The 576,716-nt window shown below is 40.2% G+C and overlaps 6 protein-coding genes, 1 long non-coding RNA gene and 3 other non-coding genes across 41 annotated transcripts, besides 19 other annotated features; 7 read left to right on the forward strand and 3 right to left on the reverse strand.

Annotated features, from left to right (window-relative positions):
* Positions 15,077-15,936: a silencer, noted in NCBI's record as "silent region_20938". NCBI's record gives its function as "represses an Ori minimal core promoter by ATAC-STARR-seq in GM12878 lymphoblastoid cells {active_cell/tissue: GM12878}" and the evidence as "EXISTENCE:reporter gene assay evidence [ECO:0000049][PMID:35858748]".
* Positions 15,087-196,969, forward strand: TMEM164 (transmembrane protein 164). Of its 20 annotated transcripts, XM_017029899.2 has the most exons (9): positions 15,832-15,896; positions 16,219-16,303; positions 16,601-16,882; positions 80,065-80,114; positions 121,798-121,864; positions 157,516-157,594; positions 184,138-184,238; positions 185,963-186,171; positions 195,024-196,969. In XM_017029899.2, exons 3-8 carry the CDS (start codon positions 16,874-16,876, stop codon positions 186,167-186,169), a joined length of 513 nt encoding a protein of 170 aa, XP_016885388.1. In that variant the 5' UTR covers positions 15,832-15,896; positions 16,219-16,303; positions 16,601-16,873; the 3' UTR covers positions 186,170-186,171; positions 195,024-196,969. The 20 variants fall into 20 exon arrangements, with proteins under 20 accessions (XP_047298526.1, NP_001340778.1, XP_047298525.1 ...); NM_001353849.2 differs by lacking the exon at positions 15,832-15,896 and adding an exon at positions 15,381-15,490 and having other exon boundaries at positions 16,219-16,882; XM_047442569.1 differs by lacking the exons at positions 15,832-15,896; positions 195,024-196,969 and adding an exon at positions 15,381-15,490 and having other exon boundaries at positions 185,963-190,506.
* Positions 16,039-16,694: an enhancer, noted in NCBI's record as "H3K4me1 hESC enhancer chrX:109246549-109247204 (GRCh37/hg19 assembly coordinates)". NCBI's record gives its function as "activates a minimal SCP1, AML or CMV promoter by ChIP-STARR-seq in primed H9 embryonic stem cells {active_cell/tissue: H9 hESC(primed)}" and the evidence as "EXISTENCE:reporter gene assay evidence [ECO:0000049][PMID:30033119]".
* MIR652 (microRNA 652) lies at positions 68,047-68,144 on the forward strand. Its single transcript, NR_030381.1, has one exon. It is a non-coding gene; the product is annotated as a microRNA 652 (primary transcript).
* MIR3978 (microRNA 3978) lies at positions 94,836-94,936 on the forward strand. Its single transcript, NR_039774.1, has one exon. It is a non-coding gene; the product is annotated as a microRNA 3978 (primary transcript).
* Positions 173,313-173,846: an enhancer, noted in NCBI's record as "H3K27ac hESC enhancer chrX:109403823-109404356 (GRCh37/hg19 assembly coordinates)". NCBI's record gives its function as "activates a minimal SCP1, AML or CMV promoter by ChIP-STARR-seq in primed H9 embryonic stem cells {active_cell/tissue: H9 hESC(primed)}" and the evidence as "EXISTENCE:reporter gene assay evidence [ECO:0000049][PMID:30033119]".
* LOC124905230 (uncharacterized) lies at positions 188,491-190,506 on the forward strand. Its single transcript, XM_047442708.1, has 2 exons — positions 188,491-188,535; positions 188,634-190,506. Exons 1-2 carry the CDS (start codon positions 188,491-188,493, stop codon positions 189,114-189,116), a joined length of 528 nt encoding a protein of 175 aa, XP_047298664.1. The 3' UTR covers positions 189,117-190,506.
* AMMECR1 (AMMECR nuclear protein 1) lies at positions 206,904-452,951 on the reverse strand. Of its 3 annotated transcripts, NM_001171689.2 has the most exons (8): positions 452,608-452,951; positions 439,376-439,521; positions 330,317-330,567; positions 277,207-277,317; positions 229,236-229,350; positions 215,164-215,254; positions 213,672-213,768; positions 206,904-211,352 (listed from the first exon to the last, which is right to left on the reverse strand). In NM_001171689.2, the coding sequence occupies exons 3-8, from the start codon at positions 330,418-330,420 to the stop codon at positions 211,238-211,240; spliced, it is 633 nt and encodes a 210-aa protein (NP_001165160.1). In that variant the 5' UTR covers positions 330,421-330,567; positions 439,376-439,521; positions 452,608-452,951; the 3' UTR covers positions 206,904-211,237. The 3 variants fall into 3 exon arrangements, with proteins under 3 accessions (NP_001165160.1, NP_056180.1, NP_001020751.1); NM_015365.3 differs by lacking the exons at positions 439,376-439,521; positions 452,608-452,951 and having other exon boundaries at positions 330,317-330,803; NM_001025580.2 differs by lacking the exons at positions 277,207-277,317; positions 439,376-439,521; positions 452,608-452,951 and having other exon boundaries at positions 330,317-330,803.
* Positions 237,707-237,778, reverse strand: SNORD96B (small nucleolar RNA, C/D box 96B). The gene has a single exon (NR_004379.1). It is a non-coding gene; the product is annotated as a small nucleolar RNA, C/D box 96B (small nucleolar RNA).
* Positions 257,733-258,282: an enhancer, noted in NCBI's record as "NANOG hESC enhancer chrX:109488243-109488792 (GRCh37/hg19 assembly coordinates)". NCBI's record gives its function as "activates a minimal SCP1, AML or CMV promoter by ChIP-STARR-seq in naive H9 embryonic stem cells {active_cell/tissue: H9 hESC(naive)}" and the evidence as "EXISTENCE:reporter gene assay evidence [ECO:0000049][PMID:30033119]".
* Positions 323,579-323,628: an enhancer, noted in NCBI's record as "active region_29850". NCBI's record gives its function as "activates an Ori minimal core promoter by ATAC-STARR-seq in GM12878 lymphoblastoid cells {active_cell/tissue: GM12878}" and the evidence as "EXISTENCE:reporter gene assay evidence [ECO:0000049][PMID:35858748]".
* Positions 323,639-323,688: an enhancer, noted in NCBI's record as "active region_29851". NCBI's record gives its function as "activates an Ori minimal core promoter by ATAC-STARR-seq in GM12878 lymphoblastoid cells {active_cell/tissue: GM12878}" and the evidence as "EXISTENCE:reporter gene assay evidence [ECO:0000049][PMID:35858748]".
* Positions 328,364-328,463: a silencer, noted in NCBI's record as "silent region_20939". NCBI's record gives its function as "represses an Ori minimal core promoter by ATAC-STARR-seq in GM12878 lymphoblastoid cells {active_cell/tissue: GM12878}" and the evidence as "EXISTENCE:reporter gene assay evidence [ECO:0000049][PMID:35858748]".
* Positions 330,316-330,471: a silencer, noted in NCBI's record as "fragment chrX:109560826-109560981 (GRCh37/hg19 assembly coordinates)". NCBI's record gives its function as "represses an EF-1alpha promoter that drives an FKBP-Casp9 reporter gene in an ReSE screen in K562 erythroleukemia cells {active_cell/tissue: K562}" and the evidence as "EXISTENCE:reporter gene assay evidence [ECO:0000049][PMID:32094911]".
* Positions 330,516-330,575: a silencer, noted in NCBI's record as "silent region_20940". NCBI's record gives its function as "represses an Ori minimal core promoter by ATAC-STARR-seq in GM12878 lymphoblastoid cells {active_cell/tissue: GM12878}" and the evidence as "EXISTENCE:reporter gene assay evidence [ECO:0000049][PMID:35858748]".
* Positions 330,666-330,795: an enhancer, noted in NCBI's record as "active region_29852". NCBI's record gives its function as "activates an Ori minimal core promoter by ATAC-STARR-seq in GM12878 lymphoblastoid cells {active_cell/tissue: GM12878}" and the evidence as "EXISTENCE:reporter gene assay evidence [ECO:0000049][PMID:35858748]".
* Positions 330,666-331,103: a biological region, named in NCBI's record as "ReSE screen-validated silencer GRCh37_chrX:109561279-109561613".
* Positions 330,769-331,103: a silencer, noted in NCBI's record as "fragment chrX:109561279-109561613 (GRCh37/hg19 assembly coordinates)". NCBI's record gives its function as "represses an EF-1alpha promoter that drives an FKBP-Casp9 reporter gene in an ReSE screen in K562 erythroleukemia cells {active_cell/tissue: K562}" and the evidence as "EXISTENCE:reporter gene assay evidence [ECO:0000049][PMID:32094911]".
* Positions 330,836-330,985: a silencer, noted in NCBI's record as "silent region_20941". NCBI's record gives its function as "represses an Ori minimal core promoter by ATAC-STARR-seq in GM12878 lymphoblastoid cells {active_cell/tissue: GM12878}" and the evidence as "EXISTENCE:reporter gene assay evidence [ECO:0000049][PMID:35858748]".
* Positions 330,970-346,710, forward strand: LOC105373312 (uncharacterized). 2 transcript variants are annotated; one of them, XR_938503.3, is made up of 4 exons: positions 330,970-331,166; positions 342,865-342,976; positions 343,352-343,404; positions 345,368-346,710. It is a non-coding gene; the product is annotated as an uncharacterized LOC105373312 (long non-coding RNA). The 2 variants fall into 2 exon arrangements; XR_938504.3 differs by having other exon boundaries at positions 342,934-342,976.
* Positions 354,163-354,312: an enhancer, noted in NCBI's record as "active region_29853". NCBI's record gives its function as "activates an Ori minimal core promoter by ATAC-STARR-seq in GM12878 lymphoblastoid cells {active_cell/tissue: GM12878}" and the evidence as "EXISTENCE:reporter gene assay evidence [ECO:0000049][PMID:35858748]".
* Positions 354,323-354,382: an enhancer, noted in NCBI's record as "active region_29854". NCBI's record gives its function as "activates an Ori minimal core promoter by ATAC-STARR-seq in GM12878 lymphoblastoid cells {active_cell/tissue: GM12878}" and the evidence as "EXISTENCE:reporter gene assay evidence [ECO:0000049][PMID:35858748]".
* GNG5B (G protein subunit gamma 5B) lies at positions 359,172-359,691 on the reverse strand. Its single transcript, NM_001396022.1, has one exon. It carries the CDS (start codon positions 359,625-359,627, stop codon positions 359,421-359,423), a length of 207 nt encoding a protein of 68 aa, NP_001382951.1. The 5' UTR covers positions 359,628-359,691; the 3' UTR covers positions 359,172-359,420.
* Positions 371,566-469,052, forward strand: RTL9 (retrotransposon Gag like 9). 10 transcript variants are annotated; one of them, XM_047442284.1, is made up of 6 exons: positions 371,566-371,634; positions 431,720-431,853; positions 433,860-433,992; positions 457,833-457,986; positions 463,285-467,382; positions 467,920-469,052. In XM_047442284.1, exons 5-6 carry the CDS (start codon positions 463,336-463,338, stop codon positions 468,037-468,039), a joined length of 4,167 nt encoding a protein of 1,388 aa, XP_047298240.1. In that variant the 5' UTR covers positions 371,566-371,634; positions 431,720-431,853; positions 433,860-433,992; positions 457,833-457,986; positions 463,285-463,335; the 3' UTR covers positions 468,040-469,052. The 10 variants fall into 10 exon arrangements, with proteins under 10 accessions (XP_047298240.1, XP_047298239.1, XP_016885184.1 ...); XM_047442283.1 differs by having other exon boundaries at positions 457,841-457,986; XM_017029695.2 differs by having other exon boundaries at positions 457,871-457,986.
* Positions 420,746-420,795: an enhancer, noted in NCBI's record as "active region_29855". NCBI's record gives its function as "activates an Ori minimal core promoter by ATAC-STARR-seq in GM12878 lymphoblastoid cells {active_cell/tissue: GM12878}" and the evidence as "EXISTENCE:reporter gene assay evidence [ECO:0000049][PMID:35858748]".
* Positions 431,046-431,546: an enhancer, noted in NCBI's record as "H3K4me1 hESC enhancer chrX:109661556-109662056 (GRCh37/hg19 assembly coordinates)". NCBI's record gives its function as "activates a minimal SCP1, AML or CMV promoter by ChIP-STARR-seq in naive H9 embryonic stem cells {active_cell/tissue: H9 hESC(naive)}" and the evidence as "EXISTENCE:reporter gene assay evidence [ECO:0000049][PMID:30033119]".
* Positions 439,632-440,281: an enhancer, noted in NCBI's record as "NANOG hESC enhancer chrX:109670142-109670791 (GRCh37/hg19 assembly coordinates)". NCBI's record gives its function as "activates a minimal SCP1, AML or CMV promoter by ChIP-STARR-seq in naive H9 embryonic stem cells {active_cell/tissue: H9 hESC(naive)}" and the evidence as "EXISTENCE:reporter gene assay evidence [ECO:0000049][PMID:30033119]".
* Positions 532,690-533,686: an enhancer, noted in NCBI's record as "OCT4-NANOG-H3K27ac-H3K4me1 hESC enhancer chrX:109763200-109764196 (GRCh37/hg19 assembly coordinates)". NCBI's record gives its function as "activates a minimal SCP1, AML or CMV promoter by ChIP-STARR-seq in naive H9 embryonic stem cells {active_cell/tissue: H9 hESC(naive)}" and the evidence as "EXISTENCE:reporter gene assay evidence [ECO:0000049][PMID:30033119]".
* On the forward strand, positions 533,614-535,739 carry CRIPTO3 (cripto, EGF-CFC family member 3). Its single transcript, NM_001397362.1, has one exon. It carries the CDS (start codon positions 533,848-533,850, stop codon positions 534,412-534,414), a length of 567 nt encoding a protein of 188 aa, NP_001384291.1. The 5' UTR covers positions 533,614-533,847; the 3' UTR covers positions 534,415-535,739.
* Positions 535,740-576,716: the final 40,977 nt, after the last annotated feature.

Raw genomic sequence — 576,716 nt, forward strand, 5'->3', positions numbered from 1 at the left:
CTGAGACGATGGGGTTTTCTAAATATACAATCATGTCATCTGCTATCTACAAGCCAGCCAGATTTAGATGTGTTACTCTAGGACACCTGGAAAAACTTATGGGCCCTTTGGGGGTGGCTGGGATGTCTAACCCCAGAGATGTGAGCGGACCCAGAGAGCTGAGCCAATGATGGGAGATTGACAAAAATACCTGCAAAGTTTCTCAGTCAGGTAGGAGTATTCGAAAACATTGTTAAGCTGTGTTTGAAAGTAAATATAGTTCTCTGGGCCAGAAGAATGGAGAAATGGAAGGAGACAGGGTGGGAAGAGACAGAAGATAAAAGTGAGAAGGAAGGAGCAGAGAAAGACATTTGGAAGGACATCAGAATGAAACAGGAAGAGAAAACCTAGGCTTTTCCTGCCTAATGCTAGATATTTGGCCCCTTTACTCACAGGTGCTAGCTATAACAAAATAGCATTTCTGCCCACCCCACCTCCATTTTGCACAAATACACACTTCAATGTGAAACTTACAACTTCGAATGTTTACATCAGACCAAGAAGAAAAAACAGAAGTTATTTTTCTGCTATAAATGTAAGTTATTCCTCTTGTCCTCTTCCTTGGTTTGCAGGGCCTGTGAATAGTTAGTATAGTACTCAGCATCTGCTTCTAAGAACCACCTTGGCCAGCTCCATTAAAAATGTCATATATTAAGAGAGCTCATATAGTGCAATTGGAGCATAGTATTGTTAGTTGTTTCTTAATCTAATCCACTGTCTTTAGATGCTAGGAATGAGAATTAGTCAGAGTCTAATCTCTCCAAGGATGTTTTCTTTCCAGGCAAGCCTGGTTTGTCTCCAGTAGAAAAATGGATGAAATCCAATCGTGGCGTGATATGACAGGAAAGGAAAGGAAAAGAAAGGCCAACAGGGTTGAGAGAGGCTCAGAGGATGCAAATGGTCATAGAATGTTGAGAAATCCTTTTTTTCTAGAATCACCAGAAAATGGGGAGCTCCTTTCTGTTTAGAGTCGACATGACCAATCCCAATCAGTTGATGTGGCTGGGCTAAAATAAGCCTCAATGATTGCAGGGGACCCAACTGAGGAGAAAAACTGTTGAATGCAAAAAGAAGAATAAACAATGCCATGAGAAAGATCTCATCCCTGTGCGTTATTTTACTTTTTTTTTTTTTTTTGACAGGCTCTCACTCTGTCACCCAGGATGGAGTGCAGGGGTGCGGTCATGGCTCACTACAGCCTCGACCTCCTGGCCTTAAGTGATCCACCCAGTTCAGCCTCCCAAGTAGCTGGGACTACAGACACTCACTACCACGCCAGCTAATTTTTTGTATTTTTCGTAGAGGTGAGGTTTCACCATGTTGCCCAGGCTGGTCTCGAACTCCTAGGCTCAAGCACTCCTCCTGCTTCAGCTGCCCAAAGTGCTAGGATTACAGGCGTGAGCCACCATGCCCAGCCAGCTTCTTTTACTTTAAAACAATTGAATATTAGTCAGGGCATATACTCAGAATCAGAATTTCTGCACTCAGAATTCTTTTGACTTTTACTTTTCGCACCCAGTTATCCACTGATCTCTTTCCCTTAGAAGCTCCACACTAAGTCCTATATATAAAGATCTAGGCTAGGTGCAGTGGCTTGCACCTGTAATCTCAGCACTCTGGGAAGCTGAGGCAGGAGGATTGCTTAAGCCCAGGAGTTTGAGGTCAGCCTGGACAACATAATGAGACCCTGTCTTGACAAAAAAAAAAAAAAAAAAAAAAATTAGCTGAATGGATGTGGTGGTGCTCCCTTGTAGTACCAGCTACTTGGAAGGCTGAGGGAGGAGGATGGCTTGAGCCCAGAAGGTTGAAGCTGCAGTGAGACATGATCGCACCCCTGCACTCCAGCCCAGGTCACAGAGTGAGACCTTGTCTCAAAAAACAAACAAACAAAACAGATCTAGCCTGGGCAACAAAATGAGACTCCATCTCTACAAAAAAGAAAAAAATAAAATACAAAAGTCTAGCGCTATTATAAAAAATTACCCATTCCAAAGGAGAAAACAGAAAGCTTCTCTCTGAGTCTCATGTAGCCACTGCAGCTCATTATTCACCTGCCTTAATGACAAATTGTATCTTTGTCTACATAGAGTTCCTGCAAACACTTCTAAGCCAGAGTAAAGAAAATATCAAATATAGACAGGAATGGAATCTATAATTGTACTGTGGACTGATAGCATATCACGAGCTGTGTGGGTCACAGGCACACCATGCTGTGTATCCCTCACAGGGGAAGGAGGGCATCTGGGGATGAAATCTGGAGGAAAGAACAGATGGAGGGTTGATGAAGAGAAGAGATGGAGGAAGGCAGCAGGAAGTGGCCCTGAAGTTAAGGCTCTGCCACAAAGAATAGCACAAACTGGGGGAGGCTCTGGAAAGTGGCTTGGATGCATGGAGATAAACTAAGAATCTGAGTATAAAATGTTCATTTTTGGAACCCCTGGTGTATATATGTAATTAGCATGCTAAGGGCCAATCTGAGGGCAAAATAGGGCCTCCTGTCTCTTATTCTTCTGTTCTTTTTGCCTCTGTTTCCTTAGAAACAAATCCATCAATATCTGAGAACCCCATCCAAGAGAGAACCGCTTTGAAGATATTCAATTCCCAAGTGTTTTGAAGGCAGATGCCAGCTATGCCAAATGAGTCCTTGAAAGACCTAAATCATTTCCTGATTTAAAGCAGTACGTAAAAAGCCTACCCATCTTTCATGGTAGGATGAGGTATAATCAAGTGCTCAGATGATTCAAATCTTGTGACAATGAGACTGAGGTTCTGGGCTCAAACCCCCTGTGGCCTGTTTGATTCTCTCCTCCCCAGTTCCAAGCAGTAGAGACTGTGCTCCTGTCCACAAATTGGTCCTCCTGACCTAGATGGTTATCATGCAAGAACAAGCCACAGATCATATGAGATTCCGGGCAAGGGTCACAGTCATATAGGGCTTAGTTGGTCAGGCGCTGCATTTAGACAGATCTGTGTTGAAAATTTGTCCTTCTACTCATTACTAGGGGCACCTTAATCGAATTACCCTCTAAGCCTCAGTTTCCACCCCCCATGGTTAAGATAATTTAGCACATAACTACTCAATCCATCATACCCGTTACTATTCTTATCATTGTTAATAATGGGTACAGATTGAGATCTAAGTGTAAATTTGGAAGCTGATCGCTACTGCCATGCTCCCCTCAAGAATTCTCAGAATGGTGGCACATGCCCATAGTCCCAACTACTCGGGAGGCTGAGGTGGGAGTATTGCTTGAGCCTAGCAGTCTGAGACCAGCCTGGGCAACATAGCAAGACCCCCTTTCTATTTTTAAAATTCTCAGAAGCGATGCAAATTCACCTGACCCAGGGACAACCTTTAATGCACCTCAAGAGGGGATGTGATTATCAATACTACTTAGTCATCTCAAGTCAGATGAAATCTATCTCCTTTCCCCAGCTGACTGCACCACTGGAACAAAGATCAAAGCTCTTGGCCTGTCGATGAGGTTGATAGCTTTATCTTCACATGTAACATGGAAGAGATAGTACCAGGTTAGGGTAGGGGACTTGTCTAAATCTAGAATGGATGTGGCCAATAGCTCTCAGAATTTTCCAGGGGTTCCCCAGCTAGCTTTCCAAAACTGCTTTCAGCATATTGATTCCTGACAGCATTGCACTTCAAGAAAAGAGCAACTACAAACTGCCAGCTTGCCCGCATCTCAAAATCAATCACACATGTAGCAGATGCTTGGGTTTCTCTCTTTCTTTTCCTCTTCCTCCCCTGCAGGAAAGTGTGTGGTTTCTAATAACACTCCTGCTATGTTGTGGCAGGACAGGATGTCAGTTGCACCTGAGGCTACAGAAGTAAAAGGGTATTCAACAGAAAATTGGCCTACTTAACCCACTTGGGGTAGATTTGATTTCTGCCTTAGTATTAAAACATGAATATCTGTAATTGAAAATGGGCATATCCCTAAAGCAAACAATTACTGAGTGACTTACTTGCCAGACAGGGTACTAGCTAGTCTCCACACAAAGCACTTCACTGATTTTCACAACCACCCTCCAAGGTGGATACATGAAAGAACATATCACATATGAGGAAAAAGGCTCTGAGAGGTGAAGTCACTTGCCTCGGATTACAAGAGTTTATCATTGGCAAGGATTTGAACCTGCACCTCTCTGATTTCAGATCCAATCTGTTCATTTACTTTGTTATTCAAATATTGATTCATGAAATAAACTTGATATTTACTTTATGTAAATTTCACCCTCAGGGACTTAAAATATTTCTTGCAACATCCAACTTCTGCAAAAACAAGGGATTTGCATTTATGCATCCTAATGCTTGAAATATATGTTGTCTGTGAAATTTTAGCTATAAAATACCTGTTTGTACATATTACCTAGCAGACAGTGGCACTCAATACATGTTTATTAAAACAACAACAACAACAACAAGGGAATGTGAAGAAATGCAGGCATTGGAAATGAGTCTTCCTCAGGAAGATGCTGGGTCTTCTATCTTCCATGCATCTGTGACTAGCTTAGCCTGGAATGAATAGGTTTATGTCTCGATTCAGTGGAGCAATTCCTTCATTACTGTATCATGGCCTAGACAGAAAGGAGGAAAAATGAGCAAGGAATCCAAGATTCTAAAGCACAGCCTGAATTTGTAAGGCCAGTTTTTCACATCAACATTCCCAGTTGAAAGGAATATTAAAGCTAGAAAGGGCAAGGCACGGTGGCTCACACTTGTAATCCCAGCACTTTGGGAGGCCAGGCAGGAGGATTGCGTGAGGCCAGGAGTTTGAGACCTGGAGTATGCAAAGCCTGGTCAATATGGTGAGACCCTGTCTCTTCTTATTAAAGAAAATATAAACAAAGAAAAAATATAATAAAGCTGGAAGGGGACTTAGAGGTGAGTGACTGAAATCCTTTCATATTCTAAAAGACAAAACTGAGGCCCAAAGAGTGACTTGCTCAAGCTAGTCAAATCCAACCCAGGTGTTCTGGTCACCATTTCCCTCATGTACTTTCAACTACATGATACTGCCACCCAGCCAAGTTTTTCCAGGCTGTGTCAAGGGCAAGGCCAGCAGCCTGAGTCCTGAAGAGTTCTCTGGCTTGCCCAGTATGCCACGGCAAGTTTTTGGCTCTGCCTGAGACCATGACATTTAACCACAGACCTTTCTTGGAACCCCTGGAATAAAGACTGCAGCCTGACTCCTTCATGATTTAAATAGCCAAATAATGCCAAGTTGAGTTTTTTATGATAAGGTAAGTGGCAGTTTAGGATTACAAGTCAAGAAAACATTTATCCGATGATAGTCAATTAATAGAATTAAGGGAAGGTTTAAATTTGGAAGCCTGAGGAGTAATTTGTTAGTCTTGAACTTTGTTTCAACTTGGCTTGGGCTTTCTAGATTATAAGTAAATGTTTAATAATGTCAATATCTGTTTAAATGTTTAATAATGTCAATATCTTTAAAAAAAGACTTTTTTGTGCTGTCACTCAAGTTTTTTTCTTACTATGTACTTGATTGTACATATATGTACACATATACACATATGTGTGTGTGTGTGTGTATATATATATATATATGGCTTCCCTGTGAAAGCATGCTTTTCTCATTACTGTCTTATTAAGATTTAATGATAGCAATCACCTTTTGAGTTGATATATCGGCAATATTGCAAAGAGCACTCATGTATACAATATTATTTGTCCTGGGGATATCCTTGTGAAGCAAGGAGAGTTTGGGATGTGTATTTTTCTGCCAAATATGAGGAAAACGAAGCAGGAAGTGGGTTAGACAGCAAGTCAAGGACCCAAGGTTAGAACTTAGTTTGTTTCTCCTAGCACAGTGTTTTTTTAACCATTAGGTCAGGTCTCTTATCAAGTGATACAGTGGGGAGCAAGTGAAAATTGCTGATAGAGGGATCAAGTAGGTTAGAAGTTGGAGATCCAAACAATGAAGTAAACTGTCAAACAAAACTAATCCACCAGATACTAGGGAACCATATGGAAAAGTTAGCTTGATATCTAGAGACTATGGGAGACTTACAAATAAAGTTCAAATGTTGAAGGACAGAGTTATAGAAAGGAAATACAATTAAACCAAGAAATAAAAGGCAGGGATGGTGATTCTCTACCCATCAAAGCTTGATTAAAGAATTCTGCACAGTGGGGGAACTCAAGTTATTGTTGCCTCATGCTGGAGACTCTGAATGGAGAGAGACAGTAAAGCTGCATCTATATGACTAGACTCATCTAAAATGGTTGTATGGTTTCTATTATGGGGAGAAGAGCTAGCATGTAGCAATGGACTTAGAAAAATTCAGAAATTTGGAATTGCCCTTAAAAATAAAATAGCTGGCAGGCTGGGCGCAGTGGCTCATGCCTGTAATCCCAGTACTTTCGGAGGCTGAGGTGGGCAGATCACCAGGTCAGGAGATCGAGACTATCCTGGCCAACATGGTGAAACCTCATCTCTACTAAAAATACAAAAATTAGCCAGGGCTGGTGGCAGGCTCCTGTAATCCCAGCTACTTGGTAGGCTGGGACAGGAGAATCACTTGAACGCAGGAGGCAGAGGTTGCAATGAGCCAGGATCAAACCACTGCACTGCAGCCTGGGCGACAGTGTGAGACTCCATCTCAAAAAATGAATAAATAAATAAAATAAATTAAATTAAATTAAATTTAAAAATAAAATAGCAAGGAAAAGGAGAGCAGCTGTGTCCAGTTTGTGTTATTTTGGGGTCAGCCATGGCATTCTGGGCTCAGTTCTGATGGGGAGTACAGGGGAGTATGAGGACTTTACTGAACTTTCACAAAGTAGGGTTGCACCAGGAGTGCCCTCCCCGCCACTCACACCCCTCACCTGCCAAGTATTAATCATGTTCTTTGGGATCATTCTGAAACTGGGAGGATCAGAATGCTTCCCATGCTCCTGGAGTCTAGAGGCTGAACTTACTGCAGCACACACTTTCCTCTTATTCCAGGAAGCTGGGTTCTGTTGCTTCCCAGATTGTGTGAGGTTGATGTATTCCAAGTGTCTTGAACAATTCTGTAGACATACGCTATGGGGACCCCATTGTTAATATCAGCTGTGGGATCACCACTGGAGTTATGGTGCCAGGGGTGGAGAAGGGCTTCTTGGCAACAGCGGTTCCCAGCTCTGCAATTAAAGACCTGAGCTTTGTCCTGAGTCTGATTGGTTTAGCATCTTCTACATTCTTAGCATTCATTTCCTGACATAAGAAGTGATCTGATGAGCCTCACAGACAGAATGCTGAGCAAAATAAGCCAGACACAATGAATTAAATGCTGCACAATTCCATTTATATGGCATTCAAGAGTAAGCAAAGTGAATCTATGGTGATAAAAATCAGAACAATGGTTACCTCTGGGGGTAGGGATTGACAGGGAGGTGGGCATGAAGATCTGGGTGGTGATTACAGTGGTGTATACATTTGTCAAACTCATGGAGCTGTACACTTAAAACTAATAATGCATCTTAGTGTATGTAAATTAAACCTCAAGAAAAAAGAGAAATAAATTAGGCCAAGCACAGTGGCTCACACCTGTAATCCCAGCACTGTGGGAGGCCAAGGCAAGTGGGTGTGAGCTCAGGAGTTCAAGACCAGCCTGGGCAACATGGTGAAACCCCATCTCTATTAAAAAAAAAAGTACAAAAATTAGCTGGGCTTGGTGGCACAAGCCTGTAGTCCCAGCTACTTGGGAGGATGGCTTGAGCCAGGAAGGTGGAGGTTGCAGTGAGCTGAGATTGCCTGGGAGACAGACCCAGACCCTGTCTGATAAATAAATAAATAAGTAAATAAATAAAAAAGAAAGAAAGAAAGAAATTGAAAGCAGTGATGTCTTAATGGACAGTCAGCTCATCTACCAAGAGCAGTATTGTGTATGGGTTCGGGTTACTGGCTTTGGAGCTAGCAGATCTGGGATAAAATCCCAGCTTTGGCACATACAAGCAGTATGACTTAAGCATACATTTTCACATCCATAAAATGGGGATTAAAACAATAGTACCTATTGTTCCAGGCTGTTTGTCATAAGGCTTAAATGAGATACTGTATGCAAAGCACTCAACCATTTAATGGTGTTTGCTCACCCTTAGTTAGATTTTCTTGCTTTATTGACTAGACCCATGGTAGTTCCCAATCTTAGTTTAAAAAAAAATATCCATACTGGCTGGGCGTGGTGGCTCATGCCTGTAATCCCAACACTTTGGGAGGCTGAGGCGGGCAGATCACCTGAGGTTAGGAGTTCAAGACCAGCCTAACATGGTGAAACCCCTTCTCTACTAGAAAATACAAAAATCAGCCGGGTGTAGTGGTGGGTGCCTGTAATCCCAGCTACTCAGGAGGCTGAGGCAGGAGAATCGCTTGAACCCAGGAGGTGGAGGTTGCAGTGAGCCAAGATCATGCCACTGCACTCCAGCCTGGGTGACAGAGCGAGACTCTGTCTCAAAAAAAAAAAAAAAAATTCATACTAAGGGTCTACTACCAAAGCTTCTGATTGTATTGGTCTGGAGTGGGGCCCCCAAAATCAGTATTTTTAAAAAACTGGCCAAATGACTCTAAAACAGCAGTCCCCAACGTTTTTGGCACCAGGGACTGGTTTTGTGGAAGACAATTTTTCCAAGGACTGGTTGTGGGGGAGCAGGGTTAGGGGGCGTGGTTTCAGTATGTTTCAAGAGGGTTACATTTATTGTGCACTTTATTTCTATTATTATTACACTGTAATAGATAATGAAACAGTTTATACAACTCACCATAATATAGAATCAGTGAGAGCCCTGAGCTTGTTTTCCTGCAACTGGATGGTCCCATCTGGAGGTGATGGGAGACAGTGACAGATCATCAGGCATTAGATTCTCATAAGGAGTGCGCAACCTAGATCCATCACATGCACAGTTCACAGTAGGGTTCATGCTCCTATGAGAATCTAATGCTGCCACTGATTTGACAGGAGGCGGATCTCAGGCAGTAATGTGAGTGATGGGGAGCTACTGTAAATACAGAAGAAGTTTCGCTTGCTTGCCCACCACTCATCTCCTGCTGTGCTGCCCAGTTCCTAACAGGCCACAGACTGGTATGGGTGTGTAGTCCAGGGGTTTGAGACCCCTGCTCTAAAGTGCTGGAGCCAGAGCTAACATCCAGTAGGTTAGATTTATTACATCCCCAATCAAACGTTGCCTCTTCCTCTATGAACATGTTCCTGGCAATTCCTGCTCCTGGTGTTTTCCCTCTTTTCTGAACTTTTTTTTTTTAATTGAGGCATTACTGACATACAGTAAAACGTACAACTCTAAAGTGTGCACGCTATGTAGGTTTACATATGTATACATCCATGTAACGTCACCCAGATCAAGACACAGAGCATTGCTGGCATTCCAGGAGGCTTCCTTCTTTTCCCTTCCCGTCAGTGTCTCTAGGGTATCTGCCATGCTGACCTTTCTCCCCATAGATGGCTTTACTTGGTGTTGAACTATGCCTGAATTCTTCTCACTCTCCTTGTTGGTAAAACTCACTTGACACATACAAGACTTGTTTTTGTGGTAGCAGCTCATATTTTCTTGGCTTGTGTTTATACTTCCCTTATTTATTGTTTTCTAACCTCCCTTGTTTGTGAGTATCTCCCTAGCTGAATTTTAAGCTCCTTGAGAGCAGACATTGCTCACAGGCAATAGAGCATTCCTATGAACATAATAGAGACTCAGAAAGTACTTACGGAATGAATGCTGGTGTCGAATGTTTTGCATGGTGGCAGAAGCAGTAAGCAGACAGTCAAATTAAGACAAAGACTTCTCCATCCTCCGTACATATGCAGTTTATTTTTACTGCTAACACTTCATATAATGTTGGGAGTGTGCATTGTTTTTTGCTTGTGAAAGATCATGTATGCATTCGACTCTCAGGTTCCATTGTGGACAGAGTGGTAGGAGTTGATTCAAAGAATAAAGTGCAGGAGGAGAAAAGGTAAGATGATGAAGTCAAAGGAACGAGCTTGCTCTGGCTCCTACTGTTGAAAGATCACTGGACCGGGAGTTAGAACCTCAAGTTCTAGTCCTCACTCTGCCACTAACTTGTGTGACCTTAGGCAAGTCACTTCACTTGTCTGAACCTCAGTTTGTCTGTGGTACAACAGAGGTAATAATTTCTGACACTTTGCACTCCACAGTAGGTCAGCTGTGTTCATAGCTGGGAGGCACTTTGGCCAAAAGAATTTAGAGCATTGTCTCCCCAGACTCCCCAGATCTCCAAGTCAGGTAGGTAGATTATCTTTCTGCTTTAAGATTCAAACCAGACTGGGATAAAAAGGTGGGAAGGTTGAGTTCGTAGAATCATAGAAGATTAATGCCAGCAGGTATTTTAGAGACCATTCTAGTCCAACCCTCTCATTTTGCTTCTGAGTACACAGAAGCACAGAGAGATTATTTTCCCCAAGGTTTCACTGAACCAAGCCTGGATTCTGGGTTCCGTTTTCACTGTTGTGCTTCAAGGATCTACTTAAAAAGCAAAGTTGATTTGCTCTTGTTACTGGTTGGCGACAAGAAAGCTCTGGCCTGTATCCCAGCAAAGATATGATCAGGACTTTTGCCTGCAGCTTTTGCAGTTCTAAATTCAACATACCATTTCACCTCAATTATTACCTGCCTTTTACTTATGGGGACAACAATCTCCTAGTGCTTATTTAGTGCCTACTAGGAGTTTGCCACTCTGCTAGGTGCTGTGGGTGGGGTTTAGAAAAGATTAAGATCCATTCCCAGCTCTCAAAGAGCCTGGTGTGGGAGACAAGAGTCACAATGAGAGAACAATGGAAGGCAGTATGTGATTCAGAATAAAATGAGTAGTGCAGGCAATAAATGCTGTACAAGTTCAGAGGAGGAAGAGAGCTCCAGGAGCTGAGGGAGGGGGATTGGGGGGAGTGAAATTTTACGTGGGCTTTGAAGGATGGTAGGATTGTTTATGCAAATGTGGGGGAGGGCGCTGAATTTGAGGTTGTGTGTGCGTGCACGTGCTTGGGTGTGTGTACACATGCAAATGCAGGGATGGGTAATAATAGGGAGCACTTAGTGAACACTCTCTATGCACCAGACACCACCTTATGGTCCCCAACATTCAGCTCATTTGACTGTGCATAACCTCATCAATTTGATAATAGTATCTTTCAATTAATAGATGAGGCAATTGAGGCACAGGGAGGTTGAGAGTAAATTGTCCAAGGTGACACAGCAAGTAAATAATATAAATGGGGTTAGATTCGAATCCATATCCTAAAAACACTTTGTTATTCTACTTGTAAACCCAGAATAAAATTTTAAGCCCCCTAAATGACTGAACAGACACACCCCCCAACACACACCCCCTACCTTGGCTAAGAGGACCTGGAAAGAAAACTTGAAAAACTAGCTCAGGCTGGCCAGATGCGGTGGCTCATGCCTATAATCCCAGCAGTTTGGGAGGCTGAGGAGGGCAGATTACCTGAGGTCAGGAGTTCAAGACCAGCCTGGCCAAAATGGTGGAACCCAGTCTCTACTAAAAATACAAAAATTAGCAAGGCATGGTGGCACATGCCAGTAGTCCCACCTACTCGGGAGGCTGAGGCAGGAGAATCACTTGAACCTCGGAGGCGGAGGTTGCAGTAAGCCGAGATTGCACCACTGCACTCCTGTCTAGGGGATAGAGTGAGACTCTGTCTCATGGAGGTTGGACTTTTTTTTTTTTTTTTTTTTTTGCTTAATGGGTATAGGAATTCTATTTGGGGTGATGAAAACTTTCAGAAATAGAGTAGTGATGGTTGCACATTGTGAATGTGATTAAAGTCATTAAATTGTACAATTAAAAATCGTTAAAACAACTAGGCGCAGTGGTTCACGCTTGTAATCCCAGCACTTTGGGAGGACGAGGTGGGTGGATCACTTCAGGCCAGGAGTTGGAGATCAGCCTGGCCAACATGGTGAAACACTGTTTCTACTGAAAATTCAAAAACTAGCTGGACATGGTGCATGCCTGTAATCCCAGCTACTTGGGAGGCTGAGACAGGAGAATTGCTTGTACCCAGGAGGCAGAGGTTGCAGTGAGCCAAGATGGCACCACTGCACTTCAGCCTGAGCAATAGAGCGAGACTCCATTTCAAAAAAAAGAAAAGAAAAAAATAGTTAAAACAACAAATTTTATATTTTACCACAATAAAAAATCATTAGAAACCTTGACAGAAACCATCACAAAATTTCCCATGTTCAAAAAACCTCAAGGACATTCTTCATTATACCCCCTCTCTTTGGAGTTTATGCACAATTGATCAGCATTCACATTAAAATAGAGATCATAAGACTGACAAAACAGACTCTTCGTGACAATAAAATACCAAATTCTAACCTGACCCTGGTATAGCACCACATGACAGAAAGCAGGCCCTGAAGGAAATCAAAGTATTTTACCCCAAAATACATTTCTTTGACATATGTTGAAATGGCCTTGCAAAGCTATCTCTTGTGGAGAAAATCTACATTCTATAGAGAATCTCCTTCCCTTTCCAGGTCCTTTCATGATCCAGGAGAGATTTAACTAAGAGTCGGACACGTTTTAAGGTCCAATAAGAGATTTTACATCTATTCTCTCTGAAGGTTGCTACCTGTAGGCTTCATCTACATAGCAAGAATCTTGGCTTCCACAATACCCGTTATCTTAAGCATTTCTTTCTGCTGACTTCAACTCTTTACTTTAAATAAAGCTTAACTTTTTCGACCAGTTGCTAGTCAGAAGTCTTTGAATCCACCTATGACTGTGAGCTTCCCCCAACCACCTGAGATGTCCCGCCTTTCCAGGCTGAGACCAATGTATACCTTACATGTATTGATTTATATCTTTGCCTGTAACTCCTGTCTCTCTAAAATGTATAAAACCAAGCTGTAATCCGACCACCTCGGGCACAGGATCTCAGGACCTTCTGAGGCTGTGTCACATGTCATGGTCCTCACATTTGGTGCAGAATAAATCTCAAATATTTTACAGAGTTTGGCTTTTTTCTTCAACATGCCTGTGAAAAAGGAATTTATGGCTCAATTTAGAAAACTGGCCTGGCTACAGTCATTATTAACCATAGTCATTGTTGCAAACTCGGGACAGTCTAGGCCAAATTCTCAACAGAAGCTCAGCATGGAAATTGGAGGGATTACTGAAGCCATTGGCTAAGTGCTATATCCTAATTCTTGCTTCCTTGAAGATAGCAACTTGAGGTTTTGGGATGCTGTATTCCATTGCTAGGTGCTCCCCAGCTTTGTCCTTAATGTTCCTTGGTTATGTTGCTGAGGATTTAACAAAACACTTAAGGAGAATGAACTAGTGAGCCTCTGAATCAAGCCTTGTTTGTTGTTGTTTATTAATTGGCACTTGTATTACTGGAAAGTGGTCTGGATGCAGACCCCAAGAGAGGGTTCTTGGACCTCTAGCAAGAATTCGGGGCAAGAAAGAATTTGGAGTAAAGTCAAAGCAAGTCTATTAAGAAAGTAAAGGAATAAAGAATGGCTACTCCATAGGCAGAGTAGCAGCTTGGGCTGCTCAACTGATAATTCTTATGGTTATTTCTTGATTATATGCTAAACAAGGGGTGGATTATTCATGAGTTTTCTGGGAAAGGGGTGGGCAATTCTCAGAACTGAGGGTTCCTCCCCCTTTCAGACCATATAGGGTAACTTCTGGACGCTGGTGGGAGTGACTTTTAGCATGCTAATGCGTTATAATTTGCATATAATGAGCAGTGGGGACGACCAGAGGTAACTGTCATCACCTTTTTGGTTTTAGTGGGGTTTGGCCGGCTTCTTTACTGCATCCTGTTTTATCAGCAAGGTCTTTGTGACCTATAATCTTGTGCCGACCTCCTATCTCATCCCGTGACTTGGAATGCCTAACTTTTTGGGAATGCAGCTCAGTAGGTCTCAGCGTCATTTTATCCAGGCCCTGTTCAAGATGGAGTCGCTCTGGTTCTAACGCCTCTGACACTTGGAGAACATCAGGCCTATGGTAGATGTTGTACAAAACTTGGAGTCAGACAAGGCTACCTGGCTGTACTTGTTCGGAAAACCAGACTTGGAAAAAACGGGAGGGCGATGGCCTGATAATACAGTAGATTGCATTTTATGTTTTGAGCCTGGCTTGCAGCCAACATCCAAAAGTGTTTCCTAGGCAAGGTGCCTAACTGTGTTTTTCTGGATATTCTTCTAACTCATCGTGAGTCTTCAATAAATATTAAATAAACATGAGGAAGGTCCTGAGAAGGTCCTTTTACTGACCCTTGTCTCAAGAAAAGCAAATAGCCGATCGGTAAAAAGCAGCAGGTAGGAAGAGGGGATTTTATTTCCGTCAGTTGCCCTTATCCAGGTTTTGGGCTTAGTGCTGCTCCTCCACACTCATATAGTCCTGGCTGGCTTTTCCACGCATAGGTTAGGAAGCAACTGCTCTGGGGAGGGGGAAGGGGGGAAGAGGGGGAGGGAAAGAGGTCACGGGAAGCCTCCCTTCCTCCCACTGGCCTACCATTGAAGGCCTGTCAGGAGAAAGGAGAGAAGTGGGAGAGGGAGAGGGTGTGGCAGGGGTGGTCTGTGTGGCAAGAGGTAGAGAGAAAATAGTGGATCAGAGCAGGAGGGGGAGGAGCAGGGAAATGAAGCTCCTGTCCTAGGCACTGAAGTGTGGAGTGGGGCTGTGGCTAGAAAGGGGAGAGAAGATGCCTTTCTGGCCTTGCATGAGTCGTGGCAGAAAGGAGGAATCGCGAAGAGGAGCCGGCCATACCCAGCACACACCCCGAAGCCAAGCTGCTCATTACTAGAAAGGCTTATTCCCCCACAAGAAGTTAGTGCGGGCCAGCTAAGTGCCTACTATGTGTGCAGTATAGAAAGAAGTGCCCTGGAGAACCAGGTCGCGGGAGGCGGAGCCAGTCAACAGGGCTTCACCGAGGGGGCGAATTCTGTACACGGTTGTGAAGGAGGGTGGCTGTGCACGCGTGCAGGCTCCGAGTGCAGAAGACGAGGCAGGCCAGGGAGGAGGCGGAAGGAGGCGGAGCCTGAGCCGGAGGAGGGAGGAGGAGGGAGGAGGAGGAGGGAGAGCCGAAGCCGCGGAGGGTGGGAGGTGTGAATGGTGGACGGGTGAGGGGAGTGCCAGAGGCAGAAAAGGGAAGGAGGCGAGGAGGAGTAGTCGTGGCCCGAGGGCGTGTGGTGGGGCGAGAGCTGAACTGGACGGGAGGAGGGAGGCAGTGGCGGTGGCAGCGGGGAGGGGGAGGAGAGAGGGAGGGGAAGAAGGAGGAAGCGAGCGCGGCTGCTGCAGGGGGAGGAAGACGGGGAGGAGGAGCCGTGCGCCGCGGCGGCGGCCGCCAGGGGAACCGAGCGCCCGGCGCGGAGAGCGCGGGAGCGGAGCAGTAGCCCGATCCGGGGCCGCGGGCCGAGCTGCCGGTGAGTGAAGCCCCGAGGGGCGCGGCGGCCGGTCCCCGGGGCTGGGCGGGAGGCGCGGGAGGTTGCGGCGCCGGGGAGGAGGGAGGGGGGCCGGCTTTAGTCCAGGGGCCGGCTTTAGTCCAGCCCCCGGCTGGCCCGGCCTCCCGCCTTCCCTCTGGCTTCCTCCCTCCGCTGCCTGCGCGAGGGGGGCAGGTCCCGGGCGGGCCGCGGGCTGGGGGTGGTGCTGCCCGGAGGGCGGGCGTCTAGGGCCGGAGGGTGGAGCTGGGGGTTCGGGGGTGTACCCGGGGGCGGGAGGCTGGACAAGGACGGCTCTAAATTGGCTGGAGGGGCCCGTCGGCGGCGAAGTTGCTAGCTGGGGGCAGAGACGGCCACGCGGTTGCAGGAGTAAGAGATCCCTCTGTGGCGAGTGCGTGAGACGAGGAGTCCGGCGTCCCTGCCATCCCCGTCGCCCTCCCCGCCTGCTCGGCCCCGCTAGCTCCTCTCCTTGCCTCCGCGTGTCCCCTAGCTCTGACCCCTTTTGGCTCCCGGTTCGCTGCCGCAGCACTGCCGGGTCTCCTTGGCCCCCGCCCTGACCCTTTCGGCCTCCGGCTTCCCCTGACCCCTGCTTGCTTCGCCACTGCCCCGTTCCCGTTTTCTTCCCTCGCTAGTTACCCCTCCCGCTTCCTAATTCCCGGTGCAATTGCCTCTTTGAGACCTCTTTTTTTTTTTTTTCCTCTCCTTCCTTTTAGATTGGCCAACGGCTCCTTTCAACCCTGCCTCGTTGGTGGCCACTGGAGAAGCGCGGGGGGCTCCCCCAGACAGCCGTGGGGACAAGTTAGAGCCAGCACTTTACCCCGGGCCTTGCGTGTAGCTTCCCCTCCCCTACTCTCGGTGCCCTGGTGTCTGGAGGGGGGTTGTGGGGGTGTGCCCGCCTTACATGGTCCACCACCCGGGCAACCCTCTGGGCTTGTGTTCCATCTCACTCTTGCTTCCTGTACTGTGGTCAAGGGGAACCACTGCATCATGTCCCGGTATAGCTACCAGAGTCTCCTGGACTGGCTCTATGGGGGCGTGGACCCCAGTTTTGCAGGCAATGGGGGCCCCGACTGTGCTGCCTTCCTCTCTTGGCAGCAGCGGCTGCTGGAAAGTGTGGTGGTCCTGACCCTGGCTCTGTTGGAGATCCTGGTGGCCCTGCGGCACATCCTGAGGCAGACGAAGGAGGACGGTAGGGGTAGCCCTGGCAGCCAGCCAGAGCAGGTGACCCAGCGGCCAGAGGAAGGCAAGGAGAGCCTGAGCAAGAATCTGCTCTTAGTAGCCCTGTGCCTGACCTTCGGGGTGGAGGTGGGCTTTAAGTTCGCCACCAAGACCGTCATCTACCTGCTCAACCCCTGTCACCTGGTCACCATGATGCATGTGAGTCTGTTGACTTTTTCCTGGGCATCCTAAGTGATAAGAGTCATTTATGTGCTCAGGACACTCCATAGTGTACAGCACCTCATCCCGGCGGGCAGGGGGACCTTTAAAAATGATTTTCCAACGAGTGGCTGCCTTTGTGCCGATTTCAGGTTTGGCTTTCTTTCACCTTTGCACAGTGCGTCAGCCCCACAGTGGAGGTGAGGAACCTTGTGCCTGAACCCTAGGAACGACTGGCACTCACCCTGGCTGCCCCTCCCTTCCAGCCCAGCCCAACCCTGCCGTGCCCTGGGCTTTCACAAGCAGGAATTCCAGCCCCAGCCAGGTGCCCTTTCTGAATCACATCAGTGGACCATGACCCAGCTCCCTTGCCTTCTGTGGTAGTTAATTTCCCAGGGGCCTGGTGACACTCTTTCCTGGAGGTGGTCGCATAAACTTTCTCATCTACACTGTGGTACTTTGGGGAAATACTTTTACAGGTTTCTCTTAATGACTCTTTCATTTGGGAGTGTATGCTCTTAGAGTGAGGTCTGCCTTTGCATTTTGAGGCATTGGAGCAGCACCAAGCTCCTACTAAATGAGTTCTGAAGCAGGTCCCCAGGCTGACATGTGTACTTTGGGCTGGTGATCACTATGGTGAGAGGGTATTTCTTTTTTTGCAAACCTCTCCATCCTATTACTGTCATTCTGTCTCCTATGGTCATAGTCCAAGGGTGCTTAGGAAGCTGATTTCTTTACCTCATCGACTTCCACCCATTAGCGGTGCTAAGGAAAACAAATGGGATTGAAAAGGCAAGTTGCCAGATACATAAAAATAATCTGGGTGAGGACCAAGAGTGAGACTGTCTGTATTCAGCCTGTGTGGAGAGATGTTCTAAAGCTATAAAATCATGGAGGAGGAGGAAGAGGAGACTGGGAGAGCAATCAGTCTTTTTTAGATTTCAGGCTGTGGAAAACCGGGTGTGTTTTATTCAGGGGCAGTTTTGAAACCTGTCATTAGCATCTTTACTGCCTTTATGTTTGTAGAAGGTTATTCTTTGGAGACTTGTGACAGCCTAGCTTGGGGCAGGAGGTTGAGATTATTATCTCCATTTTACAGGCCTGGAGGGGTTTAGGAATGGCAGGTCATTTGCTTGCAGCCAGAAGATGAATTAGTGCCTGGGTTAGAAAGCAAACTCATCCACCTTGAGGTTGCAAGCTGTCAACCCCAAAGTGAGGGTGGCAGTGGGTGGTGGGGCAGTCCTGTGGGAAGACTCAGGCAGATGAGCACCACACTGTCTACCCATGGCTTGGATACTTGCTTGCACTGTGTTCCTAGGAACTCATTTGATTGCAGGCTTCTGGATGTGGTGAATGACCCCAGCCCCTTCCCTTCTTGCAGATATGGTAAGAAGGTATGGATAACTTTGGAATAAAGTGGCTGTTTTTGATTGGGTGGCTGTAAGCATCGGGGCTGGAGTGGGCAGCATTTTTTAAGAGAGGGCTTCTTGGGAAGTGATGCCATTCACAGGAAGTCCAGGGCTGTCCCAGCTAGACCTTCTGTGTAAATTTGAGCCAGTCTTCTTTCTTTCTTTTTTTATGAATGGGCTTTTTGTTAATGATAGGAAACAACGCATCTCAGCCGATGCTGTGTGAGGCTGTCGGGACAGGAGTGCTTTTTTAGGATGGCAGGTGGTGAGGGTCAAAGGGTGCATCTTCTACAAAGTGGTCTTGAGGCCTCTGGCAATCACATATCTAGAAGGTCGACAAAGGACTAAATTCAGCCTGACTGGAGCTGCGGCTGATGTGATGACGTCAAGACTGGCAACACCATGGTTTTTAGAAGCAAGATTTTTAGAGGCTCTCAGAAGACTCTGGAGACCTAGTGCTAGCATTAATTCATTGTATGACTTTGGAGAAAGTACTCTTCCTGGGCCTCAGTTTGCCTACCTTGTGAAATGAGGCAGAGTTGCCCTCCTAGCTCTTGACAGTCTATGTGATTCTTGTCTCCATAAGTCGTAGATGGGTATGCAACAGAGAGCTATTCTGAAATGCTTTTGACCTCCTGTGTGGAAAAAAAGGAAGCTAGTTTCTTCTCTGTGGAAGTCAGGTGGCCAGTTCCCATTCATTGTTTTCTCCCTGTGTCTTCCCAGTAAAGTAAACTCAACTGGGCCATGCTTGGGAACTCATGCAGAGGATGATGGCACTTTAGGACTCTGAAGCCTTAGGATGGGGGCATGGAACAGAGCCATGCCGAGGAGTTCTTGAGCTCCATCAGAATTATGCTTCTTTGCCCTTTTCCCCTAAATCACTGCTTTGTATCATTTAAATAGTAACCCCTGGCATACCAGGAGACCTAGCCTCTGATTAATCCAACTTTCTATACCCTCCATATGGCTTTTCCTGGGAAGCAGGAATGTATGGATTTTTAAAAGTTGATGAGTCCTAAAAAAAAAAAAATTAACAGCAGATGGTTGGAAATAATTTTCTGTCTTGGTTGCAGCAATGACCAATGATAGTATGTATACCCAGAATACCATAATACCTTGCATTTATCTAACAATTACTGTTTATAAGATACTTTCATATACATTGTTACTTTTAGCTTAGGCCTGGAGAAAGGGATGTTAAAATGTTTCCTGCAACAGTGTATATTCCAAAGAGGAGATACTATGTACAAAGAAATGTTTGGCAAGTGAACTAGCTGAATTAGGCTATGTTGTAGTGGCAAATTCTGTGGAATTTAGAAGTCCTAGCAAGGAAAGAGAGATATTAGCTGAAGTGAAAGGGATAGCTTAGCAGAGACATGTCTGATATGTGTCTCTCAACAGGATGACTCAGTTTTGGCTTTATAAAAAGGCCTTCTTCCTCAGAGAGTCAGTGTAAGTTTGTAACAAGGGAGGTATTGCTTTAGGCCAGGAAATAGATAAGTTGGAGGGAAATTGGTTAGTCTCCGCATCTCTCATTTTTCAGTCTGCAACATATTCATTCCCAAGGCCTTGTTACACAGGCTCTCATCATAGCCATGCTGCCTTTGAGTGACTGCCAACTGTAGTAGCATAAGGAAGGGCAGTACTTGTGTCCAAGTTCTGTTATTGATTAATATTCGTCCTGTCAGATTTCATTTTGGCCTTGTCTGATTTCTCAAACGTGTCCTGGGACTGTAGACTGATACAGGCATGTATGGTTGACCTAGCACTGTCTCACAGCTAAGCCTCCAGCCAGAGATATTTGAGTGTTCTCAAGATCAGCAAGCACCAAGGTTACCACATGGTTGCTAAACCCCTTGCTAAATATCACTGGTGTCTATCAATTATACCAATAAGTATTTCTTCAAGCATGGCCAGTCCCTTTTTGCTTATGATTTTGGCAGGTATGGGTGACAGGGAGTGAATTTATGGAGTGACTGTACTGTTTACCAAAAATCACCCAGTAAGTTAGTGGCACAGGTGGCTTTAGAACTGAGCTGCCACAGTGGGAATCTGGCTTAGCAGGAAGAGATTCTCATAGCTATTTAAGTCTTAAAAATCTACAGTTTCTCAGCAGAAGGGTTAAAATGCTAGATAGTTTGACTGATTGTTGTAAAGACTGGTGGTCTTAATTTAGTGGCCCTTTACCCTCCTTGAGTCCAGTTATATTTGTCTTAGAAACTTAAGAAAAAGATCCCATTTGGGATGTCTTGTTTAATTGTCCAATTCCTGTTGGTTCTGTATGTGTCTGTGCCAACATCTCCTGATTAGGCACAGAACTTAGTGGGGTGAAGCATATGCAGTTTAACCCTCCATGTCTATGCGCATAAGGCAGGCTGTATCCAGGCTGGATATTTGGCAAAGAATAATTGGTGCTGTTGACCCCTTAGTCCCAAGCTGTTGGTTTTTAGTGAGTAACACTGAATCCCATCCTTTTTTAGAGTTGCTGTAGCTATTTGATTTTTTGTCTTCTTTACAATATATTAGAAATCTAACTTCAACCAAATATGGCTTACCCGCTTTTGGTTCACTGTTTGATTTTCTTACTTCCTCTCTCCTTGCTAAAAGTGTAGAATGACACACACTCAGAAAGTCCTGAGCTTTTTGTGAAACCCCTTGCAACTCACTGAATACACACTGTTGCATTCCGGTTGTTATGTGATGAATTTGTTTTAGAGAAGACCTGATGGATTTGAGAAACTTGGCTTTCTGTTTTCCCCCTTGACTTCACACCAGACACACCTCCTCATTCTCCATCTGTTGTCTGGAGCACTGATTATCATTCCTGCTTGGAATTGAAGTTGGTGGGTAATGGGTACAATAAGGGATCCAGCCATCTGCTGACAGCTTATCAGATGGACTGCGTCCTGTGTCATCAGTCCAGGGGGATACAAGGGGATGATGTTTATATGGGCCTCACTAGTGAGGCATGACATTCCTTTTTAGTTTGTTTCTCCCCCCAAGGAAATTTGCAGAGAATTTTTCCATCTTTCATTGTTACAGTCATTGGGGGTGTCCATATAAAGAGAGGTGCTGTGGATTGGTGAATTAAACAACCCACAGGCAGCCCCAGGATTTAAAATTATGATGCTAGTTTTGCTCATGGCTTGCTACAGGAACCTCAGCAAACTATTTAACCTTTTCCTATCTCAGTCTTCTCTGTGAAACGGGCCACATGGAAATGAAGCATTTGAATTCTCTGAATAATTATGTGGTCACTTAAACAGAGAAGCTGGGCAAAGCTGGTCAAAGATGGCAGATGACCAATACAGTTTCAACTTCAGACTCAGAAACCGACAAAGCTCAACTCCTTATACCTTTCTTGATAGCTTCTAGAAGGCATTCCTCTAATCATTTTTGTTACTTTTCTCTGGATCCTTGCCTGTGTCTGGATACCTTTCTGATGCATGGCATATAAAACTGGACACTAACTCTTACCAGAGGTCCAGCCTACACCAAGCAGAGAGGAAGTATTTTTTTCCCAGTCTTTTCATGCCTTGCACCTGTTAATACAACTCAGCTTGCTTTTAAATAACAGTATGTTGCTGGCCCCTACTCAGTGGATGATCCACAAGCTCACAGAATTTTTATTCCTTTGCCACAGATGGGCCACCTTCTTCTCAGTCTTTGTGAGACTTGTTTTTAGTTTCCTCCCCCTCTGTAAATACTCCCCTGAAGATTCTCCTCTACGAAACCTTTCCATAGGAGCCTGACCTGACTCCAGTAACACTTTTTGTCCTTTCCCAGCCGTCTGAATACATGTCAGAATGTTGGGCTCTTTAATGAATACCTTTGTATGCATGTAGGTAATCTGGTGTTTGGCCAGATCATTTTTTTTTGTTTGTTTGTTTTTTGTTTTTTGTTTTTGCATGTTTCTTTAATGTTTCTCCACCATTAGTGGGAACACTTTTTTAAAGTAAAGGAGTAGTGGATTTTTCCTTTGTAACTCCTTGCAGAGCTGAATATAATACTGTATATGCACATTAATTGTTTAATGTGTACCTGGATAATGGTGACTGAATGATTGATGGAACTGACTTTTTGCTTTCCTTTTTTCTTTCTCCACTGGTGGCCCTATGTTCCTATTAAGAGAATCTTCCAGCCAGGCATGGTGGCACACGCCTGTAATCCCAGACTTTGGGAGGCTGAGGCAGGCAGATCACGAGGTCAGGAGATTGAGACCATCTTGGCTAACACGGTGAAACCCTCTCTCTACTAAAAATACAAAAAATTAGCCAGGTGTGGTGGCACGCGCCTGTAGTCCCAGCTACTCGGGAGGCTGAGGCAGGAGAATCGCTTGAACCGAGGAGGCAGAGGTTGCAGTGAGCCGAGATCCCGCCACTGCACTCCAGCCTGGGTGACAGAGCAAGACTCTGTCTCAAAAAAAAAAAAAAAATCTTTCTGCCTGTTTTTTGAAATAGCCACAGGAGTGAGGCAATCTCAGCTCCTGCTCACACATCTTTTTGTAGAATTTCCATCACAAAGAATGGTTATTAGAATCTCTACTCTTGGCCCAAAGTGTCTGTTTGCTTTTCTCCCAATCAGGAAATCACACTGTTGGATCTTGATCTTAATCTCTTGGACATGCCAACTTTCTTGCTTCTTAATATCATATAAATAAAAAATGTTATTAAGCCAGAGACTTACTTTTCCTTTTTCTCCCCTCTTCTCTTTTTCAGTGGATACCTCATTGTTATGCCTCATTGAAATGAAGAGCTAGGTTTCTCTGCTTCTCCTGGTCTTTCATATATTTTGTTAAATTGAGAATGTCTTGTCTCACGTGCTCCTCTCCTGCCAGGAACTGGCTGAGTGAATGCGAAGAGACTCTGGATGTGGAAAGCGGTGATTGTCAAACTTTATTTGTAAAAGAGTCTCTTGGAAGCTTGTTATAATGCGGATACCTTGTTCTCTACATGGTGATTCTGAGCAGGTCTAGGGTGAGGATTGGAATCTGCATTTATACTCGCTCTTGGGTGATTCTAATGCTGGTCAGCCTTGGACCCCACTTTTAGAGACATTATCTAGTGGCTGAAGTAATTAGGTGGGAAGTTGGTTTCAGTGCCCATCCTAATTGAGCATGAGTCTGGGTGATCTGTGGGCAAGGCATTAAGTGTTCTGGCACCATCTCAATACCTGTTAAATAGTGTGATTCAGATTAGAGGATGAGGGCCCCAAGTTATTGTGAAGAGGGTTTTAAGGTAGCTGTAGAGTTCCACTGGCTTGTTTGGTGACTGTTAGTTATGTCAATGGAGTATTTCAACCAGGCCACCTTTATTACCTTCCAGTGATATATGGAATATATCCCTCCAGTCCTTCTATATCCCCCCGCTTTCCAGTCTCTAAGATCTGCAGGGACTAACAAGAGGGAATGTTGACACATGGTTTGTTGTATGCTAACTCTCTGTTTGCAGGACTGTTGTTTTAGATGTTCGTGGGAGTTTATTCTTTCTTGCGTTCACTCAACAGATATTTATCGAATGCCTATTGTGTGCCAAACATTGGTGCCAGGTATTGGAGATTCAAAGAGAAATAAGAAGCAGTCATTGTTGATGTACTTTCAAAAACAAAACCAAAAACAAAAAAAAAAGAAGAAGTAGCCTTTGCCTTCATTTTGTTCACAGTTTTGATGAGATGGACAAGGAAATAGATCAACTAAATTACAACATTACATGTATAGTAACAGATTTGAACAAAGCATAGGGGACAGGGGTCTTTTTTTTTCCTAATGCAATTAAGGAAAGCTTCCTAGAAGAGGTGGCATTTGAGCTGGCTCATGTTAGCTCCATGAAAGCAAGGACCCTTGGTTTTTGTTCTCTTAGTGCCTAGAACAGGGACTGGCTCTAGTAGGTGCTCAATAAATGTATTTGAATGCGTAGGAATTCATTGGGTGATGGAGGAAGGAAAGCAATTCTAGGCATAAGAAACAATAAGTGCAAAGGCTATGTGCTATCTCCCCATTTCTCCTATTTAATATCTATTCACTTACCCAGGGTTCAAGTAGACAGGAAGAGGATGGATGTGGAGAGCAGTGATTATCAAACTTTATTTGTGAAAGAATCCCTTGGAAGCTTGTTATAATGTAGATGTCTAGCTCTCTTCATAGCAATTCTGAGCAGGTCTAGGATGAGGATGGGAATCTGCATTTATAAGAAACTCCCAGATGATTCTAATGCCTGTGAGCCTTTGACCTCACTTTGAGAGATCCTACCATAAGTTCGCAGAGTTGCTTCCTCCTTCACAGAAAAGTGTCTCAACTGTAACCTGGAATTATTTGCTTATTATTATCAGGGGTAGATGTCTTACTTCTCCCTTGGCCAACTAAGTGAAACTCTAGGAATGCTCTGTCATTTCTAGGCTGTTGATAAACGACCTGCAGATGCCCTTGAATCCTCGATAGGGGATGAGATAGAAAATTGTGTTCTCTGTGCTGTCCCAAGGAGGGCCCACACTGTCAACAACAGAGGCACACAACATTGGGGTAAGTGAACAGACATTAAATGTGAGAAATAAGGAGATAGCAGGCATCCCACCTGCAACCAGTAGATGCTTTTTAGTGGCTTGTGGATGGTTGCTGCTCTAAAGTCCACAGCAGCACTAATGAAGTGTGGTGCCATCTTTCTACCTTTCTTTTTCATATCTCTTCTTCCCTGTTTCCAAGTCTGTCCACCTGATCCACCCCACACAAGTTCCAAAACAATCCTTTCTATAATTCAAAATGCCCATCTCATCAGAGGAGATGATAGCCATGGGGGATTAGGAAGAAAGCAGTTTTATTTCAGAGGTTCATACTGAAATGTGAGTGGACAGACTCCACTGGGCGTCAGGGAGAGGATGAGTTTTAAAAAAGGGCCTTGTTACCCTAACATTATATCTAATTGGTAGACTGTGTCTAGTGTTTTTAAGCAGATGTCCTTTCTCATGTGCCTTGCTCAGGTTTTGGCCTCTTCTCTCCCGCTAAAGCCCCTGATCAGGAGAACTGGAGTTATCCATGCCTTGCCACCCTACATGCTGACCCCCAGGGTTTCATATTAATGTAAATCTCCCTCCACAGTGCTTGGATGCAGCAGTTAATCTGAAGGCCTGGCGAGGACCCCTCTTCTGGGCACCAGTCAGTCCTCTGTGTTTACTCAGCTCTTTCCTGGCTACACAGGGCAGCGCTTGCACATCTGTCAGTTCATGGGCATCAAGGCACTTGGACCTGTTACCAGCATGAGATCCTGAAGGGAAGGGTTTGGGGGATCTCTTGATTGGTTTTGGTTCCCGTCTAGTAGCTGCTGGAGGAAATGGCAGAGGGAGGAAGGATAATATGAGTTTTATTCTGAGCTGGGTGGTGTTGAGGGAAGGGAATGGATTGCAGGAGCCAGGAGGTCAGACAGGATTGGCCTGTTTGGCGAAAACAGTGCAAGCTCTGCCCTGTGGCCATGTGTTTAGGTGGGTAGGAGAGGGAGGAGTGAGATCATCTGGAGGGGAAAGGAAGCATGGTACCATCCTAATTCTAGCCCAGTGCCTTCAGTCTCCTCATGTCCATCACATGCCAGTATTGGTATAAAGTCAGGGTGTATTTTGCCTGTGAATTGAATTGTCTTTGCCAATCGACCAGCTGTGTTTGCAGAAAGACTCTGACTGACTGTGTTCTGGCTGTTGCTAGCAAAGAGACATTTCATTCAGGTGCTGATTAAATAAGGTGCAGAGCCAGATTGCACATTAAGGCCCTTAACTATGGCTCTGGGAGTCCTGGGTAAACACTTATTAGATGTTCTGGGCAGAGCACAAAAAGGCTGGTAGTCAGGTGTTCTCTTCAGAAATCAGGTTGAAGGAAAATGGGGTAAAGAGAGACTTCTATAAAGAGTTTTGATCTTCTTTTCTTAACATTAATCAGATCTGAGTGGCTGGTGTGTACACATCAGGGCCAGATAAGTTTCCTCATTGGCATTTACTTGCCAAATTCTTGCTGGGACATTGTAGGCTTGGACTGGGATACAGCGGGGATCCTGACTTAAGTAGGGCAGTAGGAATGCTTCATTTTCCTAATGCAAGTTCAGCTTGGTGGATAGAGCCTTTGGACCATATTTCCTGGGTTTGGGTTTGAGCTCCATCACCATGTAACCTTAGGCATGTTACTTAGCTGCATCTGTAAAATGGGAATAATAATAGGGTTGTTGTGAGGGTTAAATAAAATAATTTAAATCAAGTATTTAGCAGAATTTCTGGCTTATTGTGTGCACTAAATAAATGTTAGCAGTTTTTAATAGTAATAGTATTACTTAACATTTCAAGATCATAGTGGTGTATTGGGTAAGAGTACAGGCTCTAGGGTGGTAAAAGCCTAGATTCAAATTCTACCACTAGCTCTGTAACCGTGGGCAAATTACTTAACCTCTCTGAGCCTGTGTTCCCACATTCATAAAATGATATGATCAAACTTGAACATTACCAGAGTTGTTGTGAGGATTAAGTGAGAAAAATGAGAAAATATTAATAAAGCATTTAAGATAGTATCTGGCACATAAGACACATTCAATACATTTAAATGATGATGATGATGATGACGATGATGTCGGCAACTAAGATGGTGAGGGTGATGATGACAGTCATCATCATTCTCACTATGGCTGCTGCTTCGAGCCTGGGTGCCTGTTGTTGCAATAAGATGGTAGGGATTTGATACAGGAAAGCTTTTCCAAGAAAATCTTCCCTGGCATCATAATTTCATGCAGTGGGCAAAGGTATTGGTTCCATGAAGTTAGCACCCATGTAATAATTTCTGCGGGACAGGGTTGTTTGGCTGTTTGAGGCTTAAGGACGTGTTTGTGGGTAATGTGAAGGTACTTTAAATTATCCAGTCCTTTCTGGGTGACTGGGTGATTCTGTTTAAAATGGCAACTCTTCTTACATCTCTAAGATTTAAAGAATTTAGAAGGTGGCTCTCATTGTTAGGAAGCTTAGCTTTCCGGGGACCTATTGGCTTAATTATTATTGCTCTTTATCAATGGGCTGGCTCCATGGTGCAAACTCTCTTGAGATTGGTAGTCTAGGAAACCAGTGAGTTTGTGACAGAAGTATGAAAGGAGTGAGCTTGGGGGAATGGGGTGGGCATAGACTGGTGAATGGGTTTTTTTTTTTGGTTGTTTCTTTTTTTTTTTTTTTTTTTTTTTACTTTTTCATTTATTTCTTTTGATTAAGGGGAGTGCAACTTTCTCCAGTGCCAACTATTACCAGAGCTGGGTAACTGTTGGAAGAGAAAGGGCCACCCCCAGAGCTCCTGGGTGAAAGGCAGGTTCAAGTGAACAAGTATCTTAGCTGAAGGAGAAGCACAGTATAGTGGAAACTGTGCTGCTTTCAGGAGAAGACTTCACTGTGCCTTGGCTTTTTGCATCAGCAAATGGACAGAAAAAAACCAATTATTCTTACATCTCCGGGATATGGTAATCCTCTCTCCTTAAGACCAGCTCTCCTCCTTTTCAAGACTTTGCTCTGGGGCCTCGTTTTCAAGACTGAGGTCTGGGGCCTAAGCCACCAATCACTAGAGAAGGATCCCCTTAAGAGCAGCCTTCTGGGGCCTAGACCTTGATCATGTGATTTCAGGCCTTGGGATGTGGGGGGTGTGCTGTATCCTGCCAAGGCCATTGGAAGGCCTCTGGGCATATTCCCAAGCATTGTGGGTAAGAAGGCTGTTTCTTAGTCTTGGAGGTGGGAGAATTGAGAAAGCTAAGGTCATGTTTTCTATAACCTGGTTCCTGGAAGAGGAGCTGGTTTAGAGGGCATTTCTAAACAAACAGCAACCCAAATAAACAGCAGCGCTTGGAAATTAGTTATGAAAGTTCACACATTCTAAGACCTAGGGAAGATTGTAACAAAGGGTCCTCTTCATATCAGCACTTGTTCATTGTTGGTTTGCATTTGTTAAGAGTTTCCTTTTTTAAGTTCCAGGAACTTGAGTGTGTGTGTGTGTGTGTGTGTGTGTGTGTGCGCGCCTGTCACTTTATTCTCTGCACCCTGCAGGAATGTTGCTCAGAGTCATGTGCACAAGTGCCTCATTATCAGCAGCGCTTTCACACTTGGTCCCTTGGGCTGCCACTGCTACTGGCTGCTGCTTCATGTGGGTATTTCTACCTATTTCCTGGAGCCCCAGCCCCACAGGGAATGTTGGCACCCTGAGGAAAGGGACCGCCTCTACATTTGGATCTCCCTTCTGCTGCAGGGCAGCTGACTTTACTCTGCTTTCAAGTTCACCTTTCCTCAGAATAGCCCTGCAAGCTAGCACCAAGCCAAGGTTATGTTTCCTTGCTTGCATGTGGGGTTTCTGGCCAGTCAGCCAAGTGAACTGATTGACCCCCAGCCCTGTGGGGAATTTCAGGGGGGTATTGTCTTGGTCATCGGAGTCAGGGGTGGCCTTTAGGCCAAGGCTGCATTAGCTTTGTGGAGAAGAATGTGAAGCCCGCCGTGTCACAGGGTCTGCTGACCGGCTGGGTAGTGTTTGGCCATATCTCACAGCCAGTGCTGTGTTTGCTCAGATGGACGCACATGGAAACCAGGCTAGGATCATCTTCCCAAATGTCTTACTCCCTGCTTTGGGTCTGTCCTGAAAAACAATTTGCAAAGTACATTGTGGTCTGCACCTGTTGTTTTTTCATCCCCCTTTTCCACAGTCAGTTTGCAGTGAATGGAGGATTAATCCTGGCTCTTGCCACTTGTATTTTCTCTTTCCCTTCTTTCCTTGACGTTGGGTTCTTGCTTTTCAGTTATAACTGTCTGTGGACATTAAGGACAGCTGGTGCCCCTGATCATTTAGGACCTCCCTTAGGCCTTTAAAACGCTGGAAATGTGTAACAGGGCCGGATGGGCAAAAAAGAGTCGAATTTAGGAGAAAACTCACTATAATTTCTGGTTATCTTTGTACACTCTCAGAAAAGTGAGGAGTGGTAGTAATAACACTTGTAACATTTTTGAATACACGTTAATTATGCTTTAGGCATGGTGCTTAGTCTACTGCCTGTGTATTACCTCATTTGCAGCCTTCCAGAAAGGTTGTTTTTTGTTTCATGTAATTTTTTGTTTTTTTGAAACAACGTCTTGCTCTGTTGCTCAGGCTGGAGTGTAGTGGTATGAATATGGCTCACTGCAGCCTTGACCCCTTGGGCTCAAGCGATCCTCTTGACTCAGCCTCCCAAGTAGCTGGAACCACAGGCACGCATCACCACGCCCAGCTAATGTTTTTGTTTTTTGTAGAGATGGGGTCTTGCCATGTTGCTTAGGCTGGTCTTGAATTCCTGGGCTCAAGCGATTCTTCTGCATCAGCCTCCCAAAGTGCTGGGATTATAGGAGTGAGCCACCACACCTGGCCTGTTTTATCTAATTCTTCTTTTCTTTGCTTCTAGCTGATTTCCCCTTTGGTAGACTATAGGCACTGGATGTTCTAGCTGTACTTTCTCAGGTTGTTAAAATGGCAGAGTGATACCAAATCAGAGCTGAAAGAAACCTCTGAGAACAACTAATTTGTTTCTTTTTCATCCCTTGTTTTCCAGATGAGCAAACTGAGACCCAGAGAGGTGAAGTGATTTGCCCAAAGTCACACAGCTAAATAGAAGCAGAGCTGAGTCTCCTGACTCCCATTTCAATATCTCTCTATAATACCACACATGGCCTCCTTCTATCCTTAACCTTCCAGCATGAAAGGAACTAGACTTTTCTTCTTGCTCACTATTAGAGAAATGGAAATCTTGTGCTTTTTGAGCATCATTGTTTATTGCCTTCTTGAAAGTGAGGATCTCCTGGCTGCAGGCCACCTCCTTCCTTTCTTTCTTTCTTTCTTTCTTTCTTTCTTTCTTTCTTTCTCTCTCTCTCTCTCTCTTTCTTTCCTTCCCTCCCTCCCTCCCTCCCTCCCTCCCTCCCTCCCTCCCTCCTTCCTTCCTTCCTTCCTTCCTTCCTTCCTTCCTTCCTTCCTTCCTTTCTTTCTTTCATTTTTTTTTTTTTTGAGACGGAGTTTCACTCTTGTTGCCCAGGCTGGAGTACAATGGCATGATCTTGGCTCACCGCAATCTCCGCCTCCTGGGTTCAAGCGATTCTCCTGCCTCAGCCTCCCGAGTAGCTGGGATTACAGGCATGCCCCACCATGCCCGGCTAATTTTGTATTTTTAGTAGAGATGGGGTTTTTCAATGTTGGTCAGGCTGGTCTCGAACTCCTGACCTCAGGTGATCTGTCTGCCTCCACCTCCCAAAGTGCTGGGATTACAGGCGTGAGCCACTGCGCCCGGCCTGCAGGCCACCTCTTTACCTGGCTGGTATAGCAACTGTTTTTTTCAATTTACTTTCCTGCCCTTGCTTCCTGTCTTCCACAGAGGAGTCTGGCCCTGGTGTCACCATTACTTGCTGTTTGCCCTGGACAGACAGTTCACAGGGATGTGTGTGCTCACTGAGCCTGCATGTAGAGCCAGTATGGGTTGCTTGCAGATGTTGGTTGTTTGGAAATGGGACCCACTCAGCTGCGGATATAACTGAGGCCATCATTTCCTGCCTCCAAATAGAGGCCTGCATCTAATCCTAGTAAACAGTTGTATGGGGCTCCAGGGCAAGGGATCAAAATTAGAACCTTAGTCTAGCAGAGGTGACAAAGGCCAAAGAAGAAAAACGTCAGAATAATCTGTCAGCCCAGTAGTAGAGGTTAGTTCATCTTGGTTGAGTAGTAGAAACAGCACTGGATTAAGGGTTAGCCAGACCTGGGTCCTGGTTGTAGGTTCATCACTAGCTGGTTGACAAAACTGAGTAATTTTGGCCATTCAGGTAGCCTCTCTGTGCCTCAGTCTTCTTATATAATAAGAAATAGAGTGTGGTAGTTAAAAGTGCAGGCTCTGGAGCCAGACTAGTCAGGTTCAAATCCCAGTTCTGCTGCTTTCTAGCTGTGCAACTCTGGGAAAGTTAATTGACATATCTAGGCATGGTTTTTGATTTGTTTTGTTTTATTTTGTTTGAGGTCTTCCAAGTTCATTATTTTTCTTGTTTATTGCTAGACCAGTATACCTAAAGCCTCTGGGTCTGTTTTCTTATCTGCAAAATGGGGATTAATAGTAGTATCTACTTTATGGGGTTCTTGTAAGAATTAAATGCATGACTACATGTGAAGTGTTTAGAATAGTGGTGCATGGCAAGTGTTTAATAAATATGAGTATGGCTGTTATCATCTGTAAGACAGAGATGATCTTTGCCCTTCTTACCTTATAGGGTAAATATGAGAATCAAGTCAAATAAGGTATGTGAATGTGCTGTGAATATATGAATGTGCTGTGAATATAAGAAAGTGCTATCAAAATGAGAACAATCATCATGTCTTGAGAGCAGGAACATTTAAACATTCCCTAGGCCACCTGTTTCTAGAATCAGATATTGATGTTATTTCCTTGGTAGCCTGGCAAAAGGGAGAAAGGTAGGTTTGTATGTAGGGTTATATAAATGCTGGGGCCATCAAGCAATGTAGATCCTGCTTTTTTCTTCCCAGTGTACTCAAGAGGGCTTGAAAGCCATGCATCCTAAGTAAAGTGGTTGGGGGATTTGGAATGAAACAGTATCATCTGCCATGATACTGTTCCTTCAGTACTCTTATCTTATTTAACAGCATCACAATCCATCCAGTGACCCAGGTTAAATCCCTAGAAACCTTGATACATCTCAATTCCACCCTCTTCCTCCTTTTCATCATCATAGTCTCAGTCATCTTGATTCTGCCTTTCATGATCTCTTCCATTTCTCTTCCTTTTCTTCTTTGATTCCCCTGCCCTGGTTCATGTTGTTGTTTATCACTGTCATCATCATCACCTGTCTTGTTAGAGCAGCCTTGTGATTGATCTTCTCTCCTCTATCCTTTACACTACTCTATCCTTTACTCTATCTACTACTCGACCCTTTACACTACTGCCAGAATGATACAAGTAAAATACATGTTGGATCATGCCATTCCCTTCCTCCAAAACCTTTGATAACTCCTTAATGCCTTCATCAGGGATGGTAAACACATAGATGCATACACTTTATATTGTCCCTGGCCGACTGTGCTAATCAATCATAGGCACGCTTTCCCAGGGAGAGTCCAAGTAGATTTAAAATCTGTTTAGCATAGCATTCTAGGTAGCCACTTATCAATCAGTCAGAGCTGGTATTAATATATAGACTAGGGATGGCACATAGATAAAGCCTGTAGAGAAATCTTAATCTCCTTATGATAGGATTCGGTATCTTCTGTGATTTTGGTCCCAACCTTTTTTTTCAGCCTTGTTATTTAGTATATTCTTCCATGTGTTCTCTGATCCAGCCACCAGCACCATGCACTTCCATTCTTCTCTGAGTTTATACTTTGTTTATGCTGCACTGTTAGACAGAAATATTCTTTCTTTTCTCTTCCTGTTGAAATGCTAGTTATCATTCAAGGCTCAGCCCAAACACTCCCTCTTGTGAAGCTGTCTTCAAGCCTCTAAGCCGGATTTAGCCTCTCTTGTCTATTTTAGCATGTTATTCTGCCTTGTATTATGTAATTGTTTGTGTATCTTCCCTACTCCTTAGATTGTATGTTCCCAAATGTAAGGTCTATGTTTTTATTAATTTTTGTATCCCCCGCACAGCTTCTGGTACATTCTAGATTCCTAATTTTTTAAAAATTAAGTCTAGTCCAATCCCTTTGTTTTCCAGATGAGGAAACTGTGGCTTAGAGGAAAAGGTCATTAGTTCATTTTGGGATTTGTTGATTTTCAGATGTTTGAGATGTTGAGGATGGATTGTCCAGCAGGCTATTAAGATGTGGTGAAGGCTAGAAATGTTGATTTAGGAGGTATTGCCTTCGAGAAGATAAAGGAGGAGAAGAGGAGAGCATCATGCAAGCTAGAGAAGAGAAAGAAGAAAAGTATTCTGGGGAATGTCTCCTTTGGGAGCAGAAAGAAGACTCTGACGGAGCAGCCATCCAGGAAGTGGAATGAGATCCAGGAGAGGAAGGAGTTTCAGAAGGCAGGAGCTGGTCCTCTATGTCATGAAATGTAGAGGGTGAGGCCAAGGAGGACCTGAGAGAAGGTAATTAGATTTGGTGTTTACAGGCTGGTCCCTGTGGCCAGCCACCCCACCCACTTTAAAATATTTACTCTACAAATGTTAATGTGTGAAGAGTTGCATGCCAGAATATTTATGGCATCAGTGTTGGTGGATACAGAACATTGGGAAACAACCCATTAATAGCAGAATGGTAAATCTGGCCAGTGAATAGTATAGCTTTTTAAAAGGAGGCTGATGTCTGAATTCACTTTCAAAGTTGTTCACAATGTATTGCTAAAATACAAAAATGTTGCAGAACCATATGTATGAGAGAAACCCCTTTTTCTAAAAAAAAAAAAAAAAAAAAAAAAAAAGCCCAAGCAGCCTCTTTATATGTGCATGTTTATGAGCACATTTTAAAAATCTGGAAGAATGTATACTAAATAGCACTTACTCCTGAGTGATTAGGGAAAGAGGGGAATTCTCATTTTTTAATGACCACATTTCTGTATTATTTGAATTTGGTTTAAGTGTAGATTCCTTTAGTAATTAAGAGAAATACTTATTTAAATAAAGAAAGGATGATTGGCAGCCTGTGAGAATAGCTTTACTAAAAAAGATTCAATGGACAAAGGAAGCCAACTCACGAGAGAACATTTGGCAACTGAGAAAACATCATGTGTTTTGGAGGCTGTGCCACAGGTGCCTTGCTGTCTGTGTGGCTGGTGGGGGTGAGGCAGGGGGCATGGAGAGATTATGGCTGGAATGAGGCAGTTACCCCATTGCCAGGAAGTTCAGTGGAAAGGGAGGGGATAAGTAGAAGAGTAGCTAAGTGGCCAAGAGGCAGGCAGGGGCTGATTAAGAAGGAATTAAAAAAGCAAATCTGTGTGTGTGTGTTTGTATGTGTGTGTGTGTGTCAGACAGTCAGATTCAGTGCTGAGCTGCAGAGGGAGAAGGAAGGGGACACTCATTGCTATGAGGAAACATCAGTGTGAAGCGGGGAGCAGGGTAGTTGAGAAGGGACAAATGGAATACCAATTTTAGTAGTAGGGAAGCTTCCAGAAAAGCATGAGATCTCAGGCCAATTAAGCCTCTGATACATGTAATGGTTGGGGACTAGGCTGGACTAGCTAATCGCCTTCTCTAACGGTAGGTTAAGAAAGCTCCTTTTTGTTTATGTTTTGGTTACAAAAAATGTTTTGGCAGTAGCAGACTTATTGTACTGGCTCAGAGAATAGTCTGGTGAGTGACTGAAATGGAATTTTTGTGAGCCCTTGAAGGCCTTTAAGTCATCTGGACCTGCTAAAGTTTGGGACTAGAAGTGGAGATGGAGAACAGTGGAGGTCAGAGTCCTCAACCCTGGCTGCATCTCTCAGTCACCTAGGGCAGCAGATAATAAAACACAAACCAATGCCTGCTCCCACACCCTGTTCTTAGATAATTGATTACACTTGGGGCCTGGACATAGGCATTTAAGAAAAAACTCCTCAAGTGATTCTAATCTGTAGCCAGGGTTAGGAATCAATAGTTGAGAAGACTGGATTAAATGTGTTCTGAGCCTAAACTGACCACTAGAAATGTGTGTGTGTGTGTGTGTGTATTGAGTGATATCTCAATATAGTTATTTCCTCCTCTTTATTCCCAAAGCCTTGGGAGTGGACTGCTTGTAAAGTGTTGGTCCCATAGCCTGCTAGTTAGTTGTTTACTTGTCAAGAGAGATCTAAGATGTAAGATTCTCAATAATAGTAACTACCTTTATTGGGCCTTTTCAGGGATAGGTTTTCAGACTTACTCTGAATCATACAGCTTGTAGGATGGGTGCCAGCACTAGGACCCATATCTGCCCCTTTTGAGCAGAGTGCCTGGCATATAGGTATTTGATCATTGTCACATGATGTGACAAGGAGCTTTGTTTCTTTGTGCAATGCTTCTTTTTATTAAAAAACCCAGCGGTGGTAAAATCTGACGTATTTGAAAAGTCTGGTGGGAGAGAGGTTTGAGGAGAACTGCCTGGCATTCAAAAAGCTTATGATATGTTAGATAGTGTGTGGTGAATCTAGATCACATAACATGTATTAAGCAATTACTCCAGGCCTAGTCGTACTAGAGAGATACAAAAGTATTAGATGTGGTTTCTGCCCCCAGGGAACTTATTATCAAGGCTCATTAACAGTCTGACTACTGTATTTTCAGGTGGCAAGTATGTACAGAATTTATGACCAGAAAATGCTAGAGATCAGAGAGGCTTTCAAGTTCCTGAAGTTCAAGCCCGTCGTTTTGCAGATAGAGAAAGAAGCCCAGAGCAGAAAGCTGCTTGCTGAAGGTCACACCACTTGGGAATGGCAGAGCCAGGGCTGGTGTATATGGCCTTACCCTTTGAGGTCCTATTACACTCTGTTCTGTCGCCCTTGAAGGACAGGTGAACCTAATGGCCTGTGTTAAAACTTTAACGATATGCTTTATGCCTCCAGGCCTCCTTATGGTTTGGGGGAGGGGAGGTTAAATTTTAGTCTTTCTTAAAACCTTGAGTGGGAAGGGCCAGCACTGGTTACCTCTGGCTCAAGCCCAAGAGTTCTAAAGATGGCTAATTTTCCCTTTACTGAGACAACCACTGATTCTAGTCTAATTAGGGCACTTTCCTACTCCTCCTAAGGGTCTTTCCCAAGCTCAGTGTGTTTATGACTTTTCTACTTCAGTTCCTCATTTTTTTTTTTCCTTTTTGTGAAACTCACCTTAAAGACAAGAGGTGCCTGTCCTTATGGGTGGGCCTGAGAGTTAGAGGAGTGGGGCCAGTTCCTAGTGATACTAGCATCAGGCTGGTTCTTTTGGCCTTGTCCCCTGCTACTTCCCAAGCCAGAAATTTAGATCCAAGTTTGGGGCTTTCTCAGAAGGTTCAGGTATAATTCAAGGTAGAGGTATTCTTCCTTCCAGACCCCTCTCCCCACACAGTTAGTATTAGGGTATAATTCTAGTCACCACTAACATCTATTGAACGCTTACCAAGTGCCAGGCATCCTGTGGAATAGATGCTATTATTTGCATTCCCATTTTATAGATAAGAAAAATAAGGGTCAGGGAGGTTACGTAACATACCCAAGGTCACACAGCTAGAAAGTGACCAAGCTGGTATGGATGTGTAGATCTGGCTGACTCGTTACTGTTAGGCTAATGGAGCCTAACATGAAAATAAGTTACTAATTATATTTTTGTATTGACGAAGAACCATTTGCCAATTTTCTGCAAGCCAATTTAAAGAACTGGTTGAAAGAGAAGCATCCTACCTATAGTTCTGTTCCACTGTGGGGTGGACTGTATCAAGAGGCTTGCCAGTCACCTGCATTTGTCAAGTAAGTCCCTTCCCTTCTCTGAGATTCAGTTTCTGCCTCTGTAAATGAGAGGGTCAGACCAGATGGTATCTAAGACCTTTTCTGGCTTCATTTGCTACTTCCTGGTAGAATGGAAAAATTGTAGAATTGGATGAAGGACACAATGCATTAGAAACACAAATGTGGAGAGAATACATAGTTCATCACGGATGGGTTAGTTAGCCAGTTACACACTGTTTCTGTTTTCCCTTGTGAATTTATAATGAAACATTTTTTTTTTCTTTTCAGTGAGCTTCTTGCTAACATCAGAAAGTACTAGCTTTCCTTTTTTGTTGTTTGGTTCTTTTGTTTGTTGGAGACAGGGTCTTGTTCTATCACTCAGGCTAGATGCAGTGGTGTAATTACAGCTCAACTGTAACCTCGAACTCTTGGACTCAAGAGTTCTTCCACCTCAGCCTCTCGAGTAACTAGGACCACAGGCACATGCCATCGCACCTGGCTGATTTTTAAATTTTTTGTAGAGACAGGGTCTCACTGTGTTGCCCAGGCTGGTCTCGAACTTCTAGCCTCACGTGATCCTCCTGCCAAAGTCCTGGGATTACTGTTGTGAGCCACTGTGCCTGTCCTCTAGCTTTCTTAAAGGAGCTGTTATTTAATTTCAGGGCTTGTAGTCTCTAAAACTGTTGGTAAACGTTGAATAAAGGCTGAAGGGTAACAGGGCACTTAAATACGAGATGCCATGTTTTATGGCTCTGTGTGAGAATTAGTAAAATTTGTGTTCTGTTTTACAAGAGGGCCTTGGGAGATGATGGTTTCTAGAAGAGAAGCAATTGAAACAACAGATTGTACATGTAACTTTTATCTCCTTGCAGGGTTTAAGAGCAGGCAGATACATAACTAGGTCTAGTGTATGGTATCATTCATTTATCTGTGTGTCGTGAAAAGATCTTGTATTCAGGAACACTAGGTTAATAATCTACAAAATCTAATACTATTAGAATGGTAGGCTTGATCTTAAAATTTTTATGTTGTTGTTATTGTTGGGTGTGTGTGTGTGTGTGTGTGTGTGTGTTGGCATATGTGTTCTTGAACCCAGTGGCCTTTATTTTGGATGGTTTGTATATCAGCTTGCATCAGGGAAGGCTCTGAGGGCTTGTCCCCAAAGCCAGGCTCTTTCCTCCTCTCCTGCTGGCTCACGTATGTCTCCAGGTTCTTATAAGGCAGAATAGACTAGGTACTGCTATTAGAAGGAACAAAATTATTTACCTTGGGACAGGAAGGAGAAGCCCTAACAGGTGGGCTCTGATGGCAGTGCTGCTTGGCATACAGTCAGTGCTACACAAATGTTAAGCATTCTGCTCACTGGTCCTAGGTCAAAGCCCTTGGGATGCTCATCACTTGTGGGCTCAGGTATCAGGGCAGCTGAGTTAGAAAGCCCAACAATATTGCTATACAGAGGGAGTTAAAAACCAGATGGCATCAAAACCCAAGCTGCACACACATCTTGTTCTTCAGCTGCCAACTCTGCACCTCAATCTGATTTTACCTTATTCTCACCTAGGTCTGGGTAAGTTCATGTAATTGCATGTTCCTGCCATGAATATCCTGGTTTTCAGAAAAAGAGTGAGTGAGATGAGGCCACAGTGTGGCAGTATTTGTTTTGTTTGTTTGTTTTTGTTTTTAATGTTGCTCAGTCATGCCACGAAATGGGTACCTCCTAAACACTAACTTGGATACCCTGCTGGTTTGCTGCCTTTCAGTTTTCTATTCACATAATTATTGTTTGCATTCCCATTCTAATTTTGGCCTCTGGTCTCAGTAAGAAGGAGAATTGAAATACTCAGTGTCACACTCATTACACCCACGACCCTCATTCATTTCACAAACTAACCTCCTGTATTTCTTCTCTTCTTCTGGCTTGGCATAGGGCTTTTGACTTAGATCTGAGCTCAAAGCTAATTTCTATTACTCATGAGCTGTGTGCCTTTAGGCAAGTCACCCAATCACTGTCATTATGTTTTTCATTTGTAAAATGGAGCTAAAAATTCTATCTACCTCTTCAAGTTATTTAGAGAATTATGTGAGTTAATATTTCTAAAGCTCTGGGAACACTGTGTGGTACATATTAGGTATTCAAAAAATATTAGTTACAGTCTTCCTCCTTGCTCCCCAAGAAATAGAGCCAGTAACAACAACCTTTCTTCTAATACCTCATGAACTTCTCCTGGCATTAGCTGTCTGAAGGGGCTGAGGTTTGCCTTTTCTTTTGACGATGGAGATTAGTCATTAGAAACTCTGGATTTCATCCTCACAGGAAACTTGAAGTTGTTGACTTTTGTTCCTTGTTAAAGAGTTGGTACGACTGGGGCGGAAATCTCCAGAGAAAAGGGCGTGTTCCTCTACTAATTACTCTGTAGACGGCAGAGGGTGTGTGAGTAATGAGCTGTATGCTGGGTGTGGGAGTTCAGTGCCCAGCCTTCGGGAAAACATGGGTAGGTTTCATTGGCTCTTATAGCAGTTTGTGGCTCCCTGACTCTATCTACCCTGGAGATGTATTGGAGTCCAATAGTTAGAACCTCAGAGCCGTGGGTAATAGGCCTATTACCTACTTCTTCACAGTAATGATAACAGCTCACATTTATTTTGCCCTTACTTTGTGCCAGGCATTGTCCTAAGTGCCTTATGCGCATGAACTCATTTAATCCTCACAAGAATTCTAAAAGGTAGGGTGCAGAGCAACTAAATAGCTTGCCTACAGTCACACAGCTAGTGGGGTGGAGCTCGGATTAGAAATTAGGCAGTTCAGAGACCATAAACTTAACCAACTGCTTGGTTGAGTCTCTAGTCCTTTGGTTTCCTTTTTTAACTTAACATGTTATAATTTTGTAACTGCTGGTCTTTAGAAATGCAGCTGATCTTTGTGCATCATTTTTGTATCCAGCAACCTTGCTAAATGCTTTTAAGTTAATTATAATTAATACATCTGAGGATTCTTTGGGTTCTCTATCTTGGCAATCGTACATAATCTGCAAATAATGAGAACTTTGTCTCTTCCTTTGTGGCCATTATTTTTTTTAATATCTTTTTCTCAACTTACTGTTTTAGTTGAGACCTCCCGTATAGTGCTTAATACAAGTGACAATGTTGAGCAACTCTTATCTTGTTTTCTGCCTTAAAGGATATGCTTTCAGTGTTTCATCATAAAGTATGATCCTTACTATAATTTTTTTGTTGGTATTATTTATTAGATTATAGAAGTTCCCTCCTATTCTAAGTTTGCTAAGATTTTTTAAAAATCATGAATGGATGTTGCATTTTATCAGAAGCTTTTTCTTCTGTTGAGATGATCATATTGCTTTTGTTCTTTAGTCTTTCAGTGTGGTCAATTATACTGATTGATTTTCTAATATTAAATTGTCTCTGTACTTCCCAGAATCAAGTCACCTTGATCATGATATATTATCTTTTTTATTGTTCCTGGATATGGTTTGCTAGTATTTTACATGGTATTCTTAAACACTGTGAGTGGGCTGGGCGCAGTGGCTCACATGCCTGTAATCCTAGCACTTTGGGAGGCCAAGGCGGGTGGATCACCTGAGGTCAGGAGTTCGAGACCAGCCTGACCAATATGGTGAAACCCCATCTCTACTAAAAATACAAAAATTAGCTGGGCGTGGTGGTGTGTACCTGTAGTCCTAGCTACTCGGGAGGCTGAGACAGGAGAATTGCTTGAATCCGGGAGGTGGAGATTGCAGTGAGCCGAGGTCATGCCACTGCACTCCAGCCTGGGCGACAGAGCAAGACTCCGTCTCAAAAAAAATAAAAATAAAAATAAATAAATAAATAAAATAAAATAAATCTGTGAGTGAATCTGGCTCTAGTTTTCACTTTTCATACTGCCTTTGTCAGGTTTTCTTATTAAGTTTGTGCTAGCTTCATAAAATGGATTGGCCAATGCTGCTTCCTCTTCTTCTAAGCTTTGGAAAAGTTTGCATGAGATCAGAGTGATTTGTTTCTTAAAGGTTTGTTAGAACTTGCCTATAAAACTATCTGGGCTTTGATATTGTCTTTGTGGGAAGATTATGGACTACTGATTCAATTTCTTTAATGGTTATAGGAATTTTCAGACATTGTATTTTTCTTTAGTCAGTGTCTTTAATTTATGTTTTGCTAGGAATTTGACCATTTTGTCTAAATTTTCAAATTTATTGGTTTAAAATTGTTAATAGCGTCTTAACTATAAACACTACAGATATTTAAAAGATTTCTTCCTTTTCTCTCATACTATTATTTGCTACTAAAAAATCAATCTCACTAGTAGTTTGTAAGTTTTATTTATCTTTTATAGGAAATAATTGAGACTTTGTTGATGGAACTGTTACATGTTTGTTTTCTATTTTGTTAATTGCTGCTTATTTTAAAAATCTGTTTTCTCCTTCATATTTTCTTTGGAGTTATGTCTCTTGTTCTTTTCCTAACTTAGGTGGGATGCTTAGCTTATTTATTTTTAGACTTTCTTATTTGACTATATGAATTAAAAGGTTAATAATTTTTGCTACCTACTGTTTAGCTACATTCCACTAATTTTGATATAACATTTTGTTATTGCTCAGTTCCAAGTATTTTGGAATTTCCATTGTGCTTTCTTAACTCATGGGTTGTTTAGAAGGATTAACAGTTTTTTCCTAAATGTTTTAAAAGTCATCTTTTTGTTGCTGATTTCTAACTTAATAACATTGTGATCAGAGAATGTGATCTGTATGTTCTGTTTCTTTGAATTTTGTTGAGATTTGTTTTGTGGCCCAGTATGATACAGTGTCCACTAGATCAACCTTGTTAATTTTGCTGCTCTTCAATCACCTTACCTTATTTTTTCTCTGCTTAATCTATCAGTTACTGGGAGATTTTTTAAAGTTTACCACCACAGAGGTAGATTTGTCTATTTCTTCTTTTAGTACTGTTAACCTTTACTTTATATATTTTTGAGGTTGTGTTATTAGGTATAGTATGTTAATTTTTGCATTTATTGTTACATCTATTGATCAAAATGTTCAATATAGGGGTCCCGTGGCAACTTAGAGTGTGGATAGATCTACATGCTATAAGGGTGGCTTGGTAATGGTGAAAGCATCCCTCTGGGTGGGCTGGGTAAATTGGATTTTCAGCTCCAGGGAAGAAACACCCTTAAAATCAAAATTGCACCTTCTTGAAGAGTTCTTAAATTTGACATTGCCAAACAAAATTAACACCCTCATATCCTCAAGTGCCAGAGGCTTTTGTCGTTATTGAAAACACTCTTAAAAGCTGCATTCCTTCTGGGATGCATGAGGGGTTGGGAAGGAAAGCTTTATTTTTCATGGGCCTTACAGACATTACTTCTGGTTGGTCAGACATGTTTCAGACCCTTGGACTTTCTTCTTCTTACTGCCTAGTATTTTCTATGAGACTTGAGCCAAATCCTGTTACCTCTCTGCCTTTTAGGTTCAATGACTGGTTCCCTTTTCCCCTGACAGAAGTGAGGTGTGGAGAAATTGAAATAATAGTTGCATAGGGATTCTAAATAATTTATTAGTTCCCTCACTTGCTCTGCAGGAAACAAAAATAAAGTCTATAGAAGACAGTGTTCACGAGGATCAAGCAACAGAAATGATGTCAGCTATTCCCCCTTTTATTAGATTTTCGAATGGAATCAGACTATGTGAAGCTGGAAGGCATACAGAGAGACAAATTACATTTGGTCACATATGGGTGGGAATGGAACTTTTCAGTCCAGCTCTTGAGCCTATGTGGTGCTGTGAAATCTTATTTTCATGCTCTGTTAGGGCAGCAGCTCCTGATTCTGATTGCGTTTCCTAAATAAGCACTCTGAGCTAGTCCTCTTTGCTAGCCCTTCCTTGCTACTCAGAGAGTTTCAATGAAGGGGGAGCAGGTGACCCAGTTAGGGTCCCTTGTTTCAGGTGTTCTTTCATTTGAATGTAACAATACTTCTCTGTCTCTTTTTTTAAAAAAAACTTTATTTTTTGATTATAGAAGTAGCATATGATCATAAATTAAGAAATTAGAAATATAGAAATATAGAAAACAAAAGTGAAAGTTTCTGGTAATCTGTCTCCCTGACCTGTTCTCTTCTCTCCCTTTTTCTCTCTCTTTTTCTCTGTCTGTTTTTTTTTTTTTTTTTTTTTTTTTTTTTGAGGCTGGGTCTCACTCTGTCACCCAGGCTGGAGTGCAGTGGCATGATCATGGCTCACTGTAGCCTTGACTTCCCTGGGCTCAGGTGATCCTCCTGCCTTAGCCTCCCGAGTAGCTGAGATTACAGGTACATGCCACCACACCTGGCTAATTTTTGTATTTTTTGTAGAGACAGGGTTTCACTGCGTTGCCGAGGCTAGTTTGAACTCCTGGGCTTAAGCAATCCTTCCATCTCTGCCTCCCAAAGTGATGGGATTATGGGCATGAGCCATCGCATTCGGCCTCTTTTTTTTTTTTTTTAACATTTTTTTTCGTGTTTTTAAATGTGGGTTTTATTATTGTTCAGATGTGAAAAGGCCAACGGATCAAGAGACAGTTGCCATTTAAAAGATAGTACATTCACTGGGTGCAGTGGCTCACACCTGTAATCCCAGCACTTTTGGAGGCCGAGGCGGGCAGATCACAGGATTTTGAGACTAGCCTGACCAAAATGGCGAAACCCCATCTCTACTAAAAATACAAAAATTAGCCAGGTGTGGTGGTGGGCGCCTGTAATCCCAGATACTAGGGAGGCTGAGGCAGTAGAATTGCTTGAACCCAGGGGACGGAGGTTGCAGTGAGCTGAGATCGCGCCACTGCACTCCAGCCTGGGCGACAGAGCAAGACTCTGTCTCAAAAAAAAAAAAAAAGAAAAAGAAAAAAGAAAAGGTAGTACATTCTTTTCAAAAGGAACTATTATGATACATTGTGTCTTATAATTTTTAAAAATTTTAAAATTTTTTATTATACTTTCAGTTCTGGGATACATGTGCAGAACGTGTAGGTTTGTTACATAGGTATACATGTGCCATGGTGGTTTGCTGCACCCATCAACCCTTTGTCTACATTAAGTATTTCTCCTAATGTTATCCCTCCTCTTCCCCTGCAACTGCCGACAGGCCCCGGCATGTGATGTTCCCTTCCCTGTGCCCATATGTTCTCATTGTTTGACTCCCACTTATGAGTGAGAACATGAGGTGTTCGGTTTTCTGTTCCTATGTTAATTTGCTGAGAATGATGGTTTCCAGCTTCATCCATGTCCCTGTAAAGGACATTAACTGATTGTTTTTTATGGCTGCATAGTATTCCATGGTGTATATGTGCCACATTTTCTTTATCCAGTCTATCATTGATGGGCATTTGGGTTTTAACATTTTTTAAAGAGTTGAGGTCTCACTCTATCACTCAGGCTTGAGTGCAGCAGCACGATCAGGGCTCACTGCAGCCTCAAACTCTGGTGCTCAAGCTATCTACCCACTTCAGCTTTCCAAGTAGCTGGGACTACAGATGCACACCACTATGTCCAGCTAATGTTTTATATATTTTTTAAGAGATGGGGGTCTCACTATGTTGCCCAGGCTGGTCTCAAACTCCTGGCCTTAAGTGATCCTCCTGCCTCAACCTCCCAAAGTGCTAGAATTACAGGCATGAGCTGCAGTGCCCTTCCCTAGTCCTCCTTTTTATAATAATTTTAAAAAGGTTTTTTTGCTTATTGTTATTATTTTTAATTAATCCATAATATTTTATATATTTTTGAAGTACAGTGTGAGATTTTGATACACGTATCCATTAACCAATGTCTCCCTAATCCCTCCTTTCCCCCTACCTTTCCCCACCTCTAGTAACTACTACTGTACTCTCTACTTCTATGAGATCAACTTTTTTAGTCCTGCTCTTTTTTTTTCTTTTTATTATTATTATTATTATCATTATACTTTAAGTTTTAGGATACATGTGCACAATGTGCAGGTTTGTTACATATATAAAGACCTCGGCTAATGTGAAAGAATATCTCCTTCTCACTCTCTGATCTTTTCCTTTAAATTTGCATTTCTCACAAAAGTGTAGTGTGAAAAAAAATCCAGCTTGATGGGGGAGAGGGCTCCAGATTTTACAGAATATGGCTGCATGAAGTAAAGGTCAGGGGTTGAAGGAACTGGAATTAAAAATGCCAATTACTCATCTTTATTTAAAAATGGGTAAATATAAGGCAGAAAATAATATTTTAGGTACACACATCCTGATCTAGCTATGTTTATGTGTGTTGGGGTGATGGATGGACAAGAGGTATAGTTCAAATGAGATCATTTTTGTGAAATGGCTTTGTAAACTGTAACATGCCCTATAAATATGAGATTAGCTTTAATACTGGCCCTGACTCTCCAGTGTGGCTTTGTGTGTTTGTCTAAACACTTAGTTAATATCTGTCAGTGGTCCATTGCACAAGGAACTGACACAATGGTATCCTGTGCCTCTGTTGTTGTTGTTGTTGTTTTTTTTTGCAGTTCTAAAAGCTTAGTTAATTGCCTTCATTAGCTTAATATATACCACGTGAAAAGCATAGAAAAGCAGAACTCAAAACTCAGAGAATAAAGGACAGAACATAACTAACTACTGATGTGCACCTTAGTTACCTGATGCAGGGAATTGAAGCATATAAGCTTCATCTAGTACTACCTCAAATACAGTAAAGTGGATGACAGCACTCGATAAACTGTAAAGCTGAATAATAATGCCAAGGATTGTTGTCATCATGACTACTTAGATTGGCTGTCACCCAGTGACTTAGCTGTGATATGCTTCCAGGCAGTTCCTGAGAGGTCCTGCAAGCCCCTTTCCTGTACAGGTGCTAGAAAGTGCCATAGAAATACAGTCTCCTGATGACTGTAAAAGCCAGGCAGCTAAATTTAATAAGACATTTGTCAAGGAGATGGAAGATTATGGCCAATTTTGGTAGACAGATAGTTGCCGGCTAAAACAAAGCATGTATTGAACTGTTTTGGAGTAGGAAGAAGCATTGCTATGACAACAAATTACTTATATTTGATTTAGAAGAAGGAGAGCAGTGTAGCTTAATGGTTTAGAAAGCTCATGAGAACAATTGTTGGCACGGGTTTATGTTAAAATATAAAATGTTAAGTAGGATCTGTTAAATAATTGAGCACCTCAGTGCATTCTGTCTCTTCTCTCACTGTCTCTAACCAATAGAAGACAATATAAATAAATTCAAAGAAAAAAAAGCTAGCAGAATTACATGCAAATTGTTCCATTTTATAAGGTGCCCAAATGAAATTCACAGCCAAAATTTGCTGGAATGCAAAAAATGTCGTTTCTTTACAGGAAAAAAAGAACCCAGAGACCTATTCACTGTGTTTTCATGCCATCCAAACCTGATGATGGTAGTTTGGAGTTTCTCATTCTGTAGGTGATTAATCTTCTTTGTGATTGGTAGTATGTTTTATTTGAAAAGAAACTACACTTCAGACCATTTCTATCCTTTGGCTGTGTTCATGCCTGAGAGAATGAGTAAACAGTCATTTGTATGAACTGGTTATTTGTAGTTCCCCTGGGGAAGTAGGTATCAGGCAGGTAGCAAAGGCATCTAGCATCTGGAGGAAGCTTGTGGATATAGAGGCTTTCTCTTAGAAAGATAGCTCTTTCCTTTTCCTAAAGGTAAAACCAAACAGATGGCCCATATTCACTGGGGATAGGTCTCAGGGTCTTCTTCATCGGGTTCTGAGGGTGGGTAGATCTAAGGACTCCTTGAGGGCTCTTGAGGCAGAGAATCAGATACTTTCTAATCTCTCCTTTTTTGCTTTTCCCTGATCCCCACTTTTACCCAGTACCATCTTCCTGTTTTCCCCTTATACTTCCAGAACAGTACAGTAAAGTAGGAAACAGGGAAAAGCTTGGAAAATGGAGGACTGACTCCAAGAGGACAGGAATAACTACCCTCAGCTTTTAAACTGCCTCTGCAGGCAAAACTCACAAATTTGTATTCCCCCCCGCCCCACCGCCCACCCAACTTCTTTGGAGGGAAAAATTCCATTGGTCATTAATACTGGGAGGAGGCCATGTCATAGAGTTCATTCAGAGGCGGAAGACTGAAAATAATAAGCCAGATCTTAGGCTAACCTTCTCCTGTAACAGAGAAGTGACCCAGAATCACAGCTGTTTGATGAATAATAGAATTTGCCTGGCATATAGTTTAAATTTCACCTTCTTATGTGACTTGGTGTTCTGTGTTTTACTAGTTGGCATCATGTCAGATCATGTTCTACCCTCCTCGGAAACTTCTAGTGCTCTCAGTTACTTACAAAATAAAATCCAGAATTGGTGAGCTGTTCCTTAAGGCTCTTCATGATGTGGAAATAGACCTCTTAGAAAAAGGTTGCAAAAGCAATGCATACTCATTATAGAAAATTTGGAAACTAAAGAATTTGGCAAACTTTTTCTGTAAAGGGCCAGATAGTAAATGTTTTAGGCTTTGTGAACCATGCTGTGTCTGCCACAACTACTCAACTCTGCTATTGAAGCACAAAAGCAGCTACAGATAATGCCAGTATGTGAGTGAATGTGTGTGGCAGTGTTCTACTAAAACTATATACAAATCAGTCAGTGGGCCACGTTTGGTTCGCGGGTTATTGTTTGCTGAACACTGCTATAGAAAATAAAACTAGTTCAACCATTGTGGAAGTCAGTGTGGCGATTCCTCAGGGATCTAGAACTAGAAATACCATTTGACCCAGCCATCCCATTACTGGGTATATACCCAAAGGACTATAAATCATGCTGCTATAAAGACACATGCACACGTATGTTTATTGCGGCACTATTCACAATAGCAAAGACTTGGAACCAACCCAAATGTCCAACAATGATAGACTGGATTAAGAAAATGTGGCACATATACACCATGGAATACTATGTAGCCATAAAAAATGATGAGTTCATGTCCTTTGTAGGGACATGGATGAAATTGGAAATCATCATTCTCAGTAAACTATCGCAAGAACAAAAAACCAAACACCGCATATTCTCACTCATTGGTGGGAATTGAACAATGAGAACACATGAACACAGGAAGGGGAACATCACACTCTGGGGACTGTTGTGGGGTGGGGGGAGGGGGGAGGGATAGCATTAGTAGATATACCTAATGCTAAATGACGAGTTAATGGGTGCAGCACACCAGCATGGCACATGTATACATATGTAACTAACATGCACGTTGTGCACATGTACCCTAAAACTTAAAGTATAATAATAATAAAATAAAATTAAAAAAAGAAATGAAAAAAATAAATAAAAATCACTCATAGTCTTGCCACAAAAATGTTAACATTTTTGCTTATTCTCCTTCTTCTCTTCACATTATTTTACATGCTTGTGTCTATACTGTATATTGCCAATTTTATACCTGATTTTTTTCACTAAGCATCCTCATAAACGTTTCCTGTGTTATTTAAAACTTGTTGGCATAACTCTTAATGCCTATGTGGTACTCCATCCTGTATGTAACTGGATCATAATTTACCTAGCCATTTCCTTTTTTTTTTTTTAGGGGGGATGGATTCTTGCTCTGTCACCCAGGCTGGAGTGCAGTGGCACGATCTCAGCTCACTGCAACCTCTGCTTCCCAGGTTCAAGCAATTCTTGTGCCTCAGCCTCCCAAGTAGCTGGGACTACAGGCTACCATCACCGCGGCCAGCTAATTTTTGTATTTTTTAGTAGAGATGGGGTTTTACCATGTTGTCCAGGCTGGTCTCGAACTCCTGATCTCAAGTGATCCGCCCACTTCGGCCTCCCAATGTGCTCCTATTTTTTTTTTTTTGCAGTTATAAACTTTAAAAAGTTTACTCTTGTACAAATCTTTGTGTTTCACATTATTTTGTAGGTCACTTTCCTTGAAGTGGAGTTACCAGGACAGGGGTATGGATGTTTTTAAGGAGCTTAATATCTCTTTTTTTGTTGTTTTTTTTTAAAAAAGGTAGTGCTTATGTACATTCCTACTAGCAGTGGGGACAGAGAGAGCCTCTTCCAACTCATCCTCACCAACATCAGATATTGTCACTAAAGCAAAATCTTTTTTTTAAAGCAAATTTTAAAAAAATGGCATCTAAGTTAATGTGTAATTCTTTGTTAAGGTGATTGGAGAAAAAGTTTCAAATGATTGTTGAATGATGAATGGGATCACATAGTTCTTCTTTGGCTCAGTTTTTCATAAATGTACCTTGGGCCCTAACTTGCTTCTCCTTTTCCTCATGCAGTTACCCCCTTTCATCTTTCTGGCTCCTTCTGTTAAAATTCTACTTATTCTTTAGGGCTCAATCCTATCTGTATTCATGTACCTGTCTGTGGAGTCCTCCCTAGTTCCTCCTACTCGATATGATCTCTTGCCTTTGAATCCCTGTAGCACTGTGTACCTCTCTTGTGGTATTTATGTCTTTCTGCCCCTTTTTTTGGTTATCTCTGTACTGGCTTTATGCCTATGGCATGGACACTGGGTAATGTTATCTTTGCATTGACTCCCAGAGCCTAGTAGAGAGCTTAGTGTACAATGGGCTGATTAGCCTATCAGAGCTATGTTGAAAGGTGCCTAAGGTCTGCTGCAGATGACCTTTCAAAATATTCGATGTTGCAATTACCTGTGATGTTTACAGAACGGATTGGGATCACTGATAAGAGATGCTTTGCTGGTTACTTAAGATGGGCTGTATCTATAAGTCCTAGTCACTCTTTTTTGTGAAATTTGAATCATCAAATTTTCCAAGTAGTGATAAAAAACAATTTTAGCATATGTTAGGCTATTCTCTTGTGTATCTGGTAGAAGTTTATGTGATGATGGAAATGTTTTATATCTGCACTGTCTGATATGGTAGTCAGTGGCCACATGTGGCTATTGTGCACTGTATATGTGGTTACTGCAAATGAGGAACTGATTTTTTTTTTCATTTTACTAATTTTAAATACTTTAAATAGCCACATGTAGCTAGTGGTAACCATATGGGACAGTGCAGGATAATGTAGAATATTTAAAGTTATGGTCTCTTTTTTATGGCCAAAAGAAGCTGGGTATGTATAGTGACCCACAGTAACATTGACATTGTAGTTTTCTGGAATTTTGGAGAGGCAGTCTAGACCCTGGTAGAGCCGTAGAGAGAGAGAGAGAGAGGGGAAGCCATAAGTTTGGTTCAAAATGGAAACTGATTCCAGCGGGAGGTGTATGTTGTGAGAAAAGGGAGATGATGCCAGATTGGTAGGATAAAGGCAGAGTACAATAAGCTGGAATACCTAGAGGAGACATATGGACATGATACGATTGGTGATAGGGAACCATTAAAGATTCATGAAAAGAGGAGTGATAGATGAGTGTGGTGTTGCAAGGTCACCTTTGCCAGGCGTATGAAGCTGCTGGGAAAGGATGTGAGTTATTGGCCCCTCCTTCAGTGGATAGGGTTGGGCAGTAGTGATTCACAAACTCCATCAAAACCCAGCCACATCAGAAAACACAAATGATTTATTTTTGCATTAGCTTCCAGTTATTGTGTGCCTTCCTGTGGTTCAGATATACACCACCATATATTGTGGAGGGCTTGTAGCTGGGGGGCTGTGGAGAATGGCCGCCTATGTGACAGGAGGCAGGCCAGTCACCTCTGCTTAGCCACAGGCAAAATTGCCATCTGTGACCCTGGTACCTTGAAAGGTGTGTCTTGAATGGCTCTTTGACTCTTCAGAAACAATCTGGGAGCCCATTCATTCTGTTCTCACTTGCCTGCTTCCTTTAAGGGCCGATAGCAAATTTCTAATTTTACTGTTAGGAGAATATTTTCAATCTCATTTTTTAACCTTTAAATTAAGTTGAACCTTTCAATTAAGTTGAATTAATATTTCTTCCCACTACCTACTCCTTACTGCCCTCACTCCGTCCTTTATTAGATTGCTTATATTTCCATAACTGCATCGTGACCTTAGCACATGGACTTAATCATTAACTATCGTATTCCTAAAGAACAGCCTTTGGACTCATTTTTTTTTTTTTTTTTTTTTTTTGAGACGGAGTCTCGCTCTGTCGCCCAGGCTGGAGTGCAGTGGCAGGATCTCGGCTCACTGCAAGCTCCGCCTCCCGGGTTCACGCCATTCTCCTGCCTCAGCCTCCCAAGTAGCTGGGACTACAGGCGCCCGCCACTACGCCCGGCTAATTTTTTGTATTTTTAGTAGAGAACGGGGTTTCACCGTTTTAGCCGGGATGGTCTCGATCTCCTGACCTCGTGATCCGCCCGCCTCGGCCTCCCAAAGTGCTGGGATTACAGGCGTGAGCCACCGCGCCCGGCCTGGACTCATTTTTAAGAAAAAGAAAAACACTATTAAAGGGATTCTCTCTCTTCTCACACTCTCCCACATGCCCAGCTAACCCAGCCACCCTCATTCTCTACCCTACCTGTACTCCCACCCTCCATGCCCACTTTGGCTCAGGGAGATGGTCCAGCTGAGGAACAGCCTCCCTTTTGGGAAAACATGCTCCATTTAAATCATACGTAGTAAGTCTTCAGAAACCCTGACCCTGGAGGGGCTTTGGGACACAACTGACAATTAAATCTCCTGGTGTCAGGAGATCTTGCAACTGAGAACTGAGTGCCCCTTCCACCTCACTCATAATTGACAGGGGCCAGTGCCTTGTGTGGGCCTCACCTCACCTGGCATCACCACTCCTCACCCAACCTTACCTCACCTTACCCCACCTTACCCCACCATACCTCACCTCACCTTCTCTCCTGCTCTTGAGAGACAACTAGGTAACTGTGAGTAGCACTTCTCCCTTGGCATAGTGAAGCAGCTTCCTCACTGATGCTCAATTCAAGGAAAGAGAAAAGTTCTTGTCTTGAGTTACCATGGGGCGGGGGGGAAGGGGAATTTTTTTTAAAAAACTACTTTGAGCTTCACACTTAAGATTTTTACAAAAATCAATTATATTTGGTTTCTCTTTTGATCATGAAGGTGGTATAGTTTAAGGGTTGAGGCATGGATACTACTGGAATCAGACACTAGTGGACTAGAATTTTGGTTCTATCACTTGCTAGCTGTTTGAACTTGGGGAAGTTTCTTAATTTCTTTGAACCTCAGTTTACTTGTCTGTAAAATGGGGATAATAATGCTTGCCTTGCATGGTTGTTGTAAAGATTAGAGAGTGTCTGTACAGCATGATTCCTGGGACCCAGTAAGGACTCAATAAAAGGTAGTTGTTATTATTAAAGCAGGTCATTTATGTTTGTAACAACCACAGGGTTAAGCTCATTGTCCCAATATCCTTTTATCTCATCCCTCAGCATGCTTGCTTTTGCCTTCCTGAAGCTGAAGATATTTATCCTCAGGGCAAGAGACATTGGGTGTGAGGGATTTAAGGAGACAGATTTTCTTGACAGAGGGATTCTTAGGTCAAGATGAGTAAGGAAAACTCGAGAGCTGGATGAGTAAGGAAAACTCGAGAGCGGCCTTTGCCAAGGAAATCTAAAGCAATTGCCACCCTGTTGGAGAGGTTTCTGTCCTGTCTGAAGGTAGGAATGGGGGATAGATGGATGAATGGATGACAGCCTTCTGCTAGCCTTTTGAAGAGTACATTCCCAGGAAAATAGCCTCTACTTTCTGCAGTGTGGGAGTGAGGGCGGGGGATGGATATTGTTTTTGAGTGAAGGAAACCTTGTGTTCCATACTTAAGCATCATGTTCCCCCACCCTGGGATGCTCTGTTGGCCTGATTTAAGGAAAGCTTTCCAGTTGATCTTTTAATCTTCAGAAATAACACCAGAAATCAGTTATGCCATCACTTTCCTTATAAAACTAACTAGCTTTCATTTAGCAGATTTTGTTCTAGGGATTCAGTGTGTCTGGATATTGAATTTTTGTACTGCCGGGGCAAGGTTTTCTGAGAGTGGTATGTTTGATGTGTGTGGATAAGGGGTTGGGGGTGGCTCAGAGGGTGAGGGTGTGGAGCATTGTCTTCAAAATCCCTGAGCAAGGCTGAGGGTGTTTCCATGTCTACTGCCCTAATGAGGATTCTAGCGAATAGGGGCAGTGCTGGCTCATTCATAGATATTAAAATAAAATGTTAAGTGGGCTTCCTTCTAAGAGTCAACTCTAAGGCATTCTCTCCAAATTTACTTGTCTCTGTTGCTATCTCTTTTGTTAGAATGAGAAGATACTCTTGAAAAACTGTTTATGATACAAATCTATATGTTAAATCCTACTTTTAGTGCAGAGAGGCAGCTTGCAAAAAGTACATTCCACGGAGAGCCTTTTAGACAAACTCCTTTGGTAATGTGAATTGTAGCCTTTGAATTTCTTGGTTGTTAAATCTTGATTTTTATGTATAGGTTTGCTTCAAGCAGTTTACCTATTTTTTACATTTTAGTAGAACGACTGGGTATGTTCCTTTTATAAAATACTCAGGGAAATGGAACCAGTGTCATGGTCTCCCTTGATCTAAGTTCCCAGAGACTTAAGACCTCAGAGCTGTAGCAGCAACTCAGCGAGTTCCATCAGCATACCGGTTCCCAGCAGCTTTTCTTTATCTGTATTTTAAGGAGTTGTATACAGAGTCACTTTTCATGATGACAAGATGCAGGGTAATATGATTTGAAAAAAGAACTGAATGAATCTTTTTTTTCCCCTCTGTATTTTAATGGAGGCAAACTGAATGAATTCTTTCCTTAGTCTCTTCTGCTGGTCTTTGCCTTGGTTGAAACCTCCTTTTCCCTTTGCTCAGCCACCCTCTGGGGTTACCTGCTGCTTGGGCTGAAGTCCTAAGGCTTAGCGACAAGTAACCATGTCATGTTGCCTCTGAGGCTAGTGGGCACAGCTGAACACTAATATTTGGGCCCTAACTTTCAGCTTGATTTGAAGAAATGCCACTGCTAAATGTCATCTTTTTTTGTGGATCCCTATTTGACTGACTCTTTGGATAAAACAGGTGGGCAGGCAACAAATTAAGTGGGAAATGTTTCTGTGAAACAAATCCGTTTAATAGTGTTACCTCATAAATAAGTAACAAACACAACTCTACCCCCTAACCCGCACTAGCCCATATAGCCAGAATGGAAAAGTAGATTGTTTCTTTGTCGCTTCTGTTATGGTTTTACTTAAATGAATTATCAGATCAGACCCCTGTTTGTACAGAAGTTTCAAAAATGTTTGTTGTAAATTGATCTGAGCCAATTTGATTTTCCACAGTTAATTAGATTCTATTCTGGTAGGTATCATTAATCTCCAATAGTCAGAGGTAGGTAAGTGCTATAGGTTTTTCCCCCACAACCAGTAGATTACAGTGAAAGGAATTCTGATTAAATTCTGCCACGTAACTTTATTAATAATCAGGCACAAGACAGTTATACAGCCTGACCTGTACACCCAGAGACATTCCAGTACTTTTTTTGCAAACCACCATACTGTGTGAAGGGTTCACCGGAGATAGATGTGACGATATTTTAGCAGTAGGACTCAGCTTACCTTCTAATTAGAGGGCACATCTGAGTCCTCCATTAAGTGTCTGGACATAAGATTTGTTGGGACTCCTGAGCCTAAGGTGTCATTTTAAAGGGGTGAAGAATGTTGGGCTAACCAGAGTCTTATATCCAATTCATGCAAAAGTGGGAGCAACTGAATATTTCTAAATGATATACCTGTCCTGAACACTAGCCAGTTTCCCTAATGAAATATTTCTAGTATCCATTGTTGTAACGAACAAACGATCAGAAGTACTTCAGAGCTGAGGCATGTAAGTGTGACTTTTTTCCCCATTAGAAAAAAGTTAAGGTATATTTAACATACAGTAAAATTCACCCTTCTAATGGTACAGTTCTGTGAGTTTTGACAAATGCATACAGTTCTATGAACACTCCAGTCAAGATAGAGAATATTTCCACCACCCCCAAAGATTCCGCTGTGCCTTGATTGTGGGATTTTTTAAGAGCAGCTTTACTGAGATGTAATTCATATACCATAAAATTCACCTACTTAAAGTGTGTAATTCAGTGGTTTTCATATACTACATTTAAAAAAATTAGTTAAATATATACATATAACATACAAAATTTGCCATTTTAAGCATATTTAAGTGTACACTTCGGTAGCATTAATTTCATTTGGGATGTTATGCAACCACCACTCCTATTTCTAGCACTTTTTTTTTTTTTTAAATCACACCAAACAGCAGCTCTGTACACATTAAGCAATAACTTCCAATTCTTACCTTCCCCAGGCCCTGGTAACCACTGTTCTACTTTCTGTCTCTATAAATGTGCCTATTCTAGGAACCTGTTATCGGTGGAATCATATAATATTTGTCCTTTTATGTCTGGCTTGTTTTACTTAGCAAAATGTTTTCAAGGTTGTAGCATGTATCAGAACTTTGTTCCTTTTTTAAGGGTGAGTAATATTATATTGTATGTATAGATCACATTTTATTTATCTGTCAGTGGACATTTAGGTTGTTTCTACCTTTTGGCTATTGTGAATAATGCTGCAGTGAATGTTAGCATACAAGTATTTGTTTGAGTCCTTGTTTTCAGTTCTTTTGGGTATGTATATACCTAGGAGTGGAATTGCTGGGTCATATGGTAATTCTATGTTTAGCTTTTTGAGGAACTGCCAAACTGTTTTCCACAGCAACTGGCCACTTTACATTCCCACCAGTAATGTACAAGGGTTCCAATTTCTACATATCCTCACCAGCACTTGTTATTTTCTATTTTTAAAATTATAGCCATCCTAGCAGTATGAAGTGGTATATCATTGTGGTTTTGTTTTGCATTTCCCTGATGACTAATGATGTTGAAGTTTATTTCATGTGCTTATTAGCCATTTGTATATCTTCTTTGGAGAAATGTTTGTTCAAGTTCTTTGCCCATTTTTTGAAAAAACTGGGTTTTTGTTGCTGAGTTGCAGGAATTCTTGATTGTAGGCTTTGATTAGAAATTTCAGTTGCTAACTAATATCACCCCTGGAGTTTGTATTCTCAATTAGGGGTCTTCAGATGTTAACAATGGTGTGTGGTAAATGTTTAAAGCTCTGATTTATGGCATTTGCCAATTTCCATGGTCAATTCCAAGCTACCAGTCTGACCCCTCACTAAGGTAGCAAAGGAGTTGGGAAGAGATGTACACAATCAACTCTTTCTAGCCAGTGCTATTGGGCTTCCAGCATGCAACAGAATGTTAACTCACCACCCTATGGTGTAGAATAAAACTAACACAGAGGCATATTTATCACAGTGTCTACACTGAAACTATTTAAATTAAATTAGACATAACTAAATAATTTTCAATTACAACACTTTAGCTCCTTCAATAAAAGCAAGAATAATTATTTGTTGAGCACATCATATGCTAGATGTGCTCCAAGTATTAATAGATATTATTAGTAAATAGAGGAGGAAATGTAGAATAAGTTAGTAGTAGGCTGGGACTTGAAGTCAGACTCCAAAGCCCATGTGTTTGATCTCTTTACTGCACTGTCTTCTATCCCATTAGTGGAATTTACTTACTGAATGTTGACTACTATAAACAGAGTAGACTACTTTCTTCTAACCCCAGGGATGCTTCTGTGTTACTTTGTACCCTCCAGCCTCTCTAAATCCTGTTCAAATTGGAATTGAAAACTAAAGCTGTGGTGGTACCACATATCAAAGAACTGTAAGGGGTTAAAAATATCCTTTTCCTCGTTGCAAAAAAAGCATGTGTTGTAAGAAAAATTTAAGCAAGCGAGAAATGGCAAAAATAGAAAGTGAAAGTCCCCCATAAACCCATCTGCCAGAGATAATCATTATTAACAACTAGCATTTATTCTTTCAGAGCTTTTTCTTTACACATTTTTTTTAAAATAACAATGGGATGATTCCTTATAATCTGAGTCTCTTTTCACTTGATAATATAGTTAGGCTATTTTCCATGCCAGTGTGTATAGCTCTACTTTATTCATTTTAACAGCTTTGCTTCATTCATTTTAACAGCTACATAATATCCCTTGTGTGAAGGAAATGTAAGGGATTTTGAAGGGCTATTTTGAAGAAGTGATGATAGGTGGCACATGGGACAAAAAGGTTGAAAACTACTGTTGGGTACCAACAATAGAGGCACTATACTTTCCATTTCTCCCCCCAGAGGCTACTATAACTTACCTGAAACCATAAGACGAAAATCCATGAGCACTGGGAAGAGTTACAGGAAAACTCAAACTAAGCTAGTCAGGGATAATTGAGAGATAAGACTACATATCAAATTCCTTCACATGTCTTTAGGGCTTTACAGCCCTGGTCTTTGAAACTCTATTTGGAATCTTTCTTAATCTCCAGTAGGCCCTGCTTTGAGTTTGGGAAACATTGTTTTCCAGGAAATACAACCTTTTAATTTCCCCTCATCTGTTCCTCATCTTGAGAGATGGCCACCATCATGTTTTCTTGCTGTGATAATCTGTCAGGTTTTTTTTTTGTTGTTGTTGTTGTTTGTTTTTGAGACAAGGTCTTGTTCTGTCACCCAGGCTGGAGTGCAGTGGCGTGATCATAGCTCACTGCAACCATGAACTCCTAGGCTGAAGCAATCCTCCCACCACAGCCTCCTGAGTAGCGGGGACTGCCACCATTCCTTGCTTTTTTTTTTTTTTTTTTTTTTTTTTTTTACTTTTTTTCTACAGATGGGGTCTCACTATATTGCCCAGGCTATTTTGGAACTCCTGGGCTCACATGATCGTCCTGCCTTGGCCTCCCAAAGTGCTGGACTTACAGGCATGAGCTGACATGCCTGGCCTGATATGTCAGTTTTCAGTGGTTGTCAGTGTTTCTTTGTTTTCTCCTCTGTCCTAGGCACTTGTCACTAGGAAAGTGCCTAATGACTCCATCAGGTGTGGCATTTATTATTGTTGCAACAGGGAATTGATAAGAGAAAAGAAGGCTATCTGGGGGATGAGTTAGCCAAGAAGTGGAAGAAGACAGCTGTTATTAGGTTGCTGTCAAAATAGCTTGCTTTACTCTCTGGCATGTATCACTCCAGGGAATGAAATAATCCAAGAATGATAAGCTCTCAATTGCCATCTGTTGGTTTGTGATGCTGCTTGCCTTGTTCTAGTTAACATTGAACACTGACCTCACATGGCACTTGGAGAAACTTAGAGGAGGATAAGATGATCATAGGGTGTAAAGCAAACTGACTGAACGCTTGCAGAGAGATGGGCTAAAGGCCAGTGGTATCAGTTTATCAGGATTTGTCTGCCTTACACTCTCTTATCCTTCCCTCTTTACCCCAGGGAGCTGGCAGAATGGTGTTTCCTCTGTAATATGACATATTTAGATTCTTTTACCAGTTTAAAGAAGTTAATTTAATGGGGGTAAAGGGGGCTAAGTTTTTAGGGTTGGGGTCAGGTACTATCCTTTATAAGAAAGATTATGGGTGTTTGAAGCTCATGAATGGACATGTCATTATCTTTCAAATTACATGCTAAGGATCAGGTTTGTATCGTATGTATTTTACTATGCCTTCTGGTCCATATCTCAGACAAACCACTCTGTGCCAGCTGTGCTAGGTGCCAGCAGCCATGAACTGTGCCAGAGACCCTGCCTCCCTGGCTTAGGTTGATTGGACTGAGTGGCCACCTGTCACCAAGACAGCCCATCTGTCACCTAGCAGGTAACATGGGCTTGACGAGCTGAGAGCTGGGCCTTTTGTATTCCTCTCTTAGGAAATTAGAATTGGGAAGCTGAGAGCCTAAGGCAGTTTGTAACGGAAAAGAGCCAAAAGATGATGGGGAGTGGAGCAGTCATGACAGTTCATGTCCTAGCTAGTTTTTTGAAGGGACAGAAACCATGAGCAAACAGAGGGACCTTGCAAGGGAGGAACAGAGATGCCTTGAGAGACAGAAGAGCTGTTTCCTACAGACACCATGAACCCAGAACCACTTTCCAGTTCTCCTGAGGCCCAGCTTTATCCTACCCTAGGATTCAAATGGGATACCTGTATTCTTTCCACAAACCTCCCTTTTCTTGAGCCAGCTTGAATGAGACTCTGTTTTCCCACAATGGAAATTATCAGACCAGATCTAGGCTCCTACCTTTACAATCGACTTCTGGGTTGAGTCAACAACAGTTGGTTTACATTTAAGGCTGACATGAAGTGCTGAAGACTATTCTAGGTATTACGGGGAACAGTGGAAAAACACAGATACCTGATTATTTCTGTCAAGCTCAGTGCTGACGTTATGGGCTTTGAATCCGTGTTCCTGGCAAACAGTGAGAATGAAAAGAGGCAGGGATCCTGACTGTTCATTTATCACTTCACAGCTCTCAACCAACAGGGGGCCTTCTTTATCCTATTTAACCTCTCAGTAGAGTATTTGCCTTTTGCTTATTCCTCTTTCCAGTCAACTCTTGATTATTCATGTAATAGAGGAAAGCATTAATGTGAATGATAGAAGACTGCCCCACCTTGGCCTCTCTTCTCTGCCACAGCAGCATCCAGTCACAGAAATGGAAACAACTAGCAGGAGAGGTAAGGAGGCTGAAAAAAGGTGGGATGGGGCCAAGCAAATTAACATTGTTTCTTCTACTTTTATACCTTCTTTCTGTTAATAAATGCTGCCTGTTTGAGTTTCTCTTCTGGTGTCACTAGGAGATTGCTGGAACAGCAATGCCATTTGCTTGATTTAAGTCAAAATATGGGATCTTTTAAAAAACTAAAATAGAGTTGGGGGCAATTGACTAGGCTGTTAGTTTCCTCTCCCATCTATTGTACCCCCTTTTGTCAGTGCCACCCAGCTTTCTTGTTGGCTGAGTTTAATGTTGGGCCACTAGCAACCATTCTTTGTTCAGGATTTGGGACTCAGCTAGCCAAAATATCCACAATAGCATTTCTCAAAGTATGGTTCTTGACCCACTTGCATCAGAGTCACCATGTGTGCTTTTTAAAAATGCTGATTCCTTCCACCTTGAATCCATTGAAGGAAAAATGCTAATTCCTGGGCCCTATCCCAGAACTATTGAGTCCGGATATTGGAGTGGGGGACAGAAATGGCTTGGCTTGGAAATATGAATTTTAACTCACCCACCTCCAGGTGATATTTATGTGCTCTCAACTTTGAGAAAGGCTACTCTGTAAAATGGCCTGAGGGGATTTGGAGGGTAGCTCTGGGAAATTATCAACCCTTCTCTTTCACTCACTATTTGTAGAGCAAGTGAGTGGGTGGGGAGAGGAAAGTGGGGCATTCCAGGTGTCAGAAGGTATTTTTCAAAGTGCAGATAGTTAAAGGCTGTCTACTGAAAGGAAAGTGAAGAAAAATAGAGATGCCAGCATGCTAAATTAGATGACACTTAACACTCAAACATTTGTTGAATTAATGCCTGAATAATTAAGAGTTGATTGGGCAGAGACACAGGAAGATTGTGTTTAAGTTACAGACTTGGCTTGCATCCGTGTTTCCTTCTAAAGAGACCACCTTCTCCATTTCTGCATTGTCTTTCTTTAGAGTGAAAATAGCTAGTCATCCCCAACATATTTGGGGTTTTGTGGTAATTTAAATATCTAATAGGCACTGCATAATGCCATTCAATGGTTGTACCTAAATATAACCCTACTAATCAAAATGAGGATATTGTGTTTAAGAGTCTGGCTATATAGTCTCTGGTCTGATTATAGTGTTGAGTCTTTTTTCAAAAACTGTCTCTATGGAGTAAAGCAGGGTCCTGTGTTTCATTGCTTTCCAGACATTCCCCAACAAGTGCTGAATGGATTTTGTTGCAAAAGTTTCTTTGGAAGTCTATTTAGAATTCAGATTGCATTTTCCCAAGGACACAATATTCTTCTTGTGGTTCAGGTTCCCAGACCAGCTGGCAAAAGCCTATTTAATGTGAAGTAGAGTAGAAGTCCAACCCCACCAGCCCCTTACCAGAATGCCTAAAAATATTTTTGATGGGGAAAAGCCTCAGGGTTCAGACCTGTGATCCTAGGCATACATCCCAGCTTCATTCTCTGAGCAGCATCATAGGGATTTATTGTTGGAGGGAACAATTCAAACTCCTTTTCTAGGTCTCCTAGGCTTTGTGTGAGCTGACCTTTCTGCTCATCTCTCCAGTATCATTTCTTACCATGTTTCCTCTGGCACTCTATACTATCCAGGCAAAAGGAACTACTTTAAGTTCCCTGAACGCATCTTTGTAACCTCTATACTATCCAGGCAAAAGGAACTACTTTAAGTTCCCTGAACGCATCTTTGTAACCTCTGGGTCATTTAAGCCTTTAGCTATGCTCTTCCCTCTGCCTGGAGCCTTCTCCTCTTGCCTATCCCTTCTCACTGGTGTTTTGTGTTACAGCTCTCAAAGCTCTGATCATCGTTTTTATTATAGAGTGATTTGTATGCTTTATGTCATTTATCTTCCCTTCTGCCAGACTGAATACTCCACAGAAACAAAGACCATGTCTGTGTTACTCACTGTAGTATGCCCAGCACTTAGCATAGTGCCTGGCAAGTAGTAGGTTCTTAATAATGATATGGCCGGTAAATGAATGATGTTGTCCAGGGGTTCCCGCCCTCTTTTACAGATGTGGACCCTGAGATTTAGAGGGGCCAAGTTTTTTTTTTTTTCCAAGTCCATAGCAGCTGTTTTGGAATTAGAACTTAGGCCTTCTGACTTCCAGGCAATGGTATTTTCTTCCAGAGGTATACATTTCTGTAAATAAAGTCTGAATGCATTGGAATAACTTACCCTGGGGGTTATTTGTAGCAGTCTCAAATCATTTGATCAGGGTCACTACTGGTGATATATAGAGGGAAATAGGAGAGTGAAGTAATGCAGAACATACCTTCTGTAATTTAGATTTGGATCATTTTTGCTGGGCCTGGAGAGGAGGAGCTAGGGGAGTACAGCTTACCCATGGCGCTGCTTACGGAATTTAGACATAAGAGATGGCTGTTCATTATTCTGGGATTCCACATCTGTACAGAGTGTAGAACATAACTGAATACTCAGTAGGTATTTCTTGATTATGCGATTTGCTAAAATCACTCTGCTAGTGTGTTAAAAATACCATTTAGAGTTTTCTATACCATTTACCATTTAATTGATAAGCATGTGGTTTGATAAATGTTGTTGTTATTATTGTTATTAGAAGTAGTTTTATGTAGTTCTTATAGAGATATAAGGGCCTTTAGATCATTTGATTTGGGGCCCTGCCTCAGCTATTAAAAATTGCATTGTACCTTAAATACCTGTTGCCTAATATTGTTTGCCTTCTCATTGTGACTCTTGGGGGTTTCTGCTGCTCAGAATAGAATGGAATCTTTCATAAGACTGGATTAAAGGGCATACGGCCTAATGCAGCAGTCTCTAACCTTTTTGGCACCAGGGACAGGTATTGTGAAAGATAATTTTTCCATGGACTGAGGTGGGGGGTGGGGGAGGATGGTTTCAGGATGAAACTGTTCCACTTCAGATTATTAGGCATTAGATTCTCATAAGGAGCATGCAACCTATATCCAAAGCATGCAGCCTAGATCCCTCTCATGCTCCTATGAGAATATAATGCTGTCACTGATCTGACAGGAGGTGGAGCTCAGGTGATGATGCTCACTCATCTGGCACTCACTTCCTGCTGTGTGGCTTGGTTCCTAACAGGCCATAGATTGGTACCATTCTGTGGTCTGGGGGTTGGGGACCCCTGGCCTAATGGATCATCTTAGTAAAGTTCAGAGGCATTTAGGAGGAAGACCCATCTGATGACATGCAAGGAGGAAATATCTGTAGACCCCTGGAGAAGAGGGAAAGCAGTGCTTTTCCATGTGTAAGCTTGGGACTGAGGGTTGGATTTTTGTGGTAGGTACATGACTGGGTGGAGAGGATGACATTCCTCAGTTCTCCATTTGGCTTTCAGTAGGACACACTTCAGGAGTCCCACATCAGGATGGCTTTTTTTCTCCCTGTGGCTAATTAAAACCATCGTAAGCCCAAAAGCTAAACTCAAAGGCCTTTGAGAGCCTTCCATTGGGCTGCCCAAAGTCCTTAGAGGCTGGTTGGCCAATGTAATGAATAATAAAGGAAATTCATTGAACACCGTTAAGAAAAGATAATGCATGTTTTCCTTCAAACCATCAATGCTTTGCCCCGTCACTGATTTGCTTGTGCGACCCTTCTTTTATGTCACTCTGAATAAACTCCCCTTTGTCTTTCTGGGCCGAGGGAACCAAATGACTATAGAGGGACTCTTATTGGAGTCACACATTTCTTTCCTCCTTGTGACTGCCAAACCACCAAACTCTGGGCCATTTGCATGTGTCTTAATTTCTCCTCATAATGTGGCAAAACACGTTTTGGTGCTAGGTACGATACAACCCTTCCTGGAGTGAACCAAATGTGGAAAGTGCTGTAATTTGAGGGAGTTTTCAGAAAAGAGCCTCTTCTGGTACAGAAAGGCCCTTTTTCCTTTTTTCTTTCTCTTTTTTCATTTATGCCTCATCATATTTTGTCCACTTTCAGCTCATCTCAGGCTGAATTTTCCCTTTGATGTCTGCTTTATAGAATAGCCCTTGCCTGAGAAAAGAGAACAAAAGGCCAACTCTGTGGCTTTCAATTTGCAGCGTCCCCAGCCCTTTTATCCATCTCAGTGCTTCCCTGGTTGGGAACAAAACCCAAGCTCCAGGGTCAGAGCACATACGGAGGAAGAACCCTTTTTGAAAATCCAAGCACATGAGGAATTCATGTTTCATTGTCATCCTGCTTTGCAATTGGGTCAGGTACATATGTGGGGAGGAGAGAGTGGGCTTGGAAGAAAAAAAATTGGTTTGTTACCTCCACAAAAGCAGACATTCTGATTTTCCCCCAGAAGTTCCATTAAGAAGAAAGCAAGTTTTTAAGGGTTTAATTGCTAATTCAGGGTTGCTTTCAGCCATTAGGGCATCTGTATCAAGGCGCCTAGTTTGGGAGGTGGAACAGAAGTTTGACGTGCTAACATTTGGGAACTTTCTCAGACAGGATGTCTTTGTTATCTAATTTCTTTCCATTTTTCAGTACCTGCTTTCAGATTTCTACTTTTTCTCTTCTGCTTCCTTTGGTTTCAAATCACAGAAGACCTATCTCTTTGTGCTCCCAGCTTGTTGTCTTGGTTACAGGCTTCTTCAGCTTGCCTTCCTTTGAGGGGAATATACAGTGTAAAGAAGATTTTTTAAAATGGTGACTAAGGTCCCTTTCTCTAAGGTTACTGGGATATTAAGCAGTGGGTAGAACAGTGACTTGTAAACCCGGCTGTACATTGAAATCAGCTGGAGCACTTTAAAATACTGATGCCCAGGCCCCAGGCCCAACCAGTTGAGTAGGCATCTTGAGGAGTAGGCCCCAGGAATTTTTTTTTCTTTTATGAAACAATAAACTGCCTACGTGAGTCTAATGTGCATTCAGTATTTAGAACTGCTGGGTTTTACAGCAAAGCCAAACAACTTGGTTCTGGCTGTTTGAGCCAGGTGAAGGAAATAGAATCAACTTTTCTGTACCTTAGTTTTACCTGCCTAGAACAGAGAAGCACTAAAGCTTAAGAATTTAAAGAGGCTTACTGTGACCCCCCTGTCATTATTGTTGCATACAAAAGAGAGGTAACTTTCTTTCAAAAAAAAAAAAAGAAAGAAAGAAAGAAAGAAAGAAAGAAAATCCAGTTATTCAGCTGGCTTGGCTTCTGGGCTGTAACAGTGGCTTGAGGATTAAAAGAAATCTTTCCAGTTGCTTGAAGAAGGGTTATCTGTATGGAGGAACAGCAGCTTCATTCCCAGTGTGGTTTGGACAGCGCATTCCAGGTTTTCAAACCTGCCTCAGCTTCCAGCTGACTCCCTTCTCATGCCCCAGGTGGTTAGCAGAGTTAGGCACCATACTTATATTTTTAGTGAAATTGCCTTTTAATAGTATTTTCCTAACATAAAAGCAACAGATGTTCATGATTCAAGCCCGGAACATTATAGGAATATGACACATAGCAAACAAAAGTCCCCTAGAAGTCGGTCTCCCAGACATATCCATTGTAAGCATGTTTTTCCTTCTGATTTTTATCTCTGCATATGCTAAACATTTTATATTTTTATTCTAAAAATGGGATCATTCAACAATGTTTGTATTTTTTTTTCCTTAATATCTTAGCCATCAGTCCATGTTAGTACATATAAATCAACCTCATTCTTAAGGACCCCTGATTCTTAGGATTTTAGTCACACAAGGGCACAATCTCCTTCCGCTTCCCTCCAAGATTTTGCTTTCCTATGGAAAGGCTTGGGTTTTGTTTGTTTCTTTGGGCTTCAAATAGAGCAAATCCATTATATCTGGTATATTTATGTTTGGTTGTTATTTAAAAATTCATACAATTTTAAAGGAATAGAATAGCATATATGATTCCCTCCAACCTCTGACCCCTGATCCACTAGTTCTTCTCCCCAGAAACAAACTGCCATTACCAGATTCTTGGAAATCCTGAGAATTACTGCATGCATAAACAAGGCTTGAATATTCTAAAATGGCTTTTGCTTAGGTAACCAAGTCTATCCATATTGTATGGAGACATCTTGTTTCATTTATTCATTCAGCAAGTACCTGATGAGCATCTCATATGTTCCAGGCACTGTGTTAAGTTCTGGACCTACAGTGAGGACCATCACACAGCTCCTGCTCTCCAGAAGCTTATGGTCAGCAGGGAAGATCAACATTTAATGAAAACATAGCTAAATATAAATGAGAAATGGTGATATGTGTTGTGAAGGAAAAGAACAGCATTTACATGCATCTGTTTTTTTTTTTTTTTTTTTTTTTGAGACGGAGTCTTGCTCTGTCGCATAGGCTGGAGTGCAGTGGCGCCATCTTGGCTGACTGCACCTTCCGCCTTCCAGGTTCAAGCGATTCTCCTGCCTCAGCCTCCCGAGTAGGTGGGGCTACAGGCATGCACCACCATGCCCAGCTAATTTTTTTGTATTTTTAGTAGAGACGGGGTTTCACCATGTTGGCCAGGATGGTCTTGATCTTTTCACCTCATGATCTGCCCACCTTGGCCTCCCAAAGTGCTGGGATTACAGGCGTGAGCCACCATGCCTGGCCTACATGCATCATTTTTTAAAACAGTGATTAATGGAGTCCCCTTTCCCAATTTTTTAATACAAAGGTGTGGATGGGAGATTTGCAGCAAAGATAGGAAAGCAAAGATATAACCCACAATCTTTACTCTTGCCAACAGCTCTTACCTTCTTTCCCACCAAAATTTTCCTTTGATAAAATGTCTTGCTGAGAGTTAGGCTAACTCACCAACCAGCTTTAATTTTGGTTGACAGGGTGCCGTAGAAGACCTTTGCTAGCCAGACTGTGAGCTTCTTGCAGACAGGAATTATGTCCTGCATCACTGTGTGCTCAGAACCTCAGGAAGAACAAACTGATGTAGGCACCAGGAAATAGGTGCTTTTATTACATTCTCATTTTATGCCTTAGAAGCACTGCAAATGGTAGGTATTCTTATTTCTGTTTTAAACAATGAGAAAACTGAGGCTTAAGGAGGTGTAAAAAATACTTTCTTTTAAAAAAAATACACCTCTCCCCCACCATCATAAAAACCCCAACTTTGGCCATAGAGTTCATTGGTGGTGGAGCACTGCAAACATTAGCTGTCCCATGTGGCTTTGACTCTGACACAATTGGTCCTCTTGCTTCAGGGAACTGGATACCATCCATCCCTCCCATGGGTTGGCCTAGGCTCTGTTACTTCAGAGTTTTCTTGACGAGTTTCAAGGTAACCAGGTCATCCTGTTCTACATATTTTTCTGGGATTGAGGTCAAGGAGCAGCATGATCCTCTCTTAAATGGGTCAGAGGAGGAGGACTCCTGTGGCTCCCTGAAAGGTCAAGCCCCTTCATGCTAACTACACCGTCTTCCCTTCTCTTCCAGCTTATGTCCTGGGCTGGGCTCTGGACAGGGAGCAGAGGCAGATGTGCGCATGTGTTCTGGAGGACTTTTATATGTCCGATGGTGTGTTAGGCACTATGTGGAGTGGAGGCAGAGGGAACTCCAGAAAAGATAAATTATCTTATGGTGGAGACAAAAGGTAGTATTGGCAACAAACATGACCTCTGGAATCAGATAGTTTTGGGTTCCAGGCCTGACTCTTTGACTCACTTATTAGTTGTGCGACCTTAGGCAATTTATTTAACCTTTCTGTAGCTCAGTTTCCTTGTATGCAAACAGGAGGAAAATAATAATCTCTTACATAATAGGATTGCTATGAAGAATATATGAACTAATATGTGTAAGACATTGACTGTAGTGCCAGGCACCTAGTAAGCACTCAGTAAGGAATAACTACTGCCATTATTGTTGTTACTAACAACAGTATGAGACTAATAAGTGATTAGTGTATAAGTACCAACAAATACCAATGGAGTTCAGAAAAAGAATGCTTAATTTTTGTGACTTATCCAGGAAATCTCTAGAGGAGACAGAAGAAGTGGAATGAAATATTCCAGGTGGAGCAAATATGAAAGTGGGAGGCTGAACTGAACTGGAGTGGGGAACAAAAAGAAGAAACAAACGCAACATCTGGCACCCTTGAGCTCTACCACCAGCTCACCTGTTGTCACTACCAATATGTCCAGTCCTTTATGGCTCTCCATTTTGGAGTGCCCTGAATTACTGGCTGCAGTTTTGACTTGGCCAGCTAGTTGGCCAGCTGCTCTGACTGAGCTTGAGGGTGTCTGTGCCTTGGTGGAGTTGACACGGGTCCTAACTCTGCAACTTGGTTTGTAGGTTCAAAGCCTAATTTTTATCAGCTTACCCAGGGCTGTTGGTTTCTAGTGGATTGGGTCACACTCCCCAACATTACAAAACACTTCTTAATAAATCACCAGGCTGATAAGTCGATTGATGATGAGAGAGAGACCTTTATAGAGATGAGAACACTTGTGTGTATCAGCCCTTTCTGATATCAAGGTACCTGAAGCCAAATTAAACAGGGACTGTTTTATAACCTAAAATCAGAACCTAATGGAGTTGAAAAGTCTCATGAGCGAGACCATATAGGCTTTGGTAGTCCATGGAAAACTGTACCTTTTTGCATGTCTGTCATAGCTTTGTAGTGTGACCAGAATGTGTGTCCTGTTCTCTCTCCACTGCTGGAGAAACATCAGTAACAATTTTTCTCTTGGATGTTCCTGTTTTCAATTCCATGCAAATGCTGTTTGTGTGCTATGGCCATGCTATTCTCTTGAATTTCTTTTTTCTTGACAAGATTTTTGAGTTGCCTACTTCTCAGCGACAACATAGTGATTCTCTCATTGAGTGTTCTTTTTGGCTTTGTTCTCAAACACTAGGAATGTTTCCAAGCAGGGCCGCCACGAATGGCTATGCACTGCACAACCCTAGGAGAGGGTGCCATTCACATAGACTATAATTGAATGGCGCCACTAGGGTTGTGCAGTGCACAACCTACACAACTGTACTCGGCGGCCCTGGCATAATGTAATGTCAGTACTTTCTTCATCAAGGTACCAGTTTGGGATTGTCCTCAGGGTAAGGGGGCTGAAGCAGTGAGCTGCTGCTGTGACCAGGAAAGGAAGAAAGAAGTAAAGTTGTGGCTTTGGGAGAATTATCTTCTCTGTAAATGAGAGCCATCATATAGGAGAACTACGTACCTTCGTTCTTTCAGTAAATAGTTTTTTAAGTGCCTACTATGTGAGGGTTGAAGAACAGGGAGGGGTTTGCATAGGAGGGAGCATTTGAACTGGGCTTTGTGAAAGAAGTAGAATATTAACATGTGAAGATGAGTCAGGAGGAGAGAATCTCAGGGGGAAGGAATAGCGAGAAGAAAGACAGATGGGAGACCACAAGGGATATATGGGTAATGGTGCATAATTCATCTTGGTTGGATAGAAAAGCATGTAAAAGGGAGTAGTGAGCAATGATGCTGGTCGGGGGTCAAATGATGATGCAGGAGGGGAGGGAGTTGAATGCCCAATTAAGGAATTTGGACTTTTATTTATCAAGCAATAAGGAGCTATCCAAAGTTTGTTTTTTAAACAGCTTTATTGGGTTATAATCATATACCATATAATTCATTCATTTAAAGTGTACAATTGAATGTTTTTAGTATATTCACATATATGTGCAACCACCACCACAGTCAAATTTAGAACATTTTCATCATCCAAAAAATAACTCCATACGATTTAGCTCACCCCCCTCCCTACCTTTCCCCCACTCACCAGCCCTAAGCAATTGTTAATCTACTTTCTGTTTCTATAGATTTTATCTATTCTGGACATTTCATAGAAATTGAGTAATTATAATATGTGACCTTTTTCCACTGGCTTCTTTCACTTAGTATGTTTTCGAGATTCATCTGTGTTTAGCATGTATCAGTACTTCACTTATTTTTATGGCCAATTAATATTCCATTTTAAGGATATGCCACATTTTATGTATCCATTTGTCTGTTGGTGAGCATTTGGGTTGTTTCTGCCTTTTGGCTATTACAGATAATACTTCTGTGAACATCTGTAAGTTTTCAGGTGCACATAGGTTTTTATTTCCCTTGGACATAGGTTTTCATTTCCCCCAGGTATAGGAGTGGAATTGCTGAGTCATATGATAACTCTATGTTTAACCTCTCAAGGAGCTGCCAGACTGTTTCTCTAAAATGGCAGCATCATTTTACATCCCTACCGACAGTATAAAAGGGTTCCAATTTCTCCACATCCTCATGCACACTTGTGTTTGCCTTTTATATTTTGGCCATGCTAGTGGGTATGAAGTGTCATCTCATTGTGGATTTGATTTGCATTTCCCTGATGACTAATGATGTTGAACATCTTTTCATGTGCATGTTGAGTACCCGTGTGTTTTCTTTGGAGAGATGTCTGTTCAAGGTTATTTATCTTTTTATTGTTGAGTTTTTTTAATACTTTAGCTATTTTTAATGTATATATTTAAGGTTTTCAACTTAATGATTATATATATATATGGAAATCACCACAATCAAGATAACACATGCATTACATCATAGAGTTATCATTTATGTGTGTATGCGTGTGTGTGTGTGTTGGAAATACTTAGGATCTATTCTTATAGCAAATTTTAAGTATACAGTACAGTATTTTCACCTATAGTCGCCATGCTGTACATTAGATATCCAGGACTTACTTGTCCTGGAAAACTAAAACTTTGTACTTTTTGACTAACATCTTACTTTCCCAGCACCAGCCCCAGCTAACCATCATTTTATACTCAGCTTCTATGAGTTAGACTAATTTACATTTCATATTTATGTGACATCATAAGATATTTTTCTTTCTGGCTCATTTCACTTAACATAATGTCCTTTGGGTCCTTCTGTGTTACTGCAAATGATAGGATATCCTTCTTTTTAAAGGCTGGATAATATACCACATTTTCTTTATTCATGCATCCATCGATGAACATTTATCTTGTTTCTATATCTTTGCTATTGTGAATAACGGTGCAAGGAATATAGGAGTGCAGATATCCCTTTGAGATCTTGATTTCAACTGTTGGATAAGTATTCCAGAAGTGGGATTGCTGTGTCATAGAATAGGTCTTTTTTTTTTTTTTTTTTTGAAACTATACTATTTTTGATAATGGCTCTATTGATCTCCATCAGCAGTTTTCCAGGGTTCTGTTTTCTCCACACCCTTCCCAATATTGCCATCTTTTGCATTTTTTATAATAGCCATTCTGACAAGGGTGACATGAGATCTCACTGTGGTTTTCATTTGCATATCCCCAATGATTAGTGATGTTGAGCACCTTTTCATATACCTGTTGTCCATTTGTATGCCTTCTTTGGAAAAATGTCTATTCAGATCCTTTGCCCATTTTAAAATTGGGTTATTTGTATTTCTGCTATTGAGTTTATGAGTTCTTTACATATTTTAAATATTGACATCAAATTTGTGGTTTGCAAATATTTGCTATATAGCTTTTTAGGTTGATGTAGTCCTAATTGTTTTTGTTTGTTTGTTTTTTACTTTTCTTGCACGTGCTTTTGATGTCATATTCAAAAAATCATTGCCAAGACCAATTTCAAGAAGTTTTTCCTATGTTTTCTTCTAGGAGTTTTATGGTTTCAGATGTTACATTTAAGTCTTAAGCCCATTTTGAGTTGGTTTTTGTGTGTGGTGTAAGATAAGAGTCTGATTTCATTACTTTGCGTGTGGATATCCAGTTACCCCAACATCATTTGTTCAAGCAAGCATCTTTTCCCCCATTGTGTATTTTTGACCCTCTAAGGTTCTTTATTCCTTTTCATCCTTTTTTTTCTTTTTCTCTTCTGATGAGGTAATTTTAAATAACTGTTCTTCAAATTTGCTGGTTCTTTCTTCTGCTTGATAAATCTCCTGTTTTTAGTTGAGTCATTGTATTCCTCAGCTCCAGAATTTGTTTGGCTGTTGTTTACAGTTTCTATCTTTTTATTTAACTTTTCATTTTGATCATACATTGTTTTCCTGATTTCATTGAGTTGTCCATCTGTTAATTTTCTTTTTTATTGTTGAGTCTTAAGAGCTATTTATTCTGAATACTAGACTCCTATTAGATACATGATTTGCAGATTTTTTCTCCCATTCTTTGGGTCCCCTCCCCTCCCCTCCCCTTTCTTTCTTTTTTTTTTTTTTGAGACAGAGTCTCACTCTGATGCCCAGGCTGGAGTGTGCAGTGGTGTGATCTCAGCTCACTGCAACCTCTGCCTCCCTGGTTCAAGCACTTCTCCTGCCTCAGCAGGAGAAGTAATCCCAAGTAGCTGGGATTACAGGCATGTGATGTGCCACAACGCCTGGCTAATTTTTTTTTTTTTTAATTTTTAGTAGAGACAGAGTTTTGCTGTGTGGGCCAGGCTGGTCTCAAACTCCTGACCTCAAGTGATCTGCCTGCCTCGGCCTCCCAAAGTGCTGGGATTACAGGTGTGAGCCACCATGCTCAGTCTGGGATGTCTTTTCACTTTCTTAATAGTGTCATTTGAAGCATGAAATATTTTAATTTTGGTGAAGTACAGTATATTTATTTTTTCTTTTGTTGCTTGTGCTTTTGGTTACATCTTAGAGTCTGTTACCAAATCCTAGGTCATGACATGTATCCCTATGCTTTCTTTTACAAGTTTTATAGTTTTTGCTCTTACAGTTAGGTCTTTGATTTTGAGTGAATTTTTGTATATGGGTTATGAGGTAGGGGTCCAACTTAATTCTTTTGCCTGTGGATAACCAGTTGTCCCAGCATCATTTGTTGAAGAGACTGTTCTTTCTACCATTGGATGGTCTTGATACCTTAGTCAAAAATCACTTCTGAGGATTTATTTCAGTACTCTCAATTCTATTCTGTTGGTCTCTGTGTCTTTCCTTAGGTTAGTACCACACTGTCTTTGTTACTGTTGCTTTGCCATAAGTTGAAATCAGGCTGTGTAAGTCCTCCCACTTTTTCTTTTCAAGGTTGGTTTGGCTGTTTGGGGTCCCTTGCATTTCCATATGAATTTTAAAATCAGCGTGTCAGTTTCTACAAAAAAAAATGTCAGCTGGGATTCTGATACGTACTGTGATGAATCTGTCATTTAAAACTTTCAAGGAGGAGTGTAACAGGATCAGAATGCTATTTTAAGAATAGGAACCTGACAATACTATATAAAATTAGAGCAAGCTTGTCCAGCCTGTGGACTGCATGTAGCCCAAGACAGCTTTGAATGCAGCCCAACACAAATTCATAAATTTTCTTAAAACATTATGAGATTTTTTTGCAATTATTTTAAAAAGATCATCAGCTATCATTAGTGTTAGTGTATTTTATGTGTAGACCGAGACAATTCTTCTTCCAGTGTGGCTCAGGGAAGCCAAAAGATTGGACACCCGTGAATTAGAGTGATGAAGGAAAAACACTGGATACTTGGAGATCAGATAGGAAACTGCTGTAGTAGTTTAAGAAAATGATAGGGACCAAACTAGGAAAAGATAGTGAGGGTGGATTTCAGATGTATTGAAAAGGTTGGGCTGGGTGCAGTGGCTCACACTAGTAATCTTAGTGCTTTGGGAGGCTGAGGTGGGAGGATCACTTGAAGCCAGGAGCTTGAGACCAATCTGGGTAACAAAATGAGACCCCATATGTACAAAAAATAAAAAATAAAAATAGCTAGGTGTGGTGGCACATGCCTGTAGTCCTAACTACTCAGGAGGCTGAGGTGAGAGGATTGCTTGAGCCTAGGAGTTTGAGGCTGCAGTGAGCCATGATCACACCAATGCACTCCAGACTGGGTGACAAACCAAGACCCTGTCTGAAAAAAAAAAAAAAAAAAGAAAAGAAAAAGAAAAGGTCTAAGTGACAAGACAGGATTTGGGGACTGAATACATGTGGGGCTGAGAAAGGTGGGGGATCAGGGGTAACTCTGAGGTGTGAAGAGAGGCTAATGGATTAGATTATAGTACCTTTTAAAACTTTGTATTATTTTGAAATGACTTTTGACTTACAGAAGAGTTGTAAAGATATTACAGAGAATTCCTGTATATCCTTCACCCAGCTTCCCCTAATGTTAACATTTTACATAACTATGGTAAAATTATTAAAACTGAAAAATTAGCATTTATACAATGCAATATGAACTTAACTACAGTCTTTATTTGGGTTTTACCAGTTTTTTTCACAAATGTCCCTTTTCTGTTGCAGGATCTATTTAGGATCCTTAATTGCATTTAGATATGATCTCTCTTTAGTCTTCTCTAATCTGTGGTAGTTCCTTAGTCTTTGCCTTTCACAACCTTGACTATTTTGAAGAGTACTGTTCAGTTTACTCTGTAGAATGCCCCTGATTTGGGTTTATCTGATGTTTTTTCATGATTCCATTGAGATTATACAATTTGGGCATCCAATAAGGACGATGCTATCAATAGCTCATACTTATTTTATTCCCTACAGTGTGCCAGGCATTTGAACTAGGTACCTCAAGCATTTAAATTTTACAGTTACCCTATGAAATAATACTATTGTAATCCTCACTTGACAGATAAGGGAACTGAGCCTAAAGGGTTAAGTATTCTCTGTAGGCAGCTGGACAAGGGAAGTTGAGTAATATGTCAGAATGTTGTTATTGCAAACATGGAATTAAAACAAGTGAAGTTAGAGGAATTGAAAATTTAATATGATTTGTTGCTGAATTGGCTCATAGTAGGGATGAATTTTCTATTGAAATCAGGATAATTATAGCTATTATGTATTGAGTGCTAGCTATGTGCTAGGCATTGTGCCAAATGCTTTTCTTGCTTTGTTTCATTTTGTCCTCTCCCAAACCTTGTGAGACATAGATACTATTTTTGTCTCTATTTTACAGATGAAAATTCCTCTAATCTCTTGCCCAAGGCCAGAGTGCTGGTGAGTGGCAGAGCCACCATGTGGATCCAAGTTTGTCTTAACTCTAAAGCCTGTATTCTTTAACCACTTGGCAATGCTAACTGTCCTCCTTCCATCTTCTTAGTAGGGATGAATTTGCCAATGGGACTAGAAAACATGATATTTATGGGCTTGGATGTAGACACTGCTTGGTTGTGGACATTACCAAATACATGTTTGCAACTCTCCTTATTTTATACCTCAGTGGTTGGTCAACCCCATTCTTTCTTTGGGTATATTTCAAGCAGGTTACAATCTGGTCTTTCAAGTCTGGGATTTTAACGCTTAACTCTTAGTAGGCACTCTTATTTCCCTTTTATTCAAATTCTTGAGGGAAGCTTCTTTATAAACTCCTTAGACTGACAAAAATAGTAAAATCTCAGAAATAGGCAAATCAAGGGAGATAATGAAATCACCAGAATGGGCGTTTAACCGTGGAGTGTAAGGGAAGCTTTCCTGGAGAAAATAGTTTAATTTTGCATTTGAAGGGTAGATAAGAGCCACAAGAGGAAAGTTGGAAAAACCATCTGGAAGAGGGAATAGGATTAGCAAAGGCACAATTTCTTGATGTTAGAGATTTAAATTTAAAAAATAAAATTATGAAAATGTTAAGAAAACAATAGGTGACTCTGTAATCCCACTGTTATAAAAGATTTTCAAAGCGTGATATCAAAGACAGAAGCCATAAAGGGAATGACAAATACATCTGATTACATAAAGATTTAAAAAGCTTCCATAAATAAAAACCTATCATAAACAGAGCTGCAACAATGACAGCCTGGGAAAATTTTTTGCAATAAATTTCAGTCTATATTAGCTGTCATTAATATATAAATAGCTCTTTACAACTCAGTTGAAAAGAACACACCAGCTGAAAAACAGTCAAAGTGCACAGATGGTCACATCCCAAAAGAAGAAATATGGCTGGCCAATATACCTGTTAGAAAATAGTTTAACATTTCTGGTAATCTGAGGCATGCAAATTGTGTGTGTGTGTGTGTTTTGCCTGTTAAACACGTGATAATTACCAAATGATAATGACCTGTTTGTCAGGTTGCAGCAGAAAACAGATCCTTGTATATTGCTGGAGGGAATAGCAATTTAAATAATTTTTCTGGAGGGCAGTTTAGCATTATGGGTCAAAAGCCTTCAAATGGATATTCCCTTTGAAGATCTAGACTGTCTTCTATCAATGTGGGCTAAGGAAATAGTAAAGGAACTGAAAATTTAGATGTAATTTACATGTGCAACCAGAGGATATTGGTTGAGTAAATTATTGCATATCCATATAATTGAATAAAATGAAGGTATTGGAAAATGAGATAGTAGAAGTGTAGTAATTGACACAAATACGTTCAGGGTACAGCTTGACATAACGCGCAAGGCTGTCATGCTGGAGAGGTAGGCAGGATCTAGAGCAAAGAAGGCCTTGTCCGCCATCCGAAGAACCTTGAGCTTTTTTGGTAGGTAGTGGCAAGCCATGGAAGGATTTAAAATGGCAGATCAGAGGGGCATTTTAGATAGATCCCTCTTGTAGCAGTGTGCCTGGAGGCAGGAGACCAGTAAGGAAATTATTGCAGTGGTCCTGAAAGAGATGATGAGGGCCCAAGGGTATGAAGTAGATGGAGTCATAGGACCAACTTTGGGCAGCCCAGAGAGTTAATCTTCCTTATGGTGGGTAACAGTCATAAGCACTTGGCCTCAGCGATCCCCAGATAGCTATGTGCCATCCCAGGAGGTGCTGACAGGAGAACTGGAGCTTGGGGAGATTGTGTGCTAGGCCAAACACCACTCTCCTGTACCTCTCTCACTCTGTTTCCCTTTCATTTAGTTTGCCCATATCCCTTCATTGCTTACCCTGGCTAGCCTCTCATTTAGGATGGCCTGTGGTCACTGGCCCTCCTTCCCAATTACATTTCTCATAGTACTAACACTTGCTCCAGTGTACAAAAGCTATCTTCTTTAAGTGCTATGAAAATGAGGATTGTTGAATGTAACACTGGGGTGGAGCAGAAGTGGATGGGAGGCTGAACAATGGTGGCAGTGAACTTGGGGCTGATATGACTGGGGGAACAGGAATGGGAAGCAGGCCAGGTGTTGGCTGAGAGGTTCGGTAGAGAAGGTGGGAACCTGGAACCAGAGAGGTTCGCAGGTAGAGGATGAACTGGGATAACAGCTGATGCCTAGATTGGATGCTTAGGAAAGAACTAAAGGTTAGTACAGGGATCTTTCCTGAGGAAGCTGAGAGAGTGTGTGGTTTTGAATGGAACCGTGGATTTTTTCTGGGAAAACCAGCCAAAAAAGACCTCAGTTTTATAAGGATTGCAAGTGCCCACCAGACCTGGGGATGAGGCAGGTGGGAGCTATAATGAACCTGTCTTTGGGACTCTGAAACTCATCTATGTAAATGCAATTTGCTGTCCAGTTGAGTTTGTGTTTTGAGATGTCTCACACTGTAGAGAGTAGATCTTATGAGCTGGCTGATGGCACAGGTGTGGGGCTGTTGGGGTGACTCCCTGTGTGCCATGTGGTCAAGGGCCAGGGCTAGAGTCTAAAGAAAAGGAGCTCTCATGAGCCCTGGTATGTGTCAGGTGTGAAGTGGAAAGTGCATTGAACTGGGAGTTAAGGGACCTGGGCTCTCATCAGAAAGCTTGTCAGAACCTTTTCCCCTCAGTTTCCTCATCTCTGAAATGGGGTTTAATAACATGGTTCTGCCTGCCTCCCAGGTGATGGGAAAGTGGAAGTGCTCTGTAGCACTTCTCTATATGCTACCTGCTCATGCCTTTTGTTTCAGGTGCTGAGCTGGGCAGATGTCAGCATGAATGCAAAGTGCCAAGTTGGTACTGGGGTATGCTCAGATATATTCTCATCTTTGTACCATCCTTGTTTGAACTTCTAAGTCTCATCTCTTCCTATTCTATTTGCAGCCAAAGTGATAGTTTAGCTTTTCACCTCCTAGTCTAAAAATGCATGCCACCAAAATTTTCAGGCAGTTGGAAGCCAAGCAAAGAAGAAAGCAAGGATATTCAGACCAAGGCTGGGGGCCCTTGCACCTCTGAATTAAAATGTTAGTTCCATGTGGCTCTGTTGGCTAATGTTGAATATGAATGTGACTCTAGCATGACAGGGTGAAGAGGTTCAGTATCAGAAATCTGAGAAGTTGCTAAAGGAGGCCATGAGTTTTCTGGAAATGCAATATGAATAATCAGGAATCCCCAGATAACTGTGTACCATCATAGGAGGTGGAATGTAATGTAATAAATAATCTTTCAATCAGATACATTTAGTTATATCAAGTCAGCAGATTTGAAAAAGGACCCTAGAGGCCAGGCACAGTGATAAACCTGTAATCCCAGCACTTTGGTAGGCTGAGGCAGGAGGATTGCTTGAGGACAGGAGTTCGAGACCAGCCAGGGCAACATAGTGAGACTCTGTCTCCACAAAAAAATAAAAATAAAAATAAAAAATAAAAAAATTAGCCAGATATGGTGGTGCACACCTGTAGTCCCAGCTACTTGAGAGGCTGAGGTAGGAGAATTGCTTCAGCCCAGGAGTTGGAGGGTACAGTGAGCTATGATTGCACCACTGCACTCCAGCCTGGATAACAGAGTGAGACTTTCTCAAAAAAAAAAAAAAAAAAAAAAAAAGATACCTTCTATGCTGCTATGCTGATGATAGAAATAGGCAAGACAGAAAAGATGAAACGACTAAAGTTAGAACCATGACTGATGGAGGATAACAGGACAACCAACTGGGTTGAAACTGGAGGCTTGTTCTCTTTAATAGTTTTCTGGGCTTCTAGCCTAGGGAAATTGTGGATCAGAACCAGCCAAATGGACTTATAAGGGAAATTTGTCCCCGAAAATCAGCTTACCTCCTCTTGTCTGTGGGTATAGAAAAGTAAGATTTAACTGTGGTGCCCAGTGTTGCATTTTTACATCTCTGTTTAGCATGTTGGAAGTGTCTTGGGTATTCCAGAAGCTCAGGAAGGCTGCTGGCATGACTCTGGTGACTCCAGAAGTATTGAGGACCTTTCTAAGGTGGTTGGGGCCCCTTCCTCTTCTCTGTGTACTGTAGCTTCTGAGTGTAGCCTTTGATGGGCCTGATGCTGGGTAACTATGTGCAGCCTCCAACTTGGTCCCTTACCTAAGGTGAGTAACTTTACTGCTGGATCAAGGGTAAAAAATATTAGCTTTGTTTATTTCTTGGACTGCTCCTGAGGGGTGGGATGGGGAGTGGGGATAAGTCGATGTTTGGATAATTGAAATTTCAAGTCTGTAATCCTTATCCAAAACCATTAAGATCAGATATATTTCAGAAATCAGAATTTTTTTGGATTTCAGAGAGGCCGTACAGTGCATGTAGAGTCTTTTACATACACTCCCAGTGGGGTTTGAGGCAGTACCCCGCAATTAAATACATTATTATTTTTATGGGAAACATATGAATATTCACCGTAAGTGGAAGAAATAAAGTCTATAAGTAGCCTAACCTCAATTCAAGTCGTATTTTGCTGTAACATTAGCTTTGAAGAAAACAAACTTTCAGTTTTTAGAGCTTTTTGGATTTTGGGATTGCCAACAAAAGATTGTGGACCTGTAATTATCATCGGCTTTGTATGTTTAATGAAATTGATCAAGGGAAAAGGCACATTCTTGACAGATATTTCCTTTGATGAGGTATCATGCAGGTGATGGACTCCTGACTGTGTTCTTTTTAAGACCCTTTCTCATTTTCATTCTTCTTCCTCTTCTTATTGGCAGGGATTCATGCAGGTGTCTTTCCTTATAGTGATTTTTCTTATAATACCCTTTTCTTCTAAATATGGACTCCGAGAGAACAGAAGAACCACATACTAAAGAACATACAAGTGATAAAGCCAACAAGTCCATAATGCAGATATCCTATATTAATAAGAGCTCTCAACAATATAGGGACACATGTCAACGATTTCTAAACCACACCATTAAGTCACTACAGGTGAAGAAACTCTACAAACATGAGTTTCATTCCTTTGTCAATCCTCAGTTCTGCTGAATGTTTTTGACTCCTGTAGTAGTTCAGTCCAAGGGCAAAAATTCAGCATCTCAGGCTACCAGGAGTGATTGAATCTCCTGGGACATTTGTGAAACATGAGGATTTCTGGAGTCCCATACTTGGGGAATCAGAATTCTTAATGGGGGAACCCAGGAATTTGTATGTTTTACAAGCTCTGCATAGGACTTTTTTGTTCCTCTTGATGTTTGAGCACCACTGCATGGGGGAAGGTCAAACTGCCACAGCTGCAGGTTTCCAAAGGCTGTAATCTGGGCCCATGCCACACCAGGTATCAGGGAACTGATTTGTCTGTTAGGACAAGGTTCTTTTTGTTTGGTTTTACCTGGGAGGAGAATGGAAGAGTAAAACCACCTAGACGTGCTTAGAAACAAAAGAATCAATCAAAGGGAGGCTTGGAACCTGCGGGTGGCAGTTTGATAGGGTTGCCAGCTAAAATAAATACAGGACATATTTATACTAAAACTATTCATTGTTTATCTGCAATTCGAATGTAACTGGGCATCCTGTATTTTTATTTGCTAAATTTGGCAATGTTGAGTATTGATAAACCCACCTTCTCCCCTGGGAGGCAAACCAGATGGCATGGTGTGTGCGTGTTCCATGCTCAGAATCTATTTTTACCTGCCCTGGGTTAAATTTAAGACTGACTACTTGTGTCGTATTGAAACTGAAGCATTGAAATATTGAGTCTTCTCACCCTCCTTCTCCCTTTCTCATGTGTGCGCACACACACACACACACACACACACGCATGCATGCATGCAAGCACAAACATGTACCTGTTGCCTTTAAAAATTTTTATATTACATTATTGTGTTAGAGTTTTGGTTATTTTTTGTTATTGTTAAAGTAACATTGTCTCACTCTGTCTGGCATTTTTTCTTGCTAACCATTCTTAATTCTTCTTCAATTGCAGATCTTTCTCCTGGCCTGCCCTCCATGTCGGGGAGCTATCGTCGTCTTCAAGTAAGAGAAAATTGGCTTTTGCTCTGTTGCTCTTCAGAGTATTTTTGTCTGTTTGCTAACAAGACTGATAACACATTGCTGTGAACACCTTGGGATTGTACCATTTTGTCTTTGCACTTCCCAAAGGGATGAAGGTCTGTGAGGGCCTACTGAAACAGGGAAATATTGTTTGTGAAGACCTGGTTTTTGTCAAGCCGTCAAATCCTTTTTAGCAAATCCTTCCAGTAGGGGATGTATGGCCAAGGCATGCTCCCTTGGAAGGTTGCTGCCCTGCTAAAATTTCTCTTGAGAGCATGCTAGGGGCCAGACAGCTTCCTTTCTCTCAAGAATCTTTGCTTTGTGAGCCTACTGCTCCACTGAGCATATGGTTCTTCACATTGAAGGGCATTGTTCTTATGTTTTTATGGGGTTTTCCCCCCTAAAGTGCAAATTAAAGTGAGGAGAGGAAAATGTCCACTATTACAAGTTCAGACTTTCATAAAAATAGCAAGCATCAAATCTATTAAAGTATATTGCAGGCAAATAGTGTTTCTCTGAAGGCAGGTTTATTTAAATGAAATTATCAAGAGTCCTGGAACCCTCATTTTAACCGTGAGTTGTGACCACCTCACTTATCAAACCTTTTATTAGAGTTGCTAATGAGAAGCCAAATCGACTGAATTAATTTCATCTCTTTTCTCCTTCCCTGGCCCCGATTCTGGAGATGTTCCTGAGCAGTGAAATGGCTGCAAGCCAGAGGAAGGGAACAGGAAATAAAGAGCCCAGCAGATTCTTGGATAATTGAGAATGGTGTAAATGGCTTTCTGATTTACTTAAGTCATTAAAGTGTTAGGTAGGGGAAAAAGGACCCCATTTGCTGCTTCAAATAGCTCCCTGAAATAGCCACTTAGTCTCTTGCCTTAGGTGAGTAACTTTCAGCTGCGTGAGGGATAATGGATCCTGATTTCATGTATTTCTTACTTGAACAGCTCCTAAAGGAAAGGGGTATTTAACCCTGTTTTCCTTCCTTGATTTTCCAAAATGAGCTCAATTATTCAGTGTAATGTTTTAAAAGTAACATTTATTGGTTCTATTTCATTATGAAAGTAACAATTCTCATTATGGAAAACACAGGGACACATAAGGAAGAAACATCATCCATCCCAAATCCAAGCACCAAGAGATAATTTTGCTTATTACCTTTCTTTTCTTAAGAAGCAGAGATCATATTGTATATTGAGGTGTTTACTGTATCTTTTCTAAATTTAACTTGGTTTATTGATACATTCATATAGGTGTGTAAATCATAAATATGATTGCTGGATTTTTTTTTGTAGTGGTCCTTTCTTTTCCCTTTTTTTCTTCAGCTCCTAGTTCTACCTTTCCACACTATCCCTTTGTATTACCAAAACAGTATGTATCTTTTCACATTTTACTCCATGTGCATAGATATACACATGCATACACACATACACACACAAGTTTTGGAATGTTTTGTTGTTGTTCATTGTTTGTTTTACAGAAATAGAATATTATATATACTTTAATATATCTTTTTCATTCTACAATATCTCATAGAAATCTATCACAGTCTATTGATGTAGCTCTTATTCTTTTATAATGTTGTAAAATATTCCATGAATGCACAATAAGTTATTCAGCCATTCCCCTATTAATGAACATTTACTTTCTTTGCACATTTCTGCCACTACATTCAATGCTTAAATCAACATGATTTTGTATATACCCTTATATACTGTTGCTTTCAGTTTAGATATAGATGTAGGTAGAGGTATATAGGTATATGGGAATGTTTAAATATATATTTATGTTAATAGATATCGCCATATTGATTTATAAAAACAGGCTGTTATGCTACACTTTTTGCTTTTGTATGTAATATGTGAGATTATTATTTTCTTCTTATCCCTATCAGCAACAGGTGTTAATGGTTCTTTTGTAATTTTGACAACCTAATGGATGCAGTTTCTTGGCTACTAGTGAGTTTCAGTATTATCTCAATTTTTTGTCCAATTAAATTTGTTCCTCGAGTTGTCTATTCATATTATCTGCACATTTTCCTATGGGTTGTTTATATTTTTCTAATTTCTAAGACCTCTTTGTATATTTTAGATTTTAGCCCTTTGTCTATCATCATTGTTACAGATACCTTTCCCAAATATGTTTATATTGACTTTTTTTTTTTTTTTTAATTATTTTTTTAGTAGAGATGGGGTTTCACCATGTTGGCCAGGCTGGTCTCGAACTACTGACCTCAAGTCATCTGCCCGCCTCGGCCTCCCAAAGTGCTGGGATTACAGATGTGAGCCACTGCGCCCAGCCTATACTGACTTTGTTGATGGAATATATTTCCATATAATTGTTTGCATTTTTATATCCAAATATGACTCTTTTCTTATATAGCATCTGAATTTCAAGTCTTGGTTAAGATAGTTTTCTTGAAGATAGGTAGCCAGTTGTATTGGAATAATATATTAAATGATCCCTATTTTACCCTGTGATCTCTTTGCAGCTATTAAATGTTTTATATGCTAGGATCTACTTATGGATTCTCTATTCTGTTTCTTCTTTTTGTCTATTTGTGTACCCAAATCTCATATATTTGATTACATTAGGCTTTAAAAAATATTTTTCTGGGGCCGGGCACGGTGGCTCACGCCTGTAATCCCAGCACTTTGGGAGGCTGAGGCGGGTGGATCACTTGAGGTCAGGAGTTCGAGACTAGCCTGGCTAACATAGTGAAACCGCATCTCTACTAAAAATACAAAAATTAGCCAGGCATGGTGGCACATGCCTGTAATCCCAGCTACTCAGGAAGCTGAGGCAGGAGAATCACTTGAACCCAGGAGGCGGATGTTGCAGTGAGCCAGGACTGTGCCACTGCACTGCAGCCTGGGGAACAGAGTGAGACTCTGTCTCAAAAAAAACATAAAAAAAATTCTTGGCTATTTGTTGTCACTTGTTCGTACACACAAATTTTAAGATCACTTATATTCACCTACCTCTCTCAAATACTAGTGGAATTCTAATTAGAATTGCCTTAAGTATATATTTCAGTTTTTAAATTATATGGCTCCTTTTATCTAAGAAATGGTATTTCTTTCCATCTGTTCACGTCTTATTGTTTCAGTTAGATTTATCTTTTTCTTCATATCTGCTCTATGCCTTTCTTGATGCATTTATTCCTCAAGAATTAACAGCTTTTCTGCCAGGTGCAGTGACTCACGCCTGTAATCCTAGCACTTTGGGATGCTAAGGTGGGCATACTGCTTGAGCTCAGGAGTTTGAGACCATCATGGACAACATGATGAAACCTCGTCTCTAACCCCCCACCAAAAAAAAGAATTATAAAAAGAATAGAAAAAGAATTAATAGCATTCCCCCTCTCCCCCAACCACGCCGTAATGAGTGGAATATTTTTCCCCTTTCTATTCCTAAGTGCTTTTTGCTAGAATAGGAAAAGATTGTTGATTTTTAAAAATATCTTATATCTGGCTATCTTACCGAATTCTCTTGTTCTTGTAAATTTTATTTTAGTTTTATCTCTTCTTTTCCTTAGTTATACCAGTTATTTCATTTTCTTGTTGCATTTGCTAGAAATTCAGAGTTAAATAAAAATTGTGCTGACGGGCTACTCTTGCCTAAAACTGATTTTAAATGGAAATATTTTCTGTACTCCTCCATATTTGCTGTTGGTGTTTGTTAATAGTCTATTATACTTAAGTAGTTTTTACATTTATGTAGAGATTTTTAAATATTTATTTATTTATTTATTTATTTATTTATTTATTTAGACAGTGTCTCACTTTGTTGCTAGGATGGTCTTGATCTCCTGACTTGAAGCAATTCTCCTGCCTCGGCCTCCCAAAGAGCTGGGATTACAGGTGTGAGCCACTGTGCCCAGCCAAGATTTTTTAAAAGAAGGAATGGTAGCTGTATTTTATCTAATGCTTTTTCTACATCTATTGGTCATGTGGGATTTTTTCATTTAAATTTTTGATATAATAAATTACATTGATAGATTTTCTGGTTTTGAACTACTCTTACATTATTGAAATACACCCGCTGATCATAGTATATTATTATTTTGATACATTGCTGGGTTCTATTTGTCAATATTTTATTTAGAATCTTGCTTCAATATTCCCGAGATTAGAGTCATGTTTTTCTTAGTGTTTTTTTCTTCAAGTTTAAGGATTGAGGCCAGGTGTGGTGGCTCATGCGTATAATCCCAACACTTTGGGAGGCTGAGGTAGAAGGATTGCTTGAGGCCAGGAATTCGGGACCAGCCTGGACAACATACCAGGACTTTGTCTCTACAAAAAAAAAAAAAAAAAAAAAAATTAAAATTAAAATTAGCAGGGCATGGTGTTGTGTGCCTGTAGTCCCAGCTACTTGAGAGGTTGAGGCAGGAGGATCACTTGAGCCCAGGAGTTCGAGGCTGCAGTGAACTATGATTGTGCTGCTGAACTCCAGCTTGGGCTACAGAGCAAGACTCCATCTTTTAAAAAAAACAAGTTTAAGGATTAAAGTTATGGTGGCTATGTAAAATATACTGCAGAATGTTCCTTCTTTTTCTCTTGTCTGGAATACTTTAACTACCGTTAGAAATTATGTATCCTGGCTGGGCGTGGTGGTGGGTGCCTGTAATCCCAGCACTTTGGGAGGCTGAGGTGGTCAGACCACCTGAGGTCAGGAGTTCAAGACCAGCCTTACCAACATGGTGAAACCCCTTCTCTACTAAAAATGCAAAAATTAGCTGGGTGTGGTGGCAGGTGCCTGTAATCCCAGCTACTCGAGAGGCTGAGGGAGGAGAATCACTTGAACTTGGGAGGCGGAGGTTGCAGTGAGATGAGATCGCACCACTGCACACCAGCCTGGGCGACAGAGACTCCATCTCAAAAAAAAAAAAAAAAAAAAAGAAATTATGTATCTTTTAAAGGTAAGATAATCTGTGAAGCCATCTGGTCTTGGTGCCATTTTTCAATGGGTAAACCCTTAATCACCTTTCTGATGTGTTCTGTGGTAATCTATTCAAATCTTTTTGGGTCAATTTTGGTCGTTTGTGTTTTGCTGGGAAATTATCCATTTCTTCTAAATTTTCAAATTTGTTGCCAAATATTTAGTTGAGCATGTAGTATCCTCTTATTTTATAATTTAAAAATATCTCCTTATCTGTAGTCATGTATTTTTTCTTGGACTTGATCTTGTCTGTTTTTGTGTTCTCTCCTCTGTATATTAATCAGGTTAGTAAGCACTTATCTGTTTTTGGTTGCTACATAGAACCATGTTTTCAATTTATTTATTCTTTCTACCTTATTTATTTTTTCTACTTAATTTTCAGCTTTTATCTTCATTAATTCCCTCTTCTGTTTTTTTCTTAATCTCTCAAGCACAAGGACAAGTATTTATTCCTTTATTTATTTTTTGTCTTTTTTTTTTTCCAATTTTTCTTCTAGATCCAAGGGTTACATGTGCAGGTTTGTTACAAGGGTATGTTGCACGATGCTGAGGTTTGGGACATGATTGAACCTGTCACTCAGGTAGTGATGAGCATAGTACTCAATAGGTAGTTTTTCAGCCCTTGTCATCCTCCTTCCCTCCCCTCTCTTGTAGTCCCCATTGTTTGTTGTTTTTATTTTATTTTTATTTTTTGACAGGTTCTCACTCTGGTGCCCAGGCTGGAGTGCAGTGTTGAGAACGTGGCTCACTATAGCCTCGACCTCTTGGGCTCAAGTGATCCTCCTGCCTCAGCCTCCCAAGTAGCTGGGACTACAGGCACTAGCTGTGACACCTAGCTAGGTAATTATTTTAGTTTTTGTAGAGATGGGGTCTTTCTGTGTTGCCCAGGCTGGTCTCAAACTCCTGGGCTCAAGAAATTCTCCCACTTCAGCGTCCCAAAGAGCTGGGATTACAGGCATGAGCTACTATGCCTGGCTTGTTTTAACTATCTTTATGTCTATGTGTATCTAATGTTTAGCTTCTACTCACAAGTGAGAACATGTGGTATTTGATTTTCTGTTTCTGTGTTCGTTAGCTTAGGATAATGGCCTCAGCTGCATCCATGCTGCTGCAAAGGGCATGACTTCATTCTTTTTATGGCTGCATACTATTCCATGGTATACATGTACTATATTTTCTTTATCCAGTCCACCATTGATGGGCATCTAGATTGATTCCTTGTCTTTACTATTGTGAATAGTGCTGCGATGAATATACGGGTACTTGTATCTTTTTGGTAGAATGATTTATTTTCCTTTGAGTATATACCCAGTAATGGGATTGCTGGGTTGAGTGGTAGTTCTGCTTTTAATTCTTTGAGAACTCTCCAACCTGCTTTCCACAGTGGATATGAACTAATTTACATTCCCATCAACAGTATATATGCATTCCTTTTTCTCTACAGCCTCACCAGCATCTGTTATTTTTCAAATTTTTAATAATAGCCGTTCTGATTGGTGTGAGATGATATGTCATTTTGTTGTTGTTGTTGTTCTTTGAGACAGAATCTCGCTTTGTTGCCCAGGCTGGAGTACAGTGGCCTGATCTCGGCTCACTGTAAACTCATCCTCCCGGGTCCAAGTGATTCTCCTGCGTCAGCCTCCCAAGTAGCTGGGACTACAGGCACATGTCCCCATGCCTGGCTCATTTTTGTATTTTTAGTAGAGATGGGGTTTTACCATGTTGGCCAGGCTGGTCTTGAACTCCTGACCTCAGGTGAACTGCCCACCTCAGCCTCCCAAAGTGGGGGGATTACAGGAGTGAGCCACCACGCTTGACCTGATTGTGGTTTGATTTGCATTTCTCTGTTAGTGATAAGAGATTTTTTCATGTGCTTGTTGGCTGCTTGTATGCCTTCTTTTGCGAAGTGTCTGTTCACGTCCTTTGCCCACTTTTTAGTCAGGTTATTTGTTTTTTGCTTGTTGATTTGTTTAAGTTTCTTATAGATTTGGGTTATTAGATCTTTGTCAGATGCGTAGTTTGTGAATATTTTTTCCCATTCTGTATGTTGTCTGTTTACTCTGCTGATAAGTTTCTTTTGCTGTGCAGAAGCTCTTTAGTTTAATTAGGTCCCACTTGTCAATTTTTGTTTTTGTTTTAGTTGCTTTTGAGGACTTAGCTATAAATTCCTTGCCATGGCCAATGTCAAGAAGGTATTTTCTGGGTTTTCTTCTAGGATTTTTACAGTTTGAGAGCTTACATTTAAATGTTTAAGTCATCTTGAGTTAATTTTTGTATATCATGATAGGAAGGAGTGCAGTTTCATTCTTGTGCACGTGTATAGCCAGTTTTCTCAGCACCATTTATTTAATAGGGAGTTCTTTCCCCATTGTTTACTTCTGTTGACTTTGCTGAACATCACATAGTTGTAGGTGTATGGCTTTATATCTGTGTTCTCTATCCTATTCCTTTAGTCTTTGTATCTGTTTTTGTACCACTACCATGCTGTTTTGGTTACTGTAGCCTTGTAGTATAGTTTGAAGTCAGGTAATGCGGTACCTCTGGGTTTGTTCTTTTTACTCAGGATTGCTTTGGCTATTTGGGCTGTTTTTTGGTTATCTATGGATTTTAGAATAGTTTTTTCTAATTCTGTGAAGAATGACTTTGGTAGTTTGATAGGAGTAGCATTGAATCTGTAGATTGCTTCGGGTAGTATGGCCATTTGAACAATGTTGATTATTCTAATCCATGAGAATCTAATACTTTTCCATTTGTTTGTGTTAGCTATGATTTCTTTTAGCAGGGTTTTTTAGTTCTCCTCGTAAAGATCTTTCATCTCCTTGGCTGGATGTATTCCTAGGCATTTTATGTTTTTGTAGCTATTGTAAAATGGGATTACATTCTTGATTTGATTCTCAGCTTGAATGTTATTGGTGTATAGAAATGCTACTGATTTTTTTATATGATTTTGTATCCTGAAACTTCACTGAAGTTGTTTATCAGTTCTAGGAGCCTTTTGTTGGAGTCTTTAGGGTTTTCTAGGTATAGAATTATATCGTCAGTGAAGAGAAGATAGTTTGAATTCTTCTTTCCTATTTGGATGCCTTTTATTTATTCCTCTTGCCTGATTTCTCTGGCTAAGCCTTCCAGTACTATGTTGAATAGGAATGGTGAGAGCGGGCATCCTTGTCTTGTTCCAGTTCTCAAGGGGAATGCTTCCAGCTTTTGCTCATTCAGTATGATGTTGGCTGTGGGGTTTTCTTAGATTACTCTTATTATTTTGAGGTATATTCTTTCAATGTTTAGCTTGTTGAAGGTTTTTATCATGAAGGGAAGTTGGATTATATAAAAAACCTTTTTATTTGACTATTGAGATGATCATATGGTCCTTGTTTTAAATTCTGTTTATGTGTCGAATCACATTTATTGATTTGCATATGTTGAACCAACTTTGCATCCCAGAAATGAAGCCTACTTGATTTTGGTGAATTAACTATTTGATGTGCTGCTGGATTCAGTTTGCTAGTATTTTGTTGAGGATTTTTGCTTCTATGTTCATCAGGGATATTGGCCTGTAGTTTTCTTTTTTCACTGTGTCTTTGACAGATTTTGTTATCAAGGTGATGCTGGCTTTGTAGCATGATTTAGGGAGGAGTCTCTCCTCCTTGATTTTTTTTTTTTTTTTTTTGTAATAGTAAGATTGGTGCCAGCTCTTTCTTTTTTATCCATCTGATAGAATTTAGCTCTGAATCTATCTGGTCCATGGCTTTTTTTGGTTGGTAGGTTTTCTTTTTTTACAATTACTGATTCAATTTCAGAACTTGTTATTTGCCCAAGGTTTTAGTTTCTTCCTGATTCATTCTTGGGAGGTTGTGTGTTTCCAGGAATCTATCCATTTTCTCTAGATTTTCTAATTTGTGGGCATAGAAGTGTTCATAGTAGTCTCTGAGGTTCTTTCATATTTCTTTGGGATCAGTTGTAATGTCACATTTGTCATCTCTGATTGTGGTTATTTGGGTCTTCTCTCTTTTTTCTTTGTTGATCTAGCTATCAATTTATAGATCTTGTTTATCCTTTCAAATAACCAACCTTTTTTTATTGATCCTTGGTATGGATTTTTTTGGGTTTCAGTTTCATTCATTTCTGCTCTGGTTTTAGTTATATCTTTTCTTCTTGCTTTGGAGTTGGTTCTTGTTTTCTAGTTCCTCTAGACACAACTTCAGCTTGTTAATTTGAGTTCTTTCTAACTTCTTGATGTAGGCATTTAGCACTATAAATTTTCCTCTTGATACTGTTTTTGCTGCATCCTATAGATTTTCATATGTTGTTTCTATGTTTTCATTAATGTCGAAGAATTTTTTGATTTCTGCCTTAATTGTATGGTTTATCCCAAAATCGTTCAGGAACAAGTTGTTTAATTTCCATGTAATTGGGTCTTCTTGGTATTGATTTCTATTTTTATTCCACTGTGGAACAAGAGTATGCTTGGAATGATTTCTAGCTTTTTGAATTTATTGAGACTTAACTTTATGGCCAAACATATGTTTGATCTTAGAGTATGTTCCGTGTGCAGATGAGAAGAGTGTTTATTCTGTGATTGTTGGGTGGAGTGTTCTGTAGATGTCTATTAGGTCCAATTGGTTAACTGTCAAATTTAAGTCCAGAATTTCTTTGTTCATTTTCTGACTTGATGATCTGTCTAACACCATAGTGGAGTATTGAAATCCCCATTATTATTGTGTGGCTATCTAAGTCTTTTTGTAGGTTTCAAAGTATGTGTTTTATGAATTTGGGTGCTCCAATGTTGGGTGCATATATATTCAGGATAGTTAAGTCTCCTTGTTGAATTGAAGCCTTTACCATTATGTAATACTCTTATTTGTCCTTTTTTACTGTTTTTGGTTTGTAGTCTTTTTATCTGGTATAAGAATTATCGACCCCTGTTCTTTTTTGTTTTTCATTTGCATGATAGATTTCTCTCTATCCCATTACTTTGAGCCTGTGGGTGTCATCACATGTGAGATGCTTCTCTTGAAGACAGCAGGCAGTTAGGTCTTGGTTGTTTTTATCCATCTTGCCACTCTGTGCCCTTTCAGTGGACATTTAGACTGTTTACATTCAACATTAATATTGATATATGAGGTTTTGTTCCTTTCATGATGTTGTTAATTGGTTGCTTTGTAGTCTCGATTGTGTAGTTGCTTTTTGGAGTCTATGGGCTGTGTACTAAAATGTGTTTTTGTGGTAGCAGATATTATTCTTTTGTTCCCATGTTTAGAACTCCCTTAAGGAGCTCTTGTAAGGCTGGTTTAGTGGTAACGAGTTCCCTTAGCATTTGCTTGTCTAGAAAAGATTTTATTTCTCCTTCTCTTATGAAGCTTAGTTTGGTGGGATATGAAATTCTTGTTTGGAATTTATTTTTTCTAAGGATGCTGAAAATAGGCCCCCAGTCTCTTCTGGCTTGAAAGGATTCTGCTGAGAAGTCTGCTGTTAGCCTGACGGGATTCCCTTTGTAAGTGATCTGACCCTTTTGTCTAGCTGCCTTTAAGATTTTTTCTTTTTCATTGTCCTTGGAAAGTCTGATGGCTATGTGTCTTGTGGATGGTCATCTTGTATAGTATCTTGCAGGAGTTCTCTGAATTTCTGTAATTTGCATGTTGTCTTCTCTAACAAGATTGGAGAAATTTTCATGAACTGTATCCTCAAATATGTTTTCCAAGTTGCCCACTGTGTTTCCTTCTCTCTCAGGAATGCCAGTGAGTCTTAGGTTTGGTCTTATTACATAATCCCATATATCTTGAAACTTTTGCTCATTTTTAAAAATTCTTTTTTCTTTATTCTTGTCTGACTGGGTTAATTTGTAGGACCATTCTTTGAGGTCTGAATTTCTTTCCTCAGCTTGGTCTAGTCTGTTGTTAATGCTTCCAGTTGTATTTGAAAACTTGTGTAGTGAAGTTTTTCAATTCCACCAGTTCTGTTTGGCTCTTTCTTAAAATGTCTATGTTGTCTTTTAACTCTTGGATCATTTTACTGGCTTTCTTCGATTGAGTTTCAACTTTCTCTGGAGTCTCATTGAGCTTCTTGCCATCCAGATTCTGAATTCTGTGTATGTCCTTTCAGACATTTCAATCTGGTTAGGATCCATTGCTGTGGAGCTAGTGTGATCCCTCGGATCATCACATTTTAAAATTAAACTTTAGGTTGGGCGCAGTGGCTCACACCTTAATCCCAGCACTTTGGGAGGCCGAGGCAGGTGGATCACCTGAGGTCAGGAGTTCCAGACCAGCCTGGCCAACATGGTGAAACCCCATCTCTACTAAAAATACAAAAAATTAGCTGGGCATGGTGATGGGCACCTGTAATTCCAGCTACTCAGGAGGCTGAGGCAGGAGAATTGCTTGAACCCAGGAGGCGGAGGTTGCAGTGAGCCGAGATTGTGCCATTGCACTCCAACCTAGGCAACAATAGTGAAACTTTGTCTCAAAAAATAAAATTAAATTAAACTTTATACTTTGAGATAAGTATATAATATGAGGAGATTTCAAAAAGTTCACAGAAAATGGAATTAAAGATAAAGATAAAAATTATAAACTTCATTTCTCAACAGAAGCTCCGTGAACGTCAATTTAATTCATCCCTAAAGAATGCAATTTAATTCATCCCTGAAGAACTGAGGGTACTGGGAATGTAACTGTCAATGTATTCTTTTTTACATTATTAACTAAAGATAAATGAGGGCCTTTAAGATATATATTTTTTTAAGTTTAAGAAACAAAAAGAAGTCAGAAAGAGCCATGTCAGGACTTTGAGATGATTGCCTAATGATTTCCCGTCGAAACTCTCAGAGAATTGCCCTTGTTTGATGAGAGGAATGAGCAGGAGCATTTTCCTGGTCAAGAAGTATTCCCCGGTGAAGCTTTCCTGGGCAGTTTTTCACTAAAGCTTTGGCTGACTTTATCAAAACACTGTCATAATAAGTAGGTGTTATTGTCCTTTGACTCTCGAAAAAATCAACAAGCAAAATGTGTTGAGCATCCCCAAAACCTGCTGCCATGACCTTTGCTCTTGACCAGTCCACTTTTGCTTTGACCGGACCACTTTCATTGCTTGGTAGACATTGCTATGATTGTACTTTGTCTTCAGGATCGTGTTCCATCTCCTGTTATAATTCTTTGAAGACATGCTTCAGGATCTTTATCCCACCTGTTTAAAATTTCCATTGAAAGCTCTGTCCTCATCTTCAGCTGATCTGGGTGCAATTTTGAAACCCATCATGGGGAAAGTTTGCTCATCTTTAATTTTTCAGTCAGAATTGTGTAAGCTGAGCCAATTGAGATGTCTGTGGTGTTGGCTATCGTTTCTGCTATTAATCATTGGTCTTCTTCAATTAAGAAATGAACAAGATACGAATTGATGTAGGTAGTCTGCCACTGCAGGCTTCATCATCAACATCTCACCCTTTCTTAAAATGATGACACTCTGGGGACTGCTGTGGGGTAGGGGGAGGGGGGAGGGATAGCATTAGGAGATATACCTAATGCTAAATGACGAGTTAATGGTTGCAGCACACCAGCATGGCACATGCATACATATGTAACTAACCTACACATTGTGTACATGTACCCTAAAACTTAAAGTATAATAATAATTAAAAAAAATGAGTTATCCTGTAAACTGCTGATTTCTTCTGGGCATTGTCTCTGTAAACTTTTTATAAAGCATAAATGATTTCACCATCCTTCCACCCAAGCTTCACTATAAATTTGATGTTTGTTCTTGCTTCAATTTTAGCAGAATTATTGTTGTTCTGGTAGGGGCTCTTTTCAAACTGGTGTCTTATCCTTCTTAGTGCCTCAAACTAGATCCTGTTCAGACATGTTAGAATAAGTTAGCACGAGTTTATTTTGGTGCTGAAAATTTGAAATCCATGCATAGTTTTTTGTAATAATATGTATTTCCCATTAACTTATTGAAGACCTGTTGTCTATTAAGTATAATAATGTAGAAAAAATAATATAGGAAAAAACACAAAGAAATCCCATGTACCTTTTACCTAATTTCCTCCACTGGTAACCTCTGGCAAAACTATAGTACAGTATCACTGCCAGGATATTTTCATTGATACGGTCTGATAAAGCAGAACAGTCCTGTCACCATGCAGATCTCTTCTGTCATTCTTTTATAGCCATACCCACCATCTACATATCTAAACCCCATCCCTGATCCCTGGCAACCATGAATCTATTCTTCATATCTATAATTTTGCTATTTTAGGAATCTTGTGTAAATATAGTTATACCTTATATTACCTTTGAGGCTGACTTTTTAAAAATCACCTAGCATAATTCCCTGGAGAGTTATCCAACTTTTTATAATACACAACATTTTTTTCTGTTTTCGAGACCACGTTTTGCTCTGTTGCCCAGGCTGGAGTGCAGTGGTGCATTCACGGCTCACTGCAGCCTTGGCCTGCTTGACTTAAGTGATCCTTCCACATCAGCCTCTCAAGTAGCTGGGACCACAGGTGTGCACCACTATGCCTAGCTAATAATTTTTTTTTTTTTTTTTTTTTTTTTTTTGTAGAGACGGAGTCTCATTATGTTGTTCACACTGGTCTGAAACTTCTGGCCTCAAGTGATGCTCCTGCCTCGGCCTCCTAAAGTGCTGAGATTACAGGAATGAGCCAACACGGTGGCTGATACACACCATCTTTAATGGGTGCATATTATTCCATTGTGTGGAAATACCATGTTGAGTTAAAAATCAGTATTTTAAAAAGTAGAGAGCCCTTAAAATACTTTAACTTTACATTAGTATTGTTCTTTACTGTTTAAAAGTTCTTTGCTTTAAATTTTCTCATCTAATCTTTAAAATAGTATTGGGGGATAGCGAATACATTATCCATACTATAAATAGAGCAGTAGGGGACCAAGAAATATTATATAACTTGGCTAAGATTACTTCGTGGCAGAGTCAGGATTCCTATTCTTTCTTCTCTTGCCAGTGATCATAACATAATCAGGTTTACTGTGTGCCTAGGCATGGTGGGAAACACTTAACATTGATTATTTTATTTAATCCTTCTAACAAAACTGTGTGGGAAGTACTAATAGTAGTACTGGTACTATTAATAGTAGTTTGGTCAAGAGAACTGGGGCTCAGAAAGTTTACATGACTGGATGTGGCTTGCATGTGGTACATGCAGGATTTGATCCAAAGTTTCTCTCACTCCAGAGCCCATGCTGCTAATCATGACCTTGTGTTGCTGAAGTGAATATTTTCTACTATCCCATTGTTGTTTAAATTGTTAAAAGTATGAAAGCATCTTATTTAAAATTCCCTATGTCTCAGTATACATGGATGAGCTCTGTTGTGATCTTTATGCCCGTGTGTTCTTTGGGTTTGTTGACTAGCATCATATACCTATCTCTCTTGCTTTCTCTATGGGCCCTTTGCTGTGCCAGCCACACATGAGTTTACCAGCTTCCCAGCTAACCAGGGGCCAGCATGTTCTTCCTGGAGGCATGCCCAGCCACTATAGGAAAGGGGTATGACGTGTGCAGCAGGCTGCATGTCCTGTGCTTGGCAAAGGCTGGCAACTCCCACTGGGGTGGAGAAGGGACAGGATTCTCCACATGGTTCCCATGGTACACTTGACAAGAGGGAATGATAGTACCACAGTGTTATGTCTGGGTCCTGGAATGCTTCATTTATATGTACCTCAGTTGACATGTGACTTGCTCAGTCCTGCTGCTATAGCCTGCTGCTGGAAGGGCTGCCTCAGTGGAAAGCATGCATCCAGGGTGTGGAGCCAAAATTAGAAGGGCCAAAATTCTACCTGGCCCACTACCACAGCAACCTTGGGCATCGTTTTCTTTTGATCTCTAGTATCTCCAACTCCTAGAATTCCAGCCTGGCAGTCTTCTGCCTCTGAAGGCCTCTTATCCTTCCTGTTCTTGGCTCCTCTTCTCTGTGAATGCTTACATAGCAGCGTCAGAGTTGTTTGTTGTATTGTGTCTGTACATGCAGTGCTGTTCTGTATCTCTTTGAATCTGAGCCATTTTCTTTTGACTCATTTGGCTGATGTGAATGGTACTTTCCTGAAGAGCTATCTACCAGTGCCGTTGACATCCAAGCCACAGAATTCTTTTCCTCACTTCGGTTTGAATAAAACCAACATATCCTTAGGGATGGTTTTGCACTTACTATCCTGCTACTAACTTGGAAAAACGTTACATGTCTCATTCATCTTAGGGAACCGACCCAGTCCCAAAATATGAACTAGCCTGCCTCACCAGTTATTAACAAATAAGATTTCCTTTTGAAAACCTCAGGGATAGGATAAAGGACTGTGTTGCAGTGTAACCAGACCTCCCCCTCACCCCCCAGTTCCCCCAACACATCTCACATCTCACTGGTGGCTTCTCTTTTCTTTTTCCCTTGCCTTTTGTGTCAGTTTTTTTTTCTTTCAAATATCATTATGGGTAATTTGGAACATATACATAATATGGTGGTTACTTATATCTATTAGCTATTTACATATTTTATTCTGTAGATTGTCAGCTCATGGTCTCTGCTGAATTTTGATGTACAGGTGTTTCCCTTGTTGATTTGTATGAGTTTTACATATATAAAGAGTGTTAATCTTTTATCACTTTTGCAGTAAATGTTTTCCCCAGATTGTCTTCTAACTTTTTAATGATGCTTTTGATAATAGATTTGGTTTACATTTTTATTGGTCAAATTGATTGATTTCTAAACCCCCTTCAGATCATGGTAATTTCTTCCATTGCTTTTACACTTGAAAAGACATTTCCCATTCTAAGGTTAGAATGGGATTTAAAACAATCCAGTTTTAAAATAGTTTTAAAAATATTTAACTTGTCAGTCCATCAAAAATTCATTTTGTGACTAGTATGAAGTAGAGTATAGCTTATATTTTCCCCTAGAGAGTCATTTATTTGAGCACCATTCATCAAATAACTATTTTCCTATGATTATTGCTATTATACTTTTATCATACATAAATTCTTCTATATGCTAGGATTTTTTCAGCTTGTATTATTCATTGATCTCTCTCTTGGGTTTTCCATCAGTTTCATACCCTTATATATGCAACAGCTGGTAAACCAGATTTCTTTTGCTTTCTCTGCAGCCTAGCGCATTACCCACACTTTTTTCTTAGCTAGTCTCAACCATTTTTTCGTCCAAATGAACTTAGAATGTTTCTGTCAGGTTCTCCTCAAAATCCTACCAGGATTTTGATTGGAACTACTTTAAACCTAAAATTTCATTGACATCATCACAACACAGAGTCTGTCATCCAGGAAAAGACATGATATGTTAATTTATTAATTTTCTTTTATGTTCCTTAGTTGCTCACATGCATGTGTGTGTATCTCATATATTTCTCATCAAGATCATCCCTGGATAGTTGATAGTTTATGATATTTATTATATTTTCAAACTAGTTATTACTGGTAGGTAGGAAAATTTTTGATTTTGTGTGTCTATGCTTAATTCTTATTTCTAATAGTTTTTCAGTTGCTTCTCTTGGATTATTTTTGAAATTAATCACACCAGCTCCCATATGATAACTTTATTTCCTTTTAAAGAACAAAACTGCTGTTTTGCTTTCAAACCTGATTGTATTGGCTAGATCTTTTGGGATAATGTTAAATAATAGCAGTACTAGCAGGAGTCCTTGTCTTGCTTCTGATTTTAATGGAAATGTTTCTAGTGATTCACTTAATAGAAATGTTTCTAATGGTTCATATTAGTTGGCTCTGATGTTGTCTGTTGGTTTAAGTTAGATGTTTTTTATAATATTAGGGAATTACCTTATTCTTAAATTATCAAGTCCTCACAAAAATCAAGAATAGTTGGCCAGGTGTGGTGGCTCACGCCTGTAATCCCAGCACTTCAGGAGGCTGAGGCAGAAGGATCACTTGACATCAGGAGTTTGAGACCAGCTTGGCCAACATGGTGAAATCCCATCTCTACTAAAAATACTATATATATATAGTATAGTATATATATAGTGTATATATATATAGTATAGTATATATATATAGTGTATATATATATAGTATAGTATATATATATAGTATATATATATATAGTATAGTATATATATATATAGAGAGAGAGAGAGAGAGAGAGACATGGTGGTGCATGCCTGTAATCCCAGCTACTCGAGAGGCTGTGGGAGGAGAATCGCTTGAACCCAGGAGGTGGAGGTTGCAGTGAGCCGAGATTGTGCCACTGCACTCAGCCTGGTTGACAAAGTCAGATCTGTCTCCAAAAATAAAGAATAGTTGTTGAGTTTAGCTGATGTTTTCTAGGAATCTATTAAGAGGTTCATTTGTGTTTTCTACTTTGATCTCCCCATTTGGTATATTATATTATAGATTTCCTAATATCAATCTTTGTTAGCTTTCTAAGATAAATTTTCCTTTTCCTTTGCATGCTTGGGAGAGCCTCAGATTTGGCTTCCATACTATTAATTTGATTGATTTTGCTCTCTGCTGTCTCCAATGTGAAATTTATTTATTTTTGTTACAATGTTAATTTCTCTGTATTTCTTTCTAGCTCTGTTGAGCTACTTACCCTAGGTTGTCTTTCCTTCTCAATGTTTTATTCTAGTGGCTTTCTATACCTGTTTCATAGAGTCCATGTTTTCTTTCATTCTATTGAGGATGTAAACAGTTTTCTAAAATATTTCTTCTGGTTTATACACAAAATTAAGACGTTTTTGTTTCCTCTGAGTTGTCAGAGTGATATGCATTTTCCTTGTGCTGCCAGAGGTTTTCATATGAACTTTTTTTTTTTTTTTGGTAAAGCAACAGGGTCTTGCTCTGTTGCCCAGGCTGGAGTGCAGTGGCATGTTCATAGCTCATGGAATCCTCAAACTCCTGGGCTCAAGTGTTCCTCTCACCTCTGACTCCAAAATAGCTGGGACTACAGGAAAACACCACCATGCTTGGCTAATTAAAAAAAATATATATATATATATATTAAAACAGGGTTTTGCGGTGTTGCCCAGTCTTGAACTCCTGGCCTCAAGTGATACTCCCACCTTGGCTTCCCAGTGTTAGGAATAAAGGCATGAGCCACCATGCCTGGTCAGGTTTTTTGTATGGTTTATGAATATTCAAAAAAGGATCTGTCTTTCATCAAATACAGGGTATGTAGATTGCCTTTGACTATCCTCAAGCTCAGATTCTCTCTCATATTGGTTAGAACCCTTTTCAGCTCCATTGTTGGCAGGCAGGTTGATACACATAGCTTTTAACCTGTTTCACAGTGTCTGTCAGCTACTCATCTAGTGGGTTCTGCTGGACCCATATGGAATCGTCTACCCCTACTACAATGTTCTCAGATGCTCTGAACCAGATAAACTATGTGAAACAGTACAGCCTCCCACATGTGTTACTACCTGAGTGTTACTTGTGAGGGCTCCCACTCCTAGCACACAGTGTGCCAGTACCAATTCTGCCATTTCTGCCCTTTTGATTTTGGGGAATTAGAGTCTCCATGTGAATGTAGACCAGTTTTGAGAATTGCTGATTTCCTCTGCAAGTAGTAACCACGTAGTCCAAATGGATGTCCGGTTTGCCAGTTTCTAGATGAACTCTTGGCTTCTAAGCCATGAGGCTGACAGTTGTGGAAGGACTCAATGTTTCCTATCTTCTTTTAGGTTTCTGTGGGCTGCTGCATGAATTGGCCAGATTGTTTTTTCTCATTTCAGTATTAGGCTTATTGTTAATGGAGATTTCTCCCAGATCCTGGTAATAAGTTGGCCATCAGTTTAAGTTTTCAGTGTTTGGGGAATTTTATCTTTTTCTATATCTTGATAGGTATTTGAGTGGGAAATTGAGAGAGGCTATGTTAGTGATTGCTAGCCAAGTGCTATTTTAAAGTAGAAATCCAGTGTATATTTTAGATTAGAGCAGAGATTGGCAACCATTTCCTGTAAAGGGCCAGAGAGTAAATATTTTAGACTTTGCAAGCCATATGATCTCTGTGTTTTAACTATTTAACTGTTGTTGGAGCATGAAAGCATCACAGAAAAATGCAAACAAATTAGTGTGGTTGTGTTCAAATAAAACTTTATTTACATAAACAGGAGGACCAGATGAAAAAGTTCTGGAGATAGCTGGCAGTCATGGTTACACAACAGTGTGAATGTACTTAATGGCACTGAACTGTACACTTAAAAGCAGTTAAGTTGGAAAAAATTTTATATATATATGTATATATGTGTATATATGTATATATGTGTATATATGTATATATGTGTATATATATGTATATATATATGTGTGTGTGTATATATGTGTGTGTGTGTGTATATATATAAAATCATGCCAATAAAGAAGCCAAAACAGAAAAACCATATTTTGCTGACTCTGAGTTTAGAGGAATTAGATCTAGCATAGGCAGAGAGAGAGAGGAAGAAATTACATATGTACAGTAGGACAGTGACTCTGTTAATAAGCTAGAAGGCAGTGGGAGACATTTGAGTATTTAAGAGGAATACCATAATGGGGATGGTGAGATCTTGGAAAGCTACAATTCATCCTAGTGATGTCATCTTATGATCTTTACAGATGGAGATACACAAGAGTTCACATTCACATTCTTTGACATAAGGATCAGAGTAGGGCTTTTCTACTTCTCTAGAGGCTTGAGAAACCTCTGCAGCTGTCAGAAGTGTTCATATCAGAAACAAAAGCTAACCAGTCATTTCTTTTTGCTTGTAGTACAAATGGTGACTAGTGATGCTTCTGGTAGTTGATCTGAGCTCTTCCCAGGACTAGAAGATCCTAGCATTTTAGTTATTAACCACAGCACACTTACTCAATAAAAGAGCAGTCATCAGTCTGAGTCAACTGTTTATACAGCCTCCAGCCTAAGATTCTTCCTTATCAGCTAGAGACCTGGGCTTAAGAATTTCACAATGGGCTGGGAGCCTCTTAGAGAAACTAGCCTTTTGAGACTTTCTCTGAGTTGGGCTCTCTTGTTTGTTGTTGTTGTTTTTGAAACTGTCTCACTCTGTTGCCCAGGCTGGAGTGCAGTGGCGTGATCATGGCTCACTGTAGCCTCGACCTCTGAGTTGGGATATCTTGAAGGAATACATGAAGGAAAAGGGAACAGAGATTAAGGTTTTCCAGGCTTTGGGTTGTAATCAGACAGTTTAGCTGTATTCTGAACACCCAGCACTTAATGTGCTTGGTTATCCATGTGTATGTATCAAGGGTGGGGGAACTCATGGAGTGAGTCACTGAGTGGTATGGTTTAAATGGCAGGAAACTCTTCCCTCACCCCGCCTTGGGTAAGAAAAGGGCATAGCAGAGCGCTGACACACATCCCTCTGCTCCAGAAAGTGTACAGTACCCCTCTGCTCCCCACTGAAACCCTAAAGTTGTTCATCTTCATGTGTGCCAGGAAAGGAGTGGATCTGTGATGCAAATAGGATTATTTGGTCATATCTGCTGACTCAGTCTAAAGAAGCTTTTGAAGGGGATGAGATGAAATTTCATCTATGCTGCAGAGAGCAGGAGGTGCATTGCTGGATGGAGAGAGGACTGTAGGCTGCATGTGAGCCAAGGTAGACGAGGGAAGCATGGGGGTGGGCATGAGGAACTGGGGCAGCCTGACACGTGATCTTGGCATTGCAAAACTGATATCCTGTTGGCCTTTGGGCCACATGATATGATGACAGTGCAGTATCCCCATGGCCCTTTCTTTTTCTAGATTTCATTTATGATACTCTCAGATTTTTAAATAGCATGACTTTCCCCAGGGAGAAATTCAGACCTCAGGTCTCTAGGACTGCTCTGAGGTCATGAGATAGACTCAGTTTGAACCTGTTGAGTTTAAATGTCTTGGAATGATTTTAGCATCTCAGTACCCCCTTTCCCAGTGCTCATCTGGTCAGCTGCTCTGGAACCTGAGGGATTCTAAACTGAGACTTAGTTTGGGGTCATATGCAGTTAAAAAGGGACAGTCTTTTGGCACCTTCACCTCGGAGGTGGCTGCTTTTTGGCTTAGCGTTGGACTCATCACTGAAAAAGATAGTTGAGAGGTTGTTTTTGACCTGAGCAGCCTTATTAAGACTCAGTTATTGGCAAAGGAGAGAAGGCTCTGCTTATAAATGTTGCAGATTTAAAGGGGAAAGAGGAAACCACAGTAAGTAAAGAGCGATTCAGGGAGACCAGTTTCTCTTTTTTATTCAGAATGCTGCTCAGGTATCTGCTTTCCTAGGAGCCACCTTATTGTCAGGTTCTGCCTTCGGTTTATGTGTATTCTTCCCTTAATTCTTAGAAGAGGGAAGATGCTTTGGGGTTGTTCACAGGTTCCCATTCGACATAAAATAGAAGCTGCCTACCTTTACATATACTCAGTTTTATCTTCTCCAAGTCTCCCAGAAGTTCTCTTTGAAAGTTCCTAGAGCAGGGACTGCTTTTATTTTTTTTCCTTCTCCTAGGCTTTAAGCATGTATTTAGATGTATGTCACCATTGGGTAAAAGAAAGGCTAAAGATTCAGATAACTTTTCCCATCTGTGGAAACATGGAAAGCAGTACTCAGCAGAGGAATGAGGACTGATTATTTTGGGCCTCTTTTTACTTTATCCAAGTGAAGAATCTACTGTGCTATATATTTGTCAAAAGCAATTCCAAAGGGCAGGGGTTGGGGGAAAGCAGTACGGCATAATAAGATTTGGGCAAGTTAGATAGGAGCTGTGCAGTTGGTAATGAAGAAGCAGAACTGTTTCTTTCTCATTATAAAAGTAATCCATGCTAATTGTAAGGAAAAGAAATAAAATATTATAGAAAGCAATAAAGAATACAATAATAATAACTGATAATTCCTGTTAATATGTTGGTATAATTTCTTCTTAGTTTTCTGTAGGTATAGATTTCGGCTCACTGCAACCTCTGCCACCCAGGTTCAAGCGATTCTCCTGCCTCAGCTTCCCGAGTAGCTGAGATTACAGGCACTGCCACCACACCCGGCTAATTTTTGTATTTTTAGTAGAGACAGGGTTTCACCATATTGGTCAGGCTGGTCTTGAACTCCTGACCTCATGATCCACCCACCTCAGCCTCCCAAAGTGCTGGGATTACAGGCGTGAGCCACCATTTTTAGAAACAAAATAAAGATCATTCTACATATGATACTTTGTAATATTTAAAATATAACGGGATTGTTTACCCATCTAATTAAGTATTCTTAACATGATTTCTGATGGCTACATAGTATTCCATTGTTTGGATGAACATAATATAATGTATTTAAACACTGTTCTGTTCAATTCAGCATTTGATTTATCGGGTAGACATGTTTTGAAGGGATCTTGAATAGTACAGTGGAATTAGAGTTATAGTTGCGGTTCTGCTTAATTCTTAGCTCTGTGATCCTGAGCATAGATTAAAGTCTTAGCTTCCATTTCCTCATTTGTAAAAGAATGCTATTAATAGTAATGACCCTCCTGAGTAAAAATGGTTAGATGACATGACCCATGTAAATTTCTTAGCATGAAATCTAACATATACCAGGAACTCAATAATTGTTAGTAGTAGCGTATAGCATTATCCTTGTCTTGACACTTTGTCATCTGTGTACTCACTGTTAGAATTTGGGTCTCAAGGAAAGAAAATTGCTTTCATTTAGATAAGTAAAATTTCAGAATGAAAATTGCCTTTAGATAGGTAGCCTCTTTTACCAGTTGAGTACCTTCCAGATAGGGGCATTTGCCAACTTCCTGAATTTCACAGGGAAAAAAAAAATTCTGCAGTCTCTGTGGTTGTGCGGCCCCATTTGGTTCAGAACAAGGAAGTGGGAAACCACCAGCTGCAACCAGGGAATTATCTTTGTGTCCGCAGGCAAAGCCAGCCAAGCCCCCCTGTTCTACTTATCTTTTTTTTTTTCTTTACTTGCTTGTTTTTTATGTTCTTTTAGTCTGAATTTTTTTTTTTTTGAGCAGAGTCTTGCTCTGTTGCCCAGGCTAGAGTGTAGTGGCACAATCTCGGCTCACTGCAACCTCTACCTCCTGGGTTCCAGCGATTCTCCTACCTCGGCCTCCTGAGTAGCTGGGACTTCAGGCACATGCCACCACACTCGGCTAATTTTTTGTATTTATTTATTTTTTTAGTAGAGGTGGGGTTTCACCATATTAACCAGGATGGTCTTGATCTCCTGACTTTGTGATCCGCCTGTCTCAGCCTCTCAAAATGCTGGGATTACAGGCGTGAGCCACTGCACCTGGCCTGGAAATTTTTAAACATACGGAAAAGTGAATAGCGCAGTACATAGAATACTTGTATAGCTTCTGCTTAGTCTCAGCAGTTGTCCTACTTTCTTTATTTTTATTTTTTATTATACTTTAAGTTCTAGGGTACATGTGCACAACATGCAGGTTTGTTACATATGTATACATGTGCCATGTTGGTGTGCTGCACCCATTAACTTGTCATTTACATTAGGTATATCTCCTAATGCTATCCCTCCCCCAGCCCCCCACCCCATGACAGGCCCGGCGTGTGATGTTCCCCTTCCTGTGTCCAAGTGTTCTCATTGTTCAATTCCCACCTATGAATGAGAACATGCAGTATTTGGTTTTCTGTCCTTGCGATAGTTTGTGGAGAATGATGGTTTCCAGCTTCATCCATGTCCCTACAAAGGACATGAACTCATCCTTTTTTATGGCTGCATAGTATTCCATGGTGTATATGTGCCACATTTTCTTAATCCAGTCTATCATTGATGGACATTTGGGTTGGTTCCAAGTCTTTGCTATTGTGAATAGTGCCACAATAAACATACATGTGCATGTGTCTTTATAGCAGCATGATTTATAATCCTTTGGGTATACACCCAGTAATGGGATGACTGGCTCAAATGGTATTTCTAGTTCTATATCCTTGAGGAATCGCCACACAGTCTTCCGCAATGGTTGAACTAGTTTACAGTCCCAACAACAGTGTAAAAGTGTTCCTATTTCTCCACATCCTCTCCAGCACCTGTTGTTTCCTGACTTTTTAATGATCGCCATTCTAACTGGTGTGAGATGGTATCTCACTGTGGTTTTGATTTGCATTTCTCTGATGGCCAGGGATGATGAGCATTTTTTCATGTGTCTTTTGGCTACATAAATGTCTTCTTTTGGGAAGTGTCTGTTCATATCCTTTGCCCACTTTTTGATGGGGCTGTTTGATTTTTTCTTGTAAATTTGTTTAAGTTCTTTGTAGATTCTGCATATTAGCCCTTTGTCAGATGGGTAGATTGTAAAAATTTTCTCCCATTGTGTAGGTTGCCTGTTCATTCTGATGTTGGTTTCTTTTGCTGTGCAGAAACTCTTTAGTTTAATTAGATCCCATTTGTCAATTTTGTCTTTTGTTGCCATTGCTTTTGGTGTTTCAGTCATGAAGTCTTTGCCCATGCCTATGTCCTGAATGCTATTGCCTAGGTTTTCTTCTAGGGTTTTTATGGTTTCAGGTCTAACATTTAAGTCTTTAATCCATCTTGAATTAATTTTTGCATAAGGTGTAAGGAAGGGATCCAATTTCAGCTTTCTACATATGGTTAGCCAGTTTTCCCAGCACCATTTATTAAATAGGTAATCCTTTCCCCATTTCTTGTTTTTGTCAGGTTTGTCAGAGATCAGATGGTTGTAGATGTGTGGTGCTATTTCTGAGGGCTCTGTTCTGTTCCATTGGTCCATATCTCTGTTTTGGTACCAGTACCATGCTGTTTTGGTTACTGCAGCCTTGTAGTATAGTTTGAAGTCAGATAGCATGATGCCTCCAGCTTTGTTCTTTTGGCTTAGGATTGTCTTGGCAATGCAGGCTCTTTTTTGGTTCCATATGAACTTTAAAGTAGTTTTTTCCAATTCTGTGAAGAAAGTCATTGGTAGCTTGATGGGGATGGCATTGAATCTATAAATTACCTTGGGCAGTATGGCCATTTTCACAATATCGATACTTCCTATCCATGAGCATGGAATGTTCTTCCATTTGTTTGTATCCTCTTTTATTTCATTGAGCAGTGGTTTGTAGTTCTCCTTGAAGAGGTCCTTCACATCCCTTGTAAGGTGGATTCGTAGGTATTTTATTCTCTTTGAAGCAATTGTGAATGGGAGTTCACTCATGATTTGGCTCTCTGTTTGTCTGTTATTGGTGTATAAGAATGCTTGTGATTTTTGCACATTGATTTTGTATCCTGAGACTTTGCTGAAGTTGCTTGTCAGCTTAAAGAGATTTGGGGCTGAGATGATGGGGTTTTCTAAATATACAATCATGTCATCTGCAAACAGAGACAATTTGACTTCCTCTTTTCCTAATTGAATACCCTTTATTTCTTTCTCTTGCCTGATTGCCCTGGCCAGAGCTTCCAACACTCTGTTGAATAGTAGTGGTGAGAGAGGGCATCCCTGTCTTGTGCCAGTTTTCAAAGGGAATGCTTCCAGTTTATGCTCATTCAGTATGATATTGGCTGTGGATTTCTCATAAATAGCTCTTATTATTTTGAGATATGTCCCATCAATACCTAGTTTATTGAGAATTTTTAGCATGAAGGGCTGTTGAATTTTGTCGAAGGCCTTTTCTGCATCTATTGAGATAATCGTGTGGTTTTTGTCTTTGATTCTGTTTATATGACGGGTTATGTTTATTGATTTGCATGTGTTGAAGCAGCCTTGCATCCCAGGGATGAAGCCAACTTGATCGTGATGGATAAGCTTTTTGATGTGTTGCTGGATTCGGTTTGCCAGTATTTTATTGAGGATTTTTGCATCGATGTTCATCAGGGATATTGGTCTAAAATTCTCTTTTTTTGTTGTGTCTCTGCCAGGCTTTGGTATCAGGATGATGCTGGCCTCATAAAATAAGTTAGGAAGGATTCCCTCTTTTTCTATTGATTGGAATAGCCCCTCTTTGTACCTCTGGTAGAATTCGGCTGTGAATTCATCTGGCCCTGGACTTTTTTTGTTTGATAGGCTATTAATTATTGCCTCAATTTCAGAGCCTGTTATTGTTATATTCAGGGATTCAACTTCTTCCTGGTTTACTCTTGGGAGGGTGTATGTGTCCAGGAATTTATCCATTTCTTCTAGATTTTCTAGTTTATTTGTGTAGAGGTCTTTATAGTATTCTCTGATAGTTTGTATTTCTGTGGAATCTGTGGTGATATCCCCTTTATCATTTTTTATTGTGTATATTTGATTCTTCTCTCTTTTCTTCTTTATTAGGCTTGATAGTGGTCTATCAATTTTGTTGATCTTTTCAGAAAACCAGCTCCTGGATTCATTGATTTTTTTGAAGGGTGTTTTGTGTCTGTATCTCCTTCAGTTCTCCTCTGATCTTAGTTATTTCTTGCCTTCCGCTAGCTTTTGAATGTGTTTGCTCTTGCTTCTCTAGTTCTTTTAACTGTGATTTTAGGTGTCAATTTTAGATCTTTCCTGCTTTCTCTTGTGGGCATTTAGTGCTATAAATTTTCCTCTATACTCAGCTTTAAATGTGTCCCAGAGATTCTGGTATGTTATGTCTTTGTTCTCATTGGTTTCAAAGAACATCTTTATTTCTGCCTTCATTTCGTTATGTACCCAGTAGTCATTCAGGAGCAGGTTGTTCAGTTTCCATGTAGTTGAGTGGTTTTGAGTGAGTTTCTTAATCCTGAGTTCTAGTTTGATTGCACTGTGGTCTGAGAGACAGTTTGTTATAATTTCTGTTCTTTTACATTTGCTGAGGAGTGCTTTACTTCCAACTATGTGGTCAATTTTGGAATAAGTGTGATGTGGTGTTCAGAAGAATGTATATTCTGTTGATTTGGGGTGGAGAGTTCTGTAGATGTCTATTAAGTCCACTTGGTGCAGAGCTGAGTTTAATTCCTGGATATCCTTAACTTTCTGTCTCATTGATCTGTCTAATGTTGACAGTGGGGAGTTAAAGTCTCCTATTATTATTGTGTGGGAGTCTAAGTCTCTTTGTAGGTCTCTAAGGACTTGCTTTATGAATCTGGGTGCTCCTGTAGTGGGTGCATATATATTTAGAATGGTTAGCTCTTCTTGTTGAATTGATCCCTTTTCCATTACTTAATGGCCTTCTTTGTCTCTTGATCTTTGTTGGTTTAAAGTCTGTTTTATCAGAGAGTAGGATTGCAACCCCTGCTTTTGTTTTCTATTTGCTTGGTAGATCTTCCTCCATCCCTTTATTTTGATCCTGTGTCTGTCTCTGCACATGAGATGGGTCTCCTGAATACAGCACACTGATGGGTCTTGACTCTTTATCCAATTTGCCAGTCTGTGTCTTTTAATTGGAGCATTTGGCCCATTTACATTTAAGGTCAATATGGTTATGTGTGAATTTGATCCTGTCATTATGATGTTAGCTGGTTATTTTGCTTATTAGTTGATGCAGTTTCTTCCTAGCATCAAAGGTCTTTACAATTTGGTATGTTTTTGCAGTGGCTGGTACCGGTTGTTTCTTTCCATGTTTAGTGTTTCTTTCAGGAGCTCTTGTAAGGCAGGCCTGGTGGTGACAAAATCTCTCAGCATTTGCTTGTCTGTAAAGGATTTTATTTCTCCTTCACTTATGAAGCTTAGTTTGGCTGGATATGAAATTCTGGGTTGAAAATTCTTTTCTTTAAGAATGTTGAATATTGGCCCCCATTCTCTTCTGGCTTGTAGAGTTTCTGCCGCAAGATCTGCTGTTAGTCTGATTGGCTTCCCTTTGTGGGTAACCCGACCTTTCTCTCTGGCTGCCCTTAACATTTTTTCCTTCATTTCAACTTTGGTGAATCTGACAATTATGTGTCTTGGATTTGCTCTTCTTGAGGAGTATCTTTGCGGTGTTCTCTGTATTTCCTGAATTTGAATGTTGGCCTGCCTTGCTAGGTTGGGGAAGTTCTCCTGGATAATATGCTGCAGAGTGTTTTCCAACTTGGCTCCATTCTCCCCATCACTTTCAGGTACACCAATCAGACGTAGATTTGGTCTTTTCACATAGTCCCATATTTCTTGGAGGCTTTGTTCGTTTCTTTTTATTCTTTTTTCTCTAAACTTCTCTTCTCATTGCATTTCATTCATTTGGTCTTTAATCACTGATACCCTTTCTTCCACTTGATTGAATCAGCTACTGAAGCTTGTGCATGTGTCACCTAGTTCTCATGTCATGGTTTTCAGCTCCATCAGGTTATTTAAGGTCTTCTCTACACTGTTTATTCTAGTTAGCCATTCGTCTAATCTTTTTTCAAGGTTTTTAGCTTCTTTGCGATGGGTTCGAACATCCTCTTTAGCTTGGAGAAGTTTGTTATTACCGATCGTCTGAAGCCTTCTGCTCTAAACTTATCAAAGTCATTCTCCATCCAGCTTTGTTCCATTGCTAGCGAGGAGCTATGTTCCTTTGGAGGAGAAGAGGCGCTCTGATGTTTGGAATTTTCAGCTTTTCTGCTCTGGTTTCTCCCCATCTTTGTGGTTTTATCTACCTTTGGTCTTTGATGATGATGACGTACAGATGGGGTTTTGGTGTTGATGTCCTTTCTGTTTGTCAGTTTTCCTTCTAACAGTCAGGACCCTCAGCTGCAGGTCTGTTGGAGTTTGCTGGACGTCCACTCCAGAACCCGTTTGCCTGGGTATCACCAGCGGAGGCTGCAGAACAGCAAATATTGCAGAACAGCAGATGTTCCTGCCTGATCCTTCCTCTGGAAGCTTCCTCTCAGAGGGGCACCCGGCCGAATGAGGTGTCAGTTGGCCCCTACTGAGAGGTGCCACCCAGTTAGGCTACTCGGGGGTCAGGGACCCACTTGAGGAGGCAGTCTGTCCGTTCTCAGATCTCAAACTCCATGCTGGGAGAACCACTACTCTCTTTAAAGCTGTCAGACAGGGACGTTTAAGTCTGCAGAAGTTTCTGCTGCCTTTTGTTCAGCTATGCCCTGTCCCCAGAGGTGGAGTCTACAGAGGCAGGCAGGCCTCCTTCAGCTGCAGTGGGCTCCACCCAGTTCGAGCTTCCTGCCTGCTTTATTTACCTACTCAAGCCTTAGCAATGGCAGATGCCCCTTCCCCAGCCTTGCTGCCGCCTTGCAGTTCTATCTCAGACTGCTTTGCTAGCAGTGAGCAAGGCTCTGTGGGCATGGGACCCTCCGAGGCCAGGTGCGAGATATAATCTCCTGGTGCGCCGTTTGCTAAGACCATTGGAAAAGCGCAGTATTAGGGTGGGAGTGTCCCAATTTTCCATGTACTGTCTGTCACGGCTTCCCTTGGCTAGGAAAGGGAATTCCCCGACCCCTTGTTCTTCCCGGGTGAGGTGATGCCCTGCCCTGCTTCGGCTCATGCTTCATGGGCTGCACCCACTGTCCAACAATCCCCAGTGAGATGAACCTGGTACCTCAGTTGGAAATGCAGAAATCAGTGGTCTTCTGCGTTACTCATGCTGGGAGCTGTAGATGGGAGCTGTTCCTATTCAGCCATCTTGGACGGGCAAGTGTCCTACTTTCTTATATGTGAATTCTGAAACGCAAGGTCCTAACTGCACTCCCTGCCACAAGACAGACAGGATTGCGCTACAGCACCTCACAAAGTGGGAAAAAAATGTATACACTCTTAGATCCAGGGGTTTATAGAAACAGAAAGTCAGTGCAGAAGGACTCTGGACTCCGGGATGGTAGAAATAGATTTTATTTTTTCAGATGGAGTCTCACTTTGTGCCCAGGCTGGAGAGCAGTGGCATGATCTTGGCTCACTTCAGCCTCCGCCTCCTGAGTAGCTGGGATTACAGACGCATGCCACCATGACCAGCTAATTTTTGTATTTTTAGTAGAGATGGGATTTCATCATGTTGGCCAGGCTGGTCTCGAACTCCTGACCTCAAATGATCTGCCTGCCTTGGCCTCCCAAAGTGCTGAGATTACAGGCATGAGCCACTATGCCCAGCCAGATCTTTTGTTTTTATAATACAAATCACAGAAAGTAAATCTTAGTGTCTGGCTGAAGGAAAGAAGTAGATCCAGATGTCCATCAACATGACAATGGGTAACTACCTTGTGGTATATTCATAAAAGTGAATAATATTCAGCAGTGAAAAACAGATGAAGTAGAGCTACATGTATAAACATGGATAATTAGAAGTTAAGTGAAAAATGTAATTTGCCTAATAATCTTTCTCTATACAATGTACCATTTATTTAAGGGTATAAACATGAAACAACACTATATGTGATTTGTAGATACATACAAACATAATAAATGTATAAAAACGTGGGCAACAAGGAAGTCAACTACTTTAGAGTAGAGGTTCCCCTTGTAGATGGTTGGGTGAGATGAATCGTATTCAGGAAGGGTACATAGAGGACAACTGAATCAATAATATTCAAATTTATTAAAGCTGTATGGTAGGTGCAGAGGTGCTAATTTTTAAAATATTTTACTGTATGTTTAAAACTTTAAGTGTAAAGAAAAAACTAGGGCAGAAAAACGTTGTTTAAAATGCTCAGAATCCTGGATCACTTATTTTGTGAGTGTGAAAGCTGAGACTGGGAGAGTTCAGTGTTTTGCTTCTCATATACATTTTTGAATTTTGTTCAATTATCATACAGCCAAATTGGCTTTTTTGGGAATAAAGTTCTATGAATCTTAAGACATGTATAGATTATTATAATTACTACCACAGACAGGGTTTAGAACTGCTCCATCACTTCTAAAAACTTCTCATACTCTTCCTTTAGTGTGACACCCAGATTTCTAAACCCTGGCAACCACTGACCAGCTCTGCAATCACTGTAGTTTTGTCCTTTGGAGAATGTCATACAAATGGAACCTTACAGTGTGTAACCTTTAGAGAGTGGGTTTGTTTACTTAGCATAATGCCTTTGAGATTCATCTGAGTTGATACATGTATCAATTGTTTATTCCTTTTTATTTCTGAGTGGTTTTCCATGGTCTGTAGGTACCACAGTTTGTTTATCCATTCAGCCATTGAAGGGTACCTGGACTGCTTCCAGATTTTGTCTATTATGAATAGAGTTGCTGTAAACATTGGTGTAGAGGGTTCCATGTAAACATAAGTTTTCATCTTAGTAGGGAGCCAGGAGCAGAATTATTGAGTTGTAGGGTGAGTACTAGTGTTTTTAACTTATGAAAGTTTTTTCTTTTTCTTTTTTTATTAAAAAAAACCTTTATAAGATACCATCAAATAGTTTTCCAAATCAGTGCTTTTACATTTACATTCCTACCAACAGTGTATGAAAATTCCGGTTTCTGCACATTGCTATTGTCTTTTTTGTTGTTGTTGTTATTATAGCAATTCAGATGAGAAGTGGCATCTTATTATCGTTTTAGTTTGCATTTCTCTAATGGTAGGGAACATTTTTATCTGCTTATTTGCCGTGAAAACAACAACATATTCAATAACAACTTCTTTTGGTGAAGTGTCTGTTCACAGTTTTTTCAGCCCTTTTTTTTTCTTCTTTTTTTTTTTTTGAGAGGGAGTCTCACTCTGCCACCCAGGCGTGATCTTGGCTCACTGCAGGCTCCGCCTCCTGGGTTCACGCCATTCTGCTGTCTCAGCCTTTCACGTAGCTGGGACTACAAGGCACCCGCCACCACACCCGGCTAATTTTTTTTTTTTTTTTTTTTTGTATTTTTAGTAGAGACGGGGTTTCATCATGTTAGCCAGGATGGTCTCGATCTCCTGACCTTGTGATCTGCCCACCTTGGCCTCCCAAAGTGCTGGGATTACAGGCGTGAGCCACCGCTCCTGGCTGAGTTGTGTGTTTTCTTATTGTTGAATTTCAGGATTCTTTATATATTCTGGATAAAAGTTCTTTGTTGGATATGTGATTTGCAAATATTTTATCCCATGTTATATGTTATATAGCTTATCTTTTCATTGTCTTAAAGTGTCTTTCACAGATCAAAAGTTTTTCATTTTGATTAATGTCAGTTTATCATTTTTTTTTTCTTTTATGTATTGTGTTTTTGGTGTCATGTCTAAGAACTGTTTGCTTAACTGAAGATCACAGATTTTTTCATATATTTCCTTCTAAGACTTATAGTTTTATATTTTCTATTTAGATTTATGACTTAGCTTTTATATAAGTTGTGAGGTTTAGGTTAAGTTTGTTATTTTACATATGAATGTCCAATTGCTTCAACCGCATTTACACTATTTTCAAAAATCAAATGATTATATTTGTGTGGGTCAAATTCTGGACTATTATGTTTCATTGATTGATGTGTCTATTCTTGGGCAATACTGCATTGTTTCGGTTGCTTTAACTTTGTAGTAAGCCTTAAAATCAGGCAATGTGACTCCTTCATTATCTGCTTCTTTTACAGAATTATTTTAGCTATTCCTGTTTCTTTGACCTTCCATATACACTTTAGAGTCAGTCTATCTATAAAATATCCTGTTGGGATTTTGATCAGAATTGCTTTGACTCTATAGATCGTTTTGGTGAGAAATGACATCTTTCCTATGTTGAGCCTTTCAGTCCTTGGACAAGGTATGTCTTTCCATTTATTTAGGTCTTTTATTTTATCAGCATTTTGCCATTCTCAGCATATGGATCCTTTAAATATTTTGTTAGATTTATACTTAAGCATTTCAGTTTTTTGAAACATTTTAAGTGGTTCTTTCAAAAATGTTGCTTTTCAATTGTACACTGCTACTGTGTAGAAGTGATTGATTTTTGTGTGTTGACTTCGCATCCTGTGACCTTTAAAAACTAATGTATTTTTTAGGAGCTTTTTTGTAGATTCCTTGGGATTTTCCATACATATAATCACGTCCATTGCAAATAAGGACAGTTTTACTTCTTCCTTTTCGATCTCTATTATTTTTGTTGCCTGATTTCCTCGCTAAAGTTGCCAGTCTAATAGTAGTGGTGAGAGTGGACATCCTTGTCCTGTTTCTAATGTTGTCGGGGGGAGCATTTAGTCTTTCACCATTAAGTATTAGATTAGGCATAGTAATTTTAGGTGCCCTTTATCAGGCTGAGGAAGTTCCCTACATCAGGTTGAGGAAGTTCCCTACTATTCCTAGTTTGATGATAATTTTTATCATGAATAGATACTGAATTTTGACAAAATACCCTTTCTGTATCAGTTGATATGATCACGTACTTTTTAGTCTTTTTTAGTCTTTTCAGCACTGATTTGGTGAATTATATTAATTGAATTTCAAATATTGAACTAACCTTGTGTTACCAGGAGAAAACGCACTTGGTCATAGAGTATTATTCTTTCTTGTTTTTGAGATGGAGTCTCGCTCTGTTGCCCAGGCTGGAGTGCAGTGGCACAATCTCGGCTCACTGCAAGCTCTGCCTCCTGGGTTCACACCATTCCCCTGCCTCAGCCTCCGGAGTAGCTGGGACTACAGGCGCCCACCACCTCGCCTGGCTAATTTTTGTATTTTTTTTTTATTTTTATTTTTTTAGTAGAGACGGGGTTTCACCTTGTTAGCCAGGATGGTCTCGATCTCCTGACCTCGTGATCCGCCCACCTCAGCCTCCCAAAGTGTTGGGATTACAGGTGTGAGCCACCGTGCCTGGCCAAGTATTATTCTTTCTATACTGCTACTTTAGATTTGCTAATATTTTACTGAGGATTTTTGTGTCTGTTGTTCATGAGGAATATTGGTCTGTCTGTCCTTCCTTCCTTCCTTCCTTTTCTTCCTGCTTCCTTCTTCTTCCCTCATCTTCTTCTTTTTCCTCTATTTTCTTCTTCTCTTCCTCTCCTTCCTCCCCACTACCCAACTCCTCTAGTTTTGGTATCTGGGTAATGTAGTGATGGACCATTCTGTTTAATTGATTGATGTGTTCATTCTTTCCCCTCTTCAACTCAACATGAGAAATGTTTCCTTCTCTTTTATTTTCTGAACAAGATTGTATAAATATTTGGTAGAATTGGTCACTGAAACTGAGTCTGGAGATTTCTTATTCAGATGATTTTAACTATGAATTCAATTTATTTAATAGTATTATTCAGGTTGTCTTTTTCATCTTGGGTGAGTTTTGGAGTTTGTGGTTTTTGAAGAATATGTCCATTTCATCTAAGTGGTCAAATTTATGTGCATAGAGTTGGTTGGAGTATTCTTTTATAATTTTAATTGCTAGGGTTCTAATATCTTCTTTCATTGCTGATATTGTTAACTTTTTTCCTTCTCTCTTTTTATCCATGTCATTCTACCTAGAAGTTTATAAATTGTATTGACTTTTTTCAAAGACAAACTTTTGGTTTTATTGATTTTTTTTTTTTTTTTTGAGACAGTGTCTCACTCTGTCGCCCAAGCTGAAGTGCAGTGGCATGCTCATGGCTCACTGCAGCCTCGACCTCCTGGGCTCAAGTGATTCTCCCACCTCAGCCTTCCAAGTAGCTGGGACTACATGTTTGCACCACTACATCCAGCTAATTTTTTAAATTTTTTTTGTAGAGACAAGGTTTCACCATGTTGCCCGGGCTGGTCTTGAACTCCTGGGCTCAGGTGATCTCCCCGCCTTGGCCTCCCAAAGTGCTGGGATTACAGGCGCGAGGCACTGAGCCCTGCCTCTCTATTGTTTTTCTTTTCCATTTCATTGATCTCTGCTCTTTATTATTTCATTTTTTCTGCTTGCCTTGGGTTTATTTTGCTCTTATTTTTTTTATTCTTAAGGTGGAAGCTTAGATTGCTAATTTGAGACCATTCTTTTTGCCTAATATAAGAATTTCCAGCTGGGTGCAGTGGCTCATGCCTGTAATCCTAGCACTTTGGGAGGCCGAGGTGGGTGGATTGCTTGAGGCCAGGAGATCAAGACCAGCCTGGCCAACATGGTGAAACCCCGTCTCTACAAAAAATACAAAAAAAAAAAAAACCAACACACCAAAAACTGGGCATAGTGGCAGGCACCTATAATCTCCTACTTGGGAGGCTGAGGCAGGAGAATCACTTGAACCTGGGAGGCGGACGTTGTAGTGAGCCCACATCCGGCCACTGCACTCCCGTCCTCCAGCCTGGGTGACAGAGTGAGACTGTGTTAAAAAAATTTTTTTCCTGTTACTAGCATATTTTTGTTGTTGTTGTTCAGTTCAAAATATTTTATAATTTCCTTTGAGAATTCCTATCTATGAATTTGCCTTTCCAGCCATCCAGAGAATTTGTCATCTGTTCCATATCTTTTTGTTCTTGGTTGTTATCAAGTACTAAATTAAAATAGAATTCATCTCGTGAAGGATCATAATAGCTTCATTTGTTATGAATAATGTGATATTCATTTACATTGATCTGTTAAGGATAATACAGCCACTGTATATTGAGTGCTTATTATATTCTAGGCACTACATTGATCACTTTACATGGTCTTATTTTATTAAATTCTCTAACCCTTTCAGTAGGTACTCTTATTAGTTCAATTAACAATTGTGAGGCAATTGACACATATTTTAAGTGATTTGTCTGTAGTCACTTGGCCAGTAAATGGTAGGGATGGGATGGAATGTAGACTTGATTCCAAACCCCCTTAACCATTTTACTACATTTCCTCTAGTTATTTCACTTCTTGCCTTCTCATAAAAATTGTTAGCTTTTTGAGGGCAGATACTGTGTCCTACTTATACTTATCTTCTTTTCCCTACAATACCTGCAACAATGTTAGGCACACAGTAATGGATTGACTAATGTTTGTGGAACTAAATTCAACAAAATTAACTGATCTAGAAGAGAATCAAAACCATGGTGCTTGCCATATTGCCTCAGATTCTTACCAGCTAAGCAGACTCAGTGTAGCATCCTATACAAAACCAAAAAAGCTTATAGGAAATATTTGTGTCAGTAATAATGGCTATCTTGTGTTCTTTTGTGATGATCAGTCAGATGTGGCCACAAGAGTAGACAGAGGAGAGGGTAAGGAAAAAACAAAGTTTATTATATTCACTGGTCCCAGAGACAAGAGGCTCAGGATACTAGGCAAGGCCACTTGGGAAAGACATTAGGGTGGTCAGGAGGCAGGAGATAGGAGCAAGGAGGAAGTTTTAGTCCACTGCCTTTATTGGGGTTTCCACAGAAAAAGCAGGGCAGGGCAGGACAGGGTGAATAGTTAAGGATTGGCTAGTTTGAATAGTTTCAGCAGGCCTCTAAGCTGTAGGGCTGCACCCTAGTTGTCTGGTGTCTGGCCCTGGGGCAATTAAGGAAGAGGAATATAGCCTCCTGGGGTATAAGGGGCAGATAGAGGAGGTCTGGCTTTGGATTGGTTAGTTTGCATATCAAAGGCATGTTTCTGGGTGAGTACTTGCTGTCTCTAAGAATTGGCTGGAGGATGGGGGTCGGGGTGGGGGCAGGCTGTCTCTAGCCAGAAAGGTTTTTAAAGATACCAAAATATCACAATATACAGAAAATAAAATATATGCTGCATATCAAGCAATTCAACTTTTTCTTGTAATATCATGACTTTTCTTTGCTTCTTGGGAGCACTTCCAGCATGACTGGTGGCACTTCATCTGGATCCCCTGGTGTTATTCAGGGGTTACAGTATCACACTAAACAGGATGGAAAACATGAGGGAAGGGTCGACCCTTGAACAACATGGGTTTGAGCTATGCAGGTCCACTTAGAAGCAGATTTTTTCAATAAATATATTGGAAAAAGGTTTGGGGGTTTTTGACAATTTGAAAAAATTTGCAGGCAAGTCTTATAGCCTAGAAGTATTGAAAAAGATTAAGAAAAGGTTAAGTATGTCATGAATGAATAAATACATGTAGACACTAGTGTATTTTATAGTTTACTACTCTAAAATATACACAATCTATTACAAAAAGTTAAAATTTATCAAAGCTTATGTACACAAACACTTATAGACTGTACATTGTGCCATCGTAATTGAGAGATGTAAAGATATAAAGATGCACTATTAAAACATAACTGCATAAAATTAGCTGTAGTACATACTGTACTCCTGTAATAATTTTATAGCTGCCTCTTGCAGTGAGCTCAGGTGTTGTGAGTATCCCTTAGAATGCCCTGTGCCCCTGATCATCTCCGAATGGGCTGTTCTTTCTCCAGTAAATGGTTGATCCCAATAAAAAAGTGATCCTTGTGGTTCTCGCATTTTTCATGGTGTTTAGTGCAATACCATAAATGTTGAATAACACCAGAGGACCCATACAAAGTGCACTAGTCATGCTGAAGTGCTCCCAAGAATCAGAGAAAAGTTAAGACATTACAAGGAAAAGTTGAATTGCTTGATATGCACCATAGATTGAGGACTGCAGCTGCAGTTACCCACTATTTTAGACGACGATTCATCTTGTGAACAGATGATGCAAACTTATGGTATTGATAAATGTAGTACAGTACTCTAAATGTATTTTCTCTTCCTCATGACTTTCTTAATATTTTCTCTTCTCTGTAAGAATACAATATATAATACATATAACATACAAAATTTGTGTTAATTGATCTCAGTAAGGCTTCTGGTCAACAGTAAGCTATTGGTAGTTAACTTTAGAGGAGTTAAAAGTTATAGGCAGATTTTAGACTGCTCAGGGAGTCAGTGCCCCTAACCTCCACATTGTTCAAAGATCAGCTGTATATACAATACAAAGACCAATACTCTGAGCTGGTAAGGAGGTTTATAAGTATGACTAACCAAATATAAGTCTGCCCCAAGCTCTGCTTTTTGGTTCTGGCCTTCAGTCTGTCCATCTGCTTTCTCTGGACCTCCTTCTCATACTTTGAATTTTTTAAGTAGTTTGTCCCTCATATGATTTTTTTTCTATTCCTTTTTCCCTTCCTGTCCTTCCTTCACTCCTTTCCCTCCCACCTCCCTCCCTCCCTTCCTCTCTCCCTTCCTTCCTTCCTTCCATCCAACCATCCATCCATCCATCCATCCATCCATCCATCCATCCATCCATCTATCCATCTTGAGGCTTTAGGTGAGTTCTTCACCATTTATTTAACAAATGTTTTATATGAGTCTTACTATATGCCATGCACATTTTAATGCATTTTTTAAATATAATTCCCATAACAATCCTATGAATTGGGTACTATTATGGTTCCTATTGTACAGATGAGGGAACTCCCTCACAGGACTTTCTAGTGGCCCTATAGCCATTTGCCACACCCATTACAAATTTTTGTGGCAGGCTGGAGGGGGGTATAAAGTTAAAACAAAGGCCTCTGCTTCTGAGTTGGTCAGTCATTTACCTGTAGAGCTGTGCTTTGTCGGTAAAGGGCAATGTAGTTGTGTGATCAGGATAGTTGCCACAGAACACACAAGGGGTTTAGGCATGACCTTCCTTGCCCCATTGGCACGCAAGAACTTTTTCCTTCCTGGCCTGCAGTCTGATACATACACACATAGAAACACAGACACACACACACACACACACACACACACACACACACACACAGACACACACACAGAGAGAGAGAGAGAGAATGAGAGAGAGAGAGAGAGAGAGAGAGAGAGAGAGAGAGAGAGAGAACATATGTAACATTCATGCCATGGATTTAAAGCAGAGTACAATGGCAAAAATACAATCTTGAAACTTGGCGACATCTGAGCGTGACTTCAGCCTCTGCCACTTATTGTCTGTTTGATCTTGGGCAGATCACTTAATCACTTGGAGCTTTGGTTTTCTCCACTATGAAATGAGGAAGATGATGGTGGTTATAATAAAAACTCTGATGACTGAATGAGATGATATATTTGAATCCTTAGCCCAGTGATTTGCACATAGAAATGTTCAATACATGTTAGAAATGTTTGTGATTATTAATATGCAAGGCTTCTTTATGTATTAAAGATAATTCACCCTCTAGCATATATATAGCTTGTATAAACTGAATTTTGAGAACCCAGAGCAATGCTTGTCTTTATCTAGGGACTTAACTGTTTTGGATCTTGATGTTAGTTTTATCTTCATCTTTGGCCGTCCGTAGGTCCTGATCAGTTCCATCAACCTCAAGATTTAACTTTTGGTGTCCAAATGTCTAATTGGCCCTGTGCAAATGCTGACATTTCTTTTGAGGTCCATGGCAAAGCCTGGCACCAGAATCCAGCTTTTTTTTTTTTTTTTTTGAGATGCAGTCTTGCTTTGTCACTCAGGCCGGAGTGCAATGGCATGATCTTGGCTCACTGCAACCTCTGCCTCCCAGGTTCAAGTGATTCTCCTGCCTCAGCCTCCTGAGTAGCTGGGACTACAGACGCCTGCCACCATGCCCAGCTAATTTTTGTATTTTTAGTAGAGACGGGGTTTCGCCATGTTGGCCAGGCTGGTCTTGGACTCCTGACCTCAAGTGATCCTCCCGCCTCAGCCTCCCAAAGTGCTGGGATTACAGGTGTGAGTCACCACGCCCAGCCCAGAATCCAGCTTTCATCTGGACTGTTGATGTGATTTTTTTTTCCCTCTCCCAGAGTGAGTCTTTATGTTGTGGCTGTCACATAGGAGGGCCCAGGGGCAGGGTTAAGCCAGATTCTACTTCACTGAAGGCCTGGAATGGCTGTTAATAGCTCCTGCTATAGACAGTGAGGCTTGAGCCAGATTTTTTAGTACTCCATTTGTCAGACACGGGGTGCCACCTTGAATGACACTGCTGAAAAAGGATTGTGGTAACCTGGCCAGCCCCAGGGAGGTTGGAGTGACATTGCGTTGGTGTGCCTCTTCCCTTTTATGGACCAGGCCAAGCCCTATTAACCTGAAGGAGTGTGATGGCCTTGTTTAGCCAAACAGCCTTTTCCACTTTAGTCATCCTTTGAAATCTTATTAAGCCAGGGGCAGGGAAGGAAGAAGGAGGCAGACAGACTCTTGAAACTAAAAGGAGGGAAAGAGGAACATTCTAACCTTCCACCTGAGGTCATACTTTGGCAGGAGGAAGGGACCAGGGAATTTTATACAAGGCAGCAAGAGAGATATAAGAGTTTGGGGTCTGGAGTCAGATAAACCTGGTTTTGAATTCTGACTCTACTCTCTTATGTGTGGTGTTGACCAGATCACCTCACTTCTCTGAAACTCGTTTCCTTATCAACAAAATGGGAAAAGTAATTGTACCTATCTCAGAAGATTGGTATAAAAATTAAGCAAGAAAGTTCATGTAAAGCAGTTAATCAGATACTTGCCTGGAATATTATTATTTTTCTTCTGGTTCTTGATTAAGGATGCCTGGAATATATTAAGTGCATACCATCGCTATTCGCAAAGTTTTGGTGACAAAGAACAATAGGAAGAAACAGCCTAGGGGAAGTGAAAAGCAGTCTTGGGGTTTCTGTGCCATTCTCCGGGGTCTCCTTGTAACATCTTTCAGTCTGTCTCCCTTCCCTTCTTCCCTTTTTCCCTTCTTCCCTCCCCTCCCCTCCCCTCCCTTCCCCTCCCCAAGTCTTGCTCTGTCGCCCAGGCTGTAGTACAGTAGCATGATCTCGGTTCACTGCAACCTCCGCCTCCTGAGTTCAAGCGATTCTTGTGCCTCAGCCTCCCGAGTAGCCGAGGTTACAGGCGCCTGCCACCATGCCTGGCTAATTTTTGTATTTTTAGTAGAGACGGGGTTTTGCCATATTGTCTAGGGTGGTCTTGAACTCCCGACCTCAGGTGATCTGCCAGCCTCTGCCTCCCAAAGTGCTGGGATTATAGGCATGAGCCACCGCACCCAGCCACATCTCTTAGCGTTACAAACACATCTGTGAGTGCCAAGAGAAGAGGTAAAGTTCTAGAGAGTCTTCAACATGTGGACTGTTTTCCCAGCCAGGGCATAGGAGGTATGCTGTGTGTGTGTGTGTGTGTGTGTGTGTGTGTGTGTGTGTGTGTGTGTGTGTGTGTGTGATTGAGATTGACATCAACCCCCATCTAGTGTTGAGGTCTAAGAGGCGTGTTGCCTCGGTGGTGGTTGTCCATGACCCATCAAATCAACGTTTCTTCAAGAGGAACAGACTGTCATTCTTTTCATCTCTCTTAGTAGTAAAGAACCATTTGCCTTTAATAATGAAGGAAGCTACTTAAATCCATCCCCAGAGCCCTCACAAGCAGGGTTTGTTCCTGAGTTAATTGTGCTTGACTTATGAAGGGTTTCTAATGAGTATGTATTTTAACAAGTCTGGCATTGGGATTGGGAAACAGTATCATTAACCAGTGCTGGAGACCAGTGGTTTTCTTCTTCTTTTTTCTTTTTGTTTTGCTTTTAAGTCACAGAGCCCAATATGTAAATGAAAGCCTGGAAGGCTGCCCACTTTTGCTCCTGAGGGCATTTCTAAGAAAGTGGGGAAATATAGTTTGCAAAACACTGCAGTTGGCTTCCTGGGTTGTAGCAATCTTTTTCTGTTTAGGTCTCTGTTTGGGGAAAAGGATTATACATGACAGTGTAAATAAGCAGCCATGTTATAATAAATAGGTTTCTACTGTAATAACAGAACACTTACCTCCCGCAGTTCCCCTTTTCTAATGCCGCCCAAGCTGTAGCAGTTGAAGCCGTTGATTGGGACTGACTGAATGTTTAGGGAACACAGAGCTCATTATTTAATAAAGTGTTGTAACCAAAGTATGTTCAGGAAGTGTTCAGGGGATTCTGAGCCAGTGATGGTGCTCTTCAGAACATTTCAGTTAATACAAAATATGCCACTATTAATTCATTTTGTGCAAACTCCAGTGCCATTTTCCACAGAGAGCAACTTGTATACATAGTTCTCTTCCATATGCCGTGGCTTAACCTGATGTGTCTTTTTTCTCCCTTTGTATCAGGGTCTGAGTATGACCTGAACTTTATCTTTCTCCCCCTCTAGGCTACAGATGCACATGTTGAATGGAGCTCTTCTGGCATTGCTGTTTCCTGTGGTAAACACTCGGCTGGTAAGTAGCCTCTTCTAGGAATGTAACAGCAACATGCAAAGCAGTACTTGCCTATATGCCCATGTGATTTTAAAAATATACATATAGCTGGCCAGGCGCGGTGGCTCACACCTGTAATCCCAGCACTTTGGGAGGCCAAGGCGGGTGGATCACTTGAGGTCAGGAGTTTGAGACCAGTCTGGCCGACATGGTGAAGCCCTATCTCTACTAATAATACAAAAATTAGCCAAGCATGGTGGTATTTGCCTGCAATCCCAGCTACTCGGGAGGCTAAGGCAGAAGAATCGCTTGAACCTGGGTGGCAGAGGTTGCAGTGAGTCAACATTGTGCCACTGCACTCCAGCCTGGGCGACAGAGCGAGACTCGGTCTCAAAACAATAAAAAAATAAAATAACCAGGGCAGACCAAAGCCTATACAAACTCTTGGAGAGGTTTAATGGAAAGAAAGCAGCTTTCAGGTGTTCTAAGGGGCTCTCGTTAGATTCAACCACATTGGCCTTGAATAATTTGCTGTGGGAGCCTCATAACCTGTCCACTTCTCCAAGGACTTCCTAGGGCAAGAATTAGATTCCTTCCCCATCCACCCAAACCCATGGGCCAGTCTGGACCAAACAGCCCCTCATGGCTAGCAGGGAGAATCCCATGGTTGCAGCGGGCTGGGTGATAAACCAGCCCAGAAAGAAGCAGGAGCTACGAGCCATGTCCTCAGACTCCCAAATGTGAGACTGTGGAGGCATTAGCAGGTCACATTGAGAAGCTCAGAAAAAGAAATCACTTATAAAATTATTACTACTGCTTTCTGACTTAAATTTGCCTTAAACATTAAGATCATAGTTTAAATCTTTAATTGATAATCATTTTTGGATAGCATTTTACAGTGTACAAGGTTTTTCGCATAACAGTGTTTGAGGTAGACAGGGCAAGAATTATGGCCTCTTGTTTTACAGAGGAAGAAAATTTTACTCAGGGAGTAAAATTCCAAGTGGCAGTTAGGATTGGAGCCTAAGCCTCTTGATCCTAAGATCACAGCTATGCTTTGCTCCCTCTCCACAAATATTCCTGTCATCTCCTCCCCACAAATATTCATGTATACCTTTATGATAGTTACAATTTTCAAGATGCATGTCATATATCAGTAGAAATTATAGAGAAAACATTCATCTAAAGCAGCGATTTTGAACCCTAGTATGTTCCAGGCTCACCTAATTAGCTTGATTTAATCATTTCACAATGCAAACATACATCAAAACATCATACTGTACGTACCTTATAAGTACCCACAATTATTTGTCAGTTAAAAATAAAATTAAAAACAAACACTGATGCGCTGCCCCACCCTTGGAGAGGATGAGTTCATGATCTGTGATAAAGCCTGAGCATTGTGTTTTAAAAAGTTCCCCAGGTGATTCTAGCATGGAGTGGGAGTTGAGAACCACTGATTTCATGCAATGATTCTGAAACGTAATGTTCATAGCAATCAACTGAAGGGCTTGTTAAACATGAGGCTTGTCAGGCCCCATCCCCAGAGGGTCTGATTGAGAGAGTCTACAAGTAATGGCAGGGACTGAATGTTTGTAACAAGTCCCCAAGTGATGCCAATGCAGGGGTCCTTAGACCATTCTTGGAGAATCACTGTCCCAGGTGTTCGTAACTCACAGTTACTCCAAGTGTGTAACTCAAAGTGTGGTCCTAGGATCAGCATCACATGGGTGTTGCTTGTTAGACATGCAGAATTTCAGGGGCCACCTGCAGACCACCTGCATCAGAATGTGCATTTTAACAGGACTCCCAAGGTAGCTTATATGGACTAGACCTTTTCTGCCAAGGACCCCAAAGCATCTTACAGATAAAGCATTTGAGCTCTCGATGGAGGGGAACATCTGTGTTGGGGAGGGCAGGGGGCACAGCCTCTGTCTTAATAGTCAGGGTGCACTTGGTTCAACATTCCCCTGTGAGCTGGGATCAGTAGGCACAGGCCGCTGACACAGGCACTGTTGCCCTGCCTTCTACATCTCCCACAGTCTGTGACTTGCCTGACTTCACCTGGTGGACTGTAGAATCAGAACTCCTGACTTGGTCTCAGAGTTAGATGGGGTAATTCCAAAGAATGGTAAAAATAAACCAAATTGGGAAACTTAACAAAAAACGGTGAATTTCCCATACCACAGCATAAGTCCTTCCTGCCTCAGGGTTGTGGAACAGGGTTGGAGCAGAAGTTACTTCCTGCTTGTGGAGGTAACCTGCTAGGGCAGAAAAGTAGATCCAATGCTATCTTATCATCTCTCTGCTCCCCCTTGTACCTGTTTTCTCAGGAGACTGAGAAGTCAGGCAGATAGAGAGCTGCTTTCTCAAATTTCAGCAGCTCTATCAGATCCCAGAAAAGGAAGGTGCATCAGAAAATCTCCCCCTAGGCTAATAGAGTTAGTGATCCTGAATTGGGGTGTTTCCAGCCCACAACTCTGGCCAAACAGCACCTGCTGAGGTGGATAGATATAGTTCCTCTAGACAGGCCACCTTCAGCTCTCTTTCTAGTAGGACCTTTCCCCCAGTGAAAACCAAATATCCTTCTTCTTGCAAAGCCATTGAACATAAACAGAAATTTTGATTCTCATTGTAGAAGCATGAGAATGAAGGCCCCAAAATGCTCCATTACATACCTGAAATCAGTTAGAAAGCTGGTGGTGAAGTTTTCATTCAGTCAATATTGTTACACAAAAGGTACATATCTCCCTGGGTCTGCTGAAGTATCCTTAGTCCCTTTATCAATAACAGTAGCGGTTGCTGGGTGCAGTGGCTCACACCTGTGGTCCCAGCTACTCAGGAGGCTGAGGTGGGAGTATCACTTGAGGCCAGGAGTTTGAGACCAACCTGAGCAACACAGTGAGAACTCATTTCTAATAAAAAATTTAAAAATCAGCTGAGCCTGGTGGCTCACACCTGTAATCCCAGCACTTTGGGAGGTGGAGGCAAGCAGATCATGAGGTCAGGAGATTGAGGGCAGCATGATGAAACCCCGTGTGTACTAAAAATACAAAAATTAGCTGGGCGTGGTGGCATATGCCTGTAATCCCAGCTACTTGGGAGGCTGAGGCAGGAGAATCACTTGAACCCAGGAGGTGGAGATTGCAGTGAGCCGAGATCACGCCACTGCACTCCAGCATGGCAACAAAGTGAGACTCCGCCTCCAAATAAATAAACAAATAAATAGAAATTAACTGGGCATGGTGGTGCAAGCCTGTAGTCCAGGCTGCTTGAGACTTCCGCCCTCCCTTCTGAGGTGGGAGGATTGCTTTATCCTAGGAGTTCAAGGCTGTAGTGATTTATGATCATGCCATTGCACACCAGCCTAGGCAACAGAGTGAGACTCCATCTCTAAAAAAATAAAAAGTAACAGTAGCAGCACTATCAGCTGCTGATTCTTGAGTGCTTACTATGTGCCACTGTTCTAAGTGCTTTACATGGCTTAGATTTATTTAATCGTTGCAATAAACTTATGAGGCAAGGTACTGTTATTCCCAAGATCACAGTGCGCCAGCAAGGTTAGTTTCTTCTGAGGCCTCTCTTTGGTTTGCAGATGGCCACCCTCATGCTGCCTCTTCACTTGGTCCTTTCTCTACACACACATCCCTAGTGTCTCTTGTTTAGCCAAATTTCCTCTTATAAGGACACACATCTGATTGCATAGAGCCCACTGTAATGGCCTCCTTTGAACCTAATCACCTCTTTGAAGGCCCTTTCTGCAGATACTGTACAGTCACATTCTGAAGTACTGAGAGTTAGGGCTCCAACATATGAATTTTGGGGGGACACAATTCAGCTCATAGCACCCATACTACCCTACATAGAAACCATTGTTTCTTCCCCTCACCCTGCTTTCCTTCCTCCCTCCCTCCCCTCTGCCTTTCCTTCCTCCTTCCTTTTCCGCCATCTCATAGCAGATGTGCTGGTGTATCTGTTACATTAACAGCTAATACTTTCCAAATAAATGTGAGGCTGTAGTCAACTAACTTATCAAAAATGTTTAAGTAACCTCTCCTGACATTGAAACTTCTTTGTTGGGCTGTCTCTTAACTAGTGATTCCAGCCAATCTGGTCAATCTTTGTGCTCTTTTTCTAAAGTGATGCTTAGAAAAGCTGGGAATGTCTCCATTTGCCTATGTATTTGCAATTGGTTTAGGTCTGGTTCTTTTAGATGGTTGGGATCCCTCTTGGACTACTCTGGCTTTAGGGCTTTTTGCCTTGCAGCCCCTTAGTTGAGCTCAGATTGACTTAACATGAGACACATGAGGATTGGCAACTCTTTCTTAAACCTGATGATCCAATTAGGTTGTAAGCCAGCTTTTGACTTTTGCCCTTCCTTCTTGGCCCTTTATCTTTTTAATTATTTTATTTTTTTGCTCATTAGCAGTAATGAGGAAGCAAGAAAAATAAAATGAACTGATTAGTGTGTGTACTGGTACCATAGACATACATATACTCACATACACAAAGACAGAGTGACAGGGCATTGGAAGTAGTTGTGACAGTCAGCTAAAGGATTTGGGGCCCTCAGTGAATTTCCATGTGTTCTACTCTGCCCTGTGACTTACTGGCACCAGGATTTGCAAATCAGCTAGAGAATGCCTAGGCTTCAGTTTCTCTGGGTTCTCCATCTTTAAAGCTGAACCCTAAAAGAAGGACTGTGTATTCCAGTGGCCCATATTACAAGTAAGTGCTCTTTACACCTAGGATCCTGGAAAAAGGTCTTTTTCTAGATTCAGATGAATTATATTAAAGGGCAATTTCCAGTGATATGCCCTTTTGTTTCTTGGAGTGAAGGAGGGGAAGTACATGATGAACCTATTGATTATTAGATTAGCAGGGAGCTCAAAGCTTGTCTGATGTCATCTTATCTTCCAGAGGGTAAATTTAGGAGGATAAATGACGAGTTTCAGTAGTCAAGGTGGGTGTCCCCAGAACCCATATCTCTTGACTGAGACTTCAGAATTATTTTTCTATTCCATGAATGAAATTCAGGGAGAGTTTGTGTGCTGGTGATAGAGTCTCTTCCTTGATAAATGCACAAACACACAATTTTGCAGACAATTTCAGGAGGGACACAGACTACAACTTCCTCTCCTAGCCCCTCTCCCCTCTGTAAGCCCACCTATTCATCCCATGTTAATGTCTTCCTGCCTAGGCTACAAATAGTTCATAGTTTAGGGAATAGATGTGCTGTCTAGTGTGTGAGTTCCTTGTTATAGCCGCTGGCCATTTGTCCTGATGGTGATACTGGGTTCCTTATCTATACCCGTGACTTTGCAAAGAATATCATCCAATCCAGGATAAACCACTTTCAGGAAATTAAAGCCAAGGAGTGGAAGCTAAGTAGGGTGTCCATGGAACCTGGTTACAGATTAGATTTTCAGTTACAGTACTCACGTGCAAAGCTAGTGATCTGGCCCTGAAATGAGACACTGGGCCCATGCTGCAACTTCAGCGCTCTGCTTTTCACCCTCTAACCCCCATGAGAGTTTCTTCTGAATGCAGAATGTTGTTAGCAAGGGAGACTGGATACAGAAAAGAAAGTGAAGATACTATATCAGCCCTCTTCCCAGACCAAAAACTCTAGCCTGGCCTGCATTTGTGTTTGTACCCATCTGTCTTCTACTAGGAGAAGCATGATAATTATTCTTTTCATCAAGCTCCTTTCTTCTTCAAGGCCTAAAGCCTCAAGTACATTATTATCTTATTATCAAACTTGCCCATTATTATATATCCATGTTGATCTATTATGTTAGTTCCTTTTTACCCCCTTTACTACCACTCTCCTTTTGCCCAGTTCTTTCTGCTCTGTTGGATGGGATGGTTCTTTTGAGTATTCCTAACTTTCAGACTGAGTGGAAGAAGATAGTAATGATTCTGTCATTACTGGGGTGTCTAGCCTCCATTCACAAACACTATATTGATGTTCTTGGGATGCAGCTTTTCCACTGACACACCTTGTACCCATGTGTGCTGCTGGAAAAACCTTGTTGTCACCAATGCAGATAGGCTTGAAAATCTCACTCTTTGCTAATTGGCACATCGAAATGTGCTAGTTGACCTAGAAAAGTTATTTCTGTGACTGGCAAATTGGGCTATTTTAAAAAGTTATAGTTTGGATTTTGGACCTGAACTGAGGACAGAATGTCCCTTTATTATCCTGAGGGTTCTTAAAGCGTACAAAGCTTGGTTTCAAAAGAGGTATTAATTTTCTAAAGAATTGAGTGAGGCACAATAGTGCCTCAACCTTCTGCAAAGGCCAGTATGTTTCTGATCAGATGAATGCATTGTGTCTGAGGATGTGGGGGGTATTGAGATGAGTTTGGGATTCCTGGTCCAAACCAAATTCTAGGGACTATCCTAGAATATGTCAACTTAGTAGCTTTATTTTAAGACTAAGCTTTGAGGGTCTTAAATCCTTGATGAATCCAGCCTAGATCACACCAGTCAAACCACAGATTTTTATTGAGCACTTTCCTGTGTTAAGTATCATGCCATGTGCTGCAGAAGATACAAAAACAACCAGTGTACATTCCTGGTCCTCAAAGAACTTGCAGTTTAGTTAGAAAGATAAAGTATAAATGCCTGAAAAGTTATGGCAATATTAAAGTTGAAAACATGAAAAAGGAAAAATCATGGTTGGGCATGGTGGCTCATACCTGTAATCCCAACATTTTGGGAGGTCAAGGCAGGAGGATTGCTTGAGCCCAGGAGTTTGAGACCAGCCTGAGCAACATATAAGACCCTGTCTTTACAAAAAATAAAAAAATAGCTGGGCGTGGTGGCACATGTTTATAATCCAAGCTACTTGAGACTCAAGGCTGAGGTGGGAAGATGGCTTGAGCCCAGGAGGTCGAGGCGGTGGTGAGCTATGGCCAACACTACTGCACTTCAGTCTGGGTGACAGAGCAAGACCCTGTCACAAATAAAAAAGTAAAACTTACAAGGCATTCAGGCTTGACTGCTAAATTGCAGTTGCTCTATGTTTCAAGAAATGGGAAAAAGATTAATATTAGCATTCACTGAGCCCATACTATTTTCCAGGTAATTTACACATATATTATTCAATTCTCATAAGAAACCCATTTTACATATGAGGAAACTGAGGTTCAGATCAGATTAAACGACTTGCTCAGAGTTACATCATTTGTAAGTGCTAAAGCTAAACCTGTGCACTTTGTACCTTAATACACAGCCTCCTGGAGTAAGTGGTCTGGAAAGGCTTCATGAAGAAATAAAGCCTGAGCCAAGCCTTGAGGGATGGTTAGAATGTGCATGCAAATTGCATAGGAAGGAGGCTGTTCAAGCTAAGGGAACACATGGACATGGAGGCAGAAAATAGTCAACTAAGTATTGAGATTCTGAAGAGCAGGGTGGGAGTCAGGGATTCCAGTTGTACACAGAGACATTACCACTTATTTGCAAATCACAAGAAGACACTGTTTCTGTCATGTCTCTTAACCCTTACAGTATTTAGATTTTGTGTACATTTCCTATCTTTTCAACCTCCACAAATAAGAATTTCTTATGTGTGGATGGGACTTTGGAATCAGAATAGCTCTTTTACACATATCTCACCCTAGTGTAGTTGTTAAGGGGATTGGCTCAGGGATCAGATTCTCTAGGTTCATGTTCTGGCTGGGCCACTCCCTTGTGTGTGTGTGTGTGTGTGTGTGTGTGTGCGCGTGTGCGTGTGTGTGTGTGTGGTGTGTGTGTGTGTGTGTGTGTGTGAAGGGGGGCAGGGGTGGGAGACAGAGAAAACACAAGGAGAACAAACTTGTGCAAGTTACTTATCCTCTGTGGACCTCAGTTCTCTCATCTATAAAATGGGGGTGATAATAGTGCCTATTTCATAAAGCTATTGTGAGGATTAAGTTAGTTGATGTGTGTAAAGCAAATAGCATTGCACTGTTAGCCATTATTAGTCTTTGATCCTCACCAAAACCCTGTGAAGTGTGTATTAGCATGTCCATTTTACAGACAGAGCCTTAGAAAGTTTAAGTAACTTGTACAGGGGGGCACACAGGAAGTGACAGAACTAGCATGAAAACTTTGGTCTTTCTGATACCAAAGGTCATCATACCAAAGGAAGGTTTGGTCTTCTTCTCTCCTAGTTATTTAGATTGATTTTTAAGTATTCAGCCATATGACCGCCTTTTGGCAAATTTTATACAGTATCGATTAGCAATTTGGGGGCTTAATTTTACTTTTAGGATTTTTTTGTTACAGAAATAGTAGATGCTCATGACTACAGTAGCAATAATATATTGTATATTTCAAAGTAGCTAGAAGAGAGGACTTGAAATGTTTCTAACACATAGAAATGATAAATACTCAAGGGCATGGATACCCCAAATACCCTGACTTGATCATTGCACATTCTATGCATGCAAAAAATACTCATGTGCACTCCATAAATCTGTAAAATATTATGTATCAATAAAAGGAAAAAGATTTTTTTAAAAATGAGATATGTGAAATATAGTGAATTATTTCAGATAAGTTCTAGGAAGAAAAATAATACATGGTCATTGAAAAGTAACTCAGAGGACTATAAAGAAAAAGCTAATCATTTTACCAGCTTTTAGTCCTGTTGCCTCAAGGGTAAATTGTGTTAAAAGTATCTTTTTACACTTATCCTTTGCTTGTACATGGAGATTAAAGATTTTCATATTTCTAGGATTGTTGGTTTATTTGGGTTCCAGCTTCTTACACACTTGGAATTCTACAAATACCACTCCAGTATATTTCTTTCTCTTTTTTTTGAAGTCTCAGTCTGCCACCCAGGCTGGAGTGCAGTGGTGTGATTTTGGCTCACTGCAACCTTTGCCTCTCAGGTTCAAGTGATTCTCCTGCCTCAGCCTCCCAAGTAGCTGGGGTCACAGGCATGCGCCACCACGCCCGGCTAATTTTTGTATTTTTAGCAGAGGCGGGGTCTCACCATGTTGGCCAAGCTGGTCTTGAATTCCTGACCTCAAATGATCCACCTGCCTTGGCCTCCCAAAGTGCTGTGATTACAGGCGTAAGCCACCATGCCTGGCCCAGTATATTTCTTTGTTTAACTTAAACACTAGATAATCAGTAATCTCTTCAGGCATGGACATAACTCTTTTCATCCATAGTTTGGTTGGACTATATATTCATATATTCCTTCTATTCTCTGTGGGTAAGGACAGTGTCTTTTTTCTTTCAAGTGAGCAGTTTAATAGGATAAAAATATTGCGGACCACTGACCTACTTCAAACCCCTCATGTTACACAAAAAATAGACACAGAGAGATTTGTTCCAGGGTCCACTGTTAGATAATGGTAAGCTGAAGTACAGACTTAGAATTCCCGTTTGTTTACTTCAAATCCAGGACTCTTTTCTGCTTTGCCATTCTCATTATTCCCGAGTTCTGAAGACCATAGTTTCCACAGAGTGCATGTGCAAGTGGATTATCGCTGGACACCAAATTCCAAATGTTCAAGTACACATCATTTCAGTACACACACATGTGGCTAGTGTCCTTTCCAACCTTTGCCAAAGTACCACCTCACTTTATGAGGCAAAATGTGTAATGGAGTCAAAGTCCGAAGAACCAAGCAGTAGATTGTAGAGCATGGATAGAGATCAATAATAAATACTTCAAAGTTCAAAAATGGCGACATTTGATTCATTGTGAATTGACTTGTAGAAAGCCCCATTGGAGCTGAGGACAAGTGTCTTTTGTTTTGTGGCTGCCCCTACATAGCCTTGTACTTAGCACCTGGTAGATATCTATAGATAGAATAAATGAATTCATCAGCCAACCTGAACCTCTATGTTGCTTAGGGAAATTCTGGGGATCCCTCTCACATATGTCCTGGGATCTTGGGTGCAAAGACAGAGGGGTGATAGATAATATTTTTTTCCAGGAGAATTTTTTTTTCAACCACCTAAAATAATGCCATTTTCTTGATTACAACAAAAGACATATTTACTGTTGAAAATTTGTGAAATATAGAAAAGTATAAATTTTAAAAAAATCATCACCAATGCAAAGGTGATTATTTTTCTGGACACTGAAAAAAAAGGTGGCGGCTTTGTGCCTTTTGTCTTTATACATTTATGTATCATTTCTTTACAGAAGTGATATATGTTCAAAACAGAAAAAAATGGAGGCCAGGTGCAGTGGCTCCCACCTGTAATCCCAGCACTTTGGGAGGGCAAGGCAGGAGGATCACTTAAGCACAGGAGTTTGACACAAGCCTGGGCAACATAGCGAGACCCCATTTCTTAAAGAAAGTAAGGAAGGGAGGGGAGGGGAGGGAAAAATAGAATAAAACAAATCATTGAGCAGTAACAACTATTAACATTGTTTGTTACATATTCTGGAAGTCTTTTTGTCTCTTTATAGATGTTAAGAGTTTATAGTGTAGTGGTCAAAAGTACCAATCCTTGAACCAGCTGGTCCATGGTTTTATGGCTGGCTCTTCTACCTGCAGCTGTGTGACCTTGGGTAAGATACCTAACCTTGCTGACCTAATTTTCTTATCTGTAAAATGGTGCTTGGTTGAACGGAGATGATGTGTGGTAAGCACTTAGCCCAGGGCCTGGCGCATAGGAGATAACCAATAAATGTCAGATGCTGTTGTTTTTACTACTATTACTACTATTATCCTAAACACTGAGGAGGTGCATGCCCTTGTTGATGTTAGTCTTTAGAGCTTTGACCCCAACTCCCTGAGCTTTTCAGTGGCGGTAATGTGAAGGGGGCTTTGTTTCTGCATTAGCCTTGCTGAGTGAGATTAAAATTCCCAGGCAGGCTTTCCTATCCACATTGACCAACACTGCCTTTGTTTTTCACATTTGTTTCAGTGACAGCCTGTTTGATTAGGGAACTGGCCAATCTGCTTTTCTCCCTCCTGACAGGTGAATTGGGCCCACTCCTTTTTGGGTTTTCAAATAAAATGTCCAGACCTTTTAGGTTTGTCAGTAGGCCCAAGCCCTTCAGCCCATTTAGGGAGTGGCAGCAGTGAGTGCCAGGCAGCAGCCTGTTTGCCTCCAGAGCTTACTAGTTTGCCTTGGCCCTTGTTTGCCTTGGCCCTGTCTTCCTAAAATCACATTAGAAGGAACAGCGTCTGGCAGTCTTACCCAATGTCTTCTGTCTCCACCTTGAGCCACTACTTCAAGCAGTGTTTCTTTATGCAATAGAAGCCTTATCTAGTGAGTGCTTCCACTCCTTAGTCTGTGGATCAGTGGTTCTCAACGCTGGCTGCACAATTAGTATCCCCAGAGCCACTTTCAATACACACTCATTTAAAAATTTTACATCATTTTATTTTTGGCACCTAATAATTGCACATATTTTGGAGGTACATTGTGATATTTAGATACAGACAGTGTGCGAAGATCAAATCAATCTTGTTAGCATATCTGTCACCTCAAGCATTTATCATTTCTTTGTGTTGGGAACATTCAAATCCTCTCTTCTAGCTATTGGAAAATATACAATACATTATTGTTAACTATAGCCACCCTACATGGCTATAGGACATTATAACTTATTCCTTCGATCTAGCTATAATTTTGTATCTGTTAACCAACCTCCCTATCTCCACCCTCCCCAGCCTCTAGTAACCACCATTCTACTTTCCCTTTCTATGACATTAACTTTGTTAGCTCCCACATATAAGTGAGAACATGTGGTAGTTATCTTTCTGCACATACTCATTTTTTAAAAGCACTCCAGGCAATTCCAATGTGTGCAACCAGGGCAGCTCTGCTGTACACCTTGTTCTAGTTCTGCCCTGCCACTGGCTGGGGCTTGGGGCTTTGAAGGATTTAATTTCACCATATTAAGTATCAGTTTCCACATTTTTCAAATGGGATTTGTAAAATTTACCCTCTCTACCTTTCAGACAAGTTATAAAGAAAAGATACCAAAAGATAACAATGAAAAGATAACAAAGAGCTTTGGAAAGTTAAAAGCACTACACAAATGAGCACTTGCCTTGTTCTCTCTTTGACTTCAGTCACAATTTTTTGTAAAGGGGGTTTAATTGACATATAATTTACAAATGAAAAGTTTATCCTTTTCAAATATACAATTCAGTGGTTTTTAATATATTCACAGAGTTGTTCAATTAGCACCACAGTCTAATTTTAGAACACTTTCATCACCCCGAAAAGAAATTGCATAAACATTAGCATCATCCCCATTCCTTCTTTCCTTGTTCTGGACCCAGGAAACCACTAATCTACTTTCTGTCTGTATGGATTTGCCTATTCTGGACATTTCATGTAAATGTAACCATATAATATGGCATTTTGTGACTGACTTCTTTCACTCAGCAGAATGTTTTCAGGGTTCATCCATGTTGTTGCATGTATCAGTACTTCATTCCTTTTTACGGCTGAATAATATTCCTTTGTATTATATATCACATTTTGTTTAGCCATTTGTCGGTTAGTGTACATTTGGGTTGGTTCTACCTTTTGGCTATTGTTAATATGCTGCTATGAACATTTGTATAAAGCTATCTGTTTGTCTGCTTTGGAGTATGTACCTAGAAGTAGAATTGCTGGGTCAAATGATAACTCAGTGTTTAAACTTTAGAGTAACTGCCAGACTATTTTCCAAAGTGGCTATACCATTTTATATGTCCACCAGCAATGTATGAGCATTCCAAGTTCTCAACATCCTCACTACCACTTGTTATTGTGTCTTTTTTATTATAGCCATTCTAGAGGGTGTGATGTCGTAGAGGTTGAGTATCCGTTATCCAAAATGCTTAGAACTCGAAGTGTTTCAGATTTTGGAATGCTGCACTTTGTACTTACCAGTTGAGCATCCCTAGTCTGAAAATCTGAAGTGCTTGAATGAGCATTCTTTTGAGCATCTCTTTAATACTCAAATTTGACCCAGCCATCCCGTTACTGGGTATATACCCAAAGGACTCTAAATCATGCTGCTATAAAGACACATGCACATGTATGTTTATTGCGGCACTATTCACAATAGCAAAGACTTGGAACCAACCCAAATGTCCAACAATGATAGACTGGATTAAGAAAATGTGGCACATATACACCATGGAATACTATGCAGCCATAAAAAATGATGAGTTCATGTCCTTTGTAGGGACATGGATGAAGCTGGAAATCATCATTCTCAGTAAACTATCGCAAGAACAAAAAACCAAACACCGCATATTCTCACTCATAGGTGGGAATTGAACAATGAGAACACATGGACACAGGAAGGGGAACATCACACTCTGGGGACTGTTGTGGGGTTGGGGGAGGGGGGAGGGATAGCTTTAGGAGATATACCTAATGCTAAATGACGAGTTAATGGGTGCAGCACACCAGCATGGCACATGTATACATATGTAACCTGCACATTGTGCACATGTACCCTAAAACTTAAAGTATAATAATAATAAAATAAAATAAAATAAAAAAATAAAATATCTGATAAAAAAAGTTTCATATTCAGGAACATTTCAGATTTCGGATTTTTGAATGCTATTTCTCTGATAACTAATGATGTTGAACACTTTTTCATGTACTTACTAGCTATTTGTATGTCTTTTTGGAGAAATATCTTTTCAGATCCTTTCCCAAATTTTAATTGGGTTGTTTTCATTGTTCAGTTATAATTGTTCTTTCTGGATATTAAACCCTTATCTGATATATAATTTGAAGCATTTTCTCCCATTCTGTGGGTTGTCATTGCATTTGCTTGATTGTATCCTTTGAGGCACAAAATATTTTAATTTTGATAAAGTCTAATTTCTCTATTTTTGATTTGGCTGCTTGTGCTTTTGGTATCACATCTAAGAAACTGTTGTCTAGTCCAAGATCATGAAGATATATGACTGTTTTCTTCTAAGAGTTTCATAGTGTTGGCTCTTACATTTAGGTCTATGATCCATTTTGAGTTAATCTTTATGTGTAGTGTGAGGAAGGGGTCCAAATTCATTTTTTTCATGTGGATATCCAGTTGTCCCAGCACCATTTGTTGAAAAGACTCTTCTATCCATCCCCATTGAAATATCTTGGTATCCTTTCTAAAAATCAATGAAAAATAAATGTGAAGGTTTATTTTTAGACCCTCAGTTCTATCTCATTTCTCTATATGTCTATCCATATGCCAGCACCACACTGTCTTGATTGCTGTAGCTTTGTAGAAAGCTTTGAAACTGAGTGTGCATTGTAACAAGATCTTCTGGGGATTAGTGTGTGTGTGTGTGAATGTTGAAAAGGGCTGGAAAGCAAAGTTGAAAGAAAGCAAAATGAGCAATATAGTGTTCAGATGATAAGGCCCAGGGGGATTGACTAGCCTGAGGCCACATAGCCAGTGATTGGCAGATCTTGGTTCAGCACTCAGGTCTTCTGACTTCCACATCAGTGCTCTTTCCACCTCCCCTGTTGCATAAGTACTGAATGAGATGCCTTTGGTTAATGGACACTCTGAGCAAGAGACTTCAGGGTTATTTAAGCAACTGAACTTTGCTCAATCGCCTCATCTGTACAACAGAAATATTACCTCTATCACTGGCTGGGCCTGGTGGCTCACGCCTATAACTGCAACACTTTGGGAGGCTCAGGAGGAAGGATCACTTGAGCCGAAGTGTTGAGACCAGCCTGGGCAACAAAGTGAGACCCTGTCTGTACAAAAAATAAAATAATTAGCCAGCCATGGTGGCATGTGCCTGTAGTCCCAGCTAGTCAGAAGGCCGATGTGGGAGGGTCACTTGAGCCCAGGAATTTGAGACCAGACTGGCCAACATAGTGAGACCGGTCTCTACCAAAATTTTTTTTAAAAAATTAGCCAGGCGTGGCGGTATGTGTCTGTAGTCTCACCTACTTGGGAGGCTGAGGCAGGAGGATCACTTGAGCCTAACAGTTCAAGGTTACCATGAGCCATGATCATGCCATACACTCCAGCGTGGGTGACAGAGTGAGAACCTGTAATAACAAATGGAAGGAAGGAAGGAAGGAAGGAAGGAAGGAAGGAAGGAAGGAAGGAAGGAAGGAAGGCAGGAAGGCAGGCAGGCAGGCAGGCAGGCAGGAAGGCAGGAAGGCAGGCTGGCTGGACGGAAAGAGGGAAGCAGGGAGGGAGGGAGAAAGGTACATCATAGTTATTATGAGGATTCAATGAAATAATCCTTTGTTGGGTGCCAACTGGCAAGATGAATTCAGTTTTCCATTGCATAAAAAGAATCGGGGGGTAGGCAGAGCTCCTCCTGAGGCCCATCTCTTACCTCAACAGGTGGCCTGCCAACCTCCCCTTAGGTCCCACACGCCTAGGACCTTGAGTGGAGTGAACTGAGACTTTAGGGCAAACTGAGGGTTTCTTTAGAAAGTCCAAGGAAAGAGTGATCACTTCTGGGTCCCGGTACTGCATGGGTGCCAGTTGAGGAAGCTTTGGTGGTAGGATCCGGCCAGAGGAGCTAACGCAGGAAAGGAGTTTGGGGTGGAAAAACTTCGTAAGCTAGGAGGTCCTATGATGTAGTGGATAAGAACAGGAGTGTATGTATATAATTTTATATTGTAGAAAATTGAAAGCATACACAAAAGTAGAAAAAATGTTCCCTAATGCATCTGTCACCCAGTTTCAATGATTGTCACCACATAGCCCATCTTTTTCTTTTTAACAATACACCTCACTCCACCACAAATCCATTCCACCCCCAACACAAACACCTATCCCTGGATTATTTGGAAGAAAATCTCATGTAATTTTAACTGTAAGTATTTCATTATGCATGTCTGAAATGTAAGGACACAGTAAAAAATAAACATTACAATACCATTATCATACCTATAATAACTAGCAATAATTCCTTAAAATCATCAAAGATACCTAGTCAGCAGAGCCCAGGCTTTTAATCTAGCCAAATCACTGTTCCAGTCTTCCTTCTACAGCATCAATAGCCTGTCTCAGAGCCTGTTTTACATTGTAAAATGAGGACGGTCATAACAATTCCTGAATCTTTAATAAGGTAATGCATGTAAAGTGCTTACCACAATGCCTGATACAAAGTAGTAAATGCTCAATAAAGGTTAGCTAAGATTATTTATTAATAATAATAGGAAATATTTGAGTTGCTATTAAGGTGCTTTTGAGAATGGCTTTGACTTAGAATCAAGAGGCAGATTTGGAGCCCAGCGAAATGATTGTTGCGGGGAGGAATAACGACAAAAACAAAACAAAAAAACTTTCAAAGTGGCTGAAAAGAGAGCACCGGTATGAACTGGGAAGTGGAGCTGCAGATGATGGCGTCCTGGTAATTTTCCTCCACTGTATGTAGTTTTTTCCCCCTGCAGTTCCCCTGGAGGAGAGAGGAGAACTGGCTCGGGTGGGGGTTGCAAATACTAGAAAGTATTCTGGGCAAGAAGGGGCACTGCAATCAAAGGGCTGGGGGCCCCCAGAGTCCTGGCTCAGGAGATGAAGTCTCAGGTTCCCTGGGCTCATGGGCCTAAAGCCCCACCTTGTGGGGAATGGTCTGAGTGACTCTGTTTCTGTGCACGGAGTTTGGAGGCATGAGGCAGGCTCACTACATCGTGTTAGAAACATTCCCATTGTTCAGGAATGGTCTTGCTCTCTGCTGCCAGTTCCAGGCATCAGCTGAAAGCTTTTTAATAAAAATGGAACTCAAAGGAGACGTGATAAGGTACCTGATTTTAACCTGAAGTGAGAGAACACCAGATGTTTCATTCTGTCTGAGGGTTTGAGAGGCAAAGCAATTAGCAGCTGCTACTGATTTAGCAACAGACACCTGCTAAATGAAAATCTGTAAAACCGGCCAGGCTTGGCAGCAGAAGCGCATACACTGCTTCTCAGGCATTTCTGGGAATTGTAAATTATGTTGGCTCAAATGGCAGGGCGGGGGGCTTCCAGTGAAGCTGAACATGCTCATCTAGACCAGGAGTGTGTTTTTCTAAGATGGCAATAACTTAGAAATGGCTATTTGGTTGGTGGATGGAGAGGACGAGATGAGAACGAATCTTCCAGAAGCTGCCTGGTTCGTCTCTGCTGCTGGCCCAGCTCACAGGTGCCCTCTGGGAGTCATCCTATAGCTGCCCTCTGGGGACAGATAGGGCTGACAGAAGGACGAGGGAATCCTGCCACCCCTCTCCTCCTGATCCAGAGCACATCTCTCCCTGCCACCAAAGGCAGTAAGTCTCAAAGCAGGAGGAACACCCACCTCTGGACTCACAGCATCTCCTGCTCTGGGACAGTTACAGACTGTTGGCTTTAGCAGTGATTTGGAGAGTTTGTGCTTGCTTTGGCTGGGAAAGAGACTTATCCATAGCCTACTGCCTTTCAGGATTCTTTTCTAAGGGGATATCAATGCCTGCTCTCCACGTCTATTTTCTCGAGGCCCACAGTGGAGCACAAACAATGGAAACATAGGAATCCATGCAGAGGGCTTTAGCGATCTCCTGGGACACTGCTTCTGTCCTGTCTTTTAGCCCTTATAGTTTATAGTTTAGATTTTACATGTGTTTCCTATCTTTTCAACCTTTTCTAATAAGAATTCCTTACATGTGGATGGGACTTGGCAACCAGCAAATCTCACCTTAGTGTAGTTGTTGAGGATGGGTTCAGGGATTTTCTAGAAAATAAATCTATTTTCTAGGTTTATTTCCTGGCTGGGCCACTCCTGTGTGTGTGTGTGTGTGTGTGTGTGTGTGTGTGTGTGTGTGTGTGTGTGTGTGGTGTTGGTGGGAAGAACATAAGGTTCTTCATGGAGTGGGTGTTCAATATATGACTGATTGAAGAGAAGGTCAATTTGTAGGTCAACTAGGTGGTGCTGAAAGAATTGAGCAACTCCCATTTGTGCCTTATGCCACATGCACTGTACATAACTGTGTCTTGGTCTCCAAACTAGGCCAGAGGTCAACTGTAACTTGGGCCAAAGGTGCCTTCTGTTTCCAGTTTTGAGCAAGGGAATGGCAGCTCTCCATATGGAGCAGGGACCAGGGGGTGCTGTTGGCAGATGCATGGTGAGAGCTGTCCTGAGGAAGTACCATCCAGAGTCTCGTCCTAGCAAGGTGTTTTAGTGTGGTTAAAGGGTCACTCCTGGCCGGGTGTGGTGGCTCATGCCTGTAATCCCAGCACTTTGAGAGGCTGAGGCGGGCAGATCACCTGAGGTTGGCAGTTCGAGACCAGCCTGACCAACATGGAGAAACCCCGTCTGTACTAAAAATACAAAAATTAGCCGAGTATGGTGGCTCATGCCTGTAATCCCAGCTACTCGGGAGGCTGAGGCAGGAGAATCTCTTGAACCTGGGAGGCGGAGGTTGTGGTGAGCCAAGATCGCACCATTGCACTCCAGCCTGGGCAACAAGAGCAAAACTCCGTCTCAAACAAAACAAAACAAAACAAAACAAAACAACCACAACTCAACTCCTGCTTCCAAAGATGGAAGTGAGAGAAGATTCTTTTTCCTTTAACTGAGTGGGCCCTTAGTTGAGATATACAGACATGTTTTAATTTCACTAACTCGGCCCCACAGTGTAGGAGGGGGAAAGGAACAGCAAGTAGTCCAGGTAGAGGAAGAGCTAGGGTCCCCACACTCTAGCCAGAATTGGGGGAGCTCCACCTTCTCTGATCAGGGGAGAGACAGGATTCCCATCACCTCCTTCCAATAACTAAAATAACCACAGCACAAATATGTGTCCTGTATCAGCAAGCTGCCATTGAAAGAGGGCCATGGACCCTGCGTATGATAGAGCATGCTAGGTGCACTCATGGTCCTTATAAAAGCAGCCAGGTATGCATGGGCTGGGCCCTGCATGCACAAGTTACCCATTGGTCCACTAAACGTATGTTCCTAAAACCCATTATGGTCTTAAGAATTCAGACTGGCATGGATGCAAAAATTCAGATAACCCCTAAGTAATAAAAGTACTTATTTTTCTTTAGAACCTAAGACCTATAAGTCTCAACTAATTTGAAGAATACTCTGGTGACCAAAGGGAGAATGCCTCTTCAAAAGATTGCTTTTATTTGGAGGTTGCAGGCCTTGCATAGGGTCGTTCCCCCAGCCCCCGGGGACTCTGTTAATGAAGGGGTTTGGGTAGGGCTTGAGCCTCTGCTCCTTCAACATTTCAGCATACACACAAAAGAGCCTACTTCTCAGCACAGATGTGACTACTATGTGTCCACTTGGATGTCACATTTCAGGGAAGGTTCATTCATAATACAGGTAAAATGTTACTATATTTTATCCTCTGTTGTTGCTTTGAAAAGTCAGTGGTCAGCCTTTTTACTCCTTTGAAAGTAATCTTTTCAGGTCACTTTTGAGGTTTTTTTGTTTCTTTTTGTTTGGTGTTCTGCAATTTTGCTATATGTTTCAGTATTGATTTGTTCTTTCTTATTCTGTTTGGGAGCCTTTGGGCTTCTGGTGTGTGGGTATATATCATTCATCAGGTTTCAGAACATTCTCAGCTGTTATAACTTCAAACTCTGCCTCTGTTCCATTCTATTCTTCTGGGACCACATTTTAGAGATATGTTAGTCCATCTTACTGTGTCTTCTTATCTCTTAATCTTTCTTTGATATTTTCTAATTTGTCTTACTGTATTGCACTTTGGCTAATTTCTTCAGCTGTATATTCCAGTTTATTATTTATCTCTTTAGTTAGTTCTATCCATTGAGTTTTTATTTCAGTTATTATATTTTTAATTTTTTTCAAACATACAAAACAGTCTGTAGGTAATAATTTTATTATCTGCAGTCTTTAAATTTCTGTTTTCAGGATTCCTGGCTTGTTTCCTTGTGTATTTAAGTTTTCTTTATTTTAAATATTATTATTTTTGTTGCTTTACTGTAAGTTGCTTATTTTCCTTGGGATTTTATTTATGGGTAGTTTTTGACTCCTGGTTTCCTGTAGAAAGGATCTGTCTTCATTCTTGCTAGGCACCTGAGAGCTGCCAGTCTGGAATCATGCTAAATGAATTCTGACCTCAGGTTTTTTGATTACCCAAGTAGTATACATTCACTTTTCAAATACACATGATGGCTGGCTTGCCGTTCCAAGTTTTTATTGGAGATAACCTAGTTCCTTTCCCTGCTACTCCAACTCAGTGTAAAGATTGAGAGTAGATTTTCCTTATCGTCCTAGGGGGCAGGAGTAATTTGTATTTCTAGTACACGTTTACACTGAAGTGTAGCTTTTTGGGGTCCCAGCTTTATGAGAGTTATCTCCTATCAGACTCTTTTTGGGATATCTTGACCTTTGTCCCCCATCCCTTATGCCCTGTGAAGCTATGAGAAATCAAAGCTCAAGTTCAGCTGGCTTAGCAAATCTACTTTGGGTGAAAATTGGATGCCGTATCCCACTTATGTCTCTGGGTTCCCACTTTCACTTTTTTTCTGGCTAGAAAATTCCTTGTGTATTTGACAGTTCATAGATTGAAAAATAAAACAATTTTAAAAATATTTTATCCAGGACTTTTGGATGTTTTCAGTGGTAGATTTGTTTAAGAACTAGCTTTTTATATGCTCAGAAATGAACATCTGGATCTTGTTTTCCAACACTTTTATGGCTGTGTCCTTACTTTCAGGAGCAACCAGGAGGACATTCTAATTCTATTCCTTGGTTGTCAGTGCTCTCCTGAAATATCTCTAAATAAGTTGATAAATACCTACTGTGTGTCTAGTATTGTGCTAAGTTCTATGAAATATCGGGAAGACCATGTAGCTTCTCATGTAGCTAACAGAACATTGGCAGTAGTGGCCTTCAGCCCTTGGAACACTGATTTAAACCATATTTTCATTTCCAAACCCTTTTAAGCCCTAGAAATTAGCATTTAGAATGATGTGGTTGTAAGACTGTAAGGTACATAAAGGCAGAGGCCATTTGTATCTTGTTTATAATAGTTGGCACATAGTAGATGCTCAATAAATACTGAATGAATGAGTATCTGGGAGGTCATGGAGGCAGATTCCAATGCTGATCAGTTCCCATGGCAATTTAATTAGAAAATTCCAGATCCATGCTCACAGGTGTGGAGGAGAAAGAATAGCTCAATAGCAGGAGGTCAAACCATCATGTGTTTGGGTCATTGGTATATCAAGTTTCTAAGTCAAGGGTCCACTCTCTACCATAAAGGGCCTCAGGGCACATGTAGGTAGTATAAGTCGGTGATTAAGAACATGGACTCTGAAGTCAGACTGCCCATTTTCATCCTGGCTCTGTAAGTTACGTTGGGTCAGTTACTTAACCTCTTTGTGTCTCAGTTTTCTTAGGTTCTACCTATAGAGTTGTAGGAATTAGCTACTACATACTAAGTATTAAGACAATGCCTGGCAGAGAAGTGCCATGTACTAACAATTACTTATTATTTCTATTATTATTATCTCCGTTGTTGTTTTGAACACCAGTCACATCATAAAAAATACATTCTCCTGGGAGTTATTTGTCATTTCTATATGAAAATATTCTGAGTTTTCATACTTACCCCTTAGGATTTTGGAGCCTGCCCTACTGGAGTATTTCTCCAGGTAGGGGTTGAATACCTCTGTATCTTTTTTTTTTTTTTTAGGGAAATATATTAAAATACAGGATGCTGGGCCCCATCCCAGTTGGTCCAAAGAAATTTCTTTCTCTGAAACTCTGTGATGAAAATAAAGATTCTACACATTCTCTGTGTGTTGGGTTAGCCAGGAACTGCTGCAGGTTTAAGTTTACCATCCTTCAGTGCTGATGGAAAATCTGGGAGCAGGCTTGGAGCCTGAGAAGAAATAGAGAATTGGAGAGTTAAACAGAAGAGAAGAGAAGAAAGAAAGAAATAGAAAGAAGTGACCAGAGTGTACTCATGTCAGGAGGTGGTCAAATCCCATCCATCTCTGGTGGCCTCCAGGGGATATGTGACATTTGCTTTCCCTTGATTTAGGGATTTATGAACCTGGCTCCAACTTAAAGCAGAGGTCATGGGGATTGTTAGGGGGAGATGTTAGAAGTAACAGGCCAGGGAAGCCTGCCTCACAAATGACTGCCAGGCCCACTGGTTGCCTTTAAGCAATGACCCCCAGGGAGTAGATTAACCAGATTCCCTTCTTGGCAGATGGTGGGGTGGGGGGTTAGGCTGAGTGCCCTTGAGCTGTTTTGACTGGCCTGAAAGCCAAATCCAGATGCTTTCCTGCTTGCCTTTGCTCTAGTGCTAGTGGAGGGTTGGCATTTATATCAGTCATGCCATCTGATGCTCAGGTCTTTTAAAGACATTACAATATGGGTGGAGGGTAACACAGACTACCTGTGCGGATGAAGAACTGGGAGTTTAGTACCTTTCCTCTCATACCTACTGCTCTACATGGCCTAAATTTTCTGGGTGGAATCTGTAACCCAGGGTAGAGGAAAATGATGTGTTGGTCCTGTCATTGGTGGAAAGGGGCCTCGTTGATCCCCTTGTTCCACTACCTAAGCAGGAATGTTAGGCCTGGGCAAGTCAGTCTGCAGGCACAGTTTGGCCTCCACATACAAGCCAATTTTCTTTTGACTTGCAGCTGCCCTGGTTCCTCGGTAGGCTTTTGAACCATCTCTTTGATTAATTAGACTTTCCTCTGAGTTCTTTGGAGAGATCTGTACAAATACTAACTTTCCCTTATTGAGTAAAAAGTCAAATAATGTGTTCAGGACTGGACTTCGAAGTCCTGAAACACCATCTTGTATACTCAAAACATCTTTCTTTTTTGTGTATGAAATTCAACCTTTGTCTCAGTTTGAAGAAGTGATAAATAAATTTGCATTTTGTGAATTTGGAGCTCCCTGAGTCCATTTTGATGGCTAGGTAGTACCTATATTATGGCAGCTAGGTAGCGTAAGTCCTTCCGTTTTCATAGTAGACTTTATTTCTTTTCCATCAGGGAGCAGCCTGAAGTATGGAACAGACAATAATGGTTAAGATGATGGGTTCTTGAGCCAGGTTCCCTGGGTTCAAATGCCGGCTGAGCCACTTAATAAACCCAAGACCATAGGCAAATTATTTCACTGAAACCCTATCCCTTTTTCTTTTAAAATGGACCTTGGATACACATAATTGGAGTAATCATATTTCTAATCCTTGACTCATTTCATGCTGCACCATTCGTCCATGTATAGCCTGCTTTAATTTTATTTATGTGTGCATTTACTTTTTTATGGATAATATGACAACTGTGAGCCCAACTTAAGAATTAGCCACATTGATGAGAACTCAGTCTGCCTGTGTGCTGCTCCCCCAATCCTGCTCTCTACCTCCCTCTCCACCCTGAAGGAATCGCTGGCCTGAATTTTGGTTATTATTCTTTTTCTCTTTTTGAAGTTTTATCTCTCTCATATGCACAGAGATATTTATATTCATATTGATGTAGCTATGGATATATAGATATATACATGTAGATATATCTTCCTAAATAAGATATTACTTGGTTGTTTTTCTGGCCCTCATAAAAAGGGTATTATGTTTTAGGTAGTTTTCTGGTACTTGCTTGTTTTACTCATCATTATATTAGTATGATTCATTCCTGCCACAGAGTATAACTGTAGTTACAATTTCACTGTGGCATAACATTTCATGTTAATATACCACAATGTATTTCTCCAGTCTCCTTGAGATGGGTTTTTGGTCATTTCCAGTATTTTACTATCATGAAAAATTCCTCTGTTCCTCAGTTTTCTCATCTTCAAATTGGGGAATAACCATAGGAGCTACCACATAAGGGTGTTATGAAGATAAAAGGAGTTAAAGTGCTTAGAACAAGACCTTGCTCATAGCATATTGTTGGTCCGTGTATTGGTTTGTTAGGGCTGCTATGACAAATATCACAGACTGGGTGGCTTAAAAAACAGAAATTTATTTCCTCACAGTTCTGGAGGCTAGAATTCTAAACTCAAGGTTTTGGCAGGGTTGGTTTCTTCTGAGGGCCTCTCTTTTCCACTGGTGAGTGGCTATCTTCTCCCAATGTCTTTGTAGGGTTTTTTCCTCTGTGTCTGTCTGTGTTGTAATCTCTTCTTCTTTATTGTTTTTTTCTTTTTAGTTGGAGTCTTGCTCTGTCACCCAGGCTGGAGTGTAATGGCACGATCTTAGCTCACAGCAACCTCCACCTCCCAGGTTCAAGCAATTCTCCTGCCTCAGCCTCCCGAGTAGCTGAGATTGCAGGCACCTGCCACCACACCTGGCTAATTTTTGTACTTTTAGTAGAGACAGGGTTTCACCATATTGGCCAGCCTAGTCTTGAACTCCTGACCTCAGGTGATCCACATGCCTCAGCCTCCCAAAGTGCTGGGATTACAGGCATGAGCCACCGCGCCCTGGACTGTAATCTCTTCTTATGAGGACACTGGTCATATTGGATTAGGACCCACCCATATGACCTCATTTTACCCTAATTACCTTTTTTAAAGGCACTATCTCCAAATACATTCACATACTGAGGTATTGAGGGTGAGGAATTCAATGCATGAATTTGGGGAGAGACACAATTCAGGCCATAAGAGTCAGTAAGTATTCATTATGACCATCATTCTCTTCACCCTCCTCCTTATCATTAAAGCTCAAGAAAATGCAGCAGACTTAGTTATGATATATCCCCTAGGAACACTATTATGTGAACTATTATTATTATCCTTAGGCAGACCAAACACCAGAGCTTCCTTCCCGGCCTTTTCAGAAATGACTTTGGATACTTGGATACCAGCAACAAGTACTCAAAAATGGTAAATTGTGGTTTCTTAAGATGATAGGCAGCAGCTCCTTAAGTCAGTTAGATGTGGGAGGAGGAGAGTGAGGAGGTTTCATTTCCATCTTGGTTAAAAGAAACAGCTAAGTGAGCTCTTGTAGAGTATCTAATGGTATACAGACTCGAAATTGCCACTTGGTAAAGTTCTATGGGTTTTCCTGAAAGAGGCAGGCAGATCTGGTTTTTCAAACCAGGAAATACACTTGCACAAGTGGCTGTGCCACCAGAACAAACAGCATCTTTTATGGGCTCAAAGTATTTGACATTAGGGAGCTGGCTAGGGGAAGGCACCTGATGACCACAACTCTGTTCCCCTGCTCTCTCAAGGGCTCTAAGCACTAAGGAGGAAGTCAGGAGTAGCCCTGATAGGGTTTGGACTCCAAAAGGAAGGACCAGCCAGACACAGTGGCTCACGCCTGTAATCGCAGCACTTTGGGAGACAGAGGCAGGCAGATCACTTGAGGCCAGGAGTTCGAGACAAGTCTGGCCAACATGGCAAAACTCTGTATCTACTAAAAATACACACACACACACAAAATAGCCAAGCACAGTGGCCTGTGCCTGTAGTCCCAGCTACTCGGGAGGCTGAGGCAGGAGAATCTCTTGAACTCAGGAGGCAGAGGTTGCAGTAAGCCTAGATCACACCACTGCACGCTAGCCTGAACAACAGAGCGAGACTCTGTCTCAAAAAAAAAAAAAAAAAAAAAAAAAAGGACCAGTGGCTGCCCCCCCGCTTAATTATGCCCCCCTGCCCTTTCCATGTCAGACGATGAAAATTAGATGGAATAGCATGTGCCTGGCAGGGCTGTGGGCATCTGTCCTTACTGGAGGTGAGGTGAGGAGTGGGAGTAGGGTCTCGAGGGAAAAATACAATGAGAACAAGGGATTTGGGGGTCTATGGATGCCCCCTTTACACATTATTTTCTTAACAGGCTGTGATTCTCCAAAGGAGGGAATTCTTAAAAACTAGAACAAATTAACACTAATCATCATTAATAATTTAATGCATCCTCTTGGATAAGGATTCCTGTAATGTAGAGATGTAAAGAATGTAACATAAAAGTTCCCACCTCCTACTCCCCAGAGAGAATTGCTGTTAACAGTTTGGTGTACTTATCTTTTAACTTTTTTCATCCTTTAAAAGAATTTAGCTACATGATTAAAAATGAATACATTCATTTGTTATAAAAAATATATATATACAAGTATACAGAGCCCAAAGTCAAGATCTTCCCTTTCCTATCCCAGTCTCTCTTCCTCAATCCTGTTTCCTTCTCCAGTTTGGGGAATAGTAACTGGGTGCTATCTTAGATCCATTTTATATACACCCAAAAATACATATACAAACTTATTCCTTTTCTTCTAAAAAAAAAAAGGATCATGCCTTATACAATATAGACTTGCTCTATTTTACCTAGAAATGGTTGTACCTCCTTAACAACAACAACAAAAAAGGTGGAGTAATACATCTTCCAGAGTGTTTTTTGATGACTGTCTTACTGATGATGGTCATTTAGGTTGCTTTTTTAAATTACAAATTTTTTGTAATTATAAATAATGCTGCAGTGAACATCTTTATGCATATATTTTTGTGCATGTGGGCAAGTATTGCTGTTAGTACCAATTCCTAGAAGTGAAATTACTGAGTCAAACTGAATGGGCATTTTAAAGTTTTCATAGATATTGACAAATTGTTCTCCAGAAATAATGTATCTTGTTTCTTCTTCGGTGTACTGTATCTTGGGGTTTCACCATATTAGTTCATACTTTTATCATTTAAATTTAGTTAAATATTTAAAAATTCCTAAGTTTTTACTATACAAATTTTCAAACATATTGAAAAGTTGAAATAGTAGCATAGTGAACAATGACTGTACATCCTCCAGCTAGATTCAACAATATCTAACATTTCTCCATATTCACTTCCTATCTAAATTTGCTGAATCATTTCAAAGTTGCAGACATCTTGATGCCTCAGTCTAAGTACTTCAGCCTGCAGCTCCTAAGACTAAGGACATTCTCTCGTATAACTACAATACCTTACCACAATTAAGAAAATTATCAACATTTCTATAATACCATCTACCTTATTTAATCAGCTTACATTTAAATTTCCTTGATTGTCCCAAGAATGTCTTTTAAAAAAAAATCAGGATCCAGTGAAGTTTCAAGTATTGCTTTTGATTATTCCATCTCTTTACTGGTTTTCATTTTTTTAACCTAAGAACGGTACCCCCTTCTTCATTTATGATACTGAAATTTAGGGAGTTATTTTGTAGAATGTCCCACATTCTGGATTTGAATGTTTCCTTAATGACACCTTCTTATTTTTAATGGCAATGTGGTATTCTGTACCATGAATTCATCGTGGTTTTTTTAACTAGTCCCCTATTGATGGTCATTTAGGTCGTGGCATTCCTTTTGTGGCTCCTCTCACAAGTGGTATTTCGTCCTAAGGAGTTTGTGGCCCCAGTAGGCCACAGTTAAAGTCTGTGGTCAGTTAATGAAGATAAAGTGTTCCAAAACCTAACTTCGCTGGCAGGAACATTATCAAGGGCAGTTGTAAACTGTGAATTGCATCCTTTCCCCTCTAAAGGAGATGGATTATCTTTTTTGATTCCCTGATTTATTTTGAGAGGCTGTAGTCTAGGGCTGAGCTGAGACCAGGGTTCTGTCTTTGTAACTACCTATTCTCACTTGGCACCTGATCATTAACCATGGACTCTTCTGGTAAGGCCAAGTCACCTGAGGTATGGTGTGAGCTCCCTTAATTTGCAGTGTGCAGCCCTCCCTCAAGCAGTTATTCTCACTTCAGCCTGTTCTTCCTTCCTCATCTCCTGGGATCCCAAAGCTAATATTTCCATCTGTGCTTTGGGTCCTATTCCCTCCCACCTGCTTCCAGTCCTCTCGCTGTCTAGTGCCTCCTGCCCCTTATGCTTCTCCAGCATCTCCCTGTCCACTGGCTCCTTCCTTCAGTCTATACAGAATCTCTCCTGTTCTTAACAGTTATTTCTCAATATTGATACCACCCTTTAGTTATAGTTTTCATCTCTCTCCAGGCATTTACTCTTCTCAAAAGATTACTGAGGACCAGGGGTCCACCAAATGGGGTGCAAGAGATGTTCCATTGGGTGTGTGAAGAAAATGTTAGATTTCTATTCTAATAAAATTTCATCCTTTTAAATTTCCATGTTTGTGTGTCCTGATGTACATTTAGGTGTGCATATTTTATAATTTACAGTTATACATGTATATCATTTGCCTTACTTTCGATTCTTATCATCCTCTCTAGCCCCCTTCAGATCCACACCCACCTACATTCTCACCGATTTATGAGCTTCTCTCCCAGGCAGTCACACTGGCATCACAAATTCAGCATGGCCCCAGCTTCTTTTCTTGTACCTCACCTCCTCCAATCTGCACCCTAGACTGTAGGTCCCAACATAGGGAGAAGCCCCAACATCCCACCATCCATCTAAGCCATAGCCTGTGAGTCATCTTCAACTTCTTATCTTCTCTTACTTCTGCACAATACCCTGTCCAGTCAATTAATTAGTCCTGGCAATTCAACTTCCTTACCTTCTCTCAAATCTGCCCATCCTCTCTTCTCTCGCTGTGTCTGCCTTTGTTTAGGCATTGCTATCGCCAGCCCCTAACTGGTCCCTCTGCCTCAAGTAGCAAACCCTGCACACAACCACCAAAAGGAGCTCTGCAAAACTACATACCATGCATGCCTCTCACTCACTTAGAAAATTCAAACCAAAGCCAATACATGATCTACAGGGCCTCCCATGATCTTTTCCTGCACTGATATTCTTGCCTTATCTGTTAGCCTCCTCAACTAGACTATGAACTGTTGTAGGGCAGGGGTCCCTACCCTGCAAGATGTCTTCATTATTGCCACATAGCAAGAGGCAAGCACATTACCTGTCACCTAGGCGTGCCTTAATAGGTGTTTTTGGTCAACAGTATGAAAGTGAGAATAGGACTGTTTTGGGTAAGAACAGGAGAGTGGAGTTGACCTTCCTTTGAGAAATAAAGAAGTTTCCAGTGAGAAACTCTGGCCTATAGATAGGCCAAATGAATGGACTGATGTGGGGAGCTAAAGTTACCCTGGTAGTCATCTGATAAACATACTAATGTGTGACTTAGGACTGTGGGACAGGCCCAGGTGATACCATCTCTTCTTGCTAAGGCAGAATGATGAAATGAAACCCCAGCTTTTGACCTAGAAAGATGTGGCATTAAGTCTTACTGCCTGGGATGGAAATTCTGGCTTTCCTGGTTACTGGCTGGATTGATGTTGAAAAGGGGGATAGTGATTATAACAGCCAGCATTTAATGAGTACTTACTATATGCCAGCACTGGGCCAAGGATTCTACAGGTATTATTTCACCACAACTGGATGAAGTAGATACTGTTATTCCCATTTATGAATAAGTCAACTGAGGCTCAGCAAAATTAAATGATTTGCCCAAAGTTGTATAGAGAATAAATGATGGAGACAGAATTTCAATCTCAGCAGCCTGACTCCAGGCTGGAGATACCGATTGGGAGTCATCAGTATACAGATGGTATCTAGAGCCAGGAACCTGGATAAGATTACCTAGTGAGTGGGAGTAGCTATAGAAGAGGAACATGGAATTGGTTCTTGGCCCCTGTAGTATTTAGAGATGAGGGACATAGGGGAAATTCAGCAAAGGAGATTGAGAAGGAACGCCATTGAGGTAGAGAAAGAACAGAGGGTGATGTGCGAGAATCCCAGCACAGAAAGTCTATTCAGGATGAGGGAATGATCAACTGCATCAAATACTGTTGATGGACCAAGTAAGATGAGACCTGAAAATAGACCAGGACTAGTATTTCTAGTTGTGCAGGTTGTTAATTGCATAATGGAGTGAGTGGTATCTAGAATCTCTCTGACACCCTGGCATGGGGTTGAGCCTTGGCAGAAGAAGGAGAGCCTATTTCACATAAAGACGCCATGTGGGCTAACTTCCATCCTTGTGTTGCCTACTGGAATTAGAAACATGGAGGTCATTGGTAACCTCAACAAAAGCAATTTGAGTGAAATGGTAGGAATGAAAATGTGATTGAATTGGATGGAAGAATACTTCAGAGGAAAGGCAGTGATGGCGATGAGTAGAGACATCTCTGGAGGAGTTTTGCTGTAAAGTATAAAGGAAAGCAGAGAAATAGAGGTGGAAGCTCCATTACTACCACAAATGGAAGTGAGGTCAAGAGCTTTTGTTTCTTTAGATGAAAGGTATTTTAGCATGTTTGTTTTCTGATAGCAATGATCCAGTGAGAAAAACAGACAATTGCTGGTATGACATTCTTGAGTAGGTGAGAAAGGATAGGATCTAGTACAGGAGTGATGGTACTAGCCTTAGCCAGCAGCACAGGTGCTTCCTGCATAGTAGCAGAGGAAAAAGCAGCTGTGGGGATGGGTGCAGGGAGGAGGGAGGTATGGAGGTGGGAGCTTATGCATGTTATCTTCTAATGGCTCTCCATGCCCCCTCACCTCACTGAAATAGGAAACCATTTCCTCAGCTGAGAGCGAGGATGGGGAAGGTCTGAGGAAAGCAGGAGAAGTTGTGAAATAGTGGCCTGGGAGAGAGGAGAGTAAATGGTCTTGGGAATATAGTGAGATTGTAGAGCAGCATGAAAGTCTGGCACTAAGTTTGTTGTCATGAATGTAAAGGGTTAATAGCATGGCTTTATATTTTTCTCCAGACATGTTTGCTTGCATGGGTTTAGGGATGTGAAGTCAGACAGTTGGATTTAGCCAGGAATGTGGTATTGCAAGGTAAGTAGGACAAAAAGAGAGAGTGTGTCAGGAGAGTTGGGAATGTACTGAAGGAAGTGATGGGCCTTGAACTCAATGCTGGTGAGCATAGAAGTGAGGACATGAGGTTGGTGAGGGGGCAGTAAAAAGGTGGTAGGATCAAGACTGTAGGTCCTGGTGAAGTGGGAAAATTGTGAGAGTAGGGATATTAGAGGGAGTGAATTGGCCAGACACAAGGTGGTGGCTGGATAGTAGGGTGCATGACAGAGGTTATGGAGAGATCACAGCCATTAACAGTAACTGGTGTGACCATGTGAAAAAGGTGTGAGGTAAAATGGAGAGGAGACCTTGAGGAGCATGGAGGGCAAGGCATTGAGAGGCCAGGGTGTTGCTAAATATTGATACCGCAGAGATTTTGACAAAGGAATGTTGGAAAGGCATCACAGGGAGGGGAAAGGCAAAACCTTCAAGGACTGAAGAAGGGAGGGTATACATGGAGGGGGCCGTAAATCCGTAAATGACTGCAACAGAAAGGAGTAGTGGGTGCCATAGTCTCAGGACATGAGATTCAAATCAGCAGAGTGGTTAGCAAGGAGGCAGAGAGAATGGTCTGGAAGAGACAGCAATTTAGAAACATCTGTGAGGCACAGAGAGGCACTCCCTTGGCCCAGTTGTGTAAGGTTATATGAGAAGAAAAACCCCCACTACTTGAGAGAGCTGTCAGGATAGCAGTGTCTTCAGAGAGGAAGAACTAAGTTTTTCTTAAAGAAAAAAGGTGAAGGGACTGCTCAGGTGACTGATGTAAACAGGGAAGTAGGGGCGTGGTGGGATCAGTGGTCTCCATGGCAGAGGACAGTGGTGTAGCTGTCAGGGTTGTAGAGTGGGAGGAAGGAGGTTGAGATTCTTTCCACGAACAGAGTCCACGCACCTACTGTTTCAGACAGTCTAAACTCTAGAGCCCTAGAGAACTTTACCACTCTGGTCTTTTGATTCTAAAAAGGATGTTGACTTGTGAGAAGGTAGTTAATGACCTGTGTTGCTTAAAGCATTTTTATTACTTTTGACTTTAAATTGCATTGATGCAGGACTTTTTGTCTATAACCTCAGGATTCCTCCAGCTGAAAAAGAACCAGGCTATGTATATTAGAGTGGAATTCCAGGTATGAGTTCTCTAGTGTGTAGAAATGAATTAACCAAGTGGAACTCTTTCTAGGGAAGTATGGCATTTCACAGATATTACTTGTAAAATGGGGAAAAGAGGGTCAGGGGAGGCTCGCTGAGAAAGTTCCCAGAACTCAGCCCAGACTCGGTGCTCAGTAAAGAACTGTCTTAGCTGGGCATCATGGTGCATGCCTATAGTCCCAGCTACTTGGGAGGTTAAGGCAGGAGGATTGCTTGAGCCCAGGAGCTCAGGGCTGTAGCATGCCATGATTGTGCATGAGAATAGCCACTGTACTGCAGCCTGGGTGACATAATGAGACCCTATTTCTTTAAAAACAAAAACAAAAACTTTTTCCTCCATTATTGATTGCCCTTTCCCCCTGTCCCTGTGCCTATTGCTGTTTCTTTGGATGTTATTTAATTTCTCTGTGCCTTAGTTTCCTGTATGTCAGATGCGCATGATCATAGTCCCTACTTCATAGGAAAGTTGTAATAATTAAATGAGATAACACTATGTGTATTAGTCCGTTTTCATGCTGCTGATAAAGACATACACAAGACTGGGTAACTTATAAAGAAAAAGAGGTTTAATGGACTCACAGTTCCATGTAGCTGGGGAGGCCTCACAATCATGGCAGAAGGTGAAAAGCACGTCTTACATGGTGGCAGGCAAGAGAGAATGAGAGCCAAGTGAAAGGGGAAACCCCTTATAAAACCATCAGATCTCATGAGACTTATTCACTACCACCAGAACAGTATGGAGGAAAATGCCCCCATGATTCAGTTATCTCCCACTGGGTCCCTCCCACAGCACGTGGGAATTATGGGAGGTACAATTCAAGATAAGATTTGGGTGGGGTCACAGCCAAAACATATCAACGTATAGAAATATTTAACACAGTACATGGTACATAATATAAGTACTTAAATATGATTTGCTATTAAATGACAAGTGGTAAGTTCTTGGCTCCCATTCAACTCTCTTATTCTTGCCATTATGTTTCTTCTTACTTCACCCCCTTTCTCTTACATCTTCTTCCCTTTCTCTCCTTCTTTTTCCACACTTCCTCCTTAACCTATTTCCTCTTTCCCTCCCCTGGCTTTGGTTGCAGTGGCATATGCACCTAGTTCAGTACTCTTTGTGGCCCCCTGAAGTAGAGAAGTCTTAGAGTAGGGGTGAGGCAGCCATCAGAGGAAGGAAACTGCTGGTGGGGACAGTCTCTTGGCCATTCCATCTGAAGTCTGTAGTGTAGCCATGGTGGCTGCAGAGATGCAAAGGGCCAGTGACAAGAGGCTCAGGAGCTGGGAGGCCTATGTTGCAGGGCAAGTTTGGCTACTGTGTGATGTGTGGCTGGGGCACCAGACAGTAGGCAGAGCATGCTATGAAGATGAGGATCATTTGAACAGGAAGGGACTGGGCTAAATCACCATGTGGAGGGACGAGTGAGGACATGTGCATGTCCTGCCCCTGGTCCTGTTGCTGATACCACTATGACTACTCCCATTCATAAGGGTGGCTCCTCCCCACGGGGCATCTCCTGTCAGTCGGCCTTCTGTGGGAGGGAGCGAGTGAGCAAAGGATAGCTGAGTGTGCTGGCTAAGACTATAAATTCTAGAGCCAAACTGCTTGGATTTGAATCCTGGCTCTGTCACCGAATGAGAATGTATCCTTGAGTAAGTTATCTAACTTTTCTGTGCCTCAGTGTCCCATCTCTAAAATGGATATAATTGGAACAATACAGTTCTTATGAGGATTTGTTTAAATTAACAGTTTACAAAGTGATTTTCATAGTTCATGGCATAAAAGAAGTACGATGTGAGTTTTTGTTATATTTTAAAAATTTTAAAAATCATACAACAATCTTAGAAGACTTACTTTCATTTTACCGATGCCAAAACGGAGGTGGAGAGGTTAAGGGCCTTGGCCAAGGCCACAGAGCTACCGAGCAGCAGAGTCAAATCTAGAACACAGCTTTGACATACTCCAAAGTCCTAGCTTGTAACTGCAATGCTTAACTGCCTCCCTGGACATTCAGGTGGAGACTTTGCTTTCTAGGAGAGCTGGGAGGCAGGGTGAGGCAGGTGGGCAATGTGAGTCAAGGTGGGTGGTCAGCAGTTGGAGTCTGAGAGGTTGGGAGAAGTACTGCTTGAGGACACACCTGGGACTAGTGGCTGCATGCCCTTGGCCCGGCTCCTTGGTTGGGGAGAGCAGCCTGGCTTCCCAGGCCCATTTCAGGGACAGGTCAAGTCCCTTAGGTGCATGAAGGTGCTGATTTCAGCCAGAGAGCTAAGCCTTCTTGGGACTTTTTCCTTCCTTCCCTATTTTCCAGGTGACCTCAGTGAAGTTAATAACCCTTTTGCACCTCAGTTTCCTCATCTGTCAATTGAGGATAATACTTTACCTGTCTGCTTCCTGGGTATTTTGAGACATTGAGTAGATTGTGGATGTGAAATCATTTGAAAAGCATAAAGCAGTACCTAAATTTAAGATACTAGAGTGATCTCAGACCACATTACTGTGAGGGTCCAGTGTAGATCTCTCAGGCCTCTCCATAGCTACCTTGTGCTGATAATGCCCAGTGTCCAATTTCATGACCTTTTCCAGCTGGGGTCTACAGTGATACTTGGACTCTTACCTCCTTTTCTCAGTTTTTACATTTCCCTTGGTGAGTGTAAAGTAATAGTTGAGCAGCATGTGGGTCCCTGGGAAATTATTTTCCGTGTGGATTTTTATTTTTAAGAGCCAGAGCCAACGTCTGTGTCCAGCCTCCACAGTTGTCCCAGCTCCCATTCTGGGAGCTCTGCCATCTTCTTGGTTTCAGCCCTTGGCATAAGACAGACCTGGGCTCCTGTGGCTGGGGAGCCTGTAACTGCCTCCTCTCATTAGCAGACAGTCTTGGTTATGTGCTTGCCCTGTGGGGAACAGGGAGGCAGCTGACCCTTTCCCCTGGGTGCCTTTGTCTGTCCTGGCATACTTTGGGGTGTGTGTGTGTGTGTGTGTGTGTGTGTGTACACGTGTGTGTGTATGTTAGAGATTCTGTAAGCCCAAGAGGCTAGGCCTCTTGTCAGCTGCCAAAGTTCTTTTTTCCCCAGAATTGAGTTAGCCACCCAACTGTTTCCATTCTCTGCCCGCTGCGAAGCTCTACAGCAGGGCTGCTGTGGCAGGTCAAAACATGCTCTGCTTTGAGAATACAGAGATTCCATTTTGAGAGAGATGGGAAACAGGAGCGAGTGAGTGGGTGTGTTGGATGTAGGGAAAGTGAGGACATTCTTTTTGGTAAGCTGTGCCAAAATTGGCCCAGAAGCTTGGTCTAAACTCAAAAGTAGGGCTAATGCTGGGCTGACACCCAAATATCCAATGGGGAAAGTTTATTCTTGGATCTAGACCCTATGAGACCTAGCAATCATTTTTTTTTCTCATCTGGAATATGGGGATAATTCTACTCCATATATTCTTCATGTCAAATGAGAAATAAACTTGTAAATAGTCTACCGTCTAGTCTCCAGGAGCAGGAAGTGACATAAGGTTGTGATTCTTAAAGTATTTTGCAGAATACAAACTGTTACTAAAAAAAGAATCACTTGCTAAATAAGTTTGGGGAACACTGGATAAACAATGGCATGTTTTTTGTCTGTAGGGGCCACTCAGGTCCTTCATATTCCAATAATACACATGGGAAACCACCAAGGGGATATATTATATACTACATCTCCTAAATTTTTAACCAAACTTTCTTAGTGGAGCATTTACAAGTACCTTCTCTACAAAAGACATCTAGGAAGATCCTGATCTAGATCAGAAGAATATTCATTTTGTTCTTTTTTTTTTCCTGCAATTGTAAAGAGAAGTGAATTGGTGAAATGCATGGGATTGCTGAAATATGGGTCCTGAACAGCAGGGGAGGTCAACTTTGGACTCTGTTGAAATGAATGCTTCCTGCTCTAAAACACTTCTCTCCCTCCTATCCTCACAGCTCCCCTTTGAATTGGAGATTTACTACATTCAGCATGTTATGCTCTACGTGGTACCCATCTACCTGCTTTGGAAAGGAGGTAAGGCCAGCAAACCACATTCCTATGTAACCCCCACACCTAACCTCTCCCTTCTGTTTTTGGGAGTCACAGCCTCTTGGGTGCTTCCCAGGATCTTCAGCTGCCGCTTGACTGAGTTTCTTCAACATAATTTATGCCGGGCACCAGGAAGTGGGGAGATGGGAATGGACGAGGCCTGCAAGGGGTCTGGGGACTTTTTAGACCCACCCTTCACTGGGTGACTATGGTGCTGCTGACTGTCTGTCACAGGGCCTGGGCTTTGGGTTCTTGATGGTGGCATTGTGTTTGCATGGAGCCCCCCACACTGTCACCTTCTTGTACTTGTGCCTTCCCCCTGCCTCAATGTGCAGTGTGGGATAGAAGGAGAGAGTAAAGCACTCGGTCCCCTCAAGAACAAAAGAAGATATTGTAAGGGGCAAGAAGTCCGGGGACCAGGGCAATTATGGGATTGAGGGGAGAGGCAGGTGAAAGAGTGGTGGTCACCCATGTAAAATAAACCACTGAAAACCTTCATTTGGTGAAGAGGGAGAGACCACCAACCTGGTAGAGGCAGCCTGGAAAGGAAGCTGATCTATTTGTAACCTCTCAGTGACCCTTAGATTATCCCTTCCCTCTATTGTGTAACAGACAAAAGGAAAGGGGTGCCTATCCATCTAGGCTTGTTGTGAGAGCCACTCCTTCTCAGTGTTCTTTACTTTCTGAAAGGCCCTGTGACTGGAAGTCATCCTCTTTTAGTTTTAGCCCCAGCCTCTCTATCTCAGTTGCTGAGACTTTTCTGCTCCTACCTCACTCCAGGCAGCAAGGGTTTCATTTCTACCATACTGAAAGTGGCATGAGGCCACATGGGCCCTTGAGCTCACTGGAAGATAGTCTGGGAGTTCTGCTGGGCACTGCTGCTTCTTGGCTTATGCGTGGATGCTCTAAATCAGGCATTCCGGCAGATCTTAAGATCTGGTGTGAGATAGCCCCAAGGACTGGTCAACCCAGGAACATATTACAGGATGGAGTCTACTTATAGTCCAGAGATTTGCCTCCTATGCCTTGATTTCTATCAGTTCTCCATACTTGCCTAAATATTCTTTGAGACTGCTTTTACCCTGTGCGGCCACTTGGGGTCTCACGATGTCCCAAAACACTTCCTTTTAATTTGCTGTAAAAGCACTATTTTCCTCACGAGGCTTTAAGGAAAGTCTGAAGTTCCAATATCCAGGAGACTTGTGCCATTTCTCAGGTCTGTCCCCTGTGGCACAGGAAACAGCCTCTTAATATTAAGTCTCAGAAATACACACATTCTGAATAGAACCAGGCAGATAGGTGTTCCTGGGCCTCAGAACCCTGCTACTCATCGTTCCTGGCTTCTGAGGTGTGTGATGGAAGTCCTAGCCAAATCTGCATGGCTGTTATTTAAACATATTTGTACTCTAAGGTCACCATAAAAATCTGTCAGGTAGCTGGGTTAGACTGGTCTGACATGGAAAATACCAAGTAGCCATCTTTCCTCCCTCCAAAAGAATAATCCAGGAAGCCACATCCTCAAGACTTGGCTAACTCTAAGATAATTGTATCTCCTTAGAGCAGATCCTCCCGATAGCCCAGTTCCCTAAGTGGCGAGGTGAGAGATAGTAGGGCTGTAATGAGAGACAGTATGCTCTGTTATTGCTAATAACCAATAGATACCCTGGTGCAGTGAGGGTTTAGCTTGCAGCACCAGTGGAGTGATCTCACCAAACTGACTTTTTACTCCAGGACCTCAATGAGAGCATCTACCACCCCGCAGAAGTTGATGGGCCCCAGTACCTTCTATCTGGCCAACTTTGAGCTATTTTGAGGGCTCATCTCCCATCTCCCTTTCCAGCTCTTTACTGCCATCTGCTGTTCACTTGGGGGGAATTATGAGCATTGAGAGAAACATCTGGATTTCTTCACCTTTGATCCCAAGCCTTGGACCTAGGCCTTGCAGAGGGAGAATGGATCTGAAGCAAGCTGTCAGAAGATTAGTTTTCTGTAAACCAAGAAAGCCGAGAGTCTGGGGCTTCTGTTCCCTAGAAGTCGCTTGTAATTTTGTAGAAATAAATGGCTTAGCAATTTTTACCCAGTACAAGACAGCTCTCCTATAGGTATCTCCCATGCCCAGGAACCCTGTTTTCCTGAAAGGCAAGGTCCTGCTTGAGCATATAGTGCCTCTTCCTATGGTTTGGGGTGGGTGGGTAGGTGGCGCCTTGTGGGAAACCCACTCATCCCTTATTGTTGCAGACCTTATGCACTGTCACAGTACATGGGACCTCTCTCATCCACACTGCTCTTTTCTTCCTCTGGCCTGTCCCTTCATTTCCCTGTTTCCTTTCCTTCAAACTTGTTGCCTGTGGCCCTCTGGAACTCTATTTCTTTTTTTTCTGTGTTACAGTATTTTTAAATTTAATTTTTATTAGATACTGACAAATTATGCTTTTATATATGTGTAGGGTACAAGGTGATGCTACGCTATATGTATACAATGCAGAATGATTGAATCAAGCTAATTAACAAACTATATTTCTTACAAACCACTCCCAACCCCACCGGCAGCTCTGCATGGGGCACAGAGCCTTCCTGTCTCTTGCCTACAGCTTCCTCTAATGGAGGCTGCTCTTTCTGCCCTGCCCCATATGCTGCAGAGCCCCCTCTGTCTCTTCTAGAGCACTATCTCATCTGTACGTTAGGGGAAAAAGGCTTTCTCTTTTACTATTCTCTCTCTTTTTTTTTCATCACCACCATCACTTGACCTCTTGGTCCCTTCCCCTATATTCCTAGAAGTCACTGGCCTGTAGCTCTCAATATTTCCATTATAATTTGAGCCAACATCCTGAGAGACTTCTTGTAAGGACCACCCATCCACCCCAGCTTCTCAAGGTTTGGGCTTCTTAATTGCAGTGACCTCAGCATTCCCTTCTTTTCAGCCACCAGGACCTTGTTTTCCCGTAAAGCTCCTCTATGTGAGAACGTAACTCCTGTTATGTTCTTTCTTTGACCCAAATCTCCACTCCTTTCCTCTTCTTCCTATTCAGCTTGTATCTCCATGACCTATCATTGAAACTTTCACTAGCTCCTGAAAGTGTCTCACCTCCCTTGTCCCTTCCAACTGGGATCAGTGTCCCATGCCTTTTCAGTGTGCCCAGTCTTGGCCTACTGGAGGAGCTCTTTCAAGCCATTCTGATTAGGGCCATGAAAATTTCATGATGTCTATTATAATTGTGCTCTCAACACCATTGCTCAATTTATTTTCTGTCTATGGCCAGCTCCTCCACACATTGCCCTCACAAGTCCTGTGCTAAATCTTTACCACCCTCCTCAAATTTCCTGTCTACTCTGTTCAAACCTTCTGTTCTCTCCACCCTCAATAGATCCCCCCTCTCCCCACAAATGACTGAGAAAATTGAGGTTTTGGGATGGAAATTTCCTCAACACTTCTCTCTACCTCTACAAGCTTCTTTACCCACATCCATCCCTATCTTCCTCCTTCTCATCCTGGAAGAAATGGTGTTCATTCTGTTCTGGCCAATAATATCCCTGTGCGATTAGCTCCCACCCCTGCTACCACCTCTGGAGCCTCATTCTATCAATTAATCACTTATGTACCTGGATATTCTTTTTCTTTCTTTTTTTTTCTTTTTTTAGACAGGGTCTCACTGTATCACCCAGGCTGGAGTACAGTGGTGCAATCACGACTCATTGCAGCCTCAACCTCCTGGCTTACATGGTCCTCCCACCTCAGCCTCCTAAGTAGCTGGGACTACAGGCACATACTACCACACCCGGCTCATTTTTTTTTTTTTTTTTTTTTTTTGTATTGTGTAGAGACAGGGTTTTGCCATGTTGCTCAGGCTGGTCTTGAACTCTTGGGCTCAAGTGATCTTCCCACTTCAGCCTCCCAAAGTGTTGGGATTACAGGCATGAGCCACTGTACCTGGCCATTAGCTGAATTTTCAACCCTCTCTTCACTGCTGGCTTTTCAGCCAATACAGATGTTCAAATCTTTCCCATTCTAAGAAACTTTCTCGCAATCCCATACAACTCTGTCTTCCCTCTTCCCTTCACACCTAAGCATCCTAAAAGAATAATCTAAACAACATTTTCTAAAATTTAGTTCTTTGGGCAAGACAATTTTTGTCTTATCCACGTAACCATGTGTGTTATTATGTATGTAATACATGTCCTTAAATCTATTGAGTTTTTTTTTTTTAACTAAAATATATACGCTTTCAAGAGAAGCCCCATAATATCCATGAGATTGTGGCTTTGATTTACTGGTTATCTATTTTAACACAGTTTATATACAAAACTATTAAAAATGAAATGTTTATCTGTTTGCCACCTGAAATCACCTCATACATGGTGCATAACTTTGGGAGACACTGGGGTCTGCCCTTGAGTTTTCTTCTCAATTACCCTTTATTCCTCAGACCATTTACTCTGATATCTAACCCTCTACCAGACTTTTCACAGAAATGGTGCTTCTAAAGATCACCAGCAACGTCTGTCTGACCAAATCTAATGACCATCTCTCAGTCTTTATCCTACGGAATGCTGTTGCATTGGATGGTATTGATCACTCCGTTTTGGATTGCTCTGCTTCGGGGCTTCCAAAGTTCCTCCCTTTCCTGGCTTTCCTACCTCACCAATCATGTCTTCTCAAGTCTCCTTCACAGGTTATTTTTTCTCACTCCTCTGAGATGTTGAGTTCTGTTCTAGGCTCACATCTCATTCTAATTGTCTGGTATGGTTTTGCCTGCTTTCACGGTTTAACTACTAGTCTGTCTAGTTATGGCTGCTACATCACTGTCTACAGCTCAGACTTACGAGAGTCACATTCATATAGTTTACTCAACTTCTCTACCTAAATGTCTCAAGCATATGTCAAACCCAACCTGTCTGTGTCAAACTCATTATCTTCCCTGTCAGCCCTCCTGCTCTTCTTGTGGTTCGTGCCAAGTAGCAGCATCCAATCACCCCAGCTAAAAACTGGGAATCATCCCTGCCTCCTGTATGCAATGCATCCGTTCATCTCACATATATTAACATATGCCTTCTTCCTGCCAGGATCCAGACTGACCACTGGGGTGCCCTGATAAGCAAAAATCAGACACCACCCTGTCCTTCATAACATTTATAAGCTAGTGGGGGTGGAGTGGGGAGATGGATATGAATCAAATATCACATGAATTTATAGTTATGACTGAGATAAGTACTCTGAAAGAAAGGAACATGCTCTTATGAGAACTTAGAACAAAACAAGCTGACTGAGTTTGGGGGTTTGGAGGAGAGTTCCCTGAGGAAATGACATTTAAATAGAAATCCAAAGGGTGAGTTGGAGCTTATTAGGCAAGTACAGGATTAGGGGAGGTGACTTCTTGTAGATGGGCAAAATGGCATGTACAACAGCACTGTGGCAATGGGGAGCACAAGGGGAGTGGATGACACTGGGCCTGAGGGGCAGGCTGGCGTCATATATGAAGGCTTTGTCACCCATGGTCAGGGGTTTGGCCTTGATTGCCAAAGCTATGGGAAGCCTGTGAAAATGTGAAGAAGGGATATAACATCAGCTTGCTTCACCAATTGATTCTTCTCTGATTTAACTTATTTGCACATTTTACACATTTTAATTCAAAAATCTAAAATATAAAAAGCCATACTGTGAAAAATATATTTCCCGTCCCTTCCCTCCATCCATATAGTTCCCTGCTACAACTCCACGAGTAACTACTATTTTTGGTTTTTGTATATCCTCCCAGAGTTTGTTTTTTTGCATATACAAGTAAATTTTAAAAATATTTTCCCCCTTCTTCAGACATTCATCCTAAAATAGCAAATACACAACCATCCTGTTGTTACTGTTTTGCTTAGCAATATTTCTTGGAGAGCTTTCCATGTGAGCCCACAAGAAGCTCCCCCTTTCTTTCTTTTTTTTTTATAGTGGCATAATATTACATTGTGTGGATGATAGAATACAGTATAATAAAAATGGCAGAGCTTTGACATAAGACAACTATATGCCAGATATTGTCACACACTTTTCCCATGCATTAACTCATTTAATCCTATAACAACTCTGTTAGGAAGGTGTTATTATTATCTCCCTTTTATGGAAGAGGAAACTGGTACTCAAATAGCAAGTGACAGTCCCCGGATTTGAAGCCAGTAGTATGGTTCCACGGTTCTTGCTTTTAATCATAACACAAAGTTACAACACTATATCATAATTTATTTTTTTCAGTCTGCTATTGATGGACATTTAGGTTGTTTCAAATCTTTTGATAATGTAAATAACACTGCACTGAAGGAACTGGTACCTTTGCCATTTTGCGTGTGTGCAAGAATATCTATAGGATATATTCCCAGAAGTGGTAATGCTGAATCACAGTATATGCATTTGTATTTTTGTTGGATATTTCCAAATCCATGAAAGTTGTACCAGTTTAAATGTTTACTAGCAATGTATGAGAGTGTCTGTTTCTACACAACCTCACCAAATTGGATTTTTGCCCATCTGATGGGTTAAAAAAAAAAGGTATATCAGTTCGATTTTAATTTTAATTTCACTTTGAGTGAAGCCAAGTGTCTTTTTACATATTTAAAATTGGCATTTGGCTGGGCATGGTGGCTCAAGCCTGTAATCCCAGCACTTTGGGAGACCGAGGTGGGTGGATCACCTGAGGTCATGAGTTCGAGACCAGCCTGGCCAACATGGCGAAACCCCCTCTCTACTAAAAATACAAAAATTAGCCAAGTGTGGTGGTGCGCATGCCCGTATTCCCAGGTACTCGGGAAGCTGAGGCATGAGAATCGCTTGAACCCAGGAGGTGGAGGTTGCAGTGAGCCGAGATTGTGCCACTGCACTCCAGCCTGTGCAACAGAGTGAGACTCAGTCTCAACAAAATAAAATAAAATAAAATTGGCATTTGATTTCCTCTTCCTTGAACTACATGCTCCTATCACATGCTCATTGTTCAATTGTGTTGGCCTTTTTACAAAATTTGAATCCTAAGAGCTTGTTACATATAAATATTAACAGTTTACCCTTTATGATATGAGCTACAGATATTGTCCTCAGTTGTGTTTTCTTTTGACTTTGCTAATGTTTTATTCTTGCCATGCAGGATTTTAAAATTTCTTTTTCTTCTTCTTTTTTTTTTCTTTTCTTTTCTTTTTTTTTTTTTTGTCTGAGACGTAGTCTCACTCTGTTGCCAGGCTGGAGTGCAGTGGCGTGATCTCAGCTCACTGCAGCCTCCGCCTCCCGGGTTCAAGCGATTCTCCTGCCTCAGCCTCCCAAGTAGCTGGGACTATAGGCACGTGCCACCACGCCCGGCTAATTTTTGTATTTTTAGTAGAGACGGGGTTTCACCATGTTGGCCAGGATGGTCTTGATCTCTTGACCTCGTGATCTGCCCACTTCGGCCTCCCAAAGTGCTGGGATTACAGGCATGAGTCACCCTGCCCAGCTGAATTTTTACCTTTCTATGTAATTTATCTTTTATGGCATCTGAATTTAGAGTCATGGTTAGAAAGCCCTTTACTACTCCAAGGTTATAAAAAATATATATCCCATATTTTCTTCTGGTATGTTTATAGTTCCTTTTATTATTATTTTTTACATTTAAGTCTTTTATTCACTTGGAATATATCCTGATATACAGTGCAAGATAAAGATCCAACTTTATTTCCAGCTGGCTTCCCATTTGTCCCCACACTGTTTATTAAATAGTCCAACATGATCCAATCTGCTTGTGGAGAAGATCATATTGGCTGCTGTGTGGAGAAATCACTGGGTCCTCCTGCTCTTACCTCCTAAATATCTCTCAGACTCATCCTCTCCTTACCATCTCTAGGACCAGTACCTTGGGCCAAGCCTTGCACATCTCTTCCCTCAATGATGATAATTGGCTCTGTGTGATCTCTCTCCAGCCAGCCTCCTTTGCTCCCCCTAAGCCCATTCCTGGAGCTACTTCTATAGCTCAAATAGGATCATAGCTCTTTGTCATTTGGAAGCTTTCAGTGGCCCCCCATCTTCCCCAGTGCACAAGACCGTATGACCTGATACCCAACCCCTTCTCCAACCTCATGTCTTTACACTCCCTTCTTTATACTGTACACTGTGGTGATACCCAAATCCTTGGGGTTCCCTGAGTATTTTATCCAATTTTCATGCCTCTGTGCCTTTGAAAATGCTGTGATTTCTGCCAGGAATGCTCTTCTCCAGCTGTGGGCCTAGAAACATTCATTTGTCAAAACTCATGTCAGTAGTTACTTTCTCCAAGAAGCCCTCTGTAACTATTCTACCCCAGCTCCCGCCAGCTGCCTCTGTTCCTCCCATTTTTGTCATCCTCACAGTATAGTCTTTACATGCTGGTCTCCCTGAGGACAGGAATTTTTCATTTCTTCTTGGTATGTAGGTGATGAATGAATGAATGAATGACCTTCTATTCAGGGATGTATTCCTGTACTGCAAATTGCACATAATTTATTATACATCTTACAAGCTAATGTTTACTAGGCACTGGGTTTGTTACATGTGTGATCTTGATCTCATTTAATTCCCACAGTGTCCACTAGACTTATGGGAGTACATCACGTGAGGCCCATGACCTTGAATGAGAAAAATAATCACATCTTTATGTCCATTAACTGCAACTGAAATACAGTCATCTCTCGGTATCCATGGGGAATTGGTTCTAGGACTTCCCCCACCACAAATACCAAAATCCAAGGATGCTCAAGTCCCTAATGTAAATGACGTAGTATTTGCATCTAACCTACACACATCCTCCTGTATACTTTAAAGGAAGCTTGTCTAACCTGTGGCCTAGGATGGATTTGAATGTGGCCCAACACAAATTTGTAAACTTTCTTAAAACATTATATTTGAAAAAAATTTTTTTTCAGCTCATCAGCTATCAGTAGTGTATTTTATGCGTGGCCCAAGACAATTCTCCTTCCCATGTGGCCCAGGGAAGCCAAAAAATTGGACATCCCTGCTTTAAATCATCTCTAGATTACTCATAATACCTAATACAATGTAAATGCTATATACATAGTTGTTATACTGTTTTTTATTTGTATTTTTTTTTACTATTGTTATTTTCATTTTTAAAAAATATTTTTGATCTGTGGTTGGTCAAATCCACAGATGCGGAACTTGCAGATATGGAGGGCCGACTTTGTGGTATATCCTTTAGTAAGGAATGTAGATAACAAACCACAGTTACATTAGCAGCACTTGGCATGCTGTTGTTAATGTAAATTACACTTATTTTCCTCTTATGTTAGAGTTGTTGCAGATATCTCAAAAAATCATTGGCATTCATCATTACCTCAAAATTTAAAAACAGATGTGCCTTTTAAAAGCATTTTGATAACTATAGTTCAACATGATTATTTTCTTTTATAATCCTATATATTCTATTTCGTATACTTAAATACTTTATTCTGAGAGAGAGCCTTTACACTTCCCCAGACTGCCCAAGGAGTGCATAGTACCACCAAGGTTAGGAGTCCCTTTACTAGAGTTTATTTTATTTTTATTTTTTTGAGACAGATACTCACTGTGTCACCCTGGCTGGAGTGCAGTGACCTGATCTTGGCTCACTGCAACCTCTGCTTCTCGGGTTCAATCAATTCTCGCACCTCAGCCTCCAGAATAGCTAGAAGTACAGTCACATGCTGCCACGCCCGGCTAGTTTTTGCATTTTTTGTAGAGATAGGGTTTCACCATGTTGGCCAGGGTGGTCTGGAACTCCTGGCCTCAAGTGATCCGCCTGCCTCTGCCTCCCAAAGTGCTGGGATTATAGGCATGAGCCACTGTGCCTGGCCTGCACTAGAGTTTAAACTGGTGTTTGAAACCAGGTGGGCAGAGATGCCTCTATGCTGCCTGTCCATGGAGTCGCTGGATTCAGACAGACTGTAGGTACAAATCCTAGTTATCCCACTTGCTAGTTAGTTCTGGCATTTGGTCGAGTACCTTGACCTCTCTGTGTCTGTTTTCTCACTTGCAAAATGAGGGTAGTAATAGTACCTACCTCATAGGGTGTTATGAGGATTCACTGAGCTGATACATGAAGAGTATACAGAACAATGACTGGCACATAGTAAATACTATGTATTGGGTTTGTATAATTATTAATTACCCACTGTTCTGCCTTGTGTTAATTATTCATCTTTCTTCCAACTAGACTGCCGTCTCTAGAGGTCAGGATTGTGCCTTGCTGTGTTCTAAAGCCGCAGAACCTTGCATGAACTGAGAGCATGCTTGTCAGTGGATGTAACATTACTGGTCCTCCCTCCTTTGAGACACTTGTTTCTCCTTTGAGCTCCAGGGTACCTCTTTCTCCTGGTTCTCCTACTTCTCTGGTTCTTTCTCCTTGGGCTCTTTTGCTCTGCCTGCCCCATAGATCCTGGTGTTCTTCATCAATAGAGATAACACAGGCTTGAGAAGCAGTACAGGTACTTCAAAAATAACAATTAGACTCCTCATTTCTGTACCCCTTCTCTCATCCTGCTTGTCTTCCTCCTCTGTTTCCTGTCTTGGTTAGTGGCTCTACTCTCCATCCACTACCAAAGCAAAAAATGTAGGCAACATCCTAGATCTCTTCCTCTGCGTCTTCCCATTTACCAATCAGTTCAGAAGTTCTGACAGTTTAAATTCTCAAAATTGTTTGCAAATTTGGCCCTTCCTCCTCATCCTCACCACCCCTGTCCGACTGTGGGCTCTCAGCCTCTGTTACCAGGACTACTTTGCTTCCTCTCTCCTCTCCCTGCCCCCTGATTTCCCCTACCTCCTACCCAGGCTATCCTCTATACAGTCTCCAGAGTGACCATTTTAAGGAAAGAGGAAATCTGATCTGATTTTGCTCAGCTGCTTAAAAATCCCATCCAGGATGAAGACCAAACTTCTTTGCATAGCATTCAAGACCATTCACAGTCTGATTCTTGTCCATCTCTTTGGCCTCATTTCTCATTGCTTAGACTCCGATTCTATCACTTTACCTTCTGGTTTTTATTTGTTTTGTTTTTTTAGAGATGGGGTCTTACTATGTTGTCCAGGCTGGAGGGCAGTAATGCAATCATAGCTCACTGCAGCCTGGATCTCCTGGGCTCAAGTGATCCTCCTGCCTCTGCTTCCCAAGCAGCTGAGACTGCAGGTACATACCACTGTGCCCAGCTCATTACTTTACTTTCTGAATAAACTTATCTGCTGACAGGTTTGCCCAGCCTTCCTTGCTTTGTGTCCAGGCTCATACTATCTATTCTACTTGAAACCTGGCAAACTTCGTGTGTTCCTTTGCAAGTTAGCTCAAGGGTACTACCTCCTCTCTGGAGGTGTCTCTGACTTTCCTAGGCAGCCAAGGGCATGTATTCCTTAATGTGCCTTTCTCCTTGTACTTTTATTATACTTTATTATAATATGCAGTAACCACCATTTCTAGTTGTCTGTATTTTGCCACTAGGTGGCAGTAGTCACATCTTTTCGGGAGATTAAGATAATTAATATTGGATATTGATTTATTTTATTTATTAAAGATGTTGATTAATAATTGTTGTAATTGAGGTGCTATGGGAATAAGGATGCGGGTAAAATCCGTGAGGCCCCTGAATTTTGGCCTGAGTGACTGGGTGGGATAGAGTATCATTAACTGAGAAGAGGGCGCAGAAGGAAGGAGCATGTTTTAGAGAGTGTCTTAGTCTTTTTGGCCTGCTACAACAAAAATGCTATCAACTGAGTAGCTTATAAACAATATAAATGTATTTCTCGCAGTTCTGGAGGCTGGGAAGTCCAGATCAAGGTACCAGAAGATTCAGTGTCTGGTAAGGGCCTGTTCCTCCTAGATGGGGTCTTCTCACTGTGTTCTCACACGTGGAAGGGGCAAGCAGGCTTCCTTGGGCATCTTTTATAAGGGCACTAATCTCATTCATGAGGGATCCACCCTCATGACCTAATCAGCTCCTAAAGGCTCCACCGCTTAATACCATCACATTGACCATTAGGTTTCAACATGAATCTGAGGAGAGGAACATAAACATTCAGACCATAGCAGCGAGGAAGATGATTTTACTTGAGTTTGAGGTGCTTATAGGCTATCTAGGTTGAGATGCCCAGGAAGCATTAGGATAAAATATTCTGGAGCTGTTCAGGGGAATCTGGACTAGACACTGACTTTAGTATCAGTGGTTATAGAACTAGTAGATGAAAACATTGGAATGAATGAGCTGGTCCAGGGTAACTATGTAGGTAGGGATAAAATAGGACTTAGAGAAAGCCTTGGGGAACATCAACTTGCAAACAGTAGACAGAAGAAGAAGAGTGTAAGGAGATTGCAGGAAAGATCAGTGATAGAAGGAGAGGCTGGTTGTCCTGAAAACTAAGGCAGTAGAAATTTTTCCCAAAGTGGTATTAGCCAAGCCATGTTGGATCTAAGAGGTACAGTAAAATCAGGTCCTCAGAGAAGTGGGAATTACAGGGAAGAAGTTAAGGGCATTAAGGAAGGAGGGGTTAAGGGTGTTACAGAGCCAAGGGAGGGTGTTTCTCCTCCTCCTTTCTCCCCCTCCCTTTCTCTCCTTTTCACCTCCTTTTCCCTTTCTCTCTGCCCCAGGGCTGAGCATGTTCAAATGCTAAACTGAAGCCCAGTAGAGCCAGGGAACATTGAAGGTACCAGAGAGAAAGGGGAGTGGATGAATTACAAGTTGATGACAACTGCTGAGAATGACAGGGGTTTGGTGGTGGATTGAGAAGGGTAATGACAAGAGAAATAAGTGCTGTGGGAAATGGAAGAAGGAGATAAGCCTAGACTCTCTCAACACTGTCCAATAGAATTCTCTGTGATGATGAATATATCCTATATCTGTTCTATTCCACATGGTAGCCACTAGCTACATTTGGCTTTTGAACAGTTGAAATGTGCCTGGGGGGACTGAAGAGTTGGATTTCTCATTCGATTTTAAGGTTAATTAATTTGAATTGAAATTGATTGGTTGGTTGATTGATTGATTGATTGATTGATGAGATGGAGTCTCATCCTGCCGTCCAGGCTGGAGTGCAATGGCGAGATCTTGGCTCACTGCAACCTCGACCTCCCGGGTTTAAGCGATTCTCCTGCCTTAGCCTCCTGAGTAGCTGGATCTACAGGCACATGCCACCATGCTTGGCTAATTTTTATATTTTTAGTAGAGATGGGGTTTCACCATGTTGGCCAGGCTGGTCTCAAACTCCTGACCTCAAATGATCCACCCACTTCAGCCTCCCAAAGTGCTGGGATTACAGGTGAGAGCAACTTTGCCTGACCTGAATTGAAATTTAAATGGCCATATGTGGTTAGTGGCTATTGGACAACATAGCTCTAGAAGGTTGGTGACTGGCACTGTGGGGCCCTCCTGAAAGAAGAATCCGTGGATTTTTCTGGCACTGGTTTGTACGGTTACCCCATTTGGGGTTCAGCAGCCTAAGTGGAGGTGCAGGACATCTGGCTGGAGGGATCCGTCCAATGTTGAGGCTTTGTAAGTAGGGTCAGTATTGTTGAAAATCTAGAAAGTGAGGGATGTTTGAGGGGTTCTGGAGAGTTTTGGTAATCCTGCAACGCACTGTATTGCTTTCAGGTTTCTGACCAAGGACAGGTCACCCAAGGAGCAATAGCAGAATGGGAGACAGAGCAGCACTTTATTATTAGCTGAGCAGGCATCCAGTATCTTTAGTGCTGGGCGAGAGCTTGCAGCTTTGTTCTCAACATCTAGGTGAGCTTCCCACTCTGTACCTAGAGAATATAATGTGGCTAGATGTGTAGCACAGGCCCCCCCATACTTTCCACCCTATCAAAGGCATTGAGAAGCTAGAGAGGAAAGTGAAGAGGCCTGGCTATGCAGAGAGACAGGTTCTGCTGAGATGTGCACGACGAAATACACATGCTGCCCATTACAAAGCTAGACTACCTGGTTTCAAATACTGGTTCTCCTCCTTACTAGCTGTGTGACTTTGGCCAAGTTCCCTTACCTTCTCCAAGCTTCAGTTTTCTCATCTGTAAAATAAAAATAATAACAGTACTTCCTCATGTGGTTGTAATTAGCATTAAATGACTTAATGTATTAATATATAAAGTGCTTATAACAGTCCCTGTCATGTAATGGTGGTATATAAGTTGTTTGCTATTATTAGTATGGTTTCAGCTTGCCAATATACTGTGGCCCTGCCTACTAATCTAATAAAATGTGGTTTGAGCAGTTTTTTAGGTTCTCACCTTTAGTAAGCCACCCTTTGGGGATGATCTAGTGAGGGGATAGATAGAAGTGTGGGGAGAGGGGGATGAAGAGTTCTGCTTCCCACCAGGGAGTTGAGAGTGCTGGTGTCAGAGTTCGAGGCCATGGGGTCCAAGCTGGTGTGGAAGAAAGGCTAGAAGAGAGCTGGGGAACAAGGAGGAATTCTATGGAGGGAGGTAAGGAGCATCAAGGGATCACAGGTCACGAGGAGGTCTAGGGGCATGCGCATAGTAGGAATAAGGATATGAAAGCTGAACTGTCGGGAGGTTGTGGTCAGATGATCCCAGCAGAGGCGGGGCAGTTCAAAGTGATGACAGAAGGCAGGTTGTGGTTAGTGCGGTGGAGTAGACCTGTAGAGTTGAGGAGGTTCAGGAGGCCACGAGGTTAGGGTATTGGAAGAGGTGCCTGCATGGATGTTAAAATCACCCAGAATGCCATCAGGAAAAGGTATAAAAGAAGGTGGTAAGCTAAGTGACACTGATCTGAGGTGAATTCAATGACCTGGAGGCCAACAACAGGTGACAGTGACAAAGAGGAGGAACTGAATCTTGAAAGAGAACGAGGGAAGAGTAAACGTCTAGAAGCAATAATGGAGGGCTAGAGGAATCTTCAACTTCCCTTCCCCCACAAAAAATTGCTGCAGGAATAGAAGGATTAAAAAAGAACAGCCTTCTCAGAGCTGTTAGTGGAAGAAATCACACCCTCAGTGGACAGCCAGGGTTCCTTAGGGTGAGGAGGTGAAAGGGACATTCTGGGGAAAGGTGGCAGGTATAGACAGATTGGTTGATCATAAACACCCCAGGCCAGTGGTGGTGGTGGGCTTCCAGAGGTTCTAGTGGGATGGGTTGGGAGGAAGTCAGCCACAAGGTGGTTGGAGGAAAGTGCCCACACAGCTTTAGGCCCACAGCTTGGTCCTGCCTACAGCTGGTGACACAACTCAGGAGTTCCCCTCTCTTCATCCTTGTGATGTGTTTCGATTGGTTGGTTGTGTTTGTTTTCATTTCGGCAGCAGTTCTTAACCTGGGGTTCACAAATAGGATCTTAAGGGGTTCATTCACTTGAATGGGGGGAAGTCACATCTTTATTTTCACTGACCTCTAGCAGAAATGTAGCACATGAACGCAGACAACAAGCACCAGTGGTATTAGCCCTACCTGTGTCTTTGTTGTCAGTAGCAATCACAGATGGCTTCCTATCACATTTCAGTAGTAGCGGCCATCTCAGGATAGTGTTTATGCTCATCTGCTTTGAAAGTGATGGTAGTTATTAGGCCTGCTGCTAGATCTTGTGATTAAATGTATTTATAAAGAAACATAATTAGTATATTACAAAATTTTAAAAATATTTTGGTAACTGTGTTTTAATATAATTGAATTCCTTTGGCTTTTATTTTATGCATTTCAAACACTGTTCTGAGAAGGAGTCCTTTGGTCTCCCCAGGCTGCTGGGGTGCAGGGGGTGGGGTGGAGGGCCTGCTTCAAGTCTGCTGGGAAATCCCTTTCTATTTCACTAGAGGGAGCTCTTGTTTCAGAATTGCTGAGCAGTGACCCTCAGGCTTGACACCCAGTAATAAGGTTGTTTTTTTGTTTTGTTTTGTTTTTTTGTTTTGAGACAGAGTCTTGCTCCGTCACCCAGGCTGGAATGTAGTGGTGTGATCTTGGCTCACTGCAACCTCCACCTCCTGGGTTCAAGGGATTCTCATGCCTCAGCCTCCTGAATAGCTAGGATTACAGGCATGCGTCACCATGCCCAGCTAATTGTTGTAATTTTAGGAGAGGTGGGGTTTCACTGTGTTGCCAAGGCTGGCCTTGAATCCCGAAGTGCTGGGATTACAGGCGTGAGCCACCGTGCCTGCCTGAGAAGGCTGTTTTGAAATACAGGCAATTCAGATGTTTTTGGAGGACATTTCAAGAAACTGGGGTTAAGAACCTCAGTGTTGTTTGTTCTAGGCAGGCCACCTCTCTCTTGAGTGGGCTTTCAGCTCATCTTCTGGAGGATGAGGATTGGACCTCCTGTGCTAGTTACTTTCTGGGACCAGTTAAAGCGGAAGTACTTTGGCCAATGGCAGCTCAAAAACTGGCCCCAAGGTCATGCTGACATCAGTATCCAGGCTGAGTTTCCTGTTTCTCCTCCATACCATTGAGCCCATTGCCCCTCCCATCTAGCTAGTGTTAGGATGTTAGAGAAGTTCCCCTCTTCCATGAGGCTTCCCTGCTCCACTATACTGGTCAGGTAAGGGCAGGTGAAAGTATAGGAACTCTGGTAAATCCTGAGGCTCCTAAAGGGTTAGTGGATGAGGGGGGACCTGAGGGATTTGACTGATTGGCGAAGGGCTGAGCCTTGTGCAACAGGTGGGTAGGTGAGTTTCTGAAGACCACTGGATTGTCCCTGCTGAGGAAGAAGTGATTGGTGCTCAGGAGTCCTTTGTGGGAGCAAATGGTTAAGTCAAGTGTTTTCTGCCTTAATTTTCTCACCTTCCAGGAGACACTGCTCCTCACACCTGGCCAGACTCTGTCCCCTTCACTGGCAGCTTTTCCCAGGTCTCTTGGTTCATCTTCCAGCTCCAGGATTCCCTCTAAGTCAGTGTTTCTCCTATATGGTTGGAGGACCCAAGCATCAGGATCATCCTGAAGCGCTTGTTACTACAGTGGAGATTCCAGGGCCCACTCAGACTTCCTGGATTCAACTCTATGGGGCAGGGCCCAGGAAGCTGCATTTTCCACAACTTCCCTAGGACAGTTGTTTTCAAAGTGTGGTCCCTGGAATAGTAGTATCTGCCTAACCAGGGAACCTGTTATTAATAAAAATTCTCAGATTCCAGATTCCAGGCCTCACCCTAGATCTACTAGAAACTCTAATCAGAAACTCTGAAGTAGGGCCCAGCAAGCTGGATTTTAAGAAGCCCTCCTAGAGATTCTGATTTTGACCCACACTCAAGTTTGAAAGCCACTGCTGTAGCGGATTCTGATACAGAACGAGTTGAAACCTTGTTGCCTCAGATGATCCAAGAGTTGGCTCCCCCTTGCGTAAAGCTCAGCAGAGACACAGCTAAGGTCACACAGCAGCTTGGTAAGAGTAGGTAAGAGTAGAAGCTGGGACCTGGGTCCTTGGACTTCAGTGCATATTCTGCTAGGTCAGGTCCACCTGTTGGATTCTTTGCCAATTCAGGGCCCTCATCCTGTGTACTACTGTCAGGGGGCTGCCTCTCTGATCCTCATGGATGAAGGTGGGTCTTTAAATTGCCTTAGCCACAGGCTGGGTGGCCAGTCAGCCCCAACTAGGCTCTTCCAGGGTGAAGCATGGCCTGGGTAGACTCTCCAGCCTCTTAGGATGGGAGGTTGACAAGATGGACCTTCCCTGTGAACACTTAACCCAGGACATCCTCCACTTCCAAGTACAGTAAACAGAATAGAGGATAGGTTTTTTTGGTCAAATGCCTGGATGAGGGGAAACCTGACTTGAGCCTACACTCAGTGGCTAAGAATGGGGAATCAAATATTCACGATCATCTTGGGGTTGTGCCATGCTGAGATATCTTTTAGGCAGCCACAGCTTACAAAGGCTAAAAATGGAGGTATCTCATTTAAAGAGTACCAAAGATGGGAATACATTGTTGTCAGGAACCAAACTTGTCATTCTCTTCCCTATCCCCAAACCTGTACCTTCTCTGATGTTCCCCATCCTTTTCAGTGATACCATCACCTATTTGTTATCCAGGCCAAAAATCTAAAGCCAATCATTGGTCTATATTCCTATCCCTGCCCCCATCCAATCAGTGACCACATCCTATTAATTTGACCTTCTGATCATTTCTCAAATTTATTTCCACTACTCCAACTTTAGTTCAGGTCAGATCATCCCTGACTTCGTTTATTGCAACAGCCACCTAACTGGTTTCCCAGCCTCTAGCCTCACCCTGTTTTGTCCTCAGGGCACATAGGATGAGGCCTGAGAATTGGCCATTGGATTTAGCAATGAAAAAGTCATTTGTGACCTTAATGGGAGCTGTTTTGATGGAGGGAGGGAAGCCTGATAAGAGTGAGTTTAAGAGAGAACAGTAAGAGAGAGGAATTCTAGGTAGGGAGTATACCAGTGCTGTCCAATAAAAACATGTGAGGCACATATGTAATTTCAAATGTTCCAGTAGTCGCATTAAAAGCAGGTAAGAGAAACAGGTGACATTAATTTTAATAATAGATCTTACTTAACCCAGTATATCCAGTATTTTATCATTCCAATATAATCAATATAAAAATTATTACCAGGATATTTTCCTGGATTTCCTTTGAAATCCAGTGCACATTTTATAATAACAGCACATCTCAAGTTCAAACTAACCACATTTCAAGTGCCCACCAGCTGCATGTGACTAGTAACTACCACATTGGACAGCACTGGCATAGACAATTATTTCAAGGAATTTAGCTATAAAGGGGAGCAGAGGAGTGAGGTAGTGGCCAGATGGGGAAGTGAGGTCAAGTGTTGACTTGTTGGTTTTAGAACGGGAGCTATTAAAGTACTTTCCGTTTATACACTAATGGACTTAATCCAGTAGAGAGGAAGAAATTGTTGACATAAGATGACGAAACAGTGACTGGAGTGATGCTGTTGAGTAGGGGAGAGGGGATGGAATCTGGATGCAAGTGGAAATGCTGGCCTTGGCTAGGACACAGGGCAGTTCATCTGTGGTGACAGGGAGCAGGGGAGTGAAGGAAGACCATACTGGGCACTGATGCAGATAGATGGGTAAATGTGATTGTGGAAGCTTATGGAAGTTTTTGTCTGATTCTTTTTTTCCTCTGTGAAGTGGGAAGCAAGGTTAATATCTGAGAGTGAAAATGGGATAGAAGTATTAAAGATTCGAGAAGAGAGAAAATATTAATTTGTGGCCTAGGAGCGTGACAGAGTGAATGGACTGGGGAAATACAGTATGATTGCCTGGCAACATGAAAGATGCACTTGAGGTTTGTGATCACGAATTTGAAGTGAGAACAGTCAGCGCTGTTGTTTTTCTCTAGTACATTCAGCTGTGAGGGACAAGCAAGGCAGAGGAGGAGCTTTGGATTCAACCAGGGCTGGGTTTTTTTTCCAGCTGAGTATCATTCCATAATGAGAAGAACAATGGAGTCAAAGGCGTATGCAAGGGATAATTAGAATCATGGGCCATGGAATTTAAGGACAGAAAAGGGAGCCATGAGGGACAGTAAAAAGATGGTAGGACCAATGGATCACAGATTCCAGTGGGGTCAAAGAAGTATTGGGGTCATGGTTATCGGGAGTGAGCTGGAAAGGTAGAAGTGGTGGTTGAAGTGGGAATGCTTGACTTGGAGATTAGGGAGGGGCTACAGATATACATAATTATAAGGTCTCAGGCACGACCATGATAATGAGTGGCTGAGATGTGGTAGAGAGCAGGGTCATTGAGAACAAGAGGCCGAGGAACTGACAGACCAGGATGCTGGAAGGTTCATCTAGATGCATGTTGAAATTAACAAGAAATCTGATGAGTGGTAGTGAGCCAGGTACTAAAGGAATGAGGGCCATGACCCATATGTCTGTAGATGACTGTGAAAGGGAAGGATAGCGGGTGGTACAGTATGGTAGTGGTAGGATTTTAGTGAGAAGGGAGGGCCACTCGTCTAGGACTACAATGAAAAGAAAGAAGTTATTCACTCTACCTACATGGGCCAAAGGAGAAAAATCAGTCACTACTTTAGAGGGCCACAGATGAAGCAGGCAAGGAGAGGTAGGTTGGGTAACAACAAAAGGGTGAAGGGAACATTCAGAGAAGAGATTGAGAACATAGGAATTGAGCTAATGATTTATCTGTGATTGTTGCCTATCCTGTTCCCTTTTCCTGGAATTTCCTTCCTTACCTTGTACACATAGAGAACTCTTCATCTTTCCTCATCCAGCTCTTGCATTGCTACTTTCCTGAAACGGCTATTGCAAAGATTACTAACTAGTGATCGGCATGTTGCCAAACCCAGTGGAAGTGCTTGCCTTTACTGTACCCCTATAGAGAAGTGTGTTCCCAGTGGAATTTTCTGTGGTGATGGGAATACTCTATCTCTGCACTGTCCAATATGGTGGCCACCAGGCACATGTGACTGCTGAGTATATGAAATGTGGCTGATGTGACTGAGGAACCAAAGTTTTAATTCTGCTTAATTTTAATTCATTTAAATGTAATTAGCCACATGTGGCAAGTGGCTACCTTATTTATTGGTTGGTGCAAGTAATAGAGCACTTAACATTATTGATCCTTTCCTTCTTGAAACTTGATGTTCTTTTGACTTCCAGCACACCTCTCTCCTAGCTTTACGATTGCCTCTTTAATTTTGTCTTCATTCTTGACTTCTCATGGATCTTTCTCCTTCTGCTAGCCACTTAACTGTTGCTATTTTCCAGGCTTCCTCCTTCAGCCTTTTATCACATTTTGTGGACTCTTTCTCATTGATCTTATCCATACCCCAAGTCCTGTTTCCAGGCCATCTCCCTCTCCTGAGCACTAGACCTGGACATAACAGCCTATTGGAGACATCTGCTGGTGTAGTGGATAGGCATTCAGTGCTGGCATGCTCCAACCTGAGCTCATCTCTTCTCTAAATTACCTCCTCTCAGTTACTGAAGCCATAGACCTGGAAGTTAGTCTAGATGTCTCCTTCCTGTCTGACAAATTGCCAAGTCCTCTATGCCACTGCAGTACCATTTGAACTTGTCATCAGTCTTGTCCCTCTCCAGTCCATTGTCCACATTGCTGCTAGAGCAGTCTAGGTAGCTGAAACATAAATTTGACCTTTTTATTCTCCTTGTTAAAACCTTTTAGTGGCTTCTCATTGTATATAAGATAAAGGCCAAGTTCCCAGCATGGCAAACAAGGCTCTTCATGACCCAGCCTCACCTGCATGTTTTTCCAGCTTCATCTCCTGACATGTGTCCCTTCTCACAAAGTTCTCTCCTTTCCAGTAACGCAGAACTCCTTCTAATTGCACACAAACAGCATGCTGTTTCATGTCTCCACAGCTTTTCTCAGGCTATAACCTCTCCTTCCTTCAAGGCCCTACCCTAACCCCTTCTGGTTCTGCAAAGCTCACCTCAACTGTCATCTTCTCCAGCTACTTTTCCTCAGTGTCCCTGTTACTTAATGCACTTACCTAACTACACCATTGCATTATTCACTTGTAAACGCAGGTAGTTCCCAAGAGTGGGGACCACCATCTTTGCCTCCTTCTTTCCACTGTCTGGCATGGAGTCTTACTCCCAATGTGGACTCTGTAGATGTTGAGTGAATGGGTACCATGAATAAGTGAGTGAGTTGAAGGAAGCAGGAAGAAGATTAGAGAGTGGGATGTCACACTGCCCAGTCTCATCTCCTTAGTATAAGTCCTTCATGGGTGGGATTATAGGATGAGAAAAGGGGCCCCTGGGAGGCCTGTGGGGATCAGTCTTGGCTGCTGCTGGTGCAACTGACTTCTTTCCCAGGACTCATAAAACTTGCTTCTGGCAGAAATTGATTTTAGAAAAAGCTATTATCTAGGTTTTCCCCTACCTTTACAGCTGACATGCTTCTCTCTTCCTGGGATATAAGATGCTAGCAAAAAATGTCACATTTTTTCTTAAAGGAGAAAAAGGTTTTGTATGTTTAATTTTTTGAAAGTGCTTAAGTTTCTGTTTTCTTTTAGAAGAAAACTGGTTTTTCACTGGGATTTTCCCAAGGGCCACATGCAGGTATACAGAAAAGAGAATGATATGTGTTTGCATACAATTTGCATATATCTGTGTAGACTGGATCATCTATTCTCAGAGTACTTTCTTTTTTTATTTTTTCAAAAAAATTGAATACTTGATCAACTTTTCAATGAAAAGAATCAGTAACAGTGAAAGGCAATGGAAGCCATAGTGGAAGTCCTCCTTCATAGAGAAGATCACCTCTTTAGAAGATGCCCCATCATCTTCTAGTCTTTTATAAGATTTTGGATGGTTGTGGTCGCCATGATAAAAAATAGCAGCAGCCATCTGCATGCCAGGATAGCTGTCGTATATACTTTTATCTCTCTTTTTCCACTCACCAGCCCTTAGAGGTAGATGTTACCCTCAGCCCACCAGCAGGAAAACAGGCTTAGAGGGGCAGCACAATTTGCCCAAGGTCACTCCTATGGGTAGTGGCAGAGCCATGATTCAAACCCAAGGCTACATGGCCCCAAGGCCTTTGTTTTTAAACTACTAAGCTGTATTTTCTGCCATTTGTGTACTGCCTGGTGTTTTGTCTTTTGTCCTTGCCATTACCAGCCATAGACAGATACATAGTTTGGCTGTCATTTGAATGGTAGTGGACTCTGTTGCACAATGTTGAGGTACCATAGTTTATGTAACTATCTCCCCACTTGGTTTGTTTCCAGTTTCTCAGTATTATAGATAGTGCAGGTGTAAATATCTTTGCGCAAATTAGGGTGGTTTGTTGGAGTTTTTAGGTATTTGATGGTGGTCCGCAAAGTAGTATTTTTGAGGCAAAGAGTTATAATTTTATGATTCTCCAGAAAGTCTATACCATTCATTCACCCAAGCAGTGATTACTTTTGGAGTGCCCACTGTGTACCAGGTGCTGGACGTGAAGAGGTAATTCAGAAACAGCCCCTCTCTCAGAGAACTAACAGTCTGGTATGGGATGGATGATGCAGCACAGAATGAATGCTACTAAAGTCGGGGTTTGGGCAAGGGGCAGTGAGAGCACTGAGAAACAGTGTCCCCTGGTAGTATCTCTGAGTGTTCCTTTCCCTCTGCAGCATGGGGCAAGACGGGAGGAGCATGATAACAGGGCTGGCTGCAGAGCTGCCTCCTGGCTGAGGACACCCCCCACCAACACCCACGGGCTTTCCTGCCACCGCCTGTTGGCTCAGTCACTGCTGCCCATCTGCCACTAGGGGGCGCCGAGCAGAGAGGATGGAGGGAGGGGGCACCCGGGACAACAGGACTGGGGGCTCCAGCAGTGGGAGGAGTGGCAGCCTAAGCCCTTGTCTGTCCTCCAGGCCTCCTCTTCCCCTGTATGCCCACCGCAGCCAGGGTGACAACACGGTGCCCAGTCCACACTCATTCAGCAGACAGGAATGTGTGCATGCCTTAAGGGCATAGCTCTGTGCATTTTCACGCACCAAGCACTGTGCTAGATGCTAGGAATGCAGAAGTGGCCTGACATGGTCCTTGACCCTGAGATGCACTTGGTCTAGAGGGTTGGACAGACAAGGGAAGAGACAATCCAACTTGTGTGCTGGAGGCCTTCACAAGTGGCAACAGGAGCGTTGAGCTCCCTAGTGAGTCCCCTGGCAGTGCGTGAGAGTTCATTTCTCCAGTGCTCCGCTCTTATGACTTTGGCTGTGACATTGCCCATCTTCTAGCCTGGAATTTCTCCATCTATAAAATGGAGGGAATGATATCTATGTCTGCAAGGGCCTTCTGACTCAGATGTGCCATGAGCCTAAAGCAAGCCTGAGCTTCTTCCACAGAAGAGCCCCCAGCCCTGGTCCCCACTTTAGTCACTGAAGAAAGTCTCCTTTCTCTTCTCGCCCACATGCTCTCCTTACATGGTTTTCCTTGGCATTCTGCCTCTGGCCTTTTCCTTCTCTCTTTCTACGTATGTTCCCATGACTTCAGTTACCACTGTGTGCTGATGACACCTACATCTCCATGCTCGCCCCCATCCTCTCCACTGAGTTTGTGACTCATATAACAATGAAAATAATCAGCATTTGCTAAATCCCAGATACAATACTGTAATTACGGTATATTATCTCATCTCATCTCTCCAACAACATTGTGAATTAGGCAGTGCCACCCCATTTTATAGGTGAGTAGAACCGAGTTCAAGAGATGCTGAGACTTTCCCAAGGCCCCAAAGTTGATAAGTGATGGGGCCAGGATTTGCAAACCTCTACCTGTTGAGCTCCACTGCCCATGCTCTTATCCATCACACTATATGTCCTAGAGTACAGGCAGCCGCCAAAGACCCATTTCCACTTGGATATTCCACATACACCTCAATTTCATGTCTAAACTTGGCCTCATCATTTCCCTTCTGTCCCAATCTGCCTTTTCCTCTCTTCTCCATGGCAATAAATGGCACCATCAACCCAGTGATACCCCAGCCAGAACACTGGGAGTTTTCCAAGATCCTTCCTCTCCCTTACCAACCCCCATCTCCCCAACAATCTTCTCCAATCTTCTTCCACATCATGGTGATTTTCCCCCCACTCTCCTCCAGCCTCACTGCTGTTGCCTTCCAAGGCCATTCATCCTGTTCTCTTTTTGGGCTCCTGTAGCAATCTTCTTACCAGCCTCCCTGCCTCGACTCTGTCTGCTTGAGTCCATCCCCTGCACACCAGCCAGGGTGATCCTTTGCAGACACACGTGATCACCTCACCTTACTGCTTCAAAACTTCTGCTTTCTGTGACTCTACAGCAGAGCTCAAAGCTGGCCACCCATGGGCTGAAATCCATTCAGAAGACATGTTTTGCTTGGTCCAAAATGTTCTTAAAACATTTTGAATTAGTCGCCAACATTGGAAAATCAGGAAATTTCACATAAAAGTTCATATATATTGGCTTCTCTTGCAAAAGTGAAAAGAACTGGTAACTCTGGGTGCACATCCCTTCAGGGCAATGATTGGATGGAGCTGAGTGGTGGTTGCCCTCTTTAGAAGGGGTGTGGGCTTTTCAGTTTGACAGTCTCCAGCATCCCCTAGTGTCTCTTAGGCCCTGGTCGCACCCCTGCTTCCAATTATCTGCCTGAGAGTTGGGGCATTTGAGTTCATGACCCTGGTGCATGGGATGAAGCCCAAAGCCCTCAGCATGGCTTCTAGTGTCCTATGTGTCGCAGCCTGGAGCAGACCAGCCCTGCGAACCTCTGAGGCTAGTACCTGCTAACTGCCCCGTTACACTCTCCCCTGTGGCCCCATGGAACCCTTATCCATAGTTCTCTGAATTGCCCCACTCTTGTCTGTCTCCATGCAAGCTTGTGCTTTGGAATTCCTAGGCCCCTCCTTAAGTCCTATTTGTCCTTCTGGGCTTTGCACCAGTACTTGCTGTACCAAGAAGCATTCCTTGTGCCCCTGGCTGAGTTTTGTTTTCCCATAACAGGTGGCGCAGACCTCAGTCATCCCACCAGCTACCCTGTGTTGTAGTTGTTGACTGTGAGTCTGCAGTTGCAGGGAACCTGCCTTCTTTATCTTCCTGTCCTCAAAGCTTTGCACAGGACTTGGAATACACAAGGTGCCTCATAACTGTTGAATGAATGGATGAATCAGTGAAAGACTGATTTGGGAAAATAATAGTCTAGGATATGATGTCAACCCTAATTGCTTGGGGTGGGGGTTCCAGGTCCCTTTCATTCTTCAGCATTCCCCACTCTGAGTTCCCACTCAGAGTGATACCCACAACATCCTATAAACCATGCCCCCATTCTCCAAGATGTGGAATATATCCAGGCCTACTGGGATGATACTTTTTAGCAATGATAGAGGGAAAATATATCATTTTTGGTATCCCTGGGGGAGAGTTGGCACATTCTTCAGTTATTTGAATAATAATTAAGATAATGCCAGCATTTAACACTCACTGAGCACTTACATTGTACCAGACCCTGAACTAAGAGCTCTCAGTATATTGTTTCATTTATTCCTTCAACACTAAGAAGTAGGTAGTACTATTGTCCCCATTTTACAGGCAAGTAAACTGAGATACAAGGATTTTAAACAACTTTTCACATGGCCCGTAAGCGGTAGAGTCAAGATTTGAACTCAAATCTAACTTCATAGTTAACATTCTCAACCACTACACCATACTTCCTCAATGACATTTCTCTTTAGAAACACGAGGAAATAAATGTGGGAATGAAGGGTATACAATTATGTGTACAGTAAGATTGCAAATACTAATTTAGAAAAGAAAGAAAAGAAAATCCTGAGGCAGAGAAAATGACCAAAGAGACAAACTCATGTGAAAATTTTCTTTAATGAATACATACCACTTTTATGATTAAAAAAAGAGTCCTCTCTTTGTAGTGACCCTAGAAATAAGTGGCAGGACAGAGGGCAGGAAGGGGCTGGGTTGAGTACCCAGCTAATCAGTGGGGCTGTCTCTTGAGTAGTTGCCAGTGATCAGTAAAAGGAACAGTCATCAGGCAGCAGCTGTGACCTCAGTACCTGCACCCTCATGGTACAAAGGTGAAGTGGGTCACTATTCCTGCCATCTCACCATCTCCCCTCTTCCTCCAGGTGCTTACACTCCAGAGCCCCTCAGCAGTTTCCGGTGGGCTCTTCTCTCAACTGGCCTCATGTTCTTTTATCACTTCAGCGTCTTGCAGATCCTCGGCCTGGTAAGTTTGGTTATATCCCCTTCTATCCCCTCTGTTTGCAGTTCTCCATAAATCTTGGTAATCCTGGTTGGTGCTGACGTATCACTTTGTTTTGAAAATGCAAGATGCTAAAGGCCAGGATGTCAGATTGTTGTGTCTGGATTGCTGATTTATGATCTACAGCCTTGGCCTCTCCAAAGAGTTTTCTGAGTCTTTCAGTAATGACTGTTTCTTTCATCCCTGGGGAGGCAAGGATGCCTTTCACTCATGGCCACTTGGGTCGGAAACAATGAGCTGCAACTGGAAAGTGGTTTGTTGTGGACCCCATGGGGAGGCAGGACCCTAACCCTGCCCCTTGGCCTGGGGGAGTCTTCTGACCTTGGGTCCATCCTGGGCCCATTCATAGGCCCTGAAGGCTGCACTCTTCCCTGAGCTTCATGGCCAGTGAAGTGTGGTGTTGGGGAAATCCTGTGGCATTCTGGGGTGTTTAGAACTTCCTGGAGTCATGAAGAATGGTTGGATGGTTGGACTCAGTAGCTGAGTTATCCAGAGCCCAAAATTGCTGAGTGTAAGAGTGTATATCAGTGGCAAAATGAGTAGGAAGAGCTCAGGACTGGGGCTGGGGGTCAGGAGACCCAAGTTCAAGTCCTGGCTCTGCCACTGCTCTGAATGAGTCACCTCACCCTTGAGGGCAGAGAGTTCTCCACCTCTCTTTGACATGGTATAAAAGCCCCAACTTCCCTGAGAGGTGGTGAGGACTTGTCTTTAATGTGAACAGGCTTGAAGGGCTTTGGAAGGCAGGTGCCGCGACCGTCCCCGGGGCAGGTGTCGCATGTCTGGTTTTGTGTGCAAGTGGCAGTAATGTAGCATTAGCCATGTGGAGCCTCGCGTGACCTAGCATGACTAGGGCGTGTAACTGATGTCCCCAACACCTTTGTAGAAGCAGTCACTTTCTCTTCCTCATTCTGGTGTATGGCTCTGCTCTGGTTTGCTGGGGGCTTAGTCTGAGCTCCTTGCCAACAGTGTGAATGCTTCCTGCGCTCTCAGGAGGAAGCCGTACAAAGTTCACACCCTTACCACTTGCTGCTCTCCACTGGGACCCAGATTCCAGAGGCATCAGTGTGCTCATGTCACCCTACATACCATGCTCAGGCAACGCCTCCTACAAGGAGGGCAACCCTCACCCCATTCCTCACCATAAACCCCCATCCATCTTTCATGAGTCCATTCAGGTACCACTTCTGTCATGAAATCTTCTCTGAGGACTCAGCCCCCATATTGTATGCTCCTCAGACCTCCTCATAGTGTATAAAGCTGGGTGAGCCCTGTCTGGTTTGGGGTCAGATGTAGTAAACCTTTGACCACCCCCACTTGATTGATTGCAGTTACGTGGAGGCAGGGCCCACGCTGTGGGCTGTACTTTTAGCCTGTAACACCTCTCCGGGGTCTAGGCACATAGTAGATGCTCAGGAATGGCAACAAGTTCTGGGCCCAAACAGAAGGCAAGACCGTGAGCAAAACTGAATAGCTTTTCCACTAGACGGCCCTCCGCCATCACCTCCAGAGGCCTCTAGCTTGACTCACTCAGAAAACCGAGGGGAGAGAAGAAATCCCTTTATAAACAGGTGGGGATTGGTCAATCCCTCCTTGTCTAGTCCCCCATTAGGTAGAGATGGCTGAACTGGCAGAAGCCAGAGAAAGCCTAAGGATGGTGAACGCTCACTCTACCTCCCTTGTCCCTGCAGGTCACCGAAGTGAATTTGAACAACATGCTGTGTCCGGCCATCTCAGACCCATTCTACGGCCCCTGGTATCGCATCTGGGCCTCGGGACACCAGACTCTCATGACCATGACCCACGGGAAGCTGGTCATCCTGTTCTCATACATGGCTGGGCCCTTGTGTAAATATCTGCTGGATTTGCTCCGGCTTCCAGCCAAGAAAATAGACTGAAGGTGCTTATTTTTTTTTTTTTTCCTCCCTGAGGAAGCAAGTCGTGACTTGACTTGGAGAACACCCAGTTCTTGATAAAATCATGGGAGAGGGCAGTAGGATGTTTGGTGTATTTCTTTTTCCTCCTTTCTGTCCCTTTCTTCTACCACTCTTCCTTTCCCAGCTCTTCCCCCTACGATGTCTCCTTGAGCCTGGGGTGTAGTGCTGGGCGCTGGATTTTCCTCCTTCCCTTTGGCTCTCTCTCTGCTCCTAGTGGCCTTACATGGGGAGATTGCAGTGAGCGGCTCTTTCACTCTGCTTGTCGGTGCTTTAACAACAGCTGGTTGAGGAGAAAGGGAACAACAAGTAGTAGTTCTTTTGGCATCGAAGCAATGAGATTGGGTTGTGTTTCATTTCTCCACTGCCAGGGACCTCCAGGCTTATGCTGGCGTCCCATTTAGTCTCCAGCACAGCCCTTACCACGGGGGACTGAGGCCTTGTTTCTATACCAGCGGCAAGCCCAGAGCCGAGGGATTTCACAGCTCGTGGTCAAGACAGAACCAGCCAGATTCTGGTCACTGGTGTCCCATGACTCAAAGTAAACAGCCAACCAGCCACTCCCTCCAGGATGCTGCCTGGGGTGGGAGGTGAGAGCACCACCCAGCCCAAGGGCTAGATTCCATTGAGAGGGTTGGAGATCTATTGCAATGACAAATCCAAAGTGAAGAGGGTCAAGATATATACAGTACTAGGCCAGACCCTGTGTAAGTTCTGCCTGTGAGAGTTGAGAACTGATGCATATCCCAATCAGAAGTGAGCACAGAAAACTGTGATTTGAATCATACACTCTGTTTTAGGAAAATGTTGATAATAGATACCATTTTAATCTTGAGTGCCCCTTAAATGTGTTCCCTCTCCCTTTCCCTCTCCCCCCACCCCTCCCCCTCCCCCCTCCCTCCCTCTTTCCCTCTCTCAGGCAGCTTCAGGGAAGAATGAGCTGGAATTGGCTGGTTGGTTGGTTTTTGAGTTTGGAGAATCCTCGCATCAGGGCCCATTTCTGGAAGATTCTGTAGATCTGTTTCTTGGTTTTACAGGGCCAGTGTTGTTTCCCTAGGGCCAGATTTCTTCAGTGTATCCACACTCAGTGCTGAATTGTTTAATGTGGGGGACATCACGTCCTCCTCATCCTGTCTACCCCCAAATCCCATGTCTAGGTTGAAAGGGGGCTGCCAAAGAATTAAGTCCTCATGGGTGGAGGTTCAGGTGCTCCACAAGGAGGAGCTTTTGTTGAAGGACTTCAGCTCAGTTATGCACGGACCTCAAGCAGGCAGGAAGTGGCTGGGCATTGCTGACTCCACATTGACTCCCACTAGGAACAGATTTGCTTAAGAACAGAAAAGCTCATTTGGTGATTTTGTCTGATGAGCCTCCCTTCCCCTGTCCCACTCTAGGCAACACAGTTGACCTAGACCAGTTCCAGTATTTCCAGTTTGACCGTGTTTGACCTACACTGAGCTTCGGTGCCTCAGTGGTCATAATTTTAGCAAGTGGACCTATAGGAAGCAACCCTGGGAGGGACCGTCCTTCTGCAGAGGCCTGCGGGCATTGAGGCTATCAATCCCCAGGGCTTGGGGAGCAGGAGGGGAGGGCACCAAGTGCTCTTACTCTCCTGAGCTCCTTTTGATGCGTAAGCTTTGTTTTTGGCCCTCTTTGAAGGCAGGGCCAAACTTTTCTTAGTGCCTCTCACCTTAGGGTGGCCCTCCAGGGAAGGTGCTCCTTGAATGGCTGGATTGGCCCTGCCCACCGTCAAACTGCTACATGTAGGAATAGCTGATGAGGAAATACACAAGGCCTCAGTGCCCCTTGGCCTCTTTACAAAAGGAGAAGTTGGAAGGGGATTGTGGGAGGAGCCCCTGGGGGCCTGGTCTGTCCTCCACCAGAACTTGGAGTTGCTGCCAGCAGAGGATCTGTGCCTCAGCTGAAGACTAGCTCCGGAATGTCATAGGGGTGTGACTGTGTAGGCCTTCTCCTCCTCCTCGTTTCTGTGGCATGGCACAGGTTGCCTGGTTGCTCGAGCCTTCCCCATGTTGACATCCTCCACAAGCTTGCCTTTGCTCTGTCTACAGCTTAGTACCCCATTCTGGAGGGCACTTTCTGGTGCTTGGAAGGAGAGAAGAAAGCAAAAGCCACATGCCTGGCATGGCCAAGCCAGAGACAGATCCACCTGTCAGAGGAAGGAAGAAGTAAAGGGGGCATGCAGGGCTTTTGGGGGCCAGATTGGCTCAGAAACATGTAGGTCAAAAGAATAGAGGGGGCCCAGTCTATAGGCTTCACAAGGAGCCATGGCCTGTATTTGGGGCATTGGGGAGCATAAGGCATCTGAACTGGTCCAGATCTCACTCTTATCTTGGGCCAAGCCAACGTGGAGAGAAGCAACCCAACCAGACTCTTGGCAGCCTGCCTTACAGGGTAGCCCACCTTATAGGGTAGCCCTCATATCTGCCCTGTGCCGGCCCTCTACTGCCCCAGCTTTGGTACAGGAGTGAGGGAGAAGCTGGAGCTTGCACACCCAGTGGCCAGTGGGGCTGTCTTCCCAGCTCCTCCTCAGGGCTTTCCTGTCAGTGCCAAGCCAGTTCCCCAGCCAGGTTTCCGTGTGCCATTTGCCAGCGTGTGGGAGCTCTGCGCGTGTGTGAGGGTGTTTGTAGAAGAGGGCAGTTTCCTTTCAAATGGCCTTAGGAAGGGAAAAGAGTACTCCCTCCAGCCCCTAGGTAGCCTTGGCCAGGGATGTGGGCCAAGAACAGTCTGTGGAGCTGGCCAACTTGTGGCATCCACTCCAAATAGCAGAGACCCAGTCACGCCTGCTTCTGGTCCTCCCTGCCCTCAGTATTTGGTTTTGTACACCAAAGATGATCTGGCCCATCTTCCTCCCAGAGGCACAACAGTAACATGTTCCTCTGTCAGCCTGTGAAGGCATGCAGGGTTCTGAAGCCACAGACTCAGTCTCCCCAAGTCAGCAATCTCTTTCTCTCTCTCTCCTCAAACTTCATCGCATTCATAGAAGCTGCTTGCAGGGTCGCCGGGCTAACCAGGGTGATCGGCGAACTTTACCGTACAGTACCTCAGTCTAGCTGTCAGATCACCCCTTTTGCTGTAGCCTCTGTTGAGGTTTTTATATTTGTGATCATTGGTAATTCAGTGTCCTATGAAGTGGGCACAGCTCCCCACAGAGAGCAAGTTGTCAGCAGGTCTCTGTGCACTGGTATTGGGGCAGGGCAGTGCCCTGGGGGTAAGCTAGGTGGCTCAGGGAGTGGCAGAAGGGCCATTTTTCCCTCTGCCAAAAAGACTTCCTTGGATTTGTAGATGTTGACCCAGAGTCCTCTGTCCCCTCCTGAAGAGGATTTTCTTACTGGTTTCTACTGAAGGGGAGGTAGGGGAGGAGGAAAAAAGGACCATGTGTGATGCTGTTAGACAAGACACTGACGCTGATTATGGAGGGTCTCCTGCAGGCCCTTGTGGGCTCCTTGGCAAGGCCCCAGGCTGGGAAGGAGCTCCCCCCACTGCCCATCCTGCCCGCTTTGTGGCGGGTAGAGTCAGTGACAGGGAGGCAGCCCTCCTTTTGTGTATATAGAGTGAGCTGATTTGGGCTCAGGAAAACCTAGTCGCTTGTTGCTCTCGTCTGTGACATTTTTGTACACTGGTTTGCTACTCATGGCAAGAAACAGACAAAGCCCCATGAAAAATAAAACAAAACAAAAGTCATTTCAAACAAAGCTGTTGTTTTGAAAACTCTTGCTTTCTTTTGGTGTCCATTTTGTGTTCTATTTTAAAGAATCTTTCATTTATATTGGTGTTATTGTAGTGAAGAGAATGTGATAGGCTGATCTGTAATGGTTTCTGTCAGGAGCTTAGCAAATGCCTCTGCCCCTCTTCCCCTACCCCTGTCCTTCCTCAGTTCCCAGCTGGGATTGCTATGCACTGGGCAGACCCGTCACTGTCTCCCCTGAACCCCCACACAGTGGCTTCCCTTAGAACCAGTCTTTGTACTCTCCCTAAACAGCAGCAGGCTTAGGATTTTTGTCAGGCTGGTTCTTGCGTGCTCTGTGCCCCCACCAGTTTGCTCACCTCTTGGGGCATTTTGTAATGTGTTTTCTCTGTCTTGTAAAACCTTTTGATTGTACCGAAATGGTATCTGCAGTCGCCTTTGGAAATAAATGGTCATTAATTTGTGTACTTAGCATTCTGAATTTTAGTCTCAGGTGTTTCTGTTGTTGAAGATCCTTGAATGAAAAGGAACCCTCACCATGGGGCTTACTGTTATAATGTTTCTTCATTTACTGTTATTAAAAGATTTATGAGAACCCAGGAGTCCTGGCCTTGCTTCCCAGAACCCTCTCAGAAGGCCCTCTGCTTTGAAAAATAGACAAAAGGGGCCTCTGGCCCTCCGTACTGTGGAAGACCCTCAAAGGACAGCTGGGCTTTCTCAGCACACTTTTGTCCTGGGAGCTGCGTGGCTGGTTGCCCTTGAATTCCCACACATTGCCTACTTCTGCCAGGGACCCAGCAGGCCATTTGCTCTTAGCAGAGGGCTTGTCTGCCGGGCACGTTTGCTGGGCTCTCTGGTACCCAAAGTGCATTGGGCTAGGCTGGAGGACTGAGCTGGAGAAGGCAAACACATTCAGGCCCACTCAACCTAGATTTCCTGAGGGCCAGCTCTGCACCAGCACTTCTCAGCACAGGCCTGCACCCAGCATGGGTCGGACCATGAACAAGATAGCCTTACCCTTTGGAAGCAGACCTGCTTTTCCAAGGCTACCTGCTGAGCAGCCCATGATGACTGTGATTGGCCCTTTTTACACAGGACAGAGGCCCTGTTCAGGCTTTCACCTGGGCTGCTGTTTCTGGAGAGGAGAGGTAGCCAGATAGGGAGGGGTAGCAGAACTGAAAGGCACAGGAAGAAAGGGGGCCAGATATGGCGAAGGGGAAGGACGGAAAGAGGCTGGTGGGGAGGAGGTGAGGAGAGTTGGTTCGTGTCCTTCCCCCATGTGTTCTTTTTCAGGAAGAGAGCTGAAAAAGACAATGACCTAGGCCATTGCCATCCCTACCCTGGGCAGTCTTTGTACAGCTAGCCAGACCTGGCAGCCAGTGCAGGTGGATCTCCTCATTTGCCAGTGTTTGGGCACCCAGGCTATGAATGAGGCAGGGTCTTGCAATTGTGGACTAGAAGATTAGCAGCCTAGAAAAGTCACTTATCTTGCTGCCTCAGGTTCTTAATCAGCAAAGTAGTAGCTCCAACTGCACACCAGGCATGGAGCCAAATCCCTCCCATTACCTCTTAGAATCCCCATCAAAGTACAATTAGCTGACTGGCAATGCTGTCCTTGTACGGTAGGGAGAAAGTGAGAACATGGAGGTTTAGTCATAAATGGAGGAGCTGGAATTGGAAACTAGTTTTGTTAGACCCCAAAGCTCACATGCTCTCCACTCTCCACCAGCTTCCACTGCCTTTCCAGTGTGCTGGCACTGCTGGGTAGACCCTTGCCCAGGGACCCCTGGTCCTTATAGAAGTGGAAAGAGAGCCGGGCAGTGGTGTGGAAGATGAGAGAGAAAGGGGAGGCCCACGAGTGTAGAAAGCAGAGGAATCAAGGCCTGTCAGCAGCAGCCTCAAAGCAGACCTGAAAGGCACAGGAAGAAAGGGGGCCAGGTGAAGGGGAAGGATGGAAAGAGGCTGCGGAGAGGAGGTGAGGAGAGTTGGTTTGTGTCCTTTCCCCATGGGTTCCTTTTTAGGAAGAGAGCTAAGAAAGACGATGACATAGGCCATTGCCATCCCTACCCTGGGCAGTGCATCTGCCCCTACCACCATGTCCATCCCCACCCTAGTCTGTATTCCCTCCTGCAGGCAACAGTCTTTTCCAGTGCAGATCTGCATCACTTCCCTGGGCCACTGGCTCTAGAATATAAAGCCCAGGCTCTTTCATGTAGCATACAAGCCCTGGGCTTTGTAAGCATCTTCAACTACATCTCCTCCACCCCACACTCCCAAAAGAAGCATGCAGAGAAACACTTCACTCCAGCGGGATCGTACTCCCCTTTGGCATGCCACGCCATTTCCCAGGTCCTTGCCATTTGTTTCCTTTGTGCTGTTTTCTCAGCTTCCCACTCTCCCGTTTCATCCTAAGGCCTCCACTCAAAGGTTAGCTCCTCTCTGCAGTCTTCCCTGAGCCCCAGGCTATGTTAGGTGCCAGTCCACTTTGCTCCTACAGCACCTGGTACTAACTCTGGCCATCATTTGCCTCCCTCTTACGTGATTCATTACTGGTCTCTCTCCCTCTGTAGACATTAAGCTCCTTGAGGGCCAGGTGGGGTCTGATTCATCCTCCAGCCCCTGGCACAGGACCCATTCCATGGAAAGTGCTCCGTGAACAAGGATCTTACACCTGAGTGCTAAAATATGGTAGGAGGCACCACTGTTCTCTGATGGAGAACCCTAGGCTACATAAGCCATGCCCATCCTATGAATTCTCCTGGATGGGGCTGGGATGCCTTTGTTTGCCCAGGCACCTCAAGCTTCTTGCTGAGGGGCCCCATCCTGTTTCTCTGCAGGGCTCTATATAGTTGGTGTCCTGGATAAGGAGGCAGTATTGTGAGGGAAAAGCACTAAGACCAACAGCAACTGTTCACCTGACTCTTTCCTGGACCTCTGGGCAAGGTGTCCAACTGCTTTTCCATATCCTTTATAGCTCTTCATCACCACCAGGGTCACCCCTTCCTTCCCTGGAGGCACACAGAGTTGGTGTCTGCATGGCAAAAGCCCCACCAGCCCATGGAATGTGTCATCCACCCCGCTGAGGGGTAGGGAGCAGCTTGAGATGGTTACAACCTGATCCCCCAATGAGCTTTTCCCTTGTCCTGGTTTGCCAGTGCCAGTGGAGGAACAGAAATACACAGATGTCAGCCTGACAAATGCAATGGTTTAATCAAAGGATGTGTGGTTTGCTAACCTTGGCAACAGGCAAGGCCAATGTAGTCTAAAGTCAAGGACTCTGTTACTGCCTGAACCCCCCCGCCCCGCCCACAGTCAGCACTCTGCCTCGCATCTGAATTGCACACCTGGGATGTCTGAGCTGCTGGGCAAAGGGGTTTAAGAGCCAGGGAGGCAGTAGGGAGAGGCTTCTCCTGTGGCTAATGGATGCCCTCCACAGCTGACTTCCTAACTTTCAATAACTCCTGCATCCCAGCCAGCCGGTAATCTCTGCATTTCACACTGAGGCAGGTCTTTGCAGTGGGGGTGGATGCTTCCTTGACACATCTGTGCTAGGAAACAGGGCCAGTAGCATGAGTCACAGAGCTGTTCTCCTGTCCAACAACCTATTCTCAGCCCCATCACTGCTCCAGCCAGCAGGCCTCTCTGCTCCCTTCCACACTTCCCTTCTCCATCCAAGGGGCTTGCCCAGGTGATGCCAACCTGCCACTGTTGTCCCTTCTCTATACTCAGGAGGCTCATGCTTTTTAGTATTGCATTTTTAGAAAGACCTTGGGCTCTCTAGTATTCTGTCCCCTGAGAACAGAGGGATCTTCCTGTGCATTCCAAGACATACACTCAGATTTCTAGCGTGTCGGCGCTAACAAGATACCTCTAGTACAGTGGACTGTCGATTTTGTTGCTCATTAATCCCCTGGGGAGCTTTAAAAATCTCAGTCCCCAGGCCTCACCCAAGCTCATAATTCAAAGCAAACTTCTTTTGCTTTCAAGTTTCCAGGCCGGTTCTGAGTCATCTCTTTGACCTGACCGTCTATAGCAGTGCCTTTTTAAAAAAGGAAATATTTAAGATATACCAAAAGGTATCAAGAATAATACCTAAATTCAGCTTAAAAAAGAACATTACCAATACAGTTGAAGCCCCCTTGCTCCAGAGGTGTACAGATTCTTCCTCAGCACCTCAGGGTTGCTGGAGAGGTGCCTCAGAAGCCACCTCAGGCAGCGGGGGATGCATCGGAGTAGAGTGGGTGGTGCTCTGGCCTTTTCCCTGGCTTCACCCAGAACAACTCCAATTTTATTCTGTTTTGTATATTGAGGTTTTGGAAATAACTTTGTTGGGAAAAGGAGTTAAAAGTTACTTATTTACAACCTCAGTAGTTATGTCTCTATCCTTTCCCTAAATAATAGTTGTTGTCCTGTAGTAGTCAAACCAGCATTGTAGCAGGACTGAGCAGGCAGGGCCTGCTCTCCCAGTTCTTCCCTTTCAGGTCCCGAGTGCCCTTGGCAAAGTCATACCTTTCCTGAACTCCATTTGTAAAATAGTAGTAAATATCCTTGTCTAGCTTACCCCACAGGACATCTATGAGGAATCCAGTGAGACCAGTGGGTGTGAGAGGGCTCTATAAAGTTCTGTCCAGTGGAAGGGGTTCCTATTTCCAGACAGTTTGGTTACTATGCTTGTTCCCAGAGCACAGAGGTTAGCTGGGGTTTTGACTGCACTCATACCCACTCTGCCTTAATGTGCCCTGTGTGGTTGCGGTCTGTGGTGTGTATGTGAGTGGGTGTTTGTGTGTAGGACAGGTGATACCTCAGTTTATTTCATGGACTCTAAGACACATTTTTTTCACATTTTAACATCACTAAAATTGGAATGCATCTTAAAATCAGTGGCATGACAGTTTAATCAGCACCTTTTTTTTTCAGCAGTATATAAAATAACAGACATCTTATAATCTAAGGCATATTAGAGTCAATGAAATACTGTAATTGTTAACTTAGACTCCTCTTCCTCTTCTCCCATGAAAGTCATCTTCTTGCTAGAGAAAACCCTTTTGGAAAAATATACAGACTTTTAGCATACAGCCTCATTCTAACACTCCTCTTTTTCTTCCCTGCCAGCATCCACCCAGGCCAGGCAAGGCTTCTGCTTCTTGACCAGAAGGGGACCCACTTTGTTGAGCTCTCTCTTGGGACAGATGGTTTGTGGGACATGAGAGGGAAGAGGCAGAGTATACCTGCATAAGGGAGCCCACCGTGCCAAATGACAGGGAAGGAGTCAGACAAGCTAGGCCAGCCAGCCCCAATAGCTCTGGTTTCTTTCTTTCCCCAACAGCAGCCTGGCCAGACAACTCAGCCTGCTTCCCTGGGGAACTCCTAGGGCTAGTCATTGCCAGAGGTGAGGTGAGCTGGCAGAAGTAGGGGTGGGGGTGTGAAGCCCAATGTGTCCTGAACTCCCTGGGTTGATGTGAGTGGCTGTCTGGCCCATGCAGAAGAACACAATGATTTCCCTACCTCCTCCAACAAGGTGGAAGAAGAGTCAGGTAGTAAGCCTTTCAAGGAAAAGCAGCACTTTGTCCTAGGGCACCCTGAGCCATGGGCATTTCACTGCAGTTAGGAATTGCCACCAACATCCCCTCAGTCCTGGCAGTCACTCAAATTAAGCTCTGCCCTTGTAACCTTTAGGCCAACCTCTTCCAGAAGGGAAGAGGAGTGTCTGCATAGTGAGATCTAGGGATACTTGGTCACAGGAAGCCGCTTTTGGACATTTCTCCCCCAGAGAGCTTAGCAAGACATGATCAGCCTGGATTACAGCTGCCCTCACGTAACTGGGTTAAAGTGTTGGCCTACTTAGGCCCCTCCTGCAGTGGCTTCCTTCAAAGCTGATGAGGCCGATTAGGGTGCTATTTCTGAGATCTAGTCGTGTACCCAGAAGCCTGAGGGCGGTCCTCCCCTGACTAGAAAGACAATGACTAAGGCTGGACAGCCAAGGGCAGAGTCAGATTTGCCCATAGGAGAGCACTGCCGTCAGAACTCATGTATGCTTGTAAAAGAACCAAATAATATCAAGGCTAAGTCCCTGGATTTTGAACTTCAAAAACCAAACCAACCAATCAGTTTTCAGGGATAGGCCTAGTCCTACACCTTTGCCATCTTCAGAGCTAAAGAGAGATAGCAGATCGTCAAAATAAAATCTTCAATTATAGTTGTAGTCACTAGCCGCCACTCAGTAGGTTCTGTGCATTTGAGATTGTTAACTAACCTCTGAGCCTCAGTTTGCTCATCTACAAAATGGCAATAATGATAGCATCTACCTCATAGGCTATTGTGAGGATTGAATAGAAAAGGCACATAAGGCACTTGGCACAGTACCTGGCAGCACATTTGTTAGATACCACCACTACCATCACCACAACCATTACCACCACCATTGTCACCATCATCATCCTCATCAAGACAACAGTGAATGGGAAAAAGCTCAGTCTCTGGAGCCTGACAAACTTTTTTTGAATCCTGGCTTTGCCACTTCACAGCTACGTGGCCTCAGATAAGTGACAACTTCTTTGAACTTGATTCTTATTCTGTAAAATGGGAAACTCATAAGGCTATTGAAAAGTGTATAACATGGTTCTTCACAGTAAGCACTCAATAAATGTTAGCTATTATGATTATTAAAAAGGAGTGATCAAGGTCAGTGGTTGCCTGGTGTTAGGAGGATACAGAGATGAATGGGCTAAGCACAGAGGGTTTCTAGGGCAATGAGACTACTATTCTGTGTAATACTATAATGGTGGATACATTTCATTATATATTTGTCAAAACTCATAGAATATACAATACCAAAAGTGAACCCTAATGTAAACTTTGGACTTTGGATGATAATGATGTATCAGTGTAGGTTCATCAGTTGTAACAAATGTGCCACTCTGATACAGGATGTTGATAGTGGGGTAGGCTGTGTGTGTGATGGGTGTATAGGAAATATGGGGGAACTGTCTATACATTTTGCTCAATTTTGCTGTGAACCTAAAACTTCTCTGAAAAATAAAGTATATTTAAAATGAAAAGGAAAAAAATGGGAGTGATCATACTAGATTGTTATAAACTTAGGATGTTAGCTATAATCCCCATGATAACCACTAAGAAAATAACTAAAATAGAGAGAAGAGGAAATGAAGTGGGAATCAAAGTGGATATTACCAAAAAAAAATACATCAAACACGAAAGAAGGCAGTATAGGAGGAACTGAGGAACAAAAAAAGATATACAGCACAATGGCACAAGTCCTTTATTATCAGTAATCACTTTGAATGTAAATGGATTAAGCTCACCAATTAAAAGACAGACATTGGCAGAATGGATTAAAAAACAACATGATCCAATTATATGCTACTGACAAGACACTCAGTTTAGACCCAAAGATACAGGTTAAAAGTGAAAGGATTAAAATAATAGATATTCTATCCAAATAGTAACCACAAGAGAGCTGAGATGGTTACACTAATATTAGACAAAATGGAGTTTAAGTAAAAAATTGTCATAAAAATGAAGAAGGAAATTTTTACTGATAAAGGGTTAATTCATAAAGAAGATATAACAATGATAAACAAGTATGCATCAAACAACAGAGCTCCAAAATATATGAAGTGAACACTGATGGAATTAAAAACAAATAGTAGACAGTTCTACAACAATATTTGGAGACCTCTGTATGCCACATTAAACAATGGATAGAACAACTAGACAGAAGATCAGTAAGGAAATAGTGTTCAACAACACTGTAAACCAACTAGATCCAATAAACATACAGAACACTATACCCCACAACAGCACAATACGCATTCTTCTTAAGTGTACATGGGATATTCTCCAGGTTAGAGCATATATTAGGCCATAAAACAATTATTTTAAAACATTTTAAAATGCTGGAATTATACAAAGTATGTTTGATCAAATGGAACAAAGCTAGAAATCAATAATGAGAAAAACTGGAGATTTTGCAAATGTGTGGAAATTAAGAACATACTCTTAAAGAACCAATGAGTGTCAAAGAAGAAATCACTAGGGGAATTAGAAAATGCTTTTAGATGAATGAGAATGAAAATACAACATACAACAACTTATGGGATACAGTGAATGCAGTGCCCAGGGGGAAATTTATAGCTGTAAACACCTACATTAAAAAAGAAGAAAGATCTGAAACCAGTACTCTAACTTTACACCTTAAGGGACTAGAAAAAGAAAAGCAAACGAAACCTAAAGCCAGCAGAGGAAATGAAATAATAAAGATTAGAGCAGAGATAAATGAAATAGATAATAGAAGAAAAAGAGTCAATGAAACCAATAGTTGGTTGTTTGAAAGGATAACAAACCACGGCCAAGTGGGATTTATTCCAGGAACTTAAGGGTGGTTTGATGTCAGAAAATCAACCAATGTAGTACACCGCAGTAATAGAACAAAGTAGGGGGTGGGGTGGGAACACGATCATCTCGATATATGCAGAAAAACCATTTGACAAAAGTTAATACCCTTTCATAATAAAACACTCAGCAAACTAGGAGTAGAAGGCAAATGCCTTAACATGATAAAGGGGCGTTTACGAAAAACCCACAACTAACATCATACCTAATAGACAAAGACTGAAAGCTTTTCTCCTAAGATCAGGAACAAGACCAGGATGTTTATGTTTATCTCTGCTATTCAACATAGTATTGAAAGTCCTAGCCAGAGCAGTTAAGCAAGAGAAAGAAACAAAAGGCATCCAAATTGGAAAGGAAGAGGTAAAACTATCTCTATTTGCAGATAATATGACTATATTCCCATAGAATACACACACCAACAACTACTAGAGCCAGTAAATGAGTTCAGCAAAATTGTAGCATATAAGATCAACACACAAAATCAGTTATGTTTCTAAATGCCAGTAATAAACAGTCTGAAAATAAAATGAAAAAAAAAAAGCAATCTCCTTTATAATAGCATCCAAAATAACAAAATACCTAGTAATAAATTTAACCAAGGAGGTAAATGACTTGTACATTGAAAACTAGAAAATATTGCTGGAAGAAATTTTAAAATGTCTAAATAAATGGAAAGGCATCCTGCTTTCATGTATTAGAAAAAATATCCAAATGGCAATAGTCTCCAAAGCCATCTACAGTTTCAGTGCAATCCCTATCAAAATTCCAATGGCCTTTTTTTTTTTTGCAACAATGGAAAAGCCAATCTTCAAAATCATAAGGAAACTCAAGGGGCCTTGGACAGCCAAAACAGTATTGAAAAAGAAAAACAAAGTAGGATTACACTTCCTGATCTCAAAACTCACTGCAAAGCTACAGTAATCAAAACAGTGTGGTACTGGCATAAAGGTGGACATATAGAGCAATGGAATAAGATTGAGAAATAAACGCAGACCTCTATGGTCAACTGATTTTCAACAAGGATTCCAAGAACATTCAATGGGGGAAAGAATAGTATTAACAAATAGTGTTGAGACAATTGGATAACCACATGCAAAAGAATGAAGTTGGACTGCTACCTCACTACACATACAAAATAGCTCAAAGTAAGTCAAAGACCTAAATATAAGGAATAAAACTATACAACTAATAGAAGAAAACATAGAAGTAAATCTTCATGATCTCAGATTTGGCAGTGGATTCTTAGATTTGACACCAAAAACATTAGCAACAATAGAAAAAAATAGATAAATTGGACTTCATAAACATGAAAAACTTTTGTCCGTCAAAGGATATTATCAAGAATATGAAAGACAAACTACATACAGAGTGAGAGAAAATATTTGCAAATCATATATCTGATAATGGTTTAATATCCTGAATATATGAAGAACTCTTACAACTCAACAATAAAAAGTGAAACAGTCGGCCAGGCGTGGTGGCTCACACCTGTAATCCCAGCACTTTGGGAGGCCTAGGCGGGCGGATCATGAGGTCAAGAGATCAAGACCATCCTGGCCAACATGGTGAGAAACCCTGTCTCTACTAAAAATACAAAAATTAGTTGGGCATGGTGGCATGCGCCTGTAGTGCCAGCTACTCGGGAGGCTGAGGCCGGAGAATTGCTCAAACCCGGGAGATGATGGTGGTTGCAGTGAGACGAGATCATGCCACTGCACTCCAGCCTGGAGACAGAGTGAGACTCCGTTTCAAAAAATAATAATAAAAGTCAAACAGTCTGATTAAAAACTGGGCAAAGTACTAGAATAGACATTTTTCCAAAGAAAATATACAAATAGCCAATAAGCACATGAAAAAGTGTTCAATATCAATGATCTTTAAGGAAATACAAATCAAAATCATAATGAGATGCCACTTCACATCCACTAAGATGGCTTTAATCAAAAAAAGAAAAGTAATGATGGTGAGGATGAGAAATAGGAACCCATATACCTTGCTACTGGGAACATAAAATGGTACAGCCACTTTGGAAAATGGTTTGGCAGTTCCTCAAAAAGTTAAAGGTAGGCTGGGTGCGGTGGCTCATGCCTGTAATCTCAGCACTTTGGGAGGCTGAGGCAGGTGGATCACTTGAGGCCAGGAGTTCAAGACCAGCCTGACCAACATGGTAAAACCTCATTTCTACTAAAAATACAAAATTAGCTGGGCGTGGTGGTGGGTGCCTGTAATCCCAGCTACTCAGGAGGCTGAGGCAGGAGAATCACTTGAACCCAGGAAGCGGAGGTTGCAGTGAGCCGAGATCGTGCCATTGCACTCCAGCCTGGGCAACAAGAGTGAAACTCCGTCTCAAATAAGTAAATAAATAAATAAAAAGTTAAGGATAGAATAACCACATGACTCAGTAATTCTCCACTCCTAAGCATATATCCAAGTGAAATGAAAACATATGTTCACACAGAAATTTGTACACAAATGTTTATATAGCATTGGTCCTAAGAGCCAAAAGGTGGAAGCAATCCAAATATCCATTATGATGGATAAACAAACTGTGTTACATGATACAATGAAATATTATTCAGCCATAAAAAGGAACAAAGTACTAAAACTTGGTACAACTTGGATAAACCTTGAAAACATACTCAATGAAAGAAGCCACAAAAGATCACATATTATATGAGTCCATTAATATGATACATCCAGAATGGGTAAATTCAGAGAGATGGAAGGAAGATTAGAGGTTACTTAGGGGTTGGGGGTGGGACTTGGCGAGTGACTTCTCTTAATGGGTGTGGGGTGTTTTTATGGAGTGATGAAAAAGTTTTAAAGCTAGAGAGAGCCAGGGGTTGCACAACATTGTGAATTCACTAACTACCGAAGTGTGCATTTTAAAATGGTTAATTGTATGTTATATGAATTTTCCTATAAAAATGTCCAAAAAATGGAGGGAGGTTGAAAATAAAGGTGTTTCTTTTTCACTTTCAAGTGCTTTGTGCACCCTGCTTGCAGGGCCCACTGTGTAACATTCCCTAGAGCAAAGGATGTTACCTGCACTTTCCCAGCCTACTGCTGACTATTTATTAGCAATGTCTATTTGACCTTCTCCAAGGCTGCAGGGCCAGTTAGACCCATCTACCCAACAGGAACAATCCCATCCTATTTGGATCCAACAACTGGATTAACCCCATGTTTCCCTTTTAAGCCCCATCATTCATGAGTACCACAGACCACAAGATATGCTAGGCCAGATAAACAAGAACCAATTCACCAAGGAGCATGACTTCATGTACACAGGTCACTATGGCTACCCACATCTGCCCCGACCACAATTCTGGGAAAGAGACCATTGCTGAGGCATATGCCAGCAGGGTGGCAATGTCTTCATGCAGAGTTCCTGAAATTCATTTGGATGTCTGAAGTAGAGAAAGCTTAGGGAAATGTTTGCATTACTCACACCAGCACTGTCCCTCAAAATGATGGGGGTTTCCCACTCTGTCCAGTCCAAGACACCCTTTCCATTCTGCTAGGATATGTGGGAGTGGGGAATATGATTGTTCCATCCAGCCGTTTGGCCAGCCCCCATCTCCTATGCTGATACACAGAAACCCACTTATACATGTTGACCCATATGGTAACCTTGGGTCATTCCAAAATACCATTTAGATGGAAAGTGACTATAGCAGCTCTTAGTTTCAATATCTGCCTGATGTTTGGAAACTCTCAGCAGCTTCCTGTCAGTTAAAATGTGATTTAAACATTCTATTGTATACAAGTTGCGCTTCCTGCTTTACAAGAGCCCACATTTAATACTGCCTTCCTGTCCTTTATGCATAGCTAGTGATTCTGAAAGTTACTCCGATTTTCCTTTCCATGTAGTTTACTCTTACTATTCTTTCCTTCTGCCTCATGAATGGATTTTTTTCTCTGTGGGGTAATTTTTCAACCAGTAAACATACTATAAACTGTCTTCTCCTCTTCAGGCCTCAAGATAGCCTCTTAGAGTCCTAGCCTCTCTCTGTCTCTTCTTATCGCCTCATCATAGGAAGGGCCCAATGCCTCTGAGAGGGCAGCTTCACAGTAAAGAACACAACTCGCAGCCACCCAATGCCATTCTGTGTGTCCAAACCTATTTCTTATACAAGCACATCACTTCTCTTCCAGCCACCTTGCATATTCCTGCTAAGGAGCAAGAGAGCCACATTATGGGAACAGAAAGTCTCCTCCACTCAAGAAATTATGATCATGTCCAGTATGGGGTGGCTTCTGGTGCTGACATATTGGAGTGCAAAGAAATATAATTTCTCAACAGGGGCAGTTACAACTATGTTCTAATGCCACTGAGGTGGAAGCTATTTAGTGAAACCCTATAAAACCCTAATGTTACCTGGGCCCCAGTCTGAAGGACTTTACCCAACTAGACCAAACTCATATGCTCCTTACAACTCTTAGCCCAGAGTGGACTGTTTGTTAATTTATCTTACAAAATTATACTATATTCATTCTGTAACCAAGCAAGGTGCCATGCCTCTGGAGGGACAGGCACTCAATAAATATTGATGGATCATGTTGAGCCTGACATTTGGGAGGAAAAGGCCAAAAAAAAAAAAAAAAGCTGTCATTTCATCAAATGATGGCTTCCCAAAAGCTCTCAAAATAACTGGGCATGTTGAGGCTCCAGCAGTGGTTTTGATTGTCCTGTGGGATCCTGGGGTTCTGTCGGAACAGCCCCAAGTTTCCATAAACTTTTTTTTTTTTTTTTTTTGAGATGATGGAGTCTTGCTCTGTTGCCCAGGCTGGAGTGTAGTAGCGCAATCTCGGCTCACTGCAACCTCTGCCTCCTGGGTTCAAGCGATTCTCCTGCCTTGGCCTCCTGAGTCGCTGGGATTATAGGCGTGCGCCACCATGCCTGACTAATTTTTGTATTTTTAGTAGAGACAGGGTTTCGCCATGTTGGCCACGTTGGTCTCGAACTCCAGACCTCGGGTGATTTGCCTGCCTGGGCCTCCCAAAGTGCTGGGATTATAGGCGTGAGCCACTGTGCCCGGCCCTCTATGAACATTTAATTCAAAAAATACGTGTGTGTTGAAATACATAATATTTTGAAACTGTGATAATAAAAACAGAAACAAAAAACACTTAACAACACCTGGTAAGTTAGTTATATACAGAATGGCAACTGAAGACCACCAGTGGGTTAGCAGAAGCCATCAGGTTACTTACTTGTCTTCAAACCTCAGGAGTTTTATGCTTCTCCTGCCCGAACTTCTTGTAAGCTTCAGATAGCTGTGGACTGTGCTGGGTTTTTACACTTTAGACCTATATGTACACACTTTCATAAAATTAATCTGATCTCCGTGCAAATCAGGACCTTCTTGTTGTTGTAGAGCTAAAACATAGAAATAGACCGCTGAGACTATTCATTCAACCCAGTTGCAACATTTTATAGTTATCAAAACAACCTCGTTCTCCTTAATAAGTAGCTTGTATACATTTGTGCTTAATAGCGATGAAATAGTTCTTTCAATCTGATTTTTAACATAACGAGGTGCCAACTAAGATTCTGAGTAAAAAACAAAGAGCTTCTCCCACCATGGAGGGAGACTAAAGGGGGAACAAATTACCCGCCCCTTGTGACTTGGATGTGTCCTTTTAGAATGGGAGCATGAGCTCAAAGATGCCATGGCAGTTGGTGAGCACGGAGGCATGTAATTCAGCCACTGCCCAGCTGTGTGCTGCAGACAGAGAGCATACTCTACATCTCACCTCTGTCAAATTAAGTAATCATCTGTCATGATGGAAAGCTGTAAGTGCAGGTCAGTGTTGGTTTACGTATAGCTGCACCCTCCACCGGCTCTCTGGGTGGGTCCATTTAAACAATTTGAGATATATATAGTCAGTACCTTCCAAACATAATACATTAAGAGGTAATTTTTAATTTTTTAATTGATACAAAATTGTACATATTTATGAGCGACACAGTGATGTTTCAATACATACAATGTATAGTGGTCAAATTAGGGTAATTAGCATATGTGTCACTGCAGACATTTATCATTTCTTTATGTTGGGAACATTCAAAATCCTGTCTTCTAGTTATACAAAGATATATCTTAAATTCATAACTATAGACACCCTACAGTGCTATAGAACACCAGAACTTATTCCTCCAGTCTAGTTGTATTTTTCTATCCTTTAACCCAGTGGTCCCCAACCTTTTTGGCACCAGGGACCGGTTTCATGGAAGACAGTTTTTCCACGGATGGGGTGGGTGGCAGTAGATTCTCATAAGCAGCACACAACCTAGATCCCTCACATGTGCAGTTCACAATAGGGTTCATGCTCCTATGAGAATCTAGTCCCACCACTGATCTGACACGAGGTGGAGCTCAGGCGGTAATGCTTGCTTGCCCACTGCTCACTTCCTGCTGTGCAACCCCGTTCCTAACAGGCCACGGACCAGTTCTGGTCCACGGCCCGGGGGTTGGGGATCCCTACTTTAACCAACCTCTCCCTTTTCACTCTCCCAACCCTTCCCAGCTTCTAGTAACCACTATTCTACTCTCCACTTCTATGAGATCAACTTCTTTAGCTCGCACATGAGTGAGAACATGCGGTATTTACCTTCCTGTGTCTGGCTTATTTAACATAATGTCCTCCAAGCTGATCCACGTTGCTGCAAATGACAGGATTTCAATCTTATTTATGGCTGAATAATATCCCATTATATACACAGCAATTTTTATTAAGGGGTCATTTCTAAACAAGGTTGTAACCAAGCGCTTGGGGTGAGGATGTAGATTGGCTTCAGAACAGTGCTTGAGACCTAATGTGATTCCCTCCAATTCTTGAAAGAGTTCTTCCAACAAGTTTGAGGTTTGAACACGAGATTGTCCCATGGGGCTACAGGTGTCAAGGCAGGCCTTTTAATGCAGTAGCCAAAAATAGTATATCCAGGGCTTTCCTCACTTGCATCCTCCCATTCATTTCTTCCTCCTGTAGGTGAAAAGCTTGAGCATACAGATGGGAAGCTATGAGAGCTTACCCAACCCAAACCCATACTTATCTTGGCTTATGTGGTTGAAGCTGCAGGAAGTGGGAGAAGCCATTCTCTGAATGGGCAGTCATTCACTGGCTGTCCTGGCTGGCAGCTCTGAATCCCGGTGTGACTTCTCCACCGCAGACTTCTCCTTACCTCACACTGATAGGACCCCTTAGATAGGGTAGTATTTCCCAGCAACAGAGGGGCACTGCTTCATCCTACACGCCCATACTTGCCCTCGGAAGCAGTAAAGCTATTTACACAGGGTCCAGAGGGGCATGAAATCTAAAGTGGAAATGCTGAAACTCTGGGAAGAATTTAGGTAGGTGGAGTGTGATTACTGAAGTTGAAATTTGTCCAGACCAGAGTTAACCACTAATGCTGTAAAAAAGAATGCTGTGGGCTCATTAAACTACTTCATTCTACCTGAACCTATTAATATGGTCGAAATCATTGAAAAATCTTATGTCCCATTAAACATGAATGATGAAAATAGGTAAAACCTGAGCAGATGGCTGCCTTTATGGAGCACTGGTTAAAACCACAATAGTCCTCTAGGATCTAAGAACACTTTTTAGCCACTGTGATTGACATAAGCACGTGTCATAAAATTTACATGGTTACCAGGGCTTTGGGGCAATGTAACAGAAATTGTCCTGGATATATTCAACTAGCAGCTAATCTTGAAATGTGCGTGAGACAGCAAATGTTTTAGAAAGAGCCAGAGGTATTTCCATACACAAGTACAATGTCCTTGGTAGCCTTTCCATAGAGAAAGGGATAAGGCAACAGTAGGCAGAGGCAGCACCCCAAGAGATTCCTTTCTTGACATAGGCTCTTATCTGGCCCTTGAAAGTCAATACCACCAGTTGCCCTACCCTACAATCCAGGTGTTTCCCCCAAGCCCAAGTTGGGGGTACCAATCTGGAACTGGAAAAAATAGCTGGTAATAAGTGTAAGCGTGTGGTATGCCTAGTGTGTGTATGAGTACGTACAAGCTCTGGGTGACCACATCTTGAGCATTTTCAGACTCTGTCCTATACTCAGAAAATGGGCAAGCCTTGATGGTAGGAGAAGGGGTCCCCATATCAGATGATTTAACTGAATAGCACTGCTACTGCCCCTCACCAGCTCACAAAGAGGAAATGCCCAATAACCACTGACTGATTTGGAGCGGACCTAAGCACAGCTAAGCTCCCGCCAGAATTCAAGTCTGATATTTGCCTGAGTTCTGTGGCAAAGGATCTGAAGGATCCTTAAAGGATCAATGTGGCCAGGTTAGGGTGTCCAAATAAAGGCTAATCTATATCAGCAAGCCAGGATTCAGAGATAGACAAAAGGATGACATTGGCAAATCATATGGCAGGGAGTGGCTACAAGCAGGTAAGGTTTCCCAAGTGCTAGTTTGGCAATAAATCAGTATCTGTTCCTAACTATATTCCTTCAGAGCCTTCAACTGTTAACCTTTTAGTAAGAAGTACCGACGAGACCAAGATCCTATGATGAGAGAGGTTAAACTTAAAAAAGAAACATAAAATGATAACTCGGTTTTAACATTTTATTGGGTAAATGATTTTAAAGGTAATAACAATAGTGTCAAAACTACTACAATATCTTTCCACAGCCATACCTTACAGACCCACATAAACCTTCTCATATTTTTTCTTTTTGCTCATATTTAATATTGTAAAGCCATACATGTCATATAAAATGCCCATTTCCAATAGTTTCTTCAAACTATTAAGCAATTAAATGTGGAAGGAAGGAGGGCCTAGTTATACTGGAAGGGGTTTCAGGTAATCTGTGATGTCTTACGGTAATCAAAAAACAGGTTACTAAGAAAGAAGGAAAAGAGGAGCTACTCCAGGTAGCTTTTTGCTCATTACAAGTCTCACCATTGTATCACCAAGAACTCATTATGCTGGTGACAGATTCAAAGTAATTTTGGGGAACATATAAAACACTAAAATAACTTAGAAACTAGATCCAAATATTTCAAAAGTAATCAACTTTGATATACAAAAGTAGTCAGAGGTGGTTACAAAAGTTTGTTTGCTCAGTGCGTCTATGTACCAGCGCAGTTACTGGGTAGAGCAAAATAAAAGGTTCATTTTCTTCTGAAATAGCAATAAAAAACAAGGAAAACATATATTTGTATATAAAGGATCAATGCTGGTCTTAAGAATAATGTCATCAGAAACCCTTAAATCGAGAGGCACACAACGGGTTTCCACTTTTAAAAAATAAAAGGAAAGTCACCAGTTTATTTAAATGGAGGAGGTGCTCACACCCCTCAAATAAACTTAATTCATTTTAACATCACTAGCAAAAATCACTTAGAAACTGTACAAAAATAAAAAAGTTAACACATTTAATCCTGCAAGGTTTTTGTAAGGACTGGAAGGCAGGCTTTTGAAGCAGCATTTGGGCATGGCTGGGGGCTTCTTTGGTTTGATCTAACACACATAAGAGATGGAACCTATTCCAGATGACAGTTTCAAATTTCCTGCACATTTGAAGACAAGATAAGAGGCCAGTATACAAACTTCCGGTGTGCTGGGCACTGGGACTGTATGTGCTGGACTGAAAATCTTACAACTGCTTTAAGCTTTAAGGGTGAGGGGAAGCAAGCCTTGCACTTCCTCCATCAATTTCACTGACCTCTCGTGTTAGGGGAGACTACAGAGGGTAGTAGCACATTCTCGTGCAGTCAGAAGGCCACTTGAGGGGTGGGGGACAATTTGTTCTTTTAGAATCTGGTACCTGGCTGACCTTGTTTAAGAACAAGAAAACCCTTCCAGAAATGGAAGCCTTTTGCTACATACCAAAGCAAAGTACGTACTATTTCCAAGAGGAAAAATACCCAGTTGCATCTGAAAATGGAAAACTTAAATGGAACGAATTAACATTTAAAAGGGGCTATGTAAACTTTGTGCTACTCAAATGAAGTTCAAGTATTACTTCTGAGCTGTTTAAAGATCACTGAACTCATACAATATTCTGATGATAAGAGTGCAATTCACATTTGTGTTTCTGAACAAATAAATCACAACTGGCTAGAACACAACCTGTGCAATCAGAATCTTCGTCTGAGTTAAAGACATGCTACATATTTCAACATGTTCAAAGTTAATTCATACCACATAATTAACAGCTTTGTATATACGACAAAGGTGAAAGGGTCTAGCATTTGTTTGAAGCACACCATTACAGTTTGTATAACACCCTTTACACTACAAAGTCTTTTAGTCAAAAGCTACTTAGAGACAAAAATGCACTTTGCATTACTTGAATACAAAAGGAGACAAAACTATCCTTTTCCCCCAAGCCATGTTGGGAAATATTGCTGACCTCGTCCTTTGAAGCCTGCAGGATGGTTATTTCTTCAGTTTAACGTTATTACACTGCTAAGAAAATCTGTATAACATCTGCATATATCAAGGATTTTAAAAAATCTGATATGATTTTAGAGTCCGCATGACCAGTCACGTGACCTGCTCAAGATTGATTAGCACCGTTAAATAAACACACATATATGTATGTATGTATGTGTAAGTATATGTACACACACACATCTATGTATGTAATAAATCTTTGCTAAAAAAACTTCTAACCATAAGCTCACCCAGGACGAGGAGCCTGTTGAACCGATGAGATGATGGATAAGATGGATTTCACGATAATATTGGTCTATTTTGTCTCTCTTCAGTTTGCTTGTTTTATTTACCTTTTTTTCCTTTTTTTTGTTTTTTGTTTTGTTTTTTTTTTGTTTGTTTTTTTTTGCAGCAGACAATATCATTCAGCTTGTGCTCAGTTTCCCTATAAGGGTAAGAAAAGTTTCCATCAGGTAGCCACTTGTTTTTATACTGAAAGACTAATCTGCTCCAAAATGCTCCCAAGTAGAAATGACAGGACTCAAAATCCCTTTCTAAAGCCCAACAGCTAACTTTTTCTGACTAATCTCTAGCTTCATTGAAACTGGCTACCAAGATTGCATTTCAGGCTAACAATTGGCTTCTTAGTTAAGGCATCACAACTGAAAATGGTTATTTCAACAATGGATGCTGTGGATGAAGGAATACCAACAAACTTCTAAGAACTCTCATCAAAAACTAAAGCAATTTGCTTTGCCCCAGTGGCAGGCAGAAGGAATTTAGCCCATTATCTCACAAACTAGGAAAGGATTTTTGAATTCTGAACTAGCAGTCTGTCACTTGTCACAGTAACTATATGTATAAGCTGTATCATTTTGATATTCAGTGACTTTTTTGTAGTTTTAGAATATATATTCTGCAGCATACTTTAATTCATCACTTGATATGTTGGCTTCCTATTTGAAAAAATTATATATATTTTTCCAAAGACACACAGACACACACACATAACCATAAAATGAAGGTCATCTTCCTCCAGAATAATCTGTCATTTTTCCTGGGGATATATGTATGGACCTCCTATCGACATCAGTAAGTTATCTTTGTATGCATCATGGGAAGACTATACTTGCAGATGAGCTGGGCTCTAACTATAGCATATCTGAATGCCAACTCCATTTTCACAGGTGTGACATAACATCTTATCAATGTAGTAAATGTGTTTCTATCAAAAGTATGTAGTGCAGAAAGAAATTCAAGCTATTTTATAGTATCTCTAAAACTCTAATATTGTCCCCATGACAAACATATCTGAAATCATGGCAAATATGAACTTTTGTTTTACTAAATTATCTTTACCATATCTTTAGATGGTAGCTAAAATGGATTCTAGCCAATCATGACTTATTGAAACCTAGAGCTAACAAATTTAAATTAATATAAAATAGACAAATGTCTCTTATTGGTTATTTGCTCAAAATAATTTTTTTTCAGCTTAAAAAAATACTTAAGAGTAAGGAATTTGTCTAATCTTCTGTTTCACATATAGAAACAATAAAGTTTTACAAGAATATTTTTCTAAATTGCCTTTTTTCTAACCCCTCTTAATTCCACTTAATTATATTCTTCTCAAAGGCACTAAATTCTGTATCTGCTCTCTTCCTAATATTTGCTGCTCATAAAATGTTTCCTGTAGCCTTTTTGAAAGGTAGTTTGTACCTTCTCCAAACAGTGTTTTAGTTTGCAAATTGGTTCTATAAAGTGGTGAGGCAGTCTCTTCTATGATAACCAGCACAATAGGGATAAATGATTTCTCTCTCTCTGTGACAAGCCCTATCACGGACCTTTGAATGCTCACTACTAGAACTAAAGTTCATGTATTTTCACCATGGGAAAAACATATACTTAAGGAGTGAAGACCCAACTACTAGGCTGTCATAGCAAAGTGAATTTCAGACAAAAATCAAGAGTAATATACAAATACCTGAATTTGATATGAATTAATCCCAAACTCAGGTATCAAAAAACAACTATCTTACTGAGGAAAACTAAAGACGAACCTAAGTAAAATCCCTAAAAACTGCACACTTTCTTCCATCCACAGTCAAAGGAAGGGAGGCAGGGAAGGAAGAAGGAAAACGGGAAGGAAGAAGGAAAACAGGAAGCAAAACGGGAAGAAAGGCAAGGAGGACAGAAAAACAGAAACCTGACTGAGACAGCAAAGCAAAATTCTACATAATATTATAAGGAAAAAAAAACCCAAAATTATATATGCTGCAAAAAAAAAATCAACGATCTAAAATAATAAAACAGGATCTTAACAAATGCCATTTTTCTACCCGTTACCATGATGATCTTAGTTGACGATGTCGAAGCTTCACCATGGCAACGGAAACTATCATCATAAAATGGTACAGTAAAAGAGATAGCTAGACCAAGAAGGTGTAGGGTCTCCTGGGAAGAGGTCTGCAGAGAGGCCCAGTGACTGGTTGTGCGGCTCAGTGTCAGGAATAATGGTTGTATGGCGGAAGGGGATGCCCAATGCCATTTTGGAAATGATGATGCTGGCGATGAGCAAGGTATTCAGCATAGCTCAGGGTCATCTTTTCACTACGATACCTGAAAGAAAGTCAGGGAAGAGAAAAGTTAACATTGAGAAGTAGGTGACATGCCATTGTCACTGCTAGGAAGGACCTTAAAGATAATTTTATAGATCAGGAAACGGGGTCCCAGAGAGAAGCAGTGACTGCCCAAGGTCACAGAGATAGTAAGTAGCAAAGCTAAGATCAGAACTTGGAAATCAAAAGTCTGAGTCCAGTGCTCTTTGCACTCTACTACTCCTTGTTTAAATTGTTCTTTTAAAAATTTTATTGTCCCCTCAGCCCCAGTTTTCTAACAGGAGTATGCATCTCATTCGATTCAGTTGATTATTTTTCTTCAGAAATCTTCCACCTCTCCCTCTTTTACTGTTCCTTTCTCTGTCCACACATCTACTTAGGTCTTACCATTAAGTAACAACAACAAAAACAACTTTTCTTAATTCTGGTATCCTGAACTCTCACTTTTCCCCATGTCTGGCTTTCTTTTCATTGCCACATTTCTCAAATAGTTGTGTGTATTTTCTGCCTTCAATCCCCATCTCACACTACTACTCAGCTCAGTGCTCCTTGGCTTCTGCTGCCACCCTTCCATGGAAATAGCCATCAGAAGGCTTCCCCTGACTCAGCTTGATCTTTCCATTTGCCCATCATGCCCTTAAGCTCTCTGGTGCTAAGGATTCTATACCTCCACATGCCCCTGGTTCTCCCCTGCCTCTCAGATTGCTCCTTGTCTCTGAATGCTCCTATCCCTGCCTTGTAGAATTTTGTTATGTTTCTGTATTCAGTTATTTTGACTCTATACTGTCCCCCCACAGTGAACCCTATCCTTACAATTTCAATCATATCTAGCCATGAGCTCATACATTTTCATTGACCTACTAGATATTTCTATATAGATATCCTAAGAAGCACCTCAAATCCAAAATCGATGCATAAACTTAACACACTCCTCTTGTGGTCCCTACTTTGATTAAAGGGATTACCTTGGTCCCTTTTATCTAGATTAACGCCTTGACTTTCTTCTTTATTTCTAAATGATGACCCAGTCCTTTCATTTCTTCCACATTATTTTCATATCGATCCCAACCTTTCTTCCCATCTCACTGCCACAGCTCTAGTTAAGGCCCCTGTTGCACCTCTTTTGGACTGCTGCCACAGATTCTTAGATAATACCAACGCTTCCTGGCTCATTTTCCTGTTTCCAATTCCATTCTTATACCTCCCCAAGCCCATCTGATTAAAATCCTTCAATAGCTACCAATTGCCTATAGAACCAGGTCCAAACTAATTACTCTGGAACTCAGGACCCTCAATGGTCTGCCCAACCTACCTTCTGGGCCATATTTTCCTCTAATGATCAGCTTCTCTATTACACTAAAAGACCAGCCCAATCAGACTATTTCATATTCTCAGAACTTGCTTTGTACTTCACCACCCTTGACTCACAAGGTCTTCCTTAAGGGAATCACTTTCCTCCTGTCAAAAAAAAATCCCTTTTTACCTGTCAAATATTCTATCCATTCTTCAAACCCAGCCCCCAGCTGACCTCTTTGAAACTATCTGTTATCCCCCTCCCACCCTCTTAGAATTCCTCTTTCCCTACTTTATGGGAATGGATCTCATATTATCCATCATATTCTGCCTTAGATTAATAATTTTGTCCATGCCCCTTCTATTCTCCTCCACTGTGAACTCAGGGAGAGCAGAGATGGAGGTATTTCTGAATTTGTAACTCCTCAGAGCTGAGAATAGGCCATTTTTAGACTATAAGCATTCAATGTAGTTTTATGGAATTGAAATAAATGGAACCAGCAGCCCATTTTCCTAAAATGTACGGTATTTTCCTTTTTAAATAAGCATCCCTATTTTTTCATGCTGAAATTTATTTAGCATTTGAGTTTAGCTCAATTGTGTTTTTCAGCAAGCTAACAAGTTTTCTTGGTAGACTTCTATCACTGCCAAAATTCTGAGATTAAATTCGAATTTGAGGACTGTTTATCAGAATCCTGGGGTTCTGCTCAGTAATGTCAAAAGCTAGCCAATTGCTAATTCAAGTACTTTCTCCAATAAAGTAGTCTAAAATCTCCAAGGGCTTGCTCGTACAAAAGCCAGAGTAATCACACAGAGCTAAAGATGGGAAAGATAGGCTCATACATCACACAGGCTTTACTACGAAGCAGAGTTCCATTGTATCCACCCTCAGTATGACCCTGCCATTCATTTCCACTCTGTTTCAGAAAAAAGAAGTGTAGTTAGAGAGACCAAAGAAATCAAAGGGTTATAGGCATACACATCAAAATGTACAGGTTAGCCTTGTGCTAGAAAATGTCTTCTGTACCTGGTCAGTTTTATGGTTTTCCTGAATTCATTAGTAATCGGAGCTTTGTATCCTCCTTTCCTCAATAAGGAGTCTATGGTCTGTATATGGTCCCATCCTGTAGAGAGATGACCAGATAAAATATCAGTCAAGCACATGTAACAAACACCTTTCATTAAATACAAAATGACTTTGTAGAGGTCAGCTATCACTGTCACCAAATGCCATCAAATCTTTTGGTCCTAAAAACAATCACACAGAAAAGCTAAGATTTCATCCTTTACAAAAGCAGGGTCATCACCACACTCCTTAAATTCTAGCTATCCACAATGCCAAACAACACTGGCTCCTTTATCTTCGCATTCGAAGTCAAGGGGTCTAAGGGGCTGGCAGAAATTGCTCAGTCATGACTGTAACAAACCATATCTGTTGTACTTTCCTCTAACAGTGACATCTTTAAAAGGGAGTGAAAAGCCTATATGCCATTTTGCCAAGTCAATATTTAGGACTCCCACACCACCTCACAGTAATTGTTGTTCCTTATGGTATCTTCTGTAATTCTGTAATCATTCAAGTTTGTGTGCAGTATTCAAGGGTATTTTGATTAGTTCTGACATGGATGGTATACTAGTATCTGAGGCCCTCTATCTTTTATGTATGCTTTACAAAGTTAATGATACTAGGAGATTAAGACATTTTCTAAAGCAACCCAAATAAATCTTCAAGTAACTGCCTTGAAGACTTTCTGATCTGGGGATTTAATGGCATTAATTTTGCTATTATGTATCTCACATTTATAAGACAAACACGGGAAAACCAAATTACAAATGCTTTCTGATGAGAAGAAAAGCTCCCCAAGATAAAAGATTCATTTCGACCAACATGAAACCAGAATTTAGTAGTTGCTAAGAAAGGATAAAATACTACAGAGTGAAAAGTTACTTTGTGTTACAATGTTGGTTCATACAGGTCTATGCTCTATGTGTGAAACAGGAAAATTCTGATTAGGAAGTGTAGACCAAGCATATAAAACACTAACACTTCATGTTTTCGCAATCCTCTGATCTTAGTGGGAAACCTAGAATCTTAGTATCAGCAGGATGAGTAATGGCAACCACCTAAGAATGAAACATTTGATACTTAAAATGACAAAGAACTATGTGGCTGATTGTCAAACAAAAGGCTTGTTTATGCCACAATGGAATATGGGAAAAATGCATTTCAAATCGGTAGCAAATTGTTGCCTAAAATGAAAACCAACTAATATAAATTCTGCTTTTTAAAAAATATACACTTATGGGTTTATGCCATCAAACTTCAATGCAGGGATTCAACTTCTGTGAGTACTTCACCGACTTGATACAGACATTGCAGTGGCAGTGATGGAAGAGTCACTTCTTATAATTTGACACTTCAATTATTAGACATAACTGCAAGGTCAGATAACGCATTTCAGTTTGTATATTTGTTTAAATTCTTCACCAGATCATATGAAATAAAGTACAACAATGACCTTGCTCCTTTGCAACCTCCGGTAGGTAGGTGGCGGTGCGTTTTGATCCTTTTTCATTGATGAATTCTATTCTAATGCCATGTACACCCACCTGAAAGAAATTGGCAGTTTTATTAGTACAGTCTTCTTCATAGAATCAGAAAGAAAAGGTTATAATTTAACTTTCAAGAGAATGCAGTTCTTCCTTTCCCTTTGTTTTTAGAAGGACGTATAAGTTTTCTCTTTCCAAAGCTTTGACTTTGGATTTGAAGGCCATTATGATGGCCACGGAGAGGGAAAATATTGATTTGCATGTGCCCAACATGCACTAGGCTATGATACTATGTTTGGAAAACTGGAACAACTATTCTGAAGCTGTCTGTAGAATAAGACGGTTGATGGCAAAAATCCTGCCCCACTCCCAAATTGTAGCTCATGCCAATAAAGAACTAGAGACAAAGGTGACTGACTTCAAAGAGATAGCAAACAACCATCCTGTTTTGCAGGTACACTCACCACTTCTGATTAAGTTCCAAAATTTTTGGTGCTGATCCCCTCCCAAACTGTCTACTCCGTTTAAAACATTAAATTATACGTAGGCAAGCAAACACAGTCAGGTAAGATTGAAAATTAATAATGAAAACAACCAGATCCTACATCATCACCCAGTGTAGACAGCATTTCTTTAAAAATGCATTATGACTTAGAGTGGGGTAGTAGCAGACCTTCACTGTCCATCTACACCATTGTCTTCACACAGCTCTACTAAATTTAAGAATAAAGATTTCAAATCACTTCACTGTAGTGCATTATTGCAGTCTCTTTATATACTAGCCCAGAGACCACTGTAACTTTTTAATGTAAAACAAGCTTGTGGTGATGCCCTTAAAAAGGTAGTCTTCTAAGTAACTGTGAGCAATTTCTTGCTAATTTTTTTTTAATAATGTGCTTTTCCTTTGATTAGCATATGATTGAAAGAAATCTGTCCTTTCCCCTCATATCTCACATAGAATAGTATACAGAGCTAAAGATCAAAATTAAAAGTTCTTAACTTCTTTGTGAACATTGATAATAAAAACGAAATTTCAAAAGCATAATGACACCATTCTGTTCTCTTGGATCTGTGGTTGCCTCAGATCAATGGTTCCCAAGTGGAGGGTCAGGTTGTGCAAGGTACTGGAATGGAGATGTAAGACCAGGTAAACATTATTACCCAAGATGGAGGCTTCTTTTCAGAGCAGGTGAGTAAAGTCATAAACCTTTATACTTTCCATGTGTATGGATGTAAAGGTCTAGAAGAGGAAAGGGGGTCAATGAAAACTTCTTTTGCTTCTTCTACCCCCAGTCTCAAATTTTCCAATTTTTTCAGGAATAAAAAGTCCTCTGGGAAAATCCATTTCATCTTTCCCCAGGTCTTCACACATCTATCCATTAGAGCCTGTCAGATCTTCTGAGGAATTTATGGTTTTTTATTTTTATTAAAGCATATCTCTGGCTATTTCTTCTATCTATTTAATATCAGTACTCTTACGAATCTCTTTCTGCTAAAAATGCGACCAGGGTAGCTGTTTAAAAACTAACACAATACTTGCCTCCCATACTGTGTGGGAAATAACTACGTATATAGCTGAGAAGAAATATGAGCGCTTAGCTATCAGGCATTTCCAGGATAAAGGACATCTACTAATCTCTCCAGTGCCTGATGAGACAATGACAAATTTGCAAAATTTCCTGTATACTGACTTCCTGATCAGTAGCTTTGAATTTTTTTTTCCTTTGACAATATCAGATTCCTCATAATTTGTTTTTTAAAAGATACACAGCATAAGTAATTTATACTCCATCATCCACTGAAGTGAATTTTGAATCTTCAACTCTATTTATCAAAAACCCGTCATGTTAAAATTGAAAAGAATTTTGGTGTTTATTAAGGTGTCTAGTCAAAATTGTGATAGGAAGAATGTCTCCCTATCTGTGAGATGAGAGTGTCAGACAAAATTAATGATATTTAACTGGCAAGGGGTGGGGAGCGGGGCTGCAAAGTTTATCAGAATTTCAACAAATACGTTTTGGAAAAAGAACAGCTCCCCAGGTAATTTTTATTCTAATTGAACTAGATAACCTCTAATAAGCATTCTAGTTCTGACAAACTGTGGCTACATACTAAGATTTTTAAAAGTGATTTAGGCAAATGGGGTTAATTTAGACACTTAAGTCCTTTCTTTATAGGAGTACATCCTGTGTTCTTGAACAAAAATATCAGATTTTTAATGTCTAGTAATTTAATAATTAAAAGAAGTTAAGACTGATTGTATGGTATGTGAATGGTATCACAATAAAGCTGTGTGTGTATGGATACAAAGGACATATTGGCCAAAACAAAAATTACTCACGAATAAGACTGCTTTATTTACTCTGCATTTTGAGAAGGTCCTACCATCAAATTTGATAAGAAAAAAACCCCAAATTCTCCAATTTTGATTTAGTACCACATTTACAACTTTTAATTCTTTTCTGGGTTCCTATGACTCTGAACAATTGAAAGCCCCTGTAAATTGAACTGTAAGTATAGTGGTTTTAAAGTGAATTCTTTTTATGAACTTTTTTCATAGGTCAAAAATACTCCCACAAAGCTACAAAGCCCAAACCAGAGTGACTCATTTTTTTCAGCTAGTAGAATTAGGAGAATGGTAATAATGTTCTTAACAAAATCATAGTAGCTTTCTTTCTGTTACCTCTTGAGCAACAGCATTTTCTTTACTCCTAGAACCACAAGCCACTAAATAGTCATACTGAACAATCAAAACAGGAGAAGGAGAACATGGCCTGCTGTGGAGAATGACCAATTCTGGCCAACCTGTGGAAATCACTGGCTTTGCAATGAAATGAGCACCAAAACTAATTCCATATTGTTTCAGGGAGGCATCTGTCACAGCTACAACTCCAAAATGTAACCCTCATGCATAATTGAATCTTCCCTTATACATATTGGAGAATCCTCTGGCCCAGCAACATCCCAAGAGACAAAGGCTATAGTTGCAATTATAAACTAGATAAAAGATCAGCGAACCAGGGAACTGGGATTCCCCGAAGCAGATCTTTAAAACACTACCACGGTAACTTTCTACGTATGGATGAGGGGGCAGCATGTGGGAATACTATGTCACTAAACATACCCCTAACTAATCCTGCCACTGTTTGAAGTACAGCCAGGTGGGTACAAACTGGAAACTTGCAAATCTAGCCTTATGGGTCTGCAGGTCATTTTCAAAATTACTAGATGGTCTATGAAAAAAATGCTTTCGAGGTCCATCAGTTGCGATAATATTCTTTTAATCAAGACTACTTTTGCTAAGCAAAGCTAAAAATCAACCCCAATGGTAGTAAATTAAATGTAGGACTTATAGATAAGAGGATATGGAATTAAGCAGAGCTGTATCTGTGTGTGCTGATAGAACATTAAGACCAGTTCAACGGATTCATATTTCATGCTAAAAAGAAAGCCATATTTATTCTGAACCATTCCATAGCAAGTGATTTTTATTAATGCTATTATACAATCTTTTGTTTTTAACATTGTTCAGAATGATTAAATATCAAGATTAATGTTAAGACCCTAAAATATATCTTGATTATTCTGGGGTTGATTATCCAGTTTAGGGATTATGCATCCCCAGCTCCACCTGGCCTCAGCCCCATCCTCTTTCGTCTCTTGTCCATTTCTCTATTTTTTCACTCCTCTATCAGATAGCACGTGGTCACAGAAAGAAGAGGTACACACAAATTAATCAATTTTGCTACACAGTAAAAGGTTTGGTAGGAGAAGAGATTATAAATAATGGCTAAAATTAAGCTTTGAGACTGTCTGCAGATTTCATTTATCCTTGTTATCTAGTCCCGTGTTAGAAATGTGGCTTCATTTAAAACTATTATCCTCTAATGCAGTGACCCTCAACACAAGAGCATTTTTTAAAAGTACCTTCTCCCATATTATATTCCTTGTAATTGCACAGTCAAAGCTTAATATACCCTAGTCTGTCTAATAAGGCAAGTGTTAGCCTTGTGATCCACAAGCAGCACTACAAAAGAGTCTCACTTTTACTTGTGAGCCTTGTCAGCAAGCCAACAATCTGAATATGCTAAAACATGAAAAAGAGTCATCTGGCTAAAAGCATAAATGAGTATAAAATGTGCTCTGGCTAAGTTGAGTAGCCTCCATGTAAACTTCTGACAGTTTGGGTCCACAATTATCTCCATAGTCCTGACCCTCAAAGCTAAATCTTCCCAATTACATCCTGGCCAACAGAATCACTCTACTACCTTGGGTGGCATCCTGTTTTAGCAAATACCATGGTCAGTCCCATTCTTCCCCATTTTCAGAACCAAATGCTGGGTTTCCCTGTAATAATATGGCCATGGCTTACTCTACTCATTTTCAGTGAGTTCATCTGAATAGCATAAGAAATATCAGGAGGTCAAAGAATCGAAAGTTGTTTGACATGTCTTTTTGGATGAAATCATTTGGCAAAATATGCTTTGCAATTAACAAAGCATCCAGTTACTGGCCATTCACATAAGACTGACCTGCCACGCTCAATATGCCAGTCCAATTGAAGTGAATGAAAGGACACTGTTCCTAATGAGAGGAGCTCAGGATGTTTGGCACACCCCCTAACCTTTAGAGGCTGGTATCACAGAAGGAATGCATGCTCTCTCACAAAACAACCCTGGGTACCACAGCCAGAAACAAACACTGTATTGGACAGTCCATGGGTCTGACCCAGAGTCTGGTGTTTCTGACATTCTTAGGAGGAAAAAACTATGTGCTATATCTCCTAACAGCACAAAACTCATGGTGCAGCATGGTCCACTCTTGAACTTATTGCCCCACAGTTCCTTCTGCCCTACTACTCCAGCTTAGCCTTTTGAAAACAGAAACTCTTCCTTTTCCTAGTGAAAGCAAATTCAACATAAAAGAGAAAAATACTTCGAACTTAGGCCTACTCCAAGTTTCTCTTGGATAATTCTTTGAGCTAGAAAAGTTAAGAATTTAATCATAGAAGCTGATAAGGATTTGTACAGATCCTAATGAACCACTTTCCCCAAATCTGATACTACCAAAAAAAAAAATTTAGATGACATATTATCTCGATCTGCCCATCAAATCCTCACAGTTGTTACTCTGCATCACTTCAACCTGACCACCAATTTGAAAAGCAATTCTGGAGTTCTGAAGGTACATATCTATCTAACATGATCCCTTCATAATCTGGCCAAATTGTAAATTTTTATAACAATGTTGCTGCGATTCAGCTTTTGTTTTTGCTGAGTATTATTTACTCTTGTAAACCTTAGAAACTGTAAACATGCATCTTTTTTTCTGGTTTATAAAAGGAGGACATATGTCTTACAAAAAAATTCCCTTTAGAGCCAGGCAGAGTGGCTCGAGCCTGTTGTCCCAGCTACTTGGGAGGCTGAGGCAGGAGGATCACTTGAAGCCAGGAGTCTGAGACCAGCCTCGACAACAGAGCAAGACTCTGTCTCTAAAAAACAAACAAACAAACAAACAAATAAAGCATCCTTTTAGGAAAGCATAAAGGAGAAAATAAAGATGGCCTGTAATCCTAGTACCATCCGACTAGAGATAACTCTTATCTTAGTGACGTAAAAATTATTTTTCTCCTGAACCAACTGAGATACCACCACAGACTATATTTTAGGCTGTTTTTATACATTATCTGACCAGTTCCTATACCTGTCTTTATTTTCAAATATCCTTTGAGATGCGTTTAGAAGCAGAATACCAGAAACATGAATCAAAAAGGATAATTGATTACAAAGTCATCACCTGAGCATGACTAACCTTTTAACGTACTCTACTATAAAACCTCTGCTTCATCATCTGTCTCAGCTGAAGTTTTTCTTTTTTTCTCAGTTGTTACTTTATGAAAAAGGTCCCCTTGACCAAAATACATATGTGTTGCTCTTCTTTAAAATCCCTGCAGATTAGTCACCTTTGGCTTAGATATTAGTTCAGTCTCCATGAACCAATTCTTGGCTTTTACAGAGCTTACCAAAGGACTAATTAGGGCCAATTTTGATTTATGTAGGAGACAGACTACTTGTCTATCAGGAACAAAAGCCTGCCAACTTATTTCACAAAAGCCACTGAACAACGATCTGGTAACATTTATTTTAATAGCTGACACACAGCTTTAAAATACCTGATCTCTCTAATAGTCACCATGAAATTTTAGTAAAATTTTAAATAAAGTATGGCTAATGAAGAGGTGCTTTGAAAAACTCTGAAGCCAAACATGTTTATATATCTTTTGCAATGAAGGAAATTGATCTTACTCTAAGATTTTGCAGAGAACAAGTGACAGCTCAGAGTGCAATTAAGGGGAAAAAACCCCCAATTCTCTGTAATGATTAATTATAATGAGCATCCCATAAAAACTTAACATCCTAAAGCTTCCCAAGAAATGTTCAGGCAGCACAGGTGACCTTTAAATAAAAAGCGTGCTTTCTATCAAAGTTAGAAAAATGCATTCCTTCCATTTCTTAAAAAAGGGAATAAGGGAGTGAATTTACAGACAAGAAAACTAAAGTTATAAAATTTTCTCAAAACCTAGAGATGTGACTTAGTTTACTTTCCAAAGGCTAGTGGGGACAGGGTGGGCGGGGGGAAGAAATCACCTCCTAGCAAACATGCCTAATATGAAATAATGCTGTTTGCCTAATAAGAAATTAAGAAAAATAAAATTGTATTCATTAGAACTGTACATTGAGTATCTGACTCAATACAGTTTAACTTAGTCTACAAAAGAAATTTGTTCCTAAAAAGTTACATGTGGGTTGAGTTTACATAAATGAATTAATCTTAAAGTCAAGAGGAAAACAATAACATTCTATAGTGAGTTCTTCTACAAAGCAAAATACGTATTCATAAAGTGAATCGCTCCCTAATGTATTTGCCTAATTTAGACTTAAATATATAATGTTGACTTAAAACAGGATGATACAGTAATTAAATGGAGACATTAATGGCTTAGAGCATTTTTCTTCCTCAAGGGAATTCTTTTTGTGAACAGGAAATCTAGAAGGTACAACTTAAAAACTGGACTGTTTTTCACGTTTGTTGCCTACATTTAACTTGGCAATGGCCACTTTGAAAGTTAGGGACCTCTTCTTAAGACTTCTAAATGGCTAGTGGTGATTCATTCTCTGGACAATGAAACAGAAGCCATCTTTTAAAAAGGAGTATGTCACAGAATCATATTCTGTCAGAGTCCAAAGAGATCTTAGGTATCACTTAGTCCAACTTCTTCAGGTTCCTGAAGAAACTGAGGCCCAGAAAGCTCACAGAGCTGGGCAGTGGCAGTCAGGAACAGAACCCAGGTCTCCTTATTCCCAAAATTCAGCATTCTTTTAATTAAATGCTGGGGACACACACACACACACACACACAGGCAAATCATACATGAAATAATAGCTATAACAAAAGTACTAGGGAAGGGGCAGGGAGTTTATGGAATTCTGGGGAAGCAGCAGGCTAACTTCCTCCAACCAATAAACATGCTGCGAGTAAAACTGGAGACAACTTGAGGCGGCCTGAGAAGGGACTAATCAGCAGCGCATTTTGCTAAGAGAACCAACAGCTAATGGAAATTTGTATGCATTAAATCACCTTCTAAGAAGTTACTTTACTTTGTACAGCTTGCTTCCCCACTAGGCTTCTTATACATTGACTTGTTGATGCACAGCAAACTCTTTCTAGATGGCCAGGAAGCCTGAAGCCTTCCTTTCCCAACACTCCACGGCACTTAAAAAAAAAAAAAACATTTAAAGTAGAGCATCAAGAAAGGACTAATCTTAATGATAGTGACATCTTATAAAAAAACTCAACGTCCCTGGGAAAATATGTACTGTGAAAAGCATTTTCCTGGATATATGAAGCTCATATTTTTTAAGTTAGAAGAGAGAAAAAACATGATGTATATCATAGTTGGGAAAAACTAACCAAGAGGGGAAACATAACATATACAACCAGAAGTCATTTCGCTGGGTGACTTCATGAGTCATGCTTACCATCTGTGTATGAATGGGAACTCTGTTTTCAATGGCACATTAAGAGGAGCTAAAAAATGTAAACCTTTAAGGGGGGAGTGAGGGTGAAAAGAACATTAACTTCTAAAATATGTGGGAGATAATGACAGTAGCCAATTTATTCATCTCATCTGTTTACTCTCACGAAGGTTGTTACAAAAGCACCCTATTATTAACTGCAACTGAACACGTCAGAATTGAGCTGTGATCACTCAAGAGGTGTGCCTTGGAGGTTGCTTTTAAAGTGAAACACAGCTTTCTGAGTACCAGGAGTCCAACGAGGCTCAAATACAATGACAGATGCTTTGGTACTTTAGGGACAGAGTGAGATCAGGGGCCTGAGGTATAGCTTTATAGTCCAGGGACAGATTTTTGGCATCATACAATAACTGTGCTGGCCAGCCCCACCCAGCATGGGTTGATTCCATGTACGTATTGTGTGCTCCAATGGAACAGTCTGTCTTGGGACCACAATGTATTGCCCAGGTGACAGCTGTATAGAAAAAGTGAGATACCAGTGATCCAGGTAGCCAGATATAGGAGAAAGTGACTAATGGTTTGTGAAAATGTCATTAATCTTTTGAAATCTGATCTAAGGAGTTACTTTAGAATACAGAGAATATTTTTACTTCATGCCTTCAAGTGATCTTGTCTCTAAAGCACAGAAGTAAAAGACGCTTGATTACAATTTAGAAAATATTTTGACTTCTGTCAGCAAATTGCTACATTAGCTTCCACAAAATCACTGGTAACATACTTGCTATACGAATTCTTCTACAAACAAAAAGTTTATTCATTTATATCATCCTGAAAATGAGCACCTATGAGGTGACACACATAGAATCACCCCTCAAGTCAAGCTCCAGTCCATTGTAATGTCTGGTTTTATATCCTTTCAGATTTTTAAAAAGGAAACATGGCTCCCAAACAGTTTAACTCTACAAGTTCCAGGCTATGTCATTTTGGCAGGCTCCAACATGCTGCATGAGTTTTTCTTTCTTTACAAAGCACCATGTCTGTCAATCACCCTGTCATTCAGAATTAAGAAAATGATGTCAACTGAAGAACACAGAACAATGGTGATGAGTTTCCGTGTTCAAACACAAAGCATATCATGTCAGATTTATCTAGGGGAGCAATTTTCCTCATTTAACAACCATTTTAGCCTTGCAGGTAGACATTCCAATTTATCAGCTAATGAAATTTTTCCTCAAATTATTCACTCTTCATCCTTCTCATACCTACTAGGACAATAAGTACATCATGATGTGGGCAATGATCAGTTATTCTTGGAAGGGTGGGGCCACTGCTCTAATTTGTCCTTACTGCCTTTTGTGGATGGCTGTTATTTTTAATGACTGCCCAGATTCCTTCAGAGGCTACCCATAAACACTTATTTTAAATGTTATAATTACTATTCTGAGGAAATAGAACATATGGAAGCATTATTGATTAGTCTGTCAATTCAATATTGACTTGAAATTAGTTACAGCCATTTGTAAAACCATTTGTCAAACATCCCTCACATTATCAAACAGAAGCACTCTAGCTCCTAAAACAAGGTCTAAAGTAAATCCTACTTTCCTACTAACTTCCATTATAAAATTAGAGACATGTTATCAGAAGAAAGTTCCCAAATAGACCGAGTTAAAAACCTTGCATGAAAAAGACAGTAAGATGGTAGCCAGACGCGTGGCAATTCATTTGTTTCCTGATCATCTGAAAACTGGGTGGCTATTACCACTGATCGTGGTCACGTTCCTCATCCTCATGACCACAGGGATATCTGTCTTGGTAGCGAAGATATCTACCTCTATGCTTTGGGACTTCTAGACTTTGCCCTCTTCCTGCTTTAATCTGGGCATTTTCATCCCTTTAATTAGGAATTCCACTGCAGTAACACACTTAACCAGTGGGGGTCAATTCTCAAACTGTACTTCCACCAGAAAAGTGCTACGTTAGAAGCTTCTGTTTGTATAAAACATGCTCATTATCTATCTTCAACTTTAACATTCTGTATTAAAATTCTGTAATAATCTCCTTGTTTTCCCCTGTGGCATAAACATACACAGGACTTCACATTTCAGGTTAAAATTGCATACTTATGGTGAATAGGATATTTTTTCTTGGAAGAAAAGTTGTACCTATTAGTGTGAAAATTCTCGTGAAGCATATACTTTCATAATATAGACTGACTTCTCAAAAAGGAAATTCAAAATATAATTTACTTATATACAAAGATAAACCATAAAGACTTCCCCACAATCTTTTAAATAGTGATTGCATATTCAATATGATCTGTTATGTAACCAAATATTCAGATTTATTGATACAAAGACAGATAAAGAATGGAAAAAAAATTTTAAAAAGTCTTAGTATAATATATAAAAGATAATGGAAAGAAATATTCCAAAATGTTAACAGTAGTTATTCTCAGAATGGTGTAATTATAAATGACTCACATTTCTCTCATTATATGTTTTTAATTTAAAAAATTTTCTTCTTTGATAAGTTAAAATTGCTATTATGAACAGAATATATGTATAAAGTTTATTTTCCATTTTTATTGTAGTAAAATACACATAAAATTTGCCATTTTAACAATTTTAAAGTGTACAATTCAGTGGTATTAAATACATTCACAATATTGTACAACCACCACCACTATCTGGTTCCAGAACTTTCTCACCACTCCAAATGGCAACCCTGTACCATTAAGTAGTCACTTCCCATTTACCCCTCCCCCTAGCCCCTAGCAACTATTAATCTGCTTTCTATCTCTATGGATTTGCTCATTCTGGATATCTCACATAAATGGAGTCATACGGAATGTGGCTTTCTGTGTTTCACTTCTTTCACTTAGCATAATGTATTCATGGTTCATTCATGTTGTAGCATGTATTTCACTTCTTTTTATGGCTGAGTAATGTTCAATTGTATGAATATAACATATTCTATTTATCCATTCATCTGTTGATAAACATTTGGGATGTTTCCACCTTCTGGCTATTGTGAACAGTGCTGTTATGAACATTCATGCACAAGTTTTTGTTTCAACACTTCAATTCTTTTGGGTATATACCTAGAAGTGAAATTGTGTCAACGTATAATTTTTTAATGCCTTTAATTCCATTTTGGCATTCTGTGTTTAGTAATGCTTTTTCAGAATCATTAAGGATAACCCTTAGAATATCATTCCCACAATACTATTACTCCATTTTCAATCACTGAGTAAGGTACATATTTTTTTAAGACCAAATCACATTCTTGTACTTAAAAATATAATTTCCACCCTTATTCGTTGTATACAAATTTCTCTTCTGCCAAATACCTGAAACAATGATGAACTAACTGAAAAGGATGGGCTTTTCCTCTTAGCATAGCCATTCTAACAGTAACTAATTCACTTTCAAATACTTGTATATTAAAAGTAAAAAAAAAAAATGGGGGCCAGGCACGGTGGCTCACGCCTGTAATCCCAGCACTTTGGGAGGCCGAGGTGGGTGGATCACGAGGTCAGGAGATCGAGACCATCCTGGATAACACGGTGAAACCCCATCTCTACTAAAAATACAAAAAATTAGCCAGTCATAGTGGTGGGCGCCTGTAGTCCCAGCTACTCAGGAGGCTGAGGCAGGAGAATGGCGTGAACCCAGGAGGCGGAGCTTGCAGTGTACTGAGATCACGCCACTGCAGTCCAGCCTGGGCGACTGAGCGAGACTCTGTCTCGAAAAAAAAAAAAAGTGTATTTTTTGCTTCAATAGGGAACTAATACTTAATAGAAATTAATATTTAAGCCCCCTAAAATATATTAAATACACAATACCAAGTAGGAACAATATAGAATCTTCTGGAAATTCAGGCTGGCAGATGGTGACCAAAGAGGATAAATATGCCTTGAAAGAGTATATAGTGGAGTACACAGTACTACTTCTTAAGGGCTTTACATCCCACTCTCCTAACAAACAGAAAGCTGATGTATCTTTTGGACATAATAGTCCAATAATATCAAGGTTAATTTTAGCTGTAGATAGTGCTTTAACTGGGCTAAAGATGATGATGATGTACTCGGTGCTTAACCATGCCTATGTAACAGCTGTTGTATTCTCCCCTTTTTCCTTCCCCCAAAACACATGCACACACATTTATGTAATACTAGTATGTTCATGTTTGTGACACACACACATGCACACACACAGAAACACACATGCCAGAACTGTACTTCCAACTCAGTAGCTGCAAGAGTAGAAGTGTTCTTGTAGCTTGGTCATCCCCCTTGGATCTCAGGCTTTTCCCATATAATCACTCCCATCCCCACTACTACATACACAACACCCTGCAATCCAGAAAGCAAAAGTAAATCTGGCTGCGGAAGAGGAAACAGCAGCCTTAAAACAGTAAAAGAACCACCCAGACTATAATATATGTTAATAAGTAGGGAACATGATTTGGGGCTGTTTAAAAATAAAGTACTAAGGAATATTTCCATAATATTTGTAGACTTTTCTTTAAGAAAAATCAAGTAAGAACAACAAACTTATAGCAAATAATAAATCAGAAATTTCAAGTTTACAAAAGGTTTTCTACATTCCAACTTTGGTAGGAACAACAGTATAAATTTATTTTATTTCTTCCTTTGCAAAAATCCTAAGATGTGTTCATATTCTGATAATGCTCCAGAAAATCTTAGCACAAAACCCAGAGGGGACTCTAGCATTGTACTCTCTGTAGAAAAGTTTTTTTTCACCCCACCCCCTAAAACTTTTTAAATAGCTCTGGTATAACAACAATAATTTATATCATAGAGTTTTTTTTCAAATGAAGAACCTTATAAATGTCTTATTCTGTATATTGGAAAACTGAATTGCAGTGGAGTAAGTAAATTGTTCAAAGTCTCACAAGGAATCAGGGCAAAGCCAAAATTAAATTCAAGTCTAATAAACTGTGAAGACAGTGATCTGTCTCCAAGGCAGAATAGTTCAGTTACTATGGGGGATGGTCCTTCTAAAACAGCAGAAGAATTAAAATCTGTCATAAGGATACAATAATGCCATTTATGAGTGTATGTGTGAGAGAGAATGTTATGTTTATCACTGAGTTCCCATTGTTTCATTCTCATAGCACTTATTTCTTCATACTTTCTATACACATTTACTCGCCACTAAATTATGACATGCTTCATGGTGGGAACCAAATCTTACCACTTTTATACATGGAGCACATTGCCTGGAATAAAACAGGCATTCAGTAATATGGGCATGCTTGTGTGTAAAATTTCATAGACCCAATAGACCTACACTCAACATCTCCTCCCAGCCACCAAAGCAAATCATGGTGAGAACCTTTGAACTTCACTAACAATGTTAGCCAACCCCATGTACTAAAGAAGAATAAAAATATGATCAATATAAGCTACTCTAACAATAGCAATGCACAGAGATACCCTAGAAATAACCTTAGTATTATTTGTTAGAGTGTTTAAGTGTATAAACTAAGGTAGCCAAGAATGAATTCACATTATTTAACTCTAGTTAATCAATACCTTGTTGTTATCACAAGCTGATTCCCCCAAATGGTGTATTATCCTAAATATTTCTTCTTGTTTCTGAGATGTATCCTCTGACCAACTAGTTACTTAGTGGCGGTTATACCAGAGTGCACCAGAATGAAAGTAAGAGGAGAAATAAATTCCAGTCAGTCCTTCTTATTACTTATTAACAGCTTTTATGAGGTGCTTTGGTGAGGTAGTAGGAGAAAAATGAAAACCAAATTCAGTTTGGGGATTATAACAACACGTGGCACTTTGTCCTTTAAAAAACTCATTTACTTATATCTCGTTCAGTTGTGAGGTTTATTCATCCATATTACTCTCGACCTCCATTACAATAGAGAATGGGCTGAAAGAGTTATTTTCTGGGCCTAATTTTTAACATCTCCTCAAGAGTTACCTTCATTTTTCTTTAAAAATTTTTCTATAATCTTACCTCCCAGTCCAAATAATCACAGACATCTTCAAAGTTAGTGAGCAGAGACACTGAGCAGAAAAGCCGTGGCAGCTCATCCCTTGTCATTGGGGGAAAACGGCTATCTTTAAGGGCACTGTTAAAAACAAAGCAAATATTAAAGCAATCACTGGATATGAAAGTTCCCAATTTCAAATGCAAACAATTGTTTGAAAAAGGTAAGAGTTTCAAAAAGAATCAGTAAGATGTCAAAGGTACCAACAAGCTTCAAATGTATTCAAATTCCCCAAAGATTTTAGAAGTCACCTTTTTTTTCATTTAATAGATTGTGTTTGCTAGCCAATCTTGTGACCACTTCAATTGTAAAGAGAGAATCATCAATTACATTTCCTGTACAGCCATTTCCTGATGTCTTTCCCTGCTACTTGTAGAATCTAAGAATGTTTTATTTTGCTTTTGAGAAGAATAAAAACTAGACTAGTGGAAACTTGTAGGAAGATTTCTGGATCTAGTGCTGGTGGCAGTAAAATTATATATATATGTGTGTGTATATGTGTGTGTGTATGTATACATATATATGTATACAAACATACACATATATACAATATTGTTTTAAAAAAGATTATACTAGGAAGGCCAGTCACCATAGAACAGCACTCAAAGAATTCAAAGGAAGATCAAAATTTCATTTTCTTCAATTAAAAAAAAAACAAAGAAAAGAAATAATCATGCAAATTATAGACTAAAAATACTCATAAGAATTTCAGGCCCCCAATAAAGGATAATTTAACATATGACTCAAAAATTGTGAAACTACAGGAAATAGGGCTAATCTAGGAAATAAAAGTATGATTAGGAGACCATTAATCATGTCAATGAATTTCTGAGTACATCAACTCTGATTGGATCCTGTAATCAAGTGTAGGATATCATAGTGCCAAACTCTAGAAAACCCCACTGTAAAATGTGGAAAAACCATAATTCTTCCTGCAACGGAATAGAAAATACACACACACACACACACACACACACACACACACACACAGTGTGTGTTCCTTATACTTTTAAAAGAAACCACTTCCTGATTAAGAAAAACAAACATACCTCTGATTGCCTACTATATTAATGGCACTACTGGTATTCATAACATCCATCTTCAAATGTCCTAGATAGTAGCCAGGCTTAGAAATATTTTCATGGATTTATCCTCAGAGGTTACAAACTCAGACTCTACAAACTGCTTGGGTCATAACATAGTTCCATAGACTTGGAAAGAATTTAATTCCTTTTTCAGTGACTTTCTCACTGCTGAATTTTCTTTTTTTCATTTTCCCATCCCTTTGTTTGCATTTTGAAGCTCATCCACTGCGTTTTTATATTTGCACCACATTTTGGTGCTCATTTTATCCTGCTATACAAAGGAAAATGCTTATAGGAAGATACAGAGATGTTATATATGTATAAAAGTATATATGTTTTTCCCATTCAAGATGCCAAGATTAACCAAGAAAATCAGGAAATCTGTGATAATTCATACTCTGAGAACAGCATTTCACTATTTTATAATTTAATTACGTAAATTTCCTATGGTTTGGCTTCTTTTATTTTCCTACTGACAAATAAAAGTTTTAAAAAATACTTCCAAGTTCTCATTCAAAGCCAAGATAAAGACGTGTGTGTGTAACCACCCGCATCCCCCAACGCCACACAGGAAAGAAGTTCTAAAATACAGACCAGAAGAATTATATGCATAAAAAACAAAAGGCCAATCACATTTTCAGTTTTACTGTTAAAAGAAGAAAAAGAGTAAAAGACACATCATTCATTAGAATAATATAAAATATAATCTTAGGGGGTTATGGATTTTTTTACTGTGGTAAAATATACATAACATAAAATTACTATTTTAGCCATTGTTAAGTATATAGTTCTGTAAAATTAAATATATTTGTTGGGTATCTATCACTATCTTCCATCTCCAGAACTTTTTCATCTTTCCAAACTGAAACTCTGCACCCATTAAATACTAACTCCCCATTCCCCCCCGCCCCTAGTCCTGGCATAAAATGTAATTTAAATATACTTTTATAATTTCAAATAGTTATAGTAATACAGTCACTAATGTTTTTAATCCATAACACTTTTATTGAGATATAATTCACATACCACAAAATTCACCCTTTTAAAGTATATAATTCAATGGCTTTTAGTATATTCACAGTTGTGCAACCATCACCATTATGCAATATTAGAACATTTTCATCATCCTTAAAAGAAACTACGTACCCAATAGCAGTCACTGCATATTGGCACCACTCCCAGCTCCTGGAAACCATTAATCTACTTTGTTTCTATGGATTTGCCTATTCTGGACATTCTGTATAAATGAAATCATACAATATATTGCCTTTAGCGTCTGGCTTCTTTCACTTAGCATATTTTTGAGATTTCATCCATGTTGTAGCATGTATCAGTACTTCATTCTTTTCATTGCCTAATAATATTTCATTGTATGGATACACCAAATTTTGTTACCTATTCATTGGTTGATGGACATTTGGGCTGTTCCCACTTTTTGGCTATTATAAATAGTGCTGCTAGGGAATTGATGTATAAGTTTTAATGTGGATGTATGTTTTCATTTCTCTTGGATAGATAGCTAGGAGTGGAACTGCTGGATCATAAAGGTAATTCTACCTTTAACTTTTTGAGGAACCAATGAACTATTTCTCACAATGGCTGCACGATTCTACTTTCCCAGCAGCAATGTATGAGTTCCAGTTTCTCCACATCCACACCAATATTTGTTGTTGTTTGACCTTTTGAATATAGTGCTAGACCTCCTTTAATGAAGCACATTTTGTACCTAGCTCTAGCTTTTTCATTTTAAAAATACACATGCTGAAGTCGCTATACAGTTAATTTCTCAATACTTTGAGGCAAGTTATTTTGTTTAGTTCATTTCCTAGCAGACCAATAAAAGATAAGTTTTAGCTCAATGCAGTTCAAACTATTTGAAATCAATGTAATTTTCAAATACCTAAAACATAAGTGAAGATCAGGCTACAGTGCTTTTCTCATGACATGGAGCCTTGTTGTTTGTTCACTCATTCTAGGCTTAAAAAAAAAGAAGAATGTTTAGAACAAGGAGTTAGTAGGAAAATGCTAGAACAATGAATGGGATAAAATGACAATGGTGCCTCACCATGTCAAGATTCAAACATACTGATTTCAAAACTCTGAAATAGTAAAGGTTGTTAGTCATGATGGGAATAGTCTGATTTTACAGAGACATTTAAACAAGACTTTTGATTCTTGCATTTTTTAGCCAGCTCTAAGTAATTTTTCATTAAATTCATGAACACAGAAAAATTACAAAGGTAGGAAGTCCTCAATGTCTCTAAATGTAAATTTCTAGGGAAATGAACTAGCAATGAAAGCCTGCAAGGATTTAAGAGATTACAAAAAGATGAAAATACAGCTGGAGACTGACCTCAGAGCTGCCAGGCTGGTGTGGATAGCTGATAAACAACAAGATTCAGCTTTCCTCAACCAAGCTTTCCTTAACCAAGCTCTCTTTAGAATATGCAATGTTGAAATTGTGCTTTTAGAGAGAATACTGTAATCTGGAGTTGGGCAGTGACTTACTCAAGGTGACTCAGCTAAGTTAATGACAAGGGTAGGGATACAACTGAGATTTTCTGACTCAAGTCCAAAATTCTTTCGAGTATCTATACTTTAGTTGTCACCTTTGCATGGATTTGTTTTCAAATTTTAAAATTAAATGCTTGCCTTACTTGGCAATTCTGATCTCATACCTGTGGTACCTCTACCTAAAGATGATAAATAATCATTCAGCAGCACTCATTAGTAGCCAAAGGGTAAACAGAGCTAGACTTCCTGTCTACTGGAAATCTGCAGGAGTAAAACATTTTAAAATATTAATACTGTCCATAGAAAGCATTTTATACCAAAGTAGTATCTGCCAATTTAAATTCTAGGCAGTCTAAGGAACTGACAAGGGGGTCCTGTAAGTAAATTCATATGAATTTCTCTTTGTTAGAATAGGAAATCATTTTCTAATGTTTAAATATTGCTAGAAAAACAAAACAAAACACTTACATGTAAAATCAGTCAGCTGCTCCATCACCCATATGATGGATGGGTAAGCTTTAAACAATTACAGTTTAGTTCACATATCAAATTCAAATATATTCAATTCAAATTGGCACCTTCTCAAGAATACACCTCACCTAATTGAGAAGGAACGTTAACATTTGTCAAAGTTAATATATAATGTTATATAGTACTTTAATAAAAATGAACATTTTAAGAAAAGATATTAAGAGTTTAGCTATGAAAGAACCAAAGAGTTTGTGACAGTGCCTGGAAACTATGCTAAAAAGAAAAAAAAGTCGCTGAAAAGAGGCAAAACCTTAGATATTACAAGGCTCATCGTAAACGATAGAGCATGTAACAGAAATAATTTAAGGGACTCTGTCTAGTCATTTGCTCACTTGTTCATTCACTTTCTAAAATATTGTTGACCTTAATCGGTTAACTGCTGGAAAGTTATCAAACTGAGAGGGGCTTCATATTACATATAACTATTATTCAGGACAAGGAAGTAATTAAAACCCAAATTAAAAATCCCTGTTTGGACAGGCAAAGAGAAGCAATTCAACTATGTTTTAGTCTAAAACTAAAAGCAGTTTTTTCATGAGGGGTTTCAACCACCAGGAAATTCCATATTCTGTCATTCCCTGCTAGAGCTTCTGGAATAGAATGCATACATGGCATGTTTGAACCCCAGAAACTCAGAATACTAGAATCCTAAACCCACATCTGAAAAATTATCTACCGCTCTGTCTCACTAAGTAGCAATTTTAGCTTTCTAAAATTCACGAAGTAATGGACACAAAACAAAATGTAAAAATGTGCCTATTCATCAAACCTAAGGGTAGAGAGGAAGAACAAAAGACACAATTATGGTTAAGGAAGGAGGAAAGGTGCCTTATTTTGGTGAGGGCTGTTACTCAAAAGAAAAGTTTCAATTGTAAGCTATATGTACAGTGTTACTTAACTGGGAGATGTTTTTCCTTTTACAGTAATAATAAAACCTTCTTGCTGCTCAATGACCATTAACATTTATTAATTTTAATATATATGCTTAATATGATATGATGGGTAATTCATGGGGAATAGAGGAAAGAACTAAGGGATGGAACAAAAGGAAGAGAAGATAGGAGAGAAAGAAAGAAAAAAACAACCCCATCAAAAAGTGGGCAAAGGATATGAACAGACACTTCTCAAAAGAAGACATTTATGCAGCCAAAAAACATGAAAAAATGCTCATCATCACTGGCCATCAGAGAAATGCAAATCAAAACCACAATGAGATACCATCTCACACCAGTTAGAATGGCAATCATTAAAAAGTCAGGAAACAACAGGTGCTGGAGAGGATGTGGAGAAATAGGAACCCTTTTACACTGTTGGTGGGACTGTAAACTAGTTCAACCATTGTGGAAGTCGGTGTGGCGATTCCTCGGGGATCTAGAACTGGAAATACCATTTGACCCAGCCATCCCATTACTGGGTATATACCCAAAGGACTATAAATCATGCTGCTATAAAGACACATGCACACGTATGTTTATTGCGGCATTATTCACAATAGCAAAGACTTGGAACCAACCCAAATGTCCAACAATGATAGACTGGATTAAGAAAATGTGGCACATATACACCATGGAATACTATGCAGCCATAAAAAATGATGAGTTCATGTCCTTTGTAGGGACATGGATGAAATTGGAAAACATCATTCTCAGTAAACTATCGCAAGAACAAAAAACCAAACACCACATATTCTCACTCATAGGTGGGAATTGAACAATGAGATCACATGGACACAGGAAGGGGAATATCACACTCTGGGGACTGTTGTGGGGTCGGGGGAGGGGGGAGGGATAGCACTGGGAGATATACCTAATGCTAGATGACGAGTTAGTGGGTGCAGTGCACCAGCATGGCACATGTATACATATGTAACTAACCTGCACAATGTGCACATGTACCCTAAAACTTAAATTAAAAAAAAAAACCATATTATCCAATTCTGGAAAAAAAAAAAAGAAAGAAAAAGGAAAAAGGAATATGTAAAAAGAGAAAGGAAGAGAAAAGCAAGAAGCTGAAAAAAGAAGTAGGAGTCAAAGAAAGTACAAAAAAGGGGGACACTTAGAAAGGGCTCAAATAGAGACATATGCAAAGAAACAAGGAGAAAGCAAGAAAGGGAGAATGGAAAAGTAAGAGAGAGGAGAGGGAGATAAAGGATAACAGGTTCAGTAGGTTTTGATATATATTATCGGGCTTCTATCCTATGAGATTCACTTAGGCTTTAGAGTGTTATCACTTACTGCCCTCTGATTAAAGTTCCTGAAATGCTCTGATCTTGCATTCTTAAAAGCCTCTACTCTCTATGAGATAGCCATAGCTGCCCACCAGGAAGGGAAAATTCCCTGTGAGCTGCCAGCTGTGAGGACCAGCAAGTATCATCAGAATCTGCCTCCTAGGCCACAAATTCCTCCCCTCTAAATTAAGAGAATTGGGTCTGAATTTGATTTAGTGGAGCAGAGCTAAAACTGGAAAATAAAAGATACATAAAGAAACAGATGGCTAAATGTTTGTATATACAGAAAGTATTTCTTATTTCCCTCTACAAAATGTCTACATAATGCTTTCTCTGCAGAGTTTCTAGATTTACTCTATCTTGTTTTTAGAAATGAACTACTAGAAACTATTTTTGTTTAAATTATGTTTTTCTGATGAAAATCTGCCAAAGTAAAATGAATATAATTTAATTTTCTCTTTATGAATCTGGTTCATCTTTAAAACTCAATATAACTGGGTCATTTGTTACTGTACACCATAACAACAGTGCTCTCGAGGCCTTGGCAAGAAAAAAATGTGTGGGTTTGGAAAAGATTACGATATGACCACTGACAATTATAAGCTTGGAAATGTGAAGATATGAGATTGTCTCTACCTTCAAGAGACTGTGTAACACACAGACTGGCAAAATTTCCAGGGATCTCATCCGTGTGTTCTCTTAAGTTAGGATATACTATAAAACTGAATGAACCACCTCTTGAACTGAATTGGAATTTAGAAACCTGGTCTACAATCCCAAATTAGTATTACTTCCCCAGACCCATCAAAAGTGTGTCTCCAAGGTATAACAACAGTTCTCTGTGACTTATGCCAATAAATATAGCTCCTAAAATGCAAAATTGAAGTAATCGTTAATTAATGAGCACTATTTCACAGTTCTCTAGAACATAACATATTACAATGGCCAACAGCTTGGGTTCTGGAGTCAGATATACTTGCATTTGGATCCTGGCTCCACTATACATTAGTTGTGTGACATTTGGGCAAGTCTCTTAATCTATGCCAGCCTTCATTTCCTCATTTATGAAATGGAGATCATAACAGTACCCACCTAATGGAGCAACTGTAACAAATAAAATAATAATAACTGCACAAGTGCCTTTACTAACCTACTCAATAAGTAGTGGCTGTCAAAGAACTCTGATTGATCATCCGTCTGTCCACAGGGCTGCCCCATATTATGGCTCTGGTGAAAGAAAGGGAGCCACAGGACTAAGCTGTGCTGTGGGAAGAACTAAACAAGTTATCTTCTCTAGGAATTAAATGTGGCCATCTCGGGGGATAATGACTACCTTTCCAGGTTCTGGTGTTTTCATTTCATTTTCTTTCATTTTCAAAATAAGTATTAAACACCCACTATTTGCTTTTTATTATGCAAAGAGCCATGGAGAATATAAGAATAGATTACTAAATAATATATGGATATGTATAAAATACGTGTTAAAATCATGCTATAGGACTGCTGAGAGGAATAATCAGAGCAGGTTAGCGCTCTTTTTGAAAAGATCTGTTTTACAATATGCTACTGGTTTACTGGTTACCAACTGACTCAGAGTTACAGGGAGTTTTACAGAAATAAAAAAAAGATATATATATATTTTTCAGAAACAAATCTACATCAAGTAAGGTACATCTTCATCAAGAGTTTCCATTATACTGCAGGCAGGGATTCATATGCTGCTTTGAAACAGTTTCTTAGTTTTCTTGAACTACAGTTTTTAAATCTTTTGGGCAGGAATTGTTCTTTTACTTCTGTAGAAGAAATGTTTATCAGAAATAAAGTTCCCTAAATCATGTTTGATGGATTTAGATATATTACTCTCTATCCTACTATTCATACTATAGCAAAATCCTTAGGTAAAAAACAAAACAAAACAAAACAAAAACAAGAAAAATGATTTCTAAGCAGCAGATACAGAATGAGAGATGAGAGATTCCATAGGCAGCAACTGCTTTCCTCATTTAAAATAGCAGTCTCCAAGCTGTTTTTTTTTAAAATTAGTTTTTCGTTTTTTAAATTAAAAAAAATCCATAGAATCCCTTCAGAACTGCAGGACATGTCCTCACTACCACATGGGGATTGGCTGACAATGTCGTCTGTCATCACCAGGATCCAAACAGTTTTGATTGAGTATTCTTATCACTAAAAAAAGTTTGAGCACACATCCTCAATATGTATATTTATAAAGTATATACTTGTACTACTATGACAGGCTAATATATCAAAGCATGATACTTAGAGTAGGCTTTGTTATTAAAGACAGTGAGTATAAATTAAATAATGCTCTTGATCCTTTCTTGTTTTGGGGCTGACATCTTGTCAGATTTGATTAGATTATTTTTGTTTTCACTTCATGACTTGGCTAAATTAAGAGGAAACTCATAGAAGTGTCAGCTAGTTCACCATTTTCTTGCCCTTGCATTATCACTGTTATCATCAGCCCATTTTTTTCCTTGCAGGAATCTTCCTAAGCCACTTGTCCATTCTGCGTGGGTTAGTTTATCTAGCTTTAACTGACCTACACACAATAGTCAAACAGCTTAAGAAGATTCCTGCAAAGAAACCACAGGATGAAGATTATATAGGTTGGAATATCCCTTATTCAAAATGCTGGAGTCTAGAAGTGTTTCAAACTTGGGATTTTTTTGTGATTTGGGAATATCTGCATTATACTGGTTGAACATCCCAAATCCAAAATTCTGAGATCTGAAGTATTTCCTTTAAGCGTTACATTGGTACTCAAAAGTTTTGGATTTTGGAGCAATTCAGATTTCTGGATTTGGGATGCTCAACCTGTACTAAGAACTAGAAATCTACTTAACTAGGTACATGTAAACTGAAATATGTTACAATATGCCTAAAGTGAGCAAAAGAATGTGCATGCCACCATGAACTCTCACCAAATCAAGAAATCTCACACTTTTCTCGGGATCCCTCATTTAGAGTATATGACAGTGACTCTCCAACATGGACCAAAGGAGAGCATCAGGGTCAATCCACATGTTAAACATTAGTGGAGTTTAAATACTTTCTTATATTTTATCTAAAATGATATAAATAGACTTTCTAATATTTTTATCTCACCCCACAATGAATCCTTCAGGTGCATCCCTCTTTGGATGGCCTAAAGCTCCTCATCAAGCTCTAGAAGACTGGTCCTAAGATATTTAGACATGGCACTATGAGCAAAAGCAGCTTAAAATCTCAGAAAGCCAATATCTGCTAAGTACCTACTGTGAGTAAGGTACTATACATGCATTAAGTTGTTTAGTCCTCAAAACAACTCCATTTTGTAGAGGAAGAAGCTGAGGTTCAGTGATGATCAGTGAGATTAAGTAACTTGCCAATGGTTCTAAAAACAGGTAAGAGAGCTGGTCGGGCGCAGTGGCTCATGCCTGTAATCCCAGCACTTTGGGAGGCCAAGGCAGGCGGATCACGAGGTCAGGAGTTCAAGACCAGCCTGACCAACATGGTAAAACCCCATCTCTACTAAAAATACAAAAAAAATTAGCCGGGCATGGTGGTGGATGCCTGTAATCCCAGCTACTCAGGAGGCTGAGGTAGGAGAATCACTTGAACCCAGGAGGTGGAGGTTGCAGTGAGTTGAGATTGCGCCACTGCACTCCAGCCCAGGCAACAAAGTGAGACTCCATCTCAAAACAAAAACAAAAACAAAGAAACAAAAACAGGTAAGAGAGCTGACATATGAAATTAGGACCGCCTGCCTCTAAATCCCATTCTCTTTTCATAGTACCACTTTCAGAATGTCAGCAAATCAACATAAATGTATATACATTTAATCAGTATTAAGGAATTTTTCCCCAATTAATGCTTCCGTTCATAGGATTTAACTGAAAGTATTAAGTATAAATGTGAGCAGGTTCTGAAAATGCCTAAGAAAAATAGTACCTTTTTAATGAAAGTGTTAGCTTGTTTTTGTTCTCTTCTTTCTCCATTTTGATCTTGGTGACTCAGAGCTGCTACCATTGAAAAACATCTGTTTTATCTAAACTTAATAAGCCTTATTAGTGGGATGCTAAGCCTTCCCTTATTCCGAAGCCCTTTCCACAGTTTGAAACTTAATCTGCTGGAAGTCATAATAGGTTACCAAAGTACTAGTTTTGGACATATCTAGGCTGGTGGGCCTGTTTCTGATTTTTTAATTTTGCTTTTCCAACCTGTATGAATAAGCTCTCTCATACTCAGTACACGAGTCATGCAATTCTTTTCCTTCCCTCTTTCCATGGCAATCAAATCTATTAATTGAACTCTATAAACTGCAAAACATGTGTTGTCACTCTAACTTATGTGTCATGTCAGGCTGGTTCAGCTGTCCTTTCTAAAACTACTGCCAGTCCTAGATGATACAAGTCTGCTGAGAGGCAGGATACTGGTTCCTATCATGCGGCCTGTTTATAATTTTCTGCATATGTCACTGATCGGGGACTAAAGGTAACTAAAGAAAAGAATGAAGTCAAACTTAAAGATGAGGTACAAAGTAAAATTATCAAGTCCGTCATACTGAGAAGGAGAAAGAGAAAGAGAGGAGCCCAACCTTCCCCACTACCTCATTGTAAAGTTTTTAATCTTTATTTTCCTTTCTCTTCTTCCTTTTCCCCACCTTTTGTATGCGCTCCTCTTTTCTACTCTAGTAAGGTAAGGAAGAAAGAATAGTAAAAGGTCACAAGAAGGACATGAAAGAACAGAATGGGGGTGGAGGAAGAGAAGAGGACCACAAAGACAAAGGCATACGGCAGCTGCCTTCACTGCTACCTAGTGCTGGCGAGGCCAAGTCTGACAAGCCAGTATGCAAGGCGGCCTCATGTTCTCATACTCTGCTATTGGGTCAAGATGACCCATTCCCTTCTGTACAGGTTTTAATGTTCTATTCTAACTTTCGTGGAGTGGATGGGTGATAGTGACAGAGAAAAGAACATGATCCACTGCCTGTTTCTTTCAAACTTGACAAGCACAAGGGGGATCAGGAAGAAAAGTAGAATACCTCATCCCCAAAGCCTAGCTGCCTAACCAATCAATCAATGTTTATTGAATCATTCCTTGATCTGTGTGCTTTTAAATGGCATATTTCTCTATGGTAAGTATAACTGCATGTCTGTTCTTATGGCCTCTGTAATTGGCCTCACATTCATTTAAATGGAATTACTTTAATTTTTATCACTATATGGTATCTTTGGAGGAAAGAATCTTTTAAACTACTCGTATCATTTTTGTTTTATATGATTCTTAATAGTTTCCAAAGCATCTTCACATCTTTTATCCTAGCTGAAACTCAAAACAGCCCCATGAAATAGACAAAGCTAATACTACATTATATTAGAAATCATAATAGGTGTCCTCCAAGAACAAGGCCCCCTAAAGTCATGGGGTCAAGCAAATGTCAGCTAGAAGCGCTTAGAGATCATCTAGTCTACATCCTTCATTTGATTTTGGGGATAACTAAGAGCAAAAAGCTGCATGCCCAAAGTCACAAAACTACTTAGAAATCAGTGACATCTCCTGACTTCCCCAATTCACTGATCTTTCCATCATTCTTTCACATAATCCAATAACACTCCAGAGCAGATGTTCAAGATGCAAAGAGGAAAATGATGCCTAGGGCACCAGGGAATAGCTAAAACAGTGAAACAGTGAGCTGCCCAACATAACTCAGCACTGACAGGCACCTGGCACGTGTCAGCATGATGAAGCCAAGCAGAACTTATAAATTAAGCAGATAAGGGTGGGGGAGCAGCGGAGCACCAACACTATGTGTGTGTGGAGAATGCAGTCTTAACTATTGTCTTCCTCTGCGTTTCTTATCCACTCCACTCCCTCCTCATCTTGCTTATACGCTCCTAGTAGGGGCTGGTCTCACCTCGCAGTTCATCCATTCTGTCCCATCATTTCTACTTAGCTGCTGAGCTACATAAAGGATTATTCAAGGGAAAGGCTATACATTTTTAAAATAGAGTATTTGGTTCTCTTTTATCAAACTCTAAATAGAGAATCTGTCCCTATTGTAAAAGCAACTGTATGTTCTGGTTGTGCGTGTATAACTACAAAATTGTTCAGGGCAAGATAATCTCAACATTCGTTTTCAAGTAAATAGCACAATGACATGGGTAGATTCAGTTCAGGTCAAATATGTGATTCTTGATGTACTGCTAAAGTCTCATACGTTAAGCAAACCTACTTTCCAATCTCAACTTGGAACAGGTTTTACTTTACTCCTTTCAACAAACATTTTTAAAATTAGCCTGATAAAACAGAAAAGGACATTTTAACTCTTCATCTCTTGTCTGGTCATATCTTAAGAACCTAGTTTTCAAAGAAAAATTTTACTTGTATAGGTTTCCATTCTATTACCCTTAAAAGTTATTTAATTCTCCCATTGAAAAGGTCCTACTTTACTTTTGTTTCCATGAGATAAGCACATGGGGTAATAAAATATGTTGGAAAAGCTTCAAAATGTGCTGCTGAAATAGTGGCAATTGCTGATTCTGTACTATGCTACATATTAGGAACACCACAATAGATACAGAAAGGAAATAGCTTCATTTGAGGATGAAAAAAGGGCAATGGGAGTTGCCAAGATGGCCGAACAGGAACAGCTCCAGTCTGCAGCTCCCAGCATGACCAATGCAGAAGGTGGATGATTTCTGCATTTCCAACTGAGGTACCTGGTTCATCTCATTCGGACTGGTTGGACAGTGGGAACAGCCCACGGAGGGCGAGCTGAAGCAGGGCGGGGCGTTGACTCACCCGGGAAGCGCAAGGTGTTGGGGGATTTCCCTTTCCTAGCCAAGGGAAGCCGTGACAGACTACCTGGAAAAGCGGGACACTCCCTGCCCAAATACTATGCTTTTACCAAGGTCTTAGCAACCGGCAGACAAGGTGATTCTCTCCCGTGCCTGGCTCGGCAGCTCCCACGCCCACGGAGCCTTGCTTACTGCTAGCACAGCAGTCTGAGATGCATCTGCGAGGCGGCAGCCTGGCTGGGGGAGGGGTATCCGCCATTGCTGAGGCTTGAGTAGGTAAACAAAGCAGCCAGGAAGCTCGAACTGGGCGGAGCCCACCTCAGCTCAACAACGCCTACTGCCTCTAGACTCCACCTCTGTGGGCAGGGCACAGCTGAAGAAAAGGCAGCAGACAACTTCTGCAGACTTAAACATCCCTGTCTGACAGCTCTGAAGAGAGCAGTGGTTCTCCCAACACAGCGTTTGAGATCTGAGAACAGACAGACTGCCTCTTCAAGTGGGTCCCTGACCCCCGTGTAGCCTAACTGGGAGACACCTCCCAGTAGGGTCCAACAGATACCTCATATATGCAGCTGCCCCTCTGGGACGAAGCTTCCAGAGGAAGTATCACGCAGCAATATTTGCTGTTCTGCAATATTTGCTGTTCTGTAGCCTCCGCTGGTGATACCCAGGCAAACAGGGTCTGGAGTGGAACTCCAGCAAACTCCAACAGACCTGAAGCTGAGGGACCTGACTGTTAGAAGGAAAACTAACAAACAGAAAGGAATAGCATCAACATCAGCAAAAAGGTCATCTACACCAAAACCACATCTACAGGTCACCAACATCAAAGACCAAAGATAGATAAAACCACAAAGATGGGGAGAAACCAGAGCAGAAAAGCTGAAAATTCTAAAAATGAGAGCACCTCTTCTCCTCCAAAGGGTCACAGCTCCTCACCAGCAACGGAACAAAGTGGGACGGAGAATGACTTTGACGAGTTGACAGAAGTAGGCTTCAGAAGGTCGGTAACAACAAACTTCTACGAGCTGAAGGAGGATGTTCAAACTCATCGCAAGGAAGCTAAAAACCTTGAAAAAAGATTAGACAAATGGCTAACTAGAATAAACAGTGTAGAGAAGACCTTAAGTGACATGATGGAGCTGAAAACCATGGCACGAGAACTTCGTGACACATGCTCAAGCTTCAAGAGCCGATTCAATCAAGTGGAAGAAAGGGTATCAGTGATTGAAGATCAAATTAATGAAGTAAAGCGAGAAGACAAGGTTAGAGATAAAAAAGTAAGAAACAAACAAAGCCTCCAAGAAATATGGGACTATGTCAAAAGACCAAATCTACGTGTGATTGGTGTACCTGAAAGTGATGGGGAGAATGGAACCAAGTTGGAAAATATGCTTCAGGATATTATCCAGGAGAACTTCCCCAACCTAGCAAGGCAGGCCAACATTCAAATTCAGGAAATACAGAGAACGCCACAAAGATACTCCTCGAGAAGAGCAACCCCAAGACACATAATTGTCAGATTCACCAAGGTTGAAATGAAGCAAAAAGTGTTAAGGGCAGCCAGAGAGAAAGGTCCAGTTACCCACAAAGGGAACAGCGGATCTCTCAGCTGAAACGCTACAAGACAGAAGAGAGTGGGGGCCAATATTCAACATTCTTAAAGAAAAGAATTTTCAACCCAGAATTTCATATCCAGCCAAACTAAACTTCATAAGTGAAGGAGAAATAAAATCCTTTACAGATAAGCAAATGCTGACAGATTTTGTCACCACCAGGCCTGTCTTACAAGAGCTCCTGAAGGAAGCACTAAACGTGGAAAGAAACAACTGGTACCAGCCACTGCAAAAACATGCCAAATTGTAAAGACCATCGATGCTAAGAAGAAACTGCATCAATTAACAGGCAAAATAACCAGCAAACATCATAATGACAGGGTCAAATTCACACATAACAATATTAACCTTAAATGTAAATGGGCTAAATACCCCAATTAAAAGACACAGACTGGCAAGTTGGATAAAGAGTCAAGACCCATCAGTGTGCTGTATTCAGGAGACCCATCTCATATGCAAAGACGCATACAGGCTCAAAATAAAGGGATGGAGGAAGATCTACCAAGCAAACAGAAAGCAAAAAAAAGCAGGGGTTGCAATCCTAGTCTCTGATAAATCAGATTTTAAACCAACAAAGATCAAAAGAGACAAAAAAGGCCATTACATAATGGTAAAGGGATCAATGCAACAAGAAGAGCTAACTATCCTAAATATATATGCACCCAATACAGGAGCACCCAGATTCATAAATGAAGTCCTTAGAGACCCACAGAGAAACTTAGACTCCCACACAATAATAATGGGAGACTTTAACACCCCATTGTCAATATTTGACAGATCAACGAGACAGAAGGTTAACAAGGATACCCAGGACCTGAATTTGACTCTGCAACAAGCAGACCTAAGAGACATCTACAGGACTCTCCACCCCAAATCAACAGAATATACATTCTTCTCAGCACTACATCACACTTATTCTAAAACTGACCACATACTTGGAAGTAAAGCACTCCTCAGCAAATGTAAAAGAACAGAAATCACAACAAACTGTCTCTCAGACCACAGTGCAATCAAACTAGAACTCAGGATTAAGAAACTCACTCAATACCACATAAGTACATGGAAACTGAACAACTTGCTCCTGAATGACTACTGGGTAAATAACTAAATGAAGGCAGAAATAAAAATGTTCTTTGAAACCAATGAGAACAAAGACACAACGTACCGGAATCTCTGGGACACATTTAAAGCAGTGTGTAGAGGGAAATTTATAGCACTAAATGCCCACAAGAGAAAGCAGGAAAGATCTAAAATCGACACCCTAACATCACAATTAAAAGAACTAGCTGGGCACCGTGGCTCATGCCTGTAATCCCAGCACTTTGGGAGGCCAAGGTGGGCAGATCACAAGGTCAGGAGATCGAGACCATCCCGGCTAACACGGTGAAACCCCATCTCTACTAAAAATACAAAAAATTAGCCGGGCATGGTGGTGGGCGCCTGTAGTCCCAGCTACTTGGGAGGCTGAGGCAGGAGAATGGCGTGAACCCGGGAGGCGGAGCTTGCAATGAGCTGAGATCGCGCCATTGCACTCCAGCCTGGGTGACAGAGCCAGACTCAGTCTCAAAAAAAAAAAAAAAAAAAAAAAAAAAAGAACTAGAGAAGCAAGAGCAAACCAATTCAAAAGCTAACAAAAGGCAAGAAATAACTAAGATCAGAGCAGAACTGAAAGAGAGAGAGACACACAAAAAAACCCCTTCAAAAAAATCAATGAATCCAGGAGCTAGTTTTGTGAAAAGATCAACAAAACTGATAGACCGCTAGCAAGACTAATAAGAAGAGAGAGAAGAATCAAATAGACGCAAGAAGAAATGATCAAGGGGATATCACCACCGATCCCACAGAAATACAAACTACTATCAGAGAATACTATAAAAACCTCTATGCAAATTAACTAGAAAATCTAGAAGAAATGGATAAATTCCTGGACACACACACTCTCCCAAGACTAAACCAGGAAGAATTTGAATGTCTGAATAGACCAATAACAGGCTCTGAAATTGAGGCAATAATTAATAGCTTACCAACCAAAAAAAGTCCAGGACCAGATGAATTCACAGCTGAATTCTACCAGACGTACAAAGAGGAGCTGGTACCAATCCTTCTGAAACTATGCCAATCAATAGAAAAAGAGGGAATCCTCCCTAACTCATCTTATGCGGTCAACATCATCCGGATACCAAAGCCTGGCAGAGACGCAACAAAAAAGAGAATTTTAGACCAATATCCTTGATGAACATCAATGCAAAAATCCTCAATAAAATACTGGCAAACCGAATCCAGTAGCACATCAAAAAGCTTATCCACCACGACCAAGTTGGCTTCATCCCTGAGATGCAAGGCTGGTTCAACATATGCAAATCAATAAACGTAATCCATTACATAAACAGAACCAATGACAAAAAACACGATTATCTCAAAAGATGCAGAAAAGGCCTTCGACAAAACTCAACAACCCTTCATGCTAAAAACTCTCAATAAATTAGGTATTGATGGAACGTATCTCAAAATAGTAAGAGCTATTTATGACAAACCCACAGCCAATATCATAATGAATGGGCAAAAACTGGAAGCATTCCTTTGAAAACTGGCAGAAGACAAGGATGCACTCTCTCACCACTCCTATTCAACATAGTGTTGGAAGTTCTGGCTAGGGCAATCAGGCAAGAGAAAGAAATAAAGGTATTCAATTAGGAAAAGAAGAAGTCAAATTGTCCCTGTTTGCAGATGACATGGTTGTATATTTAGAAAACCCCACTGTCTCAGCCCAAAATCTCCTTAAGCTGATAAGCAACTTCAGCAAAGTCTCAGGATACAAAATCAATGTGCAAAAATCACAAGCATTCCTATATACCAATAACAGACAAACAGAGAGCCAAATCATGAGTGAACTCCCATTCACAATTGCTACAAAGAGAATAAAATACCTAGGAATCCAACTTAGAAGGGATGTGAAGGACCTCTTCAAGGAGAATTACAAACCACTGCTCAACGAAATAAAAGAGGACACAAACAAATGGAAGAATATTCTATGCTCATGGATAGAAAGAATCGATATCGTGAAAATGGCCATACTGCCCAAAGTAATTTATAGATTCAATGCCATCCCCATCAAGCTACCAATGACTTTCTTCACAGAACTGGAAAAAAACTACTTTAAAGTTCATATGGAACCAAAAAAGAGCCTGCATTGCCAAGACAATCCTAAGCCAAAAGAACAAAGCTGGAGGCATCACACTTCCTGACTTCAAACTATACTGCAAGGCTATAGTAACCAAAACAGCATGGTACTGGTACCAAAACAGAGATATAGACCAATGGAACACAACAGAGCCCTCAGAAATAATGCCACACATCTACAACCATCTGATCTTTGACAAACCTGACAAAAACAAGAAATAGGGAAAGGATTCCCTATTTAATAAATGGTGCTGGGAAAACTGGCTAGCCATATGTAGAGAGCTGAAACTGGATCCCTTCCTTACACCTTATACAAAAATTAATTCAAGATGGATTAAAGACTTAAATGTTAGACCTGAAACCATAAAAACCCTAGAAGAAAACCTATGCAATACCATTCAGGACATAGGCATGGGCAAGGACTTCATGACTAGAACATCAAAAGCAATGGCAACAAAAGCCAAAATAGACAAATGGGATCTAATTAAACTAACGAGCTTCTGCATGGCAAAAGAAACTGGCATCAGCGTGAACAGGCAACCTACAGAATGGGAGAAAATTTTTGCAATCTACTCATCTGACAAAGGGCTAATTAATATCCAGAATCTACAAAGAACTTAAACAAATTAACAAGAAAAAAACCACCCTGTCGAAGGGTGGGCAAAGGATATGAACAGACACTTCTCAAAAGAAGACATTTATGCAGCCAACAGACACATGAAAAAATGCTTATCATCACTGGTCATCAGAGAAATGCAAATCAAAACCACAATGAGATACCATCTTACACCAGTTAGAATGGCAATCATTAAAAAGTCAGGAAACAGCAGATGCTGGAGACGATGTGGAGAAATAGGAATGCTTTTACACTGTTGGTGGGAGTATAAATTGGTTCAACCATTGTGGAAGACAGTGTGGAGATTCCTCAAGGATCTAGAACTAGAATTACCATTTGACCCAGCCATCCCATTACTGGGTATATACCCAAAGGATTATAAATCATGCACAAGTATATTTATTGCAGCACTATTCACAATAGCAAAGACTTGGAACCAACCTAAATGTCCATCACTGATAGACTGGATTAAGAAAATGTGGCACATATACACCATGGAGTACTATGCAGCCATAAAAAGGGATGAGTTCATGTCCTTTGCAGGGACATGGATGAAGTTGGAAACCATCATTCTCAGCAAACTATCACAAGGACAGGAAACCAAACACCACATGTTTTTACTCATAGATGGGAATTGAACAATGAGATCACTTGGACACAGGGTGCGGGACATCACACACCAGGGCCTGTTGTGGGGTTGGGGGCTGGCAGAGGGATAGCATTACGAGAAATACCTAATGCAAATGATGAGTTGATGGTGCAGCAAACCAACATGGCACATATATACCTATGTATCAAACCTGCACGTTGTGCAGACGTACCCTAGAACTTAAAGTATAATAAAAAAAAAAGAAAACAAATACCTTCAGGGGTAATATTTCTAGCAGTTAGGACTAGAAAAAAAAAAGAAAAGAGAAAAGGGCAATGGATAAAATCTATGCAATTTAAATTACAGTCATGTGATAACAGCTCTGCTCCCCATAGTGACAAAACTTTTCACGAATAAGTAGCAGTCCTAATGATTACTGATATGAGGGCATAACTATGAACATGAACTATTTCAACAAATATGTATTGAGTGCCTGCTATGTGCCAAGCACGAGTATACATCCAGGAGCATGCTACATTCAATTTCAATGCTGTGGAACACCTTGTTTCATTGAAGTTTTACTACACTACAATACCATATTATACGAGTTACTCAAAGCACCTAATGAGAAGTGCAAGTCTTATAAACTAAGTCACATTCCAGAAATAAAAAACAAAAAAAGAAAAAAAAAAGAGGAAGACACCTAAACTCACAAGGTCTTATTACTTCTTAAAGTTCATGGATACTAGCCTATCTCTAGAAATCTACCAGGCTAAGCAAAACCCTATAGAAATCCAAATTAAAAACTAACTTTTGGACTCTTTATCCCCATGTATATGTTATAGGTATAACTTTAGCTCTATGAGTATGGTGACTGTGCTCATTTTTACTCACCATTATATACCCAGTGCCTAGCACACAGTAGCTGGTAAATAAATATTTAGTGAATGAATGAAGGAATATAGGAAGGTAGTTTCAAATTTAATAAAGTTATTGGCAGTATAACAAATATTAAATGGCATTACTGGTTATACTTTATTAAATGGTCAGTGTTCCCCTACATTCAAAATATCCTTTTAAACTGTTCCACTGAAGTGTGTCTTCCCCTGTTTTTATTTATTTAATGCTGTTCATTTAGAAGGTGTTAACTGTTCTTTTTAGTCTTTAGATTACTGTACATTCAAAGTACAGCAAAGTTTGGCAACATTTTTCTATCTAAAACTCATAGACTGCTATAAATAGATAAAAACATAATTCCATGATAAAGTTACAGAATTGCTTTGATCTCCCAGCCTCTATCACCCCCCTGGAAAACACACATAAACTCTGCATCCTGAAGGAGCTCCATTGCTTCTTATATGGGGCAATTAATAATAATATTTTATTGCAGTTTGAAACACATAGGGACCCATATTACTAGTCTATTTTTATGCTTTTCTCACCTTCTTATAAAGGAACATCTTATGAACTGGATGAATCACAGGACATCAAGGGCAGGCATAGAAAAAAGAAACATAAGATAACGGACTCTTTAGATGAACATGGGCCTAAAGAAAATCAGATATTAGTACACAAATTTTTTTAAATCCTCCAAAAAAATCCAGTGGCCACTCTTCCTGTTCTCTGTGGGATTTCAGGTTAGTAAGCAGTCTAGGGGGATGGAGGACTTGTTGAAAATCAACCCTCTGAAGCAATGAGAATTATCTAGTGGGAGAAGGGCTGACTCTAGGGAAAATGGGTGGAAATGGTGCATGCCTCGTGGGGCTGTCAGGGTATTTGTCACCTAAGAGGTTCTTACAACTTACCCGACTGATGGGGGTTAAAGTATTACTATGCACCAGCACACATTCTCTCAATCACATTAGACTTTAAAATTCCAAGGTCTGGTTTGCCTTTTACAAGGAATAATATTGGTTTAGAATGCTGCTCAAAGCCTGCTCCACAAATCTGAGAGACCAGGTTATAGCACCTCATTTTCCTTTGCCACTGCCATGTCCTCACTCTCCCCTCATGTAACTAAAAACCACTTCTTAAACTTTGGTAAACAACATTAAGGAAACTGAGAGAATGCTTTCTGCAGACTTAACTTTCCTGGAAATAATTATCAATGATGGAAAACAAGCTCTTCATAACAGAATAAAACCTCATTAATTTGAACTCTACTATTTCAAAATTTGTGCTAATTCAAACAGACCTAGACTGAAAGTTTTCCTTAGCAAGTTTGGAAAAGAAGGGTCTGCTAAGCAAATCAACTTTATAATTAAGGTTGTAAGGGAAATACAGGACTTGCTTAAAGAGAATAAATTATTTCCAGGATTCTGGAATTAACCATCTACAGGCACTGTAACATCATAATTACAAATCTTTTGTGTAGTATGTTAAAAAGCAGGTCTCTGGGGGACTTCTACTTGGTAACACTCCATTAGCCCATTCTGAGTTATTGTTGTCACTAACACAAGCAAATCGGTGTCACTAAAACAAGCAAAACTACTTTTTAAATAAATATTTCATTCATTCTTTATTGAGTATACTGGGCTTCCTGCAATTATTGTGAATTTGAGAGCTTTTACTTCCATGTTGGTGTTGCTAGATCCTCACCTACAGTCTTTGTCATGCTCAAAGATCTCTAAGTATAAATCTTACAGTCACTAATAACTGAATCAGAAATATAGCTCAAGCCGAGTAGGCGGTTTTCCCCTCACAGTGTAAACAAAGCCGCCAGGAAGTTCGAACTGGGTGGAGGCCACCGCAGCTCAGCAAAGCCTCTGTAGCCAGACTGCCTCTCTAGATTCCTCCTCTCTGGGCAGGGCATCTCTGAAAGAAAGGCAGCAGCCCCAGTCAGGGACTTTCAGATAAAAATCCTATCTCCCTGGGACAGAGCACCTGGGGAAAGGGGTGGCTGTGGGCACAGCTTCAGCAGACTTGAATGTTCCTGCTGCCAGCTCTGAAGAGAGCAGTGGATCTCCCAGCACAGTGCTCGAGCTCTGCTAAGGGACAGACTGCCTCCTCAAGTGGGTCCCTGACCCCCGTGCCTCCTGACTGGGAGACACCTCCCAGCAGGGGTCGACAGACACCTCATACAGGAGAGCTCCAGCTGGCATCTGGCGGGTGCCCCTCTGGGATGAAGCTTCCAGGGGAAGGAACAGGCAGCAATCTTTGCTGTTCTGCAGCCTCTGCTGGTGATACCCAGGCAGACAGGGTCTGGAGTGGACCTCCAGCAAACTCCACCAGACCTGCAGCAGAGGGGCCTGACTGTTAAAAGGAAAACTAACAAACAGAAAGGAAAAGCATCAACATCAACAAAAAAGATGTCCACACCAAAACCCCATCTGAAGGTCACCAATATCAAAGACCAAAGCTAGATAAATCCACAAAGAAGAGGAAAAAACAGCGCAAAAAGGCTGAAAATTCCAAAAACCAGAACGCCTCTTCTCCTCCAAAGGATCACAACTCCTCGCCAACAAGGGAACAAAACAACAGAGAATGAATTTGATAAATTGACAGAAGTAGGCTTCAGAAGGTGGGTAATAACAAACTCCTCCAAGATAAAGGAGCATGTTCTAACCCAATGCAAGGAAGCTAAGAACCTTGAAAAAAAGTTAGAGGAATTGCTAACTAGAATAACCAGTTTAGAGAAGAACATAAATGACCTGATGGAGCTGAAAAACACAGCATGAGAACTTCGTGAAGCATACACAAGTATCAATAGCCGAATCATCAAGTAGAAGAAAGGATATCAGAGATTAAAGAACAACTTAATGAAGTAAAGCATGAAGACAAGATTAGAGAAAAAAGAATGAAAAGGAATGAGCAAAGCCTCCAAGAAATATGGGACTATATGAAAAGACCAAATATTTTTTGATTTGATTGGTGTACCTGAAAGTGACAGAAAGAATGGAACCAAGTTGCAGAACACTCTTCAGGATATTATCCAGGAGAACTTCCCTAACCTAGCAAGACAGGCCAACATTCAAATTCAGGAAATACAGAGACCACCACAAAGATACTCCTCGAGAAGAGGAATCCCAAGACACATAATCATCAGATCCACCAAGGTTGAAATGAAGGAAAAAATGTTAAGGGCAGCCAGAGAGAAAGGTCGGGTTACCCACAAAGGGAAGCCCATCAGACTAACAGTGGATCTCTCGGCAGAAACCCCACAAGCCAGAAGAGAGTGGGGGCCAATATTCATTCAACACTCTAAAAGAAAAGATTTTTCAATGCAGAATTTCATATCCAGCCAAACTAAGCTTCATAAGCAAAGGAGAAATAAAATCCTTTATAGACAAGCAAATGCTGAGAGATTTTGTCACCACCAGGCCTGCCTTACAAGAGCTCCTGAAGGAAGCACTAAATATGGAAAGGAAAAACCGGTACCAGCCACCACAAAAACATACCAAATTGTAAAGATCATTGACACTATGAAGAAACTGCAACAACTAACGGGCAAAATAACCAGCTTGCATCATAATGACAGGATCAAACTCACACATAACAATATTAACCTTAAATGTAAATGGGCTAAATGCCCCAATTAAAAGACACAGACTGGCAAATTGGATAAAGAGTCAAGAATCATTGGTGTGCTGTATTCACGAGACACATCTAACATGCTAAGACACACATGGGCTCAAATAAAGGTATGGAGGAATATTTACCAAGCAAATGGAAAGCAAAAAAAAAAAAACAAAAACGGGGGGGGGAGGGTTTGCAATCCTAGTCTCTGATAAAACAGACTTTAAACCAACAAAGATTAAAAAAAAAAGACAAATAAGGGCATTACATAATGGTAAAGGGATCAATGCAACAAGAAGAGCTAACTATCCTAAATATATATGCACCCAATACAGGACCACCGAGATTCATAAAGCAAGTCCTTAGAGACCTACAAAGAGACTTAGACTCCCACACAATAATAGTGGGAGACTTTAACACCTCACTGTCAATATTGGATCAACAAGACAGAAAATTAACAGAGATATTCAGGACTTGAGCTCAGCTCTGGACCAACGGAACCTAATAGACATCTACAGAACTCTCCACCCCAAATCAACAGAATATACATTCTTCTCAGCACCACATAGCACTTATTCTAAAATTGACCACATAATTGGAAGTAAAACACCCCTCAGCAAATGCAAAAGAGCAGAAATCATAACAAACAGTCTCTCCAACCACACTGCAGTCAAATTAGAACTCAGGATTAAGAAACTCACTCAAAACCATACAACTACATGGAAACTGAACAACCTGCTCCTGAATGACTACTGGGTAAATAACGAAATTAAGGTGGAAATAAATAAATACGTTCTTGGAAACCAATGAGAACAAAGACACAATGTACCAGAATCTTTGGGACACAGCTAAAGCAGTGTTTAGAGGGAAATTTATAGCGCTAAATGCCCACAGGAGAAAGCAGGAAAGATCTAAAATTGACACCCCAACATCACAATTAAAAGAACTAGAGAAGCAAGAGCAAACAAATTCAAAAGCTAGCAGAAGATAAGAAATAACTAAGATCAGAGCAGAACTGAAGGAGATAGAGACATGAAAAACTCTTCAAAAAAAAATCAGTGAATTCAGGAGCTGTTTTTTTGAAAAGATTAACAAAGTAGATAGACCGCTAGCCAGACTAATAAAGAAGAAAAGAGAGAAGGATCAAACAGACACAATAAAAAATTATAAAAGGGAGATCACCACTTATCTCACAGAAATACAATCTAACATCAGAAAATACTATAAACACCTCTACGCACGTAAACTAGAAAATCTAGAAGAAATGGATAAATTCCTGGACACATACACCCGCCCAAAACTGGAAACCATCATTGTCAGCAAACTAACACAGGAACAGAAAACCAAACACTGCATGTTCTCACTCACATGTAGGAGTTGAACAATGAGAACACATGGACACAGAGAGGGGAACATCACACACCAGGGCCTGTCGGGGGGTGGGGGCCTAGGGGAGGGATAGCATTAGGAGAAATACCTAATGTAGATACCTTGGGGGTACATCTAGCTGTAAAATAGGGGGAAGGGAAAAAAGGCTTATGCCCCTGAGGTTATAGACCGACACACAAAAAAAACAAACATAATAAAAAGCCAAAACAACAGCTAAAATTCTTTGGAAACCTGTAAGTTAAGTACTAAACATATAATCATTATGAAATAAATATCTAATGCAAACCCAACAAAGTAGCATCATTGTCCAAAGGAAGCATTCCTGGAGGTTGTTACTCCTCACACATCTATACTGGCTCTCACTTCACTAGCACAGGGCAGTCTTCCAGCTCTCCACAACCACTCCCTCTGCAAGCATGGCTCACTGCCTAGGAGTCTTAGTTACCTTGTCACAAAGAGAGCCTAGCTACTCTAATTATATTGTAAGCTCCTGGATTTGTACAGGTTTCCCTTACTGTAAGACACAAAACTTGCACATCATCGGTGCTCTACAAATTTTGCTTGGTTTGAGGTGATAAGACTCCTCCTTTACATATACAGAATTGTAAATCAGAGCAACAATATAAAAAAAATGGCTGTAAGATTTCTTGTTTCTATAGAAACCTTCAAAATATCAGAACTACCAAATGTGTTTTCTTAAGAACATTTGGTACAATAAAATTGATAGGTATCCTTTCAAAGGCCTATGCAAGAATACTGAATAAAATAATCATAGGTCAATGTTCCAACAAAAGTGAAATGCTAGCCAGTAAGTTTCGTATGGGAAAAAAATCTCCAAAATAGTATTGGCCAAGAAAGTCACCAAAAATCTCTCCTCTCTTTTAAGATGTTATGTCTCTTTATATGCTGGGTTAATCATATTTGTCATCTCTGTATCATCAGTGTTAATCAGGAGGAACAAGAGGGCCCACAAGTCCAAACTCATCTACAACTTGACACCCTAAGCTTGTGACTCTTTAAATGAGAATTTTGCTTTTTAAATTATGGCTTGACTTGGGCAAATATTTAAGGTAATCAGCAAACATAGGGCACAAACCAACTGCTGGGGCAGAGGGAGGCAGCTCTGAGTTATTCCAGTTAGGTAACATTTTTCTATAGAATATTATACAAGTTATAATCCATACTGGGATAAAACTAAGCATTGACTACTAATTTTCTAAATAAATACTAAGAAATAAATGTAGTCATAAAACAATTTGGACACTTGTCTGAAATTGTTTCACTACTCAATGCTAGGCTATTACAGTATATTAGCATTAAAATACATGTTTACAATTGTTATTTGAAATGGTTCTTTCTAATAATGTGTACAATAGCAACCGCCCTGTCATTTTCACTGAATTTCAGAGCTTCTCTTCCTTTCAGAAAATACAAGTCAACGTCTGTACCAAAGGAACCATCTAAATTGTTTTGTGGTACTAGCTATTCATTTTCACTGCATTATATGAATGTTGCTCAAAACTGAGTGATCCCAGAAGATAGCTGGAAATGTTAATTCCTTTGTTAATGTAAATTACTACAATGAGAACTGGACTCTGCCTCCAGGAAACCTTCCAGCCACCTAGCTTTGAGAGTCTGGGCAAGTCAAAGAAGCCAAGGTGTCACAGGGCATTCCTACACACATTGCAGAGGACCCTTTGGATACAGTTACACCAACCTAAGAGTTTCATAGTTAGGACATCACTCAGCTACAATATAAAAACAACTCTTGTAAATTGGAATCATATTCCCAAACATCTGGAAAATTCCCCAAAGGAGAAAAGATTACCCAAAAGTATTGCTAAATAGATGGAAGATGCTGATTTTTATCATAATCAAAATTCAGTCAGTTTCCATTGTACTAGACAAATCAACAGATGTGTTGTTTACCTTTAAAGATGCCTGGAATCTATTTTAATTCAGCCTTGAAACCCAGACATTCTTAGGTAATAAGAACAGATATTTAAATTCCATAACAACCGCCCAATGTTTACAAACATTTATTTCTTTATAGATTTCTTATCCACAAAATGTATTTTTGGTTAGAAAGAAGTTTGAGGATTCAGCTGTATTTTCTAAGCTTTGCTTTGTGGCATGGCCTAAGAGAAAATAATGATATCAAGGGTCTTTTCCAACTATTTTATTTATTTTAATTTTAAATAAAATATTTAATAAGATACAATGTATAATAATGTATTACTCTATTTCACTCTCACTACCATATCCTGAAAGCAAACAATTTTCAATAAATTCTTAATTTTAAAAAATCTTCAACATTCAAATTCAGAAAAAGATAATCTAGGATTAATTAAAAATTACTTTCACATTAAAAATGACTCTTTAACAAACAATGTGTCAAATGTGCTTCTTGTCTTGTGTTGCCTATCACCTTTCATCTTATCATCCTCCCCCTGCCCCATCATCTAAGAAGGAACCTTTGAAGCCATCTTCAACTCTTCCCTTTAGCTTACTTTCCACAAGTCTCATCTTGTTCAATTACTACCTTGTCTCTGTTATATGTTTCTTTACATCCCTCCTGTTACTAACCTAATTCAGGCCTCTACCATCTTTCATTTGGAATATTTAAGATTAGCTTCATAACTGCTTCTCTAATCTCTATCCTTTCCATTCCATCCTATATATTAATACAAGCAGCCCGAGTCAGGGTAATAGTAATAGTCAGGGATGTAACTTGGGCTGCTTGTATATATTTCTCTTCTCATATATATTTCTCTGTCTCCTTACATTTGGCTCAGGAAGTTTTCTGGATGCATAATGAATATCTTCTCCATATCCCCACTTTTGAATGTTGAAATTGAGTCGTATATGTCCATAGAGGTTCGGCTTACATGTCAGCTAGTCAGTAAAACCTTCCCCAATCTATCCAACTAGAGCTAATTTCTCCCACTTCCAGTAGCATTGTTTCTACATCTAATGCAGTTATTTTGTGTACATGCCAATTTCCCTCAAAAGACATCACTCAGCTCTTGAGCACAGACATCATGTACTGTTGATCTTTGTAGCTGCATAGTACCTAGTACAGTACCATGGTCAGAGTTAAGTGCTCGATAAATGTGGAATTGAACTGACTAAACCTTATGTCAGCCTGATATAAATGAGAAGGAAGACTGTCAGGATTTATAATAAGTTATGTATTTAACTACAGCTGTGTTGTTATAATTGCTACATATTTAGAGAAAACACTGAATGTATCTTTCAATCAAGCTTTGAAACTATAGTGACTATTCTAAGTTTGAATTATCTTATATAGAACAGCAAGAACACTCAAATCTGTAGGACATAATGCCAGTGAAAAAAGACCTTTTACAGTAGATTCAGCTGTACAAGTTCAACCAATAAACCACAAAGGCCATATTTTTTTAAAAAGCCAGAATATAAAGAGGGCAATAGTAAGCATATTAATGAAAACCAGCTAGGAGACACTGGATAGAGCTCACTACTTCTGAATCAGTCACTGCTCCTTGCTGCAGCTGGATTTGGATCTTCTCCCACTGAAGGGCTGAGTAGATGTGATCCCACTTAATTTCTAAGTCTGACAAAATCACAACTTGGAAGTGGCCTGACTACTGGCAATTGTTAAGCACAGTAAATCCCTTCTCCTTCTGTAACCCCCTCAAATGTCCTGCATTCACAACTCTTTTATACCAGATGTTTTGTTGAAATTAACACATTCCTATCAAATGCATATCAAAAGGACTTTTCTCCCTACTGCAATGGAGCTTTATTATATTGAGCATTCCATTTAACCTCCAAACTGTTTATTTGTTACATAGACACTTATTGTATAGTATTTATTGCAGGGGGAATGACAAGGGAAGCTGGGCTCAGCATAAGGTGGGATCCATTCAGGAGCAAATATTCCCACAGTTAATGATAGCAAACAAAAGCCCTTAGAAGACACATCTCAAAAGGACTTTTAAAAATTTGCTAAATACAAAATCTCCCAATCTCTAGCCCAAATCTTCTTCTTTGTGAAAAAGAGGTGAGGTACTGTTTTGTTTGTTGAATGCAAATTTTATTTTTGTATCAAGCAGAATCAAGCATAATTAACTAGATAATAAATGGCAGGATGTGAAGCTATGACCTAGGATTGCTCACCTGAAACTTTGGTCCTCCCAAAGTTTTCAGCCATCACAGAAAGATCATTTCTGACAAGCCATCACTCACTCACTAAACCTTTGTAGGACCAGGAACTACAACCGAAACTTCACAAAAATGACCATCTCTCTCGTAGGGATTTAAAAATAATATATGGACAGTAGTGCTACTGTGAATAAAATGTCCTTCATAAAACAATTTTAATAAGCAGCCCTCATGGCACCTCTTCTTATAAAGTGATTGTAAATTGCAATTGTCTGCTAGAAGTAATATATAGGATGTTAAATAGCATCCCCATTTCTTTTCCCCAGGCTATTTCTGTTTCTCATCTCATTTGTACAATTAGTACATATAGATTCTTCCATGGGAGCACATCTTAAACTTGTATTTCAACTGTTTCATTTTTATAATAGCACAACTTAATAGGTGTGATTAGAATATCTAAATATCCCATAAGAATTGAGTGTTCCTATCCTTTATTAAATGAAAACTGATCCAGTTATAAAACAAGTGAGTAAAAATTTCCTTGATTTAAAACTATAAATAGAAAACAAAATGCAGATACATCTCACCATTCCTAAAAATAAAAGTAAATCACCTTTGCAAATTAATTTTATTTTCCTATGACTTATACTTTCAGAGATGCTTTAATCTTCATTTCTCACTTCCTTTGCATAGGCTGTGGCTCCTAACACTTTCTTTAATTATCTTACCCAGCTAGTAAACAAATACCTCAGTATACTAGGGGAAATGACTCTCCTATTCAAACATTTATTTTGCTCTATGCCTAATCCCTCATAGCTACTTAGGGGATGCAAAGATGTGAAAAATATAGTTCAGGTCCTCAAGGGACTACCAATCTAAGTAGGAAAGACAATCATGTAAGAAACTACATTGGAAGGCAAGATAAAGCAAGTGCTGTAACAGAGATACCAGTAATGTGTTATGAACATACAAGGGAAGAAACAGTAACTCTGGGGAGTTAGGAAACATCACTGGGTGAGTCCTTTGGGAAATAGAAGAAATCTGCAGTGTAAAAGTGTAGAGCCATGAGCATTTACTAGTTTATTTGCTTTGAATTTTTTAAACTTTTTGGAGGGTTTTCTTAGTCTTGAACTTAAAATGGGCTACACTATAGGCAAGAAACAGAATAGCAGCAATCAACTCTAACATTCAGCTACTTAGCAGAATTTCTGCTTTACCATGTCCCATTACTCTTTCCTCCTGCTTCTCTGGCTTATGACAAAAATGACACTTAAATACACTGTGCACCATCACTGACATCCCAAAGACTAAAAATGTTACTCATTTCTGAGCTAGCATCTACAGCTCTTTGCTGGTTTCTCTTCAACTACATCATTAATTTGCCATTTTGCCATGATCAGGTATGTGGGACTTGAATATGTGAAATAAAAACTTCTTACTGTGGCAAAATTCTTTGAAAACCTATTAGGAAACACGTGACATGGGCTGCGCATGATAGCTCACTCCTGTAATCCCAGCACTGCGCATGATAGCTCACTCCTGTAATCCCAGCACTTTAGGAGGCCAAGCCAGGTGGATAGCTTGAGCCTAGGTGATTGAGACCACCTTGGGCAACATGGTGAAACCCCGTCTCTACAAAAAATACAAAAATTGGCCATGTGTGGTGGCTTACACCTGTAATCCCAACACGTTGGGAGGCCGAGGTGGGCAGATCACTTGAACCCAGGAGTTGAAGACCAGCCTGGACAACATGGTGAAACCCCGTCTCTACAAAAAATACAAAAATTAGCCAGGCATGGTGGCTTGCACCTGTAATCCCAGCTACTTGGGTGGCTGAGGTAGGAGAATCACTCGAGCCCTGGAGGCACAGGTTGCAGTGCGCCCAGAGGGCACCACTGCACTCCAGCCTAGGCAACAGGAGTGAAACCCTGTCTCAAAAAAAAAAAAACAAACAAAAACGAAAGAAAGAAACACGTGTGACATGGACAATGTCCCAACCAACCTGGCTATTAATTCATTAATTTCATTATTATTAACAGGCAGTATATGAAAACAAGTTTGAAAGATATTTTCACTGTCAAATTTAAAAATACCTATCCTGATAACAGGTTTCCAATAATACTTGTTTCAGACAAAGAAAAGTTTTTAAATGGTTCAGGAGCAAAATAGAAGATAATGAATGATGCCTATGATTCTAAAGTTTTCACTATTGTTTGCCACAGAATTTTAAAAGAATGCATCATAAAATACTTGTATACTACAGAAAGCACATTCTAAAAATCTTCTTTGCCTTTTAAATACTGAGATCCTCAAATCCCAGCTGTGGTAAGAAAAAGACACAATCTGAGGCTGGCCGTGGTGGCTCACACCTGAAATCCCAGCACTTTTTGAGGCTGAGGTGGGCAGATCACTTGAGCCTAGAGTTTGAGACCAGCCTGGGCAACATGGCGAAACCCTGTCTCTACAAAAATTATAAAAATTTTGCTGGGTATAGTGGTATGCACCTGTAGTACCAGCCACATGGGTGGCTGAGGTGAGAGAATTCCTTGAGCCTGGGAGGTTGAGGCTGCAATGAGCTGTGATTGCACTACTGTACTCCATCTTGGGTGACAGAGCGAGATCCTGTCTCAAAAAAAAAGAAAAGAAAAGAAAAGAAAAGAAAAAAATACAATCTGGAGAATTTTATTGTTTTTTTAAACCTTACTATTGTAAGAAATCTAAGTTCAATAAGATGGACACAGTCCACGACTACATACTTTCAATTCCTTCCTGATACCAGTCACGGATATATTTGTCTGCCACTTATCTAACTGTTTTATGATCATTTGTTCTATCAAAAACTGCTCCTAAGGAACTTCAAATTGCAAAAATTAAAACTAAGACAATATATTTGGTCTTAATTACTTAGAAACTTGGAATTTGTTTCCTTAATTATAATTTCTAAGGAACTGTCTCACTTCTTAACTCCTAAATGTCTACCTTTTGGCCAGTTGAAGAGAATAGCTGAGTCAGGACTTTTATTCACAGTTCCTTTATGGTGAATCCTTCCCCCGAGGCTCTCTAGTCAGCAGTGGATTTCAGAGAGTTGTGTCTGGCTAGAATCTAAGGGCTAAACTAGTATTCCATGTAAATGTACTGATATTAAGTGCAAATGTTGTACAGAAAGAGATCAATCACTTCTTGGCCTTTTGGCTAAGATCAAATGTAGAAAGAAATCAGTTTGGGGAGTATGTATCCCTGAGAAGGTGGTAAATTCTGATGGGACTATGGAAGTTCAGAATACCAAACTGAACTGGGAGGATAGCTGTGAAGAAAAAAGTCATATTAAGGGAGACAGTGCCTCAAGATTCTAAAAGGAAAGAGAACCCAAGAGAAGTTGAGACTGGAATTAATGGACTAGGGGTATAAGGGAGATTTTGGAAAACTGAGTTAAGAAACTGAGTTCCCAAATGAAGAGAAAGGTTATTCAGTGATTTTTTTTTTTTCTGTAAGTGGACACCAGGGAATACCTGTTGAGTCAGTGAAACAAATGTCCATAAGAAGCTTTCACCAGGGAAGGGGGAGTGATATTACTGGAAGGAAGCAGTATCGCACAGTGGTTGGGAGCACAGGCTTTGGAATTAGATAGAATCAGGTTATTATTAGCTGTCATTCAGCAAATTACTTAACCATCTAAGACCTTGTTTTCCCTAACTGCAATATAAGTGAAATACTTTCACCTTCATAAGGTTGTTGGAAATATTAGATGAGGTAACTTATATAAAATACCTACGAGAGTTCCAGCACACACACACAAAACAGAAGTTACAAGTATGATTGGGACACATAACAAGCAGAGATATGTTTAAAGAAAAGGGAAATCTGGCTGGGTGCGGTGGCTCACACCTGTAATCCCAGCACTTTGGGAGGCCAAGGTGGGCAGATCACGAGGTCAAGAGATCGAGACTATCCTGGCCAACATTGTGAAACCCCGTCTCCACTGAAAATACAAAAATTAGCTGGGCATGGTGGCGCATGCCTGCAGTCCCAGCTACTTGGGAGGCTGAGGCGGAAGAATCGCTTGAACCTGGGAGGCAGAGGTTGCAGTGAGCTGAGATCATGCCACTGCACTCCAGCCTGGTGACAGAGCGAGACTCGGAAAGAAAGGAAAGGAAAGGGGAAAGGGGAGAGGGAAACGGAAAGGGAAAGGAAAGGAAAGGGGAAATCTAAGGTTTTGCTTTGAGATTCTCTAACTCTGATATTGTTACTCCTGCAGTTGAATAGTTCTAAGGGTATTGTTCATTTTATGGAAGTATGCCTAAACTTGACACAAGGCAGATAACTCAAGAATAAATCTTTACATTACAAAATGATCATTTCATTACAGGGTTCCTTGAAATTGTATGCTTCTTAACTAAAATTAACAAATTCATATACTTTTATGGGTACTTTTTCATTTTTTAAGCATCAAGTCACATATAATATGGGTACTTTCTATTCTGGAATTTGTAATGATAGTCCAAGGCAATGTCAGGAGACCTGTGTTCTAACTCTAGTTCCAACTCTGTGACATTGTTGGGATCACTAAAAGATCTAGCACCAGGTCTATCTTGGAATCTCTGGGCTCTAGGGTTCAGCCAACTCCAGAAGTCTAAGGTAGACTGTGAGAGATATTGTGGCAGCAGTAGCTTCAAAGGTTTCAACAATAAGGGAAGAGTTAAAATTTGTATGGGTGGGTGGATGAGACTCAATTGTAAAGCTGTGTTATCTTACTACTCCTAAACTCCTAAAGACTCAGATAATTCAGATATTACTCGGAGGGTTAAGTTTAACCACTGCTGGTTAATGCAGCTTTCTATAAAGAATAAAGTGCTAATTGCAGGCAATCTTTGACTTCTAGCACTTCGACTAAAACTATGTGGTAACTGAAGTTATGGGAGTAGAGTTCAGAGGTGTTTGAAATGAAATGGGCTACTTAACTGGAAGTGACTTCCAAGTCTACAGAGATGTTCAGATAGAAGCTAGATGCCCATTACTCAGGAGATTTTTAAGAGAGATTAAAGTATCTGATAGGGGTTGGACTAGATGACTTAAAAGAATCTCTTCTAGGTCTATGGTTCCATGGCAGGAATCAATTCACATAGTGCATCTTCAGTCACTTATAATGAGATCAACCTCATGTCAATTTGTTTTCTAAAGTGTTCTGTATAAAGATCCCTGTCCTCTGGCTCAGTCTAATTCCAAGTGGCCTTAAGCCACCCTTTGCACTATCAATCAACACTGGTAACTCTTACTGGCTCAAGTATGCTGGCAGCAAGAAGAGGTGACAGATATAAGCTAACATATGCAAACAGAAAAGAAAGAGAGTAGAATGGTTATCAGGATCAAGCAAAGTTGCTACAAAGCAATGAGACTGGTTTTTGTTAGTTTGCTTTGATGTTGCTTGGTAAACTACTGTGGAGCGCAATTTCAAAAGGGAGAGACAAACATAAAATTAATAATTATAATCCAGTGTGTTAAGTGTTATAATAGAGGCCTAAAAGAGACTGACCAATTTTCCTGGGGACTGTCAAGGAAATCTCACAGAGGAAGCAATGAGCAAGCTGAGTCTTGAAGGATAAGTAGGAGTTGACTGGGTGGAAATGGGGAGAGGCAAAGAAAAAAATGTGAAGCCAGAGAGACATGAAAGAATATATTTGGGAAGTGGTGAATAATTGTGTGCATGGCTGGAGTGTGAGGTTAGGTCCTCAAGTACTATGCTTCTTAATAAAAATGGGTTTTCCTCTCTGGTGATAAGGAATAACAGGCACTGTTTTAAGGAGAGTGAGATAGATTTTTGTCAACAAAGATAATTCTGGTGATTGGTGTACAATGGCTTCAAAGGGAAGCAGGGAAACCAGTGAGCCAGAATAAGAACCCAGACAAAGGCAGTGGCAGTGAGGCTGAAGAGGATGGGGTGGATTCAAGAGATATCTGTGGGGCAGAACCAACAGGAAATATAGACTGATAGCGTTTTGCTCAATGATCAGTTACATGTATGTGTGTATTTTTTAAAGAATTACATAAACAGAAATGTGATGGTGACTGATTATGGGGTCACTGGTTTATTTACTGATAATGCTTGTTTCTTCTCATATTATGAAAATTCCTGCCTACCTACATGTGTCCAAGAGAAAAAGAAAAACTGAAATTGCTATAAATATATTTAAAATTTCATTTCTTGGCCATTCTCACTACTTAATTTCTTCCTGAAGCAGAAATATAAATATTTACTATGCATGTACTACAATATAAATATTTACTACGTACCTAGTATGTATAAGATACTTCATATACATATATATCCTAATCCTCACAACAAACTTACCAGTTTAGAATTATACCCATTTTACAGATGAGAAAACCAAGACATGGCAGAAATTCAGTAGCTTCCCTTGGGTCACAAAGCTAAGAATTGAGGGATTCACAACTAGAACCCAGATATGGCTACCTCTTTCTACAACCTCATACTGCCTCTGTACTTAAAAAGCAAGTATTAAAATAAAAATAAGTAAAATGAAAAAGCAGCCAGGTATGGTGGCTCACACCTGTAATCCCAACACTTAGGGAAGCAGAGGCTGGAGGATTGTTTGAGCCCAGGAGTTCATGACTAGCCTGGGTAACATAGTGAGACGCTGTTCCCCACAAAAAGAAAAGAGAAAAAAAATCACTATTATAAAAATGACTGCATCATTATAATAGTCTATTTTTGCGAGTATTTAAAAGTGTTCATGATAAAATGAGTTTTAAAAGAGAATTTTAATGTCAAACCACTCACACACACAAAAAATACATTCAATATGCACTCAATGAAAACTATAAGAAACTAGCCACAATAAGACCAAATAATTTCACATCTAGGTAAAGTAGTAAGACAAAGAATTATACTTTATAATCCACAATTTCTAAATGCTGATAAAAACAAGACTTTTATTTATTCAACTAATATTTTCTGAATGCCTACTATGTACCACGTACTGTTGTAGGCTTTGAGGAATATTACAGCAGTCCTTGCCCTCATGGAATTTACATTCGCATTAAGAAAGACTCACAAATATACAAGTAAATTTACAGTATGCCAGGTGGTGATAAGTGCTACGGAGAAAAATGAAGCAGGGTAAACGGGCAGGGAGAGCCAGATATCAAATGTAGGCCTTGCTATTTTACATACGTGTCAATGATAATGGCATCATTTGAATAGAGACCTGAAGGGCGTGAGGAAGCCAAGCTACATGTCTATCTAGTAGAAGACTGTTGCAAGTAAAGAAAATTCAAGTGCAAAGCCCCTGGCGGGGACCATGCTTGGTGTGTTCAAAGGGAAACAAGGAAACCAGCCTAGCTAAGGCCAAGAGAATGAATGGAGGTGGGAAGAGGGGAGTAGGAGATGAGGTGAGAGGGGCAAGCTGAGCATGGTGGCATTCATTGCAGAACATTAACTTTACTCTGAGTGAAATATATGTTTTTTAAATACTTTGGCTTTTACTCTAGGTGAGAAAGGTAGACACAGGAAAGCTTCTTATCTCAGATATAAGGATTGACACCAACTAAGGAGAGTTCAGTCATGCCAATGGGCGTTGTTTGTGCCATTTTGGCTAATGGGGTAAATGTGCTGCTCTGGGCAATAATAAAGCCTATGAAGAGGAAGCTGCAACAGTATGAGAGGGTACATATTTTTAGACAATAGCTACCACACCTTAGTGAGCTGATCTGTGAGGCACAGGAACATCTCAATACACAATAGATGACAACTTTAAAATGTAGGCTTTTAAAAAAATATGTGCTTTTAAAAAGAACAATTACATTTTATAACATGTATTTACAAACCCATGAATTTAACATAGTCATCCTTTTACCACTGAAATATTTAAGAGTTGCTTCAGCTGAAATCCAGTATCATCTGAGATGACTCCTATTCCTAGCCACTACTCTTTATTAGAGGCAGAAAGAAATCTCCCCTTTTGGCCATACCATTTTCAGGCCTGCTGAAGTCCAACCTGTGTTGTCAGTTCTACTGCCACTCCAAAGACCTTTTCTCTAATGTCACATTGACACTCTTCAAAGAGTTTGTGAAGAAAAATTAACATCTAAAAATATTCTTTTTTCTTTTAGATTCAAAGCAATTATTATTATAATTAGTATCAACTGTTCATGAGATAGCTAAGTTTTGGGTAGTCTCTTTTCTTCCCTAAAACTTTATTTCAAAGTTATTCACCTCACCGTTAATAAGGTGTATGATTAATGCTCTGTGCCAGTATTACCAGGCCTGCCCATTGCCAGCAATGGTCTTTGAGATAACCCATTTCCTAGCACCCAAAAGTTAAATTACTCTTTTCAAAACATACCGACCTCCCCAACACTTGCAAAAGTATTACATGCGCCATTTTGTCACCATTCTTTAAATCAGAACTTACAATATTAGTCTACATCGGTACATGTTAAAATGAAGTCATTTTAATGAATTATGACTGTACAAATCCAAATACTACTAGTTAGTATTAGACCAGAGTATCTTACAAACATATTACATATTACCTTGCAATCTGAAACATTACATTTCATATTTTTGCATGTTTATTTTAAATAACTGAAATTTCACAGAATTTAACAGCAAATAAAATTTAAAAATTTTCATTATGTACATTAGTTTCAACTATATTTTACAATCTATAAGGCTCATGTCATAGTTCATCACCAAAAAGATCTACAAAACTTCTTATCCATTCTGTGTGATAGTTTTTGTTTAGTGATGTTGTTTTTTAAGGTGAAAGTTTGAGAAAATGCTACTCTCAGATCTTGAAGTGGAATACTTCTAGTCAGACTATGTAAAAACCTGGGTTGTACCTTATTTTCATTGAACAGATACAAAAAAAAAGAAAGAAAAAAGAAAAGAACTGTGTTATACCATGAATTTAGGTTGACAGTCTATATGTTGAACTTACAACACTGAAGCATCAGAAGTAAACTTCCCTTCCATTTAAAATTTTTTAAAAGGGAATTAGAAAAATGTTTCATTTATTCTTTAAAATAAGGTGCAAAAAAGGACTGCAACAACAAACTTCCTCATCCACACCTCCAATAACATCTCAATGTTGTTAAGCATAATCTACTGTGAACTGATTTAGGAGCACACCTGGAGCTATATTCACAACTCCCAAATGTACCATGTTTTCTATACCAGAGGCCTGCTCAATGGCAGTGTCTGTCTGTTCAGAGGTCATTACAATAACTTTTGTCACTGCTGGCCTGGACTTAAAGCAACATTCCAGATTCCAGAACCAGTGTTTTATTGTCCCAACTCTTTTCTTCCTCTTCGGGATTTGTCAATTTTAGAAAAAGGGCATGTCTGTCTTGCTACTTTCAAAGGGTTTGTGTATATCACATTTTAAGACCACATTGTTTTGGGTACTTTTAATGTAGCACGTTTCATATGCTGAAATGATGCTAAAACTTGGGTTTGGTACTGATTCGCCCACGTGCTCTGTCTGAGCCCCACTGTAATCAACGCCTGGGATCTAGTGGTAGCTATTGTCTAAAAATATGGTCCAAATAGGGATTGAACCCATGATCTCATTAGCAGTACAAGTCTAACCAGCAGTGTACAGTTGTTTACTGTTCTTCATATGCAACACAGCTCCACTCATTTCAAAGGCTTAAAATACTTCTCCAGGCTTAGCTAGGAGGCAAGTAATGGTCATCTTAGAAGAATGGTTTAGGTTAAAAGCAGCCTGCAGAACTTAAGAGATTCTCTTTCCTGCCATCCTCAGTGAAGTGACTGCAGTTGGAACCTTTTAAATCAGCTTTGTAGAACATACAAAGTAGTCCTGAAGGTAGTTGGGTATAGCAACAAGAAGTTGAGTTCTGGGCAATCCCTTTAATTAAAGCTTCTGAAGAATTTATTTTATGGCCTTTTCTAACTTTCTCTTTCACTACTAGGAAGGATACAAAAGTTAGCATTTCCATGTAGAAATAAAAAAAACAGAGTGTTAAAAATGGAGACAATAACATGCTAATCTAATCTGAATAAGTCTATAGTTTCCATATGTAGATTTACAGGATAATTTTTTGAGCTGAAGTAAAATTAACAAAAATGAGTTTTCTGAACATCACACCAAGTGTAAATCTGTACCTTATGAATCCAAATGTATTTTCTTCACTTTCAGATTTTAAATATACTGAAAAGTACACTGCATATTTGATATTAACAATAATTAGAGCTTCATTCTCAAAAGAATGTATTAAATACAGTCAGGTATTGCTTAATGGTGGGGATTCATTCTGAGAAATGCATCATTAAACAATTTCATTGTTGTGTGAACGTCATAGAGTGTATTTACACAAACATAGATGGTATAGTCTACAACGTACCTAGGCTATATGATATAGCCTATTGCTCCTAGGCTACAAAGCTGTACAGCATGTTACTATACTGCATAATGTAGGCAACTGTAACACAATCGTTAAGTATTTGTGCATCTAAACATAGAAATGATAGAGTAAAATTAAAGTATTATAATCTTATGGGACCACTGTTGTATATGCAGTCCACTGTTGACCAAAACGTCATTATGCGGTACATGACTATATTGTTTTCCATCTTTAGAATTTCCTAGCATCTATGATATTCTATTCCAATAGAAAATTTTTTAAATGTTACAATTTGTCCATGTCTATTTTGTTATATAAATATAGATATATTTATTTCTTTTGTTAACAAGAAGTAGATCAGATAATGTAGTTCTTTAGGACAGGACTTTTATGTTGAAAGTTTGCTCTTTATTTAAAAATTGAGAGAGAATGTAAGAAAAACTAGAGTTGTTTCTAAGAAAAATATATTTATGATGCAAGATAAAGGACTTACGATGCAATAAGTGTTTAGCATTTAAAGATCAACAAATTGTTATCAATGATGAAAAGTAAGTTTTTTCCAAGGACTACTACTTTGGATAACCACATTTAAGGCAGTTTGAAGTTTGAGAGAATGGGAAAGATCACAGAGAAGGGCTTCATTTCTTTTGCCTTCTACTTTTAAAAAGTATTTCTCATGCTCATAAGATCATAACTAAAATTTTAATATTCAATTGCTACACCAAAACCTCAACTTTCAATTATTTTAAAGTACTCAAATTCCTAACATTGTCCCCTTAAAAGTGGTAAAAGCATAGGATTTGCATGATAATCACCTTTAGTTACATCAAAGCATAACCATCTTATTCTTCCAGAACACTAAGATACAAATCTGTCCTCCTGTTCATTCAGGTCCTAATGACTCAAATACTTTAGACACTTATAAGTAAGCCCAACATTTATTATGTAAATATTCAGACAAAAGAAATATATTTTTAATGTCTATAGTATAATTTTAGGCCACATCCAATGTAATAATTTCATACAATATTTGTGTTCTAACTTAGCTTTACCATTTCAGTCATTCATCTGAAAAAATGAAGACTATCGCAGACAATGACTCTCAGGAAAGGAGACAGATATCAGTTTACTGTACTAAAACAAAATATGAATTCACTTTAACAAGACAAGAGGAAAGTGAAATCTAAACTATAACTTTTAATTTTCTTCATTTGCCAAGCATCAGAGCTATAATCCAACTTGGTTCTAGCTAATGTTTGGTAAACTCCCTGTGTATGTGTGCATGTGCATGCACACTCTTAAGAGTCCTCTATTTCAAAGGCTTTTTCTTCTATGACAAGATCATTTTCCCCTTTAAAATATGTATTACAAATTTCTTAAAATATAAATACCCAACACCTTGTATATGGTTGCTTTGATAATAATGATTTACACGCATCCCTATAATTTTGACCTTTTTGGACCATGTAGGATAAAAACAAGCCAGAAAGTGGTACATACTGTTTTGCTTTTATAAAAAGTGAACTAGGGATGAACCAAATAAAATAATTTATAGATACCTTTAAATACATTTTAGCTTTTATAACAGATATAGAGTAGTAATCATCCAGTATCACGTCCTCTGCTTCTTGAGAAAAACTGCTTTCTACCTAGGACTACAATTATTTCGATAACTTCTTATCTCTCCTAATATATCATAAACTCCTAAGGCAAAATTAAGACAAGATTTGCAGGATGAACTGTTTAAACATGATTAAAAGGGGAAACAGCCTCGAAGGACCAGAGAGGTATTAAACTTTACAGATAGATGTAAAAATAGGGTAAATTTCTTATAGTTCACTCTCTCCCTATCAAACTTAAGAACCAAGAGCCCTGGTGCTGAAAAAGCCCATTTTCAGCTTCTCTCAACACTACCTTTTCACAGATGGCCTTTTCTGCCCCAGGCATTTTGCCTGTGGCTCTTAATCAAAGCAGCAGGGAGATTCCAACTGGAAACTCTAAAGATCTAAATGATGTGATAAGGAATTAGAATCTGATATACTCACTACACTTAATTTCTGTGGCAGTAGGTGCTATATGAATTCAGACAATTCTCTACAATTCAGGAGCCATTACCCATTCTGCAAATGGTTCCTGCTGCTTAGTTTCCACATTCTGCTGGGAATTTTGTGGCTACATCTCTGCACATTAGCACAACCTTGGGATAACGAAGGAGTGCATTAACCTCATGGCTAAAATGAGGATTCCAGTTTGAGCAGATAGTTCACCATGCTTCATGTGGATAATTTTGAGTAAAGAGCGTACAACAACCTAGGTTCCAAACTGTACCTTAAATTAAGTGCCTATAAAATCTGACAAATGTTTCTCATTTTGTAATTAATAAACTGAAACTATCAAATTAGGTATAAGTTTTAGGACTCAGGCCATCATCTCTTTTATAAAAAGGCAAAAAATGTAGGTTGTAAATTAAACTAATTAATTTTGCATTGTTTGTGATACATCTAATTTATTTCCCCAAAATGCATACTTTAGCCAGAAGTCTTGCCACAACCACTTGCCAAAAATTGTTTGGCCTTAACATCTCCAGAATGAGCTTCCATAACAATAATGTACAGTCAGAGGTGATTCATACAGCTTTTCTTTTCATAAGAAAAATCAATCTGGGTGATGCTACCATAAAGACTAATATTAAATGAGAGGGAGGAGGAACTTGTTTAATCTAAGTGTTCACAATGAGCCTAGAGTGGTTACCCAAATAATCAAGAATAAAAATGATCACACGATGGTCTACTATGACAGGGAAAATATTATGCTGCTTATAATGGCTTTAAACTCATACTGCTTTAGAAAAATGCCAGATTACAACACCAAAATATAAAAGCAAATTCAGTTTACAATGAATCCCATAAGTACCCAATCTAGCTAGGACCTTTGAAAGTAATAAAGTAGGTTTGTTAGCTATTTTCAGTATCTCAAAAAATCTAATGGAAAGTGAATATTTGTACCATGCAAGCAATCAATCCCCCCTCAAACTCCCCTGACACACAACCCCACTAACCCACACAGAACAAAATAAAACTCCAAAACAAAACACAGCACATCACCTTTTATGTGGTCATACTGTTCCCTAGAAAGGGCTAAACTTTCATTGCTAATTTCTTAGAATTAAGTAGTTCAACAAAAGTGGCATAGTTCACAATCAAGTTCTAGAACTGCCAGCACCTGCATAATTATTTCACTGCCGAGAGGTCTAAGTACAACAAAGGAGAAAAAAAGATAGTCTTTTAAGTGTGGTGACAGACCACAATCCTGTTTTGCTGAATAAGAATACATCTATTAATTACTTAATGTGTTCTAGAAAAATTACTGCCAACTTGAATTTACATAAAGAAATAGATCTGCATTTTGCTGGGAAATTTATTAGCCAAAATTTTAAGGAAACTTTCTTTTTCTTTTTTTTTTTTTTTTAAGAGATGGAGTCTCGCTCTGTCACCCAGGCTGGAGTGCAGTGGCGCAATCTTGGCTCACTGCAAGCTCTGCCTCCCGGGTTCATGCCATTCTCCTGCCTCAGCCTCCCGAGTAGCTGGGACTACAGGCACCCGCCACCACGCCCGGCTAATTTTTTGTATTTTTAGTAGAGACGGAGTTTCACCGTGTTAGCCAGGATGGTCTCGATCTCCTGACCTCGTGATCCGCTGGCCTGGGATTACTGGGATTACAGGCGTGAGCCACCGCGCCCGGCCAGGAATCTTTTTTGACTGAGATGTTTATATTCATCTATATTAGTGGTAATTTTCCTCTCTATAAAAGTATGTTTTCTAAGTACTAAAATTGGGGAAATGAATCTGCCTCTGCTTTCTAATATATAAAAGCCATAAACACAATACTGGAAATTATCTCCTTCAGCTCGGACAAAGAATATTTCTACTTTGAAGTCTTGAGCAATGATAAATAGGGTAATTTGTGGACTTTATCACCAAATTCTATGGATAGACTTTTATCAATAATTCTGAGCTCTCCATCCTGCTTCGTATTTTCTATAATCTTTCCTGCTTTTACCCAGATCCTTCAAGGTCAGACAAAGAATAGTCTATTTATAATAGTTCCATGTACTTCTCATAAACTTTTCATTACCTACACAAATACTATGTATTTTCACAATTGAGAAGAAATCCTCAGCCTCTTTATAAGATTTTATTTCAATCTAAAATCAAAATTTCAATTAGGAGAACATATGACTTGACTTTGACAAGTACTTTACATTTAAAAGATTATGTTTATATATATATTTAAAAAACTTAATTCAGGATAGGCATTTCATTTAAAAAATACCCGGTCATATTTGAACATACAACTTGACTATGACAAGTACTTTAATTCTAAAAGTTTAAATAATTTTATTAAAATTAAAAGTTTATAATTTTATTTATAAATAAAAACTTAATTCAGGATAGGCATTTCATTTTAAAAAATATCTGGTCATATTTTTAAGAAAGGTTTTAGAGTTAAGGGACTACACACAAGCTAGATCATTGTCTTCTATAAACTGGTTCACTTTTAAGAGGAAAAAGGGTACTCAAACAGATATTTTGTGCACCTATGTTCATCGCAGCATTATTCACAACAGCCAAAAGGTAGAAGCCACCCACCCAAACGTCCACCAATGGATGAAAGGATAAACAGAATGTGGTATATACATACAATGGAATATATTCTGCCTTAAAAAGAAGGTAAATTGACACACGCTACCACATGGATGAACCTTGAAGACATTATGCTAAGTGAAATAAGCTAGTCACAAAATGACAAATATCATATGATTCCACTGATACGAGGTACCTAGAGTAGTCAAATTCATAGCAACGCAAAGTAGAATGGTGGTTGCCAGGGCCTGGAGGAGGAAGAATGTGGAGTTCATGTTTAATGGGTAGAGTTTCAGTTGGGGAAGATGAAAAACGTTCTGGAGATGGATGGTGGTGATGACTGTACAACAACATGATTGCGCTTAAGGCCACAGGACTATACATTTAAAAATGGTTAAAATGGTAAATTTTATGTTACATATATTTCCCCACAATAAAAAAAAAGAAGAGATATAATTGAGTAACATTCTGAAAATCAAACAATAGTCTATCTAATCACAGATGAACCGGATATTTGAATTTTTAAAAAGATGCCTATACCTAGAATGCCTTTAATTTCACTGCTTATTTTTTGTTTTGTTTTATTTTGTTTTTTGTTTTGCTTTCTCCCTCCTTTATGCCCCTATCCCCTAAGTTCATTTAATTCTATTTATTCATTTTGTGAGTTATGGGTTTTTAAGGTGGGATGACCAGAAGCCAAGAATCACCAATTTTTATGTTCAAAAAAAATTGTATTCTTAAAGTCTAGTCCATGTAGCCAAAGAATACAATTTCCTATCCTACAGTAGTATTGTTTTGTAATAAGCTTTATCCTTAATACAATATTAGTTCAAGTCAATTTTCTTCTGTCTGCTCTATACAACTCTGAGTTGTATACTTTCCATAATAATATCTATGGATTTTCCTGTTGCAAAATTTCAGTCTTAACTCCTAACTAGAATTTTTGAAGGATTACTGATCTATGATTTATAAAATTTATAGTAACTTGCTTTCAAGTTCATTATTTTCATGACAAAGCTGCAAAACATAAATAATCAGAAAATTTTGCCTCGGTTAGGGGATGGATTTTGTAGACACATGCTCTGGGTTTGAATCCTGGTTCTATCACTTAATAGATGTGTGAGTGGGTAAATTATTTAAATTACCTAATTCTCAGTTTCCTCATTTTGAAAATGTAGATATTAGTACCTAAGGGTTATTACAAGGACTATGCATGTAAAGCTCCTCAACAATGTCTGACATAGTAAATTCTTAATAAATGGCAGCCATTAACAAAAATAATCATAATAACATAATACGTAAAAATGATAAGCACACTACTGAACAGAAAAATATTATATTCCAACTTTTAAAAATGACTCCTTACAACTTTTGATGCTAAAATGAATCCAGGAAAAAAGATTAATTGTATTTTGTAAGACTTGTTTTCTTTTGTTCATCTTTTCCAAATAGTATGATTGTTAATATCTTGTTATACAAAAGAAATTAAGCCAAACAAAAATGAGAAGTAAAACCAGGTATGTGCATGTGTGTATACACACACAAACATATGTATACACACGCACACACACACGCCTCTTTAATGTGATATATACAATTTGAGGAAGCTGTATAGAAACATGAGAAAAAAGATGAAAAGTAAACAGGAAGAGCTATAGATTGCAATGAGGGTAACAAGGTATACAAATGTAGGCAAATTTCCAACTTCAAGTATTTGAACAATTCATTCAGAATCACATTATTGTCAGAAAATTATACTGTAATTCTTCTGGTCATTACCCTAGGATATAAATGGACAAGTCCAGAAAAGTTGGATGTTTTCACCCCTTGCCAACATTGGCAAAAGAATTTATTTTTTTCTTTAAACAAAACCCAATTGCTACCACAATGACCACTACGAAAGATTTCTAAGGTATATAATGTTTGATAATGGGATTTCTGCTACAATTTCACTAGAAAGCACAAAGGGTTTCTATAATACCAACTCTTACTACCCAAATATAAAGTAATATTCTGTTTTGAAAACAGACTTGTGTTTCCAAAAATGTTTTCCTTGGAACACTCAGACTTTGGGGTGGGAGGATAAAAGGGTCCTGTAGTCAAATAAGCCTGGAAAATGCTACATTCTATTTCTCTCTCTTAGATATACATAACACTATTAACATAAAAGGTTCTGAGAAGTCCTACAGTGAGCAGAGTTGTTTACATTTTTTAACCAGTGTTTCCCAAACTTATTTGGTCACAGAATTCTTTTCTTCAGGTAGCGCAAAGGAACCAGTGTTCCTCATAACAACTTATTTTGGGAAATGTACAATAAATTGCCATTGATTAGTATTAAATGTGTAATTTAATATGTACCTGTCCCAAAAAGGTAGCCATTGGCAGAATTTGCTGAAGTCCCAAAAATGAGCCCATTGTATTTTATGTCAGAAAAAAAAAATCTAACATGCCTAGACTAGTACTTATATTATCTTTAACAAGTTGAATTTATTTCCAGAATATGTGTTTCAACCCTTACAGCCTGTATGTTATTTAATCAAATCCAAACACCCAGTTTCTTATACCTGTGAAAAGCTAAAAAATGAATATGATCCCCCAAGCCATTGGTTTTTTTTCTGGGCTTCACTGTAAGCTGAGAAAACCCTGCAGCTGTGAGCTACTGCATACCTTCAAATATGAGAATACCAAACTCAGTTACAGTATTTTATTAACTGGTGCTATGAGCCTGCATTTATGCAGTTCTACAGTAAAATAATGTTCCACATTAATCCTGAAGTAAAATAGTGATTATTACTTCATTCTCCTAACACCTCTATTAAGTATATAGAACAAAATACTGTAATTACTATTTTACCTATGGAGGTTGAGAAACATGCCCCAAGTACCAATAGTCAGCAGGGAGCAATTTCTTGTTGGACAGACACTGTGCATATTACAACTATAGAAACTGTATCAGATAATCACCCTAAAATGTGAACAAAAACAGGAAATTCCTTTACTAATAGCTTATTATTTAAGGAATTTTCTTCTTTTGAAATAATTTTGGGTCACAATTTGCTTGAAATCTAAACTTGAACCAAAAAATTCACATTGTGTGCTAGATAGCTTTTTGTGAATTCAGAAATTAAGAACAAAGTTTTAAACAACTGTAATGAGGAATTACTTTGTCCTTTTATTAGATAAAAGAAAATAAGCAAGCTACAATTAATTCTGGGTGAAGTGTGAATGTGAATGATTATACTGCTAGGCTGTGGCATCACTTTCTTCCTAGGCTCTCCTTTCAATTTCAAAAGTCCTTAAAAGTGTAACAAAATGTGTAAGATGAAAGAGACAACAACTATTTTTAAAAAACACAAGAGGGAAGAAATAATGACTGTTACTATAGAAATCACATATTTTGGTAACCCGTGGACATTTGGTCATTGGTTTTCAAGTTATACAAAATAAGCTGGCCACTGGAAGAAAAAAAAAACACTTCAAAACATCGATGGCAGAATACATTAATCACAGTATTTTATATTATGGTAATATATATCAATAACATTTTACCAGAGAAAAGGTAAATGGTTAAAGACAAAGGAAAAACCTGACATGAAGGAAGACAAGAACGTTGACAATTCAGTAAAAGGAGTTAAAGTATCAGATTCAAGTTTCATAAGTTTTTTTTTTTAATGTAAAAGCAGAGGTAACAAAAATTGGTCTTCACCTGGTAAGTGTGTACTCCCTGAGTCCTGAATGCAAATTCATGGCAGAAAAAGTACCTATGCATCCACGTAATCTTTTGTCTCGACCAATCTTCCATGTTACAAACAGTGGGCTGTAATGGAAGATAAAAATAGGGTAAATAAATCAATTCAATTCAAGCAAGTATTTATTGAGTATTGACTGTCTGCTAGGTTAGGTGCCTGAGATATAAAGACCAAAAGACAGGCCTTCAAGGGGCTCACAGGCCAGCCCAATAGGACTACATTTAGCAAAAGTTATATTATACTACTACTACATTATATTGAGTGTATCCTATATGTTTGCTATCTCAATAAATGTTTTAAACAAACTAATTATGTTAGTCTTCATCAACAATTCTAGGAGGCTGATACTAACATTCCTATTTACAGATGAGGGAGTCTCACAGTTGATACATAATGAAGCAGGCACTCAAACCTGGGCAATCTTAACTATAGAGCCTTAACCATTATGGCTAACTGTGTAATTACTCATTTAAACCTCAAATTACTGACTTATTTGTAAGTCTAATTTGGAAAATCCGGGATAAAAACCAATGGTTTTCATAAATACTTCCTGAAAATATAGGGGATATGTACTGTGAAAGGTGCTACAAGGATGCCTAAAACACAGTCATTGCTCTCTAGGAGCCAGTATAAGAGGCAGGCATAACTATTACACAGCTAACTAATACAAGGAAAAAGGAAATAGATACTATAAACCATGTCCAAATGCCATAATTTAAGCTATTGAGATAGAAGAAAACTTCATCAAGCTTGACATTCTTTAGCTTGATCTAGAAAAATCAGTAGGGTTCAGAGAGGTGAAGGGCAACAGCAGACATTAACAAAATAATACTCTGAAACCAGAAAATTCATCTTAATTTTTAGATAAAAGTATTACCTGCAAATACAATCTCTCAAGCATCAAAGAACAAAGTATCAATTATAACAAAATATCATCAAGAATAACGTGGTTTTAGATGAAGTTTAATACAGTAGATGCTTGGATTCTGCTGCAAACTACTGACAGCCTCAATTAATGGTTAAGTCTAAAAACAATTACGTTCTAATTAGAGCAACTTTGTATGCCAGTTTTTATGAAATAATTTACCCATTTTAGGACATTTTATAAAAAGATAAGTACCTTACAATGGGGATGGTCTATGGTAATATAAGTATTCACAGTAATACTGGAATAATGCATTTCTGCTTTCTAAAAACTTAAATTTTAAGGGGATATACCATATGTTTTTTTCCTCTAATACACTGGTGAGTTGGAGAACATCCTTTCTTCAAAATACTCTTTAGTGAGTCATCAGCAGATAGATGAAAAGATATCTCATTCAAGTACTTCAATCACCCTCCTTAAACATTTAAATTATGCTGAGCTCTGACAGCCACAATGGCAGATAGGTTCCCAAATAAGTAATATATACAAACCAGGGAGAAGTACTAAGAGTTACCATCTTCCAAGAGCCAAATGTCCAGTGGCATTCAAAAAGATGACTTAAGTGTAAGGTCAAGTTACTGTCAACATTAGCATTCAAGTGAAGGATGACCTACACTAAAGGTATTAAAATAACAAACAAAAGGTAAAAGCCAGTTTTTTTTTTTTTTTGCTTTCTATATCATATGCAATAAACCTGTTATAACTTGAGCCAAGATTCTAATGCTCCATTTGGGAATTTTTCTCCAATTGTTCTTGACTAACCACTGATCAGGAAGACAAGAATTAGATGGGATTACTTTCTCACCAATTCTTTCATTACTCATATAAATACCAGTATCTTAAAATTTAAACCTTATCTTTAAGGATGAAATTCACCTCTTCATTTTTCAGTTTCTAATCTGGCATAGTCAATATCAGCAACCATTTTTTTGTTTTATTTTGTTTTGAGATGGAGTCTTGCTCTGTTGCCAGGCTGAGTGCAGTGGTGCGATCTCAGCTCACTGCGACCTCCGTCACCTGGGTTCAAGCAATTCTCCTGCCTCAGCCTCCTAAGTAGCTGGGATTACAGGTATGCACCACCATGCCTGGCTAATTTTTGTATTTTTAGTAGAGACGGGGTTTCACCATGTTGGTCAGGCTGGTCTCAAACTCCTGACCTCGTGATCTGCCCGCCTGAGCCTCCCAAAGTGCTGGGATCACAGACGTGAGACACCGTGCCCAGCCTGTCTCTTTTTTTTTTTTTAAATTATACTTTAAGTTCTGGGGTACATGTGCAGAACGCACAGTTTTGTTACATTAGGTATACAGGGGCCATGGTGGTTTGCTGCACCCATCAATCCATCACCTACATTAGGTATTTATCCTAATGCTATCTCTCCCCTAGCCCCCAACTCCCCGACAGGCCCTGGTGTGTGATGTTCCCCTCCCTGTGTCCACATGTTCTCATTGTTCAACTCCCATTTATGAGTGAGAACATGTGGTGTTTGATTTTCTGTTCTTGTGTTAGTTTGCTAAGAATGATGGTTTCCAGCTTCATCCATGTCCCTGCAAAGGACATGAACTCATCCTTTTTATGGCTGCATAGTATTCCATGGTGTATATGTGCCATATTTTCTTTATCCAGTCTATCATTGATGGACATTTGGGTTGGTCTGAAGTCTTTGCTATTGTGAATAGTGCTGCAATAAACATATGTGTGCATGTCTCTTTATAGTAGAATGATTTATAATCTTTTCGGCATATACCCAGTAATGGGATTGCTGGGTCAAATGGTATTTCTAGTTCTAGATCCTTAAGGAATCGCCACACTGTCTTCCACAATGGTTGAACTAATTTACACTCCCAACAATGTAAAAGCGTTCCTATTTCTCCACATCCTCTCCAGGAGCTGTTGTTTCCTGACTTTTTAATGATCGCCATCCTGTCTCTTCTTTTTTTTTAAAAAAAAAAAAACTTTATTTTTTGATCACAGAAGTAGCATATGATCATAAATTAAGAAATCAGAAATACAGAAATGTATCAATCCTCTCCCGTAACAATGGCTATCCAAAGTATCTCTATGTAAGACAGGTCTTTTGGCAGCTTCAGAATGAAGTGAATCACAATGTAATATAGATAATAGCATGTTTTTAAAATACCATGATGGTTTCTGAATAAGGCAGAACTACGTTGTATATTCTCTTCCTCAATGACTTCCATGAGAAACCTAAAAGTGTGAGTGAATTCATTTCCTATCAAAAACGCTAGAAATGAAAGTCATTTAAGTGTTTTACCTTCTACTTTCTTATTTATCCCAGGAAATATATACATACACCATTCTTACTATAATATAACCCTATCTGCTCAAGTAAACATTTAAAACTTAAAGTAGAAAAATAACACAAACTAAACACTATACTATGAAATACGTTGTAGGGCACTCAAACATAAGATGGGAGAAATTATATATTAATAGTTTCTTATAATGCCATGCTATCACTGATGACAGAATGATTAATTCAGAGCTTAAGTTGCTGGAGGACAAGCTGCATTTTACAAGGCAGCCTGAGGAGCAAAGATGCTCCAAAACAAGCAAGGGCATGGACATGTAAAAGTGCACAGCACATTCAGGAAACAGGAAGTAGTCTGATAGTCTTGATAACTTGCTATGGGCTCTTTCAGATTTAACATTTCTTTGAATTTGAAGCACTGTGGACTATGTGTTCTCAAGAGCCTTCATAAGACGTAGAGCAGATACAGAATGATCTATACTCTCCCTGATCCTTACCTACCCCAGGCAACATCCACTTTGGGAGTTGGGATTGCGGGGAAGTATCTGTGTCAAAGATGGGAGGGAGTGCTACTCCACAACCTCACTGTGTTTAGGACAGATGCCTGAAGATGGAAGAAGTCAGACTTTTAGTAGACAGAACAAAACTATTCATTAAAAATCTGGGACTCTAATTTCTCATTACAAATGCTCATCCAACATATTTTATAAAGTACACGTGTATGGAATTAAAAACAACTAAAATACCTAAAAGCAACATTTAATGGGGATAAGAATCCGGGAAGTTAAGCATTTTAAAGTAGACAGAAACGTAATAAACATCCCTGAGCACAAGACATTGTATCTTGTGTGTGATAACCACGTTGTACAGGGCAATGACTACGAGAACATTCAACACATATTATCTAAAAATAGGAACAAATTTTTTTCTTCACGCAACACAGAGGGAAGGAATAGGCAATTTCATTTTTAAATGTGCTATTAAAACATGTATGAGTTCCAAAAAGGACCTAATACATCAGCATAATCAGAGGCAGATCAAAGTAGAAAAAGGGTTTTGAGCCTGTTGAGAGGAGCTGCTCAATGAGAAAAAAAATACAGAAAACCAGTTCATAGTAAGACAAAGATTGGATGTTTTGGGAAATGCTTTTGCCATATGGTTTGAGGCCACCTACATACATTGAAAAAATACTACAAACTAGAAGAGGGCTCAAAATGAGATGAAATATTAATGAAAATGTTTATCTGAAGGCAACCAGACAAAGCTTTTAAAGTAATTTTCCTACTTCTGAGAAACCTTTGGAGAAAAGTAAACACTCCATTTTTTCATGTCTGTAGACAGGAACAGGAAGTAACCATCTAATCTAGATGATGAATCCTCCCTGCCAACTAGCAGCCAATACTGTCAGGTCAACAGTAGCTCTAGGGAAATGTAGTTGCATACAATCAGCAAAAGTACGAAAAGCAATGTAAATCTGAACAGGGCACTCCCCATCTACTGATGTGAGCCAGAACAAATCAGAAATATGTTTGCAGGAGCAGAATACAATTAAGTGATACAACAAAAAAGGTGTATTTACTTAATAATATTTTACCTTAAACCCTATCTCTCCTGCCATATCAAGGCAAAACAGAGGTTACAAAAAAGTCTTAGACTCTGGCAATTTGCTCTTCTTTAGAATAAGATTCTTTAGAATGAGATTTATAGGAGGCAACATTAACAAAATTACATCAATCTCTACCAATGCAATAATAATTATAATAATTAATAGAATAGGGTACTCAACAAGGTTATTTATATTGGGGGGGGGGATACAGGAAAAGAGAGAAGCCCTGTAACTTGTTCTGTTCTTCTGCCATCAAATAATGATTGTTTCTCAACTGTATTCAGGTTTCTCAGCAATTTAGCTCAAAAATACAACTATATTCCTCATAACATCCAGCTAAAAATACCATAATTCCCCAGGATCTAGCAGCTTGCAGAAGTACAGAAATGATGATGTCTTCTTTCCACCACCAGGTAAAAACCTTTCACTTCCTATTTCAACAAAAAGAAGCTTTACATTTCATTTCTAAATCATATAAACTACAGATTCAATTCATAAAAACATACCTAACATGGTTAAATCATGTAATAGGGATGCCATAATAAAATACTATACACTAGGTGGCATAAACAACAGAAATTTATTTCCTCACTGTTATGGAGGCTAGAAAGCCCAAGATTAAGGTACTGGCAGAGTTCAGTTCCTGGTAAAGGCTCTCTTCCTTTACTAGGCTTTAAGGCTGCTATACGGCCACTTTGTACTCACATAGCTTTTCCTCTGAGTGTGTGCAGGGAGAGGGAGAGCACGAGCTCTCCAACAGTCTTTTATAAGGACAATAATCCTATTGGATCAGGCCCCCATCTTCATGACTTCATTAAACCTTAATTAATTTCTTGTAGGCCTTATCAAACACAGTCACATTAGGGGTTAGGGCTTGGACATAGGAATGTAGAGGTTGGGGGGTTACAATTCAGTCCATTACAAATCCCTAACCCAAACTTTAGTACATAGTTTAAAGTGTATATAACAATGTATCTAAGCTCATTCACTGAAAGAGTCTTTAAGAGATAATCCATTTGCTTTTCATTTTACAGGTGAAAAACAAAAAGAGATCCAGGCAGACAGTGCAGAATCACCAAACTGGTTAGTGTTAGAACCTGGCAAGTCCTCCAAATTTTCTTACTACTGGTATAATATGGTTTTTTTTTCCCCCACTACAGGAAAAAAAAATGTGAGTGGCAAACCTAGGTGTCTTCTAAAAGACCAAAGAATAGGAAAATCCTATGAATACTACATAGCACCACACAGGTGAGCATAAGCACAATCTCCTCTTCCTCCTGTTTCTCCCAGTAGGGGAGAGAGAAAGATTAGCTGAGAAGACACCAGGACAAACTAGAAATGCTGCATCAGCCTAGAAACACTAGCCCCAATTTATAAGTTTCTACATTATCACCATTAGAAGCCCACAGCAAGGCCTACCATTTTATGCTTGATGGCTTCCCAGCACTCTTTCTGATCTCCCTCAGCCTTCTCACTTCATTTTTTCCTGTTGTCTAGCTGGACTTCATCAAACCCAGGTCCTCTGTTAAATACAAATTTCCTCCAAATCAAAATTTCCATTTATTATACCATTGGTTAACAACTCCTCAGCTAGGTATTGATCTGATTATTTGATTAAGTAGTTCATATTATAGAATGAATGAGACTCCTCCAGATAATATGAAATTCAAATTGAGAGGAATGGAGAGAAATGGGAGGGGGCTAATCTGAGGCAGGGTCGAGAAGTTAAGATTCAGATGCATTTCTCATCCAACCATTTGCTGTAGATAAAGAAAATGCACTAAGTCACCACTGTATCCTTATACCACACTCCTCCCTCCAAGCTTTGTATAATAAATAGCCTGTACCCCACAGGGCTCAGGAAAATAAGATCATACTGCTTAGATAGACAGCATAAATTAGTATAGGAGACCACAAATATCTGAAAGCGGGGATCAGGACCAATCTTTCAATACTTTTCTTTGCCTGGTGTTCCAAGAAATTCTATCATAGCAGCATTATATTCCCTTTCTCCCATTTATATAATTCCAATTTAACTGGCAAATGCCAGAGGAAGGAAGGCAGACTAAAGTCTAACAGATGATTGGGAAGGTAGAATTTTTTGCTGTTGTTAATCAAGGGTAATCACCACAGACATACAATCAGCCAAAGCACAAGCATACTTTAAGGGATTAGCTTGATTCTGCCAATTTTTGAACTGAAAGAACCATTTCTTCCTTTAACAAGAGCAAATCAACAATTTTCAGCAAACGAAAAAAAAAATTAGTCCCAGATTTGATATGCTGAGACAATCTTATAGTTTTTTAGAGCCCTAAATTAGATGAGAAAGACTACCTTAATTGGAAAAAAATAGTATTTTTGCACATATTTTCTTAGTTTACACTGAGAACATTTAAAGGGAAAAATAGCTGTGGGTTTTTTTTCCTGATAATAGGAACACACCAGAAATCTCTATTACCTGAAAATACAACTTAATTTTAAATGACATTTTGCTATAGATTTCAAAAATGAAGTAATTTCTATTTGGAAGTCCTATTCTGAACCCATTTGTTCAAAGGGCTTTAAGGTTTGAGACTTAGTCTTTACTATTAAAAAAAATTAGTTATTTTAGGCTGGGCGCAGTGGCTCACGCTTGTACTTTGGGAGGCCAAAGCGGGCTGATCACGAGGTCAGGAGATCGAGACCATCCTGGCTAACATGGTGAAACCCCGTCTCTACTAAAAATACAAAAAAATTAGCAGGGCGTAGTGGTGGGCGCCTGTAGTCCCAGCTACTCGGGAGGCTGAGGCAGGAGAATGGCGTGAACCCAGAAGGCAGAGCTTGCAGTGAGCCAAGATCGGGCCACTGCACTCCAGCCTGGGCAGCAGAGCAAGACTCCATCTCAAAAAAATAATAATAATTAATTATTTTAATATAAAACAAATCAGGCAAAAAAGAGCTTCTATTGAAGTCTTCCGATTCCTAAGCTAAATGTTAAGCAAAACTAAGAATAACAGAAGAACTAGGTCCAGAAATTTTAGAATGAATATTAATTGATACAGTCAACTCCTATTTTTTATGCCATTAAAAACTTGTATGGAACTTTGTTTTGGTATTTCCATTTGACTGTGTATGCAGGATGGTCAGGGAATTCGTAACACTTCAAACAAAACAATGAAAACAGTTAAGCGTTTTTTATTTGTCTTTATTTTCTTTTAGGTTTAGGGTTTACATGTGCTTGTTGTTACATGGGTATACTGTGTACTGGTGGGGACTTGGTTTCTAGTGTACCCATTAACCAAATAGTGAACATTGAACTGGATAGGTAATTTTTCAACTCTCACTCCCCTCTCACCCTTCCCACTTTTGGAGTCTCCAGTGTCTATTATTCTTTCCATCTTTATGTCCATGTGTACTCACTGTTTAGCTCCCATTTACAAGTGAGAATATATGGTATTTGGCTGTTTCTTAATTTACTTAGGACAATGACCTCCAGCTCTATCCATGTTGTTGCAAAGGACACAATTCCATTCTTTTTTTAATGGCTGCATTGTATTTCATGGTGCATGACACACCACATATTCTTTATTTAGTCAATTGTTGATGGACACTTACATTGGTTCCATGACTTTGCTATTGTGAATAGTGCTGCGATGAACACATGAGTACAGGTGTCTTTTTAATGTAATGATTTCTTTTCCTTTTGGTAGATACCCAGTAGTGGGATTGGTGGGTCAAACAGTAGTTCTATTTTTAGTTCTTAGAGAAATGGCCATCCTGTTTTCCATAAAAGTTGAACTAATTTACATACCCTCCAACAATGTATAAGCGTTCCCTTTTCTCCACATCCACACCAACATCTGTTGTTTTTTGACTTTTTAATAGTAGCCATTCTGACTGGTGTGAGATGGTACCCCAGTGTGGTTTTAATTTGCATGAAGATTCGCGATGTTGAATGTTTTTTCACGTGCTTGCTGGCTGCTTGTATGTCTTCTTTTGAGAAATTTCTGTTCATGTCCTTTGCCCAGCTTTTAATGGGGTTTTTCCCCTCTTGTTGTTTGACTTCCTTGTAGATACTGGATGTTAGTCCTTTGTCAGAAGCATAATTTGCAAATGTTTTCTCCTGTTCTGTAGGTTCTCTGTTTACTCTGTTGATTATTTCTTTTGCTGTGCAGAAGCTTTTAAGTTTCATTTGTCTGTTTTTGTTGCATTTGCTTTTAGAGTTTTCATCATAAATTCTTTACCTAGAAAAATGTCCAGAAGAGTTTTTCCTAAGTTTTCCTCTAGGATTATTATAGTTTCAGGTCTTACATGTAAGTCTTTAATCCATCTTAAGTTTTGTATATGGTGGGAGATAGGGGTCCAGTTTCATTCTTCTGCACATAGCTAGCCAATTTTCCTAGCACCATTTATTGAATAGGGACTCCTTTCCCCAGTGTTTACTCTTCTCTACTTTGTTGAAGATCAGTTGGTTGTAGGTATGTGGTTTTATATCCAGTTCACTATTGTGTTCCACTGATCTGTTTGTCTATTTTTGTACCAGTATCATGCTGTTTTAGTTTCAGTTACTATAGCCTTATAGTGTAATTTGAAGTCAGGCGGTGTGATGACTCTCAACTTGGTCTTTTTGCTTTAGGATTGCTTTGGCTATTCATGGTCTTTTTTTGTTCCATGTGAAATTTAGGATTGTTTTTTCTAATTCCATGAAAAATGACATTGGTAGTTTGATAGTGATTGTGTGGAATCTGTAGATTGCTTTGGGCAGCATGGTCATTTTAACAATATTGATTCTTCTAGTCCATTAGCATGGGATGTTTTTCCATTTGTTAATGTCATCTATGATTTTTCATCAGTGTTTTGTAGGTCTCCTTATAGAGATCTTTTGTGAATTTGAAAAGAAAATGTATTCTGGTAATGTTAGGTCCAATGTTTTATAAGTGTCAGTTAGGTCCAGTTGGTTGGTAGTATTGATCATGTTTTCTATCTCCTCACTGATTTTTGTCTACTTGTTCTATCAATTACTGAATTAATAATGTTGAAATATCCAACTCTAATTGTAGTTTTGTCTACTTATCCTTTTATGTGTATTTTTTTTCTTTCATGTATTTTGAGGATCTGTTAGGTACATACACATTTAGTATTTTGTCTTCTTGAGTTAACCACTTTATCATTATGACATGGCCCTCATTCCTCGTAACACTGCCTGTCCTGAAGTCCAATTCATCTCTTATTGGCATAATAACTCTAGCATTCTTATGAATGTTTGTATATCTTTTTCTGTCTTTTTGCTTTTAACATACCTGTGTCTTTATCCTTAAAGTGGGTTTCTTATACACAGTATATGGTTAGGTCTTGCATTTTTTATGCAGCCTTTTAACTGGAGTGGTTAGACTATTTACATTTAATATAACTGCTGACAGAGTTGGGTTTAAGTCTACCATCTTTACATCCAATATTTGTTTTCTATATTTCCCATTTGTTCTCCACTTCTCTTTTACTGTAAGATTAAATGAGTATACTTTAGTATTTAATTTTATCACCATTATTAGCTTATTAGTTATGCCCTTTTTAGTAATTTTTCTAGGTTGTATCGATGCATCTTTATCTTATTGCAACCTACTTTCAGCTAATATTATATCACTACAAAAGCAATGTAAAGACCTTAACGTATACGTCCATTTAACTCCTCCCATCCTTTGAGGCTACTGTTATACCTTTAACTTCTATATACCATATAATCCTATAATAGATTATTAATTTTCCTTTAAATAATAACTTAACTTTTAAAGAAATTTTTTAATGAGGGGGAAAATGTCTTTTATATTTACCCTACACTTGCCACATTTATCTGGCACTCTTCATTACTTTGTAGAGATCCAAGTTTCCATCTGTTATCATCTTCCTTCAGCCTGGACAGCTGCCTTTAAATTTCTTGTAGTTAAGGTTTGCCAGTGATAATTCTTTTCATTTTTGTCTGAAAAAAATATATATTTCACCTTCATTTCTTTTGGTCTTCATTTTTAAAGGGTGTTTTCATTGGTATCAAATTTGAGATTGGCAGTATTTTTTTTTCAGCACTTTAAAGACGTCATTCCATTGTCTTCTGGAAGCTTCCATTGTTTCTGATGAGAAGTATATGGTTCTTCTCTTTGTTCCTCTGTAATGTGTCCTTTTTTTCCTAGTGGCTTTCAAAATGCTCTACCACTAGTTTTCAACAATTTAATTATAATTGCTTTAGGCCAGGCATGGTGGCTCACGCCTGTAATCCTAGCACTTTGGGAGGCTGAGGTGGATGAATCACCTGAGGCCGGGAGTTCGAGACCAGCCTGACCAACATGGAGAAACCCCATCTCTACTAAAAATATAAAATTAGCTGGGTGTGGTGACGCATGCCTGTAATCTCAGCTACTCAGGAGGCTGAGGCAGGAGAATCGCTTGAACCCAGGGTGCGGAGGTTGTGGTGAGCTGACATGGTGCCATTGCATTCCAGCCTGGGCAACAAGAGTGAAACTCCGTCTCAAAAATAAATAAATAAATAAATAATTAAAAAATTATAATTGCTTTAGTGTGGTTTTTCTGTTTTGGATACATTGAGCTTCTTAGATTTATGGATTTACATTTTCATCATATTTGGAAAATTTCTAGCCATTATTTCTTCAATTTTTTTTCTGCCTATTTCTCTCTCTCCTTTCCTTATGGGACTCCAGTTGCAAGTAGGTTAATCTGCTTGATATTGTCTCACAGTTCACTGAGGCTTTTTTCCTTCCATTTTTTCTATTCTGTTTCAGATTGGATAATTTCTATTGTTATGGATACAAATTCATTGATATTTTCCTCTGCAGCATCTAATTTGCTATTTATTTCTTCAATGAATTTTTCATTTTTTATAGTATACTTTTCAGCTCCAGAAGTTCCATTTGGTTCTTTATATGTCTTTCACTTCTTTACTCACTATATTCATGTTTTCCTTTCAATCCTTCAACACATTTTAATAGCTGTTTTAAAGTCCTTGTCTGCTAATTCTATAACCATCATTTCTGGTTCTGTTTCTACGGATTGGCTTCCTTCTGGTTATGGGTCACATTGTATTCCCTCTTGAAATGTCTAGTAATTTTTTGTATGCCAGATATTATAATCATTATATTGTTGAGTGTTTGGAATTTGCTGTCCTCTCTTCAAAGACTGTTGAAGTTCATTTTGTCATGCAGTTAAATTATTTGTGGATAATTATTTAAAGTCCTTTACTTTAATGTAGCCTTTACTACTAAAGTATGACCCTTCTGGAGTCTCTCTGGAATGCCCTGGGTGTTCAACAAGGGCTCACAACTCTTGCTGTAGGAACTCATATATCTCTCAGGTCTGTATGAGCTCTGGTAAGTTTTCAGCTTATAGCTCCTGAGCAGTTGTTTTCTGCCCAGCCTCACAGTGTTGCCCTTGATACATGCACAGATTCATATTCAGCCAGAGATAAGGGGAACATCTATGCAGATTTCTGGAGCTATGTCTCTGAGTAGCTTTCCTCCTCCAGTACTCTGCTCCATAAATTTCTGCCACCTAGGCCTCCCTGAGTTCCTATCTCTGTCTCACCAATTCAGCAAGATTGCAGTTCTGCTTGGGTTCCCCCTCACAATGCTGTGGTCTAGAAACTGCCTGCTGACAAAAAGTCAGGGTGATGGTAGAGCTCACTTCGTTTGTTCCCTTTCTCTCAGTGACCACAGTCCTGTGCTGTCTGTTGCCCGATGTCTAAAAACAGTTGTTTCATGTATTTTGTCTGGTTTCTAGTTGTTTATGGGAGATGTAAGGTGGAAAGGAGCAAGTCTTGCACCAGTTACTCCTTCATGGACAAAAGTAGAAGTCTCAAAGCCCTTTAACCCTAAGTCACATTAAGGTTCAAACTCTGTGGTAGGTTTTACATATTAAATGTGGGAAAACCTATCACAAATAAGATTAGTGCCAGCAGAAAAATGGTTCAGGAACATCATTCTGAGCAACTATCGCAAGGACAGAAAACCAAACACCGCATGTTCTCACTCACAGGTGGGCACTGAACAATGAGAATACTTGGACACAGGGTGGGGAACATCACACATGTCATGGGGCCTGTCATGGGGTGGGGGGCTGGGGGAGGGATAGCATTAGGAGATATACCTAATGTAAATGACAAGTTAATGGGTGCAGCACACCAACATGGCACATGTATACATATGTAACAAACCTGCACGTTGTGCACATGTACCCTAGAACTTAAAGTATAATAATAATAAAAAAAGAAAAATGGTTCAGGAAATAAAGGGCAAAAGGGACAGATCTCTTCAGCTTTGACAGGTGGTGAACTCTTAGAAGAATATAAAATGACTCAACCAATTTCAGGGGCAACACACTACTCAGAACCCAAAGGTTAGACAAGTCACTCTTAAAAAATTTCATACTGAGAACTCTAAAGTCCAAAGTAATGAAATTTAAAAGAAATTAAAGCACTCAGGTAGAAACTGAACTTGACAAACATGTCAGTTACCAGTCACACTGATATTTCCTTCTTTAAGCCCATGCCAAAAATAGCTCACTCCTCTTATACTCTCTCCATGAGTTTAAAAAAAGTGCAATCTGAATGACCTTATTCATAACTCCTAAAAGATCTTGAGGAAGTCATTAATAGTCATGCATTATGTCTAATGTATGTGTATTCTGTTATCGCTATTTTTAAAGGCCTATTTTTTCAGCTATGATGATTTAAACAATCTTACAGCACAGCTATTTACCTCACTACTGTCCTAGAAAACACTAAATTTATCATAGTCTTACCAGTACAAATCTTGTAATAACAATGCCATATCTATAGAAGGACAGTCACCTAAGGCCAGGAACCCTACATTAAGGAAACCAGATATGAAAATTTCTTTTATGATGGAACAAATAGAAAAAATAATGTGATGTGTATCATTAAATTATCAAAAATTATTTTTTAAAAATTCCTCACTAACACATCAGGCAAAGCTTTGATAGTTAAATGTTCAGAAAGTAAACTGAGCTAGTATCTAATCTGGGAGACACAAAACTAAGTAAGTTTCCACAAAAAAATTAGGATAGCAGTAAGTAAGCCAATGTCAAGCCTATGAGAAAAGCCAAATTCATGAAAGACACTGGCTGAGAAACTGAGGTAATAAGGCAGTGAAATAAGGATAATTGCTTACTTATAAAGCAGACTTCTCACTTTCCACGTCTCTTTAGGCAATCCTATATATAACTGCCTACTTCAAAGCCTATAACTTTGTAAACAAATGAAACAGAAGCTAAACAAAAGGACCACACTCCCTAGGAAGATAAGAAAGAACACAGTAGCCACCAATAAGCACCAGTACAACAACTTCCTATGTATATTTAAATACTTTGGTTTAAAAAGCCTCCAGCTGAACTGCTAGGTACATGACAGAAGACAAATCAGCCAAAGGTGGTGTATATGGTCTGGAAATGGCAGTGACCCACTCAGCTTATCACATCAATACAAGAAAGCAAAATTTGCCACCTGAGCTATTGAACATGTTTATCCCTAAAAGCAAATTTTTCTCTAGAGTTCCACCCAGTCCACTTCTTTCACCAGCAAGAACAATACCCCAAACCACTGCTTCTTAGATAAATCCCACAGATAAATGTACATGTACATGTATAAATAAACTTCATACTCAATCCAGAATTTCTACATAGCTGTAGAACCAAAGACCAAAGAAAACACAATTTCCCACAGGGACTACTTCTCACACTCCTTCTTGGCATTAAATACTAACCAAATATCCAGCTAAAGATGAAGATATCTGGATTATCTATATGTGTCTCTGTTGAATATTATTAGATTGATTAAAAAAATGCTTCATTCTTGAAAAGAAACTTTCAGTGACCAGTTTCATGCTTTCAAACTTGCCCAGATTCTTTCTTTATTCTGCCAATGCAAACATACCACAGAAACACCTGTTTCAAAAAAATGAAACAGAATAATGGAAAAACTATTGCAATTAGTTATTTAATAAACAGTTAATCAGTTAAATCCAAATTGTTTTCTATAGGAACACATTTGTGATTCTGTAATCCAGGACAGTAAAATTGCCAAATGATTGCTTTACTTAAAATAGTTTTCATATTGGACTACAGAATTATATAATACATGTAAGAGTCTAGCCCAACACGTGATTCAATAAAAGGTAGCTCTCTTTCCCTCCAAATCTTTCTGGGAGTATCAGTTTGATTAGAGAAGGCTGGATTATAAAGTTTAAAAAGAAACAAATGTAGTTTTATTATTTTTGAAGTATACTGACACCTACCCATCCCCCTCCTTCTCTATTAAAGCAGTACTTTAATAAATGAGGTAAATAATAGATGAGGGTAACTGGTTATGAATATATCAACTTTGTGTATGTAAATAAAAGTTATTTTATACCTAGAATGAAGCTGATCTTCAGTCCATCCAGCCCACGTGAATGATCAGTTACAAATATGGAAAAAATATGATTGAAAGCAAACCAGGTTTCTATTGCTGAAAACTTTTTGAAATAATTTCAAAGCATATAAGAAAAACTAATTTTATCTGAAAATAAGATAAAACCCTTCATTTTAAAATTAAAATTGTATAAAAGAAAAGGCAGATATAAAAGGGCATTTTTCAAATTATCATGAAAATATGTATGTGTATATGTGTGCATATATGCACACACACTACTAAAAATAGCCAATTTTTATTGAATATTTACTATATACCAGGCCTTTTAAAATTAAGTACTTATATGTAATAACTCTTTGAAATCCTTATAACAACCCTATGAGGTAGATACTATTATTATCCCCTATTTTAAAGAAAGGGAAACTGAGAATTAGAGAGAGCCATTAACTTGTCAGTGGTCACATAGCTGCTAAGTGGTAGGGCCAAGATTTGGACCCAGGCATTGTGGCTCCAGAGTCAACTCTCTTTACCACATACTACGAATGTGTGTGCTGTTTGATGTAAACCACCTGAAAAATAATATTCCAACAAGGAACTGAATTATTGGCTTTAAAGAAGAATACCTAGAAATTAGACCAAGCAGAGGTAAAATTGTTGACATTATGTGCCATAAAAATAAACATTAAAACGTTAAAAACAAAAATTCACTAGAAAAAAATGCTCTAAAGCTGAAAATGTGGAAAAAATTAGGTCATAATAATATAAATGGACTGGATATTCATAAAAGGCACCCTTATTGAAAGGATTAAAATACTTATATAACATTTTTATTCACTATAAATTCAATACATGTTCACTATAAAAAATTCTAGAAAATACAGAAAAGTAGAAAGGAGAAAATAAATATCATACACAATCTCACTACCCAAAGAAAATGAAAATGTATAATGTTTCCTGACACTCTTTCTATGGAAATATTTTCACATTTTTAGGATCATACTGTATGGTTTTGTATAGTTTTGTTTTTCAACTGAATTGCATAAACATTTTCCTATATGGTTAATACTCTTCAAAAATATTTTAATGGCCCCATGGTACATCATATAGGTAGACCATAATTTAGGCAACTATTTCCTTGATAAACTGTGAGGGACATCTTTATTTATTAAAGTTTATCAAGATCTCAGTTTTATTTTCTAAGGATATTTAAGAAACTGAATTACCAGATCAAAGTGTATGAACATTTTTATAGCTCTTGATGCATTTTACCAAATTGCTTTCCAGAAAGAAAGTGCCACTAAAAAGACTGACTTCACTGAGTTAAAATTTCAAGAATATTTATTTACAACCAGCACTTATGAATCATTTTAATTGGTGGCAGCTGCTTTAAATGTTCTCATTGTTAAACCAGTAAAACACCACAATGAAAACAGACTGTCTTAATTTAAGGTCAAACAGCAGTTATAGTTTAAAAATTAAACTCAAGTATATTTGCCTCATGGTAAGAATGGCTTCTTTCCAACTTGCAGACTCCCTGGTTCTTCAAAACTTTTAAAACACTTCAGTCAAAAAGAACTCATTCTACAGTAGTACACCATAAAACTAGAAGCATTTAAGGAGGCTGCTTTTTATGCTGTGTTTTGTTAACCATTGTATAGCTAAATACATATTTTGAAATACATCTCTTTTCAGTGTTCTTGATGTGACACTCTATAAGGCAACACATTACATTTAAAGGATAAATGACAAATACAACTCTAACAGTATTTGTTGTGAGACTGTTTCTCCGAAGGTGCTTTATTCCTAACAGGCTTCCTCTCCAATCTGTCTTTGTTTGGCCATGCCCTTACACTCCACTCGATCAGGGTTGCTCACAACCATACAAGAAAGCAAGATCTTAGTTCAAATAATGGAAAAGAAGGTAGAAACTGCACAGGGATGTCAGAGACAATGTTCCTTTCCTGGGCCATCTTCTCAATAACTAACTTTTTAGAAGGTCTATAAGGTCTACAAGGGGTCACTGATAGATACCACAATTTAGTAATCTCATGGCTTGGGCGAAAATTTAAAAGTGCTTTATTTTTCTTCACAGTACACATCACTACCCATTTGCTTATTTCCTATCCACTACAGCGTAAGCTCCAAGAAAACAGAGGTTGTCTTTTTGCACGGTCCTATTCCTATCCCCTGACACATAGTAAGGGCTAAATATGTTTGCTGAAAGAATAAAATAGGTTAATATAAAAGAGTGAATGAGAATACATCACACTAGAGAGTTTTGTTACAAGTCTAGGCCCAAGAAATACTGTTTTGGAATGTGTAGTATAGTCTAAGTATGGTGCACAAAATTTACATCAAAGGCATAAACAGCTTTCTCTGACCTCTAGGTAGAGTTTAAAACTCCCACACGTAAGAACTATCTCTTAGGAACATAAACATCTCAGAGATAAAATGAGGTGAAACCTAAGAAACATTTTGTCTTAGAATTCTAGTAATTTGAGAAATCATGTACCAGAACCTCAGATTAAAAAAAAAAATGTGGCATAGTTGGATAAAAGTGCTGGAATAGGGCAGGGAAAGGAGGGGTGTCAGAAGACTTAGGCCCAAAGCTCAGCTCCACTATCCATCAGTCAAAAGACCATGAAGGAATCATCCTATTCCCTTCATCCTTGGACACAGATATGCAAGATGGGGACTGCCTACTTGATGAACTGCTACAGGAATCCAAGGACGCTATCCATTAAAAAGTTCCTGGAAACTGCTAAGTATTATAATTCTGTCAATAAAGGTATAATTATTAATGCTATCATCATTTTGGGTCAATGAGACCTCTACTAGGTAGACGCCCAAAATTGTTAATTTCCTTTCTTGGATACCTTGAAGAAGTAGGGATACTCTGAGATTATCATTTTTATAATAAATATAATTAAGCAGGTAGTTCTTAAACGGATTCCATATCTGGAAAATGTAAGATTATGGTGCTGATGGGGTACACCATGAGAGATTATGCCTTGCTCAATCAAGTGTTTCAGGGCTTTAAGAACATCAAGGAGGAAAGCAAGCATTAACATTCAGTGAGAGCATATTATGATATTATGAATTAAGTACTATTAGGTGCTTTCATATGCATTTTCTTCTTCTCGGCAAGATTGGTTTACTTGCCCAAGACACTGTTAATATGGAGCAGACATGACACTACCAACCAAGGATATCTGGCTCTAAAGCAACAGAAAAGGTTTATCATCTCCAGCTATGAGTGAGCTGGCACACCATTTCCTTTTTTATTTCAGTCATTCTTATGGTTGATATATGGGTTAACAAAAAAAAAATGTTTATCCACTGTATACCATCAGGAACCAGACTAGCAGGAAGAAACTTCTGAGTCCACAAGGAAAAGGAAATTTTCAATCTGGGTAAGGTAGTTAAATCTGGCCTGTATGTGCAGATGTGTTATAAGAGACAGCCCATTTAAGCATGCACTGGATAACTGTTCAAAACATTTTTCATGTAAACTAAAGACATCTTTGGCAACCAGAAAAGTCAATTACTCATATTCCCCTTCTCTGGTTCAGGAATTTATTGAGAGAAGACTAAGGAAGTCTGCTATCCAAAAATACATACACCTAGGCCAAGTGAAATGCTCTGCCTGAAAATACCTAGAGAAATATCTGTTGTCTTAGTCTGTTTGGACTATTTACAATACCATAAAATGGGTAGCTCACAAATAACAAATTTATTTCTCATAGTTCTGGAGGCCAGGAAGTCCAAGATTAAGGAGCCAGCAGACTCAGTGTCTGATGCGGGCCCATTCCTCATAAACAACAACATCTTGCTGTGTCTCACACAGTGGGAAGGATGAATGAGCTCCCTTGGGCCTCTTTTATAAAAGGGCACCAATCCCATTCATGAGGGCCCCACCTTTGTGATCTAATCACCTCCCAAATAACCCCACCTCCTAATAGCATCATCTTGGAGATTAGAATTCAACATATAAATCTGGTGGGAGGTCACAAATATTCATACCGTAGCACCTGGTAAGGGTCTCTTTTCCTCCAAAGGAACAGAATACCAGAGAAAATATTTAATTAAAATAAAATGAGGCTGGGTGCAGTGGCTCACACCTGTAATCCCAATACTTTGGGAGGCCGAGGAGGGTGGATCACTTGAAGTCAGGAGTTTGAGACCAGCCTGACCAACATGGTGAAACCCCATCTCTACTAAAAATACAAAAATTAGCTGGGCGTGGTGGCACAGGCCTGTAATCCCAGCTACTCAGGAGGCTGAGGCAGGAGAATCAATCGCATGAACCCAGGAGGCGGCGGTTGCGGTGAGCTGAGATCTTGCCACTGCACTCCAGCCTGGGTGACAGAGTGAGACTCTGTCTCAAAAATAAAAATAAAAATAAAAAATAAAATGAAACTAGACAGCAAGGAAATGGCTCCAGAGGCAGGAGGGATTCAAAGGAAAAGCTGGTTAAGTCATGGTAGGACAGAACCAGAGGGGGGAAAAAAAGAGTAAGGCATCAAACTTCAGAACTAAAACTCTGAAGGCAAGAAATCATGATAGTTCCGTAGAAAGTCTCCTTCGAATATCTAGAATTTTTCCAGCTTTAGTCACCACAACTGGAAGGGAAGTTTGGTTTTGTGTTGCTCTGACAACACCTTCTTAGACTGCATGAATCTAGAAATCTTCCCTAGAGAAACCTAACATCAGGGTAGCTAAGGAGTTGTGGAGATTCCCACACTGTCTCCCCTTTTGAGGCAAATTTGCAAACTGGCAATTAAGACAGAATCTTAAGGTATCATTGATAGTTATAAGGTAAGGGCAGTGGCCATGAATGGCAGGTTCACAGGCACAATTCCTTAGCATATATTCTTCTCAAGCCATCATATACCAAAGAATGTGATCTAGGTGAAGCCAGAAGACAAAATTAGCCCACTCTTAAAATTCCTCTGACTTCTGTATCTATACTGGATGGTGGGGGAAGGTTGGGGTGGAGAGGGGGTAAACAATCTTAAAGGAACTATTCAGTCAAGCTTGGCCAAGGCCACACAAAGTACCAAAGAATGAATTACACAGGGGTCAGTCTGAAATTCATGGAGTTCTCCCAAGGTAGTCATCACCAGTGATGGCAACAGAAGTTGGAGCTAAGAAAATTCAAGCGTGAAAGCCATATGAGCTCTTCATATCCTTTAGGTCTTAGACTATCACCTCCTCAAAGAGACCCAACTACCATCCTTTAGACAGGGTTCTCAACCCATCTAAAGTAGAGGATAGCAACTCTGTTGTTCTCTATGGCAATCCCTGTTCACTTATCCCAATAAAATTAGTCATCTGTCCCACTAGACTATAAGCTTTATGAAAACAAAGACCCTGCCTAACCTTTTCATTATTATATCCACAGTGCTTAGAACGGTGCCTAGAACACCATAAGTACTGAATAATGATTTGCTGAATAAAAAATAATTAGTATGTAACAATGACTCAAAGTGTGGTCCCTGGACCAGCAACGTTGGCATCACTGGGAACTTACTAGAAATTAAGTCTCAAGTTTAATTTTACACACTTAATTCTCACACTTACTGAATCAGAAACTGGGAGTAACAAGCCCTTCAGGTGGTTTTCATGCATTCTCAAGTTTGAGGACCAGTGGTATACAAGAAGAATGTATAAAAATTCATCTACCAAGAGTATAGAAATACTTATTTCCTGGTGGTACCAAGTAAAAAGGTGAAATTTCTTCTATAATGGGGTTGGAGTCATTGGTAGTTCATCCACAATTCTAAGCCTGGTATGTACACAACTAATATCTTATTGGAATGTAGCAAGGATTTCCAAATGCAGAATCTTGAAAAACTCAAACTCTCTAAGTATATTTCCTTATCTGTGAAAAGGGAACACTACCAATCTCACAGGTGGTTAGGATTAAATGAGATTTTAAAAATATTTTACCCAACTTCTCATACATAGTAAACACTCAATACATGGTAGTAGTAGTAGTACTGCTTCTTACTGAATGTGTTTTCGGAGGCCTCTGAAGATGAGTATCTCACAGAACAGTTTTCAACCCCCAAGAGCACCCTGGGAAAAAAGAAAGTGTCCCATTTTTCAAAAGAGTACATCCTATTACCAAAATGCTAGGATACAAGTAGCTTTGTGAGAGTATAAGGATACACAATTTGCTGGACTCCAGAGGCAAGGAGACACCAAAGAAAAGAGATAAATTAACTCACAAAGGGTTAAAGTAAGTGTGGGAGATACAAGATGGGAGCAAAATCAGAGACTGCTGGCAGTTAGGATGGCAGGGTTGAAAGAGCAAGGCTATGCTGTGATGAACTGTTTTCAGTTGGCAAGAAGGAAGTCCTTATATGCCTGATGTCCATATTTTCCAAGCCAAAAACTGGCATAACGTCTAACGAACATAAGTATACTTATGGACACAATGGGACAAAATGAAATCAGGGCTGTCCTGGAAATCCAGAATATATGGTTACTATCTGGAAATGGTCTGTTTTTAAAAGAACCCAACCCCAGCATGACTAAAGAACTGCATAGAGTTTCACAATACCCTTATACAGTCTCTAGTTATGACTCACCTGAATGATGAATGCTCAATGGGCACATGACCATTAAAAAATTAGAGCATGGGCCGGGCGTAATGGCTCACTCCTGTAATCCTAACACTTTGGGAGGCCCAGGCAGCCGGATCACTTGAGCCCATGAGTTTGAGACCACCCTGAGCAACATAGCAAAAACCCGTCTCTACAAAAAATTTACAAAAATTAGCCAGGCATGGTGTTGTGCGCCTGTAGTCCTAGGTACTTGGGAGGCTCAGGTGGGAGGATCACCTGAGCCTGGGAGGTTGAGGCTGCAGTGAGCTGTGATTGTGCCACTGCCCTCCAGCCTGGGTGGCAGAGTGAGACCCTGTCTCAAAAAAAAAAAAAAAAATTAGAGCATGTATGCAAAGTTACTTAACGTCATCTTCTCTGTCCTCCCATTCCACCAGCTCCTTCCGGTTTCATAAATTCATTGGCCATCTGGAGACCTTAGTTAAAAAAAATCATGAGGCTAATCCCTAGTATCCTACATTAGTTACTACTGAATTTTGATACCAGTTCAAGGGTCCTTTTGGGGTATCTGATTATCTTTGATAGCCAGGAGGCCCACAAGGTGCTTCAATACTAAATTACGTTCATAAGTTAATAGTTTCTTGAGCTCCAATAGACAACTAAGTAGAATTTTCAACCACTGGTTAAAAGAGATAATGGTCTTACTGCCAATGATTCTGTCAATTATGAGACCAGCTACTATCATGTGAGAGATAGGTGAGTTTAAACAGTTTGCCTTCTTGTGAAGGTAGTGGGTTTAAGAAAAAGAACTCCAGCTATCAGAATTCAAGAGTAGGGTGTCAAAAGAGGGGATGAAGGATAAACTATCTCTTACTATTGTGTTACCTTTCCATACAGAAACATTTTTCTCAAATAGAACCAAAATGCAGAGACACACTAACTGGTGTAGTCACCTAATGTGACTGAGACTGAGGAGGAGTCGTTGAATCAGATGATCTTTTTACTTCAGGGAAGTGCCTCCAGACCTAGTTGACAAAAACTGTCAAATTGTTTTGGTTTCTTCTCCAATCCTGGAAAACACAGACCACCTTGTTGTAGTTGTAGGGAGGACATCTATTAGACCTCAGAGTTACAGTAATGAGGATGTCTTGTTCCAATTTCTATCTGCAGCAGTTCACACTTCCTTATGTAACCAGGGGCTCCCTGGTTTCCTGAGTATCACCATTCTGGGGAAGAAATCAGTGTGTATACTGATGCTCAGAATACCCGACCTCAACAATTTCTTATACCTTAATCTTCCAAGTTACTAGTCTACATGACACTGTCTAGTACAGGGTAGAGTTGTGAATACCATACCCCTGAAAGACTTAGTCTGTTACCGGGAAGCAAGTCAAAACTAGGTATTCAAAGCATAGAGTGGCTGGAATAAAAGAGACTAAAAAGAAAGCTAAGAAGTTTCCTTGCCCCATTCTTTCGCAATAGAGAGAATGGTTTAGACAGTGTACAAGGCCATCCCACAAGGATAAACAAGATGAGAAGCCAAACTGCAGTTGATGGGGTCAACTTAGTACAAGAAACCATTATTAAGCACCTTCTCTACTATTTTTGCCATGCACTTGGGATAAGAAAGGAAAAAGACCATCCTCACTCTTCAGGAGCTTATACTCTAATAAGTGAAGGAGAGAAATACATGAATAGAATTTAATATACAGCAGTAAATGATAAGAAAATAGCTATGAATGAGGAATTATGGGACACAAAGGAGAGACACTTAGCCAGTTTGGTAGTTCAGGGAAGCAAGAAAGAGGACCATGACTGCAGAAAGGACTTTAGCTCAGTATCTGTGACTTGGAGCCATCAGATAGCATAAATCAAAAAGAGTAAAGGAAGAAGGCAGGCTAGAAATCTCACAAAGAGCTGAAGTAGCACCATGGCTTTTGGCATTTTTTAGGTGGCAAAAACTTTGAAGAGTGGAGAGTTCTCCCTCAGCACGATGCCCATTCACCTACCCACCCTCATATATCTTTACAGAAGATTTGATTTGGTAGAGAAACAGGGAAGCAAAGCAGGTATGTAAAACATCCAGAAGGATGCACACCACATAATAGGTTCTCAGCAATTTCTCTTGATTTCTCCTCACAAGCTCTACCAGAATTTCAAGAGTCAGATTGTGCGCTCTCAGAAACTGACAGAATACTGGAGATCTTCAAAGTATAACTGCAAGCAAAATCATAGACATTACTGCAGGGCTTCATCAATGTATGGCTGACAGAGCTCTCCAAATTCATTAGAAATGGTACAGCCCTTCTTTTTGGATAAACAATGCTAGCCTAACATGAGCCTCTAGATCACCACCCACATTATTCAGTTAAATGCCAAACTATACCATTTCTTTCCTGTACTATTGTTTGTACTTATTCTTTCCTCACAAATCTAATCTCACAGCTAATTCTTATGTAGACTAGAGTCCACCCTGGACTAAACTATTCTGATATTTTCTTCAATAATGACTCTGATTTAAATGTGTCTAATCCCTCACTTATTCAACCATATAACTTCTACAGCATTCCCACATAGGTTAGAAAATCAAGTCAAAATGAATAAACAGATGCTTTAATTTTAAGCCACTCCACTCTTCTCTCTCTTGATTCAAGAATTCTCAAATATACTTATTTCCCAACAGCTCTCTAAACAAAACTACTTACTCAGCTCTGTTTATGATCCTCACTGACTAGAATGTCTAGTCCTCTCCCCCTAAATAAAATTCTAAATCCATATTTGAAACATAATTCAAAACTGTCCATGAATCCTTCCCTCAACAAATAAGTCCATTAACTTCAAAATTATTAATATGTCTCCCTCATTCCCATGTATTATCATAAATACCCAACTCCCCATTATCCACATGTGGCAATTTCTACCTCTTTTAGTCACCCACTTCTGACCACTTAAGGCACTGGAGCAAGGTACAGAAGGCACATAAAGCCAGTTCACAGAATGAGGGAAAAAGTCAAGAAAAGGAGGCAAGGATATTACTATTTTACACTATTTACATTAGGATCCCCCACAGAAGCAGAGATAATGAGAGATGATTATACTCATAGACACACACAAAATTTAATTACATCAATGTATATTAAAATTTGAAACATACTAGTCATAGAAATAGCCACCTGCTTAGTTAGCTAGAAAAGATAGTTTACTTACATTATGTCCCAGTGGAAGAACAAGTTGGTAAATTATTCTATTTATACTGGAAGTTTACAGGCCAACGTTGATATGAAACATATATGTACATAAACACACATACCTACAAGGCAAATGTGCCCAGCCTATTTATCTCTGTAAGAAATCCTGCCAAACCAAAAATGCACTATTTTATTCGTTAAATTCCTATTAGTCCACAGTATACTGTCAAATACACAGATGGCACTCAAATGGTAGTTGACAGTGCTCTTCAATACAAATCTATCAAGCCAAATTCAGGAAGAAATTAATCTTTAATCATGAAAACGCTCAAGAAAACATCCTGCATGTTACAGCATTCTTATAATTGTACTGGAAGATATACTGTAATTTACTTAGTATAGCCAAGAATTTATAGAACCATGATTCAGAGTTGCACACAATCTGATTTTAGCACTGAAGCTGAAAAATAAAACATACTGGAATCAACCCAACTTGCTCTATTTCCTGGAATACAGGTAGAAACCCATTATAGTTAACATCAGGAAAACAGGAACTTCTATATTACAATGTAATATCCTATAGTGAACTCACAGTACTTTGTTGATTTGGTTACAAAAAATTATTTACAGCAAATAATCAAGGAAAACAAATATTTACTCCAATGCTTTCCCAGTAACAGTCATCCCCTATAATGAAAAAATATTTATGTGTTGCTAGCAAAGCAATTCTCACTTGATGATCCACTGTGAACATTAGATCTAAAGAGCATTTCTCACCCTTGCCTCCCCCGTTTTATTCAGCCCAACTTCCCCAATGCTTACCTCCTTAAATAGTATATACAAGCAAACATAACCACCCGATATTGATCTCAAGCTACTTTTGCAACTACTATTATCTATTTTAACTTGTCACTTGTATAAGATTTATGTGCTGATTAGGCTGTATGATTACTCTGCTAATTTTAGTTACATTGCTAGTATAACGTCTATGTAATAGAAAACACATTTTTTTTAAAAAGTACATTTCCATTCTTGTGTGTTTGTAGCAGTCCTGATATGTACCACATATGAGTCCAATGATGTAAGTTTTAATGAAATATTTAATATTATTAAAATTTTATAAAATATTTCTGGTGCTTAACAGTAATGAAAAGGCCAGTGTTAAAAATGGACAATTTCCCTCCTAAATCAATGGCATACAGAAGTTAAGATCTGATGAAATCAGGAATTTTTAGGGCACAAGACTTATGCAACTTCTCAGAATTCTACTTATTGAACATGAGTGTACAATACATATAAAATACTTCCCTGCTTGCAATGTCACAAGTTCTACTACCCCGTTTTCTTCAATACTACAATGCTTATTAATGTTTTTGAAACTGTAGCACCCCATTATGAGTTGGTTGACTTAATAACACACTCTTTTTCTCTCCTATGAGTGTGGAGTGTGTGGGTACTTTAATTGAAAATAATTTTGGTTTAAAAATTTCATGACACCTCTTGAAGTATTGAGAGGCAGATTTAAAAATTCACTGCTCTTAACTTCCTCACCTTAAGAAAAATTTTAAACAAAAATTCACTCAGCACGTTTATAAAAAATGATGTTCTATGTAGATTGATAATAGTGGAGTGGGGAAGAGAAGGGAAAGAAAATATAAAGATGAAGACAGAAAATATAAAGAAGAAGACAGAAGCTTACTATCCAATGTAAGGTAGACATGTACATAAATAATAGAAAATACAAGCCGGGCGTGGTGGCTCATGCTGGTAATCCCAACACATGGGGAGGCTGAGGTGGGCAGATCACTTGGGGTCAGGAGTTCAAGACCAGCCTGGCCAACATGGTGAAACCCCATCTCTAGTAAAAGTATTTTAAAAAATTAGCCGGCGTGGTGGTGCGCACCTGTAGTCCTAGCTACTCAGGAGGCTGAGGCAGGAGAATCACTTGAAACTGGAAGGCAGAGGTCGCAGTGAGCAGAGATCGTGCCATTGCACTCCAGCCTGGGCGACAGAGTGAGACTCTGTCTTAATAATAATAATAACACAAAATATACAAGACCTAAGGTACTTGGGAGAGGTGATGACGGTTACAGGTAGGAGGATGGGAGCACATGCTAAATCTGAAAGGGACAGCTTCGAAGTTTCACATTGGAACACTGATGTTATATTGCAGAATTTAAATGACAGTCCATTATCCTGCATATGTATTCCCACTTAAGTTCAAAGAGATATATATGCAGAGGTGCTAAAAACATTTATCTAGGTTATATTCTAGTTTCCCAAGCCATGTGCCTATGGGACTACATCCACCCAGAGAGGGAACTCTTTTCTAATTCACATAAAAGCAATGTAAATGCCAGCAGTGGCCCCGAATACACAGACTTTATTTTCTCCTATCTTTCCCTATACCAGCAATACTACAATTTTAATGCCCAGCAATAAAGGACTGGTTAAATAAAACACCCATAGAATGGAATGTCTTGTAGGCATTAAAAAGAAACAGGTACTGCTGTCTAGTTGATTACATTGTGACAATCAATTTTTTAGTATTGATAATACACTATAATTATATATCACCAGTGGGAAGCTGAGTGATGGGTACACAGGATTTTGCTGCACTATTTTTGTAACTTCTTGTGAGCCTGTAATTATTTCAAAATAAATAGTTTTTAAAAAGAAAAGAACCAGGAAGTTGCAGGTGTGCTGATACAGAAGTATCTCCAAGGATGTGCAGCAATAGCAGCTCTTGTTTATTGCTGGTGGGAATGCAAAATGGTACAACCACTTTGGAAGACAGTTTGAGAGTTTCTTACAAAACTAAACATACTTTTACCATACACTCCAGCAATCATGCTCCTTCGTATTTACCCAAAGGAGCTGAAACCTTATGTCCACACAAAACCCACAGAAAAATGGTGTTTATAACAACTTTACTTGTGATTGCTAAAACCTGGAAACAACCAACATATCCTTCAGTAGGTGAATGAATAAACAAACTATAGTACATCTAGACAATGGAATATTACTCAGCACTAAAAAGAAATGAAATATCAAGCCATGAAAAGATGGAGAAGAAACTTAAATGCATATTGCCAAGTAAAAGAAGTCAATCTAAAAAGTCTACACACTGTATGATTCCAACGATGTGACACTCTGAAAAAGGCAAAATTGTGGAGACAGTAAAAAGGTAAGTGTTAGGGAGGGAGAAATGAATAGGTAGAGCACAGAGGATTTTTAGGACAGTGAAAATTCTATGATACTATACTGGTGGGTACATATAATTATACATTTGTCCAAACCCTTAGAATGTACAATACCAAAAGTGAACCTTAAACTATGAAGTTTGGGTGATAATGATGTGTTAATGTAGGGACATCAGTTATAACAAATGTACCACTCAGGTGTGGGGTGTTGTTAATGGGGGAGGCTATATATATGTGCGAGCAAGGAGTATACGGTATATCTCTGTACCTTTCTCTCACTTTCACTGTGAGCCAAAACTGCTCTTAAAACAGTCTTTTAAAAAGTATCTACAAAATTGATTGTTAACTGCAAAAAAAGATGTAGAAAAGTATGTATAGTATGCTACTCTTTGTGCAAAACAAAAAGACATGCATATGTACATAAATTCTAGTAGTATATGCATAGACTGTCTCTGTAAAGATACACAAGAAATTGGTGGCAGCAGTTTTTGCCTTTGTGAAGAGCACCTAGGTAGCTGGGCGAAAGGAGTAGGAGGGAAATCTATATCTCATTGTCCTCGTGTGTTTGGATTTCACACCATGTGAGTATACTACCTTTTTAAAAAGTTCATTCCAGGAGCACAGTTTTCCTGTCAGAAGATTTTAAAGTATCCCCACCATCTGGTATATTTTCCTTCATCTAGTTTAGAAGGTCCAGGGATCATGGGATAAGATTTAGAGATAAGTTCTTCCAATGATCTAGCATTCTGAGTTCTCCTGCTAGGCTATGAGCTACTGAAGAGCAAAGGACCATAGTATTACCTGTACCTGTCACAATGTCTGACACATTAGGGGGCCTGATTTTCTTGAATTTATCTGACCTGTTATCCTGGCCATTCCTTTTGACCTACTCTTATAAACCCAGACACAGAAGGATACTTTACCATTGATTCTGCCCCTGTAATGATGTTTTAAAAATTAACTCATTAGCCTAAGTCATCCTCAGGTCAACAGCTGTCTATCCCTAAATACCAATGCTGAAAAATATGTAGGCTTATTCTAGTGAAGGCAGGATTTTTCATGGAAATATGATTTATAAATTTCCTTTTAATCTTAATATCTGTATGTCTGTGAACCCAATGACTCATCAGACACCTTAGCTAAAATCTCCCATCTACAGTCATCATCCTCTAACTACTACAGGCTTTGTTTATACCTATATAAGGCACTTACTTATTTGTATTACAGTTATCTGAGTTGTATAACTTAGCTCTCTTACTAGAGTATAAACTTCTTAAGGGCAGGGAAGCCTTATCTATCACAGTATTCCCATAGTTACTTGTGTCTAGGTCAATCATCTCTGAAGACAGTTCATTTAATTAAAATTTCGTAATTTAAAAATTAAATAACTTTTAAAATATGATTTAAAACCAAACTAATTTGCTTAAAATAGTACAGTGGATTTGTTTTGAGGGTAAATATTTTTCCAAGCATATTATGGAAAGAAAGTATGCTATCATAACTAGACCAAGCCTCATCCCCGAGGATGTTGCTCTGACTTCACGGAGATGAGATCAGCACTTTTACTATCTATATACTAGCACTGTGTCCTTTCTCCCTTCCTCAATCATGTACAGCTTACATCTAAGCTGAAACATTTCTAAAAAACTGCTAAGCTACTCTTTTGAAATGTGGTAAACAAATGCTAAATAAGGAGACTAAGATCCCTAGTGGGGAGAGGGAAGAAGATGGTAGTCACTTCTGAGAGTACCAGTTCAATAGCTTCCTACACTAGGAATCTTGTTTTGTCTGCAGGACATCCCTGATCCTGACAGCCAGCTCCAGAAACATTGCAGTACTGGCTTGGTGCTAATAGCAGATGGTTCAAGATGCGTTAAAACCTGTTGAGAGCTTTTATTCATTTGGTTTGCCACATTAGTTCTTTCTCAAATAAACAGAACTCAAACCAAGTCAAAAGAAAAGCTGATTTTCTTCCCAGAGGAACAAATCAGTACTATAATGTAAGTTATAATGGTATTTATGATACTGAACTTTGTTATTTTGTAAGTCATTAGGTGAGATACGTTATACTTAATTATGAAAGGTAATCCATTTTCATATTACAACTCTTTACACTTGTCCTTAATGGCAAAACACGCAATTACTTTTGCACCAACCTAATAGGAAGTCTTGATGAGGGCAGGAACCACATCTCTTCTACCTTTGAATCTCCCACACTGCCTTAGGTATAAACTTAAAAAAAAAATACTTGAATTAATTTTTTCAAGGATGCATTTAATTTGCTCATTAACAGATAACTAAATTCTAAAATCCATAAACCTCTATTTTAAAAAAAAAAGACTCAGCAGTTTTATTGATGTGCCATAATTATTTCAGAAAACAATTTTCCACGGTCTATTTAGAGACTCCACCTGAGCTAAAAACAACTTTCTGGGCAATAGATGTACACATTTAGTGATAGATACTTCACATTAGACTGAAGGTCTCTTGAAATTGTTCTGAAAGAAAGGCAGGGAAGCTCAAAGAGACTTTTAAACTGTCTTCAGTTTCTTGAGAAGTGTGATGAAATTATTAAAGATATTAATTTTAATATCAAAAATATCATTAAGCACTTTGAGGAGAGTAGAGGGATATGTTACTAAACCATGCTTGAGTACTGCAACTCCCACCATATTAGAAATCATACTTGGAAGAGGCAGGCAAAGTTTAAATTCTCTTTGGTATAGTTTTCTCATATTAAAAACTGGAGCAATAATCAATTCTTAACTCATGAAAATGTTCTGAGAATTAATGATTATAAATTTTCTCTGTATTTTATTGAAGTTTATCTAAAAAGGTACCAAATATTCTACTTAGGCAATATACTTGTACATGTTTACAACATATGAAATTGTCAACTAAAGCTTAACTTTGGAAATAATCTATAACCTCACTTTCAGAATCTAACCTGCATGCCAAAGCACTGAAATTTCTAAAGCTAACTACCAATTCTTTATTCTAGTTTGAGTCACTTTCTTAATGGCTGCCTTAAGAATTACAATTAACATCTTAACCTAAAACAATCTAGTTCAGATTAATACCAACCAGTGTCAATAATATACAAAAACTCTGTTCCCCTATAGCTCTATTCCCTCCCTCCCCCTATGTGCTATTACTGTCATTCAAATTACATCTTTATATGAAATACGCCCATCAACAGTTTTATAATTAGTTTTTTATGCAGCTGCTGTCTTTCAAATCAGATAGAAGAGTTATAAACAAACATACCTTTATACTGTCTTTTATGTTTACCTATGTAGTTACCTTTACCAGTACTCTTTATTTCTGTACATTCAACTTAATAGTTTCCTTTCATTTCACCCTGAAGGATTACCTTTCATATTTCTTCCAAAACAGGTCTTCAGCAACAAATTATCTGTTTCTGTTTATCTGGGAATGTCCTAATTATCTTGCCTTTATAAAATATAGTTTTGCTAGATATAGAAATATTGGTTGACAGTCTTATTTTCTAACATTTTGAATATGTCATCCCACTGCCCTTCCGACCCAGTTTCTGCTGAGAAATTAGCTGTTAAGCTTATTGAGGATCCCTTGTGAGTCTCTTCACTCTTGCTGCTTTTAAGATTCTTTTTGTCTCTCAACAATTTGACTATCATTGTATCTGGGTGTGAATCCTTTTGAGTTTATCCTACTTTGAGTACATGGAGCTTCTTGGATGTTATACTAAGTATTTTCATCAAATTCGGGAAGTTTTCAGCAGTTATTCCTTCAAATGTTCTTTTATCCCCTTCAGGGACTCCATTATGTGTGCATTGGTATACTACATGGTGTCCCACAGGTCTCTTAGGCTTTGCTACCTTTTTTCTTTTTTTCCACATATGATAATCTCAGTTAACCTATCTTCAAGTTTCTTGATTCTTCTGTCAGCTCAAATCCGTTGATGAACCCTTTTAATAATTTTTTTAATTTCATCTATTGTAATTTCCAACTCCAGATTTTCTATTTGGTTCTTTATAACGTCTCTCTTTCTCTGTTGATATTTGCTATTTGGTGAGACATCATTCTCTTACTTTCCTTTAATTCTTTAGCCACAGTTTCGTTCCATTTTTTGAACAGGTTTACAATAACAGATTTAAAGTTTCATCTAGTAAGCACATCTAGGCTTCCTCAGTGACAGTTTTTATTGACTGCTTACCTCCCTGAATTAAGTGCCATAGTTTACTGTTGGTTTTAATTTTTTTTAGTTGAAAACTAGACATTTTAAACAATATAAAGTAGAAAGTTTGGAAATCAGATCTCTTCTCCCCTAAAGTTTATTGTTATTGTTTGTTTAGTGACTTTCCCGGACTAGTTCTGTAAAGCCTATATTCCCTGTCATGTGTGTCCACTGAAGTATCTGTTCAGCTACCTAGTGGTCAGCTAATGACCGACATATTTTCTAAAATGTTTTGAACCAAGAGATCTTTCATCCTTTGCCAAAAAGCCCTGTGTTGGGTATGCCTTCAATGCTCTGAGAGTTTACAATTCTGCCTTAGCCTTCACTTCCTGCTTGCACAGGGTCTAAAAGTCAGCCACCTCAGGCAGATACAGTATTAAACAATTGCTGCTGCTTGTTTTCAACAAATGTCCCGAGGATAGGGCTTTTCCACTGAGTCAGATCAAATAAAGACAAGCCTCGTGAATGGGGCCTTCCCAAGGAGCTACCACACAGGTCAATAGTGACAATTATCTGGGGATAAGATGTGAGGAGCTTGCAACTCTCCAGTAGCTACAGGTTTTCACAGCTACCATGGATGCAAGGTTACTAGTTTCCAGAGATATTTTGGATCTGGGGAAAGGTTGATTGGATTAGGGCAAGTTAAAATACAACAAATCTAACTTTTTTTTTTAACCGAAAATCAGCTATTTTATTGAATAAACACTCCTCAGGTTGTTGGAAGCTTTTGGTTAATTTTTAGAATTCTGAAAAACTTGTTTTTAACAATTGTTGCCAGACATTGCTTTTATAGGGGAGTAGATTTTCTGAAGTCCTTACTCCAATATTCCAGAAATACCCTCTTTACTTGAGTTTGAAAATCATTCTGGTATTGGTGTCTTCCTAAAAGGCATCAGCTCTTAAAATTGCCCAACAAAATATGTGGAATCCCTGGTGATATGTACACATAAGCTGCTAGGTAAAGTTCATAAACATCTATAGAATTAGAAGAGAGAAAATATGATCAGCTTTGATTTATATTCTACTTTACCTTTGGTGACTACAGGGAAACAAATGTATTTTTAATAACAGATGGAATAAAAAAGCATTTATTGTTATAAACGTTTGGCTGTATTTCAAGTATTTTTAAAATACTGCTTTATTTTTTTAAAGATTCACATACTTTAATTTTAAATAAAAGAACATGAGAGACTATAAATGATCCTAGTCATGGTAGGACTGACTGCACAGCATCTAGTTCAATACCTGAAGTCATAACTAAACAGAAGGAAGCTTACTAAGGTCTCAGTGTATTTCTTTGATCAAATAAGAAAATGGTCATTATAAGATCTAAGTCTTATAAGGAATCAAACATTTTTAAAATGCATTTCATTAGAACACTTACTATTTTATATCATACAATTGATTATTCATTATAATGATGCCAAAGCAAATTACAAGTTATGAGAAACTTTTACAACAATAGTAGCATTACCCTAATACTAGATTAGGAGATGTTAAACCTATTACAAGTGGTTTCCCATTTAGAGAGGTCTGGGGATCCTGAATGAGTTTAGTTGCAGGTATGATATGAAAACAACCTTATACCTTTGTGTGTGGTTGGTGGGGGAGAGAGAGAGAAGAGTAAGCGAAAAGAAAGAACACATAATACTTTCCATATAACTGCCCTGTCTCTCTTAACGTAGCACCTACAATTGTATATGAGACTCTGGGTTTAGGAGTCAGGCTGCAAGAGGAAAAATACTGATAGTCAATCACAATGAATAAAACACTGTAAGAGTGATTACAAAGTCATTAAGACCTCTTCTTGGAAAATCAACTTAAACAGAGCAGATAATATAGAGGAAATCACTCATGAAAATCAACAACAGTAGTCTCAATGATATTTATGATGCTATCAATTATGTGGAGTTCAATGTTCTATACATATTTTAAAAAACAGCATGAGCATACTATAAACATATATAACACAATACGTTTTAATTACTATGGATCTTCAGACTCCATGGACATACAATCCGCAATTTCAGGAATTTATAAGCAACCATTAAGGTCCTTAATTAATTTTCATTTAATTATTTTATTTACATTTCATTGTATTTCATTTAATTGAGAAATTAATTTGAAGAATTTGAATCTTGTGTACTTTAAAGTTAATATGTGTGAATGAATTGCTAAGTTAGTAATTATCCTATCATTTCACTAAGCTTGGATGTTTTCTTTGCATTATAAACTATGCAGTAACTCAAAAAGTGATACAAAATTTTGTTTTTGAAAAAAAATTAAGCAAATTTCTAGTGTTGGTGATTAACATAAGGAAATATTTTAGTGTTGGTTCTTAGACAAAAGATACTAATTCTGGATAAGTTAAAGTTTAACGTGTTAAATTCAGCTTTGACTCAGATCTATGAGATAAACAGGTCTGCCGTAAAACATTTCATGAGGGAAACTGCATGATAAATAGTATTTGTGCTTTCAAGGATAACTTATAATCCCTTGGCTCAGGCTTCTTCAAATCTGTTTCTCTTCCTCTAAATTACATTAATGTGAGAAAAGACACATCAAGCATTTTCAAAACAAGAAAGGTATTCCCTTTTAAAAATATTTAATTGAAAAGTAAAGATTTTATAGATCAAGGTGTACAACATAATTTGTTATATGTATACACACTGTGTATTATCACAATCAAATTATCACACCCATCACCACCCATGCTCTATATAAGATCCTAAGAACTTGTTCATCTTATAATTGAAAGTTTGTATCCTTGCTCAGTATCTCCCAATTTCCCTCACCCCTCAGACCTTGGCAACCACCATACAACTGTTTCTATGAGTTTAACTTTTTTAGACTTCACATAAAAAGTGAGATCATACAGTATTTGTCTTTCTATGTTTGGCTTATTTCACTTAGCATAATGTTTTCCAGGTTCACTCATGTTTTGCAAATGGCAGGATTCCCTTCTTTTATGGCTGATTAATATTCCATTGTGTATATTTCTTTATCCACTTTCTGTCAATGGACACTTAGGTTGTTATCTTGGCTACTGTGAATAATGCTGCAATGAACATGGGGGCACAGATATCTCTTCAATATACTATTTTCTTCCTTTGGATATATACCCAGAAGTGAGATTGCTGGATTGATCATATAGTAGTTCTATTTCCAATTTTCTGAGGAACCTCTATACTGTTTTCCATAATGGCTATGCCAATTTACATTCCAACCAACAGTGTACAAAGGTTCCCTTTTGTCCATATCCTTGCCAACACCTGTGTTCTCTTGTCTTTTTGATAACAGCCATCCTTAACAGGTGTGAGGTGATAGCTTATTGTGGTTTTGACTTGCATTTCCCTGATGATTAGTGATGTTGAGCACCTTTTCCTGTACCTATTAGCTATCTGCATGTCTTTTTTGGAGAAATGTCAATTCAGGTGTAAAGGTATTCCTTTTGTTCATCAAAGGTAGGATATTCCAAGTGTGAAAATAACACAATGGTCAATTAGTGAGTATACTGTGGAAATCGGTTTTCTATTACAGTTATCTCTTATCTGTGACATGCCCATTTGTTTCTAACATAGGATTGTCATTGGTCCACAATCACTGAAGCAACAGATCATTAGATTAGACTTCTCAAACTTTTCAACTGACGTACATCATAGGCAAAATAAATTAAAGGTGTGAAATGAGTAGGAATTGAGAGTTGCCGTAAGTGGCCCATCACAAATGGCAAATTTCATAATGCTTTATTTTTGTGAATTTTACATTCTACACTATAACATACCTATATTTGTTTCAATATCAAATTTATGCTCTCAGTTTTAATTCTGGAAAACTGACATTCGAAGAAGAGACATCATGTTTACCCTGTGGCTTCATTTATCCTCTAGCACACCACCACATAGCTATAGTTTCCAATATGTTTAGATAAATGCTTCTTTCTTTCCTAATATGTCTAATATTCTCATACTTTCTTTTATTTAGCCATGATTTCCTTCAGTTCTTTGAAGAGGTTTACAACAACTGATTTAAAGTTTCATCTAGTAAGCACATCTAGGCTTCCTCAGTGACAGTTCTTATTGATTGCTTACGTCCCTGAATTAAGTGCCATAGTTTACTGTTGGTTGTATTTTAATTTTTTTGGTTGAAAACTAGACATTTTAAACAATATAAAGTGGAAAGTTTGGAAATCAGATCACTTCTCCCCTAAGGTTTGTTGTTACTGTTTGTTTAGTGACTTTCCTGGACTAGTTCTGTAAAGCCTATATTCCCTGTCATGTGTGTCCATTGAAGTATCTGTTCAGCTACCTAGTGGTCAGCTAATGATCGACATATTTTCTAAAATGTTTTGAACCAAGAGATCTTTCATCCTTTGCCAAAGGGCCCTGTGTTGGGTATGCCTTCAATGCTCTGAGAGTTTACAATTCTGCCATAGCCTTCACTTCCTGCTTGCACAGGGTCTAAAAGTCAGCCACCTCAGGCAGATACAGTGCTAAACAATTGCTGCTGCTTGTTTTCAACAAATGTCCTGAGGATAGGGCTTTTCCACTGAGTCAGATCAAATAAAGACAAGCCTGGTGAATGGGGCCTTCCCAAGGAGCTGCCAGACAGGTCAAATAGTGACAAATATCTGGGGATAAGATATTTGAGGAGCTTGCAGGGGGTCTTAATCTAGAGTCCATTAGGAGGTCCTAGTCTAGAGTCCAAGGATAGATTTCAGGGGTGTTGTGAAGCCGACTTGTACTTTCCCAGCCAATGTTAGTTGAAACTCCTTGAATATTCTTAAGAAGCTGGCACTATAGGAAGCTTCTATGGAAACCTGATGAAAGATATGAAACTTCTAATCAGAAAAATGCACTTATACAAATCTTTGCATGAAATTTCATTATGTCTGCCAACCCCCTAAAATCCATTCTTAGACACTAAATCAAAAATCCATGACTTTAAACATATTAGAAAAAAAATTTTATTTAAACATTTTGAAACCTACAATTTAAAACAAAACAGTAGAAAAAGAAGAAAGAAATAGTGCCAAATAATTTTTCAAGCATTCCAATCTTCCATGGGAATGGAATCATAGAGTAAAAGATAAGCCTGTGCCATACTTCACTGAAAACCATAAGCACATAGTCCTACCATCTTGAATACAGCTACATATAACCAGGTCAGTCTCTAACTAACAATAATATCAAATAAATCCACAATGATCTTATGGTTTCAGTTATATGCATAAGAGAAAAAGATACCTTCTTTCAGGTAAAGCACAGGAGGAAGGGGTACAATGGGACATCTCATTTATTCTCTGCTTTAAAATCACCCTGGAAAAAATTCTAGAAACTTTTTAGATTTGTACTGCCCTGATTCCAAAATTCACCCAGTTAGACAGTGTTTATACACTGCTGTAGACACTCAAATCCAATGATTGAAAAAAAAACTTGGAAGTCATAAATTTACACCTCCCCATTCCCATCATTCTACCATCTCCCAAAAATGGAAAACCAGCAGGACCAGTAAAGAACTTTGCTAGTGATAAACATTGCTAGAATTTACACAGTAAAAATTCTATAATGAAGGTGCTACCAAGCTTTCAAATATTCAAGATTACTGCTCTTGAAAATGGCAAAGCTCCAGAGAGAAACTATATTGAAGAAGGGGTAAGAGGAGAATTTTCCTAGGCCAGGCGCGGTGACTCACGACTGTAATCCCAGCACTTTGGGAGGCCGAAGTGGGTGGATCACCTGAGGTCAAGAGTTCAAGACCAGCCTGTCCAACATGGTGAAACCCCATCTCTACTAAAAATACAAAAATTAGCCAGGCGTGGTAGCAGTCACCTGTAATCCCCAGCTACTTGGGAGGCTGAGGCAGGAGAATTGCTTGAACCCAGAAGGCAGAGGTTGCAGTGAGCCGAGATCACGCCATTGCACTCCAGTCTAGGCGACAGAGCAAGACTTGGTCTCCAAAAAAATAAATAAACAAATCAAAAAACAAAAAAAAAAGAGAGAGAGAGATTGACTGATTTTCCTAAATTTATACTTCAAATTTGGGGTGGGAGAGATTGAAGTAAAAAGTGTTTAAATATAACAATTCTGAGAAAATGAATGGACCTGAGGCCGTGCTGGACTGGTACAAACTATTTAAATTAGTTAAGAGTTAATGAAGGGTTATTATGAGATGGTGAATATAACTTAATGAAAGTGAAAGAAACCTTAAAGACTAAAGCACTCCTCTTCTGTAAGAACTTATCTGAATTTCTCTAGACTGAGCGGAAATAAACAGAAGCAAAGGTTCTATGTGTAGCCCAATGGAGACAGGAATCAGGGCCCGTTAGACCTACATCCATTTTTTTCACTTTAAAATGGGTTTGCTTGTTCTCTTGCCACAATCAAAACAGAAAAGCCCTGACTTTTTCCCCCAGTTGTGCTCTACACTATGGAGGTGCCTGCCTATTTGAGATGCACGTTGTTTGAAGTCTGTGAAAAATGAAGTTGAAATCTAAATAGTTCAACCCTGTATAAACAAAATTGCCTCCCACTCCCCTGATGAGGGCATCCACCTTTGTTAAGAAAGATTTACGGATATTAAAAGTGATCAGGAACCTCTGTGTGGTCTGTACTAAAAACCACTGGATTCCATTTGGCCTCCTATCCCATTATGTGGCAGGAGTCTATGATTATTACATAGGGTCAACATCTACCTCTTCAACAACTTTTATTCAAAAATATTGTACTACCACTATTTTAACATCTGGTATTTTTTCTCCTCACTCTAATAGTATATAATTCAAATTGCAGATTCGACTATGATAGGAGGGAGAGTTCATTTACTTATAGACATAAACTGACTACATAGAGAACACTGTTAGTGAGCATTACGCTAGTGTTGTTTTCTGTTTCCTGAGTATACTGATACAATGCTCATGCTTTACAATCTGCCAGAGATTAGTCCCATATTTGGAAAATAATTTTCTTATATTCTAAAACATATTCTGGGAATAACAGAAGGGAGTTACTAAAATAGAATTTTACAGTGATCACTGAAAAAGAAGTTTAAGTTCTAAACTTATGTCTTAAAGACACATCTTCAGCTAAAATACTGAGAATTTTGCTTGTTTTTTTCTTCAAAGCATAATCATTCCTCAACATAAACTAAAAATATGCTGCTCATTGTAATTCAGGAAACTATTTTAGAATTTTGTTTCTAAATAACAGTATAAAACCTTTACAAGTTTGCTTATATAGATTGTTTCTTAAGAGTTGTAGCATTCTTAAAGCTCATGTGAAGAACCATAAGGAACATTCCCATTAGCCTAATCTATGTTTAAATTAATTTCATAAAGAAGACTGTCATCATTCACAATCTTCCTAAAATTATTATAATCCCTAGTACCTAAATTATCTCAGTTAAATTTGCAATATCCAAGTAAAATTTCTTCATTAACTTTAGGAGGAAAGAAAGTGACCAAACCATTTAATTGTATCATAATTATAGTATTTTTAAACTACATAACTTTGTAGCTAGACAATTTTTCTAACTTCATCTTTGAGACACTGAAGTTCAGAAGAAAAAAGATCACTGAACATAGAAGGCACTCAGGCAGTGTGACATAACCAATGTTAATCTAACTGACTTAAGCTGAATGCGTACTGAAGAATGAAAGCACTTTGTCTACAGAGCAGACTACTGCTTGTGTTATTTCCTAGTCTCTTGTCAAGGTTTCATGACATTCACAACATTAAAGGTGCTGGTGAGACATAATTAAACAGACAAAGAGAAATTTTACCAAGAAAGAGGCCACTCACAGGCCATTAAAATTTTAAAATTGTCAACTGTTAGACCTTCATTTCCCAATGCTTGTTATAGCTAGTCTCCTTACAGGTCCCCTTTCTTGCTAGGTTCTCCCCCACTTCAACCTACTTTTGATTGGTACCCACTGACCACTGTATAATGCTCATCCTGACCTATGTCTAAGATGTTTCTCTGCCTAGACTGCTTTTTCCATCTATGAAAGTTCTACCTAGCCTAAATCCTATTTTGTCTGTAAAGCTCTCCTGTACAATCTTAGCCCACATTAGTCTACCCAAACAATGAGTCCTACAGACATCACTGTCTCCATCACTCATTTAGCTGTTGAATCATATGTGACTTCATTATTTGTTTCATGAATCTTGTCTTTTCAGTATGACTGCAAGCTTTTTAAGGACATGAAGCATGGTTTATGCCTATTTTATAGATTTCTCACCCATACTCATAAAGGGGTCTAGCATAGTGTTCTACCCAGAACAGCTGTATTACTTGTTGAAATGAAATATTAGAACCAGTCATAATATTAAGAGCAGTACTTGCATAGAATAAGAGATAGGTATTGATGTCAAACACAGTCTTAAGATAATACTGGCAAAAAAGACTTGAGACTTCAACAAATATTCATTTTAAAAGCCTGTAAGCAAAGGGATAATCATAGTAAAAATTCTACTTTCTTGTTTAGAACTGCAAAGCCACCTCTAAATGGAACAAGTTAGATACTGCTCCAAAACCCAAATTGATGCATTACAATTCAGTGATATTATTTTTAAAACGTCTACACCCCAGCTAATGATAGAGAGCCTCATACTGGTTGTACAGAAAACAGGGCAAACAAACAACTTTCAAGACCTGCAACTTGATCATATCTATTATTTCACAGATGCCACTGCCACACTTAGATGTAAGTTTTTCATTAGAAACAAGTGTGTATACTGTAAGAAGCAATTTCAAGAAGTGCTTAACTGAAATGGTTATATAGTCTATATATACACATATAGACTTAACGGCCTTACTTATAATATCCCATTATGCAATTTATCTTCCAATTTTCCATCTCTCTAGAAAACACATTTCCTCAGAAACCCCATCTCTACTGAAAATTAAAAAAAAAAAATCAGCTGGGCATGGTGGCACACACCTGTAATCACAGCAACTCGGGAGGTTGAGACAGGAGAATCACTTGAACCCGTGAGGTGGAGCTTTCAGTGAGCCAAGATCACACCACTGCACTCCAGCCTGGGTGACAGAGCAAGACTCCATCTCAAAAAAGTAAAAAATTGGGCGAGGCGCGGTGGCTCACGCCTGTAATCCCAGCACTTTGGGAGGCCGAGGCAGGCGGATCACGAGGTCAGGAGATCGAGACCATCCTGGCTAACACGGTGAAACCCCGTCTCTACTAAAAACAAACAAACAAAAAAGAAATTAGCCGGGCTTGGTGGCGGGCACCTGTGGTCCCAGCTAGCTACTCGGGAGGCTGAGGCAGGAGAATGGTGTGAACCCGGAGGCAGAGCTTGCAGTGAGCCAAGATCACGCCACTGCACTCCAGCCTGGCCAACAGAGCAAGACTCCGTCTCGAAAAATAAAATAAAATAAAAAATAAAAAAATTAAAAAGTTACTTTTGATTTTAATGCCTTTAGTTTATTCATAATTTTCAATAGGTTTGGAAAAATAAATACCTCGAAGCCTAAATTAGGCTCTCTTGTAAAAAGGAGCTATGCACCTCTGGTACTTTTATTTTTTTTATTTTTTATTTTTGAGACGGAGTTTCAGTCTTGTTGCCTAGGCTGGAGTGCAATGGCGTGATCTCAGCTCACAGCAACCTTTGACTCCTGGGTTCAAGCGATTCTCCTACCTCAGCCTCCGGAGTAGCTGGGATTACAGGCATGCACCACCACACCCAGCTAATTTTGTATTTTTAGTAGAGACGGGGTTTCTCCATATTGGTCAGGCCAGTCTCAAACTCCCTACCTCAGGTGATCCGCCCGCCTTGGCTTCCCAAAGTGCTGGGATCACAGGCGTGAGCCACCGCGCCTGGCCCCTCTAGTAAGTTTATAAGGTTAATTTGTGAAGGATTCCCAAAATTCCTAGAAGAAATGAGTTGCTTTAGGTAAAGCCACTATTATGTGCCTTTAAAAATTAAGCTAAGCAGAGTGCTTATAGTTAACATTACTATACACTTAAACATTTACTAACAGGGTAAAAATCTCATCTTTTTTACCACCATAAAAAATAAGTGGCTGGGCACGGTGGCTCACACTTGTAAGCCCAGCACTTCAGTAGGCAGAGGCGGGCAGATCACCTGAGGTCAGGTGTTCAAGACCAGCCTGGCAAACATGGTGAAACCCCGTCTCTACAAAAATACAAAAATACAAAAATTAGCTGGGCATGATGGCAGGTGCCTGTAATTCCAGCTACTTGGGAGGCTGAGGCGGGAGAAATCACTTGAACCCGGGAGGCGGAGGTTGCAGTGAGCCGAAATCATACCATTGCACTCTAGCCTGGGTGATGGAGCAAGATTCTGTCTCCAAAAAAAAAAAAAAAAAGTAAACTACCATCAGCCTACATGTATATGATAAAAGATAAACTGATAAACAAAAAATGGCTGACACTCCAGTTATCTGTGAGAATGTAATTTACAAATTAAATTGACCATAGTAGGTCCTTCTAAGATAAAGTACAAAAGAGATAGGTATGTACCTTTGTATGACTGTATTCTGCAGCCAGTCAGAAATTATACCTGGGTCTATCATTTAATAGTGCCTGTTCCATAATCTTTGTTATAGATAATAACTGTGAGCAAACTACATGAAACAAACTTCACACATCTAAGTAGAGGCTATTAATATAAATATACAGGCCTAAAAAGAAGATATGTCTGAATACCTGAGGATTTATAGCTATGTGCATAGACAAGTCAAGAAAAATAAGTAAGGATAATTACAGGAGAGTGGCTACATTTATGCTGTTTTGGGTAAAGCTACTTGTCCCATAGCTTCCAGAGTTATGTAGAGGCCTCATTCTGAAGACACTGTACAAATGGTTTTCAATATGGTCTCTTATAAGTATTAAAAGGACCCATAGCAGGTCCTCATATTATGAAACTTCATGATATGCATTTGCTTCTGCTAGAAACTTTTTTTTTTCTTTTTTTTTTTTTTTTTTTTTTTGAGACATGGTCTGACTCTGTCGCCCAAGCTGGAGTGCAGTGGTGTGATCACGGCTCACTGCACCCTCGACCTCCTGGGTTCAAGCAATCCTCCTGCCTCAGCCTCCCAAGTAGCTGGGACTACAGGCGCATGCCATCATGCTCAGCTAAGTTTTTCAAATATATAATTTGTAGAGATGGGGGTCTCACTATGTTGTCTAGGCTGGTCTAGAACTCCTGGGTTCAAGCAATCCTCCTGCCTCAGCCTCTCAAAGTGTTGGGATTACAGGCGTGAGCCATGGCACCTAGCCAGAATAATTATTTTTTAACAAGAATGCTGTGGCCATTGATTCTAAAGGAGGGACATCTAAGTTTTTATGATGTAAAACATAAAAAGCACTCCTGCTCCAGATCAGGTGCTCAATCTCCCTTTTCTGCCCTGAATCCATGCTTCACTTAACTTGAATACAATTCATTTTACTCCCTCCCTGATTCCTATATGCCCTCTGTCCCTGCCTCGAACCACATGTGACTCTCTTTCTCCACACAGCCAATGCCTACAATGTGGGAGAGTCAATTCCCACAAAAATTGCCAGACAGGACAATAGTTGGAGGAGTTTGTGGAGTAAAGTATACCACAAACCACATATCACCCACCTCATTAGTGTCGGAAAAATAGAATATTATTCCTTTTTGTTCTTGTGAGGGTTTTTTGAATGGACAAGTAGAAGAGTGTGGGGGTAGATGGATCTGTGAACTCAAAAAAAATTTTAACTACTGACTTTCTCTGTACCTACTCCTAACATCAAAGAGCTATTCCACAAAATCAAGTACCCAGCCAAGCTAGTGGCAAGTTTTTTATTGGCTTGTTTTGTTTTAATGCAAAAGAAGCTGTGGCAAGTTTTTTTTTTAATTTGTTTTTGTCATTATCATAGGGAAACTCATGAATTGTGTTGAGAACACATGAATTGTGTTGAGAATACCTACTCTAACATGGAAAAAAGGCAAAGACTTCATGAGATTCTTCTTTATTGAATAAATCACCAATGCCATCTTCTACTTACCATATAAAAAAGGAGGTAAAAAAGCACCCGTCAATCTAAACACTTCACTTTTGTTCAAAATCAGCACAAAGTGTTTGCCTTGCTACAATGAATTATGTACTGAGGCCCAAGTTTTACCAGCTATATAATTTATTTGCACCCCAAACCACCTAAACCTAACCGTGTGGTTGCTAGGCTACTATAAGCGATAATGATATCACAGAAAAGAAACACACTAATGTAACTAGTACATAAGCATTTATTTGAGGCAGATACAGTGCTGTGGGACCCCTAGGCTAACAGCATCAAAACCAATTTTTCAGAGACTCCATTCCATAGGAATTACTCAAAGATCCACTAACACCTGAAGCAAAGCAGAGAATCTGTTACCACCTTGCAGCAATCCAAGATCTCACTAGAAAATATGTTACTAAAGTTGTATGTAATATGCTTACAGATCACAGTGAAAGTATATCGAATGGCAAGGTGAACTATATAGGCTCTTAATTCAATCTCACTACTTTCTATTACTAGAGAACTGGTCAGCATCTTCTGGCAGGATACTGCATAAAACAGTCAACTGTGCTCTCCCGGCACTGCATGTGGCTTTGGGTAACAATGTGGATTATCTGTAAAATGAAACAGATAGGGAAAAGGCAAGAATCATCAAGACTATCACAGACTTTATTGAAAAAAACTAGTATTAGTAGGTCTTTACTCAAGCAGAACTTTTCACTTTTGCCCATCCACTGAAGATCGCAAAGATCCTAAAGCAATATGGCTGATCCCATCAGTTCATAACATCCATCCTTCATCATTGAGCAAAGCCACAAAACAGATCCAGCTTGATTCAATCTATTTTACTTTCTAAGCTTTAGGACACACAACCTAGAATCTTGTACCAAAGGCACTTCTAGTCCTTCAAAAATTTCCCTTTAGTTCTGAAATTATGAATTCCTGAGATGGCCTGCCACGAGGCTTTATCTTGCTCAAGGCTGTACTATGATATACACATAAGGAAATAAAAGGATCACTGCCTGCTTTACAAATTGATAAGCCTGAAGACTAAGAAAATGTAAAAACCTACATTAAAGAAACCCAAAATTCTGCCAGGTATTTTTACTAGCAGTACAAAGCTGAAAACTATCACTGATATCTACTTATCTGAGCCATTCAAAGTCACAAAGTGGGGGAGTGATCCCAAGGGGCCAACTAAAACATCACAATAGCTCTGTTGCTGCTCTGTGGTTCTGGTAATTCAAAAAGAAATAACATTTGATAACTGCCAACACTTGGAACTACACATAGTAAGAAATCTGATTTCACCTGCCCAACCATTTGTTTCTTCCCATATTCCCCCCATGTTTTTTAATGGCACCACCATCCTCATGGTTCCCCAGGCTTATGAACTCTGAATCATGTTCAAAGCCTCTCTTCTTTTACTTCTGCCAAGCAACCAGAATTTGTTTTTTTTTTTCCTGCAGTGCCTCTCCATGCACATGTAGTCACCTAATCACAGGTCCTCATCCAAAAGCTATTCCAGCTATCTTTATATTTGATACAAATTCTATAAACCGATGTGTCCTCTCATCCTTTCTCCCAAATTAGATACAGCTGGGAATAGGTGAAGAGGGAAAGGGGAGGAGAGTTCTTATGCCTGTGATCAAATTTCATAGCCATTTCAACAGAGCTGTTTAACAAACTTTTTCTGAGCACAAGAATAGCTAGGCACAGAGCCAAGAAAAGAAGAGGCAATGATGGAAGCCAAAAACAGGTGAGCTACAATCTTTCCACTCCTACACAAAACCTGGCCCTAGAGTATGAACCCTTGCATATGCTGATAACTTCTTCCAATTCTCAATTTTGCAACATTCCTATATTCACAAACTCTGCCCCTGGGGTGGCTTTCCCACTTTCCAATGCCAGTTTTCCTACTGCCCTCATAACCTTAAGCCTAGTTAGTCTCCCCTATCTTGAGACTCTTCTCCCAATTCATCTGATACTCTAGAGGACTCTTCTGCAAATCCTGTTCTCTTCCTAATACAAGAAACTATAAGCAGATACAAGATCTCTTATCCAGCCTCCCCAGAGGATTCTCAACACAAAGGCCACTTTTAATTTCCTTGAAGTTTTATGATCTTAGAGACCAGAGCAAGGGGAGTGATATGAAGAATGCTGAGAGTGCAAGTTGCTGACTGAAGACAGCTGCTGGGAATCCCCAAGTACTGTGGCAAGGGGTGTGGTGGTGACAGCAACGGGTTTAAGAACAACCAAGTAAGACTTCAAGATCTACTGGTCAAACAGACTCTACCAATAATTTCTGTACCTCCTCCATTTCAAAACTTGGTTCCAGTTATTCCCTCCCTATAGCCTTCTCCCTGACCACTCCTTTATTCCATGTCATTTCCATGTGTATGCATTTTATGTGTATTTTATTAATCTACAATCATGTATATATTGCTTTGTAAGTATTTCAAGCAACTTTGATAATAGTATCATATCTTGAACAGGACTGTAAGCTCTGTGAGGATAGGACTATTCCTTCTATTTTTCTGGTTTCCAACCATGAAACTCAGGATAATGTATATTTTTTACAAAAACAGGGTTTTTTTTTCCAATGACATATAATTTCCACTCAGCTATTCAACACTAACATTTTTAACTTTGAGCAAGTTTCAATGTCTGAAACATTAAGAGCTGTAGAAAATACACCCACACTTGATACAAAAGATGCCACTTATAGTTGGACTGAACATAAAACATGCTCCACCCAACCAACTATACTATTACACTGTACTTCTTCCTTTGGGTTATTTTCTTTATACTACATAAACTGTGGGTCATTTTTGCTCTTAGCAACACTAACTACAGAAGCTAAACTCTAAATAAGCTTACTGTTGGGAATCTACTCTTTCCACCTACACAACCACTGGTTTCCCACACTGTCTCCAGTGTCCTGTGAGCAACTGCCCAATTACTGATTGTGGAAAGACAGCTTACACATTGAGGGTCCATTCTTGGCAGATGCTGGGTTTTACTGCTGGTCCTCACTTACTTAGCTTAATTGATTCAGAACAGTATCAAAAAGAGACATTATTACACAAGTTTGAAAAAGAGACTATTTAACAAAATTTAAATGTAAAAGCCCTGGTCATTGTGCTGCTTTATAAGAGCCAAGCATGTGTGACATCGAGAGTACATAATAATGCCTATTGAAATCAGGAAAACTTGGGAACTGACTAATCTCATTACACAAGTTTTAGTGTTTCACACATAAATTCTCAAAAAGTAAAACTGTCTATAAATAGGAAATGCAATTCACTTCAAAAATATAATCCACTACAGCTAAGGTTTTAGTATTTATAACACAAATTTGGTTTCAAAAAGCATACAGTTTTTAAAAAGACAACAACACACATGTTAGCATGTGCCTGAGAAATACATACTTAGAAAAACAACTCATGCATGGGTTAACAGACCATTTTTTACTTTTTCAGTAGTGGTCTTTCTTCCCATTGGACTGAGAGATTTCAGCAGAGATTCCTACTTGGCTGCCACCCGCTAACTGAAACCTGAGTATAGCACAAACATAATTCATAAGCAAGAAAAATTATGGGCTAAATTATCACTCCCTTTGGCCATATGGGGGAGAAAGCAAAATAAGCATTTTCTTTTTAACTAAATATACCTTGTCCCACATACACCTTTATGCATGGATATAAAAACAATTTTGTGATTTATATTTCTCCATCCTTCTAGCTCAGTCACTGATGGCTTTTACAGAACAACTGACAACTGGGGACATGCCTGCCTTCTTTTCTATCCATAAGATACGACATCAGATTGTCTTCCAATGGGAATCAACATTGTTAAAAAAAAACAACCATATTATACCTTCAAAATGACTCAATTGTTCAGACAGTGTTTTGCTTTTATAAGAAAAACTATACATTATGACCAGAGAATGCAAGTTAGTACCGTTATGTTAGTGTGGATAAGGAAATCTGTCATGGCCTCATGGCATCATCTGCGATAGACAGATACATCTTCTGGCTATTCTGGTCAATCTTCATCAGAAAACATATAACAGAAATATAATGGCTTATATTTAAAATACAAATTTAATATCATTTTAACCTGAGCAGCACTATCAAATCATCTTTTTGATAATGCAATAGGATTGCCACAGTTCTGTTGAAACAAAATGCCTACTCCCCAACACAACCCAATTCCTCCCAAGCACACTGAAAAACAGCAACTTGACTACGGTGGCAAGACGAGAAAGAGTTAACTGTTAAAACACCTCTTCAGAGTCTCAAAATCTGCATATGCGGGAGTGGATTTTTTTAAAATACATTTTATTAATTGCAATTTAAAACCACACTTACTGATGTACTTTAATAATAAAGAATCTTCTATGTGCTATGGTCTATACAAAATGTAGTATTACGTTAACTTCAAAGGTGGTAGGATGATTAAAATAAAAAGTTCAAGTAACGTGACACGCAGCAGCATTAAAGATATAAGACTGAACAATCCCAGTGCCTTAGCAGAATCCTTTCATATTTTTGTTACAGAGGGAAAGTCTTAAAATGAAATCCAGCAACCATAGGCATAAGTAAAAGCTTTTAAAATCTTTTCACAATACTTTAGTGAAAGAATCATAAGAGCATTTTATGGGAACAAAGGGGGCTTTACTTATTAAAATCAATATAATTCACCTTAAGGTATCATATTTGTAATGCTTTTAACTCCTAAAATGTATCCCTTACATTTAACAATTTCTGAAAAAGGACCTAAAATCATACCACAGGTTTCCAAGAGTCACCCTCACCCCTCAACTAAAACCATCCCAAGAACCTCAGACTCTTATACTCTCGGCAGCACTCAATCTCCTGGGTGCTAGGTTAGAATGAACATGCTAAAGCATAGTGACACAGAAGCAGGAAGTTTTATACTGAAAACTGGCCTTGAAAATTGCCATTCCATTACAGTCGCTCAAGTACTTATTCAGGTCCTCAATTCTCTCTCCAGAGGTTCTCAACGTGTGGCCCTGGGAACTGTAGCATCAGCATCACCAGGGAACTTGTTAGAAATGCAAATTCACAGTCCCACCCCACACCAACTGAATCAGAAACTCCGGGAATGGGGCCCAACAATTTGTGTTTTAACAAGCACTATAGATTATGATGTACTCCAAAGTATGAGAACCAGTCCTTCTCAAACTTTAATGTGCGTAAGAATCACCTGAGGAGCTTGTTAAACTGCAGACTCTAATTCAGCAGGTCTGAGGCGGGGCCTGAGAGCCTATATTTGTAATGATTTCCCAGGTGATGTCTTCTGCAGACCACAATGCAAGAGTTTCTCAAATCGGTTGTTTACTGAAATTTAGGGTGCTCATAAAATTCAGATTCCAAGGCACTACCCTAGCCCAAATTATCCAAATCTCAAGAGAAAGATTCAGTAGACTATAACCAGTGGTTCGCCACCTTGGCTGCACATTAAACTCACCTGGTGAGCTTTTACTAATCCTGATTCCCAGGCCCCATCCAAGACCCCATTCAAGTCCAATTAAATTAGAATCTCTGGAGTTGGGGCTCAGGCATCCATATTTTTAATAACTTCCCAGTGATTCCAATGTGCAGCCAAAGTTAAGAATGACTGCTCTGGAGTCTAACTAGCTCAACACCTGGCACAGTGGATCCCTTTATAGTAGCAAACAGGTTCCTATAAAATAGCTATCTGGGCTCCCTACATAAATCCAAGAGTGCTGATTTTGAATATCAAAATGCAGTAAAGTTAAGTTTTCCTCATGTCTTTAACCAGATTTCTGTGCACAAACTTGCCTGTACAATGCTTTCTGCAATTGGGTAGGTAATCAAAACATGGGGGCAACAGTGAAGAATTTGTATCCATACAGCTTGTTCATATATTGACATCCCCTCAATACTGAGTGGAAGGATAACTAACTGATGGATCTACAGCTTCTAAACCCATAAAACGAGGATTTCACCAGTTACAGACATTCTGAGAGAAAAGTCCTGGGAAAGGATGAAAAGAGTGTGCGTTTACGTATGAGAAGTTAAAACTGTCAAAAGCACAACATCTGGTGGGCAGAGACATGACCTGAAACACACTGCTCATGACATGATAATAACTATGAGAAAAAAAAATCCCAATATGTCTGTTTATGTCTTATGGCACTTAGGATAAAGCAACACTAATAAGTACACAATGCTGTTAAATATGTAAAACAGAAAGACAAATGTGTGGTAGTTACTAAGGCACTGTTGAAATGCTTAGTTATGTCCCTCCCATAATCAGGAAGTTTTCCTGAATTTTCCACAGTACACCTCAAAAATGAGTTGAAGATAAATGGAAATAAGACAGTCCATTTTCCACTTAAGTGAACTTTCATTCTCCACTTGGTCATGTTTAGTGTCTACTCTACATTAGTTGTTTTATAGAATACATGACACATTCAAGGTCTGCTAGATGATAATAGTTATTATTCTTCCACCACCGTTTCAACATATCCACAGTGGTCAAAGTGTGTCCTATCATCTGCTTAATTCCATGAAAAAGAAATCCAGGGGCTGGGGTGTTTGAATAGAATAATATCTAAATACGTGTGCAAAGTGGCTACTGTTAAAATGATATTTTCAAAAGCATTTTCTGTATGAACTGGTCAAGCTCACTTTCCTTTTAAAATTCTTGTTATAGTCATTGAGTTAACCCAAACTCACTGTAAAATGTGTGAAAATAGCACCTCCTGAAAGTGTGTTCTCATATGCTTTGGAGCAATGGAGCGTGAATACTAAAGCAGCCTTTGCCAAACTCATGTTAACAGCTCAAGAACTAAACAGGAGTGAATTTTTGCAGTCCCATGACTTTGCAGAGCCAACCTAAGTATCATCCCAGGACTAGCTTTAATACATCACAGACATCCAAGAGAAGGCATAAAAGTCACAAATAAGTGACTCAAGCTAATAAATATTTCATAGATTTATTTTACATGGCAGTCTTTTCAAAATGAATTTTACTTCTTAACCAAAAAAATGAATTGGCTAAATAAAAGTGTGGACTTAGGATTTAAGCTTCTAGAATTAACACTATGAAATTTATAAAGATATTTATTTGACGAAGTGTTCTCCTGGATGCTCTTTCATGCACTTCTCATAAACCAATGCCCAAAGATTAACCAAGTCTAAAAGAAAATGCACAGACCACAGAAGAGTCATACAAAATTAAAGACATTTAAAGAATGAAAGCCAAAGAAAACAAACAGTACAAATGCACAATTTCCAGGACACTTTATTGTAATTTCCACTTTACATATTAATTTAATATTTTAGTCTAGGCAGAAATGTTTATACTTATACAACAGTAGTCCAATCCTCTAATCTCACAAAATGAAAAGGAGCAGTTTTAAAAGAACATCAATTCAGGTATTTATGATATGGGGGACAAGGGGCACTTGTCTTAGCTGGAAAAGGGGCTGATGCCTTTCAGTACGAGTTTCACTGAAATTTTTTCTGTATTATTTTTCTTGTTGATGCTAAGTACTCAAATAAAAGCAATTGCACTTTTTCTCATTCTGCCCTCTCTTGGTCTTTACATTCTGTCTAGCATTTAACGCAAAAAGTCAGTTTACATTCAGTTTACACATTAAAAAAAAAAAACCATATGCCCCACCTCCCACACATCCAAATGGACAGGGATTAGAATTAACCTGGCTTTTAGCTGTAACAGTGCTATTTTAAAATTTTTCAACCACACACTTGAAGGGTAAAATAATTTAAGATACAAAACCAAAGGAAACCATAACAATTCCTACACATTTACTATTTAACTGTTCTCAAATCATCAAGTATAACATGGATTTCTTAAAAAGTGAAATCGACACAAAAGCGAATGCACGCTTAATGTACAAACTGACCGTGGCTCTGTGGGGACAGTTCTCTTTGAATGAGCTATTATCCAGACGGTGGAATGGAAAAAAAAAAAAAAAAGGTCGCACTCTTCAAATGTGAGGAAGCCGGCAGTGCGCTCGCTACACGAGAAACACATTTTAATGGGTGTATTTGGATAAAAATAAGTAGTAAGGGAAAAATGTGTTTTAAGAAACCTCCCCCCTTCCCAGGGCACAAGAAAACCCAGAGGAGAAGATGGGTAACCTCACAAGCTCCAGAGCTAAGTTCCATCACTAACAGAAGTTGGATAGTTGCTATTTTTCATCCTGCAATGGGATAGTAGTTCTCCATGTGCAAGATACGCGGGGCGGGAATACTGGCGGGGCTTTCACTTGGGGTAATGGAAACCAAAGTGAGGAGAGGTCAACACCTTGAGTAACCCAGATCTCCAAAACCGGGGCAGGGTGAGGGGTGGTGGGGGTGGTGAAGGAGACAAGTAAAGGAGTCAAAACTCCTCGAAGTCATCGCAAAGAGAAAGCTAACACCTCTAGGAGCCACGGGGCCATTCCTTGCAGCAGCACCCTGCTCCAAGTGTGGGGTGCCTGCCTCGGAGGGCAAAAAGCGCAGGGTGCCCTTAGTTCAGTTGAGTAGCTCCGGGGACCCGGGCAGCGAGAGGGCAGGGGCATCCGCCGGCCGGGAGGCGGACTCGCACTTTGCCTCAACTCTGAGCCCCATCCCGAGCGCAAGGGAGAGGGCGGCGGAGGGCACGGTACTCACTAGGGCTCGTTGGTGAATCGGGGGGTCCGGGGCTGCTGGTATCCATACAGGTGACAGTAGAGCACATCGAAGCAAAAGCAGCACATCTCTGCTGACACCACCATCTTCCGGGAGCCCGGCGATGAGGACGAGGCGGCGGACGATGAGGAGGGTGAGGAAGAGGTGGCGGCGGCCGGGGTAGAAAGTAGGGTCCCCACTCCGCAGCTCGGAGGTGGCGACAGGGCGATCCCCCCGCCGCCGCCGCCGCAGCCCTGGGGGGGAGAGAGGGTACAGCCGCTGCCGCTACCTCCTCCGGTTAGACCTCCCAGCCCGTTGAGCCGCGTACCGGCGCCTCCTAGTCCCAGCTCCCCAGCTCGGCACTGGCTCTCTCCGCTGCAGTGGGAGGAGGAGGAGGCGCCACCACCGCCACCCGAGCCAGAGGGGGGCGAACTGGACAGTTTCTGCTTCTTCACCCCGCAGCAACCCGCCGCCATCTTGGAACAGTCTCCCCCACGCAGCGTTTCCGACCCATAAGTGAGGCGAGCTGGCGGCGGGGGCGAGCACGCTGCGGCTCAGGCCGCCGGGGGCGCGCCAGAGGCTGGCGGGGCGCGCGCGCGCCGCTCCCGGCCCCGTCTGCCTAGCCACGCGGCTGCCCCGCGCGCGCCCCCGCCTCGGTGCGCGCTCCTCGCTTTCGCGGCTGGGCGCCTCGCGCCTGTCCCGCCCGACTCGTGCCTCTTCTGAGCCGCAGCCCCAGCCCCAGCCCCAATCTCAATCTCTCCGGCCGGCAGAGGTTGGAAGACAGGAAGCCGATTAGAAAGGAAGGTGAAGGAAACAAGAGTCAGACAGCGGAAAGTGGGAGCAAAGGGAGAAGGTGGGCACGCCCGGGAAGGAAGGAGGGAAAGGGAAACTAGTGGGGGTAGGGGGGAAGAAAGGAGAAAGTCCGAAGTAAGCATCCAGGTCCCAAAGCACAGCTCAGTAACCCCCCGCCGCAAGCAGTATTAATGACACTTAAGCCCAGTTACGTGGAACCTGAGCCACCCGGCCTCAAATACACGGGTTTCTGAACTGTTGGAGTGTGAGCGAGCAGGTGCCCAGAGCTCCATACCTGAGACCGCCCCTGTAAAGTGTGTACAAAGCAATCCAGGAAATGGCCACGCTGCTGTCTTTTTAATTCCAGCCTAAGCACACACCAGGGTACTCTTTCCTTTCCTTATGGAGAAATATTCAAGTCCGACTGAATCTATGTATCTTGTACTTGTTCCCCCAACTTACCCTCCTTGCCCCGTTTAAACATTTAAAAGCCAAAAATAAAGTCCTAACTAATACTTCACTGGTTCAAAGATACTAATTGTGCTTTGGGACTTGCAGTGGTGGACTTTTCTGGTTTTGGTTTTTATTTCTTGGCTTGGGTACAAAGCAATTAGGAATATTATCTGTAGTGCTCAGATCTTAGAGATAAATAGGGAAGGTAATGTACTTAGTCACAAATTGAAAGATTTTGTTCAAGTATATAATTAGCTCTTAATATTCATTTTTAAAATTTCTCAATTAAATGCTTGGATGGATGAGGAGACATATGAGTCAGTCCCTTTCTGGGTGCCTAAGTGCAGCTTAATAATAAAAATAATGACAATAATCAAATGTTAAAATTCGTAGAAATGAACGTGATAGAAATAGAAAGCGTAAGTTATTTGCATTGTATCTACACCATGCTAAAACATCTAGATAAAGTCAGGTATCTGCATATTTAAAAACTGCAGATTGATTTTTGTCACCTTTTTTCTACATGCGTGGGATCTTGCAGATAGCTGGGGGCTGTTCATTCCACTCAGGGAATAAAAACAAAACAATTTATTCATTCAGTAATATTGAGCCTCTGCACCATACTATGTGCACAACACTATACTTCTGTTGAAATCCAGGGCGTACTCAGGAAGTATGCCTCCCGCTCTAAAAGAGTTTATGAATTAAGTCAGATACATGCACATAATCAGATAAATAGCTATTATAGTATGTATTGAACACTTTTTAGGTCTCCAATACCATACCTCGTCCTACCCCATAATCCTTCAGAATAAGATACTATCTCGTTTTATCTTCACAACAATGCTCTGAGGTTACTCATTAACAGATGAGGCTATTAAACCTCAGAAGTAATTTGCCCAACATCACACACCTAGAAAGTAACAGAGCTAGGATTGGAATGCTGGCATGTCTGATTCCAAAAACCATGCCATTATACTACATTGCCTCTCACTAACAATATATGATAACAAGGCTAAGGATGGACAAAAGATAGTGACATTACACTCCAGCAGGTGGAACCGAGGTTAAACAGAAATAAGAACTTAGTTTTTATGGAAAGATTGAGAGACACTGAAATATGTTACCAAGGAAAGATGAAAAATCTCCTTCCAAAAAGATTTTATGAGATAGATAGATGAAAATCTGGAATGGTTAGATGCAGCCTAAAGACAAAAGGGATAGTTTAATTGGTCGGTGATATGTAATTTCATCCTCTCAAACTTCATCACTGTTAGAATTAACCTTAAGTATGAAACAAATAACAATTCTTTGTCAATTACTAGTGGAGTAAAAAAATGCATTAATATTTTGTCTATGTTACAGAAGAGAAAGCAGATTGGTTTTTTTAAAAAGCACCACAACAACTGGTATGTTAGGGTGTTTTGTACGTTAGGGTGTTTTGTTTTGTACTTTGTCCTTAACTACCACAGGCTACCTTTTAATTTTTTTGAAACTAGACTGAACATAATATCAGACAATAGGTATCGATTTACTCCCCACCCCACTAAAGTGATCATTTCTAGAGTAAAAAACCAGAGCCATTTAATGACATCACAAAACAGTTTAGCACAGGAAGCAAAGTAGGATACCATGGATGGCTGCTTCTGCTAGGGGAATTTAGGAAAGCAGAATGTAATCTCCCAATTTAGAATTTGGCCAGTAGACAAGAGTCTAACGCCCCTACTCTTGTGAAAAATAGCAAGGAATCTTTAATAAGCACCAGTAGTCATGTCCTTAGTTCTGCATTTCATCTAAAAGACAAAGCACTATCATGGCTATCCTGCCAGGCTAAGGGACTGATGCAATGGGAAAACCCAAAGACAAGGACACCCCAGCTGAATTACAAAAATAGCTTTTCCCTAGAGGATTTTCAATTCCAATTCCAAACCTCACTAGCATAAAGAAAATAGACAAACACAAATGTGATAATTGCAGAAAATACATCATTACCTGACCGCTAGGGGTTATTATCTAAGTACTTTGTTGTATTGGCTGACTAAAAGGGGGAAAAACACTAACCTTTATCTTTGTGTTAACTTCTCCTGAGCCTGGCTCATCTCCCATACTAACCTTGAGCCTCAAGATGCTTTATAAATCGCTTGGCAAGTAGTGGTGATGGTGGTAATGTCTCCTTTAGGCATTTGAGGAAATGCCTCTCCTGGCCTTGTTTTCTTGTAAAGTCACCAGCATAAAAAGAAACATATTTCATTCAAACATAAACTAAATCCACAGAACAAATTCTGTGAAAAAAATTTTTTTACATCTATGCAAAGTGCACACTGGGTGGATAGAAAAACTGACCTTGCTCAGGATTCTCTTGACTTGAAGTATAAAGGTCAAAATATGATAGAGCACATGGTTTCTACCCACTGCTGATACTGGACTGCAGTGATAATACCCTCCAGAGGAAACTTTAAGTTGCCTTCCTCTCTTTGTAACTGACTGTCAATCTGGGAGCTGAAGATTCCACTTAAAAAAAAAAAATAGGCCATAGTCTCTTTGTCAACAAAGCACATTCAAATTGTGAGCATTTTTATTTCTGCAATTTAGAGGCAGCTCTAAATTGCTGTTAACTAACTCCTGTCAAAGGCTTTGTTTTACAACTGTGGAAAAAAATACTTGGACAGAGGTTATGCATATTATTTATTGTGCAGCAAAGCTAGTAATTGAATTAAACCCAATAGTTAGTTAATATATTATCATTGCCTCAATTTGTTCTCGTGTTTACAACATAGTTATTTTTTCATTTCAGAAAATAAGAATAATTATAATTCGATGAGGTGGTGAACTTAATGTTGCAAAATTATTTTCTTAGGTTTCTGGGGTTGTGGGTAAAAGGAGGAACATTCACATATTTCATTGAAAAAAAAACCTGCCATTTATGCCCAAACAAGTGTTATTTTTATCCTCTGTCATCAAACTTTCTCAACTGTCATCCTTGAACAACTGCAGAATGTAATATTCTTAGCTACCACTTTGATCTAACCTTGTACACGTATAACACATGGTTGTTGTGGTGGAGGTGGTAATCAGTTCCCTTTTATATTTGAATGAATACGTGAGTAAATACTGAAATTCTTTACCTACTTTTCAATTCAAATTCGTAAATCAGTTTTTGTTTTTCTGATTACAAAACAGATCCTTCCTTCCAAAATTCTTTCTTTATCTAATGAACACATTTATGAGCAAAAGCACCATGATCTACCTTGGATTGTTTTCTAGTTGTTTCATTTACATCTTCTATTGTCAACTTGAGTACAAACTAATTGAATGTTGTTTTGCTACCTATTTCCTTTAGAGAAAGTTCTATAAACTCCTTAATGAGATTTAGATATGCTAATATCTACTCTGAATGTGGAAGAATTAATAAAGCTAGCTAGTTGTAGATTGGAGAAAAAGGCTTTCTAGGAAGAAGATGATCAAACAGAGTGTTATTTGGGGCAGTTAGAGGAGTTGTGAACAATCAAAACATGAAGGTGTCTACTATAGTTTGGGAAAGTCTTTACTTGACTGTTTTTCTCTTTTCTCTCTTTTTAAAAGAAGAATTCATCTACTAGCTTCTGTACATATATTGGGGTTTGAAAATGTACATAATGAAACCCAATTGGCCTCACCTGAAAAGTTAATTATAAAAATATAGCTGTTTAACTAATCTCATTGTGTTCTGGGGCACCTATTCCAGTTGGTTGGAGGCACAGTTTTGGCAGGGTGAGGATTAACATTGTCAATTAAAATATAAAAGTCTGTTCTGAATTAAGTCTCTTTTGTACAAATAATCAATGTAAAGTACAAACTCACTCATGGCACCGAGGAGCAGAAATCTGATCCCTATAACCTCTGCTAGATCCCACTTGAAGTGTAGCTCATTTTGCCTCACTCTATTCACTGCTTAAATGTTCACAATTTATGGCTTATTCTCTCAGCATGAGTAATACACAATGATTGTGTCAGGAAGCTCAGTCGTCTCTCATTACTTACTATTCGGGATTCCTACCCTAGCTCCTAATAGTGCAGCTAACCCTCCAAACTTCAGCCAGATCCTCCATCTGGCCCCTGACGTTGGCTATCCACCCTACAGCCTTTTCTTTGGGGCTGTTCACCTTATGCCACAGCCACTGCCTGGTAAGTAGGCTGCTGCTTAATCCTCAGCTGACTTCTGCATCTTCCACAAGATTCCACAAGGGATTCTAGATTTCTTTCATGCCACTTGACGGTCTTCTAAAACCTCAAGCTGCTATTTCTATTGCAGATACTTCATGGTAGCATATAGCTTTTCTAAGGGGCTTGAAATTTCCCATGCTACACTCTGCTCTGTGTTTCCTCCAGAATTCTCTGGTTTGTTCTTTCTTTCTTCTTTTTATTGAGATATAATTCACAAAGGATACCATCCACCCATTTAAATTTTACAATTCGATGATTTTTAGAATATTCATGCAGTTATGCAACCTTCAACATAATCAATTTTGGACACTTTCATCACCCCAAAAAAGATACCCCATACCCATTAGCAGTTACTCTTCATTCCTTCCTATTCCTCTTCAGCCCTAGACAACCTCTAATCTCCTTTCTGTCTCTATGGATTTACCTATTCTGAGCATTTCATATACATGGAATCATATAATATTTGCCTTTTTGTGTCTGCTTTATTTCAGTTCACATGATGTTTTCAAGCTTCCTCTATGTTGTAGCATCTACCAGTACTTCATTCCTTTTTATGGCCAAATAACATACTGTTATATGGATATATCACATTTTGTTTATCCATTCATCAATTGATTGACATTTGGGTGTTTGCACTTTTTGGTTGTTATGAATAATGTTGCAAAGAAAATTGGTTTACAAGTTTGTGTGTAGATGTGTGTTTTCATTTCTCTCATTTCATTTCATTTCTCTCATTTACCTAGTGGTGGAGTTATTGTGTTATATTATAACTCTGTACTTAACCTTTTCAGAAACTACAGACTGTTTTCCAAATTGACTGTACCATTTTAGAATCCCATCTTCAGAGTCAAAGTTGGGATTACAATTTTAAACTTTTTTGTTAAATTTATTCCTATTTTATTCTTTTTGATGCTATTGAAGATGGAATAATTTTGTTAATTTCAGTTTTGGATTGTTCATTGTATTTTTTTTTTTTTTGAGATGGAGTCTCACTCCAGGCTGGAGTGCAGTGGCATGATCTTGGCTCACTGCAAGCTCTGCCTCCCAGGTTCAAGCAATTCTCCTGCCTCAACCTCCCAAGTAGCTGGGACTACAGGTGCACGCCACAATGCCCAGCTAATTTATGTATTTTTAGTAGAGTCGAGGTTTCACCATATTGGCCAGGCTGGTCTCGAACTCCTGACCTCAAGTGATCTGCCCACTTTAGCCTCCCAAAGTGCTGGGATTACAGGCGTGAGCCACCACACCTGGCCTCATTGCATAATTTAGATCTTGTATCTTGCAACCGAGCTGAATTCATTTCTTACTACTAATAGTTTTTTGTTGGATTTCTTAAGATTTTGTGTACACAAGATTGTGTCATCTGATAGTTTTACTTCTTTCTTTCCAATCTGGATGTATTTTTTTTTCTCTTGTCTAATTGCTTTGCCTAAAACCTCTAGTACAATGTTGAATAGAATTGATGAGAGCAGACATCCCTATCTTATTCCAGATATAATGGGGAAAGCTTTCTGTCTTCTAGCATTAAGTATGATGTTAGCTGTGAGTTTTTAATAGCTTCCCTTAGGTTGAGGAAGGTCCCTTCTACTGGTAGTTTGTTGAGTGTTTTTTTTTTTTTTTAATTTATCATGACAGGTTGGATTTTTTGTCAAATGCTTTTACTGTGTCTATTGACAGGATCATGTGGTTTTTGTTCTTTATGTTGTTGATGTGGCATATTACTTTAATATACCATAAAATTAATACTTTACATTAATTTTGGGATAGTAAATCAACCTTCCAGTCCTGAGATGAATCCCACTTCATCATGGTATATAATTATTTTTTATATGTTGCTGGATCCATTTACTAGTATTTTTGAGGATTTTTACATCTGTATTCATTGTACATCTACATTCAGTGGTCTGAGTTTTCTTTTCTTGTGATGTTTTTGTCTAGTTTTGGCATCAGGAAAATACTGGTCTCATAAATGATTTGGGCAGTTTCCTTCTATTTTTTGGAAGAGCTTGAGAAGGATTTGGTGTTTATTCTTCTTTAAATGTGTGGTAGAATTTAACAGTGAGGCTATCTGGTCCTGGGCTTTTCTTTGTTGGGAGTTTTAAAATTCATTTATTTTTTTAGTTTGAATTTTTTATGCATTCATAGTGTGTTTATGGAGTACATGAGATATTTTGATACTAGCTTACGATGTACAATAATCTCATCAGGAAAATGGGATATGCATCACCTGAAGCATTTGTCATTTTTTTGCATTACAAACATTCCAATTATACTCTTAGTTATTTTTAAATGTACAATAAATTATTGTTGACTATTGTGCTATCAAATACCAGATCTTATTCATTCCATCTATATTTTTATAGCCATTAACCATCTCCACTCCCCTCTCCCTCACAGGGAGTTTTTATTATTACTGACTCAATCTAGTTATTTGTTACAGGTGTGTTAAATTTTTCTGTTTCTTTTTGAGTCACTTTTGATAGTTTGTATGTTTCTAGGAATTGGTTCATTTCTTCTGGTTTATCTAATTTGTCATACAAATGCTCATAGTATTCTCTTATAATTCCCTGTATTTCTGTAAGGTCTGTAGTAATATCATCCCATTTCTGATTTTAGTAATTTCAGTCTTTTCTCTTTTTTTGTCTAACTAAAGACTTGTCAATTTTACTGTTCTTTTTAAAGAACCAACTTTTGGTTTGGTTACTTTTCTCTATTGTTTTTCTATTCTGTATTTCATTTATCTCTGTTTTAATCTTTATTTATTTCCTTCTGTTTGCTTCTGTTTGCTCATCTGGCTTCTGAAATGGCAGGTTAGGTTATTGAATTGAATTATTTCTTCTTTTTAAATATAGGTATTATGGCTATCATTTTCCCTCTAAGCACTTCTTTAGCTGCATTCCGTAAGTTTCTTTTTCTTTTCTTTTCTTCCTTTTTCTTTTGGTTTTGTTTTCTGTTTGTTTGTTTGAGATGGAGTCTTGCTCTGTCTCCCAGGCTGGAGTGCAGTGGTGCGATCTCAGCTCACTGCAACCTCTACCTCCTGGGTTCAAGAGATTCTCCTGCCTCAGCCTCCTGAGTAGCTGGGATTCCAGGTGTGCATCACCACGCCTGGCTAATTTTTTTGTATTTTTAGTAGAAACGGGGTTTCACCATGTTGGCTAGGCTGACCCCAAACTCCTGATCTCCAGTGATCCACCCACCTCGGTCTCCTAAAGTGCTGGGATTACAGGTGTAAGCCACCTTGCCTGGCCTATAAGTTTTGATATTTTGTGGTTTTGTTTACATTTGTCCCAAAGTATTTTCTAATTTCCCTTGTGACTTTTTGGCCTATTAGTTATTTAGGAGTGTGTTATTCAATTTCCACATATTTGTGAATTTCCCAAATTTCCTTCTGTTTTTTATTTCTAATTTCATTCCACGGTGGTAGATAATATATTTGGTGTGATTTCAATCCTTTTATGTTTTTTGAGGCTTCTTTTATGACCTAGCTTATGATCTATCCTGAAGAATGTTTCATGTGCACTTGAGAAGATTATGTATTCTGCTGTTATTGGGAGGAATGCTGTATAGGTATATGTTAATTCTAGTTGGTGTATAGTGTTGTTCAAGTCTTCTGTTTCCTTATTGAGGTGCAGGAGTGGATCATTCGTAGCCATGATAAATAATTTGGCTTTTATTCAAAGAGCAATGGAAAGACACTGGACGGTTTAGTGAGATCAATTTTGCTGGTATTTGGAGAATGTAATGCAGGAGAACAGAGCAGAGATAAGGAGATCAGTCAGGAGACTTCGTTAATTCAGGATAGGCCTGGACCTAGGTGGTGGCGGTTAAGATAAAAAGAAAGGAGAATTTCCATGTAAATTTTGGAGGTAGAGTCAACAAGACTTACTGACACATATTTTGTTGAGGTCAGGAAAAGGAAAGAATTTATGATTATGACTAGATTTCTGGTTTGGGTAAACAAATAAGTGGTGATGACATATTGGCATGGAAAAGATAAGGACAGGAGCAGGTCCACAGGATATCAAGACTTCTTGACAATGTAAGTTTAAGGTGTCCGCTAAATATGCAAATAGAGATATGAAATAGGTAGGCAGATATGCATGTCATGAGCTCAAATGAAAGGTCTTGACTTGATAAATAAATGTGGGAGTTAGCATACAGACAGTATTAGAAGCCATGGTCTGGACAACATAACATAGAGAAGGAATATAAAGAAAAAAGAGAAAACCAGGATTGAGTCCTGAGGTTGCACAATATTGGGATGAACTGGCTAATGAGACTAAACAAGAGTAGCAACTGACATAGTGGGAAAGCCAGCAGAGTGTTGTGTCACAATATCCAAAGAAGAAAATCTTTTAAGAAGGAAGAATGGTTAATGATGTTAAATACTGAAGGGACTTCAAATAAAATGAGAATAGAGAAGTGTCTATTATATTTAGCAACATGCATGTTGCATGTTGCAATAACATGAGTAGTTTCATTGGAGTGGCAGGGCCAGAAGTCAGACTGGAGTGCACTAAAAAGTGAATGGGGTGGTGGGGAGATGTAGATAGTGTATATAGACAACTCTGTTGAAATACTTGACTCTGAAGAGGAACAAAGAAATGAGATGGTAGCTGTAGAGGAGCACTAGGTCAAAGGAGGGTTTTTATTTAATTAGCGATAGTTCCTAGAAATATTATTTTAAGTAGTTGTTATTATTATCATTATTAGTATTATTTCTTTGATAGTCATCACTACAGTGTTCAGTGAAATATACTTACAAGCAATTCTTGAACAGAAACACTTCTATCCTGAAAAGAGCAAATACTGAGACCACAAAGCATCGATTATTATTCTCTTCTAGTCTCATAAATAAGGAGATCAATATAATAAGGCCTGCCAGAAAAGAATGATAACTGATCCGGATGGAAATGATGAACACAGAGAGAAGACAGGCAACAAAATGCTGTTTATAGAGTTATGGAGTGAGAGAAATAGTTAAAAGGTAAAGAGGAAGGGTGTTAATTTTATAAACTAGCTGTGGGTTTCCAGTGAAAATTTTGATGTCATGATATTTTTACTGCTTCAGCAAACTTTTGCTCCCCAGATCAACAACAAGGCCTAGTGATTACTTTGAGCATAGCTTGGCTGGGGCTGTAGCAAACATCTTCTTAGGCCTTTAGCATATCACCCATTCATTTACTGCACAACTTCAAGCAAGTAATTTAACTTCATTTTCCTTATCTCTTAAATTGCATATCAGTACATACTTCGTAAAATGGTTGTAAAGATTAAATAAAAGAATGCGTCTAATTAAAATGCCTGTATCAGCTAAATAAAGTATTCTAACAAGTAGACCCAAAGATATAATGGCTTAGTAAAACAAACGTCTATTTCCTTTTTTCTTTTTCTCTTTTTTTTTTTTTTAGATGTTTGACTCTTTTTTTTTTTTTTTTAACACTTTAAGTTCTGGGATACATGTGCAGAACATGCAGGTTTGTAACATAGGTATAGACGTGCCATGGTGGTTTGCTGCACCCATAAACCCATCATCTACATTAGGTATTTCTCCTAATGCTATCCCTCCCCCAGGCCCCCACCCCCTGACAGGCCCCAGTGTGTGATGTTCCCCTCCCTGTGTCCATGAGTTCTCATTGTTCAACTCCCACTTATGAGTGAGAACATGTGGTGTTTGGTTTTCTGTTCCTGTGTTAGTTTGCTGAGAAAGATGGTTTCCAGCTTCATCCATGTCCCTGCAAAGGACATGAACTCATCCTTTTTTATGGCTGCATAGTATTCCATGGTGTGTATGTGTCACATTTTCTTTATCCAGTCTATCCAACGATAGGCATTTGGGTTGGTTCCAAGTATTTGCTATTGTGAATAGTGCTGCAATAAACATACAGGTGCATGTGTCTTTATAATAGAATGATTTATAATCCCTTGGGTACATACCCAGTAATGGGATTGCTCAGTCAAATGGTATTCCTTGTTCTAGATCCTTGAGGAATCGCCACACTGTCTTCCACAATGGTTGAACTAATTTGCACTCCCACCAATGTAAAAGCGTTCCCATTTCTCCACATCCTCTCCAGCATCTGTTGTTTCCTGACTTTTTACTGATCGCCATTCTAAGTGGCATGAAATGGTATCTCACTGCGGTTTTGATTGGCATTTCTCTAATGGTCAGTGATGATGAGCTTTTTTTCATATGTTTCTTGGCCGCATAAATGTCTTCTTTTGAGAAGTGTCTGTTCATATCCTTCGCCCACTTTTTGATGGGATTGTTTGTTTTAGAAAAAATCCATTGTTAATCAGGCAGATGACTTTGGAGGAAATATTTTTTTAAAGCCATCCAGCAGAACACCTTCTCATCTTTATAGGACCCACTTCCTGGTCCTTCAACTGTTTCTGTGTCTTCTCACCTTAAAAAAATGAAATACAATGTACAGTAACCTTTTAATCAAAGCACAGCATTGTAGGTGGAGACGGAAAGCTTGCCATTGTTTGTTGTTTAACAGCTGATCCTGGTATTCTGGTGATGCCACTGTGCTGCTTCATTACACTGAACACATAATTTTTCCCTATATTAATGGTATGTCATTTTTTTAAACCGTTAATACTTATGTGAGAATAAGTGTAAGAAAATGATTGCTTGTCAGTAGCATATAAATTCAGAGTCAGGAATGATGGTGATGCCAAACAACCACAGATTGTCTACCTGGGTTGCTGAAATAATGACACCTTTGCTTTGTTCAATGTATACAAACTTTGTTTCATGCACAAAATTACTTAAAATATTGTATAAAATTACCTTCAGGCTATGTGTTTAAGGTGTATATGAAACATAAATGAATTTCATGTTTTTAGGTGCTTTTAAGCTTTTTAAGTGTTTTCCGTGGGACAGTTTGTATATCTAGTCCACCATAGTACCAGTATTGTACCATATGTTTTCTCTACTCCTGCTCTGAGGATGTAAAACTGTTAGAAAAAATAAATCACAAAATTGAGCTGATTGGCTCCATAAAAAAATTATGATTTTCAGCCTCAGCTGGGCCTTCTCTATTGTTCTACAAATCTTTAATTCATCTTTATTCAGTTCCCTTTCTGATTTCCCACAGCAGCTGTTTCAACCCGTTACTACACTTCAATCCTCCCACTCCAACCTCTTCATCTTTTAATCATTTCAGAAAATGAAGCTTCCTACTTCACGACAAAAAAAACGACTTTCAGGTGAGAATCCATTCAACCCTTCTTCATTTCATTCCAAAGTTTTCTCTGTTTTTCATCCTTTTCCTGCTTCCCTCCTCTCTTGGAAGAAGGGGTGTTCTTTCTTACCTCCTTTCCTGCTCTCTCTACCTATGGTCTAGAATAGTGTTACTCAAGGTGTGGTCATGGACCCCTTCCAATCCTCAAACTGTTTGATACTGATCCACAACAGCATAAGCACTGAAATTGAGAGTAAGAATTTAGAAACTTCCATAGCAATTTGATAAATTAATTTTATGTTCGTTGGCTCTAATAATGAAAAATTAGGGTTTATATTTTGAATGTCTTTGTTTCTGTACTGCACTTTTTCTAGTAACTCATTTTTATTATATTTCACAGAAGTACCAATCTGCAACAGCTTGAAAATTTGAAAACCTGATCCTTCACCACAGGTAGTTTGAGAAATATTGGACTAAAACCCATCTTCCACTAACTTGTCTGAGATTTGACTCCATTCATTAACCCTTTTCTCTCTCATTTCTTCACTCTCACTCTCCATAGACATTCTTCCATATTACCTTTGCCTACTGTGTTGCCAACTTATTTCTCACTTTATGTTTACTGCTAGCCTACTTGAAAGAATAACTCTCATATACTGTTTCCACCCTCCTCATCTCTTTAGCCCTCAAACCACAGCAATTTGACTTATGCCCCTACTACTGCTCCAACAAAAGTCACCAGTGATGTCTAAATTGCCCACAAGAATGGCCCTATCTTGTCCTTGTCCTATCAGACCTCTACTCTGTGTTTACTAAAGACCACCCCTTCATTCGAGGACCTCTCTTCTCCTTTGTTTCTCTAATAGCCCTCATCTGATTGTTGCTTTCTTTCTCATGGTCTATAAGGAGAACCCCAAACTCTCTTTTAGGGTCTTCTCTTACTCCAGCTACCTGTCCTTCAGGCCTCTATCCTCAGACTTTTCCTTTTGCTCTGCATTTATTGCCATCAATTTACTCAACATCTGTTTGCTGATGAATCCCAAATATCTTAACTCCAACCCTGACTTCTGTAACCAAGCTGCAGGCTGAGTTTTCAATTGGCTTACTAGATAGTTTCACATGGATATCCCAAAGACACCTGAAATTCAACTTATCTGAGACAAAAACTTATTATACACAACCTTGGCCTTCTTAGGTATTCCCTATTTTGGTTAATGGCCTCTCTATCTACCTGATTACCCAGCCCTGGGAGTCATCTTTAACTCTTACTTATCTCTCATTCTCATACTAAGTCCATCAATATTACCTTAAATCCATTCCACTTCTATTGCCTTATTTCATCAGCTCCTACTGAGAGCCATGTGACTACTCTCTCTATATTCAGTCTATTTTTGGCACCTCCGTCAGAAGGAATATTCAGAAAACATTGTTCTGATCTTATCATTTTCCTGCTTAAAACCTTTGGTTAATTTCTCATCGTCTATAAGGAGAACCCCAAACTCTCTAGCATTGCATATAGGAACATTTACAATCACACTGCAGACTAGTTCTCTAGCGTTGTCTTTCACCATTATCCTCCCCCCAAGACTTTGTACTCTGGTCAGATTATTGGCAGTTCCTTGAGTATGCTATGTATTTTCACTTCTCTATTTTTATTTTAGGAAATTTATTTTATCCCCTTCTTTGCCCATGCTGTTTCCTCTTTTTGGAATGTTCCTCTCCACTTCTTTATTAATAAACTTCAATTCATCCTTTAAGTCCTAAATTAAATATTGCCTCCTTTATCAGGCTACTCTGATATTATAGATCTATTCCCTTCTGCCACCTAGTCTCCCTTCCTTGAGGACAAGGACAATGTTGTGAATCTTTATGTCCCTGGCCCCATGACTACCATATAATGTTTCTTGAGTGACTACAAGAAGTAGAAAATAAAAAAGGAAAATACTCTCCATAAAGGGCATTCTCTAAATAAAATAATTATATCTATGAAGTAATTTTTTTCATATTCTAAAGAAAAGAGAATTTTAGCCCCTTAGGTAGTGGGATCTGAAAGTTACCAGCAACAGACTGTCAAAGAGCATATTGTGGATACATTTCTTTACATCTCAAAGATAAAAGAATATATCTTTTTCTTCTTAAATATGCCATACAATACATAGTACAGTAGTAGTAGCATTGTGTGTGTTCAATAAATACATGCAATATTGAAATTAACTGCAAAAATGTAGATCCATGATTACTGCTGCTTACTGGTGCCATGCCTCAAATTAAAAACTCCCGTTAAGAAATGTAGCAGGGCTTGGGGAAGGATTATGTATTCAAATATTATTTTTAAATAATTTGTCCTTGTTGTTGTAGATTTTTTTCCCTCCTACAAATCAAAACACAGACAAGCCTTTCTGTTCCCCTTTCTTAGGTGCTTTTGCTTGCAAGGTCAAAATCAGAAGTTCAGGAAGATCACCTGAATCCAGAGCTTTTGATTTCAGAAGCCTAGGTTCATTGAGGAAAAGTATGCTGACTTGTCCCAGAGGGTTAACAAGTGAATGCTTTTGAGTAGAGGTGGGAGAAGCTGTCTGACATAGAAGTTGAGCTTCTCCGGGACAAGAGAGGAGACGGGAGTAATGGTAGATTCCATGAGCATCAAGGACTACTTTTGCTGCCTTTTAGTGTGCTAAAGAAGATACAAGATCTCAAGAGAGAATGGAGACATGGTACACTTAAGAAAGTCTGAATACTAGTCCGTGAGGATGCCAGCTTCAGCCAAAACACCCTGCTATCACCACCAATGTGCAAGAGTGGCACAGAAGCAGCTACCCCGTCTAACTTTAAGGGGATTTGCCTGACAAACATATCAACAATGTTGGGTATGCACAAAAGGGCATAGGACCTACACTGAAAGTTGTGTTCTGGGTATCATTTGCTAGGGTCTTCATACAACCTTGACAGAAGGAGGTAAAAACCATGAGGGAGATTGAATTTTTAGCCAGCTGGAAAGGTGAAAGGCTCAGAGCAGATTGAATTTTGTTGTAGGGATATAAAGAAATGTGACATTTTTTGCCAGTTGTTAGAATGGCGATCATTAAAAAGTCAGGAAACAACAGATGCTGGAGAGGATGTGGAGAAATAGGGACGCTTTTATGCTGTTGGTGGGAGTGTAAATTAGTTCAACCATTGTGGAAGACAGTGTGGCGATTCCTGAAGGATCTAGAACTAGAAATACCATTTGACCCAGCAATCCCATTACTGGGTATATACCCAAGGATTATAAATCTATAAAGACACATGCACACGTATGTTTGTTGCAGCACTGTTCACAATAGCAAAGACTTAGAACCAACCCAAATGCCCATCAATGATAGACTGGATAAAGAAAATGTGGCACATATACACCATGGAATACTATGCAGCCATAAAAAAGGATGAGTTCATGTCCTTTGCAGGGACATGGATGAAGCTGGAAATCATCATTCTCAGCAAACTATCACAAGAACAGAAAAGGAAGCACTACATGTTCTCACTCATAAGTGGGAGTTGAACAATGAGAACACATGGACATGGGGGTGCAGGGCTCATCACACACCAGGGCCTGTCAGGGGGTGGGGGTCTGGGGGAGGGATAGCATTAGGAGAAATACCTAATGTAGGTGATGGGTTTATGGGTGCAGCAAACCACCATGGCACGTGTCTACCTGTGTAACAAACCTGCACGTTCTGCACATGTACCCCAGAACTTAAAATAAAATAAAATAAAATAAAATCAGATGGTTTGCTTTTGTTGTTGTCTGGTAGGAGTTCCTTATATATTATGAATATCAATTCCTTATCAGATATAATATTTAAAAATGTTTCTTTTTATTTCATGGATTGCCTTATCACTCTGTTGGTATTCTTTGATATACAAGAGTTTTGAATTTTCATAATGTCCAGCTTACCTCTTTTTCCTTTTGTTGTTTGTGCTTTTGGTGCCATATTCAATAAATCATTGCCAAAAGAAAAAAAGAAAGAAATGTGACATTTTTGCACCCTGGTGTGTGGACCAAATTTCATGGCTGCAATTCTAATTTGGTGTTGTTGGTTACTTACTTGCTCACTTTGTACCTTAAATTTATACTTTTTAAAAACAAAGATAACACCTTCCCTCTACCTTACAGTATTTCTATGACACAAAAATTAAATAAGGTAAGAAAAATTGCTTTGAAAAGGCACAAATGAGTATATTTTAGTAAATTGCAGAAATCAGTGTGAAAAAGAAACCATATTTGATAGCTTTAGTTCCATACTGAACCTAAAGGATATATTATTATAAAACTGATAGCACAAATATATTTATTATCTTAATCTAGGTTGCCTGTATTGAGATATGTTTTTAATATTTTCTCTACAAATGCACTAGTTGTTTTCCTTAGCTTTTCTTTAATTTTCTTGTGTTTAATCGCTTTCAAATGAAAGAAGTCCAGATATATAGTTTCCATTATGAACTACATCTTCAATAATTTGATCTTTACTGAGGACAGTGTTATTCCTAGGGTGTAATGAACTGTAACAACTGCTTCATAACATATAGTTGCTGATGCCTCATGTTCTGGACCACACAGAGTCAGACCTTGGCACATTTCTGCCTGCTTCATTGCCAGCTCCTTGGGCAAACCTTATAACCTGAGAGTGTCTGGGTTGCCAGACTCTGCAGAATCAGATTGCCTAAGTGAAGGGAGGGCATATGTAATATATAAGAGGCACCATTGCACACTGATGGTTAAGGGCACTGACTCTGGATGGTGACTGCATTGCACAACTCTAGGGAACACTTGGCCCAGCTTTGAATCCATTCTACCACATAACAACTACATGATATTAGACAAATCATTTAATTTCAGCCTTGTAAAATGGGGGTAATAATAGTATCTTCTTCATGGGGTTATTGGGAAGATTCAATCATATAATGAATGTAAAGCCCTTGGCACAGTGCCTAACACTGTGCATACCCAATCATGGTAGCTAGTATCAATATAAAAGTATCAGTGGGCAGAGGGTGGGTGGTGGAGAAATGATTCCAAGACCACCTTGGGAGCAAAGATCTGGATTTGCTGGCAAGTCAGACGATCACTAGGAAATGCCATCTGGGAAAAAAATGCCATGTAGTTATGTGTCTGATTATGATTTGACACATACATTCCTCACTACAGGGCAGGAACTTTGTCCTGATTACTGTGATATCCAGCATAGAATGGTGCTTCACACGTAGTAGTCACTCAATAAACATGGGATAAATGAATCAAACTAGGGGTTGCCGATGGCATAGGTCCCAGAGCTCTATAGCAGCCCACCACGGACAGCTTAGCACAATGCCCTGAATATAGTATGTGCTCAAGAAAGAATGAGTGATGTAAGAACCTCAGACAGTGTTGTACTTTACCATATCAGTTTCCACTTTACCTTAGTTGGATAAATTACATCACCCAAATTCAGCTTTCCTTGTTTTGCCTCTATTTCATCAGCTCCAAAGCCCTATCCCAATTTTAGAATCCCTAATTCATCATGTACATTCATTTGGCAAATACTCTTTGCGTGCTTAGTACATGCCAGGCATTATGCTAGATGCCATGAACCTCCTGGAGCTTGTTTAGTGGGGAGACTAGCAGCATGCAAGTCAACGAACAGATAAGATGATTTCAAATAGTGATAACTGAGTGCTATAAGAAAAGTAAAACAGGGTAACTTTATGGGGGATTACCTTAGAGTAGGTGGTCAGAAAAAGGTCAGAGAGAGCCTCATTTCTAAGGATGTAACACCTAAGTTGGATGATGAAGATCAGTAGCTGCAGAAATAAAAGGAGGTTGCTCTCTTGGAAGTGCCCAGTTTCTTCTGAAAAGCTGTGAAAAATCTCTCAAAAATGGAGGACAGTTAAGCAAAGACTGGAGACTGCAGGAGGAGAAAGTGAGCAAGGATTGGCAAATTACCATCCTGCCTAAACCAGTCTCAACCTTTTTGAGCTATTTTTAGAGGTTAGGTGTTTCATTGCATGTCAAGGTTAGAAAGTCACTTAGAGATCATCCAGATCCGTGCTATTCCGTATGCTGTATATATACCCCTGGTGGTACATGAGATGATTTTAGGTACTCGTAGATGAACATTATTTATTTTGATGTGTATTTTTTTAAAAAAACATCTCGACTGGGTGTGGTGGCTCACGCCTGTAATCCCAGCAGTTTGGGAGGCCGAGGTGAGTGGATCATCTGAGATCAGGAGTTCAAGGCCAGCCTCGCCAACATGGTGAAACCCTGTCTCTACTAAAAAAACAAAACAAAACAAAACAAAACAAAAAAACAAAAAAAATTAGCCAGGTGTGGTCGCATGTTTCTGTAGTTCCAGCTACTCAGGAGGCTGAGGCAGGAGAATTGCTTGATCCCAGGAGGCAGAGGTTGCAGTGAACTCAGATCACCTGGGCAACAGAGCAAGACTCCGTCTCAAAAAAAAAAAATCTAATATGGAGCCCATGATTTCATGATTATTATTGCTTTGATGAAATTAATGTAGGAAGAGCCATGCCAAGTCACTTTCCAGAGATCAATTTGGTTGGCCAAGAATGGACTCTGGATAGGCTTATGGGATGAACCTGAGGTAGGGAAGGCTGCCACCCCCAGGAATGAGAGATAGAATGCCCAAATGCCCTTCCTGTAATTTATGTTATTCTTGGATATGTCAAAAATCATGTAGGTTTTATACACAGATGGAAATATTGATTTGACTCTCTTGCCTTTGAATTCCTTCCACAAAGAAATTATTTTAGAGCCTGTAAACATCTAAGGAAATGGCAGGTCCTCTTGGTGGTTAAGTGAAAAGCCTCTAGAGTTAGTCATTCCTGGATTTGAATTCCAGCTCTGCCATTTAATTGCTATGTGACCTTGGGCAAGTAGTTTAAACCTGTCTACACCTTAGTTTCCTCATCTGCAGAGATGGGTACTCTAGGACCCATTTCTTAAAAGAGTTATTGAAAGGATTAAATGAGATAATATATGTGGGAAGTACTTTTCCTAGTGTCTGTCACATAGTAGGTGCTCAAAATACATTATAGCTTTAATTATTCAAGTTTTCTGGGGCAGTTTCCATTTCAAATATTCTGTTGTGTTTTTAGACTATTTGTTCTCATTTGAAATTCTAAAATGTCATCACTGTATTTTTCTTCAGCATTTGAAGGAGGAGGGTTTGTTTTTTCAGGTATAAAGACACAAAACTGCCTCCACTTTCTACACTTGATTTGAAAATCTCAATCCTAGTCAGAGACATCTTATTAAGACCCAAAGCATAGGATGGCTACTATAAATAAACAGAAAATAAAGAGTATTGGTGAGGATGTAGAGAAAATTGAACTCTTGTATACAGTTGGTGGGAATGTAAAACGGTTCAACCACTGTGGGAAACAGTATGGCAGTTCCCAAAAAAATAAAAAATAGAATTATATGATCCTTCAATTTTGCTCATGGGTATATACCCAAATGACTTGAAAACAGTGTCTTGAAGAGATATTTGTACACTTATTTTCATAGCAGCATTATTCATAATAGCTAAAACAGGAAGCAACTCAAGTGTCTATCAACAGATGAATGGATAAGCAAAATGTGGTATATACATACAATGAAACATTATTCAGCCTTAACAAAGAAGGAAACTCTGCAATATGCTACAGCATGGGTGAACCTTGAGGACATTATGCTAAGTGAAATAAGCCAGTCACAAAAAGACAAATACTGTATGATTCTACCTATATGAGGTACTTAGAATAGTCAAAATCATAGAGACAGAAAACAGAACAGTGATTGCCAGGGACTGAGGGAAGGCAAGAATGGGGAGTCATTGTTTAATGGCTACAGAGTTTCAGTTGTACAAGATGAAAAGGGTTATGGAGATGGATGGTGGTGATGGTTGTTTAACATGATGATGTGTTTAATACCACTGAACTATACATTTAAAAAGTTAAGATGGTACATTTTATGTTTCATGTATTCTAACACAATAAGACATTTGAGAAAAAAGAAGACCTAAAACAGACTTGTACCCACAAAGAATGGAGAAGGGAAGAAGAGTGATCTTTAAACACAGAAGTACCAGGCAGTGAAATTTTGAGTTTTCCTCAGAAGTACAAACAATGAGTGGACAGACAAGAAGCCAGGGTGGGAGAGACCTTTCATTGGGTGTGACCCTTCATTTCCAGTTCTACTTGAAGATTTTGCTTTAATTAACACAAAGGTGAAGCTCAGATTGTAGATGGCCTGACATTGCTTATGATCAGCCGTTTTTCTAAATTATCTAAACCTCATTATAATTATACATATGAAATGCCTGGTAATAAAATTGCATAGTAATTACACAGCCCGTAACATCAGTATTCAACCTGCAGGCTCCAGCTGCCCTCTGATATTCATTATAATCAGGTTTCGCCTGTTTACAAATGGCAGGGGAGGTAAATCCACTCAATGGATTTTGTTCTGGAATCTGTATGCCCTCCAGGGTCAGCTGAAACTCATAGAAAATTGTCCTTTAATATTTGAATCAATATACATGTATCCAAACCATATCCTTCTTCTTCATCAACTCTCTAGTTCTGGATACCTAATTAGATTCATCAATTCCTCCATAGCCTTCCTGAGAGAGAGGAGAATTAAGCAATGGGTCAGCCAGGGAACTGCCTGGGGTGCCAATTTAAAAGGGATGTTTAAAAATCCCTGGAATAAAACATAAATATGGTGCTGCATACCTTGGGTTTCTGCCAGTACTTCCTAAAGTAATTGGTGAAATGAAAATTGGCCACTTCTTTCACCTAAGGAGGCTGGGACCTTTGAGTAAAAAATTAAAAGCAAAAGCAAGCCAGTCCTCACTGGTGCCAACCACTCTATTTTCGTGACAAGCGCGTGCAAGTTAAAGGGTGTGCCACCAACGGTGAGATTAGCAAGATGGGAGTTGCTGAAAGTAGGCAACTCTCCACAATCACCTGATATTGAGAAACAAAATACTGCATGTTGCAATGCTCTTTATCAAGAATGAAGGGTTCATTTCCTTATCTAAATTTTAAATCCTCTACTATACCTTCCCCAAAGTTACCTGGTTTGGAGAATTGCAAAAGGACACTGAGGACAAAATAAAAACTACAGAAAAGTGGAAAATGGTTTGTTGTAAAAAAAAAAAAAAAAAAAAAAAACAAAAAAAGGAGAAATTCTAAGGTCTTTTGAATGTGATTTTATTTAACTTATTTATTTATTTTTATTTTTATTATTATTATTTTTTTGGAGAAGGAGTTTCGCTCTTGTTGCCTAGGCTGGAGTGCAACAGCACGATCTTGGCTCACTACAACATCCGCCTCCTGGGTTCAAGCGATTCTCCTGCCTCAGCCTCCCGAGTAGCTGGGATTGCAGGCATGCGCCACCACGCCCGGCTAATTTTGTATTTTTAATAGAGACGGGGTTTCTCCATATTGGTCAGGCTGGTCTCGAACTCCCCACCTCAGGTGATCTGCACACCTCAGCTTCCCAAAGTGCTGGGATTATAGGCGTGAGCCACCACGCCTGGCCTGAACGTGATTTTATAACTATATACCTGTAAGTTATCTGATTTTATAATTATATCCCTGTAAGTTACTGCCATTATATTTAGTTTTGAGTGACAAAACAAACAAAAGAAATGAAAGTAATAAATCAGTAATTTAAAATGCCAATTTAGGATTTTTTGCTGTAGTTGAAGGCAAAACATACACACACACACACACACACACACACACACACACACACACACACACAACATATTGGTTAAGCTCATAGGCTCAGATGTGAGCCTACCAGAGATTAAATCCTGGCTCCACTACTTACTAGCTGTGTGATCTTGGCTAAGTGACTTAAACTTTGGGCCTCATCTATTAAATGGGGATGATGATGGTGGTGGTGATGATGACGATGATGACGATAACAGTGCTCACCTCCTAGGATTAAATGAGATAACGCATGTAAAGTGGTTAGCATAGTTCCTGACATACGGTAAACACTCAATAAATGATAGCTATTATTGTTATAAGTGTAGGTAGTGAATTTTTTATTTCAAACATAAGGAAAAAAGACATACACTATTTAAAATAGAAACTCAGTCTCTCCCTACTCTCATTAAGTAAATGTTGACCAAATATTTTAAATATATGCAGGTGAAGAGGCACCAGAACATAAGCCTGCCTGGGGCATCCACATTGTCTCATCCAGTCTTGCTGAGGAGGGCAACTGTGGTACAATCAAAAGAATGCTAGATTTTTAGAACTGGAAAATCTGGCTTCAGGTCCCATCTCTGCCACTTAATAGTTACTAGTGTGACCATGAACAAATCATATAACCTCTCTGAGTTACAATTTCCTCATATGGAAATGAAGATACCTATGTTATAGATGGGTGGTGAGGACTGGAAAAGGTTGTATGGAAAAGCATCTGGCACATATTAGGCATTCAGCAATTGTTTATTGACTCTGAATCACAGAAAGAAAATAATTCAATGGAGATTTTAATACTTATCTGTCATCAAGGATGATGGCACAAGTTTCTGAGCAGCACTGATTTTGCCTCAAACTAGCTTCTGCCATTTCTTGTGAAAAGGTCAATATTACTGTCATATCCATAAGGCTCCAAGATGTAATTGTGTATGCCTGCTAAGACTTTTTAAAACAGGGTGATAGAGTTTGGCTTAAATGCCAGCACAGACCTTTCTACATAAATGTAGTACTGAAAAAGTGCTGAAATATTCCAAAGATGCTACTATTAATACCAACTTCAAAAATGATGAGGAAGTTGATGGCAGCAACTATAGTAACATGTTTTAGTTTTTTATGTTTTGTTTCACTTTGTTTTAAGTCACTGGCAAGATTATAGTCCAATTTGTCCTCTATTGACTACTGAACAATATTGTTTGTGGAACATTCCTGGAATCTGTTTGACTGTAACATAATCTGGTTTTGTGTACATAAAATTAGATTTAATACAGAAATAGGAGAAGTGAACAGCATCAAAATAATTCCAGAATACTCATAGGCCTTATAAAAATATTTGACAGCATTAGCTGACTTCCACTCTGATAGTTACGGAGCAAATTTAGCAGTCTCTAGAAGCTCTTACTCAAATATATAGTAATCCCCCTTTATACATGGTTTCACTTTCAGTGGTTTCAATTACCCACAGCCAACTGTGGTCCAAAAATATTAAATGGAAAATTTCAGAAATAAACAATTCATAAGTTTTAAATTATGGACGATTTTAAGTAGGGTGATGAAATCTTGCACCATCCTGCTCTGTCCCCTGAGACATGAATCTTCCCTTTGTCAGGGTAACCACGCAGTCTAAACTACTCACCCATTAGTCACTTAGTAGCCATCTCAGTTATCAGATCGACTGTTGTGGTATCACAGTGCTTGTGTTCAAGTAACTCTTATTTTACTTTATAAGTTCCCCAGACTGCAAGAGTAGTGAGGCTGGAAATTCGGATATGCCAAAGAAAAGCTGTAAAGTGCTTCCTTTCAATGAAAATGTAGGCCAGGCTCGGTGGCTCACGCCTGTAATCCCAACACTGGGAGGACGAGGCAGGTGGATAGCTTGAGTTCATGAGTTTGAGACCAGCCTAGGCCACATGGTGAAACCTTGTCTCTACAAAAAATACAAAAATTAGGCATAGTGGCACAGGCCTGTAGTCCAAGAGGCTTGGGGGGCTGAGGTGGGAGGATTGCTTGAGCCTGGGAGGTCGAGGCTGCAGTGAGCTGAGATCGTGCCACTGCGTTCCAGCCTGGGTGACAGAGTGAGACCCTGTCTCATTTTTAAAAAACAGAAAAAAAAATAAAAGCTAAATATTCTCAATTTAGTAAATAAAAAAAACTTTTATTAAAGTATATTGCTATAATTGTTCTATTGTTATTAATCTCTATATTGCCTAATTTATAAATTAAACTTTATCATAGATATGTATGTATGGGAAAAAACATAGTGTATACAAGGTACAGTACTATTTGCCATTTCAGGCATCCACTGGGGGTAATAATGTCAGACAGATGACAAAGTAATGTATAAAGAGCCTTTTAGAATCAATAACTAAAAGACCATTAAAAAAGTGGGCATACATTAAAATGAATATTCTTTTTTTTTTGAGACAGAGTCTCACTCTGTCACCCAGGCTGGAGTGCAGTGGCCGCAATCTCAGCTCACTGCACCCTCCGCCTCCTGGGTTCAAGTGATTCTCCTGCCTCAGCCTCCTGAGTAGCTGGGATTACAGGCACACGCCACCACGCCTGGCTAATTTTTGTATTTTTAGTAGAGACGGGGTTTCACCATGTTGGTCAGGATGGTCTCAAACTCCTGACTTCATGATCTGCTTGCCTTGGCCTCCCAAAGTGCTGGGATTACAGGCATGAGCCACTGCACTTGGCCTAAAATGCATTTTCTAGATGATTGAATAACAATAGTCCTTTGCTATGAGATAATGACTTGGTTTATGGCCTTAATATACTACTTAATTACTTAAGACATTTATTAATAGAATGATAAATGCATAGAGTAACCTGTAAGCATGACATACTTTTGCTTTCAGTAGTTTCATGTAAAGAAAAAAACTTGAACCAACCAAAAAAAGTCCAGGACCAGAAGGATTCACAGCTGAATTCTACCAGGGGTACAAGGAGGAGCTGGTACCATTCCTTCTGAAACTATTCCAATCAATAGAAAATGAGGGAATCCTCTCTAACTCGTTTTATGAGGCCAGAATCATCCTGATACCAAAGCCTGGCAGAGACACAACAAAAAAAGAGAATTTTAGACCAATATCCCTGATGAACACTGATGCAAAAATCCTCAATAAAACACTGGCAAACTGAATCCAGCACCACATCAAAAAGCTTATCCACCATGATCAAGTGGGCTTCATCCCTGGGATGCAAGGATGGTTCAACATACGCAAATCAATAAATGTAATCCAGCATATAAACAGAACCAAAGACAAAAACCACATGATTATCTCAATAGATGCAGAAAAGGCCTTCGACAAAATTCAACAGCCCGTCATGCTAAAAACTCTCAATAAATTAGGTATGGATGGGACGTATCTCAAAATAATAAGAGCTATTTATGACAAACCCACAGCCAATATAATACTGAATGGGCAAAAACTGGAAGCATTCCCTTTGAAAACTGGCACAAGACAGGGATGCCCTCTCTCACCACTCCTATTCAACACAGTGTTGGAAGTTCTGGCCAGGGCAATCAGGCAGGAGAAAGAAATAAAGGGTATTCAATTAGGAAAAGAGGAAGTCAAATTGTCCCTGTTTGCAGATGACATGACTGTATATCTAGAAAACCCCATTGTCTCAGCCCCAAATCTCCTTAAGCTGATAAGCAAATTCAGGAAAGTCTCAGGATACAAAATCAATGTGCAAAGATCACAAGCATTCTTACACACCAATAACAGACAAGCAGAAAGCCAAATCATGAGTGAACTCCCATTCACAATTGCTTCAAAGAGAATAAAATACCTAGGAATCCAACTTACAAGGGATGTGAAGGACCTCTTCAAGGAGAACTACAAACCACTGCTCAATGAAATAAAAGAGGACACAAACAAATGGAAGAACATTCCATGCTCATGGGTAGGAAGAATCAATATCATGAAAATGGCCATACTGCCCAAGGTAATCTATAGATTCGATGCCATCCCCATCAAGCTACCAATGACTTTCTTCACAGAATTGGAAAAAACTACTTTAAAGTTCATATGGAACCAAAAAAGAGCCCGCATTGCCAAATCAATCCTAAGCCAAAAGAACAAAGCTGGAGGCATCACGCTACCTGACTTCAAACTATACTACAAGGCTACAGTAACCAAAACAGCATGGTACTGGTACCAAAACAGAGATACAGACCAATGGAACACAACAGAGCCCTCAGAAATAATACCACACATCCACAACCATCTGGTCTTTGACAAACCTGACAAAAACAAGAAATGGGGAAAGGATTCCGTATTTAACAAATGGTGCTGGGAAAACTGGCTAGCCATATGTAGAAAGCTGAAATTGGATCCTTTCCTTACACCTTATACAAAAATTAATTCAAGATGGATTAAAGACTTACATGTTAGACCTAAAACCATAAAAACCCTAGAAGAAAACCTAGGCAACACCATTCAGGACATAGGCGTGGGCAAGGACTTCATGACTAAAACACCAAAAGCAATGGCAACAAAAGCCAAAATTGACAAATGGGATCTAATTAAACTAAAGAGCTTCTGCACAGCAAAAGAAACTACCATCAGAGTGAACAGGCAACCTATGGAATGGGAGAAAATTTTTGCAATCCACCCATCTGACAAAGGGCTAATATCCAGAATCTACAATGAACTCAAACAAATTCACAAGAAAAAAACAAACAACCCCATCAAAAAGTGGGCAAAGGATATGAACAGACACTTCTCAAAAGAAGACATTTATGCAGCCAACAGACACATGAAAAAATGCTCATCATCACTGGCCATCAGAGAAATGCAAATCAAAACCACAATGAGATACCATCTCACACCAGTTAGAATGGCGATCATTAAAAAGTCAGGAAACAACAGGTGCTGGAGAGGATGTGGAGAAATAGGAATGCTTTTACACTGTTGGTGGGACTGTAAACTAGTTCAGCCATTGTGGAAGACACTGTGGCAATTCCTCAGGGATCTAGAACTAGAGATACCATTTGACCCAGCCATCCCATTACTGGGTATATATCCAAAGGATTATAAATCATGCTGCTATAAAGACACATGCACATGTATGTTTATTGTGGCACTATTCACAATAGCAAAGACTTGGAACCAACACAAATGTCCAACAATGATAGACTGGATTAAGAAAATGTGGCACATATACACCATGGAATACTATGCAGCCATAAAAAATGATGAGTTTATGTCCTTTGTAGGCACATGGATGAAGCTGGAAACCATCATTCTCAGCAAACTATCACAAGGACAAAAAACCAAACACCGCATGTTCTCACTCATAGGTGGGAATTGAACAATGAGAACACTTGGACACAGGAAGGGGAACATCACACACCGGGGCCTGTTGTGGGGTTGGGGGAGGGGAGAGGGATAGCATTAGGAGATATACCTAATGTAAATGATGAGTTCATGGGTGCAGCACACCAACATGGCACATGTATACATATGTAACAAACCTGCACGTTGTGCACATGTACCCTAGAACTTAAAGTGTAATAAAAAAAATATATATATATATATAAAAAGAAAAAAACTTGAAAATAGTAATACCTGAGGACACATGGGAACAACAGACACTGCAGAGGGAGGGTGTGGACCAAGAGCTGTAAAACTACCTACTGGGTACTCTGCTCACTACCTGGGTGACGGGATCATCCATACCCCAAACCTCAGCATCACACAGTATACCCAGCTAACAAGCCTGCCCATGTGTTCCCTGAATCAAAAATAAAAATTGAAATAATTTTTTTAAAAAGAAAAATACAATAGTATTACCCATAGGACAAAATTTGTACTATTAGCAATAATTATTTTGTGTCTCATTTAGAAACAATTTGACTTTTGTTCCAGAGTTTAAATTTTGACAAAAATGGTTTTGAATAGATCTTTATAACCTGATGCCATAAATACAAGGTTCTCTGATACCTTCATTTATTATATCAATATTGGGCCTAAAACAGTATTCTGTAAAGCTTAAGTTGGTATTAACTATGATCATCTTGATGTCTATGATAGATAATAAACAAGGTCATACATACCTTACTAAGCAATTTTGGTTTTTCACCAACATTTTATTCTTTAAAAGATTTACAGTAACACAATTATTTAGCATTTCAAGTTGTGTGCTTTATTTAGCAAGTGAGAAAAAATTGGAATATTGAAGTATTTGCATAAAAAATCAAATGGTAGTGTTTTATAATCTCTATTGTATTTCCTATTAAATTTTTATATGTTACTTTCCCATTGTTCCTGAATTTGTTATCCTGTATATAAACAGAAACATGGATGAGTCAAAAAAAAGTGGACATAGGCTATGAGTAGATTATTCAAAAAGGAACTACAAATGGTCATATAATCAATAAACATATGAAAAAGTGTCAAATATCACTAGTATTCAAAGAAATAATAAACCACAATAAGTTACTAGTTTTCACTAATATGATATTGCTAAATATCATTTTTTAAAACTTGCACACTAAGTTTTATTGTATGCTGCTGCCAATGTATATAAAACAATTACCCTTGTGAAGTAGAAATTCATAAAAATTCAGAGGTAGATGTTAAGGACAGACAAAAGTAGAATTTTGTATATTACAGCACATGTGTTACAGGGATAAGCTTTTGTACAGGCTTCAAATGTATCTCTCTTGAATATTCACTGGATCATAAGAAGTGGTTTGGGAAACCTTTGAAAGATTCATTGTACTACAAAAAGGAACAGACTTTCTGGGGTCTGAAGGGATTTGTACTTGAAGATACTCCAGTCAGCAGAGGGTCATGTTGAGCATTCTGCAGACAGAATTGTTTCAAGTCTGCAGCTGCCTGGGAAACTTTTACGCTGTTGAGCCCGGCCTCCAGCTGGAGCTGTTGAACCACTTTCTTCGTAGCGGCGACGCTGGAGAAGCCAGACATGGTGAACGCGGGGGCCGGGCCGATTCGTGGGTCGGTGGGTCGTGGGCCGTGGGTCGGCGGGGCCGCTAAATATCATTTTTAAGATGCTATTAGAAGGGCTCAGGAATACCAGCATTCCTATACATTGATGATACAAACTTTATAGCAGGCAATGTGTGTATTGGTACCTGACATATAGTATTCCCTCAGTAAATATTTCTTCAATGAATGAATAATTTTGTTGCTGACATTAAAATAAATTTTCAGACATTTTGACAATGTGCCTTGGCACAATGCTCTGAATTCATAAAAACTGCCACTGAATCTTACTATTGTTGGCTCCCAACCTTGTGGAAGTTTATAATGCCCTGCTATTGTTAGCTTGCTTTCATGCCATCTTTCCCCTTTCTTCGAAATGCTGTATGGCATATATATTTTTAATTAAAGTGCCTCATGTATAATTTTGTTTTGAGATATTTTCAAAAAAACTCATGGTGAACCTCAGGATAATTGTAGCCACCTTAGAGGGTTGCAGATTTTGGGCTGGGAAGCAGCCCATCTTGGCAGCCATCTGTGTGATGCTTTTCAATTGTTAGTTCTTCGCTAATTCTGTAATGTATTCTTCTCACAATGTGAACAGATCTTTTCTGTCAATAAGGAAAGCATAATTTTGTTAATGATAGGTAAGCACCTTATTATCTGTATTTGGCAGGCTTAGACATATTGCTGTCTTTTGGAGAAAAACAGCTGTTTCCAGATGTTATTAAAGCAGGCATTACCACTGACAAAGCTTTCTCACAAAGTATCTTACAACAGTTCTGTGTGCTGTCAGAGCTGCTTGTAACAAAAATTCTGTGGGAGTTAGGGCCCTGTACTTTCTAATTGCTAAGTGCTTTGATTACAACCTCCTGCTCAGATATTACAGTGAGTGACATTTCCATCTATACACATGATTCCATCTATACAGATTTTCTTCTCTTATAATCACATGGCTTCAGTGTTATGACACTTCTGATCTTTGTGAATACTTGCCCAGAATTCTGACACTTCCATTAGTAGCACACAGACAGTTTGGACCTGTTGGAAATTGACACAATGTATTTTGCTTATTCTGGAAGCATTAATTTTAATTTCTCTTTTGTGAATTTATGTATGTAAACGTAATCATCTGACTACATGGTTACCTTTTTTTGGCATTTCTCAATTATTTTGGCCCATTTCTCATCCAAAAGAATTATTATTATAGCAACTTCTCAGTACAAAAGATTAATTATTGTAGTAACTTCAGTGCTCTTTTTCCACCAGATCAACAGTTACTTTGTATTTAATAAGCTTTTCAAGGCTTTTGTTGAACTTACTGATTTCGACTTCAGTCTTCTTTTTCATTTATTCTTTCAACACTAGAACCCACCAGGAAAAATTATTTAAAAGCTGGTAATAATTTAGATGACTTGTTTTTCCTTCTGACCTATCTAAAGAAGTCTCTTTTTGACTAAGTACTTAGCTTTCCATTCTGTCCCTATAACCTAGAATTCAACAAAACACTCACGATCCATGCAAACTATGAATTTGCTTTAAACTACACATTTACATACTACATTGTTAAACACAGGCTTTGAGAGAAAAAGCACACTGCAACTAGAGACTTATGATATTATCTTGAGAGCAATTATTAAAGATTTTTAAAAAGTAAACCAGTGATACTTCCATCTCTTGGGTTATTGTATTGCTATTAAGAAGAATGAGGTAGATTTTTATTCAAATGGAAAGATATCAAAAATATACTGTCGAGTAAAATTAGAAAATCACAAAACAATATATAATATGGTATAATTTATGTAGAAATATATATGTATGTGTATGTGTTCTTATGTATAATTCACATTTATGTATATGCATAGAAAAAGGTCTGGATGGATATAAGTCAAATTCTTTTCCTTGTTGCTAACCCTAAGAAAGGGGAAGTAAAATGGGCAGGGAAATGCATATGAAAACAGGTTTTTACTTTTCACTTTTTGTAAAATTTGAATTTTTCACAAGTATATATTACTTTTAAAAAACTAAAAGCCCCTTATGCCATTTGCTGTTATCATCCCCAGGCCTGAACTGTTAAATGAGCAAAAGAAATTCAGTGATAAGATCTCATTGGCCTTAAAAGAAGAAAATAAAAATAAAGTAACAACAATAATAGTTGCCATTTGTCCAACAATTATCTTGAGTTAGATATTTCACAGGAATTATCTAATGCATGCCTTATAATAACCTTGAAAAGTAGGTTCTGTACCCGATTAGGTATGAAAAAACTAAATCTCAGAGAGATTAATTCGTCAGAGGCCACATAGCTGGTCTCTTAGCCTGTTGAGGCTGCTATATCAAGAATACCCCAGATTGAGTGGCTTAAACAACAAACATTTATTTCTCACAGTTTTGGAGACTGAGAAGTCCAAGATTGAGATTAGGGTGCCAATGTGCTCAGTGTGGTGCAGGCCTTCTTCCTGGTTTCCTCACATGGCAAACCCCATTACCTCCTAACCCCAGTTGCCCTCTCAAAGGTCTGACCTCCAAATACTACCACATTGGAGATTAGGGCCTCAACGTATGAATTTTGAGGCAAACAAAGTTCAGTTCATTTGTGTTTTTATACCAAATTCAGCTGGTAAAAGCAGTTGGGCAGGAATTTCAACCTGGATTTATCTGGCTCTTAAACCTGTGTTGTTATTACTGAACAACATAGCCTAATTGGAAGTACATAAATGGAGTTTACGATGGTGTCAGGGACTGTTTTTAGTATTTTTATACTGTTCTTAGTACTTTTTGTATATAATAATTCATTTATTCCTCACAACAATTCTGAGTTAGGTATTATTATCATTATAGTTTTATCATCTTAATTTTTCAAAATGAGGAAACTGAGATACATACACATTACTTGTCAAATGTGTAAGAGGCAGAGCAAGGATTTGAATGAACCCAGGCAGTCTTATCATACATGCCACTGCATCTCTAGGGATCATGTATAAGAAAGTCCTGTATGTGTCTCCCATTTCGCATTCTCCCATCAAGGAGATTAAGGAAAAGATGACGTATACCGGTAGAACACAGACTTAATCAAGCTAAATAAAGTCATGGCTCAAAGAAAGCCTGCCATCTTATGTTTTACAAATGAATTCTTAAGTATCTATACAATTCTCAGTAGGCTATCTTTCAAAAACACTTCCATCTGAAGTGAAATGTTCCCAGTTTGAAATCCAGAATAAGGTATAGGTCTGTCTCTTAAGGCATTCTCGCCCTGTTTTGAGAATATGAAACAGAAGAATTGTGCCATACCAGAAGAGAGAAAATAAAAGTGGGCCTGAGGTTTCCATCTTTGGTGAGGGGCTTCTAGTTTCAAATAAAGTTCACCTTACTCTTCAACCTGATAAAAAGCACCTATAGAGACCCAACAGATAACATCATACTTAATGGTGAAAGACTAAAACTCTTCTGCTAAGATCAGAAACAAGAGGAGGATGTTCACTCACCCCACTTCTACCTAACACTGTACTGGAAGTTCTCAACAGGGCAATTAGGGAAGAAAAAGAAATAATAGGCCTCCAGTTTGGAAAGGAAGAATTCAAATGATCTCTATTTGAAGATAGCTTGATCTTATACATAGAAAACCCTAAAGAACCCACAAAATAACTATTAAAGTAAATAAAAGCATTCAGCAATTTGCAGGAGAAATATACAAAAATCAGTTGTGCTTCTACACACTAGCAATGAACAATCTGAAAATAAAATTAAGAAAACGATTCCAGGCTGGGCATGGGGGCTCATGCCTGTAATCTCAGCACTTTGGGAGGGTGAGGTGGGAGGGTTGCTTGAGCCCAGGAGTTTCAGAACAGCCTGAGCAGCATAGTGAGACCCCCGTCTCTACAAATAATAATAAAAAAAATTAGCTGGGCATGGTGGCACGCACCCTGTGATCCCAGCTACTCAGGAGGTTGAGGCAGGAGGTTCACTTGAGCCTGGCCAGTTGAGACTGCAGTGAGTCATGATTGCACCACTACATTCCAGCCTGGGCAACAGAGTGAGACCCTGTCTCAAAAAAGAAAAGAAAAGAAAAGAAAGGATTTCATTGCATCAAAAGAATAAAATAGGAATAAATGTATCCAAGAAAGTGTAAGAATGTACACTGAAAACTATGAAACGTTTTTGAAAGAAGTGGAAGAAAACATAAGTAAATGGAAAGAAATTCCATGTTCGTGGTGTGCAGGAGACAATATTGTTAAGACAGCAATACTACTCTAACTGATCTATAGATTCAACACAATCCCTATCAAAATCTCAGTGGCTTCTTTGCAAAAAATGACATGATGATCTTAAAATTCATCTGGAAATGCAAGGGCTCCAGAATAGCCAAAACAATCTTAAAAAAGACATTAGTTGGAGGATGCACACTTCCCAATTTCAAAACTTACTAAAAAGCTACAACAATCAGTATGGTACTGACATAAGGATAGACATATAGATCAGTGGAATAGAATGAAGGGTCCAGAGATAAACTCTTACATTTATGTTTGATAGATTTTCATCAAGGGCACCCAGACATTTCCACGAGGAAAACAGAGTATTTTTAACAAATAGTGCTGAGACAACTGCATCTTCACATGCAAAAGAATGAGGTTGTACCCCTTCCTCACACTATATACAAAAATTAACTCAAAATGGAGCAAAGATCCAAATGTAAGGGCTAAAATTATAGCACTATTAAAAGGAAACATAGATGTAAATCTTCATAGCTTTGAATTAGGCCATACTTTCTTAAATAGGACACCAAAAAACACAAGCAATAAGAGAAAAAAATGATAAACTGACTAAATCTTAATTAAAAACTTTAATGAATCAAAGGAAATGAAAAGACAACCCAGAGAATAAGATGTGAAAGTGTTTGCAAACCATGTTTGATAAGTACTTGTATCCAGAATATATAATTCTTACACAACTCAATAAAAAAAGACAACCCAATTTAAAAACAGGCAAGGCAAAAGATCTGAATGTATGTTTCTACAAAGAAGATACACAAATGGCCAATTAGCACAAGAAAAAGATGTTCAGCATAATTGTTAGAGAAATGCAAACCCAAACCACCATGAGATACCCCTTCATACCCTCTAGGGTGGCTATAACTTTTTTTAAAAAGAGATAATAACAAATATTGGCAAAGATGAGGAGAAAATGGAACCTAAAGGGAATATTAAATGGTGCAGCCTCTGTGGAAGATTGTCTGGCATTTTCTCAAAAAGTTAAACATAGAGTTATTATATGACCCATAAATTCTATTCCTAGGCATATACCCAAGAGAAATGAAAATACATGTTCACACAAAAACTTGGATATGAATGTTCATGGCTGCATTATAGCCAAAATGTGGAAACAACTCCAATATCCATCAACCCATGAATGGATAAACAAATGGTGGTATACCCATACAATGGAAATGAATGGAATACTGATACATTCTACAACATGTAATGAACCTTGAAAATACTATTCTAAATGAAAGAAACTAGTCACAAAACCCATCTATTGTATGAGTCTATGCATAAGAAATGTTTAGAATAAGCATATCTATATTGGCAGGAAGTCATTTGGTGGTGCCCTAGGGGTGGGGTGGAGAGAGGGTTTGCCAGGTAATGGGAGTGACTACTGATGGGCATGGAGTTTCTTTGTGGGGTGCTGATAATGTTCTAAAATTAATTATGGTGATGTTTGCACAACTCTTTGAATATACTAAAAACCATTTAATTGAACACTTGGAATGGAGAGAGTATATGGTATGTGAATTATTTCTCAATAAAGCCTCTTTAAAAATTTCACCTTGAATTACTCATGCAGCTGCCAAGTGTGATTAGAAGCAGTGGAATAATTAATAAGCAGTTCCCCTAAGTCTTTCAGACAGATAACTGCCACATAAATTAATTCACCCAACAAATATTTATTGAACATGCACTATGTTAGCCACTGGACCAAACAGAGAAGGTGGAAAAAAACTGCCACCATGAAGCTTACATTCTGGTAGAAATAATAACAAAAACTTATAGCATTCATTATTCACTTAGCACAATGCCAGACATTGTTGTGAAACGTTTATATGTCTTCTGATTTAGTCTTGGTAGGTTGCATTTTTCTAGGAATTTATCCACTCGTTTTAGGTTATCCAATTTGTTTGTGTATGGTTGTTCATAGTAGTATCTTATGATATTTTGTATTTCTGTGGTATTAGTTGTAATGTCTTCTCTTTCATTTCTGATCTTGTTTATTTGAGTCTTCTCTCTGTTTTTCTTTGTTAGTCTGGCTAACAGTTTGTCAATTTTATCTTTTTAAAAAACCAACTTTCAGTTTTGTCAATGTTTTCTAAATTTTTTTAGTCTCTATTTTGTTTATTTCTGCTTTAATCTTTGTTATTTCTTTCCTTCTGCTAAGTTTGGGCTTACTTTGATCTTCTTTTTCTAGTTCCTTGAGGTGTAATGTTTGTTTATTTAAGAGCTTTCTTCTATTATGATGCAGGCATTTATTGCTATAAACTTCCCTCCTACGACTACTTTTGCTGCATCCCATAAGTTTTGGAGTGTTATGTTTCCATTCTTGTTTATCTCAAGATATTTCAAAATTTCCTTTTGAAATTTCCTTCTTTGACTCATTGATTGTACAGGAACATATTGTTTTGTTCAATTTCCACATATTTATGAGTTTTTCAAGGTTCTCCTGTTGTTGATTTCTACTTCCATGCCAATGTGGTCAGAAAAAATAATATAATTTCAATCTTAAATTTGTAAAGGCATGTTTTGTGGCCTAACATGATCTATCATGGAGAGTGTTCCATGTGTACTTGAGAATGATAGAAAACCTTAAAGACTCTACCAAAATCTGTTAGAACTGATGAACAAATTCAGTAAAGTTTCAGGTTACAAAATATGCAAAAATCAGCAGTGTTTCTATATACTAACAATGAACTATCTAAAAAAGAAATTAAGAAAATCCTATTTATAATTGCATCAAAAAATAAAATGTTTAGAAGTAACTTTAACCAAGTAGGTGAAAGATCTGTATAGTAAAAACTATAAAATATTGATGAAATAAATTGAAGAAAACACAAATATATGGAAAGATATCCCATGCTCATGGATTGGAATAATTAGTACTATTAAAATTTCCATACCACCCAAAGTGATCTACAGATTCAATGAAATTCCTGTCAAAATTCCAGTGTCATTTTTCACAGAAATAACAACCTAAAATTCATATGGAACCAGAAAAAACTCTTAATGGCCGAAGCAACTTTGAGTAAGAAGAACAAGGGTGGAGGCATCACACTCCCTGATTTCAACATACAGCGAGCCCTCTGTATCCATGGGTTTTGCACCTGTGGATTTGACCAACTGTGGATCAAAAATATTCCCAAAAAAGTGTCTGTACTTTACATGTACATACTTTTTTCTTGTTATTATTCCCTTTAAACAATATAGTATAAGAACTCTTTACATAGCATTTACATTGTATTAGGTATTATAAATAATCTAGAGATGATTTAAAGTAGGCACGAGGATGTGCATAGGTTATATACAAATACTATTCCACTTTATATCAGGAACTTGAGCATTTGTGGATTTTATTATCTGTGGGACGTCTTGGAACCAATCACTTATGGATACCAAGAGATAACTGTATATTAAATAAAGCTATTATAATCAAAACAGCATGATACTTGCATAAAGACAGACATATTGACCAATGGAACATGACAGAAAGCCTAGAAGCAAACCCAAGTATTTATGATAAATTGACTTTCAACAAAGGTGCCAAGACTATACAATAGGGAAAGGACAGTCTTTTCAATAAATGGTGTTGGGAAAACTGGATATCCACATGCAGAAGAATGAAACTAGACCCCTATCTCTCACCAATTCGAAATAAATAAACTTGAACATACGACCTGAAACTGTAAAACTACTAGAAGAAAATAGGGAAAAAGATCCACAGCATTGGTCTGGACAATGATTTCTTGGCAACAAGAAAAAGCAGAGGCAACAAAAGCACAGACATAGGCGACAAAAGCAACATTAGACAAATGAGATTGCATCAAACTAAAAAGCTTTTGCACAGCAGATGAAACAATTAATAGAGTGAAGGGACAGCTCACAGATTGGTAGAAAATACCGGGAAACATGTATCTGACAAGGGGCTAATATCCAAAATACATAAGGAAATCAGACAATTCAATCACAAGAAAACAACCTGATTAAAAAATGGGCAAGGCAGGAGTTCAAGACCAGCTTGGGCAATGAAGCAAGACCCCTGTCTCTACACAATTATTTTTTAATTAGCAGGATGTGGTGGTGCACACCTATAGTCCTAGCTACTCAGGTTGGTGAGGTGGGAGGATCACCTGAGCCCAGAGGCTGGAGGTTGCAGTGAGCTGTAATTGTGCCACCACACTTCAGCCTGGGCAACAGAGCAAAACCCTGTCTCTAAAGTTTTTAAAAATTTAAAAACATGGGCAAAGGATTTGGATAGACATTTCTTAAGAGTTGTGAATTGCCAACAGATATGTGAAAAAAAATGCTCAACATCTATACTCATCAGGGAAATGCAAAGTAAAACCACAATGAGGTATCATCTGTTAAAATGGCCATTATCAAAAAGATGAGTGATAAGTGTTGGTGAGAATATGGTGAAAAGAGAATCCTTGCACACTGTTGATTGGAAGGTGAATTCATATAACCATTTGGAAAACAGTATAAAGGTTCCTCAAAAAACTAAAAATAGAATTACCGTATGATACAGCAATGTCACTTCTGGGTATAAATCCAAAGGAATTGAGATCAGTATGTCAAAGAGATATCTGCACGCCCATGTTCATTTTAGTATTATTCACAATAGTCAAGATGTGGAAGCAACCCAAATGTCCATCAACAGATGAATGGATAAAGAAAATGTAATACCTATACACGATGGAATACTATATAGCCTTAAAAAATAAGAAAATTCTATCATTCAAAACAACATGGATGGAACTGGAAGATACTATGCTATGTGAAATAAGGCAAGCACAGAAAGATAAATATTGTGTGATCTCCTACGTGAAATCTTAAAAAGTGGATATCATAGAAACAAAGAACAGAAAGGTGGTTACCAGAGGTTAGTGGGGAGGAGGAGGGTTGGGGAAAGGGAAGATGTTGATCAAATTATATAAAATTTCAGTGAGACTGGAGGCATAACCTTTTTTTTTTTTTTTTTTTTGAGACAGAGTCCTACTCTGTTGCCCAGGCTGGAGTGCAGTGGCAGCATCTCGGCTCACTGCAACCTTCACCTCCTGGGTTCAAGTGAGTCTTCTGCCACAGCCTCCAGAGTAGATGGGATTACAGGCATGTACCTCCACACCCAGCTGATTTTTGTGTTTTTTTAGTGGAGACGGGGTTTCACCATGTTGGCCAGGCTGGTCTCAAACTCCTGACCTTAGGTGATCCACCTGCCTCGGCCTCCCAAAGTGCTGGGATTACAAGTGTGAGCCACCACACTGGCCAACTAGAGGAATAACTTTTAGTGATGTATTGCACTACATGGTAACCACAGTTAATAATAATATATTGTGTATTTCAAAATTGGTAAAAGAATAGCTTTTTAATGTTCTTACCACAAAATAATGATAAATTAGCGAGGTGATAGATATGTTCATTAGCTTGATTGAATCTTTCTATAATATACACATAGATCAAAACATCACATTGTACCATATATATATATACACACCTTATCATTTGTCAATTAAAAATAGTTTTGAAAGGAAAAAATAATAATATTTTGTAAGTATTATCATATTTAATGTCCACATCCCTTATGACATATAATATTATTATCCTCATTTTACAGATGAGATAACTAAAGCTCAGAGAAGTGCAGTTACTTGCCTGAGGTTGCATAGTTAGCAAGAGAGCAGAAGGAAAATGGAATCACTTCTCCCTGATTTTCAAGTCTGTGTACCTAACTACTACATTACAAATTTTGCATTCTTATATTAAAATATTGAAATGAGTAGCTCAATGAATTTAGCATCTATTTTTAAGCATTTTGAGAATTACTTTTCAAAATTCTTCATTTCTTTCTTCTTTCTTCAAACTAATTCATTAGTTTGAATTTTGCAAATAGAAAAATGAGAACTGAGTATGTATACATTAGCTTAGATCTATTAGTATAGATCACACATATACATGAAATTTAACACTCTATTTTTGAAAGATTTAAATGAAAATTTAATAACATTTTTAGATAAATACATGGGAAAATCAAATATTTGGTGGTCCTCCAAAGTAACGTAGGTGTATCTAATATGTTTCACAGCAAGTGTTGAGTGATAGATATACATAAAATCAGAAAAGAAAAAGTAACCACTTCATAAATCTTATAAATTGTGCCTTTTTACACTTTTTACTTTTTTAAAAGTATTTCAGCTTTTAATTTATTTGATTAGAACCATTTGAGAGACTGTTTCCTTGATATGAAATGCAAGCACACTCATTAGTGATCATGGTCAAGACCAAATGGCCAGTTTCTGCCAGCAAACGATTAACTTTGATGACAGATGTGTAAACCAAAAATAATTAAATTATTTGGTAATCATTCTTCCTTGCTGTAGGCTTTAAATAGTATTAGATCTTTGGGCATGAAATATATTTAATCCAGTTGTTAGATATAGTTACATTTTCAAAGCTGGATGAATCTTGTATTCTCACTGAGTACAGTTCTCCAACTGATGTGTCAAGGATGATGCTTGTATAACTATAGGAGGGAAATCCTCTGTGATTAATGCATGCAGGAGAAAATACTATGCTCTTCCCTGTGGGTGCAGGGCATGTTTCTACATACCCACATTGTGTGGGAAGCAGAGTGGTTATACTTGCCCTTCTTGGATTTTTTCTCAAGGCAAGACCCTGGCCTCATCCTCCAAATGCATGTTCCAGTCCCTCTCTCACATCAGGGGTGTTTACGAGACTGACTTGGATAACTTTTGCAAAATATACTTGCCTGGCCCTCTGTCTCCCCATTGGACATTTGTTTCATGAGGAGTATCATTTCTAGGGTAAAAGCAAGGATTTTGAAAAAAAATTCTTTGCCATTTTATCAGAAGAATTATATTTAATGAAATTAAAAATAAAAATAGGTGATTTTGATGTTCACCCTAGGCTAAGAGGACCACTGCTGTCTTTGAGGCATTTACAGACATATGGAAATCTGAAGCATACTTAGAGTTGCGGGTTCTTTCTCTGTAATTCTTTTAAACTGGGCATAAACCTCAAAGGGAGTGTAAAATGCAGAGTGTTGTCAACTTATCACACCAAGAATATTTTTTTGCACCTTTTTAGTTTGGAAGGGTCAAATTGAGATGACAGAGGAATAGTGGATAAGAGCTATAGTGCTATTAAATTACATTCTAGAGTTGGGAAAATCGAGACCCATAATCCTAGGAATTATTAATGATAAGAGCTAACACTTTCTGAGTGCTTACCACATGCCAGGCCCTATACTGAATGCATCATGTCCATTTTCTCATTTGATCCTGACAACCACCTGTGAGGCCTCATTTTGAAGACAAGCAAGCTGAGGCTCAGACCTTGGATTTGTCCAAGGTCACTCAGTTGGTCATTTACAGAGCCCTGATTCAAACTCTCTTTTGCTTGATTACAAAGCCATTGCTCTAAAAGATTAGATTATACTGTCTGTATTTGCTTCTGGGAGCTTATGGAATTCACTCCTATCTGTTCTCACAAGGAACTCTATTGGGTTTTGAAAAAGGCTAAAGAATTGAAAAGAAACTTTGTAGGCTGGGAAACATAGTGTCCTTTGAGCAGTGAGATAGGCTAAGCTCAGAGGACTGGGCTCTGGAATGTGGAAAGGAGACGTGCCCACTGGAGAGCAAGTCAGAACTTTCGTGAGCCCTGCTCCAGGTCCCAGGAGAAAGTGCCAGCCATGAGGACTGGAGTATTGCCTGGTAAGGAGAAGATTATTATTTTATCTAACACGTTCTTCTATAACGCTCTATATGCTAGGCACTGGTCTGCACTGCTCTAAGTACTTTATAAGTATTAACTCCTTTACATCTTATAACACTTCCCTGGAAATAGGCATTATTATTGCCCCCATAATACATATGAGTAAACTGAAGTTCAGAGATGTTAAATAACTTGTTCAAGGTCACATAGCTGGTTAAGTGCCAGAGCCAGGCTTTGAACCTAGGCAGTCTGGATCTAGTGGCTGTGTTATACTGCTTCGCAACAGAAACTTGATTTTTCTTTCTTCTGTGTTTATCATCCTTTCTCAATCACTCCTGGGCAAGTCTACTTTGCTAGCAAATTTCCCTTACCCCTTTGGCTTTTTTTTCACCCATGAACCCTCTAATGTTTTCTGCAGCTTCTTTGAGCTCATTCTTTATCTTCCACACTGCCTCTTTTGGCATTACTCATGAACGACATGCTCTTTTCATCTGCCAAATATTTTTTCCATAAATTATCCCATCTCAACTTGGGAAGTCACAATGGGAAGTATTGTTCCTATTTTGTGAATGAGGCAACTAAGGCAAGCAACTTTCCTGAAGTCTCACACAACCATCTAGTGGCAAAGTGCACTAGAATCCAGATTCTCTGATTCTGAATCTAATGTTCTTGTCCATTGCACCATCTGATGGAATTTAACTATCTATTCATTAATTAATTTATTCATTAATATTGTAAAAATATACTGAGTGTCTTACTGTATGGTAAGGCCCTGGGTGCAAAAGTCGGTATAAAAATTGTTGCTCTTAAGCAACAGACAACACAGAGAGATAAGGTCTCACCATAAAAAGTTAAATAGCAGCACATATACTAAGTGCCAAATGAGTGGTCTGGTCACATCATACAAGAATTTTGAGGTTGGATATGTAGCATCAAAGACTGCTTTATCAGAAAGGTGAGACTTGAACTTGGCATAGAAGGGTACTTAGAACTTAGAGAAGAGAATGGAGCAGCACTTTCCAAACTCTGGGAATGGTGTGCATTAAAGCAGTCCTTCACAACCTTTATTGTGTCATGGCATGCAGAGAAAAGCATAGTATTTGTAAAGCACACTAGGCTGAATGGAGGAAGCAGTTTGACATCTAGAGGCAAGCATTCTAGGAGTTTCAACAGCACTGTCTCTGGGCTCAGTTGAGGACAGAGAAGAAATCTCATAGCCTCAGACACTTGTAATATGTTTGGGAAGGTCTGCACTAGGTATTGGGGGCACACTGTGGTCATGGTGGGTCTAAAGACCACTGACAAGCCCACAGGGATGAAATGAGGGGAATTTCCAGAGAAGCCATAGTAGATACCATTGGAAAGAAAAGTTATGGGCAAATGATGAAGGGCTTTTGAATTTTATTCTGTGGACCTACAGAATAGGTAGGCAAAATATGCATAGCACTGTTTTAGAAAGATTCCACTGGTTTTCATATGGGAGATTAACTAGAGGGAAGAAGAGTAGTCAAGAGGCTATTACCATTGTCCAGGTGGGAGGTGATGTTATCTTGAACTAGATTGATAGTAATAGAGACAGAGAATGGTGGACAGAATTGAGTTATATTTTGGAGGTAAAAATGTCAGGGTTTGGTAATAGAATTGCATAATGGAGAGTAGAAGAAAGGGAGGTGACAAGGAGGATTTCAAATTTTCAAGTTTAAGCAAATGCTTATGAATAGTGATGCCATTCTTTAAGATAGAGAGCCCAGGAGAAGTAGAAAGATTTTTTTGGAGGGGAAGGACAAATGAGATGATGAGTTTCAAGTTGACATTTGGAGGCAAGGAAACCAGTTAGGAGGCTATTGTAAAAGCCAAGTAAGACAAGGTGAGATCCTGGACTACAATGGTAGCAGTGGGAATGGAAGGAAAATGGTGAATTGAGAGACATTATACAGGAAGAATTGATAGGATTTTGTCACGGACTGACTTCTGGAGTTGAAAGGTAGAGGAAGGCTTGAAGCCTAAGATATCTTCTGTCCTTTATCTTCTTAGTGATGCTCCGATCTTCGTGGCTTAATATACTATCTATTTGCTGATGAGTCACAAATTTGTATCTCCATACTTTTATGCCCAATTGCCTGCTGGACATATCAACTTGCATGCCTAATAGGTATCTCCAACTTACCATGTTCAAAACTGCCCCTGCCCACAACCCCCAACAAAACCTGCTGCACTCACAAAACCTGCTCCTCACAGTCTTCCCCGTCTCCCTAAATACCAATTTCATTCTTCCGGTTGCTCAGGCGGAAGACCTAGGAATCAATCTTGATTTTTCCCTCTTTCATATCCTACATTTATTTGATCAGCAAATCTTATTGGTTCTACCTTCAGAATATATCTAGAATCTGACCACTTTTTCATTGCTACTATCCTGGTTTATGTCACAATGATCTGCTTCCTGGATTATATTGCACTAGCCTCTCAACTGTTCTCCTTGCTTCTGTTCTTGCCACCATCACTCAAGCCTATTATTCTCTCACTGTTTTTTGGAACCAGGATAATTTTATTATGTGAATGTCAGATCATGTCACTCCTCTGCTCAAAACTCCTCCAATGGCTTCCCATCTGACACTCAGTAACAACAAAACCCCTTATAATGGCCCATAATGCTGTATGCAACCCAGATATTGACATACTCCTGTCCTTCAGGTGATGGATCAAATATCCCACTTGGTAAAATCTTCTCTGATTACCATATTTAGTATTGCAAGCGCCTTCTCGCCATTCTCTATCTGCCTTCCATGTTTTATTTCTTTATACTTTGAATACTAGCAGATGTTATATGTTTATCTATTTATTTGTTTATCATCTATCTCCTTCTGCTAGAACAGGAGCTGGAAAACTTTTTCTGTAAAGGTCCAGATAATAAATATTTTAGGCTTTGTGAGCCACGTAATCTTTAACACAACTACCTACCTCTATCATTGTTATACAAAAGCTGCCATAGATGAGCATGGCTGTGTTCCAATAAAACTGTATTTACCAAAACAGGGAGCGGGCTAGATTTAGCTAATGGGCCATAGTGTACTGACCCCTGCTAGAATGTAAATTCCAGGAGGGCAAGGACTTTTGTTTACTGCTGTATCTCCAACATCTAGAATAGTACCTGGCATATAGTAGGCACATGATTTATTTTACTGAATGAATGCATCAGTGGGAGATTGGAAAGCTGTGGAATAAAAAATATATATATATAACAGAGCCATTGATGGTGCAGAATCCTGAACAAAATCTAGCTTTGGATGGGTTTGCAGCATATCAACTCTCCTTCCTTCTTTTTCCCCTCATCCCTACACTAAAACTTAAGCTTGTTATATAAAGTAAAAGTTGCTTTCATTGCCTGTGCAATTCTCCCAATGTGTGAAATTTCATCTGACTTCCTTTAATGTTGTCATTTGTCTATTTAACCCTCCTGACTCAGACTCCCTCTAATAACAATAATAACTCAAATACTCTGTACTAAAACCAGAACGCTGAAATCAGTATTTTTAATTAATTTGAAACAACTGCTAGCAATAGCTTCTATTGACAACTCTACGCTTTTCAACACTTAATCATATTCTGAAGTACTCCCAGAAGCTGGGCGACTGTTACTCTTATGATATGAGATGATATTTTCCTTCCATGCATTCAATGTGAATGGTTTGTTCTGAAAAACTTCAGCTTTCATGTACTCCTAATGGTAAGAATCACATGGTAGGAAATATGATAAATGAAGTATTTACCAGTTCTTACTGACTGTTCTTTCATACTTCCTTGGATCTCTTACAGGCACTAAAGATATCCTGTAGTTATATGACTTCCTATTGAAAATGCACTTTCACTCATTCATTATTTTATATAGTCTTCCACACATTGCTAACATTTACCAAACATTCACTACGTATGTGGTATTGTGCTGGGGGATTTATATATATTAATTCATTTAATTCTTATAAAACACCTAAGTGATATATACTATCATAATTTTATAGATGAAGGAACTGAAGTACTAAAAGCTGAAGTAATTTGCTCAAGGCCCCACAACCAGCAGAAAAGGAAGCTAGCATTTCAACTCAGGTCTGCCCAACTCCAGAGCCAAGATTTATCTATTGTTTTTTGTCACCTCAACAAATATTTACCATATGCCATGCAGCACACTAGGCAGTACCTACAAAGATGAATAGGGCATGATCTCCTTGGCCTTCCAGAGGTAACACTAGTTGGGGCTATATGGGTGGGAATGGAGTGTCAGATGCAGAAGCTAAGGAATTTTCTCTTTACAAACAGGTGGGTGAGAAAGTAGACACAGCACTGTGAATTTGTGGAGTTTTGAAAAATGGACAGAGGGCTACAGACTGAGAGGGAATAGGGCCACCAACTCTAGAATTAAGGTCAACTGATAGGGTAGAAACATGCCATTCTCAGGGGCTTAAGCTGACAAAAGAAATTGCCCACTGTAGAAATGAGATTGGCTGCCCACAGAAAAGTATTTACTGATAGATAAGGGACCTCCCTATGTGTCATTAAGGAGTAATGCTCTAAAATGTAATCAGTGGAAAACACAACTGTAGCCTTGGAAATGCTATGGCTGGGAAAGTCCATATAACTAAGACGGGGTTCATGATATTGTGACATGTACAAACAAGTTATTTGACCATTATAGAGAGAAAAATAAAAATAATTAGAAAGAGAAGTTGCTTTTATTACTCTGTGCCCTGGCCTACTGACACATTTATTGACTTTCTGATAGGGTGATGCATGGATGCATCAGACTGAATAAACTACATGACTCCATCTCTTCAGATCATCCCACACCATATACTATCTCTTCACTCACCAGTAATAACAGTCACCATATAACAAGTGCCTACAGAGTCAAACACTTTACATAAATTATCTTATTTAATCCTCAAGGCAACTCTATGATATCATAGAATTCTATTATTAGTTCCATTTTCAAATGACGGAACTGAGGCTCAGAGAGGTTATGTGACTTAAGCCCATAAAACGGAATGAGTGGTATATTAGTTTTCTGTGACTACCATAACAAATTGCCACAAACTTGGTGGCTTAAAACAGCAGATATTTATACTTTCACAGTTCTGGAGGCCAGAAGTTCAAAATCAAGGTGTTGGCAGGGCCATGCTCCCTACAAAGGCTCTAGGGGAGATTCTGTTCCTTGCCTCTTCCTAGCGGTTCCAGGTGTTGCTTGGCTTGTGGTAGCATCATTCCAATCCCTGCCTCTGTCTTCAGATGGGCTTCTCCCTTGTCTCTGTGCCCTGTCACTTATAAGGACACTTATCATTGGATTTACAGCCCACCCTAATCCAGGATGATCTCATGTAGACATCCTTATCTTACATACATCAGCAAAGAGTCATATTCTAAATAAGTTCACATTTTGCAGTTCCAGTTGGATGTAACTTTTGGGGGCGGTGACACAATTCAACCCACTATGTATAGCCTAGCTGGGACCCTAGCCTATCTGACTCCAAAACTCTGGCTCTTTCCACTAACTAAAGCAGGCTGCTCCCACCAAACAAACAGCCTTTTGTCTTTATTTGGTTTCCTAAGTAGATTTCCTACTGGGATTTATCAAGATGAATTAATAAATTGACATTTTGGCTTCCAAATTATTGCCTTATAAGTTTAGGTTGTGTGAAATTTGTCCCCTAGAGCCTGATCAATCCCTGGCTAAAATGGAAAAAATTGAGTTTTGGAACCTGTGAAGCTGATGAATGGATCCTGAATAGGACCAAGGTCCATTTAGAGTATAAGCATCCCACAGCCTGCCAGCCATACTAATTTCTTTACTATATATGTGACCATAATATAATGGGATAGCATAATATTCTAAGTCTACCGAAGAATGTCTAATCATCTAAGAGCTTACAGGGGGAATTTTTGTGTACCTTAATATTATATCCAGAAATATTCCCTGTAGTGCCAACTATATTTGTTCCTGAGCCTCAGCTCCCTGCATCAGGTCACAAGGAAGATGTCTCTAGGAGTTCATTATCACATTAAGACAAGGATTCTGTAGGAAAATGGGAATCTAGAAACAGTAGGGACTTCCTGTACCTCTACATCAGTGTCTTTGCAGGGGAATTGCCCTAGCTGACCAGTTGACACTGGCCTGCTCACACCTTAATTATGAATAGAATATTCCCAGGGATGTCTTTCTCAGATTGTGGTCAGTTTGTGGGCCGCCTATTGTGGTGGTCCACTGAGTGACACCTGGGGAGCTAGTTAAAAATGTCAGTTTCCTGGTCCTTTATAGCAGACTTACTGAGTTAGTATATCTGAAGATAGGGTCAGGAGCCTGCATTTTAAAACAAGATTCTGGAATAATTCTGATACATATTCAAGTTTGAGAACCATTGCCTTCTGGTGAAATCAGGCTTCCATGACGTTGAAATACAGAATAAACTCCAAATGTTCATTTACAATTCCAGCCAATAATCACTTACCTTATTGCATTCTTGTAGCGTGATCTATATGCTTTAGTTCATGTGACAATATCATTTCATATGGCTTAATTTAAATGAAAGCAAAGGCAGTTATGGCAAGATTTCTTAATCCTGCTCTCCTGAGACAATTTACATAATAACTTTTGGGGAGAATGCAATAATCTCTCTCTAATATCTTAAACTGATCTCTAAGGTTCCTTTTGGCTCCAACATTCTGATTCTATCAGTGTTCCTAGGGCTTCAAATCTGTCTGTGCAAAACACATTGCTTGTTACAGACTAAACCTATTTTCCTTCTTCCAGGCAACAAGTTTCTGAAGAAAACTGGTTGCTCATGATCTTTCTGGGTGTTTTCTAATAATATATACCTTCTCACAATATTATTGCAAAGAGTGAGCGAGGTGATCTATGCAAAGTGCCAAGCATAGTGCCTGACACAAGGAAGTGGTTAGTAAATATGCATGCTGCTTCCAGTGCATTGTGACAATACTATCTCTTGAATTATTGAAAATATAACATCAGGAAACTTCAGCTGAATGAAAACTAGGGAATTAGCTGTATTGACAATATTAGGTTTATTTGGCTTTAGGGGAACTAGATAGAACCGAAATCTCTGCAGACTGGCTCAGCTGCAGAATAGAGAGATGGCCCGGGGAGGACATGTGTTGGTTCCTGCCATGCATATTGTCTTGGAGAAAAGCTGCTATGACTCTGGCCCAACAAAGGTTTTATCCTAAAAGTCAGCTTCCAATCCCCAACATGATTCCTAAGCTAGCATTTCTCAAAATGTATTCCATGGAGTACTAGTTTCTGAGGATTGATGTTGATAGTATTACATAAAGAGCTCCATGAACAAGCAATGTTACAAACCACTGGATTAGTCAAATGTGGTTTCCTGGCTGCGAGAATATTCAGAGTCCTTAATAGGTCAACAGGTAATGTGAATCTCCAAAAACTAATGGGGTATACCGGATTTGAAAATTTTTGTGACCTCACTCACAGAGATGGTGGTGAGGGACTAGTGGTTCTGAAAAATGCAATTATGAGAACACTACTCCAAAATGACTAGTGACTTGCTAACAAGAATGGACACTTTTCAGCCCTTACATGATAAAAGTTAAGAGAACAATTACGTGCTAAACTATAGAGTACTGTCCCTCAGCCCCCTAGTGTCTCCATTTTCTTCTTTGATCAGCTTAGATTCTATAACCATCCTTAAAGTCACTGTTTAGCATACACCCTAGATTCCCTAGGCTCTCTCTGCTTTCATGTGATTTGAATAACAGACATCCAATCGTTGTTAAATCCTACTCTCTTTATTCCCAACCTGCCCCAGCAGCCGAATGAGATTGGATAAAAGCTTATAACCGTGCTAACCAGTCTCGCTTTAGATTCAGGACCACTAACTTCAAATGGGCCCTTAGTACTATCTGCTAACTTCACTACATTCATTTCATCCATTCATTCTTGAATGCTCCTGGGTGGCTTTTTTACATCTTTCCTTTCCTCAAACTTCCGACACTTGTTTCTACATTTTCCCTTTCAGCTGCTACCTTGTTTCCTATTTCACTGAGAAAATAGAAGTTGTCAGAAAAGAACTCCCACCAATCTATTTGTATTTGTATCCATAAACTCTGCCTTCCCTCTTGTCACTGTGAGCGAACCATCTGGGATTCCACTGAATGCTGACTCCTCTACTTATGCACTAAATTTTATTTCTTTTTGCCTAATCAAGGTCATTACTCAAGTCATTCACTCTTCCCTCATGGCATCAATTTTTCTTTCATTGAACAACATCTTCAATGTTTAAAAAATCTGTTCTCTTCACCCAAGTCATAGCCCCATTTCTCTCCTCCTCAGAGCAAAAATTCTGGAATGAGTTGTCTCTGCTCATTCGTTCCAATTTCTCTCCTCTCATTTTCTCTTGAATCCTCTCCAGTCAGGCTTTTGCCATCATCACTCCACCAAAATGATTCATATCAAGGTCAACAATATCTCCTCAGTATTAAATTCAATGGTCATTTTACTGTTCTCCTTTTTTTTTCGCCCAACAGCGGCATTTGACACAGTTTATCACTCTCTCCTTGAAACACTTTTTTCTTCCACTTGGCTTCCAGGACACCATGTAATTCTTGGCTCTTTCTACTTCACTAGCTACTATTTCTTAATATCCTTTACAGGTATGTCTTCATTTTCATGATAACTAGGTTGTCTGATTGGCATCTCAACTTGAAATTATCCAAGGTCAAAGTGACTATTTTCCTTATACCTGCTTCTCCCACAGCCTTCTTTATCCATTCTTCTGGTTATTTAGGCCAAAGCCTTGGAGTCTGACTTGACTCCCTTTTTCTCTCACACTCCAGATCCTATCTATCAGCAATACTTTCAGCTGAATAGTTAAAAATTTATTTGTTTAGAAACAGCATCTCACACTGTCACCCAGGCTGGAATGGAGTGGCACAATCATAGCTCACTATAACTTCAGACTCCTGGGCTCAAGGGATCCTCCCACCTCAGATTTCCCAGTAGTTGGAACTACAGGTACTCACCACAGTGCTGGCTAATTATTATTATTATTATTATTATTATTATTATTATTATTATTATTTTGTAGAAACAGATGTCTTGCTTTGTTGCCCAGGCTGGTCTTGAACTTCTGGCCTAAAGTTATTTTCCCACCATGGCCTCTCAAATTGTTGGGATTACAGGTGTGAGCCACTGCACCTGGCCTAAAAGTATATTTAGAATCTGAACACTTCTCTACTGCTATAACCTTAATCCAAGCCAGCATCATTTCTTACTTGGATCATTACATAATCCATTAAACATGTAAATCAGATCATGTCATGCTCCTGCTCAAAACCGTCCGTGGCCTTTTATATTGTTCACAATAAAAGCCAAAGTCTTTAGAGTGACCTACAAGATTCTACATGATCTACCTTCATTCCCATTACCTCTCTGACCTCATGCCCTGTCACTCTCCTCTTTGATTACTGAGATCAGCCATATGGCTTACTTGCTGTTTCTCAGACATACCAAGAAAACTCCCAGAGGTCCATTGCTTTTCTCTCTAACTAGGATGTTTCTTCCTCATAGAGTGTCATGCTTATTCACTTGCTTCTGTCAAATCTCTGTGCAAATGACACTTTATCAGTGATACTTTCTTTATCATCTTATTTAAAAATTGCCACTCTCTGCATGCTTCCTACAACTTTACTCTGCTTAATTTTTTTCCATAGTACTTGTCATTTTCTGATATATTAATATTGATTTGTTTGTTTACTGTCTATCTTCACCACTAGAATATAAGCTTCAGGAAGGCAGGGATTTTATTTTGTTGCTGCTGTATCCCTAGTGTGTAATGTGGTAGCTGGCACATAATAGGTGCTCAATAAATTTCAAATTATTATAATAAAGAATGATTCCAAGTGCAATAGGAATTCCAAGATTCCTGCCATCTTCAGATGGACCCAGATATCCTTCATCATCTGCAGCAATCCCCCACCCAGTGCCAAACTCTGTGACACTGCATGTCTGGTAGTGAGTTTAGTCTTTACATGAGGACTTCCAGGAAGTTCCATAGATTCTTAAGCAAAGTGCTCCATTATTGAAGCTATTTAACTCCTAGAAAGATCTTTGTGGCTGTGTGCGGTGGCTCACGCCTGTAATCCCAGCACTTTGGGAGGCTGAGGTGGGCAGATCAGGAAGTCAGGGAATTGAGACCATCCTGGCTAACACAGTGAAACCCCGTCTCTACTAAAAATAGAAAAAATTAACCGGGTGTGGTGGCACGCTCCTGTGGTCCCAGCTACTCGGTAGGCTGAGACAGGAGAATTGCTTGAACCCGGGGGGTGGAGGTTGCAGTGAGCAGAGATGGCACCACTGCACTACAGCCTGGGCGACAGAGCAAGATTCTGTCTCAGTAAAAGAAAAAAAGAAAAAAAGAAAAAGAAAGATTTTTGCCAAGGGTCCTTTTCTGATACATAACATTTTTTGAATAGGTATTAGGTGTACACGATACAAAGTGCCAAATGTTCAAAGAGCAAGTAGTGAAAAGTATATTCTACCACTCCCACTGCTACCAACTTATTCCAAGCCACCCACATTTCTAAACTGGAATTATAGCACAATTTTTTTAGAAACAGAAGTTAGATGATGTCGCTCCTCTGCTAACATCAGCCTGGGGCATGTCATCACACTCAAGGTAAAAGCTAGAGTCTCCCTCTGCCCCCAGCCACCAAGATCCCTTCCTGGAGGCAAACACTCTTACTAGTTTATTGTGAATTTTTTAGAGATAGCATGTATATTATACACACATATCTCCATGTGTATAATTCATTTTTAAACTGTACACACTATTTTTTATATTTCTTTTTTTCTCACTTTATTCTACCTCATTCTTTTTAATAGCTACAGTTGTATCAGTATGGCTACTGTATTCTCCAGAGATTCTTAGTCTGGAGTCCATATATGGGTTTCAATGGGTCTATGAATCTCCTGAAAGTGCATGTTGACACTTGTGTGCGTGTGTACATGTATATCTTTTAGCAGAGCAGGCCCATATCTTTGATCAGATTGAAAGGAATCTGAGACCCAAAATGAGTAAGAAACCACTATATTGAGTCTGAATCTGCCTTCCTGAAACACCTACCCTTTAGTCCTAATTCCACTGTTTGGAGCAGTTCTGTCAGGACCTGGTACATAGAGGACATACAACAGGTAACTTGTGAAATGGATGAAGGGACAACATAAAATGAATCTATTCTGTCTCTCTCTTTTTAAAATTTTTAAATTTTTATTTATTATTATTTTTTAAAGACAGAGTATCACTCTTGTCACCCAGGCTGGAGTGCAATGGCACAATATTGGTTCACTGAAAACTTCCACTCCCAGGTTCAAGCAATTGTCCTGCCTCAGCCTCCCCAGTAGCTAGGATTACAGGCACCTGCCACCATGCCCAGCTAATTTTTGTATTTTTAGTAGAGACATGGTTTCACCATGTTGGCCAGGCTGGTCACAAACTCCTGACCTCATGTGATCCACCCGCCTAGGCCTCCCAAAGTGCTGGGATTACAAGCGTGAGCCACTGCGCCCGGCCTATTCTCTCTTCTTTATGTTAGCTTTTGGTTAGCCTGAGGAAACTATCATATTCTAAGTCATCCCTTTTCTAAAGTTAATTACTTAATTTTCTTAACTTTTCCTAATTTGACATGGTTTCCAAACCTGTAGGCTTTCCCTACATGCTGTAATGTGGGTTTCTTCCTCAAATGCCATCGGGGCAAGCTGGTAATTTAAAAAAGTGAAGTGGATCAGATGTGAGACAACGGCAAGTGGTGGGACCTGTGGAGTCCACATGGCTAAGATGTTCACATTCAAACTCACATATAACACATCCATAACCAAACAAAAAATATTTTCAGGCCAGTTTTGGACTATGGGCAGGCAGCTTGCAAATATAAAAATTTGGACCTCGTACAGTTTGTTGATACTCTTTTCACATCTTCTGCACTCTATCAATTCACTTTTGTCCTCCCCATAGGCCTGACAATTTAATCAAACTAAGGTAGTGCCTGCATCTCAAATACCCCTTAAGATTCCTTGCTATTATTCCTTTGCCAATATGGCTCTGTCTGTATAAAATGCCTTTGTGGAATATTCTCTACTTGCCCCTCAAGATCCACTTTTAAAAATAGACTATTTTTTAGAGCAGTTTTAGGTTAACAGCAAAATTGAGAGGAACATACAGAGAGTTCCCGTTAGCCCCTAAAGATCCAGTTTTCACCCTTCTTCATCCTCTTTGTGTACCCCCCGAGACTGACCTTTATAGACTGCATTTAAAAACATATTTTTAGTTATTGTGGGTACATAGTAGGTGTATATATTTTTGGGGTACATGAGATGTTCTGATACAGGCATGCAATGTGAAATAAACACATCATGAAGAATGGGGTATCCATACCCTCAAGCATTTACTCACTGAGTCGCAAACAATCCAATTACAGTCCTTAAATTATTTTTAAATGTACAGTTATCACTGGCTATAGTCACCCTGTTGTGCTATCAAATAGCAGATCTTATTCATTCTATTTTTTGTACCCATTGACCATCCCCAACTCCCCCCAGCCCCCCACTACCTTCCCAGCCTCTGGTAACCATATGAATTGGCTTCCTTGTCCTCTGAATTCTTCTTGGATATGGCCAATGTAAGGCACTAACAGGGGACTGGAGATCAGAGACAGGTTAAAGTCTGCGTATTTATTCTCCTGGCTCCCTCTTTATGGAGTGGGTGCAGCTTGGCTGAATCCTGTTAGAAGGATCTGCTGTGAGCCACAGACTTTTTTTTGGCAGTCATCTTCTAAAGCTATGGCTACTCTGTCTAGGTTCTGGTTAACTGCTTTCTCCCCTTGGCTTTTCAGGTCTCAGGGTGGTAAGTGCTCCCTGGGGTGCTTCACCATCCTTTTTGCTTTCCCTTAACAATGCTCACACTGTTATAAACAGTCCGTTCATTAAACTCCACTCACTTCCCTGTTGAATATGCTCTCAATATCCTACTAGATCCTTTACTGTTACCAATGCCTTCAACTCCCTTGTGTACTTGGTGTACTCCCCATTGTTAAGGTCCCAGCTCCTAGGACAATGTGGTGCATTCCTAGATATCACTCCCTTTGAGAAAGTTAGCTATTCCCCCACCTCTTTGAGAACATTTCTTGCAACACTCTGTGTTTAGATCTTGGGCTTCTTATGATTGGGAATGAAGCCTATTCGTTATTGTTTCCTGGCCAAGTAGATGTTTGGTGAGTATTGGTTATCTTTTTTGCTTTGTGAGGAGGATATAAAATCAAGGAAGGAGGATATTTGCTTTTTATTTCTTTCAAATTATTTGATTTTAAAAGAAATGCCTACACATTATTTTTTAAAAATTAAAATGAAAAGAAAAAAGTAGTAAAAGTGGCACCGTTCTTCACATCCGTGCTGGAAGTAACAGTGGTAATGGTTTTTGTTGTGCATCCTTCCAGTATCTTTTTATGCACATAAAGGCTTAAGTTTGTGTACATAAAATGTAGACTCACATATTTCTCTGCTCCTTGCTTTTTTTTTAACTTAACAACACACCTGTCTTTCTATATCAGCCAATGTAAGTATACAGCCCTACTTCATTATGTTTTATGGCTGCATTGTATTTCATTTGATGAATTTACCATAATTTATTTAACAAGCCTCTATTATTAGCTAGTTTATCTAATATTTTCACTGTTAAAAGCAACACAACTTAAAACACAGAGACATACTGGATCAAATTTAAGCCCAAAAATATATGGCTGAGCTCCAGAAGCAAGAAAGGAAAACTGTCAGATTCCAGAGACAAGAGAAAACTCACAGTCACAGCAATGAGCATAAATTGACATTTCACCACTCACAGGAAAAATGGGACCAGGTATATTCCTTAAAGGATGAGATTATAAGTCCTCTGTAGGGCTTAGAATTGAGTTAGAATTGTGCTTCCCTCATAAAACAAAGAGTAGAAGGATGCTGCCCCATTTATTATTTAAAAGCAGATTTCCCAAATAGTCAGGGGTACAATAATAACAAATCTTATTTAGTACTTACTATGTGCCAAGCATTGTTCTACATGATTTACATGTATTTATTTATTTAACCATCACAGAAACCCTATGATATTAGGTACTATTATAAACCCCATTTTATAAGTAGGGAGTAAAACGTTTAAGTAACTTGCGCAGCTAGGAGGTGGCAGCTCTAAAATTCAGACTCAGGCATCCTGACTCCAGGACCATGCCTGTAAGTAAATGTGCTATATTGCTTCTCTACAAACAGGATGTAGGTCATCTTCCTTAGGATGAGGTGGAAATAAACTCACCCATAAGAAGTTTAAAACTTTAAACCTGAGCTGCACACTAGTATGAAACCAAAATTCACAGTACCCACATAATGCAGAAACCCTGGGGTGAGAACTTAACATAAAACCTGGCTCAGAGCAGGAACACAATGAAACTCTAGCAGAGGCAAATGAAAAACCGCCTGTAGACCCACCTCCATAACTCAGAGTCCAATTCTTACGGAAGGGTTCTAACAGAAAACAGTTCCTGCAGAAGATAAGCTCACATGCAAAAAAATGATAAAGCACATGAGGAAATTGACTGGAATGAGTTAGTTGGTATATACAAGAAATGGGAGAATTATGTCCCAAGAAACTACAGATAATACAGTAATCTGAAAGGACTTTATTTTTTGGGTTTTTCTCATCTTTTTGTAGCCCTCATGTATGAAAGAACTTTAAAATGTTGTATGTTTGAAGGTTTCAAGATGTAAAAAAGGAACATAATACATAAAGCAAGAGCACAACTTTCCTCGGTGTGTGTACACCAAATAAATAGGCCAGAAATGAAGAATATAGAAAATATGGGATGAGCATTGTAAGATTTTAGTTCTAGCCCCAATGAAATATTTAAAAAGTCAAATGACAGTTTAAACTACAAATAAGTTATGAGTGAAGAGAGAACAAATGGAATAACAAATAGAGCCGAGATAATCATAGAATATAGCATGGCACTATAAAAATGCTAAATATGAAAGGGAAAATAGAAGACACACATGATATAACAAGAAACTTCACATTCATCTAATAAAGCTCCAGAAAAAAAATAGGAAGAGATAATATTCAAAGAGAAATAGCTGATAATTTTCTAAAACTGAACAGGACATGAGTCCTGAGATTAAAACCATGTACCTAGTTCTAAGCAGAATAAAGACAAATTGATACCCTGTAGATGCAACAGGGTGAAACTGTAGAACATCAAAGATAAAATGAAAATCTTGAAACCTACTATAGACAAACAATGTTGCAAAATATTTCTGTAGAATAGATTCCTAAAATGGAATTTCTGGGCCAGGGTATATGCACATTAAAAAAATGAATATGTTTTAAATGCATGAGTGAGTGAATTAATGAGTCTAGTAGTATTTCTCTCAATCTGGACATATATTTATTTTAGTACAGCCTGAGATTGGATCCCCCAGCTATCTATTTATTTATATATTTGTGACTGCATCACCACTATTGATTTCTATTGAGCATAAGACCAATTAAAATCCCCAGGACTTTTTCAAATGAAAGGCTGTCAAATGAGGTCCTCTTTAACATGTACTTAGGCAATTAATCTTTAAAACTTAGAAGTAGGGCTATTAAGACATTGGTGAGATCACTGAGAGCTAGAGCTGTTAAAGAAGGTTTCATAAAGGAAGTAGGACTTAGGCTGCATAGAATTTATTTTCGGTGGAGGGTGCAAAGGACAGCTTCTATGTTTGTGGGATGGAGGTAAGAAGAGTGATAAGGTGCATGAATAGACCATAGGATAGGAAATGAGCTTGGGGTGGATATGTGGAGGGTGGGTGAGTAAAGAGATAAGGTTCAAGGGAAGGGGTGGGGCAAGATTATGGAGGGCCTAAGAAGCCAGGGAGAGTGTCTGCATATGATATTATACATGGGCAATTGGAAGTCCCTTCAGCCTTTTTAAAGGAAATTATATGTTTTCTGACTGGCCAATGAAAGGCTAACTAACCCAGGAAAGAGCAAGAAGGCTGGGTGAAGTAATGCAGGCCCCTAGTTCTCCTGTTTCTGGGTTACTGGATAGGTTATATAGCAAGTAGGCAAGCTTAGCAAACAGCTCAGGGACACTAGGGTGACTTGATGTTAAACTGCCTGACTAGTGAGAATTAAATGTAATAAAACTGGAATTGCAAGACTAAAAATGGTATTTAGGCAGAATAATCTACTAGCAAATTCAGGATTCTTTAGAGTTGAGTGGGAAATATAAGAAAGAAAGAAAGATGCTGGATGCAGGAGAACAAGAGATGGAATGAGAAAGTGGAATATACACTGGAATGAGCAACAGGAAACTTTAGTTCTAGTCTCAGCTCTACCCCTACTAACCGCACAACTTTGTGCAGATTACTTAAACATTGAGGCTAGTTTCCTCCTCTGCAAACAACCTAGAATACAAACTCTAAAGGGTGGTAACCAGATCTGCCATGTTCATCATTGTATCTCTAGCCACTGGTACAGGGCCTAGAACGTAGTAGGGGCTCAGTAAATATTGGATGAATAGATGAATGAATGAATGAATGAATGAATCAATCAATCAATCAATTAGAGCCTGCCCTGCCTGCCTCACAGAGTTATTATAAACTTCAAATGAAATCAGGGATGGGGAAATATTACATGAACTTAAAACACTGAGCAATCCGATGGTAAAATACTACAGCTACTACTCACAATTATTATTTTAAAAATTAAATTAGAATGCTATTTGTAGTACTTTAAGGGTGAAATCATAAGTGGGCTAATGATTTCAAGTTTTCTTAGCATGGAAAGTAAGAAGAAAAGGAAAAGTATAAGACATTTTGAGTGAGGTAAATAAAACATCAGAATCTGTGTTCTGAACCATGTTCTGTCATTTGCATTCAATGTGCTTATGGTAGGGCTAATATTGATGTCAGTTATAGTTAGCATTCATTGACTACATACAGTAATGCTATGTCCTGTCTGTCCTTAAAAAAATAGAACACCCTTCAAAGAAGGTAGTCACATTCTCATTTTAGTGATGTGGAAACTGAGATTCAGAAAGGTTAAATGACTTGCTTTTAAAACCATGGTAAGGTGGTTTCAGAACCAGACATTTTCTCCCAGATATTTTTGTCTCTGAAGCCAGTGGGAAAAAAACTGCAGATAAATAGATTTCTTTACACCATAAGGATGCCTTTGCTAAGAGACAGCAATTCAAAGAAGGAATGGGCTGCCTCCTGAGCTAATGAGTTTCTCATCACTAGAAGCAGGATCGCTATGTAATTTGCAGGGCCCAGTGCAAAATGAAATGGCCTTATGTCCAGGAAGCTGGTCTTGGCTGGTAGTTTGCAAGCAGAAGTTAGCCTGCCTCCAGACAGGGATGTCAGAGTGAGGCGTCAACATGAGCTGATGCACAGGACCAGATGGCCTTAATCTGAGACACCATGGCTCTATTCTATTAGCCCAAGTGAGTTAAGGGAGCATCCCAAGGTAGCTGACATGACACCTTAGAGGCTTCAGATGAGAGAGAATTCTGCAAGAGGATTTGGAGAGAGCCATGGTGCCATGATCATCTGGGGCACTGAAAACATGCTCTGCCCTATGAGGCAGCACCAACACTCAGAAGAAAACAAAAAAGAAACTCTTTTAGTGGAGGTGAAGTGTAATGAAAAGAATTAGACAGATGTGGGTTCAAATCCTAGCTCTGGCAATTACTAGCTAGCTATTTGCCTTTGAACAAATCACTTAAACCTCCCTGCGACTGTTCTGTCATCTAGAATATGATCACAGTACCTGCCTTGCAGAGGTGTGGGGAAGGAGGCAAGTCAAATGTATCTGGCACTGGGTAAGCCCTCCATAAATGTTAACTGTTGGATGTGTTTATAAACCACTGGGAGTGGGGACGGTATGACGTTGGGTCATTTGCCTTTCCTTGAGCACTTCATGGACGAATAGCCAAATCTGCCGGACCCACCTAGGGGCATGGAAACCACTTCCCGCTCTAGTGCTACTAACTACAGCACTGCAGTAGTGGTAGGCAGTGGGTGAAAGTGGAGTGGGGCCACTAGTAGACAGTAATAACAATAAACTCTCCAGGAGAACAGGGCCCTCAAGCTTTTCCCCTAGCCTTGAAGATACTTACAGGAGATAACTGCCCAAGTCCAATCTTGGAATCCTGCTAGTTGAGTGTTTTACCCACAAGGACATTTCATGAGATCAGGACTAAGAATAAAATTCACTTCTGCCCAGTAGCGCTATATGCATTAGTCACTTGGAATAGCAACAATCTTAATATCTTTCTATTTGTCCGCAAACCCCACCATCCCACCTCTTTAAAATTCCGTGAAATGGCCAGAATAGCGAAACACCGATACCTACAGTCTTCCAGGAACTTCATTGTCCCTTATGCAACATAGAAGGAATGGTATGAGAACTAAGAGAACATTGCAGTAAATCACTGAATTTCTTGGCTTTCTTTTTTTCTTTTAATAATAAAAAGCACTCCAATCAAACTATTAATTAACTTGTAAAAGGCTCGAACTATTATGTACTATTCCCCGCCCATGTCCATGTGCTGCACAGTATTTTCTTACTCAGGACTGGTGGAACATTTCTTTTGCTTTTGTTTGAAAAATTACTTTTTATTTGGCCTTGGGCTGCTATCATAACTTCTGTTTTCACTAGATTGCATAAGCCATACATCTGCACACATTTTTGATTTGTACAGGGAGTTTGAATTTTAATATCTACCTCCATCTCAATCCCAGCACTTTGGGAGGCCGAGGCGGGCGGATCACGAGGTCAGGAGATCGAGACCATCCTGGCTAACACGGTGAAACCCCGTCTCTACTAAAAATACAAAAAATTAGCCGGGCGTGGTAGCGGGCCCCTGTAGTCCCAGCTACTCGGGAGGCTGAGGCAGGAGAATGGCGTGAACCCGGGAGGCGGAGCTTGCAGTGAGCCGAGATCGCGCCACTGCACTCCAGCCTGGGCGACAGAGCGAGACTCCGTCTCAAAAAAAAAAAAAAAAAAAAAAAATATCTACCTCCATCTCAAAAACCTCTCATCTTTTGTCCTTTTCTTCAAGATTCTGATTTCCTTGTGGACATTCATTTTGATACTTACATAAATCTTGCGTTATTCTGCCCATTTTTTTGGCTACAAGGCTCAGCTTTGGGGCTGTAAATGTGAAATATTTCCATCATAACCTATCTTTGGGTATGGGAAGGTCCTTAATGCTGGAAGTTCATTGAATAATTGCTTATTTTAATAGATGTTTATTTTCATTCACATTTCTCCCTCCACTCCATCCCTTGGGGCAGTACCCTAGTTCAGTTCTTCATCTACTCTCTCCTTGACTGTTGCGATAGCCTCCTAAGCAGCCACTCCACATCCAATCTCCCCATATCCAAAGTATCCTAAACATAGCTACCAGTCATCTCTCTAAACCACAGCTTTTGGCAAAAGATCCTTGAAGTTTCCCTTTTGCCTAATGAGTAACGTACTAGCTCCTCATCCTGGCATTCGAAGCTCTCTATGTTTATATGTTTGCCTATCTTTCTTTTCTAGCTTCTTTCCCATTACTTGTCTTCATATAGCTTTAGCTTTTGCCAAACTACCATTCTTTGTTTTCAGAGCACACCCTATACTTTCCAGCATCAGTGTTTCTTTCACCTGGAATTAACTGCCTGCCACAGAGATCTCCGTTCATCAGCCTATTCATTCTTTAATGCCCAAGACACATGCCACCAATTTCATTTGAATGGTCCTTAGAGACACTGAAATGGCGCCTGCTGTACACCTGTCCACCCCGACCCCCGCTGCCCACTGCTGGCTCTTCCAGTCTTGTGAAACATTAACCTCTCCTAACAGCAAGCACAGCTTCTCCATGGAGAAGACACTGAAATGGCACCTGCTGGACACCCGTCCACCCCCCACCCCTGCTGCCCACTGCTGCGTCTGCCAGTCTCGTGAAACATTAACCTCTCCTAACAGCAAGCACAGCTTCTCCATGGGGCCTGCTCACTCTGGCCCTCTGGTCCCACCATTTTTCTCACTACTCAAATAAAGTTTGGAGACCTTTCCCTGATTTTTTAAGAACATGCTAGCTCTTTCATGATACTCGTTATCATACCACCCCCATCTGCTTTTCAGTGTACCTTTCAATTGCTCTCTAGTGCTCCATTCTTGATTGTTTTCCATTTCTATTATAGCTTTCAAGGAGAGTCTTTACTTGGCCTACTTTCTTAGTAAATGGTTTGGTGAGATTCTGATTTTCATCTGATATTAGTTCTTTCTCCAAGAGGGACAGAGAAAAATGAAAAAAATATCTTGCCTTCAGTTATTCTTTTCATATTCTTTGAAATTCTAAGCCACAGAAGTCTTCTGTTAGGCTGCTACCTTCATTTTAAGAGACTCTTCCCTAAATGACAAGTTGTGACTTCAGAACTAGAGAACATGGCAGCCTCTCATGGCTTTCTGCTCAGTCCCATTTTTCTTTTCTGGATCCACTCTGGGCCTTCTTTAAAGTGACTCAACTTCCCAAGCATGTGATTTTACGTATTTTAAAAACAAGTCTGGTTTTTTCAACTCATTCTGAAATGTGGCTGCCAAAGTAAATACCCAACCCTCTCTAACACATACATACCCTCTTTCACACACACATGCACATGCACATGTAAACATACTCCTGAAGGATGAGGAAAGCAATGGTAAATGGGGAAGCAAAAAAATACCATTTTTCATTTAGACAGACTTCCCAATACCGATGAACTAAAATTCAGGGATTTGTGATTTGAAATGCATGGATGGCCTTTGAGTGGTCTTTTCAAATCCCCTAAATATATCAATTTAATAACTTATTGAGCATCTACCATTTGATGAGTGCTGTGTAGATGTATCTATATATATCATAAAATTTATTTCTTGCTACAACTTTTGGAAGAGATTATTATAATCCTCATTTACAGATGAGGAAACTGAGTCTCTGTGAGAGGAAATGATTTGCCCAAGATCCCTCAGGCAATAAGTAGTAAATCTGACTTTGAAACACAGGTCTGATTCCTTATCCCCATCAGATTTCCCAGGCATTCTGGTACAGGTGGTGTTTCAACAGATGGGAATGGGGCAGGGTGAGAAAGATAGTATGAATAAAGGTACAGACATGGGAAAATGTAGCTACACATAGGACAGTAGTAGGAATTAAGGTTGCAAAATTGTGTTAGGGACAGAACACAAAAGGATTAGAAACTTGAACTTCCTTCCATTGTCCTGAAGGGACAATAAAAGATTTTGTAGTAGGAAAACAATATAATCAGAGAGCCAAATCAAGAATGCAATCCAATTTACAATAGCCATACAAAAAAAATTAAATACCTAAGAATACATCTAACCAAAGAGGTGAAAGATCTCTACAGGGAGAATTAACATACACTGCTGAGAGAAATCAGAGGCAACACAGACAAATGGAAAAACATTCCACACTCATTAATTAGAAGAATCAATATTGTTAAAATGGCCATACTGCTCAAAGCAATCTACAGATTCAACGCTATTCCTATCAAATAACCAATGTCACTTTTCACAGATTTAAAAAAAGATTTTAAAATTCATATGGAATTTAAAACGAGCCCAAATAGTCAAAGTAAACCTAAGCCAAAAGAACAAAGCTGGAGGCATCACATTACCCAACTTCAAACTATACTACAAGGCTACAGGAACCAAAACAGCATGTTGCTGGTACAGAAAAAGACATATAGACCAATGCAACAGGATAGAGAATGCAGAAATAAAGCCACACACCTACAACCAACTAGTCTTTGACAAAGTTGATAAAAAATAAGCAACAGGGACAGGACTTTCTATTCAATAAATGGTGCTGGGATAACTGGCATATGCAGAAGATTGAAACTGGACCTCTGGCTATCACCATATATACAAAAATTAACTCAAGATTGATTAAAGACTTAAATGTAAGACTTCAAACTATAAAAACTCCAGAAGGAAACCTGGGAAATATCCTTTGGACATCAGCCTAGGCAAAGAATTTATGACTGAGTCATCAAAAGCAATTGAAACAAAACCAAAAATTGACAGGTGGGATCTAATTAAACCAAAGAGCTTCTGCACAGCAAAAGAAAATATCGACAGGCACCCTACAGAACTGGATAAAATATTCATAAACTATGCATCCAACAAAGGACTAATATCCAGCATCTATAAGGAACTTAAATCAACAAGCAAAAAACAACCCCATTGAAAAGAGGGCAAAGGACATGAACAGACGCTTTTCAAAAGAAGACATACAAGTGGCCAAAAGACATGAAAAAATGCTCATCATTACTAATCATCAGAGAAATGTGAATCAAAACCACAGTGAGATACCATCTCACACCAGTCAGAATGGCTATTATTAAAACGTCAAAAACAGCAGATGTTGAAGAGGTTGCAGTGAAAAGGGAATGTGTATACATTGCTGGTGGCAATGTAAGTTAGTTCAGCCCCTGTGGAAAGCAGTTAAAGATTTCTCAAAGATCTAAAAATAGAAATACCATTTGATCCAGCAGTCCTCTTACTGGGTATATATCCAAAGGAAAATAAACCATTCTACCAAAAAGACACCTGCACTTGTATGTTCATCGCAGCACTATTCACAACAGTAAAGACATGGAATCAACATAGGTGCCCATTGATAGTGGATCGGATAAAGAAAATGTACACGTACACCATGGAATACTACCCAGCCATAAAAATGAACAAAATCATGTCCTTTATGGGAACATGGATGCAGCTGAAGGCCATTATCCTAAGCAAATTAATGCAAAAAAAAATCACATATTCTCACTTATAAGTGGGAGCTATACCTTGGGTACACATGGACATAAAGATGAGAACAATAGACATTAAGGACTCCAAAAACTATCTGGGTGATGGAATCAATAGAAGCCCAAACCTCAGCATCATGCAGTACACCCTTGTAATAAACCTGTACATGTACCCCCTGAATCTAAAATAAAAATTAAAAAAAATTTAAACAGCTGCATTTTAGACAGATTAATCTAATTCAAGTCTGAATCTATGCTGTTGACAGTATTTTTAAAAATTCTTTCCTAAGAATTCTTTATTCACTCCAGGCCTATGCTTTGGTCAGAATTCTCTCTTTGTTTTTCAATACTTTAGTGAAAATTCAGAAGGCCATGTGGAAAAAAACAGAGGAAACAAACCACACACAAACACAAGATAATTATATACAAGTCTGGGAAGAAAGAGCACAATGGGTCATGACGAACTTTATTGAACAGAAGGCGAATAAGCAACGTTCCAATTGTACAGGAAAAAAAAAACCCAGCAACCCAAACACCACCACCAACAATAAGAAACAAAGGCAGCCAGGATCTGGGAGACATGGATGAAGCTTGTGAAAATGACACTTTCTTAAAAGAGCAGAAGAGAAACTAAAAAGGATGAAGGGGAGAACCATGGATTTGAGGGTTAAACTAAAAGGAAAAATAGAAAGGAAATAGGAAGGAAGGGTGTAACTCATAGCTGGTTTTGATATATCATCCCAGTCTGACAACCAAGGCAGTCTCCCTGCATTAGAAGGCCATGCTAAAAGTAGATGAGTTGTAAACAAGCCTCCCACTGGTCATTAGTTTGGCAAATTAGTGGGTTATCTCTTAGAGTCCTCTCTTTTTCTCCTTTCCCTTTCCTCTGCATTCAATTTGTCACTCATTCCTACAAGTCTACCCCAGAAGGGTTGCCTGAATCAAAGCCCTTCTCCCCATTTCCACTCACGGGGCCACTGTGTTAATTAAATTCCATGTCGTTTCTCAGCTGGACCAGGCTTCCTGCCTCTAATTCGTTTCTTCCTCCCTCTAATTGAGGCTTAGATCTGCCCCAGTATTGAGCTTCCTATACTCTCTTGCTTATAAACCTTCTTTGGTGGCCCATGGCCTATAAGGTACAGTAGAACTCACTCAGTTTTACATGATGCAGTGGGAGTGGAATCAAAGGGTTCCCCTAGACCCATGGATGAAGAGACGACTAAGGAGCTAAGTCTGGGATGAGAAACTCTTGCAAAAAGCCAACTAATAGCTTTTTCCTCCTCATCTCAGAACCACCCCTCTTCCCAGAGTGTGTGTATACAAGATGAGTTACTTAAGATTGCACCCAACCTGATGGTAGATTGGAGAAGGCTATCTGTCCCTTTCTCAGTTGAATATATGAGGGTCTTCTTCCCAGGAGGCTTGCCCACACCAGTCTTCTTTCCCACCATGGCCCATCCCCTTTCCAAAGAGTATAAACTTCATACCCTCCTCCCTTCAAGAACTCCTATCTTTGCTTAGCAAAATTTGTTTCCCAAGCTTGGAGAGAGGAAAGGGGCCTTTTTCCAAATCAGGGGTAAATAAAAAGTGGCAGAATCTTACAGTAGACATCATATTAGAGCTCATTTTTATGAATTCTTCTACTGTATATAAGGTCCTCACTTTCTTATTACTCAGCCTACCACTCCAGTTTCATCTTCCACTTTTACTGCTTCTCCCCACCCCTTCACAATCCTGACATACCCTAAACTCCAGTCATACTGAACTTTCCAACATTCCTCAGATAAATCAAGCCTTTGCAGAAATTCATGCACAAGCTGTTCCTTCTGCTTAGAACATCCTTACTCTTCTTATCTCGCCAGTAAATTCCTACTCTCCTTTAAGACCCTGCTCAACTATTGCCTCTTCTGGGAACTCTTTCCAGACTGTTCCAGATAGAATTAATTAATCGTCCTTTGAGCTCTCATAGCATTTTTCCATATCCCTTTGATAGCACCATCCTTATCATGGCAAAACAATATAACAACTAAAGGGATGGGCTCTGGAGGCAGACTGCCTGGGTTTGAGTTCTTACTCTGCCACTTATAAGCTATGTGATGTTGAGCCAATTACTTCGCCTTTCTTTGCTTCAGCTTCGTCATGTATAAAACAAAATAAATAAGATGATACTTGTAAAACCTTTAGAACAGAACCTGACACATTGCAAATGTTAGTAAATATTATACATCATCATTTCTTCTATTGTTTTATTGTTATCGTATATATAACCTACTTGTATATGTAATATACATGTGTTATTATATAGCACTATTATAGCATTACTTAACTTTTGCTGTGTCTGTGTCTTGTCTTCCAAGCTGGTTTATAGTGTTTTGAGGGCAGAAACCTTGTATTACTTTCTCCCCCATAGTGCCTGGTGTTAAGTATGGGCTCATTAAGTATTTGTTGGGGTCAGTATATTATACTGAAAAAAGCACTGAAATCTGAGAGATTTGGGTTTGGATCTTGATTCTGCTCATAATTGTTGTATGATCTCAATCTTCCTGAGCCTCAGTTTCCTCATCTATAAAATGAGGATGATAATAAGAGTACCTACCTCACAGGGATATTTTAAGAATTAAATAACTTAGTACATGTAAAACCTAGCACATAATAACATAATAAGAACTCACTAAATGGTTTTTATTATCAGCTTTGTATCCCTTTGCATTTAACTTAATAAATACTTTTACTTGAATGAATGAACCCAGCCATTTTCTGGAACTTGAGGATCAAGGGAATCCAGGCAGATACTCTATTTGTTCCTAAGAATCCAGAGGAAAATGTGAGTCATCTCCATTCTGTATCATGGCTCACTCTGAACTGGGTCACCATCCTCCAGAAGGTGACAAATGTGGCTGGCTGAGTCACTATAAGAGCTTTTCTGTAAGGATTTGCCCGAACCCCCCACCATAGCTCATTGGACATAGTATCTTTCATATTAGGTGCGAGGTGCATACCCTTCCTGAAATGGGCAGAATAAAGAGGTGCAAAACTCCTGGGGAATCAGAGTGGCTATGAATTCACTCCTCTTTCTTATTCTGTTGCCTCTTCCCTTTGTTTGGTTTATTTGCTAATCAACTTTGCCCACACTCACATCTAGTGTAGCCCAAGTCTGTGCAGAGAAGACACTTTGAAAGCCTAAGACTATCATAGTTCCAGCAGAATAATAGAAAAATAACAAGTGTTGACTATTCAGTTCTGATGTAGCACTGTATTGAAGAACATAACATTCTAGATCCAGATGGCCTGAATTTGAATCCCAGCTCCACCACCAACTAGCTGTGAGACCTCAGGCAAATCACTTAACGTTTGCATCCTTTCATTTCTCCATCTATCAAATAGAAACAATAAAAGTACTTACCTACCTCTTAGGGTTTTGTGAGGGTTAAATGAGTTAATACATACAGAACACTTAAAAGAATGTCTGGCACATAGTAGGTGCTATATAAATATTAGCTTTTAAAAACAGCTTTATTGAGATATAATTCATCTATGTGAATTATATCTCAATAAATTCACCTATTTAAAGTGTACAGTTCAGTCATTTTTAGTATTTCACAGAGTTGTGCAACCATCACCACAATCTAATTTTTAGAAAATATTCATTACCCCAAAAAGGAATCTCATACCCACTGGTAGCCGTTTCCATCCCTGAAGCTCCCTCTCCCCCTTCCCAGCTCCAGGTAATCACTAACCTACTTTCTGTCTGTATAGATTTGCCTCTTCTGGACATTTTATATAAATGAACTCATACAATAGGTGGTCTTCTGTGACTAGCTTCTCTCCCTTAGCATAACTGTCTTTTAAAAAATTGCAACTTCCATTTTAGATTCAGGGTGTACATGTCCAGGTTTGCTACATGGGTATATTGCATGATGCTGAGGTTTGGGGTACAGCTGATCCCATCACCCAGACAGTGAGCATCCAATAGGTAGTTTTTCGGGCCTTGTCCACCTCCCTTCCTCCCCTGTCTAGTAGTCTCCAGTGTCTATCGTTCCCATATTTATGTCCATGTGTACCCAGTGTTTAGCTCCCACTTACAAGTGAGAACATAGCATAATGTTTTTAAGGTTCATCCATGTTGTATATATATCAGAGCTTACTTCCTTTTTAAGGCTGAATAATAGTTCATTATATGAATATATCATATTTTGTTTTTCCATTTATCAGTTGATTGACATTTTGGATTGTTTCTATCTTTTGGCTAGTATGAATAACACTGCTATCAATATTCATTTACAAGTTTTTGTGTAAAGATATGTTTTTAAATCTCTTGGGTATATATCTGGGAGTGGAATTGCTGGATCATATGGTAACACTATGTTTAATGGTTTGAGGAACCACCAAACTATTTTCCAAAGAGCCTGCACTATTTAAAATTCCCTCCAGTAGTGGGAATGATGGTTTCAATTTTTCCACATCTTCATCAACACTTGTTATTTTATTTTATTTTTATTTTATTAAATTATTATTTTTATTATATTTATTTTATTTTTTATTTATTTTTTATTATAGCCATCCTACTGTGTGTAAAGTAGTATCTCATTGTGGTTTTGATTTGCATTTCTCTGATGGTTAATGAGGTTGAGTATCTTTTCATGTGTTTATTGACCATTCTTATGTCTACTTTGGAGAAATGTCCCTACAAATTCTTTGCCCATTTTTAAATTGGGTTGTCATTTTATTACTGAGTTGTAACAGTTCTTATATATTCTGCATGCAAATCTCTTGTCAGATATATGTTTGTGAATATTCTGTCATTCTGTGTAATTTTTTTTCATTTTCTTGAAGCTATTATTATTAAATAGAAATTTGTAAGTTCGCATATAATAAAGATGACAGATTGTATTAGAAAGAATGAGATCTAAAATCACCTGATGCACCCTATGGTACACTACCCTGCTCCTGCACTCCTTTGAAATTAAATTCAAAACAGATCAAGCTTCTCCTCTGTGCCAGGCACTGTGGGGGAATAAGACCTAACCTCTATTCTCAAAGAGCTTCATAACACAGAAGAGAAGATGCAAACATGTGGAAACTTAAATAATTATAACATGTTTAAATAGCAGTTCAGGACCACAACAGAAAAGATGCCACAGAGCACTATATGATTAATTTCCAAATGAATTGCATGGAAAAGAATTGCTATGGGAACTCAAGGGAGGGAGAAAGCACTTGGGGCTGAGGTGGTCAGGGGAAGCTTTAAGGAGAAGGGATCTAAGCAGTCTGTAATTAACTACCGCCATGCCTGTGTAATACTAAACAAAGACTTGGAGAGAAAAAAATATTGACTGTTTTTGAGGTGAGGCATCTTAGTGATTAAATTGATACCACCATTTCTTTTCAACCTCTGCAGGAATCCCCACAGTCCCACCTTTCCAATGAAGACTTACGTGGCCTCTGTCTAGTCCAGAGGTTACCAATTAACAAAGTTAACAAGCCACATCTGGCTTACAGACACGTTTGGTTTGGTCCAATTAAAATATTAGAACTAGCTGCTAAAACATTTAACTGGACAAATTTCACATAAAATATTAATTTCCAGTTTCTCTAGAAAAATCAGAAGACCTGGCTACCCTGCATTGGAACATGCATTCTCTGGGACCATGGCCAATGGCAACCCTGCTTGCACATGCAGAATTCAGTTTGAGACTTCCTAGAATCATAGTTCTTAGACTAAAAGGTATCTTAAGAGTGCATCTGTTTCTATTCCCTGACTTTGGGAATGTATGGTATTATAATATTACCCTCAATTTACAACTTGATTTAGAATATCAACTAAAACCCACAGAGAATTTGACTTGCTGCAGGCCACAGGGCTATTAACTGGAAGAGGGAGGGCTAAAACCCATGTTCTCTACTTCTCAACGGAATGTTCTTTCAACAATCTGTCTTTACAGTCTGGATGCATATTGTTTAGTAGCATTCTTCTGGCACTTCCTAATCACTGCTTTGTGTTGTTGGACGATTTTTGATATGATCGTTATCTCCCTCTCTCTTTTTTTTTTTTTTTTTTTTTTGAGACGGTGTCTCACTCTGTCGCCCAGGCTGGAGTGCGGTGGTGCGATCTTGGCTCACTGCAAGCTCCGCCTCCCGGGTTCACGCCATTCTCCTGCCTCAGCCTCCCAAGTAGCTGGGACAACAGGCGCCCGCCATCACGCCCAGCTAATTTTCTTTTTTTGTATTTTTAGTAGAGACGGGGTTTCATCATGTTAGCCAGGATGGTCTCGATCTCCTGACCTCATGATCTGCCCGCCTCAGCCTCCCAAAGTGTTGGGATTACAGGCGTGAGCCACCGCCCAGCCTGATCATTATCTCTCTTAAATGACATTGTAACATCCCAAACTGCAAAGGGGCCCACATCAAGTTTTTCTATGAAAGCCCATGACGTGGAGCACAATGCTTTGTACTAAATAGGCACTCAGGTGGTATTTGTTATTGATTGATAGGATTCTGAAGAACTCAGTATGTAACCATCCTTCCAAACCTGGGTGTGTTAAAATGTGTTCATTGTTCAGAGACAAAGGTCTGGTACCTTTAAGAAGTCTCAGCTTTGCAATGAGTTTGTGGGGCAGCTGCTTGGCATAGATACTGGGGAGGGACAGGGAGGAGATCATTATGTAGGCACATGGCGCTAGGATGTACCTTACTTTGTCTTGGCTGTTTTCTGAATGTTAAGAGGAAGGATGAAATAATAGCAGATATAGGAAAAGTTATTTAAAGCCTTGCCTTAGATCAGTGGTTCTCAGGCGTGAGGATGCATCAAAAGCCCCTGGAGGGCTTCTTAAAACACAGATTGCTATATCCCACCCCTGAGTTTCTGGTTCAGTAGGTCTGAAGTGAGTGGGGTCCACAAATATGCATTTCTAACAAGTTCTCAGGTGATGCTGATGCTCCTGGTCCAGGGACCACACTTTAAGAACCATTGCTCTGCCAAGTAGTTGGCTCAAGAGTAGCTAATTAGAGAAATCTGAGCACAGTTAGCAACTGGAAGCAAAAAGTCCATGAGGAAACTGTGTGATGTACGTAGTGGGGAGAGTGTGAACTGGCTAGGAAACCAGAATGGTCAGATTCCAGTACCAGGGGTATCATATCTTTTTAAGCAGTGTCCAAAGAATAAGTATATTTTAATTCACATATTCCTGATTCATTTTACTAGTGTTTCCCAAAATGTGCACTGTGGAACCCTAGAAGATATTAATAGGTAGGCAATGAGATTAAAAAGGATCCATAGAGAAAGATGTTGGAACATTTTGAATTAAAGAAAATTGAACAGGATTCTTTACGGCTTCTAAGAGCCTTTAAAATGTGAATGAATGAATGCACTGCAAATCTCCAAGGAAATATAGAATATGCAGTATTTATTTTATTAATTTATGCAGAATATTCAGAATTAGTTGACCAAAGATCCTTCGTTAACACTTGGCTGTTTTTTTGTAAAATGTTGTTTAGGAAACCTTCATTGGTTTACACCTGAAATGCCACAATATTTTATCAATAGATGAGGTTGCTTGCAACAGTGGAAACAGCACTGCACTGGGAGTCAAAACATCTGGGATTTTGTTCTGTCTCTGCCACTTAGGTCTGCCACAAGTTGGCTTGCTCCCATGAAAAAGATGGGTATGATTGAAATTTATCATCCCTTTGCAAATGGTAGCAGCCAGTAGCTCCACCCAAAATAAGTAAATAAAATCTCACACAATCAATTTTTTTAAATCTAATTTACCATACCCTTAAGGTTATTCAATCTTTTTGTTTTTTTTTTCTCATGTTACCTTGTGTAACAGGTATTCAACCTTCAAAGCCAGAAATATGAGAAGCCTTATGCTGAGAGTTTGATAGAAAGGAAGGGAGGAAGGGAGAAAGTAGAAAGGGAGAAAAGGAAGAAGAGAGGAAGGGATGAAAGGAGGAAAGGCGGGGCAGGGAGGAAAGGAAGAACAGCAGAAAGAAGGAAGGAAGGAAAAATAAGAAGTCAGACAGTCAGGTCATTGCAGACCATGATTCCATCTGAAAAGAAAAGGCTGAGAAGCATAGACACATCCTGTGTTTATTTGATTCCTGGCTCTAGGAGAAAGTTTTATTTCACCAAGGACAGAGTCAGCTCGCTTGTTTACCACAGAGTATTGGAAGTGTGTGAAGTGTGTTTGTCCCCCAATTAACCATTAGTTGTTTTTTTTTCACTTGAACAAGATACAAACTTGACCCAATGGAGAAACATTGCAAGTTGTATGTGGGAGGATGCCATAAAATATCTACATTGATATTTAAATAAAATACCTGCCTACATTAAACGATCTTTGAAAAGAAACTGATGGGATTCAAGGCTGAATTATATTTACTGAATTCCTACAAGGTACATAAATATATGCAACATGGAGTCCCTTGTAGATCCATGATGAAATCATATTTCTTTTAAACACAAGGGTCAATTCAAGTTAAAAAATAAAATAAATGTTTACAAGCTTTCTGCCTTTTTTAAATTTCAAAGTGAAAATAATATTTAATTGCATTTAAATATATACATATATTTTAATAACTCTGATTACCTATTTGATTGCATAAAAGAATGACGAGAACATCAACACTGCTTTTAGCCACAATATTTGAGAAGTAGCAGCCAGAAGTGTTTTTTTAAATATTTTATCTTGAAATCAGATCTCATGTACCTAGGTGAACTGAATATGCCCAGAGGATATCAGGGGACTCTCCACTACTGTAGATCCAAAAAACAGAGGGCTAAATAGAAATTCCACTTGCTGTCATCCAGCAAAATAGAGATGGCTTTGCTGAGTCCTTAGATCATGTTTAGTTTCAGGAGGGGTTGAGCTGTAATGACTAAATTATCTGGTCACTCTAACCAAGCAGCTAATTAATCCAGTCAAACAAACTTATCAGTCATGAAGGTGAAATTGTTTTTTCATCTAGAATTTGATCATAAGGGCTTTCAAGAAGGAAGCTCCTTGAGTCTCCCTTGTAAACCCTTTCTGCAGTATGCCTTTCTTTCCCACGTCTGTTGAAAATTATTTATTCTTGAACCAGCTTCAGTGGTGAACAGCAGCTGGTTGCTACCCTCTCATACCCATTTTTTGTCATCTGGAACATGGTTATTCAGCGTAGCTTCATCTTCAAAAGGTGCCTGATTTACTCTGGGATTGGGAATGGAGAGAATAATTTTGAAGCTCTTTCTCTTTGCCTGTTTCCTTCCTTCCATGACTTTGGGTTATTTTCTAGTGATCTTCAGTATTAAAAGGCATACTGACAGCTCTTTTCTCCCAGGCTGATTTTCAGCTTGTCTACTGAGCTTTTTTGGGTTTGGTTTTATGGAATGAAATCCCCTTGTTTGGTTTTCCCCACATTCACACTGAGGCTGTGAATGTCCACCAACTCAATTCTGAGCTACAATTGAGTAGTGTATTAAGAATACATGTGACTGCCACATGGGCCCTGGACTGCTGAATTCATGGTCAAATCATTGTTTTCCCAACCATCATGCTTGGGGGCACCACATCAGCCTACAGTGAACATGGATTAATAAGTGCTGATTTAGAGTAAATAGTTTTCTGGTAAGTGGTACATTGAAGATTTCTCTTCCCCTTTCTATGATTTGTATAGTAGCCACAATTTTCTATATCATTATTGCAGCTTCCCAGTACTACTTTATGTAGAAATCTTGCACATTCCTACCTCTGGCTTTTGCTCAGGCTACGACTCTATGGCAGTGGCAGAACCGTTTTAGGAATGTCTTCTGCTGTAATTTTCTCTTTGTCCCACCACTTCCACTTTAAACTTCTGGTGTATTCCCTAATCAAAGAGGCATCTAAGTTGTCTTTAGTGAGAAACCATCTATATATACAAAGCCATAACATGTGGATGAAAAGGACATACTGTCAACTCTCTTGTGCCAGACACCCAGATGTTGGCAAGTAGTACTTGGACCGAACAGCATAGTCGTTGAACAGCATCATCTTCCCCTTTTTTAATTCATCCAGATGTTTTGGCATCACAGACACATAGCCAGATTTCATCCCTGATTTTGTCAAAGGCTTAAAAAAATGTGAAAAAATAATATGCTTCTCCTCTGATGAACAATTACCAATGAACTCTGTTCAAAAGGGAAAACATAATGTTTCATTTAAAAGACCAATAATATTGAATTAAGATAAAGTTCCCATGAGAGTATATTTTACATTCTCATGAATCACGGATGAGTTTATTATGATCCATGCTTGTATGAAAGACTGACAAATAAATTCATATTGATTTGACATTTAAAATAGCATGTCTAAAAATGTACAGCATCACATTAAGTATCAAGTAATTATTCAACTATCAGCTTCAAATGTACATGGGAGAAAATGGGTCCAGAACCCAAAATGTAGTGAAAGATTTAAATGCTCAAATTTCTACCACAGGTTTTTTTTTTTTTTTTTTTTTTGAGACAAGGTCTCACTCTATCACCCAGTCTGTGTGCAATGGTGTAATCATGGCTCACTGCAGCCTCAAACTCCTGGGCTCGAGTGATCCTCCCACCTCAGCCTCCCAAGTAGTTAGGACTTACAGTCATGTGCCGTCATGCCTGGCTAATTTATTTTATTTTTATTTTTGTAGAGACAAGGCCTTGCTTTGTTGTCCAGGTTGGTCTTGAACTCCTGGCCTCAAGCAGTCCTCTCACTTCGGCCTCCCAAAGGACTAGGATTATAGGCGTGAGCCACTGTGCCCAGCCTTCTACCACAATTTTTAAAGAAGCCAATACCATACATTAATCCATTTACAAGGGCTCACGCAAGAGTGCCTTTTGAGCCTGTGTTTGACAGGAAGTTTCTATTCAGATCATTGTGCCTAGAGTATATAGAGGGGTTACAGCAAAGTGCTGTACTTTGGGTTACAGTAAAGTGACTCAATTGATGTACCAAGATATTGATCATTTACACCCTTTAGGCCTGAAAAATATACTTTTCTTTGTGTTCCATGAAACTAAAAAGGCAGGGAAGCATTAAAGAGACAGCAATAAAAAGATTTGATGGTATGTATATGTGAGTTTGAGTGTTTGAGCTGGCGTTGTGAGTTTGTGGGTGGATTAGAAAGCATATGGCTAAAGACATGTGCAACAGATGCAAGGGCCTGGGCTTTGGCCTTCCCTTTGAAACTTCTTTATGGGGACATGTGCTGCCTTGCTTCCTGGATTAAGACCACATTTGCACAATTTGCACATTGTCCCTCTTGGGCCTGCTTCCCACCGGAGACTGCATCTTCCACAAAAACAAGGCAAGAAGTAAAGAACTTAAGAGAGCTGATTGTGAAGTCCAACTACATGGGTTCAAATCCTGGTACCATCATTAATTAGCTGGGTCATTTTGGACCACTTAACTTCCAGGACCCTCATTTTCCTCATCTACACAAAGGGCTAATAACAGTATTTACCTCATAGTTGTTATGTAAAGTGCTTATCCCAGAGCCTGGCAGAGAGCAGACACTAGTTGATCATTATGATTATTGAGCAATTACTATGTACCAGGTGCTTTATTTTCATCTCTGATCCTCACAACAGCCCTACAAGGCAGATACTATTATCTTCAGTTTACAAGTGAAGAGGCTGAAGCTCAGTGAGATAAAATACACTGCTCAAGGTCACACAACCAGGAAGAGCAGAAACCAGGCTCCAAGTCCCTCTGTCCCTCACTCCTAAGGCCTGTGCTATTTGCCATATCATCATCCCACTGGTGCCTCTAAAAGTTTCTTCTTCTAGGGTTCATCCCTCTTCTCTCTTCATCCTCCTCTTGGCCTACCCTGGCCTGAGAACTGCTTGGCACAATCCTATACAGCAGGTCCTTGAATAACATTGTTTTGTTCAAAGCCATTTAGTTATCACGTTAATGGGGAAAATTTGGTTTTCCCCAGGGCCACTGTCCATGGACAGGATGGCGTCCTGACCAGGGTGGTTCCCACCTTTTGTGCTCCTTGTGCTGCCAGGATGGGCTCCGGCCACCTGTGACCCTGAACTGGAATCAGCGGGTTAGAAAATAACTGAATGAGTGAATACAAATTATTGGAAAATGAAAACTCGTAAAGTACACAATGACCATACGAATCCATGATAATAAATGACACGATAGGAAAGCGCTCAATGAGCGCTTTTGTGATTCTTCTGGAACTGCTGGGTGGCAGGAGGTGCTCCTTATGATTTTGCTTTGCAAATGTTTATTCCTTGACCTGACCCGCCATTGCTACAACCGCTGTCACTCATTGATTCACCAAAAATTAGGCAAATAATTCTCTTACTTGTTTTTATTAATCTTTCCTAAATGTATGTGTAGCTCACACTTATTGTTAATGTTTAATTAACTTATTAATGTTTAATATTAGAAGTGTTTGGGTGGTTTTTGTTTGTTTGTTTTTTTGTTTGTTTTTGAGACAGGGTCTCACTCCTCTCGCCCAGGCTGGAGTGCAGTGGCGCAATCACGGCTCACTGCAGCCTCAACCTCCCAGGATTCAGGTGATCCTCCCACCTCAGCCTCCTGAGTAGCTGTGACTACAGACGTGTGCCACCATGCCTGGCTAAATTTTTGTATTTTTAGTAGAGACAGGGTTTCACCATGTTGCCCAGGCTGGTATTTGGATCTTTATTTAGAAGTTTGGTGATATTTTTGTGACCAGAAATATGCTGTGGGTACTTAACTCTTGTTTATATCAATTAGCCTACAGTAAAATTAGTTTTGTTATTCGTTGTTTCACTTAAAGTCCAGTTCCCAAGAACCTGTCAAGGACGTTCAGTGAGGACTTACTGTACTCAGAGACAGCAGAGAGCAAAGGGCAAGAAGGCTGGTTGGAGGACGAGGAGGCCTAGAGCCCCTTGCCTGCTTTTGCACATGCATCTGCTCCTGGTGGATGACTCACTTAACCTCTCCGTGCTTCTGCCTCTTCAACTGGAAAATGGAATCTGTAAGTTGCAGCACTAGCTTCTGTGACATTCTACTAGGCCTCCAGGAAGAGGAGGCCATCCCTCTATATGTCCAGTCAGCATATGGGGAACAGTGGGGCTGTGTGTGACTCACCCTGTGGTGTGCCAGCCTCAGGCTTATACTAGCCTAGGCTTATACTCCCAGATCCTGAGCTAGCAGCTGGAGCTTTGGGATCTGGAACTGTTACAGGGCCAAAGAACCTGCTTAGCTTCAGGGCTGCTTCTAGATAAACTGCCAGGATGTGGGCAAAGCATTTGTCATGGAAGGTGGGGAGTGTATGTAGGTTGTTTCAGGGGCTGCTTTGTGGGAAGCCAAACCTTTTGGCAATGGGCTCAGAACTGGCTTTCCTTTTTGGGTGTCCTCTAAATTCCGAGGGTGCCCCCACACCAGAGGGTCTCCACTTCTGCCATCCCTAACCTAGTGGGGAGATGAATCTGATCTTTTGTCTCAAAGCCCACATTAAAGAGGACCATTGCATGCTTCATCACCAGGCTGTGACTCCCAGACCTCAACTCATGTCTTTTTCCCTCTTCACCAGGGCAGAGGCTAGACTGTTTCCTCTCCTCTCCCTGAACAATAGCAGTGCCCAGATTTTGGAGGGCATACCGCCTACCTGGCACTGTGCTAAGTACTTTGCCTGCATTTCCTTGGTAATCCTCATGTAATCCTACAAGGGAAGTACCATTTTGTCACGATTTAACAGAAGAGGATACAAAAGCTCAGAGCCTGGAGGTGACTTGCTCAAAGTCACATTGATAGTAAGTGGTAAAGCCGGGACTGAAATACAGGTCTAACTTTTGAGACAACCTTTTTTCTTTTTCTTTTTTTTCTATTTCAATTACATAATCCTAATCCTGTGCGTGTTTGAAGGGGAGAGACAGGGGAGGGAGTGAGATGGCAATTTGCTTGTGACCTAAGGAGGCCCTGAAATCTCCTGGGAATGAGGATGGGGGACCTACATGAGTTGCCCAGGGCACTGGTAATGCAGCCCACACCAGCAGTCAGTGATCTCCAACATGGAGGGCTCCAGGCCTGCCTAGCTGCTGGCTGCTACTGGAGGCCAGAAAAAGACAGCTCCAGTGTCCTTCTAGGCTGGGGGTGGTTCTTGCCTCCAGGGCTTATGGAAGAACTTATCAGACAAAACTCTGCCCTTTCAAGCAGAAAAGTACTTTACAAAGAACATAGAGAGGTGAAGTGGGTACTTTTCAATTTTTGCCTGATTATCTAATATCTAAATGCTTTTTCTTCACTTTGGAATCCTGACCTGACCTGTTTTGTGCCCTGTCCACCCACCACCACTGAGTCAAAGCTCAGGGCCTGGCATCCAGTATTAGTCATACCTATTTGTTGCCCGAATGAATGGGGCTGAACCCTGGTCTGACTCTAAAATACATGCTTGAAAAAAATTATTATGGAAATTTTCAAACACATACACAAAAGTAAAAAATATAGTATAATGAACCCCCAAGTATCCATCACCCAGATTCAACATCTATCATGATTTTCCATGTTAGCTTTACCTATCTCTCTTTCTTTTTCCCTCTTATGCTTTACCCCACATGTTTCATTATGCAACTCAAAAATAGGGATATTTTTATATACAATGACGAAATTATTATCCCCCCCATCGCCAAACTAACAATAATTCCCTTCAAACCATGCTCTTGAGCACTACACTGGAGTTCCTCCATTCTACTTTCTTTCCCAGTCCCCAACAGGAAGCATTTCTCAGGCATCTGCTCTTGCACCTCCTCAGAGCTGGAATTACAGTTTGATGTGTATTGGGTACTCACAATGTGCCCTTTTAGGTAAGCAGGGGGCCAGATTCCCCTCTCCCTGTTTTACAAAGAAGAATGGCGACACACAGCTATTAAGTGCCTTGTACAAGGTCACACAGTCAATTAGTGGCTGATAAATGGGACTCAAGCACTGTGGCTGGGTCTATACAGCCCCAAATACAGTTTGCAAGGAAATTAAATGAAGGGACTCGTGTCCTGGGGACAGTACCGTGTGTTTTCTGTTGCTGTTGAAGTCATTGCACTTAGCCCATCAGGACAGCCTGATTGATGGGATCAGTTGGACTCCTATGTTTGTTTTCCTCATCTGACTGGATTGCAACAATCACCTACAGGCAGGCTGGCCACACCCGTGAGTTTTTCTCTTCTTTTTTTCCATGTTCCTGGAGCTGACTCCGGAGCCCACATTTCTCCTGTCTTTCTAGGCTTGGACTTGCTCTCTGCCAAAGCAGATGACTCCCAGAGCAGCCACAGTCTGGGACAGGGCAAATGTGAGAAGCAGAAGGACTAGCTTAACTGCTTTTCTGTTCCTGCCTCCTTCTTGTTCCAAAGACTTACTCTTAGATGCTTGGCTCTCCTGAGCTTGATCTCCATGTCTAATTCTCTAGACCTCTTCCACTCCCCTGATATCCCACCCACATTTTCCAAGTAAGTCTCTCAGAGCCTTGTATTCCAAAATACAAACTGGCTAGTGGAAAGAAGGAATCATTGCTGTTGGCTAGTGGATGACTGATCAGTCTGAGTCCAACCAGGAAAATAGAAATCACTGAGTATTTATTTAAGGGAAAAGGGATTCAGTGCAGGGAATTGATCACACAGGTGATGGAAAAGCTGTGATGCCAAGCAGAGGACAATGAAGCAACCTAGAGATTAGTCACAGCAGGGAGCTGCTACCATTCCTTGGCTAGAACCTCAGGGCTGGGACACTTAGTAGAAACTTGAGCCACAGTAACCTGGTCAGCAGTGCCAGAGCCACAAAGAGACACAGTCACTGCTGGGGACACCACATGAAGCAGAGGGGGAGGGAGAGAAATACCCTGGTTTCTCTCTCCCTTTTGCTTTCTAATATCCTAACAGTGCCTTCCATTGGCCAAACCCATCAGAGCCTGGGGAACAGCCTGCAAAGGCCAACCTGCCCCATCAGCTTCCCTGCTACAAGAGCAGAGATGTGAAAAGGAAGTAATGGACTTGGGGGGGCAAACAGGCCTGGGGACAGCACAGATCTCCTCCTCCCTGCCACCCCCAACTAACTTATTTGGATATGTCAGGGTCTATTTGGAAACAGTGCATTTACTCAACAAAATGATTCTAAAGCTGACAAGAAAGACCCTTAAGGAAAAGGGTGTGGGTGGAGCACGAACCCGCTTCCTTGACTACCTGCAAGTCTTAGCATCCAGATTCTAGCCCAGTCCTCTTATTTCACTTCCTCCTGCATGCTCCATCCCTCCTCCTCCCACGCATAGGCTGACTCCAACAAAGGCAGGCCGGCCATTTTGCTTTCTGGCAATGTGTGATGCATTCATTGGCTCCCAGGACTGTGTAAACCCAACCTTCTTGCCTGCAGGGTTTCAGCTTGGCAGCCAGGCTCTGAACTGCAGTGCTGTCAGGCAGGTGAACCCGCTGGCACCACAATCCAGAAAACATATCTCCTGATTCCTCAGGTGTTCTACACGTTTGAATGTGTAGATGAAGGGAGATGGCTGGGAGGGGGAAAAGAAAGACATCAAACTATTTATGTGCTTTCCCACACCTTATTTCATTTACTCTCCACAACTCCTCAAGGCAGATGCCCTTCTTCCCATTAAAAAATAAATTTTTAAATCTTAGAATACTTTTAGATTTACAGGACAGTTGAAAAGAGAGTACAGAGAATCCCTATGCATCCTTCACTCAGTTTCTCCTGATGTTAACATCTTACAAAATCATCTTTTGTCTGTTTTTACAAATGATGAAACTGGGGCTCAGAGAGGTTAGTGACTTGCCCAAGGTCATAGAACTAGGACACAGCAGAAGAAACAGGCATAAATCCAGTTAGATCTTAACTGTATCACACCACCAAGTTGAATTATTTGTTTCCGACTCATTATATTGGAAGTCACTCTCTGAACCTTGAACCCTTCACTTCACCTCATAGTTGGGTTGTAAACATTATCAGAGAGGATTTCTTCCATAGATCCATAGTATGTTAACACTAAAAGATACATCTAAGACCATTTAATCTAGGGAAGGCAAATAAGTTTCATTTCATTTGCCGACTTTAATTGAGCAGTAGAGGCTGTTTGGAATTCCGTGCTGAGAATGATTCTAAATCTATGTTTTTGCTCATTAGGAAAAAAATGCTATGACTGATTATTGATACCTGCCATATATGTTGACTAGGAGAGTGGTGGAACTCATGTTACCTATTAGCCGTTTCTCAGTGAATGTCTCTGCCTCATTAGTGGTACAGCTAAGAACAGAACTCAGGCTCCTGACTCATGGTCTCTTGTTCTTTCTGGTTTACAATGGACTCACAATAACAACAATAATATAATACAGTGTATCACATAATGAGTGTCTACTCACTGCCAGGCACTCTCCTAAGCACATTCCACTTTCTGTACCTTACTTTTAATTCTCAGAACAACCCTTCAAGGTAGGCACATTCAACCCCAAACTTAGAAATGCAGAAGCCTAGGCTCAGTGAATTTTAAAAACTTACCTAAGGTCCACAGTGAGCAAGTGGTAAAACTGGAATTTAAACCTACGCTGGTCTGGCTCCAAAGCCTAAACCCTGTGGTCTCACTTCCTGCAAACACAATGTTGAATTTGCGCTCACAGCAGGTGGAGATGACCCTGGTCCCACTGCTTTGATTAAGACTAAACTGGAGTGAAAAAATCATTTTTGTTCTTACTAATTTTCTTAAAAAGATTTGTTCACAGTTCCTTACTTAGATGGAACTGATTTTTTCGGGCTGTCTCATATTAGATGTGATACAAATTGACATGTTAGGAGAGCTGATGTGAAAGGCGACCTGGTTCACTTACAAATAAATGATTAATATAATCTCATTGTGCGGCTAGCCTGCATTACTGATTCTCTCACTTGGGAGGCTCAGAAAAACAACAGGTCAGACAATAAAACCCATGCTAGCATAAGACTATAGTGTGGGATGACCATGGATGAGTCAGGGAGAATAAGAAGATAATTAACTAAGAGGGAGTTCTATGGAGTTCGAAGATAATTAAAAAATGTTCCTTCTCTATCCTAAGAATATCTGACATTATTAGCGAAGGCAATGAATAAGATAAGGGGAAGAGGTGAGTTAATTAGAATTATGAGATACAACATTTTAAAGAAATTGACAGGGATCACATTTCAACGGAAAGACATTCAATTCAACCGACTTCATTATAGCAATTCAACATTGATTAGGGACATGTTATGTGTGTGGCTGTGCTCTGTGTGCTTAGAGGACTACTGAGATGCTGTAATCTTCCTCCCTGACATTCTACTGAATAGATACCCAAGTTTTGGCAGCGCAGTAAATAATCTCTTACACACACATTTGGGTGCAATTTCTAAAATTGTTTCTGCAAAATAGTATTATGTGCCACTGAGTAGATATCTTGTATGCCAGATATTACTGTTCCTGCCAGGCTAAATGTTCAAACAACATGGAAGCCTCAGTGATAGCCAATCCATTATTTATCTACCTATATTCACTTCAGTTGCCAAAACTATTCTAAATATAAGGAATCCCTTCCTTAGAGGCCCCAATATGGCTTTCCGTATTGTTCTGAGTCCTTTCTAACTGGTTAATGCCCATGCCATATTGGTTATCATAAATTTTGAATAGCATCTTTTCTCTGCTCAGAAGTGTCGCTCAGTAATACCCTACCTCTTCTGACTCCTCCTACAGTGTAATCTCTCACCAGTCCTCACTACATTCTGAACTGATGTTCCAGCTCCACTTAAATCTGTCATGTTTTGTTCCTTAACATATGCTATTCCCTTTACTTGGAATACACTCTCTTTCCTTGTCTGCCTAACAATTGCTGCTTGTCTCGCAAATATTTTCTCTGTGAAGCTTTCTCAGTGCCCTTAGGTACCCTCATGGCCCTCCTGAATTTATCTCTATTATAATGTTTTATATTTTATGGCAAGAGTTTGTTGGATCTTTGCCCACTTGAATGTGAGCCCCTTGAGAACAGGGACTATTTTATTTATGTCTGAGTCTCTAGGGAACAAAAGAGGGATTCAGGGCTTATGTGGTAAATGAATCAATGAATGCTCCCAGTTCTTCGTCATCTTTAGAGGCTACTTCCAGGGCTTTTAAATTTGGACTCCCTTTTCTTCCAAGAGGTGGTGAGAGCAGGGTAGGTGGACATGATATTTAATGAATTTCTTTTAAGTGCCAGACATTGTGCTGAACCATTTACACAAACAATCTCACGTCTCAAGTCGATGTTTTTATTTTCATCCTCGTTTTACAGATGAAAGTGGAAAATTCAGACCAGTGACTTGCCACATTCAGAGGAGTAACAAAGATACATAGCAAGTAGGCTGCAAAGCTAGGATTTGAACGTAGGCTCCAATACCTGCATCAGCTCCCTTGCACTGTGCACTCTTCCCTCGCTTGTGTGTATGGTGAGCAGAGTCAGCTCTGGGCAAAATGGTGAAATAAGCCAAGTTTGTCTTTAGTGTCTTCAGACTCCCAGTGTGTCTCGGGGACTCAGTACTACAGTGCCACCTACATGCTGCAACACCTACTATGGCTCCTACAGGCAGCCCATCCTGCTGAGAGCTTCTCCTTCCTAACTCCTCTAAGACCTTGACCTCTGGTTTGTGTTTTCTGAAGGTAAACTGCCTTAACCTAACCTTTTCCAGAGCACATATTATATTTATTGGTGCCTTCCCAGAAAGCAATCTTTAGCTTAGGAGCAGGTAGCTCCCACGGGAGGCATGTAGGTGTTTCTGTGTTGTGGTAAGGGGAAGGGGTTGTCTGGGGGCCTCTATCAAGATACACCATGGAGGCTTCTCCTACAACCAAAGGGTGTTTGGCCCCTTTCTCAGATGGCTGAGGGCCCTGGAGTCAGATCAATAAGCATTTGAATCTTGGCTCTGCCATTCACTGATTGCATGATTTCCCACAGTTAATCTCAGTGAGCCTTCGTTTCCTCCCCTGTAAAATGGATCTAATAATAGTTCTCATCTCCTAGACGTGTTGTGAGGATGACATGAGATAACACACTTACGGTGTCCAGTACAAAATAAGCATGTAAAAATGTTAACTGTTCCCTTAAATCAATTTTTAGTAGTCTTCTGCCTCACCCCCATAACCATCCAGGTCTCTCTTCGCTTCCTTGTTTCTCTTTTCCTCTTCTCACCAACAAGTCTCTTTCTTCAAAGTCTCCCTTTCCTTTCCCAACTCCCTCCCACCAGTACGCTCAACCTTTGGCAACCCTCTGTCCCACACTTTCCAGGTCAATCCCAATTTCAGATAATCTCTCTTGATATCAAACTGCATGACCTGATTTGAATCGGAAAACAGAGTGAAACAGAGTCCCTTGCTCTGAGGAATGTTGCTATGGTCTATCTTAGATCAAGAAGACAAGAGCTGCCTTGGCAGCCCTACATCATAATCTGATGAGCATGAAGAAGGCTCACCTTGCCTATAAATATTTGTTTTTTGCCTATGAGTGATGCCAGAAACCGTCATGGTCGGCATACAATTCCTTTGAGTCAAATTGCAAGGTTTGTCTGTCAGGGTTGCCTTGGTAAGGCAGGGTTATTATTTATATCTGAGTGCAAATTCCTTGATCAGAGCCTTTCCTGTCAGGGAGAGGAGACGGAAGGGTTCCAGGGAGCCTACTCCCCACGGAAGAGGAAGGCTGTGCTAGCATGGATGGGGTATGTGAGTGTGGGAGCTCAGCTGACTGAGAGCTGTGTCCCCGGCTCCATTTTGCCTAGGGGCGAGCCCTGTGTGTTGCAACAGATGTGTGCTTTGGAATCACCAAGGTTGGGAAGCCAGGCCTCAGAGGGAGTGGCTGGAGGCTGATCTCATCCTGAAATGATGTGGGCTTGGATTCCCAGAGGGTGGAGAGGAGGACCAGTCCAGAGAGAAGGACATGCTTTTGGAGGGAGGTCTAAAGACAAAAAGAGGGCTTTAGTTATTTTTTGAGCTTAGGTGTAGGTGATGGTTGGGGGTAAGTGACAAAAGAAAATAGGTCCTGAAAGGGGGGTGTCTCCTTTCATGATTAGGAACAGAAGAATGAACTCAAGGACTGCCCCCTTTTCTTCAGGAAGCAAACAACTTCTGAGGGTGTGACAGGGTTCACTGGGTGTTCCCCTTTAAGGGAGGTTAGCCCCTACGTGAAGCTGCTTGGCTGGTAGAGGATAATTGGGTGTTCCCCAATCCAGATAAGCAGAAGCTCAGGTGCCCCTCCCTGTAGGCTTTTCAGCTTTCTTTATCACTTGCTAGGCAGGCCCTGCCATCCTTGGGAGTAGGTATGAGAGAGGGAGTTGAGAGGCCAGGCTTTCCCTGCCCCTGTTCTTCACAGAACACAGCTGAAAAAGGAAGGCCAGAGATGTGACACCCCCCAGCCCCAGGGATTCTACCACACATTGCAAACCTCACAGAGGATGCTTATTCTACAAAATTTGTGGGCATATTCATAGGTACTATGGAGCTAAATAATTTGAAAACAATAACAAAACCCATTTACTGATTATTTGGTTAATAAAGACCTCATTCCTTCAAAGTATGTTGCTAGGAGCCACTGAAAGTGGACTTGACCTGAGGAGCAGCAAGGAGCTTCCTCCTGCTGTATACACAGACACACACAGACAGACAGACAGACACACACACACGCATGCGCGCACACACATGCACATGCCCGGATCCTTCTCCAAACACGTCCATGATACCAGGGCAGCAGAATTGGGGCACATTAGAGACACAGGCTCTGCCCACATTCTGAAGCTCCCTGTCATTCCCAGGTCTTGGTGCTTGGCCAGACTCCCCTTACCCAGACTCATAGCCTCATAGCTATCATTCCAAAACCCCAAAAGCTCTGGAAACTGAGAGCCTTTGTACGTTTATGACAAACTCATTTGGCAGCGCAACTTGAACTGACATGAGGTTATTTATAGTCTTTATTTTTCACACCCTGTGTGAATATTCATGTGTTTTTGCTCCAGAAATATCAATGTACTTGATTACTGGGTACTGCCTCAGACCCCACTGGAGGTGATATATATGTGCTGTATACACCCAATCGCCTTTTAAAAGTCCAAAGCATTCTGAATTCCTTCAATTATACTAAGCCTCCCACTGTCTTATAATGATCTGTTTGGCATGTCTCCCTCATTAGCCTGTGAACTTCTTCTCCAGTGCTCAGCACACAGTCCAGCATGGGGTGGAAGCTCGACTAATGTTTTAGGAATGAAGAACGAACAGTCTTTAGTGATTCCGGAGACTTGTTGTCATGTTCTTTCTTACATCTAAACTAAAGTACGTCATGCTACCATTCGTTTATTCTGTGCCATCAATAGCGAGGAAGAACAGTTGGTCAGGCTCCTTCATTTTTTTTCCTCTTGAGGCTAAATCGTCCTTATAATCCTAATACCTTTAACCTTTTCCCCTAGATCCTCTTTTCCAATCCCTTAATCGTCTTCATTGCTGTCTTCTGAAGTCTTTACAGGTTCTTTCCTTCCGAAATTGTGGCCTAGTGCTTAGGATAGGGCTGCAAAGAGCCCAGCTATTACACATAATAGGCCTCTGGTTTCTATGGTGCTTTTCCGATCAGTTTCATTTGGCTGGGCTAAGAAGCTTTGCCTTTAAAAATACACTCGCAGGACAAACTCCAGGGGCATGAACAACTTTCACCTGAGCATGCTGGTTGGTAATAGGAAGGGAAAATAGCACTGTCTGATCATAAGAAACTGTAATTACGAAAGCTGAAAGCAACAGGTAACACATGCAGTAGGCACCTGTATACAAAAACCACTGTTGATAATTACGGTACCTCAGCCTATTATTTTTACCTTGGGAGAACCGGCCTTGTTTGTGCGCATCATGTGCCTTTTCTCTCATAAGGTTGCTAAAGGCCATTTCTGACCACTTCCCATTAAATTCAGGGAGTGAACCTGACTCTGTCAGGGTTGCTGAAAATCACCGGATTAAGTTAAACTCACTAATTAAGCCTGTTAGACTTCCTGTAACTCACGATTTTTCTTGGCATAAGTAAAAACATTTCACTCAGAGGCAAAATGTGTTATATTAATAACCAGGAAACAAGAAAATACACATAGTAGCATTTTCGGAAGCAAATTCTGTCATCCGCATTCTGTTGAAACGGCCATTGTCATTTCTCCTAATAGCCTAAAGTGTTTACTTTTGGGGTGGAAACTATACATACTGTGATGGAGATTCAGAGATACGCTTTTGTCAGTTAAATTCGAAAAATATATTCAGGTGTGCTTGTTGTGTCCCCCCCCCCCCCAAGCATGAGTCAGAGCCTTTCATGGGGTTTTGTGTAAATGTATTTTCTAAGAGGTGCTGTTGGGATTTTGCATACAGGTCATTCTTTTTAAAAAGGTCACGTTGCAATTTTTCTATCCTTTCTTGTGTTGTTATCCCTCAGGGAAGAAGATGTAGAATGCCAAATTGCAAAGGGAGCTTGTAAAGAGGGGAACATTAAAATTGGATAACCAAGAGCTCCCAGAGAGGGCCTCAATGGCTGAAAGGAGCCCCTTCTGAGCAAATGGGTAGCAGCGTAAAAGCCAAATTAACCTGGGAGGAGAAGGTATGGAACTTTTGGAGAAACACTTTGTTTACCTCACCATCTTACCATATCCAGCTGGCTGTTTCTCCAAGAATGTTAGTGCTCCAGAAGGGAGGGAAACCTGTCCCCACTGCTAATAGAAGAGGCTGAAATTTTCTTTCAGAGTTTCCAGATGTCCTTGGCAAATGCTAGCAATAGTCATTCTCTCTCTTTTAATAATTATAATAAGCTGCTTTTTAAGGGAACATTAACTGTGTGGTAGGCTCTATGCTAAGTGTTTTATATAAGGTATCTCTATTAATCTTCACTATGATCCTTCCAAAAAGGTATTGCTATTACCCTCAATTTCCATAGGAGGAAACGGGCCCAAAGAAGTTAGACAACCTGGGCAAGGTCACCCAGCTAGTAAGTGGAGGAGCCAGAACTTAAACGCAGATCCACCTGACACCAACACCTGGTTCTGAACCATGGTGTGCAAGTCCTTGTAAAGTCAAACAGTCTCTTTAATAAGCTTGACTATATTTTCTCTTTTACCAAATCACAGAACATCTGGTCTGCTTAATTTTATGAGACTGTAATTACAGCAATGAAAAGGATGTTAGCCTACTCTGAAAACCCTAGCTGAAGGGCTTTCTATTGCTTTGTTTAGAGATTTGTTCTTTTCTCTCCACCTCCACCCCCGACTCCCCAAATTGGATAGTAAGTTCTTCAAGGAAGGTTCTGGAAAGTGGTTTTTTTTTTTTCTTCAAGTTCTGTGTTACATGTGCAGAACTTGCAGTTTGGTTACTTAGGTATACAAGTGCCATGGTGGTTTGCTGCACCCATCTACCCGTCACCTACATTAGGTATTTCTCCTAATGCTATCCCTCCCCTAGCCCCCCACGCCCCACAGGCCCCGGTGTGTGATGTTCCCCTCTCTGCTTCCATGTGTTCTCATTGTTCAACTCCCACTTATGAGTGAGGACATGCGGTGTTTGGTTTTCTGATCTTGCGATAGTTTGCTGAGAATGATGGTTTCCAGCTTCATCCATGTCCCTGCAAAGGACGTGAACTCATTCTTTTTTATGGCTGCATAATATTCCATGGTGTATGTGTGCCACATTTTCTTTATCCAGTCTATCATTGATGGACATTTGGGTTGGTTCCAAGTCTTTGCTATTGTGAATAGTGCCGCAATAAACATAGGTGGGCATGTGTCTTTATAGCAGCATGATTTGTAATCCTTTGTGTATATGCCCAGTAATGGGATCGCTGGGTCAAATGGTATTTCTAGTTCTAGATCCTTGAAGAATCTCCAGTGTCTTCCACGATATTTGAACTAATTTACACACCCACCAACAGTGTAAAAGCATTCCTCTTTTTGGTTCTGGAAAGTCTTATGCTCCTCTGCTTTCTATAGTTCTCATAGTGCCTGGCATGTAGTGTGTGCTCCATAAATATTGACTGATTGATGAATGTGTGGATGTTTCATGCAATAGTTTTTGGGTTGTTCAACACCATTTCTTAATGCTAAGCAAACAGGTTAGAACCTTCAAGATGTCTGTTGTCTTAATCTAGTTGCTTGCACTGAGGTAACTTTTTAATATCATCTCTGCACAGGAGCTGAATGCCTTCTTTGGCACCTGGATGATTGATTGTGTTTTCTCCTTTTCCTCGGAAAGCTCTGGTATTGCGCAAACGCTGCTTTAGGTGATTAACAATGCCGCCAACTTCACCAGTCACCTTTGCAGACAATTCTTGAATTTTATAGGAAAGTGGGAACCTGTTTAAGTATAGTTTCTAGTTAATTCTGCTTCCCCATCCTGGTTTGCTCAATGCTACATAAAAGATTTTCTTTGTGGAATGAGACAGAATAGAAAAAATAAAAATACATTCTCAATGGCTGGGTGAAGAGAGTCCTTGAGATTTTACCAGCTTGGTATTTCTCACTGTTGGAACTTCAACCCAGGATGCAGATTCATCCTAGTGAGCCTCACAGGAAACTCTGCCTTGGTCTAGAAGATACAGTGCAAATATATAGGATAGGACAGGTAAGGTCAGCAGAAGCCACTTTTCAGCACATACCATGTGATTGCTAGAATAATACAAATAACAACCATTTACTAGCAGATTACTATGTGGCAGGTACTGTGCTAAGCATTTTCCAGACATTCATTATTGTTGCCATTTTTCCAGGTGAGCAAACTGCAGCTCAGAGAGTCTAAGTGAATTTCTTTGTCTTTAAGCAGTATGAGATAGACCCTGGACTTGAACTCAGGTCCATCTGATTCCAGAGTACATAGTCCTTTTGCTACAGTGCTTTGCAGGGAGCTGTGCTGGCTTCTCAAATGGTTTGGGGCTATCTGTGTGAGGCTGACAAGAAAACTATTTAAAGGCTGGTAGAAGAGGGCCCTAACAGAAGGTCTGACTCTCATTTTCTTTCTATTTGCAGAAGATAATTCTTTCCTGTTTCAATATCAGAAGGGGATCTAGCTGAAGGCAAAAGGCCACAGGGTTCTGGTGAGGCACAAGTTCAAACCTTGCTGTAGTTGGACCTGTTCTACTGACTATCAACGGCCTGGGTCTGTGGGTGATCATAGTGTCAGGGGGCTGGAGATTGGAAGTTCAGAGTGGAAGAGCTGGCATATGCCGCAAAATGCACCCTGTTGGGATGGAGCAGGAAACTCAACTGCAGCTGAGTTTAGTGGGGCACCCAAAGAGAGTGGCAACAACAGGTATCAATTTAGAGAAGCACTTGGCTTTGGTGAAAGCAGAAGTCCTGCCCAGCCTAGCTGAACTGAGCAGGAGCAGGTGAGGCTTAGGAGTCCTGCCAGGTGCTAGTAGCAAGGATGGGACTCTAGTCCTTGGAGGCAAGGGTGAAGGAGTTGGGAGCCTGGGAAGAACCAGACAAAATCCCAGTTCCACAGAAACTGAATGACTAGACTGGTGGCTCTCAACTGAGACAATACTGCCCCCTAGGGGACTTTTGGAAAATGCAAGAGGGTATTCAGAGGACTGGAAATGGGGATGCTAGATGTTCTCCAACGCCCACGACAGACTTGCAAAATGAAAAATAGTCTAGCATCCCGAATAATTTTTGAATGTTCTGCTGGACTTCCATGGAGCTGAAAACTGCTTTTCTAATTATCTAAACTTTTACTATAAATGTTTTATACCTAAGCATAAAGGGTTTTGCTTCCCCTGCCCCGACCCCACAGTTTTAATCAACTATTCTGTAAAGATATGGAAGATTACATGGTTACAGAGGATCACACAGACTCATTCACCATTTCAGGAAATCATGTCAACAATTGTGATGTTGCTTTTGGAATTAATCAATATAACATATCAGTTTGTGTCCATAACTGTTGCATTCATGGGGATTCTATATAAAGGCACAAGCTTCTGACTACTTCATTTAATCATTCAATGTAGTCCTGTGTGAGCATTTACAGAGTTAAATACATAGTGTTTTATTATGTATTGCTTTATTTTCTCTTTATGTGGCAGGACATATAGCTATCTTTTTGAACTTATGCGTGTAGGTAGGTTATAGTACCTAGAAATTTAATTTCAGGATAGTAAAGGGGTGAAGCAAAAGCAGATTTATTATAAAAGAGAGGATGTTAAGTCTGATAAGGTTGAACACCACTGTGCTAGCCTGATGGCTTCGTGAGGGCCAGGACCATGTGTTTTGCTTCCGTTTGGCCTAATTAACTGAGGTGCTTATAAATAATGAATAATGAATGTGGATGCAAGCACACAGCTGGAGTCAGGCATGTAGGTCAGCATAGTCGGGGTATATAAAACTGGCAGGAGATGGGGACTTTTTTTTTTGAGACGGGGACTTTTGATCACCAAAAGAAGGCAGGATCCCAGTTATCAGAAGAGAAACCATAGTTCAGAGTTTGCCTCAAAGCTAGAGCGTCCTAATGTCAAGGCCCAGGGCTTCCTACAGTCCTCTTATCTTGAGACATGCTGGAGCCAAGGGACTGACGTCAGATGGTCCCAGTGGTGAAGAGAGTTGTGTTTACATTCTCACTTGCTGGTATCAATCGTAGGGGCCCAAAGACCTCACTACCTAAAAAGAGGGCTGTTTTCCAGCTTAGCTGTACCTCTTTGCATTGTTTTGTCTGGCCAAGACAGAGAGGATACCAGGGAAAATGAGGCTCGAGTATTGTACGTATAATCTGTCAATGCCCTCCATGCCCCCATTAGGATCTCAGGCTGTCTTGGCCTTCAGGCAGATCCAGCTCCCCCATTTTTCTGTTGTTGCTGCTGCTGTTTTTTTTTTTTCACTCCCCTGATCCCATCAATAATACGTGTACTCCTTCCTTCTGGGTCCTGTCCTCAAAGGTAACTGCTAAATATCTGACAAAGGAATGGCTAAAGCCTTCAGGGCTCCTGATAAGAGAATGGGCTCCCACTTAGCAAGAAGGGCAGGGGGCAGCACCTCACTTAGAGATATGGTACATAAGTACAGAGGGAGGTATTGAACCACCTGTTGTCAGGAGCAGAAGGGACCCTGAGGTCATCTGGTTCACTAGATCCCAAACCTGGCTGTACAATGGAATTACCAGGAATGCTGTTGAAATACAGATGCAGTGTGGCTCCTAATCCTCAGAGTCTGATTCAGTAAGTCCGAGATGAGGACTTGAATTATCTGCATATTATTAACAGTATCACTGGTGATTTTGATGAGGAACCCAGTTAGGGAAACCACTCAGACTGACTTTCTCGTTTTATGGGTAGCCAGCTGAGTCACCGACAGGGATGATGACTCGCCTCGGGTCACAGAGCAAGTCATGGCAGAGTTGGAAATGGAACTCAGGGTTTTTCCTCCCCTGTATTGGTGGTGGGACGATCTGACATTATTAGTGTGGGAAGAAGGACCTTAAATTTCACTGTACAAGCTGCTGCTCACTCTGCCTAGAGGTAGAGGACAGAGGGCATCTTAAAGGTTGTTTTTCGTTATAATAAGCAGTACATTTACTTCAGAGTTTGGAAGTGAATCAACAAAATACCCATCAAGATTAGTAGGACAAGAGGAACTCGCCAATATCTTTGACGATGTCTATCCATAGAAAGCCAAGTGAAATAATGGAGGTAATTATCCACCTATTTTCTTTGAACACTTTGACCGAAAATCTCCTGGTAACTGAGGGAAAATAGGAGCTTTTAAAAATTGTTGTCTCAAGTAGCCTGAATGACTTCAACTCCCACTTTACTTTTCTTTTTCTGTGGAGATGCTCTCCCAGATGCTTGTCTCCTGGGGGTAGCAGCTTTCCACAGACAAAATGTCCACAGCTTTGGGAAGCATGGAGGGAGAAGGGAAACATTAAGTGAAATGGGATGTCAGGTCAAGCTGCGTTGGTGGTGATGTAGTCACCTGTCGTTTCAAGATAACCTTTTGGATCCTAGATATGTCGTAGCTGGGGCCTTGGGACAAGTCCCAGCAGCCTCCAAGCCACAAGCTTATCATTTTGGCGCAATTCAAGGCAGCCTCCTTGAAAAGCTCCACGATGGCAGCTGCTCCATCAGCAACTGGATGAAAACAATGCCAAATCTCTTTATTTAAAATTAGGCACTTCCTATTTTGGTTCCTAAATGGCAAATCTATCTGCTCTCTGCCTCCAGTCTTCTGTGTCCAAAGCTGCCTTAATGTGAGGTATTTCAGCAGCGATCAGCAAGTGTCTTCCTATTTATAAGCAGCAGAGCTGCCATGGGTCACTGCACTTGTATCTCTGAGCAAGAGAAGTCAGGGGGCCTATTGGAAAGGAAAAATACTGTGGCCTCCGACAGTGAACCTTGGCGTGGGTCAGGGAAGACTGTTCAAGTGCACCAGAGAATGGAGCTGTGATGAGTTCAGTTTTGTATCACTGGCATGGAAGTCAGTAGCCTCAAGATCTGGGAAGAGTTTGGTCACCACTAATTTGCTACATGACCCTGGGCAAGAGTCGTCCCTTCTCTGGGCTTCAGCCTCACCATTTCTGGGGAAAAGGATGCACCATTTAATACATGGTGCCATTTACTGTGACAACCGGCCTGCCACCAAAATATAAAGCTGAATCTTTATCTCACTCCTTATTCCAAAATATAATCCAATTAGGTCAGATTTAGATGTTAAAAAGAGAAACCATTAAAAGATTAGAAGAAGGCATAAGAGAATATTGAGGTAGGGAGTCTTTGCAAAGCAACGAGAAACTGTAGAATCTATGAAGAAAAAGAATGATAGATTTGACTATGCAAAAATTTAACAACCTGAGTATGGTGAAAGATATCTCATGCAAAGTGGAAAGGCAACATATAAACCAGGATAAAGTCACAACATAGAAGGAAGACAATGGTTTATTATTCAGAATACTCCACCAGCTCCAGTGTAAGAAGTGCATTATTTTCTTTACAGCACTTACCATGATTTACAATGACATGATTTAGCTACTTGTTTTTCTATTATTTCCTCTGCTTACATGTTAGCTTCATGAAAGCTCAGGTTTTGCTTACTCACTATTATATTTCTAGTGCTAGACTGGTGCCTGGCATACAGTAGGTACTCAATAAATACTTGTTGAAGGAAGGAATAAACGAGCTTCTGTAGACCAATGAGAAGATAATGAACAATTCACTAGAAAAATGCTCAAAGAATAATGAACAGGCAATTCACAGAGGAAAGGCAAAGGGCCTATGCCCTATTAAAAGGAACACCAATCAGTAATAATTAAGAAATGCAAATTAAAACAATATTGAGATGATTCAGATGTCAGCTTTTACCTCTCAAATTGGCAAAAATTTAAAAGGTCACTAAAACCCAGGGTTTGTGAGAATCTGGTGAAACAGCACACTCATTCACTCTTGATGCACATCTGGAGGGCAACTGGAAATGTTATTTGAGTCAGCAATTCCTGTCTTAGGAGTTTACCTTTGCAAAATGCTCCATGTATAAGGATGTTCATTTAAACATTATTTGTAAATAGGAGCAAATTGAAAAAACTAAATGACCTCGGTGAAGGACTGGTTAAATCATTTATAATACATCCCAATAATGACATACTAAGCATTACTATGCTAATGATTAAGAGTTTGAGCCTTGGTTAGACTGCCTAGGTTTGACTTCCTCCTCTAGCTTTTATGAGCTGTGTGACTTCGACCAAGTTTCTAACCTCTCTGTGCCGTTTCTCATCTGTAAAATGGGAAAAGTAACAATTCATGAAGTTGTGAAGAGTAAATGAGATAATTCATATGAAATATTCAGATAGGACCTGGCACAGAGCATTTAATAATTGCTACACATTACTATTCCAACTACTAGTATAATGATGACAATGACGATGTAGCCACAAATAAAGACAAGCTAGATCTTTAAATACTGATGTGCAATGATATCTCCAATATAGTATTGTGATAAAAGCAAGTTGCAGAAGAGTAAGTATAGTAGGATCTGATTTTTGTTAAGGGTATTATATGTTACACATACAGGAAAAGACTGGAAGGATAGACAGACTGTCAACACTGGGGAGTAGAATAGGAGAGGTAGATTTTCCCTTGAGCAATAATTAGAGTTGTTTGAAACTAGCATGTGCTACTTTTATAATAAACAAAAGATGTAAAGGGAAAAAAAAGCTCCGTTTGGAATTCCGAGGACAGTTAATCCCACCAGGCTTCACATCCCCCAGTTCTTGGCCACAGCCCAAACGTTAAGCCTCCCTGCTCGTCATCTGTCCTCTCCCATACCATCCTCATACTGCTCAGTGCTCCCATCCCTGCCACCCCGACTCATCCACCTCCCCACTACCGCCCTCTCTCACTCTTCTCAGTACCCTCTGGAAGCCCCCACCTTGCAGTAAACAATTCCCCCTACACCCTGGATAAATTTTACAGAGCACTATTGTCTACCTCCGGGCCTGGAAGTGCTGAAACCTGAGTCTCCACGGCGGATCTCACGGCTTTGCCACCAGCGCCCTCTAGTGGACACTGTCCACACTCCCACACTACAGGCACCCTAGGGCTGGGAGGTGGGGTCTGTGCTCTAGCTTCCCCTGTTTGCTTCCAGGCTGTTAGTCCTCCGTCCTCAGCCAAGAACTCCTCCTTCTCATGCCATCTGGCTACTTCTCTCCTCGTTGACGCTTCTTTATAACCATCCCCTCCTGGTCAACCCCCCCCCACCCCCACATTCAACGAAGAGTTCGACATCTGGCTCATTGTCTTCTTCTCCACCCCAAGTCCTGACATCATTCTGGGTGAGTTGGACATCCGTGATCCATGTACAGGACACACTCTCATCCTAGCCTTACCATGCTTCATCATCAGTCAGAACCCCCTACCATCTACACCTTGCTGGCTGGCCTCAACGCTCTTCTTTTTACCTCAGGAGGCTCTCCAGTTTTTTGAGCCCCCTCCATCCATTTCTTCCATCCCATCAGCCCCTTTCACCTTACTACCTTCCCTCTCCATCCTGGAACATGATGATGATGATGATAAGAATAACAACTAATATGTATGTGCCAGGCATATACTACCCATCTTATGACATCATTTCAGTAATCTCATGTTATCCTCACAATAACTTTATGAGGAAGATACTATTGTGGTTTTCCTTTTAATGAGGTGACTGAGGCTCAGAGAGGTTGAGTGACTTACCCAAAGTCCCACAGCAGAGATGAGATTTGAAGTCAGGTCTGTTTGCTTTCAGAATCTTGCGTATATCCCCAATTCCCTTGCCCTGTGTCTTTCTGCTGCATCCATGAGGCAAAATCCTAAGTCTGGATAAATTTAACTGACAGTTTCCTCCTCTGTGCTTATGCCCAGATGGAGGAACATTGCTGGAGAAAATCCCATCACTTTGTTGGTTAGTCCCACCAGAAAGTCATAGTTTCCAACCTCAGCGGGGCCCTCAACTCAGCTAAACAATCCTTCTAAGTAACTGTCCTGACAATAGCACTTGCAAACTTTCTCCACTGCCCTCTGGAGTCAGACTGTCTGGGTTAGAGTCTGCTTTGGCCACTTCCATGCTCCATACCATGCCAGCCTTTAAGAAAGGGTGAAGTGGAGGAAAAAGGATGAGGGGAAAGGGGAAGTGATATGTATCGAGTGTCTTCTAGGTACCAGCCACTGTGCCAGGTGCTTTGCATGCAGTGTTTCATTTAATCCTGCCAGCAGCCCTGCAAGGGCAATACTCTTGTTATTTTTGCTTTACAGAGGAGGAAGCTGAGGCACAGACAGGTTAAGTCACTCACTAACGTGACACAATTTGTATGTGGAGAAGCCATCTCATTCGTTTAGACCTTCCTTATCTTGATGAATTATTGTGACAAGCTGATAAATGGGTCCCCTGTTACCTATCTCATGCCCTACAATCTACCTTCCATTCTGTTGCTGGGACAATCTTTCTAAAATGCACATCTGACAGTGCTACTACTCTGCTTAAAGTCCTTCCAGAGCTTCCCCTCAGTCTTCAGAATGAAACAGAAACCTTTGATCTTAATGATTTGGCCCTGTCCTTCCTTTCTCACTGCATCCACTACCACTTGCCCATGCAGTCACACAGTACTATTTTTGGCCACCTGATGACACCTTGCTTTCTTCTGAAGAAAGAAGAAAGCATATATATATATATTCTCTGCCTCCCCATCCTCCACACCCTTTCCTGCCCACTTTAAATGCTCCTCTTCTGTGCTTTCACAGCATTCATGTTTATCCCAGTGTGTTATAATTTCCTGCTGTCTTCTCTGTTTCCCCCATTAAACTGGAAGCATCTTGAGAACTGGGATTGTGCCTTAGTCATCTCTGTACTCCCCAGGGCCGTAGCACCAGAGCCATGGTTAAATCTATGTTTGTTGAATGACTGAATTAATGAATGAATAGAGTGAATGAGAGAAGAAAAAGCTCTCACTTGGAAAGTTTAGTGACATGAGCTGTATGGTATCTGATTCTTGGCTGAAGCTGCTGCAGTTTTTCCCTATGACTACAGTGCTATAAAAATATGTCTGCACATGGATAAAGACTGGAAGAGAACTTTCCACACAAAACTAAGAGTTGTGTTAGAGTGGTGAGTGATGGATGCTTTTTTCCCCATTTTCAAAATGTTCTTTAGTGCTGCTTTTGGATTGTTTTGGCAATGTAGCAGACATTGTAGAAATGGAATTTGGGGCTCCCATGGAGGAATCGACAACCAATATGTATTGATGCCCAGTGTACTCTGCTGGGTTCTGGGTGCTGTGGGGAGATGGGTGGGTAAAGGCGACTCATTCTGACTCAGGTTTGCATGGTCAGGAATCTTGCCAATTACGTTGGATTTGCTGGAATAAAAAGATAACTTTCAAGAATTTTCCAAGCTCCTGGGTTGAGGTATTTCTTTTCTCCCAAAGCTGGGCCGCAAACAAAGATGGCTTTTGTTTGCAGTAAAATACTCATTCCTTCAATTTTGTCCTGCAAAGTGACTTCTATAGCTTTGGGAGTCAGGTTTGCTGAGTGGGGAAACTGATTGTCCATGCTTCATTGATTTAGAAATGACCAAAAATGTTTGCCTTTTCTGGCTCTTGAATAAAATGTTTAGGAATTTCATTGGCAAAATGATGAAATTGTTCCCTTTACTGCTGCAAGACTTCCAAAACTATATATCGTGGGTTAACTTAACCCAGAAGAGGCAAAAAAAAAAAAAAAATGGGAAGCAGACTCAGATGATTAACACTCTGCCTTAATTGGGTGCTTACTCACTCTGCCGTGGCAAGGCACTGTGTTCTGGACTTTGGAGATATCTCATTTAAAACTCTCAACAGCCTGTGGGTAAGGGACTGTTATTGTTCTCATGGTAGAGATGGTCAAACTGAGTTTCATAGAGGCTCAGCTCTGAAATCATGAGACCAGGATTTGAAGCCGAGTTCAGCTGGTTCCATGGGCACACACTAACCATTTGGCAACAGTGCCTCTAGACTAGTCTGGCTACAAAGGGACAGAGGTATGTATTTATTTTGATTTAACGAACCGTTGTTTAATGTTTACCATGTCCCGGGCACATGGTAACTGCTTTAAAAATGTTAGATTATTTACTTCTCATAGACAACCCTGTGAGGAGGTACTATTATTAATATCATATGACAGGTGGGAAAATGGAGGCACAGGGGTGTTGAATCACTTGCCCGGGGTCACTCAGGCTAGCATGTGACAGAGCTAGAGTTACAATCCAAGTGGCCATGTTCAGGTGTGTGGCCCATTACCTTGACTCTGTGCTGGTTAGCATGCTACCCCCTGTGCCCTGTCTGCATAGCTCTGGCTCAGAAACACTGAAGACATGGGCCTCTTTTTGTAGTTTTGTAACAGATTTGTACTTTTTAAAGTATTTTCCACCATTAAAGCCATACGCTCTGCTTCTAAGCGTCCTGTGGGGTTGGTGGGAAGGGTGAAAACATACTCCTGTCCTTCTATAGCAAGACTAGCTTAGAGGCAAGGTGGCCCAGTGGTTAGAGCATGCCCATGGTGCCAGTGAACTCAGCTTCAAATCCTGGCCTTATGATTTCAGAGCTGAACCTCTCTGAATGTCTGTATCACTATCTTTGCTAAAGGAAGAGGAAGCTTTCTCCCGATATCTTCATTTACTTCCAATTTTCGGTTTTTGGGGGAGAGCTGGGTTTCCTCCACAGCTAGGCGCTGGGTGGCGAAGGGCTTTTGGACTGTCACTACTTTTCATTCGACAGAGACTTCAGGATAGCCCCCTTCAAAGGCAGTCTGTTTGGGGTCATCAGGAACAGACAGAGTGCTCTTCCCTACCGCACTCATCCCACCTAGTGCCATCTATCCTTACCCACTCTGAATCCCTCCTCTCGGCAGGCACTGCCTCATTCCCCAGAGCCAGGCCTAGACAATGGCGGCTGCTCAGCTTGGAGGGAGGGGGAGTGAAGAGGCAGCAGGCCCAACCTGCCAGCTTGAAAGCTTCATTTGACAGGGGAGGAGGCACATCTGGTTTGGGTTTTCAATTCAATTCAACAATGATTTATTGTGGGTCTGCCAGCTGCAGAGGTTCTGGGCTAGGCTAGGCAGCAAGAGATGCAAAGATAAGTAAAATATTGTCTGTGCCCTTAAAGGAGTTTTCTAGGTTGTAGGGGTGTGCAGACGCAAATGAGCATTTTTTTTTTATGCGATAAGCCCTGTGCTTAGCAGTTTACCTTGCCTACATTATTATGTCTTTGCATCTTCCCAGCAGGTTTTGTGATGGAGGTGGGTAAACTATTATCACTTCATTTTATACACATGAGGAAACAGAGCCTCAGAGTGGAAGAGACTGGCCCAAGGTCACATTTTTAAGAATGGACCAAACCAGTTCTGGAACTATTACATTCTTCTGCTCCCCAGAGGTGATGAAGATGATGATGATGACAAAAAACACTTACTGAGCTCTGGAGGCCAAGTCTTGTGCTATGCAGGCTGCAGATATTATTTTACTGGCAACTTCCAACATCCCATTGAGGCTGATGTTGTTATCCCTTTTTCTAGAAGAGAAAACGGAGGTAGCCTTGGGAAGTGATGGAGTTGGAATTTGAAACCAGGTCATTCCAGTCCACCAGCCTGTACCATAAAAGAGGTAGACACAGGGTGCCATGTTCAGGGGCAAGAGCAATGAATTGTGCCTGCAAAAGCTTCATGCCAGAGATGGCATTTACATTTGGCCTTGAAGGGTGAGATGGGGTTATGATTGGTAGAGTTGGGAGAGAGGGCATCCCAGTCAGAAGGGATATTCTGAGCAAAGAACCCAAAGAGATGACTTGTGGAGCATTTTGATTGAGAGGCTGTAGGTTCATCCGGCATGCAGGCCGGGGACTCTGGGTGTAGAGGAACAATGTGAAGGAAACCAGAGATACGCCTGATGGTCTAACACATTTTTGTCAAGTTGAGGTTCTTATTTTTTTAATTAAGAGCAGGTACTCTGCCCCAAAGGCTTTTCAAATGATACTATCTTGCAACCCATGAGCAAACACACTCGAGTCTCTCACTGTGTAAATTCTACTGTGCTGAGAGCTGCGGTGAATACAAAAGAAAACAACTCAATTCCTCAAGTGTGTGCCGATGGCCCCCGTGTGGTTGAGGAGGCAAGATACACACAATCAGGAAAAGCAGCAGCTAGCATAGGCAGTTAGTGATCAGGGCCAAATGAGTTTTTCCAGCCGTCAGATTTCAAGGAACATGAACGAGAGGAAGGCCGGCAAGCTTAAGGCCGGGTGGGGCAATCAGTGTAGCTAGCATTAAGGGCTCTGGCCAGGCCTCCCTTCCCCAAACTGCCACGGTCTCCAACCATGTCTTGACCTCCCAGAGTTTGTTAGGGAAGATGGGACCTTATGGGATCAGAGACAGCGCATGGGAGCTGGGAAACGGAGCCGAATACCTGATATTCCTGATCCTCCAATTTTCTACACTTATTCTCATTTCCTGGCAGCTCCTCCAGCTGCTGAATTGTATGTGTATGTGTGAGCCGTATTTTAAATTAAGCAGTGAGTTCTTTCAGCTCATCATAAACATGCTAAAAAGCTTCAGCCGCGGCCTGAGCCCACCCCCGCCCTTTACACACACAGGCAGCAGCTGGGGCCACTCGACCCCACACTCTAATGTGCATTGCCTATGACTCACCAACAAAAACGACTGTATGTTTCAGTCTCCCTGGGTAGCTGATTCCTAGTTGTGGTGGGAAATCTCAGTCCGATTTGGAAGGCAAAGGGCCTCAGCCCCGCCCTACTGACTGTGAATTCTACAACATATGGAGCGCCTACCTTGTGCAAGGCATTGTGGGTAAGTCCATTCATCTCTCTGGGCTTTCCATTTCCTCAGCTTCAAAATGCATGTACTAATCCTGCCGGCTTTACCTCCCTCCTAGGGCTCTGTGTCTCAGCCACACTGGTCTTTCAATTTCTGCAACATTCTCGGTCTTTTCTCGCCCCAGGGCCTTTGTTCGTGCTCCTGCCTGGACTGCCCTTCCTCTTGCTTTTGGCATGGAAGGCTCCTTCCTAACCTTTCAGTCTCAGCTTAACGTTACCTCCTGAGAAGAGCCTTCTCTGACCACCCACAGTTAGATGCCTCCTGTTCCTCTCTTACATTTCTTTTATTAGCAATGCTTCCTTAACCCCATTTACTGCTCTGGGTAATTATGTCTATTTATATTTGTCTATTTATGGTATGTCTCTCCCACTGGAATGTAAGCTCCAAGAGGACAGGGACCTTGTCTGTGTCACTCAGCAATGTGTCCCTCTCCTCTAGAGTGGTGCTTGGCACATAGTAGGCTGACATAAGCAAAACCATCTGGAAAATATTTTCTTCCTGAGGTTCTTGCCAGACATATGGTTGCTGAGGGAAAAATTATGGCAGAACTGTGTCATTCCATAGGAAAAAAAATCAGGCTAAAAGGGAAGAGTTTGTTGAAAACAGTTCTGTTTTAGAAACCAGTCCTTGGAGTCTCATCGCCAGACACAGTCTTATGAAATTAAACAAAAGAAATAAAAAGCATAAAAAGCTAAGTTTTTATTGGGTATTTACTATGTGCCAGGAACTGTTCTAAGTGTTCTACACAGATTATCTCATTTAATCCTCATCATAACCCAATGACGTCAACTCTATTATTAGCTCCATTTAACAGATGAAGGAATTGAGGCTCTGGGATGTTAAGAAAAGTGCCCAAGGTCACACAGCTAGCAAGAGACAGAACCAAAAGTTGAACTCAAGGCAGTCTGAGTCCAAGTCCACAAACTAAATCATCTATGCCACCTGCAGCCCCCACCTCATGTTACCCTACACCTCCCACGCCACCCCCAGGCACGATTCTACTACAGCACTGGCCACATTGCAGAACAGGGGTTTGTTTACTTGTCTGTCCTTCCTACTAGACGAGGAGCTTCTCAAGTGCAGAGACTGGATCTTATTCATTTTTGCTTCCCCTGTGCCTGGAAGAGAGCTTGTTCTGGAATAGCTAACCAAGGAATATTCGTTGAATGAGCAAATGAGTGAGGGAGTAAGTGAATCCATATTCCTTAATATTTTCAGGCTTCAGGCTTATGGGCTCATGTGTATTTCCCTGGTCAAGCATAGCACTGGGCACAAGGGTATTCTGGTGCAAGAGGTGCCTCTCACCACAGGGTACAAGAAGGACTAGCTCTGGCTGGGTAAACCAAAGCAGTGTTCCACAGAGCAAGGGGCTTGATCCAGAAGGTTTCATTTTGTCATCGGTCTAAAAAGTAGCTGGACCTGTTTAGGACTTAAACAAACTTTCAGTGTTCCAATCCCATCTCAAATCCTTTGCAGAATGAGGCAGGGTGTGGGGAGGTGGTGGTGGGGCAGTTATAAATAAACAAATACCCACAAACCGGCTGGTTTTTTAAACAGAATTTGCTTCAGTCAGTGCTGCACCACATTTTCCCAACTGGCCTCCGTCGTGAGAACAAGTGGGAACTTTCATACTGAATGGCTTTATTTTTATTCTGACCAGATGAATGGCAGGAGTTTTGGCTCGGGAGGCAGGTTTCCGATCCTCAGCACACAGTTTGCTGCCCTACTGTGCCCCGTCCATCACACACAGCGCCCTGCACAACATACCCAGTCATTGCATCTACTGCCTCAGCCCTTGAAAATAATTGGGTCATTGTTTTATTACACCAGCGAGAGAGCTGCAAGCCTGTTAGGATTATGTCATTGATATTTGCGTGAAAAGGCAATCATGATATGCTGGTCATTTAACACAGCTGGGAATGCAACTGTGTTGTCATTGTTTAAGGTTCTCATCCAGCCCCTCTGACTTTTTTGCACAGCCCAGCCCGTGAAAATGGATCACTCTGATGTATGTCACCTTTAAAATGCTTTCTAGCCCTTCAAGGGACCAAGCAGGATTTAACTCTTTTCATGCACTTGGACTTTGCTGCTTGTAGGCACAGCAGTCTGAAGGTGAGAGATGCTTGCTTTTCATACTTGTGGGAGTTGTACACCCTAGTGGCAGGATGCTGCCATACAGTGTCATTTGTTCACTAACTGCTGATCAGAGCCAAGGACAATTTTGGCTCAAGAACAAATGAGACCTAATGTCTGTGAGGGAAGACTATGTAGATAAGTCACGGGTCAGAGTTGTGTTGCGACTTGTATTGTGTGCTAGTTTCAGTAGGACTTGTGCTTTCATTGCAATTGTCAGTATGCTTAAGCAGGGGTCTCTGCTAATGAAATTCGAGCATATTTGCATTTATCGACAGGTATTACTGATGGTAGAACATCTTATTTCCACACAAGGCAATGAGTAACATTGATTATAGAAGTGTAAACAAAGCTCAAATTCATGTGCCAATTTGTCTATTTCAACTCATCGATCCTCTTCTTCCACTGGCATGCTAGCCTGAGTTTTATGGCATAAGGCCATTAAAGTATTCTTCAAAGGAATCTGTTGCAGACACCTGTTCATCCCTCTTCTGGTCCCGGTCCTTGCCAAACCAGCTCTGCCTTTGCCAACCACCTTGAGGTGTGACAGGAAAAGCTGACCCAATAAGGGAGTCAACTGAAGGGATGGAGTGGCTTAGATGCAAATGGCCAAATCCCAATGGCCATGGCTATAAGGAACACAGGTTCCTGAAGTTTTCTTGGCAACTAGCTCTAACTGCTTTGCCTTCTGAGTGCTTTGGTATTTGTTTTATTCTAAGTTCCCAGTTTTGATCTATTTTTGCCTTATGGCTGCAGATTCCCTTTCTGGAAAATGGGGCTCTGGCTGGGATCAAATCAGAGAACACACCCAGACTTGGCATAGTGCCTGGCACAGAGTAAGTGCTCAACAAATGGTAGCTGTTGTCTCTTTTTCCCTGTCCAGGTTTCTTCTGGTTCTGTTCTCTGTACCTCCAGTATTGGCCCAGAACCAGGAACTGTTCCCTCCCCTGACTGGCAAGTCAGATTACCTGGCCCTCAGACAAGCTGGGCTCCCTTTTCTGGCAGCCTTTTGTTGTCCTTACCTGTTGCCATGTGCCACTCAGTGTAACCACAGGCAGACCTCTGCCAATTGCTGACATTAACCTATTGAATCCTGGCAGAGAAGAATAAGTTTGCAGACTGGAATTTGCATGTCTGGGCCAGATACGAGACCAGGAGGCAAAGCCATATTTACCTGTTCTCCCCAGTTGTGGCAAATCACCCACATTCTGGTTAAAACCAGATGTTTCACACCCATGACTGCAATGCCACACATCAAACAGTTGCTTACAAAGAACACAAAGTGGTTTTCACATCGCAAATGTAACTTGCAGGTCACTTCTCAAATTTCCTCGCAGCAGCTACCATGCCTGGGTATTTTTCCCTTAAAAATGACAACCTTGTTGGGTCTCTTGTAGGGACTTTCATTTGGAAGCCCTGGGAGAACTTATATGCTCTTTCCAAGAGGGTCTCTGATGGCTTTAATTCACATGGAGTTAATATATTGGAAAAGAAAAGAGATCTTCCCCAAACTCACCTGCTCCTTGAAAATGCTATTCTGTTGCCTTGGCGAACAGCCAATCCAAACATTAAAAAAGAGATAGAGAATGCAGGAATCCTAAATGCTATTCTCAGTGCATGTCCAAACAAGAACTGGGGGCTGAGGGGCAAAGAACAGAAAGAGGAGAAAAGAGTTTTTGTAGCCTAGGCCGTGAGTTGATCCCACCCCGTCATGTCCTGTACCCTTCACGCTCATAAAGAAGACAGAGGAGGCCGGGCGCGGTGTCTCATGCCTGTAATCCCAGCACTTTGGGTGGCCGAGGCAGGCGGATCACCTGAGGTCAGGTGTTGGAGACCAGCCTGGCCAACATGGCGAAACCCTGTCCCTACTAAAAATACAAAAATTAGCCGGGGGTGGTGGAACATGCCTGTAATCCCAGCTACTCGGGAGTCTGAGACAGGAGAATTGCTTGAACCTGGGAGGTTGAGGTTGCAGTGAGCCAAGATTGTGCCATTGCACTCCAACCTGGGCAACAAGAGTGAAACTCGGTCTCAAAAAAAAAAAAAGAAAAAGAAAAAGAAAGAGGAAGGAGAAGGAGAAGAAGGAGAAGGAGAAGGAGAGAAGAAGAAGGAGAAGGAGAACGAGAAGATGTGGTGGCATCATGACTTCTCTGCTAGGGTTAATTGCTCAGCCTGAGAGGCTCTCCAGGCTGGCAGGTCACACTAGAGCCAAGAGTGAAGGGTCCATTCAGTAAGGTCACTGCCATGATCAGTTCTCAACCACTTTAACTCAGTTTTTCTGTTGCTGCTTTGTTGGTTAGTGGTTTGTTTGTTTCTACCCATTTGGGAGAAGGGTAGGAAAGGAACTAAGGTGATCAACTATTCCATATGTGTCAGGCCCTGTACTTGTCTTTTCAAACACTTATTCACACTCTGAGGGACTCTCTCAGGTCCAGCAACTGTGTAGCTATGATGTGAAATAGCAGCTTCTCTCTATGCATTCACTGGGAATGGTTTGTTCTGATCACACAATTTTTTCCAGTTCTTCCGACGTTAGGTGTTGCATGGTAAGAAACAGGTGGTTAATTATTGAGACAGTTCTTATTTGGAATTGTCTCTTCCTCCTTCTCCTCTCAGGCAGATGCTAAAGGATGTCTGTAGTTTTTTCATGGCATTTTGCTAAAGATGCACATTCATTAATTCATCAAATAGCTTTTTTTGAGACATTATTATGAGTGAGGTGTTGTGCTATGATATGCTTTATATACCATATCTTATTTCATCCTCACCACAAAGCTATGAGGTAGGTACTATCATTATCTTAATTTTACAATGAAGAGACTGAGGCTCAGGAAACATAATGCAAGGTCACACTCAGTTAATAAGTTGAGAGCTAGGATTCAAACCCAGGTTTATCTGACTCAGTTACACTACACTTCCTCCACATAGCACATTGTGGGCCCGTCACAGCTCTTGAGGACAAAATTCATCCTTAGAAAAGTTTTCTTACTCCACTTTTTGCTGATACTACTGCTGCTGTTGCTGCTGCTACTACTATTACTACTACTGCTACTGTTTCTCCTCCTCTATTTATCCAGAACTGCATTTTTCCAGCACTCCTAGGTGCTTTGAACCCAGCTACCAGTTGTAGAGTTCAAACCCAGGCCTGCATGAGTCCCTTGCACCCATTCTACTTTTCTGCACTGCTTGTAATGTAACACAGGAGGTATGGGACATCCATAACTCAGGTAGGTAATTGACTTCAAGCTTAACATTCACTCACCAATCATTTATTGAGCACATATTAGATAAGCAACCTATGGCTCCTGCCCTGGAGTTGTTCATAAGACCTTCCAGGCAGACAGCTATGGGACGAATACACTTGAATTTATTAAATCTACCTCAGGCAAAAAACCAAGCATGTAATTATAAGTAGTATATCAGAGTATGTGTAAATGGGGTTCTGTAAAATGTTTGAAAGAGGCAGGCCTGGGTTAGTGGTGAGAACAAGGATCAAGAAGGCTCTGCCACCAAATAACAACATGAGTGTTGTCCCGTTAATCTCTCTGGGCTTCTGTTTCCAGATCAAGGACCTCAAAATAATAGTCATAGTCACCATTTATTGAGTGCTTTACTGTTAACCAGGCAGTATGCTAGGTGGTTTTCATTTAGTCTTGACAACAGTATTCTCGCTTTCCCTTTTCTACAGCTGAGACTCAGAGACATTAGGTAATGTCTAGGTCACACAGCTCTTCAGTGACCAGTTGTTTCTATGTCAGAATCCTCTTATAATCACTGAGTTGTATCGCTTCCCTTGCCTCCTGCTCCCAAGTCAAGTATTCTCTACTATGTCGCCTGAAAATTAAAATTAAAATCAAGGTTAATCTTGTTCAACTGAGCCAAGAGGATAAACATTAGAAATAGCAATTAGTAGGTAGAAATGTTGCCAGGAAGAGCTATACAAAAGCATAGAAAGGCAACCAAGGGAGTTAATGATGGGGGTGTGGCAGGGGTTGCATGTTGATGGGTAATTGGATCCTGGCCAGCTCTTACCTTCTTCCTTCACCTTCCCACTCCGCAATTTCTCAGGCTTCTCTAGAGAGCACAACCCACCTAGAGACAGCCTGTGTTGCCACAGGAGGGCACCAGGCCAGGAATGGCAGGCCTAGGGCAGTGGGGCTCTGGGCTGGGAACCATAAATAACCACTTTAATGAAAACCAGCTTTGGCCAAAAGCCTTATCATTTCTTAAGAGGTTCTGTGCTTCTTCTAATGACCTAGTTACTTGAGAAAGGCCTAGCCTAACATATACAACAACAATAATAGTTGCCCTATAGTGAGTACTTACTATGGGCCAGGGCCTGTGCTAAACACTCACTAATTCATTTAATCCTCACACAGCCCTACAGGAGCAAGTACTATTATTTCCCCCACGTTACAGAGCAGGCATCAGGCTGAGAGAGGCTAAGTCATTTGCTCAAGATCATATAGCTGGTTGGAGCTGGAATTTGAAGCCTGAAGCATCTAGTTCCAGGGCCTGAGCTCTTTAATTCCTATATTTAATGAATGTCTGTCGAAGGAATAAACAGATGAATGAATAGACAAATGTATTCATTTCATTTCACTTTAACAAACATTTATTGAGTGCTCTGTGTCAGCTCCTGTGCTAGGCATTGAGGATTTATAAGTTTAGTGCGTGCGTGCGCGCACACACACACACACACAAACGCACACACACACACACACACATCCTGCATGGCCCTTGCTCTCCAGGGGTTCACAAAAGCATTCTCTATTGTGGCTTGATTTCTTCTGGAGAGAAGTAATTTGAATGTCTTGAACAGCAGTTTTTAATGATGCTATTAAATTTAACCTAAAGCGGGGGTTTTGCACCGGTGAGCAAAGTGTTTCAAATGAGAATGTGTCTTTGATTAATCATCGATTCAGCCAGAGAATAGTTACTACCAGAATGGAGCTGCAACTCCTATTATATTAGCTAACTCTTCTTCCATCTATCATGTCTCTATCTTGTCGAACCCTCCCACGATACAAAAGTTATCTGTACCCTAATGGACAATTATCCCATCCATCATTCCTGCTGGTCTTGTTGATTGCTGGTAGTCTGCTTGCCCACGGAGGAGACTTACAAATAGTCATGACCAGTGACGCACTGGAAAACTGCTCATTTTTAGACATTTTAAATCTATGTAGAATGAATTATTTTTCAGGCTGTACTTAAGCTGCATTTGCTTTGTTGGTTATGTAAGAAGAGATATGAATTCCTTACCTATGCGTGAGACATGGCGTCTGAATATTTTTAAGTTCCTGTGGGCAGCAGCCCTATACATATTTGTTAAAATGATGAAAGAATAAAGTAAACATACCTAGAGTAATTCCAGAGGAGCAGGCTTCATACCTGGAGCTCGGGTGGGTGGCCATCATGTCAGGGTAGTCACCGTCTTCCTTTTCCTTTCTAAGTACTTTGAGGAGAATCCCAAGTTGATTAGGGTCAAGGTGAGGACTCATGGTGCTGAAAATAGGGATTGAGTGGACAATGAGAGATGCCTGTTGAATTCCCTGGGACTATTGCTATGAGATTTGAGGGCAGAAATGCCCCCCTCTCCCATGTCCTACCCTAAGCCTGGTAACACATTTAACTTTTTGTTACAGTAACTACCATGCCTAGTAAAACTGGAGTCACTGGTTGCCCAGGGCAAAAACCCAAGAGTTGTAGTTCACTCATCTTTATTTCTCACCTCTACATTCAGCCAGTCACTAAGCCCTGCCAAGTATATTTCCTAAGCATTCCTTGCATGTCACCTCTTTTCTCCATTCCTACTGCCAGGGCTTTAGTTCAGGACTCCTCCCACCTCCAGACATCTCTTGCCTTGATTCCTACAATACCTTCTGGTTTTCTCACCTTCTCTCCTTAGTCCTCTGTGACCATTCTCCCCAAAGTGGCCTGAGTGATCTTTCAAACATGCAAATCAAATCATTTCACACCTCCATCCCCTCCACTTAACACTTGTAAATAGCCTCACAACACCTGAGACTTGAGGCTCTCAAAATGTGGGTCCTGGGGCCAGCAACACCAGCATCTCTGGCAACTTCTTAAAGTTAGAGTACGTACTCATTAGAGTACCTACTGAATCAGAAACTCTGAGAGTGCTCACCTGACTCTGTGTTTAACAGCCCTACAGGTGATTCTGATGAGCACTCAAATTTGAGAACTGGCACCCTAGAGCCATGGTTCTCAATCCTGGCTGCACATTCAAATAAATGGAGGGAGCTTTTAAAAGTTCTAATGCCTCTCCTGCAGAGTAATTAAATCAGTTTCTAGGGGTGGGATCCAGTCATAAGTATTGTTTTTAAAGTTCCCCAGGTGCTTCTAATATACAGTCAAGGCTGAGAACTACTGCTCTATAGGATGAAGTCCAAACTCCTTAGCTTGGCATTTAAGGTCTATCTCTTTGGTCATAACCACCCCCAACACTATGCTCTTGCTTGTTCATTCTAGAATTCAATCACAGGGAGTCATTTGCAATTCTCTTAGAGCCACACATGGTCTCTTACCTCTGTGCATTTGCACACATCATTCCCACTGCTGTGCCCATCCCTTCCTCCCTCCCTTCACCCAGCTAACACCATCTCATCTACAACACATAGCTCAGAAGACACCTCTAAGGAACAGTTTTCCCCGCCTGTCCAGTCTGGGTTAGATGCCCCTCCTCTGTACTCCCACAGCGTCCACAACATAGCACTGGATACATTCTCTTGTTCTTCTCTGGTTAGTTGTCTACTTTCTCTACCAGTCTGAGAGCTAGGATCCCCACCTGGCACACAGTAGATGTTCCATGATTCTGTACATCCTGTTCCCTCTTTTTGGAGTGACTTTCTGTGCCTTGTCTGTGGCCTTCAGGATGCAGCTCAGATATCACTTCTTGGGAATCTCAGAATTCTCTGTCTGGACCCTTTCTCTAGGCTCCCGCAACAATCTAAATGTAATCTGATCCTAGCCCTTAGCACACAGGGCTATCAGGCTGCCATAGTCTGTTTACTTATCTGCCTCCCTCACTGAACTGTAAGTAACTTGAGGTTAGGGACAGAGCCTTGTACATTCCTGTATCCCAGCTCCTAGCACAAAGACTCACACATTATAGGTGCTCAGTAGCCATAACCATCTGCAGAACGAATAACTGAATCAATGATGACCTTTTCCTCTTCTCCATATCATCAGCCACTATTTCTGTCCAGGCCCCCGTTGCTTTATTGCAATAGCCTTCTGACTATTTCCCATCTCTCCTTTCTCTGATGCCATCTGAACACTCCCCCCCTCTCCAAGATGTGGCTTTCTAAAACCACAGTCACCCTATCCCTCCCCTGCTCAAACACTTTCAGTCATTCCTCATTGTCTGCAGGGCAAATATCAAAGTGGAATTCCAGATCCTTCCTTCCCAAGAGTGGTCTGCCTTCCCAACCATACCTCCCCCCATTCCCCTATGGAATACCAGCCACATCATCTGAGGGTCCTGGTGCAAAACGAAAATGTGGAACCCCGTGTTAAAATATAATCAAGGATTTCAAGATAGCAGCAAAGGAGAGCATTAAACCAAGCATAGGGCTCTTCTGACTTCAGGGTCCGATGCGACGGCACAGGTCTGCCCCTACGTGTATCCAGCGCACTGGCCAAATGCACTTGCTCCTCCTTCAACTGCTCTGTAGGTTCACTTTCTCCACGGCTTTTGTCAGGCTGTTCCATCTCTTCTACCCCACTAGCCAATTCAAAGCTTGTCTTCCCTGTAGATCCACCCTGTTCTTCAAGAATTGCTCAATTCTCATCTCCTACTGTTCCAGACCACAGTAGTTTCTACCACACAGCCTGATATTAATAATTATTTTTATATGTGTGTAGTCTTGCCTGTCTACTGAATTTTAAGCTTCTTGAGGGCAAGGACTCTATTTTGTTCATCTTTTTTTTTTATAGACTTAGCATAGTACTTTGTAATCATCTCACTTGTTGAATGACTCAGGGAAGAAATAATACAACTCCAGTCACTGAGTTTGCCAAAAAACAGTAGACACTGCAAACCTGATTTAAATCCCTCATTATTAGCTATGCAACATTGAAGGAGTCACCTCACTTCTCTTTGCCATCTATAAAACGATGATACTTAGAGAAAAAGTGTTTTTTTTTTTTTTTGTTTTGTTTTTTTGGTTTTTTTGTTTTTACAGAGGCTTGCTCTCTTGCCCAGGCTGGAGTACAGTGGCATGCAATCTCGGCTCACTGCAACCTCCGCCTCCTGGGTTCAAGTGATTCTCCTGCCTCAGCCTCCCAAGTAGCTGGGATTACGGGCCCATGCCACCATGCCCTGCTAATTTTGTATTTTTAGTAGAGATGGGGTTTCACCATGTTGGCCAGGCTGGTCTTGAACTCCTGACCTCAAGTGTTCCACCTGTCTCGGCCTCCCAAAGTGCTGGGATTACAGGCGTTGAGCCACCATGCCTGGCTAGAAAAAGTAATTTTTTGTTAGTATCTTGTTCTTTGGCAATGTTTTCAAAATCTTTTGTTTTTTAATACATGTAAAACTTATTTTATATTTTATATCACCTAATTGCAATACCTGAGGTCTTTGAAGACCTGATTCTGTTTTCATTGTTTCTGGCTTCATCGTGTTCTTTGTAATTTTGGATTATGAGTTCATGTTCAACCTGACTTTATCCTTGGTAATCCTATGAAAACTGGGTGGTGGGCATGTTCTTCCAGGGAGGATTTGTGTTTGGTTCTTCCAAGTGCATCAGGGCACTATTAATCCAGGAGTTCTTCCAGTGAATTGTTTAGTCCCAAAGGCAAGGGCCATGTCTTCTTTGGCTATATGATCCCAGGGCTTAACTCAGGGACTTGTAGATGCTCAACATATATTTGCTGATTGAGTGGATGAATGAATGTGGTACTTTACCGCTTCTTTTGGAAGCCCAATAAGAATTGTGACCTCTGGTATTAACAAAGAACAGTAGGCACATCAGGAAAATAATAATTACTAACATTTATTGAGCAATGATTATGTGTCAGGTATCATTCTAAGTGCTTTGTGTGTATTAACTCATTTAATTCTCACTATGATGCTGTGAGGTAGGTTACTATTATTATCTTCACATTACAGAGGAGGCACCAGACTCAGACAGGCTGAATAACTTGGCCAAGGTCACATAGCTAGTGAATGGCGGAACACAGATATGAACCCAGGCACCCTAGAGACACATCTACTTACCACCTTGTATTGGAGAAGAGGTCAACAGTAGTGACAGAAGCAATAGAGTGGAAATTTTCAGTACTGCCAAAACTATGAGAGCCATATAGTCCACACCAGGCATGAAAAGGAAGCTGGCATGGTCTTGTGTTGTCAGTTAACCCTTGTATATAGGGTTTTCATTTCCTAACTAGAGAAGGAGGAGTTTGAAAGCAGGAACCATGAATTACAGCTCTTTGAAATGCTCAACATAGATTTGCTGAGTGAATAAATGACTGTTTTGAAATTAAACACAGGAGTGCTTTGAATAAATTACTTTGCATCTTGTATGTCAAACTGAAATTGGTGAGACATCTTTCACCTTGTGTTAAAAACTAAAAATCCCTAGATGTGGTCATAACATGGCTGGTTATAATGACACCTTGCATTTGTACTTGTGTATGATACTCAGGACTCCCTGAGAAAAGGAATGAAGAAACTTGGATTTTGCCTTCATAGGCCCTGAGGCTGTCAGGAACCAAGGGCCACTGTGTTTGTAATCCATTCCTTTGGCTGCTCTCCAAATCTAGGAAGACCTGGAGGAAAGGGGGGCTTTATTTTCTATCTTTGCCAAGATCAGGAAATAATTTGTGAACTCTCAGTAAACATTCTGGGGGCCTTCCCTCTAACACTGCTTTGGTGGAATAATATCTCCAGTTTTCACCAATCTTGGTTCAATATTTACCTGGGGGTTTGCAGTGATCATGGGGACAGGGCTCCAACATGAAGTGAAGGTTCATGAGAAGGAAAATGAGGGGAAGGCTGTGTGTGTGTGTGTGTGTGTGTGTGTGTGTGCTGGCTGAGGGATGAAGGTGGGAGGAATACCAGGATTCTGAAGCAATGAGAGTGGGATTGGGAGAGAGAGCTCATGTTGAAGAAGAAATAACTCACCAGTTCACATGGGCTCCTTTTCAAGGGTTTTTCTTTATATAAACAATTTGCCTGGTTCCAATTAGAAGCCCACATTAGGCAGTTAGCTCCAATTTGGCAGTTCATTCTTAATTTGGCTTTCCTTATGGGTGGGAGGGAGGGCTGACAGTTAAAAGGTTGATGGGAAAAACCTTGGTATCCTGGTGTGAAGACAGACCCTGGGATCAGAAGGTTGCCCTGATGACTTTGCCAATGTGTTCATTGCCCCTGTCCTGCTGGGGCGCATACAGCAGGCCCTTCTTTCTCATACGCCCTTGACAGACCAGGACTCACTGCTAGAAAACCCCTGGGGAAGTCATTGCTGAAGACTCTAGTGTGGGGCACATTAGGTTTGAGGAGCAGGGGAAACATTCAGGCAGCTGGCAAGGTCTGGGCTACCAGGAGAGATTTGGGAGTTAGAAGCATATTAGGTGAGAGTTGACACTGTCCAAAGGGAGTATATAGAAAGAAAAGCAGAGGAAAGGGCTCATGGAGTCATTACAGCCTGTGAGGTGGGAACAGGGTTTGGGAGTACTAAGGGTTTGGGGAGGGTTTATGTGTTTATTCACCCATTCATTTATTCAACATTTCTTGAGCTTTATGGCAGATGCTGAGTTGAAGAGGAAGCTGGGGATTTAAGAGGGAGAAGAGTTAAGAGGGGATCCCTGGGTGGATCCAGATGAAGGAGAAGGGAGGGGCTAAGTGCCTAGGCTCGCTCTTGCCAGGAGAGCACATCTGTTAACACAAAGCTGCATCTGTATCTCAGCCAGCTCTCTTCCATTTCATCTCCTCCTCTCTACCCACACTTGCAAGACGGGGAGCCACATGGCGGCTTCCTACTCCCTTGTACCACTACACCCCCTGCCGGGTTCTTTCTAGGCATTTAGCTGTGGCATCAGCAGCACCCCTTCTGAGAGATCAGGCAATCCCCAAGGGTGAGTGGTAGTGGTAGTGGTGGGGAGGGTTGATAGCTTCGAGAGAAGAGCTGGAGAAGGCGCTGTCTGGCTGTAATTAGCCCCAGCTGCTGTTGTGAGGCAGCGTTGGGGGCCGTCAGGAGTGTACATGCATGTGTATGAACCTGTGAGCGTGGCACCTCATTGCTATCACTCTATTTTTCACTGTATTGTGTGCTGGCTGCAGCCTCGCTGCTCTGAAACCCCTCCTGTCCCTGAGGATCCCGAAAGACAGAGTGTTCCACAGGCAGCACCAGCTTGAATCACTAATGCTATTAAGCAGGAGGACAACAAATATAGGCCCCCATATGTCCTGGATATGCAAGTCCCTGCTCTCTCTTTCCCCACCCCTGCTTCCTGAATGTTTCCAAGTGAGTGAAGTCCCAGCACTTGAAATTAGCAACACCTCACTTCTGCACAGCCTTTTGGCAAAGAGCTTTCACAGCTGCCATGTCATGCATCCTCAGACGCTTCTAGGAGAAGCATTTTATAGGTGAGGACCCTGTGGTTCAGGGAGGTGGAGAGATTTGCACAGGCTAACCCAGACAGTCAGTGGCAGACTTGTGTCCAGGAAGCAAGTCCTCGACCTCCTGGCCTGGTGGCCCATCCCCAGCAGAGCACTGCCAAGAGGGCTGCTCCCGGGTGGCTCCAGCTGCTGCTGTCTGTGAGCTCGTGAGAACCTGTCAGCTGTGGCTCCAAGACCTGCCTCAGTGATTGCTGAAAACGCTGAGAGTGCTGAAAACCAGGACCCTCAAGCCGAGCCTGACGTCACATAGTTGATTGAGTACCTGCTATGTGCCCACCACTGTGCTGGTGCTTATGGGAGACAAAACAGGGGTAGTGCATAGCCCGTATCCTCAAAGAAGTGATAACTTGAATGGGGAAACAACTCTTAGATACCAAGTCCAAAGGCAATTCCAAGCACTTCTCTCTCTTCCACTAAGCAGTCTGTTGTCAGTGACAATGACACAGGAACCCCTTCTGAATTCATCTGTCTTATCGCAGGCCTGGGGTAGGAGAGGATGGGAGGATGACTAGGAAGGGTAATGAGGAAGGGCAGGGAGATGGGGGAAGGAAGGGAAAAACTGGAGCTCCTAATAAACACCAGGCACATTGTGAAGTTTATATGTTATACATAGGTCATTTGTATTATGCTTATCATACATGTACATGAATATATACACCCAAACACATACACAAACACATACACAATCACTTTCCAGGGATTGACTCATCTATTTGGCTCACTCTCAATCATGAAAAGAGCTTAGGACAGTGACACTTTTAGAAAGCCCTGAATGAGTGTTAACTAGCCTTTCTTCTTATCATGATCATCTTCATTGTCATTATCGGCATATTATATAAATTATCTCATTTATTTCTTCTAACTACAGGACTTAGCAACTATTATTTTTATTTCCAGTTTACAAATGAGGAAACCAGTATCTTATTTTATCCAAGCTTGTGGGTACTGAGAATATAAAGAGGAATTCAATATGGTTCTAGGCAAACTTTGGGGTCTTCCCTATCTAGTGGGAGGGACCGAGGCACACATAAGCCCTCATGGTCCAATAGGTGCTGTGGTAGAGGAACGTATCTGGGGAAGTTGAGGAAGTCTCCACGAATGAAGGAGGCTTGAGCAGCATCTTGAGGGATGGCAGGTTATGTCAGGAGGAACAGTGGAGGCAGGGGAAGACATTCCAGGCAAAGTGAGCAGTATTTGTGTGACAGGGCCTAGTGCATGTTTCAAAGGGCAGGACAATTGTAGCTGGGTGCACCACTGGCAGCAGCAGGAGGGGAGTGGACGAGTATTTGGGGTCAGCTATTCAGAGCCCTATTGGCCAAGCTGAAGGTTTTGTTCTGTGAGCAAGAGGGAGCCACTGGAGCTTTTTATTAAGGCAGATTCGGGACAGACTAGGAAGACAGTCCTTACCAGGGTGTTGAAAGATTGGAGGGAAGAGAGGCCAGCTGCATGCGGACCAATTGGGAGACCATCTCCAGGGTCTGGGCAAGAAGTGGAACAGGCTCTGAACCACGACCGTGGCAGTGAGAGCCGAGAGGAGGGGATGACTCAAGGCACATGTCAACAGGTAGAAACCTCAGGGCTGGCTGTCATGGGGTCAAGGAGAGGGAAAAGGTGACAAGGACCCTGAGGTTCCAGCTTGGGTCCGTGGTGATACTGTCAACTGAGGCAGGGAACACAAGACTGTTAGTAGAGAGGGAGAGTGAGGGGAGACAGATGACAAGGTCTGTTTGGACTTGCTGGGTTTGGAGTGCTGGATAGCGGACATGTCCAGCAAGAAACTGGGAATCTTGGCTTTGAGCCCAGCTGAGACATGGGGGCTGGAAAGCCACCACAGTCAAGGGATATTAGTTGACCTCAGGGGACTGGATGGGGTTTCTCCTCTCCCATTTTACTCATCCAGGGCAAGGGCTAGGGACAGAGCCAGGTGAATACCAGTATTTAATGAGGGAGGTGGTGGGGGACACCAGCCCGGAGTGAGAAGACACTCTTCTTTGGACCTTCCCAGAAACATCATCCCTTTCCCCTCATGATCATGGTCCTTGTTCCAGGGCTGCACTCAGGCCAGTGACAGAAGGAAGGGAGGGACAGAGGGAGAAAGGGAGGAAAGAAGGGAGGGAAGGAGGGAGGGGGGAGGAAAGAAGGGAAGGAAGGAGGGAGGGGGGAGGAGGAAGGAGGGAGGGAGGGGGAAGAAGGAGGGAGTGAGGGAGGAAGGAAAGGGAGGAAGGAGGGAAGGAGGGAGGGAGGAGCTCTGTGCACAGAACTCATGCCTGCACAGGGGCCATGAAGCAAGGACAGGACAGTCACTTCAGCTCTGGAGTTCTTTAGTGTGGGAGTATCTTCTAACAAAACCTAATAAATTAACAGCTGTGGGTTTGGGGCAGCAAGGACAAAGACCACAACTCTACAGTGACCCCTGGAGCACTCAGTGCCACTGACTGCGTCTCCACTGCTGCAGAGCTGGGAGCACATTCATGACAGCATTTTTCAAGCTCCTGTCTGTGCAAACCACAGCTGGTCTCCTAGGAGTCCTAACACTTTAATTAGACCTAGCAGGTCCCAGAACAAAATCCCATAATCCCCAAATCTATAGCAACAAGTTAGGCATGAGAGTTTTAGTTACATTCTGGATGTAAGAGAACCCTAACTGCCACTTTCTTTCTGAGTCTCCAAATGACCTTTGACCAATCTCTTTACCAGAAATATTTATCTAGAATGGCCTTGGTCTCTGACACCTTGAGGACTTCTACTGATTTCTCTGTTAAATCCCTGGAACCACACCAATAATAGTTCTGAACATTTTACACTCATCATCTCATTTATTCCTCACAAATATTATAAACCCTGTTTATATATATGTGTAATATTTATAGTAACAAGAGTAGCAGATATTTTGCTGAGGGGAGGCATGGTTCTACACAGGTTACATGAAGTAATTCATAATTCCACATGAACAGCACTATGAGGTATTATTACTGTCTCCATTTCACAGGCAAAGAGCAAATCACAGAAAGAATGAGTAAGTTGTTCAAGGTCACACAGCCTATAAGAGGCAAAGCCTGCCGGTGTGGCTCCACTGTGCTATTAACCAGTAAGGTCTTCTATAGCCCCAACTAGCTCAAAATGGTTCTAAATGAAGAATCGCTGTGCGTTTTGCACCTCAGACTGCTAGCATCGCTGATTTAGGTCTGGAGTTTAGATAAGTGAAACTACTCAGGGTCTTTGTGAAGTATCTTTAGAGCTGCTGCTTGGACAAGACTGGGTCAGGACTTCGAAGGCATTTCCATGTGCTCCTGGAGAGTCAGGATGTAGGCTGGGATTCATTATGCGACCCAGCTGTGTGACTTTCCTCCCCACCCCTTACCCCCATTCACCAAGATAGAATGCACTGTTTCTTAAGGTGTGGCTTAAGGAGAGCTCTTTAAACATGCAGATTCTAGGGCTGAAGCACAAACCCACTCTGTATCTTTATAGAGATAACTGCTGGAATATGCATTTTAGTAAACTCTCAGGCTGAATTACTTTGAGAATCATCAGAGTCTACTTTGACAGGATATAGGCTTGTCTTCTGATTCTAGAAGTACCATAAGCCTAACTAGGGATGCTTCCCACTCCTCTTTCTTGCTGAGCAGAGAAGCAAGGGGGACTGGAATGCAGAGAACATGCTGAGGGCATGCCTGCACAGAAAGCTGAGCTCCTTGTCACCACATACCTTGAAAGAGTGGACTCTGTATCCCCAGGAGAGGATGGGGAGGGACAGAGAGAGAAAGCTATGGAAAGCCTCTGGAAGCCTTAGTACCCTGGGGCCCAGACAAGGGAGTCCCCTGAGGGAGGTAGAGAGTGGGGCTGTTGGAGGAGGAGAGCAGCTATGGGCCAGCAGCCTGAGGAGCTGAGAGTCACAGTGGGAGTGACTGTGGCTTCAGAGTGATGCCATAGCTGCAGTGAGCTGTACAGGAACCAGAGACCCAAAGTTTTCTGTAGGGCTTCTTTTGCTTTGTTAGTGCTTCAGGAGTTGGATCCTTCTGGACCCTGATCTCCCAGAAGTGATTCCATTTCGCCTCTAGGAGGTGGGTAGCAAAGCTCAGTCTGTGGCTGGGGAAAGCCAAGGAAGTGATTTCACGAATCTTTAGCAGTGAATCCACCTATTTAGTTAGCAGGGGATGGAGCAGATCAGAACTAGCGAGAGGAAAGGCTTAGGAATGCTCTCTAGTGGGACTGAGAAGAAAAGGTGAGAGGGTGACATTAACTGGAGGAGATGGTGAGCCCCTGACCCCTGCAGTTGTGAGACTTGCACTGAGTGGGATGATCTGCTGCTATAACCTATCCTCAGGCAATGAAGCATAAGCAGAGAGCCAGGAGTGTTAATCATTGCTGATTTTTATTAAGCATTTCCTTTGTACTGGACACTGTACTGGGCTGTACATGCATCATCACATTCAGTCTTCACAACATTATATGATAGCTCCTATTACTGTGCCCATTTTACAGATGAGGTTTAGATAGGTTATACCACTTGCCCAAGGCCACACAACTAGTAAGTAGCAGAGCCAGAATTTGCACCCAAGTGGTTTTAATCCAAACTGTGTCCACTAGGCCTTAGGAAGGAGCCCACATAGAGCTTTGGGGATGCTGCATTCTTGACCTGTGGCTGTAGGTGGGCAACTCCTCTTCATACCTTATAGCTCTTGGTAAATGAAGTGAATCACTGTATCTACCATGAATCTCCTTGGGAATGAGTTCAATGCGGGTATCAGAGGAAGCAAAGGGTGGGAAGGGGGTCTCAAAAGTCTAAATCTTAGTGTGGTCCCCTCCTTTGACCTACTCTCTCTGGGCTGAAGAAATGCCAGGATTGAGGGGGCAGCAGATTGTTAGATCTGTTTGTTCCATCTACTGAGGCCTCATAACATTTTTGGAGCCCTTGTTCAGTGACTCAGGTAATTCAGCCTGAGGGTACCTTTGCAGGGAGTTCCCCTATCTCTTATCCTGTGTTAGTACATGAGATTATTCCTCCTTCTTGTACCCCAGTTACATTAAGTGGGTCTTATTCCCCAAATCCGTAGTCTCTGCCCCAATAAGTTGCCTGTACCCCATTTTAGCAAGAATAGAATCTTCCCTTTCTGCCAACAGAGCTTCTTGGCACTTTGGCCTTGCCTGGTTCCTGCTTGCAGACTCCTGTTCTGAGGCTCATGTTTGTACCTAGAATGATTTCATGTTCCTCCTCTCTCTTTGTCCCTCTATCAGAACCTGCTTTCACGATGGGAGATTTAAGAGGCTGATCCTCCCAAGAGGTTGGCATTTTAACTGATGCCAAAGCCCTGAGTCAAAAGAATTATATACTTAAAAATTTTCAAGCCCTTGGGAGCGGATGGAGAGATTGGAAAGGCCAATGGAACATTCTTAATGCTCCTGGAATGCCACAAGGTGGACATAAAATTCAGGCTTCTGCCAAGACAGGACTTGGATTATTTTTGTTATAATCAGAATCCGTAATCTGCCCCCACCCCAGCACTCAGGGCTTTGATCAAAAGTCTTCCAGACAATGAACCTCTATGATCCAAGTATCATTTTCTCAGAGCTCCTTAGAAGGAGGAGAGCTAAGAAACTTCATGAATTACCAAGGACCAAGCAAACAGGCGGTAGTGAAGTCAGAAACAAATTCCTCCCGAGACTAGTTTTGTCCTATAGCCTGAAAACAAATCCGGTCTCCACCAGACATAAGGTGGAATTCCTGTCTTGATTTTTTTTTTAGCACTGATATTAACATTTTTCTTCTCAAATCCTCTTCAGAACCAGCCCTTTTAGAACACAAATTAGAAGCTGTTTATTTTGTCAATCAGAGAAACTGAAGGCAGCCAGCCTTGGCCAAAGGAACATCTTATCCTTTGCCTTTGCTAAGGACAATGTTCCTTCTATTGTGCTCTGTGGAAATAAAAGGGCAAAATATGCTTGCCTTCTTTTATTCTTATTCATGGCTGAGGGTCATATGAAAGTTCAGAGAAGAGCACAGTTTTTAGTATGGGTCGTGGCAGGTTTTCCAGATGGCTTCCTAGCCAAGATATTTCTCCCGCTCACCTCCAAACAAGTTATGTACCCCTAAGAATGATTTGGTCTCAGTGTTAGGGGAAGAGGGTAGGTAGCAGGGCCTGGCTTTGTCATCCTGGGCTATTTTGAGGGGACTTCAGCAGTCCCCGACAGAAGGACAAGAGGGGCTGATTCTCCCTTTGTGAGCAGCCATTGGAGCTGCTTCAGGGACTGACAAGCCGGCCAGAGACAATGTCCTCTCTCAGGAAAGCAGTAAAAACATCAGAAATGCTCCTTTCCTGGGGAGCCCTTAGTTATTTTGGCCTCTCTTTCCATTAAAATAGGAAAGCATTGAAAGGGACCATTCGTGGGATAGCGTGGAGCCTCCCCATTGTGGCAGCATTTCTAACTGCGTTGAGAATTAACCATATTGCTCTTCCTTTTTACCATGGAGGAGTTTCTAGATTTTTATTTATACCCTACCGCTTAAAACATCTTTCACTGTTTCAGCAAATTGCAGCATAAAAGATGGAGAAGCCAGCAGGGGCTGTGCTCACAATAATAGCTGTGGTTGCATTTAAGACATTCAAATGCCAAGGGTGCACTTCTCCCATTAAGTCCAACATAAGAAATCAGGTGTGCACAACATTGATGAACAGAAGACCCCAAAGGACAGGTGGAGTTTCTGGTATGCTGTGGTGGGGGCGGTGGGGTGGTGAGCTTGGGAAAGAACGAACAGGCATTTTCATTTTCCAAACTAAGAAGCAGTTTCGGGCGAAGGGGAGCCGTGGGGATGTCAGAAATTCTTCTAACGCCATGGACCTGCCCACACCTGAGTCAGATAAAGATGACCTTCCCTAGGCCCTGCTTTCCTCTCCCCCTCCCCAAAAGACAGCATGAGCATGAGTAAGCCGGGTACTTACAGGTGCAGAAGAATTTGGAACAGGAAAATGGAGCTTACAGGCTCCCGAATGCCTGCCGAGTCAGTTGCATCAGATTAGGAAGTGATGATCCTAAGAATAAGATGTTTGGAAAATCTTGTCCCCCGAAAGCCCCCTGCTTTGTCTTCTCAGCCCACATCCAAACTCAGACCACCCCCAGGATGTCTCTCATCCTGCCAGACTGCCTGGTGCCTCCGTGCCCCTTACCGTGAGGGTGCTGGCAGCCACACTGCTTCTTTGAGCCTGTGGCCCGGCAAGGTAGTCAGGCTCATGGGATTAGGTTGGCAGGAGCGACTGTCCTCTAAACGATTAGCCCAGAGAAAGAGAGAGAGAGAGAGCAAGCAAACCCGAAAACGGGTCCAGGGTAGAGAGCTCCAGGTCCTTAGCATGTTCCTGGCGTATTCCAAAAGTGGCATCCACAGCAGAGAAAGTGTCCCAAAATAGCTCAGGCTGCCAATGCCTTGCTGAAACCTGAGAAAGAATTGCTGAATTTAAAGATCTGGGTCGCTGTGGGTGTGTGATCAAAGTGCAGATTTGTTGGTAGGAGGAACTCAAGCCATGAGCTTAGGAGTGACATGAGGTCACTTGGGTCACGGCCTGCCTTCTTGTTTCCAACTTGCTGAAGTTGGTGGCAGTGTCAGAGAGCTCCTCTGTGGTGAGGCAGGGGTTTGGAAAGAGGTCCTAAGGATGCTGTTTTCATGCCCAGGTCTCTGATGCGCTAACAATATGAAATAGCAGTGCCCTGTTTTCTGCATTTCAAACAAAGGAACTGATACTATGCAAAGGTTTCTTTAGGTTATTGCTCCATGTCTGATGAAATTCCCTTTTCAGTAGATTTTTCATTTCTTTTGGCCTTTGGCATAAGTAAATGTCAGCTTCTTAAAAATCAACAGAGAAGAGCAAACAGTAGGGTCTCTGTGATTTTCTTGGGATTTGAGAAATCTTCCCTCCCTAGCTTCTAACTGGATCATGTCTGTACATTGCTGCCTGTGGTCCTGGAAAGGACGAGGTCCACCCAGACATGCTGTCTCATTTTTATATTTGCTGAGATCTTGGGACACTCTCCTTTCATCAGGTATGTCAAAAACCTTAGGATTGTCTGCAGAGAGTGTGGTTCAGTATGTGGAAAGGTCAGCATATGTCATTCTTGGACTGGCCCTGGGGTTTAAGAAGAAAAAGCCCAGAATTTGGTTTCCAATTCCAGCTCTGCCTGTCTTTTGCTGTATGAATTTGGGCAAGTCACTTCTCTTCTCTGGACCTCAGTTTCCTCTTCTGTAAACTGAAGACAATAATCTTCATTCTAATTCTAACCCAAATGTTGTAAAGAGTAACTCAGAGAGTTGAAAGAATGCTATAAAGGGCAGGGTTTGGCACTCTCAGTAAGTGGTGACATTTTTCAGTTCTTCAAAGGTCCCTGATTGGTAGCCACTACCTGCATCCACATGCCTATGGCGAGCCCAAGACATCCCACAGTACTAGGCACTATGAGCTTCATGTCTAGGAGTCTAAATAGTTTCCACTTTCAGTTGTGGGAATTTTGGCAAGTAGCTCAATGCTTAGTAGCTCAGTTTTCCCATCTGTCAAGTGGGTATACAAACTAATAATAATACAGGTCCACAATCCCTTATCTGAAACTGTTGGAGCTAGACATGTTTTACAGTTCAAAATATTTGGATTTTAGAAAAGCAATGTGGTAGATATAACATATATATCACACCTTAATGAGATCCAAGATAATACCCAGTGATCAAACTCACTAATATTTCTAAATGGGATAAATGAATAGCCTCATGTCAATTCAGGCCCAGTTTTGCCACCAAATGAGCTTGCCACAGAATTTCAGTTTTCAGAAGCTTTGGGATATCAGAGAGGCACATAGGAAATTGTGGACAATGAAGGAAGTTAATACTTATTTCGTGCATGTAATGTACCAGGCATTGTTCTAAGTATACATTAACTCATTTAAGTGGCCCAATAAGCCTGTGAGGTAAGCAGTATTATTATTATCATCCCCATTTCATAGATGAGAAAACTGAGATTCAGAAGTTAAATCACTTGCCCAGGGTCCCAAAGCCAGTTAGGAGCAATGCTGGGATTCCAACCCACACAGTTCAGCTCTTATCCACCTTCTCTGCCTAACCCATGGGGTTAAATTGAGGCTTTAAATGCCTACAGGGACTGAGCAGGTCGCTGAAAAAGTAAAGGTGGCCTTATGGGTACTGAGGCAAACTGGTGAGCACGTGCCTCACCTACAGGGAGCAGGTTGTTGAGCTCTGGCTGATTGTTGCTATATTGGAATTTGGATCGAAGTCTTTCTCTCTCTCTCTCTCTCTCTCTCTCTGTGTGTGTGTGTGTGTGTGTGTGTGTGTGTGTGTGTGTGTTTCAGAAAAGCCAGAAATCCAGCTTTCTATCTGAAATTTCCTGACTTTTAAATGTTGGCAATTAATTTTAAAAAATGTTTAAAACGTTGTACGGGTCAAATAAACTCTGTCTGCAGTCTGAATTTAGCCTGTGGCTGCCAGTTTGCAAGCTCTGCAATGAGTAAATAGATGTGAAAGTGCTTTGGAAACTTAAAAACGTGCTCTAGAAACAGAAGAGTCTAATTTTAGGGTTATATCTTGTTTTTTCCTTGACTGTGGTCTAGTTTTTTAAAAACTTGTATTCCCGACCTGATGGAGATGAAAAGTCAGAATTAAATAGAGACTTCAGTGAACTTGAGTACTTCATTCCTTTGGCAGGCTGGATAAATGAGAAGCCTAGGTGTACTGGATGGACTAAGCCTCAGAATTCTTGCCACACCCACAAGCCCCTTCTAAGGAGTTTCCATCCACAGACCCTAGCTGAGGGAAGTAGCAGTTTCTTATGAATAGGTGACTATTCTTGGTACCACGTGACCCTGCTTCCCCCAGCAATAGCCACTTGAGCCAGGAGAGGGCATCTGATCCATGAGCAGTCACTCTATAGGCTGGCAAACAGCCTATGAAGGAACCTGGGATGAGAACTTTGCCCAGCAAGTACAGTTACTGAATTTGGACCAATGAGAGTTTCTCTCTTGGGGAGTTTGAATACCAGACCTAGAAAGAGTGAGCAATTGGCAACAGGGGCAGAAGCTGAACACAGAGAAGGCAGGCAGCAGGGACCCCGGATAAGCAGGACCAGGAGAGATTACTGAACTTCAACTATGTGCCAGATTCTTTACACGTTGTTTTGTTTAAAACATTCAAAGAACATGCGAGGTAGGTACTGTTATTATGCCTGTTTTACAGATGAGGAAACTGAGGTGAACTAACTTGAAGTATTGAGGTTCAAGCCCAGGCCTGTTTGAAGTTAAAATGAGAGTGTAGGAACCCCAAAGCCAGTGGTTCTGAAACTCTAGTGTTTCAGAATCACTTGGGTTAAATGCAGGTTCCTTGGCGTCACCCCAGACCTATATTGAATCTGACTCTTTGTGGGTAGAGTCTCCCTCCCCCTACAAATCTGTGTTTTAGCAGTTTTCCCAGGGAGCACTTGATGCAGGGTTTCCCCACCACACTTTTATTTTGAGAAATGCAGTTTCAGAGGGTATGGCAAGTACTGTGTACTGTGCTACCTTTACCTACACAACCAAGGTCAATGTCAACAGATGTGGTCAAATTCCAATTTAAAGTCTTTTGGAAATGGGGCCAATTATGTAAAGAAGAGGGCATTAGTTTGTTCTCTTCTCTCATCAAGGAAGTCTACATTATTACCAGTTATTTGAGAGAACAGAAGATTGGGATGAATGCTTAGTAGTTGTAAACACGATCGGATCTGCACTTCAGGGTGGGTGCAAAGCTAGCATATGTTCACTAAGCATTTTCCATGAGGTGCGTAAACTGTAGAAACTCAGTGCTCTGGCAACAAAGAACATGAGAGAAAATTACCAAATGCAGATAGACATATTGTAAACCGTGGAGCTTAAAATGTAAACCTACTTGCTAGGCTGATCATAGAGGTTCTTCTCAGCCCCAGAGAATTTGTGTAAGAATCCTGTCCATGCCTTTATTTACACCATTGATTAAAAATGCTAATCAGGAGAGGATCAAGGCTATGGACCTCCTTCTAGGTTGTTGCAGAACTCCCACTCTGGCAATGGTATTCAGCTGGTTTTGAATTTTTCTGCTTTAAGAACTATCCCTGGGAAGACTAGTGGTCTGAAGTTTGCTTGGAGAGTCTCAAGCCGGAAACTGATTTGTGGTCCAAATGCTTAATGGCATCAGACACTTATTCCTACAAGAGAGGCATGTGGTCCAAGGGGTGGCACAGGTCAAATGTGATGGCCAAGTCCCGCCTCAGCAGGGCTTGAATCCGCACTTGGCAACTTTTATTTCTCTCTGTCCATTCCTGTGGATACTTTATCTGTGTTAATGTCCTCATTTAGGCTAAGGTCAAACTCTGTTCTTCTCTCTTCTGGCCAGAAAGACTTCCTGTTTTACAGGTATATGATCTTATCTGTGTTGATACCTTAACTGTGAGTGATTCCCTAAAGCAGGTCCTTGGACAAGTGCCCATCCTCCAGGAAAATTGCAGCAGTCCACCGTGCAATGAGAAAGCCTGAGGACTAGGTAGTAAATGTTTCGCAGAGAAGAGAAATCTATTTCATGTATTATTCTTTATTCTGAGGTTATTTCCTTCTCTTTTGGTGTTGAAAGGAAGCCCCTTCTTTTTAGAAAATGATGATTTGTGGTTGTTCTGTTTCTTAATGATTTTACTTGGGAAAATAAAAATCTGGAAGTTCAATATCAGTCCCTGAAATTTTGGGTTGCATTAGCTGCAAGTCTGGGAACCTGGTCTAATTTTGAGTGTTCTGCTAGTACCTCTAGGTACCTCCTATTGCCACTTGTGTTCTAAGTGCTTATAAATTACCTGCTTCGCAATCTGCAGCAGAATCTCTCCGAGGATTGACATCAAGCTTACAGCTTTGGAGTTTACGGTATACTGGTCTGTAGTTTCCTTATTTAAGAAAATTGGGACACTGCCCATTTGCAGTCCTCTGGTATCCCTCCTGTTCTCTCTGATTCCACAGATCCTTCAGACCGGCACCTAATGCAAGGCAGTTCCGTTTGCTCTTCTTATAATGTTCTTTTCCCTATAGAGTTGGACATGCATATACATGTTGTTTGGGGAATTTGCAGCACATCCAATGAAAGCATAATTCCCAACTAACAGTCAAATCCTTTTCTTTGGAGCTACCCAGAACACACCTACCCTCTCTTCCATATGACAGCCCTTCAGAGACTTGAAGACAGTGTGTGACTCTCCTGTGAGTTAAGAGCACTGGCTGAGTCAGACAGACCCGAGTGACAAGCCCAGCTTCGCTCCCTCTCAGCGGTGAGAGCCAAGGTAAGTTACTTCATTTTAATTTCTCTCTAGTTCAGTTCTTTAGCTGATTTAGAAAATGGGAGTAAAAAAGCCACTTTGTTTGTTTATCGTTCAATAAATAAGATGAGGTATGTAAAGTGTTTAACATAGTGCCTGGAATAGTAAGCACTCAGTAAATGCTAGCTATTTCCCCCTCTTTATTTATAAAGAGCCGGTGCGCATTTTAAGTGTCAGGGCTGTGGGGGAGGAAGGAAGTGGGGAGGGCTTCTACTTCCCTGAATGATCAAGGAAGGAAGAAGATCCTAAAGTAGACCAGGTATTTCTTTAGCCTTAGGTTGTCTGTTTTCAGTTATCTGGATGCCTATTTGCTAGGACTTGGGGAAAGAATATTGTTGAGAATCTAGGGAAAGGCTTATTTTCAACAGCTGGAAAGCTATTTGTTGACATATTGAACCGTCTCTTGTTTATTCTTATTTCCCTGAGCAGCTAGCCATGCAATCCCCTAAACTCAATTACCTTTTGTGAGGCGGCAGGAGCATGACACCTCCTAGCCGTATTGATCAGTGCAGACTGGGTGGGACGTGAGGGACCTGAGAGATGCTAAGCGGTAAATTCTGGGCTTTTCCTTCCTTAGAAGGCCTCTCTTCTCTGTGTTCCTAGAGACTCTGGCTTTAATAGAACGGAAGTCTATGCCTCACATGGGCTGAGCATGCAAGAACCCTCTCTCAGTAGCCTCCTTAGAAGCAGGCTGATGAAAATAGTCACAATGGGTCAGAACTTGGAACCCTGGGGTGACCAGTGCTAGCATGGTTTTCTAACTGCAGCTCTTTGCACACACTGGGTTTTGCAAGCAATTGAATGATATGAACTCTGAATGCCATTGCAGCTAGAGAAAGTTTGGAAGGAGACACACCCAACTGTGAACAGACAGAGGAATGGGACTTGCGGGGAATGGGGGGTGGGGCATTTTCAGGAGTTTAGCTTTGTCTGTACGGAGGATTTCAAGTCTTTATCCTAAGAATATATTCCTAGATTACTTATGGAATTACTAAACATAAATAAAAGTTAGAGAAAGAAGAAATTATTTTTAAAAACAAACCAAAAATAAAACACAAAATAAAGTGGTACAACCATTAAGCTTGTCGGGGTAGAAAGATTGCTTGGGTCGGGGGGTGGATGTCCGGGATTCCTAGAGAGAGCTTGCAAGGAGAGGAGTGAAAAGGGCTTGAGAAAGAACCCTAGGGAAACATATCTTTAAAAAAAATAAAATTAACTTTTATTAGTTTTTTTCTTTTCGTATTATGGGTCCATTATAGACCAATGAGAAAATACAGATAAGGAAAATGAAAATTAAAAATCCCCTCTAATCCCATCATTCAACTGTGGTCACTGTTGGCGTTTTGGTATATATCCTTCCAGATTTTTTTTCTATGCAGAAATCTACATATTTATCTTTATGATAATCAGATCCTCATGTACACATTAGAATATATTTTCAATGGCTACAATAGTGGCTGCTACAATTGCACCATGATTCGTTTAATCATTAAACAAGTTGTGTTCTAACATTAGACACTTAGGTTATTTCCAAAATTGTTGCATTAGAAATAAACAACAGTGCCCTGTAGCTGTGTGACATTGGGAAAGCTAGTTAACCTCTCTGTTCCTCTGTTCTCATCTGGAAAATGAAGGTGCTAATAGAACCTACCTCGTAGTATGTTGTGAGTGTCAAATGAGATCATATAGGTAAAGCACTTAGCACAGGGCCTGGCACAGTAAACGTTAGCTTTAATTGTTAGGTGTGTTAATAATAATAATAGTAGTTGTTGTGAGGCCATTGTTAATAGAATGGCTATTCTGTGACTTTTTTTTTTTTTTTTTTTTTTTTGCTTTGAAGGGAGAGGAGAGCGACTGGAATTTTTCTTTTGAGTAGTATGCTATAGTGAGCTCTGGAGTCACACAGAGCTGTGTGCCTTTGGTCATGTCAATTCATCTCATGGAGGCTCAGTTTCCTTACCTGTATACTGAGAATTTAAAGGACCTAGCTCACAGGGTAATTGTCAAGATCAAATGAGATAATGCTGGTGAAGCCCTCAGCCCCATTCTTGGCATATGGGAAGAGTTCAAGCAATATCAGTTGTTGTTGTTATTATTACTACAAGGATTCAGCCATTTGTAGTAAGAAAGTTTCCTTGCTTTGTGGTGTGGGGATGTAGGGGAGATGGCAGTGAGAAGAGTACTCCGAGTTTCTAATCACTTGTCTGATTACAAAGAGATAAAAATATTTTGGAAACAGAATGGCCAGGGCTGAAATCTGGGATTTAAAAAAAATTATTATTATTATTTTATGTGACCGTGGTCACATAGACTTCTCCAAGCCCATTTCCTCATGTATAAAATGGGAATGATCTCAGTGCCTACCTTACAGGTGTTGCTGGGAGGTCGGAATTATATAATGCATATGTAGTGCTTAGCCCAAGTGCTCAGTTGTTGTTGGTCGTTAATTATGAGGTTTATAACGACCTGAATGCCTCCCTTGTCAAACTCTACATCCCTATACCTAGGCTACTTGAACTTCACCTGGAGGCTTTGCCCTATCCAAGGCTCAGGGACCAATTCTCCCCTTAGACTGAGGGTTTCTCCCCTTAGACTGAGTGCACCAGTTCAGGAAAACTGGAGTACTCTGGTAAACCTTTCTGCTAGCTCTACTCTGACCTTGTGCCCCAGTTCTAGAAAGCAGGCTGTAGCCATGTTTGTATGAACAAGCCCTCAGCTGGTATGCTCAAGGCTGGTGTGCTTTTCTTGCTAGCTGTCTGAAATCCATGGAGCCTTTCTGTTGAATCCTAGCCCTATGGCAGGGATACCGGTCGCTGGATTTTTCTCCGTGTCTGTGACCCTGGGGTAAATTGTCTTCGTTATGATCACCATTACAGGGCTCTATTAAGGTGTTTGCTTGCCAGCCCCCACTGTCCATCCTCCCAAACCCTCTTTCCCTGCACCTGAACCTCTTTGAACGTTTCTGATGCTGCTCCACTCAATCTCCAGCCTCAGTTTCTTTCCCTCGAGCCCTCTGCCTGTGCTTCCATGTCATATCAGTTGCAGTGCCTGGGTCCCAGGACTCCTGTGTCTGTTCAACTGCAGAGGGCACGTATCTTGTTTCCTGAGCCAGGACCCTTTTCATCTCATCTTTTTAATTGTGTCAATCTCCTCTTTTCTTTGGGCAGAGTGGGGTGGGGCATAGGCTGGTGGGACTGTTGGGGGCGACAGGGAAGAGGGGTGGAGTTGCATAGGCCAAGTGCTAAGGCGGAGCTTCTGGAGGACTGTCAAGTGAAAGGCGGCCAGAGGCAAATGTCAGAGCCTATATAGAGGCAGGAATCTGGGACCAGAGAGACAGAGCAAGCAGTAGCAAGTCAGGAGCAGTGGGGCGGGTGGGCGGGCAGGCTGGCTGGCGGGCAGGGGGGCGTGGCAGGGGATAGCAAAGGGAGATTGCAGAGAACAGCTGTTGGTACTGGGTCTTACTTTAATGAACTGGCTGGGCACGAGGTATAAGTTAATTGGCCAGAGTGAAAGAGCTAGGGGCGCAAAGGATACTCTCTCCCTCTTCTCCGTCACTGGCAAGGTAAGATCTTTCTGGGTTTTGCCTGGTGGGAAACTGTGGCATGTTCAGATATTTTTCTGAAGATGGGAGGTGGAGGTCTATGGCTGCTTTTTTGACTCATCTTTCCCATTGCACCAATTATTACAATTATTACAATAACCAGGGTGTCAGCAGGAGGCCAGCATTTCTTTTATGACAACCCATCTTGGGGTTGTCCAGGCTGGAGACAGAGGCAGGGGTCTCGGTAGTGTGACTGAGTAAGGGGGAGAGGTGGATCTTTATAGCACCTTGGTGAAGAGTAGGGGGCTCTGGAACTGGATGGACCCAGGAATCTATGTGACTGCAGGCAAACTATTAAGCTTCTCTGGGTCTGAATTTTCTCATTTGTAAGATAAAGGAAGAGTACAACCGAAATCTCTTAGTGTTGCTATGGGAACCACATGAGATGATACATGTAAAGTGCCTAGCAGAGTGTTTGCCAGTCAGTGCATGCTAAAGAAATGTTCACTGTTAGCGTTTCTGTTGCAGGTTTTCTCATTATTATGGAATCACAATTCCATGAGGTTGATGACTTTTGTGACATTGTCCCAAAGTAGCAAGTTTTCTGCTTTTGGCATGGGCAGGCTGTGGGGACATGTCAACATTGTGTAATATTTGCATTGGCTTCCAAGCCGTGTGTCCAAAAGCCCCTTCTGGGCTGCTTATTGGAGCAGGCTGGAGGGGTGAGGCTCTGGATTGCCCACCCCCATGGCATCAGAGAAACTTGAAACTTGGACATGCCAGACACTGGGCTTTAAGTGACCCATGATCTGGGATGTCAGAGAAATAATTGAATGCAAGCTCAGGGATGCCAAACACTAGGCAACCCCCAGGAGGGGGTCAGAGTCAATGCTATACAGTTTGTTACTGTTGCAGTGACCCTATTTTAGCCTTGACCCTGGCTAATCTGAGAAAGCTTGTAAAATGGGGATAATAATATCTATTGCCCAGGAGATTGTAAGACCCAAATGGGATAATGCTTACAAAGGCCCTCACGTTATAGGAAGTTGTGACAGTTGTCTAAAGTACAGTGCCTGGCACATACTACGTGAAGCAATAAATAAATAGTAGTAATGGGGTGGTGGTTGCTGTTATTAATAAGAATAATGAAAATAATAAGCAGAATTTTCAGTTCATGGAATGTTGCTCTCAGTCATTGATTAGATAAATGTCTCCCTTTTCCTGAGAACATTCAGGGCCATCAGAGTAGTAAAATGAGGATTAAACCACTGGCAGAATTCAATGAGCCCCAGGAACTAATAATTATCCTGGGGCAAAGGACTTTCCCATTCAGGCTTGCCAGTACCTTGGCTGGCTTGTGAGTACTGCCGTGGGATAGAATACAGGCCAGGAATCCGCATTTCTCACATTTGGCCAGAAGGTGGTGCTGCTGCTTTATTTGAGTCAGGACTGCCCAGGCTCCTGGCTGCGGAGGCTGCTGGCGTTTATAGCATTTACAAACTGAGAGGCTGGGTTGGTTTGAAAAGGATAGAGGCAGAAGGGACATTTGCTCCAGCTCCAAAGTTGTTCATTGCTTCACAGCTTCTTTAATCTGATAGCCTCACCTTCAATGCCATATACCTGACAACGCATAAAAACAGGTCTCCACCATGAACAATTTGTCTGTTTCCAAATCTTCTTGATACTGGCTTTTGACCTCTAAACTTGTTTCTTGTTTACAGATTTTCTTGCCTCCTGGGCTCCCTCCACACTATCCTGTGGCTGTGGCAGATATGTCAATACCCTTACATTCACTGCGATTCAACAATACAATGAGGGAGGAAAATGTTGAGCCCCAAAACAAGCAGATGGCCTTCTGTAGACCAATGACAGAGACCAGAGCAGACGTACAGATTCTGCATTCTCATGTACAGTTGCCTATAGTCTCAACTTCAGCCTCAGACCCTGGAGGGACATCCACACAGTTGATGACATCTCCAGTCTTTGACACCATGTCTGCACCTCTAATGGGAGTACCAAACTCTGGAGCATTGTCCCCACCCCTAATGCCAGCCTCAGACTCTGGGGCACTTTCCCCATTGCTAATGCCAGCCTCAGACTCTGGGGCACTGTCCCCATTGCTAATGCCAGCCTTAGATTCTGGAACATTGTCCCCATTGCTGTCCACTTCAGAGTATGGGGTAATGTCCCCAGGGATGATGACAATTCCTGATTTTGGAACGATGTCCGCAACGCTAATGGTAGCACCAGATTCTGCAGAGATATCACCATTGGCAATGCCAGCTCCATCCTCTGGAGTGGTGTGTACACCTATAATGAGCACTTCATCCTCTGAGGCAATGTCCACACCATTAATGCTAGCCCCAGATTCTGGAGAGTTATCCCCAATTCTAATGCAAGATATGAATCCTGGAGTGATGTCTACACAGCCAGTGCCAGCTCCCAGCTCTGAGGCAATGTCCCCATTGCAAATTACAGATGAAGACACCGAAGCAATGTCCAAAGTGCTAATGACTGCTCTAGCCTCTGGAGAGATATCTTCGCTGCTAATGTCAGGCACGGACTCTGAAGCAATATCCTCACTGATAATGTCAGCTGTAGCTTCTGGAGGTACATCACCCCAGCCAACAAGCACCCAAAACTCTGGGGGAATACCTACCCCGCTCATGTCAGATCTAGACTCTGGAATAATGTCATCGCTTTTAATGTCATCTCCAGGCTCTGAAGTAATGTCCACACCGCTACTGTCAGTCCCAGATGCTGGAGAAATGTCCACATTACCAAAGCCAGCTCCAGATGCTGAAGCAATGTCCCCAGCACTAATGACGGCCCTACCCTCTGGAGTGATGCCCACCCAAACGATGCCAGCCCCAGGCTCTGGGGCGATGTCCCCATGGTCAACACAAAATGTAGACTCTGAAATGATGTCTAATCCGCCAGTGAGAGCAACAGCCTCTGGGGTGATGTCTGCACCACCAGTAAGAGCTTTAGATTCTGGAGCAATGTCCACACCGCTAATGGGAGCCCCAGCCTCTGGAAATATGTCTACATTGCAAAAGACAGTTCCAGCCTCTGGAGCCATGACCACCTCACTGATGACAGTCCCAAGCTCTGGAGTGATGTCCACAGAGCAAATGTCAGCCACAGCCTCTAGAGTAATGTCCGCACAGTTAACAATGGCCAAAACTTCTGGAGCAATGCCCACAGGCTCTATGAAAGCCGTGGCAAAACAATACAAGAGAGCCACAGCCTCTGGAAAGATGTCCACGCCACTGAGGAGAGCTCCAACTTCTGGAGCAATGTCCACCCAACCAGTTACGGCAACAGCCTCTGAAACAATGTCCATGCCACAATTGACAGTCCCAGCCTCTGGATCAATGTCCATGCTGCAAATGAGAGCCCCTGTCTCTGAAGCAATGTCCATGCCACAAATGAGAACCATGGCCTCAGGATTGACATCTGCAGCACAGATGAAAGCCATGACTTCTGGAGCAATGTCCACCCCACTAATGACAGCCCAAACCTCTGGATCAACATCCACGCTGTTAATGAGAGACACAGCCTCAGGAGTGATGTCCTGTCCACAAATGAGATCTCTGGCCTCTGGAGCATTGTCCAAGCCACTAATGACACCCAAAGCCTCAGGAACGATGTTCACGGAGAAAATGACAACCACAGCTTCTGAAGCAATGCCCACACTGCTAATGAGAGACACAGTTTCTGGAGCTCTGTCCATGCCGCAAATGACAGACACAGCCTCTGGAGGGTTGTCTGCATCGCTAATGAGAGACACAGCTTCTGGAGCAATGTCCACATCACAAATGACAGCCACAGTCTCTGGAGGGATGTCCATGCCACTAATGAGAGCTCAAGACCCAGGAGTAATGCCTGCCTCACTAATGAGAGCCAAAGTGTCTGGAAAGATGCTCAGTCAGCCAATGAGCACCCAAGATCCTGGAGGGATGTCCATGTCGCCCATGAAGTCCATGACCGCTGGAGGGATGCAGATGAATTCCCCAACCTCTGATGTGATGTCCACACCAACAGTGAGAGCCTGGACCTCTGAAACAATGTCCACACCACTAATGAGAACCTCAGACCCTGGAGAGAGGCCCTCACTGCTCACAAGAGCTTCATCCTCTGGAGAGATGTCCCTACCACTAATGAGAGCTCCAGCTTCTGGAGAGATAGCCACGCCTCTGAGATCCCCAGCTTATGGAGCCATGTCTGCTCCACAAATGACAGCCACAGCCTCTGGAATGATGTCATCCATGCCACAAGTGAAGGCTCCCATCTCTGGAGCAATGTCCATGCCACTAACAAGATCCACAGCCTCTGGAGGGATGTCCATGCCACTGATGAGAGCCCCAGACTCTAGAGTGACATCCACATCACAAATGATGCCCACAGCTTCTGGAGACATGTGCACACTACCAGTGCGAGCCCCAGCCTCTGGAGGGGTGTCCTCACCACTAGTAAGAGCTCCAGCCTCTGGAACTATGTCCACACCACTAAGGAGACCCTCAGCCTGTGAGACTGTGTCCACAGAGTTAATGAGAGCTTCAGCCTCTGGACATATGTCCACTGCACAAACAACAGCCATGGTCTCTGGAGGGATGTCCAAGCCATTAATGAGAGCCCCGGCCTCTGGAACAATGCCCATGCCTTTAATGTCAGCCATGGCTTCTGGAGAGATGTCTATGCCGCTAATGGAAACCATGGCCTCTGGAGCAACGTCCACATTGCAAACCAGTGTTGCGAACTCTAGATCTATGTCCTTGTCACAAACAACATATACCGTGTCTGGAAGGATGGCCACAGCGCCAATTAGAGCCTCTGCTTCTGGAGCAAGGTCCACATCATTTATGAGAGCCTCAGTTTCTGGATCGATGCCCATGCCACTACCAAGAGCCACAGCCTCTGGATGTGGCATGGGTATGTCCATGCCACAAATGACAGCCACAGACTCTAGAGGGATGTCCACACCACTAATGAGGGCCTCAGGCCCTGGAACAATGTCCACACCACAGACAGCCTTTGGAGTGATGTCCACTCCGGAAATCAAAGCCACAGACTCTGGAGAGGCATCCACCTCTCACATTAACATCACAGCCTCTGGATCAAAGCCCACATCGCACATGACTGCCACAACTCCTGAAACTGCGAAACCACCACCAAAGGAAGTGCCATCCTTCGGAATGTTGACCCCAGCACTCTGCTACCTCTTAGAAGAGCAGGAAGCAGCCCGGGGCTCATGCTCTGTGGAGGAAGAGATGGAGATTGATGAGGAGAAGCAAATGAAGGGGTTTTTGGACGATTCAGAGAGAATGGCATTTCTGGTATCTCTTCATCTGGGAGCAGCAGAGAGGTGGTTCATCTTGCAAATGGAGGTAGGAGAACCTCTCTCACATGAAAATAAATCTTTCCTGAGAAGATCCCAGGGCATATATGACTCCCTATCTGAGATAGACATCCTCAGTGCTGTTCTTTGCCATCCCAAACAGGGCCAAAAGTCAGTCAGGCAGTATGCCACTGACTTCCTGCTGCTGGCCCGACATTTGTCTTGGTCTGATGCCATTCTACGGACCAGGTTTCTGGAAGGACTCTCAGAAGCTGTTACCACCAAAATGGGTCGGATCTTCCTGAAGGTGGCTGGCAGCCTAAAGGAGCTGATAGACAGGTCTCTGTACACCGAGTGCCAGCTGGCTGAAGAGAAGGATTCCCCAGGCAACTCAAGCCAGGTTCTGCCAACAGCCTGTAAGCGGAATAATGAGGAGGCCATGGGGAATGAACTGAGCTCTCAGCAGCAGACTGAGGAGGTAATGAGGGGGAAATCCGCTGAAGGTTTTTGAGCAGAGAAATGAGGAGGTCACGACAGGGAATACATCCTGCTTCCTTGAGTAGAATTGGGAAGAGGCAAGGGGGAGGCATGGAGCTCCTAGACCATTAAACCCCAGCAGTTTCATCAAGTGAGCATGGCTCTGCAGTTATTTTGGGTATATTAACTACTTTGAGGAGCAATGTCCTGCCCAAGTTACTGAGAACGTGGGATAGTTGAAGTACTAATTCTTCTCATTATGAGGGAACTGGATGGGCTCAGTTCCAATTCTCCCCTTGTTCCAAGTCCAATTCTAATAAATGGGTCTTTTGGGAGCTGGGGCCCATCTACAGCAACATGTGTTGTGGAGTCAGGTCACTAGGGAATTAGAATAGCCTACTCCTTGGTCACACTGTATGCAAGTGAGATAAATTAGCAAAGTGTCTTGATCTGCTAAGTCACAGAACTTATCCAGGCAGAACACCCGTTGCCATAGTAAGTGTGGCTCTTACCTCTGTTGTCTTTTTCTCACTCCCAGCACCAGCATGTTTCCAAACGCTGTTACTACCTGAAAGAGCATGGAGACCCCCAAGAAGGTCTTCATGATCACCTTGGACAGAGCACAGGCCATCATCAGAAGGCCCATACCAACAAGTAAAACTCCATGGAATCTTCTCCTGTGATATCTGACTCGACCGCTAACTGGAGGACTGGTTCCTGGACCCATTCCATTAAACTACATTATAAACCTTGTTGCCTTCACCCTTCAGCCTCCCGCTCCAGGCACATCCCACCTTACCTCTCACTTGGCTGATTTGACCTTCTCTTTCACCCACATGCCTAAGACCTGCCCTGACAATCAGAGTAGGGACTACAAGAGTGTATGGTGTATGAGGTTCTGAACTCCCATCACCACCGAGGCCAGTCCTAGTTCTTGGTCCAGGGAGAAGTCTAGGCAGGATAAATCATATCTTACCTCAAAAAACCCTTAGCGTATCTTGCCATGTGTCAGCAGGCAAACTTGAGGAAGCCCTGGTTCTATTTCACCTGGCAGGGGAGCCTATAAGGAGAGCGATGCCCACTCCTATACCACCCTTGTAACCCAGTAGACTTGCCCCATATGCCCCAACTCATAGCACCTAAAATGGGTCTCCAGGGTCCTTGCCCTGTTTATAGTATCCATCCTGAACCATTCGTTTTGACCCATAATAATAGTGATAGTATAATGGCTACCAGTTATTGATAATGTATCATGTGACAGGCATTGGGCTAAACTCTTGACAAGCACCATCTCACTACATTCTTACAGTAACACAACTTGTTCTTGTGTTGTCAGCTTCTGACCTCTTGATCTGTTGTTTATGGCCTTTGTCTTGTCCCTCAGTGGGGGTTCTCTAGCTCTGACCTCTGGGTGACCCCCTCAGTTGTTGATTGCTCTCACTCCCCTTGGCTGTTGTGCTTCATGGCCAGCACTCTTGATGAGGGTCTTGGTCTATAAACAGGCATAGATAGCTAGAACATAATGTGAGCAGTGTTTGCCTTCAGGTGGTGGGGTTATGGGTAGTTTTTATTTTCTTCCTTCTACTTCTCTATACATTTCAGATTCTCTACAGTAAGCATGTGTTACATTTGTAATTATAAAAGTAAGTAAACTTCATTTATGAAAAAAGAGTTCATTGTGGCTCCTAGAATTTGATTTACTGAGTCCTTTATTCAACCAATATTAGTTATGTAACTTATGTCAGCTACTCTTTGGGGGACAGACGGATAAGAATCCTGCTGATATGAACATTCCATTCCAATGGAGTGGGGAGAACAAGAACACACTGAACTTAGATTGGAATTGTGAAGGCTGTGAAGAGAAGAAATCAGGACAATGGGGAATTTGATGCAAATAAGACCAATTTATGTATTCAATAGTAGTCCATATAATTGAGTTACTCAAAGATCTTTCAACAATAGTAGGAGAGACATGATTAGAAACTTATTTTATATAGTTAAATTGGCAACAGTTTGGAGACAGGATGGAGGAAGGGATCAGAGAGCAGCTGAGCCCTCTACTGCAATAGTCCAGGTAACTGACTGGCTAGGTGACTCAATCTAGGGTGGTGGCAGCAGAGATGATAATTCAGGAACAGAGACCTAACCTTCTCTGAGGACTCAAGTCCACTGCTCCAGGACTCAAGTCCACTGCTCCATTACCCTAAACTTTGTGTCTGATTTCAGGAAGAGGAAAATGATACTCAGGAAAGACAGATTGGCAGATAAATCGCCAGCCCCATGATACTGTACATAAGAATCTGGCTGTGTGGGTTGCCTGCAGCTGCCTCAATCACCAGTGCTTTTACCTCAGGAAAAAGAAGGTGCAATAAGTCAGGAAATATGAATTCCAGAAAGAGAGATGGCCAGCCCCTAGGGACCCAGCTTTCCCCTTCTTCTCTGGGTCTGTTGGCTTACACCTAGCCCAGTCCAAGACTGAGTGGAGTTTGGACGTCCTTTTTCAGCCAGGCTTGCTTTTAGCTAGGAAAAGCACTGTCGAGTTTTCTCTCTGCTGAAAAAGAAATGGAAAACATAGAATTCACAACCTATGCCTGGAAAATGTATACAGAAAGGACAGTGTCTTAAAAATGAACCTGATTTTCTTATAGCCATGATAATGGAGAAGGATGGCAATTCTTTATTTTTCTCCCTAGCCATTCTTCTTCTTTTTGTTTTTGCTGTCCTCTCCTTCAAGCTAGCATCACTAGAGATAAATGGAACAAATGAAGCCCAATCATACCCTGCCAGAGCTCAGTCCCTGTTCTTCTACCCATCCTAAAGGTTTTATTTAGAAATGTTTCAAGAGCCCCTCAGCATCTACGTGGAGCTGGGCTATCATATGCCCAAGTACTTGACACCATTTCATCTGCTATAAAATGGGGTTTCAAGTTTCTCCAGGCCTCACTGGTCCGTGGGTAAAAATAAAGTCCCATAAGTAGGAAAATCTTGGATGTCATGGACCCCTGTCCCCACCTGTGTTACAGAATCTCAATCCCTTGAAGGTTTCCCCCAATGATTTGTGGCAGATTTCAGAAGTTTCACATGCTCTGAGATAGTCCTCTCCTGTTGTTCTTTGACTCCTACCTTGCCCCATGGGGGTCAGCTGCCCACATTGCCACCTGAGGGGAGCCACTACACCCCACCTAGATACTGGCGGGTGCTTCTGGCTGTGAGAACACAGAAATCCCTCCTCAGAGGAGGCGTGGATTCTGGAGTGCTCACAGCTGCACACCTGAGTGGAGCCTTAGTGGTGCTGCCTTCTCTTTGGTAGCCTTGGCTGATGGAACTGATGGCTCCCCCAGAAGGGTGGAAATGCCTCTTTGAATTCCGTGCCACACATTATTACCTGGACACCAAAAAAACATTGCTTCTACCACGCGTCTCAGTGAGGCCCCCGTGAGAAAAACAGCTTCAGCTTCTACCTGCAACAACATCTCCCTGCCCTTGCTCAAACGTTCAGACTTGGTTCCTGTGTCAAGAACAAAGGCCCTCAGGTCCTCTATCCAGACCCACACTTCAGCCCCCATTTCTGTGTTTTTCTACCCGGTCTCTACTCCCGCTGAGTAGAGACTCACCCAAGGTGCTGTAAGTCCAGATCTCTTCCAAATCACTTTGTTCCAGGTGATGAAATGCCAGGAACACTCTCCACACAACCAATCTTTGGGGCACAGCTGGAGAGCAAATGTCAACCTTTCCTCTTCCTTCATCCTTCTACCATCCTCTCACCCACCAACCTCATCTCTGTTTCTGCTCCTCAGGGAACAGTATAGAGAACTTTCTCTTAAAGACCACTATTCCCATACAAGTACAGGCTCAGGTTGCTGCTGAATGATGAATTCCTCAGACAGTTTCAGGTCATTTCTGAGTTTCACTTTGGGCTCAGCCAGGCTCAGTCCACTGGACTACTGGACTACACTGGACTACTTTGATCAGCTCAAATGAGGGACCCTTCCCCTCCATTTCTTCCAATACGCCATTGCTTCAGACATTGAGGCACTCTCAACCTCATTCTCCAATCAGAATATTACAGATAAAATAACTCATGCTATAGAGAGACTGGCCCCCTATGGATTGTGTGTTTTCTTCCTCCTCACATGGTCTGAAAGCAACTTGAACAACTGTGGGACAGGGGAAGCAAGCTGCTAGATCTCTTATGACCAAAGGGAAGATTTGTAGGAGAATAGACATTATAGTAGTTTGAAATGACACTGGATGGAGAGACTTTTCTTTTTCTTTCCTTTTCTTTTTCTTTTTCTTTTCTTTTTTCGTATTTTTTTTTTTTTTTTAGACAAAGTCTTGCTCTGCTGCCCAGGCTGGAGTACAGTGGTGCAATGTCAGGTCATTGCAACCTCTGCCTTGTGGGTTCAAGTGATTCTGGTGCCTCAGCTTCCCGAGTAGCTGGGATTACAGGTGCCTGCCACCTTGCCTGGCTAATTTTTGTTATTTTTAGTAGATATAGGGTTTTGCCATGTTGACCAGGCTGGTCTCGAACTCCTGACCTCCAGTGATGTTCCCGCCTTGGTCTCCCAAAGTGCTGGGATTACAGATGTGAGCTACCACGCCCAGCCAAGACTTGACTTTGAGTACTTCTGTCTCTCCCTCTAACAAGCTGGATAGTTTTAAACACGTAGGACACTGTATCTCTTGAGACTTCAGTTTCCTCTTCTCTAAAATAGGAGTAATTATCATTGTTCTGCAAACCTCACAGCATTGTGGGGTAAAGATTTGTGATAGTGCTTGGAAAAATCAAATGCAAGACATACAAATGTAAGATCTTGTTATTGTCTGTTGAGGGGGATCAGAATATGCCACCGCCAAATATGTCACTTTAGCATTGTGATTATTTTGAACTGAGGGCAATTAAGAGGTGCAATTAAGGAGTAGCAAATGCAGAAAGAGTTCTTTGCACCCCCATATGCGTTAAAGTAGGACATAAATTTCCCTTTGTGAAGATGTTTTTCCTTTCCTCTCCTGTACCATGAAAAAACAATCATCATCACTAGAGACAGAAAGTCAGCATGAACATAGGTCTGCATAAACAAACTTTTCTAAAATAACCTGTATCTTCTATTAGTTTCATATATATTATATATAGTACATATATTATATATTATATATATATATTTTATATATATATAGTTTTTGAGGGTACAAGTGGTTTTTGGTTACATAGATGAATTGTATAGTGATGAAGACTGAGATTTTAGTGCACCTGTCACCCAAGACACTCATATATTTACCTTCCCACAATTTACTTCCCCTAGAAGCCCAAGCCTCTTTTCCTTTGTCTTGTCACTTCTCCATAAATTGTCACCCTTTGTTAAAATGGCATATAAGCCTCTGGATCTTACCACTTCTTTGTGTCTTCAGTTATTTTCTCTGAAAGCCCCTGTGCATGTAACAATTGAAATATTAATATCAAACAAAATTTGTATTTCTTTCCTCCTGTTTAAATCTGTCTTTTATTAGTGTAATTTTCAGGTCCCAATTACAGAACTAAGAAGGTAGAGGAAAAGAATGTTTCCTCTCTTACACTTGCTTGGCCATGAGGGTGTTGGGAAGTGGATGGGTTAGGATAGGACTAGTTGGGACATCTTCAGAATCCAATCTCTTTAGGGGTTCTATTTAAACTGTGAAGGCAGGTTTAAAAGTAAATCCAACACAGAAAACTGGCAAAAGCCATAGTTTAATATTAGCACCTATGGAGCACTTAACTACTGAGCACTTAACACAGGCTCAAGCTCTGGACTAATTACATTATCTAGATTATCTCATGTAATCTTTACAACAACCCTGAGAAGTGGATGGTCTCATTAATCCTATTTTACAGACCAGGAATCTGAGTCACAGAAAGGCTAAGTAACTGGCCCAAGGCTGCAGAGCTAAGAGGCAGCAGAGCTGGGATTTGAGCACGTGCAGTCTGACCCTAGAGCCTATACATGCAATGCTCCACTGTATGCACAGCTTTGTTATTCAGAACCAGATGGCTCTTGTAAGCATTCACCCTCTTCTCCCGAACAAATTTGCCACCGAACAGCGACCGATATTTGAAGTTCATAAAGTTGGAGGCCTGAGCAAAAATGGCCCTGCTTTTCTCTTTCCCTGTCTTAGATCCAGATGTGAATCTTCCTGGAGGTATTTGGGGAATGTCTTCAATATTCAAGGAAAAGTATCAAAAATTGTGGAATTTTATTGAGCTCAAGAGATTCTGCCAAGGGTCTCACTGTAGCCTCAGAGTGCAGTAGTCTCTGTTCTGAGCTCTGGCCTAAGAAGGAGGATAAGATTCTCTCCTAAACATCTTCCCTTTGAGCAGATATACGTCTTGGACCCAGATTGTGTGTGGAAGGGTATAGGATTCTGAAAGTGGAAGGCATTTTTATGGTTACACCAATAGCTGACACTTCTTTCTCATCACTTATTTCTCCCTCCTTTTCACTTCTCCCTCAGGAAAGGGGAAATGTGGGTAAGGAAGAAAAATGATTAGTCCTTTAGATACTCCATATTGCTGCCTTCCAACAGCACCCCTCTCCCACGGATGGTTAACCTAGTTTTAACGTCGAGGGGGAATACACACACTAAAAAGGCACCAGACACTTCTGGTTTTAGCAACTTGGTAGATAACCTAAAGTGGTTTTTCCCATTGGAGACTCAGAGAAATGTTGGGTAAAGTGTGAGAAAAAACTCACAACTGAGCCTGACATAAAGAAGGAACATCCCCAGGGACAAAAAACAAAGAGGTATCTTAACAGCAGACCAATAAGTTGTTGAGCTCTCTAAGGCTTGTGTAGTGGAGTGAGAAGAGATCTAGGCTAACTACATACAGTGTTAGAGGAGCCAAACTCTGGACCTCTATATTCCATATACTCTGCTCTGCTCAACTATCATGCAAGAATACGAATGAAACAACAACATTTTCTGACAAAACTGAGACAATTCACCATTCTTAAAAAACGTGCTGTACTTTGAACTAGGCTGGGCCTGGGACAACAGACAAAATTTTTAAAAAAGAAGCCCCTGCCCTTTGACAAACTTTGCTGAAAATTTCACTGGTTTAAGCACTGATGTGTAAGTGGATATTAAACAGAGTGACCCTTGCTTTCCCACAATTTCCTCTAATAGCTTTTTAAAAATTTATTATATTTTGGTAACAGCTTTATTAAGACATAATTCACATTCCATATATGTCACCCATTTGAAATGTGTAGTTCTGGCTGGGTGGAGTTGTTCACACCTGTAATCTCAGCACTTTGGGAGGCCTAGTAGGGAGGATCACTTGAGGTGAGAAGTTTGAGACGAGCCTGGGCAACATAGTGAGATCCTGTCTCTAGAAAACAAAATTTAAATTAGCCAAGTGTGGTGGCACATGCCTGTAGTCCTAGCTACTTTGGAGGCTGAGGCAGGAGGATTGCTTGAGCCCAGGAGTTTGAGGCTGCAGTGAGCTATCATTGCACCACTGTACTCCAGCCTGGGTAACAGAGTGAGACCCTGTCTCTAAGAAAATAAATAAATAAAAAGTAAAGTGTATAGTTCAGTGTTTTTTAGTGTATGCACATAGTTGCAGACCATCAACATAATCTAATTTCAGAACATTTTCATCACCCCAAAAAGCAATCCCATACAATTGCATTTCTGTGATGGATAATGATGTTGAGCTTCCCTCTGATATGTTTTTATTACAAAGATAACCATCCTGCAACATATTGACATGAATATTGTTGGGAGGCTCCGCTCTGGAGAATATGCTGGGAGAAGCCGTGGTACTCTTTGCTCTCTAGCCCACCCCTAAATGTGCTATTGCCTCAAACCACTTTAGGATATTGGTGAGTTTAGAGAGGCAGATACTCCTGGCCCTGCTTAGACCCATAACAACTTTCAGCTGCTGCCTTGTGCAACAGAGATTACCTAAGAGCAAAGGTGAGTGTGGGCTTATATTAATATTTTAAGGTTTGCTGGAGGCCCAGGAACTTGAACTGAAAAGAGAATTCCCAGGGAAATGTGGCCTCTGTCTTGCGGATTCTTCCTCCTTCCACCAAAACCTAAAATAACCTAAACGCAGAATTCATTACTGTGGTCATTCATTGGAATAGGACCCTTTTTTATTCTGACACCACTCAGAGTTTCTCCATAATTCAATCCCCCAAAGTTAACCACTTCCACTCTGAGAGGGAAGGGAGGAAGAGGAAGAGGGAAGAGAGGGAAAGTGGGGAGTCGGGAGAAGAATAAAATGACTTAAAAATCTGGGTTCCAAATTCCAACTGTGCCAGTGACAACCTGTGTGACTTTGGGGGGAAGTTACTTGACCATTCTGGGCCTCAGTTATCTCATCTTTACCATTGTTTGACTCTCATTTGGGAGCCAGACCAGGTGATAATTCCCTTCACCTTTGGACATGCACCAGGTGTAGGTAGGAAGGTGTCTAAGTGGCCTGGGGAGAGGATTGCTGGGGGAAGCCCACTCTGAGCCATTGCTAGAGGGCAGCATTGTTTCAGTAATTATTCTAATAATGCTGTCTGGGGTGTGACTGGCTCAGAATTCTTTAATTTAAAAATATAATTTCTTCCTCTTCCATAAGTGGCTTTCTTACAAAGGGCAGGTAATTTCTGAAAAATTGTAGAGAAACCAGAAGAAGAGTGCTTCTAGCCCCCTGCAAATTTCATTTTCCGTTAACAAATTTAAGGCAGAAAAATGAAGATTTTATACTTTTATTTCTAATCAAACCTATTTGATTTTGGTCTCCTTTGGATACAATTGCACAAATATATTTTCCTCTTGGAAATTTCCACTAGCATCACCAGAGAAATGCTTAGGTTCACTGGAAATCTCTTCCAGAGGTTTGCTTCACAGGTTCAGTGACAAAATTTCTTATCAGGGCATTTATTATTTTCAGACTCTTCCTTCTTTGGTTTATATTTATTACAATTCAATAATGGAATACTTAGGAAATTGATTTGTTATAAATAATTATCCAGGCCAGGTGTGGTGGCTCACGCCTGTAATTCTAGAATTTTGGGAGGCCGAGGCGGGTTGACCACTTGAGGTCAGGATTTCGAGACCAGTCTGGCCAATATGGTGAAACCCTGTCTGTACGAAACATACAAAAATTAGATGGGTGTGGCAGCGCATGCTTGTAATTCCAGCTACTTGGGAGACTGAGGCAGGAGAATGGCTTGAACCTGGGAGGCTGAGGTTGCAGTGAGCTGAGATCACACCACTGCACTCCAGCCTGGACGACAGAGCGAGACTCTGTCTCAAAAAAAAAAAAAAAAAAAATTTGGAAGTTCCCAATTAAATCTTTTGATTACTTGCCACATTTTACAGTCCGTAAGTTTCTTTATGTCAAGGTGGCATCCCAAGCCACTCAAACCTGGGGAAAACAATATACTGTGTATGGCCACAATAACTGTTCAAACCATGTATTTCTAGCTCTGTCTCCTTTGGCATTGCAGATTCTTCAGTCACCCTCTGAAGTCATGCTCTTCCCTCAACCTCAGTATGCACACATACTATTTCTAGGAGAGGTAGGGGTTGCCTCACATGTGATGTGCTCCGAAAGACAGGTCTATCACCATTCATCAAGGGAAAGAAGAAAATATACACATTGCAACTATAAGCAGGGGGGCAGATATATTTTCACTTACACATGTATTCCAATTATTTGGTAGTGGTAGAGCATTTTTCAGAAGGATCCTCAGGTCACATTTACTATCCATAAGAAAGTGCAAGCAAGCAATTAATTACTAATGTCTGCTAAGAACAAGGGTGTGGGTGTATAAATTTAAAAAATTGCCATCCTTAAGGTAAAGTCATGCAAGTAGTTTTAATTTATTATTAATAATGATAATAATAAATAATATATATTGAAAATAGCAACATAGGATATTATTTTTGAAAACCTGGGATGCCTCATAGACTATCCAGGCAATGGCTGGTCCTGGGGGTGCGGAATGTACAGCTGATCCTCAAGAACTCCTAGAATCAGGCACTTGAATGCCACCAGTATTCTTGTTTTTTCTTCCTGCTTCGCATCTCTGCATCTCTCTGAACATCGACATCTTTTCATTCTGCAGGCTGACTTTCTCCACGTGGTGGACAATCTAGGCCCCTAGTCCTACACCAATATGGCAGCCACCAGTCACATGTGTATATTGAGCACTTGAAATGTGACTAGTTCAAATTGAGATACACTGACTGTAAGTGGAAAGCATTTGCTGGATTTTGAAGGTAGGAAAAAAAAAGAATGCAAAAACATCTCATTAATTAAGAAAACATTGATTGCATGTTAAGGTGATAACATATTGGATGTATTGTGCTAAGTAAAATACATTATTAAAATTAACTTCACATGTTTCTTTTTGAATGTGGCAATTAGAAAATTTAAAATTACATACTTGGCTCACATTATGTTTCTATTGGACAGCGTAGCTCTACAATGTTACAACTTATAGCTACTTGGGGAGTGATTGAGTTCTCTGGGACCACAGCACAAAAAGTGAGCAAAAGGGGCCTTATTGGTGAAGTTGAGCCAAATGTTCACCCCCTAGAGCATTTCTTTATGGCCCAAGGGAGAGGGTCATGTGGAAACATCGCAGCTCCTGCTGGGACAGAAAATTGGAGTGGGCAGAGAGACAATTCCCAGAAGAATAGAGGAGGCTGCTGGGTGGATAAAGCAAGACGTATCCTCTAATTCAGAATCATTCTAAATGCCTTTTGTAAAACCATCAAGCTCCCTCAGCCAATGATAAAGCAAGTTCCATTGATTTTACCTCCACCCACTTTTCTCTGTCCTTAATGTATCCACTACTCTGTTAGTTCAGTCACTGTCATCTCAGTCATTTGCAATCACTGGCAAGTGACATTAAAATAAGCATATGACAACCAAATGACTGTTTCTTCCTTCAAGATAGGCATTTGGGAAGGCATATACCCATTTGCAAGCAAAAGAGTTTGAATTATGTCCAGGTTCTGCCACTCATAATGCATATGACCAGAGCTAAGTCATGTAGTTTTTCTGGTACTCAGTGTGCACATCTCTAAATTGAGAACAGTATGAACCCTACTTACCAGGGTCATTGGTGATACCTATGGAAAAACTATTGTGAGAATCCTTTACATGAAAAGGATGTAACATGAAAAGTACTATTTTACAGATTGGATTAAAATGCAAAAAACAGCTGTGCAATGCCTCCTTTAGAACCGTCTTTGTTGCCGAGACACATTCATCCAATACCCTCAGCAGATCTTCTTGCTTTGAAGGTAGATTTGATTTTGGAAGTGTTCAGAAATCTTTAAGAATCAAGTCTAGTGAATGATGTATGCTCAAGCTGAGTAATACTAAGTGTGGTTAAAAACAAGAGGTATGAATGTAAAGCAATGGTGCTGGTTTTATTCTCTCCCCAAGAGAGGTTCCAGAATTTTTTATTACAGTGGCATTCATTGGTAGACTAAGTGGATAATCGCTACTATTGGCTCATCTGATGTACCAGGCTCCTTGCTCATTTGCATGTGAAGGCACTGAAGTGTTGTTTTTTTTTTTTTTTATGTACACTAAAAGCAGTTTGATTACTGGGGAATCCAACCTCTATGATATCATTTTAGGCTTTAAAAACTCTTTCAAAAATTATTTCTCTTGAATATCACCAATAACCCCATAGATAGAGTATGTCCTATGCCCAATTTAGAGATGTGAAAACAGAACCAGAGATAACAAATAGTTCTGATGACAAAGCTGACAGAGGTGAAGCCTGGATGTGCTTAGACTATTTGGCTCTGAGCCTGATTTTCCTGTTGGACATGCTGTCTTACTGGCATCTCCATTTCTACACGTGTAAATTATAACAATTATAATAATAAAGATAAGACAAAAGTACAGGGAAGTGAAGTGATTTGTCCAAGGTCACAGCTGGTAAAGTGTTAGAGCTTAGGTTTGAATGCAGAAACTACTCTCAGTCTGCCTGCTGACCTAGGCATTTCCTGAAGCATTCAATTTCTTTCACAATCAAATCTTCCTTTTTTCTTTTTATTTTTGTATAACAGTTTTATTGAGATATAATTGACATATTACATAATCCACCCATTTGCAATGAACAATTCAATGGTTTTTAGTATATTCACAGAGTTGTGCAACCATCACCACAATCAATTTTGGAATGATTTTATCACCCCCACAAAAGAAGCCCTGTGCCCATTAGCAATCACTCCCCATTCCCCACCACCTCCCCAGCCTCCTGAAACCACCAATCTACCTTCTTGTCTGTATAGATTTGCCTATTCTGGACATTACATACAAATGACATCATACCTTTAGGGCTGGCTTCTTTCACCAAGCATTTTTTTCAAGATCTGTCCATGTTGTAGCATGTATCAGGACTTCTTTTTTGTTTTGTTTTGTTTTTTTTTTTACTTTTTAGAAAAAATTTTTAAATTATACTTTAAGTCCTGAGATATATGTGCAGAACGTGCAGGTTTGTTACATAGGTATAAACGTGCCATGGTGGTTTGCTGCACTCATCAACGTGTCAACTACATTGAGTCTTTCTCCTAATGCTACCCCTTCCCTAGCCTCCCAACCCCCGACAGGCACTGCTGTGTGATGTTCCCCTCCCTGCGTCCATGTGTTCTCATTGTTCAACTCTCACTTATGAGTGAGAACATGGTGTGTTTGGTTTTCTGCTCTTGTGTTAGTTTGCTGAGAACAATGGTTTCCAGCTTCATCCGTGTCCCTGCAAAAGATATGAACTCATCCTTTTTTGTGGTTGCATAGTATTCCATGGTGTATATGTACCATATTTTCTTTATCCAGTCTATCATTGATGGGCATGTGGGTTGGTTCCAAGTTTTTGCTATTGTGAACAGTGCAGCAATAAACATAAGTGTGCATGTGTCTTTATAGTAGAATGATTTATAATCCTTTGGGTATATACCCAGTAATGGGATTGCTGGGTCAAATGGTATTTCTGGTTCTAGATCCTTGAGGCATCGCCACACTGTCTTCCACAATGGTTGAACTAATTTACACTCTCACCAACAGTGTAAAGTGTTCCTATTTCTCCACATCCTCTCCAGCATCTGTTGTTTCCTGACCTTTTAATGATCGCCATTCTAACTGGCGTGAGTTGGTATCTCATTGTGGTTTTGATTGGCATTTCTCTAATGACCAGTGATGATGAGCTTTTTTTCATATGTTTCTTGGTTGCATAAATATCTTCTTTTGAGAAATGTCTGTTCATATCCTTTGCCCACTTTTAGATGGGGTTGTTTTTTCTTGTAAATTTAAGTTCTTTGTAGATTCTGGATATTAGCCCTTTGTCAGATGGATAGATTGCAAACATTTTCTCCCATTCTGTATGTTGCCTGTTCACACTGATGATAGTTTCTTTTACTGTGCAGATGCTCTTTAGTTTAGTTAGATCCCATTTGTTGATTCTGGCTTTTGTTGCCATTGCTTTTGGTCTTTTAGTCATGAAGTCTTTGCCCATGCCTGTGTGTTGAGTGGTATTGCCTAGGTTTTCTTCTAGGGTTTTCATGGTTTTAGGTCTAACATTTAAGTCTTTAATCCGTCTTGAATTTTTGTATAAGGTGTAAGGAAGGGATCCAGTTTCAGCTTTGTACATATGGCTAGCCAGTTTTCCCAGCACCATTTGTTAAATAGGGAATCCTTTCCCCATTTCTTGTTTTTCTCAGGTTTGTCAAAGATCAGATAGTGGTAGAGATGTGGCATTATTTCTGAGGGCTCTGTTCTGTTCCATTGGTCTATATCTCTGTTTTGGTACCAGTACCATGTTGTTTTGGTTACCGTAGACTTGTAGTATAGTTTGAAGTCAGGTAGCATGATGCCTCCAGCTTTGTTCTTTTGGCTTAGGATTGACTTGGCCAAGCAGGCTCTTTTTTGGTTCCATATGAACTTTAAAGTAGTTTTTTCCAATTCTGTGAAGAAAGTCATTGGTAGCTTGATGGGGATGGCATTGAATCTGTAAATTACCTTGGGCAGTATGGCCATTTTCATGATATTGATTCTTCCTATCCATGAGCATGGAATGTTCTTCCATTTGTTTATATCCTCTTTTATTTCATTGAGCAGTGGTTTGTAGTTCTCCTTGAAGAGGTCCTTCACGTCCCTTATTAGTTGGATTCCTAGGTATTTTATTCTGTTTGAAGCAATTGTGAATGGGAGTTCACTCATGATTTGGCTCTCTGTTTGTCTGTTATTGGTGTATAAGAATGCTTGTGATTTTTGCACATTGATTTTGTATCCTGAGACATTGCTGAAGTTGCTTATCAGCTTAAGGAGATTTTGGGCTGAGATGATGGGGTTTTCTAGATATAAAATCATGTCATCTGCAAACAGGGACAATTTGACTTCCTCTTTTCCTAATTGAATACCCTTTATTTCCTTCTCCTGCCTGATTGCCCCGGCCAGAACTTCCAACACTATGTTGAATAGGAGTGGTGAGAGAGGGCATCCCTGTCTTGTGCCAGTTTTCAAAGGGAATGCTTCCAGTTTTTGCCCATTCATTATGATATTGGCTGTGGGTTTGTCATAGATAGCTCTTATTATTTTGAGATACGTCCCATTAATACCTAATTTATTGAGAGTTTTTAGCATGAAGTGTTGTTGAATTTTGTCAAAGGTCTTTTCTGCATCTATTGAGATAATCATGTGGTGTTTTTCGTTAGTTCTGTTTATATGCTGGATTACTTTTATTGATTTGCATATGTTGAACCAGACTTGCATCCCAGAGATGAAGCCCACATGATCATGGTGGATAAGCTTTTTGATGTGCTGCTGGATTTGGTTTGCCAGTATTTTATTGAGGATTTTTGCATCAATGTTCGTCAGGGATATTGGTCTAAAATTCTCTTTTTTTGTTGTGTCTCTGCCACGCTTTGGTATCAGGATGATGCTGGCCTCATAAAATGAGTTAGGGAGGATTCCCTCTTTTTCTATTGATTGGAATAGTTTCAGAAGGAATGGTACCAGTTCTTCCTTGTACCTCTGGTAGAAATCAGCTGTGAATCCATCTGGTCCTGGACTTTTTTTGGTTGGTAAGCTATTAATTACTGCCTCAATTTAGGAGCCTGTTATTGGTCTATTCAGAGATTCAACTTCTTCCTGGTTTAGTCTTGGGAGGGTGTATGTGTCAAGGAATTTATCCATTTTTTCTAGATTTTCTAGTTTATTTGGGTAGAGGTGTTTATAGTATTCTCTGATAGTAGTTTGTATTTCTGTGGGATCGGTGGTAATATCCCCTTTATCATTTTTTATTGCATCTATTTGATTCTTCTCTCTTTTCTTCTTTATTAGTCTTGCTAGCGGTCTATCAATTTTGTACCACCACCACCTTCTTTCCTCAGAAATGCTTTGGGACTGCACAACTTCAGATGTGGCCAAAAGAGGTATTTGTATTTCCATGTATCTGTGCTCTCTGACAAAATTCTCCTTCCTTTACTCACCTCAATTCAAATACTTTTTTCCCCAGAGTCTCTGATTAGAAAATTCACTGGATACCTTAAAATAATTGAGATACATGATCTTTGATAAAAACACTTGACCCTATGAGGAACCCCTGGTGATGGCTGCAGAAAAAGGTGTAGATGTTAATTAGGGAAGGAATCCAAGTATTAACAAGACCAAGATCTCAATTCTTCTCATGGCCTTGACTCAAGCTTTTAATTTCCCTCTGGAGAGAAGACCTTTCACCTCTTAGCCAATACTTGGGAAGGACAAAAAGATCAACTTTATATAGCAAGAAGTTCCATTCTGAGTTTAAATTGTGCCCATGTTTGGGACTTAGATGTATCCTTGCATGCAACTCTACTTGCATGAGGGACTGAGAAGCATCCGGGAGAGAATTTATTCTAACTGGACAGGGTACCAGGCTGGCAGGCTTCAATTACACAGCATTAGCTGGGGAGAGAAGGATAAATCTGGAGAACACTGTTTTATGTCACTTAGATGTGTTTGTAACTCATCACTCCTTTGACAGAGTGTAAATAAAATGAGAGACTCATTCCTTTCACTTCACCATAGAACTCGATGAAGCTTTGATGCCTTGAGGACCAAGTGGCAGCCCATGGAAACAGAAGCAGTGCCTAGCAGAGGTGACAGTGGCCAGCGAATACAGTGGTACCCAGCAAAACCCTGTTATGGAGGCAATGGAGTTGAATCTCAGAATGGCAAAGTGAGTTGTGAACTATGAAGAATAAACCACATTTTGCTGACTCTGGCCTCTAAGACCTTAAAAGGTTTTTCTGAGTGTTCTGGAGGATGCCTCACAGGTATACAGAAAGAATACAGTCAGGAACCATTTAGTGTCTGCCATTTTTCCCTTTAGCACTCTAGCAGACTTTTGCAGACATTACCGCAGCCCAAATTCTGAAATGAGAATACAATTAGGTTCCCGGACAGGAGCAGAGGTCATTCACTAGTCTTTGAATTAGCATCAGCGTTTCTAGACCCTAATTAAAATGGCCACATTCTCAGGATCCAAGGTGCATGAACATATGAACCATATGGAAAAGCCAAATTATTTTGAACTGGAGAGACAAATGTTGGATGAATACTGGCCCAGGCAGAAATGGGATTGCACGGATTCAGAGCTGCAGTTCTTGAGTATTATAGAGCCAAATGCTGATAGCTTAATCTACTAAAGTAACTGCTTCATGTTATTAATTTTCAGGGATTTTGTTTTCTACCGTTTGGTTTGTTGAGCTAATAAGCCTTGAAGGTGGTACAGAACATCAAATACTATCTTCATTTCTGACACCAGGAAGAGGAGGTCATGTGCCACCAAAGGCAGTGATGAGGCCCAGAAGTCATTAACCACTATTCCTGCTGCTGCTGTTGTTCTCACTTGGCCTTGCTACTGAGGATTCTATCCCTATCATGGGTACCTCAGCCTTTAATATTTCTCTTTACCCAAACTGTGTTGTAGTGAAGGTTTGACCTTGACAGGACAGTGATGCTCTTTTGTTAAAAAAAAATCTGGGGCAAAGATAATTCAAGACATAGATGTGTAGACAACTTGAGGAAATTCACATTCAGAAACATATAATCAGCCATTCATTCATTCATTCATTGGGCATTTATTGAGTGACTAGTGTATATTTACCTCAATCATAAATGTTTATTGACTACATATATTGCTAAATGAGCATGTAAACACAAATGTGTGACTGTGTCTCTCTTCAGGTGCTCTGAAGGTAAGCAAAATTGATTTAGCTATTTTCTCTTTGTTATGCATTTCTCCACGTAAACCCTTCACCTTCCTTGGAGAATTATTATGGATGATCCAGGAGAGACCCAAGTATGATGGACACGTCAATGACTCCACAAAGATATCCATATCCTATTCCTTGGAAACTATGATTATGTTATGTTAAATGTCAAATGGGAATTAAGATTGCAAATTAGCTGGCCTTGAGATTGAGCGATTACCCTGGATTATATGTGTGGGCCCATTGTAATCACAAGTGCCTTTATAAGAGGAAGGGAGAGGCAGAACAGGGAGAACCAGAATGATGTAGCATGAGAAGAACTTGGCTTGATGTTGCTGGCTTTGAAGATAGAGGAGGACCATGACACAAGGAATACAGGTGGCCTCTAGAAGCTGGAAAAGGTAAGAAAGTAGATTACCCCCTAGAACCTCCAGAAGGAATACGGTTCTGCTTACACCTTGATTTTAGCCCAGTGAGACCCATTTCAGACTTCTGACCTCCGGAACTATAAGGTAATAAATTTGTGCTGTTTTAAATCACTAAGTCAGCATTAATTGGTTACAGAAGCAGTAGCAAAACAAGTACACAAATCAGTTGTCTAAATCAATGGTTCCCAACTTTGATGGTGCAACAACCGTAGAGCTTTGAAACTCCTGATGCTCAGGTTACTTCCCAGACCAATCAGAAACTCTGGGGGTAGACTCAGGTGCATAAGGTTTTTTTTTGTTTTTTTTTAAGCTCCACAGATAATTCCAATGTAGAACAGGATTGAGGACCACTGGACTAAATACAATTTTTGTATCACTATATTTTAACCGTGAAAATCACATTTGGCTGAGAATAATCTCTTCTTGCCTATTTCTACCAGTTTGTCTTCTAGCAGGACAAGGAAAAGTGAAAAGAGACAAAAGCTCCAGAATCTTTGGACCATGAGGCCCAGAGAGAAGAGCTTAATACAGCCTCCCAAACAGTTGGAGTGAAAGGTAAAGCATGGCTGGATGCTTGCCTCCAGCTTCTGTTTTGGCAGATTCAGCCTCTTCTAAATGTCTGAGTATGTATTTCTACATAAAATACCATTTGTTTTATCTTCAGTATGGCACCTAAAAGTCATTGGAAAATGGACAAATGTTGCCAACTGAATTTTAAAGGTGACCTATCAAGACTTCCATGTGAGAGAGTAAAGTCAATTGAATGCCCAACCAAGTAATTTCATCACTCACCAGAAAGCAGTGTGAGCCATAACTCACTAGCACCAGCCAGTTTGAGTTTAGAGTTCTGGATATAGATAAAGTAAATCTGAGAGTTGTTTTCTGAAGAATGAGGACTGAAGAATAGGCTGTATATGAGATTAACAGTGCCTTTAGAAGGAATGGATTATACAGACATCCCCTCTATATCCATGAGGGATTGATTCTAGGATCCCCATAGATAACAAAATCTATAGATGCTCAAGTCCCTTATATAATATGGTGCGTATAACCTACGCATCCTCCTGTATACTTTAAATCATTTCTAGATTACTTATAATACCTAATAAAATGTAAACACTATGTAAATAGTTGTTATACTGTATTTTAAAAATTTACATTATTTTTATTGTTGTTATTTTTATTATTATTTTCAAATATTTTCTGTCTGCAGTTGGTTGAACGTGTAGATATGGAGGGCTGACTGTACTCTGAACCTAATCCCTCCTCTTGATTCAGGAAGAATTTATTTACTCTGGCAGATTGGCCATGACATATAGACAATATGGGTACAAAGAGTCACATTAACTCTTTCTGACCACTAGAGAACATGGCATTGAATTGACGATCTATTGAGAAAGACATTGTAGATCCCCAATTGACTCTGTTTTCTGCTTTGGCAAGGGGCTGATGAATTTCCATACATTCATGGAGAGCAGAGGGTGAAGAATGTAGAAAGCCTACTTTCATTCAAGGAGGTGGAACATGTTATCCCATGTATCCTGGGTTAATGTCTGGTCTTAGGTAGATCAAATACTTGCTGTAGAGTTGACTCCAAAGGCCTGAGTAGGGATAAAGGGCCAAGACCAGTGTGCCGAGGCTGACTTGCAGCAGTTGATTAGCAATAATTACGTGCATCTCTTCCTAACTCTGCGTTCAGCGACATCATTTTGGTAGCTTAAAATCAGCCATGATGGAAATATTTACACTACAGAAATTGGCAAATACTACAAATCAACACCCATCCACCCCCATCCTTCCTCCCCCAGAAAGGCAGTTATTAAACATTTACCAACACATTGGGACTTAATATACAGTGAAACAAGCTGGGTCTGAGAGGTGTGGTAAAAGAATGAGGAATGTTTTACTTGGAGAAGGGAAGACTTGGATGGACATTGTTGTGCTATATGGGAAGAGGGATTAGATGTCATCTTTATTTCTCTAAATGGTAATTCATATCACTGCACACATGTGTATGTGGTGGAGGGATTCCATGGCAACTGTTCTTAACTCAATATAAAAAATAATTTATTAATGTTCAGCACTATTTAAAGAAGAAAAAAATTGTCTCAAGATGTGATGAGCTCTCCCATCACTGGAAGTGAGCAAACAGAAGTTGAAAGCTCACTAGGTAGATGTATTGTAGATGAATTTGAAGTGTTAGATAGTACTGGGATTGGATTTTATGAAATCTAAGGTCTCTTCCAACCTTGAGTTACTTTTGATTTTTGTGAATATATAATTGATAGGTTTAGAAGAATTTAAAGAGGTCTTAGCATTGATAAGGGTTCAAACCCAGTGTAAGGGGAAATGTTTTGTAACAGCTCAAAGAAGGCTTCTTACTCCATTCATACCATTCTCCTTCCCGATTGGTTGCCTTCATTCCTCTCCATAGCAGTAACTAATGGTAAAATAAGCAGAGCCCAAGTGTCCTCATGCCCCCACTTTTATCCTTCTTTCTCTACTACAGATTGACACTGTTAAAGACGGTCTTGCCTCTATCAGTTGACTGTATGTATCTTAGAAAAAGGCTTACATATATTTTGTTTTTGCCAAGTGCCTCTGAAACTCAGATGCTACCTCAAAGTGCTTCCCAAAGTGAATTGAAACAAGAATTCTACTCAAGGCATGAGGAAAAAAAAATCACTCTAAATTAAGTAGGCATTGGAAAGAATTATACTAGTAAGAAGAGTAGTTACATATTTACGTTGCTTGAAGCTATGTTCTATAAAGTCATGTCAAACATAGAAGCCATAACAATAAACAGAAAAGAAACAGAGAGGAGGTTAAGTATATTAAAAGTCTTTCCCTAGCAGCTCCTCTTTAGTGTACTGACTATTTTCATTAAGCCAACAATGATTTCTTTAAGATCTGAGGTACATGGGTCACTAACAGTTTCCATGGTTTAGATAGTTATCTACCTGCATGGGGTGTTTGAGGTATTCACAGAATGAAGGCAAGAGAAAAGCTGACTTTTGAAGCACCTCCCTCCTTTACCTCAATCCACTTGGCTGTTGATTGAATGGAATGAAAACTCTTTTCTCTCCCCCTCTTTGTGTGTATGTAACTATTAATGTGATATATGTGGGTGTGAGTGGTATATATATATAACAGGTTTGGGGGTACTTGGACCTTGTTCATAAAATAACAAACATTTTATGATTAAAACACAGCTATAAAAGAGTACTTCTGGATTGGTAGAGTAAGAACTTCCAAAAATCTACTCCTTCATAAAAGCAACAATAAACTAGGAAAAAATGTCAAAATCAACCTTTTAAAAGACTCTGGAAATTAACCAAAGTTTTGATAACTTCATTCAGGAAAAATCAATAAATCTTGACAAGAATAGTGAGCTTTCTGGCATTTAAACTTGTTCTATTTCCATCTCTCTCACCCCAGCACAGAGGTAGCCTTGAAAATCAACAGCTTCACAACTATGGCTGTTGTGAGAACCAGAAGCCAGGCGGCCATGAGGAGGCAAAATGGGTTTGAAGCTCCCCCATAAAGCCGTATTTCCAAAAAATCTTAATTGCTGGGCCCGGTGCTGTGGCTCACATCGGTATTCCCAGCACTTCTTTGGAAGGCCGAGGTGGGCAGATTGCTTGAGCTCAGGAGTATAAAACCATCCTGGGCAGCACTTTAAGGTAGCATCTGAGGCTTCAGAGGCACTTGGCAAAAACAAAATATATTTTAGGCTTTTTCCTAAGATACACGCAGCCAACTGATAGAGGAAAGACCCCTTTAACAATGTAAATCTGTGGTAGAGAAAGAAGAATAAAAAGCGGGGCATGAGGTCACTTGCACTTTGCTTATGTTACCATCAGTTATTGCTATGGACAGGAATGAAGGCAACCAATTGGAAAAGAGATGGTATGGATGGGGTAAGAAGCCTTCTTTGAGCTGTTACTAATGTGTGGAAATTAAGCAGCATATTCTTAAGAAATTAGAAAATGCTTTGAGATTAATGAAAATGAAGACATATTATACCAAAACTTGTGAGATACAGTAAAACTGTTCTTAGAGAGAAATTTATAGGTCTATTAAATTTATAGCTCTATTAAAAATTAAGAAATTTAAAGCTCTATTATAGATCTTAAATTAGTAACCTAATCTTACACCTTAAGACACTGGAAAAAGAAGAGCAAACTAAACCTAAAGTAAACAGAAGGAATGAAATAATAAATATCAGAGTGGAAATAAATGATATAGGAATAGAAAGATGATAGGGAGAATCAACAAAAACAAAAGTTGGTTCTTTTAAAGGATTAACACAACTGACAAATCCTTAGGTGGATTGCACAAAGAAAAAAGATGACTCAAATTATTAGAATCAGAAATAAAAGAGATGACATTATTAACAACCTTACAGAAATAAAAAAGGATTATAAAGGAATGCTATGAACAATTATATGCCAATAAATTCGATAACATAGGTGAAATAGACAAATTTATTTTCCTTCCAACTTTTGTTTTAGCTTCATGGGTACATGTGCAGGTTTGTTATATGAGTAAATTGTGTATTGCTGGGGTTTGGTGTACAACTTATTTTGTTACTCCAGTAGTGAGCATAGTATCTAATAAGTAGTTTATTGATCCTCACACTTCTCCCACCTCCCACCCTCAAGTAGTCCCTGGTGTCTCTTGTTCCCTTCTTTGTGTCCATGTGTATTCAGTGTTTAGCTCCCACTTATAAGTAAGAACATGTAGTATTTGGTTTTCTTTTCCTGCATTAATTCATTTAGGATAGTGGCCTCTAGCTGCATCTGTGATGCCGCAAGGGACATAATTTCATTCTTGTTAATGGCTGCATAGTATTTCACAGTGTGTATGTCCTAAATTTTCTTTATCCAGTTCACCACTGATGGGCATCTAGGTAGCCACATATCCCTGTTTCTCCAGGATTGGTACTTTGTTTAGTTCATTTGGTGAAGTCATATTTTCCTGGATTGTCTTAATACCTGTAGATGTTTGTCTGTGTCTGGGCATTGAATAGTTAGGTATTTATTATAGTCTTTGTAGTCTGGGCTTGTTTGTACCCATCCTCCTTGGGAAAGCTTTCCAGATATTTGAAAGGACTTGGGTGTTGTGATCTAAGCTATATCTGGTTTAGGGGTAACCCCAAGCCCAGTAATGCTGTGGTTCTTGCAGACTTGTAGAGGTATTGCCTGGATGGTCTTGGACAAGATCTGGGAGAATTCTCTGGATTACCAGGCAGAGACTCTTGTTCTCTTCCCTTACTTTCTCCCAAATGAACAAAATCTCTCTCTCTGTTCTGAGCCACCTGAAGCTGGGGGTGGAGTGACACAAGCACCCCTGTGGCCACCACCACTAGGACTGCACTGAGTCAGACCTGAAGCCAGTGCCGCACTAGGTCTTGTCCAAGAACTGCTGTAACCAATCCCTGGCTACTGCCTATGTTCACTCAAAGCCCTGGGGCCCTACAATCAGCAGGTGACAAAGCCAGCTAGGCCTGTGTCCTTCCCTTCAGGGTGGTGAGTTCCCCCAGGCCTGGGTCCTGAGATGCTGTCTGGGAGCCATGGACTAGAGTAGAAAACCTTGGAAGTCTACTTGCTGTTGTATCATACTGCAGCTGAGCTGGCACTCAAACCACAAGGCACAGTCCTTCCCACGCTTCCCTCCCACTTTCACAGGAGGAGGAGCCTCACCCTGTGGCCACCGCCACCACTGGCCCACAGGGCGTACTGCCAGACTACCACTGATATTCCCCTAAGGCCCAAGGGCTCTTCAGTCAGCTTGTGGTAAATGCTGCCTGGCCTGGGACTCATCCTTCAGGGCAGTGGGATCCCCTCTGAACCAGGGCAGGTCCAGAAATGTCGTCCAAGAGCCATGTCCTAGAATCAGGGACCTCAAGAGCCTGCTTGCTGCTCTACCCCACTGTGGCTGAGCTGGTACCTAAGGTGCAAGACAAAGTCTCATTTACTTTACCCTCTGCTTTTCTCAAGCAGAAGGAGTCTTGGACAGGCCTCTAGATTGATTCCACGTCTTTGTTATGGTGAATGGTGCTATGATAAACATATGTGTGTATGTATCTTTATGGTAGAATGATTTATATTTATTTGGGTATATACCCAGTAATGGAATTGCTGGTTGAATGGTAATTCTAAATCTTTTGAGAAACCTCCAAACTGCTTTCCACAGTGGCCGAACTAATTTACATTCCCATCAACAGTGTGTAAGCATTCCCCTTTCTCTGTAAACTTGCCAGTATTTGTTATTTTTTGACTTTTTAATAATAGCCATTCTGACTGGTGTGGGATGGTATCTCATCGCAGTTTTGATTTGCATTTCTCTGATGATTAATGATGATGAGCACTTTTTCATATGCTTGTTGGTCTCATGTATGTCTTCTTTTGAGAAGTATCTGTTCATATCTTTTGCACATTTTTAATGGGCTTGTTTGTTGTTTTGCTTGTTGGTTTAAGTTCCTTATAGATTCTGGATATTAGGCCTTTGTCAGATGCATAGTTTGCAAATATTTTCTCCCATTTGTCTGTTTACTCTGTTTATTCCTTCTTTTGCTGTGCAGAAGCTCTTTACTTTAATTAGGTCCGACTTTTCAATTTTTGTTATTGTTGCAATTGCTTTTGGAGTCTTTGTCTTGAAGTCTTTTCCAGGGTCTATGTCCAGAATGGAATTTCCTTGGTTTTATGATAGGATTTTTATAGTTTTAGGTTTTACATTTAAGTCTTTAATCCATCTTGCATTGATCTGTTTATATGGTGAAAAGAAGGAATTCAGTTTCAATCTTCTGCATATGGCTAGCCAGTTACCCCAGCACCATTTATCAAATAGGAAGTCATTTCCCCATTGCTTGTTATTTTCAACTTTGTCAAAGACAGGTGGTTTTAGGTGTGTGGCTTTATTCCTGGGTTCTCTAACCTGTTCCATTGTTCTATTAGTCTGTTTTTGTACCAGTACCATGCTGTTTTTGTTACCATAGCATGTAATGTAGCTTGAAGTTGGGTAGTTTGGTGCCTCCGATTTTCTTCTTTTTGCTTAGGATTGGTTTTCCTATTTGGGCTCTTTTTTTCATTCCACATGAATTTTAGAATAGTTTTTTTTTTTTTCAAATTCTGTGATAGACATTGTTGGTAGTTTGATAGGAGTAGCACTGAATCTGGACATTGCTTTGGGCAGTATGGCCATTTTAACAATATTGATTTTTCCTATCAATGAGCATGGAATGTTTTTCCATTTGTTTGTGTAATCTCTGATTTCTTTCAGCAGTGTTTTGTAATTCTTGTTGTAGAGCTCTTTCACATCCCTGGTTAGCTGTATTCCTAGGTACGTTGTCCTGTTTGTCGCTATTGTGAATGGCAGTGTGGTCTTGATTTGGGTTTCAGCTTGGTCATTATTGGTGTATAGAAATGCTACCAATTTTTGTACATTGGTTTTGTATCCTGAAACTTTTCTGAAGTGGTTTATCAGATCTAAGAGCCATTGCGTAGAGATTTTGTGGTTTTCTAGGTATATAGTCATATCATCTGTGAAGAGAGATAGTTTGACTTCCTCTGTACCTATCAGGATGCATTTTATTTCTTTCTCTTGCCTCATTGCTCTGACTAGGACTTCACTTTGTCCTTTTTGATCATTGTTGGTTTACAGTCTTTTCTGTCCAAAATAAGAATAGCAACACCTGCTCTTTTTTGTTTTCCATTTGCCTGATAAATTTTTCTCCATCCCTTTACTTTGAGCCTATGGGTGTCATTGCATGTGAGATGGGTGTCTTGAAGACACTATACAGTTGGGTATTGATTCTTTATCCAACTTGCCACTCTGTGACTTTTAAGTGGGGCATTTAGCCCCTTTACATACAAGGTTAATATTGATACATGTGGATCTGATCCTGTCATGGTGTTGTTAGCTGGTTGTTATGTAGACTTGATTGTGTAGTTGTTTTATAGTGTCAGTGGTTTTTGTATATAAGTTGTTTTACGGTGGCCAGTTGGGCATCTGAGGGTGAGCTGCAAGTGGATGTGGCCAGACAGGGACCCTGGGACAGGCCGGCATAGGGTGCTCAGATTAGACTGGCCTCATTCCACAGGGAAGATAGCCCTGTTCTGTTCAAGTCCAACAGTCACCAAAGGCCAAAGCCACCTAGAGGGCATGGCAAGACTTCGGGGCTGGGTGTCCCCGTCTGTGCTCCCCTGCAGCTGTTCCTGCACCAAACCCTCTGGGCTCCATGCAGGCTGTAGTCCTGTCCCTGCCAACTCTCCAAGTAGCTCTCTCTGCCAGCTCAAATGTCTCAAATGTCAGGTTCTCATGCCACCCCCACAAGAACCCTGGTCCCTTGTGACTTGCCTTGCATAGTTTGAGACTAGGTTGCTTCTTTTTAAAACTAACTACCAACTAGGGTGATCGACTGTGCAGGTTTGTGCAAAACTAAGGAATTTTAGGGATACTAGAATTTCAGTCCTGAAGGCAGGACTATCTCTGAAAACCTGAACTGGCTCATCACCCTTATCCTAATCCACATCTTGGCTATTGGAGGCTTGCAGCAAATATCTTAACTGCTGCCTTGCAACTTGCATGATGCAGGGTTTTCCTGCCTTTTTCTGAATACTGTGCCTCTCTTACAGGTTTCTCTTCCTCCTATCATTCATCCACCAGTCAGATAAATGTACAAAACATTTATTTTCATTCTTTAAGCAAATATTCATTGTGTACCTCCTATATTCTATGCATTATAAAAGATACTGGTGATACAGAGATCAATAAATCAGACAAATTTTCTCCTTTGTGGAGCTTACATTGTAGCCTGGAGGAACTGGTAATAGACAAACAAATGTGTTATATGGACTGCACATACAGCAAGGAAGAAAAATAATACAGGGTTAGGGAATAGAGAGTTATGGGATAGGGAAAATGATATTATAGATGTGATGCTTTTATTTATAAGGTGACATTTAAGCAGACCCCTGAGTAAAATGATAGTATGAACAATGTAGTTAGTTGGCAGTGGGGAAGTTAGGCTGAGGGAGCAGCAAGTGCAAAGTTCCTGAGGTAGGAGCATACTTGGTTTCTTTCAGGAGCAGAAGAAAGACTGATCTTATCTTTTGCCCTCTGTTGTTACTGACTCAGGGGTTCATTCACTCTCAAGATTTTAACTACTAGCACTACAGTACTCCTTACTACTCCCTTGCTACACTACCTTCATGTTCCAATTAATTCAGAAAATTTTTCCTGAAACAAGGCTACAGTAACCAAAACAGCATGGTACTGGTACAAAAACAGACACATAGACCAATGGAACACAATAAAGAACTCAGAAATAACACTGCACATTTACAACCATCTGGTCTTCGACAAACCTGACAAAAACAAGCAATGCAGAAAGGATTCCCTATTTAATAAATGGTGCTGGCAGAACTGGCTAGCCATATGCAGAAAATTGAAACTGGACTCCTTTCTTATACCTAATACAAAAATTAACTCAAGATGGAATAAAGACTTAAATGTAAAACCCAAATCTATAAAAGCCTTAGAAGAAAATCTAGGCAATACCACTCAGGACACAGGCATGGGCAAAGATTTCATGATGAAAACACCAAAAGCAATTACAACAAAAGCAAAAATTGAGAAATGGGATCTAAAACTAAAGAGCTTCTGCACAGAAAAAGAAACTCTCATCAGAGTGAACAGGCAACCTACAGAATGGGAGAAAATTTTTGCAATCTATCCATCTGACAAAGGGCTAATATCCAGAATCTACAAGGAACTTAAACAAATTTACAAGACAAAAAACAACCCCATCAAAAAGTGGGTGAAGAATATGAACAGACACTTCTTAAAAGAAGACACCTATGTGGCCAACAAACATGAAAAAAAGCTCATCATCACTGGTCATTTGAGAACTGCAAATCAAAACCACAATGAGATACTATCTCATGCCAATTAGAATGGTGATCATTAAAAAGTCAGGAAATGGCCGGGCGCTGTGGCTGAGGCCTGTAATCCCAGCACTTTGGGAGGTTGAGGCGGGCAGATCACAAGGTCAGGAGACCGAGACCATCCTGGCTAACAGGGGGAAACCACGTCTCTACTAAAAAAATACAAAAAATTAGCCGGGTGTGGTGGTGAGCGCCTATAGTCCCAGCTACTTGGGAGGCTGAGGCAGGAGAATGGTGTGAACCCAGGAGGCAGAGCTTGCAGTGAGCTGAGATTGGGCCACTGCACTCCAGCATGAGCTGGGCAACACAGCGAGACTCCATCTCAAAAAAAAAAAAAAAAAGGGCCAGGCTCAGTGGCTCACGCCTGTAATCCCAGCACTTTGGGAGGCCGAGGTGGGCAGATCACGAAGTCAGGAGATCGAGACCATCCTGGCTAACATGGTGAAACCCCGTCTCTACTAAAAAATACAAAAAATTAGCCAGGCGTGGTGGTGGGCGCCTGTAGTCCCAGCTACTCGGGAGGCTGAGGCAGGAGAATGGCGTGAACCTGGGAGGTGGAGCTTGCAGTGAGCTGAGATTGCGCCACTGCACTCCAGCCTGGGTGACAGAGCAAGACTCCATCTCAAAAAAAATAAATAAAAAGGTCAGGAAAAAACAGATGCTGGAGAGGATGTGGAAAAATAGGAACGCTTTTACACTGTTGGTGAGAGTGTAAATTAGTTCAACCATTGTGGAAGACAGTGTGACAATTCCTCAAGGATCTAGAACCAGAACTACCATTTGACCCAGCAATCCCATTACTGGGTTTATACCCCAAGGATTATAAGTCATTCTACTGTAAAGACACACACACACGTATGTTTATTGCAGCACTGCTCACCATAGCAAAGACTTGGAACCAATCCAAATACCCATCAATGATAGACTGGATAAAGAAAATGTGGCACATATACACCATGGAATACTATGCAGCTGTAAAAAAGGATGAGTTCATGTCCTTTGCAGGAACATGGATGAAGCTGGAAACCATCATTCTCAGGAAACACACAGGAACAGAAAACCAAACATCACATGTTCTCACTCATAAGTGGGAGTTGAACAACGAGAACACATGGACACAGGGAGGGGAACATCACACACTGCGGCCTGTCGGTGGGTGGGGAACTGGGGAGGGATAGCACTAGGAGAAATACCTAATGTAGATGACGGGTTAATGAGTGCATCAAACCACCATGGCACAGGTATACTTATGTAACAAACCTGCACGTTCTGCACATGTGCCCCTGAACTTAAAGTATAATAAAAAAAAGCAAACAACCTGATAAAAAAGTGGGCAAAGGACATGAATAGACACTTTTCAAAAGAAGACATTCATATAGCCAACAAATATATGAAAACAATCTCAACATCATTGATCATTAGAGAAATGCAAATCAAAACCACAGTGAGACACCATCTCACACCAGTCAGAATGGAGAGTATTAAAAAGTCAAGAAAGAACAGATGCTGGAGGGGTAGTGGAGAAAAAGGAATGCTTTTACACTGTTGATGGGAATGTAAACTAGTTCAACCATTGTGGAAGACAGTGTGGTGGTCCCTCAAAGATCTAGAAGCAGAAAAACCATTTGACCCAGTAATCCCATTACTGGGTATATACCCAAAGGAATATAAGTCCTTCTATTATAAAGATATATGCATGCATATGTTCATTGCAGCACTATTCACAATAGCAAAGACATGGAATCAACCCAAATGCCCCTCAATGATAGACTGGATAAAGAAAATGTGGTACATATACACCATGGAATACTATGCAGCCATAAAAAGGAACAAGATCATGTCCTTTGCAGGGACATGGATGGAGCTGGAAATGGTATCCTCAGCAAGCTAACCCAGAAACAGAAAACCAAACACCACATGTTCTCACTTATAAGTGGGAGCTAAACAATGAGAACACATGGACACATGTGGGGTGGGGGGGACAACACACACTGAGATCTGTCAGGGGTGTAGCGGGGAGGGAGAGCATCAGGAAGAACAGCCAATGGGTGCTGGGCTTAATACCTAGGTGATGAGTTCATCTGTGCAGCAAACTACCATGGCACACATTTACCTATGTAACAAACCTGTGCATCCCACACATATACCTTGGAATTTAAATAAAAGTTGATTAAAAAACATTTATTCTGATTATATCTCGGTCTATTAGTTCTCTGCTTGAAAACTGCTAGTTGATTCTGATTTGCCTAAATAAAAATCCAAACTCTTCCCCTAGTCTCCAACTCTATCTCTTATGCTGTTTCACAAATTTTGATTCCTATCACCCTTTTACTGGTCTATTTCAGCTCAGCTCGTATCTCGTTACTGAATGTTTTTATTCTGGTAAAAATGTACATAACAAGATTTGCCATTCTTGTCATTTTAAGTGTATACTTCAGTGGTATTAAATACATTTATATTATTGTTCAACAATCATCACCATCCATCTCCAGAAATGTCTCATCTTCCCAAACTGAAATTCTGTAGCCATTAAAACGCGAACTACCCAGTTCTCCCTTTCCCCATCTTCTGACAACCACCACCAATTTTCTGTCTCTATAAATGTGAATCCTCTAGATCCCTCATATAAGTGAAATCATACAATGCTTCTATAAATATTGGTGTACAAATATCTTATTAGTCCATGCTTTTAATTATTTTGGAGATATATCCAGAAGTGGAATTGCTGAATCATATGGTAATTCTATGTTTAACTTTTTGAGGAAACACCATGCTGGTTTCCATAGTGGATACACCATTCTACATTCCCACCAGCAATGCACAAGGATTTCAATTTTTTCACATCATTACCAACACTTGTTATTTTCTTTTTTTTTTTTAAATAGCCATCCTAATGTATATGAAATGGTACCTTCATATCATTTCAATTTACAATTTTCTAATAATTACTGGTGTTGAGTATATTTTCATGGTTCACTGACCATCTGTATAACTTCTTTGGAGAAATATCTATTCAAATCCTTTGCCTAGTTTTAAATTGGGTTGTCTTTTGTTGTTGTTGAATTTCAGGTTTCTTTACATATTCTGGATATTAACTTCTTATCAGACATGTGATTTGCAAATATTTTCTTCCATTCACTGGTTTGTGTTTTCATTCTGTTGATAATGACATTTGAGGCACAAACGTTTTTAATTTTAATAAAGTCTGATTTATTAATTTTTTGTTTTGTTGCCTGTGTTTTTGGTGTCATAGCCAATAAATCATTACCAATCCAATGTCATGTAGCTTTTCCCCTGTGTTTTCTTCTAACTTTTGTAAGGTAAGTGTCTAACTTTGTTCTTTCATATGTAGATATCCAAATTTCCAATACCATTTGTTGAAGAAACTTTCCTTTCCCCCATTGAATGATCCTGGCACTTTTCTAGAAAATCTTTTGATCATATATTCTAGGACTTATTTCTGGGGACTCTATTTTATTCCACTGGTCTATATGTCTGTCTTTGTTCCAATACCACATTATTTTTATTATTATAGCTTTGTAGTAAGTTTTTAAATCAGGAAATATGAGACCTCCAACTTTGTTCTTCTTTTTCAAGATTGTCTTGACTATTCAGGGTTTCTTGAGATACCATATAAAAATTTTAGAATGGGTTTTTCTATTTCCGCAAAAAAAAATACTTGGGATATTTATAGGGATGGCATTGAATGTATAGGTTGCTTTGGGAAGCATTAATATCTTTTTTTTTTTTTTTTGAGACAGAGTCTCGCTCTTTTGCCCAGGGTGGAGTGCAGTGGCGCAATGTTGGCTCACTGCAACCTCCACTTCCCTGCATCCCAGGTTCAAGAGATTCTTTTGCCTCAGCCTCCTGAATAGCTGGGATTACAGGCACACACCACCATACACGGTGAATTTTTGTATTATTAGTAGAGATGGGGTTTCACCATGTTGGCCAGGCTGGTCTCGAGCTCCTAACCTCAGGTAATCCTCCTGCCATGGCCTCCCAAAAGTGTTGGGATTACAGGCATGTGCAAGTATGTTTTTCGTACAATGACTTATTTTCTTCTGGGTGGATACCTAGTAGTGGGATTGCTGGATTAAATGGTAGATCTACTTTTAGTTCTTTAAGGAATCTCCACATTGTTTTCCATAGTGCTTGTACTAGTTTACCTTCCCACGAACAGTATAAAAGTGTTCCCTTTTCACCACATCCACACCAACATCTATTATTTTTTTATTTTTTTGATTATGGCCATTCTTGCAGGAGGGAGGTGGTGTGGCATTGTGGTTTTGATTTGCATTTCCCTGATAATTAGTTGAGCATTTTCCCATATGCATGTTGACCATTTGTATATCTTCTTTTGAGAATTGGCTATCCATGTCCTTAGACTATTTTTTAATTGGAATTTTTGATTTGTTTTGTTTTTGCTGATTTGTTTGAGTTCTTTGTAGATTCTGGATATTAGTCCTTTGTTGGATATGTAGATTGTGAAGATTTTCTCCCATTCTGTGGGCTGTCTGTTAACTCTGTTGATTATTTATTTTGCTGTGCAGAAACTTTTTAGTTTAATCGAGTCCCATCTATTTATCTTCGTTTTTGTTGCATTTGCTTTTGGGTTCTTGGTCATGAAGTCTTTGTCTAAGCGAATGTCTAGAAGGGTTTTGCTGATGTTATCTTCTGGTATGGTTTCAGGTCTTATATTTGAGTCTTTGATCCATCTTGGGTTGATTTTTCTATAAAGTAAGAGAGGATGATCCAGTTTCATTCTCCTACATGTGGCTTGCCAGTTATCCCAGTACCATTTGTTGAATAGAGTGTCCTTTCCCCACTTCATGTTTTTGTTTGCTTTGTCGAAGATCAGTTGGCTGTAAGTATTTAGCTTTGTTTCTGGGTTCTGTATTATGTTCCATTGGGCTATGTGCCTATTTTTATACCAGTACTATGCTGTTTTGGTGACTATGGCCTTATAATATAGTTTGAAGTTGGGTAATGTGATACCTCTCGATTTGTTCCTTTGCTTAGTCTTGCTTCAGGTATGCAGGCTCTTTTTTGGTTCCATATGAATTTTAGGATTGCTTCTTCTAGTTCTGTGAAGAATGATGGTATTTTGATGGGAACTGCATTGAATTTGTATATTGCTTTTGGCAGTATAGTCATTTTCACAATATTGATTCTACTCATCCATGGGATGTGTTTCCATTTGTTTGCGTCGTCCATGATTTCTTTCAGCAGAGTTTTTTAGTTTTCCTTGTAGAGATCTTTCACCTCCTTGGTTAGGCATATTCCTAAGTATTTTCTTTTCTTTTTGCAACTATTGGGAAAGGGGTTGACTTCTTGCTTGATTCTCAGCTTGGTCGCTGTTGGTGTGTAGTAGAGCTACTGATTTGTGTACATTAACTTTGTATCCTGAAACTTTGCTGAATTCATTGACCAGCTCTAGGAGCTTTTTGGATGAGTCTTTAGGGTTTTCTAGGTATACAATCATGTCATCAGCAAACAGTGACAGTTTGACTTCCTCTTTACTGATTTGGATGGCCTTTATTTCTTTCTGTTGTCTGACTGCTCTGGTTAGGACTTACAGTACTATTTTGAATGGAAGTGGTGAAAGTGGGCATCCTTGTCTTGCTTCATTTCTCAGGGGCAATTCTTTCAACTTTTTCCCATTCAGTATAATGTTGGCTGTGGGTTTGTCATAGATGGCTTTTATTACCTTAAGATAAGTCCCTTCTATGCTAATTTTGCTGACTGTTTTCATCATAAAGGGATGCTGGATTTTGTCAAATGTCTTTTCTGTGTCTATGGAATGATCATGTGATTTTTGTTTTTAATTCTGCTTATGTGATGTATCACATTTATTGACTTACATATGTTAAATCATCCCTGCATCCCTGGTATGAAACCCACTTGATGATGGCGGGTTATCTTTTTGATATGCTGTTGGACTCGGCTCACTAGTATTTTGTTGTGCATTTTTGCATCTTTATTCGTCAGGTATATTGGTCTGTAGTTTCCTTTTTTTGTCACATCCTCCCCTGGTTTTGGTGTTAGGGTGATACTGGCTTCATAGAATGATTTAGGGAGGATTCCCTATTTCTCTATCTTTTAGAATAGTTGTCAATAAGATTGGTATCAATACTTATTTGAATGTCTGATAGAATTCAGCTGTAAATCCATCTGGTCCTGGACTTTTTGTTGTTGGCAATTTTTAAATTACCATTTCAATCTTGTTGCTTGTTATTGGTCTGTTCAGAGATTCTATATCTTCCTGGATTAATCTAGGAAGATTGTATATTTCCAGGAGTTTATCCATCTCCTCTAGGTTTTCTAGTTTATGAGCATCCAGGTGTTCACAGTAGCCTCGAATAATCTTCTGTATTTCTGTGGTATCAGTTGTAATATCTCCTGTTTCATTTCTAATCCAGTTTATGTGGATCTTCAATCTTCTTTTCTTGGTTAATCTCGCTAATGGTCCATCAATTTTGTTCATCTTTTCAAAGAACCATCTTTTTGTTTCATTTATCTTTTGTATTTTTTTGTTTCAATTTCATTTAGTTCTGCTCTGATCTTTGTTATTTCTTTTCTTCCGCTGGGTTTGAGTTTGGATTGTTCTTGTTTCTCCAGTTCCATGAGATATGACCTTAGATTGTCTATTTGTGCTTTCAGACTTTTTGATGAAGGCGTTTAATGCTATAAACTACACTTTTAGCACCGCTTTTGCTGTATCCCAGAGTTTTGATACGTTGTGTCACTATTATCATTCAGTTCAAAGAATTTTTTAAATTTCCATCTTGATTTTATTGTTGACCCAGTGATCATTCAGGAGCAGGTTACTTAATTTCCATGTATTTGCATGGTTTTGAGGCTTCCTTCTGGAGTTGATATCAAATTTTATTCCACCGTGGTCTGAGTATTTGATATAATTTTGATTTTCTTAAATTTACTGAGACTTGTTTTGTGGCCTATCATATGGTCTATCTTGGAGAATGTTCCATGTGCTGATGAATAGAATGTATATTTTGCAGTTGTTGGATAGAATGTTCTGTAAATATCTGTTAAGTCAATTTGTTCTAGGGTATATTTTAAATCCATAGTTTCTTTGTTTACTTTATGTCTTGATAACCTGTCTAGTGCTGTCAGTGGAGTATTGAAGTCCCCCACTATTATTGTGTTGTCATCAATTTCATTTCTTAGGTCTAGTGGTAATTGTTTTATAAATTCGGGAGCTCCAGCGTTAGGTGCATATATATTTAGAACTGTGATATTTTCCTGTTGGAATAGTCCTTTTATCATTATATAATGCCCCTCTTTGTCTTTTTAAACTGCCATTGCTTTAAAGTTTGTTTTGTCTGATGTAAGAATAGCTACTCCTGCTCGCTTTTGGTGTCCCCTTTACCTTAAGTTTATATGAGTTCTTATGTGTTAGGTGAGTCTCCTGAAGACAGTAGAAACTTGGTTGGTGAATTCTTACCCATTCTGCCAATCTGTATTTTTAAAGTGAAGCATTTAGGCTGTTTATATTCAATGTTAGTATTACTTTTTTTTTATTGAGATGGAGTCTTGCTCTGTTGCCCAGGTTGGAGTGCAGTGGTGTAATCTTGGCTCACTGCCAACCTCTGCCACCCGGGTTCAAACAATTCTCGTGCCTCAGCCTCCCAAGTAGCTGGGACTACAGGCACGTGCCACCATACCAGGCTAATTTTTTTTGTATTTTTATTAGAGACGGGGGTTTCACCATGTTGGCCAGGCTGATCTTGAACTCTTGACTTCAGGTGATCTGCCTGCCTCGGCCTCCCAAAGTTCTGGGATTACAGGCATGAGCCTCAATGTTAGTATTGAGATGTGAGGTACTATTCTATTCATCATGTTAGTCATTGCCTGAATACCTTGGTGGTTTTTTTTTTTTTCAGCTAGTCCTGCCTCCTATCTGCCATCTTAATCCCCTCTGATATCTTAATGATATTGAGTCTTCCAATTGTGAACATGGGATGGGATGGGATGGGATATCTTTCCAATTTTGGTGTTTTTTTTCATTGTTTTTGTTTTATAGGTCCTGTGAGATTTATGCTTTAAGGAGGTTCTATTTTGGTGTATTTCGAGGAATTCTTTCAAGATTTAGAGCTCCTTTTAGCAGTTCTTGTAGTGCTGGCCTGGTATTGGTGAATTTGCTCAGCATTTGTTTGTCTGGAAAAGACTATCTTTCCTTCATTTATGAAGCTTAGTTTCGCTGGATACAGAATTCTTGGCTGATAGTTGTTTTGTTTAAGGAGGCTAAAAACAGGACCCCAATCTTTTCTAGCTTGAATGGTTTCTGCTGAGAAATCTGTTAATCTGATAGGTTTTCCTTTATAGGTTATGTGATGCTTTTGCCTCACAGCCCTTAAGATTCTTTCCTTTGTCTTGACTTTAGATAACCTGATGTGCCTAGGTGTGCCTAGGTGATGATCTTTTTGTGATTAATTTCTCAGGTGTTCTTTGAACTTCTTGTATTTGGATGTCTAGATCTCTAGCAAGGCTGGGGAAGTTTTCCTCAATTATTCCCTCAAATATGTTTTTCAAACTTTTATATTTCTCTTCTTCTTTGGGAACACCAATTATTCTTAATTTTGGATATTTAAGATAGTCCCAAACTTCTTTAAGGTTTCATTCTTTTTAAAAAATTCTTTTCTCTTCATCTTTGATGGATTGGGTTAATTCAAAAGCCTTGTCTTTGAGCTCTGAAGTTTTTCTTCTGCTTGTTCCATTCTATTGCTGAGACTTTCCAGTGCATTTTGCATTTCTCTAAGTGTGTCCTTGATTTCCAGAAGTTGTGATTGTGTTTTATTTATGCCACCTACTTCACTGAATAATTTTCCTTTCATATTCTGTATCATATTTTTTATTTCTTTAGGTTGGACTTTACGTTTCTCTGGTGCCTCCTAGATTAGCTTAATAATCAACCTTCTGATTTCTTTTTCTGGCAATTCAGAGATTTTGTCTTGGTTTGGGTCCATTGCTGGTGAGCTGATATGATCTTTTGGGTTGGAGGGGGCGGTTTAAAGAATCTCGTTTTGTTATATTACCAGAATTGTTTTTCTGGTTCCTTTTCATTTGGGTAGACTATGTCAGAGGGAAGAGCTAGGATTCAAGGGGTGCTATTCAGATTCTTTTGTCCCACGGGGTGCTCCATTGATGTAGTGCTAACCCCCTTCCCCTAGGGATGTGGCTTCCTGAGAGCTGAACTGTAGTGATTGTTTTGCTCTTCTGGGTCTAGCCACCCAGCAGAGCTCCTGGGCTCCAGGCTGGTACTGGGGAGTGTCTGCAAAGAGTCCTGTGATGTGATCCATCTTCAGGTCTTGCAGCCATGGATACCAGCACCTGCTCCACTGGAGGTAGCAGGGGAGTGAAGTGGACTCTGTGAGGGTCCTTGCTTGTGTTTTTGTTCAGTGCACTGGTTTTGTGTAGGTTGGCCTCCAGCCAGGAGGTAGGCATTTCAAGAGTGCATCAGTTGTGGTCCTATAGGGAGGAGGCAAACTTGCCCTAGGGATACCTGGTTAAGCATTCAGGTTTCTCAGGTGGTGGGCAGGGTCAAAGAGCTCCCAAGAGATTATGACTTTTGTCTTTGGCTACCAGGGCAGGTATAGAAAGACCACCAGGTGGGGGCAGGGATAGGCATGTCTGAACTCAGCCTCTCTTTGGGCTGGGCTTCCTGCAGCTGCTGTGGGGCTGGGCTTCCTGCAGCTGCTGTGGAGAATGGGGGTGAGTTTCCTAATCCAATGGAGTTATGCTCCCAGGGGGATTATGGCTGTCTCTGCCGAGTCATACAGGTTGCCAGGGAAGTGGGGGAAAGCCGGCAGTCACAGTCCTCATCCCACTCCCATGCAGCTCACAGTCCTAAAGTCCAGTCTCACTCCTACTGTGCCCCCTCAACAGCACTGAGTTTATTTCCAGGCAGCTGGTGACCAGGGCTGAGAACTTGCCCCAGACCACCAGCCTGCCCGCTGAGAAAGCAAGCAGATTTACAGGTTTTTGGCATCTCAGGGAGCCTGCAGCGGTGATCCTGTCCTTAAAAGGGTCTGTGGATTATCTCGGCTTTTCTGGTATGTTCCTGTGGTAGTTCTTGGAGCAAAAGTTAATGATGTTAGTCTGCACACACTGCTCTCTCTGTCCAGGTGGGGGCTGCAAGCTAGTCCTGCCTCCTATCCGCCATCTTAATCCCCCTGATATCTTAACGATATTGAGTCTTCCAATTGTGACCATGGGATGGGATGTCTTTCCGATTTTGGGGGTTTTAAAAATTATTTTTCAGCAATATTTTGCAGTTTTCACTGAACAAGTGTTTCACCTCTTTGGTTAAGTTTATTCCTAAGTATTTTATTCTTTTTGATGCAATTGTAAATGAATTGTTTTCTTAATTTTCTTTTCTAATCTTTTCTTTTCTAATCGTTCATTGTTAAAGCAACTAATTTTTCTGTGTTGATTTTGTGTCCTGCAACTTTGTTGAATTAGTTTATTAGTTCTAACAGTTTCCTTGTGAAATCTTTAGTATTTTCTGCACATAAGATCATGTTATTTTAGAAAAAAATAATTTTATTTTTCTCTTTTCAATTTGGATAGCTTTCATTTCTCCCTTTTCTTTTCTTCTTTCTTTCTTGCTTTCTCTCTTTCTTGCTCTTTCTTTCTTTCTTTTCTCTCTTTCTTTCTTTCTTTTCTTTCTTTCTTTCTTTTCTTTCTTTCTTTCTTTCTTTCTTTCTTTCTTTCTTTCTTTCTTTCTTTCTTTCTTTCTTTCTTTCTTCCTTCCTTCCTTCCTTCCTTCCTTCCTTCCTTCCTTCCTTTCTTTTCTTTCTTTCTCTCTCTCTCTCTCTCTCTCTCTTTCTTTCTTTCTTTCTCTCTTTCTTCCTTGCTTAATTGCTCTGGCTGGGACTTTCAATACTATGTTAAATAAAAGTGATGAGAAAGGGCACCATTGTCTTGTTGCTGATCTTAGAAGAAAAGCTTTGTCTTTCACCGAAGAGCATGATTTTAGCTGTGGGTTTTGCATATATGGCCTTTCGTATGTTGAAGTAGTTTTATTTTATTCCTAGTTAGTCCAGAGTTTTCTTTTTATTATGAAAAAATATTGAATATTTGTGAAATGCTTCTACTGCATCAATTGAGATGATCATATACCTTCTTGCCCTTCATTCTATTTATGTCATATATTGCATTGATTTTAGTATGCTGAACCATCCTTGTATTGCAGGCATAAATCCCATGTTGTCATGGTCTAAAATCCTTTTTATATGTTGTTGAATTCTGTTTGCTAGTATTTTATTGAGGACTTCTGCATCAATATCCATGAAGTATATTGGTTTGTAGTTTCCTTTTCTTGCAGTCTTTCTCTGGCTTTGGTATCAGGGTAATGCTGGCCTCATAGAATGAGTTAGAAAGCATCTTCTCATATTGAAGTTTTTGGAAGAGTTTGAGAAAAATTTGTGTTAATTATTCTTTAATGTTGGTAGAATTCACCTGTGAAGCCATCTGGTCTTGAGCTTTTCTTCATTTGGAGATTTTTGATTACTGATTCAATCTGCTTACCAGTTATAGGTCTATTCAGATTATCTATTTCTTCATGATTCAGTCTTTGTTGGTTGTGTTTCTAAGAATTTGTCCATTATATCTTTGTTATCTAGTTGGGTTGTTCTAGCAGAATTTTTCTTATAGTTATTCACAATATTCTCTTATAACCCTTTTTTGAAAAACAGTTTTCATTTATTTATTTTTATTTATATATTTATTTTAGTTGGAACCTGGGTCTTGAGGGGGTTGTCCTGGAACTTCAGTCTGCAGGGACCTGCCTGGCACCAGAGTCTACTGAGGTAACTCTTGACTCTGTATCTGCTGTATCAAGCCTGAACTTTAAGACCACTGACTATATAGCAGTACTTTTTTCTTTTGCCCTTGGTTTTGATACTCTTTGATTTATTTCATCATAGTTATAAAGTCTATTAACTTTTTATGATTTGTCATTGTTAACTTATATGCATCATTCTTTCATGTATATAATACTGTAGATGTGGTATTGCTCTGCGGTTTTTTACTATTTTGTTATGACACTTAAGACTAAAGATCACTACTCTAATTGAATAGTTATTCTGCTCATCTCTGAGAGATTGAGCAGGCAAAGTATCATATTTAGAGAGGACACAAGAGTCTCCCCAAAGTGACCATATTGTCTTAAGTGATGAAATCCTGAACTATGATGTTGGTGTGATAAATAGAAAGTAGGAGTAAGGAGTGTATATCAGAGGTATCAACAAAATTAACACGTGGGGCTAAATGTGGTCATACTGATGAATTTGCTTACATGGGACATGGAAGTTGAAGGGGCCATTCACTAAATCGTATGGTCAATAGTAGGAACTAAGACTAGAGGACTTGAATGCTGCTTGACTATGGCACAAGAAGATGAAGAAAGAGTCAAAAATGACTCACTCCAAGATTTCGAGCTTTGATGACTGGGGAGACAAAAAAAAGGGAACAATTTTGGGAGAAAATCATGAGTTTATATTGAAATAAGCTTGATTTTGAGGTGACCAAGGACCACTGACATGGGTGATACAGAGCTGGAGAAATAGCACTGTAGTCCCAGGGAGAGATTTCTGCTAGAGCCAGAGTTGGGAGTCATGTATATGGGCAAATATGAAGAGAAGAAAAGCTGATGGCTAGGAGAACCATGATGAGGGATTAGATACTTGGGAGAAGAGCTTCTTGAAGAAGAATAATACAGATACCAAGAGTGGGCAGATTGGGGAAAGGAATATATGTAGTAAGACACCATGGTGTAGACAAGAAATCTAACACAGAATGAAAACCACATGAAAACACAAAGATTATACTATTTTCTTCATAAGTATTATTGCCTTCCAACTATTCCTCTGTGGATGACTGGGACTGAAGCAAGCCAAGGAAAATCAAGATTCTGCTGGAAGAATCTAAGGAAGACAAATTACCACAAGTATCTCAGAAGAAGAGAAGACTCAAATGGTAGAAGGACAATGAAATGTTTATGCTTCATGAAAGGAATGCTAAAGAACAAGGCTTTTTGTTGGCTTTTTTTCTCATTTCCTAGAAGAATGCAGTAATTAGGATATAGTCTGACCTTTCAGTATGTATATATACTTAACGTTGGTGAAGAGTAGCTGAATTGGGCAAGGCCAGGATTCAATGTCTAGGTCCATTTCTTTCTTTCCTCTGCCAACTTTTAAAAAATCCTCTTGAAAAACATTTTAGCAGTGTGGCAAATATGTAAAAGATTTATGGAAACGCAGGACTCAAATCACATTAATTTGGGATTATGCATTTGCTCAGTGTTAAGAGTGTGTCAATATTTCTGTTCTGTACTTCTATCTTAATAGGTTTATTATTTGGCTTAAAAACTAGACTTTAGGGCTGGGCGTGGTGGCTCACACCTGTAATCCCAGCAATTTGGGAGGCCGAGGCAGGCAGATCATGAGATCTAGGAGTTCGAGACCAGCCTGGCCAATATGGTGACACCCCGTCCCTACTAAAAATACAAAAATTAGCTGGGTGTGGTGGCTCGCGCCTGTAGTTCCAGCTACTCGGGAGGCTGAGGCAGAAGAATCGCTTGAACCCAGGAGGCAGAGGTTGCAGTCAGCTGAGATGGTGCCACTGCATTCCAGCCTGGGTGACAGAGCTAGACTCTGTCTCAAAAAAAACCCAAAAAAAACAAAACAACAACAACAACAACAAAACTAGACTTTAGGCTGTAATGTAGAATATTAGGTGTTGACTCCAAAACAAATTTGTTTTCATTGAACTTCAAAACGTATTTGTTATATGTTTGAAATTAAGTTATGTCTCTTGTTACCTAGCTCAAACACATATTTTTGATGCATTTTCTGCCCACAAATAATTGTCAGCAAAACAGAAAAGTTATATTCAAGTTAAATAGGCAATGCATCTTTATTGATTCAGAATACCTCTGGCATTAAGTCATATGCTGAAATGGCTCTCACTTCCAGCTTTGCTGAAGGCTTGCTCTTCTCCCTTAAGAGTATCTGTTCATATTAGTAAATAGCTATTGAAGCAACATTCTCAGTTGCAGCAGTTTGTTATTGTAATTCCCCCAGCTGCCTTATTGATTTGTTTTTCTACAATTGTTTGCCACTGCCACATACAGTTGAACATGCAAAATAACTATTTTAAAATCCACTTTCAACATGGAACCACATTTGAACTAATTTTCCTGGTGGAGGCTGAAAAATCAACTGTTTAGAAGTGGATGTTAGGTGGGTCATTTCTGGTCTTTACATGAATTGTGTCAAACATGATCTTCTCAGTGAGGTTTACCTTACCCACTCTATTAAAAATTGCAACCCTTACCCTTACAAAACACCCCATACTACGTTTCTCTCTTTATTCTTCTCCTTAGCACTCATTGCTATCTAACATACTATAACATTTACCTATTTATTTTGTTCATTGCCTCCCCAACCAGAATGTGAGCCCACCAAGGCAAGAATTGCTCACTGTGGTATCCTCAAAGCCTAAAATTATGTCTCATATATAGTATAGACTCCTAGTAAATATTTGTTGAGTGAATGAAGTCAGAGTTATTCTTAACCTAGAGGCCAAGGGCAGGGCAGGACAGCTCTTTGAATAGCATTGTGAACTGGTTGGTGATGTTTTAATGCTCCTACATTTCTTAATAGATTTTCTAGGCTAAATAGTGGAGATGGAGTTGATTAATGTAAGCCTTCCTAGAGGTGTGTTTGGAAATGTGCTTTGAAAAGGAAGAAGGCCAGAGAATAGGGGAAAATAAAAGAAAGACCTCCCAAATTGAAGAAATACTATTCTCCAGAGTGGGGATAATTAGCTTAGCTAAAGGGGACAGTCCTTATTCAGCAGTACTCAGAAATTAGAATAGGAGGATTGTTGTTAGTCAAGGGCCCTGAAGGCCAGAGAAAGGGGTTTGAAGTTGACATCCCAGGAAGCAATAACTATAGGAATACAATCAGCAGATGCCAAGGTTCCTGCTACTTTGTAGCTGTGTGACATTTTACAAGTTACTAACAATCTCTGTGTGCTTCAATTCTCTCATCTGTAAAATGGAGACAAAAATAGTATAGTGTCTACCTCCTAGCATTGTAAGAATCGAGATGATACTGGCAAAGTACTTGACACAGTGCCTGGCATATACTGAACACTTAATGGATTTTACCTACTATTATCATCATCATTATAATGTTGTGAGTCTTCTCATAATTTATTATATTATGAGTATTTTATATTTTCTAGTCAAAACTGTTGTTGCTTTAGAGTCACTCTTTAGAGAGTTGCTTTGGTTGAAAATATTGTTGGGTGGAATTGGGGTGAGTGTTAGTTCATGAGCAACAATCATGAATCACTTTTATGGGGCTACCCATATGAATTCTGACATCAGTAACTATAGGATGCAGTGGATTCTGAATAGCTTCCTGGATTCTGGACAGCCTGGGCAATGGGCGGAATCGGGAGGCGAAGGCAGATTATCTGAAATTTTTAAATTTTGGCACTGAAGATGAGCTCTGCATATAGACTACTATATTATCACCTTTTTATAGAGAGAATTACCTGAGTGTAATCCTCACACGTAATGATTTTAGCAAGTAGCCAATGAAGGAAAAGTTGTGGAGTTGGTAGATGAAGTGAAACCATCATTGTCATTTGAGGTCTTGGTCACAAGATATGAAGTTTCTTAGTACTACATGTCTTAATCCATTTGAACTGCTACAACAAAATATCTTAGACAGAGTAACTTATAAACAACAGAAATTATTTTTTACAGCTTTGAGTCTGGGGAGTCCAAGATCAAGGTGCCGGTGGTGTCTTTGGAGGGCCCACTTTCTCATAGATGACACCTTCTCGCTGTGTCCTCCCATGGTGGAAGTGGTGAGGGGTTGCCTCTCAGGTCTCTTTTACAAGAGCACTCATCCCATTCGTGAGAGTACCACTCTGATGGGGTCCGAAAGACCCTACCACCTGCTAATAACATCACCTTGGGGGCTAGGAGTTCAACAGATGAATTTCAAGGGGACACAAACATTGAGAACGTAGCGCCACGTGTGGCAGACAAGGAAGAGGGAGCCAGAACCCAGGACAAGTCTGTTCACCAGGACAGTGCAGGATACCTAGGGCAGGCAGCACTTAATTACATTACTCAACTCAATCAGTTAGGTCATCATGGAGTAGTTCTGTCCACATGCTGTAAGGGCCCTGGCTCCTGGACTAGGATTTGATTCTTGGGAGAAAGCTGGGCAAAAGCAAGCTGAGAAAATCACTCTATGGATCAGGAGGTCATATGACTGAGAAGGAGAGCACATATACAGATTGTTGGTGATTATCCACTTTAAGTTGCCAGATGGACTGTGAAAGACAAGTATGATTTGGACATGTGGGATTGTTTGTGGGGAGAACAGAATTCAAGTCAAAGGGAATAAGGTAGGGAAATAAATGAAGCTGAGAAGGTATAGAGTAGCTGAAATGAAGGGGTAGGTTAGTGGTGTGATATAAGGCTGGAAAGGTAGTTTGGGGCCATTTTGTGAATGGCCCCAAATGCCAAATTAAAGAGTTTTAGGATTAATTCAAAATAATGGGAAACTATTGAAAGTTCTGGAGCAGGAGAGTAATATACTTAAAGATGTGCGTTGGAAGAATTAATTTGTTGGCAATTAGGTGGATGGGTTTCAGGGATGTTAACTTGGAGATGAGGAAACTAGTTAGGAGGTGATCGCTAATTGGACAGGAGGAAATTTAGGACAAAACTGGGGTTGTGGTAGTGGGAATGGAGATGAAAGGACAAAGCCAAAGCATTTAGATGCTCAATTTGGCAGAAAGTGACATCTGAATGGCATTAGAATGAAAGCTCTAGTACAGCAGGGATTTTTGTCTGTCATATTCACTGCTGTATCCCAAGCACCTGGAATAGTCCTTGGTACATAGTTGGTGCTCAATAAATAGTTTTTGAATGGTGCCTAGACATTGTGCAACTTCTATACACTAACCTGTGGTGTGTGTTTGCACACCTGACTCCTGAAACCCAGCTCATCTTTCACACTAGCTCCAAGCCCTACCTCCCATGGTAATGCACCCAATTCCTGCTCCTCTATTCATACTCATGACCCACTAATACTTACAGTCTTAATGATGATAGCATCTTGAGTTCAGCTTTTCTCCATTCTTCCCTTTCCAATGTTTTAGCTATATAGTTTAGATAACAAAAATATTTGTTTAGGACCCAGAGAAGACACTGTGCAAGGACTGCCAAAGAAAGAGTTGTGTTGTTTCCATGGATCAAGTTGAAAAGAGAGCAAGAGTATATTTGGAGGGTCTGCACTATAGGAATGAAATGGGCAAGGTTTTCGCTGTGTAATGACTTGGACAACAGCTAACAATTTGGTGTTAAACACTAATTTAATAAAAATTCCCTCTAATAGGTAGACTCCATTTTAAAAATTAATTTTTAAAAGTCCACTTTTGCTTATTTGGATACTCTGTAAACTTGAAATAAGTTCAGTTATTTACACAGCTTTTGAAAATATTACCACATTCTGGTTTCATAACAGTAGAATAGAAAAACAGTTTTAGATCTTAGTTTTGAAAAATACCTGATTTTCCAGGCAGCCAAATGCAACCAAAGAAAGAGATACCAGTAAGTTCAATTACATTGCATGTTTGAGACCACTGAGAAACTCGGAGCAACCGAAGTGAATTAAAAGAAACCAAGAGAGCCAAACAAAATGCTTACCAGTTCGGTATCAAGAAAAGCTTTACAATCATGCTTGTAATTCTAGCTTTTAGAGTCAGAAGGAATTACAGGTAAAATTTCAGGTAGCTTTGAGACTTTTAGAAATAGCTTGTGTTATTTTAAAGACCATACTCATATAACATCCTTGTATAAGACCTTTCATCTTGAGGAAGCTTAAGAAATGCTGGGCTCCAGTTTCCCACAGTGCCTTTTTAGTAGTAAGTTAGATACATCAGAAAGCGAAGATATACAGTCAGCCTACTAGGGACAATTTATTGCATAGCTGTAGAGAAATAAGATTCATCTAATTCACTCAAAACCTTCTTCCAGGTAGATAGATTTTGCCAATTTGGTTGAGTACATTTTTGAACTTTTCAAGTGTCACTTTTGGTCCTATTCCTTAAACCCAAACACTCTCCTTGGGATTTTAGGGGCTGAGGGCCTGGCCTCACAGAGTTATGAGAAAGGCCATTTAGCTTGGGCTTACTCAATGTTAAAAGAAGATTTGCAGTTAGTTAGCTGAGATTGTGTCTAATGTGAAGACAAGTAAAGCAAATAACTCTAGCCTCTTAAAGTCCACTTGGATGCACCAATCTATGTGGGTTGATTGCCTACACTGATCAAATATACCAGAAAATTGCCAGTTCCCTTTTGTCACTTCTAAATTGGAAAGGCCATTTGACATAGTCTAATCTAGTTAGTAGGTTCCTATTAGGTAGGATCTCAAAGGAATATCGTAACCAGCCTTAATTGCAGTGAACTTCAAGAATGACAGGGTGATGGAAAAGCTTGGGCCTGTGTCTTCACTTATGGTGGCATTTTTTTTTTCTCAAATATATCAGTGAGGCACAGTAAATAATCCTGCCATGTTCTTGTGATTATTCCACCTTTTAGATGAGCCACAGTTGGTGGTTTCACTGAAAGGTAATTAGATTGGTCTCAGGTATCACCATAGTAAGTGAATTCTGAATTTATTCTCACCAGTCATTTCTTGGAAGGCAATAACCATATAGGTCATGACTAGTAAATTACTGTCAGATAAACAAAAGTGACTAATTATCCAGGTTTCCTCAGGACTCAGGGGTTTCCTAGGATGTAGAACTCACAGTGCTAAAACCAGGACAGTTCTGGGCATAGTTGGTCACCCTAAAAGTTCAATCTTGAGCATTCACTAATTAAGACCATATAGCATAGTTGTTGTAGGCACATACTTAAATCTGGTTCTACCACTTAATACCTGTATAAGGTTCAGAATATCTTTGATGTTTAAATTCCTCGTGTATAAAATTTGCATAGTATTAGAACCTACCTCAAGGAGTAGCTGTGATGATTAACTGAACTAATAATATTGCATCAAGCTCAATGCTTGGCACACATAGGTGCTTAATACATGTTAGAAATTATTTAAATTAGGCTGGGTGTGGTGGCTCGCGCCTGTAATCCCAGCACTTTGGGAGGCTGAGGTGGGCAGATCACGAGGTCAGGAGTTCGAGACCAGCCTGACCAACATGGTGAAACCCCGTCTCTACTAAAAATACAAAAATTAGCCGGGCGTGCTGGCATGCACCTGTAATCTCAGCTACTCAGGAGGCTGAGGCAGGAGAATTGCGTGAACCTGGGAGGTGGAGTTTGCAGTGAGCCAAGATTGCGCCACTGCACTCTAGCCTGGGCAACAGAGCTAGTCTCCATCTCAAAAAAAAAAAAAAAGAAGAAATTATTTAAATTAGCTATTATTAGGCTTGCAGGCAAGATGTTGCAGTTGTGAAGGGCAGAGGTAGGGGCCAGACAATATCCTGTGTATAGGCAGCTCAAGTAAAGGATTAAAACTGATGGTCTGCCACTTTTATTCTAAGCATATAGAATTACAGCAATAAATATTAAAAATACATAGCTAAGTTTAAAAACAACAAAGTGATCTTCTAAGTATCATAAAGAAAGAGAAATCACAGAGCCATAAGGGAAGCTGTGGGGGCTAAAGGAATGAATATAGGCCTAAAGGGCTGAGATTTTAAATATTCAAATGGGAGTACAGGGTGTGCAGTACATGCCAGAGAGCTAAAACTGGCCTTCTTGCTTAGAACTTGGTGCTGAAAAAGCTTTGCACCATCCATGAATGGTATTTGGGCCTACATGGGTGTGAGATCCTAATTGGCACTGCACACATAATGGGGAATCACTGAATCAAAAGTTAACCTAAAATCTAGTTTGAAACTATGAATTTCATATATTCTTGGCAGAGGCAAACAAAATGGTCCCATTGGGAGCCTAGCACAGAGGCACATGAAGGACTTCTAAAAATATAACTTCTACTAAAGATGACCTTGCAAACAAAAATTATAAAACATATGGAAATATCTGAGGCCAAAACACTCCAGACACTGATCAAATGGAAATTCATACCTGAGTAAATAGAGATAGTAGGGTATTCTAAATGAGGATGTAAAATAAGAACTTTTATAATGTTAAAATTGAGGAAGGAATAGAGTCCATTAAATAGGAATGGATACTATTAATGAATATTGGTAAGATTTTTTGTTAAGGATCAAGTAGAAATATTGGAAATGAAAACAAGTCATTGAGTATTTTTGCTTCTAGGCATTGTAGAGAAACTAGTAGCAGACTTGTGCATCTACTGTACACAGCTAGGAAAGTGGACAAATATACGAGGCAATTGTTTCCAGGTATCAGCTAATAAGGAGTGTAAGAGAGTGATCTCCAAGAACACTGAAACTTATAATAGGGTGAGTCCCATGGTCACTCTGGTTACTTATCTGGGGACAATTTCCTGAACACAGCACAGGGAAGAGGATCCCAAATGGAATATGACAATACTCTTGAGCTGATGAGGTAGAGATTAAATTTTGGGGCTATTGAGGCAGATGAAAATTGCAGAGTAGAGTACCAAAGAGGAATGAGCTGCACAGAAAGAGTTCCCATAAATTTATTGAGAGGTGTTTCTACGTATGTCTTTGGCAAAAGTTTTGTTTTTACATGTATAGAGTGAGACTCCATAAGACTGAGCTACAGCAAGTTTGAGAGTTGAATGAAGATACTAGAGGTAGCACAGTCCTGGGGAGTGTTGAAGAATTGGACCAGTCAGGGTGAAGAGACCTCATTGATATCCTAGGCATTTAGCTGGGGCTCAAGAAAAAACAAAACTTAGGAGTAAGGACCACATTTTAGAGTAATCGCCAATCTAGCATCACCCTAATAAAGCCTAAAACCAATCCTTGACAGGGTCAAGAATAGCTGACAATGAATTAACTGCTTGCTAGAGCAAAACCCAAGAAGAGCCAATTAAACTTGAACTAAGTAAAATTTAAAAAATAATAAAGATTAGAGCAGAAACCAATGATGTAGAAATTAGATAAATAATAAAAAATTAATAAAGCAAAATGTTTGCTCCTTGAAATGATTAATAAAATTGATAAACCCATAGCAAGACCAATTAGGAAAACAGAAAATACAAATTGGAGCAATCTTTGTCACTAAAGAATCTACAAACATTAAAATGATAATAAGGGAATATTACAAACAAGTTTAGGCCAATATATTTGACAAAATAGATTAAATGGGCAAATTCCTTGAAATAAGCAACTTGCTAAAACTAACCCAAGGATGAATAGAAAAATCCAAATAGATATCTATTAAATACATTGAATTCATAATGAAAAACCTTTCTTCAAAGAGAACCCCAAGCCAAGATAGTGAATTTTATTAAATATTTATGGGAGAAATCATATCACTCTCATTCAAACACTGTCAGAAAACAGAGACCATCATAACCCTGACATCAAAATTAGATTAATATGTGAAGAAAATTACAAACCAATATCCCTCATAATCATAGGCACAAAAATCCTTAAGACAATATTAGCAAATCAGATGCAGCAATATATAAAATGGATAACACATCATCACCAAGTGGGGTTTACCCCAGAAATGTGAAATTGCTTTAACATTAAAAAAATCAATATAACTTAGTACATTAAAGACCAAAGGATAAAAAACCTACAATAATCTCAATGAAGAATAATCATTTGGTAAAAACCAATATTTATTTATGAATATATATATTATCTATATACACACACACAAATTATGAAAAGGAAGTAAATTCCTCAATTTGATAAAGGCCTTCTACACAAAAAAGACAGTTAATGTCCTACAAAATGGTGATATAGTAAATGCTTTCCCACTAAATTTATGAATAAGGTAAGGATTTTATTATTGGTTATAGACAGTGCAATGAGGCAAAATAGAAATAAAAGCAATACATATTAAGGAGAAAGATATGAAAATATCTTTATTCCTAGGCAACATGATTATGTACATAGGGAATCCTAAAGAATCTATAGAAAGACTACGAAAATTAATAGATGCATTTTACAGGGATGCAAGATACAAAGTCAATATATGAAAATCAATTGTATGCTATGAACAAAATTTGGAAATTGTAATTAAATAAAATAGTACCATTTATGATAGTAACAAAATTATGAAATACTTAGGGATAAATTTAACAAAATATGTGCAAGATCTGGACAATGAAAACTAGAAAACATAGCTGAGACAAACCAAAGAGGACTTAAATAAACAGAGGGACATATTATTTGAATGCATCAGAAGAGTCAATATTGCTAAGATGTTCATTTTCCCTAATAGAACCATAGATTCAATGCAATCTCAAGAAAAAATTCAGCAGTGTTTTGGAGAAAATGGCAAAGTGATTTTGAAATTCATATGGAAATGCAAAGAACCTAGAATATCCAAAATAATTTTGAATAAGAACAAAGTTTGGTGATTGCTAGTGTTTCAAGACTATATTATAATGTTATAGTAGTCAAGTAAACATGATATCAGTATAAACATAGGCACACAGATTAATGAAACTGACTAGAGTCCAGAAATGGAGCCACACAATAAATGGGGCTGAGACAAATGAATATCCAATGATGAAAGAAAAATAAAATTAACCTCAACTCATATCTCGTTCCTTTTCTTTTCTTTCTCCTTTCCTTTCCTCTTTCCTTTCCTTTCCCCTTCCCTTCCCTTTTCCCTTCCCCCTTCCCCCTTTTCCTTTTCCTTTTCCCTTTCCCTTTCCCTTCTCCTTCTCCTTTTCCTTTTCCGTTTCCTTTTCCTTTTCCTTTTCCTTTCCTTTCCTTTCCTTTCTGTACAGAGTCTTACTCCATCGCCTTCAGGCTAGAGTGCAGTGGTGTGATCTCGGCTCACTGTAACCTCTGCCTCAGAGGTTCAAGCGGTTCTCCTGCCTCAGCCTCCCGAGTATCTGGGATTATAGGCACGCATCACCACTCCTGGCAAATTTTTGTATTTTTAGTAGAGATGGAGTTTCGCCATGTTGGCCAAGCTGGTCTTGAACTCCTGACCTCTTGAATGCCTGCCTCGGCCTCCCAAAGTGTTGGGATTACAGGCGTTAGCCACTGCACCAGGCTTCATACCTCATTTCATACAAAAAATTAACTTAAAGTGAATCATGGACCCAAATATAAAATATAAAAGCTAAATATAAAAATTCTAGCAGGAAATATAAAAGAAATTCTTCATTATCTTGGGGTAGGCAAAGAAGGTAGAAGCAGAAGGAATATTTCTAACACATTCTATAAGGCTAGCATTACCCTAGAACCAAAAGCAGACAAAAACATTACAAGAAATGAAAACTACAGACTAATACTTTTCAAGGATATAGTTGCAAACATCCTCAACAAAATATTAGCAAATAAAATACAACAGTATATAAAAAGAATTATATACCATGACCAACAGTGGTTGATTCCAGTTATGAAAGGCTAGTTCAACATTCAAAAAGAAATTAAGGTAATTCAACAATTCACATCAACAAGCTAAAGAAGAAAAATCTCATGATCATATCAATAGATACAGAAAATGCATTTGATAATCTAACTTCAATTCATGATAAAACTCTCAGAAAACTAGGAAGAAAAGAGAACTTCCCCAATTTGATAAAGATTAGCTATAAAAAACCTACAGCTAACATCATACTTAGTCATGAGAAACTGGATGCTTTCCCTCTAAGATCAGGATCAAGGCAAAAATGTCCCATCTCACCACTCCTGTTCAACACTGTATTGAAAGTCCTAACTAATGCAATAAGAAAAGAAATGATATACAGATTGAGAAGAAAGAAATAAAACTGTCAGTATTCACAGATGACATGATTGTCTATGTAGAAAATCTCAAAGAATTGACAAAAACAAACAAATAAACCTCCCATAACTAATAAATGATTATAGCAAGGTTGCAGGATACAAGGTTAATATAGAAAATTCAATTGCTTTCCTATATACTAGCAATGAACAATTGGGATTTGAAATTAGAAACACTAGACCATTTAATTAACTGAGAAAAATAAAATACTTAGGAATAAATCTAACAAAAATATGTACAAGGTCTATGAAAAAATTAGAAAACTCTGATGAAAGAAATCAAAGAAGATATAAATAACTGGAAAGGTATTTCATGTTCATAAAAAGGAGGACTCAATATTAGTTAGATGTCAACTTTCCCAAACTTGACTATAGATTCAGTGCAATCCCAGTCAAATCCCAGTGTTATTTTGTGGGTATTGATAAACTGATTCTAATGTTTCTACGGAAAGGCAAAAAGATCTATATTGGCCAACACAATATTGAAGCAGAAGAACAAAGTTGGAGGGCTGGCACTACCCAACTTCAAGACTTACTGTAAAGCTACAGCAATAAGACAGTGGCTTATTGGTGAAAGAATAGACAAATGGACCAATGGAACAGAATAGAAAGCCCACACAGAGACTTACACAAATACAGTCAACAAATCTTTGACAAAGGAGTGAAGGCAATCTAATGGGGGAAAGGATAGTCCAAAGAGACTAAATGGTTCTGGAACAACTGGATATCAAACATGCACACGAAAAAATCCAGATATAGACCTTACACCCTTCAGAAAAATTAACTCAAAATGAATCATAGATTTAAATGTAAAACACAAAACTGTAAAACTCCTAGAAGATAACATAGAAGAAAATCTAGATAACCTTGGGTCTGGCGATGACTCTCATTGATTGTGCCTTTGATAAAATATCTGAAAAAAGTTGATAAGTTAGACTTTCATTAAAATTAAAAAGTTCTACTCTGTGAAAGAAGCTAGGAAGAGAGTTAGAAGATAAGGCACAGACTGAAAAAAAATTTGCAAATATATATTTGATAAAGGACTGTTACTTTAAATGTACAAAGAACCCACAAAACTAAACAATAAGAAAATGAAAAACCCAATTAAAAAATGGGCAAAAGGTCTAAACAGACACCTCATCAAAGAAGATATACAGATGGCAAATTAAACTTATGAAAAGGTGCTCAAAATCAAATTTTACTAGGAAACTGCAAATTAAAACAATAGTGAGATACTACTACATGCATATTAGAGTGGTCAAAATCCCAAACACTGACACCACCAAATGCTGGTGAACATGTGGGGTAACAGGAATTCTCATTCACTGCTGGTGGGCATGCAAAATGGTACCCTCACTTTGGAAGGCAGTTTGGAAGTATCATACAAAGTTAAATACAAAAGTTGAAAATTTATGTGCATACAACAATCTGCACACAAATATTTGTAGCAGTTTTATTCATAATTACCAAAACTTCAGTAGGTGAATGGATTAAGTAAACTGTGATACTTCCAGACCATAGAATATTAGTTAACACTTAAAATAAATGAGCCGCCCAGCCATCAAAAGACATGGAAAAAACTTAAATCGATATTACTAAGTGAAAGAAGCCAATCTGAAAAGGCTACATACATATTCTATGAGTCTAACTATATGACATTCTGGAAAAGTCAGAACTATAAGGACAGTAAAAAGATTGGTGGTTGCCAGTGACTTGAGGGAATGAAGGGATAAAAAGTGGGGCACAAGGAAGTTTTAGGGCAATGAAACTATTCTGTATGATGCCATAATGATAGATATATGTCAATATACATTTGTCAAAACTCATACACTACAACACAAAGAGTGAAACAATGTAAACTATGGATTTGTGTTGATAGTATGGTCTCAGTGTAGGTTCATTGATTGTAGCAAGTGATATTGATGCTGGGGAGGTTAGAGAAGGGAGTGAGATATCTGTGTACTTTTCACTCAATTTTCTTCTTTTATTTTATTTTATTTTATTTTATTTTATTTTATTATTTTATTTTATTTTTGAGACAGAGTCTCACTCTGTCACCCAGGCTGGAGCACAGTGGTGTGATCTTGGCTCACTGCAACCTCCGCCTCCCGGGTTCAAACGATTCTCCTGCCTCAGCCTCCTGAGTAGCTGGGATTACAGGCACACACCACCACGCTCAGCTAATTTTTGTATTTTTAGTAGAGACAGGGTTTTGCCATGTTGGCCAGGCTGGTCTTGAGCTCCTGACCTAAGGTGATCCACCCGCTTCGGCCTCCTAGTATTTCTATGTGAACCTAAAATTGCTCTAAAAAATGAAGTTTATTATTTTTTTGAAAAAGGATTTGAGGCACAACTACTTTAAAGAGAGAAAGAGAACTTCAATTCATACCTCACTTCATACACAAAATTAACTTAAAGTGGATCATGGACCTAAATGTAAAAGCTAAATGTAGAAATTATAGAATAAAATATACAAGAAAGTCTTCAAGATCTTGCAGATGATAAAGGTTTCTTTAGATACACAAAAAGCAATAACCATAAATTTTTTTAAATGATAAGTTGCACTTGTTAAATTAGTCAGGGTTATCCAGAGAAATAGACCAATAGGATGGGTAGGATGAGTGGATTACACACACACACACACACACACACACACACACACACATTGAATTAATTCACACAATTATGGAGGCTGACAAGTTCCAAGATCTGTAGTTGGCAAGCTGGAGATACTGAGTCATTCCAGTCCAAAGGCTGGCAGGCTTGGGATCCAGGAAGAACCCATGTTTCAGTTTTTAGTCTGAAGGCAGGGAAAAAACTGATGTCTCAACTCAAACAGTCAGGCAGAGGAGTTCCCTCTTGCTCAGCCTTTTTGTTCTATTCAGGGCCACAAATGATTGGATGAACTCACTCACATTAAGGAGGGCAATCTGCTTTACTGAATTCGCCTATTCTAATATTAACCCCATCCAGAAACACCGGGAACGATGTTTGGCCAAATGTTTGGGCAAGCATCAGTGCCCCAGGCACCCTGATGAGATTAATATTTTCATTTTATTTCAATTTGTGAAAGAAAGAGCTTTGGTTTTCTTCATAATGGCCACTTGTTCTGCCTAAGCACAAGACTGGCTGCTGGACTGGTTCCTCTGCACTGTACAATATCTTAAGGCCCTTTTTCATTTACATTGAAATGGTGAAGAGGCTGTGCTAGAGGAAGTGTAGCCAGTCAGCAGAGCCCCATATTCAGTGAATTCTGTCAGATAGTTTATTTGAATTTCCTCTGATCTGCATTGTATGGTAGCTGTGGTAATCTCTCCATGATGTAGGGCTTTTACTAGGCTTTGAGCTCCTCTTCCTTCTATTTTAGATCTACAACCCTTTCACTGCTAATTAATATATCTTAAGGAAAGGCCAGGAAAAGGAGCTGCAATTTGCAGGAGCTAGTATTGCTTCTTGTGAGCAACTCTTGGGTGGTACATGGGGAGGTTGAAAGTTTGGCAGGCTAATTTTAAATTTTTAAAGCAACTGCAACCTTCAATTATCCAAGCTCTGAATGGAGCCTCCATAGATTTTGTGCCATGTCCTCAGTGGCAGCCCACAGTAGCTGCTGCTTTATTTATTTTAAAACTTACTATGGCCTTTTCTTAATCTAAAGAGGAAAGACAAACATCACATATTCACATCATTAGAAGTGTAACTTTTCCTCCAATAAAACATGAGATTGGCATGTCAGGAATGCAGATGTTTGTCAGTATCTGTGGATTCCAGCCTTTCTCACGGTCTCCTTGCTAATTGTTCTGCCAGGCAGCTTTGACTTTTACAAACGAAACCTGATCTGTGTTTCACTGCTCTTTTTCACAAAATTCAATCTCAAAGAATAAAATAACTAAGGTGCCCTTAAAGGATATATGGAAGGAAAAAAGAAAAACCCTAAATCAATAGAAATTGAATTAGAGGTTGAAATCTTGGGGGTAAAATTACATTTAAATGATTGGAATTCTTTTCTTTTTATGAGATAATAAAATTAGGCTCCTTAGTAACTATTTCTTGGGATTAAATGAATGGCCTTAGAATACTAAGGGGGCTAATCTGTAGTGATTATGGGACTCAAGGCTGTTGCTACAGCTACAGAAAAAATCCTTGACTATATTTTCTGAGTAAACAAATAAGTTACTGGTAGCTTAACAAAACTGATGGATCAATCTTAGTCAGAAAGAAAATTATGTGAATTTGTGTAGAAAGCCTGCAAACATCTAGATGAAAAAAAAGAATTAGTTAAATCAACCATTCGTATGTTTATATTTCCATGGTACCAAGCATCAGGAACTGGAAAACAACTGAATAATTGATTCAGTTTTAGATGTTTTACCTGGGTGCCTCTGCAAACATTGTAAATCTTTTAAGGATAGTTATTATGCTTGGATACTTCCTTTCTCTTCCACAAAATGCCTACCATTATCGCGTCCTGCAATAACTGCTTGATTAAATGGTTGGTAGGATGTTGTTAGTCTGTATAAATAATTTACATTTATATCAGTCTGAAAAGCTACCTGTGACAAAGATGCCTAACTGACCCCAAAGATTCCTGCTGCCATTTCACATTGGAGGGTTGCTGTTGAATAGCAGCTATCTAGCCAGGAACTGCATATCCCCACCCCCTTCACATTTAGATGGGGCTATATGACTAATTCTAATCGAACTTTAGAGGAATTGCTTTGTGTTGTTTTATGCCTAAGTAGTTAAGAAGCAGTGACTTTAGTCTATTTCTTCATCTACTGGCTGAATAGAGAAAATTCCAAGCTCCCCCAGGAGGGCAGAGGCATGAGATGGAAGGATTTGGGTTCTTGATGTCGATGCGGAAGCCCTTCATATCCAGAAACATTCACATTGAACTGTGAAATACTTTTACTGCGTTATGACACTGAGAGTTTTGAGCTTATTAGAGCAACTAGTGATATCTTAACACACTGTGAATTTTAGTGTCTGTGGGCTGGAATGATCACGTGGAGGCCACTTATATTGAGTCTCCATGGTATCAACAGACTGAGAAAGTGGTAACTACATTTTGATAGGTCTCACAGCCTCACAAGGGAACTGTGTTGGATATCTTCTATTTGCCATTTCCAAATCCAGTCTTTTCCCCATTCTTTCCTGCTCTCTGGCCTTCATAATCTGAACTATACTGATTACATCAACCAGCTCCTTTGCCCTCTGGCATCTGGCTGAGTTTGGCTAATGGGACGCTCCCACAGGAGGTCAGAGGGAAGGATGAGAATGAGTTCAGGGTATTGATTCCTTTGGTTCTCTTGCTATGAGTTTTCCTTGGGATGGCTGTGTCCCTCAACCAAAGGTCACTGCTTCTCTCAAGGCAGCCTTCTCTGAACCACTTTCTTCTAACTTTAGTAACCATTCTTCCCTGTTGTCTCTTCAGATCTAAGTCTGATAACAGCTTTGCTGCTAATAGCTCTGAGTTATTGCACTGTCCATTGTGTGTCCCCTATGTTTCATTTACTTTCATATAGTCTCTTATCGCAACTCCCCTGAAATTCTCCTAACTTGAATGTGTCATCGGTTTCTTTTTGGGACCCTAACTAATACAGGGAACCAGAATTTGATGCTCACAAGACAGTTTTTGGTAGTCAATATGAATGGGGCCCTTTGAATCTGCCAGTCCCACCCAATTCTGGTTATGTGCACATTTTTGTAGGGCTTCTCATTTTTTCTCGTCTCAGTAGCTATAGTGATTGAAGATAGTATTTTTGCTCTATCGTTGGGATCTGAGGTTATAGCTTAAACAAGTTGGCTACAAGTTGGACATTTCTTCAAAATGTTATGTATGTGCATTTTGTTTTCTGCTATCTATCTATGCTTTAAAGATATGGAGCATAGTAGTTAAGAATATTTGGCATCAGTTGCCAGGCTTCAAGTTAGGATTCAAGTTAGGCTACCTCTATTGTTTATTAGCTATGTTACCTTGGACAAGTTACTTAGTCTCTGTAAGTCTCAGTTTCTCACCATTAAAGTGGAAATAATCATATTACCTACTTCATGGGGTTGTATTGAAGCCTAAATGACTGATTTATAGTAGATATTCAGTAAATTTTAGCTCCATTATATGCTTCACTAAAATCGATGTTCCATGAAGAGGAGCCTTGTTTAGTCTCTGACTTTATATACTGTCATCATACAATCACACAAGTCACAGTTTGAGAAGCATGAATACATTTTCATGATGTCTAAAGTTGTTTAAGAAAAGCAGCTGTAAGGGCCAAATTGCTGATATTTGATTTCTCAGAAGACAGGAAGGAAGGAAGGGAAGGAAGGTAGGCAGGCAAGCAGGAAGGAAGGAAGGAAGGAAGGAAGGGAGGGAGGGAGGGAGAGAGGAGGGTGAGAGAGGAGACAGAGAGAGAGAGAGAGAGAGAGAAATCTCAAAGTGGCTGAATAACATAGCAATTAAGAACATAAACTTGGTTCAAATCCTGTCTCTGATGCTTATCAAAAATGTGACCTTGGGAAAGTTAATTGACCTCTATGTAACCCCTGTTTTCATCTGTAAAATGGGGGATAGTAATGATATCTGTCTCATAGAATTGCTATAAAGATAAGACGAGTTAGCAAATGTAAAATGCCTACAACAATGCCTGGAACGCTGTAAGCATTATATAATTGTTGATTATTTCCTTGGATAAATTCAGAACCTAGTTGTAGTTCCTTATACTTAATTTCTATTTTGAATTACTTATGGAGTGGGGGCATTATGGGCACTGTATGTTTTTCAAGTGCTTTGTGTCATTGAAGAAAATTTTATTTAGACATTGCCCTGCTTCACAGTGTGTTGCTTGTTTGGAATACACTCCCTAGACAACCTCCGCCCTCTTAAGAGTAGCCCACCACATGCTTCTTCCTATTTAGAGGCAAAATTATCAAAGCCAACCTCAAACTTTCCCACACGTTAGTTGCTCTTTCTTCCTGGGCTTTCACGGCACTCTATTTACCACATTGTGTATGTGGATATTTCATTCACTAACCCAAGAGCTCTTGTCTACATCTTTGTAACTCCCAGTGTCTTGTACATGGTAGCCTTTCAATAAACATTGGTTGAATTGAAGCATGCATTCAGTTACAGTCAATGCAATGGTCTCATTTCACTTTAATTTTTGCCACAACCATGCAAAATAGGTATTAGTATTCCACTTTATAGATGAGGAACTGCAGATCAGAGGGCTAAGTGACATGCCTAGATTTACATAAGAAAACAAGTAGTAGATCTGGGGTAGAACTCAAGTATGCCCATCCATTTTCAAGTCAATGGCTAACCTATTTTAAAAAGTAAACACTATGGCAGTGTATTAGTCCGTTCTCACACTGCTATAGACACTACCTGAGACTGGGTAATTAATAAACAAAAGAGGTTTAATTGACTCACAGTTCCATATGGCTGGGGAGGCCTCAGGAAACTTACAATCACAGTGGAAGGTGAAGTGGAAGCAGGTACCTCTTCATAAGGTGGCAGGAGAGAGAAGCAAGCAAAAGAGGAACTTGCCAAACACTTACAAAACCATCAGATCTCATGAGAACTCACTCACTATCATGAGAACAGCATGGGGGAAACCGCCTCCACGATCTAATCACCTCTCTCCCTTGAGATGTGGGGATTACAGGTCCCTGCTTCCACGCATGGGGATTACAAGTCAAGATGAGATTTGGGTGGGGACACAGAGCTGAACCATATCAGGTAATGCAGAAGGACTTTTTGTTGTCAAGACCAGATCTCTGTTGCCACAAATTAGGCTCATTTTCTCTCATAGAATAATGAGAAATTTAATGTATAATAAATCATATAGTCTTTATAGTAATTTCCAAGTGTTCTACTAGTTAATTCCTGGCTAGCAGGTAGAATAAATCCTAAATCGTTTCTGGTCTATTCAGCCAAAATAGTTGACTATTTTTTGTGAACATGGTCTTGGTATAAGGAGAGCCATATTTGAAACACCGTTCATAACATATATCAGCATGCCTTTGATTGTGCAAATGAGTTTGCAATAGATGGAGTCTCTTTATATTAAGGCCTACTCTACAGGCACATGATTAAACTGAGTGTATTTGAAATGTCTTAGTGTTTCTAAGTTGTCCCAGCTTATGCAGATGGCTCCATAAACCAAGAGAGTTGAATTTCTAGTTCTCTGTCATTGAGGGATCATGGGCTTGGGTTAATGAATTGGAGTCACCAATTTTCCATCATGTCTGATTCATGAGCTCTGTCTAGATTGTTTCAGGCCTTCCTTATTTACCAAGGAGACTGTCTTCTGCTCACACAACAAAAGAGAGAAAACCTAATGAAAACTATGTGGAAAGTGAGGAGTTGTTTCTTCTTCAGATTTATTTTGGCTGTAGAGTACATGCACATGCTTGAGGGTGTGTTTTTGTAAACTTCCCTTCCCCTCCATCCCTAAGTTACTTAGCTGGCTTACCCCATGATTGTGACTAAGTTGGAACAGTCCGCTTGGGTGTGCCTTTCTCTTTCTGGAGAAAGTAAAGTAGTAACAGGATCAGATCATTTTGACTTGAGGGAGACTGCAGTTGGGGTCGTTCTCACATTGTAACTCCTTCTCCTTGGTATAGCAAATCCTTTGTCTCCTAAGAGCCTTCACCTTTGAGTGTTTGCTAGGATATCAGAAGACAGTGAGAAACAGAAGTTTTTGTTTTCACAGGGACTAATGTTGGATTCTACAAACTTTGGCTGCATGTCTAGGATCCAGTTGTTATTTGTAGGGCACAGTTGAAAATATGTCCCAATAGAAAAATCTCTAAGCATATGTACATGTTTCTTCACCCATATACATCTATTTTGTATTTTAAATGTGGTTTGGAGTTGGTCTGCATACTTATTAGTCGCTAAGAACCCTGAAGAAGAAAGTATAACATTTGTACATTCACAGAAGTTTAAGAAAAACTCAACAGTTTAATTCACACCTCAAAAGGAGTTCTTTTAATGACTGTTAGTTACTCCTTTGGCTATTATAACTATAATCTACATTTTCAAATCTCCCTGTAGGCCTCAGTGCCCTGTGCCAGGGTCCCAGATACTCTCAGGTTTTTTCTTGCCCAAGTTCTTTCAATAAGGGGAAGTCAGACTTTGTTTCCAAGCTTCCTTGAGGTAATTTTCCTTCTTTACTTTTCTTTCACCTAAATTTTTTTCCTTCCAGAATTGGACCTATGGATAAGTAAAGGAAGTAGTTTTCTGCTGTGATTTCAGAAGTACCATGTGAGGCACTGACCAGAGAGTCCCACACAAGGATTTCCAACTGATCAATCTCAACCTCCATTGTAAGAGCCAGACCTACTTTCTGAGATTCTTTCTTTCTTTGCAGCAGCAGGGCCCAAAGTTTCTGTCTGCTTCCCTTTCCTCCATAGCTGACTTACTTGGACTCTTTCTGCCCAAACTTGATTGCAGAGTGACTAGCAATCTTCCTGGTGCCTCACCTCTGCTGCTGTTTCTAACGATAAGTCTATAGTCCATTTGGGGGTCCAGAGCAGAGGTCTGTGAACTATGCTTCACTGTCTAAATTTGAGGCCACTACTTATTTTTGCAAATAAAGTTTTATTAGAATACAGTCACACTCACTGGTTTATTTGCTATGATTGCTTTTGCATTATAATGGCAGAGGTGAGCAGTTGTATAAAGACTTTGATAGTCTACAATGTCTGAAATATTTACTGTTTGTCACTTAGAAAGTTTGCTGATCCTCGCTCTAGAGGTTTGAAGGCTAATCGCTACAGGAGAATAAGCAGGGGCATAGGAAGGCTAATCACTGCAGGAGAACAGACATGGGCCAGCACAAATAGCAAACATGGAGCCAAGTTGTAAAATTTAGAATTTCTTATGTCACGGTTTCTGATAAACAGTTTCTGACTCCTAAAATAGCAAATCCAAATCCAGATGGGCTTCAGCTGGCTGCTTTCAATTCTGCAGGTGAGCCTCACCCACTACTCCATATCTTTGTTTTCTCTCAGAGGTTAGGATGAGCAGGCAGATTCAGTTCTATAAAAATCCATATTCCCAGAATATAGTCTCAAATTGCAATCTAGGTAAAACATTCACATTACACAAAGTAGGTAATTTGTGTCTCTGGGACTCCTAGACTTGGTAACACTTAGGCTTTTTCTTACTTTCTGCACCTTCCCCTCAAATCCATCCAGAAATACATTTACATATATTTACATAGTTATTTCTTTTATTAGATTAAAATGTAAGAGTGCTCTGGAAAAGGTTGACATAGTTAGCCAATAATACCTTGGTTTGATTCTTTTTATTAGTTTCCTGTCAGAGGGCAGGACTCTGAGTATCACATGCTGTTTGCTTTCAAGTCTCTGTTGTCTCTCCTTCCCAGAACTGAAGCTGCTTGACTCCTTCCAGCAGGCTTCAGCTCTACCCATTCTCTGGGACCAATCCTGACTATGGTCAGAAAGGACCAACAGTCACCTAGTCTAATGTTCTGGAAAAGGGTATTAGGTTAATCTTGTTTTAGGCGAGACCTGACTTTGTGTTCCAGCTCTGTTATCTTCCCTTCAGCCTTGTTTCCTGATTGTTCATTTTGTCTTAACGATCTAGTGCCCAGTTCCACTTTGTCTATGTCCTCTTGGCATAGGAATCCTGTCACATACACATTGCCCAGTGGTTGGGGCCCTGCTATTTGCCAACATATTGCCTGGATGTTGACTTTCTACTTAGATTTTCAAGTGTCACTCATCTCTGGATAACCAGTTGCTGTATTCTGTTCAGCCATGGGGATACCCATTATTTCATTTTCTATCCCTCAATGCCAACTACTGGAACATTAAACAAATGGTTGTTGAGGCCCTGAAGAATGAGGTTTTTGCTCTCATTTTTGCTCTCTCGTTCTTAGAAGCCAACAATGATTCAATATTTGGGACGTCTGTGTCCCTAATGGATATCTCTGGGCCTCCCCACAGTGGATGAGAGCCTTGGAGATCCAAGAACACCAACCTTGGCTGAGGAAAGAAGTATCATATAGTCCATGAAAGCTCATAGAAACTTTGACTCATCTGACCTTTTTGTGGCTGACTAACGTGATTTTCATGGCTATTTAAAAATTTCTTCTGTTTACATTCTTAGTATAATTTTTGCTTGCCTTTCTCCCTTTCTTTTAACTTTTCTTTTTTTGATATTTGTGCACTTTGACTCTGATAACTGAGAAATACGGTGAAGACTTCTGCATGAGGCTTTACCCTCTCGGATGGGTTAACCCTTGCATGAGTAGTAGGGTTTTAACTTGGAAGCCCAAAGAGGTCAACCTACAGCCCTAATATCTGCAGAATCTTAACCATGGTATCCAGAAAAGGTAGTAGGAACAGGAGACAGAACCCTGGTTGGAGAACAAGAACCATATTTTGTCTTTTAATAAAGCAGTGCTTAACACAATTCCTGGTGTAGATTATGTATTCAGGAAAGCATCTGTTAAATGAATGAATAACTGTATAAAATTTTAAAATACTGGTTTAGCCCGTTCTTCCAGTTAATATCTGTAGGTTGTCGTTAGCAGTGGGTTTTTTTTTTTTAAATCAGGGTAGGGGGAGGTACAATACTCATCTGACCAACATAATTAATCTTTATCCCTGTATTTCCCCAACACAGCCTGTGATAAAACACAGCCTGTGCAATTAAACATTTGAATTTCTTCCTAAAAGAGAGTTGTTTTAAGCCATACCAAACCTGAAAACTTTGACATGAGGTGACAGCTTATATTTATAGCATTCAATAAAATTCCCTGCTCTAGAGGACATCTCTTCCCATAAAGACTCAGATGACATGAGGGTGAACTAAGACAGTAATAAATAAAAACTAGCTTGTGTTTTCAACATAGCTCGAGTTCGTAAGGCACAGTGTGCCTGGCGTTGCCAGATGGATCAACCCTACAGTAGTGCACTGTTTCTGATTCCTATCAGCTACACCTAGTGTGTTGTAGCTGTGGTGCAGCTCAGAGCAGGTGGAAAAAAATTTCCTTCTGTCTGTTCAGACATCATCTCAGCCAGATTTAAGGTGCAGTGACTCTTTATCATCTTGGCTTTTTTGAGCTATTGATCCTTTCTTTATAGATGAGAAAACAGACACAGAGATGTAAAGTGATTAATTAATTAGTCACCTAGCTATATCAGGGACTAAACTTGAATATGACTTTCCTGGTTCTCCAGTTCAGAGTTCTTTTATTCCCCAGGCTGCCATCCTGACTGTGGTGACACCGCTTATATCACTGGGCTAGCTTGGCTCTTATGGCAGGCACTCTCACCACAGAGATTTTATATATGTTTGACATTATAACCACTGGTTGAAAAGAAGGAAATAATGGCCCATAAATCACAGTCACTTAACTGATTGACTATCCAACCAAAATGACTACATGTACATGTGAACAAAGAAAACAGAAATTATCACCCTTCCTCCAAGTAGACACATCTGTACAAATTTTCCATGTAGGATGAATCAATTTAACTAATTGTGCTGGGATATGATTTATCAGTTTGGAAAGCAATACGATATATTTTATGTTTCCTTAAATTTGTTTCAAAATAATTCTGAGGTTTTTGCTCTCATTAAAATCCTATCTACCTACAGAAGAGCCTTCAATGATCTCTTACTGACACATTAGATGATTAACATTTATTGTCACCTATGTGAAGACATTCTTGTGTGCGTGTGTGTGTAGAAGAAAAAGTATTTAATGAGCAACATAACATATATCATTCCTGCCATTGAGCACTTTATAATCAAATTAGGGGGGCAAAGCTAAGACTTAAGAAACCAGCATAGAGCAATACAAGATGTATACAGCTAAATGCTAGTGTGAGTATTATTGATTATGGAGAGAGATGGCCTTAGTCTGAGGCAGTCAAGGAAGGTTTTTCAGGAGACAGAGAACTTGATCTAGGTTTTGAAATGTATTAGGATGTTCATAGGCAAAGGAAACAGAGGAAAATAATTCCAAGTAGAGAAACAGCACAGGAAATATAGGAATTAGAAGCATAAAAGTTAGAAGGGCAACAAGACAATCAGTATAAATGAATCAGAGAGTATGTCTGTGGAGGGGTAAGCTCAGCCCAAACTCCTTTGGCTAGCATTCAAACCCTACTTTACCTGTCTCATAAAGTCATGATACAATCCAGTGACTTTTCTTCTTCCCAAAGAATAGGCCAAAGACCATTATCCTGATTAAGTCCAACATCCTAGTGGGATACCTTCCTTCACACATGTGGGAAATGATCAAAATTAATTGCGTTTCAAAAATTTAGTGGTAACTCTACCAAAGCCTATTAAATCAGTGTGAGTACTCAAAGAGCAGATGGAAAACATTGGTCCTTAAATGACTTTTTTTTTTTTTTTTTTTCTAGAATGAGCAATGTTGTTAGGGATCATAGGGAAGGTCATGGAAACAGTTTTGGAAACTTTGCTTGCAGGAATTAATTGCCTTCAGTTTCGAAAGGGCCTATTTCTTTCTCATTTACAGTCAAAATTTGGTGAAAGGGAAAAGTTGCTACTACATAATGGCAGGAAAATACCCACTATTTCATTCTCTAAAATAGGTGGAATTGATCCATCTCTTTGGCAAGCTGTATGTGCCGTAATGTCTGGGGTAACTTTTTCCCTGGTGCCCCCATTACCACTTCAGATCCTTTGTTAAGCAAACAATATAGGAGCTTTCTTAAAACGGGGCTCTGAGTGCTTATTCTCAAATAAGCCCTGCCTCAGTTGCAAGGTCTTTCATCTGAAGATGACCTATCTTACATGTGTGGGAATACATTTTTCCATGATTACTTCAACAGCTGCATTCTGATAATCTGCCTGGGGAATAACTGTTGATGGATAAAATACAGTCAGCTCATCTCGCCAGTGAATAATGTGCTTTCTGGTTCTACCACGTGAAAATGAACTGCTCAGATCCTCTTCATCTGGAATAATTTCCAGGGAAGAATGAGTGACTGAAACTGCTGACACTTTCAGAATAAACCCTTGATGTCTTTGACAATTGCTCCAAGTGATTTGTTTTGGGATAAGCTTGCGCGCCATGTAAGGTAAAGTGACTGATTCTATAGCAATCCAATTGTTCCTTTGTCTGCCCGTTTACATATAACAATGTTGTCAATGTTTGATTGAAAATACCTAGCAGGCGACACACACACCTAGCTCCTCAGGCGGAGAGCACCCCTTTCTTGGCCACCCGGGTATCCCCCAGGGGGAGTACGGGGCTCAAAACACCCTTTTGGAGAAACAAAGGTGGAAGCAAATTTCAGGAAGTAAAACTTCCTGAAATAAAATAAAATATCGAATGCCTTGAGACCCATACATTTTCAGGTTTTCCTAATTAAAGCAATTACTTTCCACCACCCCTCCAACCTGGAATCACCAACTTGGTTAGAGAAACTGATTTTTCTTTTTTCTTTTTTTTTTTCCCAAAAGAGTACATCTGATCATTTTAGCCTGCAACTAATGATAGAGATATTAGGGCTAGTTAACCACAGTTTTACAAGACTCCTCTCCCCGCGTGTGGGCCATTGTCATGCTGGTGGGCGTCCCGCCCACCTGAAAGGTCTCCCCGCCCCGACTGGGGTTTGTTGTTGAAGAAGGAGAATCCCCGGAAAGGCTGAGTCTCCAGCTCAAGGTCAAAACGTCCAAGGCCGAAAGCCCTCCAGTTTCCCCTGGACACCTTGCTCCTGCTTCTGCTACGACCTTCTGGGGAACGCGAATTTCTCATTTTCTTCTTAAATTGCCATTTTCGCTTTAGGAGATGAATGTTTTCCTTTGGCTGTTTTGGCAATGACTCTGAATTAAAGCGATGCTAACGCCTCTTTTCCCCCTAATTGTTAAAAGCTATGGACTGCAGGAAGATGGTCCGCTTCTCTTACAGTGTGATTTGGATCATGGCCATTTCTAAAGCCTTTGAACTGGGATTAGTTGCCGGGCTGGGCCATCAGGAATTTGCTCGTCCATCTCGGGGAGACCTGGCCTTCAGAGATGACAGCATTTGGCCCCAGGAGGAGCCTGCAATTCGGCCTCGGTCTTCCCAGCGTGTGCTGCCCATGGGAATACAGCACAGTAAGGAGCTAAACAGAACCTGCTGCCTGAATGGGGGAACCTGCATGCTGGAGTCCTTTTGTGCCTGCCCTCCCTCCTTCTACGGACGGAACTGTGAGCACGATGTGCGCAAAGAGAACTGTGGGTCTGTGCCCCATGACACCTGGCTGCCCAAGAAGTGTTCCCTGTGTAAATGCTGGCACGGTCAGCTCCGCTGCTTTCCTCAGGCATTTCTACCCGGCTGTGATGGCCTTGTGATGGATGAGCACCTCGTGGCTTCCAGGACTCCAGAACTACCACCGTCTGCACGTACTACCACTTTTATGCTAGCTGGCATCTGCCTTTCTATACAAAGCTACTATTAATCGACATTGACCTATTTCCAGAAATACAATTTTAGATATTATGCAAATTTCATGACCCGTAAAGGCTGCTGCTACAATGTCCTAACTGAAAGATGATCATTTGTTAGTTGCCTTAAAATAATGAATACATTTCCAAAACGGTCTCTAACATTTCCTTACAGAACTAACTACTTCTTACCTCTTTGCCCTGCCCTCTCCCAAAAAACTACTTCTTTTTTCAAAAGAAAGTCAGCCATATCTCCATTGTGCCCAAGTCCAGTGTTTCTTTTTTTTTTTTGAGACGGAGTCTCACTCTGTCACCCAGGCTGGACTGCAATGACGCGATCTCGGTTCACTGCAACCTCCGCATCCGGGGTTCAAGCCATTCTCCTGCCTCAGCCTCCCAAGTAGCTGGGATTACAGGCATGTGTCACCATGCCCGGCTAATTTTTTTTGTATTTTTAGTAGAGACGGGGGTTTCACCATATTGGCCAGCCTGGTCTCGAACTCCTGACCTTGTGATCCACTCGCCTCGGCCTCTCGAAGTGCTGAGATTACACACGTGAGCAACTGTGCAAGGCCTGGTGTTTCTTGGTACATGTAATTCTACCAAGGTCTTCTTAATATGTTCTTTTAAATGATTGAATTACATCTTCAGATTATTAAAGACTAATTCTAATGTGGACCTTAGAATACAGTTTTGAGTAGAGTTGATCAAAATCAATTAAAATAGTCTCTTTTAAAAGGAAAGAAAACATCTTTAAGGGGAGGAACCAGAGTGCTGAAGGAATGGAAGTCCATCTGCGTGTGTGCAGGGAGACTGGGTAGGAAAGAGGAAGCAAATAGAAGAGAGAGGTTGAAAAACAAAATGGGTTACTTGATTGGTGATTAGGTGGTGGTAGAGAAGCAAGTAAAAAGGCTAAATGGAAGGGCAAGTTTCCATCATCTATAGAAAGCTATGTAAGACAAGGACTCCCCTTTTTTTCCCAAAGGCATTGTAAAAAGAATGAAGTCTCCTTAGAAAAAAAATTATACCTCAATGTCCCCAACAAGATTGCTTAATAAATTGTGTTTCCTCCAAGCTATTCAATTCTTTTAACTGTTGTAGAAGAGAAAATGTTCACAATATATTTAGTTGTAAACCAAGTGATCAAACTACATATTGTAAAGCCCATTTTTAAAATACATTGTATATACGTGTATGCACAGTAAAAATGGAAACTATATTGACCTAAAAAAAAAAAAAAAAAGAAAACACCTAGCAGGCAAGGAACATGCTCTTCAGAACTCTGCTCTTCAGAGTTCCAAAGAAGGGATAAAACATCTTTTATCACCATCAAAATAGCCATAGAGTTGCTTGAAGACACATTTGGGGCAATGTGATTCACTGTATCTGGTTCCAAATTCCAGATAGATATGGGAGTTAAATAGGAAATTAGGAGTTAAATAGGAATTAACTAAATAGGAGATGAGGTTAGAAGGAGGAGAAAATATTTAGATATTTCTTTTATTGGTTTATATGTCAAATTCTACCTGGAACCAATTAAGAAAAAGGTAAGTCCCTTTGTTTATGCAACTGGATGCAGATTTGGAGAGCGGTTGAGTTTCAAACAGAAGTAGTCCTTACATCCAATGGTGAAATGGTATTTATATATTTAGTGGTACGAGTTAAGGTTGCTTTTCCTCTAAAACAAGGATTCTCAACCTAGTGGAGAGGAGGAATTGCAATAGGTAGAATCCCTAAGCCCTTCTGTGATGTATGCCCTGTGGGAGTGTTGGAGATGTCCTTCTCAGGGTTCTGGCCAGGTAGTTATTTAGGGAAAAATTCACACATGAGACAGGTTCTTTGAAAATCCATGTGTGAACCTCTGAGGGATATATATGCAACATCAATCCAACTTCATTTCTTCAGTGAGGAAGTTCCTTCTTGTGTGGCTGATGCAGTCTGGAGAAAATTCTTCTCTGTTCCTCTCTTGATTAAAATTTAGTTCTTTATTCGGTTGATGCATTCACCACAGCCATTCTTTTCTATTTTTGTAATTCACCTTTGGGCCTTGTAGTAGATTGGTATAGCAACGACTACAAATTTGTTCATATTTCCCTGCTCCATGTCCTTGTATAGTCCCTATCCCCACTGAATCTGGGTTTGGCTATGTGACTTTCCTTGACCATGGGACTACAGAACATGTAATGCAAACAGACATTTGAAAATTATTTACACGTTGGGACTTGTTCTCTTTCATTGTTTATAGGAATCCTGTGAAGGACACAAGTGAAGAAGCCCGTGATAACCTGCTGAATAAAGAGAGATCTGTGGTCCAGTCACCCCTACTGCTTCCGCCAATAGCCTAAGAAATGCTGGATAAGTGAGTGAGGCTATCCTTGGTCATCTCTGCTAGCTGACTGGCAAGCTGACTACAACAGCATAAAAGAACCCAATGGAATTGGAGAGCTAATGACCCATAAAACTCAGAGTTGATATTTTAAAGTGCTTTATAGTTTTCTTTTTATATATGCACCACTATAGTGTCCATTTTCAAATTATTCATCTGTTGATTCCTAGGGAAAATTAATAGTCTATAACATAAAGTTCCTTTAAAACTTGGATATGAAGTCTTTGTAGTGTTACCTTTTTTTAGCAGTGGAGTGAATAACATCAATATATCTAATTAATACCAATAGAGATTTTCCCCCATTTGACCAATTATAAAAATATCATTAATATTTTTCAGGATACATTGTGTTTGCATAAGGGCTTTATTATAAAATCATTACTTTTTCCAGGAGGATATGTGAACATGAAAGAACTGTCAAGTAGTTCCAATGTTCCTCCAGACATGGGGTAGATTACATTGTAGTTTAAACTGTACCAATTCTTTTAACAAATAAATCAAATAGACACTCTAAAGTACTGCCTAATTTCTATCATTTCAACTGGGTTTATAACTCACTTCACTTATAAAAGAAAATGAAATTGTTAAAAATCAGAATACAGTCGACCATTGGATAACACGAGTTTGAACTGAGTAGGTTTACTCATACACAAGTTGTCTTCTGCCTCTGCCACCCCTGAGATATTAAGACCAACTCCTCCTTTTCCTCAGCCTACTCAGCATGAACATGATAAAGATGAAGACCTTTATGATGAGCAACTTCCACTTAATGAATAGTAAATATATTTTATCTTCCTTATGATTTTCTTAATAGCAATCTCTTTTCCAGCTTACTTTATTATAAGGATACAGTATATACTAGGTATAACATACAAAATATATGTTAATCAACTGTTTATATTATTGGTAAGGCTTCCAGTCAACAGTAGGCTATTAGAAGTTAAGCTTTTGGGGAGTCAAAAGTTATACACAAGTCTTTCACTGCTTGTGGGTGGAGGTCAGCACCTGTGTTGTTCAAGGGTCAACTGTATTACAAATAACCCATAGGCAAATAGAGTCTTTGTATGGCCTGCAAAACACATAGAGTGAGTAGGGCTAAAATTACTTGGAAAAAGCAAGCAAAAAAAGATTTTTCAGGGTGAAAAAATAAATTTCTTTCAAGAGAAAAGAGAAAAAGAGACTCCAGCAGTGATTACTCCACCTGGCTTAGACCAGAAGAACCATCAGGGCTGGGACTACGGTGAGACAAGTGAGGCATTCAAAGCAAAAAATGAGAAGAGGCACTCACTTTGAGGGTCATGCAAGTACAGGGTTGCCAGCATGACCCTAAGAGTAAATGCCTCCTTCAGTTTTGTGCCCTAGGAAGCTCACTTCAGCTCACTCTAATCCTGGCCCTGGGTGACCACAGAACGATGAGCCAAATAACTGGTGGTTGTTTTAAATCACTAAATTTGGGGGTGCTTTGTAACACAGCAACAGATAACTGGTACATGTTGGCTATTTCCTCCATTCTTGTTTCAGAATGGCAAAATGAGCCCTGCGAGAATGGAGCTGTAAATCCAATTAAATTAATGAGCTCCCCAAGTGTAGATCCCCTGATGCATTCGATAAACAAAAAATTTTCCATGTCAACCGTGGATTCCAAGTCATTGTTTGTTTTTGGTTTGCTTTATTTTAGGGGTGGATGGTGTCTCATTCTTCACAGATAAAGCTGGTGCCAACTGACTTACTGCTGGCAGAATGTAGCTGGTTCCTTTTTTACCATTCAGCACAGGTGAAAAATTTTAATTGCTGCTCTCTTAGGTAGTACTTTTCCGAGGGAGGTGATCATAATCTTGAAAGACACAATCCCAAACACCATAATCCTAAATGTTGAAATCCAAAAAGTTAAAAATTCTTGAATTCTAGAATTCCAAAAATCAAAATCCTGAAAATATAATTCTAGAAAAAATAAGTTGATATACTTTAAAAGATATTTACTTACATTTTAAAAAGAGAGATTTATTGAGAAACATACAAACATGATAGAATACCTCATAGGCCACTTCATACAACAAAATAGGCATAACAACATACATATTTTTGCAAGCATGAACACTCAGGTATACGATGACAGTCCACAGGTATAACAGTTATGAGCAGATGAACCATTTTAATAAAGAAATAGCTCAAAGAGAGAAATGTATAAATATATATCACTATGGTTGGTGATTGTGTGCACCCAGCTTTAGAACTGTAGTCATCTGAAGTACCATGATCTTGTCAAAAGATCTTGGATAGAGAATATTTCTCACACACATCAGATGTTAAAAAGCTGACACACCATTCCATCTGCATACGTCAAGCAACTTAAGCAACTTCCATTCTCTTATCGCCTTGGCCTAGTTGCAATATCAAGTGCTTTGCTTTTATTTCTAATTGCATTAGTGAAATTATCTAACAAGTAACCATGACATAGTAATTTTAGCAACTTAAAAATTTTTCACCTTTTTTGTTTAGAAAAATAAAAAAGGAAGATTGTGGTTTTTTTTTCATGTGGCTCTTCTCACCCTCTTTTTTAAAATAAAGGGGGCTTCTTATATCTCATACTTTCTACATCCTAACAAAAATAACAAAGCAAAGTCAGGATCAGTGATTTGACCTTTAGACACCTTGAGATGGTCTCTTTTTGACAAAGCTATCCCTGAATCAGAAACAGCTGTCTTCTTCTTGCTGCCAGGCAGAGCTGGCTGTTCCTCATATAGTATCCCAAACATCCCTAGAAAACCTGGAGGAGATGGATAAATTCCTGGAAAGATACAACCCTGCTAGCTTAAATCAGAAAGAATTAGAAACCCTGAACAGACCAATAACAAGCAGCAAGATTGAAATGGTAATAAAAATATTACCAATGAAAAAGTCCAGGACCAGACAGATTCAGAGCTGAACTCTACCAGACATTCAAAGAAGAATTGGTACCAATCCTTTTGACACTATTCCACAAGATGGAGAAAGAGGGAATCCTCCTTAAATCATTTTATGAAGCCAATATCATGCTAATACCAAAACCAGGATAGGACATAACAACAAAAGGAAATATCTCTGATGAACATAGATGCAAAATTTCTTAACAAAATACTAGCTAACTGAAACCAACAGCATATCAAAAAGATAATACACCTTGATCAGGTGGGTTTTATACCAAGAATGCAAGGATGGTTCAACATATGCAAATCAGTTATGTGATACATTATATAAACAGAACCAAGGACAAAAATCATATGATCGTTTCAATAGATGCAAAAAAAATTTGATAAAATTCAATATAACTTCATAATAAAAACTCTCAACAAACTAGGTACAGAATGAATGTACCTCAAAATAATAAAGACCATATACAAGAAATGCACAGCTAACATTATACTGAATGGGGAAATGTTGAAAGCCTTTCCTCTAATAACTGGAACAGGACAAGGATGCCCACTTTCATCACTTCTATTCCTAGCCAGAATAATTAGGTAAGAGAAATAAATAAAAGGCATTCAAATTGGAAAAGAGGAAGTCAAATTATCCTTGTTTGTCAATGATACAATTTTATATCTAGAAAAACCTAAAGATTCCACCAAAAAAACTTATATTTAATAAACAAATTCATTGAAGTTGCAGGATGCAAAATCAATGTACAAAATTTAGTAGTGTTATACACCAATAACGATCTAGCTGAGAAAGAAATCTAGGAGGCAATCTCATTTACAACAGCTACCCAAAAAATGTCTAGGAATAAATTTAACCAAGGAGTTGAGAGATGTCTACAAGGAAAACTACACAATACTGATTAAAGAAATCAGAGATGATGCAAACAAATGGAAAAAAATTCCGTGCTTATAGATTGGATTAATATCTAACTAGTATCAATTAATATTTGGTTAATATCTGATCGATATGAGGATCAGCCAGACTTGTCTGGCAGCAAGAAGACAGCTTTATCAGGATCCAGAATGGCTTTGTTAGAAAGACATCATCTCAGGCTGGGCGCGGTGGCTCACACCTGTAATCCCAGCACTTTGGGAGGCCGAGGCAGGTGGATCATGAGGCCAGGAGATTGAGACCATCCTGGCCAACATGGTGAAACCCCGTCTCTGTGAAAAATACAAAAAATTAGCCGGGTGTGGTGGTGGGTGCCTGTAGTCCCAGCTACTCGGGAGGCTGAGGCAGGAGAATGGTGTGAACCCAGGAGGCGGAGTTTGCAGCTCAGTGAGCTGAGATCCAAAAAAAAAAAAAAAAAAAAAAGAGATCATCTCAACATGCCTAAAAGTCAAGACACTGATCCTAACTTTGCTTTATTATTTTTGTTAAAATGACCACACTGTCTAAAGCAATCTACACATGTAATGTAATCCCTATAAAAATACCAATGTTAACTTTTCATTGAATTAGAAAAACTAATTCTAAAATTCATATGCAACCAAAAAAAAAGCCCAAATAACCAAAGCAATCCTGAGTAAAAAGAATAAAGCTGGAGGCATCACATTACCTGACTTCAAATTATATTACAAGGCTGTAGTAACCAAAACAGCATGGTACTGGTATAAAAAGACACATAGATCAATGGAACAGGACAGAGAACCCAGAAATAAAGCCATATATTTACAGGCCATTGATCTTTGACAAAGCCATCAAAAGCATATACTGGGAAAAGGACACTCTCTTCAATAAATGGTGCTGGGAATATTATATTGCCATATGCAGAACAATGAAGGTGGAACCCTACCTCTTACCATGTACAAAAATGAACACAAGATGGACTAAAGACTTAAACATAAGACTCAAAACCATAAAAAACTAGAAGAAAACCTAGGGAAAACTCTTCTGGACATTGGTCTTGGCAAAGAACCTCAAAAGCACAGGCAACAGAAACAAAAAAATAGACAAATGAGACTTTGTTAAACTAAGAAGCTTCTGCACAGCAAAGGAAATTATCAACAGAATGAACAGACAGCCTGCAGAATTTGAGAAAATATTTGCAAACTATTCATTCAACAGGAGATTAATATCCAGAATATACAAGGAACTCAAACAACTCAACAACAACAACAAAAACCACAGAGATAATCCCATTTAAAAGTGGGCAAAGGACATGAACAGATATTTTTCAGAAGAAGACAAATTACCAACGCATATATGAAAAAATGCTGAACATCACTAATCACCAGAGAAATGCAAATCAAAACCACAATGAGATATTATCTTACTCCAGTCAGAACAGCTATTATTAAAAAGACAAAAAACAAACCCAACAGATGTTGGTGAGGATGCAGAGTAAAGGAAATTTTTTGTACACTGTTGGTGGAAATGTAAATTAGTATAACCTTTATGAAAAACAGTATGGAAATTTATCAAATAACTAAAAATAGAACTACCAATGAATTCAGCAGTCCCACGGGGTATCAATCCAAAAGGAAAGATATCAATATATTAAAAAGACACCTGCACTCATATGTTTATTGTAATACTATTCATAACAGATAAAATATGGAATCAAAGTAAGTGTCCATCAATTGTTGATTAAAGAAAATGTGGTATATATACGCAATGAAATACTATTTCAGCCATAAAAAGAATAAAATTATGTCTTTTGCAGCAAAATGGATGGAACTGAAGGTTATTACCTTAAGTGAAACAAGGCAGGCACAGACAGAGAAGTATAGCTTGTTCTCACTCATAAGTGTGTCAAAAAGCTTTTTCTTACATTTAACTTAAATATTTTGTGTTGCAATTCACCTTTTGCCCTCTGAGTTCTATGCCTCATTATCTCTCTCCATATGCCCAAAGACAACTGAGCTGTGTCTTTTGGAGCTTTTCTGATGACTGAGTGAGTGGGTTGAATTGACAGACCAGTTTAGTCAGGCATTTACTTTGACTTACTACTTTTTTTCTATCCACTAAATTGACTAGTTGTTTGACTGAATCCACCTCACCAGCCAGTCTTCTTGGCACTGTGAATTTCTGTGTGTTTGTGTGTGTGCGTGTGCCCACGCCCAGTGGTGGGATCATTATACAGTAGTTTCAATCACTACTTTCGATTGAACCAATCAACCTTGGTCCATTCACCTGGCATTGCAATCAGCAGCAGACATTGCAGTAGATATATATCACCCCAGTTACTGTGATGAGTAGAGAGAAGATGGGTTTGATAGATTCAACTGGAAATTCTGTTCTGATTTGGCCTCTGAACATATAGAACAAACAAAACTGTGAAACAGGCATGTTTGATTGATGATGCCCTCCTGTCTCATCTTTCAGGGCCTCAGTCTTTGGCTACTTTCCTGGCACAGTGCTCATGCTCTCCCTACCTTTTGTTTCCCCCAGTAGCCAAATATCTGTCTTATGTTCCAGCCTGTGGGTTCACTGCTCAGTGGCTGAAAGTAACATCATTTATGGGTGACTCTGGGTGTTGAAAGATGAGGCAGTAGGAACAAGTCAAGGTTGTAGGTAAGAAGTTGGTGAAAGCGGGACTGTATTTCTCAAAATTGCCTTTGCAAGAGGCTAATTCTGAGGGATGTAAACAGAGTTTATGGGTAGAAAGTTTCTGTGGCTAAATATTATAATAGTCTGCTGGTTTTGGGAACCCTTCTTGTCTTGTTCTTACTGTGCAAACTTGGAAAAATCACCTTATCTCTGAGAGCCTCAGTTTCATTATTGGTAAAATGGGGATAAACACAGTATGAAGATCATAAGATTGTGTGGAGAATAGAATAAGCTAATGCAAGTAAAATTCTTAGCATAGGGCCTGGCATAGTAACTGCCTGATTAATGTGAGTTTTTTTATTCATAAGTACCTTTTGAACACTCTAGATTATACAGGTTACTTCTCGGATCCTCTGATATGCTGATGTGCCTAGTGTATCAACACAAAGAGATTAGAAAAAGAAGCAAATGCTTATTAGATCATGAAACCTCTCTTTCTGCCAATATAATTCTCAATAAACTTGTGCTCTGTGAAGAACACTTTGGGAGATTCTGGTGTAGAGAAAGAAGATGTGATTTGGAGACAGAAAGAACACTTAGGTTCCAGGTTGACTTGACAATGACTTCTATTTCTTTTTTGACTTTGTTAAAGTCACATAATCTCTCTGAGCCACAGGTTTCCTATTTGTAAAATTATGAGCACGAGATTACCTGTGTTACCTCCCTTGTAAGATACAGGGAGAGAGAATTTTATAAGCTATCACCCACTATACTAACATCAGGGATCAGAAGTAGGAATGATCATGGTGAATCCAGGTGCAAGAAGAGGCGAAAAAAGGACTCCTTGTGTGGTGAATTCAAGGGTGTGGTCAGTGAGACCTCAGGATGACAGTGAATACAACTGAAATGTGCACAAAGCAGAGCTCCCTGGGACTTGCAGTATGAGGCTGTCTGGATTTCTAGGCCCCATCCAGGTCTCTACGCTCTTTTCTCACTGCAGTTAGTCTCCAAAGCAGGCACTTTCTCTAGATGGACAGGAGAGTTCTAAGGAAATCCAAGCACTCCATGATCTATTGGTCAGATTCCTGGCTTATACCATTTGCTACTTTCCTCAGTGTGGACTTATAGAATCCCTGAAAATCAAATAAAGACCTAATTCACAAGATTTTAGTCGCTGAAAACAGCATTCAGTTTTTTCTTTCCAAGGCTCTTTTAAAGGCAGCCTATAGGAGAGGTAATGCATACCTGAAATAGTAGGTTGATGGGGAAGACCATCTGGGCCAGGAGAGGCTCATCAGCACCCCTCAAGTTATATCAGAGAGATGACTGTCTCCTTCCTCTACAAAGTAGACCAGGCACAGGCTTGAATTAATTTTTCCTCTGCCTGTTGTTCTCAGACACACACAGCCCAGTGGAAAGACTATAAACAGAAAGCATGTGACTGACTCTTTTCTGTAACATTTTGGCTGGATGTTAAACTTTCCTGCCTTGGAACCACCCACTATTTCCTTCATCAGTAGCTTTCAGCATGCTTCTTCCAACCGGTCTAGATGCTTGATTAGTATAGTGGAAAGAGTACTGGGCTGGGAATTGAGACCTGGAGGCCCAGTCTGTGCTACTGACTCACTCTGACATAAGACAAGCTATGACCCCTTCCTGAACCTCAGTTTTCTCATCTGTTACACAAGGCATTTCAACTGGGGTGATCTCAAAGTTCCCTTCCAGTTCAGTCTATGGTTTTACTTATTTATTTTCATCCCTGAGATTGGAGTCACCTTCATTCCATCTTCCTGCATGGAGCATATCCATTTAGGTTAATTGCAGGATGTTGGAGAGCTGTCCAGGAACATCTGAAGCATTGAAATATTTGTTTGAAATTAATCAGACACAACAAGACATGCAGGTGGCTGCTCTTTTCCTTCGACTTCTTGCCTCCTAGGATTCTGCCTCCTGGAAGGTGTTCACAGGCTACAGCTGCAGAGCACAGCCTGTGGATTGTTGCCTAGAAGAACATTCTCTGTAAATGGGAGTGGTTAGGGAAAGACCACTAATTGAACTCCTTTCCCAGTAAAAATAGGGGTGAGAGTGTTGAGGGAAAGGGTACAGGGTAGGGGTCAGAAAATCCAGACTCACCAACAGCAAGAACCGAGGTCACAGCCTTTATTTCTTGGCCCCTGGTCTTCTTGTCTGGGGATTGGCTTGGATTGACATCATGAAAGAGACTGTCTCATGCTGGCCTCCACCCAGCCTCCAGATGTTTCTAAATACACTGATGCCTGGGGTCACTTAGGCATATATCCCCACAGTGGCCTGGCAGTTTTTCATTTCTCATCAGTGCTTGAACACTGATGGGCCTCCCTCAACCCCACTGCCTTCTGCTCTTCAGCCATAGTCTCACTGAGCTCTCTAATCTTGGAGCCCTTGCATATGCTGCCCTCAGCCTGACTTACTATCTTTTATGGGGAATCTTTTTCTCCTTTAAGACTTATCTCAAATGTTACAGTCTATGAGAAGTCTTCTGCTATTGCCCTATGCCAAGTTGATCGCTTTCTCCTTTATGTTTCCACAGGACTCTAGAAACTCCTCTACTTTATACCCACTATATGGCAAGATCCACGAGAGCAAGGACCACTGATTTTGGAGTTAAGATATTGTTAGCAATAATGTGTCATATAGTTTCAAGTAGCTAGAAGGAGGATATTGAATGTTTCTAACAAAGAAATGATAAATATTTAAGATGATGGATATACTAATGACCCTGATCTTATTATGATACATTATATGTATTAAAACACAACTATGTACTCCATAAATATTTACAATTATTATTTGTCAATTAAAAAACTTTTAAAAACTTACACTTAAAAAGATAATGCTAGCTCCAGGAAGAGAAAAATCCCTCACATATAGTTGGTGATAGCAAGGATAGGTGGCAGTGTTATGTTTTCCGCTCTGTGAAGTCATTTAGGACCGAGGTGATGGGGAGCTGGCATCTTTCACATGTGGCTTCCAAAGTCCCCTTCCATTAGCCCACTAATGGGAGAAAGTAGAGAAGATCATGCACCTTAGGTGTTTTTATGGGCAAGGTCTATAAGTGGCACACATCACCTCTGTTCTTTTCTGTTTGCTGGAACGCAATCACATAACCACATCTAACTTCAAAAAAAGGCTGGGGAATGTAGTCTAGTCATGTGCTTGGGAAAAAGAAGAAAAAGATTTTGGTAAACAAGGCTGTCTCTAGAGGCCACACTGCTTTGTTCACTGCTGAATCCCCAAGAGAGAGCCCAGCAATCAGGAGGTGGTGAGCACCTTGGATTGTGATGGAAATTCCACCACTGGTCTGTGAACTCATGGTCTAGTATCTTATACCCTGATCAAGCACGGGTGCATACCATGGGCTCAATAAATGTTGATTGGTCATTATTACAATTGGTGTATGCAGGAGGTGTTCCTATTCCAGAAAAAAATTTGGTGTAACACCTCCTAAGGGCAACTCATTCCCTAGTAAGTAGCCCCTGGTTGGGCTGGCTTTTCTAACCACCAGAACACTCCTGATCCCTTGGTCTTTGACCTAACTTTATCCAATCACCAGAATTATCTGCTCCTCAGACTTCTTGAAACCTAACTGCCAATTCCCGCCTAGCCAGAGAGTTCTGAGCTTCTTTCTATGCAAAGGCTTATCTTATTCCATCTCCTTTCTGCAATTTTTGTTTTTACACTGTCCTTAGCTACCTTCTGCCCCATTATTTTTTATAATTAGAGGGATGGAGGTGATGAGGTAGAGGAGATGCTTATATCCCAGCCAACGTCAGTATTATGAATATCTCACAATGCTTGCCTCTGCTCTAACTTGGTCCAGTCCAGCCCAGGCCAAACTAACTTCTGTGGTTTAGCCAATCAGCATATATATTTTTGGAGATACATTGCTGAAGCCACAAACACATACATTATTGGTGGCCAAGAAATGTGTTCTTGTCCTGCAGCTGTCAGAATCCAGAATATCTTGCCAGCTAAAGGTTCACTCAACCACACATTACTATTCCTTATGGAATTCTTCTCTGTGAGAGAAATAGAATTTGGAGGCCAGGCATGGTGGCTCTTACCTGTAATCCAAGCACTTTGGGAAGCCAGGGTGGGAGGATCACATGAGCCCAGGAGTTCAAGACCAGCCTGGGCAACATAGTGAGACTCTGTCTCTACAAAGCATTTTTAAAAATTAGCCAGGCATGGTGGCATGCATATGTAGTCTCAGCTTCTTGGGAGTCTGAGGCAGGAGGATGTCTTGAGTTCAGAAGTTAAAGGTTACAGTGAAGTTAAAGGTTGATATGATTACAGCCAGAAGTTAAAGGTTACAGAATTTAAAGGTTATGATTGTGCCACTGCACTCCAGCCTGGGTGACAGAGTGAGACCTTGTCTCAAAAAAAAAAAAAAAATGCAGCAGGTCGGATGGCCAGGACACAGAAATACTTCTGAAGAGGCCTGGGGAATCACCTGGACATGACAGGGAACATTATTTAGCCAAGGAAAACACAAGATTTGGGGTTAGACCTTGGCTACAGTAAGCCAAAAGCAAGTTTGCAATATTGCTACTGTTAGCTTAGAGAAACCTCAGTTCAGTCTCCTGAGGCCTTCCTCTTGCTGCAGTGTGATTTTTCATCCACTGCCTACAAGGGCCTGGGACACTGTACCCCTCAGCTCTCTCTCCTACTTCCTATGGCTGCACCTGCTCAGGTAATTTCCCTGTCTAGGAAGATGACAGCCAATGTGCCTCTACTCTTCCTTATACCTCCCCTGTCAGCCCCTGTGATTGGGACAGAAAGAGATCTAAAGGTCTGAATCTGAGTAAGTAGGGAAGTTGGTTATTAGTCCTCAGGGGGCAGCTGTCCACTTTGCCAGTACTAAATGGCAGCCCTTGGCTGGCCCAATTATTTTTCCAGAAAGGGGTTCTTTTACCTCCACAGAATTTGGATCACAGACAACTGGAGGCAGTGGTTTATTTTACTTTTTTTTTTCTTTACTTCTGCTTTAGATGAACATATGAGAGCTTGTTCAATTGACTAAGGTTCTCAGACAGAGATGGAAAATGAGCAGATAGTATAAATGAGCCTAGGAAACCAAATAAAAGAAACCCCTCGGGCTTTGGACTCACTGGAGGGAAGTCAAGAAGTGAGCCCCTTCTCTGATACCTTGAGGGTGAAATGGCCTCCGACTGCCCATGGACTGGTGGGGGTCATAACTTTTTTTTTCTTTTGAGACAAGAGTCTTGCTCTGTTGCCCATCCTGGAGTGCAGTGGCGCGATCTCGGCTCACTGCAAGCTCCGCCTCCCGGGTTCACGCCATTCTCCTGCCTCAGCCTCCCGAGTAGCTGGGACCATAGGCTCCTGCCATCATGCCCAGCTAATTTTTTGTATTTTAGTAGAGACGGGGTTTCACCGTGTTAGCCAGGATGGTCTCGATCTCCTGACTTCGTGATCCGCGGTGGGGGTCATAGCTTTTAAGGGGAAGGGAGGTAAGTGCAAAACTCGAGTCCACTGAGCAAAATACTATGAGACATAGTCATTGAAGCCATTTTTGGGGGAATAAAAACTAAAGAAGCTGGGACACATGTCTTTCTTTGAAATTTTTATGTGAAAGTAAAAGAATAAAACTGAGTTAGGGAGGAGAGCTTGTGAAGAAAGAGATACATGTGAGATACAGAGGGTGGGGTCATGGGTTACAAAGAAACAGAGAGTGAGAGAGAACAAGAGCAAGAGTGAGAGCAAGGGCAAGAGCGAAAGCCAGAGAGAAATGATCTCAAAGAGTTGGCCCCAAATACTTTTTTCCTTTAAAAGAGGAGGGAAATGTTTATTTGGATTAATCAAGAAAACAAAGGGAAATCTAATAAACACTGTAAATTCTGCTACCAAAGTGTTTATGTCAAACATCTCCTTTGTCTGTAAGTATACTATTCAGCAAACTAGAGGAAAAAAAATCCTGCGGTTGTTTATTTGAAAAAATGAAGAAAATTCCATCAACAGAGAAATAAGCTTAATTTAATCATTTGGGGAAAATAATTGCATGAAGTAGCTTTTCCTACTCTGCTTTGAAAGCCCCTTCTGAGTCATCAGAGGGTCCATAATTCCAGTATGTCGCTAAAGGAGAATGACGGATTTTGCACACACATGAATCCTTTTAAGGGCAGCTCGATAAGACAGTATTATCTCTAGGATGGGGGGCTCAGTCAGCCACTCAAGCTAATCCTGAAATTGGAATAACTGAGTTTAATCATCACTGCCTCTGTGACCCCTACCCACCCACAGTTCTCAAGAAGACATTTTCAAGAGCTGTGGCTCTGACTCAACAACAGTTTTAATGATTTCCAGGAAACAGATTGTTGTTCAAGTTCAAGAACAAGAAAGGAGAGGCTCCTAATCTTTGTGAAGAGCCTAAATTAGTATAGTCAAGTTCCTCGTTTTTTTTACGCAATAGTAGAAGCCCCCATACTAAAGAATTTCTGATAAGCACTTGAAGGGAGGCTAACAGGATGGGAAGGCAAAGTAAATGATGTAAACCAGTCCAGGGTTCACTTCCCAAATTTGCCCTTTATTGACTGATGTTATGCAAGTTCCCTAAACTGAGTTTATTTTTTTTCCTTTGTACAATTGGGCTGATAATAATAGTACCCATCTCACATGACTATTGTTAGGTTTAAATGAGATAAGACTATAAGTGTTTGGTAGTTACTACTTATAATAATTATAAAAATTACATTAAAAATTCAGTCAATGTAATCCAACATGTCAACCACTAGTTCACCTTCCACAGTATAAAGCTTTTGCTGGTTGCAGTGGTTCGCACCTATAATCCCTGCTACTCAGGAGGCTAAGATGGGAGGATCGCTTGAGACCTGGAGTTCCAGACCAGCCTGGGAAACATAGCAAGTTCCCATCTTTTTTTTAAAAAAAAAGAAAGTAAAACTCTTGAAAATATATCTGATATAGATCTTTAGGTCTTCTCCTTACTGAAAAGACCTGTTAAAGAAAGCTTTACTTTTTCATTACATTTCACTCAAAATGGGATAATTAGTATTTTTACTGTAAGAGTAATGTGAATACTCCTTCTGTTGACACCCGGTTCATTTTTCTGTCTCTCTGCAACTTACACATACAGTCTATTGCAGGCACCAGTTACTACCTCTTCAAAAACAATTTTAAAAAAGGAAAATGTTATAGCTTTCACATTAACACAAAAGATGGGGAAAGAAATTGAAAACAGGGCTGGGCGTGGTGGTTCACACCTGTAATCCCAGCACTTTGGGAGGCTGAGGTGGGCGGATCACCTGAGGTGAGAGTTTGAGACCAGCCTGACCAACATGGAGAAACCCCGTCTCTACTAAAAATACAAAATTAAAGAAGGAGAATCATATGATCATATCAATTGATGTGCAAAAAGCATTTGGCAAAAATCTAGCACCAATTCATGATAAAAACTCTCAGCAACTTAGGACAAAGAATAATTACCTACACCTGATAAAGAGCATCTACAAAAAAAGTACAGCTAACATCATATTTAATAGTGAAATTTTGAATGCTCTTTTTTCCGAAGATTGAGAAAAAGGCCAGGATTTTCATCTCATTACTCTTATTTAACATCATACTGGAATTTCTAGCCACTGCAATAAGGCAAGAACAAGAAATAAAAGGCATACCTGTTGGAAAAGAAGAAATAAAATGTTCTCATTTACAGATGGCAGAACTGTCTAGGTAGAAAACCCCAAATAATCTACAAACAATTTCCTTAGAACTAACAAATTAATTTAGCAAGGTCACAGTACATAGATCAACACTCAAAAATAAATTACATTTCTATATACTAAAAAATGAACATGCAGCAAGTAAAATTAAAAACACAAACTATTTACAGTCACTTTGAAATAAATGAAATATGTAAGTATGAACTTAACAAAACACATAGGTTCTGAATGCTTAAATTAGAAAACACTGATTAAAGAAATCAGGGAAGACCTAATTAAGTGGAAAGACGTAGTGTCTTCATGGATCAGAAGACTCAGTATAGTAACAATGTCAATTATCGTCAAATTAATCTTTAGGTTTAATACAATTCTTATCACAATCCTAGCAAGGTATTTATTTTGTAGACATTGACAAGTTTATTCTAAAATTTATATAGAAAGGCACAGGTCCTAGAATAGCTAAAACAATCTTGTAAAATAGAATAAAGTGGGATAAATTACTGTACCCAATATGAACTCCTTCTCTATGGTTAAAATAATCAAGATAGTGTGGTATTGATACATAGGTAGGTGGCATATAGATAATGGAATAGGATAGAAACACACACAATTATATTGTTGACGAAGTTGCAAAAGCAGTTCAATAGAAGTAGGATAGCCTTTTCCATAAAAAGAGTCGGAGCAACTAGACATCCATAAGCAAAAAATAAAAACCTCATCCTCAAAAAGTTACAAAAATTGATATGTTTTTAAAATTGTTTATTTTAAATTCATTTCTATTTTTATTTTTTAATTTAGATTCAGGGTATGCATGTGCAGGTTGCTTCATGGGTATATTGCATGATGCTGAGGTTTGGGCTTCTATTTATCTTATCACCCAAATAGTGTACACAGTACCCAATAGGTAGTTATTCAACCCGTAGCCCCCTCGATCCTTCCTTTTGGAATCTCCAGTGCCTGTTGATCCCATCTTTATATCTGTGGGTATCCAATATAAAAAATGGTTAATATATTAAAAATTAACTCAAAATGGATCATAGATTATAAATGTAAAACATAAACCTATACAACTTCTATTTTTTAACTTTTAAGTTCAGGGGTACAAGTTCAGGATTGTTACATAGGTAAACTTGTGTCATGGGAGTTTGATGCACAGATTATTTCATCACCCAGGTAATAAGCCTAGTATTCATTAGTTATTTTTCCTGATCCTCTCCCTCCTCCCACTCACAATGCTGATAGGCCCCAGTGTGTGTTGTTCCCCTCTATGTGTCCATGTGTTCTCATCATTTAGCTTCCACTTATAAGGGAGAACATTAAGGTTTTCTGTTCCTGCATTAGTTCACTAAGGATAATGGCCTCCAGCTCCATCCATGTCCCTGCAAAAGACATGATCTCATTTTTTATGGCTGCATACTATTCCATGGTGTATATGTACTATATTTTCTTTATCCAATCTATCACTGATGGGCCTTTAGGTTGATTCCATGTCTTTGCTATTGTGAACACTGCTGCAATGAACATGTGCATGCATGTGTCTTTACAATAGAACGATTTATATTCCTTTGGGTATATACCCAGTAATGGCATTGCTGGGTCAAATGGTAGCTCTGTCTTTAGGTCTTTGGGGAATCACCACACTATCTTCCACAATGGTTGAACTAATTTACACTCCCACCAACTGTGTATAAGAGTTCCTTTTTCTCCACAACCTCACTAGCATGTGTTATTTTTTGACTTCTTAATAATAGTCATTCTGACTGGTGTGAGATGGTATCTCAATGTGGTTTTGAATTATCTTTCTCTTATCAGTGATATTGAGCTTTTTTTTTCATATGATTGCTGGCTGCATGTATGTCTTCTTTTGAAAAGTGTCTGTTCATGTCATTTGCCCATTTTTTAATGGGGTTGTTTGTTTTCTTATAAATTTGTTAAAGTTCCTTATAGATAATGGATATTAGGCCTTTGTCAGATGTATAGATTGTACATATTTTCTCCCATTCTGTAGGCTGCCTGTTTACTCTGTTGATAGTTTCTTTTGCTGCACAGAAGCTGTTTAGTTTAATTAGATTCTATTTGTCAATTTTTGCTTTTGTTGCAATTGCTTTTGCTGTCTTCGTCATGAAATCTTAGCCTGTGCCTATCTCCTGAATGGGGTTGCCCAGTTGTCTTCCAGGGTTTAAAACTATAAAACTTTTAGAGAAAAACAGAGAAGAAAATTTTTGGGATCTGTTGCTGGGCAGAGAGTTTTTAGACTTCACACCAAAACATAATCCATAAAATAAAAACTGATGAATTGGACCTCATCAAAATTAAAAGCAATTGTTATGTGAAGTCCACCTGAAGAGGATGAAAAGGCAAGCTACAGACTGGTAGAAGATATTTCTAAACTATGTGTGCCAAAAAGAACTAGTATCTAGAATATATAAAGAACTCTTAAAACTCAACGGTAAAAAAATCAAACAATGTAATTAGAAATGAGTTGGTTCTAAGTCTTTGCTATTGTGAACAGTGCTGCAATAAACATATGTGTGCATGTGTCTTTATAGTAGAGTGATTTATAATCCTTTGGTTATATACCCAGTAATGGGATTGCTTGGTCAAATGGTATTTCTAGTTCTAGATCCTTGAGGGATGGCCACACTGTCTTCCACTAATTTACATTCCCACCAGCAGTGTAAAAGCATTCCTATTTCTCCACATTCTCTCCAGCACCTGTTGTTTCCTGACTTTTTAAAAATCACCATTCTAACTGGCATGAGGTGGTATCTAATGGTGGTTTTGATTTGCATTTCTCTAATGACCAGTGATGTTAAGCTTTTTTTCATATGCTTGTTGGCTGCATAAATGTCTTCTTTGTTCTTTTCATACCCTTTGTCCACTTTTTGATGAGCTGCTGTTTCTGAAAGTTCCTGAAAACCCCTTGAAATCAATTCCTCCCTACACCTAGGCCCAGACAAAAAAAAAAAGAAATGGGGAAAAGTCAAAAGAAATATTTTAGAATAAAGGAAATACAGATGTCAACTAAATGCATAAAAAGATGTTCCAACATCAATAGTTATTGGAAAATGCAAACTAAAACTAAGATATCATTATAAAATATACAAGAATGGCTAAAATAAAAAGTAGTGAAATAAACAAATGTTGGTGATGATGTAGAAAAACTGAGTCACTCATACTTTGCTGATGAGAATGTAAAATGGTACAGTCTGGAAAACATTTTGGCAGTTTCTTACAAAACCCAACATGCAATTACTATATGACACAGCAATTGTGATATCAGGCACTTATCCCAGGGAAATAAAAACGTATGTTCACACAAAAACCTGTACATAAATGTTTACAGCAGAATTTGTTCTTAATAGATCAAAACTAGAACCATCCAAGAGACCTTTAAATGGGTGAATGGTTAAACAAACTGTGGTATATTTATGCTGTGGACTACTACACGGCAACAAAAAGGAAGAAATTATTGATATATACTAAATTTTATTATTTTTTTATCATATATATATATATATATATATATACATATATATATATATATATATATATTGAGATGGAGTCTTGCCCTGTCACCCAGGCTGGAGTGCAGTGGCACAATCTTGGCTCACTGCAACCTCCACCTCCTGGGTTCAAGCCATTCTCCTGGCTCAGCTGCCCCAGTAGCTGGGATTACAGGTGCGCACCACCATGCCCAGCTAATTTTTGTATTTTTAATAGAGATGGGGTTTCACCATATTGGCCAGGCTGGTCTCAAACTCCTGACCTCGTGATCTGCCTGCCTTGGCCTCCCAAAGTGCTGGGATTACAGGTGTGAGCCACTGCACCTGGCCTTTTTTTTTTTTTTTTTTTTTTTTTTTTTTTTTTTTTTTAACTGATGCAGGTTTATCATGTAGGTAAACTTGTGTCATGGGGGTTTGTTGTACAGATTATTTCATCACCCAGGTACTAATCAGTTATTTTTCCTGACCCTCTCCATCCTCCCTAATACTTGTAAGTTATTTTTCCTGATCCTCTCCATCCTCCCTCCCTCCATCCTCTGAAAGGCCCCGTGTGTTTTGTTCCCCTCTATGTGTCCATGTGTTCTCATCATTTAGCTCCCACTTGTAAGCAAAAACATACAGTATTGGGTTTTCTGTTCCCGTGTGTTAGTTTGCTAAGTATAATGGCCTCCTTCCCTGCAAAAGATATTATCTTGTTTTTTTATGGCTGCATGGTATTCCATGGTGTGTATGTATCACATTTTCTTTATCCAGTCTATCACTGATGGGCATTTAGGTTGATCCCATGTCTTTGCTTTTGTGAATAGTGGCACAATGAACATGCACATACGTGTGTCTTTATAATAGAATGATTTACATTGCTTTGAGTATATACCCAGTAATGGGTTGTTGGGTAAAATGGCATTTCTGTCTTTAGGTCTTTGAGGAATTGCCACACTGTCTTCCACAATGCTTGAACTAATTTACACTCCCACCAACAGTGTATAAGCATTCCTTTTTCTCTGCAACCTTGTCATATATGCTGAATTTTAAAGGCCGCTTCCAGAAGGCTACATACTGTATGATTCCATCTATATGATATTTTTATATGATGAAGTTTAGAAATAGAGGACAAATTAGGGGTTTCACGGGTTTAGGGACAAGAAGGCATAGTTGGGGGGGGCTAGTGAGTGTGGTTGCAAATGGGTAACAAGAGAGATCCTTGTGTTGGCATTATTTGGTATCTTGACTGTGATGATGGATACACAAACCCCTATATGTGCTAAAATTGTATAGAACTTAACACACATACACGAATAAAGGAAAATATGAATAATATGGGTGGATTATGTCAATGTCGATATCCTGGTTGTGAGTTTTGTACTATAGTTTTCTAAGATGCTACCTTTGGGGAAAATTGGGTAAAGGGTACATGGGATCTTTCTGCATTACTTCTTATAACTGTATGCAAGTCTACAATTATCTCAAAAATTTCAATTAAAAACTAAAATTTATGAATCTTGAATATTATTTCTTTTATAAGGAACACTGTCACCCAAATCCACATTTCTGGTCTGCTCCAGAGTGGAGAGTTGAGTTGAGAGCTGACTTGTATTGGAAGTTTAAGCATAAAAGTTTCTCTTTTATGGTTGTTCATTAGGGAACTCCATGAAATCCTCAGAGGGAATTGTGGAGTCAAGCCATTGGGTCCCAGCTTTGCCACTTGTTAACTGTTCTGACCTCTGGCCAGTCTATCTTTTTCCTCATCTTTAGAATGGAAGTTATAATTCATTCTTCCCAAGGAAATAATAAGGAGGAAGGGTGTAAGCAGAAGGGTGTCAGTTGCGCTCTGGTAGCAGCTAACTCTTGAGGCAGGGATAGGGTATGTCCTCCTCACATTGGGTTACTCACTGTGCCTCAGTCTGGCACAGTGTTTCTCCATAAGAGTACTATGGACATTTTATGAAGGGCACTTCTAGTATGTGTAGATTGCCTCACACATTGCAGAATGCTTAGCTTTCCTGCTTCCCACCCACAAAATTATAGGAGCATCATCACCACTTCTTCATTAAACAACAACAAAAAAAGCCTCTATAAATTTCCAGCTGTCTTTTGAGGGAAGTATTGAATATTGCCCATTTTTAAGAACCATAACTATGTGTCTTGCTAGTATGTAGGAGGTATTCAACAAATATTTATTAATGTTTGACTGATGGATTTTTTTCTCCTGGGCTAAGGCTCTGGTCCATCTAACCATTGGTCCCTGGATTTGGCCTCTTTGCAAGTTTGTTTGCTGCAGCCAGTACGGCACCCAGAAAACCATTTGCATGGGCATAATTTCACCAGGATTCTGACTGTAGCAGTGAATAGGTGATTGCTTGTAGGACTGACACCAGCCTGGCTACCTTGGGAGATATAAAAGGAGGACAAAGGGAATACTTTTTCCTTTATGCATTTCGGAGGCTGCTTGGCTAAGGCTTGAAGGGCTACAAGGGCCCCTTCACCACATTATTGAGCTAATGTATTCATTGCAGGTACAGTCAACTCTCGGTTATCCTCAGATGGAATATCCAAATTACAGTGAAATAATTAGGCTTAGTTAGTAGATAATGGAGCACTTCATGAGCACTGTTTACTAGTTTTTGCTTCCTTTTAGTCCCTTATGGGGCCTGCAATCCAGCCAAAATGCTTATTTACCTCCTTCAACCCAACAAAAATATAAACTAGATATTCAAATTCAATAGGTTGAGAGTAAGAAAAGGGGCTTTTTAAAAAGTTCCTGACATAGTCAATCCAACCTCTCCCTACAGCCCCAGATGCTATCAAACTTCCTTAGTTGCTCTGCAGGAAAGGGGGCATATCTATGTGCACAACAAATTTATCTCTGCTATGGTCTGAATGTGTCCCTCCCAATTCTTGTGTTGAAAACTTAATCCCAAATGTAACAGTGTTTGGAAGTGTTGGTGGTTAGGTCATGAGGGCTCTGTCCTCACGAGTAAATGACACTATCAAAAAGGCTTTCTGTGGTGGGTTTGCTCTCTTCCACTCTTCTGCCATGTGAGGACACAGCTTTCATCCTCTTTTGCATTTCACCTTTCATCATGTGAGGATGGAGCAAGAAGGCTCTCATCAGATGCTGGTGACTTGAACTTGGACTTTACAATCTCCAGAACTGTGAGAAATACATTTCTGTTCTTCATAAATCGCCCAGGCTCATGTATTCTGTTATACCAGTACAAAACAGGTTAAGATGACCTCCAAAATCACTCACAAATCCCTCCCCTTCTCTCTCTTCCCATTTTCTCTCATCTTTACCCTAACTCAAGTCACTGTTATCTATCTCTATCTTGTCTGGACCATTGCAGTAGCCTCCAGACAGGTAAACAAATATTTTGCTCAGTGCTTTTTATTGTTCTTGCTTCTGTTTGGCATTACAATTGCAACCTTATTATTCTTGTCTAATAATTGGAGTTTTACAAATTAAAAAGTTTTAAAAAGTATGGGTAAGAAGAGGTTAATATTTGGGAAAACTTTAGGGAGTATCCTCCCTAAAGTTAGTTTACTTACTTTAGGGAGTATCCTCTAAGGTGCATTTGTTATTAGTATAAAAATAGTTGCCGTCAAGATGCTTTGTTTCCTTAGAAGTTGAATTGCCTTCTTAAATCTTCTGCATACTATTCATTGGTTTAGATAGGTCTGTGATTCTTAGATGGGGAAAGGATTACCTACAATTCCTTCCAAAAATTTGTATTTTTTTTTCTTTTCGTACAGAGCATCTTTTAAGAGTACAAATCCAAATCATATCACCCCCATTCTGCCTGCTGTGCACTCTGCCTGCAATTCACTGTTCTGGGTGCTAAGGATGCAGTGATGGTCCAGGCTGACAAAGCCCTCAGGAAGCTCACAGTCTTCTATGGGAGTTGACAAATAAGCAATCAATCATAATAATAAATCTCTAATTACAAATTATCTTAAGTGCCCTAAAGGTAAAGGAAAGATGTTATAAGGGAGAAGGCCCCTTAACCCCACTTGTCACATTTTTGGCTTCTCTCTCTCTCTCTTTAGCTTTTAATTTGAAAATAATTTCAAATTCATAAAATGGCATACCTTTTATCCAGATTCATCTGGTATTGACATTTCACCTCCCTATTTGTTTTATTATTTGCTTTCTTTATATATACATTTTAAAAATCAGTGGAGAATAAGTTGCATACGCCATAGGTCTTTATTCCTAAACTTTAGCATGTATTTTCTATATATAGAGATACTCTCCAACATAATCACAGTACAGTTATCCATCACAAGAATTTGACATTGATGCAACCATTTCATTCAACCTGCTGTTTGTACATGAATTTGTCAGTTGACCCAACATCCTTTATAGCATTTTCCTTCTTCAGTAGAAAATTCAATCTATAATCACATATCAATTCACTGCCATGTCCCTTTAGCCTTCTTTACTCTGGAACAGTTTCCCAGCCTTTCCTTGTCTTTAGTGATACTGACAACTTTGAACAATAGAGTCCTCTTGTTATGAACTCAATTGTGTCTTCCCCCTCAAAATTCCTAAGTTAAATTCTTAACCCCTATGTGGTTATATTGGAGATAAGGCCTTCAGGAAGTCAATTAAGATTAAAGGAGGTCTTAAGGGTAATGCATTAATCCAAGAAGAGCAAGATACACCAGATCTCTCTCTTGGTAGAGAACATAGGAAAGGCATAAGAGGACACAGAAAGAAGGTGGCCATCTACTAGCAAGGAAAAGAGGCCTCACTAAGAACCAACCCTGATGGCACCTTGATCTTGGACTTTCAGCCTTCAGAATTGCGAGAAATAAACATCTGTTATTCAACCCACCCAGTCTCTGGTATTTTGTTATGATACCTAAGCAGACTAATACCTCCTCTGGCACCCACTTTAAAAATAAAATGCTTCGGGGGGTGGAGCCAAGATGGCCGAATAGGAGCAGCTCCAGTCTACAACTCCCAGTGTGAGCAACGCAGAAGATGGGTGATTTCTGCATTTCCAACTGAGGTACCAGGTTCATTTCACTGGGGAGCATTGGACAGTGGGTGCAGGACAGTGGGTGCAGCACACCGAGCAGACCCGCAGCTGAGGGTCCTGACTGTTAGAAGGAAAACTAACAAACAGAAAGGACACCCACACCAAAACCCCATCTGTATGTCACCATCATCAAAGACCAAAGGTAGACAAAACCACAAAGATGGGGAAAAAACAGAGCAGAAAAACTGGAAACTCTAAAAATCAGAGGGCAGAGGAACGCAGCTCCTCACCAGCAACAGAACAAAGCTGGATGGAGAATGACTTTGACGAGTTGAGAGAAGAAGGCTTCAGAAGATAAACTACTCTGAGCTAAAGGAGGAAGTTCAAACCCATGGTAAAGAAGTTAAAAACCTTGAAAAAAGATTAGACAAATGGCTAACTAGAATAACCAATGCAGAGAAGTCCTTAAAGAACCTGATGGAGCTGAAAACCATGGCACGAGAACTACATGACGAATGCACAAGCCTCAGTAGCTGATTTGATCAACTGAAAGAAAGGGTATCAGTGATGGAAGATCAAATGAATGAAATGAAGCGAGAAGAGAAGTTTAGAGAAAAAAGAATAAAAAGAAATGAACAAAGCCTCCAAGAAATATGGGACTATGTGAAAAGACCAAAACTATGTCTGATTGGTGTACCTGAAAATGATGGGGAGAATGCAACCAAGTTGGAAAACACTCTGCAGGATATTATCCAGGAGAACTTCCCCAATCTAGCAAGGCAGGCCAACATTCAAATTCAGGAAATACAGAGAATGCCACAAAGATACTCCTCGAGAAGAGCAACTCCAAGACACATAATTGTCAGATTCACCAAAGTTGAAATGGAGGAAAAAATGTTAAGGGCAGCCAGAGAGAAAGGTCGGGTTACCCACAAAGGGAAGCCCATCAGACTAACAGCGGATCTCTCGGCAGAAACTCTACAAGTTAGAAGAAAGTGGGGGCCAATATTCAACATTCTTAAAGAAAAGAACTTTCAACCCAGAATTTCATATCCAACCAAACTAAGCTTCATAATTGAAGGAGAAATAAAATACTTTACAGACAAGCAAATGCTGAGAAATTTTGTCACCACCAGGCCTGCCCTAAAAGAGCTCCTGAAGGAAGCACTAAACATAGAAAGGAACAACCGGTACCAGCCACTGCAAAAACATGCCAAATTGTAAAGACCATCAAGACTAGGAAGAAACTGCATCAACTAATGAGCAAAATAACCAGCTAACATCATAATGACAGGATCAAATTCACACATAACAATATTAACCTTGAATGTAAATGGACTAAATGCTCCAATTAAAAGACACAGACTGGAAAATTGGATAAAGAGTCAAGACCCATCAGTGTGCTGTATTCAGGAAACCCATCTCATGTGCAGAGACACACATAGGCTCAAGATAAAGGGATGGAGGAAGATCTATCAAGCAAATGAAAAACAAAAAAAGGCAGGGGTTGCAATCCTAGTCTCTGATAAAACAGACTTTAAACCAACAAAGATCAAAAGAGACAAAGAAGGCCATTACATAATGGTAAAGGGATCAATTCAACAAGAAGAGCTAACTATCCTAAATATATATGCACCCAATACAGGAGCACCCAGATTCATAAAGCAAGTCCTTAGTGACCTACAAAGAGACTTAGACTCCAACACAATAATAATGGGAGACTTTAACACCCCACTGTCAACATTAGACAGATCAACGAGACAGAAAGTTAACAAGGATATCCAGGAACAAACTGCTCCTGAATGACTACTAGGTACATAACAAAATGAAGGCAGAAATAAAGATGTTCTTTGAAACCAACAAGAACAAAGACACAACATACCAGAATCTCTGGGACACATTTAAAGCAGTGTGTAGAGGGAAATTTATAGCACTAAATGCCCACAAGAGAAAGTAGGAAAGATCTAAAGTTGACACCCTAACATCACAATTAAAAGAACTAGACAAGCAAGAGCAAACACATTCAAAAGCTAGCAGAAGGCAAGAAATAACTAAAATCAGAGCAGAACTGAAGGAAATAGAGACACAAAAAACCCTTCAAAAAATCAATGAATCCAGAAGCTGGTTTTTTGAAACGATCAACAAAATTGATAGACCGCTAGCAAGACTAATAGAGAAGAAAAGAGAGAATAATCAAATAGACGCAATGAAAAATGATAAAGGGGATATCACCACCGATCCCACAGAAATACAAACTACCATCAGAGAATACTATGAACCCCCCTATGCAAATAAACTAGAAAATCTGGAAGAAATGGATAAATTCCTCGACACATACATTCTCCCAAGACTAAACCAGGAAGAAGTTGAATCTCTGAATAGACCAATAACAGGCTCTCAAATTGAGGCAATAATTAATAGCTTACCAACCAAAAAAAGTCCAGGACCAGGATTCACATCCGTATTCTACCAGAGGTACAAGGAGGAGTTGGTACCATTCCTTCTGAAACTATTCCAATCAATAGAAAAAGAGGGAATCCTCCCTAACTCATTTTATGAGGCCAGCATCATCCTGATACAAAAGACTGGCAGAGACAAAACAAAAAAAGAGAATTTTAGACCAATATCCCTGATGAACACCGATACAAAAATCCTCAATAAAAAACTGGCAAACCAAATCCAGCAGCACATCAAAAAGCTTATCCACCATGATCAAGTGGGCTTCATCCCTGGGATGCAAGGCTCGTTCAACATATGCAAATCAATAAACGTAATCCAGCATATAAACAGAACCAATGACAAAAACCACATGATTATCTCAAAAGATGCACAAAAGGCCTTTGACAGAATTCCACAACCCTTCATGCTAAAAGCGCTCGATAAATTAGGTATTGATGGGATGTATCTCAAAATAATAAGAGCTATTTATGACAAACCCACAGCCAATATCATAATGAATGGGCAAAAACTGGAAGCATTCCCTTTGAAAACTGGCACAAGACAGGGATGCCCTCTCTCACCACTCCTATTCAACATAGTGTTGGAAGTTCTGGCCAGGGCAATCAAGCAGGAGAAAGAAATAAAGGGTATTCAATTAGGAAAAGAGGAAGTCAAATTGTCCCTCTTTGCAGATGACATGATTGTATATTTAGAAAACCCCATCGTCTCAGCCCAAAATCTCCTTAAACTGATAAGCAACTTCAGCAAAGTCTCAGGATACAAAATCAATGTGCAAAAATCCCAAGCATTTTTATACACCAATAACAGACAAACAGAGAGCCAAATCATGAGTGAACTCCCATTCACAATTGCTTCAAAGAGAATAAAACACCTAGGAATCCAACTTACAAGGGATGTGAAGGACCTCTTCAAGGAGAACTACAAACCACTGCTCAATGAAATAAAAGAGGATACAAACAAATGGAAGAACATTCCATGCTCATGGATAGGAAGAATCAATATCATGAAAATGGCCATACTGCCCAAGGTAATTTATAGATTCAATGCCATCCCCATCAAGCTACCAATGACTTTCTTCACAGAATTGGAAAAAACTAGTTTACATTTCACATGGAACCAAAAAAGAACCCGCATTGCCAAGTCAATCCTAAGCCAAAAGAACAAAGCTGGAGGCATCACTCTACCTGACTTCAAACTATACTACAAGGCTACAGTAACCAAAACAGCATGGTATTGGTACCAAAACAGAGAAATAGACCAATGGAACTGAACAGAGCCCTCAGAAATAATGCCACATATCTACAACTATCTGATCTTTGACAAACCTGACAAAAACAAGAAATGGGGAAAGGATTCCCTATGTAATAAATGGTTCTGGGAAAACGGGCTAGCCATACATAGAAAGCTGAAACTGTATCCCTTCCTTACACCTTACACAAAAATTAATTCATGATGGATTAAAGACTTAAACGTTAGACCTAAAACAATAAAAACCCTAGACGAAAACCTAGGCAATACCATTCAGGACATAGGTATGGGCAAGGACTTCATGTCTAAAACACCAAAAGCAATGGCAACAAACGCCGAAATACACAAATGGGATCTAATTTAACTAAAGAGCTTCTGCACAGCAAAAGAAACCACCATCAGAGTGAACAGGCAACCTACAGAATGGGAGAAAATTTTTGCAATCTACTCATCTGACAAAGGGCTAATATCCAGAATGTACAATGAACTCAAACAAATTTACAAGAAAAAGTCAAACAACCCCATCAACAAGTGGGCGAAGGATATGAACAGACACTTCCCAAAAGAAGACATTTATGCAGCCAAAAAACACATGAAAAAATGCTCATCATCACTGGCCATCAGAGAAATGCAAATCAAAACCACAATGAGATACCATCTCACACCAGTTAGAATGGCGATCATTAAAAAGTCAAGGAACAACAGGTGCTGGAGAGGATGTGGAGAAATAGGAACATGTTTACACCGTTGGTGGGACTGTAAACTAGTTCAACCATTGTGGAAGTCAGTGTGGCGATTCCTCAGGGATCTAGAAGTAGAAATGCCATTTGACCCAGCCATCCCATTACTGGATATATACCCAAAGGATTATAAAGCATGATGCTATAAAGGCACATGCACACATATGTTTATTGCAGCACTATTCACAATAGCAAAGACTTGGAACCAACCCAAATGTCCAACAATGGTAGACTGGATTAAGAAAATGTGGCACATATACACCATGGAATACTATGCAGCCTTAAAAAATGATGAGTTCATGTCCTTTGTAGGGACATGGATGAAGCTGGAAACCATCATTCTCAGCAAACTATCGCAAGGACAAAAAACCAAACACCACATGTTCTCACTCATAGGTGGGAATTGAACAATGAGAACACATGGACACAGGAAGGGGAACATCACACACCAGTGTCTGTTGGGGGGTGGGGGGCGGGGGGAGGGATAGCATTAGGAGATATACCTAATGTTAAATGATGAGTTAATGGGTGCAGCACACCAACATGGCACATGTATATATATGTAACAAACTTGCTCGTTGTGCACATGTACCCTAAAACCTAAAGTATAATTAAAAAAAAAGAAAAAAAAAGAAAAAGGTACATAAAGAATGTCAAAAAATCACACTGGGGCTATAACCATCTTTTCATATATGCAGTATGAACTTGATGAATATGAGTTAGGTCAAGGTGTGATTATCAGGTATTTTTTAGGTTGCTTGACTTAGATTTATAAAGTACAAGATTCATTACTTTACTCAATGAATGTTCATTGAGCATATAATATGTCAGACATTGTGCTAGGTAATGGGGATATGATGGTGATCAAAACAGCATAGCATAATACTTAAGAGTATGGACTCTGAGACCAGACTTCCTAAATTTGAACCCTGGCTCTGGGAGTCATTAGTTTTGTGGGCTTGTCCAAGTTACTCTGCCTCTCTGGGACTCAGTTCCCTCCATATGAATGACAATAATAATTCCTCATGAAATCACTATAAGAATTAAATGAGGTAATTGTAAACTACTGAAAAATTGCCTGACACATAGTAAAACTTGCATAAGTGTTTGTTAAACAATAAAGTCTTAGGCAATCTCTGCCTCCTAGGAACATAGAGTCTTGTGGGAGAGACTGACTTTAATTTGTTAAAAAAAGCTCACAAGCAAATATAAAATTCAAGTGTAGCATTCAAGTAATGCTACAAAGGAGATTTACATGGGACTATAAGAGTTTGTGTTACAGGGATTTGACCAGGGAAGGCATCTCTGAGGAAGTGATATTTGAGCTGAGGATAAGTAGGAGTGTATTAGGCAAAAACATGTTTGGGGAAGAAGCAGGAAGGATGACAGTATTTCCTGTCTTCCTAACTAAGCACTCTGTTTAATGATGGCATGGCCCAAGCTTCTGTCTTCTCCATCATACCCGGTAGACATGGGGAGGACCCACACTAAGTGTCCCAGGCAAATCTGATGATGTTTGTAGCAAGAAAGAGCTGCCATTCTGGAGGATTATTCTCCTCTTGCCTGGCTACTCCAAATCTGGGGAAAATCTTCACAAACCAACTGTACAAAGAATGCTTTGGGGTACTAAAGCATTTGGTCTAGAAGGCAAGGCCACTGAAGAAGTCCAGCAGTTTGGATGATGAATGTAACTCTCCCTGTTAGCACTTTGGCTGTTGTATTGTTTCAAAGGCATTTGCTCCAGAGATTCAGCCTTGGGAATCAAAGGAACTGTGCTGAGAAGACACTGTGGGCTGAGGCTCCTCGTGCTTCTTCGTGGTGTTCAATTCCTAAGCTCACGATCCTCTGGAGGGGCATTCTTTACAAACCAAGGTCTCTATTTCATCACATGTGGCTAACGGATCGGAATCATCAGCCACCTGCAACAATTTTATTTCCAGGGTTCTTTCTCTTGTCAACTACAGATCAGGAAACAAATGCATGAAAGTGGATATCTTTTTTCCTCTTTCAAAATAGAAGCAGGTGACATCATTCGCAGTAAGGAACTGCTGAAAACCTTAAACAATTCATTTCAGGGCACTTTCTGGGGAACATTTCCATCTGGTGTAGTGATGTGGACCAATCCAACCCACCCATTTTGTTTAGTGCACTGCTATATTTTAAAATGTTTCTTGTTCATTTTGAAAAACCAGATAAAAATTATAACAATACTTTCTCTACGATAGAATTCTTTGTTTGCAATTCACTGAAAACCTGCCCAAGTAGTATTAACCAAACATAAGAGGAACTTACCGAACAATGTAACTGTATAGTTTGGCAAAAACTGAAAATCTAGCCTTGGGTGAGCCTTATGCTGCTCATTCAGTCTCTTGCTCTCTTTCTCTATTTCTCGGCTCGACATCCTCAATGAGGACTCCATTCTCAGGTCCACTCTCTCTTCTTGGTCTAAAAGAGGGACATGGCTGCTACTTCCAGGGGTACACACTACCCCATTCGTGTCAAAGAAAAGCATTTCCCCCCAGTATTCCCAAGCCAAAGTATTAAGATTCAGTCTGATTTCAACATTTTGGGTTATATGGCCACCCCCAACCAAACACTATGTCCAGGGGATGAAACGAGTGTCTGGCTTATACTAGTTTGTGTTCCATAAGTCCATTGGTCAACTGCTTCAAAACTACATGTATCCCCAAATGGGAATCAGGATTTTTGGGAAGGAAGAAAGTAGAAGTGAGTGATGGAAAGGCAAACAACAAATGTCCACTCTGTGCGACACAAATTGTTGCTTATATTAGGTAATTGTTTTAACTTTAAACTTGTCCAAACCCCTTCACACCCATTAGCACACTAGAGCCTTGCAACAACCCTAACAGGTAATCAATACTGGAAATATTGTTCCCACTTCATAGATGAGGAAACTGAAGCCCAGATGAATCAAGTGAATTCAATAAAGCTGCACTGTTGCATAGTGTTAGAGAAAATTGACCCTTGGGTTGTAGAAATCTGATCCTCTAACACCAAATCCATATATTTATATGAATTATGTTCACTGTATCTTATTTTTTAATCCCATAACCCACTCCCATTCCCCTCCTTCCTACTCTCACAACCTTCCTAAGATATTAATATTTAACATGTAGTTTTTGTGTTAGATTATGTTCTTTCAAACTGTATATTGTTGTTTTGTGTGCATATCTTCTTAATCTATATAAGTAGTACGACCTTATATTGCTCTTTCTGTTTCTCAGTTTTTTTCCTTTTTAAAAAATTTTTAGGTAACTTTAAGTTCTGGGATACATGTGCAAAATGTACAGGTTTGTTACATAGGTATACGCATGTCATGGTGGTTTGCTGCACCTATCAACCTTTCATTTAGGTTTTTAGCCCTGCAGGCATTAGCTATTTGTCCTGATGCTCTCCCTTCCCTCCCCCCACCAACAGGCCCTGGTGTGTGTTGTTCCCCTCCCTGTGTCCATGTGTTCTCATTGTTCAACTCCCACTTATGAGTGAGAACATGCAGTATTTAGTTTTCTTTTCCTGTGTTAGCTTGCTGAGGATGATGGCTTCCAGTTTCATCCATGTCCCTTGCAAAGGACATGATCTCATTCCTTTTTATGGGTGTGTAGTATTCAATAGTGTATACATACCACATATTCTTTATCCAGTCTATCATTAATGGGCATTTGGGTTGGTTCCATGTCTTTGCTATTGTAAATAGTGCTGCCAAAAACATATGTGAGCATGTATCTTTATAGTAGAATGATTTATATTCCTTTGGGTATATACCCATTAGTGGGATTGCTGGGTCAAATGCTATTTCTGGTTCTAGACCCTTGAGAAATCACCACACTCTCTTCAACAATGATTGAACTAGTTTATATTCCCACCAGCAGTGTAAAAGCGTTTCTACTTCTCCACAGCCTCAGCAGCATCTGTTGTTTCTTGAATTTTTAATAATTGCCATTCTGCCTGGTGTGAGATGGTATCTCATTGTGGTTTTGATTTGCATTTCTCTAACGATCAGTGATATTGAGCTTTTTTCATATGTTTTTTGGCAATATAAATGTCTTCTTTTGAGACATGTCTGTTCATGTCCTTTGCCCACTTTTTGATGGGGTTGTTTGCTTTTTGTTTTGTAAATTTGTTTAAGCTCCTTGTAGATTCTGGATATTAGACCTTTGTCAGACAGGTAGATTGAAAACATTTTCTCCACTCTGTAGATTACCTGTTCACTCTGATGATAGTTTCTTACACTGTGCAGAAGCTCTTTAGTTTAATTAGATCTCATTTGTCTATTTTACCTTTTGTTGCAGTTGCTTTTGGCGATTTCATCATGAAGTCTTTGCCCATGCCTATGTCCTGATGGTATTGCCTAGGTTTTCTTCCAGAGTTTTTATGGTTTTGCATTTTACATATAAGTATTTAATCCATCTTGAGTTAATTTTTGTATAAGGCATAAGGAAGGAGTCCAGTTTCAGTTTTCTGCACATGGCTAGCCAGTTTTCCCAGCATTGTTTACTGAATAGGAGATCCTTTCCCTTTTGCTTGATTTTGTCAGGTTTGTCAAAGATCAGATGGTTCTACATGTGTGGTGTTATTTCTGAGGTCTCTGTTCTGTTCCATTGGTCTGTATGTCTGTTTTGGTACCAGTACCATGCTGTTTTAGTTACTGTAGCCTGGTAGTATAGTTTGAAGTCAGGTAGCGTGATACCTCCAGCTTTGTTCTTTTTGCTTAGGATTGTCTTAGCTATATGGGCTCTTTTTTGATTCATATGAAATTTAAAGTATTTTTTTCTAATTCTGTGATGAATGTCCATGGTAGTTTGATAGGAATACCACTGAATCTATAAATTACTTTGGGCAGTATGGCCATTTTCACAATATTGATTCTTCCTATCCACGGTTATGGAATGTTTTTCCATTTCTTTGTATCCTCTCTTATTTCCTTGAGCAGTGGTTTGTAGTTCTCCTTGAAGAGGTCCTTCATATGTCTTGTTAGCTGTATTCCTAGGTATTGTATTCTCTTCATAGCAATTGTGAAAGGGAGTTCATTCATGATTTGGCACTCTGCTTGTCTATTTTTGGTGTACAGGAATGCTTGAGATTTCTGCATGTTGATTTTGTATCCTGAGACTTTACTGAAGTTGTTTATCAGCTTAAGAAATTTGGGGACTGAGAAAATGGGGTTTTGTAAATATAGAATCATGTTGTCTGCAATCAGAGATGATTTGACTTTCTCTTTTCCTATCTGAACACCCTTTATATCTTTCTCTTTCCTGGCTGCCCTGGCCAGAACTTCCAATATTATGTCAAATAGTAGTGATAAGAGAGGGTATCCTTGTCATGCACTGGTTTTCAAAGGGAAAGCTTCTAGCTTTTGCCCATTCAATATGATATTGTCTATGTTGTGTCATAAATAGCTCTGTTATTTTGAGATATGTTCCATCAATACCTAGTTTATTGAGAGTTTTTAACATGAAGGGATGTTGAGTTTTATTGAAGGCTTTTTCTGCATTTATTGAGATAAGCATGTGTTTTTGTCAGTGGTTCTGTTTAAGTGATGGATTACATTTATTGACTTGCATATGTTGAACCAGCCTTGTATCTCAGGGATGGAACCGACTTAATCGTGGTGGATAAGCTTTTTGATGTGCTGCTGGATTCGCTTTGCCAGTATTTTATTGAGGATTTTTGCATCAATGTTCATCAGGGATATTATCCTGAAGTTTTCCTTTTTTGTTTTGTCACCTCCCAGTTTTGGTATCAAGATGTCTGGTCCTTGGCTTTTTTTGGTTGGTACGCTATTAATTAATGCCTCAATTTCATAACTTGTTATTGGTCTATTCAGGGACTGAACTTCTTTCTGGTTTAGTCTTGGGAGGGTGTATGTGTCCAGGAATTTATCCATTTCTTCTAGATTTTCTAGTTTATTTGCGTAGAGGTGTTCATAGTGTTCTCTGATAGTAGTTTGTATTTCTGTGGGGTCAGTGGTGATCTCCCCTTTATCATTTTTTATTGTGTCTATTTGATTCTTCTCTCTTATTAGTCTAGTTAGCGGTCTATTTTGTTAGTGTTTTCAAGAAACTAGCTACTGGATTCACTGATTTTTTGAAGGGTTTTTCATTTCATTATCTCCTTCAGTTCTGCACTGACCTTAGTTATTTCTTCTTTTCTGCTAGCTTTTGGGTTTGTTTGCTCTTGCTTTTCTAGCTCTTTTAATTGTGATATTAGGGTGTTGATTTAAGATCTTTCTAGCTTTCTGATATGGACATTTAGTGCTATAAATTTCCCTCTTAACACTGCTTTAGCTGTGTCCAAGAGATTCTGGTACATTGTCTCTTTGTTCTCATTGGTTTCAAAGAACTTCTTGATTTCTGCCTTAATTTCATTATTTACCCAAGAGTCATTCAGGAATGGGTTGTTCAATTTCCATGTAGTTGTGTGGTTTTGAGTGAATTTCTTAATCCTGAGTTCTAATTTGATTGCGCTATGGTCTGAGAGACTGTTGATTTCAGTTCTTTTGCATTTGCTGAGGGGTGTTTTACTTCCATTTATGTGGTCAATTTTACAATAAGGGCTATGTGGCACTGAGAAGAATGTATATTCTGTTGATTTGGGGTGGAGAGTTCTTTTTATTTTTATTAAAAAGTAAACTTTAATATCAAAAATGCAAACTTGGGGAAGACAAAAGATCACACACAAGGCTGTCACTTCACACTTGGAAGGTTGCACAGCGGCTGGGCAGAGGCGCTCCTCACATCCCAGATGGCGAAGCAGCTGGGCAGAGGCACTCCTCACTTCCCAGGCAGGGCAGGTTGCGCAGAGGCGCTCCTCACTTTCCAGACAGTGGGCAGCTGGGCAGAGGCGCTCCTCACTTCCCAGATGGGGTGGCAGCCGGTCAGAGATGCTCCTCAATTCCCAGACAGGGTGGAAGCTGGGCAGAGGTGCTCCTCACTTCCCAGACAGTGGGAAGCTGGGCAGCAGGGCAGCAGAGTTCCTCACATCCCAGATGGTGGGGCGGCCGGGCAGAGGCGCTCCTCACTTCCCAGACGGGGCATCCAGGCAGAGGCGCTCCTCACTTCCCAGATGGTTGGCAGCTGGGCAGAGGTGCTCTTCAATTCCCAGAGGGTGTGGCGGGCGGGCACAGGCGCTCCTCACTCCCCAGTCAGCTGGGCGGCTGGGCAGAGGTGCTCCTCACTTCCCAGAAGAGGTGGCTGGGCAGAGACACTACTCACTTCGCAGTCAGTTGGGTGGCGGGGCAGAGGCGCTCCTCACTTCCCAGATGGGGTGGTGGCTGGGCAGAGATGCTCTTCACTTGCTAGATGGGGCAGTGGCCGGGCAGAGGCTCTCCTCACTTCCCAGACACTGGGCAGCTGGGCAGAGGCGCTTCTCACTTCCTGCACGGTGGGCAGCTGGGCAGAGATGCTCCTCACATCCCAGATGGGGCGGCGGCGGGCAGAGGCCCTCCTCACATTCCAGATGGGGCGGCCGCCGGGAAGAGGGGCACCTCACTTCCTAGATGGGGTGGCAGCCCGGCAGAGGCACTACTCACTTCCCAGACGGGGCTGCAGCTGGGCAGAAACGCTCCTCACTTCCCAGATGGTGGGGCGGCTGGGCAGAGGTTCTTCTCACTTCCCAGACAGTGTGGGGGGGAGGGGAAGGGCAGAGGCGCTCCCTCACATCCCAGATGGTGGGGCGGCTGGGCAGAGGCACTCCTCTCTTCAATTTGGGGTGGAGAGTTCTGTAGATGTCTATTAGGTCCCCTTGGCCCAGAGCTGAGTTCAAGTCCTGAATATCCTTGTTAATTTTCCATCTCATTGATCCGTCTAATATTGAGAGTAGGGTGTTACAGTCTCCCACTATTATTGTGTGGGAGTCTAAGTCTCTCTGTAGGTCTCTAAGAACTTGTTTTTATGAATCTGGGTGCTCCTATATTGGGTGCATATATATTTATGATAGTTAGCTCTTCTTGTTGAATTGATATCTTTAGCATTATGTAATGCCCTTCTTTGTCTTTTTTTTATCTTTATTGGTTTAAACTCTGTTTTATCAGAGACTAGGATTGCAACCTCTGCATTTTTTTTTTCACTTTCCATTTGCTTGGTAAATTTTTTTCTCCATCCCTTTATTTTGAGCCTATGTGTTTCTTTGCACATGAGATGGGACTCCTGAATACAGCACACCAATGGGTCTTCACTCTTTATCCAATTTGCCAGTCTGTGTCTTTTAATTGGGACATTTAGCCCATTTATATTTAAGGTTCATGTTATGTGGAATTTGATCCCATCATCCTGATGCTAGCTGGTTATTTTGCACACTAGTTGATGCAGTTTCTTCATAGTGTCATTGGTCTTTATATTTTGGTGTGTTTTTGCAGTGGCTGGTACCAGGTTTTCCTTTCCATATTTAGTGATTCCTTCAGGAGCTCTTGCCAGGTAGGCCTGGTGGTGACAAAATCCCTCAGCATTTGCTTGTCTGTAAAGGATTTTATTTCTCCTTCATTTATGAAGCTTAGTTTGGCTGGTTATGAAATTCCAGGTTGAAAATTCTTTTCTTTAAGAATGTTGAATATTGGCCCCCACTCTCTTCTGGCTTATAGGGTTTTTGATGAGAGGTCCACTGTTAGTCTGATGGGATTCCCTTTGTAAATGACTTGGCCTTTCTCTCTGGCTGCCCTTAACATTTTTTCCTTCATTTCAACTTGGAGAATCTGATAATTATGTTTCTTTGGGTTGATCTTCTCACGGAGTATCTTAGTGGTGTTCTCTGTATTTCTTGAATTTGAATGTTGGTCTGTCTTGCTAGGTTGGGGAAGTTCTCCTGGATAATATCCTGAAGTGTGATTTCCAACTTGGTTCCATTCTCCCTGTCTCTTTCAGGTACTCCAATCAATCATAAGTTTGGTGTTTTTACACTGTCCCATATTTCTCAGAGTTTTAGTTCATTCCTTTTCATTCTTTTTTCTCTAATCTTGTCTGAATGCCTTATTTCAGCAAGATGGTCTTGAAACTCCAATTTTCTTCCGCTTGGTCAGTTTGGCTATTGATATTTGTGTATGCTTCACGAAGTTCTCATGCTGTGTTTTTCAGCTCCATCAAGCCATTTATGTTTCCCTCTAAACTGGTTAATCTAGTTAGCAGCTCCTATAACCTTTTATCAAGGTTCTGAGCTTCTTTGCATTGGATTAGAACATGCTCCTTTAGCTCAGTGGAGTTTGTTATTACACACCTTCTGAAGCCTACTTCTTTCAATTCATCCATCTCACCCTCCATCCAGTTCTGCGTGATTATTTGGAGAAGAGGCACTCTGGTCTTTTGGGTTTTCAGCATTTTTTCGTTTATTCTTTCTCATCTTCATGAGTTTGTCTAGTTTTGATCTTTGAGGCTGTTGACCCTTGGTTGGGATTTTTGTGGGGACTTTTTTTGTTTATGCTGTTGTTGCTTTCTGCTTGTTTGTTTGTTCGTTTTTCTTTAAATGGTCAGGTCCCTCTTCTGTAGGGCTGCTGCAGTTTGCTGGGGGTTCACTTCAGGCCTTCTTCATCTGGTTCGCTGTCATGCCTGAAGATGCCATTTGAGGAGGCTGGAGAACAGCAAAGATGGGTGCCTTCTCCTTCCTCCGGGATCTCTGACCTTGAGGGGCACCAACCTGATGCCAGTAGGAACACCACTGTATAGGGTGTCTGACAGCTCCTGTTGAAGGATCTCCCCCAATTGAATGGCACTGGGTGCAGGACCCATTTAATGAAGCACTTTGACTATCTCATGGTGCAGGGGGTGTGCCATGTTAGGGGGAAACCCACTAGTCTGGGCTGCCCAGATTCCTCAGAACTAGCAGGAGGAAAGACTAAGTCTGCTGGTCTGTGGAGACTATGGCCATCCTCTCCCCCTAGGGTCTCAGGCCCAGGGAGATCAGAGTTCTGTCCCTAAGCCCCTAGCTGGAGTTGTTGGAGTTCCTGCAGGGAGGCCCCACCCAGTGAGGAAGGATGAGTCAGGGTCAGGCCTGAGGAAGCATTCTGGTGGCAATCTGCCACAGCCAGTGTGTTGGGCTGCAGGGAATATCTCTTGGGACCAAGCAGTCCAGCCTCCTTGGCTTTTGCAGGGGAAAAGCACGGCCTGGAGCCATAGAGATGGCTGCCACCCTTCCCCTGCCCTGGAAGCTTAGTGTGTTAGGCAGCTAGCAGTCCCAGCGTTGGCTGCCAACCCTCCCCCAAGGAGCTCAGATGGTTTAGACAGCAGGCAGCCACAGCTGTGGTGATGCTGCCCCCCACCAAGGAACTCAGCAGGCTTAGGCAGATTGTAGCTGAGTGGCTGTTGAGAATCTGCGCAGCTCCATGGTTGGGACCCTAGGCCCTGGTGGCATGCGCTCACGAGTGGGATCTTCTGATCTGTGGGTTGCACAGTTCTGTGGAAAAAGCACGGTTTCCCAGACTGGGTAGCATGCTCTCTCACCGCCTCCCTTGGCGGGGGACTGGGGGCTCCCCTGCCCCGTGTGGCTCTCAGGTGGGCTGCCACACCACACTGGTCTTCTTTCCTCTCTGTGGGTCACACGAGCCACCTAGTCAGGCCTGATGACAGAACCTGGATACCTAGGTTGCCAGTGGGGAATTTGCACACTGTTTCGGTTCTTTTCAATGGGAGCCTACAATCGCTGCTTCTTCTAGTTGGCCATCTTGGCCCCGCACCTCCACCCCCCAACCCCCATTTGTTAGTTTTTTCATTCAACATCATGTTTCTACATCAATCCATGTTGCTGTGCATACACTTAATCTGTTATTATAAGCATTGCATAATACTTCATGGCATGCCTCTACCACATTTTACCTATCCACTGGCTCAGTCAAGTGCTCCCCACTGGGATTCTGCTACCTTCGGCCACCACAAATAGCACTCTCATGAACATCCTCACACATGTCTCCCCATGGTCTTATGTGAGGATTTTCCTGGATAATATACTCAAGAGCAGCATTGTTGGGTCATAGGATATATGTATATTAATATTTTAATGTGACTACATTAGTTATATGACCCTCAAGCCAGTGCAGCCTTTCTTGGCCACTGTTTCTTCAATTGCAACTCCCATGTAACATTTAAAATTCCCCCTTTCTTTTATATAGGCATACTATTTTTTAGCTTTTATACCACATTTTTACTCTGCCTTTTCTATGTTTAGCTACACAAATACTTACAACTTTGTTACAGTTACCTACAGTATTCAATATGACGATATGCTGTACAGGTTTGTAGCCTAGGAGTAATAGTTTATACCATAGAGCTTAGGTGTGTAGTAGGATATACCATCCAGGGTTGTGTAAGTACACTCTATGATGTTCACAGAAAAACTAAATCACCTAATGACACATTTCTCTGAACATATCCCTGTCATTAAGTGATGCATGACTGTATGACTGTGTATTTTATATGTATATAGGTGTTTAAAGCATTAATGTTTATAAAACTGCTTTACAACCAACAACACAAATGAACAAAAATCCCAAAAGAAATATGATCAGACATGATTTTAGAAAGATTGCTCTGGATATTCCATGAAAATGCCTTATAAAGAGACAAGATGACTTAGGAAGCTACTGCAGGAGTTCTGATGAGAGAAAATGGTGGATTGGACTAGGGAGGTGGCAATGAGGATGGAGAGAAGTGAATGAATTAAGAAAAAGAAGATTTACAAAATAGAATTCACAGACTTGATGAGAGGATTGGCTGTGGGGAATGAAGGAGAGGAGGGCATCAATAATAACTCCAAGGTTTCTGCCTTGGATAGAATATCTGTGTCATTCACTAAGATGAGAAGCACAGGAGAAGCAAGTTGGGAAGAGCTGATGTGATATGCTCAATTTTGAACATGTTGATTGCCACATGCCTATGAGATAACCAAATAGGAAGGGATGTCAGAATAGAGGCCGGGGCTCAAGAAGTCCCAGTTTTACTGCTTAGTGACTATGATAACCTGGACAAGTCATATTGAGAACTGGAGCCTCAGTTTCCTCATCTGTAAAATGGAGTAACAAAACATTCATCTTTATTAGTGTTATTAAAGTTATCAAATGTAAAAGTTTATGTGAGAAGGTGCTTTGTAAATTCTAAAATCCATATAAGTGGTAATAATAAATATTTTCAAGGGGTATGAAATGGATGTGGGGAGAAAGGGAGATTTTCCAGGGACATTCAGGAATTCTTTGGCCTGCAGAGAGACTACAAAGCTCTGTCTGATTCATGGTGGCATCATCAGGCACATTCCAATCTCTGGGAAACTTATTCCTACAAAGAAATTATTTCCAGTGACTTGGTGTCATGGCAATTTAGCTGACTTGGGCCAGGATTGGAAGAATTGGAGGGAGGCTTCTAAATCCTGGCAGCAGGAAATTGGGATGAGGCCAATGCAAATGTGGCAGGCTGGGAAACATTTTTGCAGACAGAAAGCATTTTTTAAGATTTTTATTGTGGTAAAATATACATAATATAAAATTTACCATTGTAATTATTTTAAAGTGTACAGTTCAGCGGCATTAAGTACATACACATTGTTATGCAACCATCACTGCCATCCATCACCAGAACATTTTCATCATCCCAAATTGAATCTCTGTACCTGTCAAACAATAACTCCCCACTTTCCCCTACTCTTGACTCCTGACAGCCATAATTCTACTTTCTGTCTCTATGAGTTTGACTATTCTCAGTACCTCATATAAATGGAATCATATATTTGTGCCATTTCATTTGGCTTATTTCACTTAGCATAATGTTTTCAAGGTTCACCCATGTTGTAGCATGTATCAGGATTTCATTCCACAGAATTGCCA

This window comes from Homo sapiens, chromosome X (assembly GCF_000001405.40).
Source record: "Homo sapiens chromosome X, GRCh38.p14 Primary Assembly".
NCBI lineage: Eukaryota > Metazoa > Chordata > Mammalia > Primates > Hominidae > Homo > Homo sapiens.

Excerpts from the sequence above, each read along its gene's own strand:
- TMEM164 (NM_001353849.2), top strand. The coding sequence starts at position 16,493 with ATGTCCCGGTATAGCTACCAGAGTCTCCTGGACTGGCTCTATGGGGGC. Across the intron at positions 16,883-80,064 it reads ACCTGGTCACCATGATGCAT|ATCTTTCTCCTGGCCTGCCC; the intron begins GTGAGTCTGTTG and ends CTTCAATTGCAG. Across the intron at positions 157,595-184,137 it reads CTACCTGCTTTGGAAAGGAG|GTGCTTACACTCCAGAGCCC; the intron begins GTAAGGCCAGCA and ends CTCTTCCTCCAG.
- LOC124905230 (XM_047442708.1), top strand. The coding sequence starts at position 188,491 with ATGGCCTGTATTTGGGGCATTGGGGAGCATAAGGCATCTGAACTG. Across the intron at positions 188,536-188,633 it reads AGCATAAGGCATCTGAACTG|GGTAGCCCTCATATCTGCCC; the intron begins GTCCAGATCTCA and ends CCCACCTTATAG.
- AMMECR1 (NM_015365.3), bottom strand. The coding sequence starts at position 330,789 with ATGGCGGCGGGTTGCTGCGGGGTGAAGAAGCAGAAACTGTCCAGTTCG. Across the intron at positions 277,318-330,316 it reads CGATTCACCAACGAGCCCTA|CCCACTGTTTGTAACATGGA; the intron begins GTGAGTACCGTG and ends CTTCCATTACAG. Across the intron at positions 211,353-213,671 it reads AAAACCATAAAACTGACCAG|GTATCGTAGTGAAAAGATGA; the intron begins GTACAGAAGACA and ends ACTTTCTTTCAG.
- GNG5B (NM_001396022.1), bottom strand. The coding sequence starts at position 359,627 with ATGTCTGGCTTCTCCAGCGTCGCCGCTACGAAGAAAGTGGTTCAACAG.
- RTL9 (XM_047442284.1), top strand. The coding sequence starts at position 463,336 with ATGTCAATACCCTTACATTCACTGCGATTCAACAATACAATGAGGGAG. Across the intron at positions 467,383-467,919 it reads CTCAGCAGCAGACTGAGGAG|CACCAGCATGTTTCCAAACG; the intron begins GTAATGAGGGGG and ends TCTCACTCCCAG.
- CRIPTO3 (NM_001397362.1), top strand. The coding sequence starts at position 533,848 with ATGGACTGCAGGAAGATGGTCCGCTTCTCTTACAGTGTGATTTGGATC.